The following is a 576,716-nucleotide window of genomic DNA, read 5'->3' as shown; positions in this document are numbered from 1 at the left end:
TTCAATAGTATTTACTGAGCACTTACTATGTGCAGAGTACTGTACTAAGCGCTCGGAATGTAGAATTCGGCAACAAATACAGACAATCCCTGCCCAATGATGGGCTCACAGTCTAAACAGGGGAGACAGCAAAGCAAAACAGAACAAAAGAAAACATCATCAAGATAAATAGGACCAAGGAGATATACACCTCTAACAAAATAAATAGGGAAATAAGTAATATATACAAAAGAGCAGAGTGCTGAGGGGAAGGGGGAAGAGCAGAGGGTGGGGGAGGAGGGGAGGAGAAGGGGAGCAGAGGGAAAGGGGGAGGCTCAGTCTGGGAAGGTCTCTCAGCTGAGGAGGTGAGCTCTCAGTAGGGCTTTGAAGAGGGGAAGAAAGTTAGTTTGGTGGAGGTGAGGAGGGAAGGCATTCCAGAACAGCGGTAGGACATGGGTTAGGGGTCGAAGGCGGGACAGGCGTGAATGGAGGACAGTGAGGAGGTGAGTGGCAGAGGAGCAGAGTGTACAGGATGTACAGTGGAGAGAAGGGAGGTGAGGTAGGAGGGGGCAAGGTGATGGAGAGCTTTGAAGTGAGGAGTTTGTGTTTCATGTGGAGGTTGATAGGCAACCACTGGAGGGTTTTGAGGAGGGGGGGTGACATTCCCATAGCTTTTCTGTAGGGAAATGATCCAGGCAGCGGAATGAAGAAAAGACTGGAGTGGGGAGAAACAGAAGGAAGGGAGATCAGAGAGGAGGCTGACACAATAATCCAGTTGGGATATTATTGCCCTTCTTTTCCAAAGTCCTAGAACGAGTCATCTATACTCACTGCCTTGAATTCCTCAACTTCAGCTCTCTCCTGGACCTCCTCCAATCTGGCTTCCATCCCATCCATTCCACCGAAACTGCACTTTCAAAAGTCACCCATGACCCATGGCTCCTACTCTAATCCTAATCCTATGCCTTTGACACTGTTGACCATCCCCTTCTTCTCCACACTTTATCTCATCTTGGCTTTACGGACCCCATCCTCTCCTGGTTCTCCTCATCTTCCTGGCTGTTCATTCTTGGTCTCTTTCATGGGCTCCTCCTCCCCCTCCCATCCACTAACTGTAGGGGTTCCTCAAGGGTCAGTTCTTGGCCCTCTTCTGTTCTCCATCTACACTCACTCCCTTGGTGAACTCATTCGCTCCCACGGCTTCAATTATCATTTCTACGCAGATGACACCCAAATCTACATCTCCTCCCCTGTTCTCTCTTCTTTCCTTGAGGCTCGTTATCTCCTCCTACCTCCAGGACGTCTCCATCTGGATGTCTGCCCACCACCTAAAACTCAACATGTCCAAAACTGAGCTCCTTATCTTCCCTCCCAAACCCTGTCCTCTCCCTGACTTCCCCATCACTTCCCCAGATCAACTTCCTACAGAAATGCTCTGGGCATGTCACTCCCTTCCTTAAAAACCTCTAGTGGTTGCCTATCAATCTTGGCATGAAACAAAAACTCCTCACTCTTGGCTTCAGAGCTCTCCATCACCTTGTCCCCTCCTACCTACCTCCCTTCTCTCTTTCTACTGCCCACCCCATACACTCCACTCCTCTGCCGCTCACCTAACTGTCCCCCATTCATGCCTATCCCACTGTCAACCCCTGGCCCACGTCCTACCGCTTTCCTGGAATGCCCTCCCTCCTCTCATCCACCAAACTCTCTTCCCCTCTTCAAAGCCCTACTGAGAGCTCACCTCCTCCAGGAGGCCTTCCCAGATTGAGCCCCCCTTTCCCTCTGCTCCCCCTCCCATCCCTTCCCCCCTCCCAACCTCTGCTCTTCCCCCTTTTCCTCCCCTCAGAACTGTGCCTATTTGTATATTATTTATTACCCTATTAATTTTGTTAATGAGGTATATATCTCCTTGGTCCTATTTATCTTAATGATGTTGTCTTGTTTTGATCTGTTTTGCTTTGCTGTCTCTCCTGTTTAGACTGTGAGCTCGACATTTGGCAGGGATCGTCTCTGTTGCTGAATTTTACATTCTAAGCACTTAGTACAGTGCTCTGCAATGTATTCATTCTATGGAATGAATAAATCTTTTGCCCCCAATGACCTGGCCACCTACTTTATTAAGAAAATTGACACTATCAGGTGTGAGTTCCCTAAAATCTCTGCAGCCCTTCCTCAGTCCTTCCCCCATCCTGCCCTCTCTTCAACTCTTCCATCCTTCCAAGCACTTTCTCTAGAGGAGATTTCCTGCTTCCTCTTAAAAACCACCCCCTCCATCTGCATATCTGACCCCATTCCTCTGCATGTTATCAAAACTCTTGCCCTGTCCTTTTTTCCCTTCCTAACAGCCATTTTCAACTGTTTGCACTGTTTTCAAACATGTCCATATCTCCACTATCCTAAAAAAACACAAAAAACCTCCCTCGACCCACGGCTCCCTCCAGTTATCACTCCATCTCCCTCCTATCAATTCTCACCAAACTTCTTGAGTGAGTTGTCTACACCCACTGTCTCAAATTCCTCTCCTCCAATTACCTCCTTGACCCCCCTCCAGCCTGGCTTCTTTCCCCTTAATTCCACAGAAATCACCTTCTCAAAGGTCTCCACTGATCTCCTTCTTCCATAACCAGTGGCCTCTACTCCATCCTAATCCTCCTCAACATCGCATATGCCTATAACAGTGTGGACCATCCCCTTCTTCTGTAAACATTGTCCAACCTTGGTTTTACTGACTCTGTAACTTCCTGGTTCTTCTCATCTCTCTGGTCATTCAGTCTCAGTTCCCTTCACAGGCTCCTCCTCTGGCTCCTACCCCCTAACTTTGTGTGACCCTCAGGGATCATTTCTGGGTCCCTTTCTCTTCATCTACACCCATTTCCTTGGAGAACTCATTTGCTCCCATGGCTTCAACTACCAACTCTATCCAGATCATACTCAAATCTGTATTTCCAGCCCTGATCTCTCTCCCTCTCTGCAGTCTTGCAATTCCTCTTGCCTTCAAGACATCTCTACTTGGATGTCCTCCCATCACTTCAAGATTAACATATACAAAACAGAACTCCTTATCTTCCCACCTAAACCTTGTCCTCCCCCTGAATTTCCCATCACTGTAGAAGGCACTACCATTCTTCCTGTCTAACAAGCCCACAACCTTGGTCTTATACTTGACTCCTCTCTCTTATTCAATCCACATATTCAATCCATCACTAAATCCTGTCAGTCCCACTTTCACAACATTGCTAAAATCCACCCTTTCTTCTCCATCCAAGTCACTACCATGTTAATACAATCACTCATCCTATCCCACCTGGATTACTGCAGCAGTCTCCTTGCTCGCTTCCCAGCCTCTGGTGTCTCCCCACTTCAGTCTACAGTTCACTCTACAAAATGCTTCTATAAAAATATTCAGGATATGTCACCCCACTCCTCAAAAACCTCCACTGGTTGCCCATCCATCTCCACATCACACAAAACTCCCCAACTTTGGCTTTAAAGTATTCTATCACCTTGCCCTCTCTTACCTCACCTTGCTACTCTCCTACTACAATCCAGCCTGCACACTTCACTCCTCTAATGCTAACCTTCTCACTCTGCCTTGATTTCACCGCCAATCCCTGGCCCACATCCTGCCTCTAGCCTGTCTTCCCTCTTTAAATCCAGCAATTACTCCCACCTGCTTCAAAGCCTTATTTAAGGCACATCTCCTCCAGGAGGCCTTCCACAAGTCCCCCCTTTCCTCTTCTCTCACTCCCTTCTGCATCTCCCTGACTTTCTCCCTGGCCCACAGCACTTATGTACATATCTGTAATTTATTTATATGTCTTTCTCCCCCTCCTCCTAGAATGTAAGCTCATTGTGGGCAGGGAATGTGTCCGTTTATTGTTCTAGTGTACTAACCCAAGCGTTTTGTACAGTGCTCTGCACACAGAAAGCCCTCAATAAATATGATTGAATGAATGAATGAATGCACCCCCCCATCTCTCTTTGGGCTAATTCCACCCAGTGGTATTGATCTCCACTTAAATCATCTTGGTTTTATTGCTGCTAAATTCTTTCAACATAGAAAGGAATATCATCTAGGAAGGTACACCCGGAACAAAATTCAGGGGGTAAACACCAAAATGAAAGAAAAGGACTTTCATATTGAGGGAACGGAGAGAGGGGGAATAGAGGAGTGAATTATATTCGAAGTACTACTTAAAGGAGATTACCTTAATTTGAAATGGGTTTCATAATTGATGCTTGGCTTTGAGAAAGTTCACAAGCCTTTCATTTATGTATTTCTGCTAAAAACAAAAAGACCAGGAATTCTCCCATGAGCACTTTGTTTGATGAGGTGACTCCCAAGGTAATTATAAGAATGCCAGTCAGACCCAGCATCTGATTGGGTTGACTGTCCATTAGCAAACTTTCCTACAAATTTCCATAGCTCAGCACATACAGAGGATAATCCTAAGAATTACTGACTTTATAAAAAGCAGAACAGTCTACATGTTATATAAAATGGAATATTAATTATCCACATGAGTGGAAGGGGACATCAGGATTGGAGGTTAAAAAAGGATAATCTGCTTCCTGCCTCTGACCTGATCCCCTTAGTAGGACTGACTTTGTTTCACAAAACCCATTCCTGTGTTGGCTCCTTGTTGATGACCATTGAGAGCTTTCCTTCCATCCACTCTGGGCTTAGGATGTCTCTGGCTGAGGAGCACAGATGAAAGTGATCAAAGGACCTAGGGACTGACTGAGCCTCTTGGAAAGTAGCAGCATCCCAGTAGGCAGGGGAAGGAAAATTGTTGGGTGGATCCAAGCAAGATGGGTGGAGAAGGAAACCCTAACTGGCTGGGGTGTGGGGAATAGTGTCTGGCTAGCAATGGGATAAAATGGCTGTTTGGGGAATTAAGGTTATTCATAAAAATCTATGCACCTACAAAAGTTCTGACCCATTGGCTATCATTCTTTTCATTCTAAATTTTTTTTGTATTTTCTGGAGCAGCCAAAGGATTACGAACATCCAAAAGTTAGTGGTTGGTGTCTTTTTCCACATCTTTAAAGGCCTGGACCAGACAACCTCAGCCAAGACTCTCCTCCTTCCCTTTGTTTAGTAGAGCTTTGCACACAGTAAGCTCTTAATAAAAACGGTTGAATGAATGCTCTCTTCAAAATCATGTCCTGCAGGACAAATGGGTATATGCAGCTCACTCTCTCCCAATACTACTTTGAAGCCACCCTGTCTCCCCATATTAAATCCCACACTTAAAAGGGAGGGAGTAAAATACAAACAAAAATCCATTCTGATAGAATGATGGTTGATTGTATAATATATTTGTACACACACTTTTCCTTTACCCATCCCATTTTTGAACATCCATACTTAATCCCATTTTGATTAGTGTGATACTGAGTTTTGTGAAACTCTGGTTTCTGGGGCCATGCATCAGTCCACCATTTCAAATTGTACTGAGGCCTGCTCAGATGGAATTTCCAAGCTAAGGAGCAGGTGAATGTGTGAGGCCTAACGGCTTCCAAAAATACTTTCTGACTCTTAACCCACGGAATTTTCACTGAATTGTGATCACCTGTAACCCATCCAGATCAATTTTAATTCCCTCTAAGCTCATGCTTCTAAATAGCTTATCCTTCTTATCTGTGGCAATCAATCTCAACCAGTCTCTCTTATATAAGTGATATTTTTTTAGTTGCATTATTGACTATTTAAGATGGCTCACTGCTGGTTGACATTTTCAGTGATAACAGCAAGAAATGATAATCACTTCCTATACACATTTTTCCTCTTCAGCATCCAGCACAACCTTCCTTCTTCTCCCTTTAGGAGTTATCTTTTCAAGAGAGACAGAGTTCTAGATAGCTCTACCTTTCTGTTGTCCTTGAGGATTGCTTTTAAACACATCCTCCCTCCTACCCCATATCTTATGTTTGGGTCCAGCCAGCAGCCCTGCTCACATTGCCAGGTCTAAATGATCATCTAGGACACTCTAACTCTTTCCTGGGACGGTGACTGGGCTACTGTGCTGTCACTTCCTTATAGGCTCACACATTTACTTCTCCTTTTGGTTTGTTACCTCCTTAATTGTTCTTCCCCAACAATCATTTTGATCTATTTGGGATGGGATAGGTCCAGGAGCTACATCCTGCCTTTCTGCAATGGAAAGAAGCTCAATAAGAGACTCTCAGGATCCCAAGAGGAGCAGAGGCCCTACTTGACTGGACCCATTAACCCTAATCTCATTTTTCTAACCGGAGGGTCATGGCTAAGTTCTCAAATTTCCTTTGAACTAGGGTAATACTGCTGCGGGAAACAAGTAATGTTTTATCATTATCATTGATTTCATTATCTTTCATGAGTCACCTGCTTATACCAAGGAAAGTTAATTAGAGAACAGAAAGATTCACCAGGCTAATTTGACACAGCCAGTGGAAATGGATAGATAGTACTATACATTTTATTTAAGACAATTCAGATTTATCAGGGCTACTTTAAGTCTGTCAGTCCTACTCAGTGTGAATGAGAAGCATGTCAAATGACTTATAAATCATTTGGGTAGAACAGGAACTCTGGTCCTGCCAATTTGCTGACACTATGATTTATTTTATTTTTAATCTGTCTTCTTGAATTCATATCAGATGTTGCATTGCTGATTTATTTCTATCTACCCCTAAAAAAGTTTGGCAAGCTTTTGTGCTACAAGACATATTTTAACTGTTATCAAAACCACCTGTTATGTCATTGGAGTTAAAATAACTCTGGGGTTCCACCAAATTTTGAAAAAGGTAATTTTTAGGGACAATTCATAATACACAGACAAAATATTCCTTCTGCAACCATTTTTTCAGAGACCAGAGGGTGACACAAATGATCACTATGCTTCCTACCATAACTCTAAGTAACTTGAAACAAAAGCAGTCTCCTACTTTTAGGCAGGTTGATCCTTCAAGCCTCAGTAGCAGGAATAACAATACTAATTACATTTCTTGAGGGTCTACTGGACACAATACACTGTACCAAGCACTTAGAAACTACAAAACCAAGAAGCATATTCTCTACCCACCAAGGGGCTTACTTGTTAACAGGGAGACAAAGAGAAAGCAAAATAAATAATAATTGACCAAACATGCACATAAGTACAGAGGAAGGTACACACATAAGCACTAATGGGATGGGAAATTAACTGGGAAAGGCTTGCTGGAGGAGGAAGAATTTCACAAGGGCTTTTAATGTGGGGAAACATGTGACCCTTTGGATAGATGAGGGAGGGGATTTCAATTGTGAATGATGGGATGGAGATGGGAGTGTGGAAGAGTAGCTTGTAAAGAAAACAAGAGAGTAAGTGGAGACAGTAGATAGGTGGGGTGAGATATTGGAGAGTCAATGTGAGAATTGTTTGTTGGTTTGGAGAATAACAAGAAGCCATTGAGCATATTGTATTTGTAGAACACTCATTTTTCCAGAACTTTCACTGCTATTATATCATTTCATCTTCACAACATCCCTGAAGATAGGGAGATTAAGTATTATCAACCACATTTTCCTAGAGAGGGAAATATACCCCAGAACAATTAAGTCAATTCTTTCAGATCACACAGGAGACTAGTGGCAGGGCCACTGGCAAGAATGCAAGTCTTGTCCAATTCCTATAGGGCCATAGCATATGCACCTGGCCCTAACTCCCTCACCCTATTAACTAACTCATTAGGCCAAGCTCCACTCTACAGCTAGTCAGACATCTCAATGCACAATCACACACAGCATAGTTCAAAGCTAACCCTCCATTACCCTCACACCCATACAGGCCCATTGACTTCAATGGGACAGACTCTTTGCCAGTGGGACTTCTCAACTCAGATGAAGCAAAGAGCCAGTTCCCCTCATCCAGTGAAGACACATTTTACCATGCCTTCACATCCATGCATCACTGGATGGACTTTGGGGATTCAGCTAGTTCAATTTCCATCCAGGAGCAAAAGTGTCTGGGTACCTTAATCTTCATGAAATTAGCACCAGACAAAGCAAGACTATAATTTCTCCCCACAGTCTGTATTCCCTACTACTGACTCAGAAGCTTTTAACATCACTCTCCTTCCCTGATAGCTAGACAGGCACTCTGAGGACCTGAATATAACAACTGCTACTAAGTGCAAAGTTAATAAGATCTTTGTGGCAGTCATGCTACATTTCCCACCCCCATCTGCAAACTCCAGAAGGCTGCTAAAATTGGGGTCAAAAGCAAAACTCAGTCCTAACAGCAAATAAACCTCACTACAACTCCACCCTTGACTGACTGTTCTTTAAAAGGTTAGGGTCAGAAGGTCTAAGTGTTAGAGAGAATGCAGGTGAGGGTTGAGCAACAGCTGCAGATAATCAGTGGAATGAACAAGATGGCTGCAGCCTTTAAAGAAAGAGGAACACCAGATGATAGAAACTGCAAAATTGAGGGGGTGAAAATTGTTGAAGCTACTTTTGGAAAAAAAAAAGGAAAAAAAAGGGGAGTATTCAGGAAAGCAGGTACTCTTAAAATGATATGTGTTAAGATTCTGGAGTTTAAGTTTTTGCTACTTTGTAGAGACTGTGACTTCAAGTTTAGTAAGTGGTAATGGACACTATCTTATGTTGGTTTTACTATCCTACAAGGAAGGTTCACTGTAAGATATCAGGTAGGCTGGTTTTTTTTTTTCCTCTCATGAGTTTATGTTGAAGAAACTAACAATTCAAAGCTTCCTTTTCCCTACCAATACTAATGTCATTTTCATCTCCCTCTTTGCTCTCTGTTCCTTTTTTTTCCCCCTTTGGTACTGGTTCAATTTCTGAGAGCACATAGGTTGATTCACTTGGCTCATACACTTCAAGAGGGATATGTTCAAGATTACCAGCACAAATATAAACTCTGCAAGTGCTATTCCTTAGTCCTGTGTACCAGACAATGAAGTTAAGTTGCACAAAATGAAGAGTCCACCTGAATAAGCTCTTCAGGTCTCTGCCACTTGAAAGGCAACACTATAGCAAAATCAATTTTTGTCTGTAGTTTGAACTGCATAGTTCATGCAAAAGGAAGAAACCCCCAAATGGCTAACTAGATGCCTAACTTGATGTAGGGGTTAGGGCTTATTGAAGGTTAAGCTTCATGAGTCAGTCATAACCATAATTTGCCTGATAGTCACTGACTTAAAAAAAAAATCCTCTCTTTGGGAATGGTGACCAGGTGTGTGGTTGGGGTAAGAGAATGATGGGCATTCCATGGGAAATACTGATGTGACGTGGTGGAGAGGAAAAGCAGGGTGGGATGGGGCTGAGCAAGCATCACGTCTCCCCCACATCCAGGTCCATTATTTTTACGTGGGACGGGGTTGGGAGGCTGAGAGGGGAGGAAGAGATGAGGCCACCACTGCTCAGAAAGCTGCCACAGTGGACTCTGGACCTGGTGCCACAACAAAACCATAATAAAGCACCTCTAGTGTAGCTTTTTATCTTGAAAGCATTACAAATGAAAAGTCACTAGTGAATCGATCAGTAGTATCCGCAGAGTGTCTACTGTGTGCTGAGCATGATAGTAGGGATTTGGGAAAGTACAAAAGAATTATTCATTCAATAGTATTTATTTAGCACCTACTATGTGCAGAGCACTGTACTAAGCGCTTGGACTGTACAATTAATCAAAATATAGAGACAGTCCCTGCCCAATGTTAAACATGAACCCTCTCTTCAAGGAGTTTACAATCTGGCAGGTGCAGCTGAAGTTAAAATTACAGTCTAGGGAAAATTAATGCAGAGGTGTAATGGAAGGTTGACCAGTTAAGTGCATTGATGGGGAAGAAGTGCTAATGTATTCCAATTGTATTTATTGAGTGCTTACTGTGTGCAAAGCACTGTGACAATGTGAGGGTTATGAACTGGGGAGATTATGAACTGGGGAGATGAGAAATAAATCAGGAAGACCTACTGGCAGAGACATAATTTCAATGGGCATGGCAGACTGGGATAGCCGCTAAATGGATAATTTGAAGAATGGGGATGGGTGTGAACTACAAGCCATGAGAGACAACGAGGCAAAAAGCTTGAGGGGAATAAAGAGTGGGAGCTGGAATATAGTGGGATAGAGCATAAGTAGGGGGCAGAGTTGAGAGAGGACTTTAAAGCTGATGGTCAGGAATATGTAAACTCCTTGAGGACAGGGATCCATTTAACTCTTGAAATCTCCCAAGTGCTCAATACAATCCTCTGCACAAAGTGTCCAATAAATAATCCTTACTACCCCAGGACATGATGCCACTCCCAACCACCACACTCACTCTCATCCTTCCTAGATGTATCCCAAAAAGGAGCCCTCCCATCTTTTTGAAATTTACCATGTGTGCCTCCAAACCCATCCCTTCATACCTTATTTAAGTATCTGCATCCACCCTTCTTCCCTTCCTCACTTCTATAATTGCTCAATCTTCAATTTCACCTTTCTTTCCATTTTCAAACACTTCCATATATCACTTATCCTCCCATTCCTGTACAAACTTCTTGAACAAGTAGTTTCTTCTAGATGTTTCTATTTTCTCTCTTCCAATACCTTTCTAGACCACCCCCATTAGCAGCATAGCCTAGTGAAAAGAGCACAGCTCTGGACATCATAGGACCTAAATTCTAATCCCAGATTGACCAGTTCCTTGCTATGTGGCCTTAGTCAGGTCACTTAACATCTTTGTGCTTCAGTTCCTCCTCTGTAATGTGGGAATTTGATACCTGTTCTGCCTGCTACTTAGATTCTGAGCCCCATGTGGGACAGGGACTGTGTCTGACTTGATTAACTTGTATCTACCCCAGCACTTAGAACAGTACTTTGCACAGAGAAAGCACTTATTATTATTCTTATTAATAATAATAATAATTGTTGATAGACCCCTTGCAATCTGACTTCCACTCCACTGAAACTGTTTTTTCGAAGTCACATTTACCTCCTTCTTGCCAAATCCACTGGACTCTATTCTATCCCATTTCTCCAATTTTTCTTGGTTGCTCAGCTACTTTTGACATGGTGGACCGAGCCCTTTTAGAAATACTAACAAATCTTCATTTCTCTGACACTGTTCTCTCCTGCTTCTCCTGCTCTTTGGCTGCTCCTGAGTCTTTCTACAGCTTCTCTTCTTCATCCACCCTAGAGACAAGGTGTGGGGATGGTTCTGGGTCCCCTTTTATTCTCCATCTGCACCCACTCCCTGGGGAGCTCCTCCACTCTTATGGCTTATCTATCATCTCTATGCAGCTGACTTCCTTCTTTGATCTCTCTGCCTCAAGCCTCTCCTCTCTCACCAATCCATACTTCATTCTGTTGCTCTTTCTAAAACATTGTTCCTTTTTCTCCCCATTCCTCAAGTGCCCCCTTTAGTAATCCATCCAATTCTGCATCATGTAGAATCTCCTCAAGACAATCAACTCTATCCTTCTTATTTATCCATATTTCTCTTCCAGCCCACACGCTTTTTTTTTTTTTTAGTATTAAGTTCTTACTATGTTCCAGGCACTGTACTAAGCACTAGGTTATATACGAGTTAATCAGGTTGGAAACCTATCCTATACAGTGCTCACAGTCTTAATTTCCCTTTTACAGAAGAGGTAACTGAGGCACAGAGAAGTCAAGTGACTTGCCACAAGCCTATGTGGCTGAGCTAGGATTAGAACTCAGGTCCGTCTGACTCCCAGACCCATGCTCTATCCACTAGGCAATGCTCCTTCTTGCTTCACTCTTCTAATACCAACCTACTCACTGTCCCTCACTTCTATCTTATTTACTACCAATCCCTTGGTCACACCATCCCTTCTTCCTGGACCTTCTTCCTCTAACATATCTGACAGACCAGGACTCTCCCCATTTCAAAGTCCTACTGAAATCAAATTTCCTTCAGGCAATCTTCCTGGACTAAGCTCTCATCCGTCCCTTCTGCCTCTCCCATGTACTTAAACCCACCAGATAATCAATCAGTTAATCAATGGCATTTATTGAGCACTTATTAGGTACAGAGAAGCAGCATGGTTCAGTAGAAAGAGCTGGCTTCTAATCCCAGCTTCGCCACTTGTCTGCTGTGTGACCTTGGGTAAGTCACTTAACCTCTTTGTGCCTCAGTTACCTCAACTGTAAAATGGGGATTAAAACTGTGAACCCCACGTGGGACAACGTGTTTACCTTGTATCTACCCAGCGCTTAGAACAGTGCTTGACACATAGTAAGCACTTAACAAATGTAGTCATCATCATCACCCTAGTACTGGCTCCCTCAAAAGACTAACCTTTTTAAGAGCAGGGATCATACATTTCAACTTTACTATGGTCCCCCATATGCTTAGTACAGTGCTTTGCATGAAATATGCAAATCTGATTTATCTACAGAGAAATGATTCAGACAAGTGAGAGAATCAAGAATCAGAGAAGGGAGAGACTGAGAGATAATAATAATCATAATTGTGGTATTTGTTAAGCACTTACCACGTGCCAGGCATTGTACTAAGCGCTGGGTTAGATACAAGCGAATTGGGTTGGACACAGTCCCTGTTCGACCTGGGGCTCACGGTCTCAATCCCTAATTTACAGAGAAGGTAACTGGGACACAGAGAAGTGAAATGACTTGCTCAAGGGACACAGCAGACAAGTGGAGAAGCAATTCATTCATCCAATCGTATTTCCTGAGCTGAACTCTCCTGTGCAGAGCTCTGTATTAAGGGCTTGAAAGAGTACAATATAACTAACTCAGATACAGGATTCTGGGGCCCATCCCCCACCTGTCCCTCAGTCCCAAAACTACTAGGGACTACTGATCTACTACTATGGCTCCCCGGGAGATGTGAGCTGATGCAATAGTTGGGTTGCAATGTGACGAATATCTACACCAACAAATGAACATTTGGAGGCAGAATCTGGCAACAGACTGAACGTGAGGGTGGGAAGAGTGAAGAGTCATGGATAATGCCAGCGTTGTGGGCTTTAGAGACAGGGAGAATGGAAGTGTCAAAACCTGTGGCGGTAGAGGATTTGGGAGAGAAGATGAGTTCAGGTTTGGTAAATGGCTGGCAGGCTGTATTTTGACCTCCTCATCTTTGTTTTGAAATTTGCTAGTGACAAAGGGCACTTTCTATAATTGATTTTAAAAATGAAATGGGAACAAAGGGGATAATTTCATTCATTCAATCACATTTATTGAGTGCTTACTTTGTGCAGAGCACTGTACTAAGCACTTGGAATGTACAATTTGGCAACAGATAGAGACAATCCCTGCCCAACAATGGGTTCACAGTCTAAACGAGAGAGACAGACAACAAAACAAGTAGTCAGATGTCAATTCCATCAAGATAAATAGAATCTTGTCAGTCCTCAATAATAATAATAATAATAATGGTATTTGTAAAGTGCTTATTATGTGCCAAGCACTGTTCTATGCACTAGGGTGGATACAAGGTAATCAGGTTGTCCCACGTGGGACTCACGGTTTTATTCCCCATTTTACAGATGAGGTAACTGAAGGACAGAGAAGTTAAGTGGCTTGCCCAAGGCCACACAGCAGACAAGTGGCAGAGCCGGGTTTAGAACCCTTGTCCTCTGACTTCCAAACCCGTGCTCTTTCTACTAAGCTACACTGTTTCCAATGGCTCTCCATGCACCTCCACATCCAACAAACTACTTACCATTGGCTTTAAAGCACTTAATCACCTAGCTCCCTCATATCTTAGCCTCACTGACTTCCTACTACAACCCAGCAGGCTCACTTTGCTCCTTTTTCATTTTAATGGTATTTGTTAAGTAGTTACTATGTACTACTGTAGATACTGTACAAGCTAATCAGGATGGACACAATCCACGTCCCACATAGGACTCACAGTCTTCATCCCTAATTTTTACAGATGAGGTAACTGAGACACAGAGAAGTTAAGTGACTTGCCCAAGGTCACACAGCTAGGATTAGAACCCAGGTCCATCTGACTCCCAAGCCCGTGCTCTATCCACTACGACTGCTCCTCTTACACCTATGTTCTCAATGTTGATCTCACCACCAGCCCCTCACCCACATCCTGCCTCTTGCCTGGAGATGCCCCTCACCTCCCTTAGTGTCTGACATGCTACCACTCTCCCCATTTTCAAAGCCTTATTAAAATCGTATCTCCTCCAAGAGGTCTTTCCCCACTAAATCTTCATTTCCCTCATTCCTGCTCTCTTAGGTATCATCCTTGCACATGGCTTTGTATTCTTTCTTCATCCCTATCCTTCATTCATCCCCATCCCTGCTCCAGCCCCATAAGACTTAATGCATATTTCCATAGCTTATATTAACGTCTGTTTCCCCCTCTAGATTTTAAGTTCTTTGTGGGCTTGTGTACTCTCACAAACACTAAGTGCTCATATATATTGTCTAAACTGGATACCTTTTATCTTGGATAGGACGGAAACTTTATTTCACACCTAACCCTTTACCAGAATTTGTCAGGCAAGTAAAATGACTTCAGGCAAGTGAAATGACTATTCTGAATTCCCTCTCTCTTTATTCCTTTAAGTAAAGGAACATATGGGTATATACAAAAATTTCCCCTTAGTCAACAACCTCATCACTGTCTTTGTTCCAGAAGTCTTTAACACTGCTATTAGTCTTGGTTCCTTATTCTTTTCTTCCTCTTTTCTCCTTAGCCCATACTTCACACTTCTTTAAAACACTGAATATGACTCATCTCTTTGTTGGTTACCTATTCCTCTGTGCCTCAAACAGACTCTCCTCCTGGGCTTTAAGGCATTCCATCAACTATGCCTCAGCTCGTGCTGCTCTTTGTTCCTACCAAATTAAACTTTTCACTGTGTCATGCCTACTCTTCCCGTTCAAATACACTGGTTCACAACTCTCCCCAGAACACTTCTCCTCTAAGAGGCCATCTTTTTTTCCCCAGGTAGCACCTTAATACAGCTGCCTTTATTACTAATGCATCTTTTCAATTTATGAAAAAAAGTTTCATCTGTAGAGTGGGGATTCAACATTTATTCTACCTCCTACTTAGACTGGGAACCTTATGTGGGACTGAGCTATTTCTGAAATGATTGATTTGCATCTACCCCAGAGCTTAGAACAATGCTTGACACAAAGTAAATTCTAAACAAATACCATAATTATTACTTTTTTCATTTAGAACAATGTTTGACACAAATTCTAAACAAATACTATAATTTTTATTTTCACTTACACTTATTCATTTCTTATTTAACATTCAAAACCTATTCACTCACCAGTCTTACAGCGTGGCTCAGTGGAAAGAGCATGGCCTTGGGAGTCAGAGGTCATGGGTTCAAATTCCGGCTCTGCCACTTGTCAGCTGTGTGACTTTGGGCAAGTCACTTCACTTCTCTGTGCCTCAGTTACCTCATCTGTAAAATGGGGGTTAACTGTGAGCCTCACGTGGGGCAACCTGATTACCCCAGTGCTTAGAACAGTGCTCTGCACATAGTAAGTGCTTAACAAATACCAGCATTATTAATGCTGTGTGAATATAGTAGTAATAATACTAAGTGCTTACTATGTGCAGAAAACTGTGCTAAGTGCTGGGAAAGAATTCATGAATGAGGTCAAAAGTGGTCCCTGTCAGTTTGCTTATTAAATTGTAAGGTCATTAACAGCAATGATGGTGTTTCTTATTCAATTATATGCTCCCAGGTGCTCTGTATGCAGTGAGTTCTCATTAAATTGGTTGATAAATGCTATATGCCTTTTTCTCAATCCCTCAAAGATTAATGACCTAGTTCATGTAAATGAAGAATTCCTGAGAAATTTTGCTCAAACCCCAACTCTCGGGAGATTGTGGGGGAAAAAGTGACGTGATAGCTAGGCCTTTATTATTTTCAGTTTCTTCACCTCAAGGTTTTGGCCAGAGCTAGCAGCAGAGTTACTGAAATACCACAAAGAAATGCTACTCTCTTGGCATTTCCTCTTTGACCAAAGCCAGGCTGAATAATAAAGTTCATATGAGAAATTTTGCTTGAAAGATTTTCCAACATTTTCAAAGTAAAGCTGTTCAGGTAAGTTTGAATGTGCTCCAATAGTACCTGACACACAGTCAATCACACAAAGTCTATGAGGTGGGCAGTATGGACTCTCGAGAAACTCAGATACAAATGCTGGGATGAGGGGTGGTGCATATAAGAAGAAATAAGCCACTACTCTGTTCCCCCATCTCCACCCTGCCCACGTCTGTCTGAGATTAAGACACTGTGAGTTAGTTCCAGAAGTATCTCTGGAGGTCAGTTCTGCTTTATGTCTATCTTGGATGGCTGAACCACTGCAATGAAAGCCCACTCTGCTCTGATTCTTTCTATGGTGCTCAGATGCTTAGTACTAAACATGGTAAGTGCAAATACCACTGATTCAGTCTGGAATTTGGCAGAATTTTCCATTTTAGTATTGATATTTCACTAGCTTAATAAAGGTCCTAGAACACCCTATCAGAACTCTGGCTTTTATTTTAGTGTCTGTCTCCCCTGCTATAGTGTAAGCTTCTTGAGGGCAGGGATACTCTCTATTAAATCTATTGTACTCTCCCAAGCACTTAGTAAAGTGCTCTGCACACTGTAGGCTGTCAGTAAATGCTGTCAATTGATTGTCACTCTTGCCCTGATGGGGACCTCTACAAAATCCTCTAGACTGTGAGCTCATTGTGGGAAGGGAATGCCACTGTTTAATGTTATATTGTTCTTTCCCAAGCACTTAGTACAGTGGTCTGCACACAGTAAGTACTTAATAAATATGATTGAATGAATGAATGAGACAGAGTGTTGTTTTGAATATCACCTAGTTCTTAGCAAGGATGGAGCAAGCTCCTGCTTCCTGCTCCATTAATTATTTTTAAATTATTTTATGGTATTAAGCACTTGCTATGTGTCAGGCACTGTACTGACTACAGTAAGTTAAGTTAGTTAATCAGGTTGGACACAGTCCCTGTTCCAAATGGGGCTCACAGACTTAATCCTTCCTCATTTTACAGATGAGGTAACTGAGGCACTGAGAAGTTAAGTGACTTGCTCAAGGTTACGCAGCAAAGAGGCAGACCCAGGATTAGAACTCAGGTCCTACTGAGTCCCAGTCCCGTGCTCTATAAATTGTCTCTCTCCATCATTCGTCAGTCAAAGGTGTTTCTTAAGTGCTTACTGTGTGCAGAATACTATATTAAATGCTAGGGAGAGTACAGTATAACAATTAAACGGACACATTCTCTGCCCCTAACTAGTTTACAGTCTGAGTCTTGTGGAGAAGGGATTGGGTTGAGAGACAGTAGAAAGGAGGATGACCAGTCATTCATTACTCTGTGCAGTATCTTGGATTTAGACAGTTTGGCAGGCCTGCATGAAACCAAGGAACTTTGAGTTTTGGCAGTGGGAGAAACAGGTCAGAACTTGGCATGAGACTGAATAGATTGTGGGTCCAACATCCTACATGATAATAATAATAATGATAATGATGGTATTTGTTAAGCACTTACTATGTGCCAAGCACTGTTCTAAGCACTGGGGTAGTCGCAAGGTAATCAGGTTGTCACACATGGGGCTCACATTCTTAATCCCTATTTTACAGATGAGGTAACTGAGCCACAGATAATTTAAGTGTCTTGCCCAAGGTCACAGAGCAGACAAGTGGCAGAGGCAGGATTGGAACCCATGTTCTCTGACTCCCAAGGCCCTGCACTTTCCACTAAGCCACACTGCTTCTCTCTTTGCTACCTTATAGTTGGTCTGTGAGTGGCCGCAGGGATTGTGGTATTGTGTAAAAGTGGCCCCAGGCAACTCAATATAGGGGTTGAGGTTAGGAATGACACCCAGCTATGGATTTATGCTTTAGTGCTCAGCAGTTCTAAAGCACTTCTGCAGTAGGCCCAGTTTCAAGGTATTGACTCTGCAAAGAGGCACAGAGGACTAAAGAACAATCCTTTCTGAAAAACACTACACATCTTTGGATTCAACATTATGCATTACACCAGAGCTGACACTTTGAAAAAGTCAGTTTGAAATAGCTGTATAAGCTAAATGAAACTTTAACAGGCAACCTATGAATAGATCTTAGTGGAGGTACTGACCATAAAAAGTTCCTCATTTGTAATTTGATAGTGACCATTTTATTAGATTTTATGACGTAGCTTCAAGTCCTAAAGAGGGCACCAACTCCAAACTCCTTCTGCAGCAGGAATAATGGAGCAGGGGATAGGGAAGGGTACATGCTCTCTCTGTCTCTATTAAAGTTTCAGATCTTGCTGTCAAAGGACAAAGTTCACGATGAGGGGGGCGGGTAACCAAATGGAAATGACATCTTATAACCTTGCCCTAAATTAAATCCTTCAACTGAGTGAAGGAAGATCGGATAGGGGTGCTAAGGATGACTGTAGTCCAATCAGACATAGTTTAGAGCAATGCGCTCCACTTCCATCTACCCCTAAAGAACCTCTCTTGAAGCCCTGAGATGACTCTTTAAATAAAAAAAGCATTGGTCAGCTTGTGTCTCTCTAGGCACTTCTGAACTTTGAAATTTCTCAGAGTACAGACATGGAAGTAATTGTTTCCACTGCCCTGATGGCAATCTCTCAGCATCTAGGTCTGCTGAAAAGAGAAGGCAGGAGTGATGAAGGGAATGCAAATCATCTATCTTTCTGCGAAGGCTTAAATATAGTTCTGTCCAGAAACAGGAGGCACAATTGGATAACCTATCCAGGCCTCTTCCCACCCTATAATTGTCTGATGGTTGTGATCCTCGACATAGCTATGCATCTGAGGTACTGACCTGTCTGGACCTGTGAAATGAAAGTCAATGTTAAATCACCTTTAAATGATTCCATGAGCCTGGGCTGATCTGACAGTCGTTAAGAACTGAGGCCTTTTTTCCCAGTTGTTATGTGAGTTGAAAAGCATCATCATCTTTTCACTGTAAGATTATCAAAGCCCCAACTAAACAAAATACTCTTTGATCCAAGGTAGTAGTAGGAGCTTCGGTTTTGATTAATGTTTCCTTGGCAAAAACAATCTAGGTCACTTTTGTCAAATGAGACTGACAGGTTACCTTCAGCCATCATCAAGACCACATCCAAATCACTTCTGGCTTCTGAAGGTAGCCCTGTATATGAAGCTCAGTTCATTTCCCAGATGGCTAAAAGTACCTTATTTACATACAGCTGTAAACTTCTGTAAACGAGAGCCCACAAACTTTTTTTCAACTGTTTAATTGACAAGCTCGTCACTTAGACCTTCTGATCCTACTGAGAGCTCACCTCCTCCAAGAGGCCTTCCCAGACTGAGCTATCCCCTTTTCCCTCTGCTCCCCCTCCACCCTCTGCTCATCCTCCTTCCCCCTTCACCTCCCCTCAGCTGAGCCCCCTTTCCCTCTGCTCCTCCCCCACTTCCCATCCCCTCAGCACAGTGCTCATTTGTATATATTTATTAGCCTATTTATTTTGTTAATGAGGTGTACATCCCCTTGATTCTATTTATCGTGATAATGTTGTTTTTGTTTTGCTCTGCTTTGCTCTGTCTCTCCCAGTTAGACTGTGAGCCCATCATTGGGCAGGGATTGTCTCTATCTGTTGCTGAATTGTACATTCCAAGCGCTTAGTACAGTGCCCTGCATATAGTAAGCACTCAATAAATACTATTGAATGAATGAATGACCTCCTGCTAGCTCCTTCCCTAAGACCCTAACTGTCTACCTTGGCAGTGGGGCTGGGGAAAGACCAGCTGAGATGGCACTTCACAGCCAGGTTTCTCACTGGGTCACCCCTGCATCTCATAACTAGTCATCCCTGATGCCACTCCTGCTGTCTACACTGCAGCTGAACAACCTTCATAACATCCCCTCCTGCTGGAAAAAATGGTAATAATAATGTCACTTATTAATCAAGTGCTCGCTATGTGCCAAAGACTATACTAAGTGCTGGTGTGGATACAAGATAATCAGGTTGGACAGAGTCCTTGTCCCACATGAGGCTCACAGTCTGTGGAGGAAGAAAAACTCGTATACAATCCCCATTTTAGAGACATGGAAACAGAAGCACAGGAAAGTTGTGAGTTGCCCAAGGTTAATAATAATAATGATGTTGGTATTTGTTTAAGCGCTTACTATGTGCCAAGCACTGTTCTAAGCGCTGGGGTAGATACAAGGTAATCAGGTTGTGCCACATAGGGCTCACAGTCTTCATCCCCATTTTATAAATGAGGGAACTGAGGCACAGAGAAGTTAAGTGACTTGTCTTAGGTCACACAGCTGACAAGTGGCAAAGCCAGGATTAGAACCCACAACCTCTGGCTCCCAAGCCCATGCTCTTTCCTCTAAGCCATGCTGCTTCAGCAGTTGGCAGAGCTGGGATTGGAACCCAAATCCTTTGACTTCAGGCAGGGGCTCTTTCCACTAAGCCACACTGCTTCCTTTCATGATCCTTTTACTCTCCTTCCTCCCACTCCCTTCTCCAAAGCTATCATTATTTGGAGGGTCCTCAAAGCATATTGGGTTCTTTGGGATTGTTTTTATAAATCACAACATGGGATTTGACTACTCCCAAATGAAATCAGAAGGGGCATGGTGGTTCATGATTCTAAATTTGGGTTTTCAGAAAGGTGTTTTTGGAACAGATGTGAATTATGGGGTTCTTTTAAGGGGTTCTGATGGGAGTTGCTTTGCCCTTCTGTCACAAGGAAGGAAGTAGCTCTCTTAGGAAAGTGTGGAGCAGAGAAGGATTTTTCACCCAGGACTGGGAATTTTTCCCTAATGGAAATTGTTGATTCCCTGGAAATGGAACTGGGAATGAAATATTTTTTTTCTTTCATTTTAACCAGTACATGAATCCCATGTCTTCACCATTTCAATGATATTGTCTAATACATGATATACCTTCATTGTGTCTCTATTATATTCATTTAAACCCACTCCCTACCAATAGTTTATGTCGGGTGTGAGTGTTTCATGATGGAGCTTGTGTACTGCTGAAGACAATATCCAGAGGTATTTCATTTCAAGGTCACAGATCCTATCCCTAGCAAGCTGCTTTGCAGTGCAAGCTGTTGTCACATGGGGACTGGGCAATAGAGTGTGAATGATTCTGTGCAAATCATCACCACTGTTAGGGAAAAAATAAGTGCCTTCTTAAAGAAAAAACTCTAGATCAGTTACCACTGGCAATAGGCAGGAGACCCCAGGTACTAATTCTGGTTCCACCCTTTGCTTGCTATTTGAACTTGGACAAGTCACTCAACTTCTCTGTACCTAAGTTTCATGATCTGTAAAAATGTGGATAACATAGCAGTCCCCTTTATATTGTGAACCCAAGTAAAACAGGGACTTGCTTCTGATCAGCACTTTGAGTATTTATTCTGTGAAGAGCAATGTACTAAGCACGTGGGAGAGTACAACATGATAATTGGTAAACATGATCCTTGCCCTTGAGCTTTCAGTATAAGTGGAAGGCAGACACTGATACGTTACAGATAAGGAAATGAGAGAGCAAACGGATATGTATATAAGCATTGTGGGTGAGGGGGATATTAAGTGTTTAAGAGGTAAAAATCCAAATGTGTAAGTGACATAGAAGAAAGGATAAATAGGGGAAAAGAGGACTGAAGGCCTTTTGGAGGAGATATAATTTTTAGCAAGGTTTTGAAGGTGAGGAGACTGATCTTCCAGATATGAAGGGGGATGGAGTTCCAGGTGCAAGGGAGGAGATGAGCAAAGGGTCAGTAGCAGGACAGATAGGATCAGAGTAGTCATCAAGTTGGCCTTAGGAGCAAAGCATGTAGGTTGTATGGATGGTAGTAGATCAGTGAGGTATGGTAAGATGGGGAGAGCTGATTGACTTAAAAAAACTAATGGTAAGAAGTTTCTGTTTGATATAGAAGTGGATGGGCTACCTTATATTGTATCTACTCCAACACTTACTACAGCACTTGGCACTTAGTACATGGATGCATGCATTACCACAGCACTGCTGAAAAGTGTAGGAGACTAACTCTTCCAAGTGCTTAGGACAGTCAATGCTCTACACATAGTAAGTACTAAATAAATACTATTTTTTGACTAATTCCCTCCTTGCCCATGACACTTAGCAACTAAACTTACCTTAACTCACTTTCTGCTCTTAAAGATGAGGCCCAGTAGTGAATAGAAAACTTGACAACTTTTGTCCCAGCATTTAAGGAAGGCACTGTCAGACTTGGATGACTTGAAACTGGTGGTGCCATATCACTGTCATATACTGGACTAAGAATAATGATATCCTCCAAAATCCAGGGCACACCATAGCAATGAAAGAATCAGAGTGTCTGGCCTGGACTTCGCTGTTAGCCTTTCAAAAGCCCTGGTAACCATGGCCAAAAATAGTTTGTCAGGCAGAATGATGATCAGTGATTAATGCTTTCTCAGTACTGCAACTGGAAAGAAATGCAACAAGGAAATTCAAATGGAAGTTATTCACTGAAATTTGGATCTACGCATGCAAAGATCGATTGGCTGACAAAAGCAGCACACCATTTGGTCCTACCACTAGAGGTTGTCTATCCTCCTGTTTACTCAGTAGTTTTCAGGACAAATTTAATGATGGATTGATAAAAAAAAATCAATGGACTCTACTTGGGTCTTAATGTCATTAGATGTAGCTTATTCATTAGTCAACTCAAATTAAAGTTTTGCCACAAGTACTTTCCGTTACAAATCGGGACACTGGAGCAGGAAAGCAGTAGGTTGACCTCACACAATCAAGGTATTTTCCGGAGATGGTATCCCACGATTGCCTCCTGATTGAGCTGAAGTTCTGCCTGATTGCTTGCTCCTGGCCAGCATATGCCCTTTGACCTTTGTCCAGCTTCCGTGGACCATGGGTACCTCCCGTTGATTACTTGAGGCCCTGGGAATCAGGGCTGTTAGACGTCCTGGAGTGCAGTTTGTCAACAGGCCAGCTTTATGAGTTCAGTGCTCTGCTCCCAGTAACACTCAATAAATGCCACTGGCAGATTGATGGAGGCCTCCCCAACTCTGTGTGGGTAAAAGACAGTGGTAGAACTAGCACTGTGGGCTTGCACAACAATCTCTCTGCTATTTCGAAGGATGGCACTTTAACGCTGTTTGTCCTGGTGCTTAGTCATGCTCACCATAACACTTAACATCACCATCTAGAGGAGAGGTGAAACCTCACCATATAGAAATCTTTTTCTGGAAGAGGAAAGCCAAAAGGAATAGATTAGAGATAAGCAAGGAAAGAGATAATCTCACGAGAATTGATGCTCTGTTATTCCAGCACAACTTCCAGGGAAGCTGCAATTTCAAAAATTGAAGTAACTATATTCCTGGATATGCATGGAGATGGGAGATGATGGTATTTCCAATTTCTGTTATTCCCTCCAGCCCCCCAAATTATTTCTGAGGTATGGGGAAAAGACAGATGTTTTAAAAAAAGCAAGTACCTAGGTGTTGCACGATTGTTCAAAAGACAAGTTTAATTTTGGTGTGATCAACAGGAGTATGCCATTACCAGTTACTCATCCCCCCATAGAAGTCAAATTGTTTTTCTAGCATATTTGGAGCAGCTTGGAATCCATAATTTAACCTAAAACGATATGCCATTAATGGGTAGTTATTGAGCTCCACTATGCTCTAACTAGTAATCTCCATCTCTCTCAAGGTAAACTTCTCACTCTTTCTCATTTACCTCTCTCCCACCCTAGACCTCCTGCTTACATCCTCCCTCCTCCCTGGAACTCCCTATCTTTTCATAAACACACCATTACTCTCTCCATCTTCAAAGTTCTTCTGAAATCACATGCCCAAGAGGCCTTCTCAGAGACTTTCAACCTCCCCACCTTTTAGTTCTCCCAACTGACAATTAGCCCTTTCATGCCACAAATCATTAGTTTTCACTGGGCACCTGCTGTGTGCAGAGCACCTTATTAGGTACTTGAGAGGTAGTAGACATGATCCCTGACCTCCAGGGGCTTACTTTCTAATGAGGGAGTGAATCGCAAAAATAAATTTCAGATAGAAGGAAGCAGGGTGTAAAATTTTGGTTTGGGGCCTTTTTCGGGGGGAGAGGGAATAGGTTTGATGACACAAGTGCTTAGTGATCCAAATACTAAAGTTATGGTTGGGGGAAGTGGGGTGATGAAGAATTAATTGGGGAAGATCTGGGAGAGATGTGATTTCAGAAGGGTTCTGAGAAAGGGGAGAGCCACTTGAGGGTCTAAGGACTCCCCCACTCCCCTCTGAAAAATCAGTAATGATTAGACTGAAGAAGGTAAGGCTTGCATGTAATTAAAGATTGCCATCAGTGATACAATGCTGAAAAATTTATTCTACCTAGATTTAACATCTGATATAGGATAAAGTAGACTATCCAATCAAGAAAACTAACACTCCCTTTGGGAAACTGACTGTGGGTATAATAGCTGTTGAAAATGTAAGTGCTGAGGTGGCTCTGCAGATGATACAATCAAAGTCTTGTGCAGTTCCATCAGAGCCAACTAATTGCCTTAATCAAAATCAAATGGCAAGACAAGATTATACAAAAGAGGTTTTGGAATGCATTTAATACCTCACCACTGAACAAGGCTTGTCACATAACACCTTTGTGGGGCTTGGAACAAGCTTCATGGATTCGGCAACTGTATGAGTTGCTCAAGGTCCATAAACCAAACATCTAATTATCTAGTGCCTTTGACTCTCTATTGTTAAATGCTTGGGAAGTTCTTAGCTCAATTCCAAGAATCCTATGCCTAAGAGCCCAAATCCTATTTACAAAACTCAGTATTTCCTAGATATGCTAAAACGAGGGGTCTCTTCCTCAAGAACTTCTGCTAGCAAGATTTGATGTATGTGTGCTTCTTCACAGAAACTCTAGTGATTTAAGAATATCAGCCCCCCTTCTTCCCCACCCATGATCTAACAGAACCAGATAAGACATTGCCTCTGGCAATGGACTAGCAGAAGTTATATGAGCTTCATTCTGCTGGAGCTCTTGCTAGTCCCCATTTAATTCCTCATTTCCCAGCCCTATATTCTTTCTTCCAACTCTGCTTAAGTACTTGGAGCCACCTAAACACTTGGCTACTCATACAATCCTGCAACACTTTACGATCTATGGTTTCCTTCTCGTGGTAATGAATGTTAGTGTCCTTAGCCCAGATTCACATCACCTTTTTCTCTGGTATCGAAGTATCATGGTATCACACTGCGGATTCCCAGGAGAAAAGAGGAAATACATTTTTGAGGAGATAAGAATTGGACCAGTCTTTTGTAAATGTTTTAAGTTGGCTGGTGCTCTACAAATACAAAGGAGAGCATTGCATTATAAGTGAAAGATTGCCTCAGCCATCAAAGTGTCTGGTGTAGGTTTCTTTTCCTTGCCTCTCTGACAAAAATTTTAAAAATATTATGATCTGGTAAGTATATGGACAGATATTTCCTTTCAAAGCAGTTGAATGCCTCATTTTAGAGGCAAAATTAATAGATTTATTTCAGAAAATACCTTCCTTGTGCAAACCTCCAAATTAGAGCAGAAGCCTAATTAAACACTTGTTGAAAGTAAATTAGGTAATTAGACCTGACCACCACTTCCCACAAAGCATAATCAACCCTCTTTGGGTATAGCACAAACATCCTGTGGAGGCAGAAACAGTGTTTGTTCTCTCACAAAAAATTTCCATTAATGAAGGTTCTTAAGTGCTTCATCCTGCTTCTAGCCACTGAAGTGGAAAGCCAATGAAAACCCACGTACATGTGTGTCCCTGGTGCAATTTGTATTGATATTAAAGTATCACTTAGATTATTACAACTGCTAACTAGGGCTGGACATTGATTCTTGATGCTTTTTAGCAAATTTGAGTTAAACAATTCCTATTCATTCATTAAATCATATTTACTGAGCACTTACTGTGTGCAGAGCATTGTACTAAGATCTTGGAATGTACAATTTGGCAACAGATAGAGACAATCCCTGCTCAACAACTGGCTCACAGTCTAACAGGGGGAGAAAGACAGCAAACCAAAACAAGTAGTCAGGCATCAATAGCATCAGAATGGAAAAATAGAACCATAGATATATATACCACATTAATAAAATAGAGTAATAAATATATACAAATATACAAAAGTGCTGTTGGGAGAAGTGGGTAGAGCAGAGGGAGCGAGTAGGGGAATGGGGAGGGAAGGAGGGAGAGAAGTAAAGAGAGGGCTCAGTCTGGGAAGGCCTCCTGGAGGAGGTGAGCTCTCAATAGGGCTTTGAAGAGGGGAAAAGAGTTTATTTTGGCGGTTGTGAAGAGGGAGAGCATTCTAAGTCAGTGGTAGTATGTGGGCCAGAGCTTGTTTGATTGTGGGACAGACGAGAAGGAGGTACAGTGAGGAGGTTAGCGGCAGAGGAGCAGAGTGTACGGGGTGGGCTGTAGAAGATAGCCTGTAGAAGGCTGAAGAGGTTAGGTAGGAGGAGGCCAGGTAATGGAGAGTTTTGAAACCTAGAGTGAGGAGTTTTTGCTTCATGAGAAGGTTGATAAGTAACCACTGGAGGTTTTTGAGGAGGGGAGTGACATGTCCAGAGCATTTCTGTAGAAAGGTAATCCAGACAGCTGAATGAAGCAGGGAGAGACAGGAGGATGGGAGATCAGAGAGGAGGCTGTTGCAATAATACAGTTGAGATATTATGAGAGATTGTACCAGCAAGGTAGTAGTTTGAATGGAGAGGAAAGGGTGGATCTTGGTGATTCCTACTACCCAACTGTGTGAAAGTCAAACTTTTCTTTGGGCATACCATTCAGAGACATCACTATTTTACTTGACAGTGTTACTTACATTTTCACTTCATAAGAAATGTTTCAGGGTATCCTGTCCTACTTCATTCTTGTTAAGACAATGAAATCTTATTAGTCCAGTATCTAGGCTCCAATTCAGACAAAGTAAGGTCTGCCCCAAGTCATCACTCATTCATTTTTTCACACATTTGCTATTTGTAATTCATTTTCATTTCTGCCTTCCCTTGTAGGCTGCCTTCCACTGGGGAGGGATCATGTTAAACAGCTCTATTGTTCTGTAATAATAATAATAATAATGATAATGATGGCATTTGTTAAGCACTTACTATGTGCCAAGCACTGTTCTAAGCCCTAGGGTAGATACGAGGTAATCAGTTTGTCCCACGTGGGGCTCACAGTCTTCATCCCCATTTTACAGATGAGGTAACTAGGGCACAGAGAAGTGAAATGACTTGGCCAAAGACATATGCCTGGTAAGTGGCAGGGGGCCAGGATTAGAACCCATGACCTCTGTCTTCCAAGCCCAGGCTCTTTCTACTGAGCCAAGCACAATGTTCAATAAATATCATTTATTGACATCCCAAGGTATTGCTGAGGTTTTAAATTACGTTCATTTTCTCAACTGCATTTATTGAGTGCTTACCATTTGCAGAGCTCTGTACTAAGCACTTGGGAGAGTGCAATTGAATTAACATCTGTTTCTGTACATCTTGAATTTTGGCAAGCATCAAAAAGGAAAAGATCAACCTTTCATGACAGAAAGTACTCTCAAGGCAATTTTGGCTTGGCTAAATTCTCCCTTGGATAATGGAGAATTTTGGCATCAAACCTCTGAGTGATAGTCAATATCACTGGTTTTATTAGTAAGAGGTTAAGAAGTAAATATGTTTCCCCTCCAGTCTGGTCAAAGGAGGAATGGGATGAAGCAATGATAGCTCCATGCTGTAATGTACTAATTCCATGATTAGCAGAGATCTTACGCTTTCTTCAGGTTTGAAAATGTGTGGATGCCTTCGGCCCACTGATACTAAGATTTATTTCCAAACCCCCTATACACAATTAAGACGATACTTTTTTTAGTTTGTACTTTCCTTTTTATCCAACTATTTCTCCCGTCCCCCACCCGAGCAATAGACTGGACCATAAAATGTCCAAATGACATTTGTGTCATTCAGAGCTGAATTCGTTGTTGCCTCAAGGGAATAAACAATAGAATGAAGTCTACCCTGTGTGGAAGTGACCTATCAGGCTCTATTGGCCTGATGTAAATTTCTGGACTGTGGTGACACACTGTGGCATAATAGAAGAATAACAGTCCCTTTCTCTGCTAGACTTCGGTGGCTGTCTTCCCTCCCCAGCCACCACCCACCACATCCCCAGCCCCTACCCTGTGTTAAACAGGATGGTTGACATGTTCATCGTTAATTGTCTATATTAATTTTGTATTCATTGGCTTATCTGTGCTTGGTGACATAACAGGCTAGCTGGCATCCAGTTCACAGTGCAGCTCTGCTTTTGAGATTGAACCACATTTTTTAGAGATATTGATATCTGTTATGAGACCAAGAAATGTAACTCCATCTCTGAAGGGTACTTGAGCCTTGCATTTCAGTTCACTACATCTGCTTAATATTTTATGGAAAAATGAGACATCTCTTTAGTTGTAGGTTAGTTTGACATGCAAAATAATTGCTTATTGGTGATTGTATTTAAGCTATATAGTATTTCTATTTAATTTTTTTCATTTGAAACAAATGCTGTTCAGAGGGCTTCTATATTTCATCCCCTGAATTTTATTGAAGGATCTCTGTGATTTCCAGGGTGGCTCAGTGGAAAGGCAAAGGGCTTGGGAGTCATAGGTCATGGGTTCAAATCCCAGATCTGCCACTTGTCAGCTGTGTGACGCTGGGCAAGTCACTTAACTTCTCTGTGACTCAGTTACCTCATCTGTAAAATGGCGATTAAGACTGTAAGCCTCATGTGGGACAACCTGATTACCCTGTATCTACCCCAGTGCTTAGAACAGTGCTCCGCACATAGTAAGCGCTTAACAATACCAACATTATTATTATTATTATTATTTCACTTGAACAAAACGGTGTTGGAGAACTTTCCCTTAAGATGAAGTACTTGAGTTCTCTGCTTATGTGAATTAGCTTGTTAAGTATAGTTCAGCAGCATCTCATCCAATTTGCCCAGTATCTAATATGGTTGCCAATTACAGGACTCAGTTCTGTAAACGGAATGCAACAGCACTGCTTCCACTGAACTGGTAGGAAGCCAGCCAGTCAATGATTTAATGTACTGTAATTGCCGACTACAAGCTTTGTTTACGAAAAGAATGACTGATTTTTGTTGTAGTGATCTATTCCTGAAGAGGACTTTTGTACCATGAGGATGTAAATGAATTCTAACTTTCAGTGCAATGGAAGAAGGAGAGGAGGGGTTAGAGATACACTGGCTGCCGAAACGTAACATTTCATGTGACTTTAGAAGTGATGTGGAAGCACCTTAAATGTGTCATTGTACTTTAGGCCTCTAAATGCTAACCTGAGTAGCATGAGTTATCTAGACTGACTGACTTCCTCCATTTGTGGAGTGAGGTGGTGGAATCATTTCACTGGGGCATAAGTCTTCTGCAAAGTAGCAGCTGGCTTTCTGATAGGACTTAGGGAGGCATATTAATTTTTTCTAATCATTAGAGGGCCATCAGGAGCATTCTGAATGCAGGCCAGGGCTACTTTCTAGGAACTCAATGCCCTGCTATTTGGTTTGGGTATGGATTGGCAGGTGAAGGGAGGCATATACTGCAGTAGCTGGGACATGGCGGAGTTGGAATCTTCACTGAGTGGGAAGGTAGGCATATACTGCCATAGCTGGGACAAGACTGAGTTGGAATGCTCACTGAGTGCTGCCGGATCAGCAGAGCATGAAGTAATATAACCCTTGAACCCCTGACCTGTGAAGGACCTATGGAGGTCATCTGGCCAACTTCCTGTCTCCAGGCAGGTGAGCAACTGAACAAGCAAGGGGAGATGGATGTTGTTTCTTTGTTTGGAGTCCCTCCATCTCTGGAAATTCCCAATCTCCCTGGGACCCTTTAATAATAATGATAATAATAATAATAATAACTGTGGTATTTAAGGGCTTACTATGTGCCAAGTATTGTAGTAATCACTGAATGAGATACAAGATAATCAGGTCCCACTTAGGACTCATAGTCTAAATAAGAGGGAGAAGAGAGAAGAAGAGTGGCCTAATGGAAAGAGCCTTGGCTAGGGAGTCAGAGGACCTAGGTTCTAATCCTGTATCCACAGCTTGTCTGCTGGGAATTTGTCTGCTGTGTGACCTTGGGAAAGTCACTTAATTTCTCTATGCCTCAGTTGCCTTAGCTATAAAAATGGGGATTAAGTCTGTGAGTCCTGTGTGGGACATGGACTGTGTCCAATATGATTATCTTGAATCTTTTATCTACCCCAATACTTAATACAGTGCTTGACACATAGTAAGCACTTAAGAATCAATCATTTAATCAATCATATTTTTTGAGTGCTTACTATATGCAGGGCACTGTACAAAGTACTTGGGGAAGTTCAACACAACAGTATAATAGACATGTACCCTGCCCAAAATGAGCTTACAGTCTAGCAGGAGAGACAGACATTAAAGTAAAAAAAAAATTACAGATATGTACATAAGTACTCTGGGGCTGGGGTTATGTTGGGAGGTTAATAAAGGGAGCAAGTTAGGGTGATGCAAGAGAGAGTGGGCAAAGAGAAAATGAGAGCTTAGTCAGGATAGGCTTCTTGGAGGACTTTTGCCTTCAATAAGGCTTTGAAAATGGGGTGACTAATTCTCTGACAGATATGAAAAGGAACAGCATTCCAGGACAAAGGTAGAAATGTGGGTGGGAGGTTGGTGGGTAAGAGGTTGGCAGCAAGATAGACAAGATGGAAGTACAGTAATGGTTGGCATTAGAGGAGCGACTTTTGAGAGAGCGGTTTCGGTGGAGTTAGGGGATGAAAGCCAGATTGGAGGGAGTCAAGGAGAGAATTGGAGGAGAGGAACTTGAGGCAGCAAGTATAGATAACTCGCTCAAGGATTTTGGAGAGGAACCGGAGGTGTAGTTGTGGGTTCAAATAAAGGTTGTTTTTTTTTAGGGTAGGAAAGACATGAGCATGTTTGAAAGCAGTGGGGAAGAAGCCATTGGAGAGCAAATGGTTGAAGATGGTGGTCAGAGAGGGAACAGGGAGGGGGCAAGTGTTTTAATAAGATGCAAAGGGATGTGGTCAGATACACAGGTGGAGGGAGTGGATTTTGAAAGAAGGCAGGAGATCTCCTCTTGAGGTACTGTTGGGAAAGATAGGCGAGATGAAGAAGGACCTGGAGGAAGGAGGGAGGAGGGAATTGAGATGTGCAGGGGAGATTTTAGAGAGATCACATTGGATGGTTTCAACTTTTTTAATTAAGTAGGTAGATCATTATGGGCTTGGGATGGCAGAGGTGGGAGGCCTAGGGGTTTGAGAAGGTAGTTAAATATCTGGAACAACTGGTGAGGACAGTGGGCATGGGTGTCTATAAGGATAGAAGGAAAAAAAGACATTGAATCCCTATTTTACAGATGAGGGAACTGAGGCACAGAAAAATTATATTACTTGCCCAACGTCACACAGCAGACAAGTGGCAGAGCTGAGATTAGGACTCAGATCCTCTGTCAGGCCTTTGTTCTTTCCCTTAGGCCATGCTGCTTCTCTATGGTGAAGTTCCCAAAATGTTCAATTTTCTGCTCTACCAAAAAGTGGCATAGGGCATGTAGAGCAAACAATAGAACAGAGAGTAAATGGCATTCCAGCAGGCATTTAGAAAATCTTTGTTAAACCTTCAAATCTATACCTTCTACCTTTAAAACTTGTAGAGTGTAATTTTTATTGGGTTTAAGTATGTTATATTTTCTAGCAGAATGCATTTCAATTCCAGTAATACTTAAAATGCATATAAAACATTCTGGCGAAATATAAGAGAAAATCAGGATTGGAAGAGGGGCTGAAAGCTGAAATTTTCATTCTCATCCAAACAAAACCAAATAGGAAAAAATGATAGAAAAAGTTCTGGAAATGCTAATAGAATATTCTTTTCATTTAAACAAAACAAACCAAAATGTTACTTAGAGGTACAGCTTTGGCTTTCAATTTTATAGAATCTGACATTCTTGAAAAACTCAGGTCACGTAGAATCATAAAGATATGTGACTCTTATATGGTTACAGTTTTTCTGGATGTCTGTGTGGGTGTCCGTTTGGGAGGTAGAAAAGTCCAGGGAGATACCTTGTCTCTGTGAGTTAGAAGACCTGGTTCTAGTCCCAGTTCTGCCACCTGCTGCTGTGTCAGCTCACTGAAATCATTTTTTTTCTGTCTCCATCTCCTCATTTGTAAAGGGAGTTATGAGCTGACTACCTCACAGGGATTACTTTGAGGATAAAAATAGATACAATTAGAGCTTTTACTGTGTGCAGACCATGATACAAGAATAAACAGACACTTTCCCTGCCTCCAACAAGCTTACAGTCTAAGGGTGGTGGGAATTAAATGGAAGCCGAAGAATAAGTAAATGAAAAAAATAAAGGTCTGACACTTTGATCACACATCACAATGTTTTCCCCACTTTTATCTCTGGATAATTGTGTTTTCTTATTCCTTACCAATCTACATCTGAAAAAAAATTCAGGGTTCATTTTATTTAATGGACCACCAGCATATAATTTATGACTTGTTCATTCTACTTTTTCCTGTAAATCCTCTTTACGGCAATATTTTTGGTGATATTTAGGCTAAAATATGCCTGTTAGAAACCCACTTTCTTTGAGTGAGTGAGTTATGGTGGAAAGGAATGCTTTTTCAAGGGTCATATTGGGTTAGAAGACTAGGATTTATGAAAAGTCCAGGAAGGCTGAAGAGGTGGTCAGAGGTCTGGAGGAAAGCTGGAGAGCTAATGTAATGGGAGTATTGTCTGAAGCTACGATGCCTTAGGAATGCCTGTCAATGGGCAGGAATTGTCTCTATCTGTTGCCAAATTATACATTCCAAGCTCTTAGTACAGTGCTCTGCACATAGTAGGTGCTCAATAAATACTACTGAATGAATGAATGAGAAACCCAAGAGCAAGCTAGAGTTCTCCCAGGAATGCAGATAGTCTTTCAGAAGGGGTATAGCCGAGTATGGGATAGTGGATTGAGCATGGACCTGGGAGTCAAAAGATCATGGGTTCTAATCCTGGCTTTGCCACTTGCCTTCTGTGTGACCTTGGGAGGTTTAATATTTCTGTGCCTCAGTTGCCTCATCTGTAAAAAATGTGAAGGAAGTGTTCGAGCCCAATGTGGGACAGGGACTGTGTCCAAACTGAGTAACTTGTATCTGCCCCAGCACTTAGAATGGTGCTTAGCACATACTAAGTGCTTAACACATACCATGATTATTATTATTATTATTATTGTTATATAGTTCTCTTACTCGATACTTTTGAGTATATCTGAAATCCCACTAGGACTTGGTATTCTAGACTTTTTGGATGAACTGGGAGCTCATTTTCCTAATACCTTCCCATGTGAAGTTGGCTGATGGAGCCCCCAGAATTTATTTCTGCTATTTGAATCTCTTTAAAAGCAGTTTGGCATCTTGGAATAAGTAAGATTAATGGATTGAACTCAATTTGGTGTGGTCTCTGAATTTGTCTGCATTTAAACATGTCCCAGATTTCTGAATATAGTTCAATGCTTGGCAACAAAAATAAAGTAGAATATAATCCAGCAACCTTTCTTTCTCCCTCTACTCCCTTTCTAACAATACGCCTACTGTTCATACAGGGAGCAAGAAAATATTGAGATTTATTCAAGCCATCTAACCTCTGATTTCTAATGAGCAACACCATATAAAATGTAAAATGGACATCATCTCACAACACCATATTGGAAAATCAAGAGAAAGAGGAATTGCTGGCAACATGCTATTTCACTTCTGGAATGTGGCTAGTTTACTGAGTAACAACAAATGAGGTGATTTATAGAATATTGTGGCATTTCTGTATTCTAGATGTGCATACTACATTTCAACCGAGGTTATAAGTGGAAGGTGGAGGTTCTATTGTGTATTCTAGACATGGTTATATCACTGATGATGATAGTCAAGTTCCCTTTTGGAATAAGACAGAGTGGAACCCATTTCAAAAGGACAAAGTTTCTGAGGAAAGTAAAGCCTTAATCCTGGAGTAGGTGGAGAACAATTGTCTGAACAGAAAGAAGTTGTTTGCCCTTCTCAAAAGCCTTTCAAGAGCCTGTAAATGGGGCTCTGTCTAAACAGATGACCTAACAAGAGAGTGGAGCAGCATGGTGGAAAACCTGGAATTGGATATTTAGAAAGGGAATTTTTGTAGAAAACATAATCTGGAAATAACAAATCTTTTTTAAGAATACATATTGACCGTAGCTGCTGTACATAACAAACTCTTCCTCGTCCTCTGTCCAAACAGTGTTAATAGTAACTGTGGTATTTGCTGAGAATTTGCAATCACTGGCATTTATTGAGGACTATGTGCAAAGCATTGTACTAAGCCAATGGAAGAGTTTATATTTTCATTTTAAAGTATATTATATATTAACGTCTGTCTCCCCCTTAGACTGTGAACTCAGTATGGGCTGGAAATGTGTCTACCAACTCTTTTGTACTTTCTCCACTGCTTAGTACTGTGCTCTGCACACAGTAAGTGCTCAATAAATACCACTGATGATGATGATGATACAATTCAATGGAATTGGTAAACTTTTCCCACCAGGAGCTTACATACTGGAGGCATTTATTATGTACCAAGTTCTGAGATAGGTACAATACAATCAGTTTATACACTGTTCCTGACCCACATGAGGCATGCACTCTAAAAGGGGGGCAGTGGGAGTAGAGAACCGGTATCTGATCCCCATTTTATAGCTGAGGACACTAAGGCACAGAAGTTCAGTGACTTGTCCTAAGTCACACAGCAAGCAATTGATGGAGTTAGGATTAGAACCCAGGTCTCCTGACTCCTAGCTCCTACTTCTCGAGGCCACGTTACTTTTCAGAGTGCATGAGAATAAACTATGTATTTAAAGAATTTGCAGAAGATAAAAGAAGATTCTTGTTCTTGAGGAGCCTCTAGGCTGAAAGCTACTCCCAATAAGCAGTCAATGGCATTTATTTAGTATTTACTCAATGCAAAGCATTGAACTAAGTGTTTGGGAAAGTACATTATAATAGAGTTGGTAGAGGCAATCCCTGCCCACGAGGACCCTACAGTCTACAGGGTGAGGCAGACATTAAAATAAATTATATAGGGACAGTAGCATATAAGGACATTTACAAGTTGCTTATATTAAAGTAGCAAATACCAACATTCAATAGTATTTATTGACCGCTTACTATGTGCAGAGCACTGTACTAAGAGCTTGGAATACACAAATCGGTAACAGAGACAGTCCCTGCCCTTTGATGGGCTTACAGTCTAATCAAACATGCAAAGTGACATATAAAAAATGAGGTAAATGTAGGGTTGTTCATATGTCACTGTGTGTCTGTGTGCGTGAATGTATGCTGTCACATGCACCCTTTAGTGCTGTCCTTAAGTTTAGATTTTACCCTAGCCATGTGTCTAATTGCAGTTAAAAAGGTAGATATGTGATCAACTTCCCAGCTGTGTTGTTTGTACATAAGGTTAGATCCCTGCTGCACTCAGGGGTTTGTCCTTACACAACGTATTCCTGTTTTACAGACTGCCAGTGAGCATCCTGATGCTTGTGAAGGCTCTCCTCAAGGAAAGCAACTCCTCTCCAGTTGATTACTGTATCAGCTTCCTTGCTGACCTCCTTCCTCCTGTCTCATTCCACACCCCATTCCGTATTTCACTCTGATAACCAGATCATTTTCCTAAAAAAAAGAAAAAATGTGCAGTCCATTTTTCCCCATTCCTCAAGAACCCCTGTGACTGCACAACCAAATGTGCATCAAACAAAAACTCCTTACCATTGACTTTAAAGCACTCAGTCATCATCTTGCTCCTTTCTATCTTATCTCACTGATTTCCTACTATACCCCAGCCCACAAATTGTGCTCTTCTAATGCCAACCTACTCACTGTATGTCAATCCCATCTACCTCAATGCCAACACCTTCCCCATGTCCTGTCTCTGGCCTGGAACTCCCACCCACTTCATACCTGATAGACGATCCCTCTCCCCTCCTTCAAAGCCCTATTAAGTTCACATCTCCTCCAAGAGGGCTTCCCTGATTAAGCCCTCATTTCCCCTTCTGTCTATCTTTTTGGCAAGGCCATTGCAATTGGATTTGTCCTTTATTCACCCATCCTCAGCCCCAAGACACTTATGTGCATATTTGCTATTTTATTCTAATACTCCTCTCCCTCTAAATTGTAATCTCCTTGTGGAGAACATTTCCATTAGATTCTATTTTCCCAACCACTTAGTACAGTGCTTTGCACATGGTAAGTGTTCAATAAATATGATTGACTGAGAAGCAGCATGGCTAAGTGGAAAGAGCACAGGTTTAGGAGTCAGAGGTCATGGGTTTAGTTAGCTCTCCCCCATTTCAATCTTGAAAGTGGTGGTGCATGGTGCCATCTTTCAAGTCTTGCAAAAACTTGAACTGAATCAGCTACTTCATCCATCTCCCCACTTTCCCTACCTCCAGTCCATACTTTACGCTGCTGCCAGAATCATTTTTCTAAGGGTTGTGTGCATGCCTTCTCACTGTTTCAAAACCTGCAATTGTTGCACATTCCTCGCCACATCAAGCGGAAACACTTGATCCTTGACTGTAAGGTTCCCAATCAGCTTGTCCTTTTACTGCATCCTACCTCAAACGTTTCTTTCCTCTGAAGCTAATTTACTCATAGTGCCTCATTCTTCTCTCTACCACTACTAATTATAATGATAATAATAATAATGGCATCTGTTAATCACTTAGTGTGTCCTAAATTCTGGGGTAATCCAATATCAGGCTGGGTTAGATACCAGGTCAGACCCAGTCACTGTCCTATATGGGGCCCACAGTCTCTCCATTGCCTAACTTCTACTCATACCTTGTCTCCTGTCTGAAACTTCTTTCCCTGTCATAACTGACAGACCATTATTCTCCCCATCTTCAAAGCTCCTCTAAAACCTAATCTCCAAGGGGCCTTCTCTGATTTATCTAATTTCCCTTTTTACTGTAACTTTAACGCTTTTGTGTCACCTAGGTACTCTTTTTTCCCCACCCGCAATCCCTTGTGCACATATCTGTAAACTCTGTTGTTTTCCCCTACCTGTAATGTATTTTAGTGTCTATCTCCCATGACAGACAGTAAGCTCCTCAAGGGCCACAATCACATTTAAAAACTCTATTTTGTTTTCCCAAGTGCTGAGTACAGTAAATCCTAAAATATTGTTGAATTTTTTTCCACCTCTATTTTTTAGAAGCTATTGGGATGTTCAGAGAGGAGCTGACTCCTTTATCAAGAGTAGATAAATTTCTATCACTCACAAAGACAAGATTGAGTTCTCCTCCCGGAGAATGGGGAGAGGAAATTTGGTTGGAGTTTCTGTGTGCTTGGGGAATCAGCTCCTCACTGAGACCACACCACAAGAAAATTTCCCCTTAGTAAAATGATTTCTCTCAGCTTCAGCTTCTCTGAGGTAAAGAAAAGGTAGAAAAGCTTGCTGGGGTATTTTGAAGCTAAACCTTTTTGCCTTTTTGTCCCACCACTTCCCCAAGCAAAGCCTCCAGATAATCATGTGGTGAGTCACTAGGTACCTGATTCTGGATAAGTGGATCTCAATTTTTGGCCTTTGTAGCTTTGATCTAAGTGGCTTTCAATGTCTTACAAGCCTCAGCTTTGGTGTTTTGGGTTGTTGTTTCCAATTTTAGTACTGATTAAATCCTGACTGACCATCATGTGCTTTGGAAATATGGTTCAGCCATTATTACTGGGGCCTTCGTAGAGCACTCAATTGGTCCCTAGCTCGATCTTTTAATTGCATCTTCCTTGGATCACATTAGGTGGTCAGTAGTTTTAAAGCCTAGCGTGATACCAGTTGGCTAAGCAGCCCCAATTTCAATCTCATAAAGCATGAACTTCAGAATCTAATGGCCACTCTTAACCCAGAGGAAATCCTATAATAGATAGCTAGAGCACTATAACAAACCCTTTGTCATGACTTTCTAGAATCTTGCTTACAATAGAAAGGTGGGAAATTACACTGTAGTTTAGTAAGCTCTCCCCCATTTCAATCTTGAAAGTGGTGGTGCATGGTGCCATCTTTCAAGTCTTGCAAAAACTTGAACTGAATCAGCTACTTCATCCATCTCCCCACTTTCCCTACCTCCAGTCCATACTTTACGCTGCTGCCAGAATCATTTTTCTAAGGGTTGTGGGCATGCCTTCTCACTGTTTCAAAACCTGCAATTGTTGCACATTCTTCGCCACATCAAGCGGAAACACTTGATCCTTGACTGTAAGGTTCCCAATCAGCTTGTCCTTTTACAGCATCCTACCTCTACTGCATCCTACTTGAAAAGCAAGTCTTTCTAAACAAAGAAACTGGTTGGTGTCGATGGAAATAGTAGGGCAATGGTGGCATGGACATCATTTGCCAGGACATACTGATTCTTCACAACTTTACCTCATAATGATGGACATAAGGGATTGCAATTCTGTATTTCTGCAATTAGGATATGCTGGAGGAAAACATGACCTCCCTGCCATTTAAAGGATTTGGGAAAGAGGTGGGATTAGTGATCTCTGAATGAGGAAAAACTTGCTGATTACTGATTAGGAAGAATAAAACATTCCAGATGTCAGAACCATTTAGGAAGGGTGAATTCGTGAGAGGGGAAATCAGGTAAAGGAGACTGAGGGCAGGTTTGTCTGGGTGAATCTGGGGAGGTGAAAGGACGTGTTGGAGTTGAGATGCTCTGACCCTGGCCTGCTTGAAACTTTGTTCTCTTATAGCTCAATGTGGGCAGGGAGCATGTCTCCAACTGACTGTGTTGCACTGTACTCTCTCAAAAGCTTAGTATAGTGCTCTGCACACAGTAAGAGCTTAATAAATATGATTGATTTCCATATGCTTTCTTCATCATCACCAAAGAAGCTCTATGACTCTACTGAAGGGTCCTTTGTTTGGAGGCAGTTGACCTATCTCTAGATCCAATAATTGTTGTAACTGTAAACCACTTATATGTTCCAAACACTGAACTAAGCACTTGAGTACAAGATAATCAGGTCAGAAACAGGCCCTTTCTGTACCCATCAGGCGCGTGGTCTAAATAGGAGTAAGCACAGATATTTAATCCTCCCTTTTACAGATGAGGAAACTGAGGAACCAGAGATTTAAGTGACTAGCCCAAGGTGACACAGCAAACAAGGGGCAGAGCCATGACTTCCAAGCTACTGCTCTTTACTCTAGGCTACATTGCTTCTCTGTTCAATTTTTGGTGTTGAACCATTGATTACACATGTATGAGCTGTTGCATTACCACTCTAAGTTTTAGAGGCTTCACAATCATTGTGAGCAGTAACATTCTAACTTCTTGTTTTGTTATAAGGAGCTTTTTGTTTTTGTTTTTAATTTGTCATAGAGTAGCAGTGTAACATTAGTGGAAGTGATAGTTTGAGAGGTTGGCTGATCCATGTGGGATCATTTCAGTTGGTGGAGGCCTGGATTTGTCTAAACATACATGGCAGGAAGACGAAGGTCTGGTGGTGACTGGTGTTGGAAGAAGTCATGGATTTTGCCAGGGGAGAGGGAATGGGATCCAAAAGCTGGATCTAAGAGCTGGCTTTTGGAGAGGGAGGGGAGGCCTGGGAATCCATGAAAGTGTTAGGTAATGGTTAAAGATGAACATTTTGGGAAGCAAACCAATAGTTGTTCTTTCAAGGAAGAACCAGCAAAACTATGGAATTTCAGTCCTAGAACTCAGACAACCAGCAAAGAGATTTAAAAGGCAGCATATGTGTGGGAGACATTTTTAAAAATCCTGAGTGAAAAAGGTAGCAAAGCACCTTTGGTTGAGAAGAGCAAAAGGGCACCCAGGAACTTAATCAGTTCTACAGTTAAAGCTTGAAAAATCTGGAATAATGAATGCATGACTTAAAGTCCAGTGCAAGTTGTATAGTCCAAGGGAAAGCTACAGGCCAGTTTGTACTTTTAGCTGCAGTACTCTGGAGAACATGGTCAGCTATTAGCTGAGCTATGGAATTTGTGATAGGAGCAGTTGGATTTAGAAGGGAAGCAACCAACAATGTCTTATTTCATTACTCAAAATGCTTTAATTTGGGAGTTTTGTTTGCTGCTTACTGTCACGAGTGACCTTTTGAATGGAACAGATTGTCTAAAAATACCTTCTCCAACAAGAAATAAATGTTGCCAGAGAGGCACTTGCAGTGAAATTGCTTAATTTGAAAACAGACAAAGAAGAAGGGATGACTGTTTCAAAATATACTGGGGACCTGGGTGAAGAGCCTGCCAAAAAGATAGACGTAGTGGATGAAGTAAGAGCTTTGTTCCCATAAGGTTTCAGTGAGAATGGATGCTTCATCGTGAAATGAAACGCTGCTGACAGAAAAAGATACTGTAAACTGCAAGCAGATTCCTTTTTATATTACCCTGGTCCTAATGATAACAATTCTAAGTGCTCTGAAATAGCTTTCACCTTGCCATTGTCAAAGTGCAGCAGTAATGTGGTTGAACTGAACTTCACCAAGACCAAATCCACTCCAGATCTTTCTAAATATGGTAAAAACCATATCCCTCTATCCCAGGGAACTGAGAAAAAGGGGGAAAAGTGATATTAGATGTATATTCTATTGCTCTTCCCTTTCCCTTAGTGCCTCATGATTCCTAACTCTAATATTACTCTCCTCTCATTGGCCTACCACCTCTTTTTGAACTTTGCTGGGAAATGAGAATCCAAAGGGGCTTTACCCGAAGCTGTGAGTCAGGAGTCTTTCAGAATTTATTGCTTAGTATGTTCCCTTTATAAGCAAGGAGTGGAAAGAGACTGGGAATGAGAGAGCTTGGGTTCTAGTCACAGCTCTTTGACCCCATCTACTTCACAATGATGTATTGAGGATACAAATTAGACTAGTAATATGAAGTGCTTTGGAAAGTGACAACACTGTACACATCCAAAGAGGAAGCATTTCTATCTTCTAACTAAAAATAATTGAATAGGTGTTATTTCCCAGCTTCAGGAAGACTTATTCTAGCACACTGTGATCATTCTATCAGTGGTTTTTGAACACTTAAAGTGTTCATTGTACTGTGCTAAGTGCTTGGGAAAGTAGAATTAAAGACTGATAGTAGTCATTTAACTCTCAATTTTCCTTGGGTTTAATACCTCACGAAGAATATCACCACAACAATGATTCACAAATATTTGGAGTCATTTTCTTCTCTTAGTCCCTTCACTTAATGAGGCCCTTGAAACTTTTGGAAAAAGGTGCAAGAATGGAATCTATTTTCTGTATCTCTCCTACTCTTCCTGTGTCACTCTTCCACTATTAGCACCTCTTCCTATGCATGGAGCTCCCTTTCCACTCATATTTGCCAATTTGCTGCATCTCTCTTCCCTTCTAAAGCCTTCCTAAGAGTTGTCTTTCTAAAAGTCACTGGCTACTTTGCTCCCTGATTAAATCTTCTTCCTTCCTGGTCATGTCATGTCAAATTTAAGCATAGCACTGTTTTGCTATGCAATTGCTTTTGTGTTTATTTTCTATTCATGGCAAATACACAATAGGTAAGTATAGGTAAAAGCAATTTATGTCCATTTGTCTCCCCTCCTTCTCTCCCCTCCTCCCAACTCTCCATTAGTTCCTCAAGGGCAGGAACTCGGTTTATTTATTCTGTTGTATGATTCTAAAGAATTGGTGTAGGGTTCTACGCTCAGTAAATGTTGTGGATGATATGCTTACTCATTCATTCATCATGCAGAATGGATTGTCTGTCATGCATTAGGCTTTTGTTTTCATTTTTTCCGGCCACACCCACAAGCATGGATAGAATTTCCCCATCAGTAGCACCATCTTTGAAAATAGATATTTATGTGTGTCTCTTCACTCTATGCAGACATGCATTGTACCCCAGAGGAAAAATAAAACACACGTATAAGCAGAAGTGCTTCCACATAGCATAAACATTTTATCTTTAGAGTTGAATGGTATGTGGGCCTCTCCTTTTCAAGTCTAACCACAGATGTTGTGTTAGTATTAGATAGAAAACTTGCAGGAGGCAGAGGCTGTGTCTTTTTAACTAACTTAGCACAGTATGCCCCACAAGCAAGAGCGGGTGTTTAATATGTGCCTTTGTTGATGATGTCTTCAAAGGTAATTAAAAAAAAACACATCGAGGCTGCTTGATATAAATGTAATTTGGTGGAGTTGAATTCCAAGCCAGACTGAGTTTGAGACAAGAAATGGAATTGTCCTCATTTTAAGCAAATAGAACTGTACTTGTGGTTATGATTTAGAGAAGCAGCGTGGCTCAGTGGAAAGAGCCCGGGCTTGGGAGTCAGAGGTTGTGGGTTCTAATCCAGGCTCCGCCACTTATCAGCTGTGTGACCTTGGGCAAGTCACTTCACTTCTCTATGCCTCAGTGACTTCATCTGGAAAATGGGAATGAAGACTGTGAGCCCCACATGGGGACAACCTGATGACCTTGTATCCCCCTAACCCCCCAGTGCTTAGAACATTGCTTGGTACATAGTAAGCACTTAACAAATACCCTCATCATCATCATCATCATCATTTTGTCATTTAAATTTCCCGAGCATTGCGATCATACATATATATATATATCATATATTATATGTATGTATATTTATTTAAGTGAATTTTTATAAAAGGGATAGTATTTGTTTCCATTTGAAGTCTCAAGAAGGACAAGGTGAATTTCTTCACTTTTTGATTCTAACAGCTCCTATCGGGAAATTCTTAATATGCACCCTACTACTTTTTCTCCTTCAAAAACTGATCCTGATTCAACTGTGACTATATCTGACACTCAGTCCTTTAATTTGGCCTGTGCTGCCAGCTGCCTCCAATTTTTGTCTGTTTACAGAAGTAAATTAAAAGAACACACTGTCTATGTCTCAGTGCCTCTTTGCAGCACAAAGTTCTATTCAGTCTCTAAATCAAAACACAGATAGTTGTCAGCAGAACTAATTCTTACATAAACAATATCGCATTTGTAGGGTTTGGTTTGGAGACGTTTTCAGTGACCAATAGGAAGTATGTTGTATTTTCAAACAGCTTAAGGATCAAATGTATTTCTTGATTCAGTTACAAAATGATGCGTTCACCAGGAATCCGCATAGGTTTGAAAACTTCAAATAGTCATCTCATTTCCCTGGTGGATGTGTAAATGTATGGGAGGGCATCGATCACCCATTAGTCAAAAGAGGCTATTTTGAAGCTGGTATTGTGTGCAAGAAATCAGATATAACTGAGTACTATTGTAACCATTCTGGATAAAGCCTCAGTAAACAGAGATGCCAAACAGTATAAATTTAGGCCTGAATATAGGTATATAAGCTAAAACATTCAAGATAGCATACTTAAGAATGGTGTAAGCAAATTGGTGAAGTCTGGAGATTTTACCAGCAATGGAATTGTGCTTTGAAAAAATTGGAATCTGCCAAATTTTATATTCTAAAAATTTCCATGTCTGAGCCCTTACAGTGCCTTGCAACCATCTAAGTCATTCAAACATTCCAAACAATAAGATTTTGTTACAGGCAAGCCCTCTATATGATGTTCTATTATATATTTCATAGTTTTCTTCAAAATATTCTATTCTGTAGATAGAGTAAGTGCTCAGTAATAATAATAATGTTGGTATTTGTTAAGCGCTTATTATGTGCAGAGCACTGTTCTAAGCACTGGGGTAGACACAGGAGAATCAGGTTGTCCCACGTGGGGCTCACAGTCTTAATCCCCATTTTACAGATGAGGTAACTGAGGCACAGAGAAGTGAAGTGACTTGCCCACAGTCACACAGCTGACAAGTAAATACGATTGATTGATTGGGCTTCCTTCCTTTAATAATTTGTACTTCACTCTTGTTGAAGGCAATGGGAGTTTTGTTAAACCTTAATCTCTGTGGATTTCTCACCACTATTCTGCAAACCTACTCTCACAAAGATAAAGTGAATTTTTTTTGTAAAGAAAAAAGCTCTACCCATCCTAGTTGTGGCTGCATTTCAATGACTGAAGCTAAAGTAAGAATTCTTTTGCAGCCTTGTAGAACTTTATAAATAACCATTAATTAGTGAGTTAGCTAAAGTCACAATATAGGCAGAAAGAATTATTTCACTCCCCTGACCTTCTTCCAGAGGAGCCATTGGAAACTGGCTTCATTGTATTGGGATTTGAAGAGTACACAAGGAGCAACAGTTAAACCACAGTCACGTGTTGGATCCCCAGCCTCCCTCAGACAGGGGCACCTGGGTCAGGCCTTTATCTCCCTCCTCTCCCGCTCCCCCTCCCCAAAATATCTGAGGCTTCCTTATGGATTTTGGCCCAGGGATCAGCAACCTGCTGGGTGGTGGAATACTCTAGTGAGGGGAAGAAGTGAGCAGGGAAATGATAGCTTTCGGAGACTTGGGTCTGACCTGAATTTTCCATAGAGAATGCAGCCCTATGAGAAATTCCTAGGAAGAATTCAGTCCTGAACATTAACTCAAAAATTAAAATCAACAGTGTAGGGAGATATACCCCTCCCTTCCATCATTTCCCCCATATACCTCTGCAAGTAAGCCCGTCAATGGGCAGGGACTGTCTCTATCTGTTGCCGATTTGTACATTCCAAGCGTTTAGTACAGTGCTCTGCACATAGTAAGAGCTCAATAAATACTATTGAATGAACTTGGGGAAAATGGTTAGAGAAACAGCATGGACTAGTGGGAAGAGCCTGGGCCTGAGAGTCAGAGGGCCTGGGTTCTAATCCTGCCTCTGCCACATGTCTGCTGTATGATCTGCCTCTTAATTTCTCTACAGCTCAGTTATCTCATCTGTAACATGGGGATTAAATCCTACTCTTTCCTACTTAGACTGTGAGCCCCCTGTGGGTGGAGAATATGTACAACCTGATTATCTTGTATTTATCCCAGTAGTTAGTACAGTGCTTGGTAAACAGTAAGCACTTAATGACCATCATTATTATTACTGTTGTTATTATTATTGTAATTGTTACCAGGACTTAATCATCTGCAAGCAATCCCTTTAGTTTCTTCTCTCCCTTGCTTCTGTTCTTCTTCTGACCGTCTGAAATATTTCTTCCACACATGAGGCATGCAGAATAAATCTGCAGCACTGAGACACCGCCTCCGACGATGTGCCAGAGCAGAAGCTGTTGCCCTGAGTGATACCTCTCAATCAGGAATGTAGTAATCAGGAAAGGGCTGGTTCTTAGCAGAAATATGGGGAGGAGCTGGTTGCTAAGAGGGAAAATTTGATGTCTGTTACTGTGAATAGTAAATGCATCAGAGGAGTTCTAGACTCTGTGTGTGTGAGTGTGTGTGTGTGTGTGTGAGAGAGAGAGAGAGAGAGAGAGAGAGAGAGTGTGTTTATACATCTACACATTGTGGAAGGAGGTGATGGTCATGTATAGGTTTTTCCACGAATAGTCACACATTGGACAAACCTTGTCTGAGAAAATGCAATCTCTGACCACCGATTTTTACCTAGCCCAAAGATATGCATGTATTACTATGACATTCCATATATGAATGGCATACAGTGAGTACTTTCCAATAGATATTTCAAATACCAATAGTTTTATCTCACTGAAATTAGCAGGTAGTCTATGTACCTCATACTAGTAGACACTGTAGTCATGGCTCTCAAATCTCTTTGGATTAGGAATTCACCTTGTAATTTTAATAGGCAAAAACTGAAAAGGTTTTCTTGATCACAGAAAGAAATGGTGGATGAGGGCTTTTAAAAACAATCAATCTTGTGTTCCTTTTAGTTCTTCTTTCCATATGTTGAGAATACAGCAACTTAATCTACAAATAAGATATTTCTGTAGACCAGAAGCAGAATGTTCTTTGGGAGTCTCATTGTGTTTTTGCCAATGGTGTTGCAAGAGCAAAAATGATTTGAAAAGTCTAAGACCCCATTTATATATTTTTTGATGAAAATAAATTATAATAAAAGAGAAAATGAAAAATTCTCAATTGGAGACTGGTGATCATGGTAGATGCCTTAATTCCCCCTGAGATGACATCTGTAGAGAAAAACAGGAATAATAATAATAATAATCACAGTATTTTTTAAGGCTTACTATGTGCCAGGCACTGTATGAAGCGCTAGGGTAGATATAAGCAAACTACTATGCTTAGTAGCCTAGTACAGAGCACTGTACTAAGCGCTTGGAATGTACAAATCGGTAACAGACAGAGACAGTCCCTGCCCTTTGACGGGCTTACAGTCTAACTGGGGCAGACAGACAAAAACAATAGCAATGAATAGAATCAAGGGAATGAACATCTCATTAAAACAATAGTAAATAAATAGAATCAAAGCAAATCAGATTGGAAATAGTCCCAGCCCCCTATGGGGCTCATAGTCTCAATCCCCATTTTATAGATGAGGTAACTGAAGTTCAGAGAAGTGAAGTAACTTGCCCAAGTTCACATAGCAGACAAGTGGCAGAACTGGGATTAGAACCCACGGCCTTCTGACTCCCAGGTCCTTGCTCTACCCACTAGGCCATGCTTCCTCTCAGAGTCTGGTGGCTGTTGAAAGACACCCCCCACCCCGCCACACCATGTTCCCGGACATATTACTCCTACCACCATTTCTGTAGGTTGCTCACGAAGGTCAGTCAGTCAGCCAGTCATATTTATTGAGCACTTACTATGTGCAGAGCGCTGTAATAGGCTCTTGGAAGAGTACAATATAACACTTTAACAGACACATTCCCTGCCCACAATAAGTTTACAGTCTAGAGGGTTGCTAGTCTGAATTGCTGCTTTGGTTGTCGTGTGTTGAACCGTTACGGCTAGCAAACCTGGAAACACCAAGGAGTAGCCTGCAGCTCTGGCTGAAAAGGCAAAAATAATAATGATAATAATTAATAATTGTGGTATTTGTTGAGTACTTACTATATACCACATACTGTGTACTAGGCACCGGGGTAGATAGCAGGGCATAGTGGAAAAAGCACGGGCCTGGGAGTCAGAAGGTCATGGGTTAAAATCCTAGCTCCGCCACTTGTCTGCTATGTGGCCTTGGGCAAGTCACTTCACTTCTCTGTGCCTCAGTTACCTCATCTGTAAAATGGGGTTTGAGACTGTGAGCCCTAAGTGGGACAGGTACTGTGTACAAGCCGATATGCTTGTATTCACCCCAGTGCTTAGTATAGTGCCTGGCACCTAGTGGGAGCTTAACAAATAACATAATTATTATTATTACAAGCAAATCTGGAATGACTAGGGAAAACAGTGAATTGAGACCTTCCTTACTCTTCGTGAATTCAGATATGAAGGTTTCTGGCCCAACTTTTTAAGCATCTAACTCCTTTTCATTTAAAAGATGTGGCAGGCATACAGTTTCCAACTCATCACAAATGATCCTGTTTATTGCTCAAACATGTCTTGAATTAACACTCATTATAAGTAGGAAGTCAACACATGGAGCTGTTGGAGGAAAGTTGCTACTTATCCAGATATGTGAATTCTAAGAGAGACTGCTGGAAGTATCTTATTACATTTTCTTCTGGAGAGCTCAAAGTACCTGAAGACTAATCAACAAAATCAAATTTGCAGACAGTGATGATCAGGCTTTTAAAGAGATCCATGTTGATGGTATTTCCAGTAAAGCTGCTCACCATTCCATAGCTTTCACATCATCTCTTACCATTTGTTCGTCCTGAGCAAACTAAGAAATGTCCCAGTCCCAGGCGTAAAGTATCAGATGTTTTGAGGAGAGGCCACTGTGTGAGTATTAGGGAAATAATCTGGAGAAACTGGGAAGCAGTGTGGTTTAGTGGAAAAAAACCCACAGGCTTTGTGGTCTAAGGACTTGGGTCCTATTCCTTAGAACAGTGCTCAGTGCTTAGAACATTGCTTTGCACGTAGTAAGTGCTTAACAAATGCCATTATTATTAATTCTGGCTCTGCCACTTGTTTGACCTATGTTAAGTCACTTCACTTCTCTAGCCTCAGTTACCTCATCTGTAAAAATGGGGATTAAGATTATGAGCCCCATGTGGGACACGATTGTGTCCACCCTGTTTAGTTTGTATCTAGCCCAGCACTTAGCACAGTGCCTGGAACATAGTAAGCACTTACCCAATACCATTAAAAACAAAAACAAAAACAAAAAAAACCTTTCCAGGCCAATCAGAAGAACACATGTTTAGATGTGATATTCTGCTTTCCTCCTTATAGAGTCAATCAGTCAGTTGTATTTACTGAGCACTTACTGTATGCGGAGCACTGGCTAAGCACTTGGGAGAGTATAATATAGCATTATAACAGATACATTCCCCGCCCACAATAAGATCACAGTCTGGAGATCAACTTAAACCCCATCATAAAGAGAATGGGTCCAGGTAGACACTCAGAGCCTGGCTCAGTGGAAAGAGCCTGGGCTTGGGAGTCAGAGGTCATGGGTTTGAATCCTGGCTCTGCCACTTGCCAGCTGTGTGACTTTGGACAAGTCACTTAACTTCTCTGTGCCTCAATTACCTCATTTGTAATAGGGGGATTAAAATTGTGAGCCCCATGTGGGACACTCTGATCACCTTATATCCTCCCAGTGCTTAGAACAGTGCTTTGCACATAGTAAGCACTTAATACCATTATTATTATTATATGCACATTTACTGCTTTGTGTGTACTTAGCCTTGAAGGGCATGGAGCTGTCAGGAAGGATATCAATCAGTCAGTGGTATTCATTGATTAAGTATGATTGATATTGCCTGTTTACTTTGTACTGTACTAGACATTTGGGAGAGTACAGTATAACAGAGTTAACAGACATGTTCCCTGCCCAAAATGAGCTTACCAAAATGGTAGCAAAGCTAGAGTTTTGCTCCCTATCTAAAAGCATTGCATGCCCAAATGTGCACTATTTATACTCTGTGCAGTTATGGTTGCTTTACCTCAAGAAGGCCAGAATAGAAGGGGAGAAGGTACAGAGAACAGGCCTGGCAAAGACAGAATCCTCCGGTGAGGTGGAAAAGCTGCAGAAAATTGGTCTGGTAAAAGCAGAATCTTCCTGAGAGGCCCTAGGAGCGAATGCAGTCTCCTAAGCTTCATCACAGGCTCAAGTGATGACCTCGGGCTCTAGCCTGGACCACCTTGTCATCTATCAATTCTGCACTTGGGGCAGCTTCTCCAGACTTACACTCACTTGAGTGGCAGACCTGGGCAAGAAAGGTGGTTGTTTAGTAGAACTAGGGAGGGGCTAAGGTGTGCCCTCCAAATCCACATCAGAAGAATGATCTCTTTTTCTGTAGCCCTCATCTTCCCAAGAACACAAGGCACTCTTACATCTAGCCTCTGATTTATCTGATGAAGGTCTGGTGAAATAGTCCTCATTTTGCAGATGGAGAAACTGAAGCAAGAAATAAAGCCACTTGCTTAGGGATATAGAAAAACTCAATGATCATCTAATCTCCTGGTTTCTTCCGCTATCATGCCAGACTGATCGCCCCACTCTTCTTGCATTGAGAGACACAAGTTTAGTTGGCAGTTTTTATTTGTGACATTTTTTCTTAGTTGAATTGCATTTTCTTGAAAGCACTTTAAGAGTTCATTGTCTCATCTGGATGATGGAAATCTAAAATGAGACACAACCTTTTAAAATCATAAGAAAACAAGCATTTGGCCCTTTTATTAAAGGAAAAATAGAGACTTCCCTAAAGAAAGAAAATTGGAAGAAAAACAGGTCATTTGAAGAACAGCCTTAGGCTTTGTGTGAGTCTCAAGATCTGGGAACTCCTTCGTCTAGTCCGCCAATCCGATTCGTCCTCTGATCAGATTCAGAATGCTGAATGTAGCAATTAGCTTTCCTGGGGAGGGGGTCGGAGGAGGGAGTTAACTTGAACAGAAGGCCGATAGTTTCTGAACCTCTCTGATTGCCACCTCTTCTAAAGCCTTTCACCTCTGCACTGCCCCCCGGGACCGCCAAGAGCTCGGCGGCAGGCTGGAGATCGGCTCTTCATGGATGAGTGCTGATCAGATGTCTGGGCCAAATCAAAAAGCAACTTTGAAAATCTGTACTGAGAGCAAATGGGTCCTAGGAAGGGAGGTTAAAGGAGTTGGGGTTATTTAGTCTAGGGGGAAAGAGGCAACATAATAACTATCTTTGAGTACAAAAAGGGTGATTTTAAGGAGCGTGTATTCTAAGGAGAACCAGCTGTTCTCACTCTATCCAGAGAAAAGCAGTCGCGTAAATGACATTAAACTGTGGCAAGAGAGATTCGAGTCAGATAGAAATAAGGTCTTCTTAAGGGTTAGGGCGACTAAACACGGAACCATCTACCAAGGAAGGTAGTGGGATCTCTGCTCCTGAAAGGAGTTCATTCAGTCAGTCTTATTTATTGAGCACTTAGTGTGTGCAGAGCTAAGCGCTTGGGAGAGTACAATATAACAATAAACAGACATGTTCCTTGCCCACAACCAGTTTATAGTCTAGGAAGTCATTAATAGGATAAAAGTTACTTTATTTCTTGGATGATTTAAATGTAGAAGTACTTGTCTTGTGTCCTAAGAATGTGAACATGATGTCTGTGCATTAATACTTAATCAATCGATCAGTGGTATTTACTGCATATTGACTGTGTGCAGAGCCCTGAATTAAGTGCTTTGCGGGGCTTCCTTCTGGATATCCTTGTCCCTGTGCAGTTATGGTTGCAGTTAGGACGTTCTTCTAATCTTTCATTCTTCTAATCTTTATAGTGGAACATCTCAATGACATTCAGGGGATGGTTGGATTTTTCCTTAAATTCCTTCTGGGTTGTAAAAGTATCCTCCGTAATGGACAACTTACCTTAAAATATTGTGCCTTGGGTCCTTTATTTTTCCCTACGTCATTTTAGACCGTCACATGCACAAAAGTGAAAGTGTTTTTTTCTGTAATTTTGCTCAAAAGTGGATATATTTCATAATATCAGGACATTTTCCTTTGAAAAATAGGTATTCAATTTTCCCTGGCTACTGTGGAAGTGAGAATGCCTATCCTGGTGATTGTTTTGGGGGAGTAGGGAGAGAGACGTTACCCGTATAATAATCATGTAGCTTCCTTTTGCTTGTTCATGTAAGTAGAAAGACCTCTGTGTGAATCCCTTCTGTTTTGTGTGCATGTAAATTCATGCAATTCAATCATATTTATTAAGCGCTTACTGTGTGCAGAGCACTGTACCAAGCTCTAAGAAGAGTAAAATAATGATAAACAGATGCATTCCTTGTCCACAGTGACCTTACAGTCTAGATATTAATCAGCGATATTTACTGAACATTTAACATGTGCAGAGCACTGTTCTAATGATAAGCAGCATTGCCTATTAGCAAAGACATGGGCTTGGGAGTCAGAGGTCATGAGTTCTAATCCCAGCTCTGCCACTTGTCAGCTGTGTGACCTTGGGCAAGTCACTTCACTTCTCTTTGCCTCAGTTACCTCATCTGTAAAGTGGGAATTAAGACCGTGAGCCCCACATGGGATAACCTGATTACCTTGTATCCACCCCAATGATTAAAACAGTGCTTGGCACATAGTAAGTGCTTAACAAATACCATCATTATTATTATTATTCTAAATGCTTGATAAAGTACAACACAACAGAACTAGCAGGAATATTCCCCGCCCTTAAGGAGTTTATTTGCAGGGAATGTCTGCCGGGAGTCAAGCAGCAGTGTTGAGGGCTTTTGACCTGAGGAGGTTTGTGTGATGGGTAGGCTCCTCAAGGGTAATGTGAGTGGCAAACACCATAGCAACTACTCTAGCACTTATATGACTGTGCTGTACTTTTGCTTTATTTGTTCTATCCTATCTGTAAATATTCTTAAGTTTGCCTCCCACATAAGAGTGTAAACTCCTTTTGGGCAGATAATGTGTCATTTATTTATTTTGTACTTCACAAGTGATCAGTACAGTTCATTGTCACAAGTGGAAGCTCTGTAAAAGCTATTACCAGTATTAAAGTTGATAATGCAAACCTCTCTATTGTGCTATGACACTGCAATGGCATTGTGCTGTGCTCATTTTGTCCATAAATGCATTCTCTGTGTAAAATTTTTGTGTGAACTTTGTAGTGGGCTGCACCCCTGACTGTCTTTTGCCTTGTTGTACTCTATGTCCAAGGGGAATTTCCTGGCAGGGACAAGAACGTGCAAATGACACTGCACAAACCATTAGCTCAATAATCCATTTCTTTCAAGTAGGTTCTTTGTCCAGAGACCTTCAGGATTAGTTTGAGGCTTGTCTATCATTTTTTGACAACATCACCCACTAAGCCTGAGCTGCTATGATCATCGGTTCAATGTCTGTGTTCAAGGACCTCACTGTGAACATTCATACTTTGCCATGGTGACATTGATGAAGCCACTTGAGCAGCCAAATGTATCTCTGGTGGGAGGCTCAAGTCAACCAGTCAAGAAGCAGTGTGACTTAGTGGAAAAGACATGGACCTGGAAGACAGTCTGGACCTCAGTTTCCTCAACTGTAAAATGGGGACTAAATTCTACTCCTTTCTACTTAGACTGTGAGCCCCACTGTGGGACAGGAATTGTGTCCAAATTGATAAATTTCTATCTTCCCGAGCCCTTAGAACAGTGCTTGATACATGGTAAGTGCTTAACAAATACCATAAAACATAAATAAGCAAATAGGTTGGGCAATACTCTGGCTTTATAGTTCCACACTTTTGTGTGAAGTCCAACCGTCCCTTTTCTGTAAAACTCCATCAGTCTTCCAAAGGTTAAGCTGTTCTTGATTGTGTTTTAGCAATCCTCAATTCTGCTACAGAATCCAGTGTCAGCACGAAGTTCACATTAGTGGATTAAATTATTAAGCTGTGTTTAAAATGGCAGGTACATTGTCTCATTTTTCTCCAGACTTACTGTTAGTCCACAGTGCTGCATGATCTGTAGAGAAGCAGTGTGGCCTACTGGATAGAGCACGGGTCCGGGAGTCAGAAGGACCTGAGTTGAAACGGCACGGGCTTGGGAGTCAGAGGACATTGGTTCTAATGCTGCTCTGTCACTTGTCTGCTGTGTGATCTTGGGCAAGTCACTTAATTTATCTGTGCCTCAGTTACCTCATCTGTAAAATATGGATTAAGACAGTGAGCCCATGTGGGACAACCTGATTACAAAGAGATTAGAATAGTGCTTGGCACATAGTAAATGCTTAACAAATACCATAATTATTATCCTGGTTCTGCCACTTGTCTGCTGTGTGACCTCAAGCACATCACTTAGCGTCTCTGTGCCTCAGTTACCTCATCTGTAAAATGGGGATTAAAACAGTGAGTCCTATGTGGGACAGGGACTGTGTTCAAACTGATTTGCTTGTATGCACCCCAGCGCTTAGTACAGAGCCTGGCAAACTAAGCAGTTAATAAATATCACAATTATTGTCATTATTATAATCATCTGCATCCTAGTGCTTAGAACGGTGCTTGGCACATAGTAAGTGCTTAACAAATACCATCATCATCATATAGTAAGCAGCATGGCTCAGTGGAAAGAGCCAGGGTTTAGGAATCAGAGGACTTGGGTTTGAATCTCTTCCACTTGTCTGCTGTGTGACCTTGGGCAAGCCACTTCACTTCTCTGGGCCTCCGTTACCTCATCTATAAAATGGGGATGAAGACTATGAGCCCCATGTGGGACAACATAATTACCATGTATCTACCCCGGTGCTTAGAACAGTGCTTGGCACATAGTAAGTGCTTAACAAATACCATTATTATTTTTATTTTTATTATATGTGTCACCAGATTGCCAAAGTCTTTTGATGACATTCACAACCTGGTGAGATAGAAGAAATTCCCAGATGATCAATGTATACTTTGTCACCTACTTAAACATGCTAGCATAAAAGAAGCTGAGCTGGACCTTGTTCCCAGGCCTATTTTTTTACTTCAGTGGAAACAGGAAAAAGTTAAATAGGATCCCTCAACTCTGACCTGCTGGACTTAACTGCCATGAAGGAACCCTAAAACCTTGTTTGAAACTTTTTGGGCAGCCAAATTTTTTTATTGTCAAATTTTTAAGGGCTATGAAAACAGTACAGAGTTCTTGATGTGGCTTGCTGTGCCTCACCTGTAGATTATGCTAGAAGGCTTATATGTGCTATGCTACATTTGTGGGGTGAAGCCACATTGCAATTCAAGGACATTAGGGTCAACAGTGATCAGTGTGGCCTAATAGCTAGATCACAAGACTGGGAGTCAAAAGGATCTGGGTTCTAGTCCTGGATCTGCCACTTGTCTGCCGTGTGACCTTGGGCAAGACACTTCACTTCTCTGTGCCTCTGTTATCTCATCTGTAACAAGTGGATTAAGACTGTGAGCCCCATGTGGGACATGGACTGTGTCCAACCTGATTACTTTGTATCTACCTCAGCACTTAGAACAGTACCTGGCACCTAGTAAGCCCTTAACAAATACCATAAAAAAAAAGTCACCAGGAACCTGTCCTGAAAGTTTCTGGCTAAGATCTTGCTGGCAGACAGTGGAGAGAAGTGAAAAATTCTAGTACCTAGTAGTCTGTTCACCTACTGTTTTGAAAATAATGACTACAGTACAGTTTTTGAAGTCCTGGAGGTTTTTTTTTTAATGTTCCATATGCTGAGCAAAGATAGACAGCCATATGCCCTGTCTCCCTTCCTTTGGGAGACAGGGAAAGTACTTTCGGAGATTTTTTGGGACAGGATCATGCTGAAGTTGTAGCAGTGGTTACCACAAATGCTCATGTGTGGGAATTTAGATGTCATCACTGTGTTACTTTGCTTCCTGTGCCAGGAGGAAGGATTCAGTGGCCTTGAGGGCTATATGTTTCTGCTCTCTTCTGGCACTGCCATTGCCATTCATCTGGGCATCATGACAAAGAAAAAGAACAAAAAGAACAATCAGAGAGGCATTTTCAATCAGTCAATCAGTGGTATTTATTGAGCACTTACTGTGTGCAGAGCACTGTACTAAGTGCTTGAGGGGAGAGTACAGTATAACTGTACAACTGACACAAGCCCTGCCCACCACAAACTTTCACACCCGATGCTGACTCTGACACAGAATTGTCTGCCAGCATGTTCAGTGAGAAGCATGCACTAGCTTCCAACTTCTCAGAGGCACCTTTCCATTTCATAAGACTTCTTATCTCCCCATCCCTCAGCTGGATTGGGGTGCTTTTTACATCTCACCCCAGGGAATAGCACACAGGCCAGGCAAATCTGTTTCTACTTTTCTGATTCTACGTTAAAAGTTGTTCATAACAGTGCGCTTTTTACTTGGGCCTTGGAGATATTCCAGAAGCCACCCCTTAAAAGAAAATCGTAAGGATTAGCTGCTAATAAACCACAGATTTTATTCATTGGAGATGTCCATTTCTCGCATGCACTTGATTTCCGAGCTCCATTTCTCATCACGCTACTCCATCTTGTGGCCAATCCCGGAAATATCAGGTTTGCAAAACCAACCCGCTGAACCCAGGAAGGCAAGATTTTATTGCGTATTAATAATAATGTTAGTATTTGTTAAGAGCTTATTATGTGAAAAGCACCGTTCTAAGCTCTGGGGGCGATACAAAGTGATCAGCTTGTCCCACGTGGGGCTCACAGTCTTCATCCCCATTTTACAGATGAGGTAACTGAGGCCCAGAGAAGTTAAGTGACTTTCCCAAAGTCACACAGCTGACAAGCGGTGGATAATGCACTGGACTTGGCTAAGGCATTATAATTGCATTGGCCAACTAGACGTGCGTGTGGAGTGTGATAGGGAAGGGTGGCTGAGATTTTTACTAGAATCTGCATTCTAATTAATAACAGGTGAATTGGGAGTTGAGAAGGTTGACCAAGGGTTGGCATTATTATTTGAAAGAGTTTTCCAATCTCCTTTAGACCAAAGATGATTCTCCTTTGGGAACTGTGACCTACAGTGAGTTCAGCTATGGTTTGTTGCAAGTTAGTCTAACTTGCAGTCAAAGTGGAAGCTTCGACAACGGTTGTTGCAGTTCAGGAAGCTCAAGTTTGGACGTGGTGTTCACATTTTGAATCATCCTGGGGGAAATGAGACCAGGTAAAATACATCAAAAGGAGCAAATGTATGTTTTTCCAATGATGCAAGTTTTTGAATTTTCTCTCTCAGCTTTATGTTCTGTCTCTCCTTTCCATCTTTCTGATTATGCATATCCACAGCCTTTTTCTTTAATGGCATTTGCTAAGTGCTTACTATATGTCAGACACTGTATGAAGCACTGGGGGAGATATTAATCAGGTTGAACACAGTCCATGTCCTACATAGGGCTCATAGCTTTAATCCTTATTTTACAGATGAAGTAATGGAGGCACAGAGAAGCAAGTTGTCCAGGGTCCCATAGCAGATGAGTGGTGGAGTTGAGATTAGAACTCAGGTTCCTCTGACTCCCACATCTGTGCTCTATCCACTAGGCCATGATCTTTCTCTTTCTGGAAGAGGTAACCCAGGTAGAGAAGCAGTGTTTTTAGTGGATAGAGTATGGGCTTGGGAGTTGCTCCTGACCTAAGTTCTAATACTGAACCTGCAGTTTGCTGTATGATCTTGATCAAGTCCCTTCATTTGTGTCTCAGTTACCTCATCTGTAAAATGGGGATTAAGACTGTGAGTCCTCTATGGGACATGGACTGTGTCCAACCTGATTACTTTATATCTACCCCAGCACTTAGAAGTGCCTGGCACGTAGCAAGCACTTAACAATTACCATTAAAATTTTTCCATTGTCTAATGTACTCAATCAGCTCCCCTCCTCCTACTTTACCTCACTGATTTCAGGCTAACCCCAGCTCACTCTCTTCTAGTGGCAGCTAGACCACTGCTGACCCGGTCACCATGACCCGGATCACCCTTCTGCTCCATGTACACTAAACCACTACTCTCCCCACCTTCAAGTCCTTATTAAGGTCACCCTCCTCCAAGAGGCCTTCTCGATTAAGCCTCTCTTTCCCTGACTCTGGATCTGACCTTTAAGCATTTGGTATCCACCCGAACCCCAACCAATATAATTATTTATATTAATGTCGGTCTCCCTTTCTAGCCTGTGAACGCTTTGTGGGCAGGATACATGTCTACCGACTCTGTTGCATTCTACCAAGCATTTACTGCAGCACTCTGCATGCAGTAAGCACTTAATAAATATGACTGAATAACAGATATTATCGACGTTACTACCACGGTTGTGTGACAAGTAAAATCGTGTTTTGCTATCACCTAGTGGCTGAACCCTTCGCAGAGGTGCATGTTTGGTTTCTGAAGGCCATTCACTGATTTGGTACCAGCCTCTGGACACCAGAGGGGATTAAATAAAGTGAAGCCCTGCATAGACAGTGGCGACTGTGGAAAAGGAATACCCTGGAAACCATATTGTGATTTTGGGAAAGTATGATATAATAGAGCTGGTAGATATGATCCCTGTCCAAAGGAAGCATGCAGTCTAGAGGATGAGAAAGATTTTTAAAATAAATCACAGACACGGGAAATGGCAGAGTGTAAGGAATACTGCTTATTTATATTAATGTCTGTCTGTCCCTCCAGACTGTAAGTTCACTGTGGGCAGGGAACATGTCTGTCAACTCGATTTTATTGTAATCGCGTGAGCGCTTAATACAGTGGTCTGCAATCAACCATATTTATTAAGTGCTTACAGTGTACAGAACATTGTACTAACTGCTTGGGGAGTTCAATATAAAAATATAACAGAGTTGGTAGACCCATTCCCTACAGTGTGCACATAGTAAGTGGTCAATAAAAAACATCGATCAATTGATAGGTACATAAATGCAATGGGACAGAGAGGGTTGACTAGTGCTTAAGGAAACACTTATGTACCGATTCATAATTCTTTTATATCGATGTTTGTTTCCTCTCCAGTGTGAGCTCACTGTGGGCAGGGAATGTCTCTACCAACTCTGTGGTTGTGTATTCTTCCAAGCGCTTAGTACAGTGCAGAGGGAGGGTATGTAGGGTAAATGAGGGTTTAGTCAGGGAAGGCTTCTTGGAGAAGATGAAAGTTTAGTAGGGTCTTGTAGATGAGGAGACTGGAGATATGTACGATATGAAGAAGGGAGTTCCAGGCAAGATAGACAAGACTGAGGTATAGAGAGAAGCAGCATGATGTAGTGGATGGAGCACAGGCATGGAAGTCAGCAGGTCATGGGTTCTAATCCGAGTTCTGCCACTTGACTGCAGAAGTCACTTAATTGACTCAGTTCTGGGCCTCAGTTACCTCATTTGTAAAATGGGGATTAAGACTGGTAGTCCCACATGGGACAGGGATTGTGTCTAAACCGATTTGCTTGTATCTACCCCAGCACTTAGTACAGCGCATGTTAAATAGTAAGTGCTTAAATAATAAATAGGTTAGTTTTAGAGGAGTGAAATTTATAGGTTGTTTGTAGTATGAGATCATGAAGATAAGGTAGGAGGGAAAGATACGATCGAGTGCTTTAAAGCTGATGGTAAGGCGTTGCTGTTTGATGTGGAGGGGAATTAGCAACCATTGGTGGTTTTTTAGGCACGGGGAGATTTGTACTTAAAATATATTTATTTATCTTAAAAAAAAAAAAGATCTGGGCAGCCGAGTGAAGTATGGACAGGAGAAGGGAGAGGCAAGGAGTTCAGAGAGGAGCGTGATGTCAAAGCAGGATATGATGTTTTTGGGTCAGTGTGGTAGCAGTGTGGAGAGGAAAGGGTGGATTCTAAAGCTTTTGTAAAGGTAGAACTAATAGGATTTGATGACTGGAAGAGAGGGATAAGTTGAGGTTAATGCCAAGGTAATAGGTCTGTGAGATAGGGGACTTGGTGTCATTTTTTTATGGCATTGGTTAAATGCTTTCCATGTGCCAGTCACTGTACTAAGCTCTGAGGTAAATACAGAGTGAACAGATTAGACATAGTCCATATCCCATATGTGGCTCACAGTTTCATTGCAACTCATGTAGGCAGAGCATATGTCTACTAATTCTGTTGTATATAGTGCTCTGCACATAGTAAGTATTCAATAAATACCACTGATTGATTTGTGAACACTTTTGAAAGCCATGACGAAGGATCCATTGGAAAGCGAACTGTTGAAGATTGTGGTCATGGATGGAAAGAAAGAGGGGCCAAGTGTCTTGATGTGGTTTGAAAGGATACGGCTGAAGACACAGCAGGAGGGAAATAGAAGGCCTCTTTGAGAAATTGCTGGGTAAAATTGGAAAGTCAAAGACTGAGCAAGAGGAGGAACTGGATAGAAGCAAGGGACATTTTAATGAGAACTCTTGTTTTCAATTTTATCAATGAAGTACATGGCTAAGTCATTAGGGGCAAGGGATGAGGGGATAAGAGTTTTCAGGAAGGAATTAAAAGTCTGAAATAGCTGTCATGGGAATCATTAATGATGGAGAAATATTTTAGGGAGGAGAAGAGGGCAGAGTTAAAGGATGTGATTAACTGCTGGGAGAAAGCCCTTTTCAAATTTAATTTATTTTAATTTTAATTTTTAATGGTATCTAAGTGCTTATTTTGTACTATGCTGAACTAAGCTCTGGGGTAGATAAAAGCTAATCAGGCTGGATGGTCCTTGTCTCACATAAGGCTCACAGTCTTAATCCCCATTTTACAGATGAGGTAACTAAAACACAGATAAATTATGTGATTTACCCAAGGCCACACAGCAGATAAGTGGTGGAGCAGCATTAGAATTAATAATAATGATAATGTTGGTATTTGTTAAGTGCTTACTATGTGCCGAGCACTGTTCTAAGCGCTGGACTAGACACAGGGGAATCAGGTTGTCCCATGTGGGGCTCACAGTCTTAATCCCCATTTTACAGATGAGGTAACTGAGGCACCGAGAAGTTAAGTGACTTGCCCGAAGTCACACAGCTAAGTGGCCGAGCCAGGATTCAAACCCATGACCTCTGACTCCAAAGCCCGTGCTCTTTCCACTGAGCCACACTGCTTCTGTGTAGAATTCAGGTTCCTTTGGCTGGTAGGCCCATGCTCTATTCACTAGGCCATACTACTTCTCAAATCTGAAATCATATCTTCTCCAGGATGCCTTCCCTGATTAATCCTTCATTTCCCCACCCTATTTACCCCTACACTCTGGGTCACCTCAGCATTCTCTGTCATCTGAACACTTGGATACTCATCCCTCCCTTGTGGCACTTATTTACATATCTCTATATGCTATTTCTCCTCCTTGCCTAATTTATTTTAGTGACTATCTTCCCCCACTAAACCGTAAGCTCCTTGAAGGCAGAAATCATGTTTACTAACTATTGTACTCCCCACAGGCACTTAGTATAATGGTCTGCATAGAATAATCACTCAATTAAGGCTATATTAATTTCCACCTCACTTCTCCCCAAAGAGGAAAAAAATACATGGTACCAAATGTATTTAGAGCTTACCTTTGTGCAGAGCACTTAGGAGAGTACAATACAGTTGGTAAGCATGATCTCTTCCTTCAAGGAGCTCACAGTATGAGTGGGGAGACAGACATTAAACTAAATGACAGCAAGCAGAAGCAATAGAGTAAAGGAATATTGTACATCAGTGGTGTGGGAGCAGGGATGGGATCAATGGAGGGGGAATCTAAGGGTTTAGGGGGAGGGATTAAGTGCATGGGAGAGACAGTAGAGAGGAGAAGGTTTCTCAGGAGATTTGTGATTTCAGTAGGGCTTTGAAGTTGGGGAAAATGCTGGTCAGTTATGTAAGGGGAAGGAATGTCAGGCAGGAGGGAGGACAATGTCAATGATTAGTGAGGGAGAGCTTACCTTTGTGTGTTCTGAATGAGGTAGTTGTCAAGGAACTTTGCTAGCTTATATTGTACTCTTCCAATGCTTAGCACAGTGCTCTGCATGCAATCAGGGTAGGATAATGCAGGGGCTCGTGAGAGTCTCACCCAGGGCCTTGGGCTCAAGAAGGCCGCTTTCATTCAAAAGCCCCACCCCCAAACATTACATTACATTATTGCTATAGGGAAGTCGTGCTAAAGTACTGTCGGACATAGTGTGACTATCATTGTACTTGTACTCTCCAAGCGCTTAGTACAGTGCTCTGCACACAGTAAGCACTCAATAAATATGAATGAATGAATAATAATAATAATGATGGTATTTGTTAAGTGCTTACTATATGCCAAGCACTGAGGTGGATACAAGGTAATCTGGTTGTCCCACAAGGGGCTCATAGTCTTTATCCCCAATTTCCAGATGAGGTAACTGAGGCCCAGAGAAGGGAAGTGACTGCCAAAGTCACAGAGCTGACAAGTGGAAGAACTTGGGATTAGAACCCACGACCTCTGACACCCAAGCCCTTGCTCTTTCCACTAAGCCATGCTGCTTCAATGAGTAAATGAATGAATGAATGAATCATGCATGCCTTTATTGCCATCTGACACCTTTATTTTCCACTATCCATCATGGCCTGCTGCTGTCACTATCTTCCCTACCTACCACGAGGCTCTGACAGTGGCATCTTCTAGATTCCTAATGCCCTCATCTGCCAGCTCTAGGCCTGAATCTCAGGGGGAGGGTGAGAAGGGGGAGTGTGCACGTGCATGCATGTGTCTGTGTGTTTTTAGAAGTATTTTTAAATTGCAGAGAGCTATGATCTGGGGATTTGAAGAGAGGAGTATTTAGTCTAGGTGGATACTGTAAGCTCCTTATGGGCAGGGATAACATCTACCAACTCTGTATTGTTTTCTCCCAAGTGCTTCATACAGTATTCTGCACACAGTAAGTGCTCAGTAAATACCATCATTTGGAATGTGTCTGCTAATTCCGTTGTACTCTCCCAAATGCTTAGCACACTTATTATGCTTAGTGGACATAGTAAGTACTTAATAAATACCACTGAGTGATTGAGCCACAGAATGATGATGATGCAATAATGTAGTTACATGTGACGCACAGTGGTGCTTGTGTAATCTGTGTCAAAGCTTGTGTGGGGGCTTCGCAAGGCATTGGGGCCTTGGGTCTGAACTTCAATAAACACAGTAGAACATGGGCCTGGGTGTCAGATGGACCTGGGTTCTAACCCTGGCTTCACCACCTGTCTGCTGGGTGACCTTAGGCAAGTCATTTCACTTCTCTGTGCTTTGTTTACTTCATCTGTAAAATGGGGATTAAAACTGTGAGCCTCATGTGGGACGGGATCTGTGTCTGACTTGATTTTCTTGGATCCACCTCAGCACTTAGTTCAGTACCTTGCACATAGTAAGTGCTTAATAAATACCACAGTTATTATTATTAGTGGGCCGGTGTTTTCCATGAATGAACATTTTCTATATGTAAAGCCAAGTTTTGATTGTTCTTTTTAACCACTGAGCCCCTGGCATTTTACCCTTTCAATGAAATATGGCAGCAAAGTTCCTAGAAATAACACAAATATGAACTCATTAATGAAAGCCTGCAAAGAACTTATGATTCTCATCTTTCTTCAGGTTACCATCTTCGAACGGGAAGGTTTCTCACAAAGTTAACTTATCATTCTCCTTAGCTTTTAAATTCTGATGACACCCAGGAGTGAGATTACTGATTCCCAAATTAGCTATTTATTATACTTTGAGAGCTGTTTGTGAAGCTGTCTCAATTAAGTGCCGAGCTTTTTATCTGTTTTGGGCAACCCAAATTAGAAATCCTATCCTCATGAGGGCTTCTCGGGGTAAAATTCTCAAGGTTTTTTTTTTTTTCCTTAAAGTCAGTTGGAGATTGACTCTAAGGAGAGATGATAACATCCTGAGTGTTTTAAAATTCACCTCCTAACTTTAAGTGGTTGAATGTAATGTAATTTGGCAGGCCAATTGCAAGCAAACGCTCTTTTCTTAAGCCCCTTAAATAGACTTCCCAGTTATATGTACTAGTTATTTCTAAATTTAATCTGGGGGAAAAAATACTTTATACTCAGAAACTTCCAGACATACTTATATTCTCCATTTCAGGCCACATTATATTTAGAAATGTTAATGATTCATTTGTTCATTCATTTGTTCAATCATATTTATTAAACACTTACTGTGTGCAGAGCACTATACTAAGCGCTTGGGAGAGTACAATACAGCAATAAACAGACACATTCCCTGCCCACAGTGGGCTTACATTCTGAGTGGGGGAGAGAGATATCAATAAAAATAAATAAAATTATAGATATGTACAAATATGCTTTGGGGTTGGGAAGGGGAAGAACAAAGGGAGCAAGTCAGTGGTGTTCTCTTGCCAACTCTCTAGTCTTTTAAACAGTGTTACTAAAACATAAGCCTTAATAGAATGCATGAACTTGAATTAGTGGATATTTTGAACTCTTCTGAAAGATTTTTTTTTTCTTTCACTGCAGATATAGCTAGCGATTTAAGGAATAAGTCACGCAAAGTACTATTACTTCTTATGTTCTTTTATAATCTGGAGTGAAATTCTTATTCAGTATGGAAGATTTTTTCTAATGAGGGCTAATAATTGATACTTTTATTACAGTGTTATAGTAATAAGTATGGTATTTGTTAAATGTTTACTTTGTGCAAGGCACTGTATTCTTGCCCTTAGTCCTACTGTACTTCCTGTCAGGAATCAGCCCTGTCCAGGGGCCAGGGGCATGGCCCAGTGATGATGATGACTCTGTTTCCAATGACAGAAACTCTTATCCCATCTTGATTACTGTATCAGCCTTCTCACTGACCTACCTCCCTTCTGCCTCTCCCCTCTCCAGTCCATACATCAATCTGCTGCCCAGAAAATTTTTCTACAGAGACTTTCAGGCTCTGTTTTCCCACTCCTCAAAAATCTCCAGTTGTTGTCCATCCACCTCTGCATCAAACAGAAACTCCTCACCATTAGCTTTAAAGCACTCAATCATCTTGCCCCCTTCTACCTCACCTCGGGACACTTCTACTACAACCCAGCCCACACAGTTCGGTCTTCTAATGCTAACCTTCTCCCTCTACATCAATCTTGCCTATCTTCCCACTGGCCTCTCACCCATATCCTGCCTCTGGTCTGGAACACCCGCCCTCCTAACATCTCTCAGACAATTACTTTAAGCACTTTTAAAGTTTTATTGAAGCCACCTCTCCTCCAAGAGGCCATCCCTGCTTATGCTCTTCTTTCATCTCTCCCATACCCTTTTGCATCACCTTGACTTTCTCCCTTTATTCATCACCCCCATCCCCACATCACTTATGGCCATATCTGTATCTTTATTTATATAAATGTCTGCCTGCCCCTCTAGACTGTAAACTCATTGTGGGCAGTGAATGCACCTGTTATACTGTGATACTGTACTCTCTCAAGGGCTTAGTACAGTGCTATGCACACAGTAAGTTTTCAATAAATATGATTGACCGACTGACTCCGTTGGCATACACCATACATGGTTTCTAGCTGACTTTCCCTCCCATCTGTCTTGGTGATGTAAACTAGACTTAAACTGATCCAGTGTGTGCAGTTTCACTGGGTGACTTATTAAACTTTTAGCTTCTTGAGATTAAAGGTTGCATCTCTAGCTTCTATAATATCCTTTCCCAAAGTTTCTGCACTGTGCTCTGCACACAGATGTTCATTGAGGATTGAACACCTCTAGACTGTGAGCCTGTTGTTGGGTAGGGATTGCTCTGCACACAGTAAGCACTCAATAAATACCATTGAATGAATGGACTCCAACTGACTATCCTGATGAGCATGACATTCTATGTGGGAATAATAATTATGGTATTTGCTAAGTGCTTACTATTTGCCAAGTACTGTTCTGAGCATTGAGGTAGACACAAGGCAATCAGGTTGGACACAGTCCCTGTCCCACATGGGGCTCACAGTCTCAATCCCCATTTTACATATGAGATAACTGAGGCACAGAGAAGTGAAGTCACTTGCCCAAGGTCATACAACAGACAAATTGTGGAGCTGGGATTTGGAACCCACGTCCTCTGACTTCCAAGCCCATGGTCTTGGCACTAGGCAGAGGGATGGTAGTTTAGAAATTGCCAAGGGTAGAAGTGACCTTACTTCTGAGGATCATGAATGTGTCCCAATTCAGGTCAGTTTTCAACATTGATTTAATTTCTTGCTAGCTGCTTTGAGCTGAATATAACTGAAATAAACCCACATTTTATCCAGATTAAAGTTTGGTTAAACTCTGAATTGTTTTCTTCGGCGTCTTTCCTCCACATTTCTATTACCTATGGCTCTGTGGCCCATCCCCCTTTCCTGGAAACACTATCTAATATTGGCTTCTCTGATACTGTTTACTTCTACCCTTATGGCCACTCCTTTTCAGCTCTTGCACTGACTCCTCCACTTCTTCCCATTCATTCATTCATTCGATAGTATTTATTGAGCGCTTACTATGTGCAGAGCACTGTACTAAGTGCTTGGACTGTACAAATCGGTAACAGATAGAGACAGTCCCTGCCCTTTGATAGCTTATGGTCTAATTGATAATGATGGTATTTGTTAAGGGCTTACTATGTGCTAAGCACTGTTCTAAGCACTGGGGTAGATCCAAGGTGATCAGGTTGTTCCATGTGGGGCTCACAGTCTTCATCCCCGTTTTACAGATGAGGAAACTGAGGCACAGAGAAGTTAAGTGGTTTGCCCAAAGTCACACAGCTGAGCAGTGGAGGAGCTGGGTTAGAACCCACGACCTCTGACACCCAATCAGTCATTTTTATCGAGTTTTTACTGTGTACAGAGCACTGTAGTAAGCCCTTGGAAAAGTCCAATATAACAGAGTTGGTAGACACATTCCCTGCCCACAATGGGTTTATGAACTGTGGGAGTCCCACAGGACTCAGTTTTGTACCCCCTTTTATTCTTCATCTACACCCACTCCTTTGGAGAACTCATTCTCTCCCACTTTTTCAACTACCATCTTTATACGATGATCCCCAAATCTATGTCTCCAGCCCCAATCTCTCTCTTTCTCTGCAGTCCCGTATTTCCTCCTACTTTCTGGGCAACTCTCCTTGGATATCCAGCAGACCCCTCAAACTTAACTTTTTCCAAACATAGCTCCTCACCTTCTCAGTGAGAAGCAGTGTGGCTCAGTGGAAAGAGCCCAGGCTTAGGAATCAGAGGTCATGGGTTCTAATCCTGGCTCTGCCACTTGTCAGCTGTGTGACTTCACTTCTCTATGCCTCAGTTACCTCATCTGTAAAATTGGGATTAAGACTATGAGCCCCATGTGGGACAACCTGATCACCTTGTATCCCCCCCAGCGCTTAAAACAGTGCTTTTCAAATAGTAAGTGCTTAACAAATACTATTATCATTATTATTACTATTGTTCTCACCCAAATCCTATCCTTCTACCCACTTTCCTTTCATTCATTCATTCATTACTCATATTTATTGAGCACTTACTGTGTTTAGAACACTGTACTAAATGCTTGGAAGGGTACAATACAACAATAAACAGACACATTCCCAGCCCACAATGAGCTTACAGTTTAGATAGTGGGAGACAGAATATAAGCTCATTGTGGGCGGGGAAATAAACAAATAAATTACAGATATGTTCAAAGGTGCTGTGGGGCTGGAAGGCAGGGATGAACAAAGGAAGCAAGTCAGAGTGAAGCAAAAGAGAGTGGGAAAATAGTAAAGGGGGGCTTAGTAAGGGAAGGTCTCTTGCCCTCAATAAGGCTTTGGAAAGAGGGAGAGTAATCATTTGTCAGATTTGAGAAGGGAGAGTATTCCAGACCAGAGGCAGTCTTGGAAGAGCAGTTGGTAGCAAGACAGGTGAGATTGAGGCACAGTGAGCAGAATGGCATAAGAGGGAAGCAGAATGGTATAGTGGATAGAGCACAGGCCTGGGAGTCAGAAGGTCATGGGTTCTAATCCTGACTCCATCACTTGTCTGCTGTATGGCCTTGGGCAAGTCACTTCACTTCCCATGGCTCAGTGGAAAGAGCCCGGGCTTGGGAGTCAGAGGTCATGGGTTTGAATCCCGTGTCTGCCACTTGTCGGCTGTGTGACTGTGGGCAAGTCACTTCACTTCTCTGTGCCTCAGTTCCCTCATCTGTAAAATGGGGATGAAGACTGTGAGCCTCACGAGGGACAACCTGATTACCCTGTATCTCCCCCAGCGCTTAGAACAGTGCTCTGCACATAGTAAGCACTTAACAAATACCAAATTTTTTTTTCTTTGTGCCCCTCAGTTACCTCATCTGTAAAATGGGGGTTAAGGCCATGAGCCCCAGGCAGGACAGGGATTGTGTCCAAAATGATTTCCTTGTATCCACTCCAGCGCTTAATACAGTGCCTGGCACATAGTAAGTACTTAACAAATATCACAGTTCTGCTAGCAGGAAGGCACAGTATAATTCATCGATGGTATTAATTGCTTGCTTACAGCGTGCAAAGCACCGTACTAAGCGCTTGAGATAATACAACAGAGTTGGCAGACACATTCCCTGCTCATGATAAACTTTAAGTCTAGAAGGGGAGATGGACACATTACATTACATTAAATGAATAGATAAATTACAGCAATGTATGGTCAAGATGTTACCCTCACCAAACCTTTGATACCTGTCTACAAATTAGCCAAACAGTGACATAAACTTTCTTCTACTCTCCTTCCCTTCCTACCCTGTCAAACAATGCCACTCATCCTATCCCACCTGGATTATTGCATCAGCCTCCTTGCTGACCTCCCAGACTCCTGTCTCTCCCCACTTCAGTCCATACTTCACTCTGCTGCCTGGATCATTTTGCTACAAAATCGTTCAGGACACATCACCCTGCTCCTCAAAAACTCCAGTGCTTGACAATCCACCTCCACATCAAACAAAAACTCCTCACCATTGGCTTCAAAGCTCTCTATCACCTTGCCCCTTCCTACCTCACCTCACTTCTCTCCTTCTACAACTCAGTTCGCATACTTCACTCCTCTAGTGCTAGCCTTCACACTGGGACTTGATCTCACCTGTCTCACCACTGACCCCTAGCCCATGTCCTGCCTCTGCCCTGGTACACCCTCCCTCCTCAAATCCAACTGATAATTACTCTCCTTCCCTTCAAGCCTTATTGAAGGCACATCTACTCCAAGAGGCCTTTCCAGACTAAGCCCCACTGTTCTCACCTCCCACTCACTTCTGCATCACCTGACTTGTTCCCTTTACTCTTCCTCACTCCCAGACCCACAGCATGTATGTACATATTTGTAGTTTTATTTATTTGTATTCATGTCTGCCTCCCCAACTCTAGACTGTAAGCCTATTTTGGGCAGGGAATGTGACTGTTTATTGCTGTATTGTACTCTTCCAAGTGCTTAGTACAGTGCTCTGCACACAGTAACAGTTCAATAAATACAGTTGAATGAATGAATGAATGAATGTGAAGTGACTTGCTCCCAGACCACAGCAGACAACTGGTGGAGTCAAGATTAGAATCCAGATCCTTCCCGACTTCTAGGCCCATGCTCAATCTACTAGGCCAGGCTGCTTCTCTATGGTTTCCCAACTAGACAAGTCCAGACTCTTTTGAGCTTATCAAATTTTATTGGACTTTGAAATAAAATGCATAGTTCATCTAAAAAAATTAACTTAGAAGCACTAACTAAGATTGTCTTAATTCATGGGAATTGGGTTTTCTTCCCTTTTGCCCAAATCTTTCTCTCTTTCTTTTGCCATGACCTCACCTTCCTGCTTTCTTCTCTACTTCTTCTCTTTTGGAACACCTATTAATCAATCACTGGTATTTATTGAGTGCTTGCTTTTTGCCGAGCACTGTACTGAGCACTGTGAGTAAAATCATGTAAATGGATATGAACCCTGCCCTCGAGGAGCTTGCAATCTAGTTGCAAGATTACCACCCTTAGAAGCAGAATTTGGGGATGTTCAGTCTCTGGGTGTATTGTCTATGGTCCAGAGATTTCAAAGGCAATTTATGAATGAGTCACATACTTTGGAATGAAAAAAAAAACAGATATTGTGTCTTCCAGACTACTCACAATGCAGCTTCTTCTAAGGATTTGGAAGAGCTTCAGAAATTATCCAGCATGCTCTAAGTCTTAGTGTCTTACCCGTGATACCTTGTTTACAGCAATCTGTGTTGTCTAATCCTTTCTTTTACACTTTTCTTAGTGAATTATTGGTTGTCATTAACACAGTGCTAATCCATACAGTAAGAGGAGAGTGAGAAAATTAAAAAAAAACCATTTCTGCCAGTTTTGGTACTGGATAGCATCTCTGGAAAAAAACCCATATATATACATACATATATACATATATATATATATATGTTTATGTATATATGTATGTATATATATATGATGATAAAGCCTATACTTTAAGTGCATACAATGGATTATCTGGATTTATTTGATCCATGTTATTCAATCCCCTATGACCATGTGGTATATGTGTTTTTAAGGTCCTTGCTCTTTAATGTCTTCCATCATATCACCTTTCTGTAGCGATGAGACAAGAGATCTATAAATGTTGAACACAAATTCAAGCTATTTTTTGAACTACATCTATGCTAGTCTTGGAAAATAGCTTCTTACTTGTGACCTTTGTCCTGAAATTCATTTCCAATTTAACATCTGGTTTCCAGGAACATCTTTCATGAGTTACGTAATAAGCCATTAGAAATGCATTTCCTGGCCAAAAAATAAAATAAAAAGCAAGTTAAAAATAATGCAGGCTTAAGAGGTTTTTTTTCTTTCCCTTTATTAAAACTCTCCCAGTGAAGCGTAAGGATAAACTTGAGTATAAAATCAGTTTGGGAGTTGTGTTTCTATCTTTATGCATTTGCCTATACAGTACATAGCCACTGTAATAAGATTTTTGCTTATTCATTTATCCCTTGCATTTTTATAAATCCTGTAGATCCAAAAACTGTAAAGAGCTTTAAAGCCAAAGTAATTTCAAATGCTCAGCAAGTGAAGCTTGACCTTTTCATCAGACAGCTATGATGTCTGATGTCAGACATAAAGATATAGATACATCTATATATATAAATTTATCTGCTAATATGTAGCTTCCACACCACAACTGTCTGCTGCATGTGTATGTTTACATCTATACGTAGATATTCACCTATTAGAGACCTTGAAAACCCATACTGAAAGTTTGTGTACATCAGTGTGACTTCAAACTGTTTTGCATAATTTATTATTGGAGGGAAAAATTATTCTATGGAGTATTTTTTTCCCCCAAACATGACTCCCTCCACTAATCTAAAGACAGATTGCAAAGGCGAGGTTGGATCGAACAGGTGTTGGATCTCCATTTTACGGATGAATAAACTGAGGTACAGAGAAGCTAAGTGATTTGTCTAAGGATTATATAGCCAGCAAGAGGTGAAATGAGATTAGATCCAGGTCTCTTGACTTCTAGTCCTAGGTCTTTCCAATAGGCCAGGCTGTAATTAATTAGTGTTTGCCATTTATTTGGCATCTTTGTCTTCAAAATGTTACATGACTATTTTGATTCAAAATCCCTCACATTAGCTCTAGCTTGGTATTAATTACCTACACAATTCCTGATTTTATAGGAATAACAGGAATGGGTGACACCTTTTTCAATCAATAGTATTTAATGAGAACCTATTTAATGCAGAGCACAGCACTGTGTTTGGGAGAGTAAAATAGAGTTAGTAATAATCATAATTGTGATATGCAGTGCTCTGCACATGGTAAGGCTCAATAAATACTACTGAATGAATATTTGTTAAGCACTTACTATGTGCCAGGCACTCTACTAAGTGCTGGGGTGTATACAAGCAATTTGGGTTGGAGGTGCTCACTGTCCCAATCCCAGTTTCACAGATGAGGTAACTGAGGCACAGACAAGTGAAGTGACTTGCCCAAGGTCACACAGCAGACAGTGATAAAGCTGGTATTAGAACCTAGATCCTCTAACTCCCAGACCTGTACTCTATCCATTAGGCCATGCTGCTTCTCATGACATGATCTCTGCAGTCACTTCACTTCTCTGTGTCTCAGCAACCTCATCTGTAAAATGGGGATTAAAACTGTGAGCTCCATTTGGAATGGGAGACCTTGTTCAACCTGATTAGTTCGTATCTTAACCCAGTCCTTAGTACAATGTCTGACATATAGTTAACACTTAACAAATAATATTAAAAAAAACCCATGGAGGTTGATGGGCAACCACTGGAAGTTCTGGAGGAGTGAGGAAACATGGACTGAATGGTTTTGGAGGAAAATAATCTGGGCAGCAGAATGAAGTGTGGACTAAAGTGGGAAGAGACAGTAGGCAGGGAGATCAGCTGATGCAGTAGTCAAGGCGGGATTGACGTAATAGCAGTCTGGATGGAGAAGAAAGTGTGAATCTTAGTGATGCTGTGAATATTGAATTGACAGGATTTTGTGACAGTTGGACTATGTGGGTGGAATGAGACAGATGAGTTGAGGAAAATACCAGCTTTCTTTTCCTGCCTGCCCAATTCCTTAGACTGTTATAGTCATTGGCACCACTGAGAACCAGTTCATGCACTGGCGATGTTTAGAAAGGCTGGAAGCTGCAGATATAAACCACCTCCATTCCTGTTGTTTGGTATCTCCAGGTTGCTGTCTCCCTTTGGAGGAAGGGGAGTGAGGGAAGGAAGGGCCTGAGTGAAGAGTTCTGCGTAGTGGGCTGTGATGAAGACTATCCCCAATGATTGATGCTCCTGCACCCCCCACTTCCTCCATTGTCTTCCTTTCCCCTCCAGCAAAACTCATCAGCAGAAGTCACAGCAGAGAGATGCTTGATGCCTGCAAATAATTCCTCCCCAAATATCTCATTCCAGTACGCACTGTTTGACCAGAACTGTGCTACGGTTCATTGCAGCTTACTTTCATCTCTGGATAGTTCAGAGCTCTCATGTGTATATATATCTAGATTACAGGGAACCTGATTATCTTGTGCCTACCCCAGCGCTTAGTGCAGATGCTTATAGTAAGCATTTTAAAATATCATTATCAATATCATTAATAATAATAATGGTACTTGTTAAGCACTTACTATATGTCAAGCACTTTTGTAAGGGCTGGGGTAGATGCAAGTTAATCAGGTTGGACACAGTCCCTGTCCCATATGGGTCTCACAGTCTCAGTCCTTATATTCCAGATGAAGTAACTGAGGCCCAGAGAAGTGAAGTGATTTGCCCAAGGTCACAAAGCAGAGGGTGAGAGCCAGGATTAGAACCCAGGACCTTCTGACTCTCAGGCCCGTGCTCTATCCACGATGCCATGTAGCTTCCCATTATTATCATTATTACCAGCTAGAGAAATTGAATTCTTTACTTTGATTATTTTCCTCTCTGCTCTTATTCTTTCTCTTACTTACTGTAGAGTGGTTTAATCATGAGTGTCAACCTGCTCCTGTTGGGATAGACACTGTGTCTTTTACTTTTATCACATAATTTTTACATGCAATAGGATTGAGTCCCTTTTTTGATCCCTTTGACACTAATGTAATCAATATTCTACAGTTTGATGCTATTCCATAATGTTTGAGACTGTGCCTCACTATGTCTTTAAAACATCTAATAATATTAACTGTGGTATTTGTTAAGCATTTATTATGTGCCAGGCACTGTACTGACTGCTGCGGTGAATACAAACAAATGAGGTTGGACACCCTCCCTGTCCCATAAGGGACTCACAGTTTTAATCCCCATTTTACAGATGAGGTAACTGAGGCACAGTGCCTCAACAGTGGAAAGAGCCTGGGTTTGGGAGTCAGAGGTCATAAGTTCGAATCCTGGCTCTGCCACTTACCAGCTGTGTGACTTTGGGCAAGTCACTTCACTTCTCTGTGCCTCAGTTACCTCATCTGTAAAATAGGGATTAAAACTGTGAGCCCCACATGGGGCAACCTGATCACCTTGTATCCCCCTAGCACTTAGAACAGTGCTTTGCACATAGTAAGCGCTTAACAAATACCACCATTATTATTGTCACACAGCAGACAAGTGGCAGAGCCAGGATTAGATCCCAGGTCCTTCTGACTCCCAGACCCATGCTCTATTCACTAGGCCACATTGACTCTCCTACCTGTTCTATTCTGCCCTACCTGTTTATGAATGTCCATTTCAGTTTTTATGCTGGGTCTGCTCGGGTATCCTGAGCTGGTACCTTGATATCATCCATGACTCCTCTTTCTCATTCAACCCACATATTCAATCTATCACCAAATTCTTTCAGTCCCACCTTCACAACATTGCTAACATCCGCCCTTTCCTCTCCAACCATACTGCTACCTTGTTAATACAATCACTATCCCGCCTGTATTACTACATCAGCCTACTTGCTGACCTCCCTATCTTCTCTCCCTACTCCAGTCCATACTTTCCACTGCTGCCCAGATCATTTTTCTACAAAAACGTCTGGACACATCATGCCGCTCCTCAAAAAACTCCAGTGGTTGCCCATCCACCTCTGCAGCAAACAAAACCACCTCACCCTTGGCTTCAAAACACTCAATCACCTTGTCCTTGCCTACCTCACCTTGCTACTCTCCTACTATAACCCAGACCTCACACTTCTCTCCTCTAGTGCTAACCTTCTCGCTGGGCCTCGATCTTGTCTATCTCACTGCCGACCCCTAGCCCAAGTCCTGCCTCTGTCCTGGAGCATCCTCCTTCCTCAAATCCAACAGACAGTTACTCTCCCCCCTTCAAGGCCTTGTTGAGGGCATATCTTCTCCAAGAGGCTTTCCCTGATAAAACCTGCCCTTTCCTCTTCTTCCACTTCCTCCTGCATCACCCTGACATTCACCCTTTATTCATCCCCCCCACCAGCCCTACAGCACTAATGTACAGATCTGTAATTTATTTATATTAATTCCTGTCTCCCCATCTGTAGACTGTAAACTCGTTGGTAGAGAATGTGTCTGTTTATTTTTATATTGTACTCTCCCAAGTGCTTAGTGTATAGTGCTCTGCACACAATAAGTGCTCAGTAAATAAGACTGATTGAATGAATACATGAATGAAGACCCCTTGGAGGAGATGTGATTTTTAATAAGGCTTTAAAGGTGGAGAAAGTGGTGGTTTGTGGTATATGAGGGAGAGAGTTCCAGGCAAGAGGTAGAACATAGGTGAGAAGTCAGCAACATCTTGCCTCAACCCCATAGCACCTATGTACACATTTTTGAAGTTTATATTATAAATTATTTACTCATATTAATGCCTATCTCCCCCACTAGACTGTAAGCTTGTTGTGGTCAAGGAAAGTATCTGCTAATTCTGTTGGATTGTACTCTCCTGACTGCTGAGAATAATGCTCTGCACACAGTAAGCATTCAATAAATATCATTGATTGACTGATAGATGAGATCAAGGTAGAGTGAATAGGTTGACTTTAGAATTGTGAAATGAGTGTGTTGGATTATAATAGGAAATCACCAAGGTAAAATAGGAAGGACCAAGGTAACAGGGATTTTAAGCCAATGGTAAAGTTTTCCCACATTCCATCTGATGCACTCTGAATTTTCCAGCAGAGAGCAGTATGTGCACAACCTATAACATTCACCCACTAAGCAATTTTGCTTCTTTCCCTGTACAGAATGTTTCTAAATAGAGTCACTGGCCTCAACATTTTTCAAAGTTCCAAAGTAATGATCTTACAAGGAAACTCTCATTAGGTATTGTTATTCCTAATTTTATAGTATCAAGTGTTTAATGGTGGAATATTGTTCAAATGTAGACAGTTCCACTATTGTTTAATTAAATAACCATTCATTTGATTAATTACAGATGGATTATTACAAACTTGAGCTGCTTTGTAATCTGTGAGATGGTTGGGAAATATTTAAACAACCTGAGTAAAGAAGTAGAAATAGTTAGACTGAAGAACTTTACTTTGTGCATAAGGGAAAATGTCAGGTCATCTTTTAAAAGAAAAACACTTTTTAGAATAACGGGAAGCAACGTGGCCTTGTGGAAAGAGCATAAGACTGGGATTCAGAGGACCTGTGTTCTAATCTTGTCTCTCCCACTGTCATGTGATCTTGAGCAAATCACTTATCTTCTCTGTGCCTCAGTTACCTTATCTGTCAAATGGAGATATCATCTTCCCTCTTATTTAGACAGTCCCATGTGGGACAGAAACTGTCCAATCAAATTATCTTGTATATACCCCTGTTCTTACAACAGTGCTTGACAAATAGTAAGCACTTAATAAACACCATTAAAAAATAGTTATGGTCATTTCATTTACAGAAATTCAGAACCTTGTATCACAAGTTATTCAGAATGTGCAAACTCTCTGGAAAAAAAAATGGAGTCAGTAATCTCATTGGATCACTTTTTTCAATGAGTAAGGAGCAAGAAGTCTCAGACTGCTTATGTATCAGACCAAGAATGTCTAGAAAAGTGTAATTTCAAATTCAGTCCTTATAAAATGGGTAAGAGTTCAAAATTGAGGTTTTAATTTTTTTTCCAGAAGTGGTTTCCACATACAGTAGAAATTGCAATTACGTAATGTGCTCACAGTTTTAATCATCATTGTCACGTGAAAACAATAATGTGCCTCATTAATAAATATATCCCAAACAGTTTTTATACTACAGTTTCTTACCCTAAACTTCTCTTGATAATTTAAATGATCATGTCAAACAAAAGTAGAATGACATAGTCTTCACTCAGATAGATTTCATTCAGTTGGAGCATTTTCACTTCCAAAGGGATGTTTTGTACTCTGTGAACACTTGAAGATAAATTATGTGATAGATGTATTTAATATTAATTTAAAGAGTGGCCTAGGACTGGAAATCAAGAATTCCAGGTTCAGTTCTGGGTCCCCACTTGCCTCCTGTTTGACCTTGGGTACTGTTTGACCTTGGGTAAGTCACTTTTCCTATCTGGGCCTCAGTTTCTTCAACTGCAAATTGAAAATAAAATGGATTATAAACCCCATGTGACTGGACCATGACCTATCTGAAAATTTTGTATTTTTCCCAGTGCCTAGCATGGAGAAAGTATTTAATACCATACTTATTAAATATAGAATAAAAACAGCATAAAGTTTGTTTTGGGCAACTTCTTCCGGGTTGTGTTGCTTTTTGTAGCAATAAGACCTATTTAACATATTATTTGTTCCTATAGTTCAAAATAGGCTGTTTTTTATAAAAAAAAGGTTATCGTGTTGTATTATTTTTCCAACACCCATATAGGCTTCTTGATTCATGGCTCACACAGCCATTTTTAGAGGTCAATATATCACTAGTTCTGTACAAAATCTCAAAGCTTGGCATGTAGAAATAAGCTAATAGCATGTATGAGCTCTGGATTCTTCTTTTACATTGGTTCCTTACATCTTTAGTAACAGTTTAATAGCATCATATAATTTCTTAATTAGTTTTATGATATGGTATAGAAAAGTCTTAATCAGCTCTCCACTTCCTACTGTACCTCACTGATTTCCCCATCTTCAAAGTCTTTCCAAAATAATAATAATTATGCTATTTGTTAAGCACTTACTATGTGCCAGGCACTGCAAAGTGGCCTGCCCTAAATAAGCCCTCATTTCCCCATATGCTCTCCCTTCTGCATATCCTGTGAACTTGGATCTGTACCCCTTAAACACTTTGATTTAAACTCTACCTCCACAGCATTTGTGTAAATATCCATCTGTAATTTATTTTAAGGTCTCCCTCTGTAGACTGTAAACTCCTTGTGGGAAGGGATCATGTCTACCTACTCTTTTCTACTCTCCTAAGCCACAGTATTGTGCTCTGCACACAATAAGTAACCAATAAATATCAATCAGTCGATCATATCAAGTGAGTGCTTATTGTGTGCAGAACTCTGTACTAAGCACTTGGGAGAGTATAACAGAGTTGGCAGACATGTTTCCACCTACAAGGAGCTTACAGTCTAGAAGGGAAGACTGACTTTAATATGAACAAATTATGCATAGGTAGAGAAGTGTCTTGGGGCTGAGGGTAAAAATCCAAGTACAACAGTGATGCAGAATGGAGTGGGAGAAGAAGAAATGAAAGCTTTGCAGGGGAAGGCCACTTGGAGGAGATGTGCCTTCAGTAAGACTTTGAAGGTGAAGAGAGCGATTATCTGTTGGATATGAAAGGGGAGGAAGTTCCAGGCCAGAGGAAGGGTGAGGGTTGGCAGTGAGTTGAACAAGATTGAGGTTCAGTGAGTAATTTAACATTAGAGAGCAAAGTGTGCATTCTGGGTTGTAATAGGAAATCAGTGAGGTAAGGTAGGAAGGAGCAAGGTGATTGAGTTCTTCAAAGTCAGTGGTCAGGACTTTCTCTGTCTGATACAGAGATGAATGGACAACTACTGGAGATTCTTGAGGAGTGGGGAAACATGGACTGAATGGTTTTGTAGAAAAATGACCCTGGCAGCAGAGTGAAGCATGGGCAAAAGTGGGGAGAGACAGGAGGCAGGGAGGTCACCAAGAAGGCTGATACACTAATCAAAGTGGGTCAGAAATAGTGCTTGGATTAATGTGGTAGAGGTTTGGTCTGAGAGGAATAGGTGGATCTTAGTGATATTGTCAAGGTTGAACTAATAGGATTTGGTGATAGATTGGACATGTGGATTGATTGAGAAAGCTGAGTTGAGGATAATGCCAAGGTTACAGGTTTGTCAGGATGGTGGTGATGGGAAAATCAAGTAGAGGATAGGGTTTTTGTAGGATTTCTCTTTTGGATATGCTAAGTTTGAGTGTTGGCAGCACTTCCCAGTGGAAATATCCTGAAGGCAGGAAGAAATAGGAGACTTCAGTGAAGTGTGACTGCAGGGCTGGAGAGGTAGATTAGGGAATCTTTTGCATAGAGATTGTAGTTGAAGCCATGGGAGAGAGTGAGTTCTCCAAGGGAGTCGGTGTAAATGTAGAAGGGGACCCAGAACTGAGCCTTGAGGGACTATCACGGAGAGTTGGAGTCAGAGAAAGACTCTGTGAAAGAGACTGAGAATGACTAGCCAGAGATATAGGAGGAAAACCAGAAGAGGTCAGTGTCAGTGAAGCCTAGGTTGAATAATATTTCCAGGAGAAAGGTCCACAGTGTGAAAGGCTGCTGAGAGGTTAAGGAGGGTTAGGATGGAGTAGAGGCCATTGACTGAAATGTGAAAACTGAGTGGTCCCCATGGTTGTCCCCAAAACAGATCATCCAGAGGTATTTGGCCTCCTCTTTCAGCTACTATACTGGCATTTTAAAGGAAAGTGTTCAGTAGGTACAGATATTCTTGAAAATTCTGTTAGCAAAAAAGTATGTTGTTAGACATTGTTTCAGTTGTGAACAAGAGGATAGGGGCAACATGCTTTGAAAATATTCAAAATATTATATCAAGTGAAATTTGAAGTTGTTGGGGAAGATAAAGTTTTCTAAAGCTTGATTCAAGTAGTCTGTCTAATGTAACCTTTTCTCTGAACCTTTTTGGGACACAATCCTGGTCATTAGCATCTCACGTCTATTTGCAGCTGTATCATTGTTCCTGGAAGCTGATGTTGTATGTTTAAAATTGCTACTGGTTCCCTATACAGTGCAAATCAATCGATGGTATACACCAAACGTTTACTTTTTACAAAACACCGTACTTAGTTCTTAGAGTACAACAGAGTATGATCCATGCTTCCAAGGAGCTTGCATTCTGGCGGAAGGGAGAGACAGACATTAGGGCAAACTACAGGTGGAAGGAACAACTGAGTATAGGATATAAACATAAATGTTGTGGGTAGAGAGGGATGAATACCTAAGTGATGCAATTAAGTGAGGAGAGGAAGGATTAGAGAAGGCTTTGAAGTTGGGGAGAGTGAGTGTTTTGGCTATGAAGGGGGAAGTAGCTCCAGAAGCAGTTACTCTATCGATTGATTTGCTATAAATGAATAATAGTAGTGGTATTTGTTAAGTGCTTACTTTGTGCCAAGAACTGGGGTAAATACAAGATAATCAGGTCCCACATGGGGTTCACAGTCTAAGTAGGAAGGAGAATAGGTATTGAATCCCTATTCAGCAGTGGAACTGTGGCACAGAGAAATTGTGACTTACCCAAGGTCACACAGCGGACAAGTGGTGGAATCAATATTAGAACCCAGGTCCTCTGACTTCCAGGCCTGTGCTCTTATTTGGCTCTCTCCTCTGCCTTGGTTTGCCTGTAGCTTAGGCTAGAGGTTGAGGTGCTGAAAACAGTGGTGGCACTGCTGACTTCATTGTGCTGGATAGTTTCACCATTCACCCTTCATTGTTCCTTCCTTGCCTCTTCCACCAAAGAGCAAGCCCTGGGAGGGTTAGTAGTCTCATGGGATTTTCTGTTTGATTCCAAGTCAGTGATTCTGGCTAACCACTGTAGATACTTCAGATATACTGGTCATTTAGGCAGTCAAATTGTAATTGTAATAATAATAATTATGGTATTTGTTAAGCAATTACTATGTGCTGCGCACAGTACTAAGCCCTGCGGTGGATACAAACAAATCAGGTTGGACACAGTCCTTGTCTGATATGGGGCTCACAGTCTCAGTCTCAATCCCCATTTTGCAGATGAGGATACTGAGGCACAGAGAAGCAAAGTGACTTGTCCAGGGTAACCAGCAGACAAGCGGCAAAGCCAGAATTAGTACCAATGACTCCCAGACTCGTGCTCTATCCACTATGCCATACTGCTTCTCATTGTGTGGCCCCAGTTGGGTTCTCCACCACAGGTGAAGAGAGTTGGCTCTGGCTTTGGTAGTAATGTGCATGTAATGTGTAATGTGTAATGTGCCCCACAGAGGCTGCCTTGGACCTGGCTCTTCAGTCTGGATTGCTCACTATAATTCATGGTTACCTCTTATTCGGGAGTCTATCAACATGAATCATCAATAAGCGCAGAAACATAGGCTGTGTTGTCCAGTCCAGGCCCATTTTTTGGGATCATTTTATTCTAGAAGAGTCCAGTGGGTGGACCAGCTACCTGGAACAAACCAAACCACATGAATGTGAATTAGAAGCTTAAAACAGTTGGGCCAATGCTTTGGGACCTAATATGATCAGTTTTGCCTCTGACCTTGACAGGGAAGCCTTCATTTTATGATGGCCACCCACTCGACAGAAATAATTGCCAGTGTTTCTATTTTCTACCCCTCAATAACTTGCCATCCTGGGGCACCTCGGGGTACTCCCCATAAGTGGGAAAGTGGGTAGTAGGTGAGAGGAGAGCTGTCAGCAGCTAGGAAGCATTTGGTTGTTTGAAATAAATATGATTGATTGATTGGGGGACTCTGAGACAGTCAGACAGCACACATTCATTCAGTTGTATTTATTGAGCTCTTACTGTGTGCAAAGCACTGCAGTAAACACTTGCAAGAGTACAAAACAACAATAAACTGACACATTCCCTGCCCACAGTGAGCTAACTGTGTAGATGAAGCTACAACCACACCCCAAGGAACATCTTGGTCTAGTGGAAAAAGCAAGGACATGGGAGTCAGAGGACCTGGATTCTAATCACGCTCTGCCCCTTGCCTATGGTAAGACCTTGGGCAAGTCACTTAATTTCTCTTTGCCTCAGTTTTCTCATCTGTAAAACGGGGATTCAACTCCTGTGTCTCCTTCCTATTTAGACTGTGAGCCCCAAGTGGGACAGACACTGTGTCTGACCTGATAATCTTGTATCCACACCAGTTTTTAGAACTGTGCTTGACACATAGTAAATACTTAACAAATGCAATAATGATTGTAATGATAATAATAATATTACTCTCGAAATGTCCATTAACACTCCTCTGCACTTTGTGCTTAACTGAAAGAAAATAGCATAGGATCAAATAACCCTAAAAGCTGCCTAATGTAACAGATCCCAGAGGAGCCATTCAGACACAGGTAGATTCCAGGAATTTTTTTTCAACCTGTCTCGAGTTTTGCTCCATCCAGAGTATGTCTCCAATTAGGAAGAAAAAACAATAACCTAAATGGAATTTCAGTATCTGTGTAAGAAACTCATTTTCACTAAAGACAAATATTCCTCTTCAAGTGGTTTTCATCACAAGATCTCAGTTTCATGAGTGTCTTCATTCTCACAGCAAAGTTAATGTTAACATTCTTCAAGGTTACTGGGTGATTAATTACAGGGTGTCTATAAAATACCACAGAGCAAACAAAACACAAATATAAGGACCAGGAGATATTTCTACAATGGTTTTTTAAAAATATGGTGTAGCATAAGCCTTTTAATTTATTTTCAGGTGGAGTTATTTTAAATTGAATGCACTCTATTAAACCCGAGAAATTTTGTAAGATTTTTTAGGTCAAGGACTAGATCTTCTATCTTTCCAAAAGTCTAGTATGATTTTCTGCACATAGTTGGAGTGGGTTCAATAAAAACTGATGATGGATCCAATGAGAAAATTCATTCACTTGTATTTATTGACTGCTTACTTACTGTGTGCATAACAGTGTACTAAGAGCTTGGAAAGTACAATTCGGAAACAGGGACAATCCCTACCCAACAGTGGGCTCAAAGTCTAGAAGGAGACTTAGGCCCAGGTTCCTGGTTGCCTGAAAGGAAAGAATTAAAGTGACTATCATATTTTCTGGCATAGCTACATAATATTTCCCTGATAAGAGGAAATAAAAGCCTAATTTTTTAAATGATCAATTCCAGTTATAAGCAGTGATAGCTGCACACACCTGGGGAGGAAGAGAAAGATAGGACAGAGCAAAGTAAGGCTGAAGAAGAGTTCCTTCTTGAAAATGGATGCACTCAGGATAGGAAGAGAAGGGAGAGGTATGTGTTTGTGTGCTGAGGGGGAGAGGGTGCAGTGAAGTACTGTAATTTGTTGCAAGCCTATTATATGCAGCATTTAGGGTAATGCAATAGAAGTAACAGACACAGCTTCAAATGCCCTTTTACCTTATTTCTCCCTTCCTTCTCTTCCTTTTTCTTCTTCTTTTTCTCTCTTGCTCCCCCTTTTTGCAATACGTAATTTATCAAGTAGCCCCTCCCCTGTTTTGGGATTGCTAAAATTATGCAAAAAAGTGGGGCAATTAAATGTGCAAACATGACAGCTATGTTTCTAGCAAATGTAAGTGGATTGCTAGCCACAGATGGAGAAAGGTTCTGCAAGAATAGCAGTTCACGGAATCCACCTTAGTAAAATATAACTTCCTTCTTACTTCCCAAACTTCCTCCTAATGTTAGAACATAACTATTGATGAAATGCAAGCTTTAAAAACATTTCTTCATATTGTTACCAAACAAATTCATTTCTCTAAATATTGCCACTTGACATGCTGACCTTTCTCTTGATATTTTATTCCCTCTGGGCTGAAGGAAAAAGGATCATTGTTGCTTAGAGTGACTGAAGTCATCTGTTTATCCTCAAGCTGCAGGTAAAACCGCGGTGGGTGTAATGTGATCATTCTCTTTAGTGCTAGGCAATGCAACTCAAACCAAGGCATATGCAACTCAAGGCTGAACTCATGAGGGTTCAAAGAATTCTTTATATTTTATACTTATGTGGCTCAGAGACTTTGATTAGCTTACAATTGTTTATTTGGGGATATTGAGATGCCACTAGCTCAGGAGAAGTTGAGTTAACAGAAGTGAATTTATGGCCAAATGAGATTGGTGAAAGTTACTGTACAACACTTTAAATCACTTTGTTGTCTTTTTGTTGGGTAAAAGGATAGCATGCGTAACCTTGAAATCAGCTACAGAGTGATTATAACATCAACTCATGGGATTACAAAAGGGAAGTCACTTGAGGTAATCCCCGGGAATATGCTCTAAACTGACATAACTAGGTTATACAATTCAGAGGTTTTTTTATTTTATTTCGAATGGTATTTGTTAAGTGCTTACAAAATGCCAGGCACTGTACTAAGCACTAAGTACTTGGGTAGATATGAGGTTGGACATAGTCCCAGTCCCCCAGAGGGTTCACAGTCTTAATCCCCATTTTATAGATGAAGTAACTGAGGCATAGAGAAGTCAAGTGATTTGACCATGATTACACAGCAGACAAGTGGCAGAGCTGGGATTAAAACTCAGGTCATGGTATCTTTTCACTATGCCACTCTGCTTCTCTTACCAGGAAGTAATTTTAAAATAATAACAGTGGTATTTGTTAAGTGTTTACTATGTGCCAGGCAATATACTAAGCACAGGGGTGGATACAAGTAAATAGGGTTGGACCCAGTCCCTATCCCAGGTGGGGCTCACAGTCTCAATCACCATTTCACAGATGAGTTAACTGAGGCACAGAGAAGTAAACTGACTTGCCCAAGGCCACACAGCAGGCAAATGGTGGAGCCTGGATTAGAACACATGACCCTCTGACTCCAGTATTAAAAGTATTGCTGTTGGGGAGAGAAGGGGTTGAGAAGGAAAAAAGGCCCCTTATTCTCCAGGAATTTCTCTTTTTTTGCTATAGGGCCTAGGTAATAAGCGATTTCAATGACTCTTTAGGCAGGGATATGAAAAAATGGAGAAAAATTATGGTAAAGCAGAGCAGCAGAGGTCTACCTTTGCTTGTAACATCAAGTTGTAGTCACCAACAGTTTTTCATTTACCTTGAGAGCAGGGTTCACATCTACCAGATCTATCGTACTCTCTCAGGTACTTAATAAAGTGCTCTGCACTAGATAAGTGCTCAATAAATGCTAATTATTAAACATTTTAAATGCACTCACGATTCAACTAATGGTACCTTACAGTCCAACAGAGACAACTAAAGAATGATTATACTGAAAACGGCCTGATTGTCTTTATTATTAAAATATTGAACCTAGGTATTAATGTGGCATCCAAACTCTCCAGGAGGCTGTCAAATTCGGGGAGAAACAAAAAGCAGTTTAGCAATGTCAAGATATCAAAACAGCCTTATTAAGGTAAGAAAGCTCATCAGCCTCTACTGATGGTGATCAAAGCTTGGGTGTCTTTCTAGAATATTTTATCTGCTAGAGTACTTTCTAAAATAATATTCTCTGGGTGCCTCCAGAATAAAACTTGAAAGCTTGAGATCAAATAGGTGTAGTAAGATCCACAGCATATCAACATCTTACAGTCCCTCACACCCTGCCAGAAAGCATGCTTACTGAAGCCTAATTTAGGGAATTAGGAACCATCTACCTGTGTGACAAAGGGTGGGCTGCTAAGGCTGATGAGATACAAAGCTGTGATTATCTTTTATGCAATTTGATACTCACCCCAGCCCCACAGCACTTATGAAAATATCTTTATTCTTCACTATTTCCCCTATCCATACTTATTTTAATGTCTACTGTGTAGACTGTAAGGGCTTTGGGTAGGAATCACACCTACAAATGTATTGTACTTCCCCAAACTCTTAGTACAGTGCTCTGCACTGAGTAATCACTAAATAAATATCACTGATTGACTGAAACCAAACATGATGAGTGGGCCACACTCATCATGACAGCATCAAATAATGATGATTATAATAATAATAATAATAATAATGATAACAGTGGCATTTGCTAAGCACCTATGACATACCAAGCACCCTAGTAATGTACTAAGCACTAGGGAGATACAAGATAATCAGGTTCCTGTCCCGCATGGGGTCAAAAGATAAGGGGGCATGGGTACAGAAGACTAGAGACCAATCAGTCAATGATATTTACAGAGTGCCTACTGCATGCTGAAAACTTATTAAGCACTTGAGAGAGTATAAAAGAATTCGACATAATTTGTTTATTTTCTGTTTTCCCCCTCCTTACTGTAAGTTCCTTGTGGGAAGGGAATATGTCTATCGAATCTGTACTGTACTCTCCCAAGCACTTAATACAGTGCTCTGCACAAAGTAAGTGCTCAGTAAATATCCACTAATTGTCCCCTGCCCTCAAAGAGTTTACAACCTAGCTGGGGAGATGTTCATTAAAATATATATAGGAGGAAGTAAGAGTTAAAGATATGCATATAGGTACTACGGGTTGAGGTGAGGGAAGAGTAACTAAGTGCTTAGGTGGAGTGGAAATGCTAGAGTGCCATTTAGAGAGATATAGAGTAGCGGTGTGAAAAATTAATTGGGGAGGGACTCTTGAAGAAGATGTAAAGCTGAACTCAAAACATAATGGAAGTGCTCGATAAATACAAATGATTATTGAATACATTGACTAGGCTTAGTTTTCCCTAGCAACAACTCTAGAATAGCCATGTGACTTTAAGATAATTACGTACCTCTCTCAATTTCTTTTTCAATACCTTCCATCATCTTAACAGTACCACTGCCCATTCCAAACTTTATGACACCCCATCCGGGTCACAAAGGTAAAGCAAAGGGCAAGTCTGTGAAGAGAGCTTGGACTTCAATCAGCTCTCCTAACATTTCATTCCAATTATGTTTGACTTTCTTGCCAATTAGTTAGCATAAAAATCAGAACATAATTTTCTTAGTAATTCTGTTTATATTGAAGTAGTCCTGGATTTCACTTATTTTTTCCTTGGTTTGAAACAGTTCTAAATATACAGTTGAATGACATCTACACTGACTAATTAATTTTTACTATTTGGCATCTGGAAAGTATAACAGGACATCTGCTTTATATAGACCACTAAGGATTATCTACAACTAGTATTTAGAATTCTTCTGCAAAATAAGTATCAGGAATTAAAAAGTGCCTAAGTACAAATAAGCTGAAAAGGAATTCAGTAAACTCCCCTTAGCTCCATCCTTCCTCATAGAACTGGGAAAGTGAACAAACCATTTGTGGCAGGAGATTAGCTTGCTCAAATAAAGGGAGAGGTGGAAGAAATGTGACCTAGTGGAAAGAGCACAAGTGCTTAGTACAGTGCTCTGCACACAGTAAGTGTTCAATAAATATCATTGATTGATTGACTGATTGAGGCCTGGGAGTCAAAGGACCTAGGTTCTAATCCCGACTTCTCCACTTGCTGTGTGACCTTGGACAAGTCACTTAACTTCTTTGTGCATTAATTTTCTCATCTACAAAACAGGGTTTAAGACTGTGAATCTGATTGTCTTGTATCTACCCCAGTACAGTAGATGATTATCTCGTATCTACCCCAGTGCTTAGTGCAGTGCTCGGTACATAGTGCTTGACAAATACCACAATTATTAGAGGTGGTTCTCTCCTCATTAAGATTTGCCTTAATAGGAACTAATAGAAACTAATAAGGTTGTCAGGAACACAGATATTCAGAGTTGATTCTGGGTTTCTCTATATTCTGCCTGCTTTGATTTCCTCCGCCAGAAAATATGGATCACAATACTGACCTACCAACAGGAAGTGAGTTGTCTAAAAATACAAGCCTTTTTAAAAAATGTAACTTTCCTAAGAAGTTCAGGGGAAGCATCAAGCTAAAGAATAGATTTGCTCTGATAATTTGGTGTCATTTACACAACCAGTCAATAAACCCGAGGGACTGAAATAATCCAAGGTACCATCTGCTCAAAGTGGAATTTTTCAGTGCCACATTGAGCAGATGGTACCATAGATAATTTCAACAGAGAACCTGTTCAATTTCTTCAAGGAGTTAGAAAAGTGTTAACTGCAATCTCAACATGTAAATGCTTTTGAGCACAATGTGTGATGTGAGACACTCCAGTATCAATGGAGTGTGTCATGCCAATCCCCTCTTAAAAAGTGTTCAGAATCTTCATTCCCAGAAGCAGATGGGGAAAGAGTTCAAAGAGGACGTACACATAATCCTATTTGATATGAAGCGTTCATCACAAAAACTGTCGGGACACGGTAATTTCTGATGCGGCTTGATTCCTGTAACTTCATTTTTTTTCCTGACTTGTGACCCCTTGATTTGCAACCTGTTTGGTCTCTGTGGACATTTAATCCTACACCCAGACTGATGTTTTCACTGACTGCTGTTCCTTTCAAAAATAAGAGAAAAAGTAAGCGTGGTTTAGCAAATATAATTTTTAAAACAGCAGAAGTAAAATGGGAAAAAAACACATTGTTGATGATAATTTGTTTTGAAGTCAATGATCGCAGTGAACCTGGGACTGCTTTAAGACCCCACTTTCCTCAGACTTAGACATAACATTCACTAGGGTGAAAGTTTATTTATTATATGCTATGCCATAGTAACCCTATGGAAGTTGACTATTTTCTGAAATCTCATCACTGATATTTGACACACCTGATGTGGTGATATGATATAGTTCAATGGTAAGAATGAGACTAGCCAGTTTAGAATCAAATCTAGTTTTTCCTCACCCAGTGAATAGTCTGTGATTCATCCAATTTTCCCTTTCTGTCTTAGTGCCCCAATGTACTACTGTTACTTTTTATATGGTTTATTTTCCTAAGGCACATCACTAGACATTAGAACCTCCTTAAGACTCAATGCTTATAGCAGTGTGTAGGGGGATTCTATTAAAGTGAGGAATCTGAAATATTTTCACATCCAATAATTGGACTCCTGAACTCATGATTGTAAATTCACCAGGACTGAGTTTGTCCTTTGACTTTCACTACAAAATTGTCCATCTGGTCCCTAGTATCTTTAATGGGGACCTTGTTTTTGAGTTGTAAGTTCACTATGGGTAGGGAATGAGCCTGCTTATTGTTGCATTCTCCCAAGCACTTAGTACAGTGTTCTGCACTCAGTAAGCACTCAATAAATACAACTGAATTAATGAATGAATTGCTAGCCACAGAATCCTTGAGTTTTGATTTCCAGAGTCCAAGTTCTAGGTAACTGAAGAAATTATCGAAGGGTTGTTTGAAGTCTCATGAACTCACTGTTACCCCTGAGAACTGAACCAACAACCTGCTTCATAAAATGCTTTCTAACCTGAGGTTATTAAGAGACTGATACTGTTCTTTCCATGCTCTTCACATCTAAAAAAGCACCATACAGCAAAACACTTCAGAGTGTTCATTTTGTTAATCACTTTTCCCACATCCTAAAATACTATGCCCTTCATATCCTTTTCCATATATCCTCTCTTTGTCATGGCAGAGGGAGGATGAAGCAGCAACCCAAGGATGGGCTGCTCCCTGCATATTGAAGCCCCAGGGCCCAAAACCCCAGAGCAAGACTGCCCAGCCCTCACTCCATTTGCCCCTTCTCCAACATGGAAGGTGAAGAATGCAGTTTCGGTGTTTTTTTTTTCCAAGCTTTGGGACATTGGGAAATCTGTGGCATGCACCTTCACCTTCCATCTGACCACAAGGACCCTCCAGTGTCCTCTCACCATGCTATCCCAAGGTGTCACTCCCAACCTAGAACATCCAGTTTCCACCAGTCTTAGAACACTGACAACACTGGCTGTGGTGGTGACAATTTTTGACAATGTTTGACTATTCTGATCCAAAAGGAGCCTAACACTCTATTCCTCTAGCCTCAAGACCCTATCCTCCTTGCTTTATTTATCACTTTTCTTTTGTTTTATGACAATGCCTTAGGACCCTAGACTGCATAGTTTCTGACAGTGGTATTTACTGAGCACTTACTGTGTGCAGAGTACTTACTTTACTAGGTGCTTGGGAGGGTACAATACAATAGAGTCATAAGCCCTCAAAGAGCTTACAATCCAGTGAGGGAGACATACATTAAAATAAGTAAGAAAAACAGTGTGGCTTAGTGCAAAGAGCATAGGCCTGGGAGTCAGAGGGTCTGGGTTCTAATCCCAGCTCTGCCATTTGACTACTCTGTGACCTTGGGCAAATCACTTGACTTCTCGGTGCCTCAGTTACCTCATATGTAAAATGTGGATTGACTGTGAGCCACATGTGGGACAGGGACTGTATGCAACCAAATATCTTGGATCTACCCTTGCCCTGTGATTTCTGGCACATAGTAAGTGTTTAACAAACACCATAGAAAATACAGATAGGGGAAGCAGCAGACTATAAGGATATGTACATATGTACGGTAGGGGTGGAATTTTAAAGTGATTAAGTGCTATAGGCCCAAATTCATAGGCAATGTAGAAAGAAGGATGAATACGATGGTGAGATGAAAGGCTATTTAGGAAAGGCTTCTTGTATGGGTTTTGGTAAGTTTGAAAAGGTGTGGAGAGTGTTGATCTGTTGGGAATGAAGGGGAGAATTCCAAGCCAGAGGGAAGGCGGGGGCAAGGGATCAGCGTTGAAAGAGATGAGGTTGAGGTATGGTGAGTAGGTTGGAGTTAGAGGATGAAAGTTGGTGGGCTACCCTCCCTAACTCACAAACCTATAACCTCGGCATTATCCTCAAAACCTCTTTCTCATTCAACCCACATATTCAATGTCTCACCAAATCCTGGAGGTTCTCGACCTTTACAGTATTGTAAATTCTGCCCTTTCCTTTCCATCCAAACTGCTACTCAGCTGAGCCAAGCATTATTATTTCCACCTCTGACTACTGGATCAGCCTCCTTGTGACCACCCTGCCTCCTATCTCTTCCTTCTCAAATCCGTATTTACTGCCCAGATCATTTTTCTAAAAAGAGTTCAGTCCATGTTTCCCCACTCCTCAAAAACTTTTAGTGGTTGCTCATCCATCTCAGCATCAACCAGAAAATCCTTACCATTGTCTTCAAAGTACTCAGTCACCTTGTTCCCTCTTATTATATCACACTGATTTCCTATTACAACCCAGTAGCTCATTTTGCTCTCTAACACCAACCTACTAAATGAATCTCAGTCTCCTTTACCTCACCACCAATCCTTTTTCCACAGCCTGCCACAGGCCTGAAACTCCCTCCCCCTTCATATCTGACAGATCACCACCCTCCTCATCTTCAAAGCCTTATTAAAACCACATCTCCTCCAAGAGATCTTCTTTCCCCCCTATTCCCTGTCCTTTCTGGATTGCCTTGGATCTTGCACTTGGATCTGCACACTTTGACCACTTGATATTCACCCCTTCCTGAGCCCCACAGCACTTCTGTACATATCTGAAATGTACTCATTTGCTAAATTTAATATCTACCTTCCACTCCGGACTGTGAAATTCTTGTCTACTAACTCTTCTAAGTGCATAGTACAGTGCTCTGCATACATTTAGCACTCAATAAATACCGCTGATTGATCGATTGGTTAAAAATTGGAAAGGAACCAGCCACAGTAGAAAATTACACCCATTATAGCAGGGTTGCTGGAGGAGAATAGAGTGACTCTAGAGTTCTCGGGACAGATCTGCATTCCTCCAGGAGGAATGTTAGCTTTGGGGCTTCGAATGGGCTTCCATATGCCTTCATTAGGTTTCACTGTTAGCATGTGCAGCACAATGCCAAGATATCATTAAAGTGAAATTCCACCTTTGCCAAAAGGCTTTTCCTGATTAACTGATTAACTCCCAGCACCCAATTGCATGTAAACTCCACACCAACATCTAGCTCTTGAGCATGTACTTAAACCTAACCTTGGGACTCTATGAATGTGCGTTCAATTATTTATTCTGATAACTCTATTTGCAAGTCGTTCCTGACTGTTTCCCCATGAGAATGGAAACTTCTAGTGGCCTTGGGATGTGTCTCTGGCTTATTTTTGTAGCTCAGTACAGTGCATTGTACCCAGGGGTTGCTCAATTTTATTACCACACAGTGTAAACTGGTGACATCATCTAGACTTTTGTGTGGATGCTCAGCATAACATAATGAGATCATATGAAATGGAAAGGAACAGCATTTTTTTTCCTGCCTTCCACAAGCAAATGTCTACAATTGGCTCAGCAAATGAGAAAAGTTTATTAAAGCTAGTTTCAATGTATGAGACCTGTTTTCATTTTATTTAATTTCAAAATGAGCCTAATCTTCTCTTAATACAATCCTAGCAACATTGAAAGAAATGAATAAGGAAGAATGGGTTTTATAAAGGACCTATAGGTAGCCGTGTAATCACATAATACTTCACTGTTACTTGGTAAGTGCTTACTATTCATTCATTCTTCAATTGTATTTTTTGAGCACTTAATATGTACAATCCACTGTACTAAGTACTTGGGAGAGTACAATACAACAGACACATTACCTGCCCACAGAGAGCTCACAGTCTAAAGGGGGAGACAGACATTAATATGCATAAATAAATACATAAATAACAGATATAATAAATAAATTACAGATCTGTGTCATGCACTATACTAAATGCTGGGATCGATACCAGATAACCAGGTTGAGCTCACTCCCTATCCCACATGGAGCTCACAGTCTAAGCAGAGGGAATGGGATTTAAGCCCTATGTGTATATAATCAAATCTGTAGTTTTGATTATATACACATAGGGCTTAAATCCCATTCCCTCTACTTAGATAGATAAATCTAGATAGATATATCTAGATTGATACACATATATACATATGTACATCTCTCCATCTCTCTCTCTCTCTCTATATATATATATACATAATTACAATTTTGTTTACAGTCCCACATCTACTGAAGACAGAGCCTAAAACAGGGTTTGGGGGAGACAAGGAGAGGAAATCTAAGACATAGTCTTTGGCAGGTAGTGAAGGGTTATATTAGGGCACAAAGGACAGACACAGAGTGCGTTCCTCCCACATCTCACCCTTTTCACCCAATCACAGCCGGGAACAATCTCTGAGACACAATGCTGGAAGGCAGCTACCCACATGGCAACACTTATGATTTTATGGATCTAAGAGCCACTAGGACCCTGGGAAAGTATGACTGCAAGCTTGTTCTCTGAGATAATCTGAATTTGAGAAAGGCAAGGAAAAATGTCCAAGATGGTTATAGTTTCCACATTTTCAATGAAGAAATGATTTGCTACTTATCAAAACTGAAAAGCCACAGAGCATCTTTCAGAAAAGTATTTGGACTAGAACAATAAAACTCTTCCTCTTGTGGCACAAAAAATTTCACTAAGAAAATCCACAGACACCAGGCTCAATATGATGCTGTAGACACTGCATAAGTACACTGTGGCCTAGTGGAAAGAACAAAGACCTGGGGGTCAGAGGACCTGGATTCTAATCCTGACTCATCCACTTGCCTTCTTTGTGACCTTGGGCAAGTCACTTAATTTTGTTGTGCCTCTGTTTTCTCATCTGTGAAAAGCTAATTAAATACCCTTTTCACCCTTCTACTTAGACTATGTGCTCCACGTGGAACAAGGACCATGTCTAGCCTGATTACCTTGTATCCACCCCAAGAAGTTAGTACAGAGCATGACACCATAATTTTGATCATTTATCATAATTCATAAAGGTAGTTGCCAGTTTAATTGCAGTAAACTTAAAATTTTGAAGTAGATATATAATTCACAATTTTCACTAGACTCTCTCTTTCTAATGGTTGAAAATTTTCTTATGAATTTTGAGATTAGGCAAAGAAAAATTAGTGCTGGGAACATTAGGACTTAATATTTCCATTTGTTCCTCTTTTCCTGAGATCAAATTATCAAATCAAAGAAATACTACTGAAATGAAACTTCTCATACATGAAAATTTCCAAGAACAGAATAATATAAACAATACCAATTGGGAAGCAGTGTTGCCTAGTGGAAAGACAATGGGCCTGGGAGTCAGAGGACCTGAGTTCCAATCCCCGATCTGTCACTTGTGTGCTCTGTGCCCTTGGGCAAGTCACTTAACTTGTGTGTGCCTCCGTTTGCTCATCTGTAAAATGGGGATCATTCATTCATTCAATCATATTTAATGAGTGCTTACTATATGCAGATCACTTTACTAAGCACTTGGGAGAGTACAATACAACAATAAACAGACACATTCCCTGCCCACGATGAGCTTACAGTCTAGAGTGGGGGAGACAAAGATCAATACAAATCAATTTCAGACATAAGTGCTGTGGGGCTGAGAGGGAGGGAGAACTGAGGGAGCAAGTCAGGATGATGCAGAAGGGAGTGGGACAAGAGGAAAGGAGGGACTTAGTCTGGGAAGGCCTCTTGGAGGAGATGTGCCTTCAAAAAGATTTTGAAGGGGTAGAGTATAATTGTCTGTTGGTTTTGAGGAGGAAGGGAATTCCAGACCAGAGGTAGGATATGGGCTAAGGTTTGGCAGCAAGATAAGCGAGATAAAGGCTCAGTAAGAAGGTTTGCATTAGATGAGCAAAGTGTGCAGGCTGGGTTGTAGAAGGAGAGTAACGAGGTGAGATAGTAGAGGGAAAAGTGGTGGTGTTCTTTAAAGCCAATGGTGAGGAGTTCTTGATGATGCAGAAATGGATAGGCAACCACTGGAGGGTTTTTTTAGGAGTGGGGTGACGTGTCCTGAATGTTTTTGTAGAAAAATGATCAGATCCTGCTCCTTCCTACTTAGATTGTGAGCTCAGCGTAGGACAAGGACTGTGCCCAACCTAATGATCCGTCTACCTCAGCACTTAATAGAGTGTCTGATACATAGTAAGCATTTAACAAGGATAGAACTGTATGCTCTTCATCTGGACTACAAGCTCCTTGTAAGCAGGGAATCTTTTTTACTCTCCTGAGTGCTTAGTAGAGTACTCCACACACCTTAAGCACTCAGTAAATACCATTGATTAATTGGACATTTGACATTCACCCCAACCCCAACCCAACAGCACTTATGCAATTATCTTTAAATTATATATTATATATTATAAACTACTTATTGCTTCTTATTAATTTCTCTCTCCCCCTCTAGACTGCAAGCTCGTTGTGGGGAAGGAATATGTCTGCTAATTCTACTGTATTATATTCTCCTCCCAAAGGTTTAGTACAGCACTTTGCTTAGAATTACAAGGACTTAACAAATACCATTCATTGATTGATTGACCAGGGTACAGTGAAGTTTACAGGACCCAAGGAAGTTCCACTTTTGGCTACAGAGGCAACACTGGTGGTAATGCCAGGAAAGTCAGTTACTAAACAGAGCAATAGAAGTCAGAAAGGTTTATTTGTAGGACTCAGGCTTGGGGTCCATGGTTAGGCCATCCATGGTTAGGCCATCCAAGGTTGGTGAGTCAAGAGACCTGGGTTCTAATCCTGGACCTCCCATTTGCCTGCTGTATGAACCTTGGTCAAATCATTTCTCTGTATTTTATCTGTAAAAGTAGGTATAATATAGACTGTTCTCCCTCCTTCTTGAACTGTGAGCCCCTCCCCAGTGAGTTCAGGGACTGTTTCCAATGTGCTTATGTAATATTAACCCCAGCACTTAGCACAGTGTTGGCACATAGTGCTCAAATATCACAGTTATCATTATTATTATTATCTCTAAGTTACCCAGATGTAAACCCTTGTCTAATTGAAGAGGGTGGTCGTTTAAAAGCAGACAGCCCCCACTAGGGTAGATACAAGGTAATGAGGTTGGACCCAGGTCCTATCCCACATGGCATTCACAGTGTTAATTCTTATTTTACAGATTAGGTAATCCTTACTTTACAGATGAGGTACCAGAGGCCCAGATAAATGAAGTGACTTGCCCAGGCTCTCACAGCAGACATTTGGCAGATGTGGGATTAGAATTTATGTCCTCTGATGGGCCTTTCCACAGATGGGGACACCATCTGTGCTGCTGTTCCTCCTGGATACCTCATCCCCTGCACCCTTCCCAGAGACCATGACAGTAATTATAATAATAGTAATTGTGGCATTTGTTAAGCACTTGCTATGTACCAGGCACCATATTAAGCTCTGGACTGGATATGAGCAAATTGGGTTGGACATAGTCCCTGTCCTACATGGGGATCACAGTCTCAATCCACATTTTACAAATGAAGTAACTAAGGCCCAGAGAAATGAAGTGACTTGCCAAGGTCACATGGCAGACAAGTGGCAGAGCCAAGATTAGAATGTATGACCTTCTGACTCCGAGGCCCGTGCTGTAGCCATTACGCCATGCTGCTTCTTCAGACCTCAGAGAACTGCCACTGAGCAGTGGAAACAAGGCAGCATTGGAAACGTAGCTCAGACATGCAACCTGGCCAACCTCTCCCCTGGCCCACCCCTCCCTTTTCCCCTCCCCAGTGGTTGGTGACAGGTGTCAGGCCCAAGAAGAGCAAGATCCCCCAGGGCAAGCGGTTGGGGACAGGTGCCCTGATTGTTGGATAAGCAGGGACTGACTGCAGAGGCTACTGACACCTATATTTCTCCACCCTCTAATGAGGAACAGTCGTATGATTGGGAAGCCAGAATCTATCAGCCAATCTTACGTAGTGAAACATCTGACCATCTGATTGGATGACAGTCGCCCATATAATTTAACTTCCACATTGTAGGGCTTTGATCCAATGAAGTCACCATAGTTATTAAAAATTAGTTTCAAATCTCATGCCCTTAACTTATGGTTGAGTTGTAGGGAAATGCTCACTCTGATAGAGTTTGGATTAATTGCCGTTCATTTAAAAGGAATGCGATGTAAACTTCACACATCTCCTCCAGCAAAGAGATGCATTTCTTAGGTGAGAAAAATAATTTAGATGTTTTCTTGAACTCCCCCAAACTAGAAAAGCAAAGAGAACTTAATATTGAGGTGGTTACCAGTGATTTTCCAACTTGAAAAAAACTATAAAGACTCTATACAACTAGTACTTAATACCTTATGAACTATATGCGCAATCCTAATAAATCCCCTTTTGTTCTTTAAAGTATTTCCATACTACGATGAGGCTTTTTCTCTTTACTATAAGCCAATTTTAAATAAAACACAAATTTCACAGCAAGAGCACTTTGACAATTTATATTGCACTTGAAGCTCTACTTTATGCCAGAGCTGATTGCAACATTTGGAAATTTCTACTGCCAGTATTTGTGGTCTGGCTTGAATTTAATGCACAACCTGTCTACCTATAGCAGAGATAATTTTATTGATTCCAGTTAATTTGGTCATGCCTAAGAAGGTTATGGTTCACTGGGAAAACTGAACAAAGGTTTGCTGAAAAATATTTTATCACACGATGATATGGAGGCTAAAGTGATGGGAAATGATGCATAAAATTTAAAAGATTTTATCTGGATACTAACACATAGTTACACAGCTGTTCTTCCCTAAAAAAAAAAAATCTTTCCACACAGTTTGAAACACAGTTATAGATCATATGATTAGAAAGGGGTCCTGACTCATTTTGTTTAAAACTCCGATCCTGGCCAAGTCACTGCAGCCTTCTCTACACTCTATCAAGCCTACAGCTGTGCATTATCAACATCATCATTACTAATATAATTGCTGTTGTATTTGTTAAGCACTTATTATGTGCCTGTTATTGTATTTGTTAAGCATTTAGTGTGTGCCAGGCACTGTACTAACTGCTGGGGCAGCTAATCAGGTTGGACACAGTCCATGTCCCACATGGGGTTCACAGTCTTAATCCTCATTTCACACATGAGGTAACTGAGGCACAGAGAAGTTAAGGGCCCAAGGTCACACAGTTGCAGAACTGGGATTGGAGCACAAATCCTGCACAACATCACTAAAAACCACCCTTTCCTCTCCATCCAAATTGCTACTATGTAAATATAATCACTCATCCTATCCCACCTAGATTACTGCATCAGCCTCTTTATTGACCTCACAACCTCCTGACTCTCCCCACTCCAGTCCATACTTCATTCTGCTCCCTGGATCATCTTTCTACAAAAACGTTCAGGGCATGTCACCTGCCTCCTCAAAAATCTCCAATGGCTGCCTATCCACCTTGGTATCAAACGAAAACTCCTCACCATTGGCTTTAAAGCACTCTATCACCTTACCCCCTCCTACTTCACTTCGCATCTCTCCTTCTACAACTTTGCCTGTACACTTCACTCCTCTGGTGTTAACCTTCTTACTGCGCTTCGATCTCACCTGTCTTGCCCCCGACCCTTGTCCCACATCCTATTTCTGGCCTGGAATGCCCTCCCTCCACACATCTGCCAAACTAGCTCTCTTCCCCCCTTTCAAAGCCTTACTGAAGGACATCTCCTCCAAGAGGCCTTCCCAGTAGGCCCTGCATTTCCTCATCTCCCACTCCCTTCTGCATCACCCTGACTTGCTCCCTTTTCTCTTCCCCCAATCCTCAACCCACAGGACCTATGTATATATTTGTAGTTTTGTTTATACTGATGTCTGTTTATTTGTACTGATGTCCGTCTCCCCCGGCTCAAGACTGTGAGCTCATTGTGGGTAGGGACAACACTCTTTGTTGCTGTATTGTATTTTCCCAAGTGCTTAGTACAGTGCTCTACATACAGTAAACACTCAATAAATATGATTGGATAAATGAATGAATAAATGTATGTGCAGAGCACTGTACTAAGCACTTGGGAGAGTACAATTTAACAATGTAACAGACACATTCCCTGCAACGTGCTTACAATCCTTCCATCTTAAACTGTGAGCCATATGTAGGACTGAAAATGTATCTGCTTTAAATTATCATGTATCTGCTGCAGTGCTGCTTGCAGTGCTTGGCACATAGTGTTTAACATGCTGGAATTATTAACTATGATTCTTAGAAACTCTGGGGATAGGATTTGTGGGGACTGAGACAATGAGCATAGCCGTTGGTTAATTTCAACTTTCTCATTCATCGAGATTCCAAGAAAGAGGTCCTTCAAGAAAGAAGCCATGAAAGTAGGAAAGCAAGGACATTTCAGGAGTTTTTAACCTGAGAATGTTCTTATCAGATGACTAAAGTGTTCCTAACATCAGCAGTGGAATTCTGATTTCAGAATACTCTTTCTGTCTATACTTTATGGGATTGTTACAGATCATTAATCAACTTAGTCTAAATCACTGTGTCAAACAATGCTGTGAAATGTAGCCAAAGTATTCATTTCTTTCAATAGTGCTATACAATGTAGGACAAACATAGGAAAGCATAGATTGAAAAAAAAATCTTTGCGTTACAGAAATGGAGCAAAATTGACTTTGCTATATTTTTATCAATTTACTCATGCAGTCCAAAAAGGAGGCAATGGAAGAATAAAATATAAAAATTCCTCCTCTGTAATAACAAACATATCGCTTAAGTAAACACATGCCCTCTCTCTTTGTATTGTAATAAAATTAATTATTAGAAAATAAACAGAACTATAAAAATAAGTCACGGCATGTAAAAGTAAGTGCAACCATAGAAAACTAAAAAAACCTGCAACTTGAGGACATTCAAATTTAGTTCTCAGATCAACAAGCAAAGTTGTTGAGGGGCAAGCATTACCGTAGAGAGAAGGATGGAGTAGATCAAAATTCAGATCAATTAATCAATTCTATCTATTGAGTTCTTGCTGTGTGTGCAAGGCACTCTACTAAGCTCTTGGGAGAGTATAATATCTCAGAATTGACAGACATGTTCCCTGCCCACAATGAGTTTATAGTCTGGAAGATTGTTAGGGTCACTGATAGACCATTAAAAACCTGAACAGTAGAAATGGTTTGTCTGATAGTCCGCCATAGCATCCTGATTTTTAACTTTGTTAAAAAACCCTGATGTGCCAAATTTAATGACTAAAGTTAAAATCATCCGAAGCAAGGTGGAATGAAGGAGTTTGGAAGCAAAGTTACTTGGTGATTTTTTTTTTGCTGCTGCTGCTGCTGCTGCTGATTTGATTATGTTTCATTTGATGTCCTATTGAATTCATTCAGAGTCTTTAAAAGTCAATCAATCAATGACCACTTACCATGTGCACAGCCCCGTTCTAAATACAATACAAGAGAATAAGCAGACCCATTCTCTGTCCTTAATGAGCTTTTCGATTCCAACTTATCCTTGATTTGTACTCACAATTGTGTGAGTTTCCTGAGCTCACCATTAGGGAACTCAGTGCTAAAGTGTTCCACAACAGTGAGGCTTTCAATTTGCTAGAAGTAAAACTAATTTTATCCCACTCTGGCAACTTCGGATGAAGTAGAAAGTTGGCCTTCCCACTAACACCTCCCTCGCTGAGGTAGCACTCATACATCAGTTGAAATGATATGATATTCCCGTTCACCATAATCACCTCTGGAACATTTTAGGAGCCAAAGTATGGCATGGTGCTCAGAACTTCTAGTCTTTAAAGTATTAAGATTTGTTAAGGCCTGGCACACTATAAATGGCAGTGATAGACCTATCAGGAAGTTTGGGAGACAGAGGGGTTTTTTTTGTTTTGCAGTGCTGGGGTGGGGTCATTGATTCATTCAGTCATATTTATTGAGTGCTTACTGTGTGCAGAGCACTAAACTAAGCACTTGGGAGAGTACAATAAAACAATAAACAAACACTAACTACACTTCATTTAATCAGGAGATGCTGCATGGAAGAGAGGGTTTAAACACATTTTGGAAGATGAAGGAAACCTAGTTTTACCTAGGAAACCATTTTATTATGAATAGTAATAGTGGTGTCTCTTAAGCACTTACTGTAAGCACTCCCCTTGAAAAGGATGGACAGGGTCCTACCGGCCTTTGAAACACATATATGGCTAAGGAATTGCCACTTACTTCGTGGCATCTAACCAAGTTTTTAGAGAAGCAGTGTGGCTCAGTGGAAAGGGCATGGGCTCGGGAATCAGAGAACATGGGCTCTAATCCCAGATCTGCCACTTGTCTGCTGTGTGACATTCGGCAAGCCGCTTTACTTCTATGGCCCTCAGTTAACTCATCTGTAAAATGAGGATTAAGACTCCGAACCCCACGTGGGACAACCTGATTACGTTGTATCTACCTCAGTGCTTAGAACAGTGTTTGGCACATCACAAGCACTTAACAAATACCATAATAATAATAATTGTTATTATTGTGCTAAGCAATGGAGAAGGTACATCAGACATAGTCCCTGTGCCATATGGGGCTCACAGTCTAAGACCTAGGAAGATCAGGAATTTAATCCCCATTTTACAGATGAGGCACAATAGAAGCTGAGTGGCTTCCAATCAATCAATAATATTTATTGAGTTCTTCCTGTGTACAGAGCACTGTACTAAGCGCTTGGAATAGTACAATATTACAGAATTGGTAGGCATATGAGAAGTAACTTGGCCTAGTGGCAAGAGCACAGGCTTGGGAGTCAGGGGGTGTGGGTTCTAATATTGACCTTGTTATTTGTCTACTATGTGACCTTGGGCAAGTCACTTCAATTCTTTGTGCCTTTAGTCACCTCATCTGTAAAATGAGGATTAAGACTATGAGCCCCACACGTGATTACCTTGTTTCTACCCCAGCACTTAGAACAGTGCTTGTCACATAGTAATCATTTAACAAATGCCATAATTATTATTATTTCCTGTCCCCAAGGTTACACAGCAAGCAAGTGGCTGGGCCAGGATTAGAATTCAGATCATCTGACTTCCAGGCCATAAAAGGATTAGTGACAGGGTGGTACAGTTTGCTTAGTTACAGTCATTCATTCATTCAATAGTATTTATTGAGCGCTTACTATGTGCAGAGCACTATACTAAGCGCTTGGAATGTACAATTCGGCAACAGATAGAGACAATCCCTGCCCAATAATGGACTCACAGTCTAAACAGGGGAGACAGCAAAGCAAAACAAAACAAATAAAACAAGACAACATAAAACCAGTAACAGCATTAAGCCACTTCAGCTGATATCGTAGTGTTAGCTGTTGATCTTTGTTTAGAGTTAGAATTAAAATGTACTGCTCTATCCATTTAGTACCCTTCCTGGGTTCCAGGAAAATACCGTGTAAATGGAAGACCTCTAAGTGAGTCACTATGGGTGGTACATTTCTAAATTCATTCATTCAGTCAGTCAGTCATATTCATTGAAAGCTTACTGCTTGCAGAATACTGTTCTAAGCTCTTGGAAAAGTACAGTAAAGCAATAAAGAGAGACAATCCCTGCCCACAACGAGCTCACAGCTTAAAGTGGGGTAGTCAGACATCAGTACAAGTAAACAGGCATCAGTACAAATAAATAAAACTACAGATATATACTTAAGTACTTTGGGGCAGTGAGAAGGAGAAAGCAAAGGGAGAGAGTTAGGATGACACAGAAGGGAGTGGGAGATGAGGAAAAGTGGGACTTTAGGCTGGGAAGGCCTCTTGGAGGAGATGGGCCTTCAGCAGGGTTTTGAAGGGGAGGAGAGAGATTGTCTGGAGGATTTGAGGAGGGAGGGCATTCCAGGTCAGAGGTAGGACGTGGTCCAGGGGTTGGCGGTGAGACAGGCGAAATCAAGACACAGTGAAAAGGTTAGTACCAGAGGAGCCATGGAACCCAAACTAACTTACTATTCCACTTGAGACTTGGAGGAAAAGGGAAAGAGCATAATAGGGTAAGAGAGCAGAGAAGGGTGGAGACTGGATAATTAAATCAGACTAGAGAAGCAGTGTGGTTTAGTGGAAAGAGCATGGAGTCAGAGGACCTGGGTTTTAATCCAAGCTCCACCACTTGTAGTGTGTGTGACCTCGGGGAAGTTACTTAACTTCTCTGTACTCCAATAACCTCATCTGGAAAATGGAGGTTAAGACTACAAGCCCCACGTGGAATTTGGACTGTGTCTAAACTGATTAGCTTGTAGCAGTGTGGCTTAGTGGAAAGAGCACAGGCTTGGGAGTCAGAGATCGTGGGTTCTAATCCCGACTCTGCCACTTGTCAGCTGTATGACTTTGGGCAAGTCACTTAACTTCTCTGTGTCTTAGTTACCTCATCTGTAAAACGGGGATTAAGACTATGAGCCCCACATGGGACAACCTAATTACCTTGTGTTTACCCCAGCACTTAGAACAGTGCTTGATACATAGTAAGCACTCAACAAATACCATCATTATTATTATTATCTACTCCAGAGTTTAGGACAGTGTCTGGGACATGGTAAGAGCTTAACAATACCATTAAAAAAAGAATAAGAATGGGGAAAACTAGTTCCTTTCAGGAAGGCAGGGAATCCTGGATTATATTAAAAAGAAAATAGAAACAGCGGCACCAGAGGGCAAAAGGATTTGGCCCTCGAGGCCCAGGAGGACGATACAGGAGGGAACAGGGTGGCCTTGGGGTGGAGCAGGGAGGCTGCGGGGTGGAAAGTGGGGGAGCCGGCCACCTTGTCTCACCTCTGTAAACTCGTTGTGGGCAGGGAATGTGTCTGTTTATTGTTTTATTGTACTCTCACAAGCACATAGTATAGTGCTCTGCACATATTAAGTACTCAATCAATACAGTTGACTGACTGACAATAGGAAAGCGGGCAAGGATGTAGGGGGAGAACTGAAGGGACAGAAAAAGGCTAGCAGAAAGGGCTAACTCAGCTACTACAGAATGGAATTTGGGAATTTTCCCCCTTCCCTGTATCCTTCTGGGCTAGCTGGCTGGCTAACCTCCTGGGAGGCCTGAAAGTGAGCTGTTATTACTGGTGCATTCTACACCACACTTCCCTGGATGTGGTAGCAGAGTGAGGGGAATCAGAATGGCGTAGTGGATAGAGCACAGGCCTGTGAGTGAGAAGGTCATGGGTTCTAATCCTAGCTCCACTACTTGTCTGCTGTGGGGCCTTGAGCAAATCAGTCCACTTCTCTGTGCCTTAGTTACCTTGTCTGTAAAATGGGGACTAAGGCTGTGAGCCCCATGTGGAACATAGGCTGTGTCCAAATTGATTTCCTTGTTTCCACCCCAGTGCTTAGTACAGTGCCTGGTATGTAGTAAGTGCTTAACAAATGTCACAGTTATTATAATTGTTATTATTATTTCCCTTAGAAAACAATGTAAAGTTCATCCATTAGTTCCAAAAACTTAAAACTTAAAAATTAATTAAAAATAAATAAAAAATTGAAAACAGTGATACAGGAATAATCAGGTAGTAGAATAATAGGGACCAGTAGTAGTAATAATGGTATTTACTGAATACCTATTGAATGCAGTGCATTGTCCTAATTGAGACGTACAGTAGAAGAGCAAGACACATTCCCTGCCCACAAGGATCTTACGCTCTAATGGAGCAGATAGGCAGACATTCTCAAGCAGTGCACATTGAATAAATAAAATTGAATGTTTAATCAAACATACATCCATACATAAGCACTGAGGATGGATATAATGAATATTTAAATGCAAGAGGTATCAGAAGTTTTGTTGCTTTTTTTTATGGTCTTTGTTAAATGCTACTATGTGCCAGGCACTGTCCTGAGGGCTGGATACTGTACTAAGTGCTGATAAGATATGCATGGCTCTATGGCTAGAGAATGGGCCTGGAAGTTAAAGAACCTGGGTTCCAATTCTGGCTCCACCACTTGTCTACTGGGTGACCTTGGGCCAATCACTTAACTTCTCTCTGCCTCAGTTACCTCATCTGTAAAATGGGGGATTAAGACTGTGAGCCCTATGAAGAACAAGGACTGTGTCCAACCTGATTAACTTGTGACTATCACAATGCTTGCGCTAGGGCCTGGCGCATAGTAAGCGCTTAACAAATATCATAAAAGAGAAGTGGGGTACCAATGATTGGTCTGAGCAGTCTTGTTGGAGGATATGGGATTAATAGAAATCTTTGAAAGTGGGGAGGGTTCAGTGTCTGTGGGAGAAGGGAGGCCCAGGCCCTGGGAATGATGGGATCGGACATGGTTGTCGAGGCAACAACAGGGAAAACCCTAGTAGTAAGAGTTGAATTGTAATCTGCTAGTGAGTCACAACCCCCCTTTAGACTGTAAACTCATTTTGGTCAGGAAGCGTGTCTGTTTATTGTTGTATTGTACTCTCCTAAGCTCTTAGTACAGTTCTCTGCACAGAGTTTTGGAAGAGTGAAGTGTGACTAAAGAAGTCATGAATAAGGAGAGCCAATAAGTAACATGGAGAGAGCTGGTGGAGTGCCTTGAAGCCAGGAGTAAGAGGTCATTGCTTAAGCCAAAGTAAACTGGGAGAGAGGTGCTGAAAGTAATGCCAGTGTTACAATTCAGTAATGTTCTCAATGAAAGAGCGCTGAAAGAAGAGCATTGTAATGTGAGGCCTGGGGCACTGGGGGTTGGGAGAAGCATAAAAACCTGCCCTGCCCACTTTACAGTCTTGGGAAGAAATGGGAAAGAATCTCGAGAGCATCTTCCATCTAAATTGTAAGCTTGCGATGGGCAGGAAATGTGTCTACCAATCCTGTTATATTGTATTCTGCCAAATGTTTAGTACAGTGCTCTGCACACAGTAATGTGCAAATACCATTTATTGATTGATTTTTTGCAATTTCTGTAAGTATGGATGGGCTACAAGCAGCGTGGCTCAGTGGAAAGAGCACTGGCTTTGGAGTCAGAGGTCATGAGTTTGAATCCCAGCTCTGCCACTTGTCAGCTGTGTGACTGTGGGCAAGTCACTTAACTTCTCTGTGCCTCAGTTAGTTACCTCATCTGTAAAATGGGGATTAAGACTGTGAGCCCCACGTGGGACATCCTGATTCCCCTGTGGCTACCCCAGCGCTTAGAACAGTGCTCGGCACATAGTAAGCGCTTAACAAATACCAAAATTACATTGTTATTACAACTCTAGATGAACAGTTAGGATCTATGGATAATTCATTCAATAGTATTTATTGAACGCTTACTGTGTTCAGAGCACTGCATTAAGCACTTGGGAATTACAATTCAGCAACAAATAGAGACAACTCCTGACCACAATGGCCTTACAGGAAATATATGTCTGGGGGTCATTGAAAATGGAGCAATAAGTAACTGCCTGAAGAGGACATAGTAGGTAGTGTAAAGATATTAATCTTTACCTAAAGAACAGGGAGCTTGATGTTTGTTGCTAGAGCTTTGACTAGAATGCTCTAATGGGTAAGCATTTTTAGGCTACAGAAGGGATAAATTTATTAGATTTAACACCCAAAGAGCTAGAAATTTTGTTTTATTTAAGCACAGCACAGAATAGATGTTTTATAAGCATCCCCTTTACTCATGGTAATGTATGTGAACATCCCAGCGTTATACAAATTTTAGTGGTCCAGATTGTTATCATTTCAGTTGATGTATAGAGGTCTTTTGATTGAAAAGCTAAAGAACAAGACATATCCTGCATTCTTCAGGGAAGTAACCTAGTTATTTGGAAATATAAATTTACTGATTTGCTTTTGAGAAGGGAGGGCATTCATGATGTGAAGTGTTTATGAGTTGATATGATCTGGAATTATTTCAGAGCTATTTTTCCAGACACCCACAAAGAAACCAAATCAGAATTACATGACAACTAAATTGGATTTACTAAAGTTAGTTGATGATAATTGTATTTGTTTAAGAACTCTGTTCCAAACATTAAACTAAGCTTTAGCTGAGATACAGTATAAGCAGATTGGATACAGTCCCTATTCCACACAGGGGTCAGAGTCTAAGGGGTTCTCCCAGCACTTAATTTGGTACTCTGAATCAGTATATATACCCTTGGATCCTTTTTAAATAATCAGAAATATGAAATATTACAATTTTCTATTTGAAAATGTGTGTATATATTGTTGACTTTAATTTAAATATACACTATACCTGGTTGAAAAAGCCTTAGGAAGAGGTGGAGTAACATTTCAAAAGGATGCAAGATTTTGCATAGTCCCTTGTCACCTTAAGAAAAGAAAATTGAGAAGCACTTAAGTCTTCTGTGTTTCCTTGTTCTGTATCTCTATCTCTATTCTCACACATGCTATCAATCACTGCCTGTGCATCTTAATGCAGAGTCAAACTTCACTCTCCAGCTTTCAGCACCATAAATACTCTGCATATTCGTGCAGGTCACCAACCCTTCTAGCTGTCTTAGCCCTTGCATGACTTTCTTCAGCTACCAATACACACCAGGTCAAAACTAGCCCTAACTGGTTCCTTTTTTCTTTCAGGCAAAAGAGTCAAATTGCCAAAGCCAAAATCTAGTAATACTAATCCTCTATGCCTTTACCCTTCTCAAATTCAAAAAGAGGAAACTCTGTCACTAGGGACTTCCTGAGACATGAGCTATGCATTTGGGTCTGTACCCCATAAACACTTTTATATTCACCCCACCCTCAGTCCCAGCATTTCTATAAATATCCTTAAACTTTGTAGCTTCCCTTTGATCTAATTTATTTTGTCTGTTTCCCCCACCATACTGTAAACCCCTTGAGAGAAGTGATCATGTCTACCATCTCTGTTATACTCTTCCCAGTGCTTAGTTCAGTGCTCTGTACACAATATGTGTGCAGTAAATACCATCGATCAATCTGTATCTAAACTCTAATATTAGAGTTCACTGCAACAGAGTTGGCAGACACTTTCCCTGCCCACAACAAGTTGTTTACTCATTTGCGTGTAGGTTATCCTAGGTAAGGACTGGTACTTAACCTAGTAATATAATTTCGTAGGTTGAAGCAGGGAACTAAATGTGATCAGAGATGTGATCAGATTCATATCTATAAAACTTTTGAGCACCTCATGACTTCACTGTCTCTTATTAACACCGGATTTGGGGGCACCTATGGCCCCACTAAAACCCTTGCTCATCTTCCAGGAGTAGCTGGTAGGGTCAACTCAATATGATAAACTTGCTGAGATGCCTCAAAAAGTCATCTATTTAATACAGCAAACTCCATTACTGAATGAGATCAAGATACCACCACTCAGTATTCTATCTCCGATGGACCACCTCATCTTTATATTTATACAACCCTTCTTGCACCTGCTGACATTTTCAGTTTATGATAATTAACTCCATATTCATACCACTCACTTTCTAACAAATCATTCAATCAATCAAAGGTATCTATTGAGTGCTTACTGTTTGCACAGCATTGTGCTAAGTTCTTGGGAGAGTACAATATAACAAAGTTGGTAGTCATATCCATTCTTAACCACCATCCTTCCAGACATGAGTCTTAGCCAGTCAGTAGTATTTACTGAGCACTTAGTGTGTGCAGAGCACCATACTAAGTGCTTGGGAGAGTACAATATAACAATGAAGACATTCCTGGTCCACAATGAACTTACAGGCTAAAGGGGGAGACAGCCATTAATATAAATAAATTGAAGATATAATAAATAATGTTTCCAGGCTATTTATTCTGGGTGCAAATTCTGTTGGGACAGCATCCAAGGCCATTGGAGGAGCTTGGCAGAACTGTGAGTGCACCCTCACAGTTCTTCAGTGTTCCCAAGGGGCTCTTTATAAGAAGGAGCAGGATGGATAACGCTGCCTGCCTCCTGTACATTAAAAAGGAGTATGAAGGGCATTTCAGAGTCCCCTCCTCCCCGCCTCCCAAGGAGCTCCGCATAGGAGAAACTGGATGCAAAAACAAGTGTTATAAGGCATTTAGCCATGGGACCAGCTGCCTTTTTACAGAGATGGTGGGATTACATACAAAAGTTTTTGCCAAGGAATAGACATGTCATTAAAGCAAATGAGGCCCGTGGGCACTACGGATGACCCCAAGATACCATCAGTGCCTGTTTTAAAAATAAAGCCAGAGATCAAGAAACAAGCTTGCCTTTCTGTTTTAGAGGAGAAGCTGCTATCTAGCAAGTTAACACCTCTGTGAGTTGCTTGGCCACCCAAATGATACACCCCAAATCATAGTGGAACTCACTTTTTGCTGTAAGTCATTCCCTGGAGATAAGACTAGTAGACCTGTTATATCAATTATCTCCAGAAACAGCCAGCAAATGGGAAAATTGACCATATCACAGTCTTCTAGTCATTCACTTCAATAGTATCCTATCTCTGCAAATGGAATTCTTAAAGTTCCTAAAAGAAAAAAAAAAGTAGGTGTTAGACTTTCCGCAGTAAAGTTTTTCTTTTACTTATAGCACTTATTAGTATATGTATGAATATTCTATTCTTGAAAAACATTTTTGGAACAAGACAAAAGTAAAAAATCCAGAGGCCACTAAGCTTAAAAAAAACATACTGGAGTTGCTTTAATTTTAATAATTTTTTAAATATATTTTGAATTATCAAATTATGTTTTCCAAATCCCTACATATTCTGCCCCATTAATTTTCCTTTGTTTTTTAATTTATCTTAAATATTGTATGATATTGTATGATGCAATTTTCAACCTTCTTCAGCATCTGTTTATTGTTGTATTGTACTCTCCTAAGCTCTTAGTACAGTTCTCTGCACACAGTAAGCATTCAATAAATACAATTGACTGACTGCCTGACTGATTGACATTTGGCAGTTCTATAATGTAATCTAATGCTGAGCTGGTGCCCACCTCCATCCCTAGATTCAGTCATTTTGCAATCTACATGCATTCTAGGTCCCTGCCAGAGGAGACTACGTGCCAGAAACTGTCAACCGATCTTTACTAGGGGTCGCCTAGAGCCTAGGTGGCCTTTGCCCTCTGCCCTCCTCTATGGAGATCAGCTCCTGAGGAAGGGACCAAGGCCAACTGCAAGACCTCTCTCCATGTCAGGCACATGGATTGGAGCGGCCTTGTGGGGACTGAAGATGGACTGTGTGGAGGAAGGGTGGGCAGGGAAGAGTACTTAAGAATTATGCCCTTCTTCCATTTTCAATTATTTAGGCATTAATAGGAAGCCTCTCTCCTTTTGCTTATGTCTTTTATTTCCCTTCCAGAGCACTTTTCAGTCCCATTACAGGGAAGCACAGCCAAGAAACAGGATTCCAAAAAGCCATAATGATAATAATAATAATGTTGGTATTTGTTAAGCGCTTACTATGTGCAGAGCACTGTTCTAAGCGCTGGGGTAGACACAGGGGAATCAGGTTGTCCCACGTGGGGCTCACAGTCTTAATCCCCATTTTACAGATGAGGGAACTGAGGCACAGAGAAGTTAAGTGACTCGCCCACAGTCACACAGCTGATAAGTGGCAGAGCTGGGATTCGAACTCATGAGCCCTGACTCCAAAGCCCGTGCTCTTTCCACTGCGCCACGCTGCACTTTGGTTTTTCTTCATGGTTGGCCCCCTCTATCCCAAGCAGGAAGTAGCATAGGTGTCATAAATGTCAAAGTTGTAAGCCCGTGGAAGTGTTTGTAGAGCCAGAAGAAAAATTCCCCAATCAAGAGAAACTTTAAATTTATTATGGGAAAGGAACATGCCTGCTAATTCTTAAGTGCTTAGTACAGTGATCTGTACCTAATGAGCATTCACTAAATACCATTGATTGATCGATTTAAAACTCGCTGCACATCACTTGGAAAGAACTGAATGTGAGGTGGGTGGAGAAGGTTGGGGAAGCATACTTAATTCTTAAATTACTCTTTTTTCCCCATTTTCAATTATATAGGAATTAATAGGAAACTGCTCTCTTTTTGACTATATTTCATAGCTCTCTGAAGGAAAAGTCACTCAATTATTAGTTTTTATTCAGTTGCCATTATGTGTTGACAGGGGGCCTGGTTGCTGAAGAGGATGGAGTAGATGTTGAGTAGAGGGAACAGATTAGAGGAAGCAGCATGGATTAATGGATACAGCATGTACCTGGGAGTCAGAAGGTCATGGGTTCTAATCCTGTCTGCCACTTGTCTGCTGTGTGACCTTGGGCAAGTCGCTTCAATTCTCTGGGCCTCAGTCACCTCATCTGTAAAATGGGGATTGAGACCATGGGCCCCACATAAGGCAGGGACTGTGTTCAACTCGATTTGCCTGTATCCACCCCAGCACTTAGTACAGTGCCTGGATCCTAGTAAACACTTAACAAATAACCTTATCATCAGCTAGTAGAAAAATCTGGGGCCAGCACTGAATGCACTTTGTCTATCTGTAATTTACATTAATGTCTGTCTTCTACCTGGATTGAAAGCTTCTTTGGGGCGGGGATCACATCTACTAACTCTATTTACCTTGTCCTCTCCCAAGCACTTAGTGTAGTGTTTTGCACATAGTAAGTGCTCAATACATACAATTAATCTACTGACTGACTGTGATGGGAAGGCTGGGAGAGAAGATGTGCTATGCTATTGGACACCCATGTGGAGATACCCTGAAGTCAAGAGGCAAAGCAAAATTTCAGAGAAGATCAGATGATAGGGCTATTGAGATAGATTTGGATGTTACTGGAGGTGAAGCTAGTAGATGGAGATGGATATGAAGGAGAGAGAGTATGGACTTGGGAGTCAGAGGACCTGAGTTCTAATGCCAACTCTGCCACTTGCCTGCTGTGTAACCTTGGGTAAGTCACTTCAGTTTTCCTTGCCCCTGTTACCTCATCTATAAAATGGGGATTGATATCATGAGCCCCAACTGGGGCATTGACTGTGTCCAAACTGATTATCTTGTATCTATTCCAGCACTTAGTACAGTGCCTGGCACATAGTAAGCACTTACCAGATACCACTTAGAAAAAAAAAACTATGGAAGCACCTATTTCCCTGAGAAATTGTAAAATGAGAAGAGGAGGGAGCCTAGAACCAAGTTGTCATTGGTGCCTATTGTTAGGGAGTGAGAAGAGGAAGAAGAGCACAGTGAAGGAAATGGGTAGTAAGTGGTCAGAAAGGTAGGAAGTGAAACAGGAGAGAGCCATAACAGTAAAACCAAGGTTGGGTAGTGTTTTCAGGAAAAGGGAGTGTTGTAGGCTGCTGAGATATCATAGCAGGTTAGAATAGAGTAAGGTTCTTTGGATTTGGCAAGGAGGAGGTCATTAGTGACATTGGAGAGATTGATCCATGTAGAATGAATAGGACAGATAAAAGCTGTAATGGCTTAAAGGAGCCGAAGGGAAGTGAAGTGAAGGCAGCAGGCTGATGTGACCCATTTGAGGAATTGTAAAGGGGAAAACTGAGCACGTAAGAAGGGAAGGGACTCTCTTTTAGTGGCTGGTGAAGGTAGTGATTAGGGAGGGAAAAACGGTGATGACAGGTGTTTTTGTAAAGTTAGGAGGAATGGAGGCAGAGGCTCAGGTAGAAGTGGTAGATTTTGAAAGTGGTAGGGACCTCCATCTGAATGGCAGCTAGATGAGATGATAATAATTACGGTATCTGTTGAGAGCTTACTATGTGCTGGGCACTGTACTAAGCACTGGATAAGAGAATGTATTGTACGAGTAGGGGGAAACTGAAATGATGAAGGGGGGTTGGGGGAGCTCACCTTGATGTACTGAAACAAGAGGATGTACTAAAATTAGGGCATGGGGGATAGGCCCTGAAGGGCCTTGAGTCACCCAAGCATTTGGACATTGCCTATGAGTATTGGTTGACCAGCCTCATGAAGAGATATGGTAAAAACCAATGGACTAATTAATTCCCTAAAACACATCTCTAACATTTATGAATTTATATTCTCCCTTTCCATTGTGTGTGTCTCTTCATGTATATATCTATGTATCTATATACATATATATGTGTGTGTGTGTGTGTGTGTATGTGTGTACATATATATATGTGTATATTGGGGCTTAAGCACCTAGAGTAATGCCCTGCACTAAAATGCTGCTGCTTTTACAAGTCCTCCTCCTCCTCCTCCTACTGAACTAGTAATATTGGAAGGGGTGATGGAAGTGCAGATGGCTAAAAAGGAAGTAGTTAGCATTAGTAAATCAATCAATCAGTGATATTTATTAAATAGTAACTGTGTGCAGACCACTTTACTAAGCACTTGGATGAGTACTTGAAATAATATTTTTGGGTGTTTTTTTGATATTTGTAAAGTGATTACTATATGTCAAACACTGTTCTAAGTGCTAGGGCAGAAACAAGTTAATTAGATTGGGCACAGTCCCTGTCCCACATGGAGCTCACAGTCTAAATAGGAGGGAGAACAGAAATCAGTATTTATTAAGCACTTACTGTGTGGTAAACCCTGGGAAAAAAGTACCCTGGTATGAATTAGACATAGTCCCTGTCCCTCAGGGGGCTCACAGTTGGCACACACCCTCTAGACTGTAATAATAATGTTGGTATTTGTTAAGCGCTTACTATGTGCAGAGCACTGTTCTAGGTTGTGGACAGGGAGCGTGACTACCAACTCACAGCTATATCATATTCTCCCAACCCCTTAGGATTGATTGATTGATCTCTGATCAAAAGTTGCCCATGGGCTTGTAGAAGCAGCAAATATTTTTTGCTGACCTACTAGTGTTTGAAAATCATATCCAAAGTTGTCGTAATTACCCATAGAGGTCATGTCAAGTTTAACTGTGTTCATGAGACCAAAAAACCAAAACAAAACTGGATGAACTTTACAATTCAGAGGTGGGAAAAGGCTAGGAACTAGCAATGAAGTCTGATATGGAAACAGATTGGAAGCCTTAGATCTCTGAACTACACTCTTCCAAATAGTATTGAACATAGGATCAACAATTACCTATCTTTGGATTTCTCATTGCCACATGGTGGCAGTTGCCCTGACAGCTTGGCCAGTTCCAGAAGCCTCATTCACACCCTTTCTAAATTGGCAGGCTCTCATTCAGTGCTTCTGTATGGCCCTTGTTACATTTTTCAAGATAACTTGACACTGTAAAATTGGCTGGACGCCTGCTACAGTGGGATTTCTTTGCATCCGCTCTCATTTGTCAACTCAGTTTGTACTCTTGAAATTCCAGCTCCTGAAAGCATTCCACATTTTGGGAAAACTGCATTCCAAGATGAGAAGTTTTACAGCTAAGAAGGACCCGTGAAAGAGTCACCTGTAAGAAATACATTTGGGAAAGAACTATCTTAATATCAGAAATTCAGAATTTAGGAAACACCCAACAGTGTGTGGCATTTAGTTTCTAGTAAGGATATTAAGGGAAAGCTGAGGAAGGCTGATAACACTTTTCCTGACCTTAGGGTCTGGAAACAGTTTCCCTGACCGAAGTCGTTTAAGTTCATCTAAGTTGAGTGTGTTACATGGATTTATCTGGCGTCTGGCATACAGTTGTTCCAACATTATAGAGTCTTACTTTTTATATCATTTTTTAAAGAGTTAGGTGTGGTTTGAGATCACGTTTTTATGATCTATGGTGGCTTATTATTGTTGTTTTCCTCTGGTTTACATTTAATAATGAGATTTCTTCTAAATGGGAGAGGATGTTTTTTGATAACTAGTTCTGCCTAACTTGCATCGGGATCTGCTGTGAGACTTCAGTTGCAAATTTAGAAGTGTTAAACTACAAGATTTTAATGTAAAGGGCGGTATCGTTCTCTTCAAATCTCTAGAATCTAAGTAATTCCTTGAGGCCCCTGGAGCCATAACCTCAACACCCTAAACCCTGTGGAAGCAGCATGGCTTTAGCGGAAAGCGCACAGGCTTTAGAGTCAGAAGATGTGGGTTCTAATCCCAGCTCTGTCATTTTGTCAGCTGTGTGACCTTGGATAAGCTGCTTAACTTCTCTATGCTTCAGTTACCTCATCTGTAAAATGGGGGTTAAGACTGTGAGCCCCACGTGGGACAAACTGATTACCTTGCACTTACCCCAGTGCTTAGAAAAGTGCTTAGCACATAGTAAGCACTTAGCAAATACCATCATTATTATTATTATTGTTGCAGAACACCCTCCTCCCTTTCCCATTCTCCATGCCCCATAATAATAATAATAATAATAATAATGGTGGTATTAGCTAAGCGCTTACTATGTGCAAAGTACTGTTCTAAGTGCTGGGGGGATACAGAGTGATCAGATTGTCCCACGAGGGACTCACAGTTTTAATTCCCATTTTACAGATGAGGTATTTGAGGCATAGAGAAGTTAAGTGACCTGCCCAAAGTCACACAGCTGGCAAGCGGCAGAGCTGGGATTAGAACCCATGACCTCTGACTCCCAAGCCCAGGCTTTTTCCACTGACCCACTCTGCTTCTCTTGACAATCTATCCATGGTTCTCGACATGAGTCTTGGCCTCTCACTCATTCACCAACAAACCTGCAGCTTACTGATGCCCTGAAGCCCACTGAGAGTCTCCTCACTGCATAGCCACCCAGTCATATACCTTTACAATCTTTGAAAATTAAGAAGCTGCAGTCCCCTAGAACCCATAGATTTATGTTATAATGTGGCCCCATGTGGGGCAGGGATCCTTTTAGACCTGATGATCTTGTAGTCAGTCAGCCAGTCAGCCGGTCAGTCAATAAGAGGTACTGAGCACTTATTGTGTGCACAGCATTGTGCTAAGTGCTTGGGAAAGTACAATATAACAATAAACAGCCACAATTCCTGCCCACAGTGAGTTTACAGTCTAGAGGAGGAGTTGGACATTAATATGAATAAATAAATTACAGATATGTACATAAGCGCTGTGGGGTTGGGAGGGAGGTGAATAAAGGGAGCAAGTCTGGGTGACACAGAAGGGAGTGGTAAAAAGGAAAGGAGGGCTTAGTTAGGGAAGGCATAGTGCTTGGCACATAATAAGCCCTTAACGAATATTATTATTATTATTATTGCTACATTTCCTTTCCCAACTCTAACTTTGGTTATGGCCAGAACTGCACGTGTAGCTACTGTGACTGTTGTACTCTCAACAAGGAACCTGGAAACTCTGCTTCTTTAGCCCTCAATACTGCTTATATTTTAGTTATCAAGGTATTTGTCGTGCAGGTTGTTTTGGGTTTTTCAGTGTCTCATCTTTCTTTATGTGCCAGTCACCAACCTCCTCTTCTTCCCCTTCTCCCTTATTCTTAGACTGTGAGCATCTCAGGAATGAAATATTACATCAAATTCTCACTCGTGTATTTTTTCCCCATGTATGTACAGTAGTTAGCACCCAGTAGGTCCTTAAAAAACACTAATAATAATGTTGGTATTTGTTAAGCGCTTACTATGTGCAGAGCACTGTTCTAAACGCTGGGGGAGATACAGGGTCATCAGGTTGTCCCACATGAGGCTCACAGTCTTCACCCCCATTTTACAGATGAGGTAACTGAGACACAGAGAAGTTAAGTGACTTGCCCACAGTTACAGAGCTGACAAGTGGCAGAGCTGGGATTCAAACCCATGACCTCTGACTCCCAAGCCCAGGCTCTTTCCACTAAGCCACGCTGACTACCACTTCTACTATTAAGAGCAAGATAGCTCTTTCCATTGACAAAGAAGATTGTGGTCTAGTGGAAAGAGTATGAACCTGAGAGTTATAGGACCTGGGTTCAACTCCTGGCTCTGCCACTTGCGTGCTGTGGAACCTTGGGTGAGTCACTTCATTTCCCTGTCACTCATTTTCCTCATTTGTTAAATGGGGATTAAATCCTATTCCCTTCTACGTAGATTTATGAGCTTCATGTGGAACAGGGACTGTGACTGACCTCATCATCTTGTATCTACCCCAGTGTTTACTCTGGTGCTGGGCATTTTGTAAGTACTTAAATATTATTACTGTCATTATTATTATTATTTATTATTGTCTTCATCATCGCCATAATTCGCCATCATCATCCTGGGCCAAAGGCAGATCATAGAGAAGGAAGAAGCCTGTTTCATCTTCACACTGGTTACTAAGCCAACTAGTTGAGGCACAATCATGATTGGAAATTTCTAAGATGCTGAGAAAAACTGGTGAGGGAAAAGTATGCAATCTCAAGTTTCCTAAAGTGGTGATTCTTGGCAGAAAACAAAAGACTTAAACTTTGGAAAAGTGCAAGGATTATATTCAAACCTAATGCCTTATCGGTTGAAGTCGATGTTCTTTTATGAATGGGAGGCATTCAAAGCATTAGTCTAAAGTCATGTCCTTAGGATGAACCATCTCATTGTGCCAACTTTTTAAATTAACAGAATGCAGGATGGCCCCTTATAGAAGTGGGGTGCTGGGAACAACTTTAATGATGATTTGTGGGTTACGGGCTGTTCGCAGCAAAATTTTTCATTGAGTTACTGGAAGTGGAGAATTTTTTACATTGCATCTTTTTCAGGGATACATAGAAAAAATGTGGAACACAAACAATTTCTGATTATTTGCTAATAATAGTCATCAAAAACTTATCCTGCTCAGTAAATCTTCTCCTCCTTTAAGTTGTTTGTTTGGATATGGATTCTGAATCAACAGTGTGTTTTTAAGTGAATTGGAAAAAAGTGTTAAACCAGGTTTATAAATAGAGATTTATCATTGCGGCGCCTTATATTTTTCAAGCTGCCAGAGATAATCAAAGATCCTGTTTAGCCTATCAGGAGCCTTGAGTTCAACTACCAACACCCACACTGATTTACTGTGAAACTCTGGGCCACTCTCTTAACCTTTCTGTGTTTCAATGTCCTTATCTGCACCAAGGGGCTAATAATATTGCAGTCCTCACAAGGTTTAATTAGACTGCTGTGAAGAGCTTGAAAATGCCAAGTCTCAGTGTCTCCACTTAGTGTAGTGAAAGGTATGTCTTTTTAACACACTGCTGTATAAGGATGTGCTAATATAGCTGCTGCCAAATTTTCATTTCCCTTTTGCACTTCCCTAAGTATCTTTTCAGAGTTCTAAGATTCCTTTGAAGTCCCTGGGAATGAGGTGTTAGAAGGCATGTATGAAAGGTAGAATGGAATGGAGATCTGTTCTTTTGTAGGTTTGCAGGATGTTTCTGTCCCACTATTATAGAAGATATGAATGTTTCAACCTTAAATGAATTTCTTGACTTATAAGTAAGTCTCCAAGAGGATCAGTGGCACAGCTTGAAACAGAAATGAGAGTGTTATTATTGGTGCAAATTCAATCTGTCACTAAATCCTTTCTGTTCAACCCTCACGTAGCTAAATTCCCCTTTTTCCTTTCTATCCAAACTGCTATCATGTTAATATAAGTACTTATCCTATCCTACCTTGATTACTTACTGTATTAGCATCTTTGCTGACCTCTCTGTCTCCTGTCTTTCTCCACTCCAGTCCATACCATAGAAAAACATTCAGTCCATGTTTCCCCACTCCTCAAGAACTTCCAGTGCTGGTCTGCCTCAGCATCAAACAGAAACTCCTTACCATCGGCTTTAAAGTACTAAATCAAATTACTTCTTGATACCTCACTACTTTCCTACTACAATCCAGTCTGCATACTTTGCTCCTCTAATGCCAAACTATTCATGGTACTTCGATCTCATCTATCTCATCACTGTCCCACATCCTGCCTTTGGCCTGGACTGCACTCCCTTCTCATATTGGACAATGATTCTCCCCACCTTCAAAGCTTTAGTGAAGGCACATCTCTTCCAAGAAGCCTTCCCTGACTAAGTCCTCATTTCCTTTACTCCCTCTCCCTTCTATATCACCCTAACCTTCTCTCTTTATTCACCGCCCCCCAGGCCCATAGCACTTATGTATAGATACCTAATTGATTTATTTATATTAATGTTTTAATTACATTTAGTCCCTGTCTCACACAAGGCTCAAAAGTCTAAGTAGAAGGGAATCGGATTTAATCCCCATTTTACAAATGACGAAACTGAGAGACAGGGAAGTAAAGTGACTTACCCAAGGTTACACAGCAGACAAGTGGCTGAGCTATGATTAGAACCCAGGTCCTTCTGTCTAGAAGGCCCGTGCTCTATCCATTAGGCCATAGAGCTTCTCATGGTTCTATTGCCAGACTATCATCATCAATAGTATTTGGTGGGCTCTTGTTGTATGCAGAGCAATGTACTGTATTTGGGAGAGTGCAGTGTAACAGATTTAGTAGATATTTTCCCTGCCCACAAGGAGCTTAAAGTCTAGAAAGGGAGATAGATACTAAAATAAATTATGGATATGTATGTAAGTGCTTAAGCTATGGAGCTGAGGGCGGGGTGAATATAGGGAACAAATACAAGTGCAAGAGAGCAAAAGGAGTGAAAGTAGGGAAAATGAGGGGTTAGCAAGGGTCTTGGAGGAGATGTGATTTTAATAAGGCTTTGAAGGAAGGGAGAGTGATCATCTGTTAGATATGAAGTGGGAGGGAGTTCCAGGCCAGAGGCTGAACTTGGATGAGAAGTTGGATTTGAGCTTGACAAACAAACACCTCTGTGAATCTGGAGAAATCACTGGGACTCAGTATTCCCACTTGCTTGTAGAGCCAGAGTTCAGGCCTCTTGTTTATCCAGGATTTCATTTGGATTAATAATTTAATAATGGTGTTTGTAGAATGCATTAAACTTCTAGAATGAAAACCTTTAGGTAAGCAGAATTTTTATTATTTCCCTAGGAGATTTAGAAACACACAAAGCTCTGACATGCTCTAAATGAAGATTCATTCCAGGTCAGTTAGCATCCACAATGATCACTCTTGCATTTGCATCCCCTTAAAGAACTGAATGGTATGTAAAATAAAATTGTGGCACACCTTTTGTAATTAAATAAGAAAAAAGGTCTATTCTAGACTCACTTAAGCCAACCACAGTTCTCTTCTGTGGTATCTCTCACTATTTCTTAGTCTTTGATAAGATCTTTTTACTTTTCCAATGAAAATACCAAAGGAAGAAGTATCATAAAGAAAGGAATTAGAATGCACAGGGAAAATGAATCTGCCCCACACTTGTTGAACAATCAGAATTTCAGAGTGGATTCATCAATTCAATTAATAAATCATAATTTTTCAGCACTTACTGAATGCAGAACATAGTACTGAGCGATTGGGAGAGTATAGTATAAAGTACAATGAGAACATTTAGTGAGGCAATAAGAAATAAAAATAAAAGAATTGGTTCTGCATTATTGTATTCCAAAGTAGGTTTTCCTTCTGCTGGTTTATTTGTGATATTCTCCATTTTTTATTCTAGCATTTCTATGTGCTAATGATATCACTGAGATCCTGTTTCTAGAAGTGAAGAAGCCTTAGCTCTTTGAAGATTTTTCTAATCTTCTAGTAGGATTAGAAAATTGTTTGATGACCTACCACGATGATAGGGTCAGCATGGCATAGTGGAACAGGCACGGGGCTGGGAGTCAGAAGGACCTATGTTCTAATTCTGCCTCTGCCTCTTGTCTGCTATAATAATAATAATAATGGCAGTTGTTAAGTGCTTACCATGTGCCATGCACAGTTCTAAGTGCTGGGGCAGATGCAAGGAAATCATGTGACTCACAGTCTTAATCCCCATTTTACAGATGAGGTAACTGAGGCATGGAGAAGTGAAGCGATTTACCCAAAGGCTAGGTGATAAATCACTTTTCTGGGCCTCACTTACCTCATCTGTAAAATGGGTATTGAAACAGTTAACCCCACATGGAACAGGGACTGTGTCCAGCCCAATTTGCTTGTATCCACCCAGGACCTTAGTACAGTGTATGGCACATAGTAAGTGTGTAACAAATGCCATAATTATTATATTTAAAGATTTAAAGATTTATCACTGAATTGATTAGAAGAATGTTGTGATTGAGAAGCATTTTAGATTAGAGGAAATCTAATCCCATTCTTCTTCCAAGGGTAATTTTTGACTGTAGAAAATCCAGCAATCTGATCCAGTTTTGCAGTAGTTAACTTTCAGATATTTGCTTTAAAGTTAAAATGTAAATATTATTTTAAATAGTGAAAAAAATTAAGAAATGATCAAAGTGATGAGTTTTGCCCACTAATTAATTTTCTCCAGACCCTCTGACCTGACATGACAATAAGGAAACACCTCCTTTGAGCAATTAGAGAGCAATTTAAAAACACTCCAGAGAGAGCAAGGACTAGACAGGCCTGGGAGGTAGAAAGGGGCTGGATAGATAAGGCGAGAAGACACCTCTTGAAATATCCATGGGGCTATTTCCTAGACCTCCTAAGATGACTCTGGGTATTGCTGCCTTTCCTTAAGGAACTGTCTTGTCTCATGTCACCGGGGAGACTGGTTGGATAAGACCTATTACGGAGAGAGCCATTTTTTTTCACTAAATGTCTTCTGTTTTCTCGCTGCTAAAATTGTGTTTCTAAAGGTTCACTAGAAAGCAGAGCTAAAGTAACCCTAGTCCTGTACTGTCACAAGCATATTAAGTTTTCTACTTGATAGTGTAGTCCCACCAATCCATAGTTTACTGTTCTAGAGGGAGAAATTGCACGAGAGCCACCCAGGGTCCAAAATGTCCAAAATATTTGTCCTTAAAAAATAATAACATGTGGAGGGGAAATGTGTACTCCTGAGACTTGGCTGCTGTTCATTAAAGCTTTTGATCTGTGATCTCATAGTTTATATTGTCAGCAGAGCTCCCCTTGTAACTTTCAGCTCTATTATTTACTCTGGGTTTCTCTATCAATCTGACTGTCAAGAACAGTCAATGCCAAACTCTGTGATATATTTACTCCCCTCCCTTTAACAATACCAAAGATAGGCAAGTATCAGTTTACAGCACTTACAATGTTGAAATGAGTCATTCTAGACAGGCCCCAATCTTGATCTTCCTTAAAACTTAGGTATCCCACTGAGACATGTCTCCTGGACTTTGTACATGTATTTATATGTTTTACAGCAAGTGGTTTGTAGCTGATGATAAATTATAGCTTGTTCCCTTACAACTTCATTTTCATTTTGAACGATTCGGAGAGTTAGATAAAATAAAAGTCAAGGGAAAAGGGGGGAAATGCAGACTGAAAGAAGAAAGACTTTTTTTTCTTCCTCCCCAGGAAGATTGGAAAACAGATGGAGTGCCAATGAACTGTTGGAAGGCTTTCCCAGATGTCAGAAGTTGCTGAATAGGAGAATATCACGTGAAGAGTAAAGGGTTTGTGCGAAGGTGCAGGAAAGAGGTCAGTTTGAGGCATTTCATACAGGGGAGCGCTGCAAGGTAGCTGACAGAACCTGGCCAAAAAGGATTTTTAAATGAGAAGTACTTTTCAATTTGATCATAAAATAACTGAGGAAGCAGCACTTGAGAATGATCTATTTATTTAAGACTATTCAAAGTGGCCAAAAGTGTTATTCACAAATAAGTAGAATTTTAAGAGAACTAATAATGCAAGAGTCTATAAAGAAGGAAATCAGACCAAGAAAAATCACCATTCTTTAAGATTAGGCAATATTGCATATGAATAATGTAAAATAGTTAATTTGGAAGAGATACATGCGTACAGAAGCTATGGAGGATCAGGGAAGCTATGGAGGAGCAGGGATGTTCAGGGTTGAAGTTTACAGATATGGGAGGAGAATGAGAATCAAGAGCCCAAGAGTTTTGAAAATAGCTGAGGATTTATCGTGATTATGTTCAAAGAGGTAGGAGTTAAGGAAGACCCTATAAAAATGTACTGTGGTTCATAGATGGAGCCAGTTTGAACAGCAAGTCCCAAGGATAAAGGGAGAGGGGCTAAGAAGTAAATATTAAACAGTCCTAAGTATATAAAAAAATGAAGCATATTCATGAGTGTGTCAAATAGTGGGAATTATATTTGGCATGAAATAGAAAAATTGGGGAATTGTTATCACAGGGATTTTATTTTCAGCAATGTCCATTATCAAAGGAGTTTGAAGCATTTTACTGACTACCGTATTGAGTTTTATAGCATCCTTGCAAAGTAAAAAAAATCCTGTCTTTACTGATAAAAATTCAAGATGAGCAAAATATTTGTAGAAGAAAATTAACAGCTGATTCAAATTCATGCCTTTCTCTCTTGACAAAATGTAGATAAGGACTTTTCCTTAGCAGCACATGCCTTTATCACTAAGTCACTACATTAAGTGCTTGAGAGAGAACAATAAAGCTAGTAGATGAGATCCCTGCCCTCCAGGAGCTTAACATCTAGCAAGGAAGACTGGACACTGAAGGAAATTATAGGGAGGAGATAGAAGTGAATATAAAGGTGTGGGTAATATATCCTGGGGTGAAGAAATATTAAATGGAGAAGGCTTTTGGAGAAGATGTGATTTCAGGAGGGGCTTTAAAGATGGGGGAAACTAAGGTCTATCAAGTTTGAAATTAATAGTTAATCATATGTATTGAGCATTTATTGTCTGCAGAACACTGAAATATGCACTTGGGAGAGTACAGTGTAACCGAGTTCCCTGACCACAGTAAGTTTATGGGAAGGGGATACAGACATTAATATAAATGAATAAATTACAGATATGTAAATAAGTACTGGGAGCTGAGGGAGGAGTGAATAAAGGGTGCAAAGTGTAACGGTGACATAAAAAGGACTGAGAGAAACAGGCGGGAGTTCCAGAAAGGAGGGAAAAGAGTGATTCAGTCTAATTAGTGAGAATCAATGTGGCCTAGTGGGTAGATTACAGGTCTACAAGTCAGAAGGACTTGGGTTCTAATACCAGCTAATCCACCTCTTGTCTGCTGTGTGACCTTGGTCAAGTCATTAACTTCTCTGTGGCTCAGCTGCCCTCATATGTAAAATGGGGATGAAGATAAAATGGGGATGAAGACTGTCAGCCCCATGTGGGACATGGACTGTGTCCAACCCAATTATCTTCTATTTTGTACCCCAGTGCTTAGTACAGTGCCTGACACAGAGTAAGCACTTAACAAATATAAAAAAAATGGTGGTATCAGTGTGCTTTCTCTGTGCAGACTAAGAATTTTGGCGAGTACAATACAATACAATTGGAAAACACATTCTCTGCCCACAGGGAGCTCACAGTCTAAAGTGTTAGCATGAAAGGAAAAAGGAGTATGAGTTGGGGTGTGTTGAGAAAAGAGAATGGGTAATCAGTCACTCAGTGGCTTTTATTGAATGCTTAGTATGGGTAGAGCACTGTGTTAAGTCCCAGTAAAAGTAGAATAGGAGGGAGAGATCTTAGAAGCAGTGATCAAGGGTTTCTGTTGGATGTGGAGAGGAATGAGTAATCACAGAAATTTTTTGAAGAGTGGAATAGCAGAATGGGATTTTAGAAAAATGATTTAGGCAGCAGAATAAAATGCAGACGAGAGATAGGAGAGACAAACAGCCAAGTGAAGAGTCCAGTACAGTATAGTTAAGATGGGATAAAGAAAGTTCCTGGACAAGCATGGAGGCCATATAGATTAAGAAGAGTGGCTTAGAAGCAGTGTTGCCTAGGCAAAAGAGATTGGGTCTGGGAGTCAGAGGACCTTGGTTTCTAATTCCAGCTCTGCCACATGTCTGCTTTGTGACCTTGGACAAGTCACCTCAGTTATCTCATTTGGAAGATGGGGATTAAGAGTGTGAGCCCCATGTGGGACAGGGGCTCATTCTGACCTGACAGTTAGGGAATGGGAGGCAGACAAGGAGCCCACAAAAGAGACTGAGAGTGAGCGGCCAGAGAGAAAGGAGGAGAACCAGGAGAGGACAGAGTCAATGATGCTGAGGTTGGATAATGTTTCCAGGAGAAAGGGATGGTCAACAATGTAAAAAGCAGCTGAGAAGTTGGAGGAGTATTAGGATGGGGTAGAAGCCATTGGATTTGGCAAGAAGGAAATCATTGATGACTTTTGAGAGGGCAATTTCTGTGGAGTGTAGGGGACAGAAGGCAGATTGACAGGGGCCAGGGAGAGAATTATAGGAGAGGAACTTGAGAAAACTCACTCATGGACTTTGGAGAAGAATTCATTCATTCATTCATTCATTCATTCATTCATTCATTCAATTATATTCACTGAGCACTTACTGTGTGCAGAGCACTATACTAAACGCTTGGAAAGTACAATTCGGTAACAGAGAGAGACAATCCCTACCCAACAAATGTCTCACAGCCTAGAAGAGGGAGACAGACAATAAAAAAAACCAAGTAGACAGGCATTACTACCATCAAAATAGATAAATAGAACCATAGATAGATGCACATCATTAATAAAACAAATAGAGCAATAAATATGTACAAATATATACAAGTGCTGTGGGGAGGGGAAGGGAGTAGAACAGAGGGAGGAAATAGGGGTAATAGAGAGGGCAGGAGGAGAAAAGGGAAAGGGAGGGCTGAGCTTGGGAAGGCCCCCTGGAGGAGGTGAGGCTTTGAAGAGGAGAAGACAGATTTACGGATGTGAGTAGGGCATTCCAGTGCATCCCGGGGCATTCCAGGTCAGAGGTAGGACGTGGGCTAGGGGCGATCAGTGGGACAGTTGGGAACGGGGCACCGTGATGAGGTGAGCGGCAGAGGAGCGGTGTGTGCGGGCTAGGCTGTAGGAGGGGAGGAAGGAGGGGAGGTAGGAGAGGGCAAGGTGATGGAGAGCTTTGAAGCCAAGAATAAGGAGTTTTTGCTTCAAGTGAAGACTGATAGACAATAACTGGAGATTTTTGAGGAGGGGAGTGACAAGCCCAGAGTGTTTCTGCAGAAAGATAATCCGGGCAGCGGAGTGAAGTATAGAATGAAGCAGGGAGAGACAGGAGGATGGGAGATCAGAAAGGAGGCTGATGCAATAATTTAGTCGGGATATTATGAGAGATTGTATCAGCAAGGTAGCAGTTTGGATGGAGAGGAAAGGGTGGATCTTGGCAATGTTGTAAAGGTGACACCGGCAGGTTTTAGTGACAGATTGGATGGGTGTGCCTGTTCGGGGGTTGTGCGGGGAATGGAGTGATAACTGCAGGGAGCCGTGGAGTCAAGGGAGGATTTTTTTAGGATAGAAGAGATATGGGTGTATTTGAAAACAGTGGAGAACTTTACTACTTCACTCTGCTACCCAGATCATTTTTCTACAGATATGTTCAGGCTGTTTCCACCATCACATCAAACAAAAATTCCTTACCATTGGCTTTGAGGCATTCCAATCATCTTGCCCCCTCATACCTCAGCTTGCTACTCTCCTACTACAACCAGCCCACACACTTCTCTCCTCTAATGCCAACCTTCTCAGTGTACCTCGGTCTCATTTACCTCTTTACCAATCGCTCATCCATATCCTGCCTCTGGCCTGGAACACCCTTCCTCTTCATATCCAAAAGACAATTACTCTCCCCATCTTTAAAGCCTTCTTGAAGCCACATCTCCTCCAAGAGGCCCTCCCTGATTAAATCCTCCTTTTTCTCCCACTCCCTCTGTGTCACCTTGATTTGCTCCCTTTATTCATCCCTCCTCCCAGCCCCAGAGTACTATGTATATATCTGTAATTTTATTTATTTGTATTAGTGTCTGTCTCCCCTTCTAGATTGTTGTGAGTGGGGAATGTGTGACTTTACTTTCCCAAGTGCTTAGTAGAGTGCTCTTTACTAAATACTAAATGCTCTGTACTACATATGATTGAGTGAATGATGTAGTAAGTGCTTGTCAAATACCATTTATAAAAAGAGGGGGAGGATCCTGGAAATTTTATAGAGGAATTATTAAAAATCAGCAGGACATACTGAATATGGGTTTCATTCATTCAATAGTATTTATTGAGCGCTTACTATGTGCAGAGCACTGTACTAAGCGCTTGGAATGTACAATTCGGCAACAGATAGAGACAATCCCTGCCCATTGACGGGCTTACAGAGGGAAGTACCGAGGATAATATCAAGCTTACAGGTGACAGAAATGGGGAGGATAATGATGGTGCCAACCATGAAGGAAAATTTTAGGCAGAGGGATGAGATTTTGGAAGGAGGATGGGGAATTCAGAATTAATTTGACCTTGAAATGCTGGTGAGACCTCAATGTAGAAACCTCCATGTAGAGATGTCATGAGGGAAAAAGATATACAAGATTACAGAGGAGGAGAGAAGTTAGGGCTAACCAGGAGATTTGAGAGTCATCTGCAGAGAGGCAGAAAATGTGGGAACAGATGAGCTCCCCATGGAGAAATGAAGAGAACTCAACAGTCCCAAATCCCAATGCCAATATTGCATTTTATCTCACATGCATATAAACATTTCCCAAAATGCTTATGCCCATATGAAGTGCAAATCCACATTTTGTTTTCTTTCAGGCATATACCAAACACACAAGGAATGATCTTTACTTCTCTTTCTTAAATACTCCACTTTTGTGGAGGTGATTCATAAACTATTTCTGAGATGTACTAAACCACGAGGACAAAAAAATGCTGAGATGCTATAATCTTTTGTCACACCTCCCCTCCTCCCTTCCCAATCCACCGCTTTTAGACAAGATAATACCCAACCCACCACAGACAGACACAAATCCCTCTTTTTTAAAAGGCCTTCCTCAGTAACCTAACACTGCTAAACTATCCAGAAAATCCAGAGACATTTTCCAATTGCAGAAAACAAAACTTGGCTCTAGTATCATATATCTAAGACTCGCACCCTTCATTGGATTTTTTCAAGACATTTGAATAGTTCTATTTTTCATATTGTGTTGTCTTTTTCAATGATAGTTGCAAATACAAGACTGTAGAATAATACCAAAACATAAAAGAATACATAAATGTTTTGTTATTACTTGGTCTGAACTAAAGTATCCTTAAGATGCTGGGTTTATCTGTCTAAATTGTTGAAATCTGTAAATAGTAATTCACCTTCATGTTGGAACACCACTAACTTAAAGATCTGAATCCACTGTAATAGATTGGAGGTTGTTAATTTGACCTGTATCATAGATTAAAGAATTAGGGAAGATTAGTATGTAAAATGACTGAACAAGACAAAAAGTGGATTTGAGAAATTTCTCTGGCCATTATTATGCACAAACAAGGAATACTTTGAGAGTTTATTTAGATTTAGATAAATGGATATATTTTGTGATTAGTGTCTCCCAAGCACTTCATATAGAGTTCTGCAAATAGTAAGCACTCAATATCATTAATAGAACAATTTTATTGTTTTAAATAAAATGTATGCAAGGATAAAATATTTTCTTCAAAAGCAAATGGAAAACTTTTAAATGATCTCTCAAAGTAAACTTTTTGAGTATTTTGTAATAATAATAATAATAATTGTGGTATTTGTTAAGTATTTACTTTGTACCAGGCACTGTACTAAACACTGGGATGGGTACAAGCAGACTGAGTTGGACATAATCCCTGTCCCACATGGGGCTCACAGTCTTAATAATTAGGGTAATTGTTAAGCACTTACTATTGCCAAGAACCTTTCTAAGCCCTGGGGTAAATACAAGGTAGTTAGGTTGTCCCACGTGGGGCATTTCCCATTTTCTCATTTTCCAGATGAGGTAACTGAGGCCTAGAGAAGTGAAGTGATTTACCCAAGGACACACAGCAGATAAGTGATGGAGCTGGGATTAGAACCCATGTCCTCCGATTCCCAAACTCATGCTCTTGCCACTAGGCCACCCTGCTTCATGCAACCTGCTAAATGTGACATGAGATTGAAACTCAAACCCTCCAAATAGGTTACAGATATTTTAAAAAGTCTATAGCATTTACACAGATATCAATTTACCTACTAAATGTATTTATTTGCTTATATATTGCCATTCATTTTTCCATTAACAATTGCTATTATTATTTGTATCTATGCCTTTGCCCCTTGTCTAACAATGAAAATAATGTATGTCTGAGAAGCAGCATGGCTGAGTTAAAAGACGATGGACCTTGGCATCAGAGAACCTGGGTTCTAATCTCGGCTCTACTATTTGCCTGCTGTGTTACTTTGGGCAAATTCCTTACTTTCTCTATGCCTCAGTTTACTCATCTGTAAAATGAATATTCATTGCCTATTCTCCCTCCTACTTAGATTACAGGTCCTATAATGGTCACGGACTGTGTCTAATCTGATTTTTTTATATCTACTCTGGAGCTTAGTAATCAACCATTAATATTTATTGAACTCTTACTGTATGCAGTTTACTGTACTAAGACCTTGGGAGAGAACAATGCAATAGAGTTGGCAGACACATTCCCTCCCTTTGATGAGCTTGCAGACTTGAGGACAAGCTTATTTGTTTGTCATTAGTAAAAGCTTAACAATTATCATTATTTTTATTATTAGTTCTATCTCCCCCAGGAGACTGTAAATTTTTGATCCTAGGGACTGTTATTTTTACCTTTATTGTACTTTTTTTATGCTCTTAATTTGGTCCTCTACATATGAGACACTCAAAAATATTACAAAATAAATAACTGTATATATTTATTTATGCAAGTATCATACATATATATTAACTGTACATTTTAAGTATCTAATTTTATCTAAAATGTCCCACTTCAAAGTGTTGTTTTAAAAATGTAGCAGTGAAGCACACACTCTCGTTTCCCGTACTTGGTGTTCAGATATTGTGTCTACCTAATTCTGTGTACTAAGAGCTAGAATGAAGTACCTTCTCTGTCAAATTAACAAAATGCCCTGAAAGGTTGTTGTTTTAATGTGACACTGTGGGTAAGAAAAATAAACTTATTATTTTTACGAACACATTCATTCAATAGTATTTATTGAGCACTTACTATGTGCAGAGTACTGTACTAAGCACTTGGAATGTACAATTCGGCAACAGATAGAGACAATCCCTGCCCAATGACGGCTCAACTGTTGCTCTTCAGCTGTCTGTGAAATAGTCTAAGAAATGAGGTTGGGCTTTGAAAGGAAAAAGGTATATTGAGGATTTTTTTTTTTTTTTTTTTGGAAAACGTGTTAGCTCACTTTTTTAAGCAGGGGAAGATGATGAATTGTTTACCAACTCCTGGGAAGATATTGTAGTGCTCTTGATCAGTACTGAAAATGTTTCTGACAAAGATCTGAGGTGCAAAGGGTGATATTTTATCTGGAATTTTGGAAGGCTGTGGCAGTCCTGGGAAATAATTTGAGCTAACTACTGATAGAATTTGGTGCCTGGAGGAATCAGGGAGAGTATTGGAACTTATTACATTTTTGCTTGAGTCAGAAAATAGCATTCATTCAACTGGATTTAATGAAAATTACAGAACAGAGTGAATGGGAAGAATTGTCTCCTGACTCATAAAACTTAAATTGCTACCTACTTCTCTATGAATCAAGCAAAAATTCCTGACTTGATATTTTTACCCCTCTCTTTCTTATCAGCTCTCTTCTCCCATTCTACCCAGCTCTCACCCTCATTCCTGGTTAGCTAATTTCTCTTTGCCTCATTCTCATCTCTCCCACCTCTGCCCCCTTGCTCACTATCCTTTCTTTCACCAAGGACTCCCTCCCCCTTCAAATCAGTCAAACCCTCTCTTCCTATTTCCAAAGTCCTAGAACTGCCAATTAAGCACAATCTTCCCAAGTCATGTTCATCCACAACTGCCTATATATAACAGTTCAATCAATCAATCAGTCCATCATATTTTTGAGCACTTATTTTGTGCAGGGCTCTATACGAAGTGCTTGGGTGCGTACAATCTAACAATATAACAGAGTTGGTAGACCCATTTCCTGCCCATAGTGAGTTTACAGTCTCAAGGGGAAGCTTATAGTCTAGAGGTTTACACATTGAACCTTAGCACCGCTGTGTAATTTTAATTTACATTCATCTCTGATAGTTTCTTTGTTTATCCTTCCACATTTGTGGTTTGGTCCTTTCTCCTCCAAATATTTGGGGATGACAAGTCTGTTAGTCTTTCCCATTAGATTATAAACTCTTTGAAACCAGGTACCACTTCTTATATTTACTTATACTCTACCAAGCACTTAGTACAGTTTCCTGCATGCTAGACATCAAGTAAATACTATTGATTGAAGGATTGGGTCTTCATATTTGGATGAATCCCTTTCCTATTATTTAACATGTCCTCTAATACAAGGCAATGGAACTATTCATTCATTCATTCAATAGTATTTATTGAGCGCTTACTATGTGCAGAGCACTGTACTAAGTGCTTGGAATGAACAAGTCGGCAACAGATAGAGACAGTCCCTGCCGTTTGACGGGCTTACAGTCTAATCGGGGGAGACGGACAGACAAGAACAATGGCAATAAATAGAGTCAAGGGGAAGAACATCTCGTAAAAACAATGGCAACTAAATAGAATCAAGGCAATGTACAATTCATTAACAAAATAAATAAGGTAATGGAAATATATACAGTTGAGCGGACGAGTACAGTGCTGAGGGGATGGGAAGGGAGAGGGGGAGGAGCAGAGGGAAAGGGGGAAAAGAGGGTTTAGCTGCAGAGAGGTGAAGGGGGGTGGTAGAGGGAGTAGAGGGAGAAGAGGAGCTCAGCCTGGGAAGGCCTCTTGGAGGAGGTGAGTTTTAAGTAGGGTTTTGAAGAGGGGAAGAGAATCAGTTTGGCAGAGGTGAGGAGGGAGGGCGTTCCAGGACCGCGGGAGGACGTGGCCCAGGGGTCGATGGCGGGATAGGCGAGACCGAGGGACGGTGAGGAGGTGGGCGGCGGAGGAGCGGAGCGTGCGGGGTGGGCGGTAGAAAGAGAGAAGGGAGGAGAGGTAGGAAGGGGCAAGATGATGGAGAGCCTTGAAGCCTAGAGTGAGGAGTTTTTGTTTGGAGCGGAGGTTGATAGGCAACCACTGGAGTTGTTTAAGAAGGGGAGTGACATGCCCAGATCGTTTCTGCAGGAAGATGAGCCGGGCAGCGGAGTGAAGAATAGACTGGAGCGGGGTGAGAGAGGAGGAAGGGAGGTCAGAGAGAAGGCCGGGATATAACGAGAGCCTGTAACAGTAAGGTAGCCGTTTGGGTGGAGAGGAAAGGGCGGATCTTGGCGATATTGTAAAGGTGAAACCGGCAGGTCTTGCTAATGGATAGGATGTGTGGGGTGAACGAGAGAGACGAGTCAAGGATGACACCGAGATTGCGGGCCTGAGAGACGGGAAGGATGGTCGTGCCATCCACGGTGATAGAGAAGTCTGGGAGAGGACCGGGTTTGGGAGGGAAGATGAGGAGCTCAGTCTTGCTCATGTTGAGTTTTAGGTGGCGGGCTGACATCCAGGTGGAGACGTCCTGGAGGCAGGAGGAGATGCGAGCCTGAAGGGAGGGGGAGAGGACAGGGGTGGAGATGTAGATCTGCGTGTCATCTGCATAGAGATGGTAGTCAAAGCCATGAGAGCGAATGAGTTCACCGAGGGAGTGAGTGTAAATGGAGAACAGAAGAGGGCCAAGAACTGACCCTTGAGGAATTCCAACAGTTAAAGGATGGGAGGGGGAGGAGGCGCCAGCGAAGGAGACTGAGAATGAGCGGCCAGAGAGGTGAGAGGAGAACCAGGAGAGGACGGAGTCCGTGAAGCCAAGGTGAGATAAGGTATGGAGGAGGAGGGGATGGTCGACAGTGTCAAAGGCAGCAGAGAGGTCAAGGAGGATCAGAATGGAGTAGGAGCCATTGGATTTGGCAAGAAGGAGGTCATGGGTGACCTTAGAGAGAGCAGTCTCGGTAGAGTGGAGGGGACGGAAGCCAGATTGGAGGGGGTCTAGGAGAGAAGGGGAGTTAAGGAATTCTAAGCATCGATTGTAGGCGACTCGTTCTAGGATTTTGGAAAGGAAGGGTAGTAGGGAGATAGGGTGATAACTGGAGGGGGAAGTGGGGTCAAGAGCGGGTTTTTTTAGGATGGGGGAGACGTGGGCATGTTTGAAGGCAGCGGGGAAGGAGCCATTGGAGATTGAGTGGTTAAAAATAGAAGTTAAGGAAGGTAGGAGGGCAGGGGCGATGGTTTTAATAAGGTGAGAGGGAATGGGGTCCAAGGTGCAGGTGGAGGGAGTGGCACTTGAGAGAAGGGAGGAGATCTCTTCTGAGGATACTGCAGGGAAGGATGGGAAAGTAGGGGAGAGGGTTGGTGGGGGGGAGGGGAGAGGCGGAGGGGTGACTTTGGGGAGCTCAGACCTGATTGTGTTGATTTACGTGAGGAAATAGGTGGCCAGATCATTGGGGGTGAGAGTTTGACACCCATGGAATCAATTGGTTGTGCTTTATTCCCTAATAACTCTTCATATGAGAATCTGATAGCAGTAATGGTTTCAAGGTTCTCCTGCAAATAAGATTTTTGCTATCTAGGGATGTCTACATATGAGTTGTATCTTCAGGAAATGGATCCTCATGGCCAGATGGTTCATCATCATTATCTTCCAGTTGACTTGGCAAAAATAAGTTGTATTGCCTTATGTCATATTGGGTTCTGAACAACTGTAAATGAAAATTCAACCAATTCAAATTCAATTTTGAATTTCAAATTTGAGTGCTTACTATTTTTGATTTGTATATTTTATATAATATATGCTATATGAATATATAAACTATTTAATATGAAAATACTTTGATTCTTAAATGCATAAAAGCAGAGTTGATCATATTCTGAACTCTATTGTGGGTTTGTTGGCCTCACTTTTGCAATCCATTATTAGCATTGCCTTTATGTGCCTACTCCCACCTAGATTTTGAGTTCCTTGAGGGACAAAGACACCGTCCAATCTGTTCTGTATGTACCTTCTAACCCAGCATATAGCACAGCGTCTGGCACACAGAAAATGCTTAATACGTACCATAGCTAATTAACAGGTGTACACTTCGCAGTAGCTCTGGCCAACAAGTTAGGTTGCCTTGATCAGCAATTTTGTACTTTCTAGTTTGCACTAGAACAGTTAACATTTCTATCTCCCATTTGTGATGATGATGATCATAATAATAGTAATAGTATTTGTTAAACACTTACTGCATACCAAGAACTCTACTAAGCACCGGGGTAGATGCAAAATAATCAAGTCCCACATGGGGTTCACGGTCTAAGTAAGAAGGAAAACAGGAATTGAGTCCCCATTTTGCAGATGTGGGAACTGAGACACAGAGAAGTTAAGTGACTTTCACAAGGTCATACAGCAGGAAGATGGTGAAGCCGGCAGTAGAACTTAGTTCCTCTGACTTCCAGGTCCATACTTTTTACACTAGGCCAAGCTGCTTCCCTTGCCATGCTTGGTTACCTGGCAATACATCATACAAATGTCTGCTGATAGAAACAAAACATCACCAGAAACTATTGTTTTTGTGGACTACCACAGTGGTGAAGCCAAAAGAAGTAGTCATGAAACTGCTGTGTAAATATAAAAGTTAAGGGGCTAGTTGAAGTCCAGTAAGCCATGTACATTTGGACCCAAGTATTGAGCACTTACTCTGTGCTGAGCACTGGACTAAGTCCTTGGGAGTGTACAATTACAGTAAGTAGACACAGACCCTACCCTGAAGGGGATTACAGTTTGGTTCTACTCAGGGTTCCTTACAGTTGTATCTGCTGCAGCCCTTTTTAATGGACACTGGACACATCTCTAAGGAAAACTGGAAGGAGACCCAACACAGAATCTGGTGCATGAATTACTGGTCCAAAATGCTCCCTAGATATGGGGTCAATTATGAGGGTATCAGAGATTTGGAAGTCATTTCAGGTCACTTGGGAGCATAGCAGAATAAAATGGACTGCCAGCAGTGGCTCTAAATGAACAGCAAACCTAGTCTCCTGTGGGCCGGAGATCCTTGGATCCAGAACCAATCTGTAACTGGACTGCTCCTCTGGTTCTATGTCAATCCTAACCTAAGTCTTTCAGAGCTGACCCAGTCTCTGGAAGGTGAAAGGGAAAGGGGTAATGAGGGAATTACAGTGTTCTTGGGGTCTCTTGGTCTAAACATTTTTGTCACTACACTGAGATTTGTATGCTTGTGCATTTGTGGGTGTCTGTGTGTTCATGCACTTTATAACTCTCACATTCACATGGAATATACACAGGAAAGGGCAACAGAATATTCAACGGGCAAAACAACAGTTCAGCAAGTGATTAGAACCCACATCTTCTGACTTCCGAGCTCATGCTTTTTCCACTAAGCCAATCTGCTTCTCTGTGCCCTGTTTAGAGGTTACAGATCCAACAGGAAAGAGAGGGAACAGGGGAAAAATAGGGCTTAATTGGGACAGGCTTCGTGGAGATGATATGATTTTAATAGCGTGAGAGTGGCTGTCTAGTGTAAATGGAGTTACATATCAGAGGGAGGACATGGGAAAGAGGTGGTGGCTAGAGAGATGAGATTGAAGCACTATGAGCCAGCTGGCACTAGAGGAGTGAAATGTTTGGACTGGGTTGTCGTAGGAAATCATGAAAGAAAGATGGGAAGGGTGAATTGATTGAGTGTTTTATAACTGATGGTAAGGAGGTGTCCGATGTGGAGGTGGATGGACAATCACTGGAAGTTCGTGAGGAGTGAGGAGAAATGGACGGAACTTGGTTTTAGAAAAATGGTCCAAGCAGCAGAGTGAAATAGGGACTGGAGTGAGGAAAGGAAGGATGCTGGCAGGTCAGCAGGGAGGTTGATTCAGTAGACAAGACCGGATCCAGTAAGTGCTTGAATCAATATGATAGCAGAGGGAAAGACAGATTTTAGTGAGAGTGTGAAGGTAAAACCAGGAAGATTTGGTGACAGATAAAATATGTGGGCTGAATGAGGATAAATTGATGATAATGCCAAGATTGGAGGCTTGTGTGACAGGGAGGATAGTGTTTATGCAGGTGATTATATCAAACTCCTCTAATGTTCACAAAAGCCATGTCTATGTACCCTAAAGTATTGGGATCTGGAAGGGAAGTCAAAAATTTCCATTATAGTTATATTTTGATCTCCATTTTAAGAAATTATTTGGAAGGGCCTGGCCAAAGAGAAGTCCCTGAGGCCTTTTTCCATATTTGATCATTTGGTTTCTTGTCCTCAATCCTGAGACCCCTATTAATTTTTCTTTCTTTAAGGCAAATTAATTAGAAATTTGATTTTAAAAAATAATTGTAGTCTTTTCTCCTTGGAAATTATGCTAGGCATGACATTATGGCATCATCTTATGGGCAGGGAATGAGTTTGCTAATACTATTGTACTGCACTTTCCCAAATGCTTGGTGTCATTTTTCTAGAAAAACGTTCAGTCCATGTTTCCCCACTCCTCAAGAAGCTCCAGTGGTTGCCCATCCACCTCCATAACAAACAGAAATTCCTCACCAATGGCTTTAAAACACTCAATCACCTTTCCCACTCCTACCTCACCTCATCACTCTCCTACTACAACCCAGCTCACTCACTTCACTCATCTAATGCTAACCTCACTATACCCCGATGTTTGTCTCACCACCGACCCCTTGCTCACATCCTGCCTCAGGCCTAGAATGGCCTCCCTCCTCGTATCTAACAGACACTTATTACCCCCATCTTCAGAGTCTTATTGAAGGCACATTTCCTCCAAGAGGCCTTCCCTGACTAAGCGCTCTTTTCCTTTTCTTCAGCTCCATACTGTGTTGCCATGACTGAGCTGACTTTATTCATCCCCTCTCCCAACCCCACATGTACATATCTGTAATTTATCTATATTAATGTATGTGTCCCCCTCTAGACTGTAAGCTCATTATGGGCAAGGAATGTTTCTGTTATATTGTTATAGTGTACTCCCCCAAGCATGTAGTACAGTGCTCTGTATGCAGTACATGCTCAATAAAAATGATTGTCTGGCTGATATGGACTTCAGTGATAAGTGTTCACTGAAAAAATGTATATAAAAACTCAGATCTGAAGGGACTCTAGAGGACATGCAGTTCACTCTCTTGACCTAAAGTAGTCTTTAACCATACCACATAAATGGATGTGAGACTTGCTTAAGGGAGTTTGAAACAATCTTCAAAATTGCTCAGGTAGCAGATAAAAGACTTTCACTGACTGTTTCTGAGACCTTCATAACACTCAGACACGTTTTATGGGGAAATGAGGAGGAGAAATCAAGAGAGAAGATGAAACAAGCTTCAGAATGCCATCCAGTTGCTACATCAATTTGGAGGGCTTCTTATTACTGGATTATACCTGAATTAGCATAACAAAAGCCTTCAGATATTTTAAAATATTCACTAAAAGCCTGTTAGAGTACTCTTTAGGTACTGATGCCATTGATCTGTTTTGAGGTTCGATATATTGAGGGCAGGTCAATGGTAAGAGCCCTGGCTTGAGAGACAGAGGACCAGGGTTCCACTATCAGCTTTGCCTCATGCTCGCTGGGTTACCTTGGGCAACTCACTAAACTTTTCTGTGCCTCAGTTTCCTCAGTTATAAAATAGAGATTCAATACTTGTTCTGTGAGCTCCATGATGGACAGGGATTGTGTGTGACTTGTTTCTCTTGCATTTACCCCAAGATTTAGTTTAGTGCTTGACACAGAGTAAAGTACTTAACAGGAACCATGATTTATTATCATTATTATTTAAAACCTATGGTACACAATTTATCGGCTTATCTGGAGATATTCTCTGAGACATATCAGAGAATCACCCATATTTACTTTACAACTAACAAGGGGATCCTTCTTTACATGCTCCATTTGAAAAATGAATTCATGCTATTTACTGAATGCTTAATATTGCAGAAACTTCCGCTTCCTCGAAATATCTACCTTTAGAAAAAGAAAATAAGAATGAAAATTGAGAGCAGTAATACCATAAAATGAGATAGAAGCTTTTCCCTCTGTGCTTACCCAGGCCCCTTATCTCCTTCTGCCTTGATGGTGGGGAGGGACAAGAGAAAGTAGTCGCAGTGTCCAAGGCCAGTTAGGCAGGTAGACTGCTGGTGAGGAGAACTTTTGGTCATAGACTCTAAAGATGATGAACAAGCGGGACTTAGCAATCCATTTTGACTATACTTTTGTGGCTTCTTCAATTTCACCTAAATTAAAAACCAAAGGGTAACAGGGATTGTCAATTGGTTTCCCCGTTGCTGCTCCTGTTCTCCTCTAGACTGTAAACTTGTCCTCTAGACTGTAAGCTCATTATGGTTGGGTAATGTATCGGTTTATTGTTACATTGTATGCTCCCAACCACTTAGTACAGTGCTCTGCACACAGTACGTGTTTTTTTTAATAAGTACAACTGAATGAATGAATGAATGAGTGAATGAATGAATGAAGTTTGCTACCTGCAAACTACTGCAGTGAGGCAGGCCCACATGGGACAGCCTGATTACCGTGTATCTACTCCAGTGCTTAGAACAGTGCTTGGCACATAGTAAGCACTTAACAAATACCATTATCATTATTATTATACAACTATACATTGCAATTCATTACAAATCCTTAGCAGGTATGACAGAAGGAGTCTACACACTCTACAGCAGCTTCTGATCAACCAGATTTCCAGGCCAATTGGTAGCTTGATTGAATCCACAGTCTCACAAAAAGGCATTTTATTTTTCCTGGTCAGCCCTTAGGCAGATGTGCCCAATCAGTGTCTGGGTGGCATGTTGCAGTTAATGAAAAGGCCATGCATCTTGGATTATTTGATCAGCAACATGTAACCTGAACTGGGTCCTACTAATGTTTTATTGTTGTTGTTCAGACATCATTAGATCAATTCCCAATCCCAACATAGGTGGGGAGATAACACTGAGGAAGAGAAAGAGGAATGGCACAAGATTATCGTCAACTTTAAAACTAATTTCTACCAGGGAGAAATAATATTTTTGGCACAGAAATTGTTAGTCAATTGTTAGTTTCCAAGAGAAGAGGAGCTGCCAAACCTTTTCTTAATTGAATTATTTGAGTGAAATGTCTGTAAACAATTAAAGTTATGCTCTCATATTTTCCTCTTGCTGATTCAAAATAGAGCATTTTAATTAGTGTGTCAAACACATCTCCCTAAAAAAGAGTGCCACTTCTTTTTTGAGTGTTGGGAGTCTGACTGAATCATTGTGAAAGAAAACAGTTTCCCAGGAACTTATGATATGTTAAGGAGAGAACTGTGATACATCAAAGCTTTTTCTTATAACTCAGGTTAGTAGACCAGAAAGCTTGATGAGACTGTTTAATATGATTAAGGATGTCAATCTAAGCAAAGCAGTTATTCAGCAGCAATGGTTTAAACAAATCTTATTTTTTGTATTTTGTTTTGTTTTTGTTGGAACTCCCTTAATCAATAAATAACATTGAGTGGCCAGGAACACAATATTCAATTTGGAAAAACAAGTCTCTCTTTTGATTATGAAACAGATCATTTGCCAGGGATATTTTTTAATCTTGGCAAACAAAAGAGAAAAGACACACTGAATGTAGAAAACAGCTTTAGAAAAAATGAAAAAAAAGCATTTCATATATAATGATAATAATGATGATGATGGTATTTGTTAAGCGCTTACTATGTGCCAAGCCCTCTCTAAGCACTGGAGTAGTTTCAAGGTAATCAGATTGTCCCACGTGAGGCTCACAGTCTTAATCCCCATTTTACAGATGAGGTAACTGAGGCACAGAAAAGTTAAGTGGCTTGCCTAGGGTCACACAGCAGACAGGTGGCAGAGCCAGGATTAGAACCCACATCCTCTGACTCCCAAGCCTGGGCTCTTTCCATCAATCCATGCTATTTTGGCACACTGGGCATGGGCCAGGGAGCTCCTTCCTACCTCACCTCCCTTCTCTCCTACAGCCCACCCTATACACTCCACTTCTCTGCCGTTAACCTCCTCACTATGCCTTGTCCTCACCTGTCCCGCCACTGACCCCAGGCCCACGTCTTATCTCTGTCCTGGATTGCCCCCCCTCCTCACATCTGCCAAATTAGCTTTCTTCCCTCCTTCAAAGCTCTACTGAGAGCTACCTCCTCCAGGAGGCCTTCCCAGACTAAGCCCCTTTTTTCCTCTGTTCCTCCTCCCCTCTCCATCACCCCTACTACCTCTCTCTGCTCTATCCCCTTCTGCACCCCACAGCACTTGTATATATGTGCATATTTATTATTCAATTCATTTTATTAATGATGCATATATATCTATAATTCTATTTTTTCATTTTGATGCCAATGATGCCTAAGTGTTTTCTTTTGTTGTCTGTCCCCCTTCTAGACTGTGAACCTATTGTTGGGTAGGGATTGTCTCTATCTGTTGCCAAATTGTACTTTACAAGCGCTTACTACAGTGCTTTGCATACAGTAAACTCTCAATAAATATGATTGAATGAATCCCAGTTCTGCCATTTGTCTGTTGTGTGATCATGGGCAAGTCACTTCTTCTTTGTGCCTTGGTTACCTCATCTGTAAAATGGAGATTGAAACTGTGAGTCTCATGTGGACAGGGCCTGTGTCCAACCCGAATTGCTTGTATCCACTCCAGAGCTTAATATAGTGCCTGGCACATAGTAAGTAAGCACTTTAAAAATACCATAATTATCATTATTACATATTACTACAAAAATGGACAATCAATATTCTTTATTGTATGATTTTCTTCCCCATGATCTTACTGAAAGTTTGTACTATGTTCCTGAAAATGACCTAACACTTGACCTCTATGTTTGACACTGAGTTAGCACCAGCTGAGCAATGATATCCTAAATAATTATTTTACATATAGATTGGAAAAATTGATTTCATCATTAATATATGTGTTATATACCAAATGCTTAATAAATGGGGACTGTTAATAACCCAATTGATTAATTTCATATATGAAGACTCAACAAACTTGTATGTATTGAATGGTTTTTCTGAAAAGGTCATATAATAATTCAATTTAATAATCACTGAATCTTTTTAGAAAGCATTAATATTTTTGCTAAGAATGTGGTCTTTTTTCCCCACTCTAGAAGCCCCACAAGTAATTATCAAACCTTTTTTTTCCCCCACTCTAGAAGCCCCACAAGTAATTATCAAACTTTTCCAGTCAACAGTTATCTTTGTCATGGCTCTTGTAAAATTGTAGAAAGTCAACAGCCATTATTATTTAGCTCATCATAAATTGCATTTCAGTTTAGGTCACTGGGTTGAATATTTCTCAAGGGCAGGGGCTCACATCTCTGTGAGAACGTGTGTTCCCAATGGCCTATAACAAACACTGAGACAGCTTGAGATCACCGGGGACAAAAGCAAGCCTGGACCCACTCAGGATAAACTGGAAAATCTTGAAATGCACTGCCAATCAGATGACATCAGGCCTCATGGGAGGTTAAACTAGTGGTAAGGACTCCAAAAACATCACTCTGGTCTGCGTAGCGTAATTCCTACTTATGTTAGGTTGGGTGCTTAACATTAGGTTTCTTAAGACAGTCAGGCCTCAGATAGAACTTTCTGCCCAGTAATAATAATAATAATGATATTTAAGGTGATTGTGGTATTGTGTGGATTTTGCTTACTATTTTACAATCACTGCACTAAGTGCTGAGGTACATACAAGATTATCAGGCTGGGCACAGTTCTTGTTCCATATGGGGATCACAGGCTAGGTAGAAGGGAGGATAGGTATTTAATCCTGACTTTACAGATGAAGTCACTGAGACAGCCTACTCACTGTAGCTTGATTGCATCTGTCTCACTGATGACTCCTGATGAAGTCCACATCCTTCTGGCCTGGAACTCCTCCCGTTTTAGATTTGACAGACCACCACACTCCCCATCTTCGAAGTCCTACAAAATCATATCCTCCCCTAAGAATCCTTCATTTCCCCACCTTAATCACCCTTCCTTCTGTGTGTTGCCTGTGCACTTTGATCTGTATCCCTTAAGCATTTGGGTACTCACCCGGATCCCAACCACAGCACATATGCACATACCTATCAACCAATAAATCAGTGGTATTTATTGAGTGCTTACTGAGTGCGGAGGTCTGTACTAAACACTTCTTGAGAGGGTATTACAGAGTTGGTAGATATGTTCCTTTCCCCACAAGGAACTTAAAGTCTGTTGTCTATCTTCCACTTCCTGGATCTGTAATTTATTTTAATGTATGTTTCCTCCACTCAACTGTTAAGTTCTTTGAGAGCAAGGGTTGTGTCTACTTACCATATTGTACTCTCTCAAGAAGTGCTTAGTACAGTGCACAGTAAGCACTCAATAAATACCACTGATTTATTGATTGCATGATTGGATGAGGTACAGATAAGTTACAGGAATAGAATCAAACATTGAGGTTAGTGTGTTGCTGCCTTATTCCATATCATTACCATAATAGCCCTGAATTCTAATTGCCTAGAGTTGTTACAACAGGCATTTTGACCTCATCATCACAGGCTGTAAAAAGACTTTAAGGATTCATTGTAATCATTGCAAATGAGAGGTTTGGGCCACTGGATTTCAGTTAGAAATAGATTACTGCATGAAAATAGGGGTATTAAATTACATTTTTTGTTTCAATTCTGCATGTTTGAAAAATGGCTGAAAGTACCATGAATTTTTCTCTTGTTCCTCTATTACTAACTCTGGTAGATCAGCATTCACTGAATGTCATAAGGAGAATTAATTGTAGTCTTGTGGCTTTGAAACTTAATCCACGATATCTCAAAGAATTTGGAGTCTGACCATATGAAATTAAACTATCTACCACTGCTCCCTTTATTCACATTTTAAGAAGAAGCCACTGATGGTGAAGTTCAATCAATCAATCAGTGGTATTTATTGAGCACTTATTGCCTGCAGAGCACTGAACTAAGCACTTGGAAGAATACAACAGAGTTGGTAAACACATTCCCTGTCCACTATGACTTCAGAGTCTAGAGGGAAAACAGACATTAATATTAATAAAGAATTTATAATTCACCAATGACTAAATGTGCCAAAAGCAGAACCCACAGGGCCAACCATATTGTACAAACAAAAAGCCTGTTCCTTGTTGTCAGGCTTAATATTGTGGGCAGGAAATGGGACTGTTTATTATTGTACTGTAATAATAATAATGATGTTGGTGTTTGTTAAGCGCTTACTATGTGCCGAGCACTGTTCTAAGCGCTGGGGTAGACACAGGAGAATCAGGTTGTCCCACGTGGGGCTCACAGTCTTAATCCCCATTTTACAGACGAGGGAACTGAGGCACAGAGAAGTTAAGTGACTTGGCCACAGTCACACAGCTGACAAGTGGCAGAGCTGGGATTCAAACCCATGACCTATGACTCTAAAGCCCATGCTCTTTCCACTGAGCCACGCTGCTTCTCTACTGTATTCTGCCAAGTATTTAGAACAATGATCTGCACATAGTAAGCGCTCAATAAATACGATTGAATGAATAATGTATACAGTGTCTGGCACTGTTATCTCTTTCACTTACTTGTCTCTCATTCCTTATAAAGCTTTTGCTCCCTTATTGATAGTAGTGTGTCATGCGGGTCTTTTCTCTGAATCTGATTCCCAGTTTTCAGCTGAGGTGTAGCAAGACTGTGACCCTGTTGTTGGGCAGGGATTGTCTCTATCTATTTCCAAATTGTACATTCCAAGTGCTCATTAGAGTGCTCTGAACAGAGTAAAGCGCTCAATAAATACGATTGAATGAATGAATTGCCTATGGCTTTGTTTTACTGTGCCCTTCAAATGTTTCCTCTGTCCTCCTTGCTTTCAGTTTCCCAATTTCCACTCTCCAAACAGCAGTTGTTTGGATATCTTGTAGCTCTTTCTCTTCATGTATCCCACCCAGTGTAGCTGTGTTAAAGTGAGCATGGCTTCGATCCGAGGAAATTGACAATGTTCCAGAACTTCATTTTTTTGTGATCTTGCCTGGACATTTGAAAGATGGAATTGCTCAAAGAGCAGGATATGATTGATCAATTGATTGTTGAGTATCTGTGGAGAAGGAGATGGAGATGGAAGACAGAATGGGTTGTTGTGGACGGATTCTGGATAAATCCTGGAAGGGTTAATTTTGCAGAGGATTATGAAGACGGGGAATAGTACGACCCTGGAATGATCCTCAACAGCCAATATATTTGGGGAAGTTGATTTGGGGGTTGTAAGAGCAGTGGGTGTAACAGATTGTTAGAGTTGGAAGAAATCCAGAAGACAGAAACCAAATAGTAAAGGTCCTCGGGTATATCATGCTGGAAGAGTTGTGGGGAGTCTGAAAGAGTAGAGAGAAAAGATGCGGACTAAGAAGCAATATGGGGAGAATATGACTGGCAAAACAGGAGGGAAAGAGAAGAAAGGTCTAGATGCAGACTGAGAAGGAGGATATTCTTTTCTGGAAGGCAAGATATGTCTTCCATACCTTAAATACCAACATTATTAACATTATTATTATTAAATGCTGTGCTGAAGATCATTATTTAAACATGAAGATAGCATTAGAATGTAACAAAAGATGGTGAATTGGAGATTCAAAAATGTCAAACATTTTAACTGAACAAGGTTTATTTACTTTTGGAATGATATAATGGAAGGATGATTGAATAGTTATCTGCTTCCAAGCTCTGTATTTTATTTTTTTTTTGTATTCTCTACTATGAGCAGAGTGCTCTATGCCCTCTCTGCATCATGGAATGCTGTTATTAGAGATAGTTTCATTATAGAAGACCATTGTGAAACAATGTGTTTTAACATATGTGGAAGAAATTTTTGTGCCGCAGTTTACCAGAATCCAAAGGGATCATTACTGTTTACCAGAATAAAAACACCCATTTTAAAGATAATTTAAATGCATAGTTTCCTTTTACATAATAAATGCCTAAGGATTCAGAGGAGTCATTGTGGTAAAGGGAAATTACATGCAGTTTAAAATTTGCCTAAACTTGTATTACAAGATTACTATGTGAAAACACTTCCAAAGAAGTGTTGGGATGTGTGTGTGTGCGTGTGTGTGTGTGTACATGCACATTTCTTTAGTGTTGAGTAAGACACAATGATGTAAAATGTTTGCCTATAGTGATGTTAACAGCTAGCTACTTGGGTGTTAGAAGTCTGCTTATAGCTAGCCATATGGATAACCTGTTAAAATATTTGCAGAACTTTTAAAATGAAATACCATACTTTGAGAACAACATCCCTCTTCTAAGCTAACAGAAATACACAGCTAAGTAGTTAAACTGAAGTTTCAAAACATGGCATGAATTGAAGTTTCCATTAACATTTACAGTAGTTGATTCTTTTAAGAGAGAAAGATTTAGTGGTCTAAAACCTTAGGTTTGTAAATGGTTTACCTCTCAGGAACCTAGGGTTTATGGCTTTGCAGTGTTGACTTAGCCTAATACCCTTCCAAAGTAATTAAGTTTTCAGTGCATTTTATCACGTGTGGGTCTTTTGGGTAAGATCTGAATGGCTAAGCCCTCTCTGTCATATGTGGATCTCAACAGTAAACTCAGAAATTAGAAGCGGAAGAAGCCCAAGAAGTCATCAGCTTTATCCTCCTCAGAGTTCCTAACAATAATGCAGAGTGTTCTCCAAACTATTTTTAAATGTTCTAAGGAATGGAGTTTCCACTGCTTCCCTTGAGACTTTTCAATCATAGAAGAGTTCCCAGAGTAAGGATGTTTTCACTGACATTCAATCTAAATTTTCCTTTCCGGAAATTGATTCCTTTATATAGCCTCCTACCCTTCCCCCACAACAGTGTTTACATTTATAAATACTTGTGGTCTATTATCATGTTCTTAGTCACCACTTATTCAAGTTGTTCATATTTTAGGGATCTTGATTTTTCTCTGTGAGTCAGTTCTGTTAATCACTTTTGCATAGTTCCCAATGTTTGCTCCATTCTGCTTCTAAGGGTGTCCTTTTCGATTACAAGTACAATTTTGTGAGAACTGAGAAGATAAATTGTTTCTGGAGACTCTTCCTCTTGCGCAACTTAAAATGCCACTAGTGTTTTGGGCTAATATTTGAACTGCAATTTTATTTGGATTTTGCTTTGAAATTTACATGTCAAGTAAATTTTTCAATTTTTTTTGCTCATTCTTCACTTCCTTCAGGCAATTTTTTCCCCCAGATCCTTTGCATTTGTATTAAAGAAGCTAAAATATTTCTTAGAAGAGGCAATTTGCCAAAATGGAATGTTTGTAGCAAACAGTAGCCTATTTGAGAGAATGCTATTAGGTGACAGATATTTATTTTAGTTAGTGGTTGTATTTTTTTAATTGTCCCATAAAGGATGCACTGTTAATCCTCAAAGATTAGGTAATAGCTAGTTAACTTTGGATGGCCTGAAAATAGCATTTGATTCAATTCTCCTAGGATGCAAGAGTTACTAACCATTCCTGACAAACCTGCAGTAAAAGAAAGCGTGTATTAAATCCACTAGGTTTTAAGTTCCTTGAGGGAAGAGATCATGTCTACCAATGCTATTGTATTGTGCACCCCAACCATTTAATAGAGTGCTCTGCATACAGTTAAGAACTCAATAAATCCTCCTGATTGATTGATTGATTGACTTGACTGTGCTACAACACTTCATGCTTTATATAGATTGATGCACAGTACTGAAGATTGTTCCCTGATTGCCAACAGCATTCTGCTAAAATGTTTAGATAAAAGCACTTGTTTTATAAGAAATGGGAATAGTTGGTAAAAAAAACAAAAGACTTCTTTAATCAGATTCTTGCTCCACTCTGCTCTAACCCTTCTTGAAGTTATCCTTGATTTCAAAGGAGTTTGGAGCCCATTTCTGGAAAACTGGCAAATGTAGAGAATCAAAAACTAGTCCTTACTGTTTGACTTCTATAGAAAGTTAGGAAAAAGGCAATTCATCTTAACAAAAACACTTGCTTTCAAAACTTTAGTCATTCTTTGGGGTGGGTTTGCTTTTCTTCAATGTCAGCTTCAACTGGTATATTTCTGATATGTTGTATTTGTAAAGAGATGAAGTATTTAGGTTCACAGATTAAAAGAAAGGACAACAAGATTTACTCTAAAAAAAATTGCCTTGCCAAGATATAATCTTGGTTTTTGTAAAATGTTCTCTTTTCAGTGAACCTGTATCAGGTATATTTATATTTAATATATTAATGAAGTTTACTCGTGTGAAAATTGTTGATTTATTGCTGTGTCATCAGACTTCAGTCATCTTTTATCCCAAACTCTTATAGGAAAACTATTATCCTACAAAAAAATGCATGTGAAATATGATAGTCAAAATATGCTAAATTCGAGGAGATTGTTTTTGTTTGGTCTTTACAAAAAAAAAAAAAAAGATCTCACAGCTTTTGGTAGTTCCTATTGTGAAAACAGAAACTCCCAAAGATATTTTTTTCTGTTTCCTGGTAGTCTTCTAGATTATAAATTGATTGTGGGCAGGGAACGTTTCTATGAACTCTGTTGTATTGTACTCTTTCAAGTGCTTATTGTACTCTCTCCAAGCTCTACACAAAGTAAGTGCTCAATAAATACCATTGTTGATTTATTAATTAGTTTGAACAGGATGTTAGTACTATTTCCTGGTGTAGTAATATCCAAAAACGAAAGCAGCAACTCATTTCTGAGCTAGAACTGGGTGTCTGAACTTCTGGACTTCATTAGCTTCAAAGATTTCCTATCCAGGTAGGTAACTACATTATTTCTACTTCCCTTTCACTGTGCTGTCTTCTCATTTTTTCTTAATGAAAATTTGCTAGGATGAAAGAAAGGCCTTTTATTTCCTCCAATTAAAGGTTTCACATTTCACAGCCAAAGGTTTCACATTTGGTTTCACAGCCAAAAAAATATGATTTTCACATTTTCTGTGGACCACCCAAGGTAGAGCAAAATGACCCTAATCCCCCCCCAACACCCACCCCCCCCCAACCAAGTAGATGTTCCTTATCATTCTTTTCAATTCCTGAAGCAAAAGATGCATTGTGGGTGAATTTTTGCAGTTTATAAAAAACACTGCTAGTCTAATTTGCATTGCCAAATATATTGATTTATACTAAATAATAAAATATAATCAGGCTTGAGAAAACATTTGTTGTTTTTATGGAGTAAACCATACAAGCATTAAGACATCCGGCAATTACTTAGAAGATCTGTTCAATATCACCTAAAGTCACATTATGTCTTTTCTGCATGAGAAAAACTACAGCTGGGATATGTTGTGTGAGACCATTCATCAAATTAAACTCCATTTAAAATACCATAGTAAGTTCTAATTGCTCATTCATAAACACAGAGGGGTAAAAAGGCATGTACAATGGTATTATCCACTTGATTGTAAGCAGAAAAAGTGTCAGATTTGTTTTTTCATGGTTAAAAAGCAAATAAATCAGTTACCGGCCAAATGAAAAATAAAGGCCTTTCTCATATTCTAATCATATTTTCTTTTAATCTTGGAAAATGTTCAATTAGATTGCAGATCTACATGAAAAGACAGACAATGATATATATATGAAAAGACAAAAAGGATATCACTGATATCTTAATGGAGAATTGCCTCGGAAATAATTTGTGGCAAACCCTAAATGCAATCATTCAATCAAGTGTTTAATAATAAAGGTCAACTGGTGGCTTATTGCATTGTCCAAATCTCCAGAATAACTCCTATAACTCAAAAGTCTCCAGCCTAAAGAAGGCTTTGAGAGAGACGGTCCTTCATCCAATCATTTATTGAGCGCTTACTGAGTGTAAAGCACTGTATTAAGCACATAGGAGAGTATAATATAGCAACAAATAGACACATTCCTGCCCACAACGAGCTCACAGTCTAGAGAGGATATTATACCTCTTGGGGCTCTGACCTATCACCCAACTAGTCTTGAGAAGAACCCATTAAAAAACTTACTGTAGAATGGGCACGGGCAGGCCACAGTCCCTCAGCCACCACCTTTATAGTAGCAGAAATGATGGCAACTTAGATTGCCTCTTGAGAATTAATTGCTCATTTTCTTCTTTTGTACCCTCTCAAATAATTAGCACATTGCCTTGCACATAAGTGCTCAATAAGTGTCACTGATTGATTGACTGATCAAGAAATGACAGAAGAAGAAGAGTTCTGCCGCTCCTCCTTCTTGCTTAGTGGCAGCGATACCAGTTGCCGCGACACTGCTACAGACGCCACCATTGTCCTCTGCACTAACAGGTCAATTCTAGGAAGAGGAATATCTGACCCACCCAGAAACATCTCTTAACAGCTTGGACAACCAATCATTAGTGTGGAGAACACTGTGCTGAGTGCTTGAGAGAGTAAAACAAAGAGGCAACCCTCTGCTCTGAAGGAGTTTACAATCTAGCTGGGAAGATAGACATTAAAATGATTTATAGATTAGTTTGGGTCTGATTAGGGAAGCAGCATGTGTAGTGGAAACATTTTTAAACATACACTCTGTACATTTACATACATACATTTAATACGTAAAATGTACATAAATACATTCTGTGGAGCTGCTGGAGGGCTGAATATCAGATGCTAAAGGAGTTGGGATCTGCTTGTATAGGTGACACAGGGGAGGGCGGGGAAGGGAAATGAAGGTTTAGTCAGGGAAGACCTCTTGGACCTGTGATTTTAAGAGTCTTTGAGGGTAAGGAGAATGGAATTCTCTTCATTCGTTCATTCTTTCAATTCTACTATAGTGTGGCTCAGTTTAAAGAGTACCTGCTTGGAAGTCAGAGGTCATGCGTTCTAATCCCAGCTCCGCCACTTATCAGCTGTGTGACTTTGGGCATGTCATTTCACTTCCCTGTGCCTCAGTTACTCATCTATAAAATGAGGATTAAGAATGTGAGTCCCACGTGGGACAACCTCATCACCTTGTATCCCCCCAGTTCTTAGAACAGTGCTTTGCACATAGTAAGCACTTAACAAATGTCACCATTATTATTATTATTCCCCCGTTTAGACTGTGAGCCCGTTGTTGGGAAGGAATTGTCTCTATCTGTTGCCAAATGGTACATTCCAAGTGCTTAGTACAGTGCTCTGCACATAATAAGTGCTCAATAAATATGATTGAATGAATTAATTAATATTTATTGAGTGTTTATTATGTACCAAGCATTGCACTAAATGTTTTGGGGAGTGAAATATAACAATAAACAGATGCATTCCTTGCCAACAACCAACTTATAGTCTAGACAGGAGGATAAGCATTAATATAAATAAATAAATAAATAAATAAATAAATAAATAAATAAATAAATAAATTACAGATATATGCATAAGGGTTTGAAGAGGGAGGGAGATCCTGGTCAGAGGGAGGAGTCATTCATTCATTCATTCAATCATATTTATTGAACTCTTACTGTGTGCTGAGCACTGTACTAAGCATTTGCAGAGTACTATTCAGCAACAGATTGAGACAATCCCTACCCAACAACAGGCTCACAGACTAGAAGGGGGATGGAAAAGGGGCTACTGGTCTTATAGACCAGATCAAAATACAGTGAGTAGGTGGGTTTCAGAGGAGCAAAGTACATGGGCTTGCTTATGGTCACACAGCAGGTAAGTGGTGGAGCCGGGCTTAGAACCCAGGTCCTCTGATTCCCAGGCCTTTGCTCTTTCTGCTAGGCCAAATATTCATTCAATGTCAGTCATATTTCATTCAATCATACTCATTGAGCACTTACTGTGCAGAGCACTGTACTAAGTGCTTGGGAGAGTATAATGTAACAATAGACATATTCCTTGTCCACAGTAAGCTTAAAGCCTAGAGGGCTTGACGTTCCCTGCCTTGGGTCCCTTTCCCAATCTCCTTAACACCCAACACAGACCCCAGCGCCCTAACCCCAAAACTGAGTCTGTGGTGGAAAAACAGCAGCAAGATGTAAACAGATATTGTCAAGGTTCCGGGAAAGAGCTTTGGCTGAATGATGCCCACCTTTCCCTTTCTTTTTTTCAAAGGGAAAGAAAGCCTCAATAACCAGAGTTGGATGGGTCAGTTACAGAAGCATTGAAAGGTAAGGAATAGATGAGCCTGCTTCACGTTGGGTGGGCAACACCAAAAAAGGGGGAGAGGGCCAGATTCCTTGGTGCAAGAAATTCGAGGGGATGCAACAAGACAGGATGCTTGGAGAGGAGTGAAAGCGCCAGTGTCAATTCTTGCAATTCTCCCCCAGCGGTGGAGTGCAGACCTCAGAGTGCATGCATATATATCTCTCTCCATATCATCCTGAGGTGATGTCACTCAACCTCTTTTCTCTCTCCTCTCCCCCGCCTCCCACTGCCTCCACAGAGAGAGAGGGATAGAGAGCTGCATCAGAGACAGGATTTGCAGTTCCAAAACAGAAAAAACATCACCTTGATGGATCTGCACCTTTCCCAGTTGATGCATGGTCTCCCTCCCTGCTGCCCCCTCCTATCCCAGCAGTCAGTACAGTACTCTCCCTCAGGGGAGGGGAAGGGGGTCAGCAACCCCTCGTGGAACTGGGGACGGGTCTGGACCTATCATTTAGGAGGGGGAGAATTGATTGAGTGCTTTAAAGCTGATAATAAGGAGTTTTTATTGGATGTAAATATGGTTGGAGGTTTTGAGGAGTGGGGAAGTATGGACTGAATTTGTTTTGGGGGGCTGGGAAAATGATCTAGGTAGCAGGTTGAAGTATGGACTGGAGAAGAGAGAACTAAGGAGGGAGAAAATCCCTATTTTACAGATGAGGAAACAGACACAAAGAAGTTAAGTGACTTACCGAAGGTCACACAACTGAGAAGTGAAAGAGTCAAGATCATATCCCAGGCTTCCTGATTTCCAACCGTTTGGTCTTTCCACTATGCCACAAAATGGAATGTGATTTTGACTGATCTAATAATAATAATAATAATGTTGGTATTTGTTAAGCGCTTACTATGTGCCGAGCACTGTTCTAAGCGCTGGGGTAGACATAGGGGAATCAGGTTGTCCCACATGGGGCTCACAGTCTTAATTCCCATTTTACAGATGAGGGAACTGAGGCACATAGAAGTTAAGTGACTTGCCCACAGTCACACAGCCGACAAGTGGCAGAGCTGGGATTCGAACTCATGAGCCCTGACTCCAAAGCCCGTGCTCTTTCCACTGAGCCACGCTGCTTCTCCATAGATCTTCTGCTGATCTATTGACAGCTTCTCCCACGGAGAACACACAGGACAGCTGTGAATTTTGACAGTGGGCATATTGGCATCCCATAGAAGCTACATACAAAAGCTACATAAAAAGAAACTCAGTATTTGAATATACGTGGTTTGCTGAGCCAGAATTGAAGGTAGATTAGGCTGTTTTGGTGATTTATTTATCCTTTAGACTATAAGCTCATTGTGGGCAGGGAACATATCTACCATCTCTGTCAAATTCAACTCCCCCAAGCATTTAGTGCACTTCTCTACATGTGCAGGTGCTTAATAAATGCCCATTGATTGATTTTATTTAGCTTTTCCCCTATCACTGATGGAATTAAAGAGGGTTGTATAGTGGATTTTAATGCAGCAACAAGGGCAACAAATTGAAAAATGGTTTATGAGGCAAAGTACCATCTTGGATAGCTTGCTAGTTATATTCTGAAACCAATAAAATTAGAAAATTCTGTCCCTTGACACTCTTACCATTTCATGAGTATCCTAAATAACAGAAGCATTCTGAAACTGTTTTTATTTGCCCAAATGTGGTGTTGGAGGTTGGTCTGTGGGCAGGTACCATAGCTGAACCAGTGACTTGAAGAGGATAAACAATTGCACGTATCTGTCTTGGCACTGTGACTTAAACTACATTCAATTACTTTTCCAGGTTCAGCCATTCATTTACTGAATCACAACTGACTGAGATGGGCTTCTTCTGCCATCATCTGCCATCTCATGCCTTGAATGATTTTGTTCACATAATGTATTGTGTTAACTTCCATTTTTAATGGTTTCAGTGTTTGTTTTTTTAAATACATGCATTATCAAACTTGTAGATTAGCATTAGCTACTGACCTGGGCATATGGATTTGGTATCACTATCAGTAGCATCAACAGCATCAACTTCAAACCAAGTAGAGGAAGAGAAAAAGAAATAACACACTGTTCTTTGATTTGAAGTTGGCGTTACTCTCCCAGGTGCTTAGTACAGAGTTTTGTACATAGTAAGTGCTCAATAAATAGCATTGAATGAATGAATAATAATGTGACTGAGACTGATATGTATACATAGCATTAGGTATGGTGAGAGATGTATAGCCATATCTATATACAATCATTCAATTTATTGAGCTCTGACTGCGTGCAGAGCACTGAACTAAATGCTGGGAGAATACAATATTGCAGAGTTGGTAGACATGTTCCTTGACTCTATATTTACTTCATTCATTCATTCAGTCGTATTTAGTGAGCGCTTACTATGTGCAAAGCACTGTACTAAGCTCTTGGAAAGTACAATTCGGTAACAGAGACAATCCCAACCCGATAAGGGGCTCACAGTCTAAAGCAGCATGGCATAAGTGGATAAAGCAGGGGCCTGGGAGTCAGAAGGTCATGAGTTCAAATCCCAACTCTGCCACTTGTCTGATCTGTGACCTTGGGTAAGTCACTTCACTTTTCTGTGCCTCATTTTTAAAATAAGGACTGAGACTGTGAGCCCCATGTGGGACAGGGGCTGTGTCAAACCTCATTTGGTTGTAATTACCCCAGCACTTAATGTTGGTATTTGTTAAGCACTTATTATGTGCAGAGCACTGTTCTAAGCGCTGGGATAGATCCAGGGCAATCAAGTTGTCCCACATGAGGCTCACAGTCTTAATCCCCATTTTACAGATGAGGTAACTGAGGCACAGAGAAGTTAAGTGATTTGCCCACCGTCACACAGCTGCCAAGTGGCAGAGCCAGCATTCAAACCTATGACCTCTGACTCCCAAGCCCGGGCTCTTTCCACTGAGCCACGCTGCTTCTCTAACACAGTACCTGGCACAGAGTAAGTGCTTAACAAGTCCCATGATTATTATTATTGTTATTATTATATCTATATATAAATCCAGGGCTAAACTGTTCTATTGGCCTTGGTTAACAGGGTTTTAACTTCTAAACTCAATTAAAAAACTGATGGATTCTGCCATTCTGTCTGCCACTGAGAAAATTACTTGGGTTTGGCAACTCATTCTTATCCCACTCCAGGAAACTCACAGGATTAGTAATGATAGCAAAATTTAAAAAACAACAATAATAATGATTAAAAAGGGATTTGACAGCAAGGAATTGCATGCATATAGTTGTATCCCTTAATCAATGGTATTTGAGTGATTAATGTGTCCCGAGCACTGTACTGCCCACAGTGGGGATACAGTCTAGAGGGAAGACACACAATGATATATATATAAATAAATGATGTCTATTTAATTGCTGTGGGGCCACATGGGGTTCAAAGTCTTAATCCCCATTTTACAGATGAGGTAATGGAGGCCCAGAGAAGTGAAGTGACTTGCCCAAGGTCATACAGCGAAAAAGTAGCAGAGCCGGGATTAGAATCCAGGTCCTTCTGACTCCCAGACCCATGCCCTATCCACTAGGCTAAGCAGTTTCTCTAATTCAAAACTCTCGTTTCTAATTCTGACTCTGCCACTAGCCTGCTGTGTGACCTTGGGCAAGTCACTTAACTTCTCTGTGCCTCAGTTCTCTCATCTGTAAAATGGGGATGAAGACTGTGAGCCCTACGTGGGACAACCTGATTACCTTGTATCTACCCCAGCACTTAGAACAGTGCTTGGCATAGTAAGCACTTAACAAATACCAACATTAATTCTCTGTTTCCTAATCTGTAAAGTAGAGATTAAATACCTCTTCTCTTTCCCCCTTGGATCCCAAGCCAATGTCAGACAGGGACTGTGTCTGATCTGACTTTATTGTATCTTCTCCAATGCTTAGCCAAGTAGTTGGCACATAGTAAATATTTAACAAATGCCACGATTATCATTATGTTTGGTAGTGGTCCTAGTAGCATCGTTAACTGTTCATGTGAATTCTGCCAAATATACTTTTTCACCAGCACTAGTTATGAATTACTACTAGAATTACCATAGTGACTAATTAAAATTTACACTTGTAGATAAATCACGTGCACTGCTTTATGTGCTATTATAACGGAAGGGGCTTGGGCCTGGATGTCAGAGGATGTAAATTGTAATCCTAGCTCTGTCATTGACCTGCTCTGTGACACTGGATAAGTCATTTAGCTTCTACATGCCTCAGTTTTCTCATTTGTAAAATGGGGACTAACTACCTCTTCTCCCTCTTCTCTAGACTGTGAGCCTCATATGGAATAGAGACTGTGTCTGATCTGAGTTGGTGGACATGATCCCTGGCCTATAGACTGTAAACTCCTTGAGAGTAGGAAACAAGTCTGTATTCTGTACTCTGTCAAGCACTTAATACAGTGCTGTACATACAGTAAGCATTCAAAAAATATGATTCATTCATTTATTTAATGGTATTTATTGAGCACTTACTGTGTGCAGAGCACTGTACTAGACACTTGGAAAGTACAATTCAGCAATGAAGAGAGATAATCCCCTCCCACACCAGGCTTACAGTCTAGAAGGGGGAAGATAGACATCAAAACAAGTAAACAGACATCTATATAAATAAGTAGAATTATAGATATGTACACATATGAGAAGCAGCGGGCTCAGTGGAAAGAGCCTGGGCTTTGGAGTCAGAGGTCATGAGTTCGAATCCCAGCTCTGCCACTTGTCAGCTGTGTGACTGTGGGCAAGTCACTTAACTTCTCTGTGCCTCAGTTCCCTCATCTGTAAAATGGGGATGAAGACTGTGAGCCCCACGTGGGACAACCTGATTCCCCTGTGTCTACCCCAGCGTTTAGAACAGTGTTCTGCACATAGTAAGCACTTAACAAATACCAACATCCAAATGAGTAAACAGGCATCTATATAAATAAATAAAATTATAAATATATACATATATACATAAGTGCTGTGGTTGGGGGGAGAAATGCAAAGAGAGCAAGTTGAGAAGAACCGGAAGGGAGGAAGAGTTGAGAAATAGGGGTGGTTAGTCTGGGAAGGCCTCTTGGAGGAGGTGAGCCTTCAGTAAGGCTTTAAAGGGAGGAAGAGTGATTGGTGATTCATGGTGATGATTGATGGACTGATTGAAGCTGTAGTCCTTAGCACAAAGTGCTTAACAAATACCATAATCATATGCCTTTTGTTATTTTACATCTTAGCCAATTTAAATACTATTTAGCACACACCAGAAATGTGCTGTTGTAAGTACTGTGATATATAGACATTAAGCCTTGTTGAACAAAATAAACAACGTTTAGCTCAGTAACTGCAATGTACATGGTCTTCGGTTCTACTGAAAATTAGCCCATGGTTCACTGAAATCATGATTTGTTTAGTAAGAATCTATTGAGAATTTTGAGAGGGAATGTGCTTGCACCAAAGTTTAGACATAGACCCTTATGTTTGAAGACTCTGTTTTATGATCTCCAGGTGCTGGGATGCATAATATTGCTTTTTAGGCTTTCATGATAAAAGGAAAGTGTACATTTGGAATTAGTGAAGCCAATTGGTTTTAATGATACCTTTTATTTGAAGGGCATATTCAATTTCCCAAATGGATTCAGTGGATCCAAAATATTTCCCTTGAAACCCCAGACCAAAACTTGGTCATTCTGAAGTCCAGAAAAGTTTGACTAGCCTATTTTTCTCCCTCGTCTAGTTTAAATGCGTATAACATTTTCCCTAGACAACTCCACCAACAAAAATGGCAAAAGAATGGCGTGAGAAAATCTGTTTCTTGTGGTATTTCCAGCTCTGGGCTGGAATATCATGAGAGACCTCCTTTTCCCCTGGGTTTTCAACACCACAAATCCAAGAGGTTGGGCCTATTCAAAGAAATGATTTTAACTTCATTTATCACTAATCTCAGGACCCTGAAAGAATCCCAACATAGTCCAAGCAATTACAAGTATATTCTGGCAGTCTCCTCCTCCTCATGGAATTAGTGTTCAAGTGCTCCAGAGTTTTCCCTTTCAACAAACATGCAAAGTACTCTCTGTAATTATGAAGGATTGGTCTCTAAGCAAAACTGCTCTGTTTTATGACCTGTGTACAGGTTTGGACTACCTTCAGAAAACAGTACAAGAAACTTTCTCCTAGGCCTGTGGTAGGTCACTGAGGAGAATGGAATCTGAAGCCAATTTTTTTAGGTTAAGAAAGACAAGTGAAGCCACCCGAGGTTTAAGTGGGCCCACTCGGGCTGCGGAGCTGATGAATTGATCCGGAGGATAGTCTGGCCCCGTCCATGCACCGTGACAAAACAGCTGAAGGTAATGGAATTAAGCAAATCCATCAAGGCATAAACAGAAAATCTACACCTAATGCCTTTCCACACAAATGAATGCCAAAAGTGGCCCAGTCTCCTTTCATAGGGAGATCTTTGTTTATGAAAGAGATGATGAAGAAATAAATCTGACAGTCAAGGCCGAGTGCACGACTAAGAATGAGTTATGTTCCTCTATCTTCCAACCAGTGGGAAAGGAGATTAGGAAATATCTCTGCAATGGCCTGCATTGGAAATCAGGTTCATTTGCCCATACATCTCTTATCCCTTCCACAAAATTACAGCGGGATTTACAAGTCTTACTATGAAAGTGGTGTCAAAGACAACCATACGGTCTAACTCAAGAAAGACATTCTTCCGAGCCTCAATCTATCTGGTGAGAGCTTTCTTGGCAGCTACCTCTCATCACAATAAGGTGTTATAAGAGGAGGATTTTCTCTGAATTGGCAAGTTGTATTGATGCTTGCCAGGCACAAAATTTGTGTTTAAAACTAGCTAAACAATACCATAACCCTAACCTTCCATGCTATGGACATATATGCTGGGCCACAAAATTAATTCTTCAAGCCTCCCTTTGACTTCAGATGTGTGTGTGCTTATGGATGTATGTGTGTGTATATATGTATAAAAAGCCATATGACATATAGTAAATATATAACATATATTAATATATAATGTATGAAAAATAATCAGCGAGCTACTTGAACCATGGAGGGTACTCAGGGATGAAAAAAGCTGAAAAACTCAAAGAAATCTCTACTTTTGTCTTGAATGAGGAAGGTTTTTAATGTTACAAGGTCACAAGACCAGACCCATCTCAGGTTCCACATGGGCTTATTTGCAACACTGCAAGTACCTGACCTCTTGACCTCATGGGGGTGAAGCTGAGCTCTTACAGAGAGAAACAATAGTAGGAAGTTAGGTAAATGAAGCTAGATCTTAGCCGGAAGGGGTGGTCAGACTGCTCTTTGAGACCCAGCCAGAAGTGATCTTCATCCTCTAGCTTTAAGCTCCTCTAGACTGTAAGCTACTTGTGGGGAGGTAATGTGTCTGTTTATTGTTACATTGTGCTCTTCCAAGTGCTTAGTACAGTGCTTTGCACACAGGAAGCACTCAATAAATATAGCATGGCCTAGTGACAAGCTCAAGGGCTTGGGAGTCAGAGGTCATGGGTTCTAATCTTTGCTCCTCCATTTGTCTATGTGACCTTGGGCAGTTCACTTCATTCATTCATTCAATCGTATTTACTGAGTGCTTACTGTGTGCAGAACACTGTACTAAGCGTTTGGAAAGTACAATTTGGCGACAGATAGTGACAGTCCCTACCCAACAATGGGCTCACATTCTCACAGTCACAGTCTCACGGGCTCACTTCACTTCTCTGTGCCTCAGTTATCTGATCTGCAAAATGGGGATTGATTATGAATCCCATGTGGGAGGACTGTGTCCAACCTGATTACCTTGTATCTATCCCAGCACTTAGAACAGAACTTGGCACATAGTAAGCACTTAACAAATATCATAATAATAATAATAACAATTGAATTGCATGAAATGTGATGACATATTTCTCTCTAACCATTATACCTGGGACAAAGAGAAAGCTAAAGAGGGATCATTGCTTGGCTATCTTAATTTGAGGGTTATTTTAGACTAAACCCATATTTTCTCTAGACAGCAATAATAATAATAATAATGTTGGTATTTGTTAAGTGCTTACTATGTGCAGAGCACTGTTCTAAGAGCTGGGGTAGATACAGGGTAATCAGGTTGTCCCATGTGAGGCTCACAGTCTTCATCCCCATTTTACAGATGAGGTAACTGAGTCCCAGAGAAGTTGACTTGCCCATAGTCACACAGCTAACAAGTGGCAGAGCCAGGATTCGAACCCATGGCCTCTGACTCCCAAGCCCGGGCTCTTTCCACTGAGCCACGCTGCATCTCGCTATAGGCAGGAAATAAGCTGATAATTCTGTTGTACTGTATTTTCCCAAGCACTTGGCATGGTAAGCTCTCAATAAATACCATTGATTGATTCATTGATTGATTCCCAGCTTTTCCACAAGCATGTTTCTCAGACAACATATTATCTAGCTCCTCTGAGGGTTGAACCTGGAGCGTTTCCAGTAGTCTACAGATCTTGGCTACGGGAGGGAGAGTCAAACAGAGGCCTACCCATACCATTACTAGCTTGGGCAGGGGCTCACAAGTGGAAGGCAATCTGCTACAAGTCAAAACTCACCCATGATGGGCAGCAGCAGCACAGCAAAGAGTTTAGGGTGAAGACTCACGTTTAGTGTGTGGAGGAGGCAAAAGCTAAACAATTCTGTATTTTTACCATGAAATTCCTATGGATACACTACCAGAACGATAAAAGATGGAGAGCGGGGCATTCTGGGAGTGATGTGTCTGTGGTGTAGCTTTGGGTCGGAAACAACTCAACGGCATAAGACAAGACATGATCTATTCTCAAAATTTGTTTATCATAGCCGCAGCTTGGGCCTGACAGTGTTGGAGCTCAGGGGCTGTAAATATTTCTCTCTCTTGTGGTCTCCTATTTTATGTTTATAAATCCTGACTTTTTTCTTGTCTCATTTGGAAGGCCATTTACAGTGGCTGGGGCAGAACTCTCGATTTGATCCTAGAGGAAAGTATGGGATATGGAAGATCCCTTTAGCAGTCCAAAAGGCTGTTTGGCTATCATTTTATGTTTAGTTTTTTTTAATCGAATTTATTGAACACCTACCATGTGCAGAGCACTGTACTAAGCTCTTGGAAAGTAAAGTTCAGCAACAGAGAGACTATCCCTGCCCACAACAAGCTCACAGTCTAGAAGGGGGGAGACAGACATCAAAACAAGTAAACAGGCATCAATTGCATCAATATAAGTAAATAGAATTATAGATATATATAGTCATCCAAACAAGTAAACAGGCATTAATATAAATAAATAGAATTATATTTATGTACATATATACACAAGTGCCGTGGGGCATGGAGGGGTGGTAGAGCAAAGGGAACAAGTAGGACAATGAGGGGAGAGGGTGAGCTGAGGAAAAGGGGGGCCTAGTCTGGAAAGGCCTCCTGGAGGAGGTGAGCCTTCAGTAGGGCTTTGAAAGGGGGAAGTGTGATTGTTTGGTAGATACAAGGAGGGAGGGCAATCCAGGCCAGGGATAGGACGTGGGCCAGGGGTCGACAGTGGGATAGATGAGAGCGAAGACCAGTGAGGAGGTTAGTGGCAGAGGAATGGAGTGTGTGAGCTGGGCTGGAGAAGGAGAGAAGGGAGGTGATGTAGAAGGAAGCAAGGTGATGGAGAGCTTTGAAGCCAATAGTGAGGAGTTTTTGCTTGATACAGAGATTGATAGGCAACTATTGGAGATTTTTGAGGAGATGGCAGGGATTGTCTCTATCTGTTGCTGAATTGTACATTCCAAGCGCTTAGTACAGTGCTCTGCACATAGTAAGCACTCAATAAATACTATTGAATGAATGAATGAACATGCCCAGAACGTTTCTATAGAAAAATAACTGGGCCAGTAGAGTATAGACTGAAGTGGGGAGAGACAGAAGGTTGGGAGATCAGAAAGGATCAGAGATCAGAAAGGTTATGCAGAAAAGCAGGCACAATTTCATTCCAATAAAGATAAAAACCTAGCTGGAGTCTGAGAAATTCCTCAAACCAAATTTTTGTTTGTTTTTTTAGTAGCAGGTCAGAAACTGTTATCAATCACATATGGGAAGCAGCGTGGCTCAGTGGAAAGAGCATGGGCTTTGGAGTCAGGGCTTATGAGTTCGAATCCCAGCTCTGCCACTTGTCGGCTGTGTGACTGTGGGCAAGTCACTTAACTTCTCTGTGCCTCAGTTCCCTCATCTGTAAAATGGGGATTAACCCCCTACTACGTTCAAGTCACTATAGTAAACTCTTTGAACAGGTACAGTGGAGTTAAAAGGCTCACCCCACCCAGAGAAGTTCACAATATAACAGACACATAATAATTTACAAATTGGAGGAAGAAGGGTTTAATAGTGGACCTTGTAAATGATTATTTACAAAATATGGAACAGAAGATTTTGAAGGCATAAGGACTAAGAAATAATACAGCTTGCAGAGAAGAAAAATTAATTGGAGAAAGCTTCCTGAAGTAGGTGTGATTTCAGTAGGACTTTGAAGAATGGAAGAGCCAAGAGTTCTAGTAGATTTGAAGAGAGAGTTTCAGGTAATTAAGAACATGAGCAAGGGTCAAAGAAGGCAGAGACAAAAGTAAGACATAGTGATTAGGTTAACTGGAAAGAAACCAATAACAAGATCTGGAATCAGAAGCAGGAGAGTCAGAAACAAGACTCAGTGAGAAGGTTGACTTGGGAGGAACAGTGAAGATGAGCTGGAAAGTAAAAGAAAATTTATGGGTAAAGGGGAGTGAGCTGATGGCGTACCTCTGGAATGTAAGCTTGTTGTGGGCAGGGAGTGTGTCTGCTTATTGTTAATATTGTACTGTCCCAAGCACTTAGTACAGTCCTTGTACACTGTAAGTGCTCAATAAATACAATCGAATGAATGAATGAATGAATGAATGAATGAATGAATGAGTGCCTTGAAGTCCATGGACAGGAGTTTCTGTTCTGTGTGGAGAAGAATGGGTAACCTCTGAAGATTTTTGAGGTGGGGAATATGTAGTTTCCTGAATTTAAATTGAATTCCTGGCTTAGCTGATGATAACCAGAATGTTATGATTTCAACTGACCCAACATACACATCTCTAAATTTTCCATCTTTAAGAGACAATAGTCATAGTAAATGTTAAAAAATACAATGGATTAATTGATAATCATCAGAGTTGTAGTTCTCTATGTATGCCTATATTTACATAAATGGTATCTATCAGCATTCTAGTTGTGTTCACTGATGTCTGTGTCACATAGTTTTGGCTTCTTTTTTTTTTTCAAAGATGATCATCAATGGGAACTGTAACGTAGATTATAACACATTATCTCTTGTATAGGCTGCTTTAACACGTTCCCATTTTAGTTGTGTGGTGACAGTGTCTTACACCATTTTTTTAATATCTCCTGATTTTGCATCCTTAAAAATCACTCTTGACATTATTCACTTTTCTTTGGGTCTGTTCGTATTGTTCACGAATTATACTCACCTGAGTTTATTTTGTTTTTCAAACTGAGTTTATTTTGACCATATTTCAATCAGTGATATTTATTGTGTGCTTACTATGTGCAGAACACTGTACTAAGCACTTGAAAAAGTACAATATAACAGAGTTGGTAGACACAGTCCCTGCCCACAGTGAGTTTACAGTCTATAAAATTTCAATGAAGAAGTTTTGACAGTACAAATGCTCTGGGGGAGTGGCTCCGAAAGCAGGCAAGGTAATTTGGGTAGAAGTTGTTTAACACTGCTCTTTTTCCTTAATAATAATAATAATTGTGGTATTTGTTAAGCACTTACTATGTTCCAGGCATTGTACTAAGCGCTGGGATGGACACAGGTAAATCGGTTTGGACATAGTCCCTGTCCCACATGGGGCTCACAGTCTCAATCCCCATTTTACAGAGGAGGTAACTAAGGCCCAGAGAAGTTAAGTGACTTACCCTAGGTCATACAGCAGACAAATTGCAGAACTGGGATTCCCATGACCTGCTGACTCCCAGGCCCGTGATCTATCCACTATGCCATGCTGCTCCTCTAATACTTACTTTTAGGTATTCCTTACTTACCTACTTTTAGGTACTCTTGGAATCAAGGATCCTTGATGTTTGACCCTTACCTTTCCCATGCATCTTCTGATTGATTTATGTATTGAGTGTATTGGCAGCTGCCAAAATAAGATAATTTGCTGCACGTGCCCTTTTGGAGGAAAATGAATTTCTTCCAAACATGAGGTCTGAGAGTAGCTCAAGAAAGTTTCAGCTTGTCAGAGGTTTTGGCTGTGCCTAGTATGAAAGAGCCCAGGCCTGGGAGTAAGAAGACCTGGCTCCTAATTTTCCGGCTTCACTTCCTGCCTGCTGTGTAACCTTGGACATTTTACTTATTTATCTATGCCTCAATTTCCTCATCTGTACAATAGGAATAAAATACCTATCTTCCAACCCACTTAGATTTTGAGTCTCATATGCAAGCCAAACCAGATGTGATAGGCAACTCATTCACTCCCTCCTTATTTGTATAGGGTTGTCTTATTTAGAAACAAATGGGGCATTAGGAAGAGTGTCCCATGCATTAACAGACTTTTTCTTGTTTTTGCTGATAGTTCTCCCATTCCAAATCCTAGCTGATGAAATGCAATGGGAAGAAAATCCCTGTAAAACAAATGTGTTCGCTTGCTAGAATACACCATTCTTCTGCTTAAACCAAGTCTTCATTGAGTACAACAGAGTTGCTAAACAAGTTTGGCATCTTGTAAAAGTGTTTACATCCTCTTTCTACACTTGGTCTTCTACTTAAGATTCTGATCCTCATGGAATCCTTCCAGTTGTGGAAACAACCAGAAAGAGAAAATGAACAGAGAGATCTTCTCCTTCCTCTTCCCCTCCTCCTCCTCCTCCTCTTCCCTGCTTCTTCCCCCTCTCCTTCCCAGTCCTGTCTAATTTCAATAAAACAGTTGTAGGAGATGCCACCTCATAAAGACAGAAGGAGCCAGACCTAAATATAAACCAAATGAAGCATTGAAATCCATGTGCCATGAATACAAGTGACTAACAATAACAGTGGTGTCGTATTAGGGCTTTATAAGAATTAACCAGGAAATATTGGTTGGAGTGGCCAAACTTTTTAATCACAATCTAATTTCTATTTATTCTAGAAGGTGGGGGTTCCTGCCTTTGTATTTTGGCCAAAGGTCTATCCTGGCTTTGCTACCTGTCAGCTGTGTGACCCTGGGCAAGTTCTCTGTGCCTCAGTTCCCTCATCTGTAAAATGGGGATAAAGACTGTGAGCCCCACATGGGACAACCTGATAACCTTGTATCTACCTCAACACTTAGAACAGTGCTTGGCACATGGTAAGCTCTTCTTAACAAATACCATCATCATCACCATCATTATGTTCATCCATACTGCTGATGTATCACTGAGAAGAGGCATAACGTAGTGGATAGAGCATGGACCTGGGAGTCAGAAGCTCATGGGTTCTAATCCCAGCTCTACCACATGTCTGATGTGTGACCTTGGGCAAGTCACATCACTTCTCTGGTCCTCAGCTACCTTATCTGTAAAATGGGGATTGAGACCATGAGCCCCATGTGGGATAGGGACTGTGTCCAACCCGGTTTGTTTGTATCTACCCCTGCGCTTAGTACAATGCTAGGCACATAGTAGTGCTTAACAAATACCATAATTATTATTAGTATTATGAATGGTTATATTATGTAGTAAATCTGCCCTAAGATTTACATGCATTTAATAAATCTGCCCTAAGATTTACATGCATTTAATAAACCTTCCCTAAGATTTACATGCATTTTCTGTAAAATTTCAGCCTAATTCAACTCTGTCTCTAGCGTAGGACACAGCCAAATAAATGCTTTAGAAAGCAATGAGGATTCTTAAAAAAAACCAAACAAAAAAAACCCCAAAATCAGGCCTGAGGATTTTACTTAACAAAACTAACAATGAGAGAACTTTAGTTTATTCTTAGTTGATATTGAAGTGGAGCTGTTTACTGACCTCAGTGATTTAAGGCAAGTCTAACCTTTTAGATCTCAACACTTACCTTGACCATTTTTAAAGACAATACAGGGAAACTTCTATTGCCCTTAATTCATTCAATAGTATTTATTGAGCGCTTACTATGTGCAGAGCACTGTACTAAGCGCTTGGGATGAACAAGTCGGCAACAGATAGAGACAGTCCCTGCCGTTTGACGGGCTTACAGTCTAATCAGAATCTAACTGTATACCATCCTCTCTGGATAAGAAGAGTAGAAGCATCAACCTTGGTAAATTCACCAGTTCACAGAAGCTTAAAATGATTTGTTATAGTGATTTTGGGAAAGACTCAGGTGCAATGAATATTTTCAGATGAAACAAGCTTGCACAGATCATAACTTCAGTTTCTGCCTCCACCCAGTTTGACACCAATGTGGTTCTGTCTCAGAATGTGTCATGTCTTTGTGCTCAAAGCTCAAGCCATTAGTGTTATGTCCTGGGAAGGGAGAAGTCTGAGGAGAGAATACACTAAAATTATCATTGACACAAGTACTGCTGGACAATACTATTTTGATCATCATAGTCTGTACCACCAGAGGAACTGAGTTCTAATTCCAACTCTGACTTGCCCAAGGTCACACGCAGTAGGAGAGAAGTACTTAACTTCTCTGTGCTTCTGTTTCCTCATCTGTATAACAAGGAGAAAATATTTGTTCTCCCTCCAAGCTGTAATTCTCATGTGGGACAGGGACTGTATCCCATCTGCTTATGTTGTATCATCTCCAATACTTAGTATGTTGCTTTGCACTTAATAAGTGGTTAACAAATACAATGGTATGTATTGAGAGCTTACAGTGTGCAGGGTACTGTATTAAATACTAGGAAGACTATAATAGAGTTGGTAAATAAGATCCCAACCCTCTAGGAGCTTATAGCTGTGTGACTTTGGGCAAGTCACTTAACTTCTCGGTGCCTCAGTTACCTCATCTGTAAAATGAGGATTAAGACTGTGAGGCCCACGTGGGACAACCTGATTCCCCTGTGTCTACCCCAGTGCTTAGAACAGTGCTTGGCACATAGTAAGCGCTTAACAAATACCAACATTATTATTATTATTATTACTAGAGAAGCAGTGTGGCTCAATGGAAAGAGCACAGGCTTGGGAGTCAGAGGTCATGGGTTCGAATCCTGACTCTGCGACTTGTCAGCTATGTGACTGTGGGCAAGTCACTTAACTTCTCTATGCCTCAGTTACCTCATCTGTAAAATGGAGATGAAGACTGTGAGCCTCATGTGGGACAACCTGATTACCCTGTATCTATCCCAGCACTTAGAACAGTGCTCTGCACATAGTGAGCGCTTAACAAATACCAACATTATTATTATTTTGATGATGAAATAAGTAGCAACTTTTTTTAGACTGTAAGCCCGTCGTGGGTAGGGATTGTCTCTATTTGTTGCTGAATCATACTTCACAAGTGCTTAATACAGTGCTCTGCACACAGTAAGTGTTCAATAAATACAATTGAATAAATTGAATGAATGAATGAATGAATGAATGAATGAATGAAATGTGAAAAGTTTGTGTTTCTGACTGGAGAGATCTGGCCCTGATCCCTCTCCCTCTCTGCAATCTCACATTTCCTCCTGCCTTCAAGACATCACTACTTGGACATCCTGCCATCACTTGAAACTTAAGATGTCTAAAACAGAGCTCCTTATCTTCCCACTCAAACCCTGCCCTCCCTGTGACTTTCCCATCATTATAGATACCACCCCATTCTTCCTGTTTCACAAGCCCATAGCCTTGGTGTGATCCTTAACTCCACTCTCTCATTAAACCCATATATTCAGTCTATCACTAAATCCTGTCTGTTCAGTCTTTACAATATTGCTAAGATCTGTCCTTCCCTCTCATCCAAATTACTGCCATGTTAATACAATCATTTATCCTATCCTGCCTTGATTACTGTATCAGCCTCCTTGCTGACCTCCCTGCTTCCTGTCTCTTCCCTTGCCAGTCCATACTTAACTCTGATACCTGGATCGTTTTTCTATAGAAACATTCAGGCCATGTTTCACCACTCCTCAAAAACCTCGAGTAATTACCCATACACCTCACATAAAACAGAAACTTTAATGCACTCTGTCACCTTGCTCCTGCCTACCTCACCTCACTACTCTCCTACTACAATCCAGCCTGCACACATCACTCCTCTAATGCCAACCTACTCACTGCACCGTGATCTCATCTATTTCACTGCTGATTTCTTGCCCCTGTCATGCCTCTGGTCTTGATCACCTTCCCTTTTCATATCTGACAATTACTCTCCCCACCTTCAAAGCCTTACTGAAGGCATAACTTCTCAAAGAGCCCTTCCCTGACCAAGTGCTCATTTCTCTTTTCCCACTCCTTTCTGCATCATCCTAACTAAGCCCCTTTATTCACCACTCTCCGTCTAACCCCACAGAAGTTATGTTCATATCTGTAATGTATTTACTTATAGTTTGTCTCCCCCTCTAGACTGTAAAGTTATTGTGGACAGGAAATATGTCTATTATATTATTGTGTTATACTCTCCCAAGTACTTAATACAGTGCTCTGCACACAGGAAACACTTAATAAATACAATTGATTGATTGTGGATATAAGTGAAATGGACAGCAGTTGATATTTTTTAAAATGAAAATCCCCTTCTCCCCATTCAGGAGAAATTCTGACTATTGGGGGTATTTTTTAGGTGCTTACTATGTGCCAAGCCCTATTCAAAATGCTGGGGTAGATTCAAGTTTATCAGGTTGGACATAGTACCTGTCCCACTAGGCCTCACAGGCTAAGTTTAGTTTGAGGATAGTTGATGTTTTCTCTGTTCTTAACTACTCACCTTTTGCAGACTTGTATTGTTATAATATATTTTTCCAACCAGTCAGTTTTAGAAAAAGACACATTTTTCCCATTTGACTCATCATACTGTGTATTTTATTGTTCCATTTTCCCATTTAGCCCTTACATACGTGGTTTCAAATCAAGACCACTGTCTTTTAAGATCATATTTTTAAAATGCTATGTTTTTAATAAATCTCTTCATGATTTTTACATTTTTTCAGGCTGTGTGCTTATTCTCTCTACTCTTAGGGTTTGCAAGATAATAATGATGAAAATCATCATCATCATGATGGAATCATTTTACAGATGTAGAAACTGAGGCAGAGGGAAATGACTTCTCTAAGGTTACACAAGAGGCAGCTAGCAAAGTCAGTATTAGAACCCAGTTTCTCTGACTTCCAAGGACATGCTCTTTTCATTAGGTGACACTACTCTTCAGATGTGGAGGATGTTTTCAGCCCAAAAGATACACAGAAGTTCTTGGTTACCCTTTATTTCCAGAGTATGGTTTGAAAATGAACTGGGGAAAATATCTCTCTTCATCTAGGTTATCATCTACTTTATTATTAAAAGGTACTTAGGCTTCTCCCAACGGAAGATGTAATGGACATGTCTGAAACAATTTACTTCCAAGATAGAAATACTCCAAGGAGCCTTTCCTGAAGAAACAATCCTGAACTGCACTGCCAGCAAGGGCAATTCAAGGCATAGTTTGGTCAGATTCAATATACCATATAGTATTTATGTGGATTATTGGATTAGAAGAACATACCCCAAACCTAACAAGCTGGTAGAATTTTGTATTTTGCAGAGAGAGAACTTGGCCAAGAATGAAAAATCTCAGCTTTCCTTGCATGAGGCACAGAAAATAGAGTGGAGGATATATGGCCAAGGAACACAGACAAGACATAAGCTCACCACTGCAACTGGAAAGTTTGTTTAAAGTTTGAGATGGAAAGGGATTTTGAATGGAGGGAGGTGAAAATTACTGGAATCAGTGGGGTGGTGGTTGGTGGAGGTATAAGGTGTTTAGAGTGATTTGAGGTGTCCTATGAAACTAGAGCTACCTGACAGAAATGCTCTGAAGCTGCTATTTTGGAATCTTCCCCTCCTTACTATACTCTTAGGGAACACAAATGCAGTTTAAAAAAACCCAACGATTAAGATTTTCAATCTTTTTTATTATAGACACAAATTAGTCAATTCAATCATTGGATTTTATTGAACACTGTGGAGTGCAGAGCACTTTGGTGGGTTCAACAGAAGCATAACTCATGTTCCCTACATCAAGAAATTAATAATCTAATGGGGGAGACAGACAAAAATTGTTTTAAAATAATATACAGGTTGAAAGAGGAAGTAACAGGAAATAGTTCAACTTTTATCAGTCCACGCAATACACTCAACATACTAGTTTAAAATTAATGATTTAATGGACAATGACTCCTCCTCCAGACTGTAAGATCCTGGTGGGCAGGGAACATATTTACCAACTCAGTTGTATTGTACTCTCTCAAGCATTTAGCTTAGTACTCTGTACACAGTAAATGGCATGGATTGATTGATAGGAGGCTTAATTATGTTCATTTTATAATTCCTGGAGCAACCTCACAGAGTAGAACTTCCACCTAAATTCACAATATGAGGAAATTGAGCTCATTATTTATTAAACTCCAGGCAATAGAAAAGGTTCCTTCTGGAGTGTGCTTGGTTCTCCTGTAATGCAAGTTATATTCCTGGAGAACCCTGACATCACATCATATTCTATCTATTTAGATATATGCTGTTGGAAGGTTTCCTAATTCCCTAGCAGCATTCTATCCAAAGTGAAGCGTAAAAGCACACATTAGTTGAAGAACTAGGTGCCTAAATAAAAGCAACAAAAATTAATTTTTGTTGAATGATTTTGTTCAATTCCAAAAGAAAAAAAAAGAAAACCTTCAATTTTAAAATACTTTGTTAGGAAAGTCAAAGCTCTCAATCTCTCAAAATTGAACACAACTATATAAATGTGGTAGCTAAAAATACTCTAACTACAACTACTGCATTGCTTAGATCAGCTTGCCTTCTATTATGATGCAAATAAATAATGCCATTTATGAAATTAGCCTCCTTTGTGTTTGCCTCTCAAATTCTCCCTCTCTCAGCTGGAAGGAGCAAGCGTTCAATAAATATGATTGAATGAATGAGTGAATTAATCTATTTACAAAACTGAGTATTAAAAATGTATCTGATTATCTACTGACTTTTATCCAATTCTTATCCCCAAGGATCTTAAAACCTAATGAGGGAGAGAAATATTAAAATATATTACAGGTAGAGACAGAAAAGGATTATAAATATTGTGGAATTTATTAAGCACTCAGTATGTGCCAAGCATTGTTCTAGGTGCTAGGTTGAGACAGGATATTCAGGTTGGATGCCATCCTTGTCCCATATAGAGCTCACAGTCTATGCAGGAGGAAGAACAGGTATTGAGTCCCTATTTTACAGATGAGGAAACTGAGGCTCAGAGAAGTTAAGTCATTTACTGGAGATGTCACAGCAGACAAGTGACAGAGCAGGAATTAGAACTCAGATCCTCTGACTCCCAGGCCCGTGGTCTTTCACTTAAGTTACAGTGCTTTTCATAAAAGTTTTCTTTACATAAAGGCTGTGGTGGAGGCATGAGTATCAAAGTGTTCCACTATATTCTACTTGACTTGCTTTTAAAAATCTGGAAAAAGATGCCTTATTATCATTAGTAAAAATGGTTTAAAAAAAAATAAGACCAGGTTTGATGGATTATTTACTCATTCACTCATTCATTCCTTCAATTATATTTATTGAGCACTTACTGTGTGCAGAGCACTGTACTAAGCACTTGGAAAGTATAATTTGGCAACAGATAGAGAAAATTCCTACCCAACAACAGGCTCGCAGTCTGGAAGGGTGAGACAGACAACAAAACAAAACAAGTAGACAGGCAAAACTACCATCAAAATAAATAGAAGGGACTTATCCTAATAACCATCTTGAAATAATGGTAAAGAACTAATAACCATCAGAATATTTACTCTAAAGATAATTAGTTTCCCAGATTTCATGTTTTTAAATTGACTCATTGGATAAATTGGCTAGAAGAAAATCTGATGAGACAGCTTGGAGAGAGGATGGGAGAAAAGTCATATTTTTCATTTATAAAATGTTCAGAGTAAAACCAGAAATATTCTCCAGTTGGTAAAACAAACAAGCACAACTGCTGTAATAGACCTGGATAATGGATCAGACACTTAGAGCCGGAGACCAGTGCCAAAGTAAAATAAATAGCATGAGGGACACTTAGCAGACTCTTATTCATCTACTTCTCATTATGGTACCTCCCTAGCCCTTATGGTGCCTGCCAACGACCTTGTCATATTAAATCATGTAGAAAATTAAACTTGGAAAATGGATTTTATGCTCTATCCTAATATTTGGTAATTATCTAAGATTGCATAATAAGTTGAGGCCCTGTAGACTGTAGCTTGGATAAAAATGTGAGCGACATTGGTCTTTTTAAATCTGAGTCTGATTTGTGTGCAGGATAAAATTATTTAGTCCTCACTGGGTTTCAGATGTAAAATCCCATAACTGAAATATGAAATGAAACAAGAAAACGTTGGTCTCAGGGCTCTGGGGGATTTTTGAACAAAAAGCAACATAAAATGCAATACCTATTATTTCTAGAGTTTATTCCTAGCTTCTATTCTTAAAATTTTCAAGGAATATTATTTTCCCTGATTCAACAGCCTAAAATTGTATTTATCATTAGACTTTATTGGGTCTGATGTGACAATTCCAATTTGAGAAATTTCTCCAAAATTTATCTCATTTGTGATTAACAAACAATTTTATGTCCTTCACTAATTCTTGACTTACTCCCTATCCTCTTTGACAGTTCTAGGGCTCTCTCTCCTGTTCCGAGTGGTGGTTTTGTATTGTAAACAAAGAGTAGAGATAGGGTGAAAACCACCAAATTCATTTTACACTTTTGACCTTGACCACGTTTAAAATCAGGACATCTCAGTGGAAAATCTGGCATTTAAACCACCCAGGGAGAGAATCAATTGCCCTTCTGTGTTGAAGTACTATCGCTTTTAATTCAACCCATCCTTTTATACAAATTTGAAAGAATTTGAGTCGTGAACATTTGACCCAAGTGTTTTTTTCAGGATATTAAAGAAAAATACAATCTTTAAATTTAGAGTATCAATACATTTAAAAAATGAAAACCACAGCTATTTTTGAATTTCCTGAGCTGTAAGCACAATGATGGATTATGCTATTTTAAAGAATTAAATAAATTAAAAATCCCAAAGTGTTTTTGCACATCATTTAGTGTTTATGTAATTTCAAATACTATTAAAATTACAACAGAACCCTTGTGCAGGTATATTTATTGTAGTCACTATACTTACTGGTCACTTCATGCAAAGATTAGTTTGATTACTTGTTCATGATATTTATGCTGAAGGAACAAAAGTAGAATTAGATAAAATTATATTTTTCTCAATACATTACTTCTGAAGAACATGTGAAAACTACTGCAGGCCATAATCTCACACTGAGCATCTTGAAGTTGGCTTCAGTGGCTCAGAGCTGGGTGGGTATAAGGCCCAGAGAATTGTATTTTCAATCACTTATATTTCTTAATAATAACTGTTATTATTATTATTATGGTATTTCTTAAATGCTTATTATGTGCCAAGCACTGTTCTAAGTGCTTGGGTAGATGCAAGTTGATTAGGTTGGACATAGTCCTTGTTCCACATGGGGCTCACACGCTTATTCCCCTTTTACAAATGAGGTAACCAGGAGGATTACAGGCCCTGGGTTTGTCGGTTATCCCTTCCTCACCCCTGGACCACACCTCTGAAATCTGGGCTGGATCCAGGATTCCAGACTGCAACACTCTGCACAAAGTGTGCAATATTGTTGACTGATCTCTGCCATGGGGACAAGTGGCTTCGGAAATGTGTTCTTGGTTGAAGTGAGTAGAGAGTGATACAGTCCTGAATTTATTTTAATCATTTACCCTGGGAAAATGAACCCTCCCAAGAAACAGAGTCTCTTAAAAGTGCTGAATTTGGACGATACACTAGTTCTTGTCTTCTCTACAATCTTCTTTCTGTTAGAGACACACACCAATTATCCCTGGTAATGGGAAAATAGATATTCGGCCGACAATAGTTATAAACACATCTGAAAATTGCTTCCTTAAAATAATTGCAAGCAATTACAAAAGTAGCAAATAGAAAAACTATTGGAAGGAGTTGAAGAGCTGCTTTTCTTAAGTAGTACATGGAATGGCTTAATTTCTGTTATTGTTACAAAATTAATTGGGTTCATATTCTATTGAAAATTACGGCAACAACTGAGTTTCTACTTAGTTCCCTTTTTAACCTTGGTTTGGGGAGTTTGATATCTGGGACATTTCAAAGGATAACAGAAACAAGAAACTTAGTGCAGTATATAGGTTTGTCAGTAGGAATAGGAGTTTGAACAACTAAAAAAACCATTCATTTTAATTATTTTTGTAAATTTTTGATTAAAAACAACTTTAAAATGTTTATTCAATTTCAGATATTTAGGCAAGTTGTGGCTAATAGATATACAAACTTGTTTCTTTTTATGTGTGTATATTTTGCCATTGTATATGTCTGAATCCTTTTAAATACAAAATTTTGGAGGTTTTTCTTTTTCCCAATCTGTCTTTAGTTACAGTGTCTTTATACCTCTATAGAAATAACATTATAATGTCAGGATACAGCAAACAATTCCAGCCCAAGTCCCCCATGACCTACATGTGAAAGACTTTATATCCCATTACCATTCCCCCAACTATCCAGTCAGAGTCATGGAAATTAGAGATGGAAAAGCCAGTTAGGTCATCTTGCTCATTCTCTTGCCAATATAGGATTATTCCCTAGAGGATATTTCCTACTGCTTCATTCAGTACATTTAAATGATTCAAACGATGGAGCAACCTCCACCTCTCCAGAGACTGTGTTTCCTGATAGCCATCCTAAAAGTTCCTTAGGTCTGTTTCCCGGCTTCTATTATTCCCTTCCATTGTGGTATAAATAGCATTCAAATATTGTTATGCCATTATTAGACTGACCATTATTCAGTACTGGTCCTTTCATGCCATGAGGTTATTTATCTAGGCATTTTTCCATCGAATCACAGGATTTTTCACCCCAAACCTCCATTTAATGGGCTTGATGCTTTCTATTGGCTTTTTTTTAATGGCATTTGTTAAGCACTTACTATGTGCAAAGCACTGTTTAGGGTTGGACACAATCCATGCCCTACATGAAACTACAGTCAATCCCATTTTACAGACAAGGGAACTGAAGCACAGATAAGTTAAGTAACATGCCAAAGGTCACATGGCAGATAAGTGGTGGAGCTGCGATTAGAACCCAGGTCCTTCTGACTTCCAGACCCCCGCTCCATCCACTAAGCCATGCTGCTTTTTGTGTCTTAACTACAAGAGGGTCCTTTGCCTGCTCCATCAAAGATGTATATCATGTCTTTCTTGCCACAGACCTTTGGGCCATTGTCTCCCCCTGGCTTGAAACTCCCTTCTCCTTCACAGCCAGTAGACCACCTCTCTCTCCATCTTCAAAGATCTACTAAATCATATCTTCAAGAGGCCTTTCTCAACTAAGTCCTCACTTTCTTGTCTAAACTCCCCCTTCTTTATTGCCTTGGCACTTGAATCTGTTCCCCTTAAAGCCCTTTGATAGTCACTGCTCTCCCAGACCCACAGCATTTGAGTTACATATTGTGGCTTAGTGGAAAGCACACAGGCTTGGAAGTCAGAGGTCATGGGTCTAAATCCCACCTCTGCCACTTGTCTATTGTGTGAACTTGAGCAAGTTACTTATCTGTGCCTCAGTTCCCTCACCTGTAAAATGGGGATTAAGACTGTGAGCCCCATATGGGACAACCTGATTACCTTCTATCTACCCCCGTGCTTAGAACAATGTTTGGTACATAATAAGCACTTAACAAATACCATAATTATTATTATTATTATCTGTAATTTATTTTAATGTCTGTCTCCCCTTCTTGTATCAATCATTCTGGTAGTGTATCTGTAGACTTGGTAAAAATACCAAAGTGGTTTACCATTGCCTTCTTTTGCACAGTTAGTGTGAGTCTCAGCATGGCTCAGTGGAAAGAGCACGGGCTTTGGAGTCAGGGCTCATGAGTTCGAATCCCAGCTCTGCCACTTGTCAGCTGTGTGACTGTGGGCAAGTCACTTAACTTCTCTGTGCCTCAGTTCCCTCATCTGTAAAATGGGGATTAAGACTGTGAGCCCCACATGGGACAACCTGATTCCCCTGTGTCTACCCCAGCGCTTAGAACAGTGCTCGGCACATAGTAAGCACTTAACAAATACCAACATTATTATTATTATTATTATTATTAGTCTCCACTCTTGACTCTCTTCCATGCGCTGCTGCCCAGAACAGGTGAATTTTGACTTGTGGTAAATTGCCTTCCACTCACTACCCACTGCCCAAGCTAGGAATGGAATGGGTTGGCCTCTGCTGGACTCTCCCACCCATAGCCAAGACTGGTAGAGTACCGGAAACTCTCCAGGTTCTCTCCTAAGAGAGGTAAGAATAAACTATACCTACTGTTTTATATTGTAATCTCCCAACAGTTTAGTACAGTGCTCTTCACACAATCAGCACTCAAAATATACCATTGATTGATTGTCTATGCATGGGCTGAAGGGCAAGAATTGATTAAAGAACCTACGTCTACCTTATCCACTGTTAATTGGGTTAGTTAGTAACACAACAGAGAGAATGCTGCTTGCTTTCACTGTGGTATTTGTTAATCAGTTACTACACGCCAGGCACTGTACTAAGCACTGGGGTGGACAAAAGCAAATCGGGTTGGACACAGTGCCTGTACCACATGGGGCTCATAGTCTTAATTCTCCTTTTACAGATGAGGTAACTGAGGCACAGAGAAGTGAAATGACTTGCCGAAGACCACACAGAAGACAAATGGCAGAACCGAGGTTAGAATTCATGACCTTCTGACTCCCAGGTCTGTGCTCTATCCACTACACCCTGCTGCTTCCCATATTTTTTGAATACTCTCTTTATACTCCCAACTTCAAGTCCAAATTTGCAACCCTAGGTGACTTTCTGATGAACTGAAATTCCAGGTCCTCACTTTTCATGTTTTATTGTGGGAAGGAGGACTCACACACTCCATTAGTTCTGCTACTGACTCATCATGGGACTATGCTCCAAGAACCATAATACACAAAATCATATCCTTAAGGACACTGACTTACCTGCTGCCCAGGAGTTCCAGGGGAGCTGGTTGATTATTAACAAAATGTTGTGAGGTCCTCAGCAGCATCATTGTCATGTGAACACATGTGAACACATGTCATGTGAGACTTCTTCTGTGTCTATGACCATCTATGAATTAGAATGAGATTTCTGTAAACCATTTCAATAGAGGAAAATTTTGCCTCTTCCAGGATTATACTGTATACAAAAATCTGCCCTGGAGAGAATGTTCAAGGCCAATTTTTGCACACCAATTAAAAACAGAATTCAGCCTTCTTATATTTCTGGACTAATCATACAGTCAACATCCTATTTAAGCTGGCTATTGCTAGGAAGTATGATAAATGGGCTGGAAATTGCCTGAAGTGTTGGAAGCATATTTGATATTGTACTAGACTTGTAGCCTATTCCCAGTGGTGGTTTAATAGCAGTTGCTACCAGTGGTAATTTAAAGAGTAGAAAGATTGAAAATTTGAACCTCATGAAATACTCTGGAGAAAATAGTTGTTAGCTATTTGTTAGCTATTGTTGTTAGCTTTTTGTTAGCTATTGTTGTTAGCAAAGTTGTTAGCTTTTCAGGTGTTAGAGAAAATTTATTCGATTCCTCGTTCTAGTTTTCACCTGATCTTTACACACTTGGACAAACAGCTGAAATGCCTCCCAAGGTAGCCAAAATTGTTCTTGACACAGTCCAAACAGTGATCCAATCTATAAAGTATCAGGACACCGAACATGTCAGTTGCAAATCACTAAAGCTAGGAATTTGGGACATATGCAGCTGGAGTCAGTGAACTAAGACCTGAGCAGGAGTGTGGTTTATCACCGAGGATGAAATTCAATCAATCAAGAGTGTTTATTAAGCAGTTGCTAAGAGCTTGGCAGCATATGCTACAAAAGAATTAGTAGACATGATCCTTATTTACAAGGAGCTTATAGTTGAGAGACAGAGAAAGAGAGAGAGAGAGACATTAAAAATATAGATAGGAGAAATAGGAGAGTATAAAGATATATCCGTAAGTGCTGTGAGACTGGCAGGGGGTAAGGTGAATAATGCTTAAGATATGCAAATCCCAGTGCAAGTGTGTTGCAGAAATTGGGGTGAGTAGGAGAAATGGGGGCCTAGACAGGAGGCCTCTTGGAAGGCTTTGAGAAGGGGTTGAAACTATAGTCTGATGGATATGAGTAAAGAGGAAGTTCCAGGCTAGAGGGAGGACATAGGTAAGAGGTTGGCAGTGAGACAGATAAGATCAAGGTACAGAGAGAAGACTGGCATTAGAGGGATGAAGTATGTAGGCTAGGGCTACTTAGAGCAGGTTGTACTTTCAGACAAGATATTTCTGAACTGTTGGGTTTGCCATGAACTTTATCATTAGTTTATTAGTGGTTCTTGATTGAGTTATTGGTGATTGAAAGTTCAACAGCATAGAGAAAAATGAAAGCTTCTCAGGAGTTTTTGGAATGGTGCTTTGATGATAATAATTATGACATTTATTAAGCATTCATTATGAGCAAACACTGTACTAAGCACTGGGTAGACACAAGGTAAACAGGTTGGACACAGTCCCTGTCCCTGTCCCACGTGGGGCTCACAGTCTAAGTAGGAGGAAACAGACTTTAATTCCCATTTTACAGATGAGGAAACTGAGGCACAGAGAATTTAAGTGATTTCCCAAGTTCACAAACCAGGCAAATGGCAGAGTCAGGATTAGAACCCCAAACCTCTGACTCCTAGGCCTGTACTCTTTTCACTAGACAACTCCTGTCTCTCTGCTACATCCCAACTTGCACACTTTATTCGTCTAAGGTTAATCCACTCGGGCCTTATTCTAGTCTCTCCTATCTCTGACCTATTGCTCATGTCCTTTCCCTTGACTAAGAAGTCCCATCCCTTTCAAATTCAGTGGAAGACAACTCTCCCCATCTTCAGGGTCCTTCTGAAATCATCAACTCGTTGGGAAGGCCATCAGTGATTCAGTAATAATTTCTGGATTTGGTAATAATTACCTCAGGTTATATCCTCCCAAATGTCATTTCAGCACTTCAGTGCCACCATTTTACAACCTTCCATGGACTTGGAACCTTCCATACCTTTCTGGCCTACCCTATTACTTGAGTACTAACTCATATCTATCTCCTTTTTCTCCTTCTTATATTTGTAAATTAGTTTAGTGTCCATCTCTCCCACTACCTTCCAAACTCCTTGAAGGCAATTAAATATAAGTCTACTAACTCTCTCAAATGCTTAGTACAGTGCCCTGCACACAGTAACAGGTCAATAAATACTATTGATTGATTGACATGAAAATAATATGAACTACATTCCTTTTAGACTCTAAGGTACTTGTGGGCAGGGAATGTATCTACCAACTCTCTATTGAATTGTACTCTCCTAAGTACTTAATACAAGTACTCTGTACACAGTAAGCACTCAATAAATATCATTGATTGACTGACTAAATTTTCCCAAACTTTCAAGCAAAGGTATTTATTAAGTGCTTACTCTGTGCATAACACTCTACTGAGTGTAAGTTGAGAAAATGCAATACAATATTGTTGTTAAACATACACCCTGCCCATAAGAAGTTTACAATCTAGTCGGGGAGAAAGACTCGAAAATAAATTAGCCAGAGGAAGCAGCAGAACATAAGGATAGGTACATAAATGCCATGGAACTGAAGGTGGAGTGAGTATCAAAGTGCTTAAGGAATACACATCCCAGTGCTAGGTGATGAAAAAGGGAGAATGAGTAGGGTGCAGAAACAAGAAGTTAATCAGGGAGGAGTTCATGGTGGAGATCTGATTTTGGTAGGGGTTTGAAGAAGGCGAGAGTGGTGGTCTGTTGGATAAAGACAGGGAGGGAATTTCAGGACAGAGGGAGTCAATCATATATATTGAGGCTTACTGTGTGCAGAGCACTGTAATGATAATCATAATAATCATTATCAATCAATAATCAGTAATTATTATTATCATTATGGTACTTGTAAAACACTTACTATGTGCCAAGCACTGTTTTAAACTCTAAGGTAGATATAAGTTAATCAGGTTGGACACAGGCCCTGTCCCACTTTTGGCTCAAATTCCTAATTCCCGTTTTTTACAGATGAGGTAACTGAGGCATAGAGAAGTTAAGTGACTTGCCCATAGGGAAAAAAAATGAATTCCTGTTTCTAGGTTAAACAACTTGTGGAAATTCAGTAAGTATTAACCTTTACTAACTGCTAGATATTAAGTGGAATATATACATGGTGGCTGTGACCACTTTTTCATTCTAAGGCAACATGACACCATTTGATTTTGATATTTTTGATTTATGTTTTTCAGTTTTTATTTTCTATTTCCTGATTTGACACAGGTAAGCGAGAATCTTGTCCAATCCTCTGGTCCCCGAGCCTTTCCTTCATGAGGTGCCGGTTGATGAGGGATGGAAGATTTGTGATTGGAAGCTGATTCAGGGCCACAAGACACTATGGGAGAAAGTGTGGTGATTGTTTGGGGAGAAATAGAAAATGGGGAATAAAAACTGCTTAGAATCCATCCAGAGGGGAAATCCATCACCAAAAGAGGGAATAAACTTTGCAAAATTTGGGCTTATAAAATCACATTTCATTAATTGTACCTGGAGTCGGCAAAAGTATTACACAAATGGAACGTTCAAGTAGGAGCTATGTCTTATCAGTTTTGCTTTCTTTGTGACGAGGTCTGATTTGGATTTTCCAACATTTAAGAAGTTAGCACTTTGAATGTTATCACTGTTCAAGTGGTGTCTATTAGGAGGAGTCAATTTCTCTGTATTTCAGTCAGTTTCCTTTAAACTCAGGTTTAACAGGGCTGTCAGACTCTGCATGCTGTATGTCACTTAACAAGTGGGGAGGAAAATTGACAAAGGCCACTTTATGTACCTTCACAACATCTATATCGTTGCCAACACTTCAGAGCTATTTTAAGTTTGTAAATTGCCTAACTCTTCCTAGATGTGGTAAATCAATCCAAGCCTACAGATTAGTAGCCACCTGGTTACTAGGTTAACATGCTCTGCCCAGAGTGAAAGTCCATTAAATGTTTAGTGACTTGTTTTGCAGTGGGTTGACACCTGCAAAAACTGAACCTGCATTAAATCTGGTAGAGTTCTTCATTTTTATCATAAATTCAGCCTCATTTCCTCCTTCCTTTGTCCCTTAGAAAGCCTCTGACCACTGGGGAAAGAGAATCCAAGATGAAGAATTTAGTAATCAAAGATAAAGTGTTCCCAAGCAAAAGAGATTACTTATGTCCATTTCCCTCAGAAGATTTCAAAGCAACTCTGAAATTCTAACTGGCAGCCCTACTGGATTAAATTACAGATAATGGGAAAATGAATAATTGAATCACTGTCATAAGAGCTAGCTGTATTTTCACACACTGCTCTCCAAGCACTTCAATTTGCCAGCCCTCTATTATTACCATTTATTTTAGAGATGATAAAATACTTAGGCAGCAGCATGGTGTAGTGACTAGAGCACGGGCCTGGGAGTCAGAAGGTCACGGGTTCCACTTCCGGCTCCTCCACTCGTCTGAGTGACAATGGACAAATCACTTCACTTCTCTGTGCCCCAGTTACCTCATCTATAAAATGGGGATTGAGACTATGAGCACCATGTGGAATAGACCCTGGGTCCAACCCCAGTGCTTAGTACAGTGCCTGACACATAGTAAGATCTTAACTAATACAATAATAAGGATGACAATAATGATAATTTTAATATTGTAATAATATAAAATTATTATTATTAGTATTGATGATCATGGATAAAATGCAGCTGCTTCAGTTTGGAGATAGAAACTGAACAGAGCTGCCTAATTCCTCTTCAAGCATCTCACTAGACATCTTTGAGATCCTTGAGGATGGAGATTGTGCAGGGCTAAATACAATGTTCTACACACAGAAAATGCTTGGTAAATACTACTGATTGATTCTATTGCATAGACCAAAAGATCACATTGAGTGTTCGTCCTCTAAATGTGAATTTAGGGGTCTTAAGCTGGGCAGAAAGGACATTAAATTGATTCTGGCAAATATCACAAGCTGGCCCAGCTTTACAAAAACTACACATACCTCTCTGTTTTTCATTAATCATCATCATCTTTGCTTTTCATTTGTTGTATTGGAGTGAAACAGCTGAATGGCAAGGAAGACAATTAAATAAAATCAGGGACAAAGGATCTATTTTCTCCCCAAGCTTCAGTATTATTTTTATGGCAAAGAGTCTTGGTAATCAAAACTTAATACCAATTATACCAGAGCCAGTGGAATTTGCATCCATGTTTACTGCTTGTAATAAAGCTAATGCTTACAAGTACTAAAGATTGTATCAACTAAGTACTTCAAAGAAGAGCAATAAGACTGAGTATTGTTTGAAGAACCCTGCAAAACTTAGTGTCTATTGTCCTTGGGTACATTTGTGGGTTCACACATACCAGAGATTAACTGCATGCTAGATGGATATCTTTCATATCCTGGTGTTTTAGAGGTTAATCACCAGAGTGGAAACTTCTCCATATAATTTACAATGTAGCTGTGAATCTTCCTTGCTGGAAAGAGAACTTAAAAGGGCACTCAGCTGGTACCTGTCTTAGGTTTTAGAGAACTCTTGTCCCATTCTGTGCAGATCCTGAATTTCTACATCCAGAACAACAACATGGTTTCACACATAATTCTATTTTTGCCTTTCCTTTGTTTAATCTACTTTTCCACAAAATTTCAACTTGATCTCAGCCTTCTCCCTCCCTAAATTATGTGGCTCCAAAGCATCTACCTTGCAGTGTCTATCATCACCATTACCTACCACCCCCAACTAAAATCACACTCCCTAAAATAATCTGAAATCCAACATCCAAACTACAACTAAAAAATTCTATGTAACCCTCTCTCCCATAATCTGTCCCTTGTTACTAAACTATTTACTTTTTCTCTCTCTCTCTTCCACCCACCCTGCCCCTCTTTCTTCTTTCCCTCTCCTTCTACCAATTCTTTTTTTTAAATGCATCTGAATTTTTCCTATGCTCTAGGGAAGGGTGTAATAAGGGGAGTGTAGGTGGGGGGTATTGAGGAAACCTTTCTCTCATTCCTGCTTCACTGTTCTTCTTGTAGGCTTTTTTTGAAATGGGAATGTGGATTAGCCAATGTTTCAAAAATCTCGGTTCCAAAGAGAAGCCCTGCTTGGCAGAAATCTCTGAAAATGATAAATTCACATTCCATCCCAATTTCCATGGCCATCTCTAATGGACGGTGCCTGCTGCAGGAAAAGAGTTGCAAAGAACCAGAGACCATGGAAGAAACTGTTTGAAGAATATCCAACCCTTGAATGTAATTTTCCCATTTATTGTTGTCTAGAGGAACAGAATGTTGCTCAGTGTCATAATTTGTGTTCTCTCAAGGAGAATACCATGGATGGTAGATGATGTCTAGAAATTCCTCAACTACAGAGAGGAGGCAGAATGAATTTGCAGTAGGAGGGAGTTCCATGAGGTCAGGTTTGCAGAGTATTTTTTTTTAAATGTACTAATTTGCCAAATTGCTCAGCTGCTTAACAATGTCATTATGCATTAACTAAACAATGAATGCCTTCCTCAATCCCTTCTTATTGTGCACAATATTTCTTTTCCATTTTCTAAGCAATTATGCCCTGTAAACACCTATATCCAGATTCAATAATACATTCATTCATTCACTCATATTTATTGATCACTTACCATATGCAAAACACTGTCCTAAGTGCTTTGCAAAGTGCAGTATAACAATAAACAAATACATTCCCTGTCACAGTGAACTTACAGCCTTCATTACATTCATCAGTCTCCATTAAAAATTAAAGAATAGTGATTTTATATAAATTCTTATATGTTTTCATATCCACTGTCACCACTTTGTGAGTTCTACATACAGGATCAGCTTTAAAGTTGAATTAATGGGCAAGAATAAAAGATTCTCTGGACGTGAGGGCAATGCAACAGAGATGAGTTGTTAAGAAATACTTTCTTTATCTGGAAAGTCTGAAAATAGGAAAGGCATTAGTATGAAGTAGCTTAATTAAAGTTGAGGATGAAGAATGCAGGTGGAACTAGATAATTTCTTTCGACCATCCAGCTACAAGCTAGAAAATGTGCAAAATGGCCTATTCCTCTGACACAATTTTATGGATATTCAGATTCCCACATTTACTGCCTATTACACATAAACACAAAAGTGAGGGAAGAACAACATCTAAAGTAAGCACCACTTCCATTTCTCCCCAAAGGAGCCAATGCATCCAGATAAGCACTCAACTACCTGTGTCACAGCGGAAATATTTTCATATAAAGCCAATCACACTGACCGGTGTTGGCTTGCCGATCACTTAACTGTGGCCCAACAAATCCATTTTCTGTGATTTGTACTGATAACAGAAGCATTTAGCATTACCTGCCCCTTCAGTCTTGATTGCATCTGTTGACAATCGGGTGACAGATAAAGAAAAATTAGGAGCATGAGGAAGAAAAAAATATAGTGTGGAGAGGCACTTGGGCCTGCCAATCAGAAAGGTCTGTTGTTGAAGGTGACTGGGAAACCTGTGAAGATCTTGTTGAATGTCAGAATGCATGGTTAGTAACAGAAAAATATTGTTGACAGGCAAACTCCGTGGGAATAAAATCTCTGAGAGTTAGGAGATGATTACAGGTGACAAAGTGAACCACAAAGATGTGAACAGAGTAGGACAATTTACAGAGACAGGTTCCATACTCAACATAAGAGCTGGGCAGATAGTCAAAGGAACATCAGCGTTGACTGCTCAAAGGCACATTTTATTTTGACTTCGAACATTTTGCTGCTGAGTGAGAAACACCCTTGATCGTGTGGGAAATCAAGGAAGGCCAGATCACAAAAGACACAGAAGCAGATCATGCATTTCCCAGACAGTTTATGGAAAGCAATAAACTGGATTATGCTCTTGATAGTGTGGGGCCTTCCTTGTAACAAATTCTGGCTGCAGGTCATGAATGTCTGTCTTTATCTTTGAAGCGAAATAGAAAGAGGCTCTTGTGAAGTTACCTAGAGACCATAGTCCTGAGCTTGATTGGCCAGGATAATTCTTAGAATGCTGAACATCAAAATAGAACAAGATTTCTATGACTTCTTGGTTATAGATAAAAAGAGATATAATAAGTATTGTTGTCCATGTTTTGAAAAACAAGAATAGCAGTGAAGGAAATGTGTGACATAGTCCTGATTTTATAAGACTTCCACACCCAAAGTATGACAGGTTCTCAGGCAATTAGCTATATATGTATGGTATGGATATGTTTGTTTGAAAATATATAATGGCAGCAAAAATAGCCTAAACCTTTTCTTAACGGTACTTGATAAGTGCTTACTATGTGCTAGGCACTATCCGAAGCACTAGCATAGATACGAGGCAATCAAATTGGACAAAGTCCACATCCCACAAGGGGCTTGCAATCTTAATCCCTATTTTACAGGTGAGGTAGCTAAGCACAGATAAATTGAGTGACTTGCCCAAGGACACAGAGCAGACAAGTGGCAGAGTCAGGATTAGAACCCAGGTCATCTGACTCCCAGGCTTGTGCTCTATTCACTAGCCCACCCAACTTCCACTAGGCAACACTGCTCACTTTGGGGAGGGAATTTGTGTATCAAATCTGTTTTACTCTCCGAAGCACTTAGTAAATACAGTGCTCTCTGCACATAATAAGTGCTCAATAGATGCCGCTGATTGATTGATTCTGAGTTACAGAGGAATTTTAGAATCAAATGAAAGAAAACAAAACCATTTGCAGAGGTATGGGTATAGCCATTTATTTTTTCACTTCCGTTGAAAACAGTTGAAAGGATTCTATACCCCTGGTTCTCTAGGCCTGCTCTGTGATTTTGGTAGTGTCACACTTCAGCTTCACTACAGTTCCATTATCTAAGCAGGGATTAAGGGTAAGTAGTAAAAGTGTTTGTTAAGCATATACTATATGCAGAGAACTGGACTAAATGCTGGGAAAGAATACGCACGTGGAAGTTAGATCAGTCACCCTCCCATTTTATACCAGATAATAAAAAACAATAATGCTTGTGGTACTAGCTGAGCCAAGCACTTTACTAAGAGCTGAACTAAATACAAGTTAATCGTGTCAGACATAAAGATGCCAGAATCAAGGCTGGCACGAATCATAACTGTGCTTGGAGTATTGACATGATGCTGAAAAAAGAGGTTCCCTTCTCTTCCTCATCACCAATGCTGCTTTCCCTTCTCTGAGTGTCCACTTCTGCCTTGCTACTAGACAGGCGTAGTGAGGCTATGGCCTGCGGAACTGTGGCACCAATGCATCAGGAAATGAGCTTTATATATCAAGGTCTTCCACCTCGTGAAGTCTGGCTCCATAAACTAGGTGAGCTTTCCTTGTAACAGACATATCCCAAAACTCTGTCCTTCTGGTCCAAACCTGACCTGGACCCTAGGTGTGGAGAGGAAAGATCACCATAGACAGAAAGTCTTCAGACAAAAGACAAAATTTCATCCTGAAATTGCATCTGTAATCGAAATGTAAGTTGGAACAAATTTTTTCCCTAGGAAAAATGTTTTAAATAGGAAACTGATTTATGGACAAAAATTCATTTCTACAAAAATTACCATGAACTGTGTGCTCATACAATTACAGATTAGGGCATTAATAATGAATCATTGAAGTTCCATGATAGGATAGTCAACTTTTACTTCATCGGAAGCAAAGTTCCTGGTAATTCCACTTAGTAATCTTTCCTCCACTCCAAACCACACACAATCCCCAACCTCTCTCACTCAACCTCCTGTTCTCTTTAAAATTACTCCACAGTATATCTCTTCATCACAGTTTTTAAAGTACTTATCCATTTCTGTACACCCTCCCAATGATGCCCTTCGAACAGACTTAGTGCTGCTATAAAGGAGGCTAAGGTGGTAAAGTTGAAACTGGTATGTCGTAAAGCTGAAACGTAATTTAAATGTATAAGTGATACATCAACTCAAAATCTCTAGATTGAAGATGGCCTGTTTTGTTCCTCTTTACGACCAAAGATGAAAGAATCTAAAACTGTTGGAGGTTGATGGGGGCAGAATGCCTATTTAAAACAAAAATTATTTAAAACAAAAATCATGTTACTTATCTTTCTAGACTAAATGATTCATCCCTTGCTGTTGATTATTGACTCTCAATCGTACTGCTGTATGACTTAGATTTTAATGTCACATTAACAGAGGGACCTGTATCCTATCCTCTTACATTCCCTTAAAAAGAAAAACCTCGTTAATTTTCAGGAAACGGGGGCCTATACTTGAGTTACATAGCTTTCCTGAGCAGAGAAGGGCAGATACACATGTATGTATGTATGTATGTATGTATGTATATATATATATATATATCCCTTTAGAGACAATTATTATGTTCCAGTTATAAAGGCAAGTCGTGGTTGTACTTAAGCTCAGACACAGAAGTCCTGGAAACAGAGACAAAATTGAATAAAGGAATCTACCCCAGGCAGATTTTTTGGAAAATACATTGTGAAATTTATAACTCCTGAATGTGACTGTAACAATCTGATTTGGGAATCCTGCATATAATTTACTTTCAAGACCATGAAATTAGACTTCATCTGGTTAGAGACCTAGAAAGGATCTTGTTTTCAAAAATGTTCAGTCTATTACAATCGCTACATCTTCAAAAGAGTCTTTAATTGCCCATGCTAAGTTTCGTGTAAGGCAACAGATCATTACCTCTTTTGCTGTGGATATTACAGAGTGGTATGCAGCATTTATGATCATCCTACAGAGAACTCTCCCTGATTTATTTGGAGCACTAAAAGAATACCCTAGGAGGTATGGTACATGCCATTTGGCCTGCAGCAGTCATGATACCATTTAACTAGATAAATCTCATAGATTTAATTACACAACCCCTTTCCTCTTAGAGAAAGGACCATGCCTGATCTGATTATCTTGATTATCTCAGCACGTTGCGTAGTGTTTGGCTTATAGTAAGTGCTTTATCTATGCTATCATTAATATTGAAAACTAATTTTATCACAGTGTTAGCTTTTGAAATTTATACTTTGAATTGGATCACTTCAGAGATGCTAACACTTTGAAATGACAGATAGTGTATTCAACTGTTACAAGGCAGCAAGCCTTATTAAAACCAATGATCAAGAGACACATTCCCAGTGTGTTGAAATCTTGATCTTTTCAAATGACTAAAAACATTCAAGTAGTCACAGGGATGAGGCAGCATTATAAGGGGCTTGGTTCCATCAGACCCCATAGAGCCTTTCCCCTTGACCCATGGAGAAGGGGTTTGGGTATAAATCTAAGGGGTAGGGAGGGAGAGTGGGGACCCCCACCTCCTATTGTCACATTGGAGCTCTGTGCCAATCTCACCCCAAGGGGAGAAGTTCCAAATCTCCTGCCTTCCCAGCCAAATGAATCCCTCTCTTCATACCCCCAGTAGTACCTGGATTCACACTATAGGGTGAGGTGGGGCAGGAATCTGAATCCAGAAAGGGATACTTTGGAAATAGTCCCCAGGCATAAAGATTCCAGACAACTCTCTAGGTGACCTGAGATTAAGACTGCATACCTAACAGTTGATCTGACAAACAGAACTCTCTCTATCCCTTGGGGTTTCTCTTCAGTTTATGACTTATACTTTCTCCTTGAATTTGGGCTAATTAGTCATGTTCCCAAGTAGTACTGTCAGAAGAAGCCCCTTAGGGTGAGGTTCACCTATTGGTACTTGACTGATGGAAAAGACGATTGGGGGACTCAATTACAGTCCTGATTATACCAGACACACACCATGCCTATTCTCCGTCTCACCGCTGTGTTTGTCTTTTTGCAGCACCTGGCCTGTTTGGCCACCTTGTATATTTCCAAATATAGAAGCCTGTAGATCGTGATGCATTTACGATCTGTCGAAAGGAAAAAGATGCATTTAAAACATGTTCCTCCAAGTTCAACATTAAGTGGAATATCAGTTTCATACTTAAAAACAGTGAGCAACAGCAAGAGCACCAAGTGGTTGGAGAAAAAACTAAATATTGGACCTCATTATGAATGCAGGCTCCCTCCTGGGTACAAAATGTACACACCAGTTAAAGAAACGGCATTTGGTTGCCACATCAGAAGCTAGCAAATTATTAGTGATTGCTTTCTACACACTTCCCTACTCAAACAGATGCCTTTAGTGCCTCTGACTAGGGAGACCAGAACATCCAGACCCATGAAAAGGATCTCTAAAAGCACATACTCACTGAGGAGAATATAAAATTACCACAGGAAGAACTTTTTGACTCAAAGGGTTATAAGGCATTGGAATGCAATACCAAGGGAGGTTGTGGAATGTCCTTCTCTGGAGATTTTTAAGAATGGGGTAGCAGACTTTCTGGTAAGGTTTAAGTATTCTCAGTGCTTCCTCTGGGCAGGGGTGTGGATTAAGTGAACTCTTGAGGACCCTTTTGATTGATTCAGTGATAGTGAGCCTAATTGTACTAGTGACCCTTTAAGTCCTTCAGCACTTTACTAAATGATTCACTAGAGACCAGGAAAAATTAAAAATAATTTGCTGGCGGGGACTTGGGAAAGGAAAAGCAGCTTTGCTGTATCATTATTACCTTTGTCTATATTTTTTGAATATGGGTACTGGATAGCAATCCATCAATGGTATTTATTGAGCATTTACTGTGTACAGAGAGCATACTAAGCACTTTCAGTTCAGTACAACAGAGTTCATAGATGCAATCCCTACCTGAAAGAAGTTTACACTCTACAGAGGGAGACAGACAAAATAGATTAGGGATAGGGGAAATGGTAAAGTATAAGAATATTTATAGAAGTAAGGTGGGACTAGGATGAGTATCAAGGTGCTTAAGGGATACACAGCCTAGTTCATAGTCAACTCAGAGGGGAGGGCAGATGGGGAATATAGGTCTTAGTCTGGGAAGACCTCTTGGAGGAGACATGATTTTTAGAGGGTTTTAGAAGTGGAGAGAATGAAGGGGGATAAAAAAGGAGAGGCAAAAATTTTCAGGGTGCCAGAGATACCAGAAACAAGACCTAATGACAGCATGTAATGAATAACTCCACTGTACATTAGCCTTTGAGTTCTGGTTGCATGAGGGATTAATGCCATTTTGAGCTATGACCTGTTTATCAGTGAAGTCTTTCAGTATGAAGCAGCGTGGTCTAGTGGAAAGAGCATGGGCATGGGAGGTAGAGGACCTGGATTCTAATTTAAGATCTGCCACGTGTCTGCTGTGTGACCTTGGGAAAGTCACAACTTTTCTGTATCTTGGTTACTTCATCTGTAAAATGGGGATTAAGACTGTGGGACATGGACTGTCCAATCTGATTTACTTTTATCCCAGCACTTAGTACCGTGCCTGGCACATAACACTTAACAAACATCATAAAAAATAATAAAAGATGACTGGATATTAAGCCACCTTACTGTGCCATCTCCTCCACTGTCTAAAGGATTTAAACTATGCAGTTGCTGGCCTGGTGAGAAGCAGGTAGTTCTGGTGAAGGGGGGACGACATTCCATGATCAACATTCCTCCCTGACTCTCAGAGATTCTGTGCCCATGTATCCTTTAGAGATACAATGGTTACACAACACCCCCAGAATCCCTTTGAGCATCAACTCTGGCTTCCAGATGGGGCAGGGGTAAGGGAGCCAGGAGTTACTGTGGCAATGGTGAGGACAGTGTGAGGCTTGTGAGTAGGACTGATTTCCCCACACTCGAATCTATATCACATTGCATCTTATGAATGGCAGATGATCTGCAGGAATCCATCAGAGAATGTGGCTCAATCAATCAATCATATGTACTGAGCGCTTACTCTGTGAAGAGCACTGTATTCAGCGCTTTGAAAAATACAGTGTAACAGACACATTCCCTGCTGACAACAAGCTCTCAGCAATCAATCCTCTCAACTGGGTGGAGGATGCTCAGATAGGGGCGGCCAAGCATACCCCTTAATCCAATCAAATATCTTTAGGCATTTAGCAACACTGTCGTGCCCCCTTTTTTCCACCTCCTCTTTTCCTGTTTGATAATACCTCTTCCAGCTATGAACTTTCCTCCTCTTCTGCTGTTTTCCTTCAGGTCTACCACTTCTTGGGATTTGTGGACACCTATTAATTTACCAACAGCAATAGCCAGAGCAGGCAGCAGGAACAGATCGTCTCTGTTTCTTTCTCCTCTCTGAATGTATTACTGGCCAATGAAGGTCATTCTGGACATTTGCTTACAAACTGTTACAAATGTAATGGGATGTGGAGCCTGAGGGATGGCATTCCTATGGACTATAGTTCCTGGGGCTTAGCCTCTAGAATCCTACATCCTTGGCCATATGCATTTTAAGTCACAAATTTCCTTTCTCCAGCTTTGTCAGAGTATCACGGGACCTTGGTTTTGCCTTGGATTTATCCTCACCAGTCAGATAATGCTTAGTTGATTCCCTCTTTTTTTCTCTCTCTATATCTTCTCCTATTAGATCAGTTGCCTATCACCATCAAATATTCCTACCTGGGAAGGAAATTATAACGATAATCACAGTAACATTGGTAATTATTAAATACAGTGTGGAAATAACTGTGCTAAATACTAGGGCAGATAATAGATTATTTAGATCAAACACAATCCCTGTCCCACAAGGAGGTCACAGCCTAAGGATAAGGGGGGAAAACAGTTATTGAATCCCCCATTTTACAAATAAGGAACCTGAGGCACCTAGAAGTTAAGTGACTTGCCTAAGGTCACAGTAGGAAAATAGTAGAGCTGGGACTCATTACAAAACCACCTGAAAGAGAACAAACACTGCATCTAGTCATTCCATCTGTGTTGTCATCTCAATAGATCTTTGTGCTCTGATGATATGGAGCAGGTCTTGCCACTTTGTGGGCTCCACTATTGCTCACAGTGACATTTTCTTTTACAAGAAACACTTTTCTGATTTCTTTTTTTCAAGCACACCCAGAGATGGGAAGAGGAGGTGAGGTGAGGAGGGTTATGGGGTCAAGGAGATGGGGGTGGGGTGGGGGTGGAAAGGAGTTCTGTGGATGTCATATCAGTGGGGGGACAGAAGAGTGGCTCTAGGGATAGGAACAGAGGCCACCTCATGTCCCACCTCACTCTTCCCCAAATCTGCCCTTTTGTCTCTTGGACCACCACTACTTAGTAAGCCACTTGGGCAGTGGATGAGGTTTATAAGATGTTTTTAGGCATCTAGCCTAACATCTTGGAGGATTTCACCAAATTAAAGAGTTCAAAATGACAATAATTCTTTGGGGAACAGGAGAGACTTGGACTACTTATGAGAAGCAGCGTGGCTCAGTGGAAAGAGCACGGGCTTTGGAGTCAGGGCTCATGAGTTCGAATCCCAGCTCTGCCACTTGTCGGCTGTGTGACTGTGGGCGAGTCACTTAACTTCTCTGTGCCTCAGTTCCCTCATCTGTAAAATGGGGATTAAGACTGTGAGCCCCACGTGGGACCACCTGATTCCCCTATGTCTACCCCAGCTCTTAGAACAGTGCTCGGCACATAGTAAGCGCTGAACAAATACCAACATTATTACCTGAATCAGTCTTACGGTTAGCTTGGGCCCCGGTACCACATCATTCAGGAAACTCCCTGAATTTCACAAGAGAGTTCTGTTCTAGGAGATAAACTCTTTCAAACACATGCAGCATGAGTAACGTATAGGAAATAGGGAGGTAGGGTTTCCTGTTTACCCTAGGGAGCTTCTAAGAGGAAAGGGTAAGGGTAAGGATAATCCCAGGGCACCAAGAGATTCGTTAGAATTTGTTCTTAAGGAATTCTTTTAAAAGCATTTATTAAAGGAATAATATTTTATTGAATCCAGAAATTACTGTCCCATCTCAGGCAGAGAGAGAGCAAAAACACATTTGGGGCCACAAAAAACAAAGTTTGGTTGGGAAATAAGAGACTAAGTAGCAACATACTGGGTCCAGCCACAGTCCAGTATCGTGTTTCTGACAACAGATTGATGGAGCAGTAGTAATTGTTAAGCACTTACTATGTGCCAGGCAGTTTACTAATTGCTGGGATAGATAAAAGCTAATCAGGTTGGACACAGTCCATGTCTCTCATGGATCAGTCATCCTCAAGAAGTTTAGAGATAGGGATTATTGAGACACAGAGAAGTTAAATGACTTGTCCAAGGTCACATAGCAGACAAGCAGAATAGCTGGGATTAGAACCCAAGTTCTTCTGAGTCCCAGACCCGTGTTGTTCTTCATGTCACAAACTTTTCCCTCTACTAACCTAGCACATACCTGTCACTTGTGCTTGCCTTCCCAAAAATCCTTGCCTGGCTATTGGAACACCATATATGGCTCTACTTAGTGAATATTATGAATATGATTTCTTCAATATTCATTCATTCAATAGTGCTTACTATGTGCAGAGCGCTGTACTAAGCACTTGTAATGTACAATTCAATATACTCACCATCATTTTTCTTTAATTTTGGGTTGGGCACTTTGGCCATAGTTTCTTATATGTTCCAAAATGGAAATTGTTTTGGGCTTGATAAAAACCCCAAGTCTGTTTTATCTAAAGACCTTGGCCCTAAAACTCTGAGTCATTTATACTTTGAGGGAAACTTCATCTGTATACTGTTGATTCATTTACATTTAAATCATTAAAATATTGCTTTGCGAAACCTTTTTCTCTAACAAGCCCATTTGCTTCAAAACAAGAAGGGGTGTTTTGCCAAAAGTAAATGAACTCAAAGATTAAAAGTTCTAAATTCCATTTGAAAATATAAATCCAAGAATTTAAAGCTGGTTCTAAACCTGAAAATGCTTTCCCATCCCTGTTTTCATTGTCAGAAATCCCTCTGAATGCTATATGCTTTTTTCTCATATGTTTAGTCAATCCATCCATTAATAGTCCAATGTGAGGAAAGCACTATACTAAATACTAAGAAGAGTACAATGGAAGAATTGGTCCTTGCTCACAGGAGTTTATAATCTAGCTGGGAAGTAGCAAAGTAGTCTACACATTGTAAGCAAAAAAAAAAATAATGAGAAGTAGTGACTGCATAAGTGCTATAAGGGAGTGCAAAAGTGACAAGTGACCAGGAAAGCTGGAGAAAATATAATTTCAGAAGGGCTTGGGAGATAGGGAGAGCTGTTGTTTGGTGGATATGGGGGCAGAGTGAATTATAGGTAGAAGGAAGGGCAGGAGCTGTGTTTGTGGGCAGGAGAATTGAGAAAGAAGCACAGTGTGAGCTTGGGTGTAGTCAGGTGAAGAGAGTGGATGGGGTAGAGTGAGACAGTTGATAGAGTGTTTTCCCAGTGCTTAGAATGGTGCTTGGCACATGATAAGTGCTTAACAAATACCATCATTATTATTAAAACCAATTCATCCCTTAAAGTACTTTCTATTTGATGTGAGAATTAATAGTAAGTCATTCTTCAGGCATAGAGAATGTGTTCAGAATGTTTTAGAATGATGATCCTAGCAGCAAAGTGAAGTATACACAGTGAAGACCATTGAGGAGGGTGATAAAGTCAAGATATGATGAGCATCTGGAATATATGGTGGCTGTGTGGATGGACAGTAGTGAGTGGATTTGGGAAATACTGGAAAGGGTTTAGCAACAGACTGTTTCAAATACAGTGAGGAATCAAGGATTCATTCATTCACTCATATTTATTAAGCACTTACTGTGTGCATAGCACTCTACTAAGCACTTGAGAAAGTACAATACAACAATAAACAGTGACATTCCCTACCCACAACAAGCTCACAGTCTAGAGCGGGGGTGACAGATATCAATACAAATAAATAAAATTACATATATGTACATAAGTGCTGTGGGGCTTGAGGACGGAGAGGGGAGGAGAAAAGGGAGCAAGTCAGGGCGATGCAGAAGAGAGTGGGAGATGAGAAAAAAGTGGGGCTTAGTCTGGGAAGGAATGCCAAGAGGAGACTGATGATGGGGTGAGAGGTCAGGACTAGTAAAATCTATCTGGTAGTCATCTGCATAGAGGTGGTAAACTGGAGCTATAGAAGTCAAGGAACTCTGTGAGGGTGTTTAAAGTGGTAAGGAGAAGGTTGATTCAGAATAGAACTTAAGAGGGGCATTCACAGTTTGGGAGCAAGAGGTGGAATATGAGTCATTGAAAGAGACCAAAAAAGATGGCTTTTTTGGCTTCTATCATTTTATCATTGATGGCTTTTTTCCATAAATGATAACTGTGCCCATGTCTGATTACGAAGCATCCTTTGCCAAAAGGTCCTTTAAGAGTAGTTTAAATACTTTTAATAAACAAATAGATACTTTGTTTATAATGATTGAAATAATGGAAAATACATTGGATAATTATTCCCAAATCTTAAGGTTTTGACCTTAACAATTTCAAAATTATATATTTTTTCTTGAAAGCATTTTTGTTTCCAATCCCTAATTTTTTAGACTGACATTTGTACACCTCACATTTTCACTGCAAGCAGCATGGCTCAGTGGAAAGAGCACGGGCTTTGGAGTTAGGGGTCATGGGTTCGAATCCCGGCTCTGTCACTTCTCAGCTGTGTGACTGTGGGCAAGTCACTTCACTTCTCTGTGCCTCGTTGAGAGAGAGTAACTTCACTTCTCTGAGCCTCAGATACCTCATCTGTAAAATGTGGATTAAGACTGTGAGCCCCATGTGGTATAGGGACTGTATCCAACCCAATTTGCTTGTATTTAGCCCATCGATTAGTACAGTGCCTGACACATAGCACTTAACAAATACTACAATTATTATTATTTGTTATTATTATTATTATTAGCATTGGATAAGTTGACTACATCAACCTAACAAATTGCCACAAGAATTAAATCTGTCAATAGAGGAGCAGTAGACATGCTTATAAGCCTTGACCAGGGTCACATGGCAGGGAATTGCCAGGCCTGGGATCAGAATCCAGGTCCTCTGATTTCCAGAAGACATCACTGATAGTCAATCTCACCTAGGAGTGCATGAGTCCCTAAAAGCCTAATGCATCATCCACCATCACAACCACCTTTTGCACCCAGTTTGACACACCTGGTTAGGCTAATATGATTGCACCATTCAATGTCTGCCTCTGTTTCTGGCTAAAACTTTGCTTAAGGCGGACTGACTCTGCTGATTGCTGCTTCATATTGTCATTATTCTTTCTCAAATAGAAAAATAATTCTTATCAAAGTCGCAAGTCTTCAGATTTATTCAATTTGAATCATGATTACTGAATTGACTGTAGTTTTCTATGAGTAGCAGTGTGGCCTAGGAGAAAGAGCACAGGCCTAGGAGTCAGAGAAACTGGGTTTGAACTCTGGGTCTTCCACTTGTCTGTTGTATGATCTTGGGCAAATTACTTAAATTCTATGTGCCTCAGTTTCCTCTTCTTTAAAATGGAAATTAAAGACTTGTTCCCCCTCCCCATTAGACTACGAGCCCCATGAGGTAGAGGGACTGTATCTGATGTGATTACTTAGTATCTTATTATTACTAAGTATCATTACTAAGTATCATTATCATTATTTAGGAAACTTCTGAGGGCTTTCGAGGGGAGGAAATATGTTTACCCCTTGCACGCTGCTCATAGTTGCTTTACTGTGTCAGCACACAGAGAAAGGCCCCCAAAGCAAGCAGGGATGATCCAGCTTCCATTTTGCAGCTACCATGACAGACCCTAACCCTTTCTGATGACCTGTGGCCTTCTAAGATTACTGGGTTTTGGGAATGCCTCAAACATGCCCCTTTGGTCCCTGGAAGAGATCTAGGCAAGGATGGATGCTGGCTCATCTCTCTGAAGTCATCTTTGGAGTCAGAATGGCTTTCCATAATAGCACATTGACTCTGTAGAAATCCCTGAGTCAAGAAGGATCTGAACCCAGTGTGGATCTCCCCAACGGAATTTTAAGGAAGACTGCACCCCTCCTATGCCTCTCAATCTCTAAAAGCCACCAGGCCTCCTTGGAAAACCTGAAGGACCACCAAGCATCACAGAAACTTGGCATTCTGACTGCCTCACACATTGGCAATAATCCCTGAGTCAGTGGCATCATTTACAAGCTCAGGTAATGCAGAAAGAAACTTCCAAGAAAAGAGACCACAGTTTACTTTATGACACTATCCTCAAGTCAATCAATGAATCAATCGTATTTAGTCATGCTTATTGCATGCAGAACACTGTACTGAGGTCTTGAGAGAGTACATGTTCCCTGCCAACAAGAACCTTACAACTCCTCACCATTGGCTTTAAAACACTCAATCATATTGCCCCTTCCTACATCTCCTCACTACTCTCCTACTACAACCCAGCCCTCACAATTCGCTCCTCTACCTTTCATTGTACCTCTATCTCATCTATCTCACTGCCAAACCCTGGCCCACATCCTCCCTCAGCCTGGAAAGCCCTCCTTCCTCAAATCCAAAAGTCTATTACTCTCCCCTACTTTAAAGCCTTTCAGAAGGCACATTTCCTCAAAGAGGCCTTCCCTGATTAAGCCCTTCATCCTGTTATCCCACTCCCTTCTGTACCACAGTGACTTGCCCCTTTTATCCATTTCCCCTCCCAGCCCTGCAGCACTTATGTACATATCTGTAATTTATTTGTTTGTATTAATGTCTGTCTCCCCCTCTAGACTGTGAGCTCATTTTGGGCAGGGAATGTGTCTGCTTATTGTTGTACTGTACTCTTGAAGAATTTAGTACAGTGCTCTGCACATAGTAAGAGTTCAATAAATATCGAATACAAGGAGAGACAGACATTAAACAAAATTACAAATATATACATAAGTCCTGAAGGGTTGAGTGCTCTGCACACAGTAAGTGCTCAGTAAATGTGATTGAATAAATGAGTGAGGGGTGAATTTTAGGGAACAAATCCAAGGCCAATACAGAAGGAAGGAGTAGGGGATATGAGGGCTTAGTCGGGGAACACCTTTTAGAGGAGATATGATTTTAATAAGACTTTGAAGGTGAGGAGAATGACGGTCTGTCTGATATGAAGAGAGGGGGAGTTCCAGGGCTGTGACAGAATGTCGGAAAGAGGTAGGGGGTGAGATAGACAAGATTTAGGTACAGTGAATAGACACTGACGTTAGTGAAGGAAAGTGAACATGCTTTGTTGAGGTAGGAAATCAGTGAGGTAAGATAGAAAGGGGCAAGGTGATTGACTGCTTCAAATCTAAAGGTAAGGATTTTCTGTTTGATGCAGAAGTGGATGAACAACCAGTGGAGATTCTTGAAGTATGGGGAAACATTGACAATGCTTTTTTAGAAAAATGATCCAGGCATCAGAGTGAAGTATGGATTGGAGGGGGGAAAGACAGGAAACAGGAAGATCAGCAAGGAAGTTGATACAGTAATCAAGATGGGATAGGATAAGTATTTGGTTCAAAGTATGGATGGAGAGGAAAGGGTGAATTTTAACCATGTTATTAAGGCTGAACCACCGGGATTTGGTGACATATTGAAAATGTGGGTTGAATAAGAGAGATGAGTCGAGGATACCACGAAGGAGATGGACTGGTGAGACATGGTGGATGGTGGTGCTCTTCACAGTGATAGGAAAGTCATCGGAAAGACAGGGAGGGAAGATGAGGAGTTCTGTTTTTTATTCCTATTATTTTAATCAAAAGGGATAGTCTTCAATTACTGATCCCCATTGCTGGGGAATGTTATAACTAATCATCGTTCTCCCTCACTGAGTTGACTGCCTTTTCATGGTACCATGAAATCACCCACTCCCAAGAAGCACTCATTCAACAGGAAAGGAAGGGTATTTCCAACTCCACAGTGGTCTTCTTTGAATGGATATCCATGTTCACTTCCCAGCCCACACATCCATGAAATGGTTTACATCCTCAAACTGCCATTTTCATCTTTTGAGGAACTTTTCTAATAGTCAGGAGAAAGCCCTGAAACTATTTTATGTCCTATTTCTACTCAAAAGTGATAACCTACTAAAAACACTCCCTCCTAGCTTTCATTTTGTTTGGAAACCTTCACTTTTTGGACACAGCTACATTCACTGACCAAGAATCAAAACTGGGTTCCCAGTGAGACCTGTGAGAATTCTCCAAAGCTGTGAAGCTGAGCAGATGGGTTCTATGAATGTGTTGTTTCAGTCTGTAGATACCAACTGGGTACATGGAAAGATTTTGTGTGGTGTGAGAAGTTTCACTGTGCGCTAATTCACTCTGTGTATTTTTGAATCAAACTTTATCAGGTATTACACAGAAGAAAAAGATACCATCTACTAAAAATCCTTAGGTTTCTTTTGGCCTAAAATATATATAATGTTGATTGTTCATTTGCTTCTCCCAGGGTCACTCAGAGATGTAAAATAAATATTATTCCTCATGATACTAACTGGAAAATTTTGCTTCTCCTTTAAAAATGTTAAAGAAACAGTGACAGAGCAATATCTGAAAAGTTTTGCAAAAGAAAATCTCAATTTAGTAATTTATTTGGTGGGGGTAGAATCATAAAGAGCCTGCTAAATTATACGAGTCAACCTCCTCCACATTAGGGAGATAATTAAAATATGTTAAATATCCAACCTTGAAATGTATCCTTGTTTTCCTTTGATAGCAAGAACAATTCTTTATAAGAAGAAGTAATAAACTGAAGTCTTTGATTGGGGTAGAGAATGAAAGAGAGGTCCCTGTAAATAAATTAGTCTGATAATCTTTTACTGCTTGATGGGAATATGGAATCAGCTATTATTCTTACAAGCACAGTAACAGAAAACACATGGCTTCCCTAATTAAAACCATATGGCAGTAGAAAAAATCACTATAAAAAACTTGGATACCTAAGTATGTGTAGGTTCTTCAAAGCTACTCGCCCACCATCAAGGCATAAAACCACCAAGGAATAATAATAATAATAAACAGAAGCAAATACCAATTAGTGTAATGCTTTATACTGGATAGCTCAAAACTATTTTATCAACAATACGAGTTATATTTCTGTGCTTTAGTAGGGATCCAATTCTGAACTTCTCCTTATCCTGTTGCTCTGAATTTTCTTTGCACCTTTAGCATTTAGTTCCAGAACTGGTTATTTTCTTGCTCTCATGTAAGCGTGTCCTAGATCCCAAATCCTTAGAGTTCTCCAGTATTAAAGTACAATCATTTCTGCCTTAACACATGTTTTCATCATGCACTTTGGATAGACTGCTATTGAAAAATTAGAAAGCGTAATTTCCACTACATGCTCCTGTCTGGATAAAACCCCATCTGGAATAGACAGAAACAGTTGTGTGCAATCATGCAACAAGGGTCAAACTGTGAATATTACAATCTAATTTCTTCTTAGTGTGCAAATTCCTAATCCAGCTATGACTTTATAGACAACTGGCCGTGTTTCATCTTTAATTTTTCCCTTTAGACATGTGGTATAAAACAGTAGCCTTCTGCTGTACTCATTTTCAAAGACTATAAATTATCCCATCCAATCCCCTAGATCGTATGTTCTGGAGTTGGACACAGTACCTGTCCCACATGGGGCTCACAGTCACAGAAGTTAAGTGCCTGGCCCAAGGTCACACAGCAGATAAGTGGCAAAGACTTGTTTAGAAACCAGGTCCTTCTGGCTTTCAGGACTGTGGTCTATTCATTATGCCATGCTGCTTCCTCTGTTATTTTTCTTATCTTTCTCCAGCTCCTATTTAGTGACACAATGTGTTTCTCCCATAATCATAATGTTGGTATTTGCTAAACACTTACTATGTGCAGAGCACTGTTCTAAGCACTGGGGTAGATACAGGGTAATCAGGTTGTCCCACGTAGGGCTCACAGCTTCATCCCCATTTTACAGATGAGGTAACTGAGGCACAGAGAAGTTAAGTGACTTGCCCACAGTAAGACAAAAGACTTTGCTTCATCCAAAAAGAGAGAAAAAGTATGTTTGGTGGGATGCTCAATTTTGCAAACTCCACAGATTGACAGTTAGAGTGTAGCATTGTTGTGTCATTAAAATTGGGGATTTGCTCTACCTGAATATGACAAAAAAAATAAGAAAGATGATTAGGAGTATTACAGAATAGGCTTACATAGATAACAACAATATTAATAATATAATAATAATTTTTGTTAAACACTTATTATGCGTCATGCTCTGTGCTAAATGCTAAGTAGTAATCTAGAAACCATTTTAAGTCAGAATTATGTGATTCAAGGATGCCGTGAGGTTTCTGCTGGAAATATCATGAACATAAACAAGAAGGATATATGAGGTGTTAGGATCTTGGGCTAATTGCAGAATTAATCCTGCTTGCAGGAAGTAAAGATTTGCATACTACAGGTAAGAAGAAGCAAGCATGGCTTTTAGGCACTACACCTCCCTCTAATTGCTTCTATTGACCAGGAAACCTTCCTGTTCGACAGGCTCTCTCTCTTTCTGAGCTTCCAGCACCCACTTAGCTTAATCGCAATAATAACAACTGTGGTATTTGTAAAGAAAGTGCTTATTATAATTATTGTTTCACACCTGGGAGTCAAAAGGACCTGTGTTCTAATTTCTGCTCCATCTCTTGTCTGCTGTGTGACCTTGGACAAGTCACTTAACTTTGCTTCTATCTATCCAAGCACTTCAAACATTGCATGGCATAAAATAAGCACTTAACAAATACCACAATTATTATTAATTACCACTGTGCTAAGTCCTCAGGTGGATACCATACAATACAGACACAGGCTCTGTCCCACATGGGGCTCATAATCTCAAGCAGAGACCATTCCTACCATCCCCAAGTGCACCCTGGATTCTGTCTCCATCCCACTCCGCACCCCAACCCTACCATTTAAATGGCAATGGACCGTTAAAAGATCACCAACTGAATTTGAACTATTGAATTGCGGAACCTTTCAAACTATCAAATTTCTCTCTGTGTGACCCTTTCTCCTCCCCACTCCCATCTCTCTACTCGATTGAGACTGTGTTTGTTTAACCTTCTCTGGAAACCCCTGGGACTGTATACTAGCACACTTTTCACAAAATCATTGCTTAATATATGATGATGGTGATGGAGAAGCAGAATGACAAGGTGATTTGCACCAAAGTGAGAAGGTTTAAAAATCTAGGTCTCAGGAGGTGATTGAGTCCAGCAGTGGCCGTAAACCAGAAAATGGGACAATAACTTTACATGATCAGCTATTTTAGGGAATAGAAAACTAAGCAGAGGTGTTTGGCAGAAACTCCAATCTACTGCCTTGCCTCAAAATAGTCACTGGGTTTCAGATTTGATTTTTTCCCTCAATTGCTGAGAATATACTAAGCACCTAAGGTAGTATTTTCTCACTATGGGCAGGGAACATGTCTACAAGCCAGTTGTACTCTTCCAACTGGTTCGTAGAGTGTTCTGAAAACAGTAAGTGCTCAGTAAATGCCATCGATTGTTATTAGGACTAATAACAATATTAGTATTTGTTAAGCACTTACTATGTGCAGAGCACTGTTCTAAGCACTGGGGTAGATACAGGGTAATCAGGTTGTCCCACATGAGGCTCAGTCTTAATCCCCATTTTACAGATGAGGTAACTGAGGCACAGAAAAGTGAAGTGACTTGCCCACAGTCACACAGCTGACAAGCGGCGGAGGCAGAATTCGAACCCATGACCTCTGACTCCCAAGCCCACTTTCCACTGAGCCACGCTTCTTCTCTGAACTAACCTTTATAGAACTGTGTCTGGGAAGGAAGAATGAGGAAAATTTTGAAATCCCAAACTGGCAAAGAGTACTTGTGAGCACAGTGCTAGTTGAAAAATGCTCTAAAATTGAATATTTTTGTATAAGTGAATGGAGCTTTTTAAACAGGAAAACCAGATAATTTATATTTTCTTACAGGAAAACCAGATAATTTATATTTTCTTATTCATCCCGCATCTCTAAAATAGAAGAAAAACAAATTATGTAGTGTATAAAGGGATAAATATGTTGACTGCATCATGTAAGAGGGATGAGGACCTGTGAACATTATCCACATGAAAGATATCCACACCTTTTGCAAGTCCAGACCTATCCCTTCTTCTTTTCTATACGTCCCTCACACAACCAACACCATACCTTATAGAATCTTGTTGGGATCTGGAGGTTTTCAAACTGAGACAGACATTTAAAATGCAAACAAAAGCAGTACCATAAAGAAAACAACAGATATTTCATTGTGTGGGTTCTACAATCAAGTTCTCACTATAATTGGATCAATCAATCAATTAATGGTATTTAATGAGTACCGAGCACTGTATTAAGCACTTGGAGAAGTACAGGAGAATCTAAAGTTATTTCCAATTTATTCATGGTATCAATTCCATTATGATCAGGAAAAATGTGGAAGTCAAATTTTCTGGAAACTGTTGAAAAGACATGGAATGAAAAAACCACAGTATGCTTCCTTCCTGGCTCCCCCTAGTTTATAACCTGCTTGTACACAGGGAACATGCCTACCAATCATATTATATTTTACTTTTCCAAACATTTAAGAGATAGTAAATAGAAATCACTAGAGAATCAGTGTAGCTTGTGACAAGAGCCTGGGCTTGGGAGTCAGAGGTGGTGGGTTCTAATCCCGGCTCCTCCACTTATCTGCTATGTGATCTAGGGTGAATCATTTCACTTCTCTGGGCCTCAGTTACCTCATCTGAAAAATGGGAATTAAAAAATGTGAGCCCCGCGTGGGACAATCTGATTACCCTGTATCTACCCCAGTGCTTAGAACAGTACTTAGCATATAGTAAGCGCTTAAAAAATACCATAATTATTACTAGATAAGTATGATTGATCGACTGATTGATTGAAAATGACCATAGCTCCTTCTATCTCTCCATTTGCTACCTGACATCTTTTGCCAATGTTGAGAGCCCTGTGATCTCAGAAAATTTCCCTCCCTCCTTCTGATACCTTGGTGCCCTATTTCCACTCTAACCCCCTCTGCACCAGCTCCATCTTTCCCGCTTTAATAACTGCATATTGCAGTATCAATCCTTATCACTATCGGTTGTTTAGATGTCTCATTATTCAGAATTTCCCACCCAAACCCTTGGAATTTATTCTCCTCTCCTACTCTCCTCTTAGTGTGGCAGCATAATTTCCTGGGCTGCTAATTGTCAGAGGTTAATGATGGGGGAAATCCTATATGGGACCTGCAGAATTACAGTTTCTTTCTGTTGATATATTTCTTTAGCAGGATTAAGCTTAGACACCCTGGTCTAAGAGAATTCTTGCCATTGGTTATTTTTTTCAGGGGTCCCATCCCATCAGAAAAGTTCTACATGATGCAAAGGCATAAAATTTGCTGCTGGAAGTAGCCCTGAGAGGTTTTAAGTTTGAAAAGCATCTTTTCTAGGGGAAGATAGATCATGAGTCCCAGTGACCTTCAACTTACAATTATCAAGTCATTCGAAGTGTCTCTCTTGGTTCTCTTCATATGCCTCTTTTTAACATTTGTTTCAAGCACTGTTTTAAGCACTCGGGTAGATATAAATTAATCTGCTCAGCACAGTCCCAGTCCCGCATGGGGCTCATGGTCTAAGCTAAGTAGGGCACGTACTGAATCCCCATTTTGTGATTGAGGAAACTGAGACATTGAGAAGTTAACTGATTAGACCAAGATCATACAGCAGGCAAGTGGTGGAGACAGGTAGAACTCATGTCCTAGGCCCATTCCTTTTCCACTAGGCCATGCTGCTTCCTTTCCATATTCAGATATTGTATGTAGGACTTCAGAGGATTAGCTAAAAGGGTTGGGAAAGAAAGAAATGAACCGAGTTTGAAAAAGAGAAATGAGAGGGACAATCTCCTGGAGAGATATGGAGAGACGTGCCAAAGATAGCAGCTATAGTTTTGAGTGAATTAAATAGAAGGCACAAGCAAGAGGAATTAAAAGCAAAAATACCAATTAGGATGCCTGTCAACATAATGCTTAGGCACCTGGTTTAACCACATAAAGGCTGAGAAACTTTAAAATTAACTTTAAAATATGAAACCTATTTAGCTAAAGCACATTTTTGACTTTAGAAAAAAGGATTGTAAAAGTTAAGTGGTCAAATTATATCCTGATTGAAAACCTAGAAGCATTTGTGCAAGAGCCTAGTATTTATTCATATGAACACTGACTATTCCCTTGACAGACTTTCTGGATATGCTGTAGTTGGTTCTGGGCTAAAAAGCATATTTTTACTAAAGTATAGTGAACAAGACCTCTTGCTCTGTGAATATACCAATGATTATATTTTCAATCAATCCATATTGAGCACTTACTATATACAAAGCACTCTATTAAACTCTTGGGAAAGTACAATAAAACAGAATAGACACATTCCCTGACAATAATGAAGTTACAGTCTAGATGGAGAGACAGTTAGACAAGGCAGTTGAAATCACAGTACCAAGTTGAGTCACTCCACTCTTTCCCCCATTCATTTATTGACCAGTTCCTTTAAAACAGGGCTTCAATCTTTGCAGGAAGTTAGTTCCATTTATTTTTAACCAACATTAAAATATCAATAAAATTCCATATGTTTTTAGAGATTTTGAAATTTGTGGATAATTTAGGGTGTGTAGGAACTAGTCTTAAAATTTTGAGAAGTGTCTGCTGATCTCAAAAAAGTCTCCTTTCAAAAAAAAAATAAAAATAATAATGTGGTTAAACTAGATGCAGTGAAAATCATATTATGTAATTTACATATTCAGGAGTTTGACAAATCTGTTGCAGTTACCTCTCTACAACTTGAGTTAGGGAAATGGAGGGAGGAATAATCAGTCTTTTTTTTTCTTTAAATGGTAGTTAAGTGCTTACTATGGGCCAGGTACTGAATTAAACACTGGTGTAGATAAAAGGTAATTGGCTTGGACACAGTACAAGTCCCACAATGGGCTCAGAGTCTAAGTAGTCTTCCCACACTTTATCCATGCAGCTGATCCAAGCGTTCCACTTCATTCTTGTTCAGCTTCTATGTCCTCCCGACCCCAGCCCAAACTCACACTCTGAGGCTGCCTCCATTACCCTTACTCAGTTACACACAAATTCACTCATTCACAAGAGTACACAGACAAAAAGTCAACTCAGCTTCCCCCACTGCCATTTTTCTCTCTAAACCCTTTTCCCTCCACACACAGAAATACAGAGGAATGAATACTCATCAGCGCTGGTATGCAAAGGGGTGAAGAAATAAGGAAGTAGCATGACCTAGTGGAAAGAGCACAGACCTGAGAGTGAGAGGACCTGGGTTCTAATCCCAGTTTTGCCACTTGTCTGCTGTGTGACCTTGAGCAAGTTCCTAAAGTTCTCTGTGACTCAATTTCCTCATCTATAAAATGGTGATTAAGATTGTGAGCCCCATCTAGGACAGGGACTATGCCCCACCTGATTATTTTGTATCTACATGAGCACTTAGTTCAGTGTTTGGCATAAAGTACTTAACCAGTGCCATAGTAAAAATAATTACAGTAATAATTCTTCTTATTATCAAGGAAAGATATGGCCAGTTAGGGCCCAAAGAAAAGTGTTGGCCTGGTCATCTTGGAAGTAGCATAGCCAAGTGGCTCAAGCCTGGGGATCAGAGGACCTGGGTTCTAATAGAGGCTCTGCCTTTTTCCTTAGTTGGACAAGTTAGTTTACTTCTCTGTGCCTTACTTTCCTCATCTATAGAATTTAGAATGAAACACTCATGCCCATTGTCCTTGTCAGTTGTTCCAGATGTTTAACTCCCTCCTCAAACCCCCATCCCCCAGCCTCTCCAATCCCTTGCCCCTAATAATTGGCCACCTAATTTATTGAGAAAATTGCCACTATCAGGTGTGATCTCCCTAAAATCTCCCTGCTTCTCTCCAGTCTCTCACCCCTCCTGCTCCTTCTTCAACTCTCCCATCTTCCTCCGTAGAATCTCTTCTCCTACCCTTCTCTCAAAATCCACCACCCTCCACCTGTACGTCCAACACCATTCCTTCACACCTTATCAAAACACATGCTCCCCCCCACCCCAATGCAATCTTCAACTGTTTGCTGCCGTACTCCCTCCATTTATTGGCCCATCTCTCTCCTACCATTCCTTTCCAGACTCCTTAAGCAAGTTGTCTAAAACCGCTGCCTCAAGTTCCTCTCTTCCAATTCTAATAATAATAATAATAATCATGGTATTTATTAAGTGTTTACTATGTGCCAAGCAACATTTCTAAGCCCCGGGGGTAGATGTAATTCTCTTCTTGACCCTCTCCAATCTGACTTCCGTCCCCCTCACTTTAAAGAAACTGCCCTCTCAGATTATCAGTGATCTTTTTTCTGCCTAACCCAATGTCCTTTACTCTATCCTAATCCTCTTCTACCTCTCAACTGCCTTTGACAATGTTGACCACCCCTTTCTCCTGGAAACATTATCCAACCTCAGTTTCATTGACAAAGTTCTCTCCTGGTTCTCCTCTTATTTATCTGGACACTAATTCTCAGTATCTTTTATGGGCTCCTCCTCTGCCTCCCACCCCTAACTCTGGGGATCCCTCAAGGTTCAGTTCTGGTCCCCTTCTATTCTCCATCTACACCCACTCCTTTGGAGAACTCATTTGCTCCCATGGCTTCAATTACCATATTTTGTGGTTTATTCCCAAATCTCCATCTCTAGCCCTGATCTCTCTTCCTCTCTAGCCCTGATCTCTCTCCCTTTCTGCAATCTCTCATTTCCTCCTGTCTTCAAGACATCTCTACGTAGATGTTCTCCTGCCATCATGAATTTAATGTGTCTAAAACAGAACTTATCTTCCCATCCAAACCTTGTCCTCCCCATGACTTTTCCATCACTGTAGATGGCACCACCATCTTTCCTGTCTCACAAGCCCATAATCTTGGTGTTACCCTTGACTCCTCACTCTCATTTAACCCACATATTCAATCCATCATTAATTCACAATATCATTAAAATCTGCCTTTTCCTCTCTATTCAAACTGCTAATCCAATCACTTATCCTATCCCACCTTGATTACTGTATCAGCCTTCTTGCTGCTCTCCCAGTTTACTGTCTCTCCCCACTCCAGTCCATATTTCATTCTGCTGCCTGGATCATATTTCTGCAAAAACTTTCCGGCCATGTTTCCCCAATTCCCAAGAACCTCCAGTGGTTGCCCATCCACCTCCGCGTCAATCAGAAACTCCTCACCATTGGCTTTAAAGTACTCAATCACCTTTCCTCCTCTTAGCCTCACCTCACTACTCTTCTACTACAATCCAGCCCACACACTTTGCTCCTCTATTGTGAACCTTCTTACTGTATCTCAATCTCATCTACCTCATTGCTGACTTGCCCATGTTTTGCTTCTGTCCTGGAACTCTCTCCCTCCTCATACCTGGTAGACAATTATTGTCCCCAACTGCAAAAACCTTTTGAAGGCACATTTCCTCCAAGTAGCCCTCCCTGACTAAGCCCTCTTTTACTTTTCTTAAACTCCCTTCTGCATCACCATGACTTGCTCCTTTTATTCATCCCCCCTCCCAGCCCCACAGAAATTGTATAAATACCTATAATTTATTTACTCATATTGGTGCCTGATTCTCCCTCCAGATTGTAAGCTCACTGTGGGCTGGGAAGTGTCTGTTATCTTGTTAAATTGTACTTTCCCCAGTGCTTTGTACAGTGCTCTGCACATAGCAGGAATTCACATAATATGTTTGACTGACTGACTCTTTCCCCCTTAGACCATGAGCCCTTTTTAAGACAGGGACTGTCTGATCTGATGATCCTATATGTAGCCCAGCACTTAGTACAGTGCTTGGGGCATAGAGCTACAAATACTGTTATTATTATTATTATTAGGTCCCATAGAGGCTTGGGCTGGGAAAGATTCAATAAGAAGGAGGATAGGATTGATAAGAACATCAGTCAACATCTTTCCTAGGAAATGGAGCTGCTGCAGTGTTGGGACCAGTAAAGATACTTCTGAGAGGTAAGTAGAGAAGGAGATTTCAGCTGGGATCCTCAAAGCCACTTGGTATTTCCTCCCTCCTTCTCATTGCTAGATTCTGGAGAGTTCCTAATTTTAACAGAGTGTACAGTATTCTATAAAAAGAAAAAATGCATTTTACCCTAGGGGCACTTCTTGGGAGCAAGAAGTTTGTTGTGTTGCAAGTGGATTCTAGTCTTAAAAGAAGAGCTAAAACAAGTTTTCAAATTCACTGGGTGAAAATATTTGTTTGTGTAGGTGTGTCTCTCCATTTGAAAAATGTGTACCTCTGGGCCTACTCTACAATCAATCAATTGCGTTTATTGAGCATTTGCTTATTGAGTACAGAGCACTGTACTAAGCACTTGGTAGAGTACAATATAACAGTGTTGGCAGAAACATTCCTTTCAAAAGATGATTGGAGGGTTGGGCTAGATGTTTTAATAAAGAAAAAAAATTAAAATTGCTCTGTTAGATGTTTCAAAATTTGGTCATTCATTCAATTCATTTACTGAGCACTTAAAACACTTACTACTTAGTACTACTTAGTACTCAGAGCACTGTACTAAGTGCTTGGGAGAGTACAATATAACAATAAACAAGCACATTTCCTGCCCACAATGAGCCTACATTCCACTTTCCTTTAAACGTACATTCCCATAGCTCCCTTACATTCACTCATCCATCTTACTGTGCTGACCCTCAAAACCCCCAAAACTATCCCTATTCTCCTTTATGTTCACCCTGGCCTTGTGGTTCTAACTCAAAACTACTTGCTTGATATAAGAAGTATTGCTTAGGGTTGTAAAATTATGATTCTGAATATATATTTACTGAAAAATAGATGTCTTTGATTACCTTTGCCATATCAGCAATTTCATTGGAATATAAAGTAGGTGACTCCAGATATGTTTTGACTTCATGGACAGTTTGGTTTCAGGAAAATGTCTGAAACTTTGTCAAACATCACAGGTTTAATAAAATCCACAGTACAGTTTCCCAAAGACATTTCTCCTTAGAGCTCAAAAACAAGGTTGTTTTAAGCAAAATGTAACACATATGTTTATGATTCATATATCCTTGAATCATCAAAACATTGTTTTCTGAAACCTACTTGAAATACAAGATACAACCAGTTTTTCTACAACCCACATTTTCATCATCCAATTTGGGTCAACACAATGGAAGAATCAGGGAACCTTCTTCCCTAGACTGAGTAATCCAGTCAAATAGAGGATGTATAGATAATGGTCAAGATCAATCTGATAACTTTGCAGTCAACTCTTTGGGATAAGATCCCCAAACAGAATAATGGTCAAAGTCAAATTAGAAAGCTCCTTGTGGGCAGGGTGTGTATCTATCAACTGTTGCAAGCATAACCTTCCTGGACTGAGGGAGTCTCAGAGACATGTAGTAGAAGTCAAACTCTGATCACCAAGGTAACTGTGGAAAGTTTTTACTTAGTTTTACCAACAAGCTAGGAAGTGACACAAACATACATATACTCACTCACTCCACCACCCAAGGGTCCAATATCAGTCTGTGGTCAAAGGAGCCCATTCTGCCAATGCTTCTTCTTTCTGCTTCCAAGTGCTGCTATCCTGTTACTTCTGCTGTTCCAATGCTTACTACTCTCTGAGTCTCAGTGTGCCTCTGTGCTACATTCCATGTACACCCTATCTCAAAATACCCCTATACTGCTTCTTTTCCTCAAAGCAACCACCTTTTATCTACCTTAGGCATGGCAGCTGTGGCAGTCATTGATTGGTCCAGGCGCCCGTTACTGGATAAAAAAGGGACAGAAAGCCCCACCTCCCTCCCATGCTCTGCACTCCACAGGCCAGCAATCACCTGCCCCAGGTAGGCTCATCAGTGCCTTTGCAAAGTCTCTTTCTTGTTGTTGTTCACACAATCACAGTCATTAAAAAGGCAGCTTGCTGTGGGCTCACCACACGGACTCTGTTGTATTATACTCTCCCAAGCACTTATACAGTGCTCTGCACACAACAGTTGCTCAATACACCACTGATTGATTGGTAGAAAGAATACCAAAATACATACTAAGGTATAGAATAATATTTAAAGTCTTTGAGAGTGAAAACTGAACAAAAAGAAATGACTACCTGACTATAAAAGCCACAAACTACATACAAGGGCCATTGACAACTGTTCAGAGCTTTTGCTTAAGAAAGGGGTAGAAAAAGTTTAAATAAAATCCTTTAGCTCCTTTACCCCAGGTATAAATTAAGCAGAGAGAAGCAACCACATCAGATGGAAAAGTTTCAGAGATTCAGGCCAGAACAGATTAAGGAGCAGAGAAGGAGAGCTGCTAACGACATTAAAATCAGAGTACCAAAATGAAATTTTTCCTGGTAGTTTCTAAAAAAACTCCAACCCACCCAGGTGGATGGGCAGGGAAACTTCCTCCAGAATGCCACAGTCACTTCTGGGAGATGGGCAAACTAGTCCCTTTGCTCCGTAGATACTGAACTTTACTTGGGCCTTTCCTTCCTGGTAAGGCTTGTCTGGAGTGGTTTTTAGTTGTTATTGGGTTTTTTTGTCTTCACAGCACACATCTTTGGCGATGAACTAGCTGTCTAACATTGGCAAAGATTAAAGTATTCTGCTAGTGGTGGTGAAAGCAGTAATATAGGAATTTATATTGAAAAATGTCAGTCGTGATAACATCCTCGTGTTATCGTTGTGATAACATTGAGTCGTGATAACATTGAGAAGCAGCGTGGCGCAGTGGAAAGAGCACGGGCTTTGGAGTCAGGGCTCATGAGTTCGAATCCCAGCTCTGCCACTTGTCAGCTGTGTGACTGTGGGCAAGTCACTTAACTTCTCTGTGCCTCAGTTCCCTCATCTGTAAAATGGGGATGAAGACTGTGAGCCCCACGTGGGACAACCTGATTCCCCTGTGTCTACCCCAGCGCTTAGAACAGTGCTCTGCACATAGTAAGCGCTTAACAAATACCAACATTATTATCCTCAATCTATTTACCGTCTAATCCACCAGTGCCCATTGAATCAATCAATCAGTCCTATTTATCAAGAGCCTACTGTGTGCAGAGCACTGTCCTAAGTGGTTAAGAGAGTACATTATAACAAGGAGAAGGATAGGGTTTGGGTGAGAAGATAAGGAGTTCTGTTTGGATAAGTTGACCTTGAGGTGTTTGCAGGACATCCAAGTAGAGATTTCCTGAAGGCAGAAGGAAATGTGAGACTGCAGAGAAGAAATCATCCACATAGTGTTAGTAGTTGGAGTATGGCGCAAAGGGTTAAAGGAGTTTTCCACTGGCGTGGGTGTAGATGGAGAATAGAAATGAACTCAAAACCGAGCCTTGAGGGACTCCCATATTTAAGGGGCAGGGGTAGAGGTGGAGCCTGCGAAAGAGACTGAGGAGAAACCAGAGAGATAGAAGAACCAGGAGAGTGTCAGGGAAGCCATAGTTGGATAATGTTTCCAGTAGAAGGGGGAGGTCAACAGTGTCGAAGGCAGCTGAAAGATCAAGAAGGATTAGGATAGAGTAGAGGCTGTTGGATGTGGCAAGAAGGAGTTTAATGGTGATCTTTGAAAGGGCGGTTTCTTGGAGTGAAGGGTGTGGAAGCCAGATTGGAGAGGGTCAAGTAAAGAGTTGGAGGAGAGAAACTGGAGACAGTGGGTGTAGACAACTCACTCTAGGAATTTGGAGAGGAATTATAGAGGAAGATGGAGCTATAAACTGGACGGTAGAACAGGGCTGAACCATGAGGAGAAATGAGGTCCTGTCTATGCCTATAATTCTGTGAAAATATCAGAATGAGGAGATAGAGGAGAAATGGAATAAATAAGTCCTGGATGTAGTGGTTAGAACATGGGTCTGGGAGATAGAAGGTCATGGGTCCGAATCCTGGCTCTGCCACTTGTCTGCTGTGTGACCTTGGGCAAGTCACTTAATTTATCTGTGCCTCAGTTACCTCATCTGTAAAATGGGGATTGGGAATGTGAGCCCTATGTGGGACAGGGATTGGGTCCCATTTGCTTGCATCTACCCCAGTGCTTAGTACAGTGCCTGGCACATAGAACTAAACACATGCCATTATTATCATTATTATTATTAACCAAACAACATGATTTTTAAGTTGAACCTCCATGCAACTAAATTTTCTAACTTATGTAGGTTGGAATGCATTCAAATTTCATTGATATATCTTGCCTTCAAGGGTCAAGTTTGTCTTTTATAAAGATGGAGAAAGAAAGCTGATTCCACAGATATCACCTGGCAGAGTACCTTTCTGAAAAATCAATTTTCAATGTTCGGAAAGCTCGCACTATTGAGTTTAATAAGGGACTTGTTTGAGGTGATTATTTTTAAGATGTCTGGAAACACCCTAGATGTCCTGAGCTTTTCTAGAAATATATGTGATTGGGTACTGCTGGCAAAATAGCTAAAAGGAAATGCTGAACTCCAGTAAATTTAAACTTTTGTCACAGTTTAAACATTTTTGTGTTTCACCTATATAATCCATTATTTTTAAAACATGGAACTTCCTTGGAAGATGTTAAATCCTGATGTCACCACTTAAAGAAACACTGCATACTTAGTCCTGGAGTGTGATTTTTTTTTAACAAGCATTGGGTTAATGCATTTGAAAAAGGAACTAGTCATTGTTTCATCACATCTTATTATTTCTTAATTATTGTTCATTTCATTTGAATGGTTTTAGCTCCTGGAGTGTTTTAAAATCTTTATGAAACAAACGTAGAGTAAAATTCAGTTTCTCCGTAAGTATTACTTCATAGGAACTCATTTTCTTTCCATATATGCTTCCTCCAGAAAGTGCAGATAAATTTTTTAACATCATTTTATAAAATAGTGTTTGTTATCCCGTTATTCCCCACATTTCCACCAGCTCTACACCCTATTTTCAACTCTATCCTGAAGAGTGTTTCTTTAGGGGTAAATTGCCATTTTACCTTGTTGAAATCCCAATTGAGTCATAGTTATGTATATTTAAATATAGATCACATGATGTAACCACACAAACAATTCTCATTTAGAAAATTGAAACCCCTCTTTTGATTGAAAGTCTGGTTTCCACCCCTTCACTCCACAGGAATTGCTTTAAGGTTACCAGTGACCTTCTTGTGAAATCTGAAGGTTATTGCAATCTTCCTAGACCTTTCAGCTACCTTCAACAAAGTGGACCATCATTTTGTCCTTGAAACATTATCCAACCTTGGCTTCCCTGTCAGTATCCTCTCCTGGTTATCGTCCTATCTTTTCAACCAGGTCTTCTCACTCTCTTTTGCACATTCCTCTTCTACATCCAACCCTCTCACAGTGATGATCCCTCAAGGCTCACTTATGGGTCTTCTTCTATTCTCCATCTACACTCACGCACTTGGAGAAATCGTTTGCTCTCATGACTTCAACTACCATCTTTATGCAGATGATTCCCACATGTACCTCTCCAGCACTGACCTCTTATCTCTGCAGTCTTGTATTTCCACCTGACTTCAGGGCATCTCTACCTGGATGTTGGGCCAATACCTCAAAACATATATGTCCAAAACAGAACTCCTTATCTTCCCACCTAAATCCTGTCCTCCTCTTGTCTTTCCCATCACTGTAGACAATACCTCTATCCTTGCTATCTCAGAAGCCCACAACCCTTTGTTAAAATCCACCCTTTCCTCTCCATCCAAATTGCTATTATGCAGATCCAACTAATCATATCCAAGCACTTGACTACGGCACCCGCCTCCTCACTGATATTCCTGCTTCCTGTCTCTCCCCACTTCTGTCCATACTTCACTCAGTGCCTGCGTCATTTTTCTAATGGAAAGAACAGGACTAGGAGACAGGAGATATGGGTTTTAATAAGGATCTGCCACCAACCTGCTGTGTGTCCTCAGGGGAGTCTCAACTTCTCTGTGCCTCAGTGTCCTCATCTGGAAAATGGGGATTAAATATCCATTTTCCCTCCCCCATAAAATGAGGTCCATGCGGGATGGAAGCAGTGACAGATTTTATTGTTATTTAGTGCTCAACAGTACTTGCCACATGGAAAATATATAGTAAAAGTCATAATTTAATTTAATATTATTGTCATTGTTATCATTATTACAATCTAGTATTGGAACACATGCAAAAATAAATTATTACATTAGGACAAAGTAGTAGAATATCTAAGGTTTGAAAGGAAAGATTACAGAGTTTTGAGAATTAGGGTTTCTGCTAGTGTAAAGAAGCTGAAATAGCAGTGGGGAGATTAAGAATTAATTATGGAGGTCCTCCAGGAGTCAAAGTGATTTCCAATTTCTTAAGAGCAGCAATCTTGAAAGTTTATATTTCTGGATTTATATTTTAAAAAGACATTTTCTGGGCCTTATCCTTTTCTGAAATTCACTTCCCTTTTGCTAACATTCAGGTTTTGGTGCAAAACATATTTTTTTTTCCAACCCAGTAGGGTAAAAATGGGCCTGATTGGCAGGTATTATTGCAAATCTGGTTCTTGGATGCTATGGTTTTGTAACGATTCACAAATATGTATGTGATTTCATCAGAACAAAAGCATGCCCCAGAGGTGTCTTATGATGGATTTTTTTGAATAGTCTAAAAAAATTTAAACCTTCCAAAGTGCCCATTTGTTTAGTTTTAAAATTGTACCTTTAATTTTATGATTGCTACTACAGAATACTTTATAAATAACAATTATGTAGTTGAGAATCCTCCACATGCTAGTTTTTATATGTATGTTTTTTTTATTGCTTGCTCCAGCTTGTTCAGATAAAATAATTTTCCAAAAATTCTAAAGTCTCAATATATATTCTTGAGAGTACCTCACATAAATAAAATGTACTGGGTTCTCCTGTTACATGTCATATTAAATAAAATTTAGTTTTGATGTCTCTTGGTTTGTAATAAACTATTCATTCAATAGTATTTACTGAGCACTTACTGTGTGCAGAGCACTGTTCTAAGCACTTGGAGTGTACAAATCAACAACAGATAGAGACGGTCCCTGCCCATTGATGGGCTTACAGTCTAATCAGGGGAGACAGACAAAAGCAATAGCAATAAATAGAATTAAGGGGATGTACATCTCATTAAAACAATAGCAATAAATAGAATCAAGGTGATGTACATCTCATTAACAAAATAAATAGGGTAATAAAAATATATACAAACGAGTGGATGAACACAGTGCTGAGGGGAGATGAAGGGAGAGGGGGGAAGAGCAGAGGGAAGGAGCCGGGGGGAATGTGGATCTGGATGCAATGTTTTCTTGAATCTGCTAATTGTATGGATAGATATTTGAAATTCCAATTGTCATTAACCGAGCAGTGGCCTTATCATTACGTTTTCTCTGAAACGGTCAATATTTATAAAGGCAAAACAAATTCTGTTGTTTTTTTGACATTTAGAATTTGTATTTCTTATGAAAAAAATAGTTACGTTACACATGATAAATTTCATGTTTGAGATTCTATATAATTTTGAATGTATTTTAAAACTGTGTGTAGTAAATTACATTCACATAAATTTTGTTACATGGATGATTAAGACTGTGAGTCCCATGTGGGACAGGGACTGTGTCGAGCCTGATTACCTTGTATCTACCTGAGAGTTTAAAACAGTGCCTGGAACCTAGTAGGTGTTTAACAAATACCATAAATAAAATAATAATTTCTTATTTACTAAGTGGTCCTTTAGTAACTGAAAGTGTTCGAGGTCTTCCCAAAATTCCTATCAGCAAGCAGCTTCATTGTAAATTATGGAAAATCGTTGAAAAATTGACTTTCGATGCCTGATCAACGCCCATGACCAATAGTAATCATAATAATAATAATAGTATTCATCAAGTGCTTAATATGTACCAAGCACTGTATTAAGCACTAAAGTAGATATGAAATAATCAGATTAGACAGTCCCTGTACCATTGGGGTTCACAATGTAAGAAGGAAGTTATTACTGTTTGACAAATGAAGAAACTGAGGTAGAGAGAAGTTAAGTGACTTGCCCAAGGTCACACAAAAGGGAAGTCGTAGAGGTGGGATTAGAACCCAGGTTCTTTGACTGACTCCCAGTGCTGTACTCTGTCCACTAGGCCTTGCTGCCTCCTTGTTGTTACACAATCAAAGGAATATGATCCATTTTGTTTCCTAACATCAAATTATATGACCCCTTTGTTGGGAAATGCCTTCTAGGACTAATTTATGAGTGAGGGTGCATTATGGGGTTAGAGCTATTAGAAGGTACATCCTTAGCAATTAGCATTAGCCCTGGATCAACTACACAGTTGTTCAGTTCCTCCACTCCTGTGCTGATGCCATGCAGTACTACTGTTGGAAATCCAGCAGTAGGTAGTCTTCAATCATTTTCATTTCAATTCATCCTTACTTGATGTAACTTTGTCCTCTCTTCATTAAATTCCTTCGGTCATTCAGTCATATTTATTGAGCACCTACTGTGTGCAGAACACTGTACTTAGTGCTTGGGAGTGTACAGTATAAAAATAGACACATTCCCTGCCCACAATGAGCTTAGAGTCTAGAGAAGGGGAGACAAACATTAATATGAATAAATATTTTACAGATATGTACGAAACTGCTGTGGGGCTAGGATTGGGGAAGAACAAAGGGAGAAAGTCAGGGAGATGCAGAAGGGATTGGGAGAAGAGGAAAGGGGGGGCTTAGTCAGGGAAGGCCTCCTGAAGGAGATGTGCCTTCAGTGAGGCTTTGAAGTGGGGGACAGTAACTGTCTGTCTGATTTGAGGAGTGGCAGGACAGGACACTTCAGGCCAGAGGCAGGTCGTGAGCAAGGTGTCAGGCAAGGAGGTAGATGAGATCGAATCACAGTGAGAAGGTTAACATTAGAGGAGTGAAGTGTGTGGACTGGGTTGTAGTAGGAGAGTAGCGAGGTGAGGTAGGGGGAGGCAAGGTGCTGGAGTGATTTAAATCTGATAGCGAAGAGTTTTTGTTTGAGGCGGAGGTGGATGAGCAACTACTGGAGTTTTCTGAGGAATGGGGAGACATGTATGCTCTGCCCCTTATTTATTCTCAGGGCTCTCATCGATTATTTTAGACTTTAACTATCCTCGTGAAACCCCCACAGATCTCTCTTCTCCCATCTCATTCCTGATTATCTTGCTGCCCCGCATCTCTCCAACTCCCTCCCACCCAACACCCACTCTGTCATCTTTCTCAGCCATCTCTGAAGAGAAAATTTCTCACCTACTTCTGAAATCAGAGAAGCAGCATGGCTCGGTGGAAAGAGCACAGGCTTGGGAGTCAGAGGACGTGGGTTCTAATCCCAGCTCCACCACTTGTCTGCTGTATGACCTTGGGCAAGTCACTTCACTACTCTGTGCCTCAGTCATCTCATCTGTAAAATGGGGGTGAAGACAAGTGGGACAACCTGATTACCTTGTATCTACACCAACACTTAGAACAGTGCTTGGCATATAGTAAGTGCTTAAGAAATACCATCATCATCATCCTCAAATCCAACCTCTCCACCTGTTCCTTTGATTCATCCCTTCTCTCCTAAAAATACTTGTGCCCATTCTTCTTCCCTCCCTGGTAACCATCCTTAACTACTCGCTCCCTGACGACTCCTTCCTCTCTACCACATCTCCGCCATCCTAAAAAAAAACAAAGCAAAATGACAACAAAGAAAAACCCTTCTCTGGATCCCTCTGCATCATCCAGCTATTGTCCCATCTCCCTACTCCCATTCCTGTCTAGAATCCTTGAAAGAGCTGTATCCTCTCCAAATCTATTCTTGAGCTACTACATTCTGATTACCATCCCCTTGACTCCACTGAGACCGCTCTTTCAAAGGTCTCCCACGATTTCCTTTTTGTCAAATCTGATGGATTCTTTTCTGTCCTAATCTTTCTCAACCTCTCATTCTCCTTGAAACTTCAGGACCCTCTGTATCACCCTTTCCTCTTTGAAACACTACTTGACATAAGGTTTTTTTGACATGGTTGTCTTCTTGATTGTCCTCATCCCTGATCTTTCTCAGGTTCCTTTCCCAGATAATAATAATGTTGGTATTTGTTAAGCACTTACTATGTGCAGAGCACTGTCCTAAGTGCTGGGGTAGATATAGAGTAATCAGGTTGTCCCACGTGAGGCTCACAGTTAATCCCCATTTTACAGATGAGGTAACTGAGACAAAGAGAAGTGAAGTGACTTGCCCACAGTCACACAGCTGACAAGGGGCAGAGCCAGGATTTGAATCCATGACCTCTGACTCCCAAGCCAGGGCTCTTTCCACTGAGCCAGAGTGCTTCTCAAGCAGATCTTTCTCTGCTCCCACCCCCAAATTCTGAATGTCCCTCCAGACTTTGTTCTGAGCTTCCTTGACTGATGTTACAGCATGGGCTAATGGAAAGAGCATGAACCTGGAAATCAGGGAGCCTGGATTCTAATACCAGCTCCACCATTTTTATCCTGTGTGACCTTGGGCAAATTAGCTTCTCTGTGCTTGGTTATCACAATTGTAAAATGGAGGTTATGTCTGTTAGTCCCTTCTCTTCTCCTTCTTCTTCCTTTCATTCTTCCTTCTTTTTTTTGCTCCTTCTTCCTTCTTCTTTCTCCTTCCTTCTCCCTCCTCCTTCCTCCTTCTCTTTTTCTTCAAAATATTAATAATAATAACTGTGGAATTTGTTAACACTTACTAGGTGTCAATCACATTCTAAACACTGGGGAAGAAACGAGATAATCAGGTTAGACACAGACCCTCTCCCACACAGGGGTCACAATCTAAATAGGAGGGGGAAACTCACTATGGGCAGAGAAGGTATCTGTTATATTCTTATACTGTTCACACAAAAAGCAGTTAATAAATACAATTTACTGACAAGAGGTATTGAATCCCCATTTTACAGATGAGGGAACTGAGGCAAAGAGTGAAGTGACTTGCTCAAGGTCACGCAGCAGAGCTGGTATTAGAACCCAGGTCCTTTAGACTCCCGGGCCTGCTTTCCATTCATTCAATAGTATTTATTGAGTGCTTACTTTGTGCAGAGCACTGTACTAAGCGCTTGGAATGTACAGTTCGGCAACAGATAGAGACAATCCCTGCCCAATGGCGGGCTCACAGTCTAAATGACTCTTTAGTCTACTGACTATTGACAGTCTGTCAGTAGTCTGTCAATAGTCTGTTGACAGTCTGTGACTGTTGAGCCAGGGTCTGTTTTCTATCCACTAGGTCTTGCTGTTTTATGATTCATCTCTCCACTCTTCAAAAGCCTTCAGTAGTGACCCAAATCTCTTCATCTCAAGCAGAAACTCCTGACTATTAAATTTAAAGAACTCAATCAGCTCTCTTCTTTACTCAGAGGAGCAGCGTGGTCTGATAGAAAGAACACATGCACAGACATAGGAGTCAGAGGACCTGGGTACTAATCTCGCTCAGCTATTTATTTGTTTGCAATGTGACCTTTGGCAGTCACTTAACCTTTCTGTGTCTCAGTTTCCTCATCTGTAACCTAGCAATTCAATGCTCCTTCTCCCTACTATTTAGACTGTGAGTCCCATGTGGGACAGTTGCTGTATCTGACCTGATTAACTTGATTAACCTGATTAACTCCAGTCCTTATCACAGCGCTTGACACATAGTAAACATTTAACAGAAATAATAATTATAACAATAATAAAAATTGTGCAATAATAATGAGCCACCCTCTTTTCCCACTATACCCCAGCTCATACTCTTCATTCCTTGTTGCTAACCAACTCACTGTGCCTTATACTCATCTCTTCCACCCCCAACCTCTTGTTGCTGCCCTTATGCATAAAATTCCCTTTCTAAATATAGTAATTGTTATGGTATTTGTTAAACACTTACTGTGTGCCAAACATTGTTCTAGATGCTGGGGTAGATACATGGTAATCAGGTTGTCCCATGTGGGGCTCACAGTCTTAATCCCCATTTTACAGATGAGGTAACGGAGGGACAGAGAAGTTAAATGACTTGCCCAAGGTCACACAGCCGACCCTCATCACACTTGACAGACCACTGCTCTCCTTTTCTTCCAAGCCATCTGAAAATCATATTTCCTTCAGGATTCCTTCCTTGATTAATTTCTAAACTCCTCATTTTATATTCCCCAGTATCTACTTCAATTCTTCTATGCCTTAATAAACATTTCAGAGTTATGGGAGGTTGTTTCATCTTGCTACCTTTGATTTATTTTAGTTTCTCTCTTCCCCTCAATGTTGTAAGATCCCTGAGAGCAGGAATCCTGTCTAATGCTACTCTACACTCCTGAGGTCATAGTTGAGTGCTCTACATACAGTGGATGTTCAATTAATACTATTGATTGATTGATTAATTGATTGGAGCCCTTCTCAAGGAGGGCACCACCTCTCAGTTTCTCTAACCTGACACATCACTATAAGAGATAGAATGCTGGTTTACAAGGACTATTGATCCAATCCACTTCTCGCATAAGGAATAGTCTTTAGGAGTGCAAAACTTTAGTATTTTGCTATCCAAAATTCTTAAATGACTTACATACTGGCTCTTATTTATTGCTATTGTTTTCCTTTAGGCGTTGGTCACATTGTAGAGCCTATTTTGATAAATGTATTTCAGGCCAGAGTGCAGTTATAAGAATTTACATAGCCAAGAACTTTGCTTAGTCTTTGCTGGGCATACTTTGGTGACTCAGTTGGCCAATCTTGTCTTCTAATTGAGCATCCTTGGTCACAAACATAGAAATAAATGTAGATTGTATACAAGTTTGCACCTAAGAGATCTTTTGCTTAATTTAATTGTGTTTAATGAGAGAAAAGGCCACATTTAAACATTGTATTTTTCATGCTATCCAAATAAAGGAATGAAGAATTGGTTGTGACATTTTATTATGTACAAAAGGCACACCCATTTTTGTAAGAAAAATAGCCTCTTTTACCCCCATAACTATCCAAAATTAATTACAGCTTCAAACCAAGCAATTGCCATATGTGTCACATATTTCTAAACAGTTTTAGCTTTTGTCTTCACACTGACTTAAATTTTAGAGAATTACATTGAATTTTGGCACAATAAGTGAGTCATTGGCTCCTTTGTGAGTAGCAACACTTAGTGTATCTGACAAGGTAATTTTAGCTGGAATGACTAGGGAATACTATCAGTTTATCTTTGTCCCCTAAATTAGTGGAAAACATCCAGACGCACACAGATTAAATGATTCGGTGATTCATTTATTTCTAGCTAAACACCACTGAGCCTCCCAAAGCCCATTTCTAATGTAATTAGATTCTGAGGAAAAGTAAGACCTGACATTTTATCTACCCACTGGGTGTGGTAGGGTCAAATAGGACCCTGAATATATGGCAAAAAGAAAGGGAATATTTTGAGTCTCAGTTTCTCACTGATAGTAAAACAACAGATAATTACAATAACCAATGAAATTAATCAGTGACTTCATTCAATTCAGTCATCTTTCTTGAGTGTTTACTGTGCGCAGAGGACTGTATTAAGTGCTTGGGATAATATAATACAGTAATAGAAATAATCCCTGCCCACAACTAGAGTGAGACAGTAATCACCTTGAGGGCAGGGATCTTTCTACCAACTGTATTGTATTGTAGAATCCTAAACAGTATAGTACTCTGCACATGATACTTGCTCAATAAATATCATTGATATCAGTCTTCGATCAACTGAGCTTATAACATAATTCCTTAGGGACATGTTGAAGAATACGGACATGTTGAGGAATACCTAGTCGTGTTCTGAGGAATAAGGTGTGTGGTTCTTCAAGGCCTGATTCCCACTTCTGGTTGAATTCATTAGAGTCTGTAAGGTGGTAAACAATTTCATTTCAGAATCTCTTAGCCTAATACCTCTTTTGAATATATCTGTATATCCTGGCTTATTTCATGTAACCATTTCCATTTGGCAGTTGAACTTCATCCCCTTCATGCATTCTATAATAATTATGATGGTATTTTGTTAAGTGCTTACTATGTGCCAAGCACTATTCTAAGCGCTGGGGTACATACAAGGTCATCAGGTTGTCTCCCGTGGGGCTCACAATCTTAATCCTCATTTTACAGTTGAGGTAACTGAAGCATAGAGAAGTGACTTACTTACCCAAGGTCATACAGCGGACAAGTGGTGGAGCTGGAATTAGAACCCATGTCCTCTGAGTACCAAGCCCATGCTCTTTCCAGTAAGAGCTCAAGAAGGCACAATGAAAAAAACAATACATCTTTTGGAGATCAAAGCTTTCTTCTAGTCACTCATCTTGTTGAATTTGCCATTCTTGACATTTTAGCAGAGACTATCAGAACATGATCAAATGCCATACTGGATTAGAGCAATGTTATATTTATCCCAGTATTCTTTCTTAGGCATAGCAACAGGGTAATTGTGACTATCTTCTTGACTTCCAATATCAAGATAGGAACAGACCGCCTAGAGCCCTCTAATAATAGACTAAGAGGAATCCACCTATTTTTCTTTGGTCATCTTTGATTCAGGTTAGTATCTCTCCCCTCTCAGGGTCACACCTGGAGAGTTTCCAGTACTCTACCAATCTCCACTAAGGGAGGGAGAGTTGAGCAGAGGCATACCCATTCCATTCCTAGCTTGGGCAGTGCCTAGAGAGTGGAAGGCATTCTACTACAAGTCAAAACTCACCTGTGCTGGGCAGTAGCAGCATGGGAGAGAGTCGAGTGCAGAGACTCAATTTTACTGAGGGGAAGAAGGCATTGGTAAACCACTGCTGTATTTTTACCAAGAAAACTCTATGGATACTCTGCCAGAACAATTGCAGGTGGAAGTGGGGCGTTCTGGGAGAGATGTGTCCATGTTGTCGCTCTGGGTCGGAGATGACTCGGCAGCATAAGACCAGACAAGTATCTCTCTAGTGAAGACTGCATATTTGTAAGATGACTGTTGTTTGGGTGATAGTTTCAAAGATCTTCCAATTTTCCTCTCTTCATCAGCATTCCCATTTTATTCTCTGCAATGCAGGTGGAAGATACAGCTTTGCAGTGTAGAAGATAAACTGCTGGACCAGAGCTTAACACAGATATAAATCTGCCACATTTCCCATATTAACTATTATGAAAAGCAGATTCCATTTCTTCCTAGCTATCTTCCAGAATTGGTTCCAGGTTCACCTTTAACTAAACGGGACCTAGTATGACTTTAGATGAGAAGTAGTCATTGTAGAACTGAACATATTTCATCTGTCTTGATTCTTTTTGTTGTCTTCTGTTCATGTGTGCCTTTCTTTGCCACTAGGATGGGTTGAATCAGTCTTCTTTCTATTCAAATATCTTCCAAATATCCTTTGATTCTGCTGCAGCTTTTAAAAATCTCTTCTGTTGGACAGTGAACATTTTAATTTGGATCATACCATCTGGTGGTAGAGTCCATAAATTGTATAGCTCATTGTATCAAGTTTGATTCCTCTGGTTTTTATCTGTGGCAACCCTCATGAGGTAATTATCATAATTGTTAAGGACTTACCATGTGCCAAGAACTTTTCTAAGTGCGGGAATCAGTACAACTTACTCAGGTTGGATACAGTTCCTGTCCCACATGGGGCTCACAGTCTAAGTAGGAGGGAATAAGATTTAATCCCTATTATACAAGTGGGGTAACTAAGGCACAGAAAAGTTAAGTGAGTTGCCCAAGATCACAGAGTGAACAGGTGACAGAGCCAGAAGTAGAACTCAGGTACTCTAACAGGCCTGTTCTCTTTCCACTAGGCCAAGGAGATATATATTGGTTTACAAGATGCAATGATAATAACGGTTGTAATGTTTGTAATTGTAATATTTGTTAAGTACTTACTTTGCAACAAGCACTGTACTAACTACTAAGGTAGATACACCTGGGGCTCATCATGTAAGGAGGAGAAGTAACAGGCATTGAAATCCCTTTTTACATATCAGCAAAATGGAGCACAGAGAAGTTAAGTGACTTGCCTAAGGCTATCCAGTAGGCGCTTGTTAGGGAAAAATTAGAACCCAGGTCCTCCAACACCCAGGCCCTTACTCTTTCCACCAAGCTACCCAGAGAGCTAGTCCCATTTTCTCATTTTCCCAGTTTATGCTTGGGATTTGTGGCAAACTTTTGGCAGCAAAGGATTTTTCATTCATTCATTCATTCATTCATTCATTCATTCATTTGTATTTATTGAGTGCTTACTTTGTGGAGAATACTATACTAAGCACTTGGAATTGCCGGCAAGCCCATAAAGGTGGCTGTGGTACTCCTTCCTCTTCAGCAGACTGGTTGTTGAATGATAAACGTTTAAATCCAAGTACTCAAAATCTCTCAGCTCATAACAGCACTCGTTCTACCTACACCAGGACCAACTTCAGGCATTAAGCCATCCCGAGGAGTGTTAGGGTGGTCACACTGATTCAGGACTGGGTGCCCTGAACTAGGTTTGTAGCATAACATAATGGCATTTACACGAAAGTCAGTCACCATAGAAGCATCATGGCCTAGTGGACAGAACACAAAGGTGGTAGTCAGAATGACCTGGGTTCTAATCCTAGCTCCACCACTTGTCTGCTGTGTGACCTTAGGCAAGTCACTTAACTTCTCTGGGCCTCAGTTACTTCATTTGTAAAATGGAGATTAATACTCTGAGCCCCATATGAGACAGGGACTGTGTCCAATCTCAAAAGCTTGTATCTACCCCAGTGCTTAGTACGGTGCCTGGTATATAATAAGTGCTTAAATACTATTTAAAAAGTTTGAAACGTAAATTTCTAGCAATGCTTGCAGCATTTTGCCTGCTGTTGGACAGTAAGTTAAGACATTGTTGCTGTTTGTTGCACTGTAAACTGTTGAAGTTGACACCGAAATTTAAAATGCAGGATAAATCATGGAGTTCAACCACTGGAGAACTATATGAGCTTTGCATTTGAGAATTTACTTTGAAATCTAACAATGCTTTCCCTGCTGTTGTAACATCTGGGTTCATTGTCATGGCTGAGTCTTGTGACATGCTGGCACATTGTTGAACTATCAGGTTGAGGGTAGAATTTTCGGTGTGAAATAATGGAGTCTACCCTGAGAGGATGTTTGCTAAGTCACAAAACAGGTGACGAATGCCTGTACTGCATCAATTTGGTTTTCATTTTACATTTGGGTTTAGATTTTGTTCTGCTTTAGCTTTCTGCAATATAGGAGGTGGAATCCCATCAGTTCCATCTAACTGAGTGAAAATTCCAAATTGAAATAAAAATAGTGTTGTTTCTCTCAAGCACATACTGGATTATAAACAAAGATATAAACAAGTCCTTATGACTAAATGCTTTCTTATGTGTCAACCTCGCCTATAGTATATGCTGCCAGTGGAACTGCTGATTATTAACAGACAGTTGCACCTCCTTCCTTCTGAGCAGAAATCACCAGTTTGGGTTAGTGACAGAGCTCATCCCAGATCCTTCACCTCATATAATTTTCACCCCTGTGCAGCTGTAGCCCTCTGCCTACAACTTACCCTCTCCTACTCTACAGTTCCAAATCCTGATTGGGTCACCTTTTCAAGCAGGAATTTATTTGCTTATTGCTAGTTTCAACTAACAGCTTATCAGGCTTGCCTTCCTACCCTACTGGTGGTCAGGCAGAATCGTGGAAATGAACGTGCAGTGAATTCTGGAGTCACAAGCCAGACAGACCAATAAGAGGGATGCAGAACAGACTTAGTCAGAGGTCTTGAGAACATAGCAAACTTGTGGTCTAGACTATAAGCTCTCTGTGGGCAGGGAATGTGTCTGTTTATTGTTGTATTGTACTCTCCCAAGTCCTCTTTCAGGATCTCACTTGGAGAGTTTTTACTCTGATAACTGGTAGTTGTACTCTGCCAGTCTCGGCTACAGGAGGGAGAGTCAAGCACAGGCATACCCAATCCATTCCTAGCTTATGTGGTGGTTAGTGAGTGGAAGCCAATCCTCTACAAGTCAAAACTCACCTGTGATGGGCAGCAGCGGCATCGGAGAGGGTTGAGGGCGGAGACTCAAGTTTACTGTGAGGAAGAAGGCAATCTTAAACCACGTCCATATTTTTACCAAGAAAAATCTATGGATACACTACCAGAATGATTGAAGATGAAAGTGAAGCGTTCTGGGAGAGATGTATCCATGGAGTCGTTATGGGTCGGAAACTACTCAACAGCATAAGACAAGATTCTCCCAAGTGCCTGTTACAGTGCTCTGCATACAGTAAGCATGCAGTAAATACAACTGAATGAATGAATGAATGAATGAATAGAAGATCATAGGAAAAGAGATTGACATTTTGGCCATTAATTCAAGCCAGCCCTATGTCTCCTTATTTGGGAAAAGGGAGGGAGATTTCAGTGATGGGGAAAAGGCAAGGGAGTTAAAATCACCCAGAGATTATACTGATAGAAGAAGAGACCTGAGTCATAAAGGAGAAGAAGTGTGGCCTAATGGATAAAGCAAAGGCCTGGAAGGTAGAAGGACTTGTTTTCTAATCCTCACACCACCACTTGTATGTTGTGTGGCCTTGGACAAGACACTTTTCTTCCCTGTGCCTCAATTATCTCATCTGTAAAATGGGGATTACTAATGTGATCCCCACGTGAGCCAGGTACTGTGTCCTACCTGATTAGCTTGTGTCTACCCCAGAGCTTAGTACAGTGTCTGGCACATAGTAAGTCCTTAGCAAATACCATTTTTTTTTAAAAAAAGGAGGGACAGGGAGTAAAGCTGCAAAATAAACAGTTAAGTCCTCCATGGTATTCTCTCCACTGGGACAAGTGGAAAATATAATTTTCCCTACCCATAAAAGTAATTGCATTCCCTGATCAAATTTTCCCAAATTCCTAATAAATAAGCTGGGTGTTAAAAGGTCTCACTGTATTCATTCATTCATTCAATCATATTTATTGAGTGCTTACTGTGTACAAAGCACTGTACTGGGACAACTTGATTACCTTTTATATACCCCAGAGCTTAGAACTGTGCTTGGCACATAGTAAGCACTTAACAAATACCAACATTATTAACATTATTATTAAGCACTTTTGAGAGTACAATATAACAACAAACAAACACATTCCTGCGCCAAATAAGCTCACAGTCTAGAAGGGGAGAATTCCCCAAACAGATCTTTAAATTTCCCTTCATCTGGGGGTCACTAAAGATTGAGTATCCTGATTGTAAGCTCAATGAGGGCAGACTATTTGTATTGTGTATTTGTATTGTGCTCTCCCAAGCTCTGCACATAGTAAACACTCAATAAATACCACTAATGATGATGATGGTAAATGGAAGAACACTGAAGCCACCCTTTCATGAGCACCCAGCCCCACATGGTGTAACTGCTATTGCTGGTTAATTATTGCTGTTGTTTTAATGAGATGTACATCCCCTTGATTCTATTTATAGCTATTGTTTTTGTCTGTCTGTGTCCCCCATTAGACTATAAGCCTGACAATGGGCCAGGACTGTCTCTATCTGTTGCCGATTTGTACATTCCAAGCACTTAGTACAGTGCTCTGCACATAGTAAGCGCTCAATAAATACTATTGAATGAATGAATGATAATAATAATAATAATGGCATTTGTTAAGTGCTTACTATGTGCAAAGCACTTGTTCTAAGCACTCAGGAGAGCACAATACAAATAGTTGGGGGATACAAGGTGATCAGGTTGTCCCACATGGGGCTCACAGACTCAATTCCCATTTTACAGATGAGGTACCTGAGGCACAGAGAAGTTAAGTGACTTGCCCGAAGTCACACAGCTGACAGGTGGCGGAGCTGGGAGAAGAACCCACGACCTCTGACTCCCAAGGCCAGGCTCTTTCCACTGAGCCACGCTGGTTAGACTGCTGTATTTATGCTTACTGCCTCATCACATGGTAACACAACTGAAACATGGAGGAACTAGTTTCTGGTCAGAGTTTCAGTTTACCTCCATCAGTTTTATTATGGGGCTTATTGGAAGTGAGATTTTTATTGATGTGTGCAAGTGTGACCAATTGTCCCTCAAACATTGCTGGTGTTGCAAGAATTTCCTCTTACTGCACTTTCACATTTATTACCCACATCACCTGATACCATTTTAATCTTCCTCCATGTTATCATGGTGGTACTGAAGCCACAGTCACCCATTTCTGACTTTCATGCACCAGCTGATCTGTCTTTTGCTGCTCTCTCCCAGTGAGTCAAAGCTTTGGATATCTTGCTCGAGGTTTTGCTCCACTGTGATGTTAAAGCCGTTCTTTTGTTTGCCCTGCTTATGTTGACCCCTTCCTGGTCACCACAGACAAGCTGCTGCCATTATTCTTCTTCTCATATGCCTTGCCTGACATCCCGATTCCTTTCCTTTACTGAGTGGTGTATGTGATGAGAACAGACAATACCAAGATACCGAAACAGCTGCTGGGTGGTAAATCAAAAGGATCACATATAACCAAAGAGCACAGAACAAAGTTTGGAAAGATGTAGTGAAGCACACTTTTTCTGATGGTATTTGTTAAGTGATTACTGTGTGCCAGGCATTGAACTAAGCTCTGGGGTAGATACAAGATAATCAGGTTGGACATAGGGGCTCACAGACTTAACCCCCACTTTGCAGATGAAGTAACTGAGGTACAGAGGAGTTAAGTGATTTAACTAAGGCATACAGCTCTTGGATTTGCACCCTTTATTCACTTCTCCCTCAGTTCTCCAGCACTTTTGTACATTTATATTATTTATATTAATGTCTATCTCCCCTTCTAGACTGTAAACTATCTCTTCCAAATGCTTAGTACGGTACCTGCACAAAATAAGTGTTCAATAAATATGACTGATTGATTATAATCAAAGTAATAATATAGCAGTAGATCTGGGACTGGTGGAGTTTTGCAATGGACGGACCAACCTGTTGTGATGTAATCAAGAATATTGTTGTTGAACTCCAAGAATAATTCAGAAGACCAGTGATAGGCCCGTTAAATGGTGAGCATGGGATTCAATAAGGAGCCGCCTTTCTGCACTCACAGTGTAAATGGGTTGTCTATTCTCTTTTGGTCTTTCCACTCGCAGAATGCATAATAATAATAATAATGTTGGTATTTGTTAAGCGCTTACTATGTGCCGAGCACTGTTCTAAGCGCTGGCATAGACACAGGGGAATCAGGTTGTCCCACGTGGGGCTCACAGTCTTAATCCCAGTTTTACAGATGCATGTGGTTAGGATCTGATCATCTGGAGCATCACTTTTGAAAACGAAGAACAACTATTTACATATAGACTCTGAAATGAGAGTCTTTCTATTCTTGCAGGCAAGGACAATTTCAAAATCATTTCAAACAGAAAAACATTTTCAACAGATACATTACTGTTCTCCCAAGAAACTCAGTGTTCATTACCTTAATTATAGTTTTCTTTTAGAGTAAACACCATTTAAATTCAACATACAAACCAGGAAGAGCTGAACCCCCTCACTGAGAAAGCTTTCTGGCTGCGTTTGAACTATCAAAGGAAGAATACTTTAAAAACATAATTAAAGAGCATTTTTATTCACCTCAAAGATAAGTGCAGCTGACAACCACCTTCTGTCAACAATGAAGAGGGGTTCCTATAAGAGAATACCCACAAAAAAAGGAAAGAACTCTACCGTAGCCCTGGTATAATTACCAATCCCAGAACGAGATGACATGTCAAGAGGTCCACAACATTACATTTGACTAGCTTTACTACCTTAGGGACCAGTGAACCTGGGCACATGGATCAAAGACCATCATCCTCTGCACTCCTTTTATATCCTCCAACAACCCTTGCCCATCCTGGTTCTGCCCTAAAGATGGGACTCCTCGCCTCTGACATCAATCTCAGGGTGCTCCTGAAGTGTATGTACATATTTTGGGAAGTCCCCTGTGCAGATAATGGTCAGGTCCACTATGGAACCTTCTTGAGCTAATTTTCTGGGGAAAGTTTCCTTGTCCCTTCAACACTGCCAATATCAGTGACTTTCCTGATGGTGATGGCATGATCTATTCTTTGTTGTAGCCCCACTGTCCCTCATAACTGTTTTGATCTCATCCTTGTTTTGTGTTCATTCATTCATTCGATCATAATTGGGTGCGAAGCACTGTACTACACACTTGGGAAAGCATAATATTACAATGAATAGACATGTTCCCTGCCCATAATGAGCTTACAGTCTGGAGGACTAGTTTAATGTTCTAGTTACTATTGTTTGGCTCCTGGTACCTCCCATTTGTGTTACTGCCAGGACCTGCCTACTCTACCCCATTCTCCTGCTCCTGCCAGTATTCCCCCTACATATAATTTGATCACCACAGAACAAACCTGGGGACTTCTCAAACTCCATGTCTAGTCTCTGTAACAATAAGTTTCTTCCCTAGTAACAATAGAGACAATCATTTGTTTTCATTTTAAAACAAATGACAAAGTTCAGTGAAGGATAATAGACTCTGATAGTAGGGTACTAAAGGCTTGCTTATTTCCTACAGATTTCAAACTAACCCCCAGCAGTTGAGGGAAACTGTGAAAGACAGACCAAATTTACTATTGAGGTGGAAACTTCTTTTGGTTTGGCTGACAGAAGATCATGCTGTGCTTTTCTGAAGTAATGCTGTGATTTGCATTTTCTCTATCTCTTTCAATATGATATCCAGATTCCAAAAGAAGCATTTGTCCTGCACATGTACAGACAGAGGAAATGGTTGTCTTGACAACAGGCACCATGGACCACATGCAATGACTCTCAACAACCTCAACCTCTCTCAACGAGATGAAAAAGCATCAGTTTAGAGGGATGTTGGTCCAGTCTTTTTTTTTTCCAATTTTCCACTTTTTAACGTCTGGGTTTCTTCACCATTGCATTTTTCCATGTTTGGAGGGTATTGAAAGAGGAAAAAAACTCCTTTTTTGACAATTCATTCTCTTTCAATTTAGGAACCGAAAGGAGTAGATTTCATAGACAATACAAAATTCATCCAGTTGTGGACTTAATATTGACAATTGTGATGAGCCAGCAGAGGGAGCTCCAACCATTGTTGTTTTAAATTTCGTTTAATTTTATTTTTAAATGTCAAATGAAACGGATCAGTAACATTATTTCTAAATTCCTGGCAGTGGAGTGTCTCACTCTGTTGGAATCTGGAAATGGCTCTGGCAAACTGAAAGCATCTTAACATGGGCCACGTTTTGGACCTTCTAATGAAGTGCCAGGGTTTTGTCTCATTTTACTTCTATGCAATTAAGCAGTTTTAAGATATTTGATTGAACTGATTAAAAAACCCACTATGAGTATTGAATTGAGAGGAACTCTTAAGTTTTGACAAGTATTTATCCATGTTCCAGATTGGCTAGGTAAAGTTATTGGATTTGGGAAGGTTAATTTGGGATTGCCCCCAGTTCTCCCAGGCCATGGGACCTCCAGGGATCAGGGCGAAGAGGCAGCAAAGACAGAAACAAACATAAAATAAAATCAGGGAAGGAAAGAGAAAGAAAGAAAAAGACAGAGAGAGGGAAAGATGGAAAGGAGAATGAAATAAACCGACTGGGAGATAGAGGAAGGAGATCAACAAGACATAAAGAAGTGTGCAAAAACAGGGAGAAAATAAGTATGAGGACAAGGAGGAGACACACTAATGCAAAAACACATCCTGACACAATCAATCAGTGGTATTTATTGAGCACTTACTGTGTGCAGACCCCTTCTAAATGCTTGGGAGAGTATAGAGTCAGCAGAAACATTCCCTTCCCATAAGGAGGAAAATAAACTACTTCACTCAGTCTTGGTGGTCTCATTTGCCACTATTGTCTGGGACCTGCCAGCAGAGCTCTCTGTGGTGGGTGCTACCCACTGCATCCCACAATGTCTGCCAAGGCACACTGACCCAGATCCCACTAGCCACTAGAGACACTCACTGCCCCCTACTTCAAAGCTTGATTGAAAGCTCATCTCCTCCAAGAGGCCTTCCCCAACTAGGCCCTCATTTCTTCTTCTCCCACGCCCTTCTGCATCCCCTGGCACTTGGATTTTCACTCTTTATTTACCCCTCCCTCATCCCCCCAGCACTCATGCATATCTGGAATTTATTTATTTATATATTAGTATAAATGCCTTTCTCCTCCTCTCATTGTGGGCAGGGATCGTGACTACCAACTCTGTTATACTGTATTCTCCCAAGTGCTTAGTATAGTGCTCTGCACCAAGTAAGTGCTCAATAAATACAATTGATTGAACGATAGATTCATAGCCAGGTAGCTGGGCAACGGGGCAGCAGGATAGACAGGACAGTTGTGGTGAGAACATTTGTTGCTCCCATCTGGAGCCTGGCAATGGGATCTAATCTTATACGCTTAGGGCAATGTCAGGCAATGGTTACCCGGCTGCCCAGATTCCAACACAAAGACAACTGAGGCAGTCATATGGCACATCCTCATCCTGGCCTAATATGCCATCACTCTGAATGGTGGCAGGTGAAACCTCAAAAAAGCATCACTTCCCTGCCCAGACAGGATATCTCGTCAACTTTACAGTCATTCAATCACATTTATTGAGCTATTACTGCCTGCAAAGCTGTATTACACACTTGGGAAAGTACAGTGTAACAATAAACAGAAACATTCCCTGCCCACAACGAGCTTACAGTCTAGAGGAGGAGGCAGACATAATATAAACAAATAAATAAATTACAGATATATACATAAGAAATCAGTTACAGATATGTACAATCAAGGAATCATTAGTATTTACTGAGTACTTACTGTGTGCAGAGCACTGTACTGAGAACTTGGGAAAATACAACAGAGTTGGTAGACATGATCTCTGCCCTTAAGGAGCTTATAGTCTACAGGGAGTTTTACAGCAGTCTACAGGGATATCTGGGAAAGGTGTTAGTGAGTGTGTGTCCAGGACCTGAGTGAACTGCCTCAAGCTGAGGGATAATAATAATGATAATAATAATAATGTTGGTATTTGTTAAGCACTTTCTATGTGCCAAGCACTGTTGTAAGCTCTGGGGTAGATAATCAGGTTGTCACATGTGGGGCTCACAGTTTTCATCCCCATTTTACAGATGAGGTAACAGAGAAGTTGAGTGACTTGTCCAAGGTCACGTAGCTGACAAGTGGCAGAGTCGAAATTAGAACACATGACCTCTGACTCCCAAGCCCGTGCTCTTTCCATTAAGCTACACTGCTTCTCTAAGCAGTGTTGTAGCAGCATTGTACACAGCAGTGTAGGATCAATAGTAATAATAATAATGTTGCACTGCGAGCGCCAAAGACAGAGTGAACATCTGGGTAAGTTGAATCTGATCGACATTTAGGCTTAAATTGCTGTGAAATCCATTTTAGAATCAGAATAATCTAAAGCAGTTTCAAATGCTCTGGTGCTAATCTTTGCAGTGACTTTTCAGTGCCTCCTCTGTTGGTTCTTTCAAATCTCATGAAAAGCTTGCCAAGAAGTAAAATAGGGAAGAAAAATGAGATGCACTTTCAAACCAATCAATTTTGCTAGCTGATGGCTTTTTCTGCAAATGATTGGTAAAAGAAAGGTGATTACCCTTGGCTATCACAAGGTTTTGGGATTATTCCTGGATTTAATTTATCATGTAATTGGCTGAGCATAAAGTGACCGTATTTTCTGGGACAACATATAGGTCTTCCAGGGGACAAACTCCAAGAAGTCAGACCAAGAATTATAAATAAGAGTGAAGAAAATGGCAGTAGAGACACAGAGAAAGAAGGCAGGGTCAGAGAAAAAAAGATGCAGAGACAAAAGTACACAGAGATAAATGAAGCATCAGTTATGCTATTGATTCCTGACAACTTGTTTTGTTTTGTTGTCTGTCTACCTGCTTCTAAACTGTGAGCCCTTTGTTAGGTAGGGATTGTCTCTGTTGCTGAACTGTACTTTTTAAGTGCTTAGTACAGTGCTCTGAACACAGTAAGCGCTCAATAAATACAACTGAATAAATGAATGCATTGTATGAATGAATGTATGAATGAATGAATGAATGAATGAATGAATGAATGAATGAGGGACTTAAAGACCCGAAAAAGCAGGTGTGGCCTACTGGGTAGAGCATGGGCATGGAAATCAGAAAGAACTGGGTTCTAATTCCTGTCCACCACTTGTCTGCTGTATGACCTTGGACAAGTCACTTCATTTCTCTGTGCCTTAGTTACCTCATCTGAAAAATGGGGAGTAAAACCAAGAAGCCCCATTTGAGACATGGACTATGTCGTACCTTATTACTTTTTACCTACCCCAGTGCTAAGTACAGTGCCTGGCACAAAATAAACATTTTATGAATGCAATTTTTTTAAAGGACACACAGGCAAGAACTAGTTATGCACACTTTACTACTTGACACACGCACCCACATTCACATACAGTCAGAGGAGCATTTAATGACTAAGGCAACATCTTTATTATGGGGCAACCAGCAAAGGCAAATAAATACATAAAGGCTAAAAGGCAGTTATTTATCACTTATTTATCAGTTATGTAATCCCTGCCAATTTTGCAACTGCTATGGATGCCTTCCAGAGATTTTTACTCTGGCGGGATCCTTCCAAAGAACAGCCTCCAGGATGAAAGTGGCAGTGCTGACCAATGCTAGTGCGTAGGGGGTAAAGGGAGTGGGCACAAAGAAAAAGAGGCTTGCTGTTTCTCTGGTTTTACCCGCTACACCCAGCTAGACGTTCAACATCACTGCCTTCCTTTGCCTGTCACAATTATCCCTATGTTAGAGATACAGCATGGCCTAGTGGATATAATACAGGCCCAGAAGTCAGAGGGACCTGGGATCCAATCCCAGTTCTGCCTCTTTGCTGTGTGACCTTGGGTAAGTTACTTTACTTATCTGGGCCTCAGTTCCCTCATCTGTTAAATGGGGATTAATACTGTGAGGCCCAAATGGCACATGGATGACATCCAACCTGATTATCTTGTAGCTACCCCCAGTGCTTAATATAATGCCTGGCACATAGTAAGCTAACAAATACCATTAACTACTATGGTGAGATCAGAACTTTAGGAGTTAAACCTGGCTATTGGGGGCTGAACAGGAGAACAAATCTCGGTACAGTCCTCATTGCAAGATCAGACAAGAAGGTCACTTATTTTGGCATGGTTACTTGGGAAGAACTGATGATAATAAATCCAGCCAGATTTTCCTCCTGAAGTTATTCCAACTAAAACTTCCTTTTCTTTGGCCTAATTATCTTACCAAAAAGGAGATCCATTTTCTAAATTGTTTTAATACAGGCTACTCATCCCTGGAATATGGGGAATTGTAACATAGAAACAACAACAGTTAGGTAAGTCTTGAAGGCCAGAGTGTAGATAATCCAGTTCCATCAGGTATAGCATCATTTTGAAATTTGTGTATCTTCATGTTTCCTTATTGTTTCCACATGCTTCCTAGGCTTTGTGATAAATCTTTAAAGTTCAGTTGGAGGTTTCTTGGGATGATTTGTGTTTTCCATTGTGACACTTCATGTCCCACTCCCACTTCCCTGATCCTTTTATCATTTCCCCAGCCTAGCTGACTTCTCACACCCCTGTCCACCTTCATTAATCAGTCCATCAGTCAAAGTATTTACTGAACACTTACTGGGGACAGAACACTGTGTACTAAGCCCGTAATACTTTAGAGAGTGCAGTACAATAGAGCTTCAATTCCTGTGCCCATAACCTTTCTGTTTTAATAACTGGTATTTGCTAAGTGCTTACTATTTGCAAGCACTGTACTAAACACTGGGGCTGATATACTATGCACTGGGGCTGATACAAAATAATCAGGTTCCACATGGGGCTCAGAGTCAAAGTTGGATGGAGGAAAGAGATGGAATCCCCATTTTGCAGATGAGGGAACTGAGGTCCAGAGAATTTAAATGACTTGCTCAAATCACCTATCAGATAAGTGGTGGAGCTGGATTCAGAACCCAGGTCCTCTAACTCCCAAGCCCATGCTCTTTCCATCAGATCACACTGCTCCCCTGTTCTTTTGAGTACATAGCATGCTTCTAAAGAAGGACGATGACGATATATCTTTTTTCCCTTTCTCTCTGTAACACTGTCTCCCTAGTCCAGCTCCCTGTCTCTCCCTCTTCTCTACTTCCCTTTCCTTTAGATGGTTACATCCCTTTCCACACTGGGAGGGGATATGGTACCCTTATATACCTAAAACATGTAAATCTTAAAGCATCTTAAGGAAATTAGGCTTAGGAATAATTCTAGGTCATTAGTAGAAACATGAACAAATGTTTGAATACAGTTGCTTCCCATCCAGGGAACTACAAATTGGGGTACAATGGGGAATCTATTTTTGGAACTCTAAGTTTCTATTTTTGCTGCTAGCCTTCCTACTACCATCTTCTGCTCCGTGCTTGTTCATGAATATGTTAGTGTTCTATTACAGCAGCACACCATCTTGACCCAGGTTATCTGCTGACATTCCAATTTTTGTAAGGTTAGAAGGCTTTTGGGATGGAGGAAAGAGATGGAATCCCCATTTTGCAGATGAGGGAACTGAGGTCCAGAGAATTTAAATGACTTGCTCAAATCACCTATCAGATAAGTGGTGGAGCTGGATTCAGAACCCAGGTCCTCTAACTCCCAAGCCCATGCTCTTTCCACCAGATCACACTGCTCCCCTGTTCTTTTGAGTACATAGCATGCTTCTAAAGAAGGACGATGACGATATATCTTTTTTCCCTTTCTCTCTGTAACACTGTCTCCCTAGTCCAGCTCCCTGTCTCTCCCTCTTCTCTACTTCCCTTTCCTTTAGATGGTTACATCCCTTTCCACACTGGGAGGGGATATGGTACCCTTATATACCTAAAACATGTAAATCTTAAAGCAGCTTAAGGAAATTAGGCTTAGGAATAATTCTAGGTCATTAGTAGAAACATGAACAAATGTTTGAATACAGTTGCTTTCCATCCAGGGAGCTACAAATTGGGGTACAATGGGGAATCTATTTTTGGAACTCTAAGTTTCTATTTTTGCTGCTAGCCTTCCTACTACCATCTTCTGCTCCGTGCTTGTTCATGAATATGTTAGTGTTCTATTACAGCAGCACACCATCTTGACCCAGGTTATCTGCTGACATTCCAATTTTGTAAGGTTAGAACAATATTAAAACTTAAGCTGGGAATTGAAGTTCATCTCTGAGTGGAAGGAATCTAAATACTTAATGATAAAATACAGCAGATAATGAAGTCCAGAATCATTATTTGTTGCTGAACTGTACTTTCCAAGCATTTAGTACAGTGCTCTGCACACAGTGAGTGCTCAATAAATATGATTGAATGAATGAATGAACGAATGTCAAGCGGTTTAAACTCCTTGAAATCTCAACAGATCTTTTCCTTCTGATTAATTAAAAAAGGGATTCTTTCTTTTTTCCCATTATCTTGAACTTTTAGTTGACAAAATTGGGTTGCTCAAGTAATTAGTTGTAGAAGCTAGAAAAGGAAGTAGGTAAGGGGATTGTATTGTGGGCTCTAGGTGTGCTGCCTATTGTACTGTATTGAAATGTCTTTCTGGCAAAGTTGAAAGAGCAAGGAACATTGCATAATAAATCCTAGAGGGTATACTTTTGGAAACTCAGAATTTACCTCTGTGAATTTAATAATAAAATGGAGAAGCTATATTGTGGTGCCTTTCCACAGATTTTCTAAATGGGAGCATTTCCCCAAAATATCCCCCTGCTCTTACACTCCATCTCCACAGGATACCTTGCTGGTCCAGGCACTTTTAATATCCCAGTTTAATATCAGACTCTTCAGAGACCTCCAAGCCTTAAGGCTCATCTCTGCCATCTCCAGTCCATATCTCACTCTACTGCTCAAATCATTTTTTTCCTAAATTGTTGTTCAGCACATGTCTCTCCACAGCTCAGAAACCTCCATTTGTTACCACTTACCACTGACCTCAATCATATCCTACCCTCTGCTTGAACTCCCTTTCCCCTTCATAACTAATAGACCACAGCTCCCCCCATCTCCAAAGCTCTTCTAAAACCCCAAGTCCTCCAGGAGGCCTTCCCTGAATAATGGCTAATCTAGCTATTTTTGCTTTAGAAGGGACAGGGACTGCATCTGATATGATTATCTTATATCCAGCGCTTAACATAGGGTAAGAACTTAATACTTGTTTTGTTTTGTTGTCTGTCTCCCCCTTTTAGATTGTGAGCCCGTTGTTGGGAAGGGATTGGCTCTGTCTGCTGCTGAATCATACATTCCAAGTGCTTAGTGCATTGCTCTGTACATAGTAAGCACTCAATAAATATGATTGAATGAATGAAGGAACTTAAAAAATGCTATCATCACTTAATACCAATTAATACCAATGAATACCCTCTACACCACCTAAGCACTTAAATTCTATAGGGCTCTGAGAACACATGTTCACATTTTATATTTTAAATGCTGTATTCTTTCTCCCTACCTTTAATTTATTGAAATGTCTGTCTCCTCTGCTAGATTGTAAACTCTTGGAGGACAGGGATAATAAGAATAATTATAATGATAGTATAGTTATATTTGTTAAGTACTTACAATGTGCTTGGGACTGTACTAAGCACTGGGGTGGATTCAAGCAAATCAGGGTTGGACATAGTCCCTTTCCCACATGGGGCTCACAATCTTAATCCCCATTTTACAGATGAGGTAACTGAGGCACAGAGAAGTGAAGTAACTTGCCCAGGGTCATACAACAGAATTAGAATCCACATCCTTCTGCCTCCCAGGCCCATGCTATTGTGGTCTATCATATTGGAAGTGGAAGGGAGCACTTCACTTAACATTTGGGAGAGTACAATACAATAGAGTAGGTAGACCCAATCCCTGCCCACAAGGAGCTTACAGACTACAAAAGAGCTTTCTGAGTTGCCCCTGCTGTGCTGTGCCTCTCCTTTGACAGGACCCTTAGACGAGTTTTTGGCATGCTATGTCCACCCACTTAGTAAACTATGAAATGGAACCCAAACCTATCCACAATATTTCATGATTGAATTTCCAGTGCTGTGTTCTGAGGGTCAATTCCCCACATCTGGGACTCTCCCCAGCCCCTCTGCTATTCCTCAAGCAGAGACAGGATGGACGTCACTTGGTCAGAAATTGCTGACATATGTGCAGGGGTTTCTGGTCACCGACCAACACCCTCGCTGCATTAATATAGTAGGTGACTGATCCCATAAAGATACAAAAATACCTTTTGCTCAGTCCAATCTTCTGGTTTGAGAACAGCTCAAAACAGAAGTGATTGCTGCCAGCTAAATACCAAGAGTTTCATCTCCAAACAAGGAGATTGACTGCCTCCTCACCATTAACTAAGATCTGTTAATATTTATTAAGAACTAGTTTAGTCTGGTTGTTCAATAGTTTCCAAAGCTTGCCGATTTTAAAATTTGTGTGGTGTAGTTTTAAGTACTCTAAGTCCCTGAAATGATGACCTAAATGGTGGCTGTGATGTCCTAGGGAGAGATTTGCATTATATGGTTTCTATGGAAGATTAAAAGTGCATGCTTTTTTTTTGGGTAATGGTATTCATTAAATGCCAGGCACTATACCAAGCACTGGGGTAGATACAAGATTGTCAGGTCGGACACAGTCCCTGTCTTGCATGGGCTCACAGTCTAAATCCCATTTTACAGATGAGGTAACTGTGGCATAGAGAAGTTAAATAGCTTGCCCAAGGTCACACAGCAAAGTGGTGGAGCTGGGACTACAGCCCAGCTCCTTCTGACTCCCTGGCCTATGCTGTACCCCCTAGGCCACGCTGCTTCTGTGACCTTCAGGGAAACAGGTCATCTCTTTTGACTCTCTGATGCTACTCCAGCACCCCAAACAATGAAATCATAATATACCTTCCACTCAAGCATGCATTTGTACCAGTGAGTAAGCTTTGCAACTTCCAAAGTCTAGGAGAAGCTTATGGCGGTCATCAAAACTTGTTTAATGATCTCTGCCTGCCTTTGAAATCCTGAATACCTAATACATTTTGGTCAGTGTGGGGAAGTACATTGCATGAGGTAATCATCCACAGAATAGCTGTCACCTTCTATACACATCTAAACACACAGGGTTTGGCTCGTACCTGCTGTATCACTCAAACAGGTTTGATAGGGCTAAGGGAAATATAAATTAAGAACAGCTGTAATGTAAGGTCATGCAAACTTGGGGTCTAATATGCTGTACTATAATAATCTTAGATAAGAATTTAGTTAGTACATCACATAATTCAAAATTACTTAAGATTCAATACCCAGAGTGGATAGTCACAGCATAAGATGTTTGGGTGTCCTCCCACCTCCTCCCACTTCTTCCAGAATTCCCAGGAAAGAATTTACTGATCTTAGTGGCGCAAATCTTCAAATGGTGGGAATACCATTGAGAATAGCTCAAGGTGACATGGAGAGATATAAGCAGCAGAAAAGAAATGAAAAAAATTAAAGAAATATAATTCATCAGTTTTATAATGCATGCTGACCTTTTAAGAGAATGGTTTTTCCAAATGGATTAATCCAAGCCATATTAATCATCTGAGAGCAAAAATGAACATTTTTAATAGTGGTCTTTTTTTGAAGGTTTTCCCAAGTTTGGAATTGAAATTGGTATGCCCCATCATCCTGGAGAGGTATGTCAGAGGAAGAGGCATTATTGGCCCATATTTGAAAGACACGAAGGTCTACGACATGGCAAGAACAGAGATGGATTGGAGCTGGAATGCAGGTGGTTCTTAAATTCTCACAGTTGAAATGGGGGAACTCAAAGATCTTTGAATTTCACTAAGTTCTTTAAGGCCTGTTACTGTCATTATGGTTTACACAAAAATCTTATGAGAGGATATCACTCCACCTGAGTTGATTTGCTTTTAAAAATGTTTTCAAAGACCATATTTAGACCAGCCAAATAAAGACTCTTGAAATTTAGAGCTTCTTCATTCCTGCCAATGATGAATTCAAAATGATTCAATAGCACGATATTTCATTAGGTAAAGATTAAGTAAGGATCTGTCCATAATTTTCTCTTTTAAGTTTCCATACTACCTTTAATGCTTAACTGAGCCATATTTTATGTTCATGTTAATTATGCACTTGTTTATTTTAAAATCTACATACCTAACTAGAATTCCTTGCCCATGCAAAGGATATAAGTAGGCAGAGCCAGAAACATCATCCATAAATGATGGAAGGAGATTTAGGAGATGACCAAAATAAAATTAACACACATTTTATTTCTGTGCTGCTTTTCCTTAATAAGAAATGAATCCTATTATTGGACTCTGAGTTCTGCTCAATTATGGCCAGGTGTACTCTGCCCTATTTAGTGGCAGCTTTATCTAGGGCTGTTTGAATCCCATATGATGCCGGAAAACATTTAGCGAGCATTCCTGAGGACCTATCAAGGTACCTATCATTACAGGTTTGCAAAATAAAGAAGAATCAGTTTCACCCTCCAAGTTGCTTTCAAAATAAATATTGATGGCAGGGCACACTTAATTAAGAATTACACTTGCTTGTATCCATGGAAGTAAACAGGCAAAAAAAAAAGGAGTTTATTTTAGGGACAACACCCGATTAATTATCAGTGGTGTTTATTGAACACTTACTCTGTGCAGAACACTATCTAAGCCCTTGGGAGAGTACAGTACAATAGAGTATGTAGAAACGTTCCATGCACTAAAATGCATTACAGAAAGGGAAAGTAGCAGAGTATAAGAATGTGTATTTAAATGCTCTGGGACTAGAGGTGGGGGGTATCAAAGAGCTTAAGGGGTACAGCTGTCCTATGAATCGATGCCTTATCATGGCAGGAGAGTTTGCATACATTGGTGAAGCTTAGAATAATGCCATATAGGGCTACCCATAATGGAAAGGTCTAAGCAGAAGCATCAGACAAAGTCGATTCACCTAGGCTGGGCAGCAGTGGTATGGAAAAGAGTCGAAGATGTATGATCAAGTTTTCAAAATGTTGATTAAAGAAAATGGCAGAGACTCAAGTTTTACAGTGTGGAAGAAGGCAATGGTAAACCATTTCCTTATCTCTACCAAGAAAACTCTATGGATACATATACGAGAACAACTTTTTGACAGAAGGTGGGACATTCTGAAGAGGGCGTGTCCATGGAGTGCTATGGGTCAGAAACAATTCGATGGCATTTGAAGAAGGAGTACGACTAAAAGCATAAGTAATTTAGAAGGGAGAAAGAGCAAGTTGGGATTAGTCAGGGAATGTATCTTGGGAAAGATGTGATTTAGTAGGGTATGATTTTAATCGGACTTTGAAGATGAGGAGACTGATGGTCTGTCAGATCTGAAGGGGAAGGGATTTCCAGACCAGAGGCAGGATGTGTGCATATGCCTTACTGGACCAAGGCACATATTTAAGATGATCTCTCTCCTAATATCCACCATGCCATCCTTTACCTCCTCCAGGATAAACCCTAAGTGCATTCTCCCCATCTTCAAAGCCCTCCTTAAAATCACATCTCCTCCAAGAGAACTTCCATAAGCCCACATTTACCCTATTCACTCTTCCTTTGGTGTCACCTATGCACTTGGATCTGTATCCCCAAGCACTGGATATTCACCCCAGTCTCAGCCCTAGAACACTTATACACATATCCTTACCCTCTACTATTTTCCCTACCTGAAATGTATTTTAATGTCTTTCTCTCCCTAGAGTCTGAAAGCTACTTGTGGGGACCACCTCTGTTGTACTGAACTCTCCCAAGCTCTTAGGACAGTGTTCGGCACCCCCGAGCCCTCAGGAAATACCACTGATTGACTATTTTACAAACTCCTATCATGGATGATAATTTTGTTAACCATATTTGTTTTAATCTTTTAGCCATTTCCAGGTTATAAACTCCACATGACTATAAATACAAATGATAATTATGATGCTATTTACTAAGTGTTCACTAAGTGCTAAGCACTGTGGTAGATACAAGGCAATCAGATCATACACTGTCCTTGCCCCAAACGGAGTTCACAGTCTAAGACAGGAGGAAACTAGGTTTTTTTAACCCACATTTTACAGGCAAGTGGCTGAGTTGGGTTTGGAACCAGTGTTTCCTGATCCACAGGCCCAGGTTCTTTCCTCTAGGCTGTGCTGCTTCACCTACACCCCATAATTCCCTTGTAATCCGAAACATATTGCCAGTGAGTTGAATTGCCCGCCTTTAATACACAAATGTTCTGTCCAGCAGAGTCTGGGATTTAAAGAAACAGCATGGCCTAAGGGAAATAATTTGGTCCTAGGAATCAGAGGATATACATTCTAATCTCGGATCCACCATTTATCTGCTGTGTGACTTTGGGCAAGTCACTTAAACTTCTCTGTGCCTCAGTTTCAATATGGATCCTCCCTTCTATTTTGACTATGAGGTCCATATGGGACAGGGACTGTGTCCACTGTGATTAACTTGTATCTACCCCAGTGCTCATGACAGTGTTCAATACACAGTAAGCATTTACCAAATGCCATCATTATTATCAACATTATTTAGCCTAGAATCAGTTTTGGTCCAAACATCCTGGGACATGACTAGTTAAACCTTGGACAAGTGTGCTATTGCTTATTTTCCTGGACAGCTGGTAATGATGATTTTCCCGAATCAGAATTTATACAAAAGACCTTATAAGTCTGTAGGAGACTGCTAGTTTAAAAACTCAAACACATGGTGTTTTACATTCAGTAGTAAATAGATGGTATTACTATTAAGGATAATGTCTTTTTGTGCTACCCCCCGCCTCTTTCACAGTACAGTGCCTGGCACATAGTAAGCACTTAACAGATACCACAACTATTATTAATTACTATTATTATGCCAATGCTTTAAATCAGGTGGGATTTAGGTGTCTTCGCCTCATAAAAATAGGAATTTTTCAAAACTTCTTTGCAGGATAATGGTCACAATCTTGGGATTCACACCATGTTTTCTGTGTTACAAATCTTTTCAATCAGTTTGTTGTGTAAGCTTAAAACAGCCTAACTTTAAAGCAGATTGTTCTGCTTTGCTAGAATCATTACAACGTATTATAATTTTTAGCCATTATGTCTTCCTTAAAATGTAGTTTCAACAAATCTCAGAGAATCACAGCATCATGTTTGCTAATATGAGAATGTGCTATTCTGAAATTTGCCTGCTTCCTTTAGTGACACATATAGATCTTTAAAGAATTTGTAAGAATGAAAAGTTAGTAATTATGGTGTTCATTAAAATAAGAGCTGACTGCATTTGCCAAAGTATTCCTTGTGCCGGGAATACCACAGGGGTAAAATGTCCCTCAATTCCATCAGCTGCCCACTCCCCACACTGGGTTGTTTGACATCCTGTTCTGTGACCAGAATTCCTAATTTTAGATTTCTACCTAGATTTCCAGCTAAAACTGGGTTACTATAATAATAATAATGTTGGTATTTGTTAAGCGCTTACTATGTGCAGAGCACTGTTCTAAGCGCTGGGGTAGATACAGGGTAATCAGATTGTCCCACATGAGGCTCACAGTCTTAATCCCCATTTTACAGATGAGGGAACTGAGGCACAGAGAAGTTAAGTGACTTGCCCACAGTCACACAGCTAACAAGTGGCAGAGCCGGGATTCAAACCCATGACCTCTGACTCCCAAGCCCAGGCTCTTTCCACTGAGCCACGCTGCTTCCCATATGTGATTTGAGATTCCGTATCTACCCTAACAGCAATGTGGTCTAGTGGAAAGATCACAGGCCTGGGAGTCAGAGGGCTCTAATCCCGGCTCCACCACTTCTCTGCTGTGTGACCTTGGGCAAGTCACCTCTGTTACCTCATCTATAAAGTGGAGATTGAAACTGTGAGCTCTATGTGGGACAGGGACTATGTCCAACTCAATTATCTTGTATCTACCCCAGCTCTTAGACACTTCTTGGTACATGGTAGCAGCTTAAGCAATACCATAAAAAAGGACCAGTCAACTGTTTATAATTGCTGATTTTGGAAGATGATCTGAAGTTAAACTGTGAAGCTTCTAGAATGCTCCAAGACCTGTAGAGCTTCACCTGCAAAGTTCTCTAAAATAAATCACAGTTCCAAGAAGTCTATTTCTAGACGATAGGATGAATCACTCCAGTAGGTAGTGGTCTATTTTTATTAATATTTTGTATTACCAGAGAGTTTTCTGTCAACACACTTTGGCAAAGCCTCTAGCTTATTTTGGAAAGTCTGAGTTATGTGTACAGATAACTGTTCAAATGCAGAAGCTTTATTTATTTTCCACTTCTGCCTTGACAGAAAAGAATAAAAAATGCACCCTGATCAGAGGCAACTGTTGGAAAATTGTGTGTCAAAATTTGAATAGGAAAAGAAATGGTTATAGATCTCCACACATAAAAAAGTTGGATTTCAATTAATAGGGTCTAGTGTCATGTACATCTGACTACTTAAGAAATGAGGATTTTTTCTTCAATCCCACTAGCCATTATTGCTAAGACTCTGAGGAGGTGCATCCACTTATTCTTTTGGGAAGCAGTGTGGCTTAGTGGAAACAACATTGGACTGGGAGTCATAGGACCTGAGTTCTAATTCTGCCTTTACCACTTTTCTGCTGTAGGACCTTGAGGAAGTCATTTCACTTCTCTCTGACTCAGTTGCCTCATCTATAAAATGGGGATGAAGACTGTGAGTCCTGTGTAGGAAAGGGACTGTGCCCAACCTGAGTACCTTGTATCTCCCCCATCGTTTAGTACGGTACCGGGCACATAGTAAGCGTTTAACGAATACCATAAAAAAGTTCAATATATGTCTCCCCACTCCTCCGGAACCTCCAGTGATTACACATCCTTCTCCACATCAAAGAGTAACTCCTTATCACCAAATATGAGGTGCTCAGTCAGTTCTCTCCATCCTATCTTACTTTACTGTACCTTGTTTTGGTCTATCTCTCCACTAACCCCTTGCTCAAAGCCTCCCTCTGGCCTGTAACTCCACTTTCATATCCAACCAGTCACCACACTCCCCACCTTCAAAACACTACTAAAATCACACCTTCAAGAGATCTTCCCCAACTATTCTCTTATTTCCCCAACTTCCTCCCCCTTTTGTATTGCTTATGCACTTGGATCTTTACCCTTTAAACACTTAACATTTATTTCACCCTCAACCCTATAGCACTGTGTAAATGACTGTGTTTTAATATCTATTTCTCTCTCTAAATTTCAAGCTCCTTGTGGGCAGGGATCATTTCAATCAACTCATTGTATTGTACTCTCCCATGCACTTAGTTTAGTGCTCTGCACATAGTAAGTGCTCAAATACCATTGATTGACTGACTGACTTATATGCAGGTGGGGAGAATGGTGATCTATCAGATATGAAGAGAGAAAGATTTCTAAGCAGGAAGGAGAATGTGAGCTAGGGGTTGACAAGAGAGAGACAAGATTGAGGCACACTGAGTAAATTGATGGAAGACAGAAGTTCCTGATGGTTGAAATTGTCAAAGAAACTTTTGAGTAGACTGTAGAATTTACTACTTTTGAGAGGGTCTCTGTTATGCACCTTCCCGAAGCAGAATGCACCATTAGAACACCTCTAAGTTCCCTTTACATCTCTGTGATTTTCTGATTATAAGTTTTCCACAAACCGTCCTAATGTCTAATGGTTAGGGATGGCTTCTGGATGTCTATGTTGGTCATTGTTGGGAGACATCTTAGGCCCTTTCTTTGCGGGATTTTTTTGCTTCTTCATTTCCAAATTCTTTCTCTGTTGTTTTTCAGCAGCCGTTTCAATAATAATTGTGATATTTATTAAGCATTTACTATGTTCCAGGCATTGTTCTGTACGCTGGGGGTAGACACAACCTAATCACATTGGACACAATCCCTGTACCACATAGGGCTCACAGCCTTAATTCTACTTCACAGGTGAGGGAACTGAGGCACAGAGTAGAAAAGTGACTTGCCCAAGGTCACACAACAGATAAGTGGCAGAGCTGGGATTAGAATAAAGGTCTTTCTGACTCCCAGGCCAGTGCTCTATCCACTAGGCCATGCTGCCTCTCAGTGGTTGGGGAAAGGTTATTTATATATAAATATACTGATGATTATTATAATTTTAAATTTATTAAATTTCCCACTGAGAGAGAGAACATATGAAGAAAATGCTTTGCTTTGTAGCAGAGTGAAAGTTACGAATCTAGTGTATATATAGTATATATATGTATACACACATAAATATATATATGTGTATGTATACACACATAAATATATATATATGAAAATACACACACAGACACAGACACAGACACACACACACACACAGGTATAAAGTAGTCCTTACCCCATTGTAACTCATTAGGACATGGGTTTATAAACAGGATTGTGTAGAGAAGGTTATTTTCTTGCCTCCTCAGGACATGTCAGTAGTGTTATACATTCTATCCATGTAGACTGATCCTCTCCTAGGACCTTTTACCTAGTAAAATTGACAGGACAACCTGTTGGAAGGCATAATGCCAAGAGAATCAGGCCTAAAGTAAGGAGAAGTAGCCAAAAGACTGCTTCTTTTGGTAGGTAAAAGCAGTAGCCTGGGCCAACAACATCTGAGCAGCTGTCGTGCTGAGGTTACAAGCTTGAGGTTAAGGGATGTGACACCAAGGAACTAGTTCAAGGACAGATAGGTTAATATTTAATACTTTGGCAATCCCTGAAGACTAGGCAGAAAATGCCTTTCAATTGAGTGGAAAACATGAGCATAAGGAAGTGGTTTTAACAACAAAAAGACCCAGTATAATCTGGAAACTTTCTATACAAACCAGTGAAGAGATTTAAAAAGGCTGGAAAAATGCAATAACTCTAAGGCTTGAGTTCTCTGTGTGGGCTTTTGGTATGCGCACATAGAGTAAGAAACTATATTTGATTTCTACCAAATTGGGCTTAGGGCAATCAAAGGACAACCCTAAGACAGATGGCTAACTAGTTATAAATTCTTAAGTGGTAAAACACATGCATCGTGGCAATTGGCCCTGCCTATTCCTGGTTTGGGAAATGGGAAGTCTTTTCTCATAGCAACTAAAGAATGCCCCAACAATAGAGGCATTTGGGCATCATTTCCCTTTACTTCACCAATGTCACGGTGAGAGAGACATTTTAAAAGCAGCTTTTGGAAAACGAACTCTTCACAACTTATTGATCTTCCTCTTTACAATTTGACTTTGTCTCTGCTTCTGGTTCTGTGCAGGCTCCTCAGTTGGAATGATTTTTCCTTCTAAATGTGGGATTGGTTTGAAAGTCCAAGTCTGGCATTGGAGAGGAGTGTTGGAAGGGATTCATTCATTCATTCATTAAATCATATTGATTGAGCGCTTACTGTGTGCAGAGCACTGTACTAAGTGCTTGGGAGAGTTCAGTATAACAATAAGCAGACACATTCCCTGCTCACATTGAGCCAACAGTCTAGAGGGGGAGACAGACATTAATATAAATAAATAAATCCCATCTACCTATATTGTACTGTACTCTCTCATGCACTTACTACAGTGCTCTGCACACAGTAAGTGCTCAATAAATACCCCAGATGTTGCCGACTTGTTCATCCCAAGCGCTTAGTACAGTGCTCTGCACATAGTAAGCGCTCAATAAATACTATTGAATAAATACTATTGAATGAATAACTCCCATATTACCTTTAGAGAAATGTGAAAACATGTAAATTACATCTCAATGCACATCCCCTCCTTGAAAACCCTCCTTAATGCTCACTTTATTTTCACGATTAGTTCACAAAATGGGAGATATGCAAAAAAGGTTTTCAGCATCTCATGTTCAAATTCCATTAGTTCCTTGGATTAGGCAAGGTCTAATTTGATGTATCGACATGGCCAAGTCTTTGTAGGTTATGCAAGTAGTTACCATGGGAATAAAGATGCCTGGTTAATAAAGAAGACTAGATTGCCATTTTCGTTTCTCTGTTTGCATTCCCTACTCTAATAGCCATCTGCCCTGTAACAGGGAAGTGCTAGGCGTCTGCCTCCAAGAAAGAAAAATCGACTATTTTTTACTTGCTACGAAGCCAAGAATACTGAGTGATATTGTATTACTATGTCTACCACCAGGCTTATTTTCTGGCAGGTTAGTTTACAGTAAAGCTTATATGTTTGTCTGTGTGAGATATTTCAGGAAACCTTATTGGCAAGTCCAGAGAGGCTGTTTGAGGAACTTTATTGGAATGACAAGGAAGAAAAATGTTGCCAAAGGCAATAAATTGGGTTGATATGTCCAGGTTAGAAAATTTCACATCAGCTTTGGGGTTTTGAACAGTGAGCCCCTGTTTTTCATTACCACGGTTTCATTTGGTGTATTCAGGTTTCCTAAAATGAGTGTCACCTTTTTGAAGGTTGATCGGGGGTCACTGTGGGATATTAATGATTTCACCCAAATGTGTGATTGATTCTTTCAGATGCTCCAAAGGGATGAATCAAGTCTCTGGAAGGAGGAAGATAAGGAGGAGGAAGAGATAGCGTTGGCTGGGTGTCTTCTCCCTTAGTTTAAAGTAGCAAGGATATTGTTCGTTTGCAGAAGTTTCATAAAGTGTTGACTCTCCTGCCCTGGACTGGGCAGAAGAGACAAAATGAGAGCTTCAGGTTTGTTTTCTTTTCATTAAAAAAAAATGACAACAATTAAATCCCCCCAGGAAAATTACTAATATTGATAATAATTATAATAATAATGATACTTGTTAGGCACTTTCTGTGTACCAAGCGCTGTTCTAAAGGTAGCTACAAGTTAATCAGGTCGGACAAGGTCCCTGTCCCACATGGGGCTCAAACTCTTATCCCCGTTTTACAGATGCAGTAACTGAAGCATAGAGAAGTGAAGTGACTTGTCCAAGGTCATACAGCAGACAGGCAGCAGAGCTAGGATTAGAACCCAGGTCCTTCTGACTCCCAGGCCTGTGTTCTAACCACTAAGCTATGCTCAATTACTGGTTGGGGCAGAGGTGATTCCCAGATGGGAGCTCTGCAGTCACTTCCTGGACCAATGGGATTTGAGCATGAGGGGTTGCATACCAGGCTGGAGTCAGATTGTGTCATATGACTAGCAGGGACAGGAAGTGCCATCCTTGTTCTACGCCTTCAACTAAAAGATTAATAGACTTGATAGTATTCTCAGACCATTTAATCAACCAATCAAGTGTGTATTATGATCACACCCTTCTTGCAGACTTTTTGCAGACACCTCCATGCATGCATCAGGAGCTTCTGACTTCTCCAGCTTGCCACTCTTTTTGATAATTTTGAAAAATGTGGTATTTGTTAAACCTTTACTTTGTGTCAATCACTGTTCTCAACATTGGAGTAGGTACAAATTAATCATATCAGACACAATCCCCATCCTATGTGGGGCTCGCAGTTTAAGTAGGAGGGAGAATAGGTACTGAATTCCCTTTTTACAGAAGAGGAAACTGAAGCACAGAGAAGTTAACTGATTTGTCCAGTGTCAAACAGCAGGCAACAGGCAGAGATGGGGTTAAAATCCAGTTCCTCTGACTCCTAGGCTTGTGCTTTTTCCACTAGGCCATGATGCTTCTCAATAGGTGGAAAAACTGAAGAGAAAAGAGGCTAAGCAGTTTTCAGTGGAGAAGTATTTTCTGATCTGGGGGTTGACTGGGCCTATGGAACAGGGGAAGTGGCTGCAGAACTGGGACACCATGCATCCTTCAGTCTTTCTATCCCCAAGCTTCTCTAGCTATTAGTTATTTTTTTCATTGTATTTGTTAAGCACTTAAAATATGTCAAACCCTCTTCTGAGTGCTGGAGGAGTTACATATTAATTAGGCTAGACATAGTCCCTGCCATAGTTTCTCCTGCCACAGTTATTGCTGCTACTTTTAGAAGAAGTGTGGCTCAGTGGAAAGAGCCCAGGCTTGGGAGTCAGAAGTCATGGGTTCTAATCCAGGCTCCACCACTTGTCAGCTGTGTGACCTTCGGCAAGTCACTTCACTTCTCTGTGCCTCAGTAACCTCATCTGTAAAATGGGGATGAAGACTGTGAGCCATACGGAGGATAACCTGATGACCTTGTATCTACCCCAGCGCTTAGAACAGTGCTTGGCACAGAGTAAGCGCTTAACAAATACCAATATTATTATTATAGTCCCTGCCCCACATGGAAGCACAGGGAAGTTAAGTGACTTGCCCAAGGTCACACAGCAGCATATGGCAGACCTGGGTTTAGAACCCAGCAATCTCGCTACCGACCTCTCGCCCACATCCTGCCTCTGGCTGGAATGCCCTCCATCCTCATATAATAATAATAATTGTGGTATTTGTTAGCACTTACTATGTGCCAGGTACTATACTAAGCACTGGGGTGAATATAAGCAAATCGGGTTAGACACAGTCCCTGTCATTTATGGGGCTTACAATCTTAATCCCCATTTTACAGATGAGGGAACTGAGGCCCAAAGAAGCTAAACTACTTGCCGAAGGCCACAAGACAAAAAAATGGCGGAGCCAGGATTAGAAAATTTTGTTAATGAATTGTACATCGCCTTGATTCTATTTAGTTGCCATTGTTTTTACGAGATGTTCTTCCCCTTGACGCTGTTTAGTGTCATTGTTCTTGTCTGTCTGTCTCCCCCGATTAGACTGTAAGCCCGTCAAACGGCAGGGACCGTCTCTATCTGTTGCCGACTTGTTCATCCCAAGCGCTTAGTACAGTGCTCTGCACATAGTAAGCGCTCAATAAATACTATTGAATGAATGAATGAATGAACCCACGACCTTCTGACTCCCGGGCCTGTGCTCCATCCACTATGCCATGATGCTTCCGATAAACAATTACTTTCTCCTTCAAAGCCTTACTGAAGACCCACTCCTCCAAGAGGCCTTCACTGACTAAGTCCTTATTTCCTCTTCTCCGTCTTCCTTCTACCTCATCCTTACTTGCTCCTTTCATTAATCCTCCTTCCCCAGACCGACAGCACTCAAGTACATATCTTTAATTAATTTATTTATTTTAGTGTCTATCTCCCCCTCTAGACTGTAAGCTCATAGAGGGTAGGGAATGTCAGTCAGTCATTCAGTTTGTCTGTTAATTGTTATACTGTACTCTCCCTGTTCCCTGCACACAGTAAGCACTCAATAAATATCTCATTCCTTCTAGACCGTGAGCCTATTGTCTCTATTTGTTGCTGAATTGTACTTTCCAAGTGCTTAATTCAGTGCTCTGCACACAGTAAGCTCTCAATAAATACGATTGAGTGAATGAACCCAGATCCTTCCAATTTACGGGCCTGTGCTCTCTTCACTAGGCCACACTGCTTCTCATCAAGTGGAGGAACTGTGGAGAAAAATCCTACATAAGCTTCACTTGAGAAGTGTTTCCTGATCCAGGGATAGACTGGGCATAGAGAACAGGCCAAGTAGCTGCAGAACTGAAACCACCAGGCCCCCTCCAGCCCTTCCACCGGCAAGCTTCCCTGGCTGTTTTTCTTTCTTTGTTTGTTTTTTGGTATTTGTTGAGCACCTACTATGTGTCAAGCACTGTTTGGAGGCCCAGGTAAGTGCACATTCCTCTCCAGTCCCCACTTCCTCTCTCCTACCATAGTTATTGCTGCTACTATTAGAAGCAGTATAGCTCAGTGGAAAGAGAACGGGCTTGGGAGTTAGAGGTCATGGGTTCTAATCCCATGACTTTGTGACTTGTCAGCTTTGTGACTTTGGGCAAGTCACTTAACTTCTCTGTACCTCAGTTACCTCATCTGGAAAATGGGGATTAAGACTGTGAGCCCTAGGTGGGACAACCTGATTACCTTGTATTCCCCCCTAACTCTTAGAACAGTGCTTGGAAGCACATAGGAAGCACTTAAGAAATGCCATCAATATTATTATTATTATTATTACTATTTCTCCATGAATGTCAGCACCCTTTAACTGGTTAATATGAATTCAGTAGTAGTATTAAGCACTTACTTTGTGCAGAGCACTGTACTAAGCTATGGAAGAGAATGCACAGATGAGAATTATACACAGTTCCTGTCTCGGGGGTTCACAAATTAGGAGTCTAAGTAGGGAGAAGGGATGGGATGAAACATTAAAAGACAACATAAACAAATGCACAAAGTAGTTCAGGGCATGTTCAGCACAGCAACTACTAGAGCAGTCAACAGTCTTCTCAAGGTTCTGTGGCGGCCACATGCTTTGGGAGCACAAGGAAGCAGTTACTACGGTACTTTTTCAGTATGGACAGAGGGAGTCTATAAAAGGAGTCTCTACACTGTTGGCTCGTTATAAACAGGGAATGTGTCTGTTTAATGTTATATTGTAATAATAATGATAATGTTGGTATTTGTTAAGCACTTACTATGTGCTGAGCATTGTTCTAAGTGCTGGGGTAGATACAGGGTAATCAGGTTGTACCACGTGAGGCTCACAGTTAATCCCCATTTTACAGATGAGGTAACTGAGGCACAGAGAAGTTAAGTGACTTGCCCACAGTCACATAGCTGACAAGTGGGAGAGCTGGGATTCGAACTCATGACCTCTGACTCCCAAGCCCGTGCTCTTTCCACTGAGCCACGCTGCACTCAGTACAGCGCTTTGCACACAGCAAATGCTTAGTAAGTATAATTGAATGAATGAATGAGTCCAAGACCATGTGGGAGCATATATGAAGGCATGGACTAGCCTTTGTAGGTTGACATGATATACTGTACTGTGAGCTATACACACTTTTATTTCCTGCCCGGGGCACACAGAGCATGCCAGGAGCGGGGAACTTTGGTGGGCTGGAAGGAAGGTGGAGGTTACCCCTTTAGACTGTCATCTCATTACAGTCAGAGAATGTACCTGCCATCTCTGTTATATTCTACTCACCCAAAAGCTTAATATAGTGTTCTGCACAAAATAAGCATTCATTTAATACAATTTGATTGATTGATTACCGTGGTGCACACACCGTGCCATGGTCAAGTTAAGGCGAGGATAGTAGCAAACCTGACTTTCCCAGAAGCCACACGTTCAAGTGAAGCAAAGATGCTAAAGAAAATCATTCTCTGAAAAATAGACTGGGAAAAACATGTTAAAAAGTTTTGTTTTGCTTTTACCTGCACCCAGGAGGGTGACAGTTCTCCAAAGCCTTCTCAATTTGGCCATCAGTGGCTGAGAAACAGTAGCAACTGAGAGAAGCAGTGTGGCCTAGAGGGAAAAGCATGAGCTTGGGAATCAGATTAAGTGGGTTCTAATGCCAGCTCTGCCACTTGCCTGCTGTGTGACCTCGGGCAAGTCACTTTACTTCTTTGTGCTTCATTTCCTCACCTGTAAAAAGGAGATTTAATACTTGTTCTTCCTCCTACTTAGACTGTGAACCTCATGTTGCACCCAATTACCTTGTATCTACTACAACACTTAGTACAGCCCTTGACACATACTAAGTGCTTAACAAATGTTATTATTATTATTATTATTATTATCATCATCTTAAAGTCTTTTTTTCTAGAATTTGGAATGCACAAATCCTTTTGGTGGATTCTAAATGTACGCCCAGAGTTTCGAATTCCCTGATAGATTCTCTGATAGCAAGTTTAGCTAAAAAGAAATCTGCATTGCCTTGGGCAGGTACTGGAAGCCTCTCCCTTTTTCTTCCACCTTTGAGCCCAGTTCCTTTCTCTATCCTCAAATCCAACACCACTGTCCAGTTAGACTGTAAGCTCCTTAACGGAAGGGATCATGTTTACCATCTCCATCGTAATGTGCTTCCCAAATGCTTAGTACAGTGCTCTGCACACAGTGTGTTCAACAAATACCACAAATGGAAATACTTTTGCCTAACTATTGAAATTAAATGAAATGAATTTATGGAGTTATTCAATTGTCCATTCACTATCAAACAACGAAAAGGGCTTTGATTAAAAAAAAAAAATTGGGATATACTCCTTTCTATGCATTCCCCAGTTTACAAGTAGTCTAGCTAAAATGCAAGCCTAAAGTATGGAACTGGTTCAGTTATATGGTCCCCATCAGACATATCCATTAAGCAAATAAAGCAATTCTGTCAGGGCATATGGTTTCCTTGCAGGAGAGGTAGAATCCATGGGGTCATATTATCTTATGGTAGCACCAATGACTTGCACGTTTTTTGTGACCTACTGCTGTGTGAAGGACTGCTTGTCAGTATTATTCTCTTAATCTTCCCACTGCTTTGCTGCTCCCAGGTGTAAGATCAGATACTAGAACAGCTGGGATAAGAAAACAGAGAGTTATATACTTTTTTTGGAAGGAACAAGTCAGAAGTTTTGCAGGGCAATGAACAATTGAAAAGAAAGATATGATTATATTGATGGCAAATATTATAGGATGATATCCTCAATTCGGTGTAATACATAATTCAACTTACTTTAGAAGACAAACTATTTGATGTCCATTGAAAGAGATAGATTAATCTCTGGAGCCTTGGCCTGTGATAACAGCTTTATGTCCTTATATGTACAAAAGGATCTCAGAAAATTAGCATATTATCTAGGGATCCTAGGGCTAAATGAGGTCTCATGAAATTAGCTCCTTTACTCTTAGACTTCCAGTAGAATATAGCAGTCTAAACAGATGGCTAATTATCTTCCTTCTAAAGTGTTTTAGGGTATTCCAGAATAGTCTTGGGAACTCATTCTAGTGCTCAATAAAACTTGCTCTGAGAAAGCTTCTCTAACTCTGCCTTCATGCATCTTTTAAGTTCCTTCTCCATGGTCTGCCTTCAGAGAAATGTATTGGTATCATTCATCTATAATGATCCTCATTGCTTCCCCTTTGACATTCTCTGTTTTAGAGAAAACTCATAAAATTCCTTGTAACAATGTTTCCCACTTTCTGGGTGTAAGTCGATTGGTAAAGTATGGTCTGGAATGTACAAATTCAATTTCATAATAGTGTTCATTAAGCACATATCACATTTAGAAAACGCTTCTGTTGGTCCAGTGGAAAGAGCATTGCTCTGGGAATCAGAAGGCCTGGGTTTCAGTCCAGTCCTGAAAGATTTGGTTCTGGCATTAGTGGCGAAGTTTTCTGACCACAGAGGTAGTTTGCAAGGTGGACGGGATGAGCAGGAATTCTGAAACTTAGCTGGCCAGCATGGGTGGTAAAGACCAAAGGAGCTGCCAAGGTAAATACCTTCCAAGACACTGTGGTACAGTTCAGCAGTGGCATCATCTGTTAGTCGCTTTGGTCATAAATTTGTCCTGCACATAAAGAACCTCTGGGTGCACTCTCCAGTGTGCTATGTGCCTGCTTGCCTACTTATTATTATCATTATTATTATTATTATTATTACTGTTGTTATTATCATTATTATTATATGTACTTTTATTATTGTTGTATTTATTAAATATTTACTATGTGTCAAGCACTGTTCTAAACACTGGTTAGATACAAGTTAATCAGGTCAGACCCAGTCCCTGACCCACATGAGGCTCACAATGAAATAGGAGGGAGAATATGAATCCCTATTATGCAGATGAGGAAACCGAGTTTCAGACTTGCCCAAGATCACACAGCAGACAACTGGGAGATCCAGGATTAGAACCCAGGTCCTCTGACTCTCAGGCTTGTTCTCTTTCCCCTAGGCCATCCTATTCCTCTCTAGGCCATGCTGTTCCTCTGTGCTTCAGTGGGAACGTGGGTGGCAGGGTGGAGGGTTAGTGACATTGGGCACACCAATAGCATTAAAGTCAATTAGTTCACCCAGAGTCTCATTCCTGGTGTCCTAAGACTAAAGTTCATCTGTTGCTCCATCAAACAGTGGTATTTATTGAGCACTTACTGTGTGCAGAGCACTGACTGTACTGGGAGAGTACAATAAAATAATAATAATACTAATGTTATTTGTTAAGGCTTACTATGTGCCAAGCACTGTTCTAAATGCTGGGTATGGATTCAAGCAAATCAGTTGGACACAATCCCTGTCCCACATGGAGCTCACAGTCTTAATCTCCATTTTACAGATGAGGTAACTAAGGCACAGAGAAGTGAAGTGACTTGCCCAAGGTCACACAGCAGACAGGTGGCGGAGTCAGAATTAGGACCTATGACCTTTTGACTCCCAGGCCCGTGCTCTATCCACTGTACCATGCTGCTGGCATAGACAGTTGGTAGACACATTCCCAACAAAAACTAAATTAATTTAACAGAGACAGGTGGGTATTCATTCTTTCTCTAAAACACAGTGATATTTAAAGGAATCACCAGATTTGGGAATAATGATAATAATAATAATAATAATGATAACAACAATATTTGTCAAACACTATAGTAAGCACCGGATAAGTATAAGATAATCAGGTCCTGCAACGTTCATGTTTAACATGGGGCTCACAATCTAAGAACAGACATTGAATCCCCATTTTACAGATGAGGAAACTGAGGTACAGATAATTTAATTGATTTGCCCCCAGATGACACAGTAGGCAGGTGGAAGACAGGACTAAAATGATGGTATTTATTAAGCTCTTACTATGTGCAAAGCACTGTTCTAAGCACTGAGGGGATATGAGGCAATCAGGTTGTCCCATGTGGGGCTCACAGTTTTTAAGTTTTTAAGTTTTCAACGTGGGACAACCTGATTCCCCTGTGTCTACCCCAGCGCTTAGAACAGTGCTCGGCACATAGTAAGCGCTTAACAAATACCAACATTATTAATCCCCATTTTACAAATGAGGTAACTGAGGCACAGAGAAGTTAAGTGACTTGCCCAAAGTCACACAGCTGGCAAGCGGCGGAGCCGGGACTAGAACCCAGATATCACGACTTCTAGGCCTGTGCTCTTTCTTCTTGGCCATGCTTCTTCTATAGTGTCCTGTCTGCTGCACTAAATACTAGAACTAGCTCCTTATTTATTACTGGTCCTATTTTTATCCTGAGTCAAGAGGGAGAGAGAACCCTTCACAGAGAGCAAATGTTTGGGAAGTAATTTGTTTTACATCTCTCTGTCACCTTCGCAAGTCAAGATAAAGCAACCAGGCAGGAGAGAAGAAATGTTTTTCAAATAGTAAAAGCATTTTCTCTTTGGTCACTGTTAGAGGATGTCCTCATTTTGTTGGCAGTGAAGGAACCCATTTATATCATTTGATTCAAAAATTTCTTCTGAGAAATTAGCTTGAGATTCAGACTGGCACCCAACCTATCTGGCAAGGTACAATATTGAAAGAGTCGCCAAAATGCATGCCACTGGCTCAGCTGGAGGTAGTCCAAGGGTAAGCTCTTCACACTGTTATCTGACAGCAGCCAGTAGTGTGCCCTCTCTTTCAAAAGCTTTCTTTATATTTAAGATATGGTAAAAGGGGAAGTTGGGTTGAAAGTGATCCAGGACACTGTTTGATATTATGCAACACGATCTTCTGGAACTGAAGAAACAACAGACATTTCAAGAGGAATGTCAATGAGGGGTGGTAGTGTTCATTTTTCAAATTCAGAGATCTCCCCTGGGATACGAGGCATGGTGACTGTGAAACTTCAAGCTTGGGGCTTTCAGGAGGCTGGCCCTAGAAGCCTTCTCTACTCCTGCCTATCTCTTTAGGAGCACAGATCCTGCCTTCTCCAACCCCTCACCCCCTCTGGCAGAGAAGCTGGGGGCCAATAACGACCTTTAGGAACGTTAGAATTTGGGGAGAGGCTGTGACAGTTGGATGGTAAGATCTGTGGTCTAGACTGTGGGGGAACATTGGGGCTGCCTTCTTAAGAACTGCTTATCAGGTTCACCTAACTATCCATACCCTGAGTATTTGATTCTTGAATTTTTAAAATGCTCCCATTGTTGTAATTCATCACCTGTAATTTAGTTTATTTTTTAGGGTGGCTGACCTCTCCAATTAGATGTAGAGAGCCTTGACATACTACTTTGTATTCACCCTAGGGCTTAGCAGATTACTCAGCACTTGTAAGCACCCCCTCACAAACTATCAGAACTGTAGATAGATTGTGAGCTCCTTGAAGACCAGGGAACCTATATTCTTTCCTAGAGTTTAGTACAGTACTCTACTACTAATAATAATGATAGTGTTTGTTAAGTGCTTACTATGTGCCAGGCACTGAACTAAGCAGTGGGGTGGATATGCACAAATAAAGTTGGACACAGTCCCTGTCCCATATGGGGCTCGCAGTTTCAATCCTCATTTTGTATGCCATTATGCCATGCTGCTTCTGTGTATAATATACACTCAATCAATTAGAAACAATCAGTCAAACCTGGGTTCTAATTCCAGTTCCTTTGCTTGTCTTCTGTGTGACCTTGGGCAAATCATTTCACTTCTCTGTGCCTCAGTAACCTCATCTGTAAAATGAAAATTAAGACTGTGAGGTCTTTGTGGGACAGGGACTGTTTCCAACCTGATTAGCTTTTACCCACCCCAGCACAAAGTACAAGCACTTAACAAATACCATTAAAAAATACTATTTTTTATTATTTTTTACTATTTTCAGTATTTTGGCTTAAAAATAAGAAAATACTTTATTCGAAGTTAAAAAGGCCTAAGGTCTATACATTTGAGAATGTTTTGTGGATATGAAAACACTGCAACTATTTTCTGGTAGGCCTATTTGTATGTTTATCAGCTGAATTTCAGGTAATATAAAATGGAAACTCCAGAAAGAGGAGCCATTTATTATTTTGTTTGAACCCATTTGGCTGTTCTATCTTCTTGGGAAATATTAGCAGAGTGGTTGTGGAAGGGGATGAAAGACTAAATGAATTCAAGAAACCAGTTATTATATGGTTCGAGTAGGGTCAAAACCTTTCTTTTATAGCCAAGGAACAAAGTAATAGGGGGGTTCCTGGTTCCATTTCTTGACCCAGAGGAGATCCATAAAATTCCTAAGCCCACACCCTTGAGCTAGAAATGGATCCTTCTATTCCCTGCAGCCCTTTCTCTTAGTTGATAGAGACTATTTTTAAACTTCATCTCATTCAGACTCTAGAATGGCATAGGATAAAGGAGATGTTTTCATCCAACTCTCTGATCCTGGGTTGAAGGGGGACCCAATCAGCTGGGCATCATTGCTAGCTGTCTCTGGACAGTGCAATAAAAAAGTCCCTGTGCTGCCATCTGTAGCCCAGAAAAGACATTAAAGCTTGTATTTTCTTTATAACCTTGTCTCATGTCCCCCATCCCCAAATGTCATCCTTATTCACCCTCCCCTCCTAGGGTAGATATAGAATAGTTAGATCAGATACTATTCTGTCTCCCATGGGACTTACAGTCAAAATTGGAGAAATAGATTATTTTGTCTCCATTTTACGGATGAGGAAATGGAAGTACAGAGAAATTAAGTGACTTGCCCAAGGTCACAGAGCAGGTAAATGGTGGGGCCAGGATTGGAACCCAGGTTCCTTGACTCTCAGGTCCGGGCTGTTTCCACTGGTCCACACTGGGAAAGTCACTTAACTTCTCTGGGCCTCAGTTACCTCATCTGTAAAATCACTTATCTTATCCTGACCTGATTACTGTAACAGCCTCCTTGCTGACCTCCCTACATCCTGTCTTTCCCCACTCCACTCCATACTTCACTCTGCTGTCTGCATCATTTTTCTACAGAAATGTTCAGGCCATGTTTCCCTGCTCCTTGAGAAACTCCAATAGTTGTCCATCCACCTCCATATCAAACAAAAACTCCTCCAGATTGGTTTAAAGGCACTCAATCACCTTGCCCCCTCCTAACTCACCTTGCTGGTCTCCTACTAAACTCAGCCCGCACACTTCACTCCTCTAATGCTTAACCTTCTCACTTTATCTTGATCTCATCTGTCTCACCCCTGACCTCTCGCCCATGTCCTGCCTCTGGCCTGGAACTCCTTCCCTCCTCACATCAGACAATCATTCTCCCTCCCTTCATAGCCTTATTGAAGGCACTTCACCTCCAAGACGCCTTCCCTGACTAAGCCTTCCTTTCCTCTTCTCCCGCTCCTTTCTGTGTTGCTCTTACTTGCTCCCTTCATTCATCCCCCTTCCCAGACCCACAGCATTTATGTAATATTTGTAATTTATTTATGTTAATGTCTGCCTTCCCCTCTAGACTGTAAGGTCACTGTGGGCAGGAAATGTGTCGTTTATTGTTATATTGTACTCTCCCAAGCACTTAGTACAGTGCTTTGCACACAGTAAGTGCTCACTAAATACGATTGAATGAGTAAAATGGGGATTAGAAGTGTGCACCTCATACGGGACAGGGACTGTGTCCATTCTGATTAACTTGTACCTACCCCACTGCATAGAACAGTGTTTGGCACATACTAAGCCCATAACAAGTTCCATAATTATTATGTAATTATTAATAGTAGTAATAATAATAATAATGTTATTTGTTAAGCACTTACTATGTGCAGAGCACTGTTTTAAGCGCTGGGGTAGATACAGGGTAATCAGGTTGTTCCACATGAGGCTCACAGTCTTAATCCCCATTTTACAAATGAGGAACTGAGGCACAGAGAAGTTCATTGGCTTGCCCACAGTCACACAGCTGACAAGTGGCGGAGCTGGCATTCGAACCCATGACCTCTGACTCCCAAGCGCGGGCTCTTGCCACTGAGCCAAGAGTAGGTTCGGCATCAGAACCAGTGCCAGACACTCAGGATCAGAGGCACTGTTAAGATTAGGAAGAGGTTCATGGTGGAGAGGGTGGCGAGGGCAGCCATAAGGGTCAGAGGAATATCTTGTCCCCCTACTTCATACATATCACTCCGCTTTTTTCCTATCCTCTTTCTCTTTGTCCCCCTTCCCTTCCTCCCCACTACTGTTTTTCTCTCTCCTCTGCTCCTTTCCCATTCCCTCATCTCGGCCTTTCCTCCCACCTTTCTTATCTCCCTTTCCCTGTTTTCCCTATTGTCCCCTCTTATCTCTTTTCCTTTTTTCCCTCTCTTTGTGTCCCTTCTCCCCTTTCCTCTCCCCTATAGTAAGGATCAGGTACATTCGGGCATCTTATTTACATAGCTTTCATTTGAGACAATTATGCAGCTTGAGTTGATCCCATCAACAGCCCTAGGCCAAATGGCTGCCCCGAGGCCACACAGCAAGTCTGTTCATGGACAAAGAGGTGCCATTAGAGTGGTGTGTAAAAGTCATTGATCAGTGAGGAATATTGCCAGAATTAAGAACCAGGACCATAGGACTTCATTCCTGTCTGACACTGGAGCTAGAGTCCTCAATATGATTAGGGTGAAAGATAATCCTTTCAAAGAGATTGCCTGTCCCCCTTGTTAACATTTTGTCCCAGGGTCTGAGAACTTTTTGTGAGAACAGCAGTACTCTATTTTAGCAAGGGCAGAAGGAGATTTGTAATATATGCAGTTTTAGCCAGTGGAAAAGACTATTGAATTAAGGGGGAATAGCATAGTAGGAGAACCTTTTTGTTCCATTTGATCGATTCATACATTCAATAGTTTCTCTTGAATACCTACTGCGTGCAAAACACTGGGAAAAATACAAAAATAAGAATTAGGACCCTGGACCCCAGGAGCTCACAATCTAAGAATAAATGGGGAGGGGGTAATAGACGGAAATATGAGGAAAGGTCGAAATGATAAAATGAGAAAAACAACAGGAAAAGTCAAGGATAATAATAAATGTGATAAGAGCAACTAACTGACCATTGTGGTTAGAGGAGCAGGGTTTCAGTCTCCTCACCAACCGTTCAAAGCCCAAGCCGCAACTCAGCTTTCCCAAAGTTTAATTTCTGTGAGCTCTCATTTGAGCTGTTTCTTTTGGCTTCAAGATAAGGTCTTTCAAGTCAGGTATGACACCTCTTATTTTTGATATGTGCTACCTCCAGTTCACTGCTCATCTGATCCTTTATGAAAAGGGAAAACCCTTCAGACTTGGGCCGATGTCATTCTGGTTATCTTTTAAACCATTCTTTGGGAGAAAAAACCCGTGTTTTTTCCCATTTTGTGAATCTGGTCACCTTGAATATGAGGAAGGAGTTCTGCCTGTGGGCCTGAGACTGTAGAGGACTCAAATCATCATTCTCTTGCTGCCCTTGTTTACCAGCTGCCTCCCACAGAGCCAGGAGCCAAACCACATTTTGCTGCTCTTAGCTCCTGGCACACTGGAAAGAGAATCCAGTTCGGCCTGAATCCATTTGTCTCACCCAGGCTCTACTGAGGGGCAGAGCACAATAAATAGGGTTAGGGAGTGGTAATCAGGTTGTCTTTAGAATACCTCTGGTGCAAGGACGCTAGGAGAGTTGGTCAGTTTTAGAGTAATATTTAGAAGTTCAGTAGTCACAGGCAATTTAAAGCGGCTTCATTCACTTCTACTTTTCCCTCCATTCTGCTTCATTTGGATCCAACATCAACTACAGGACTATCACCATTGCCAAAACTCACTTTCCTGATAGAATTTTGCCCTTGGCTTCTATTGAGAGCATCAAATGCTTAGCGTGTCCCTTGGGTTAGTGTAGCTATACTAAGAGTTCTAAAAGCAGCCTGAAACTTCTCTGCCTGTCCCCCACCCAAACCCAATGCCAATGTCTAGGCTATTCCAAGTGGATTTATAGATTTTTTTTCCTGGAGGCCAAACTTTTTCTTTCAGTATGAGTTGGGTTTTTTTGTTTGTTTTTAGAAAAAGAAAGTTTTTCAGAGGGCTAAGATTTCCCAGGCTCTTGTATTTTTTTCTTTTAAAGCAACAGAAAATTGAGATTCTTCCTCCTGAGCTATCTATCTCTGTGGCAGAATGTGTATTTTCCATCCTCTATTAAAATGGATAAGCATACATATTGTTAGAAGGCAAGGGCAGTTAAATGTTTCTGTAGTCTGAAAACACAGAAACATTTGAAAGTGAACATGGCTGCTTGATCACTGTCTATACTTTTCTGCCTTTGCCAAATTACTGCTGCATTATTTTGACTTGAACAATACATCTAAAAGTATTGTCTTAAATGCTCTTCTAATTTGGAGGGTAATTTTCAGAGCAAATGCCATCTCAATTGATCTTCTTGGAAAAGCCTCTGAAAATATTGTGGCACTTTAAAAGAAAAAAAAGGTAGTTCTTGTTCTCAGGTGTTTGGGGGTGAAATTAATTACTTTTAAGAGGTTTTTTTCAGTTCTTAATTTAGGATTTCTGTTTTTCTCTCAGGTGTTCTCAATAATAACGGTTGAGGTGTGTGGTCCAAATGGTAAATAGGGCACAGGAGTGCAAGCTCTTGCAACTAAATTTCTCCTTCACAAGACTGAACTGTGGGAGCAGTGAACTTTTTAGTTAGTAATAAGTTCCAAGAAGGAGCTTAACACAGGGATGGGTAGAAAACCAAAAGGCAACTTTGCTGCTGCCTTATGTAGCTTTAGGTAATTCCCCCAAATGTCCTGATTCCAGTTTCTATTAAATCACAAGGTATGTTTTTTGTGGAGAAAGGTTGAAAGGAGAGATGAGCTAGCATAGTTTTCTCTTTCAGGAATCTTATAGTTTTCTTTCTTTTACCCAGAGATTACGATTCTAATTGCTTCTTCTTTTCTCCCTCTGGATACAAGCAGTCCTTTCCTCCCTCCTTCCCCTCGGTGCCTAGAAGGTATTATAAAATCAAGCTCTGTATGTGATGAATACTGTCTGTTTATTCTCTGCTATCAGCCTAATATAGAATCTGGGAAATTTCAATGTTTTTTGATCCTTTAGCATATTGTGTGGGAAGGCATATGCATAACTACACTAACATCTAATTAAGTGTCAATGCTCTGAACATTTTCTAAATAGATCCTATACTTACTATTTTAATAGTTTCTTAAAAGAAGCATGTTGGCTTAACAGATTTCTTTTTTGTACCTTGTTCCTTATCTAATAGATATGTTCAGGTTTCTGCTGAGTAGCCAATCACCAGGCTGTCCTGCAAAAATGGCCAAGGAATCCCATTTGCAGCCTGTCGCCGATTCTGATCTCCGGTGAGTAGGTCACTGCAGCCATAATGAGGATTTATGTGGAACTTTGATAGTTCTCCTAAAGACAGCCTTACAACACCAAATGTGTTCTTTGTGATACACACGATGGGGACATTCTGCAGGAATTAATAATTCTTAAGACACTGTCCTAAAATATTACCACATTGTTTTTGAAAGGAAGTTGCTTAATTTATGGGCACAGACCATGTAGCTATGACACCCAGCTACAATTTCTGACTAGGGAACCAATATCTAAAATAAAAAATAAATAAATAAAATGTTCTACCAATTGCTTTAAACATATGGGAAAATTCTACTATTAGGAGTGACAAGTTGTAAAACTAGTTTGCTAATACTCCTTTGCAACCCTCTGCTTTCTGAGAGCCTAAACGAATCCAATTAGAAATTTTTTCAAAGTAAAAGAGGATGACTTTTAAAGAATTAAATATTTCCCAGGGTCATTCACAAGCTGATTCTTATGCGAGCTGAACATTTCCTCCCAGGAATACTCTCTAATGTTGAATACATTTCTTATCTGGGTGCCTAGATTTAATGAGAGCTTACAAGACACTACTCCAGTTCTCGGTTTTAATAGGTCGGTCTCCACATCAAATATGTATTAAGGTGGACTGCCCTATTTATTAACTTGGAGGGATCCGTCAAAGGCTCGTAGCCATAGGGGCTGGACAACTATACATGATTGAGGTCATGCATCTAGCCAATTTGTAAGACGATCCCTCCGCGGTCAGCCATCAGCCATCCTTGGAATAAGAGCACACACTCATACATTCCTGTCAAGTCATCTTGTGAAAGCCTGCCTGCTTCCAGCTTGGCTTGCATGTGCAACCTTAATAAAACTCACTGAGGGCTAAGAGAAAATAGCAGTTCTGCTGCAGATAGACTAGAGGAAAGGGTCTAGGATATGCACATGCAGCTGACTAAAGGCAAGCTACATGCTGGACTGTAACACAGAGAGGAAACAATAAATCTCTACTACTCTGCAATAAATATCTCAAGCTTTTTAACTAAGGAAACTATCCTTATAGTGAAATAAAAACCATTTTAGCTAAAGCTACCATTTGAATAATTTTATCTGATTTTTTTTCCACAGCTTATTTGAAAAAATACAAACTAACCTGTTTCTGCCTGAAATAAAGAGCAAGTTTAAAATAAGAAGAAAGGAAAAAAAAAGTTCTGGGAGAGGCAGAAAAGGAAAGTGCTGATACCATGACACTTTTGCTTTTCTTTGCTTTCCTGGCTGCTGTTCTGACTCACATAGAGTGCGGTAACCAACGCCGAGGTCCAGAAAACAGTGGGAGAAGATTTAACCGGATTCAGCACGGGCAGTGTGCCTACACTTTCATTCTTCCAGAACAAGACGGGAACTGTCGTGAGGGTGCGACAGACCAGTACAACACAAATGCTCTTCAGAGAGATGCTCCTCACATGGATCAGGATTTCTCTTCTCAGAAACTGCAACATCTGGAACATGTGATGGAAAACTATACTCAGTGGCTGCAAAAAGTAAGTTTCAGTTTCTAATTGCATGTGTCTTTCACATTCTTGCCCTGCAGATAATTTACAGCTGCTGTCAGGGAACGAGCTATTATAATATGCATTTCTTTATTTACATATCACTTGTACCAAGAGTCCCTGCAGCAACAGGACAGCCCTCTATGTAAGATTCTGCTTGGGAACAAATGTTTTTTCAGGTTCTCCTGTCTCATGAAGTTGCATCTAAACAGGATTTCAAAGGAGATGAGACACAAGGTGTGCAGTTTTTTTCCTCAGAGACTTCCAGTGTTGGAGCCCTTTCTTCAATGTGCTTTTAAACCATGTATACAGTGTGATATGGCAGGTTAAATGTCATAAACATACCTGGGCAAACTGACCTAAGTTAAAAGTAATGTGTGAATGGGGAAACAGAGCTGCAATGCTTTTTTCACATAACAGTATATTTTATAGAAATCCTTCTTCGTTTTAGGATTAAAAATCTGCAATGAACTTTTTGGTGTTACTTATTTTTATCCTATTCGTAGAATATTTTTGGAAGAAATTTTGTAAGTGGGAATGACGTTGTACCAAAGCCCTTAATTTCCATTCATATAGTCCCAGAGAGTGGCCACTCCTGTCATATGCATTTTTCTTCTACATTTAGTTTGAAGCTGGCAAGTTGGGTTTTAATGATGAATGTGACTTAGAATAAAGCTACACTCAGTCTCAGAAATCCTGCAAGTAATGCTGTTTCACTTAACATAGCACCTGCAAAAACCTTAATTTAGGTTACATATTTCTCATGGTTTCATATAACCATATTATTAATCACCTGTGTCTTAAAAATCCAGTTGGACAATATGGATTACTTTATTTTGTGAAAATACAGGGATTAGCATAGATCAATTACATCTTCACCCATCTAAGTGTTATCTGACATTTCAAGAACTTTATTTGATAACACTTCTTTTTAGAAACGGTGTGTGTCCTTTGCATTTCTGCTTTTAATACCTCATCATATGGTGCACAGTAAAATGCTCTCAGGAATGCTTCAGGTGCTGTATTTCAGCTTTCAGTTTTCTATCAAGTGAGCAGTGCACCCTGCCCACCAAGTGGGTGGGCAACGTTCACATGATTCTTTTAAGCATTATCCATCCACTTAGTGCATCTTTCCATTTGCTGTCTGTTAGGCAGCCTTTTGACTTAAGGGGAAAGAAAGATCATGGTTGATTTCAAAGCATGAAATTTTTGAGTAGAAAAAAAGAAAACTTTAAAAGAACACAGGTTCTTTTTAGATCTGTGGTCGCACTTTAAAAAAAAGTGAATAAATTGCTTGCTGAATCATTCTTATGAGTCTAGCGATTTTGCTTTTGTCCACTAGGGACCGAACTAAGATCACTGTTTGTTTCCTAGGCAGATTAAAGCAATACCCAAAAGCAGGATTTCCAAAATTTCCAGGGCTGAATTGCTGCTTGTTCTTTTATTTTATATGGAGTGAGATGACATGGTGTGCACACAGTTGAAGAACAAGAATCGATACTGTAGAGAAGCAGCGTGGTACAGTGGCAAGAGCCCGGGCTTGGGAGTCAGAGTTCATGGGTTTGAATCCCGGCTCTGCCACTTGCCAGCTGTATGACTTTGGGCAAGTCATTTAACTTCTCTGTGCCTTGGTTACCTCATCTGTAAAATGGGGATTAAAACTGTGAGCCCCACATGGGACAACCTGATCACCTTGTATCCCCCAGCGCTTAGAACAGTGCTGTGCACATAGTAAGCGCTTAACAAATACCACCATTTTTAAAACGTTTAAGTGTTCTAATCTAGAGGCAAAAAACTGAAGCAGAGGTAACTTTCTAGCATCTCCTCTCAACTTTGATTTGAGAGGACAGTAGGAAAATGAATTTGATTACTTTGTAAACATTTAAATGCTCTTTCAATATGCTTTTATGTCAGAATTGATTATTGGATAAGTAGCTTTAAAAAAAATAATTAACAGGGCATTCAGTGTTTTAGAAGCACTTAAGTGCTTTTATAGTCTTGCTTGAACTCTTTCATCCAGCATTAGGCTTTAGAAAATAATTGGGCCACTGATGCAAACACAATGCAGTTTCCCTGCAGAGAGGGGAGTAATTGAAAATTATTTTGGGGAGCACAGTTAAACTCAAGTCTTTTTTAATCAAACTCTTACTCTGCATCAAACACTGTTCTAAGTGCTGGGATAGACATGCAGATTAGGTTGGACACAGCCCCTGTCCCATATTGGACTCAGTATTAATCCCTATTTTGCAGATGTGAGTATTGGGGCACAAAGAAGCTAAGTGACTTGCCCAAGGTTACAAAGAGGGCAAGTAGCAGAGCTGGGATTCGAACCCATGTGTTCTGACTCTCAGGCCCATGTTCTTTCCACTAGGCCATGCTGCTAATTTTCTATAGTTCATTTAGAAAATTTCAGTAACCTATAAAAATAACTCTGGTTCTTTGCTTTTTGATAGAACATTTTTAGCTCAGACTTCAGAATGACATATGAAAACTTGGTGCATGTTCGCGAATGCTTACCAGAATATTGTTATATTATCAAGGTATATACACAAAGTCATTAGCTCAAACTTTTAAGGACATACCACTCGTAATACCTATACATGTGACACTAAAATCCATATTCTTTAGTAAATTAAAATCCCTTTAGCATTTATAGGGTATTTCTGAAACATTAGAAATACTGCAAAGTAGCCATGCATTTAGAAATTCTTCAAACTGAATCTTAAAAATTATTTGGTTTCTAGAGTAAATTAAGAGGAGAATGAATAGAATCTGTCCTTGCATCTATGATGCAGAGCCATTAAGTTTGAGTGTCTGAAGAAATTCACGCATTGTTTATTAGAATTGCTAGGATTAGAGAACCAAGCAGCCAGTAATGCTATCCATTCTTTCACTTGTATTGAGTGCTTACTGGTTGCAAAGCACTGTACTAAGCACTTGGGAGAGTACATTATAACAAACAGACACATTCCCTGCTCACAATAAGCTTACAGTCTAAAGGCTACATGCTAAATACTTGTGGAAACTTCCTAGACATCTTTATCTTGAAACTGGTTATTTTATGTGGGGGGTATTTGTTTCTGAGTCATGCTTTCCAATCACAAAAAGAGATTAAAATAATAGTTATTAATATGCTGTTTGTTCACTGAAGTTAGTCTTGAACTCTTAGAAAGTGACAGTTTTGATCCCAGACTTCGAAAGCATCACTCCTGAAGAATTTTCTTCTTGGCAATTATATGATCTTCCAGCTCTCCAACCTCAAAACTCAGCAATTTGAGTGGACCCTCCATTCTAGAGGCAGTAGTTCTAGGTAGAAAATGTGGCCCTTGAAAGCCCTCTCAGGAGGCAGGTCCAGGAAGATTACCATGCCCACTCCCATCCACTTCCCAAAGGCTGTTTAGATGCTCCCAGTGCCTTTTTCAGAATGGGTCTATGTGCTAGAAGCAATCTGGGAGCTAGTTGCTGCTAAAAGTGGTAGAAGAGTGTTCATGGACTACCATGTTTTACTTGCAGGACTTAGTGATGTTACCCTGATAGTAAGGGTTCACAACATATATTGGAAGAAAAACTAGTTACTCTTATTCTTGTTAAATTACAGTAGGGTTGGTGTTACCTGCAATAAAATTCAGGAATTTATAGTAAAAGCAGGAGAGCCAGTCAATCTACCAAGCTGGAACAAATCTCCATGTGACCTAGTTTATGTCCCTTATCTAGCTCTGAAGATGAATATCTTCCCCCATTGGTCCCTTTGCACACTATATATTATGGAGACACCTGGAGAATTGCCTTTTGGTGGCCAGAAAGGACCTCTGAAAGCTAGATTTATCCTGGCTGTTCTCCTTCTTAGCTGTTGACAGCCAAGGGCTCACTCTCAGTGGTTTGGGGAATGGTTTGAAAGTCTGAAGTTTTATTTCCTCCAGTCATCCTTCCCACTAAGGATTCTGGTGTGGAGTTGGGGGTGTGGGAGGGCAGGGAAGTGGGCAATCCTGGTTCACGTTCATGAAGCTTATCCTGGGCATTAAACTACTGCCCTTGGGATTGGTTTCCATTAATCAAAATATTCAGGTTCCTAAGTTATCTGATACCCAAGAACCTTTTGGATCTTTCCAACAAAGCTTATTTTTTCCTTAGCAAAAGAATGTCTCATTTGGCTGAAAGTAGAGAAAGGAATTTGAACCCTACTTGATTCAAGGTCAGTTCACAACTCAGGAGCAAACAGGCCTCAAATGCCACAAACACATTCTTCTCACCCCAAATCTGATAGCTTGGTGACTTACCCTGATTTTTTTTTTTAATTAAAGCTCCCATATCTAAGAGACCGGAACTGAAAAGCTTTTAAAGGTCATTGGCTGCATCCAGGACTTTGTGCATCTTTTGGCATCTTGGTTGAATCAAAGACCATTGGATTCAGAGTGCTTTTCAGACAACCTAGGTTTAAGCAAGATAAGCCCCATCAACAGTGCAAAGGAGAGATCCCAGCTTCCTGGGGCTCAGATAGATTGGAGGAGTGTAGGGCATGCAGTGTGATGATTTCACTAAATCCTATGCCCATAATCATTATCAACTCTTCCAACCTTTTAACTCTCTCCTGAACTCTCCAGTGCCCCCATCCCCCCTCACCCCCTTCTCTCACCATTTTGACAAATGCTGGTAACTTTCAAAGTTCTCACCTGATGTTTCAAAGTTTCTCCTCACCACCCTATTACACCCTCCTTTTGTCTCCTCTTGCTTTTTTTAAGAGGAGGTCTCCCACCCACTTTCAAGTCACCTGCACCACTGGCCCTATTCCCTTTCAACTCCTAAAAAGGACTTGGCCTCACTCATCTCTCCTCCCCTGCTGCTATCTTCAGCCTCTGACTCTGTTGGCTCTTTCCCTGCTGCCTCCAAGCATGCCCAAATTCTATCCCATCTCCCTTATTCCAATGCTATCTAAACTCCTAGAGCAGATCTTTTGTGCTAAATGTACTTCCTTTCCATATTTCTCTCCATCCTTCAAAATCCTCCACTGGCTTCTGCAACAAGTGAAAATTCTTCAAGGCTTTCTTCCCACCTTACATATCTACTTCCTTCACCAGTTACTCCCAAACCTACTCTATTCGTTCTTTTCAAGATAATCTATGTCTCACACTTGACTCTCCCACTTCAATCCCCTCATTGGAAATGTTCCACTGACTTGGAACCTTCTCCCTCAGAAACCCAGTAGACACATCTTTTTCAATTTTCAATGCTCTCAAGTCCATTTCTTCCAAGATACCGTCCTAATTCTCCCCATCTCAAGTCACATAAACCCATCAGCCATCTTTAGCACTTAGGTAAATATGATTATTCAATTGCACATTGAATTAATCTTGATTATTTCATCCATAAATACATTGGAGTATATGCTCCTTAGGGGTAGGAAATGTCACATCTTCATTTTGTAGTAATAAATAATGATGGAATGTGTTGAGCACTAAATATGTGCTAAGCACTGTTCTAAGTGCTGGGGGATACAAGGTAATCAGGTTGTCCCACGTGGGGCTCACGGTCTTAATCCCCATTTTACAGATGAGGTAACTGAGGCACAGAGAAGCTAAGTGACTTGCCCAAAGTCACACAGCTGACAAGCGGCAGAGCTGGGATTAGAGCCCACAACCTGACTCCCAAGCCTGTGTTCTTTGCACTTCCCAAGCACTTTGTTCAGTATACTGTGTTCAGTGAATGATATTGCTACTATTAGAGAATGCAGCTTAAGTAGTGACACCAAGAAAGTTGAATTGAAGCATGCAAAATCTCAGGAAGCCATGGCTCGTAACTGTCACTGATGCTCCTATCACAGTAGTCTCTATTTCTATGACAGAAGTTGCCTGACTTCTGAGGATCCAAGACACAATGCACAGCCTATGAGAAAAGTGAAATGCAGACACTCTTCTTGCAATTTTAGATTGTTCCCTTATGGCACTGATTTTTAGATTTTGTTTCTTTCATCCTTGTATAAAGAAAGCTTATACAAATTTTTATATTTTATTGCCAAATGCATGTGATTCACTTTGCTGAATGCTGTGTAAAGCATCATAAGCAGTCACAGTTCACAGCCTATAGAAGCTTAAGTTTTTTTAACGTATGATCTTTGAGATTTTTATGTTGTCTTTGTGGATTCCTAGTGTGATATTTTTGGTTAACTGAGGGTTTTCTTTCTATACATATAACCCTTTCTTTTGGGTCTGCATATTATGGGAAGGATTGTCAGTCCTGCATTGATGGTTTTTGTTAGGGAGCGCTCAGACAAAGTTGTCAGCCTTTTCTTCATACGTGAAGTCTTGCAAGGGTATATCCATATTCTATTGCCAGAGTAATCTACCTACCAGTTTAGTCTTTCAGGCCTGGATTTTGTAGGGTATTCTGATCAGTTTAGGACGAGATTTATAATGTCCTAAATGGGACTATTTTGCTTTCCAGGTGAGCTGACTGGCACCAACTTCCAGGTCCTGTTACTCACATAAATTGTTTGAGCTTGAAAATCGATGTAGCAAAATGCTTAGCATTAAAACTTTTAAAAATCAATTAAAATAAGTTTTAGAGGAAAGAATATGAGAGGACTAGAAAGGTAAAGGAGAAAACTTAGAAATGTGGTAAACTGGTGGTGGTGATGGAGGAGGAAAAAAGGTAGGCTGCATGTCTATACCCTTGAGTGGGAAAGGTGTTAACCTCTTTTCCATCAGAGTACATAAAGTTATCTTGGTAATGGAGGTAGCATTACCTAGTGGAAAGGGCTTGGGCGTGGGTGTTAGGGAACCTTGGTTTGTATGCTGGCTCTGCCCCTTGGTTGTTATGTGGTTTTTAGGCAAATCACTTAAACTTTTCAGTTTCCTGATCTAAAAAAATGGGGATTCTATACTAGCTCTTGTGCATCCTCCCCCACCCCCACCACCCCCCTTAAACTGTAAAGTCCATGCAGGACAGAGATTATATCTGACCTGGGTATTTTGTATCTGCCCCAGTACTTAGTACAATGCTTGGCAAAGTTATAATTGTCGTATTTAAGACCTTACTATAACAACTAGTATAGTTATTAGCGACTGGAGTTCCCAGGAGAGCAAAACTCATTGGGCTGATTGGTAGCTACTGTAGCCGTGTTTTTTTGTTCTAGTTTAAAGTGGGATTGGACAAGGCTTTCAAGGAGTGAATCTCATAGGGCAAGAGCCAATGGTTGAAGGATTTTCAGGATGGGGAAGAAGGATGAATTTCAAATAAACATTGAAAATTTTAATCTCTTTTTCCCTAAGCTTTTTTGTGCTGTGAGTCTGTATTTCATATTAAATGTACTCTCATTTGGAAATTGGGATGGGAGAGAAGAAATCCTCTTAGTTTACTACTTACTAACTACTCTAAATGGAGTTTTGTAGACTCCCACACTATAACTTCTGCATTATGAAAGTTTTAATCTTGCTTTGGCTCTTGTTAAAGCATGGAATCTTAAAGTAGTCCATTTCTGATTATTCATTATTTTCATGCCACAGGCTTTATTGGGTCCTTCATGCAGAATCACCCATTAAAACACTCAAAATTATGCCCTTTTAGTCCAAGGCAAGACTGTCATTTACAAAGAAGCAACAAAGCTTAGGACCCTCTTAATCCTGGTCTCCTGACTGATTGTAAGCTATGAGAAATGCCCCCAATGATCTAGATATTGGAATTAGTCATTTATTGAGTACTTACTGGGTGCAGACCACTGTAGTAAGCACTTGGGAGGGTACAATATAACAGAAATATTCCTTTCTCACAGTCTAGAAGGGGAGACATCCATTAATATAAATAATGGATATGTATATGAGCTGTGGGGCTGAGGGAGGAGTGAATAAGGGCATGCAGAAAGGTGTGGAAAAAGAGGAAAGCAGGGCTTAGGGAAGACCTCTTGAAGGAGATACACTTGTAAAGAAAAAGTGAGACTTTGAAGGTGGGAAGAGTAATTATCAGTTGGATATGAAGAGGAAGGGTGCTCTAGGCCGGAGGCAGAATGTGGGCGAGAGGATGGCTGAGAGAAAGGTGACATTGAATACAGGAGTAGGTTAGCATTAGAGGAGTGAAATGTGAAAGTTGGGTTGTAATAGAGCAGTGAGGTGAAGTAGGAGGGAGTATGGTGATTGATTGAGGGCTCTAAAGCCAGTGCTAAGGAGTTTGTTTGATGTGCAGATGGATGGGCAACTACTGGAGTTACTTGAAGAGTGGGAAAACATGGACTGAACGCTTTCATAGAAAAATGACCTGGGCGGCAGAGTAAAGTATGAACTGATGTGGGAAGAGACAAGAGGCAAAGAGGTAGGCAAGGAGGCTGATACAGAAATCAAGGCAGAAAAGATAAGCTGGGAAGCAGCGTGGCTCAGTGGAAAGAGCCTGGTCTTCGGAGTCAGAGGTCATGGGTTTGACTCCTGGCTCTGCTACTTGTCAGCTGTGTGACTGTGGGCAAGTCACTTAACTTCTCTGCCTCAGTTACTCATCTGTAAAATGGGGATTAACTGTGAGCCTCACGTGAGGCAACCTGATTACCCTGTATATACCCCAGCGCTTAAAACAGTGCTCTGCACATAGTAAGGGTTTAACAAATACCAACATTATTATTATTATTATTATTATTAATTGCTTGGATCAATGTGGTAACAGTTTGAATGGAGAGGAATGGGTGGGTTTCTAGCAACGTTGTGAAGATTTAACCAACAGGATTTAGTACAATTGAATATATAGGTTGAATGAGGAAGATGAGTCAAGGATAACACTAAGGGATTGGGATTGTGAAACAAGAAACATGGTGGTGCTTTCTACAGTGATGGGAAAATCAAGGGGCAGAAAGGGTTTTATGTGGAAAGATAGTTCACTTTTGGAGGTGTTAAATTTGAGAGGTTGTAGAGATTGTAATGTAAATTCTTCAGAAAAAAGCCAAATAGTGGATCATCTTCTCTTTACATTTTTGAAGCCTTTTATGAGAGGTGAGAGTGGATCACAGTAAGTTGGAAAGGTCAAGAGGAATGAAAAGGGCAACCTGGGATATAATGGGAGAAGAATGGATTGAGTTCTTTAAAGGATATGATCAGGAGTTTCTACCCAATTTGGAAAGGAATGGGCAACCTTTTGGAGGAGGGGGGATGCACATGATAAATTATGTTTTAGAAAAATGATCTGGAAGCAGAATGAAGTATGGGCTATAGTGAGAAGAGACTGAAGACTGGGAGATCAGCGAGGAGGCTGATGCAATAGTCAAGTCAGAAGGGGAGGATTCTGGAAATGATGTGGAAGAACGGCAGAATTTGGTGACATTATGTGGGTAGAACGGGAAGGAGGAGGTTAGAATAATGCAAAATTATGACCTTGGGAGATGTGAAGTAGGGTGGTGGCATTAACTTTAACTGCCTTTAACTGTTGGAGTTCAAGGGTCACTTTTTGGCCCTCTTCTGTTCTCCATTTACACTCACTCCCTTGGTGAACTCATTCGCTCTCACGGCTTTGACTACCATCTCTACGCAGATGACACACAGATCTACATCTCTGCCCCTGTCCTCTCCCCTTCCCTTCAGGCTCGCATCTCCTCCTGCCTCCAGGATGTCTCCACCTGGATGTTGGCCTGCCACCTAAAACTCAACATGAGCAAGACTGAGCTCCTCATCTTCCCTCCCAAACCCGGTCCTCTCCCAGACTTCCCTGTCACCGTGGATGGCACGACCAATCCTTCCCGTCTCTCGGGCCCGCAATCTCGGTGTCATCCTTGACTCATCTCTCTCGTTCACCCCGCACATCCTATCCGTTACCAAGACCTTCCGGTTTCACCTTTATAATATGGCCAAGATCCGCCCTTTCCTCTCCACCCAAACAGCTACCTTACTGCTACAGGCTCTCGTTATATCCCGGCTAGACTACTGTGTCAGCCTTCTCTCTGATCTCCCTTCCTCCTCTCTCGCCCCGCTCCAGTCTATTCTTCACTCCGCTGCCCGGCTCATCTTCCTGCAGAAACGATCTGGGCATGTCACTCCCCTTCTTAAACAACTCCAGTGGTTGCCTATCAATCTCCGCTCCAAACAAAAACTCCTCACTCTAGGCTTCAAGGCTTTCCATCCCCTTGCCCCTTCCTACCTCTCATCCCTTCTCTCTTTCTACTGCCCACCCTGCACGCTCCGCTCCTCTGCCACCCACCTCCTCAACGTCCCTCAGTCTCACCTATCCCGCCGTCGACCCCTGGGCCACGTCCTCCCGCGGTCCTGGAATGCCCTCCCTCCACCAAACTAATTCGCTTCCCCTCTTCAAAACCCTACTTAAAACTCACCTGCTCCAAGAGGCCTTCCCAGACTGAGCTCCCCTTCTCCCTCTACTCCCTCTACCGCCCCCCCCTTCACCTCTCCGCAACTTAACCCTCTTTTCCTCCCATTTCCCTCTGCTCCTCCCACTCTCCCTTCCCATCCCCTCAGCACTGTACTCATCTGCTCAACTGTATATATTTTCATTACCCTATTTATTTTGTTAATGACATGTACATTGCCTTGATTTTATTTAGTTGCCATTGTTTTTACGAGATGTTCTTCCCCTTGACTCTATTTATTGCCATTGTTCTTGTCTTTCTGTCTCCCCCGATTAGACTGTAAGCCCGTCAAACGGCAGGGACTGTCTCTATCTGTTGCCGACTTGTTCATTCCAAGCGCTTAGTACAGTGCTCTGCACATAGTAAGCGCTAAATAAATACTATTGAATGAATGAATGAATGCATGCATTAGCAGCAATGGGAAAGTTAGGTGGAAGAGAGGTTTTTGGGAGGAAACATGAGAAGTTCAGTTTTGAACTTGCTTAAGGTGCCAGCGGGACATCCAAGAAGAGATGTACTGGAGGAAAGAGGAGGCAATAGGTGAACAAATATTGAATGTTCAGATGAATTTTTATGTAGATGAACTAAGAATAGGGATAAAATAGTCTTGAGCCATTCAAGAGTCACGCAACATCACAAAATCACAGGAACAGAAAAGGAGTTAGATCTCAGTAGCCAAGCTCACTGAAACTGACACCTACCTAGCCAGACATGCTCCACCTAAAGCAAGTAGAAGCAGTAGGCGGAGGTAAACAACAGTAGCTGCAGGCAGCCACCTGCATTGCTAGAATCCTGGAGTTCCCATTTCCTTATGTAGCTTCTCTTTTTTCCCCTCCCTTTGACTCTGATTGATTTCTTCAGCGCTTTCTCATTAAACCCTCTGCCGCTCACTGAAGTTGTGGATCAGGACTTTGTGTCAGTCCCTACTCTGAGAATTGATTCCCTAGTTAAATTGACTGTGACACCATTGGTTACGCTCCTGATTGAAGTACAATTGAAGGTTTTTCTCCACCTCCCTCATGCCTGTTAACAGACCATGGAATCACATGTCTGTCGTCCCTTTTATTGCATCTCCTCTGCTTCATCTCTTGAAGTTTCAGAACTTAATTGAGTCTGACTATTTATTTTACATTTTCTGAAACACAAAGAAGGCTTACAACTGCTTTACACAGAATTAAACTGCCTACTCAGACACTCTCCATTCAGTTGAAATAGCCTCTGTTGGATGATGTAGCTTTGGCCCCAACTTTAAAAGCAAGATTCTGGAGATGAAGCCATTGTTTGCATGCACTTTGTTTTGCATGCCATTCAGAAAGCTTGAAAGAGAGGGGAATCAGCATTGTTTCCTGAGGAAATTAAGTCTTATCTCATTTCCTTTTTTATTTATTGTAGCCTTTATTAATTTTTAAAATGTTTCTGGTATTTTGAACAAAATCCAAAAAAAACTATTACTTTCAGGCTCATTTTCGGAATTCGGCTACCCCATTTTTACCTCCTTGAGACATATCTGAAAGAAAATGTTAATTGCTTTGATGTTGTTGTTTTTTAAACTTATTAAACATAACATGCCAGGTGCTATTTAAGATAAATACCACATGATTCAGCTGTTTCAAGTCATAGCAAGAGATTTAACACACATCAATTCTGGTTGGGCTCTTTACATGTCATAAACTCTTGTTCATGGTGTTTGTTAAGCACTTACTATATACCATTCATTCAATCATTTATTTAGCACTTACTGTTTGCAGAACACTTGGGAGAGTAGAATAGAACAAAAAGTCACATTCCCTGCCCACAATGAGCTTATAGTCTAGAGAGGGGGAGACATACCAATACAAGTAAATAAAATTACAGATATGTACATAAGTGCTGTGGGGCAGGGAGGGGAAAGAACAAAGGGAGCAAGCCAGGGTGATGGAGAAGGGAGTGGGAGATGAGGAAAAGTAGGGTTTAGGCAGGGAAGGACTATTAGAGGAGATGTACCTTCAGTAAGGCTTTGAAGGAAGGGGAGAGTAATTGTCAGATTTGAGGAGGGAGGGCACTCCAGGTCAGACACAGGATGTGGGCTAGGGTTTAGCAGTGAGACAGGTGAGATCGAGGCACAGTGAGATGGTTAGCACTAAAGGAAGGATGTGTGAGGGCTGGGTTGTAGAAGGAGAAAAGCAAGGTGAGATAGGATGGGGCAAGGTGGTGGGGTGCTTTAATGCCAATGGTGAGGAGCTTTTGTTTCATGTGGAGGTGGATGGGCAACTACTGAAGTCTTTTGAGGAGTAGGGTGACATATCCTGAATATTCTTGTAGGAAAATGATCTGGGTAGCAGAGTGAATTATGGCCTGGAGTGGGGAGAAACAGGAGACTGGGAGGTTAGCAAAGAGGCTGACGTAGTAGTCTAGGCGGGATAAGATCAGTGATTGTATTAACATGATAACAGTTTGGATGGAGAGGAAAGGATGGATTTTAGCGATGTTGTGAAGGTGGGGCCGACAGGATTTAGTGATGGATAGAATATGTGGATTGAATGACAGAGAGGAGTCAGGATTATGCCAAAATTATGGGATTGTGAGACAGGAAGGATGGTTTTGTCTAATGCCGTCGAGTCGTCTCTGACCCATAGTGATGTCATGGGCACATCTCTCCCAGAATGCCCCACCTCCATCTGCAGTCGTTCTGGTAGAGATTCCATAGAGGTTTCTTGGTAAAATATGGAAATGGTTTACCATTGCCTCCTTCCACACAGTAAACTCAAGGGTGGACACTCTCCACCCTCTCTCCCATGCTCCTACTGCTCAGGACAGGGTAGTTTTGATTTGTAGCAGATTGCTTTCCACTAGCTGGCCTCTGACCAAGCTAAGAATGGAATGGATATGCTTCTGCTTGACTCTCCCTCCCATAGTCAAGACTGTTAGAGTACTGGAAACTCTCCAGGTGCGATCCTGAGAGGGGAGGAGGTATGGTGGTGCTGTTCTAAATTGATGGGAAAGTCAGTGGGAGGACTGTGTGGGTAGGGTGCTGGAGTAGATTAAAGCTAATCAGGTTGGATACAGTTCATGTTCTACATGGGGCTCACAGTCTTTATCCCCATTTTGCAGATGAGTTTACTGAGGCACAGAAGTTAAGTGATTTGCACAAGGTCACACAGCAGACAAATGGTGGACCCAGGTCCAGAACCCAAGTCTTTCTGGTTCCCAAGCCAATGCACTATCCACTGGGGTGTGCTGCTTCAGATTTTTCAGTTGTACTAGAAAATCTCAGGGGTGACACCTGTGCCCATGCAATTCTATGAAACATGCTTCTTTGCTTTTATGACAGAAGAAAAATAAATAAGTGGTATTCGAGGACTTACTGTGTGTGGAACACTATATTCATCACCTGGGAGAATACAACAAAATAGAATTGTGTTCTTTTTTAAATATCTTTGCAGGAATAATCAGAGCTTGGTATTGAGATTACTTATAGTACTTCATATATTGACCATCCTTAATGGCTCATCTTGGGAATTATTTGTTCTTTGTTTAGTTTCCATTTTCTTTTCATACGGTAGACTTGAAAGAGATCATGGGGAAGTACAATTTCCAGACCAGTTTGGGGAAGGTGTATGAGTGGAAGCTTGAGGAGATGTAAATATATCCAAATCAGGACACGTTTCTTCTAATGGAAACACAGAAATATCAATCAAGCAAATTTTGGAAGATGGTGCTAGCCAATGACATTTATGTGGAATAAGTTTTAAAGTAACAACCAAGGATAGCTAAGAGAAAAATTTGAAGTACAGTGGGTATACCCTATTGAAAATGCTTCTCATTTATTGAGAATTATTATTTATAAATTATTATTTATTATTAAATTCCCATACTTTAATATTTTTTGGAAACAAGTTTGACTACCCAAAGATACTTTCTGGAAGGAACCTCAAGGTTATTGTAGGCCTACAGTACTTTGTTTTAAAGAGAATTGTTTCCTGGGAGAACACTCTAGTCGTTGGAAAGGATTTGACCCTTTGAAGTTCACCCTGCTATTCACTGATTCTACCAAACGTGTATTTCACAATGACATATAGGACTGTTTTGCGTTATGGTTAGTTAGCTGAAGATAGAAATCCTGTATCTCTCCAACAACAGGGAAGCACCTTGGCCTAGTAAATAGAGCCTGGACCTGGGAGTCAGAAGGACCTACCTGGGTTCTAATCCCAGCTCTGTCACTTGTCTGCTGTGTGATTTCAGGCAAATCACTTAACCTCTCTGTGCCTCAGTTTCCTCTTCTATAAGCGGAAATTAAGACTGTGAGCTCTATGTGGTACATGGACTATGTCCAATCTAATCAACTTTTATCTACCGCAATGCTTAGTGCAGAGTCTGGCACTTATTAAGCACTGAACAAATACCATTTTTTTAAAAAAGATAACTTGTAAGGTTGGCTCTGGAGTGTCATGGCCAAATTCCCAAATCACAGAAGATACTCTGATCTGGCCAAGGACTTGTTAGCTTCACTCAATAGTATTTGAGTTCTTATTGAGTGAGTAGGACTTTACTAAACACCTAGGAAAGTACAAACCAATAGAGTTGGTAAACATGTTCCCTGCCCACAATGAGCTTACAGTCTAGAGAGGAGCCCCTTCCAGGTTCCGCTCCCTTAGAGAGATTGAACCAGGTCTGGAAATAATTTTTGGTTTCCAGATTCTCACCTGGGGAAGAGAGGAAACTGGGCTGCTTCTGGGGCATTGCTCCAGTACCCCCAGATTAACCCCATATGGATTGTCTAGAGCATCACTCAAGGTTGCCCCAAGTCTCTGGCTGGGTGCTTCAGGTGCTGAGGCTGTTGTGATTCCTTGTTATGTAGTCCTGACTCAGCCATATAAGGAGGGGGCAGCAGTAGTGATCAGAAAGTGAAAAGAGAAAGCCAGATTTCCCTCTTTAACCACTCCCTTGGACCCCAACCCCCATCCTCCACTCTGGAGCCGCATATGGGAGAATGGGGATAACTTGTTTATCCAGACACAAAATACAGTAGTTATAAAAGCAGCATGTGAGCCATTATAAAAATCCTGCTTGACCAGATTTGCTTTAAGCCTGCCCTGCCAAGTTGAAATATGGGCAGTGTAACCAAAATTTTGTGAAATAAAATCTATACATTTCTTCTAGATAAACTGGGATTTATGCACGTCTGAGCTGATGGAGAAGGGTATTGTGAATGGCAGAGAGATATTTAGCCTGTCATTTTTAAGTAGTGAGTTTAAATTCAGAAGTGGCTTATTTCCACAGTTGACAGATTCCCCTGGGAATGGAAATGAGTTGGTTCAGTTCCTAGTGACTAGGAATTCCTATACTAAAATCAATCCAAGTTCCTTTTTTTGGCTGTTTTTAAAGGGGATCAGGTTGTATATTAGGTCTAAATTAAGGTGACCAGAAACTTGGTAAAGTTTGAGGCAAGACCTGAGTCCCAAAATGGGGAAGCAGGAAAGGAGGGAGGGCCAGATTGTACAAAAAAATGGAAAGAGGAATGTAGGAAAATGTCACTGGGGGAAAAGAAGATTGGACAAAAGGAAATAGGGTTGGGGGAAGGAAAGAATGTGATGAGAGAAAGGTGAGAAAGGAACAATTCATTAATATCAATTTGGCACATATTTTGTACAGAGTATTATACTAAATGCTCAGGAAGGTATAATAGAATTAAGAAACACAGTCCCTGACCTCCAAGAGTTTACAGTCTAACAAAGGGAAAAGAGGGGAAAAAAAGAATAAAAGGTAAAATAATAGAAAAGACTAAGAGGTAGTGTGCTTCCCCTATTTGTAATTTATTTTAGGTCTGTTTTCCCACACTGGATTGTCAGCTCCTTGTGTGCTGGAATTGTACTCTCTCAAGCACTTGGGGCTATTGTTCACAGAAAGCTCTAATAAATACCATTGACTTATCCAAGAAGCAGCAAAGTAAGAGAAGCATTCACTTGTGTTTTTTGTGTGCTTTCTGCTGCTCTGCCTAGTGGCCCTGGCACAAACAAAGATAGCCCAGGAAGGTCTGGTTCATCTGGGGCTAAGGTCAGAGCTTCTTTCTCCCATGTTGCAGTGATGTCCTGTGAACTGATTGAACTGTCTGCACCAGAGCCTACAGAAGCCTGCCCAGCCCTGGACCCAGCAAAGTAGGCACTCCTGCCTGCCTTCTTGACTTCTTTCTCCCCTAAGAGAGCACCTATCTCCTTTTCACAGCATGCTTTTTCTTTTTCCCTTAGGGTCTCCAGGATATGTTCTTGTCCCGAAATAGCCAAAGCAGGGGATGGAGCAGATAAGCAGCATGGTCTAGTGAATAGAGGCCTGTTCTAGGTAGTCAGAAGGACCTGGGTTCTAATTCTGGCACCAACACTTGTCTGCTGGATGACTCTGGACAAGCTACTTAACTTCTCTGTGCCTCAGTTCCCTCACCTGTAAAATGGAGATTAAAACTGTGAACCCCACAGGGGAGGGGCATGGACTTTGTCCAACCCATTTAGCTTGTATCTATCCCAGCATTTAGATAATAATAATAATAATGTTGGCATTTGTAAAGTGCTTACTATGTGCCGAGCACTGTTCTAAGCGCTGGGGTAGACAAAGGGGAATCATGTCGTCCCACGTGGGGCTCACAGTCTTAATCCCCATTTTACAGATGAGGTAACTGAGGCACCGAGAAGTGAAGTGACTTGCCCAAACTCACACAGCTGGCAAGTGGCCGAGCCGGGATTCGAACCCATGACCTCAGACTTTAAAGCCCATGCTCTTTCCACTGAGCCACGCTGCTTCACAGATCAGTGCCTGGCACATAGTAAGTGCTTAAAAATACCATAAAAGACAAAACAAAAAGAAACCCTGAAACTTGAAGATTGACAATCTAAATTTGTCAATTTTAGCTTGGATGCTTTCTCATGACAGGAGTATTTATAAGATCAAAAAGATTCAGTGATGCACTTTGGTCAGCTTTTTACAAAGTGTAGTTAGATTGAGGGCAAGGATCAGCCTCTACCTCTCTTTTTTTTTATATTCTTCCAAATGATTAGTGTTGATCTGCATATGGTAGATCCTCAGTAAATGCTATTAACTGAATTGCAGATTGTCTCCAAGAAAGCAGTGTGGGAAAAACAGAAGAGGCTATGGAAACTAAAACAGGCAGAAGGAATGCGTGAGATGCAGATTTTAGCCTCATTCCATGGGCAGAGGGAGTACCCAGAATGCCCTGACCACAACCTACTAGTCTCGATCCACATTCAAATCTTTGACTGTGAGCACTGATGGGTCACATCTCCCCTTAATGTCCAGATGTGCTAGAAACATGCTTTCCTAGGAACAGAAGGGAGAAGAACCTCACCCATTTTTGCTTCCAGCAGGGTGACTATCTCCTCCTATCTGCCCTGAACTGGGGAAAAATTTGCCACATCTTCCAAATCCTTAAATGCATTATTATGTTACACTGCATGCCCTGCAGTTTAATGCACTCAGATGCTATGCGACACTTTTTAGACATCTGCCTGAAGTGGCTTTTTTATGGTGTATTTTTAGCTCCGTATGCATTGTAGGCACTCAATATCATTTAAAAAACCACTACTATATGCCAGGTTCTTGTCTAAACACTGGGATAAATACAAGATAAACAGGTTGGACACAGTCTATATCCCATATGGGGCTCACAGTCTTAATCCCTATTTTGCAAATGAGGTAACCAAGGGACAGAGAAGTTAGAGTCACACCCAAGGTTACACAGCAGACAGGAGGCAGAGGCAGGATTAGAACCCATGTCCTCTGACTCCCAGGCCTATGATATTTCCATAGGTCTTGCTATTTCTCTTCTCCACAAACCAACTTGTTCTGGAGGCTATACTTCACTGGGAAAATCCAGCACATTTTCCAGTAAAGGGAGGCTAGGCCCCTCTACATTTTTTCTAGCAACTGGCACTACCCTTTAACCACTGCTGAAGTCCCTCTCACTGATAACAGTACTCCTTTGAGGCAGGTGCTTCACTCACTCACTACCCAAAGCCAGCTCTGAGAAAAGCTTCTCCCAGGATCCCAGCCACCTTAGCTGTTGCTGCCTTGGGCAGCACTCAATGTTTGTCTTCAGAGGGGAGAATTGAGTTATGGAACTGTAATGACATTTCAGGGCAAAAAGCACTGTCCTTTATTTAAGAGAAATGAAATTCAAGAGGTCAGAAGAAGTGATGATGGTTGTCTCTGAATGGAAGAGGGAGAGCAATCTTTGGGCCTTTACGTGAACCTTAGTTTCTGGTGTAAAGTTTTCCTTTCTCTAGATCTATTAAACTTAATCTTTGAATTTTATATGGACAAGGTCAGTTATTTTAGAGTCAACAAAATGGGCAGTTAGGAAAACACTGAAGGTCAAGGGACAGTGATTTTGTTCTCACTTCATACTTCACTTCATAGTCAGAGGTCATGAGTTCGAATCCCGGCTCTGCCACTTGTCAGCTGTGTGACTGTGGGCAAGTCACTTAACTTCTCTGTGCCTCAGTTACCTCATCTGTAAAATGGGGATTAACTGTGAGCCTCACGTGGGACAACCTGATTACCTTGTATCTCCCCGAGCACTTAGAATAGTGCTCGGCACACAGTAAGCGCTTCACAAATACCAACATTATTATACTTTTCTAATGCACATCTAGGCTTCAAGGTCAAGACTCAAGCTCAGTGTGTTCCCACCTGCTGGGTAACAAACTAGCCTGGATACATCAAACAGATATTTTCAACATCTCTAAACCTACTCATCAATTACATTTCACTCCTACTGTAATGCATAACTCAATCACATGTATTCATATGTTTTTGTCTTTCATATTTTAGACTTCTGTTCCTCCCACTGTTTGCATATTTGTGCTAGTCCTGTCCCCCTAATTAGAGCCTTAATGATGAGGACCATGTCTTAGTTTTCCAATGTAGCGTCCCCTAGTGTGTACTCAAAAAAAAAATCCTGTTGATAGCATACTAAGATTCTCCTCCTTTCAGGTAAATGAATGCTGGGCTCTGTCAGACTTTGTGTTCTTACTTTCTTTCTTTCTTGCATGAAGAAACTCCTGGGCAGTCACCTACTTGGAAAATGAGTTTCCAAGTTGACATTTGAGGGGGAAAAAATGAAGTGTACCAATTAATTTAAAAAAAAAATTAAGACATTTCTAGAGGAAGACCTCTCAAATGTTATGAACTTAATTCATTGGTCCTTTCACCTAGATATGTGAATATTTTCTAAATCCCATGCTTGGTTTCTTTGTGTATGTTTTGTGTGAGTTCTGTATTACACATTTCTGACCATGGACAGTTAATAATTTTGCCTAATCATTATGATCCCTTTGTGCTATTAAAGAGCATAGTAACTATGAGAATACACTTACTTTATTGGTACAGCCAAAAGCAATTCCTGCCCACTTAGCAACATGTACTTGGGTAGCTTTGTTGTTAAATGCTGCAGAGATTTTTGGGTGGAACTCTGGTTATGTGAAAACTTAGAAAGTCCCTATCCGCAAAGCAAGAATAATGATCTTGTAACATGGAACATGTGGATTTTTTTTTAAGTGAATGCACATTTGTGCCCAGAAATCAAATATGTGCATTGGGAAATAGTCATGCCTAAAAAATACGTAAAAACCATTCTATTCACATGGGCTTTTATTTTAGGGATCTTATTCATTCAAATACCAGGAGCCCCTAGAGACTTAGGGACCTCAAAGAAATTCTTGATGACCATTGAACAGTGGTGGAGGAAAGCCAGTTTGTTATTTATGATGTACAAATAGTAGAGAGGACAGAGAGGCATTAGAAAACTCTGGCTAACTGAATCACCCTTCATTTTTAAAATATCACATTAAATTGTTGGTGGTGATAGCTGTTTTTATCATTCAAGTAGATGAGAAGATGACTCATAAAGCCTTATGCACAATTATTTTCTTCCAAAGACCATAAACACTTTATAGTCATTGCAACTTCCCATGAGATTAATTGGTGGCCCAGATAAATGAATCACTTGTATTTATTGAGCATCTCTCTGTGCAGAGTATTCTGGGAGAGTACACTATAACAGAGTTGGTAGACACGTTCCCTGTCTATGAGGATCTTATAGCATATAGGGGGAGACAGACATTAATATAAAAATAAATTCTGGCAGTGTACCTAAGTTCTGTGGGAGTGAGGGATAGGGTCAATAGAGAGTGCAAATCCAACTGCATGGTCAACACAGAAGGGAGAGGAAGTAGCATAAAAGAAGGTTTAGTTGGGGAAGTTCTCTTGAAGGAGGTATGATTTTAATAAACTTTGAATGTGGAGAGATCTGTGAGGTCTGTGATACATGAAGAAGGAGCGCATTCCAGGCCAGAAACAGGACTCGGTTGAGGGATTGGTGGCAAATGACTTAACTATCATAGAAGGGAGACCCACTGATTTGAAGTGTTACCCTCTACCACCCTCTCCATCATCTTAGTAACAGGCCCTAGCAATTCTGAGCCTAGACTATATGCCACACCGTCTCCCTGTTCTGTCTATCCAGTTTGAAACAAAAATGTATTAGAATGTAATATCTGCCAGGATTTTGCATCTTCACATTAAACTACCAGGAGTAATTAATGCAGTTCTTTACTCAAAGGAGACCCACTTAGGAGAAAGGAGCTGAACAACTGCTGTTCTTTAATAATAATTAATAATCGTCGTGGCATGCGAGTGTTTACTATTGGCTGAATACTATACTTACTAAGCACTGGGGTAGAAAAAAGATAATCACAGCATCTGATCCCGTGTGAAGTTCCCATTCTTAGGAGGAGGAAGAACGAGTATTTTACAGGAGAAACAGAGGCACAGATAAAGTGACTTATCCAAGTTCATAGAGCAGGCAAGCAGGCTTGAATCTTAGGTCCCCTGGTTCTCAGGCCTGTGCTCTTCCCACTAAGCCATGCCACTATCACCCTTATCCAAAATTAAAATTCCCACAAACAACAATGGGCAGAGTATTAGGGTACTGAGATTCCAGTTTCCAGAAGTATCTTTGATTCCTTTAAGAATACAGAGTATATGAACAGGTGAATGGGAGGAGGAATCATCTATCTGTTGGTTTCTAGAAATCTGGAAGGCTTCCTAATGTTCCTGGGAATTATTTCAGTTAATCTAAAGATCCAACAAGGAAGATTAAAATTAATTTCAATAAAATTGTAGTGGAACTACCTATGGAAATGGTCAATTCAGTAAATTTGGCTTGGAGCAAAATTATATTATCTTGCAACTCATTCTGGATAAAAGTACATTTATAGTAATAAAGTGCAGCACAGAAGGGAAAATAAGCTTGTGTAACCTTTTCCTGGATCAAGTGAGGCTAATATTCTCCCTCCCACACACTGGAGGAGCTTTTGACACCTATCTGGCTAGTGCGTTTCCAGGAAGCAAACAGCAGAATTGAGGTCAATGAATTTTGCAACCTTTCTGCAATAACTCAAGTATTTGAAAATGTTAGCAGAAGCTTGGGGAAGTTTTTCAAAATAACTTTAAACCTAATATAAATACTGAGGGACTAAGATTCTAGAATAGTTTATTAGTCAGAGTTCTCCTCTCATGGAGTAATCCCTTTTGGGGGAAAGAGAGTGTTTAAAATTAGGGTAGAAGTGGATATTAAAAATATGTGATTCAATAGAAATACACAAGTGCCTCAGACCATTTTGTTATTTGCCTGCAGTCTTGGAATATTCAATTTTGTGTCAAAGTTTATTTCAATTCTTGGACCCTAAAACAATTGTTAAACTCACTGCAAGTTACCTCTACTGGTAAATCACCACAGAAATACCATTAAGGTAGGTAGCTCTCCTGTTTGCTGCTAGGGTTGTAAGCTCTTTAAGGGCAGGGATTATGTCTAACAATTCCCAAGGTCATAGAACAGTGCTCTATGAACAGTACAGTACAGAACAGTATGTACAGAACAGTACATCATAAGTACTCAGTAAATACCCTGCTGATTGATCTTCATGATTACAACCACACTGTTAACTTTGTTGGCAAAAGAAGTAAATTTTGGTGTATGGACTCTTCTCGGAGCTGACTGTTCGCACCCCTTTTCTAAGACTCTTAGGGTGAGCGGCCTTCTAGTCAGCTATGTGATCTTGGGCAAGTCACTTAACTTCTCTGTGCCTCAGTGACCTCATCTGTCAAATGGGGATGAAGACTATGAGCCCCACATGGGACAACCTGATTACCTTGTATCTCCCCCAGCACTTAGAACAGTGCTTGGCACATATTAAGTGCTTAGCAAATACCAACATTATTATAATTCTTTTAGGCCCATTGTCTCTTTATCTTCAGAGAAGGACTTTTGATTAGGTTTTGCCACCATCAGTGGATATGAGCTTATATTTATTCTTCCAGGAAGAATGATGAGTTGCCTTGCCATCATACGGCTCTGTGAACTCGGTATCACTGTAAATTGTCTGACAGGGTGCACTCTCTGGATGCTCTGTCTCATTCTCAGACAGTTTTTATATGACACTGCTGAGGAAGGGTGGCACTAGCTCTTTCCCTAAAACCTGTTAGGATATTTGTAATAATAATAATAATGGTAGTTTTTAAGCACTTACTATGTGCCAAGCATTGTATTAAGCACTGGGGCTGATGCAAGTAACTCAGGTTGGACACAGTCCCTGTCCCACATGGGGCTCACATCATAATCTTCATTTTACAGATGAGATAACTGAGGCACAGAGAAGTGTAGCAACTTACCCAAGGTACAGTGTAGACCTATTGCAGAGCCAAAATTAGAACCCAGGTTCTTCTGACTTCAAGGCCCATGGTCTATTTACTGTCACACCACTTCTTTCTACTGTAATGCATAAAATACAGAGTCAGTTATATTGTTTTACTCTCCCAAGTGTTTAAAGTACAGTGCTCTGCACCCAGTAAGCACTCAAATTGCACTGATCGGTTGTCTAAACTTCTTTATAGATGAACCTACAACAGACACCATGTCCCCCACTTTTTGAGTAGTTCCACTATGCTCTCTCTGCTCACTATGCTCTCTATTTGTATATATATCTGGACTCTGTTCTGTTGTACTCTCCCTGGTACTTATTACAGTGCTCTGCAAACAGAAGCACTCAGTAAATTCCACTGATAGATCAAGAAGTCAGTGAGAATCAAAACCAGTGCAGAGTTGGCACTTAGTAAACCAACATCAAAGCAAGCCTTCAAACATCAAACCTTCTCTAACCTGTTAAAGGAACTAACCACAGTAGGATACTCAAATAGCTGTTCCTTAGTGAAATGGAGTAACTCCAGGGAGTCAGGGGAAATGAACAATTGACAGATGATCTGAAATGAAATCTCAACCAACGAATTATGGCAGTGGACTGTTGGGACAGAGTAACAGATGATCAAGGAAGTTAGAACTGAGCTGATCCGTTTTAGACCAGAAGCTTCCGGAAGATAGAGGAATCAGAAAAGAAAATGGGGTGAGGCACTGTAATTTACACAGGCAACATTGAAAGATGGGTTATTCTCTACTGCACATGGAAAGAACGGAATAATTGGTCACACACTTTTTTCCAGCCACAGTGTCTTTCCCCCACTGCACACAAATGCGTGTGTGTGCCTGTCTGCATACACAAACATACCTGAGATAATCTCACTGTCAGCACTGTCATCTCCAAATCCGAAGGACAGCGTTTTGTACGTCTAATGTGCACATTTCATATGGAGAATTTTCTCTAATCATTTCAGTCTATTGGGATTTCCTATAAAGCCTTTCTTGATCTGCACCATGTCTTTGATGGAGAGGTATTTTTAAGATGTGGTAGAACATTGTTATCCGTATTACCTCACATCGTCATGTTGCACTGCAATACATGACTAAGGCTGGTGTGTATTAGCAAGGCACTTAGAGAACAATTTGGAAAGCAGCAATCTGGCTTCATTTTTGAAAATATATTGATTGGAATGATAAACTGCTTTCATTAGAGAGGAATAAGATGTTTTAGGCTTCTGACAGTTCAGAATTATCATATAAGCTTTATTTAATATAGCCATCACACTGAAAGATGCTGCCACAGATGTTAATCTGCCTTTGTTGTATGCCACTGTGTCTGCAAAGACCAAACTGCATATGATATAGTTTTGTGTAACTCAGGGGTTACTTTCCTGGCAACATTAGCATTTGGCAGAATTCACTTTTGAGTAGCTCGAGAATATAGTGCATGTAATATGAAAAATATGTACATGTGTTGCCTTTTTTGAGGGGGGGGAATGGGGAGAATAAATTTGAAAATGAATGCTGCCCTAAACACACATTCAACAAAGAACCCACACACAGACTTGGGGTTGACTGAGGTAGAGGAGCTGAAAGACAAAATGGGCAGTATGGGGATTATGGGTAAAACATGTCAAGTTCTAATGCTTTTCCTATGTTGCATAGTGGAATGTAATTAAATGTTTTTCTTGGTGGCAGACAGTAATCAAGTTCATGGTGCTGAATCCTGTGGGGTCTTTTTTGTTTTTCTTCATTTTTTTTCACGGTATTTAAGTGCTTACTATGTGCCAGGCACTGTACTAAGTTCTGGGATAGATACACACTGGTCAGGGTGGACATAGTGAGCCCCAGGTGGGACATGAATTGTCTTAATCCCCATTTTGCAGATGAGGTAACAGGAGTTAAATGACTTGCCTTAGGTAACCCAGCAGACAGTGGTGGACCTGGGATTAGAACCCAGATCCTTCTGACTCCCAGGCTTGTGCTCTGCCCATTATGCAACACTGCTTCTCAAAAAGAGACTTTGCTGTACATGTTAAGAAAATCCTTCATCTGGCAAATGGCTGCTCTCTGTATAACTGTTTCACTCGTGTCTGACGGGTCTTTTGTTAAAATGAGCCATCTGCTCTTCGTCGGCTCATCCCACAGACTAAAATCCTCATGGTCAGGGACATTGTCTACAGATTCTAATGTTGGTATTTGTTAAGCGCTTACTATGTGCAGAGCACTGTTCTAAGTGCTGGGGTAGACACAGGGGAAATCAGTTTGTCCCACGTGGGGCTCACAGTCTTCATCCCCATTTTACAGATGAGGGAACTGAGGCACAGAGAAGTTAAGTGACTTGCCCACAGTCACACAGCTGACAAGTGGCAGAGCTGGGATTCAAACTCATTAGCCCTGACTCCAAAGCCCGTGCTCTTTCCACTGCGCCACGCTGCTTCTCTTATTCTATTGTATTGTACTTTCCCAAGTTCTTAGTACAGCGCTCTCCATACTGTTAAAAGATCAATGAGCATCATGGATTGATTGGTTGGTAGTGGCACTATATTTTGCCCAGCATATTGGTTCTTTTCTAGGTTGCCAGAGTCATGCCTCTAACAAGTCACTAGGGCATTTTCTCTGCTTGTTTCCTTGTGGCTGCCTTATTTCAACCTCATCACAAAGCTTCCAGAGTCAGTGCCACCCTCTGTGGATAACCAGGTCAATGGAGCTACATTGAAAATGGCTTCTGGCCTGGTGAACAGACTGGTTTTCAAGAACCTACTGTGTGTGAGCTGGCCTTGCTCTTGTGGGAAGTTTGATGCATTACTGAAGAAGTCAGTTACATAATGTATGTGTCTGTCCAAGTGTCACGATCTATGGAAAGCTAGGCATTCACCCTAGATTTCCTTCTGTACACCTCCCAAAGAAGTTTGCAAGATACAGGTTGCTAACACAAGAAATTCAGCTCATTTCCTGATAATGACAAAGCTGAGTCAGTTCTGTGGACAGACCATCTGTAGCTGTGGAAGGAAATCAGAATCAATCATTTCCTGGACAGGACACTTAGTTCTCTTGTAAATAAGGTTGTGTCTTGAAGTTCCTCATTTGAAGGAAAACTCATTGTTTTAGTTAACTACTTCTAGCCTCATAAACCTGCAAACTCTATTATTTCACCCAACCTCACATCACACTAATAATTATAATGTTGGTATTTGTTAAGTGCTTAGTATGTGCTGAGCACTGTTCTAAGTGCTGGGGTAGATACAAGGTAATCAGGTTGTCCCACGTGAGGCTCACAGTCTTAATCTCCATTTTACAGATAAGGTAACTGAGGCACCAAGAAGTTGAGTGACTTGCCTAAGGTCACACAGATGACAGGTGGTGGAGCTGGGATTAGAATCCATGACCTCGGACTCCTAAGCCCGGGCTCTTTCCCCTGAGCCACACTGCTTCTCTGTAGACATGAAGTTTTGGAATAATGCACCGTGATTCTACCATCACGTTCTACCCAAAACATGCAGAGAAAGCACAAACATGCGTTCCATCGGAACTGAATGCATTGTAAACCTTAGTTCAGTGATCATTGTGTTCCATCACGAGAGCAGAAATCTCTCAAGTTAGTTGGTCTCTGTCTTCCATGGAAGTCTAGTTCCTCTGTTTTTCCATTTGCAATCAGGATGTCTGTTTTGTGGAAAGTATTTTAAAATCCTGTATTTTGCTTCTGATGGTAAGACCCTTTAATTTGAGTTGCAAATATGCACAAGCAACATTAATAATTTGGATGTTCCTTCTGGTTCTATTCTGTTCCAGGATATTGAAGAATTCCATTCATATTCTGTACAAAGCAGTGAAGGATATATGAATGATTGTGATGAATAAAAAGGTCACATTTCTCCTTATTAATGTTTTAATGTGGGATTAGTTAATGAAAATTCACCAAAAAAAATTTAGTGAATCAGTAAATCAGCTTACTAATTACATGTTCCATTTTGGCCCTTCATTATTTTACAGATACTCCCATCTTTAAATTGTTTAATTTTAGGACACATTTTATGTCCTGAGTTGTTGGTATCTCTTAATCCTTAGAACACATTTTATATATCTACCAAAATTATCAAGAGAAATCTTTGTTCAGTTTTATGAAGCAGTGTTGAATTTTTCCATAGAATCAAAACCACTAGCTTTGGAGTCTGTAACATAATCAGCAGTTGGGGTTTGATGTTATCTTCTTAACACCATCATTCCCTCTAAACATTACCTTACCCAAAATAAATTTAAGGAATTCTGTGGTGTCTTCTTAGGCAAAAATGGGAATATTGTCCCAGCATTTTATTCCTTGTAAAATTTTAGGTTTCTATAATGAAATAAAATCAAAGCAATTAGAGTTAGTTCTCTGAAAAGACAGGGGTTACATTCCGCATGAACCCCACATTAAGGAAAATTTGTGCTGTAATTCCCTCACCTTGACAAGGTCTGTGTGTACCAAAGCCCCTTCTTTCAAAAAACAACACATCAAGATCTCCCAGACCAATGTGCTTTGTCAGATTAATATTTCCTAATTCCTCAAGATCATTCTATTCAAAACACAAAATGAATAAGATGGTGTGGAAGAACTCACTGAATATGCTTATGACTCTTATCAAGGTTTGTGGGGATATCTTATGCTGAGTAAGCCTTTGTTTAGGACAACCTTGTGTGCAGCAATCAGAAATGGAGTAACTTTGTACAGAGGCTTTAAGAATATTGAGACATTGAGGGAAACAACGGAAACAGTGCCAAATAGACTGCCCCAGTGGGGCAAAAGTTTATCGCTGTGTGCCCTCAATGTGAAAAGTGTTGTTATAATAATACTAATAATGACTGTATTTGTTCAGCACTTACCATGTGCCAAGAACTATTCTAAGCACTGGGGTAGATACAGGGTAATCAGGTTGTTGCACATGGGGCCATGGGGCTCACACTTTTAATCCCCATTTTACACATGAGGTAACTGAGGCACATAGAAGTTAATTGACTTGCTCAAGGTCACACAGCAGACAAGTGGCAGAGCTGGGTTCAGAACCCACAACCTCTGATTCCCAAGCCTGTGCTCTTTCCACTAAGCCACACTGCTTCTCACATATCAAGCAGCATGGGCTGTGGAAAGAAAAATGGGCTGGGGAGTCAGATGACCTGAGTTCTAATCCCTGCTCTGCCACTTTCCTGCTGTGTGACCTTGGACAGTCATTTAACTTCTCTAGGCCTCAGTTTTCTCATCTGTAAAATAGGAATTCAATATCTATTTGCATCCCACCTAACTTGTATGGAACTGCATCCAACCTATCTTGTTTCTATCCTGGCATTAAATACATGCTTGGCGGATAGTAAGTACTTAAAAAATACTACAATTATTAAGCACTAGTTTTGTCAGTCACTCCTACCCAAACTAACAAAATCTTACTATAGAAGGGAAGGCAGCAATTTTTGAGATCATTAATAAATAAAAAGGCTACGTATTTCCAGAGACCTTGAAAAGTTTGAATCTTAAGTCGGTCAAGTCAATATTGTATCCAGAGTTTCAGTGAACATCTTCAGTATGCTTCATGCTTGGTTGTATTTTTGTTTTTCCATCAACAGTATTTACTGAGCCTACAGTATGCAGAGCACTATACTAAGCACTTGAGAGAGTACAATAAATGTACAAGTAATGACTACTGTCCTCAAGGAGTTTACAATCCACAAGGTAGACAGATACTACCTATTTACAAATAATGGGAGGAAAGCGTTTGGAGATCATCTGGTCACTGCCTCTTCTAGGCAGCAAGTTAGTTCCATTTCAATTTCAATGATTTCCTTGATTGTCCTTATGCTATTGTTTCATCAAGGAAATGGTTCAAGTTCCTTCCAAGCTAATGGATGCTTGGTTATGTTTCCTGTATGTGTTAACACGGATGTCCGGTTCTATTTGTTACTGTGGAAGTATGTTCTTCCAGTTGGATAACGTGTTTTAGCCCATCCTGCCTTCATGTGGAGCTATAATTTCTCAAAGACACCTTGATGATCAATAGTAATAATGATTATAATTATTACTATGGCATTTATTAAACACTTACTACATGCCAAACACTTTACTAAATGCTGGAGTTGGCAAAAGATAATCAGGTCAGGCACCATTCTTGTCCCAAATGGGGCTCATGATCTGAGTAGAAGCGAATAGGATTAATCCACATTTTACAGATGAGGAAACTGAGGCATATATAAGTCATTTGCCTAAGGTCACACAATAGTCAAATGGCATAAGTGAGATAAGAACCCAGGTCCTCTGACTCCCAGGGCTATGCTTTTCCCACTAGGCTACACTGTTATTGCATGTTCCAGCAGCCCCAGGAGTTTTTACAGTCTTTTTGTATGTGCACTTTTGATTCCACATTTTATAGTCAGCAGTATTTCTTGAGCACCTTTTGAATGCAAAGTACTGTACTAAGCACTTGCATGAGGACAGTAGAAAGCTAGAAGCTCCCTCAAGCACTTCACAATCTAGAGGAGACAGAAAATAAAATCATTTCCAGACTGGAAGATGAAGATAATATGTGTATGTTTAGTATTTAAATAATAATGTTGGTATTTGTTAAGCGCTTACTATGTGCCAAGCACTGTTCTAAGCGCTGGGGTAGACATAGGGGAATCAGGTTGTCCCACGTGGGGCTCACAGTCTTAATCCCCATTTTACAGATGAGGGAACTGAGGCACGGAGAAGTTAAGTGACTTGCCCATAAACACTAGAAGTGCAATGAGTGGTTAAGAATATACAAATATAAATGAGGCATTGAAGTTTTAGTATAGAAGTGCTGAAGTGCTATTGGGGAATGATATAACTTAAGGAGAAGAGAGATTCATCAGGAAAAGCATCTTGGAGGATTTCAGAAGGCTTTGAAGATAGAGTTGTGGTGTAGTTGATTTAAAGAGGGTGGGAGTTCTAGACTGGGGAAAGAGGTGGGAGAGACAAGATTGAGGTATGAAGAGCAAGTTAGCTTAGGGGGAACAAAGAGCATGAGCTATTATATAGTGGGAGAAGAGAGTAGATATATAGGAGGGAGAATGCTGATTGCTTTAAAGCCAGCAACCAGCAGATTCTGCTTAATGTGGAGAGAAAGGAGTATCCATTGAAGGTTTTGTTGGGTAGGTGTGTGAGTGTGTGTAGAATGTTTGAGAACAATAATCTAGGCATCAGAGTAAAATATTGAAAGAGAGATTGTATGTGAATGGAGGTCCCTGAGGAGATAAATGGGAATATGACAAGTACGTGGACCAGCATGATCACCAATCAGATGGAGAGGAAGGGACAGATCCTAGGAATTACGTAAAGGAAAAAAAAATAATAAAAATGTTGGTATTTGTTAAGTGCTTACTATGTGCAGAACACTATTCTAACTGCTGGGGTAGATACAGGGTAATCAGTTTGTCCCACATGAGGCTCACAGTCTTCATCCCCATTTTCCAGATGAAGTAACTGAGGCCCAGAGAAGTGAAGTGACTTGTCCACAGTCACACAGCTGACTGGGCTCTGGCAAGGAGGGTGGAGGAATCAATCAGTGGTATCTATCGAGCGCTTACTATTTGCAGAGCACTATACTAAGCAATTGTTAGGGGACCATGCAACAGAAAATGATAGGATTTAGTCACAAACTGAATGTGGAGGTCAGAAGGGTGAGTGAAATCAGGATAATGCCAAAAGTGAGGGCTTCAGAGATGGACAGGATGGTGTTATCAACTGTGATGGGATATTTTGGAGGAAAATGAGTTCATTTAGTATAAAGTCTGTCTCCCCCATTAGATCATATATGCCTCGAGGGCTGGGATTGAGTCTTCTAACACTACTATACCGTACTTTCCCAAGTGCTTTATACAGTGTTCTGCACTCAGTAAATACCATCGATAGATTGATAGTTCAGTTTGGGACATACTGAGCTTAAGGTGCCAATAAGAAATAGATGTAGAGATGTCCTGAATGCAGAAAGTAATGAAAGTTTACAGGAGAAGTGAGAGGTCAGGGCTAGCAAGGCAGAGATATCAATGAAGAGGTGGTAGTTGAAGTCATGGAAGTTGATGAGCTAACAAATGAGTGAAAGATGTGCAAAGATATGAAGTGAGAAGCAGTGGTAGAGCCAATAGAAGAGACTGAGATGGAACAGAACAGGAATGGGAGTCCCTCCTAGACTGTAAGCTCCTCTTGGACAGGAAATATGTCTACTAACTCTGTACTTGAAGTACAAGGGATATGTAAAATACAACAGAATTGGTACACAGGATCCCTGCCCACAGTGAGCTTACAGTCTAGGGGGGAAAGAGACATTAATTATAAATAATTTGTAATCCATATCATATATATGTACATAAGTGCTATGGGGTCTTGTCTTAGGCTGTCGAGTCATCTCCGAACCATAGCGACTCCATGGACACATTTCTCCCAGAGTACACCTCCATCTACAATCGTTCTGGTAGTGGATCCATAGAGTTTTCTTGGTAAAAATACAGAAGTGATTTACCATTGCCTTCTTCCATGCAGTAAACTCGAGTTTCCATCCTTAACTCTTTCCCATGCCGCTGTTGCCCAGCACAGGTAAGTTTTGACTTGTATCAGCTTGCCTTCCACTAGCTAGCCACTGCCCAAGCTAGGAATGGAATGGGTATGCCTCTGCTTGAGTCTCCCTCCTGGAGCCCAGATTGATAGAGTACTGGAAACTCTCCAGGTGTGATCCTGAGAGGGGATGGTGGGATAAGCACTCAATAAATACTATTGCCTTACCAACTGATTGTTTCCTGGAGAAGGAAACTGGTCCAGAGTCTCAAAGGCAGTCAAAAGGTCAAAGATAAGGTTAGAGTCAGAAAAGACTTGTTTATTCAGTCTGAGACCCCCTCAGACATTGGTGGAATACTGTAGCTCTGAACATTTAGAGGTGATAACATACAGGCAATCAATCCTCAGTGGGCAGAGGATTTGTTATTGAGATTTCTGCCTCCTCCCCGATCCTTGTGGGTAGAGAATGTCTATTAATTCTGTTATTCTGAAATAATAATAATTGTGGTATTAAGTGCTTACTATGTGCCAAGCATACTATTAAGCACTGGGGTCGATTAAAAATAATCAGGTCCCATGTGGTGCTCACAGTCTGGAAGAAGAACAGGTTTGGAATCCCCATTTGGTAGATGAGGTAACTTGGGCACAGAAAAGTTAAGTGACTTGCCCAATGTTATATAGCAGAGGTGGAATTATTTCACTCTCCTCAGTGTTGAATTTCAGTGCTCTGCACCCAGTATGTGCTCAATAAGTATGATTGATTGATTTTGTCTGGCCACCACTTTTGAGGCCTCATGAAGGATGCCCTCACTACCTTTTCCAGAGTGGAAATTGGGGATACAAAAGTAGGGGATCTTCCACAGTTTATGTTGAGTGCCCAGGGTAAAAGTTTCTTGGAACTTGATGAATAAGGACAATTCTAGGACTGACATGGGGAGTAAATGAGGAACCCTCAAGGTTTCTGGTTTTAGCAATTTCACTCAGGTTTCCTGTCTAACAGCCAAAATTGACCTCTGGCTTATCTGCTATGTACTTTGACAACTTGGGAATATAATTCAATAAAACATTACACTAACCCTCCTGAGTCTTCAGATATTAGATTGGTGGATAGCAGCCAGGAAAACCCTATATGGAGACCTAACAGGTTTTCCTTATGAAATGTGAAATATAACTACAATTGCCACTACTGTTGATTTTTGGCAGTAATCACACCAAAAAATTTTTTGCATGGAGTCAGTAGTGTGAAATGGGGTGTAGCAGGATATGAGAGCATATTTAAAGGAGAGAGCTGATAGCCTCCAGGTGAATAGGTATCTTTTATTTTACACAAGAAGGCATGAGTACTTTACCAGATGCTTAGTTCAGTGCTCAGCACACAGTAAACAGTCAATGAGTGTCATTAATTCAGTGATGACGCCACTCAGTGCGTGTGGGTGAATGTGTGTATCTAGCTGCCTCTATTGATAGAACTCCCAGACACTCTCAGATCTGTTCTACTTTGGTTCTCAAGATTCAGGTTAGACAGAATGTTGCTCAGACTGTGAACCCCTTGTAGGATCCAGACTATCCTATCTTGTGTCTACCGCAGCACTTAGTACGATGTGCTGCATGTAGAAAATGCTTAAATATCCCAATTATTATTGATATGCAGAGGCATTAGCAATGTTTGCTTTTCAGCACTTTCAAATAAAGGTGAGAAATAGAGAAACTGTGTGGCCTAGTGGATAGAGTTACAGGCCTGGGAGTAATAACGACCTAACTTCTAATTCTGGCTTTGCCTCTTTTTTTTTGTTTTTAATAATATTTGTTAAGTGCTTAAATATGTGCCAGGCACTGTTCTAAGCACTGGGGTAGATACAAGGTTGGACACAGTCCATGTCCCATATGGAGTTCACAGTCTTAATCCCCACTTTACAGATTAGTAACTAAGGTATAGAGAAGTTGTGACTTGCCTAAGGTGTCACGGCAGACAAGTGGCAGAGCCGAGACTAGAACCCACCTCCTTCTGTCTACCAGGCTCATGCTTTATCCACTAGGCAACACTACCTACTAGACTTAACACTACTAACTACTAACAGTACTAGACCTATTTTGGAACATGGATTGTGTCCAACCTATCCTAATTCTTGTATCTACTCTAGTGGTTGGTACAGGTCCTGACGTAGTAAATGCCAGACTGTAAACTCACTATGGACGGGGAACAAGTCTTTTCCAACTCTGTTATATTGTACTCTGCCAAGATCTTAGCACAGTGGTTTGCACAATAAATACAATTGATTGATGAACAAAAACCTTTAAAAAGGCATTAGTAGTTGATAATGATATCTGTTAAGCGCTTACTATGTGTCAAGCACTGTGCTATGTGCTGGGATAGGTAAAAGGACAGTGCTAAGCGCTTAGTACAGTGCTCTGCACATAGTAAGTCCTCAATAAATACTATTGAATAAAAGCTAATCAATTTGGACACAGTACCAGTACATATGGCTCACAGTTTTAATCCCCATTTTACAGATGAAATAATGGAGGCACAGAGAACTTAAGTGACAGTCCAAGGATACACAGCAAACAAGGAGCAGCAGCCCCCAACTTTGTGCCAGAGGGAGAATAAGAACATAAGAAATCTTGTTACCGGCTCAGACCAATGAACCAATCAGCCCCTCTGTCTGAGAATAACAATAGGATGCTTGATTGAAGCATGCGTGTCATCTTCCTAAGCATCCAACCCCCTTCAGTTTATCAAAATCTGTCTTGTGCAAAACAAAAATATCAGTCGACACAACTTTGATGTCAATTTCCATATGCTTACCCACCTTTCTGTCAAGAGTTGTTTCCTTGTGTAAATTTTGAACTTACCTGCTTTCAATAAATGCCCCTTCATTTTGTAGGATTTGGTAAGCTACAATCATATTCCTCCTCAGCCTTCACTTTTCTAAACTGAAAAATCATTGTATTTTCAGTCTGTCCTTATTTGAAAGTTCCTTCATCCAGTGATTATTGCGGTTCCCTTTCTTTGTATTACCTCCAAACGTTCTGTGGACCATAGCGCCTTTGACTTCAGGTTAATGCCTATTTCTCATGCTGTCACCCTGAACTTCCTAGTTTGCCTCTATCTGATATCATCTGGGGAGCTCCAGGTATTACTTCCCATGGGACTCTGGAACACCAGCTGCATAGGCACAGAAGCAGCATGGCATAGTGGATAGCATTCAGGCCTCGGAGTCACAAGTCACAGGTTCTAATCCTGGCCCCACCTTTTGTCTGCTGTGTGATCTTGGGCAGGCAGTTCACTTCTCTGTGCCTTAGTTACCTCAGCTGTAAAATGGGGATTGAGACTGTGAGCCCCATGTGGGACAGGGACTGTATCCAACCTGATTTGCTTGAATACACCCCAGTGCTTAGTACAGTGCCTGGCTCATAATAAGTACTTAATGAATGCCACAATTATTATTATGTGTATATTCAACTCTCCATCAATTATATATATTGAGCATTTGAGAAAATATAATTCAAAAGAGATAGTAGACAAGATTGCTACCCACAGGGATATTACAGTATATTTGTGAGGGGAGAGGGAGACAGACATTAAAATAAATTACAGATAAGGAAAGTAATAGAGTATAAGAAAATGTATATAACTGCTGTGGGGCTGAGGTTTGTACTGAAGTGCTTAAGGGGTAGTCACCTCATCCCCTTCATCCAGGCTACCCCATAGATTGTTTTGAGGACACGCAGACATTGCCAAAACCTCTTAAAGATAACATCAGTTTTGACTGAAATATTGTATTTCATGGTTAGAATCTACACTACTTTTGGAATTCTTCATAGGCTTGTTATGTGCTCTCCATTGCTTCAAAGTCGAAGGATAAACTGGCTTTGCTGTGGAAGCACACCACTCAAGAAAAAAGTTACTGTAAACATAGCAATTTTTTTTCTTTACTATGAATAAGAGGAGCGTTACGTAGACAAGCATACATACACACACACACACACACTGATTTCATGCAGTGGAACATGCCAGTGGTATGCCACAGAGATAACATTTTCATTTCCCTTGTCCCTGGAAAAATGATGTAAGCCTGTTACACTGTGTTTTATTTTCTTGCTAATTATTGTGCCCAGGGATTGATCCTGTTTATGGAAACCACTGACAATCTGAGGATTCCTATTGGAATTGACATGATGGTCTTTTGTTTTTTTTCCCCCAAAATAGTTTGGGAAATTAAACTCAGTGTTAAGGCTTTGGGATGTTGGAATGATGCTTTGGTCATATTTTGTGTCTGAATAAATGCACCCTTCTGCAGCTAAGGATACAATTTCAAAGATCATCAGTGGCTTTTGGGAAGTTAGTAAGAGGGGCGTGCTGAAAATGCATTACTTAGTTCTTATACCAGAAACTTTGAAGGGGTGCAATGAATTTAAACCTTGGTCTCCTACAGTTGTGAAACTGTCCCTGCAGTTGCTTTTTAGAGAGAAATATGCATGTGGAATGTTGTTGATTCAGAGAAGATTATGCAAACTATCCAAGTTCACAGAGAACTATTACTCCAATTTGCTAACCAGGTCTCTGTTTTAATTAAGAAAAAAAATACAGTTCCATTAGCACAAAATGGAGAAGACATGCTTTCAGGACTATAATAAAATTTGTCTTCTGTTTGGAAATAAGCTAAGGGGGGAAAAAAAAACAAAACTTTTTTTTGTTGTTGTCCCCCTCTTCACCCAAATGATACTATCACCACTCCACTGACTGATGGCTGGAAATGCATTTTTGAATAAGGAGAAAGATCCGTCGACTTAATCTCTAGAGCTCATTCAGTGTGGTGAATGCAGACAGAAAACCATTGAATATCAACTTTCTCACATTTTGTCTTTATAAAAACAGACCTTTTAATGCTTCATTCCTATGCCAAAGCCATGGCCCTTTCCTCTTTCTGAAGTTGTTTCCACACTAGAGAATGTTGACAGGAGAGTCTATGGGTGAGGGGCTTTCAAACCAGATACCATCTTAAAGATGAAAGAGCCATTTGTTCTTTCAATTGGCCCTTCTGATTGCTTGGGCTGTTTCTGGTTTCCCATTTTAGGGTTACCCATAGGAAAGGAGCTTTTCCAACTGACTTTCCACCTCTTCTGGCTAAAAATGTGTCTTCTTAAAATGACGGGTTGGGAAAGCAGGCGTATCCTAAACAGATCTTTTCTCTTAATATACTCTTCCTTTGAGACTTTGTGGCCAAACAAATTCAAAACATAAGCCAGCCCACTCAGACAAATGACTAAAAGACTTTTCTGTTTACTTGAATTCCATACCAAGGATGCAAGGCCAGGGTTAACCCATTTCCCCACCACTTTTTGTGGCAATTTAGCGATATCTATTAATCATAGGATGTGACAGAGCATGAGATGTAGCCGCAATGATCATTTAAAGAATGTGGGTTGATGCTTGGTGTGTACAGTTTTGGCCACAGGGACTATAAATATACATTATAAGAATTGAGGCTACATGCTAAAATTAGAATAACTGCCAACATTGTATGGCAAACACAGTTCAGAAAACAGAAAGTTAAAGAGACCTTCAATGTATTTCCCAGATTCTACAGTTAAGCCTTTTCTATGATATCCAGTTAGATGTGCCATGGAAGCAGAATAACCTAGTGGAATGACCTAGTGGATAGAGCATGGTCCTGGGAGTCAGAAGAACCTGGGTCCTAAATCCTGGATCTGCTACTTGTCTGCTATGTAATCTTGGACAAGTCACTTCACTACTCCATGCCTCAGTTACCTCAGTGGTAAAGAGGGGATTGTGACTATGAGCCCCATGTGGGACAGGGACTGTGTCCAACTTGATTACCTTGTAACTACCCTAGTGATTAGAACAGTGCTTCATTCATCATAAGAATTTAACAAATACCATTGTTATTAATTATAAGCTTTTGTATAATAATGTTCATATTTGTTAAGCACTTACTATGTGCAGATCACTATTCTAAGTGCTGGGGTAGATATAGGGTAATCAAGTTGTCCCGCATGAGGCTCATAGTTAATCCTCATTTTACAGATGAGGTAACTGAGGCACAGAGAAGTTAAGTGACTTGCCCACAGTCACACAGCTGACATGTAGCGGAGCCGGGATTTGAACCCATGACCTCTGACTCCGAAGACCAGGCTCTTTCCACTGATCCACACTGCTTCTTTGTATCTATATTGTATCTATAATCTTTGTACCTATAAATCACATAAATATATAAATCACAAAATATTATTATTAGTATCATTACTTTTTTTCCTACTCCATTTGAATTTTCTACACAGCAAGCAACCGAAGACTGGGGCTACATCATAAAACAGATGCTAAAAGATAGACCCTGTGTGATCTAAAAGACCATTCTCAGGGCTTCCCTTTTAGTACTGCAGGCAACCAGAATAGCACAGTGCTGATCCTTCATGTTTTCTCCGAGGCACCCAGGGTTGCCAAGGAAAACTAATACGTACTTTCTTTATGTACTTGCATCAATCAGTCATGTCTCTAGACTGTAAAAGTGTTATGGGTGGGGAGCGTGCCTGCTAATCCTGTTGTTTTGTACTCTCCTAAGAGCTTAGTACAGTGCTCTGCACATCGTAAGGGCTGCGTAAATAGCATCGATGTACTGATGTCCTGATGCTAATGTTCTACACCAATTTAGACAGAGCCTTCCTCATCAAGTAGAGGTGAGAGTAGGAAAAAAACGGAGGCTAAATTATGAACAAATTCTCCATCCATAGCTAAGAGGTGGCTGGGTATTGATCACACATGTATCTTTCTCTCCCAAGCACTTAATTAGAACAGTTCTCTGCACTTAGTGCACAATAAATGCCACTGGACAATTGATCACCCAAAACAACCTCTGCCAGTACTGACCCTACCAGCTCTTACTGACCATTTGGCATGCATACATTACAGAAAAGAATTGCTTTCCAAGAAACTTTCTCAATATATCTGTGGCCTAGCCCTGGGTGTCAGGGGATCTGGGTTCTAATCCTGACTCTGTAACTTGTCTGCTCTGTAACCCTGGGCAATTCGCTTAATTTCTCTGCCCACTGGTATCCTCATCTGTAAAGTGGGGATTTAAATAACTCCTTTCCCTCCTTTTTAGATTGTGAGCCCCTTGTGGGGCAGGGACTATGCCTGATTTGATTACCATAATAAACACTTAACAAATACTACAATTATTTTTATTAGTTTATGGCACTTAAGAAATCTATAAAAGACTTCAGGAACCATGTAGGTCTTTTCCAAACTGGTAACCTTGGAGAGAAGAGAAATGCATCCAAATTTGCTTGACATCTGGTAGTCATTAAGGAAGAAATAAGCTGTGGAGGGACTATGAATGAGAAGGTAACAGTAAAGTGAAATGACAATGAATAGACGTTTAAGGAAAATGGAACTTGTTTATAAATGTTTTGAAGTCCCTTCAGTTTTTTAATGGCTTAAGATTTTGGCAAACAGTGTCTGAAGGTTTACCTGTCTGGACATTTAAATATCCATCCACTCCATTGCATGTTGTGTGGGGTTTTAGTGTTTTTAGGGCTAAGGGTTTTTTAGGGTTCTATAGGGATTGCATAAGAAAATAATTACCTACTCTCCTCAGGAGTGAAAATGAAAAGAAGCTACAAGGAATTCAAAATGGGAGTAATTCAAGTAGACAGATTGTGGTCTAGTAGAACATGGGCTGTGAGGCAGAAGGATGTGGGTTCTAATCCAGGATCTGCAACTTTCCTGATGTGTGACCTGGGGCAAGTTGCTTCACTTCTCTGTGCTTCAGTTACCTCGTGTACAGTGGGGATTGACTGGGAGCCCCATGTGGGAAAGGGACTGTGTCCAACCCGATTACCTTGTATTTACTTCAGCACTCAGAACAGTGCTTGACCCTTAGTAAGCCCTGATAAAATACCCTTTAAAAAAATAGCTGGGGAAAGCAAGTTATATTCTATGGAAACTGAGTCAAGGCCTTAGAAATCAACAAATAGCATATAACCTCTGGGGCAGAGTGGCTACTGATGGACCTTACAATTATACTATAAAGTACCACTAGAGTTAACCTCACTGTGTGCAGGGATCATATCTACCAACTCTTTTGTTTTGTACTCTCATCAGCGTTTAGTACAGTGCTCTGCACACAGTGATCACTCAGTACATCAAGGGTAGTTAATGATGATAGTAACTGTGGTATTTAAGTGCTTACTATGTACTAAGATACTAAGAGCCAGGGTAGATACAAGCAAATCCGGTTGGTTACAGTCCATGTCCCACATGGGGAAAATAGTGTTAATTCCCATTTTACAAATGAGGGAAGTGAGGTAAAGAGAAACAAAGTGGCTTTCCCAAGGTCATGGAGTAGACAAGTGATAAAACTGGGATTAGAACCCAGGTCCTTCTGACTCCGAGGCCCGAATTCTGTCTACTAGGCCCTCAGTTTAGAGGACCTAATAATAATAATAATAATGTTGGTATTTGTTAAGCGCTTACTATGTGCCGAGCACTGTTCTAAGCACTGGGGTAGACATAGAGGAATCGGGTTGTCCCACATGGGGCTCACAGTCTTAATCCCCATTTTACAGATGAGGGAACTGAGGCACAGAGAAGTTAAGTGACTTGCCCACAGTCACATAGCCGACAAGTGGCAGAGCTGGGATTCGAACTCATGGCCCTGACTCCAAAGCCCGTGCTCTTTCCACTGAGCCACGCTGCTTCTCTTGTAGAGTACAATACAGCAGAGTGATCCCTGCCCAAAACGAGCTTACAGTCTAGAGGAACCTTAAATGATTGATAACTCTGTGGAAGTAAGCCCAAGGTCAGGCAATCCTAGAGTGTTTCTCAAGGGTGACACCTGACCTTCCTCCACTCACTTTCTCCAGAGCTGATGTATTCTCCTCCCAGATCCATATGGATTCTAGCTCTGTGTAAGAGTTTTCAAACCCCCAGCAGGTGTCATGATGGAGGGTAATTTAGTGATTAAATTTTTTAAACCGTGTGTAAGAATATCTTGTGTATCCATACTGCGCAAGGGATAGGTCCAGTGCAAGCTGGCCTGTGTGTACTAGGAGAAATCAAAAGTAACCTCACTTGGGAGACTACAGTAGAGGCAAAAGAAATGATCCCTGCCCTCAAGAAGCTTACAATCTAATAGTGGAAGCATAAACAAAATTATTTACAGATAATAGGAAGGGGGATATGTGAATTAATAATCGAGAAACTAGAAGTAGAAGACTTCCCTGTTAGTCCATGAGAACATGTTCTCTGTCATTTGTACTTTCCCAGACACTTAGTTCAGGGTTCTGCATGCAGTAGATGTTCAATAATTACCATTGACTGGGGACACTTTTAATAGCCTAAATCTCACCATAGATAGCCTATTATCCCTGTCCCCTGAATGTGACATTTTCATATATGACAGAGATCACTGTCCTCACCTGAAAGCCTTAATAAAATCATGTTTCCACCAAGAGGCCTTCCCTGACCTAGCTCTCATTTCCTTTTCTGTAACTCCCTTCTGAGTTGCCCGTCCACTTAGATTTGCACTCTTTATTCATCCCTCCTTCAACCCTACAGCACTTATGTACATATATCCACAACTTATTTATATTACTTTCTGTCTCCTCTTCTAGACAGTAAGCTCCTTGTGGGTGAGGAATGTGTCTACCAGGTCTGTTATACTGTACTTTCCCAAGAATTTAGTACAATGCTCTGAATGCAGCAAGTGTGCAATAAATATGATTGAAAGGTAGAATGGTAGTTTAGAATGTTGATCATCTTTATTTCACTAAGATGCTTATGTCTGTGAGATGGGGAAAAGGAGAAATGCATGGTTCTGTAGTCTGCCCTAGAGAGAATTTACCCTGATGATAAGTTAAGCTCTCTCTTCATTAGTCTAGGAGCAATTTCTAGACCTGAGGAGAAAAGCATTCAATGTGATATAAAATTTACTATCAACTTAAATTCTGTTCAACTGAAGAAAAATTTGATGACAGACAAAATAACTATTTGCAACCTCCTGAAAATCATACTTAATGTTTGTCCAAAATATTCATAAAATGAACAGGTTCATTGTATTAAATCTGAAAATATGTAATTCCATCACTTCTGGGTAAAATATGCAATTCAGCTTCATATTTAAAATATTGAGTATTTGCTTATTTTGGGTGAAGGAGAAATGTTTGTCCATTGACTCTTTTAGGAGAAGAGGTCAGCCATTTCATTTATTTGGAACAGCATGAAGGGAAATAAATCTCCATTTCCATGCATATCAGTTCTGTCTGGGTTAATATTAAGCATCTACATTATTCACACTGATCCAAATATTTCCTCCTAACCAAACCATGACTCCTTGGTTCCTGTCGAAGCTGACATTTTCAGAACTTTGCTGTTTTTGCAAGGCTGGCATCCCTCTATGTATTAACTGTATTCCTAGAAAGCTGTGGAGCAAAACTCCACATCAAGTCATTTCCCATTGCTATTATATTGAGCCATATGCTTGCCACGGTCTGTTGGGCAAAGCTGTCTTAGTAAGAAAGGGCACTGAAGCTGCTTGTTGTAAAAGGAGAAGTAATAGATCTGGGATCTGGATTAATATGAATAATAATAATAATGATATTTATGTGCCAGGCACTGTACTAAGCACTGAGGTGGATATAGGCAGATCAAGTTGGACAGAGTCCCTGTTCCATGGGGGGTGCACAATCTCAATTCCCATTTTACAGATGAGGTAACTGAGGCACAGGGAAGTGAAATGATTTGACCAATGTCACACAGTAGACAAGTAGCAGAGTGAGGATTAGAACCCATCACCTTCTGACTCCCAGGCCTGTGCTTTATCCACTATGTCACGCTGCAGCCTTCTCAGAACAGGCTAGCAAGTTTTCAGGTTCTACTTGCTCCAGATGTTTAACTCCCTCCTCCAGCCCCCTGCCCCCCTGCCTCCCCCATCCCTTGCCCCCAGTGACCTGGACACCTACTTTATTAAGAAAATTGATACCAGGAGGTCCCTAAAATCACCCCTACCCTTCCTCAATCCCTCCCTCTTTCAGCCTCCTTTTCAACTCTCCCATCCTTCCCAGCAGTATCTCTAGAGATGTCCTTCTTCCTCCCATAAGCCATCCCCTCCACCTGCACATCCGACTCCATTCCTTCACACCTTAACAAAACCCTTGCCTCCTCCTTCCTTCCCTCCCTAACAGCCATCTTCAACTGTTTGCTTTTCAATGGCTTCTGCTCCATTGCTCTCAAACATACCCATGTCTTCCCTATCCTAAAAAAACACAAAAACACCCTCCTATGGATCCCTTCAGTTTTGGCCCCATCTCTATCCTACCATTCCTCTCTCAACTCCTTGAAAGAGTTGTCTACACCCACTGTCTCAAATTCCTATCCTCCAGTTTTCTCCTGACCCCCTCCAATCTGGCTTGTGCCCCTTCTCTCCACATAAACCCATCCTCTCAAAGGTCACCAATGATCTGCTTCCAAATCCAGTGGACTCTACTTCATCCTAATCCTCTTTGACCTCTCAGCTGCCTTCTAGACTGTGGACCACCCCCTTCTCCTGGAAACGTTATCCAATGTTGGCTTCACGGACTGCCTTCTCTTGGCTCTCCTCATCTCTCTGGCCATTCATTCTCAGTCTCCTTTGTGGGCTCCTCCATGCTTCCCACCTCCTAACTGTGGGGTCTCTCAAAATTCAGTCCTGGGTCCCCTTCTATTCTCCATCTACACCCACTCCCTTGGAGAACTCATTCACTCTCATGGCTTCAACTACCACCTCTATGAGGATGACACAAATCTGCATCTCCAACCCTGATCTCTCTCCGTGTCTCCAGTCTCGCATCTTCTCCTGCCTTCAGAACATGTCTACTTGGATGTCCTCCCATCACCTCAAGATTAACATGTCCAAAACATAGCTCCTTATCTTCCCATCCAGACATTGTCCTCCCCCAATTTTCCCATCACTGTAGACAGCACCACCATCCTTCCAGTCTCACAAGCCCGTAACCTTGGCATTATCCTTGACTCCTCTCTGCCATTCAATCCACATATTCAATCCATCACTAAATCCTGTTGGTCCCACCTTCACAACATCACTAAAATCTTCCCTTTTCTATCCATCCAAACTCTCACCATGTAAATACAGTCACTCATTATATCCTGCCTGGATTACTGCATCAGCTTCCTTGCTGAGCTCCCAGCCTCCTGTCTCTCCCCACTCCAGTCCATACTTCATTCTGCTGCCCAGATCATTTTTACACAAGAATATTCAGGATATGTCACTCCGCTCCTCAAATAACTCCAGTAGTTGCCCATCCATCTCCAAATGAAACAAAAGTTCCTCACCATTGGCTTTAAAGCACTCCATCACCTTGCCCTCTGCTACTCACCTCACTTCTCTCCTTCTACAACTCAGGCTGCACACTTTGCTCCTCTAGTGCTAGCCTTCTCACTGTAACATGATCTTCCCATCTCACCACTGATTCCCTAGACCACATCCTGCCTCTGTCCTGGAACACCCTCTCTCCTCAAATCGAACAGATAATTACTCTCCCTCCCTTCTAAGCCTTATTGAAGGCACATCTCCAATAGGTCTTCCCAGACAGCCCCATTTTTCCTCTTCTCCCACTCCCTTCTGTGTCACCCTGACTCGCTACCTTTGCTCATCCCCCCGCCCCCCACCCCACAGCATTTATGAGCATATCTGTAATTTTATTTATTGATGTCTTCCCCTCTCTAGGGTGTAAACTCATTGTGGACAGGGAATGTGACTTTTTATTGTTCTATTTTACTCTCCCAAGTGCTTAGTACAGTGCTCTGAATACAGTAAATGCTCAGTAAATACTATAGAATAAATGAATGTTCATGTGTATGTGAAGAAATTTTTGTGTGTTGGTATATCTGAACGTGTTTAGGCCTCCAGGATCGAGCCTTTTCCCTCTCCTCAGGGCAGGATATTGGGGTGGTGGGAGGCTTGGGTCCTCATCCCTAAATTCATATAGGTTAACTTTACTTCTTGCCAGTATCCCCTAGGTGGGAGAGCATAGGTTAGAGGTGTAGTGGGAGAATTGGAAGTATGGTTTGGTTGAACAAGAGTGGGAGCAGATCTCAGACTCAGAAATAAAGAAGGGAGAAGAGGCAGGGGAGGACTGACTACACAGTTAGATGATTAGTGAGAGGGAAGTAGATGGAGCAAGAGTCTGGGTCTTGGGGGATAGAGCAGGCTCTTGTGGAGTCAGTCAGGCAGTTGTATTTATCAAGTGCTTACTGTGTTCAGGACACTGTACTACGTGCTTGAGAGAGTACGATATAACAGATACACTCCCTACCCACAATGAGCTTACAGTCTAGAGGAGCCTTCAAGGGTGGACAATGGCCTGCCTACACAGCCTCATGAAAGGAAGTCCATCTGTTAAGAATGGGCAGCCTGGTGTGACAACAAAACAGAAAGGCTAGACTCCACACTGATCTAAGAGTTTTTCTCTTCCACCTTTAATGAGGAAAAACATCTATATTACCACCCTCAACAAATACAAGCAAGTCATCTCAAATTCCACTGCAGTATGCTAAGACTGGTTTGAACTTTAGAAGGTGCCCAAAAGAGGGACACACTGTAATACAACAGGTCCATTGGAAACAACAAGACGATGCTAACAAATAACAAGATAAACTTTCAAGTGCAATGACTTTATTATCAGTTAAATATAAACATAAATTCCACTAAATCTTATGTGGTTGAGGAACCTAGTTTCCCCTAATTGGAAGGAGAGAAGATTAAAGGGAGAGGGCATGAGGAAATCAGACTAGCATAAGTTACTCTGGCAAGTTTACACACAAAGATGGGCTCCACTGGCTCCTTCACATAGAAACAGAACGCTGTGACGGCTGAGCAGACCCATTCCACTGAAAGGTCCGTGAACAAGCATCATCACACCACAGTCAGAGAGTTTGTTCACCCATGGCTTAACTGGGTATACCTTTGTGTAATCTGTATTCTTGGGAAGATTCCTTCTATTAGACAAATGTACATATGGGATGGTGGTGGTAGAAAGGTTCTTGGGAGTGTCTGTTGGACAAAGTTAGCTGATTCTCTTCTCCAGATGGGAAAATTCTAGAAGCACTTCTCCTCTCCACACCCAGGGAACAAGCATTCTGAGACTAAACAGGAGAATGGATTTGGATAATTAACAAGACTTTATTTTTTTTCCCTAATCCAAACTATGTTGCTGCCAAAACCATTTTTACTTAAATTTGAATAAACTATTATAATTCAGAAGTATAATGCAGTATTATAATACAGTACTCGATGCTGAGATGCAGTATGGAGTAGTGGATAGAGCACAGACCTGGGAGCCAGAAGGTCATGGGTTCTAATTCCAACTTTGCCACTTGTCTGCTGTGTGATCTTGGGCAAGTCACTTCACTTCTCTTTGCCTCAGTTCCCTCATCTGTAACATGAGAATTGAGATCGTGAGCCCCATGTGTGACAAGGGACTGTATCTAACCCAATTTACTTGTATCCATCCCAGTGCTTAGTACAGTGTCTGGCACATAGTAAGTGTTTATCAAAAACAACAATTATTATCATAGAGGCAATGTGACATAGTGGAAAGAGCACAGGCTTGGGAGTCAGAGGTCATGGGTTCTAATCCCAGCTCTGCTTCTTATCAGTTGTGTGATTTTGGGCAAGTCAGTCACTTCTCTATGCCTCAGTTACCTTTCATTCATTCATTCATTCAATAGTATTTATTGAGCGCTTACTAGGTGCAGAGCACTGTACTAAGCGCTTGGGATGAACAAGTCGGCAACAGATAGAGACAGTCCCTGCCGTTTGACGGGCTTACAGTCTAATCGGGGGAGACAGAAAGACAAGAACAATGGCAATAAATAGAGTCAAGGGGAAAAACATCTCGTAAAAACAATGGCAACTAAATAGAATCAAGGCGATGTACAATTCATTAACAAAATAAATAGGGTAACGAAAATATATACAGTTGAGCGGACGAGTACAGTGCTGTGGGGATGGGAAGGGAGAGGTGGAGGAGCAGAGGGAAAAGGGGAAAATGAGGGTTTAGCTGCGGAGAGGTAAAGGGGGGATGGCAGAGGGAGCAGAGGGAGAAGAGGAGCTCAGTCTGGGAACGCCTCTTGGAGGAGGTGAGTTTTAAGTAGGGTTTTGAAGAGGGAAAGAGAATCAGTTTGGCGGAGGTGAGGAGGGAGGGCGTTCCAGGACCGCGGGAGGACGTGACCCAGGGGTCGACGGCGGGATAGGCGAGACCGAGGGACAGTGAGGAGGTGGGCGGCAGAGGAGCGGAGCGTGTGGGGTGGGCAGTAGAAAGAGAGAAGGGAGGAGAGGTAGGAATGGGCAAGGTGATGGAGAGCCTTGAAGCCTAGGGTGAGGAGTTTTTGTTTGGAGCGGAGGTTGATAGGCAACCACTGGAGTTGTTTAAGAAGGGGAGTGACATGCCCAGATCGTTTCTGCAGGAAGATGAGCCGGGCAGCGGAGTGAAGAATAGACTGGAGCGGGGCGAGAGAGGAGGAAGGGAGGTCAGAGAGAAGGCTGACACAGTAGTCTAGCCGGGATATAACGAGAGCCCGTAACAGTAAGGTAGCCGTTTGGGTGGAGAAGAAAGGGCGGATCTTGGCGATATTGTAGAGGTGAAACCGGCAGGTCTTGGTAACGGATAGGATGTGTGGGGTGAACGAGAGAGACGAGTCAAGGATGACACCGAGATTGCGGGCCTGAGAGACGCGAAGGATGGTCGTGTCATCAACGGTGATAGAGAAGTCTGGGAGAGGACCGGGTTTGGGAGGGAAGATGAGGAGCTCAGTCTTGCTCATGTTGAGTTTTAGGTGGCAGGCCGACATCCAGGTGGATACCTCATCTGTCAAATGGGGATTAAAACTGTGAATCCCATGTGGGACAACGTGATTATCTTATATCTACCCCAGAGCTTAGAACAGTGCTTGGCACATAGTAAGCTCTTAACAAATACCATCATCATCAGTAGACAGAATCTTTTTTGGCACTTTCATCTTGCACAGAAATTTGTCATTCATTTGTCCAACTTCTAAATGAATAAGTGGATAATAATTTGATAAACCCCCCAAAAATGAAATCCTCTCAAGAACAAGTTCCATAATCCTTCCTCTTCAGGAACAATCTTTAGGCTACATTCTCAGTAAATAGATGAACTCTGTGTGTATTTCTGCAGGTAATCAGAGTCTACTTCCTTAATCATGGAAGTCATTCCTGTTGAGAACACAGCCTCATAAAGTGAAAGCAATCATCCAGAAAAAGCTATTACAGATGAGGTGTTGTCAAGGTTCATACTTTTGAGAATGTGTGTTGATGCAGATGTTAAAGTAGCCCAGTCCTGTACGTGCCTAATAAGGGAACACAAACTCAATGGACCATTTCTAGTATGTGTGGTATTTGATATTTATAACATAACACTTATAACATTTAATACTTATAATGTGCAAAGATAACCATGGCATAGCTGGAAAATACACTTGGGGGGTGCTAAAAAATGTAGGTCCATACATTAGCTCAGAGTGCATTCGAATACCCAGTACAAATAAGTTGTGTTTTAATTGAGTGTTGTAATAAGAATGATACCTCCTACTCCACAATTCTCATCTTGCCAAGGCCTGACATGGAAGCAGTCAATGTGGAGACATGACACCACTGAATGTTCACAAAGGCCACTGTTGTGTGGTGGTGATTTCTAAATGTGTTTTCCTTCATTTTGTGCCTGACCTGTCTGCCTGATGTTGAGGATAATCTCTCTAGGAATACCTGTTCATTCTGCAAGTATGAAGTCCAAACCTAAATATATACACTGCTTATTAGCTTGTTAATGTTCATTGAAATTTAAACAATAGTTTTTACTAGTTTCTGGGAAAATAGAGCCTCATACCCATTTATATTGGTGTATTTTCACTGTTATAAATGGCGCACTGTGCAGTACTTCTGAAAGTGTAAATTGCCCAAGGATCCAATGATAACTGTGCCTAATTTGAAAATATGCCAGAAAAATACACAAGATGCAATTCTCATAAATTATTCACTTCTTAAGTGGCCATTTGGATATGCCTCAATCAGAGTAGAAAAAGAGGTAGAAAATAGAAAGGCATTTTTCTGATATCCCCTTTTCTCAGAAAATGATCTTAGCAATAAGGATGGTTGGGAAGGGTGATCTGTGAATCAGTAGTGCAGTCTGATGGGAGGGCAGATTGAATTGATTATTTTTTGTTTGTTATTTGTGCACCTGGGCTCGCAAAGACACCAGGAACTGGTAGTGAGAGTGATTACCCCCCCAAATCCTCAGGCTAAGAGAACCAGTTTATCAATTTGCCCCTTACACTTCCCTCTTTTCCAGAGGCACTCTCCCAGGCCCCTCTCCCCAAAGTCCCATTTGGAAACATTTTAGAGTGGCAGTGCCAGCTGATTGGCAGAATTTGTCAAATAAAGGCTGTGGAGGGAAAGGTCCCTAGGAACCAGGGAATGAATCCACTGAAAGAGGGAAGAGATTCAAGATGATGTTTTCCATTTACCTCCATCAGTAGGGTGATAGCAAGACAAAAGGAGCAAAAAAATTAAGAAAATGTGCTTGTCAGCAGCAGCCACCCTCCTTCCCAATTTACTCCTCCCCTTTCTGCTCTTTCGTGTGTTCGTGAGAAACAGTGTGGTTTAGTGGATAGAGCATGGGCCTGGGTAACAGAAGCACTTGGGTTCTAATCCTGCCACTGCCACTCCTCTGCTATGTGACCTTGAGGAAGTCATTTCACTTATCTGTGTCTCAGTTCCATCATCTGTAAAATGGGTATTAAAGCTGTGAGTAATTGTTCATTCCAAGCACTTAGCACAGTGCTCTTCATATAGTAAGTGCTCAATAAATACGATGGAATGAATGAATGTGGGACAAGGGACTGTGACCAACCCTATTAGCTTGTGTATATACCCCAACACTTAGGACGGTGCCGGACACATAGAACTTAATAAATACCACAATTATTATTATTATCATTTGTATTCTCACCCCAAACATCAGTGGCATGGTAATTTGGAAGGATTTTGAGAGAAAGAAGGGAAGTTTAATTCCCCAATCCTTTCTATTGCAACTTCTTTGCCTTTCTGCCAGGCTGGGACAGATCATTTTTTGTGCTGTATTTATATGCATTTTTGACCAAATGTATTTTTAGCAATTTTAAGACTCAAGAATTCAAACATACATCCAGTAGACTAGCAGGAAGCCTAGCATGAGAAAAGCTGCAATCCATAAACATCCCCTAAGTAGCTAGAACCAGTAAATAAACAATGAACTATTAGAGGTCATCCATCCAATAAACAGCAATGTGAATCTTCTGCAACAAGCCTACAAGTCAAATTCAAGAAGTAATTACAAATTTTGTCACTGTAAAGTATGAGACATTGCTTGGGTTCTTCTCTTCTAAGGTCCAACACTCTCCCTCTGGCATGATTGGCCATTTTCCTCATTTGTGTGACACTTTAAATGATATCATTTCATGATGAAAATATAAATATTTCAAGATGAAATCTATACATAGCTGTTGCCATGTTATGGCTGCCTGTGCTGATTGCCCCCTGGAATTCTGACACTCTAGAGGCCATTAAATTAATTTTGGGGCTAGGGCCAGATGGCTCTGGTTCAGGTCAGCACACCCAACACTGCTCTGCTGTCCTTGAATTGTAGGCCATGGAGATCCACAGAATACAGGCTGTATGGCATACTCTGATGTGCAGAATAGTTTACCTAAGCCTGCAATGGGTCACATTAGGCCATGCAGTCCTACAATATTAGGTCCTACATGAAACTGTATTTAACCTAGAATTTTTCTGGGTTATTTAAGTGCTTACTATGTACCAGATACTGTACTAAGCACTGGAGTAGATGCAAGCTAACATGTTTGACCCAGTCTGTGTCCCACATAGGGTTTACAGTTTTAATCCCTCTTTTACAGATGAGGTAACTGAGGCACAGAGAAGTGAAATGATTTGCCCAAAGTCCTACAGCAGACTGTTTCATTCTGCAGTTTGTTTCATTCAAGCAGGGTTTAAAAAGCAACTGGTAATAAGATAATTGAGAAGCAACATGGCCTAGTGGTGATGATGATGATGATGATGATGGCATTTGTTAAGCGCTTACTATGTACCCAGCACTGTTCTAAGTGCTGGGGGAAATACAAGGTAATCAGGTTGTCCCATGTGGGTCTTGCAGTCTTAATCCCCATTTTACAGATGAGGTAACTGAGGCACAGAGAAGTTAAGTGACTTGCCCAAAGTCACACAGCTGATAAGTGGCAGAACTGGGGTTAGAACCCATGACCTCTGACTCCCAAGCCTGTCCTCTTTCCACTGAGCCATGTTGCTTTGGGCCTGGGGGTCAGAAGGACCTGGGTTCTAATCCTAGCTCCACCACCTGTCTGTTGTGTGACCTTGGGCAAGTGACTTCACTTCTCTATCCAGTGTTACCTCATCTGTAAAATGGAAATTAAGATTGGGAGCCCTATGTGGTTCATGGACTGAGTCCATCCTGATTAGCTTGTACCTACGCCAGGCTTAGTACAGTACTTGACAATTAGTATGCACTTAACAAATGCTATTATAAGGGGTACAGTGAAAGTTAATAGGTAAATTAAGAATATGAATTAAGGAGAGTATTTGAACCTCAATTATTAAGATTTAAGTTTGTGTATCCTCTAATTACTACATAAAAAATTCCTCTGAGGCTGATAATGGCGATAGATAAGTATTCATTCATTCATTCAATAGTATTTATTGAGCGCTTACTATGTGCAGAGCACTGTACTAAGCACTTGGAATGAACAAGTCGGCAACAGATAGAGACAGTCCCTGCCGTTTGACGGGCTTACAGTCTAATCGGGGGAGACAGACAGACAAGAACAATGGCAATAAATAGAGTCAAGGGGAAGAACATCTTATAAAAACAATGGCAACTAAATAGAATCAAGGAGATGTACATTTCATTAACAAAATAAATAGGGTAACGAAAATATATACAGTTGAGCGGACGAGTACAGTGCTGTGGGGATGGGAAGGGAGAGGTGGAGGAGCAGAGGGAAAAGGGGAAAATGAGGGTTTAGCTGCGGAGAGGTGAAGAGGGGGTGGTAGAGGGAGTAGAGGGAGAAGGGGAGCTCAGTCTGGGAAGGCCTCTTGGAGGAGGTGAGTTTCAAGTAGGGTTTTGACGAGGGGAAGAGAATCAGTTTGGCGGAAGTGAGGAGGGAGGGTGTTCCAGGACCGTGGGAGGACGTGGCCCAGGGGTCGACGGCAGGAATAGCAAGACCGAGGGACAGTGAGGAGGTGGGTGGCAGAGGAACGGAGCGTGCGGGGTGGGCAGTAGAAAGAGAGAAGGGAGGAGAGGTAGGAAGGGGCAAGGGGATGTAGAGCCTTGAAGCCTAGGGTGAGGAGTTTTTGTTTGGAGCGGAGGTTGATAGGCAACCACTGGAGGTGTTTAAGAAGGGGAGTGACATGCCCAGATCGTTTCTGCAGGAAGATGAGCCGGGCAGCGGAGTGAAGAATAGACTGGAGCGGGGCGAGAGAGGAGGAAGGGAGATCAGAGAGAAGGCTGACACAGTAGTCTAGCCGGGAAATAACGAGAGCCCGTAGCAGTAAGGTAGCCGTTTGGGTGGAGAGGAAAGGGCGGATCTTGGCGATATTGTAAAGGTGAAACCGGCAGGTCTTGGTAACAGATAGGATGTGTGGGGTGAACAAGAGAGATGAGTCAAGGATGACACCGAGATTGCGGGCCTGAGAGACGGGAAGGATGGTCGTGCCATCAACGGTGATAGGGAAGTTTGGAAGAGGACCGGGTTTGGGAGTAGTTATGAGTTAGTATGAGTTAGTTATGAGTATGAGTAAGTAAGTTGTAGGAGAGGTATGAGGGGGTGCAGTGAATCAAGTGGATTCAGTTTTACAACTAAGAAGATGCACACAACCTAGTCCCAGCATCCAAATGTTTTGGTGAAGGTATTGTCAGTACTCTGGTGGATCAGCTGGTAGCCTTTCAGGAACTCTGAGAATGAATTTGTGACATAAAATGAGAAATCTTAGCTCCCAAACCAGTTTGTAAGTTCCTTGGGGAGAAAAATGTTCATTTAAAGAGAATCAAAAATCTAGAAAAGACAAAATTCTAAAAACATAATTAAAAGGTTCTGAAAATTATGGTGTCTTCCGTGATCATGTGACAGCAACTTTAGGAAGATTATGATTACGATGTTGATATATATGGAAGACTTGGTGATAATTCCATTAGAAATTGGCCATAAAATCATACCTCTAATTAAAGTAAGTCTTTTCCATTAAGCACTAGATACAAGTAGTCAAATTAGGCACAGTCCCTTTGCCATATGGGGCTTAAAATCTAAGAGTGAAGGAAAGTGGGTATCTTATCTCCAATTTCTAGATGAGAAACCTGAGGCACAGGGAGATTAAGCAATTTGGCCAAGGATGCACAGTAGCAGAGCAAAACAGGGATTAGAACCTCAATTTCCTCAATCTCAGTCCCTTATTGTTTCCTCTTGCCAAAGGGAATTTGAGTATAAAAGTAAAATTTGACATTAACTATTTTTAAAGTACCCCAGTTCTTCGTATGTCAGGCGAAATTGTACCAGTAACACATTTTTGGTTCATTGTCAAATTAATGTTGGTTGTTTACTTTTGAAGACCCATAGTAAAGTGCAGAACAGTGAGAGTCCCGTAAAGACATTCGTAATTCTTAATTTTAATTTGGGCACCGGTCCAAGGAACAATTTTAGACTTCTGAAAGATAGAAATGTTTCCATTACACTTATAGTGAAGCATGATTATTGGGCAGTTTTAAGACTTCTGGTTGAAAAGAATATGCTTCTGAAATTAAAAAGGAATCTCTTGAAATTTACTATCTACTTATTGTCAGTTCAGATATGTCATTTATCAAATTTTGAGACAAATGTAGGATTATTAATTTGAGAGGTATTTCACAGGAAGATTTTCAAGAAAGCAAAACAAAGACACAGGGACAAAGAATTATTTGGATCCAAAATGCTGAATTGTGAAATTCAGAATGCAGCTGTAAAATATAATGATACCACTTTCTATGATCAGGGTTTTGGCTGCACAGAGGTCGAAGAGGATGCTTGATTTTGATAGCACTAAGAGGAAGGGTACTTCCATTCTGGGTTACACTGCATTCATATGGGAAATGATGAAACTACATTTGATTTATGGTAGATTAATTTAAGTAGCTGATCATATGATTCATAGATGATATTCAGAATCATCCTTTAGGAGAAAGAGTCAGGCTAACTAGATTCGAGAAGCAGCGTGGAAAGAGCATGGGTTTGGGAGTCAGAGGTCATGGGTTCTAATCCCGTCTCTGCCACTTGTCAGCTGCGTGACTTTGGGCAAGCCACTTAGCATCTCTGTTCCTCAGTTACCTCATCTGTAAAATGGGGATCAGGTCAGTGAGCCCAGCATGGGGCATCTACCCCAGTGCTTAGAAAAGTGCCTGGCACACAGTAAGTGCTTAACAAATGCCATAATTATAATTACCACTGGCTTGCTGTGTAACTTTAGAGAAGTCATTTAACTTCTCTGGGCCTCAGTTTCCCATTACAAAATATCTCTTTTCACCTCCAAAAATAGCAGCATCTAAGTATTTTTAACTTGGATCATTAATTTTGAGCCATGTCACATGGTGTTTCTCCAGTTTAGACCGTGAGCCCCTTGTGGTCAGGCACTGTGTTAAGCTAGTAAACACTTAACACATACCGTCATCATCATCATCATCAAAAATAAATACTTCAAATGGCTTAGCCTAGTGAATAGAGCACAGGCCTGGGAGTCAGAAGGACCTGGGTTGTAATTCCGGCTCTGTGGCTTCTCAGTTGCATGATCTTGGGCAAGTCACTTAACTTCTATCTCAGTCTCTGTCTTTGTAAAATGGGGATTGACTCTAAGCCCCATTTGACAGAGGGACTAAGTCTCATGAAATGCAGAAACTCTAACTTCTTGGGTCAACTTTTAATGATCTACTCAAAATGATTAAATATTCAGTCTTTTCTATCAGTGAGAGAAAGTAGAGGCAAATTGATTTTTTCTTCTTGAATTATCTAGGTAAGTGTTTCAATTTCATATACCAATTTTTAGGTCAGACACAGTCAGTGGCTGGCCCACTTGTGAGTTTCTGTAGCTAGCTGTTCTGAAGACAGCTTAATTTCAGTTGAATATAATCATTTTATAAGCACTGTAAAATTGCTTAGGATTTGCCTTTTGATCACTGACAGTAGCAAATGTTTAGAGTAGATGCAAGTCATCAGTTTTTCTTTTATAGTGTCATTGTTAAGGCAAATTATGGGACAAAATCCTTTAACTTTGGTCTAAGGTATAGTGTTCTTAACTGTCATGACTATACCCAAAAGTGTGCATGCTTGGAATAATAATAATTGTGGTATTTATTAAACTCCTAATATATGCCAAGCACTGAAGGAAGTCCTGGGGTAAATTTAAAATCATCTGGTAAGACACAGTCTCTGCCCCACATGGGATTCCATTAAAAATGGGATCCCCATTTAAAGATGAGGAACTGAGGCTCAGAGAAGTTGTGATTTACTCAGTCACACAGCATGTGAGTAGCAGAGCCTGGATTAAAAGATAGGTCTTCTGACTCTTGTGCTCTTCCCATTAGGTCATGCAGCTAGTAAATATCTAGAAATAGAAGGGAAATCTGTAATTTTCTACTAGCTTTGATTCCTTAGTTTCTTAACACTGAGAATCCTTTTTCTAAAAAAAGTTCTGTGTACATCTCCTCACTTCTCAAAAACCTCCAGGGATTGTCCATCCACTGCCACATCAAACAAAACCTCCTTACCATTGGCTTTAAGGCACTTAATCAGCTCCCTCCTTCCTACCCAACCTTGCTAATCTCTCACTACAACCTACCTCCCTCTGGCCTGGTACTCCCTCCCCCTTTTCTTTTTTTATGGTGTTGTGTCAAATTATTTGCTACTCACCCCTACCTCCTGGCCCTAAAACACTTATGTACATATTCCTATAGTCCCACATTTCCTATCTTATACTTTATTTTAATACCTCTCTACCCATCTAGACTGTAAGCTCCTTGTAGGCAGGATCATATCTGCCAACAATTATGCATTTACTCTCCAAAACACTTATTACATTGCTCTATACACAGTAGGTTCTCAATAAATACCATTGATTGATTGATCTGATGCTGCTATAATAGGGATCCTTTGTCCAGTTTGTTGTCTGCCCGAACTCCTGAAGGCATAAGTGAAATTTAAATAGCATATTATAGAATCATAAATCAGAGCAAACTGTAGGAGAATGAAAGTGGTTCAAAAATCTTCAGGTAGTCTACCATCCTAAGTAGTGATGCAATGATGAAATATTTTCTTGTGGTATTCAGTAGTCTATACAAAAGTTTCCGGTTGGGAAAACACCCAACATGTTTTACAGTGGTTTGATTTATTTTAAATACAGTTTTCCCCATTTAACTTGCCAAGCCCATCATGACATCACTGATAACAAATTGTTCAAAGTAGCAAGCACAGATCACTTTGAGGAATGCTTTATGGAGGGTACAATGCTTAATGGATTTGCCATTCATACTTGGCTATTTGTGCTTTAACAGAAAGCTTGCAATTTAATGTGGTCCAGCTGAGATGCTATTGCTTTATTTTTTCTGGCTTCTGTCAAATCAAATAAACAAGAGCAAGTACTCTAATTCAGCTCTCGGTAAAGTCAGGGTTGGCTAAAAGAAGATTCTTAGTGTTTCACAAATTTCCAAATGGAGGGCAAAAACTTGTTAGACTTGGTTAGGGATGTATTGGCTTTGGAGTGGCATTTGCTTTTTGGTTTGAAGGGAATGAAACATGACTTGAGACGCTTTCTTTGATGTAAATCCTGTAAGGTTGGCATGTAGCTTATTAAGTACTATACGTGATAAATAAGAAAAGTTAGGGAGCTTGTACCAACAAAACACCAAGAGTGCAAATTTTCCCCAAGAGTAGGTGGTTTGTATTGATCACTTATGTCTGGAATTGAGAAGACATTTTTACACAAATTAGTTACATATGCATATATTTGTAAACATAAATATTATATATAGTCCTTTTGTCTTGAAAAACAAGACACCCCTGACAGTGGCTGCAAATTATTTCATCAGATTAAATTCAGATAACTGAGACCATGACATGCTTTTGGATTATCTGAACACTTTGCTACTGTAAACTTGTTTACATGTTTTGGTAATAATAGAATGTATTAGCCATTAAAATTTAAATAGTGACTCGAACAGCTGAAAACTCATTGAAAGTGTATGTTCAAAACCACGTTATTTGCAGTTTTTATGATACCTGTTTTAGTTCATTTTTTCCTCATAGAAATATGGTATGGGGGATTAGTATTGCAAGGCTTTTTTCTTTTCTATTAGAAGAGAAAAGAGTGAGCATTTTGGTCTAAAAGCACAAAGAAGATGAATTTAGGTCTGTGGTGTCAGGGTAAATGCATTTCAAAAGAACTCAGATACAAAGGAGTTACAAAGAAAGGATCATTGAACCCTTTTTATAAATTAAAAGAAGTACAGATACTACTTTTCTTATAGTGACAGCGAATATAATAATGCCCTGCCCCCTTTTTCTTCTCGATGCTTATAATTATAACCACCAAAATATCTTTCCTATATTTCTGAATCAGAATTCCATTTTTCCGGCTTCAACAGATCATTTTATTTTGGCTCTCAGGAAGAATGAATGATATCAATTCTAAGACATGTTTGTTTAATTTGCTGTTCAGCACTTAACTGATTCAGAACAAAGCGAGCACCTCTTTCCAGAGGACTAGGCCCTCCTATTATAAAGGGATACCTCTAGAGGAAAGTTAAAGTAGCCAGTGGGGTTTCTGATGCCATAATTCTATTAGCATTACATTCTAGCACTGCCTGAGGCCCCAATGTTCCCCGTTCTTCAGGTTCTGCATGTTTAAAAGCAGGGGTACAATACTTGCAACCCAACTCCTCCCAAGAGATATTGTGAAGTGGTAGGACGCTGTGGTCCCACAAAGTATTATCATTCATGCAATTTAGAAAAGATGGGCCCTCCAGACCAAATTATATATAATAGGTGACTCAGCATGGGATTTTCCTGCTACAAGAGGAGCCGAACCGTCAAAGGCCTTAGGTCAGAGGTTGGATTAAAAAGGCACAGCATCACGTAGGACAGTTCCCACAACTCTGCTCTGACATCTAAATAAATAGAAGACTCCAGTCTCCAACACTATCAGCCCTTCACTTCTTCGCAGACACTTAGTTCAGCATGAAAAGTTCTTTAAAATTGAGATAAAAGACACCTGCGTGTCCAGCCACAGTCTACCTTCGCCTATTTGCCCTCCTTTCCCCTCGACTCCTACTGATTGACTGATCCTGCAGTTTGTCAATTAAAGATACTTGAGAGGACAAGGTCTTCAGTGATGTTCGTCAGCATGTTTAATAGAGACTGGTTAAGTAAACATTCTCCACCAAAGCAGCAAAAGAGATCTTAAAATAAATAGTGCTACCGTGCCAAGTTCATAATTGCTTGCACATTTAGCACTTTGCCCATCTCCTAAGCATAGCCATCAAAACCAGATTTGTGTACTTAATATAATTGTCTTGAAATTATAGCTGCTCAGGCTGTATAGGATGTTTACATATTTGAAACTTTTTTTCTTCCATCTTATACAGTTCTGGAATTTGTTTCCAAGAATATATCTTGGGATGTCTGTTTTTTCCCTATTGTTTTTTTTTAAAAAAAAGCTCTTAAAACAGGCGAGCTCTGTAGGATTGTGTATAGTATGGTATAGTATTTTAATGTCGTAAAAAAAAAATTGCTCACTCATATTCCCATATCTGGTGCTACTGCGGCACCCTAGGGAAGCTAGTCCTGACAAGTAAATATCTTAAAAAGCCAACATGGGGAAGCCATTATGATTGGTTTACTGAGTCATCAGGGGGTTAAAATGAAAATAACAAGCATGACTGGAAGACAGAGAACAATCTTGGGTGTAGACTCAATCTCTCATAGGGGAACTCTGACTGTCTACTACTGGCAGACTTCAGACGTTATTGATTCCCACCGCTCAACTGTAAATTGAAATAAGTTTTCCCATTGGAACAGCATTTATAAATTTGATCTTGAACCCAGGTCGGATATCCTGTTTTTAGCAAAATCTTTTGGAATTGTGAACGGTCTCAATTACAGATGTCAATTACAGTGTAGCTGAACTAATGTTCTCATATTGTCAGAAAGGTTCTACAATAGGATAGCCAAATTCACTTCATCAAAAGTGAAATGGACATGTTACCCCACCTTGGCGACTCCACCTGGTAGAGGCAACCTTTCCCATTTACTGCCTCAGTCTCTTTCACTCACTCAGTTTCCCTGCCTTCTTTAAATTCTCCCACCCAATTTCCCCTGTCATTACTTTTAAAATTTTTTTCTCATTTCACCATATTACCTATGTGTCCCTCTTTCTTTTTACCAGCCTTCCCAGAGCTAGAGCTGTGAAAAAAACTAGCAGTGAAAAATTGGAGCCAGGGTATTGGGCTGGGTTGTGTAGATTCAGATATGTAATGCCTTTTGCCATCACTGAAATGTCTTAAGTCACAGATAGCCTGTATATATCCTAAGAAAAAAATATAAAAATGGAAGAGCTGGAGTAACTGAGAATACAGTTATTTTTTTCATTGGTTTATTTTTACATATAGGCATTACGTCTATTTTCTGACAGATCAGAGGCAGAGGCATGGTACAAGTAATTAATAAGGCCCCCAATAAGCTTCAAAGAATGAATGACCTTTAAGCACACATCTCTCTCCCTGCAAGCACTTACATACATATCCATAAATTATTTTAATGTTTGTCTCCCCTTGTAGACCATAAGCTGAAAGGGAATGTGCCTGCCAACTCAGTTGTACTTTCCCAAGCGCTTAATACAGTGCTCTACACAGTAAATGCTCAATAAATAATATTGACTGATTACGAGTTCATTAGTGTTCAAACATAAGCTTTGAGCTCCTTAAGCTTGCAAGGCCTCAGTTTGAAGATTACTAGCCTAACGTATGCTAACTTGTCTCTTTTGAAAATTGCAATAGCTTTCTGGTCAAGACATCACCATTTTAAGATAGCCCTTCAAATCTAAGAAATAGATGATTGACATCTTTCAAGTAAAGTTTCTGACCAACACCTTCATGGGTCAGTGTCATGGCTTATTTTGTTTTACAACATAATCAGTGAACTGAAAAAGGAAGTAAGAAGTATGAGAGGGGCATCTTTAGGGGATAACAAGGATGAGCTATGGACTCCTCAGCAAGGATAATAAAACTAGATCTTCAGAAGGAGGTAGATAATGAGCAGAAATGAAATTCTTTCAATTGACAAACACCTGAAAACAGTATGAAGCACCTTCTGGAAAATACATAGGCAGTATGTTTCGGAAGGAATGGCACAACAAGAGAAGCAGCATGGTATAGTGGATAGAGCATGGGCCTGGGAGTCAGGAAGTCATGGGTTCATGGGTTCTAATCCATACTCTGCCAATTGTCTGATGTGTGACCTTGGGCAAATTACTTCTCTGTGTCTCAGTGCTTAACTACAGTACCTGGCACATAGTAAGCACTTAAGAATACCATAATTAATTAGTTAATAAGCATGATAAAGCTTAATGTTTCAGCTGGCTCTTAATGATAATTGATATTCCCACTTTCTGTGTATTGTCCTCCACCACCACTCCGCCCCCTCACTTAGATGTGAGTTTGTGAGGCAGCATCTGTGTGTTAATTGTTTATCTTGTTTCTGTGAAATCACTTAGAATAGTGCTTGGTTCAAATTAAGAACCTAATAAATACCTTAATTATGGGATGGCATAAGTTCATTTCAGTTGGTAAGAAATGCTTCTAATAGCGTGATCCTGTTTTCCTTTTGGGAGAGGAACTAATGATATCATAAGAGATTGATAGCAGTTCTGTAACACACACCTTTATCTACCATTGTTTTCTTAAGATCATTTCTTATACTGAGCTTTACAAAATATTTTTCTTCCAGAAATCACTATTTAAAAAATTATATGTACCAGACATATATCTCTTGTACCAGTTGTGCTACTCTAGGAACACTTTAAATCCCCAAGGTTATCCAAGGAACCTTGCTGCGCCATTTACACTATTGCAATGTGCTTACCTGATATGTAGGATAAAAATAGCATACAATTATTCCTAATTTTTTCCCTTGAAAACTGCCTAAATTCAAGTTTCCTATATCCCTGTGTTACTTTAGTTCCCTATTCTATGTTCACCAGTTCTTCTCATCCACTGCAGGAGCTTTAAGGGTATTGTAAAATGGCATAATGACCAGGTAGTGTTAATCTTAAATAATAATAAAAAGTCTAATAACACTAATACATACCTAGACCATTTGGTCCATGAATGAAAATGAAAAGAAAAGTAGCAATTGACACTTTAGCAGCATGCTTAGTGGAAAGGGTGTGGGCCTGGGAGTCAGAGGAGATGGTTCTAATCCCAGATCTGCCACGTGTGTGTGTGTGTGTGTGTGTGTGTCCATGGGAAAGTCACTTATCAATCAATCAATGGTTTCTATTGAGCACTTACCACGTGCAGAGCACTGCACTAAGCATTTGAGAGAGTACACTACAAGAGAATAAGCAGAAACGTTCCCTGCCTGTAGTGAGTTTACAGTCTAGAGGAGGAACACACACACCTTCTCTGTGCCTCAGTTACCTCATTTGCAAAATGGGAATTAAATCCTACTACCTCCTATTTTGACTGAGCCCTGTGGGGACGGGAACAGTGACCAATCTGACTTATCTTGTATTTCAAATTTGTAAGCTTGTTTTGAGCAGAGAATGTGTCTACCATGCCTGTATCATACTCTCCCAAGCAGAATATAGTACTCTGCATGCAGAAACCATTCAATAAATAATATTGATTGATCTATCCCAGTGTTTAGTCCACTGCTAGCCTATAGCAAACACTTAAAAGTACCACAATAATAATTTTAAAATTGCTATTAATATTGTGTAAAGGGTACTAAAGTGGCATATTTTGTAGGACAATTGGGAGTTAAATAAAGTTCAACAGAATGGTCACTGCCCTCTAGGTGAGAAAGGCCTCATAGCCAGGTCATTTGCTATATCAGCAGTTAAGTATAGGGAAGACTTCATTCCCAGATCGAGATGCCACTGAACATCTCTAATGCAATTTACCTTTGCCCTATTTGAACTGCTTAAGTCAGCTTCTCTGTCATCAGGTGCTTAGCAATTCTGTCACCCTGCTGGCACAAGGGAACCTGATATTTTCCACTACATTCATAAGCCGAAAGGTGACAAGCCACATGTTCTAGAAATCTAAACTAGATAACAGCTTTCCCTAAAATGAACCACTTGTCTTATGCTGTAGAGTCATCTCTGACCCATAGCAATGCCATGGACACATCTCTCCCAGAATGCCCCATCTCCATCTGCAATCTTTCTGGTAGTGTATCCATGGAGTTATTTTGGTAAAAATATCAAAGTGGTTTGTGGAAGTAGTTTACCTAGCCTCCTTCTGCACACAAACTTGAATCTCTGCCTTTGACTCTCTCCCATGTTGCTGCTGCCCAGAACAGGTGAGTTTTGACTTGTAGCAGATTGTCTTCCACTCACTAGCAACGGCCCAAGCTAGGAATGGAGTGAATATACTTCTGCTTGAATCTCCCTCCCATAGTTGAGACAGGTAGAGTTTCCAGTACTGGAAACTGTCCAGGTGCAACCCTGAGAGGGGAAAATGAACCACTGGTGTTTCATTTATGTCTTTGATCATTTTAGTAAGGCTGGCAGAAACTTGGGCATTCCTAAAATAGTCTCCCTCTTGAAATATTTGCAGCAATCTGTGACAATTTGCTTTGAAATTTTAACTGAATTTTAAACTTGTGGGCAGAGAGTATTTCTACCAACTCTATTTCTCTGCACATTGTAACCATTCAATAAAATACTATAAAATGATCAACTGATTGATCATTTCCTTACCAAGTCTCCTTCCCAAACAAGTGGATAGTCTGTATGATAAACTAAGTGAACTCAAACCAGAGAACTGAAATTGGAGTAGCAAACTTCTCTGCTTCAAATGACCAACTGAAGGATGTAATTTACCTTAGAAGATCTATTGAGGGATTAACTACCAGTAGCAAGGTTAAGATTAAACTATCCATTGAGTTAACATTGTAATAACACCCTTTGTATTTTGATCAAAGTTTGATGGGCACTCTAATGCATTCAGATTTGCAAAGTAACTTTCATAAGTTTTATGCTTAATATAGATGTCAAAGAAGTATTTTATTTACCCAAAATATTATTCATTTGACATATATCTATGGTTTCTATTTAAAATTTTTCATGTACAGCAATGAGATAGATTGCTAACAAGTTATGGATGTGTATATTATTCTGAGCCTATCACTTTAAAAGAAAACTCACCCAACAAATGGAAATTACTTTCTTCAGGTAAAGTACTGGAATCTGTCAGAACTGACATGTACCCAGTTATTGACCCAGCTGTGTTTCTTTTCAGTTACTTCTTTCACAGCTTAGGTGCTTTGACTTCTATGATCGCAATAACAAAACACTGCATTGTTAGAGAGCCTCAAACACCAAAGATCTGTGAGAGCCTCAGTTTCAAAAATAATATTGGTCCTTAGGCAGCTCCTTTGGGGGGCAAAAACAATGACCGTCCTTTTGCTGGACTTAGTGAATTTTTCCTTCACCAAACTAAAGGCCGGAATCCAACAGGGTAGTGGTATTTTCTGAATTCAACAGCAGGCTTTCCAAGCTCTGTTCAGGTTTCCACTGGCTTTGAAAGCCCTGAGGTGAAAAAAACATTTCACTGCATAGTCTTCCCCCTGAGTTAGCACATATATCTAAGGAACACGATTCATTGAGAGAGTCTCTTTCCCCCCACTGTGGTTATTGATTAGGCACACTCTATTCTCTTGATAAAGGCCTGGGCTCCTGATGGTATAAAGCGTTAGCTAATTAGGACTGAAGTTTTCAAGGGGGTAGGAGAGCCATCCAAATTTGTGAATTGAACTGTTAATGTGATCAGGATTAGAGAAGGTGCATTGATGGTGTTCTGGTCTCCTTCACTCAGCAGTGACTGTCTTGGAGTATTCCATACCTACCGCCCTTGTCTCCCTCTCTAAATGGCATGAGAAAAAAAAATTATCTCCCCTCTTACTCCAACAGATGGGGAGTATCACTGCACAGCTGTGAAATTGCAACTCAGTCCATAATTGTCTATAAATTAAAATAATTACAAGGAGGCTTCTTGCTCCCCTCAACCCAACTGGTGATTCTTTTGAAGAATGCTGCTAGTTATTTGGAATAAGCTCTGGATAAGTGTAAAAGGACATTAGTATATAAGATTTAAAAATGGAAACCAAAATTCTTCATCACAGAATTTAGTATAGTTAGAAACTAGCAATTAGTACTACTAGTAATATTTTTAAGCCCATCTCTCCCTCTAGACTGAAAATTCCTGGTGGACAGGAATCATGTCTACCTATTCTATTGAATTTTCCTCTCTCAAGTGCTTAGTACAGTGCTGTGCACACTGTAAGAGCTCAATGAATATGATTGATATAGTAGTAAAGTAATGAGTAGAAAATATTTTTTATTGCCCAATGAGTGAAATTCACTCTATTGAACACTTGAAAAGTGTAAAGGAAGTATGGAACACAGCTCTGTTCACAAGGGGAGCCTACAGTACAATGGAGGAGGCAGATGTAAATATGTTCCTAAATAGAGTGTTCAGAATAAATATATTGACTATTCAACAGAATACACATAATTGAACACTCTGTGGTACAGGGACTTTTAAAAATGAAAATAATTTTGGAATTATTATCAAGCAATAGAGCCATGTGGATCCTGTCTGTTATTTGAACACTAGCCCTGCAAACATGCAAGAATATGACAGGAAGAGGTATAAATTCCCTTGCTGCTGTTGGGTTGGGGGGAGAGAAAGGGGGTGATTGGTGGGAGGAGTGTGCTCTATTCAGCTGCACCTGAGGGCATATTTTTGGTAATAGTAACTATTATGGTACTTGTTAAGTGCTTATTACGTGCCAAGCATGTGGCAGTTTAATCAGGTTGGACACAGTCTTTTTCCACAGGGGCTCACAGTAGGAGGGAGTAGGATTTAATCCCCATTTTACAGATGAGGTAACTGAGGATAGAGAAGTTAAATGACTTGCCCAAGGTCCCACAGCAGTCATATGGCAGAGCTGGGATTAGAACCCAGGTCTTCTGAATCCAGATCCTTTCTGCTAGGCCATGCTTCTTCTCTAGAAGGAAGAGGGTTAGATAAGAGGCAGGAGCCTAGTAGAGTCAAAGTTCCTTCCAATTCCTTCCAGTTATGGAAGACTTAACCAAACTGAACAGGAGTGGGCAGAAGACTACTAGAATTGTCAGATGCTGAAATTGGAATATTTTGAGTACATCATCAAGAAAAATTCTGAAACCATCCTGAATGGGGTGGGAGCTTCAGGGCATTCTTTCCTGTACTGTGTGTTCATTATTGTTGGTGAATTATTGGATTTTTAAATATAGTAGTTTCCCCTGAGCTTCTGTCACTTAACTTCTATGTGCCTCAGCTATACCACCTGGAAAATGGGAATGATGACTCTGAGCCCTATGTGGGACTTGTATTTTGTCCAACCTGATTAGCTTGTATCTATCTCAGTGCTCAGTACACATCCTAGGTACATAGTAAGCACTTAACAAATACCATAAAAAAAGCTCATGAGCAGGTCCATACATGTCAACTAGGTGCCACACTTCATATCAAATAGTCACACGGGAGTTCTAGAATATCATGGGAACACCAGCAATAAAGTAATTCTTGTTGGATCATACTTTTGTTGCAAGTGACATGTGAGGGGAATATATGTCAGCAGGATATCCAAACAACTGCTGAATGGTGAACTGATGTGGCTGGGAGGAGGGAATTGTAAACAAGGAGGACAAAGGAAATATTTTGAAGACAAGTAAAGCAAAAACCTCAGATGATATGGTTAACTGTAAACAGTGGGAAGACAGCAACAGCAGCAGCTGACAGACCAGCAAGCAATATAACAACTTAAAGTAGAAAGTTTCTCTTCAAGCAGAAGTTTTAATATTGTGACAAAGGGGCATAATTAAAGACACCAGGCACTAAAAAAGAACAAATGTGGCAGTGTAATGAGCAATATTTTTTACTGTCTGGATAGAGTTATGCCTCACCCCTTGATTTTTTCAACAATGCTAGGAGTTGGAAAAAGCTCCGTATTAGTAAAAACATCTGCAAATCTCAAAGAATATTTACATAGACTATAAACTCATTGTGGGCAGGGGGCGTGTCTACCAACTTTGTATTGTCCTCTCCCAAATGCTTAGTACAGTACTCTGTGCACAGTAAACGTTCAATAAATACCACTGATTGACTCAGTAGGTAATCTGGTGGTGTTGGTGATGATGATAATAGACATTGAGGTGGACAAAAGATCATTCCTGGAGGGACAGAGGCAATTTCACCAAGTTTTGTAAAAAGAAGTGATGCCAATATTTAAACGTTAGTTCAGGGTTTATCAGCCACATCCTTCTACAAAATCACCCTTCCAAGAAGACTTTGTGATTCATTTAAAGTTTAAATGTTTTATGCCATGGAGCAATGCTATTTTTACACCCTGGTATTTCTTTTATCTGGCTTTCCAGGTTTAGCACCCTGAAAATATTAGGTTTAATTATTTTTATGCAGATCGTAGTAGTTCTTTGGATTTAGGGTCAATGAAACATGCATTTCCTAATGTTTTATTACTCTTCTCTCATTCTGATTTTTGAAGATTGGGTTTGTTTCGAGGAGAAGTACAAACTACTGAGCCTTTTTATAGTATGTGGTGAAATATAAAAAGCTGCCGAGCAGAAAAAGACCCCCAAATGGCAGTGGTATTCTCTTGGAAACTTTCAACGCTTGGGAGAAAATGAGGATGAAAAGGAAGAAGAGAATTACGGAGATTGATAGTTAACCAGGCCTTCTTCTCATATTTACCGAGTGCTTACTTTGTGCAGAGCACTGTACTAAGTGCTGGGGAGAGTGCAGTACAACAATAAACAGATACATTCTCCTTTCATTCTTTCCTCCTCCTCCATTTTCTCCCCCTTTTCTCTCTGTCTCTACCCCTGAAAGTTAAAATACATGGTTAAAGAATAGAAGTACATACACAAAACTTGAAAAACTCGGTATGTGTGGGAAAAGTGAAGGAGAGGAAGAGGACTTGGAATCAAGAATGATTCATGGCTCTGGCACTTCCCCACCCCCCACTTCACTGACACCATGCTTCCTCCAGTCCCACTGAGATTGTAACAGGTTGAGGAAATGGGGAGCATCCTCTAGGTTGGATTTTGATTTCTGAACTATATATCCATTACTTGAATTTGAGCTGCATTTCCATTTGCTGATGACACATTAATAAACAACCCAGCCAGGGACCCTAAATATTGGACACAAACCCAACAAAAACAATGTTTTGTGGGATCAGTGCACCTCTCTAGTTAGTGTCAAACAATGCCCCTCTAGACTGTAAGCTCACTGTGGGCAGGGACATGTCTGTTATTGTACTCTCAGTACAGTGGTCTGTGCAAAGTGCTGAATAAATACGATTGACCGACAGAGTGGCTAGTAATTGTTAGTTATATGCATATTCTATACAAAAGTAAACTAATTTCCATACATGAAATATAGGTTAAATACTTACTATCAGTGAGCTAGTCAGGTGTCATTACATAAGCCACTTTTTCTTTACTAGCTCCCACTTCCACCTTATGGCCTGACCTCTGTGGCTTTGTACAAGAGTTTTTTAGCCTCTTTCTTCTCTGACTGCTCCACCTCTGTCTCCATTTTCACATGATCTACATGCATACTATGACAGTAGGATTCTGCCATTTCAGACCCATGGATTTGGGTTTCTGTTAGTTCATTTTTTTCTTTTTTTTCTTGAACAAGCTTGGGTTGTCTTCCATTTTCCATTCACAATGTGTATGTAGCTGACAGTGGTGTCGTGGGATTATTTTTCCCAAAGATAGGGAGAGAAGAGACCTATGTCAATCCATATAGAGTAGGTCACCCACTATGGCTCTACTCTGTTCAGTCCTTTTTCAGGGCTGAAGAGCTCAATACTTACCACCTGCTGGAATGATTACCCTGTTCCAGTAGTTTGTAATGGCTTCGCACTGTTGACTCTGCTCTGGGCTGCAGCCAGGACTGGGAGAGTCCATGGAGTCACATCCCAATTTGATGATTCTCACTGCAGTTTGGGACGATCTCCAAAGAATCACCTCTGCTCCCTCAGCTACATGCAAACCCTGGGAACTAACCTTGCTCATCCAGACATCTTTAGAGATACCTGGAGTCAAGGGCAGCTCCTGCAAAAGAGGGCATCCCCTCCCCTAATCCAGGAGAGTGATGTGGGGAGCCAAAGACACAAGATTGGATGTCATGATGAACTCACATTTACAGCTGCCAACCTACACTCTGGGCAGCTAGCCTTATCACCTATTAGTCATGCTGCCATTGAGATAGAGAAGTAACATGGCGTAGTGGATAGAGCATGCAACTGGAAGTCAGAAGGTATTGGGTTCTAATCCCGGCCTTGCCACTTGTCTGCTGTGTGAGATTTGGCAAGACACTTCATTTTTCTGGGCTTCAGTTACCTCATCTGTAAAATGAGGATTGAGACTGTGAGCCCCACATAGGACAGGGTCTCTGTCCAACCTGATTAGCTTGTATCTACCCCCAGTGCTTAATACAGTGTTTGTCACATAGTATTTATTTAACAAATGTTATCATTATTATTATTATAGCCTCATTAGTTGCAGGGAAAAACTGCCTTTGTGTGACTGCAGTTCACTTGGCCATAATAATATAGTCTTTTTCAAAGAACTGAAGACATTTTCACATCTATTGTTTCTTTTGGGTCCTCACAACATCCTTGTGTGGTAAGATCAGTTATTCTTACCTTCATTTAATGTCTATGTTCCCCTCTAGAAAGTAAGCTCACTGTGAGAAATGTGTCTACCAACTCTGCTATTCTGTACTCTCTCATGGGCTTAGTACAGTGCTCTGCACACAGTAAGCACTCAATAAATATTACTGATCAATTAATTCATTTGCATTTGAGGATGCAGAGGCACAAGTCGTGTAAATTAATTATTTGAGACCTCACAGCAAATGAATGGCAGAGTCAGATTTGAAATCCAAACCTTTTGGCTTCTAGATGATACTACCCAGATTTTGCTTTTTTTTTCCCTAATTCTGAAAAGTTCCAAGTATTGAATTGGGTGCTCAAGGAATTTCAAGAACTACTTATCTTAATGAAAGCAAGACTATGCCATACTTTCAAGGTATTTATGAAAAAAAAAACTGTGGGTACACCCAGACCATTGTTTATTCCACCAGATTAATTAGAGTGTTTGTCAAATTCTTTTCAGCTGTATTTTGTATTCCATCTATAAGAAAGAATTTTTTTTTTGCTTTTTGTGTCATTTTGAAATCACACTCAATTGTTGAAAATTACCAAAGAAAGCTTTTGTCAGCCAATCAGATTACTGAAGAGATGCCCTTTTATTCACCCCTCTTAAAACTGCAGTTTCTTCAACTTTGTTAAATATACTAATAAAGAAATCCTGATGACTACGAGAGAGTTTTATAATAACCAGGATATAGATATGTTTAAGGATGAGGCAAGACAAAATAGAAAAAAAAGTACGCATATTTCAATCTGAGTGGTGAAAACCAAGACATTATATTTTTCTTAAGGTTCAGATTAGTTTGTAAAACACTACACTCATTCTTTTTATTCCAGACAGATCCTACATAGTCACTGCCCCAAGGAATCCATTTAAATAAAGTCACTCTATTGGATTCATATGTCCACTCCATGAAAATCTGACATAATTTAAGCCTTGCAGAGGATAGAATCATCCACTGACATGTGGAGACAAGACTCTTCGAGCAAAACATGCATTGTTTTATCACCACAATCATCATTAATAGCATTTTTGAAGTATCTATTTTACGCAGAGCACTTAGTAGGCAGTGGAGAACCTAAAATCTAAATGCCATTCCTGCTCTCGATGGATTTGTAGTCTAATGGCAGAACTAGTGGACCCAAATTGCCAAATGTTTAACAGATAAAAATGAGAGGAGAGGAGAGATTCAAGAAATAAATACAAGTGAATATGTAAATAATATAAGATGGCTTGTGGATGGCATGAGCCCGAGAATGAATGTGTTATCTGCTTATTTCATACTTACTAAGCATGTACTATAGTGCACTGTATTCAGTAGGTGTTCGATAAATGCTACTATTACTTCCATAAGTACTTATTAGGTGAGTATTGAAGGAAGGCAGAAATGTCAGTTGGCCAATGTGATGGGGAAGGTGTGGGCAGGGGAGTTAGGAGAGTTCCTAATGAGGTAGTTAGAAAAGAAATGTGACCTGGTGGAAAGTCACAGGATTTGGGATCAGGATACCTGGATTCTGATCCCAGGTCTGCCACTTGCCTGCACTGTGACCTCAGTGCTTCAAGTTTCTCATCTGTAAAATGGGTATTTAATTCCTGCTCTCCTTCCCCTTTAGACTGTGAGCCCCAGCTGGGACAGGACTGTGATTGATATGATTGTTTTATACTTGCCCCAGCACATAGTAAGTGTTTATAAATGCCATTGAAACAACACATTTTTGGGAGAAGCTATGCTGGAATGTAGTTGAAGGATAGAGCAGTTAGGTAAAAGCAGAAAAATACTGGTTGGAGTACTTCCACCATCAATCAGTCCATTCTCTTGCTCCCACTCAATCATATTCCTCATCTGACAGAACCCATCTTAAAAGCAGTTTGCTCATGGAGGCATAAGGAGTTTGAGGTAGAAGGCGGAAGAGTTTGAGGTAGAAGGCAGAAGATGATCTTGTAAATGTGTGCTAATTATTCCGGTAAAGGATTTACCAGTTTAGCTGTCATGTCCCTAATTCAGTGAATCACTGTCACTGCATTCTAATAAATCTATAAGCTCATTATCAGCACGGAACATGTCTGCTAATTCTATTCTATCATACTCTACCAAGCGCTTAGTACAGTGCTCTGCACAAAATAAGCATTCAACAAATACAATTGATATAGTTCTGCCTCAACAGCACACCAAATATCTATGAGAATGCAGATGACCAGCCCATTTTCTATTATTTTTTTCCCATCTCCCGGGTCTCTCTGTTGTTAGGGAAATTTATGATCTCTCTAAATTAGTAAGATTTGTAAGTAAATTATAAAAGTGAAAAATTTTGTTACCCCAGACCCAGCCCAGCTTTTATTTGTATTTGAAAAAATTGTGTTCCCCAAGCAAATTTTCATACATATCACTGAAGGTCAGATTGAAATTTACAAAACTGTCACTTGACAAGAGGTGTTTACATTGGAAGCTTTAATGGTGTTGCTACTGGATAGTGGAAAAATGTTAACTGCTTGATTCTCCTGAGGTTCTTACTCAATGATATGAAGCTGTACATAGATGTGTACTGTAACCCAGAGTCAAATTAAGAACGAAGGGTGATTGTTTTCTGTCCCTGAATGTACCCTCCAAGGAGAAAGAACAAATCACTGTGACGGCGAGTCTTTCACAGATACTAGAAAGCAAGATTTTTGAGGGGAAATCAAGGGGCATCCAAGGATGTGACATCATTCTTTAAGAAATGAGTTCTCAACAGGAAGCTCAACGTGGAACTCATTAAAATTCTGCAGCCGTGGTCCACAAATGGAGCAATTCAAATAATGAATGGAAGCCAGCATAAATAAAAATGTTCAAGGGAAAATCAAATTTCTTTGTTAATAAGAGTGAGGTGTCATATTTAAGGAAAGGGATTAGGCAATTTGGTTTGTTTACTATTCTCAAAAATCATTCATTAAATTTATACTAAAATTACAAACTGACCAATTATTGCATTTGATGTAATGAGATGATGCCTTTTTTTTATACAATGTAATCTGTTCCACATGGAATACTAACCTGAAGACACAATGCATTCAGCAGGAAGCTTCATTAAGCAAACAACTGAAAGAAAGAGGCTCTCCTTTGGGTTAAGCAGCATACTGACAGATGCTAACCTTACAGCAAGGTTTCTCCTTTGTAGATTTGTCCTGGGTTTCCTCCCTTTTGCTTAACTTGGAGAAGGTTTTGACAAAGACAAGGCTTACATTTCTCTTTGTCCCTGAGATGCTTTAGGGCAAGTTATGGGAGTGAGACTTTATCGCTTTTGTCTTTCCATATTCCTAGTTTTTTGACTGCTATCTTGGTTTATTCTTTCTGTCCCCACAAAAGCTTCATGAACATTATTATCAGGCTTTCTATGGAAGTCTAATTTATTTGGCAGATTTCTAGGCACATTGTGGCCAACACAGCTTCTATCCTTAAATGACTAAAGGACAATTTCTCACTCCCCAGTGAGAAAAACTGTCTGAAGGCAGAAGAGTAAAGACTCTCTGTTTTTCATTCATTCTATGCAGACCAATCATGACAGGAATATTCCTGTAAAGGCACCGCCTAAGAACATGTTCAGAATTGCCAGAAAAATGAAAATATTTCTATATTCCACTATCAATTCAGGTACAATCATTGTGTGGAACAGAAGTCATAAGATTTAAGTGGATCAAATTTATAATTGTTCTTAAATAATTGTGAAACCAAAGTGAACTAATAATCAAGAGCAAAGCATGCATTTTGTTGGATCACTGAATTTGACCAGTCTTTGGATTCACTGAAATTCTATTTAGAGATTTATTAAAACATGACTATAGAAAATTGTCACTCAGTGAATCAAGACCATATAGGAAATTTTAGCTTGATTATATGTTATAATTTTTGAATGTGCAAAAAACCTTTTTTCTAAGACATAAAAGTTAGGAAGAATTTGAAAAAAGGTAATGAAACCTTAGTATTGTGTACTTGCTGTGGACAGAGCTAAGCATTTAGGAGAGTACAAGAGATACTTTCAAGCTAAATGTGATAATAATAATCATTGTATATTTTAATAATAATAATAATGTTGGTATTTGTTAAGCACTTACTGTGTGCAGAGCACTGTTCTAAGCACTGGGGTAGATGCAGGGTAATCAGGTTGTCCCATGTGAGGCTCACAGTTAATCCCCATTTTACAGATGAGGTAACTGAGGCACAGAGAAGTTAAGTGACTTTTCCACAGTCACACAGCTGCCAAGTGGCAGAGCCACTTACTATGTGCCAAAGACTATTCTAAGCATTGGGGTAAATACAAGGTAATCAGGTCGTCCCATGTGGGGCTCACAATCTTAACTCCCATTTTACAGATGAGGTAACTGAGGCACAGAGAAGTAAAGTGGCTTGCCCAAGGTCACACAGCAGACAAGTGGCAAAGCTGGGATTAGATCCCAAGTCCTCTGACTCCCAAGCCCACGCTCTTTCCACTAAGCCACGCTGCTTCTACATAACTTTTTTGAACTCCAGAGGCAAGCACTCAAGTAACCAAAGAGAAAAAAAAAAGTGTTATTACTGTGTTTTGTCATAAGAACTGAAATCCTTTAGAGTAGTTTTAGAGTTTGAACACATCTATGTATGTGGTCCATCACCTTCAAATCTGTTTCTGTGAAGTAATAATGGTTTAGAGAGCCTGTTTGGAAGGTGCTGGGGTGAAAGAGACTAAGGTAGATAGCATTTCCTGGGGGTTCATCTGAGTCATACTTTTCAGCTGGGAGCAGAAAGTTCAGATAGCACTGCATTTTTAAAAGTGATTTGTACCTGAACTTTGGATGTGCACATTTGCGAACTTGTGACTGACCTTTATTGCCAAGTTGGATTTGTCACTTGCCCATTCATGTGATCAAATGCAGCTGCATTGAGCCCCAGATGTACAAGTCTTTTACATTGTAGTTGTGTTAGAGGAATAATCCAGTCTATATACATTATCACATATTAAGGTAATGTGTCTGAGTCAAGCTGGTCTAGTATTTGGGAGATTTTTATCTTAAAGTATAGCCTACCTACATGATTACCAGAGGAATAAAGAGCCCAGTAAAGGAATAGGGAGCAGAGTCAGGAGATATGGAGGAAATGAGGAGTAAGAGCTCTTTCTGGCCCACACTAGCACATTGGGGTCACTGCAGTTGGGTCCGGTGTCCCCGATGAGTTTCCCCTGCCACGGGTATTTCCTCCTGTGGCAGTGAATTTATGTGGCCTCTGTCCAAATGAACTGAGTGAACTCCCCTAGTGACTGTCCTGCCAATGTGTTAATCCCAAGGATTATGGAAAAGTTGTCTATGATCAACTCCTGAAAGAACAGGCTATCTCTCTCAAATTATCTTTAGAGTGGTTTGGACAAGGCTAAAACACTTCAGTTTCTGATGGGAGTGCCATATTTTCCTCAGCTGTCTCTCATTACATAAGTAAACTGCAAGCCTGTGCTTTAGAGCTATGATTTCTCCCGTTTTGAATAAACCAGATGTTTCACTTTCTTTCATTCATGTAAGGGATAATGCTTTACTTACAGTAAGGAAGCACTGCTTTTCCCCTTCATGTGCTCTGCATATGATCACTTTTATCACATCTTATTTTCAGCCTTATTCCCCACCAAAACCTCTGCAAATATATGTTGAAAGACTTTATTAATGGAGGTGGGTTTATAAATACTGGTCCTGAGTCATTGTGAGGCAGCTGTATGCTATATGAGCAGATTCAAAAACGTAGTCAACCATCTTTGCTCCACAAAGACATTTGTTAACCCAGGGGGATCTTCTCCCTCACCCATATCCCCTCTCCCCCTGAGCTTTTATCTCCTTCTGTCACACACACACATATTTGTTGAACTAAAACTTTTCATTTATTTTTTTCACCTTGGAAATAATTTATTTCCAAAAATTTCATATTTTTAAATGGAAAAAAAAAGGAAGCAGCATGGGCTGTGTAAAGAGCACGGGCCTGGGAGTAAGAGGATCTGCATTCTAATCCTGGCTCTGCCACTTTCCTGCTGTGTGATCTTGGACAAATCATTTACTTTCTCTATGCCTCAGTTCCCTCAATGCAAAATGGGGATTTAGTACCTGTTCTACTTCCTACTTAGACTGTAAGCCCAGTCTGGGGCCTGATTATCTTGTATCTACCCCAGCGATTAGTACAACATTTGGTATATAGTAAGGACTGAACTACCAATATTACTATGACTATTATTATATATATATACTTTATAGAAGTGAATATAAAATGTAATCTAATCAGAGTAACACAAGTGTGAATTTGTACAACACCTTAGTTCTTGGCTTGAGGTGGGGAGAAGCAGGTATTGTCTATATAAGGACATGTCTGCTAATTCTGTTGTATCATACTCTCAAAAGTTCTTAGTACAGTGCTCTGCCCATAGTGCTCAGTAAAAATTACTGATGAATTTTAATAGGAAACTTAGGCTCAAGAGATTATATGATATGCCCAGTGTCACACAACAAGCAAGTGGCAGAACTGGGGCTAGAATCCAGGTCCTTGGACTCCTAGGTCCATGCCTTTTCCACTATACCACCCTGCTTTCTATGGACCATGCTGCCTCCCATTTATGTTCAAACACCTCTGGTTAGTAAAGAGTTGTCTTTTAGATTTGAAAATGCTTCTGCTAGTGAGATCTTGGACAATGGATGACTGACAATTCATTGCTCATTCTACCCAGACACATTTATGCAGAGCTTACTGCAGCTCTGGGCCAGGTGTCAATCCATCAGTTAGAATCATTCAATCATTCAGTCACATTTATTGAGCGCTTTCTGTGTGCAAAACACTATACTAAGCGTTTAGCACTGTACTACGTGAATGCATTCATTGAGTGCTTACTATGTGCCGAGCACTGTACTAAGAGCTTGGCAGAGAACAATAGAGTCTGTAGACAAGATCCTAACTCTCAAGAAGCTTACAGGCTAGAGGGGAATGCAGATATGGAAATAAATTACAGATTGGGGGAATGGCAAAGTATAAGGACATGTATGTAAATATGGTGAAAGTGGATTGCCATTCCATGGTGGTCTGTCTGGCTCTTCACTCTGCACTACTGCAGTCTCTGTTACACACTGTTACAGTTCAGGTCTGGAGGAGGAGCAGCAGCGATTCTACTTTACCCTAGGGCCAAGGGGAGTAGGAAACCATCACCAGGGCCAGGGTGCTTTGTGGGAGAGAGACGGACACAGCTTCCTGTCATTCACAGGAGTGGAGGCATCATGGTGTTGTCTCTGTACTGCTACTCCCTGGAGATCTCTCCAGCCCAAGGTGGGCCCTTATAGGAAGGACTGCCATCCAGGTACTGGAACCCCTTCACCCCTCCCACCCCATGCTGCTGACATCCCCACAGGTGACTTGGGCAGAGACCAGGGTTTCTCCCTCCATGGCTGTATTATTACTGTACCTCAACTCATTCATTCATTCAGTAGTATTTATTGAGTGCCTACTATGTGCAGAGCACTGTACTAAGCACTTGGAATGTACAATTCGGCATCTATCTATCTCTCTATCAAATCTCATCTATCTCACTGCTGACCTCTTGCCCAGACCTCTTGACCTCTGACCTCAGGCCTCTGACCTGGAACGCCCTCCCTCTTCATATCTGACAGACACACTCCCACCTTCAAAGCCTTATTGAAAACCTTCTCTATCTGACTAGGTCCTCATTTCCTCCTCAGCTACTCTCTCCTGCAACACCCTGATTTGCTTCATTTATTCACCCCTCCCTTGGTTCCATAGCACTTATATCCACGTCCTTAGTGTATTTATTTTGATGTCTGTCTCCCCATTTAGACTGTAATTTCAGTGTGGGCAGGGCACGTGTCTACCAACTCTATTGTACTTTCCCAAGGCTTATTAATAATAATAATAATGTTGCTATTTGTTAAGCACTTACTATGTGCCGAGCACTGTTCTAAGCGCTGGGGTAGACACAGGGGAATCAGGTTGTCCCATGTGGGGCTCACAGTCTTAATCCCCATTTTACAGATGAGGTAACTGAGGCACCGAGAAGTTAAGTGACTTGTCCATAGTCACACAGCTGACAAATGGCCGAGCTGGGATTTGAACCCGTGACCTCTGACTCCAAAGCCCGTGCTTTTTCCACTGAGCCACGCTGCTTCTCTGCACACAGTACATACAGTGCTATGCACACAGTAAATACTCAGTAATTAGAATTGATTGATTTATTTGATTATAATGACTCCAAGAAAGTTCTCCCTCCAGGGAGAGACAGAATGATTGGCAGAGGGAGCACTGACAAGGGAGCTAAGCAATCATTTCCCATCTGTACAGAGGACTTAAATTGAAGCCGGGTAGAGTTTGGCTGAAAATAAGAAAGATCTTCTTGATTGCGAGAGTCATTTAACACTTGAACAGATCACAAAAGGAAGTTACAGAAATTCCATCCTTGGGGAACTTTATAAATTGCCCAGTCAGCTATTAACCCTGCTCGGTTGAGGTGTTCAGTGGCCTGGAGGCAGAGAAATGGATTAGATGACCTCCAGAGGTTCTTTCCAGCTAGATGATTTATTGGACAGCAACTAGATCAAAAAGCCTGTGTGAGGCACAAAAACTTCATGATTTGGTCAGAAGGTTTGAAGGGACTCAAGACCTTCCTAAACTGCTTAGCACTGGCATAAAAACTTACCCAGCTGGGTAGGCTAGAAAGCAATAACATCAAAATCTAAACAACCCAGCCTGTGTCACTTGCCAGTTTGGAAACTGAGTTATGTAACTACAGACCTGGGAGTCAGATGATCTGGGTTGAGAAACAGCATGGCAGTGGTTAGAGCACAGGCCTGTGAATCAGAAGGACCTGGGTTCTAATACAGCCTCCTCCACTTTGCTGTGTGACCTTGACCAAGTCACTTATTTTCTCTGTGCTTCAGTCACCCTATCTGTAAAATGGGGATTAATACTATGAGCACCATGTGGGACAGGAACTGTGTCCAACCTGATTAGCTTGTATTTACCCCAGCACTTGGAACAGTGTTTGACCCATAGTAAGTTTTTAATGATACCATTATTATTATTATTCTGATCTTGGGTCTGACACGTGTGCTATATGATCTTAGGCAAGTCACTTATCTTCTCTGTGCCTCAGTTCCTTCACTTGTAAAAGGGGGATTAAGACTGTGGGCCCCACGTAGGTCAGGGACTGTGTCCAGTGTGATCAGCTTGTATCTACCTCAGAATTTAGCACAGTGCCTGGAAGACAGTAAGTGCTTAACAAATACCATTAAAAAAAACACAGATGTTTTGGTAACCTGGGAAATCAGTGTAAAGGGAATTATAACATGTCATAGGAGAAGGAACATTAAGAGTTCATGTTGATCCAGTGCCTTTCCTGTAGGATCCCCCAAGGGTTCTGGTGCAATCCTGAGGAACTTTTGAATAAATCGAGAGTCCAGAGGGGGATTTGGGTTTAGAGCCCCATGGGGCCTGTGGGCATTCCATCTGTACTGACAACACTCTTCAGAAAATGCTCCCCTAACTGTGATTTTTCTCTATGCAATTGCACATGCATCATGGAAACGGCTGCCCTAGATTAGCCCTTTGGCGTCTCTGGTCTCATGTTTATGTGAAGCCTCTATCCAATTTCTGCTGAAAATAATTACTAAGAAACTTCGTAATGCAACAAACAAAGGAATATATATGGTACAGTCCCCAAATATTCAGAAAATCTTTCAACAGACTAGGTGGTTGTTTTTCCCAAGCAGAGCATCTGTATTGCTTTTGGCTTCCAAAGCTCATATTATCTTTAGCTAAGTGCAACAGTTGAGGAAAGTGATATACTTGTGGAAAGTAGAAAAGTAGAAAAATATATCCTGAGAAATGCAAGAGAATATATATTTCAGTTTTGCTTCACTCCTGAGTTGGCCATACATTTCTGTCCCTAAAATTAAAAAAAAAAACACAAATGCTTCAAAATCTTTTTAGTACTACAGTCAGTCAGTGGTATTTATTGAGCACCTAACTGTATGAAGAGCACTAAAATTAGCTCTTGGAAGAGTACAGTATGATAGAGTTGGTAGATGCAATTTCTGTCCACATTTTCGACCCATCTGGAACACATGACAGTAGGAAAACTGGGAGCTTTAATAAGAGCACTGAAGTTGGATATGTATTGAACAAATAGCTAAGAAAGAAGCAGTGTGACCTATTGGATAGAGATGGTAACCTCTCTCCTAATCCAGGCTCTGTCTTTTGCCTGCTCTGTGATCCTGGACAAATCACAACTTCTCTGTGCCTCAGTTTCCTCATCTGTAAAATTGGGCATTCAATGCCTGTCCTCCTTTCTCTTTAGGCTGTGAGTACCATATGTGACAGGTTTGTGTTTGACCTGATTATCTTGTATCTCCCTCAGGAATTAGTAGATGCTTGGGCCATAGAAAGTGCTTACAATTAAAACAACTATTATTAAAATCTCTGCAATTTTTAGTGAATAACTATGGCCAGTCATGCTTTTAAAAACAAAATTGAATAATTTGTACCTGGGCTATCTACATAAAGATAATTCTACATTGCCTTATTCATGATTACCTTTTACATTTTATAATTTTTCAAAAACTCTAGACTATTCTGTCCCTTAAATCCAGCTTTCTCCAAATAAAAAAATTAGGTAGCAAAGAAATGCCAGGATCAGTAGACAATTACATCTATGAATGGGATTAAAATTCCTAATAACCCCAAATTCCTCATTCAAGCCCTCCCATTTCTGCTAAAGCATGACAACCATTAACCTCTCCTTCCTGTATTTTAAAAATGTGAAATTTAAAGCTTTCTAAGGAGTGAATGTAAAACTAAATGGATGATAGCATATCAATAAGGAAATTATCTTGATAATTCAAGTAGTATATTTCAGTCTCAATCATCTGCACCTTCTTCCTGAAGGTAGATAAAATGTTTTGACTAAGATGACCACAATACATTTCCTGCCTTGATTTCCATGTATTTTGGCATTATTGAAATCTTACTTTGCCTTGCCTTTAAAGCTCTTCTCCAGCTGGCTCTGCATTCCTTGTTCTCTTCTCTTATATTTTAGCTAAAATTCTACTTTGTAGAGTTGTTGTAATATTATACTTTTCCCAGTGTTTAGTAGTAATAATGGTATTTAAGTGCTTACTATGCACAAAGCACTGTTCCAAGCGCTGGAGGGGGGAGGGGTACAAGGTGATCAGGTTGTCCCACATGGGGCTCACAGTTTTAATCCCCATTTTACCTATGAGGTAACTGAGACATATAGAAGTGAAGTGATTTGCCCAAAGTCACACAGCTGACAAATGGCAGAGCTGGGATTAGAACCCATTACCTCTGACTCCCAAGCCTGGGCTCTTTCCGCTGAGCCACGCTGTATTGCAAGCAGTAGGTGCTCAAAAATACCATTACAGTTTACTACTACTATGCAACCCAACTGACCGCTCATTCAAAGCTCTTTCTCAATTGTTATATTGATAATACAAATCTTTATTTGAAGAACAACTTCCAAAGTGAGCAAAATGTAGCTTTTCATTTCAAATGTTGTCTATTTCATCAATTCACCAAAGCTTTTGTCCCAATTATTAACTGTTGTTGTTTTTTCTCCATCTCATTTCTCTATAGTCTCCTTTATCTACACATGTTGTTGTCATGCTTTCAAGATAATACCAATAAGCAGTTAAAAACAAAAATCAAAACTTTCTAAATGTAAGGGAAAGTGTGGCTTTATTCAGTCTAGAATTGCTTGATCTAGAATGATGCCTTGGATACTTGATCTACAATAAGTGAAGTTTTTAATAGGCAAAGTAAACTTTTGGGATTGTAAAAAATCTTAGCAAATTCACTGGATTTGACATACAATTTTGGGTTACAGGAAACCTAAGCATGGCCTTAAAAAGAAGGCCTAAGGTTCATTTTCCAAAATGGTCACAAATTAAATGAAACTAAATATGTGCTTTGAATCAATGAAAGTAATATAAAGCTTACTGCAAGGTTTTAATATAATACATTAAAATCAATTAATAGCTAGCTCTGACCTTTTATTATACATATTTGACATAACCTCTTGTTGCACTTTTAAATGTATCCTTACTGAATAATTTTGGTCAACCAAATTACTAACAGGCCAGCTTGGAAATACTATTGCATAATGTTTTTCAACTGATGATCTGAGATGTTGCAATTTATGGTGACATCTTTAAATCACTCATGAAAACTGATTAGGGGATCACTTATTTTTTAAACCCACCTGCTGGATTTGGAGCTTATTCATGCTGAATTTTCTGAATTATTTTTTTTCCCCAAAGTAAAACATACTGAACCTTCTTTATGTAACCATGGGTAGTCTGATATTCACCAGACTACAAATTATCTTATTTGAGGAAGACCATATTTAGCATGAGCCCTGAGAGCTAACATGTACTCTCCCAAGCACTTAGTACAGTGTTCTACACATAGTAAGAACTTCATTTATTTATTCAATCGTATTTTTGAGTGATTACTCTATGCAGCGTTCTGTACTAGGTGCTTGGGAGAGTACAATACAAAAATAAACAAAAACATTCCCTGCCCACATGAGCTTACAGTCTAGAAGGGGGGAAGACAGACGGTACAAATTAATGTTACAGATGTATACATAATTACATGGGGCAGGAAGGGGGGAAGAGCCAAAGGAGCAAGCCAGAACTTGAAAAATGTCAATGATGATTTTAGTCCTCTCTTACAAATCTTTCCCATCTGAGGTGTCTGTTAGCAGTAGAGTCTTTCCAATTTAGCTCTAATACACCTGGAATAGATATAAGGAAGCTTTCCTTTGTGGAACTAGGGGTGGTCTCCCATAAAGGTCTCCACAATGCCACTGAAACTCAAACACATAAATGAGAACATCGTAATGGGAAGCAGGAAGTGGATGGGTCTTTGGTGAGGAACTCTTGTTTGCACTCATGTCAAAAGAGAAATCTGAGTCCTTGGCTTGTTTCCTATTTCAAAAGTGGGGTTAATAGCTTGTTCTCTGGAGATACCTGAAATTTCTGATTTAGATCATGCGGTTCTTATAAGGTATGTTTGTTCCTCAGGCGTGAAGCCTTCTAGAATCCTCTTAATGCCTAGGTTCAAGGAAAAATTAGATGTGATACTCATTCCAGACCATATAGGTTGATCACTCTTTCAGAGAGAGAAGAAGGGTTCCTCCAATATATCTATCTTTAGGCTACCTCCTCTAACATAGAGAAGAAACACATTCCAGAGTGAGAGTGAAACACTATGCCCAGTATTAAGCAACATTGTCCAGACCAATAAATCATCCAATAATTTTCACCTTCATCCTCCTAAATAGAAGGGAGAATTAAGCTGAATGTTAGTCTAGGTTCTAAAAACCTTCATTAGTTATCTTTCTTAATGTTTAGTTACCTTTAATGTTCAAGAATTCAAATGACATGTCACATACAATAATCTCCTGTAAACAAAAAGAACTACTGCTTCCCTTCAATACTCACTCCAGTTACATCTCCTCACATTCTTGAGTTGGCGTCTTCTCTTTAAAAAGAAAAAAAAAATCTACCTTTCTTGGTACTAGTTTTCCAAAATAAGTTTTCTCCATTATTCTTAATATTTGAAGTTGGACTATTTCCAAGTTAGATCATCTTGGGTAATTAATCATGGGTCATATGCAGCAAATCCTATAGTAGTTATTATTCATATACAAACTACACTTAAATGACATGGACAGTTTATTAAACATTTTGATATAGAGGTTAGCAGAGGAAAATGTGAAAAGTGGTTATTCTCTTGGGAGAGTACTGATTTTAAAAGCTTAACTGCTCTAAATCAAAGCACACCTTTTGATGTGCAGTAGAAGAAATTATTTGTGCATAAAGGCCTTCTGTTTATTAATTCTGACATTTTAAAATGTTAATAAGAGCCAAAGAAAATGTTTTTTTCTTAGCCAAAGAAGCCTTGGGAACTTCCTTAAAAAGTAGAAGGAAGGACTGGGGATTGGTAGATTTTCCAGATTTACCATCATGCAATTTTAAACAAGCGTTTCAGTGTTGCAAGTCTCATATTTTCATCTGAAAAATGTGGCTAGTAGCCATCTCCTTGAAAATCTTAATGGCTTAGTATAGCCAATGACTAATGTGTTCTAGTCCTCATTTTGTCATTCTGGTCACCTGTGGTTCAATCAATTTGCTTTTCCAATAATGAACTTTCTCCAAACCTTTAAAATGAAAATGATTGTGCCAGTTGATCCAAAGTCTTATGTGAGAGTTAGTTTAAAATGAAGTGTAATATACTTAAATGCTAATTATGTGTTACATGCATACATATTTGGTATTTATAATAGAATAGGCAAGAGAAAATGCTTATCATGCTTAGAAATATTAATGGAAAGTTTTATTTCAACATCTCTCAAAATGACAATAATAATTGCTGAAAACTATTATTTCTGATTAGATTAACTGATGGTTAATGGTTACTCTGACCATGTTTTTACCTTTGCCATTTCCTTTATCAATTACTTAATGGCATTTATTGGACACTTACTATGTGCAGAGCACTGTGCTAAAAGCTTGGGAGATTACAGTACAACAAAGTTAGGAGACATTCCTTGCCCCCAGTGAGCTTAGTCCAGAGAGCTGTGCAGGACTCTAAAGTCTAGCCTTTATGGAGAAAGACAATAGCTGCCAATCTAGTAGTAACGTATGGCACTTACATTAATCAGTGGCATTTATTGGGCACCCCACTGAATTCTAGCCACTGTACTAAGAACTCGGAAGAGTTGGCTTCTAGCCATTGTACTAAGAACGTGGAAGAGTTCAACAGTAGTAGGAAAATGTTCCCTGCTTTAAGAGTTTACAATCTAAAAGGAGAGATGGACAAACATTATTAATAAACAATGAAAACTGGATGAAGAACATGTACAGAACAGGAGGACTCTGTACTGTCATCAGGATAGAGCAGCTGAACAAATAATTGAATGAATAGATGCATATATAAATTAAATATATGCACATGAGTTCTGAGAATAGGATTAAAGTATTCAAATGCTAAGGGTTAGTTTTAGTCCAATGTAAGTGGGGTTTGGGAAATTTATCAGGAAAGACTTTCTGGATTAACTGACATCTCATGAAATAATTTATTTGATTAACTTTTTCTGAGCAATTTGAGGTGGTGTTGAACAAAATACCTGTGGGCTTAGATTTTACCTGAGGGTAAAATATAAAGAATTTGAATCTAACATCGTTGAATTATACTGGGAAATAGTGTTGGTTTGGTCTTTATATGTATATCATCCTTGAGTAAAAATTTAAAAAGGAAGGTGTTGGGAGATGGCTTGCCCAGATAGAACTAGAAATTTTCCCTCCATTACCTGGAGGCAGATGGTAGAAAATAGATGCTGCAATGAGCCAGAGGAAATGAGAGAATAGAGTCAGAAACTTGAATGAGAAGGTAATTTTCCCATATTTCTGAGAGAGCCATAAACCAAGGACTTTGAAATCTACTCTTACTCTTTAGTGAGCTAGTGGTTGCCTTTATGGGACCCAATGCATCTGTTCATGGCTTGCTGTCTTATTTAGGCTGAATGCTGCAATATGATTCTCTTATATGCCAGGTTCTCTCCCTCATTCTGGAGAAAAGAATAAGATCTTTTGAAGATGAAAGTTATGCCTCCCTGATCACCAGAGAGGTTAGCTAAGAAGTTGGTACATAGTGCTGGCTTTTTGTCATCACTTTAGTATTTACCATAGCTTGATAGGTTTTACATCTTTCTGTCAACTTCTGATCATTTACATCAACAGAGAGTTTAGTACTGTTGTGTGACTACGTTGCTTTACCTGTTCTAAGGGATTTTCAGCTGCTGCAACCTCTAAAGTTGCCACAGGAGTTGAAGTGGAGTTTCCACATGGAGAAGCAACATGGCCCAGTGGATAGAGCATGGGCCTGGAAGTCCGAAGGACCTGGATTCTAATCCTGGCTCTGCCACTTGTCTTCTGGGCAAATCACTTCACTTCTCACTTCTCATCTGTAAAATGGGGATTAAGAATGTGAGCCCCATATGGGAATGGACTGTATCCAACCTTGTAGTATCTACCCCAGGTCTGAGTACAGTGCCTAGCACATAGTAAGCACTTAACATATTAACATATACCATTAAAAAAGTTTCCAGTAGTTCAGATTGGATCACACCCCTTCTGTTGTTGTGCCCCTTCCCCACCACACCACCCTTTTCCCCTCTGAGAGTAAGAGAGAAAAACATAAATGTAATTTGGCTATGATTGGTTACTCGTGGCCGAGAAAAAGCCTCAGTTTGGGCAAAATATTGGTTTGGTGTTGAAGGTGGTCCTGTCTAGGGTTCTGGCTCTCTGGTGAATTTGGTAATGTAGGCAGAAGATCCTGAGGACTAGGCCAGTCTCCCATGCAGTCTGGCTACTCAGTCTGGATTCTGAGCTCCTGTGATGGAACTATATTCTGTGGAACCAGAGGTACTTTACTGGTCCTGACAAAACCATTGGGACTGAAAAACAGAGGGCTAACCATGCTTTTTGGCTATGTTTTGCAAGCACCACCCACACCACCCTCTTGGACAGAAACACATATCAAACCAAAGATTTACTGTTATTTATTTAGAATTATTTTTGTTTAACAATCAATCGCATTTATCAAGTGCTTGCTCTGTGTAGACCACTTTCCTCAGCACTTGGAAGATTTGGTAGACACATTCCCTGCCCACAGAGACCATACAGTTTAGAGTGGGAGACAGAAATTAATATAAATAAAGGAATTAATTTAAATAAATTACAGTTAGGTGCTGTGGGGCTGAGGGTGGGGTGACAAGTACAAGGGTGATGCAAAAGGGAGTGGGAGAAGAGGAAGTAAAGGCTTAGTCAGGGAAGGAATCATGGAGAGAGATGATTTTCATCAGGCTTTAAAGGTGAGGAGAGGTTCCAGACCAGAGATAGGACATGGGTGAGGAACTGGCAATGAGAAGGACAGGATCAAGGTACGGTGTATAGATTGACTTTAGAGGAGCGAAATTTGAGACACTGGGGTAAAGTAGAAGGGGGCAAGGTGACTGAGTGCTTTAAAGCCAGTGGTAAGGAGTTTCTGTGTGATGCAGAGGTAGATGGGCAACCACTGGAGTTCTTGATGAATGGGGAAACAAAGCCTTAATGGTCCAGGAATGGGGAGAGAACGTAATCTCTTCCTGTTCTCTTTCTTGATGAATTATCCATGTGACTCTTGAATCAATCAATCATTCATATTTATTGAGTACTTACTGCATGCAGAACACTGTACTAAGCACTTGAGAGAGTATAATATGAAACATTCCCTGTCCATAGTGAGCTTTGTCTAGAGAAAGAGACAAACATTAGTACAAATATTTATTCATTTCTTTATATTAATGTCTGTCTCACTATGAAAAGGGACCATGTCCGTTTGTTGTTGTATTGTACTCTCCCAAGTACTTAGTACGGTGCTTTGCGCACAGTAAGTGCTCAACAAATATGATTGAATGAATCGAATGAATGAATAAATAGATTACAAATATGTACATAAGTTCTGAGGGGCTGAGGTTGGGGGGTGGTGAATAAAGGGAGGAAATCAGGGCAATGTAGAAGGGAATAGAGAAAAAGGAAATAAGGGCTTAGGGAAGGCCTCTTGGAGGAGATGTGCCTTAAATAAGACTTTGAAGGTGGGGAGAGTAATTATCTGTCAGATATGAAGAGAAAGGGAGTTGCAGGCCTGAGGCAGGATGTGGACAAGAGATTGGTGGTGAAATAGATGAAGTCAAGGTATAGTGAGTAGGTTGACATTAGAGGAGCTAAGTGCATCATCTGGGTTATAGTAGGAGTATAATGAGGTGAGGACGCAGGGGGCGAGGTGATTGAGTGCTTTATAGCTAATGGTAAGGAATTTCTGTTTGTGGAGATGGGTGAGCAATTACTGGAGAGTTTTGATCAGTGGAGAAACCTGGACTGAACATTTTTGTAGAAAAATGATCTGGGCAGCAGCATAAAGTATGGAATGAAATGGGGAGAGACAGGAGGCTGGAAGGTCAGCAAGGAGGCTGATAATCAAGGTGAGATAGGATAAGAACTTGGATTAGCATGGTAGCAGTTTGGCTGAAGAGGAAAGAGCAGACTTTTAGCAATATTGTGAAAGTTGACCTGAGAGGATTTAGTGACAGATTGAATATGTGGTTTGAATGAGAGAGATGAGTCTAGGATAATGTTTAGAAATATGCAGTGCTTACCCAAAAGCAAGAGACCAAAACTCTACACATTAGATAAATCATGAATTATAAACTTAGTCATCCTGCTGTTTGGTTCTTATGTCCAATGTCCAAAGATATTTTCTCCAGCTGCAATTTATCACTATTTCCCATCTTTCAGTTGGTCATGCTCAATTTTTGAAGATGTAAATGGAGATTATTTTGAACAGTAGCAGTTCATGGGGCTCTAGACCCCAACCCTCCTCTCTCTGAACAAAGATTCTTCATTTTTGAAAGGGAAGAAAGCCCTCTATCAAACATCAAGGGAAATACAGAATGGTAAAACCTCTAAAAAAAATCATTTCAAACCTGTAAAAGTTTCCCTTTCCCCTAACTAATCACAGTTCCTGCTTTCTAACAACAACAGAAACAAAGCCTTTTTGAACATCAAACAACTCTTGCAAAATGACATTTTGTTATATGAAATGTGCTCAAAGTAGAAACATATGGGTGCAATGTCCCATTAACATTCTCGGGAGCTGAAAAATGAAATGATGCTACATAAAACACATTTTATTATTTCAAAATGAAAATCGTAGTAATATTGGATAGACCTTAAAAGAAAATGCAGATAGTCATCTCCATTTCCTTTTGCCAATATCCAAATTCCATTATTTTATTTATTTTTTCTGAGTCTATAGCTAGCTACCCTTCCAACATTCCCTGCTATGGATTTCATTCATTCATTCATTCAATCATATTTATTGAGTGCTTACTGTGTGCCAAGCATTGTACTAAGCACTTGGGAAGGTAAAATATAACAATAAACAGAAACATTTCCTGCCCACATTGACTCTAGAGGGGGGAGGCAGATATCAATGCAAATAAATAAATTGCAGATAAGTACACAAGTGTTGTGGGACTGGGACACTGGTAAAGCAAAGGGAGCGAGTCAGGACAACACAGAAGGGAATAGGAGAAGAGGAAATGGGTGGCATAGTCTGGGAAGTCTTCTTGAAGGAGATATGCCTTCAATAAGATTTGAAATAAGGTAGAGTAATTGTCAGATTTGAGGAGGGAGGACATTCCAGGCTGGAGGCAGGATGTGGGCTAGGGGTCGGGGGGCGAGACTGAAGCACAATGAGAAGGGTAGCACCAGAGGAGCAAAATGTGCAGGCAGGGTTGTAGCAGGACAGAAGCAAAGTGATGTAGGAGGGGGCAAGGTGGTGGAATGCTGTAAAGCCAATGATGAGGAGTTTTTGTTTGATGAGGAGGTGGATGGGCTACCACTGGAATTTTTTGAGAAGCAGAGTGACTTCTCCTGAACGTTTTTGTCAAAAAATGATCCAGGCTGCAGAGTGAAGTATTGTCTAGAGTGGGGAGAGACAGAGGCTGGGAGGGCAGCAGGAAGGCTGAGGTAGTAATCAGTTATAGGATATTCTTCCATTTTTCCTTTATCCTTGTTCAGGACTCAGAGAGGATGCTAAATGTCCTCAACATTCACCCTAATTAAATGAGGCTTGGTTATGGCTTGAAAAGCTGGACTCAAGTCTCAAGTGGTGCCCTCAGATTAGAGGAGTACTATTAAACCCATTTTGGTCAATTCCTTGAAGACAGGGTACAAGCCCCTAAGCTCTCAGTACAATGCTCTGCACACAGTAAGTGCTCAATGAATACTATTAAAGTGATTTGGGGAGAACCTCCATATTTTAGACCAATGTTCACTATACTAACATGTATTCTACTTGGTCATTTCTCTGATACCCATCAGGGAAGTGGTAAATTTCAGGTGCAGTTCTTGACCTGAGACGCAGACCCCTACCATATTTTGAATCTTGTGTTCTACTGTCAAGTGTCCTTGTTATTGGAAATGATTACTGAGAAACACAGATACTACCAAATCATAAAAACATTTTAACTTCTTCCCACACCAGACCGTTTTATCAGAACTATTAAGTTGCAAAATTGCTATTTCATACCTTCTTGTGGAGGTGAAAAAGGACACTGAAATGACCAAAAGTTCATTAATTCAGTTGTTTTTATCGAATACTTACTATGTGCAAAGAACTGTACTAAGCACTTGCATTGAGAAGAAGAATCCAGGCCCTGAATAACTCATAAACTATCTTTTCATTCACTAAATAATAGAACATTAACTTTTTCTTATATTTTTATCTCCTTTGAACTTAACTACACTTACACAAACTTAAATACACTTGAAGTTTACCTGGTTGTCAGGAAGTATTTACTAACAGAGTGAAATTTCCTTTCAGTATAACATTTGGACGTGAAACTAAAGAAGGTATATACAGTTTTTGAACAAGATCCAATTTTGCAGCCAAATTCTCAAGCCTTTAAAGCACATGTTTCCATGTGCTTTCTTTTGAAACAAGCGCTTAAATCATGCAGGAAATCTTGTCATATAAAATTCATAGATTGGTGAATGGAAACGCAGGAATAGTTCATCAATCTTCTGTGTTTACTTATTGCTCAAAATATGAGGATTTTTTGATCTTATACTTTGGTATGTGGTATAGCCACTTAAAAAACCCCCAGACTTCAGTATATGAAAACATGATCCTCGTAGGGCTGTGGATGCCGTTTTTGCTCCATTCTTATGATCTGAGAGCTCTCTAATTCATGAAACATGAACAAAACAAAGGATGTTCCTATTCATTAAATGAAATCAATCTGTTCGGGAAGGATGAGTCAAATTTGTAAAATGCCAGTAGTTCTTTCAGGGTCAGTAAAATCTGATGCAGAGATCAAGAAAGAACACTAAATCGGAAGGAAGGAGCAGCACAAGTTATTTATTCCTCAAAGATCTCTTTCTTATTCTTCAGTCTTTAGCCAGGAATATGTGTATTTTGATAGGCCTTTCACAATGGAATATCTAATTTCTTGGACTGACCAATTTCTGAAACTCTGCAAGCTCCATTGCATTGAAAAGTGAGCCCCACCTCTAACAAAATAACTTAATATTAGATTTCGAGGATAATCAAGACACCTTCAGGGAACTTTCCAACAATATTGGATCAGCTATAATACAGAATCTTCTCTCCAAGAGCTAACATGAAGAGTGATGATGTGTAACAGGCAGCCATCAAGGCAAAAGGCATGTCTAGTAGATACTACCGTGCTTACTTTAATGGCTTACTTGGGTTATAGAACAACTATAGGCTCATATAACTCTCCTACAATATGGGGGTTTCATTCTCACAGAACCTCACTTTAAGGAAAACTTGCACAGCCGTGTCCTCCAATACTGTCACATTTAACTCAGAGGTTGTCTGAAGAAAGTTCTCTAGCTCTCCATTACGTCTTTTCCTGAAACACATAGTTGAAGCATACTTTCTGGAAGAACTGAATAATTCCGTTAATAATGATAATAATTGTGGTGCTTAAGTGCTTACTTTGTGCCAAGCACTGTTCTAAGCACTGGGGTAGATATAAAATGACTGTGTTGGACACAGTCTCTGTTCCACATACAGCACACAGTCTTAATCCCCATTCTACATACGAGTGAACTGAGGCCCAGAGAAGTGAAGTGACTTGCTTAAATTCACACAGCAGACACTTGGAGGAGCCAGAATTAGAACCAACATCCTCTGACTCCCAGGCCCTTGCTATTTCCACTAGGCCACGTGCAGATGTATGTTATATCTATTTTCTATAGACTGACAAAGCTCGTATTGAGCAAATGTATTGTGATCCAATGGGCTGTTGCTGGCCCTGCTAGCAACCTTGTCTCTTCCATCTGCCCCTACCATATTATTGCCTATTTTGTTTCAATTTTTGTTTGTCCTCACTTTGCCCACTGGTATAAGTCCCTTCACCTGAAGTCTTCTTTGGAGTCTACCCACTTGTCCATTTGGCTGTGTGACCTTTCTGGGTCTCTCCCTGGAATAGTGCTGGGTCTCGCTATGTCCAAAGGCTCCACTTAAGCCGTACCTCCTAGCTCCTTGAAGACTAATTTTAACCTCAGGTATGGGGCCATGTTGAAACAAAACACAACATCCATCTGCTTTGAGGAAAAGATATCCCTGTAGGAAGCAGTGAGCCTAGTGGAAAGAGCACGAAACTCTAGAGAAGCAGCTTGGCTTAGTGGAAAGAGCATGGCCTTGGGAGTCAGAGGTCATGAGTTCTAATCCCACCTCTGTCACTTGTCAGCTGTGTGACTTTGGGCAAGTCATTTATCTTCTCTGTACCTCAGTTACCTCATCTGTCAAGTGGGGATGAAGACTGTGAGCCCCAAGTGGGACAACCTGATTACCTTGTATCTACCCAGCGCTTAGAACAGTGCTTGGAACATAGTAAGCACTTAACAAATACCATCATTAATTAATTAATCCCTGCTTTGCAACTTGTCTGCTGTGTGATCTTGGGCAAATCACTTAGTCCTCTGTATATCAGTCATATCGTCTGTAAAATAGGGATTAAATACTTGTCCTCCCTCCCTTTAGACTGTGACCCCCTTGTGGGACAGGGACTATGTCTGATGTGATTATCTTATATCTATCCCAGAGATCAGTACAGTATTTGACATATATTAAGCACTTAAATGCCAAAATTATTATTATTACTTACACCTAGAATCCACCTCTCAGCATATGCCCCTTAACAGCTTCCTTATGTGCATTTCCAACAGCTTAATATTCTCCTTTAAGACCTGAGAATCAGACTGGAAACTTACTTGTCTGCATTTGGGGGTGCTCATTTTACTTTAGTCCTTCCCTGCAAAGAATGATACCTTTGATTTATTCCATATTTTATAGAAAATCTATGTCATCCATTTCTTAGACTTCCATCTGTTCATGGTTTTCCATCAAGCCAGGGTGAGAGCTGGGATACCTCGATTTAAAACCTAGTGTTCTCTCTGTGCCCTCCACTTTGCTTCCCATGAAGTGACTTCTATGTCATGTATGACTGGTGATTGATGAGGAAAGGTTCGAAAATGTTTCACTTTGGGTCAAGAATTTACATGGCATTTGTGCAAGTGGAAAAGACATTAGACCAGATTCCTGTGTCGGTACTAGCTAACATCAGCCCTGGGACAAACTCTTTTTGCTATTGATTGTACTACAAGAATAGAGAACCTATATCATGGGGGTGTGAGGGGAACTAATCCAAACCCAGAAAAATATTCATTCACTTAGCCAATAAAATGGCCAATTACTTTAAGTTACAAAGTACAAAGTAGGTAGTTAACACAATGCCATCCCCTGATTTTAGCAATAGTAAAGGGCAATGATTCTTGAGAATAAATTTCCAGGACAATTTTTCTAATAGTATAGGTGGCAACAAGATTTTTTGACTTTTTTGCATTTTCATTCCTCTAAACAAAACAGCTTTAATTTCCAAATTTTTAAACTCCCTAGTGACAATTTGGTGGTATTTCTCCTTTGTCCCTCTACCCTTTGCCCAAGAAAATGGGGCAACAGTGGCTCTGAATGCAAACATCTTGTTTATTCTTGAAACTAAAATATTTGCTGCCAGAATGAGAAAACAACTGTGAGCATTTAACAACATTTTTATGACACATAACTACTGCACAGTCTTTTCTCCTGGAAAATGAATCCAAAGTTTCTATTCTGGAACTACAAGGAATATTTCGTATAATGTGTGTAATCAAAATATACATTCAGAGAAATGAAAATAAAAATTTCAATTCCAGGCCATCATTCCACCCCCTACAAGAAGGGTTACACATGTCCTCTCTTAAAAAACCTCCTCATTCCATCCTCAGCTGGAGTCCATGCTACCAATCAGATCTTAGCATCCACACTTGCTGCCAAGTTCAGTTTCATGCTCCAAAACTAAATAACTGTGTATGGCACAGTGCCGCTAATCTGATTGCTGGAATACTTCACAGCTGGGAGAGGAATGGAGAGGAAAGGGACAGACCGCGGGCGACCCTATCTTGGATTTGTGCCTAGGATAAAAAATATGCATTTTTAAGTCTTTGCCACATATTTGTAAAGATGACAGAAGTGTTACTTAATCTGAAAATAGGTAGAGAGACATATATTGTTCTGAAAATGCTATTGCCTTATCCTAAATCTTGGTTACTTTATTGAATTGATCATTTTAGCAATTTTCCTCTGATACACTCTAGGGGCAATTTCAGATCCCTCATAAGCTATTAATAATTTCATAGGGAATGGTGCTCATAAGGATGAGAAATGGTATTATTGATTCAGGCCATTGCTATACTCATTGTGCTGTTCTGCCTCTGGCAGGAGCAGCAGCATACTTAGATGAACATAATGTTGGTTACCCTGCTTGACATTCATCTTAAAGTTCAATACAGTACCATTTGAATTCCCTAAAATTTCCATTCTGCCCTAACCTTCTTCTTTAGTAAGTCATTTTGGACATCTCATCTATGACTATTTCCCAGCCCCTCTAGAACCTTTTGATGTTTTCAGCATGCCCACCTCCTCATGCTAACAAAATTCATATGCTTACACCACCTACTGTGTGAAGAAGTGCTTAATTTTGTTTGTTTGGAACCTACTACCTTAAAAGTTCAATTGATACACATTCACTCTGACATTATGCGATTTAGGTCAGATCAATTCAGGGTTTCCTATTACCACACCTTCTTTCCATGATCCTATAACTTTTTATCTGGGTCTTTCCCATTTGAGGCATCCTCATTGTTTCACACATACATAATCTTTCCAATCCCTTAAAAATAATCTTTGAGAACTATGTCTGTTCATTCTCCTTATTCAATATGCCCCTTCTAATATAAAGAAGTCAGAAATACTAGTAATAATAATTATAATGGTATTTGTTAGTGCTTACTATGTGTCAAGCACTGTTCTAAACTTTGGAGTAGATAGAAGCTAGTCAGGTTGGACACAGTCCCTGTCCCACATGGGGCTCACAGTCTTAATTTCTGTTTAACATATGAGGTAACTGAGGCACAGAGAAGTTAAGTGACTTGCCCAGGGTCACCCAGCAGACAAATGGCAGAGTCCGTATTAGACCTCAGGTCTCTCTGATTTCCAGGCCCATGCTCTGTCCACTAAGAGAAGCAGCGTGGCTTAGTGGAAAGACCCTAGGCTTGGGAGTCAGAGGTCATGAGTTCGAGTCCCAGATCTGCCACTTGTCAGCTGTATGACTGTGGGCAAGTCACTTAACTTCTCTGTGCCTCAGTTACCTCATCTGTAAAATGGGGATTAACTGTGAGCCTCACGTGGGACAACCTGATGACCCTGTATCTCCCCCAGTGCTTAGAAAAGTGCTCTGCACATAGTAAGCACTTAACAAATGCCAACATTATTATTAAGAGGCTGGGCTTGGAAGTCAGATGTGGTGAGTTCTATTTCCAGCTCTGCCACTTATCAGTTGTGTGACTTTAGGCAAGTTGCTTAACTTCTCTGGGCCTCAGTTACCTATCTACAAAATGGGAATGAAGACTGTGAGCCCCACGTGGGACAACCTGATGACCTTGTTATCTACCCCAGTGCCCCTCTCTTCACTCCAGCAAAAGAGCCCAGACTTGGAAGTCAGAGGTCATGGGTTCTAATCCCAGCTCCACCACTTGTCAGCTGTATGACTTTGGGCAAGTCATTTCATTTCCCTGTGCCTCAGTTCCCTCATCTGTAAAATGGGCATTAAGACTGTGAGCCCCACTTGGGACATCCTGATCACCTTGTATCCGCCCCCTCCCAAGTGCTTAGAACAGTGCACATAGTAAGCGCTTAACAAATACCATTATTAGTAGAAAGGCAGTGTGGCTCAGTGGAAAGAGCCCGGGTTTGGGAATCAGAGGGCATGGGTTCTAATCCCATCTCTGCTACTTGCCAGTTGTGTGACTTTAGGCAACTTAACTTCTCTGTGCCTCAGTTACCTCATCTGTAAAAACTGTGAGCCCACATGGGACAACCTTATCTCTTTGCATCCCCTCAGTGCTTAGAACAGTGCTTTGCATATAGTAAGTGCTTAACAAATACCACCATTATTAATAAAGGTACTATATGCCAAGCATTGTACTTAGCTCTGGGATGGATACAAATTAATCAGGTCAGAATTAGTTCCAATCTCACATGGAGCTCACAGTCTAGGAGGGAGAAACAGGTATTGGCCATGTATAGATGAGGAAACTGAGGACCAGAGAAGTTAGGTCTCTTGCTGAAGGTCACACAACAGATAAAAGCCAGAATCCAGGTCCTCAGAATCCCAGGCCCTTGTCCTTGCCACTAGGCCATATTTCTGTGTCTCTACCTCAAAAAGCCAGAGGGCTCCTGGGTCTTCCATAGTTTTTCCTGTTTATGTAGTGGCCTTTTAAACATAGGTTCAATTTCATCTTCCTTAGGTGAAACTTCCTCATCTCAGTTTCTGCCTACCACTATTTTGGTCTAATAATAATAATAATAATGATATTTGTTAAGCACTTACTGTGTGCTTATTAAGTGCTATATTAAGCACTGGAGTGAATACAAATACATTGGGTTTGGGCATAGTCCCTGTCCCTCGTGGAGGTCACAGTCTCATTCTCCATTTTACAGATGAGGTAACTGAGACACAGAGAAGAGAAGCGACTTGTCTAAGGTCACAAAGCCGACAAGAACCCCTGACCTTTTGAGTCCCGTCCTAGGCCCCTGCTCTGTCCTCTAAACCGTGCTACTTCTCTACTTTAGCGACTGCCCAGAAAGTGGTGAACTCAATAGAACCTCATAGGTCTATGTTATTGATCTGTGAAATTCAGTGCAATTTCATAAAATGAATTTCCTTGTATCCAGAACCCAGGATAATCAGAAGAAATGATGTGAAGTCCAACTGTACTGCTGCTGGAGTGGCTCATTACTATAAATCAATGCACTCATTGCCTTCAGTTAGTATTTCCATTTGGTGATTTAGAAGTAGGCTACATTAGACATTTCAGTCTAGCATCACATGTATATGATCTCCTGAAGTGTCCATTGCTTCTAAAATGTTAATGCTTTCCTATTCCAACCTGCAGGAACCGCCAACATTTTTACAGTAGTTCTTTGAGAGTTGTTGTGATTTAGGGCTCCTAGGAGAGTATTTGGTGGAAAAAACAGAAAACAATTTTTTTTCAAATTGTTCAGGCCTGTTATGTATTTAGCGACAAGTAAAGAAATGCATGATCCAATTTGCTTTAGCAACCAATGATTAGTTACTTATTATCAAGTACAATTTTATGTTCTAAGATAAATACAAGGTAATCAGGTTGGACACAGTCCCTGCCCAACATGGGGATCATAGTGTTGGAGGGAGAATCAGGTATTCTCCATGTACAGATGAGGAAACTGAGCCCCAGAGAAGGTCACTAAAAGTCAGTAAACCACATTGGCTTATTTCACTAAAGGTCAGTAAACCACATTGGCTTATTTAGAAGTGAAAGAACTACTGAACAGATACAAAATGTACACAGGCTGGAGAACCTTTTTAAACATTTTGTTTGCGAATACGATATCTAGGCTGAGGTCAAGAGGGAAAATGCTTTGGGGACTCAGACAAATAGCATCACTAACGTACAACATGGATCGTGCACACAACCTGAGACACTTTTCAAAAGGGATCATTTTAATAGGAGAATTTTCAGTTAGAAATTACAGCCCACTGGAAAGAAAACAGATTGGAAATCTGGATTCCTGGTTTCTAGTTCCAGTTCTATCACTTGCCTGCCATGGAACTTTAGGCAAGTCACGTTTCTGTCCCTTAGTTTCCTTACCTGTAAAATGGGGGAAAGTATCTGTTTTCCCTCCCATTTAAACTTTGAGTCCCCATTGTGGCAGGAATTAGGTCTGGCTTAATTATCTTGTATCTTCCCATTCATTTAGCACTGTGCTTGACACAAAATAGAATCTTATTAAATACCATCATGATTATCAAATCAATTGTATTTGTGGTTTTAGAAGGTGCTCAACAGGGTCTATCAGGAGATTGGTGGTGTTTTCTTGAAAGCCCTCTTCTAATTAATTCAGTCGCATTTATTGAGCGCTTACTATGTGCAGAGCACTATACTAAGTACTTGGAATGTACAATTCGGGCAAGAGATAGAGACAGTCCCTGCCCAACAAAGGGCTCACAGTCTAAATAAAACCAGTGGAGTTAAAATCATTGTTTAGGGAACTCGTAATCTGGCTGACTTGGGTATTTTGCTTTATCCACACATTTCAAAATGACTGTATTTCTGAAACAGTGCATGATACTATTTATAATTTTTCAAAAATTTGCTTGAAACTAAAAGACAAAAAAAAGAATAATTGAGTCTCTTTTTGATTAGTAAAGTGTATATGTCTGCTGCTACATATTAGTAAATTGATTTTGTGAAATGTAAATGAAAAACAACAAAAACAAAGTTGGAAGACAGGGAAGGTGCTATGCATACCTGAAATGAATGGAAAAAAGATGGAACTATAATATGTGATCCTGTAAAACCAAGCAGGATTTTGGAAGAGAAATAAACATTTCCTTGTGATGCTAAATATCAAATTGATAGTTTATGGTGCAATAAAAGTTATACTCATTCAGTTAAAATATGGCTAAACTCAGTGTGATTTACAGTCAGTGGAAAAGGTTAGTTGAAAATGCTCCCAAAGTATATAGTTACAATCTAATTATAATGGTTTTGCACTTTGAGTGAATTAAAGCTGAACCTAAATTTTTATCTAAAATATGGTGTTCCAACAGATACCACATTAAACTTGGAAGGGTACATTTACCCATTTTCTTCATATATGAACCTGTCTAAAAAGTTCCTGCTATTGTTAAGGATTTACCATTGGTGATCATATCTCAGAAAAATAACATTGTCCTAGATTTTCCAATGTAGTTGCCATCTAGAATATTGTAATGACATAAAGCTCTCATGTTCCATTCCCTAATGTTCTAATAGCTGACTCAATGTATAGGGCCTCATTTTTTTTTTCTATTACTCATAGAAGGCATCAGGCCTGAAAAGAGAAATAAATTTTTTAATTTCCCTGGAGCACCTAATGGGAGATATGCCCATATTTCTAGAATAATTGAGGCATAGGAATACTTGGAGACAAAAGAGTGGAGTGGATCACTTCTGGATCTGAATCTTTTTCATGACTTCCTGAGGATATGAAAGATGGATTTGTGACTTATGGCATCTAAAACAATTCAAACAATTGTAAGAGTTGTGATTCTAGAAGATGGATCACAGAATTCATAAGTGATACATAACTCTTTGGGAGAGGGGAGATCAAAAACACATTGTCAGAAGATCTCAATTAAGTTCAAATGCAAATGGTATAAATAAATGAAATACCTGACCAAACTAATTTGAGAGACCACTTAGATATGGATATTTCTTTAAACTGATATTGGTAGTGCATAATATTACATGGTGCCTCTCTCTACCATATGGTCATAGTTCAGATTCTAGAAGGTATAAGATTTCTCAGTGTTGTTGACCCCAAAACTATGGAGGTTGGGGGGATCTGAGCAGCTGTTTTTTAGTAGCAGGGAAAAGGTGGCCCTCCAACTTACCTGTTCACGGTCCATATGTTTGCCCTTCTTCTATGATTACCATCAATCAATCAAGTGCTTACTGTGTGCAGAGCATTATCCTAAGTCTTGAGATAGTACAATAAAACAGAGTTAATAGACACATTCCCTGCCCACGAGTACACTGTATGTGTTTCCCTGCTTCAATAACAGAAGTTCTAAAACCAAAAAAGAAAAAAGTCAAAAAGTATAATAACCCTTAGGTTACATCTACCCAAGATGTACTGTAGTTAGCAAATTGAGGGTCCATGATAAATGCAGAGCACTCTACTAAATAATTCTTTGAGAATCTGTCACAAAAATAAGGGACAACTTCATGATAGTCTGCCATTACTGTGCTTAATTTAAATATATGCTTGAAAAGATTATGTGATAAAAGTTCATCTTAAATTTCTGAGTTGTCAGATATTTGCAGGTTACAGATTATGCAAATCACCCAAAGATATTTTCCACCTCACTCATGCCATAGCCATTACTGACCACTGTCTTGGAAATAAGCCAGTTCAGGACTAAGGATACATTAGGATGACGGTCAAAAGTTCAACTAACCCATGTAATCTGATAATGATTTGTTTTAACTTCATTTCAAATTCACCACTTGAATCAGTGAAAATCTAAGCCTTCCTACACAGTGGCAAACTTGGCTTTGAGAAAGGTTAGTGGATTTACTGCGTGAGAATGAAATGTTTTGCATGGGAAATCGAGACTCCAATAATTTGGTTTCCATTTGACAGTTGAAGACTGATAACATAGTATTGAAAGAGACCAGAAATCAAGATTATGGAAAGTGGAAAAAAGCAAGGTTGCTTCTCTTGCCTGAAAATGTTTGACTTGCCCTTTCTATAGCCATGCTGGGAGTGTGTCTGCACCATCACTTTCACTTGCTCCTTCTGCTGAAAACCCCTTCGTTAAGCTGAACACCAAATGATGGGAGCCTTTTGTAGATATGAAAGAGGAGAATTGATATTGTGGAAATTGTTAGCTTCAGAGGACTCTTTAAGCAAACCTGATATATTGGTCACAATTTTCCCATCTTTTGAATTCAAGAAGAGCAATCACTGTGGGGTGGGGTGGGGGTGGGGGAGAAACATTTTGCCCTAACCAAAAGAGGAGTTTTGGGCTTTGTTTTTTTTTCTTTTTTGGGACCTCTTGAACTTGTGTAATTGAAGATTACTCTCCCTAGATGTTTGAAAATAATTTTTGTTTAGTTAAATTACTATTTGAATCTGTACAGCCTTGTAGAAATGGTATTTATTGAACCTATAAGATGCAATGCACTATTCTAAGCACTTGGGAAAGTATAACAAAAGCACAAGACATGTTCCATGACCACAAAGAGCTTAAACCTTAAAGGGGGAGACTTGCAGACAGACATGAATAGGCTAATCAGAATAAGCAATTTACTATATAATTGATTCTATTACAGAAATGCTAAGGATGGCTACAAGTAGTATGGAAGCACTAAAAGTGAAGGCTAAATTTAAGTGATTTAGGGTGTTGGCAGTTAGAGAAGGCTCAGAGGTGGTGGGATTTTAGAAGAGTGTTGAACATGGGGAAAGTTGTGGCCTGTTAGACTATGAGGAGAAGGTAGATCCTGGATGGGTGATTCACGTGAGGTGGCAATGAGAGGGTTGAGAAGCAGCGTGGCTAAGTGGAAAGAGCATGGGCTTTGGAGTCAGGGCTCATGAGTTTGAATCCCAGCTCTGCCACTTGTCGGCTGTGTGACTGTGGGCAAGTCACTTAACTTCTCTGTGCCTCAGTTCCCTCATCTGTAAAATGGGGATTAAGACTGTGAGCCCCACGAGGGACAACCTGATTCCCCTATGTCTACCCCAGCGCTTAGAACAGTGCTTGGCACATAGTAAGTGCTTAACAAATACCAACATTATTATTATTAAAGTACAGTTAGAAGATTAGATTGAGAGAAATTAAGGGCACAAGCTGGGGAGTAGTGAGTGATGAGATCTGCAATATGTCTGCTGTGTGACCTTGGGCAAGTCACTTAACTTCTCTGTGCCTCAGTTACTGCATCTGTAAAATGAGAATTGTGGTCCCCATGTGGAACAGGGATGGTATCCAACATGAATAGCCTATATCTATCCCAGCAGTCAGTTCAGAGTCTGGCACATAGTAAGTACTTAAAAAATACCATGAAAAATGGTGGGGGGAAGAGGGAGAGAATTTTGAAATTGCCCGTTCCAAACAAGACTGTTTTGAGGCTTGGTGTCATTCCAATAGCAAAGACATAAAGAGGCTAAATAAAATACTAGAGAGGTGGCATTTGGATCCAGGATATCAGCCCATCTATCTGATGGGTAGTTGGAATCCACCTGGCCTTGTCTATCTGATCTTGCTGTTGGGCAAAGGAAACGGTGACACCCAGGGGAGGTCTGTTATCCAGGGAGGCTGGACGATGGAAGCAAAGGAATCATCCAGAGTTACCCCCAGTCCCTGACAACACTGATAAATCTTGCCGACTTTCAGCCTTGTAGGGAGGAAGTAATGCCATAGATCAGCTTCCCTAGTATCAATTCTTCAACCCAATCTTCCAGGCTGAAATGTTCCCTAAGACTGCAGTTGCTATGCCCTTTTGTTTGTCTTTGCTCTTGAGAATTAGGAGGTAATAACTTCACTTTTTTTTTGGCTGTTGACTGTGCTTCTCCCCTAGCTTATTTTGTTCTCCTCAGTCAGTTGTATTTCTCTGAAGTTCTTAGAACTCTTTGATCCTTCTGTAAGAATCCAGATTTTTGCAGGCTGCCCAAGCAATTTCAGACAATAATGAAGATGTCTTTAAATTTTGGCAGTGCAGATTTTTGCAGGCTGTTCAGGCAATTTCATTCAAAAATACAGATGTCCTGAGATCAGGTCTGCACTAGCTGAACTGGTTTACGTATCTTGCCCCAAGTCTCAACCCCTGATATTTATGTTCCATGCCTGGATATCCAAGCCTGGCCTGGGTCCTGCTTAGTACATTCTAGATAATGGTAAGGAAAGCTCAAAAACTGGAGAAATCTTGACCCCCTCAGCCATGTCGGTTTTTTTAGGAGCCAGCATTGTAAAAGAAGGTTTGCCATCTTGGTATAGCATCATAAATTTACCAGTCTTCAACAAAAAGGATGAGGTCAGCTAGGGTTAAATTTCATTTTAAGAGCAAATATCAACATCTTATTGCAAACTGCTCTCTGAACTTTGACGTTCAGGCTTTGTTTTATTGCCATTTTTATTTGGTTTTACAAAAGACCTAAAGTCTTATTAAAAATAGTCCAGGGCAAAGGAAGAAGGTAAGCTGCAAGTTGGTTTTGTTTTTGGTTTTTTTTAGTGTTTCTTTTTTGATCTGAGGTCATTTGGAAAAGGTAATGGAAATTACTGGTAAAATTAGGCTTGGTATTAACAAATATTTCACCTATCCATACCCTATAGATCTACCCTTTTTACCACAATATTTAGGAGCTGACTTTGTTGTTAACCCTTTGCAGAATATAAGTCTAAGTGGTCAAGCGATTTACCTAAAACCTGTTTAAACAGTCATTGGTAGAGTTAAGACTAGACTCTGAGTATCCACACTGCACTGCCTTGTTTACTCGAGCAAATAATCCAGATAATTCAGTCTCCAAAACCTCTTGGCTATCAATTATTTGCATGCTTATTTAGGTGACATTCATGGGTTCCTGAAATATTTGTATATTTTTCTAGACGTCCCTTTTCTTGTCCCCTTTGTAAGAACAACATCTTGAGCATAAGCCTATAAAAACTTTAAATATGAACACTGTGACTTTATTACTTTAGAGTACAATATGTTTTATCTTAAAAAGGAAACCTTGTTCTGGCTTATGTACACTTGCCCCCTGGTACCTGTAAGTCTGTTTACTTCTTATGGTGTGCATAACCAGCAATTAATCCTTCTTAGAGACAAATAAGCATTTGTATTTATCACTCTGCCTCTTGTGATTCTCCTACTGGGAGAAAGAAGCACTGTTTATTTGCTATTCACTGGAGAGGTCAAGGTGGAACCAGTTTACATACACTTAAAAAGAAGAAATATGGAGAAAGTAATTTGTAGTTCTCATTATTTGCAAAGGAACATTTTCAGTATTCCAAAGAGCAAAGATTATCTTTTTTTTTTGTTTCAGATTCATTTGAAAATTTACCCTGGATAAATATTTGATGATGTTTTCTTTTGACATCTAAAAATAAGGGCTAGACATATGTGTTATATTTATTAAAAAGGAGACTGAAAAACTATTAGCAATGAAAAATATTCTATTTAAAAAATTACAGAAAAAATACCATTTAATTGGGTCACGTGCTCATAGCTGGCCAAAATTACCATCAGAATGAAATTAAGCCTCCGTCACACTAGAATGCATTTTAATGGTTCACTAGTCATGAGAGGGCTAGCCATTGAAGTCCTAGGTCCACCTCAAGCAGGTCACTGAGAGACCAGGGGTCTATGCTAGCCTCACAGGCTCTGGAGAGCCAGATGTCTTGTCATTGTGAGATCAAGGAAAACATCCTTCATATTCTTGTAGCTCCTTACTGTGAAGCCAGCTTTGGAATATCTGGGTATTTTACACAACTCCATCACTAATGGAACTAGAAATGAGACTGAGTTTATCTTGGAGGTAGCTCATTGTCTAAAGCTGACACCTCTTCCTCTTTATAAAGTACACATCTTGTCCTGCAGATGTGTTAGTGTAAATCAGTCAGTTAATAGTATTTATCAAATGTCCTACTGTGTGCACAGCACTGGAGAGGATGGTAGAATTAGTAGATATGATCCTTGCCCCTCAAGAAGCTTACAATCTAGTGAGGGTGACACACTAAAATAAAGCAAATTTCAGGCAAATTAGTTGATCAGTGCCAACTCTTTGCACAGCACTGTACAAAGCAATTGGGAGAATATAGTAGCGCAAGTGGGCATAAGCCTGTCCTCCTGGAATCTAGAAAGATCATTGATCTTGATTCTCTTCATGGCCCTAGAGGGATCTACAGCCCATCCTTTCTCCTTTTCCCTTTGCCCACCCTGATCAGCCTCCCCTGAGTACTTTCTGTGTCTCGACCAGCAGCGAAAAAGAGCTCCATTCAGCTCCTCTGATTGTTTCAGATTGTAGACTAACTCATTCTTGGCTGCAGCTGGAGAGTTACTTGACCACCGCCTAGTACTACAGCTCTCTGGCAGATAGTTCCGAGTGGTGGCCAAAGCTTTGGCTTCTTGCATACTCCCTAGTGCATTACAATAGCTCTTTGTAACAGTAGACTGAAGCCAATAATAATGATGGTATTTGTTAAGTACTTATTGTTCTAAGCACTGGAGTAGTTACAATCTAATCAAGTTGGACAGAGTCCCTGTCCCATGTGGGGCTCACAGTTTTAATCCCCATTTTATAGATGAGGTAACTGAAGCCCAGAGAAGTTAAATGCCCAAGGTCACACAGCCAATAAATAATGGAGCTGGGATCAGAACCCAAGTCCTTCTGACTCCCAGGACCATACTCTAAGTACTGAGCTACCCCCTTTTCCCTCTGCTCCCCCTCCACCCTCTGCTCTTCCCCCTTCCCCTCCCCTCAGCTGAGCCCCCTTTCCCTCGACTCCTCCCCCTCTGCTTCCCCTCCCCTCAGCACTGTGCTCATTTGTGTATATTTTTATTACCCTATTTATTTTGTTAATGAGGTGTACATCCCCTTGATTCTCTTTATCATGATAATGTTGTCTTGTTTTTGTTTCGTCCTGTTTTTCTCTGCCATCTGTCTCCCCTGATTAGACTGTGAGTCCATCATTGGGCAGGGATTGTCTCTATCTGTTACCAAATTCTACATTCCTAGTGCTTAGTGCAGTTCTCTGCACATAGTAAGCACTCAATAAATATTAATGAGTGAATGAATGAATACTAGGTCATGCTGCTTTTCTAAGTGATCTTGGAGAATCCTAGAGGATGAGGGCTAATAGCCTCATTCTGGGGCCACCCCTTGCCATGCCTTGAAAATGGAACTTCACGATCCTGATTATGCTCCCCAAAGGGTATAGAGGTACTATGGTCCTCATCCTTTCCCTCCTTCATTTCCTCATGCTCCCGCCGACAGAGATATGAAGAATATCTTTATCACTTTATAATTTCAGTGTTTTTACATGCATTCATTGCTTATTCCTCAGAACAGACTCAGACCTTTTAAAGAAGAAGACAGTAAGGGAACAAATTTACAAAGTCAATCATAGCTGCCTAGAGTTCAAAGTCCAGGATTCTGCAGAAGTGATGACTTAAGGCTTCTCATTAGTCTTCTTTACCCTGGATTGAGAAGTAGCATGTCCATATGGAAAGACCACAGGCCTGGAAGTCAGAGAACCTGAATTCTAGCCTTACCAACCACTAGCCTACTCTGTGACCTTGGGTAAGTTATTTCACTTCTCTGTGCCTCAGTTTCCTCTATAAGGTGGTGATTCAATATCTGTTTTCCTTCCTATTTAGACTGTGAGCCCCATGTGGGACAGGGACTGTGTCTGACCTGATTATGTTTTAACTACCCCAGGGTTTAGTATTGCGCTTGGCACTTAGCTCTTGGCAAATAACACTGCTGTTATTACCATTGTTCCATGGCTTTATTTAAACCTCATTTGATTAGAAAATATAAGGTAAAGATTAGCCAAACTCACAAGTGAAGAAAGGAGTAAGGCTGGGATTAAAAACCAGGAAGAGTGATTCTGTGATTTGAGTTCAAGCTACTAAAATAAATTACCAGCCATCTATCGATAAATTGTATCTGTCAGGCTCCTTATAGTCTCACCTCAAGATGGGATTGGATTTTCACAAGTGACAAAAAGCAGGCGTTCCAAAAGATAGCACTGAGTCTCTCCAAACCTCTTCTCACCATCTCTCTGTAAATTAACTCTCCAACCCAAATTGTGATAACACCAAATCAGTGTCTAAATTAAGCAACTTTCTTTTTATAGGTTAGAAGAATCAGTTGCCCTAGTCAGCCTTGCCAAAAGCAAGGTGATGAATGCCTGCATTAATATAACTTCAGTGTCCTTTTACCTAAATACCACAGATTGAGACCAACTGCATTTCCATCTCATTTTGAAAATATTCTCAGCCCCTGGTTGACTCTAAATTTTATATTTGGGAAGGTAGTTACTTTTTGAGCACATTTGTTTGACAGTTTAATTTTCTGCATTATGCCAAGAAGACCATTTAAGGAGCAAGGGTATAAATCCAGGCTTTGTAACAAGAAAATTCTCATCAAGAAACATTTATTCCACCCTCACAGGTGCCTGATGCTGCAGAAAGCAGGTTAAATGAACCCTGCTCTCCAAGCTTGGCAACTGAATTCTCTTGTGTTTCCAATGTTGAATTAACAGTTAGCAAGAGCTATAGCAGGAAATGTTTTTCACATTATTCTTGAGCTAGAGAGTTTCATACCCAGAACTATATGAACCAATTTTTATGGCTTTGTCATGACTGTAAATCACTCTCATCTCTTTACTGCTTATGATTCAATGCTATTCATATAAGTAGGTAATTTTATTTTTTAAGGTAACTATGATCAATCCTAACTGGCACCATTCATGCTTGTAATTGTTCAGATCAGTCACATTATTTAAACCACACAGTAAACACTATTTTAACACACTGTTACCGCAACAACTTATGGTCCCAAGTACCATAGAGGTGGCAGACCATTTATGCACTTACACAAAGTGACTAATCAATTCACGATATTTATTGATCACTCACTATGTATAGAGAGGACTGTACTAAGTGCTTGGGAGAGCACAATACAATAGAGTTAGTAATCAAGATCCAGGCTTTCAAGAAGCTTAAAATAGAGTTGTGAGAAACAAACATTAAAATAAAGTGCACATTGGGGATAAATTACAGACAGGGGCATCAAACTTCTCACTCTTGGTTTCAAGGCTCTCCAACAACTCACCCAGTCTTGTATATATGTACTCTTCACTTGCTACTCCCCAGCTCATGTTCTTTGTTCCTCTCAAGACAGCCTCTTCACTGTACCTCATACTCACCTCTTTCTCCTTTGTCCCTTCACCCACACTGTTTCCTCAGCTTGGAAACCCCTCTAGAAATCTGGCAGATCACAGCTCCCACCACCTTAAAATCTCACCTCCTCCAACAATCCTTCCTTAATTAGTTCTCAGATCCCCCAACTTGAAACAGAGGTTGAGTAGCTCCATCTGATGTAATTTATTCCCTACCTGTGCTTTATTTTAATGTCTGACCCCCCACCATTAGATTGTAAATTCCTTGAGAGCAGGGATTAGGTCTACTGACTCTATTGTAAGTGTGCCTTCCCAAATTAATTCCCAGATAAGCAATTTGTAAAAACTCACTGGTAATTTCTGGCACTTGTCGACTTCTTTATGGGACAGTGGATAGAGCATGGGGGTGGGAGTCAGAAGGACTTGGATTCTAATCCTGACTCTGCCACCTGTCTGCTCTGTGACCTTGGCAAAGTCACTTCACTTCTTGTGCCTCACTTAACTCATTTGTAAAATGGAGATTGAGACTGTGAGCTCCATGTGGGACAGGGACTGTGTTCAACCAGATAAACTTGCATTTACCCCTAAGCTTAGTTGAATGCTAACACATAGTAAGCGCTTAACAAAAGCCACAATTATTATTATTATTATTATGAGCATTTTTAAGTGTGTATCTTCAATTACTTTATTCTATTAAATTTCTATTCTATTTATTCTAATTTGTAAATAATTGTAAATCTTTCTCCCTTAATGACATGTAAACTCCTTTCAGGCTACACATCTTCCCCTTCACAGCCAGGATTTTCCCTTTACCTTTAGCCTATTCCTAACTCCAGAGGAGAATGACCAGCAGTAGGGACACTGAATGGCTTCTGAGTAGATGAGGAATGCACATGGATTGGCCCCTTGACAAATGTATTTGTTTAGCATAGGGGAAATCTTGAAGTAAAAACCACAGATTTTAGATATAAACCATATTAGATTGTTTTATCTTAATTTCAACTGGCTCCTTTTCTTCATACAGTATATGACTCCCAAAAGAAACACTGGCATAAACCTAAGCCTGTTTGCTGTTATTGCTTTCAGCATTTCTATTTAAAGAATGAAACTTGATGCACCTTCTGAAATCTTACAATTTGAAATATCCTTCTTACATTCTTCTACTCAGGGGGGATTGAACAGAGCCTGGGTTTTCAGTAAGACTCTACAGGGATTCCTTACCCTGATCCTCTTAGACTTTCTGCTTTTAGAAGAACCTGCTGCTTGGCACTGACAAATGTGCCTGACCAACATAATGAATAGAAAGAAAATGAAAGCCCATTCCTTGTCTTGCTGAACTGGAGCAATAGTAACAACAGAGACTGTTGCTGGGGAGAAACCTTTGCTTTTCCTGAGAAGAAAATTAAGGGTAATCCTGGCTTCCAGCTTACTCTGTGAAAAGGCTGCCAGGCAAGCTACAGAGATGTAAATTCTGCTTCCCTGGGGGGCTTAATATATCATACCCACATCCCTCAGTTGGAAAGAAAAGACTTGGATTTAGTCTGTCCCAGAATAGGCCATCCTACTCTGTGGCATTATTGACTATGGTTTGCCACTAAGACATTAAGATAGATTCCCACCCCTGCCCTCTGTTTTCATAATGTGTGAATCTGTGAAGTCTCTTTAACAGCCAGGAGAGATTTCCCTCTCCTCCTTTTTCAGCCGGGAATTTGTGGTCAAAAACAGAAGCACTTGCTGTTCTTAACATTTCATGAGAATCAAACTTGTGTGCATGGGAAACTTGATTTAAAAATGCCATTGCAAACTCCTTCCCAAATGCCGGTAGTTATCCTTTACATTCAAAGAAAATGACACGGATGGTAAAGTGGCCCAAGTGCAAGACCCACAGCCTTGGCCACCTTAGGCTCACACTAAGGCTAACCTTTGCTGTTTCTATTATGTTCACTGCTGGCAACACTTATTGATAATAATGATCATTATGATATTTGTTAGGGGCTTACTATGTGCCATGTATTGGGTGAAGATATAAAATAATGAGCGGGAGCTGTTATCAGGCAATCAGTTGTATTTATTGAGTATTGTGTGCAGAGCATTGCACTGAACACTTGGTAGAGTACATTACAACAGAGTTGGTAGATATACTCCCTGCCCACAGTGAGCTTACAGTCAGATTTTGCCTCATTTCACAATCATTACAAACCTTCTGCTCCACCAAAAGAACTCCTTTCCTGATTGGAGGGTGCCATGTTGGTCTAATTTGACCCCCAGCTTTTTCATTGTTTCCTTAAATCATTTTCTCTCACTCTTTTATTTTCAGTTTCCCAATTTCAGCTTGCCCTGCCGCAGCTGCTAGGGCATTTCGCTGTCACTTATTTGCCCTAGGTTCCCTGTCCAGCACAGTGGTATCAGGGTAAGCATAGCTTCAAAGCTAGGATACTGACTTCATTCTAGGACTTCACTGATTGCAAATCTATCCTTTTTATGGTATTTAAGAGCCTACTATATGCGAGACATTGTTCTAAGTGCTGGGGTAGATGCAAACTAATCAGGTTGGACACAGTCCATGCCCCATGTGGGGCTCACAGTCTTAATCCCCATGTTACAGTTGAGGTAACTGAGGCCCAGAGAAATGAAGTGACCTGCCCGAGGTCGCACAGCTGACAAGTGGTGGAGCCAGGATTAGAACCCAGGTCTTCCTGACTCCCAAGGCCCATGCTCTATCCTCATACCTTGTGCCTAGTAGCATCTGTAGTGTCACTGATAGAATTACTTGGGGAATCTATTTTGGTGTCATAACTGTAGAAAATATTGGACAAGATTATATCTTGCAGACCCCTTCCCTGGTCTGGAACCTGGTGCCACATTCTTCTTGACAGTCTCCCCTAGGATTCACTTTTCAGCGTCCATTTCTTATCGTGTTATCACCATCAATTTTTGGTTGTATGTTTAGCTTCCCTGATGCAAGGTCATATGGTACCTCAGTTTTCTGGTTTATTGTTATTGAAGCCAACATCCATTTGACTACCAAGAAGCAGTTTACAGTAATTTGTGAGTCACTTTTAGTAAGGACTTCTAGGGGAAATTCTCTGCATATAGCAATTCTTGAATTACTTCAAATGATGCTCAAAGTCTGTTGAGTTGGAAGAGTTCCCCAGTGGTGCAGAATCGATCCTGCAGAAACTATCCTGCAGAAACGATCTGGGCATGTCACTCCCCTTCTTAAACAACTCCAGTGGTTGCCTATCAACCTCCGCTCCAAACAAAAACTCCTCACTCTAGGCTTCAAGGCTCTACATCACCTTGCCCCTTCCTACCTCTCCTCCCTTCTCTCTTTCTACCACCCACCCCACACGCTCCGCTCCTCTGCCGCCCACCTCCTCACCATCCCTCGGTCTCGCCTATCGCCGTCGACCCCCGGGCCACGTCCTCCCGCGGTTCTGGAACGCCCTCCCTCCTCACCTCCGCCAAACTGATTCTCTTCCCCTCTTCAAAACCCTACTTAAAACTCACCTCCTCCAAGAGGCCTTCCCAGACTGAGCTTCTCTTCTCCCTCTACTCCCTCTGCCACCCCCCCCTTTACCTCTCCACAGCTAAACCCTCTTTTTCCCCTTTTCCCTCTGCTCCTCCACCTCTCCCTTCCCATCCCCACAGCACTGTACTCGTCCGCTCAACTGTATATATTTCCATTACCCTATTTATTTTGTTAATGAATTGTACATCGCCTTGATTCTATTTAGTTGCCATTGTTTTTACGAGATGTTCTTCCCCTTGACTCTATTTATTGCCATTGTTCTTGTCTGTCCGTCTCCCCCGATTAGACTGTAAGCCCGTCAAACGGCAGGGAGTGTCTCTATCTGTTGCCGACTTGTTCATCCCAAGCGCTTAGTACAGTTCTCTGCACATAGTAAGTGCTCAATAAATACTATTGAATGAATGAATGAATCGTATTCTAAAACTCATATCTAGGTCTCTTACCTGGTCGACTCACAGTTTACAGTCACTTGTGAGTCACCCTGAGTATAGATTTCTAGGATGCAGTCATCAACATAGAGCAGTTACTTAATTATACTGGAGGAAGCTTGATGTTTTTTGAATTGGAAAAGTATCCCAGAGGTGCAGAAGTGTATTTTAAAATCTGAACTGAGGTCTGTCATTGCATCTTCCTACAGGTAGGTGCATTTCCATTTTCCTTGGTTCTGACTGTTGCATTGTCTTCCCTAATAGTTCAGACAAATGTCGTGTCTTCTCATGTAAGAGGTTTTTTATGTTTAAAAGGGCCTCATCTTCCATAGTAGAAGATGTATGGAGGAAAATCTTGTTTGTTTACGGTACCTGTCAAATGCTTACTATGTTCTGTATTGATGGTATTTGTTAAGCACTTACTATGTGCAGAGCACTGTTCTAAGCGCTGGGGTAGATACAGGGTAATCAGGTTGTCCCACGTGAGGCTCACAGTTAATCCCCGTTTTACAGATGAGGTAACTGAGGCCCAGAGAAGTTAAGTGACTTGCCCACAGTCACACAGCTGACAAGTGGCAGAGCCAGAATTCGAACTCATGACCTCTGACTCCCAAGCCCATGATCTTTCCACTAAGCCATGCTGCTTCTCTCTGTTCTAGTCACTATATACCTAACGTAGGGGTAGATACAAGATAATCTGACTGGATTCAGTTCCTGTCCCATGTAGGGCTCAGAGTCTTAATCACTACTTTACAGATGAGATAAGTGAGTCAAAGAGAAGTTAATCAAGCTGCCCAAAGTCTCAAAGAGTAAACACCATCTATTCAGGATTCCCTACTTGTCAGTGCTGAAACTAGATCTATCGACACTTCAAAGGTATCATGATGGCATGGATGGGGCCAAATTCAATAGTATTTATTGACCGCTTACTATGTGCAGAGCACTGTACTAAGTGCTTGGAATGTACATCATCAGCAAAGTGAAGGAGTTCTTGTAGAGCATTCCAAATGTAAATGATATCTAGCAGAAGGCTATGCTACATGATATTGATCCAGTTTCTCTAAGTGTGGGTGAAGAGATGTAGCTGGAGCCAGAGAAGATTGCAAAATCTCTTCCCAGATTCTGTGATAGGAGCAAGCCTGTGTCTGGAGAACATCTGCTCCATTACAGGGATGATGCAGGCACCTGCACTCTGCTGGGTGCTTGAACCAGTGTTACATATATTGGTCAAATTCCCAGCGTGCAAAGCAGTCTGGATGGAGGCCTGAGTCCCATGGCAGCTTGGGATGGCCTCAGGAACTTTCTCCTGACCTGTAGGCAGATCTGAGGAGAATGTGCACAAGGTGGATGGCCACTGAGGGTTCTCAAACTTCAGAAAAGAAGAAGCATGTGATGTTACATAGCCTAGTGCAAAGACTTTATATATGAAAGTTCTTTTGGCCCCTGATTAAAATTGTGGAAGGAAATTTAGGAAAAGTGCGGCAAAACAAAGTGGAAGGAAGCATATAACCTCTTCCATGTGTGTTTCAGGCTTTATAAGAGGAAAATTCTCATCAAGAAGCATTTAGTCCACCCTCCCAGGTGCCTGGTGTTGCGGAAAAACCAGTTAAATGAGCCCTGCTTCCCTAGCTTTACAACTGAATTCTCTTGTGTTTCCAGTGTTGAATGAACAGTTTGCAAGAGTTAGAACAGGAAATATTTTTCACATTATTCTTGGGCTAGTGAGATTCATACACCCAAAATCCAAACCAACTATTGTGGCTCTGTCCAAAAGTATAAATCACCCTCATCTCAGAAAGTACTTAATGGTTATCAATACTTCTCATTACAAGTAGGTCATTTCATTTTCTCTTGTCACTCAATGGACAATTCTGCCAACCAAAGTAAATGGCTGTAATTAATCAATCAGTCAATCAGTAGTATTTACTGAGTGCTTATGGAGTGCAGAGAACAGTTATGAAGGAACAGTGCATTCTGACTAGCCCACCTTTTGCCGTTCAATCAGATTATGAAATCATATTGGGAATATTTCTGTAACTCAGTGTTCCCATAATGAATTGTGGTCCCGAGCACCATAGAAGTATGGAAGTATTTTACCACACAGATCAATTTTAACTAATGGATGAAGACCTTTTAGCAATCAACTGTATTTATTATTAGAGAAGCAGCATGGCCTAGTGGATAGAGCGTGGCCCTGGGAGTCAGAAGGACCTGGCTTCTAATCCAGCTCTACCACTTTCAGCAGTGTGACCAAGGGTAAGTCACTTCACTTCTCTGTGCCTCAGTTACCTAATTTGTAAAATGGAGATTGACTGTGAACCTTATGTGGGACAGGGACTGTATCCAACCAGATTAACTTGTATCTACCCCAGTGCTTAGTGCAGTTCATGACATAAATACCATTATTATTATTATTATTATTATTAATAAAATACACTTACTATGTTCAGAACACTGTACTAAGCACTTGGGAGAGTAAATACCGAGTTAGCAGACATATTCCCTGGCCACAACAAACTGTATGTGACAAATGCAAGAGTTTTAGAAAAAAGCCATATTAGAATGAGCATTTCACCTTAGTTTCAGGGGACTTAATTCCTTCATTCAGCACTGCTCCTAGCAGAAACACTGTCTTTCAGACCTCATTTTAGGGAATTAATGCAAGGAGGGTAGCCATTAATGACCCTTGAGAATGCCAGAAAAGATGATGTTATGATGGCACTTATGTTATTATCCATTGACCTCAAGTACACAATTTTAGAGAACAACCAGGGCCACTGAAACCCAAAGAGTTTCTCTGGGGAGACTCCTGTTTTCTCCCTCCCTCTATCCTCAGAGGCTTTGCATAGTAATAATCCCTCTGAATCTGGGATCAACATCATCATCAGTGGACTTTGCTGAACACTTACTGTGTGCAGAGCACTTTGCTAAGCACTTGGGAGGGTGCAATACAACAGAATTTGAGGATGCATTCACAGTTCACAATTAGCTTACAGTTTAGAGATCTGGATTCTGAGCCCTGGATCTCGGTGGCAAGAGTCAAGGTGAAGGGATAGATAGAGGGGACTGTGAGTAAAACTCCACACACAAAAAATCTGCAGCCTTACCTGTACCACTTGCATACCTGTACCAATCTGCAGCCTTACCTGTACCTGCTCAGTGTAAAATTGAATGACTGTTCAGCTAGATGCAATGGCCAAGCATGAAGCAATTTTCACTTTAGGAGGCCTTATAAGAGGGCTGCCATTCTGCCTCCTCTAGGGGTTTCTTTAAATCAGGGCCCAGACAAGTCAAAAATGGACACCCCTAACCATCCTGAGGGTGTTGTGCAGCGTGGCTCAGTGGAAAGAGCCTGGGCTTCGGAGTCAGAGGTCATGGGTTCGACTCCTGGCTCTGCCACTTGTCAGCTGTGTGACTGTGGGCAAGTTACTTAACTTCTCTTTGCCTGTTACCTCATCTGTAAAATGGGGATTAACTGTGAGCCTCCCGTGGGACAACCTGATTACCCTGTATCTACCCCAGTGCTTAGAACAGTGATCTGCACATAGTAAGCGCTTAACAAATACCAACATCATCATTATTATTATTACTATTATATAGGCCTCAAGGCACACTAAGCAGTTCTGAAGTCTTTGGGCCATGCAACTCAAAGATTCAGAGCTCTGTGAACTTCTGACTTGGTGTTAAACATAGATATTGGATATATAGGAGTAGGACTACATGTCCCTAGCCCTTTCCTTCTGGTTGAAAAAGCAACTAATTCCTGTAAGTCTACAAAGAGTGAGATTCCTGTGGCTGATTCACAGCTTAATTTATGCCAGGGTTTGCTGGACTTCAACCTTGGCTCTAGAGCCCTAGCCCCTGGGTCAGAGCCCATGCATTGGTTTTTCCAGGATCCAAAAGATTAGGGCTAAGATCTATTTTCAGAAAAATAACAATGGAAGAGTTTCTAGACCTCCAACGTGTCTCCCCTGGCAAATTAAGGACTGATTCCACTTTTCAGTGTGACACAGTCACTAACATAAAAATAGAAGTTCATGTTAGTATAATTAAAGAGGAAAGGGTATTTGCAGAACTGAAAATGCATTTCTATTCAACACTACATTTCTTGGCGGTAATTTTAGCTTTCTAAACTGGGGATCATTTGAGAGTATTTTAGCTGAGAAAATCTTAGCAAGATGTCCAGTGACCTCAAAAAGAATGAGATGGCTTGGAATTTTAATCTAACAGTGCTATTTATTGAGCATCCCTTGTACGGCATGCAGAGACCTTTATTATGCCTGTGTCTTTGTCATTTTTAGAAAAGAGGACAATGAAATTTGTTTTCCTCTCAAAATGTCCTCCCCTTCCTCCTCCACCCACAAAGGATAAATTTTATATGGTGCAAAGCCAGGAAACAGGATTATTGTAGAACTGATAGTCCTCTGTTTAGTTCAGGAGATATTTTTAGAAGGAATGAATAGCCACAGGATTTTTCAACAATTCCTTTGTTTGGATTCATTCCAGTTATTATATGTATTTCTAATTGTTTTAAATGTTTCTGAGTAACTACTAACCAGATCTTCTGGATGGAGATTTATTTTGGCAGATTGTAATAGTTTTCATTATCCACTATCCCTTTCTGGATTTACTGCAAGCTGAAACAGACAAGTGGGGTCTAAGAAAATACAGCCAACAATAAAGTCTAGTGATTTGGAGTTCCAAGTGGAGGATTTGCAATTGAAAAACCAGTGGCGAGGATCACCTTGGACTTGCAATCACATCAAAATTCTGCCAGATCCATGATTATAGAGCCTGAGTGCTTTACACATGCCCGTTACTTTTCCCTGACACAACAAGCAAATCTGTGTTCTTTACACATGCTATTCAAAAGGTCACACAATTGAAAGGGACTCAGTGAAAGGAAGAGGGATATGTAAAGTTACACACATGCATACATATATGTGTTATACATATATTCTACTTTTATTAGGTAAGTTTGTGTGTTTATATATATATATATATATACACACACATATGTGTGTATGTGCCTAAATCAAGCTGTCTTACATTTTGAAATATGACCTTACCAATGGTAAGAGTGATTTCAAGCATGTGAAGGTGGCTGAAAAGACAGAGTTGTGCTAGTCCATTAAGATGAATGGGGAATGGTCACTCTAATTCACTAACCTCCTTAGGCAGAACACTACCTCCCACTTAGACCTGGCCTTGAGTCCCCATCTTCCCACCTAATTGAAAGAAAGCATTTCAGGATCTTCCAGTCACCAGCCAGTTCCTATTTCACATCCTGCTCCCAGGTTGGGGAGAAGAGAGAGAAGGATGGGTAAGTGGAGGGCAGTACATTGAACCATAAAGTGAAGGAGTCCAGGAAGTCCAGGAAGGAGTCCAGAGCTGAGGGGAGTCTGATTTCAGACTGCTAGGATGACCAGGAACAACATGGCCTAGTGGAAAGACCACAGGCCCGGGAGTCAGAGGACCTGGGTTCCAATCCTAGCTCTGCCACTTGTTTCCTGTGTCATCTTAGGCAAGTTACTTCACTTCTCTGTGCCTCCACAGTCCAACCTGCAACCCAATTTGCTTGTATCCACCCCAGCACTTAGTACAGTGTTATTCTATTCAGTACTATTCTATTTATTTTATTAATGATGTGTTTATATCTATAATTCTATTTATTTTGATGCTATTGATTCCTGCCTACTTGTTTTGTTTTGCTGTCTGCCTACCCCCTTCTAGACTGTGAGCCCATTGTTGGGTAGGGATTGTCTCTATCTGTTGCTGAATGTACTTTCCAAGTGTTTAGTACAGTGCTCTGCACACAGTAAGTGCTTAATCAATACTATTGAATGAATAAATTAATACAATGCCTGGCACAGGGTAAGCACTTAACAAATACTTTAATTAGTATTATTATTATCATCATATACCCCAATGGTTAGTATAGTGCTTGGCACATAAGTGCTTAAACAAATAGCATAACAAAAACTCATGAGTCACAAAGATGAAATGAACAGGAAAAAACCCACTAGTGACATAACCTCAACCCTGTGTTTTCACATTTTCGCAGGATGAGGGTGACAAAGTGTATTAGTCCCACATCCCTTAATGTCATCTGAAGTCAAGGATAATGCCATGAGAATTTTTTTAAAAGTGTTTTCAAGCAGTTTAGCTTACCTCCTGCAGACTGGGACATGAGGCTTATGCTATCTTTTCTCCCTGCTACCCAGGAACAATAACTACAAGTAAAAGAGCTCAAAAGTGGTTATTAGTTAGGCCTTAAAGTAAGAGGTGAGCAAACTCAAATATCAAAGGATCTTCCTGAAGAGTGATCCTGTAGGCATTTTTAACATCCTATTCCCTATCAGTTCCCATCTCCCATCCAGAGGGCATTTGCCTCTGAGTGGGCAGTTAAGGTTTGTATGTGCTATTTTATTCCATCTTGAGGACATTCTCTAGCTTCTCCCTGACAATGCTCCCATCCTCCCTCCCAAACCCTTTCCTCCCCTGATTCTTTCAGCATCTTCCAGGGATAGCATCTGATAGCACTTGAGTATGAATAAACTTTTTCTTATAAAACTGACTTTACAGATTTCAAACTGCTCTAAAATGCTTTCAGAGCAATTTCAGCAGCAACTTTCACATTACTATTGATAGTGATGAGAGCCAACTGAGTGAAACAAAAGAAGCTGAGACTTTAATGTTTGTCTCAAAGAATTACTAATCAGAGCTAGGGATACCTATTGCCAGTAATTTACAGTAGAGGAGTGAAACCTTACAATAGGTTTGCTAGAAATTGTGTGTTCCTGGGTACTGAGACACATGACAGGTGCCCTAATGTGTATATATATGCATGTTTCCAACAGGAAAATGTAATCAAAATAAGGGATGGATTTTCCTCTGAAATTTATACCAAAAGCTTTGACATTCCAAATACGAGTGAGCTAGTGAGCTGAGAAACAAGTAAGAATTTTAAACTGTGTGTATACTAACTGACTGTTCCTGCAAAATATTATGTGTGTAAAATTACATTTGATCTGACTGTCAGGTATGATTTTGCACTCATACTTTCATTTAATGCTAAATGATCTGTTATTGTTGAACATTTCTTATATTAACCTAATTTTTTATGCTAAGTTAAAAAGAGCAAAATCCTAATAAGACCATGTAAACCCTGCAGTTAATCAACCAATCAGTAGTATTTCTTGGGTACCTACTGTATCCAGGACATTATACTAAATGCTTGGGAAAGCACTATAGAATTAGTAGACATGATCCCTTCCCTGAGGAGCTTACAATTGAGAGGGGCAGACAGATACTAGCATGAGTTACAGGTAGGCCAAAGAAATAAAAGGGGATATGTATGTGAATTAGTGCTTAAGTATTAGGGAATATATATTTGAACAGAAATACTACTTGAAATTTTAAAAACCTAAGTGCTCAAATAACCAGAAGTGGTAAACTGGCAGTAGAGGATATGAAGTGGGGTGATTTAGAGATTGAATGGGAAAGCCCTCCTAGAGGAGATGTGATTTCAGGAGGAAGGAGAGGAGGTTAAAAAGGCAGAAGGTAATCCAGACAGGGAGGACTGTGTTAGCAAGAGGCTGGCAGTGGGAGAGATACAAATGTGGCACAGTAAGAAAGTTGGTTCAAAGATAATGAAGAGTTCAAGCTAGGGTGTAGTGGGAGAAAAAAGTGACTAAGTAAGGTGGAGAGAGCTGATTAAGTGCCTTAAAGTCAGTGGTAAGGGGTTTCCATTAGATGGAAAGATATAATGATGGTATTTGTTAAGCGCTTACTATGTGCAAAGCACTGTTCTAAGGGCTGGGGGGATACAAGGTCATCAGGTTGTCCCACGTGAGGCTCACAGCCTTAATGCCCATTTTACAGATGAGGGAACTGAAGCATAGAGAAGTGAAGCGACTTGCCCAGAACCACACAGCTGACAAGTGATGGAGCCAGGATTAGAACCCATGACCTCGGACACCCAAGCCCGGGCTCTTTCCACTGAGCCATGCTGCTTCTCAGATATGTAGGGAGATGTATATAGAAGAACAACATTTTAGAAAAATTATCCAAAAAGCTGGATGAAGTTTAGACTCTAGAAGGGAGAGACCAGAGGAAGGGAGAGTAGTGTGGAAACTGCTTGCTGTTATCAACCCAAGTATGACAAGTGCCTGCCCAGTGTAGTGGTCCTCTGGATGGAGAGGAAACATTAGATCCCAGAAATGTTGTGAAAGAAAAATTAACAGGATTTGACAACAGACAAAACATGGGAATTGAAAGAGAGAGAGGAGTCAAGGATAATGCCAACGTTTGGGGGCTCAAATATGGAGAGAATGGTGCTGTGATAGGAAGGTCATGTAGAAGAGAGGATTTGGGTGCGAGAATGAGGAATTTAATTTTGCAAAAGCAACCTTGAGATATTGGCAGGACATCCAAGTAGAAATGTCATGAAGGGAGCAGGAAATATAAGATTCTAGAGTAGGAGAGTGGTTGGGGAGGTTGAGGTAGATTGAGGGGTCATGCATATATAAGTGGGTTGAAGCCATGCGGAGCAAAGGGGTGGAAGCAAGAACCAGTGAAAATACTGAGAAGAATCAGGCAGAGAGATGATGCAGAAGAGAACTGGTTTACTAAAAACCCATATTAGTTATTTAGGTTCATAGTAATCTCTCTCTGTAGCCTGAGGTTTACTCTTTATGGTCTTATTGTTAGTGCACTTCAAAAACCGATTCAGGGGTAGACTTTCTTTGATAGTTGGTCAGTCCAGTCTCAGTGTTTGGGGTTTGGGTAGACCATCAAGTTAATATGGGCCATTGTCACATTGATTATCTATGGGGGTGGGTAGTTTCTGTAGACAGTATGTTCCAGGATGTGGCCATAGCTTTGTTTATCAAAATATTCATTCATTCATTCAATAGTATTTATTGAGCGCTTACTATGTGCAGAGCACTGTACTAAGCGCTTGGGATGAACAAGTCGGCAACAGATAGAGACAGTCCCTGCCGTTTGACGGGCTTACAGTCTAATTGGGGGAGACAGACAGACAAGAACCATGGCAATAGAGTCAAGGGGAAGAACATCTCATAAAAACAATGGCAACTAAATAGAATCAAGGCGATGTACATTTCATTAACAAAATAAATAGGGTAATATATACAGTTGAGCAGATGAGTACAGTGTTGAGGGGATGGGAAGGGAGAGGAGGAGGAGCAGAGGGAAATGGGGGGAAAAGAGGGTTAAGCTGCGGAGAGGTGAAGGGGGGGTGGTAGAGGGAGTAGAGGGAGAAGAGGAGCTCAGTCTAGGAAGGCCTCTTGGAGGAGGTGAGTTTTAAATAGGGTTTTGAAGAGGGGAAGAGAATCAGTTTGGCAGAGGTGAGGAGGGAGGGCGTTCCAGGACCGCGGGAGGACGTGGCCCAGGGATCGATGGCGGGAAAGACGAGACCGAGGGTAGGTGAGGAGGTGGGCGGCAGAGGAGCGGAGCGTGCGGTGTGGACGGTAGAAAGAGAGAAGGGAGGAGAGGTAGAAAGGGGCAAGGTGATGGAGAGCCTTGAAGCCTAGAGTGAGGAGTTTTTGTTTGGAGCGGAGGTTGATAGGCAACCACTGGAGTTGTTTAAGAAGGGGAGTGACATGCCCAGATCGTTTCTGCAGGAAGATGAGCCGGGCAGCGGAGTGAAGAATAGACTGGAGCGGGGCAAGAGAGGAGGAAGGGAGGTCAGAGAGAAGGCTGACACAGTAGTCTAGCCAGGATATAACGAGAGCCCGTAGCAGTAAGGTAGCCGTTTGTGTGGAGAGGAAAGGGCGGATCTTGGCCATATTGTAAAGGTGAAACCGGCAGGTCTTGGTAACGGATAGGATGTGTGGAGTGAACGAGAGAGACGAGTCAAGGATGACACCGAGAATGCGGGCCCGAGAGATGGGAAGGATGGTCGTGCCATCCACGGTGATAGGGAAGTCTGGGAGAGGACCGGGTTCGGAAGGGAAGATGAGCAGCTCAGTCTCGCTCATGTTGAGTTTTAGGTGGCGGGCCGACATCCAGGTGGAGACATCCTGGAGGCAGGAGGAGATGCGAGCCTGAAGGGAGGGGGAGAGGACAGGGGCGGAGATGTAGATCTGTGTGTCATCTGCGTAGAGATGGTAGTCAAAGCCGTGAGAGCGAATGAGTTCACCAAGGGAGTGAGTGTAAATGGAGAAAAGAAGAGGGCCAAGAACTGACCCTTGAGGAACTCCAACAGTTAAAGGATGGGAGGGGGAGGAGGTGCCAGCAAAGGAGACCGAGAATGACTGACCAGAGAGGTAAGAGGAGAACCAGGAGAGGACGGAGTCCGTGAAGCCAAGGTGAGATAAGGTATGGAGGAGGAGGGGATGGTCGACAGTGTCAAAGGCAGCAGAGAGGTCAAGGAGGATTAGAATGGAGTAGGAACCATTGGATTTGGCAAGAAGGAGGTCATGGGTGACCTTAGAGAGAGCAGTCTCGGTAGAGTGGAGGGGACGGAAGCCAGATTGGGGGGGGTCTAGAAGAGAAAATATCTAGGAAGGTGGTGTGCTACCTATCTACAGCTTCCCTTCCTAGCTAAATAACATCTACTGGACACTACATTCCCAATTTATTACCACTTTATTGGATCCCCATCCCCTAAGAAGTCTTCTCATTCATTAATTCATTCATATTTATTGATCACTTACTATGTGCAGAGCACTATACTAAGCACTTGGAAAGTACAATTCAGCAATAGAGCGACAATCCCTGCCCACACAGGCTTATAGTCTAGAAGAGGGGAGACAAACATCAAAACAAGTAAACAGGCATCAAAGCATCAGTATAAATAGAATTATAGATATATACACATCAAAACAAGTAAACAGGTATTAATATAAATAGAATTATAGATTTGCACACATATGCACAAGTGCCGTGGGGCGGCGGGGGTAGAGCAAAGGAAGTGAGTCTGGGTAATTGGGGAGCAGAGGGGAAGCTGAGGAAAAGGGGGCTTAGTCTGGGAAGGCTTCCTGGAGGAGGTGAGCCTTTAGTAGGGCTTTAAAGGGGGGAAGTGTGATTGTTTGGCAGGTTTGAGGGAGGGAGGGCATTCCAGGCCAGAAGTAGGATGTGGGCCAGGGGTCGACAGCAGGACAGGTGAGAATGAGGCACAGTGAGAAGGTTAGCACCAGAAGAGCATAGTGTGCAGGCTGGGATGTAGAAGGAGAGAAGGGGGGTAAGATAGGAGAAGGCAAGATGATAGAGAGCTTTGAAGCCAGTAGTCATAATCACTCTTAATTTCTTCCGTCTTTCCCTTCCTTTTCCTTGCAGCTATGGTTACTCCCATTCCTCTTATTTGCAACTCAGTTTATCATCTTTCTTCTCTTCTTGCCCATTTTTGTGTCAGCTGCTTCAAGGACTTCTGTTTCTCTTCCAGCTCCTTCACGTCTCCTGGATATTTTTGTTTTCTTTCTTCTCATCTTGAATCTTGGGAATCCCAGCTACTCCCCTCATGGCTATACATTTTTGAGCTTGCATCACATTATGAAGCTATTTATCCCTCAAAGTAGACCAGAAGTACCTCTTCAGAATACATATTGCTCCAAATGTCTCAAAGCTAATATGCAAAATACAGTTTCCATACACACTGCCCTACCATGTCTTACCCTCTGACCTTCAAAAATGTCATAAACTTTCCTGTTTCCACTGATTTTCCCCACTTTTATTTACCTCTTCCCAACATACCTCTACTCTTCATACCCTGCTGTCTCTGTCTCCTATTGCTATTTCTTGCTGAAACTTCCTGATATTAGTCCCTGTCGACCAACCAATTTGCTACTTCTTCCTCTTTTCTCGCCTCCATTGGTTAGTCTCATTTTCTCCTACTGCTTTCTCCTGCTTTTCTTTTGGCTACTTCTATTCTGTTTCCTTTTCCCTCTGAGCCTTTGGAGCCCATGCCACTCCTCATGAGATTCCAATATTTACAAGATTTTTGAGGGCAAACATAATTCCAAAATAGACCATCTGGATGCCCAATTCTTTTTGCTGAGTTTCTGCGATTCAAACAGTTATAGAGAATATAAACTAAAGGAAATGAATTGCCAGAGGCAGCTGTAGCTGTCCAGCTATTCAGGAACATTGAACCTCCTAAATTGCTAGACAGCTCCACTGGGTTTCAAAACTCCAGGGACTCATTTCTTTTATTTGAGGGTGATTATTTATTGCCCCAAAGGGACTGTCTCCTTTTGGTTCACCTCAGAGCAAGGGAACTTGCACAGTAGTGACAGGGGTTCTCAAGAGCAAGAAGAGGAAAGAAAAAGTCAGAAGTGGGCAAAAGAATATGGGAATAGCCATAAGAGGAGCATTAATTAGGGGCAATGATGCAAGCAGGAAAAGTGTGAGAAATGAAAGATTGAAGACCACAAAATGGCAAAGGGAGAAAGATGATGAGGTCAGGCCTCTGAGAAAGGAAGATGAAGATAAGGGATAGAATGAACAGCAGGCTTATGCTGTGAGGGGTGGACTCTGGAAAGAATGTGGATTGGTACAGGATGAGCACTTACTGTGTTCAAAACACTATACTAAGTGTTTGGGAGAGTTCGATGTAACAGATGATGATAATGATGTGACATTGTGGAAGGAAAGGGAGTGCTTGTCCCATGAGAAATCAGTAATAGGATCAGGCGAGTTAGCTTCAGTGTGAAGAAGGGGCTATCTAAAGGAAGGGACTACGACCTAATAAAAGATGGTGAGGTAGAGATGGACTGAGAGAATAGGTTGGGAGGGAACTGAGTGGAGGGAAAGAATCAAGGAGTGGAATAATCAGTGTGAGAAGTCAGCATATGGTAGAAAGAATAATTTATTGTGGATTTAGTCATCACGGTTGATAGAGTGAGTAGAGTTGAGGGAAGTAGAAGAACAGATGAATTTGATTTATCATGACCACATTTTGTGTGTGTGATCTTGAATTTTCAATATTAAAGGTTTCTAGCCTATGAATGCTAGTCAGATTGAAAGGAGTTCTTTTGTAAATGCCCTGACCAGTTGGGGGACTGATTCTATTCTAAAAGTTAAAACAAACCTTGTAAAAATAGCCAGTTATTTCCATAATTATCCATATCCAGACTGAATTATCACTGGGGTTTGTAGACTTACCTATCTGTTAAATATATGCATGACAATCCTCAAGTGTTATATGTGGAAAATTTGGCCTTTTCAACTTTGAGAAGTTGTCAACCATCTTTCTGGGATGTTTTAACATGAAATCATTCTGGAATAGCAGGAAAAATCTACCAGAATTTAGTGACAAATTATAGAGAATATGTCTACTATTTTTCTAAAGAAAATAAAGAAGTTCTCAGTGATGGTCTCAGTGACAAGAAATAAGTGATTTATTTATTTTGAGCAAAACATTAAGTAGGTTTCAGAATTTAAACTACACCCTTTCACTTCATTAAATAAAATTAATGATCCACATTGGCAATCATTTGTGCAACCAGTGATGAGCTGGTCTTGGATTCAAAGGGAAGTAAAGTATTAGAAATTTGAATTCATTAAAATAATAGTTTGATTTCTGTGGCAAGTTGAAAAGTTTAGCCAAAATGGGCAATTGATTAAACTTCAGGTTCAAGAAGCACTGACCTCATATAAGCAACTAGACTGAGATTTTGTAAAGGACGTTAACATGAAACACTTCTCTGTGTAAAAAAACAGAGTAGTATTTTGTTGAAATTTTCCCTTTGGTTTCCTATTTGTCTTCTGCTATACTTACAAATAACTGTATTTAAGGGACATGAACATCCAGTTTTCAGGTCTGAGTAAAAATTCATTAGATAATATTGGCCAGGCCGTTGTTTATGAGTGAATGATAAAAGTTTCTACAGTCACAGGGTAATCATTACCTCCTTTAATCAGAAGTCAAGTACAAGATTTTCAGGTACTCAAAATGGAACTGAGTTGATGAATTTTTTGAAATGAGATTCAAACATCTGACTTTCCACAGATAAAAATAAATTCCCTTCTACGTTGGAAAGGTTTTTGTTTTTTCCAAATAATCCATCTTACATTAGGTGATCACTCAAGAGAATATAATGAACAAGAGTATTTTTAACAGTGATTTTCAATTTTTCAGGACTCTCTCTTGCTAAGGTTCCTTTTGCCTTATAAAAGTCAGACACTAACTGTCCTTGCTGCCAAGTTACTCTCTGTTAGAATTCTAGACACTTGGCAACAAGATCAATTAGCTCTTCCACGTAACTCAGATACCAGTGAGTGCCTTAGTAGGACACTAAGTAATTCTTTCAGGCCAATGCAGAATATCCTGAAAGAATTACTGCCCCTTGTTATGCATCAAAATTGTTCCCAGAAGGAACAACATTGGAAGGGATGAGAGAGTACAAGTCATACAATGCAAATCACTAGAATTATATTAATTCATTCATTCATTCATTCAATAGTATTTATTGAGCGCTTACTATGTGCAGAGCACTGTACTAAGCGCTTGGGACGAACAAGTCGGCAACAGATAGAGACAGTCCCTGCCGTTTGACGGGCTTACAGTCTAATCGGGGGAGACGGACAGACAAGAACAATGACAATAAACAGAGTCAAGGGATTATATACTTTCATACAGGTTCTTGGCCCTGAACTTTCTGGACTGAGGCTCATCTGTTTTCCTGACAGGGAACTTATACATACTAGCATAGGTATTGGGCAAATGAGAACTTTTAATCAAGAGTAAAATTGTAATGATGTTGCAATTTCTATCACAGTGAATTTAAAATCTGCATAATAGTTCTATTGAATATAAATAATTCTGTTTTTAAATAGTAAAAATTAATGGTGGGTGTATGGGAAATAGTAAAGTGCTAATCCTTTTTTTCCATTTATCTGCTGACATCCTTTTTAGTTCCTCAATAAATATAAGATGATGGTCCACCATCTCTTCTTTGACCAAAGTGTATTTGTTAGTCACTCATATTTATTGAGGGCTTATTGAATGCAGAGCACTGTACTAAGCACTTGAAAGCGTACACTGTAATAATAAACAGACACTTTCCCTGCCCACAGTGAGCTTACAGTCTAGAGGGATTGTTATTGGATTTTCCAGGAAGTTTGGTTTGCTTGAAGTCATATTTTTGTATATTCCTTTCACAACAGGATGCTTACCAATATGTCATTAGAATTTTGCTTCCAAGGAAAAACTGAACTCCTCATCTTCCCTTCGTAACTTCACCCTTTCTCCTTCTTACTTTCCTCTTTCATCAATCTTGTTGGCAATGTTAATAAACTTTCATCATCCCAGTCCCAAAAGCTTCTTTCACTCTCCACTCTTTTCTGACACACTGTACACATACTTTCTCCTAAATGGAACTTCTTTGACTCTCAGGTTTGCCAAACCACATCCCTTACCCCTGTAAAAGCCCTCCTAAAGAGTCATGAGTATGCTACAAACCATTGGACCTAAGCTTAACTGGCATTGGACATTTTCAGCTTTGCGATAATCTAGCCATTATGTTTTTACTGTTGGGGACCTTCTCTATATATTCTACTTTGAGAACAACAGTTTCAGTTTCTTCCCAAATTACTTCTGTGACTCATCTATTTTTGGCCTTGGCTGAAAGTTACTAACCTTGCCAGTTCATATGCCCTATGAGTTTTATCATATTTTCCACATTAGCCAAATTCAAGCTTGAATTTTAGGGTAATTATAATAATATTATTAGGGTATTTGTTAAGTGCTTACTATGTGCCAAGTACTGTTCTAAGAGCTGAGATAAATACCAGGTAATCAGGCTATCCCATGTGGGGCTCACAGTCTTAATCCCCATTTTATAGATGAAGTAACTGAGGCACAGAGAGATGGTGAATTGCTCAAGGTCACCCAGCAGACAAGTGGCAGAGCTGGGATTAGAACCCATGTCCTCTGACTCCCAAGCCCATGCTCCTGCCACTATGCCATGCTGCTTCTCACGACTTTACATCTTAGTCTCCAGCTAGACACCAACACAGGTTGACTAGACCTTTTTAAACAGGTTCTATTACAGTTCAAGACCCAGATGGATTGGAAGACAAAGTAATAATTATAGCATTGATTGAGAATCATTATGGCATTTATAAAGTGACTACTGTGTGCTTAGCACTGGGGTAGGATATGAGATTAGATGCAGTCACTGTCCCACATGGAACTCAGTCTAACTCATTCTCACTGTACCAATGAGGAACCTGAGTCCCAGGGAGGTAATGTGACTACCCTAGGCCGGGGCAGATATCTACTAAGAAATGGGGAAAGTATAACAGAAACATAAGACAAATTCTCTGTCCTCTTATGAGATTCCCAGGATGATTTCTCATCCTTCTCAAATCCCAGGGGTGACAGTGGCTTCCCCTTTTGGATTTACTTGTATCATCAACAGTGGCACATCAACAGTGGTATTTACTGAGTGTTTACCATTTGCAGAGCACTGTACTTAGCACTTAGGAGAGTTCAGGATTTAAAATCTATCTATACATAGATAGATTTGAAACAACATTGTGATCCGACAGGAAGTATCATATGTAGACAGTCTATTTTGAACAAACTGGTAATTAATCTTAAAATAGTGAAAATATAAATTAGCTCATTGATTCAGATTAAGAATTCAGCCCCTCGAATGGTGTTTATCACAGTTTACCAAGTTGAAAGAAGTTTAATTTACAATGTTTGCAGTACATCCTCTAGAACTAATGAAGCACAGTCCCAAGCAAGGTGATATCGCAAGACTGTTGGGAGACTTCCAGAAAGGAAAGACCATTCATTCATTCACTCAATAGTATTTATTGAGTGCTTACTATGTGCAGAGCACTGTACTAAGCGCTTGGTATGTACAAATTAGTAACAGATAGAGACAGTCCCTGCCCTTTGACGGGCTTACAGTCTAATTGGGGGAGACAGACAAGAACAATGGCAATAAATAGAATCAAGGGGAAGAACAATAGCAAATATATAGGATCAAGGTGATGTACATCTCATTAACAAAATAAATAGGGTAATGAAGATATATACAGTTGAGCGGACGAGTGTGGCCAGTGTGGCGGGGGGCAACTGTCCCTGTCCTGTATAGGGCTCCTAGTCTTAATCCCCATTTTCAGAGGTGGTAAGAGAGGCACAGAGTAGTTAAGTGACTTGTCCAAGGTCACGCATCATAGAAGTGCTGAAGCCAGGTTTAGAATCCAGACCCTCTGACTCCCAGGTCTGTGCTCTTTCCACTAGGCTATGCTGCTTCTCTGCCTTTTCATGCATTTGCCTTGTCAATAATAATAATAATAGTGGAATTTAAGTGCTTACTATGTGTCAAGCACTGTTGTAAGCACTGGGGGCGATACAAGGTTATCAGGTTGTCCCAAGTCAGGCTCACAGTCTTAATCCCCATTTTACAGATGAGGTAACTGAGACACAGAGAAGTTAAGTGACTTGTCAAAGCTCACACAGCAGAAAAGTGGTGAAGGAGAGATTAGAACCTACGACCTCTGACTCCCAAGCCCATGCTGTTTCCACTAAGCCATGCTTCACCATACTCACATGCCTGGATTGGCTCTCCCCATGTGTCACAGTAGAAAGTGAAGGACTCCAGATGAGAAACTTTACAATACATTGTTTTGGAAATGAATTTAAATGATAGCCATTGTATGTAGGTTTTTTTTTTGACTGTTGTGTTTATGTAGGCAGTAGTACCATCATTCAAAAACACTGGGAGGATTCATTGGAATTTCACATCACAGAAGCATTTGTAAAAGCCCAACAGTTGATTCAAATGTCCACCAGGGTGAGATCATCATTTTTCTTTACTGTTGAATAAATAAAAAGCAATACAATTTATTTTCGTGGTAATGAATCTTGTAACAAAGATATAAGGATAATGAAAACAGTGATATTTAATGCTCATGTTTATCTTTTAGGAGGAGTTCAAAGATTGGTTTACACACTGCTCAGTTAATTCTCTAAAACTCCCTTGGGAGTTTCATAGCAAGATGATCAATTTTATCCCATTTGGAAAAACTTATTAATAGGTTTTCCCATAATAAAACTATGATAACAGAAAAACGCAATTCTACTCTAGTGACCCTAGTAACCAAAGATAGTCAGTGTGTCTTGGCAAAACCAATAGATCCTCAAGGTGGGGTTTTTGTATTGGTTACCATCTCTTGGTTCTTGGATACTAGCTCTGTACACAGTAAGTGCTCAATAAATACCATTGATGGTTTGATAGTCCTCTTTGGCACAGATCTGAGGCTTAGCAGGATCTTGATGGATTGAGACCAAAAAAATCTGAATTTGATGGCTACAAAACCTCATAGAACAGTGGTTAAAGCCATGCAAAGTTGTAATCAGGGAGCTGAGATAAGGGAAAATAGGCTACATTATTGATTTCTCAACATTTCCCTTTCATTGTGACCCTTTCGTCTTTCAGAGCCATACATTCTGACGTAGTCTTGTGCACAACATAAAGATATCTCGTCCTGCCTCAGTTGAGAGCTCATTTGGAGAAAAGCCCTTTAAGGCAAAGATGGATACAGAAAGGTAGTTAGCTAGATGTTTCACTTCTCAATAGTGAAATCCTTGAAGTCTCCTAAATAGGGAAAGGTGACATCTGGTGGAATGAAATAAAAATTTTTCCTTTTCCATGACCTCTCCCTTTCTTTCAACCAGTAAGTAGTATTGATTGAGTGAATGTCTAGGCTATGTGTAGAATACTGTACTAAATGCAGTACATATTAAGCCCCTGGGATAGTTCAGTAGAAGAAAAAATAATGCTCCCTGTCCAAAAGGATTTGCAAGCTAATGGAAATCCAAACACTTAGAGAAATTATTTTCAGCCAGCCCATATTGCATTACTTACATAGAATTTAAAGGTTTCAAATCCCACAATATTTCTAGAAAGTCCTAGGTGGTATTCTCCCAAACATTTAGTATAGTGCTCTGCACACAGTAAATGCTCAGTAGTACAATTGATTGATTGATGGAGTTCTAGACACTCAGTTTCAACTTGAAGGGCAAGGTTATAGTGGTAAGGATCAGTGTTTAACTGTGTTAGCCTTCCTATGAATAAATGTGCTATTGAGGGCAGGCATCTTTAATGGATGAATATACGTTTTCACTTTCTATTCAAATGTAGCTTGAGAGAGCAGTTAGTGGTAGGGGAGCTGTTTATTGTGATGATAATTTTCTGTCCTGTGCTAAAGCACTCTAGGAAAGACTATATATCACCAAGAGACTAAAGTAGCCTTTAAAATAGAATAAACAATGCTAAGACTTCTAGTTTCCTGGTTAAAGTGCATGGGGGTTGGGAGGGGGTGGGGTGGAGAAAGAACTTTACTTCCTTTAAAAGATGGGTCAGAAATCACTTCCTCCACTACTACTTAGAATTACTTTCTTTCCATTCTAATTGTCTTATTAACATTTGGATTGAGTGATTTCAATGAAAACCTTTCACTCAGTTTGGTCCAGGAAGAGATAATACTGACGCATAGTCCTCTGGAATGCTTGTTGTACAATAATGTTGAACTTTGACAGTTTAAAGTCGTAAAATGTTAAAAAAAAAAAAAAACAAACCACCACCCATATTGTTAAAAATTTTTTTACAATTTAATGAGTTTACAGAAAGCAGATGCAGTCGAATGAATACAAAGATTATCCATAACATAAATATTGCTTAAAGAGGAAAGTGAACAATGTGGCTTTGTTTTCAAAGATGAAGTAACCTGTATGAGACATGTTTTAGAAGCCAAGCCAAAGCATGAACTATGGTGTCTTTATTTTGAATAGATTATTTATGCATGGCATACTTACCTGGCAATTGAGTTTCCTATCATAAATATGGGATAAGCCTCAGCCCAATCCTGAACACTTTGGGATGAGAGATCTGCATGAAGGAATTGTGTAAAATGCTAGTGGTTCATGTGGCACAAGCTCTCATCCCTGCCAGTAGTGCAGCCCATGGGAAAGTAGATATCACAAGTAAATCAATGGACGGAGTGAACCAGCATGTATAGTGGATGGACTGAGAGTAGGAAGGTCGTGGATTCTAATTAATCCCAGCTTGGCCATTTGTCTGCAGTATGACCTTGGTCAAGTCACTTCACTTCTCAGGGCCTCAGTTACCTCATCTGCCAAATGGGGATTGAGAGTGTAAGCCCCTCGTGGGACAGGGAGTGTGTCCAGCCCGATTTGCCTGAATCTACGCCAGCACTTTGTACAGTACCTGGCACATAATAGGTGCTTAACAAATACCACAATTACTATTGCTGTTTCAAAATGCACATAATTTTATTACTGAACCCCTTTTTAGCAAAAGAGATCTCTTCATAGTAATAGTGCTGTGCCATAGCACTATAGATCTGTAGATGGTTGCCCAACTAGCTACTTCAGGAATCCCTGTTAACCAACTATTTTCAAGATTCCAATTGGTCCTGCCCACAATGTGAGATGCCCTCGGTACTTCTTTGGTCTGAAGTCATTCATCACAGCAGGCATTCCCATCATTCCTGCTTCATCTGTTCTTGCACCCTCAGTGAGGTTTGGCATAGTAATAGTAATAGTATAGTATAGTAATCCCAGAGGAAACAAAAATAGGATTCTGGATTTTGAAAATACTCCTAAAGCATAATAAATTCCCAAATCACTGAGTCTTTATGTTAAAATTTTGTCTGTGGTGCTACATTATAAGTTGCGTGCTTGATGTGATGTGTTCCTGCATTCGTGCATACCATCATTCTTCTGGTTCAGGGATTGTACATTTAACAGATCTAGTGTCTGTAGGACTGGCCAACACTGAATGCCTGTACTAAATCACATCAGGGTGAAGAACTGGGGAATACTGGTGTGTGTGTGTGTGTGTGTCTGTGTGCGCGTAGAAGGGGACAGTTTCCTTTAAAGGGCTGGTTCATTCCAGTGTGGAAGGCTATGCAGAGGGGAGCAATGGAGTCCAGGGAAGTTCCGAGTAAATCTGGTGGAATCACTTCCTTATGAAGCAGCTTCCACTTGAGCTTATGTCTGAGAAGTTCTCCAGGAAACCAGCCCAACCCTCTATCTTCAAGGCCATCCCTCCCCGGCCTCTGTTCCCCTTCTTTGCACCCAATTAATTATGGCATTTATTGAGCACTTGTTGGGTGCAGTGCATTTTATTATGTGCTTTGAGGAGTACAGTACAACAGAGTTGGTAGACACATTTTCTGCCCACGAGGAGCATGAACTCTTTCCCTATATATCCCTAGTCCCCATAGTCTCCCTGTAATTCTACCAGTCTGTTTCCTCCAATCATTTTACTTCACTGCTAAAGAAATGAATTCAGATTGATAACTAGTCTAACCAAAACATGAAAGGTGTGCTACTGTTTTTCTTTTTTCCATTTGTTTTTGGTATTTTTTAAGGACTTACTAGGTGTCAAGCGTTATAAGCACTGGGATAGATCTGGTTAATCAGATCAGACATGGTCTCTGTCATACATGGGACTCACAGTCTAAGTAGGAGGGAGAGCAGGTATTGAATCCTCATTCTGAAGTTGAGGAAACTGCAGCCCAGAAATGTTAAGTAACTTGGCCAAGGTCATGCAGTAAGCAAGTGGCAGAGCCAGATTACAACCTAGGACCCCAGACTCTAAGGCCCAGGTTTTACTCCTTAGGCCATACTGCTTTCCACTTGAGAGAGAAAGTTTAAGACTTTTAATGACAAATAGATGCTGGACAAAAAGTAGCCACTAAACCATTCAACGTTCTCCCCTTCACCCCTTTTTCCAGCCTGTCCCTGCTCCCACCTTCTGTGACATCACTTTCTGACCTTGGCCCTTTTACTTTTGCTCTTGATGAGTGATATTAGAACAATGGCACTGAGGGAAGATATATCTTATGTAATAAAATGCCTAATTAACCAATAATGGAAATGAACATATTAAAGCAGGATTCTCAAGATACTACTATTTATCATCTGTACATGGCTGGACTATTGTCTTCAGAAGCCCACCTAAGATGCTTAGGTCATGGTGGTATTTTAGTCATACAGTTTTATGGTCTATGTCTGGGAGACTCCTATTTAATAGCTCATCAGCCCCTGTAGTCAGTAGATTTCAAGCTCAAAACTGAGTTCTTAAAGGCGTATAAAACATTTAACCTTGAGGTGGGTGACATTTTCTGTAAGCATGTTTTAAAATCAGTAGGGAATACAGACCAGCAATCAAATTTGTTGCAAATCTTTCCTGAACGCAGCTGATGTGGCCCATCAGAATGGATTTCACAGTTATACATCTGCTGAGGAATGTTTACAGATAAGATGAAAGCAGTCCTCTTTATTAATCACACATTGTGTATTTGACTTCTGCTTCCCTCCTCAGTCTTTAAATCAACTACATCTGGTTCTTGCTACTTAGTTTTTGCAGGTTACTTTTTGGCAGTAAAAGGCAATTACTACTGGAGAAATGGACTAAATTTGGTTATAAAAGAATTATTAAGCCGAACAGTAATAATGGTTTCAATTTGTTTAAATTGGGAATTTTAGAAAAAAGATGATCAGTTAAAGTTGTGACTTTTGTAGTAGATTTATGAAGTAATTAAATAAGGTCAATTACAAGGCTCATGTCAATCGGAATCGGTTAGAATATGCTACATCCAATATGCAATATTATCTATAATTTTTTCTGTAGCCTCAGAATATCCCACAAATGATTCCACTCTAAAGCCTTCCAAGTAGCATTTTAGATGGGGTAAAAAGTACTCATAAAAGTTGATATTGAAAATTCATTATGAAATAGCAATTATGCTGTGATTCATCAAATGAACAATAGAAACACAGGTTTATTCAGAATTAGAATTAGGAAGTCTTTTGGTAGTGTTACTAAGCCAAAGTTGAGAGAGTGCTGAATGAAGTAGGTGATTCATAGCACAGACCCAAATTTGACCTTTACTCTCCAATGTGTTAGCGTTGGTAAACTCACTGTGGGCAGGAAATGTGTCTGTTATACTGTTGTACTTTCCCAAGTGCTTAGTACAGCACACGGTAAGTGATCAATAAATATGATTGATTGAGTGATTGCTTAAGCATCATATGAGGCTTGAAGTAGATGTAATCAGGAAACCCTGTCCCATAACATAATATTCCCCATGTACCATTCTCCTTTTTAGACTGTGAGCCTAATTTTGGAACTGTGTCCAATTTGATTAACCTGCATCTACCCCAGAGCTTAGAACAATGCCACATTCTTAGTGTTCAACAAATACAACAACAATAATCATAATAATGATAATAAAAACAATAATAATATCTAGATGAATCAAGAAACTAGATTTGCATTAAGCTTGCCTCCCTAGAGGTTCTTGGGATTCTTATGCTTCTCTGGGCTGGAAAGAAAGGCAGAAGCCATGGAATACCTAACTTGGGCCAGAGTGGAATTGATGACAAGAAATAGTGCAGATTGGGTAGCTTCAGGGCTATGGGTCAAATCCCATTTCAGTCTACTCATTAGTGCTTTTATATTCTGCCTTCCTCTGGCCCTGGTGTTGTGGTCTTGGCCTTAATTGACTTACATTTCAATTTCCAAATTATTTAATGGGTCCAAAAGCAGTTAACCAGCACATAGTTCCTTGTGGGCAAGGGATATGTCTCTGTTATATTGTACTCTCCCAGTTGCTTAGTACAGTGCTCTCCACATAGAAAGCCACCAATAAATGTAATTGATTGACTGAATGTGCTTTTGTTGTTTGTTTTCTAATGTGCCTCTTGGTCTCCCTATGATCTTAGAATCCTCTGTTCTGTCTCCTGCTGTTCTCTAAAAACTTTATTACAGGAATGATTGATTGAATGTGCTCTTGTTGTTTGTTTTCTAACGTGCCTCTTGGTTTTCCCCAAGATCTTAGAATCCTCTGTTCTGTCTCCTGATGTTCTCCAAAAAAATTATTACAGGAATGTATGGTGTTTCACTCTCTTTCATATACATCAAACATTCATTCTGCCCTCCCAATGTACATGTGTGTTTTATAGATGACCATAATACTGCTTGACTATCACCTGACATCTATTCTCCTCACATGCAATAATTGTGGTATTAAAATGCTTACTATGTGCTAAGCACTGTTCTAATGTGCCACCCAACAAAACGGTTAATATTAGTGTTGTCTTAATGTAGGTAGACTGGTTTTCCTGGACTTCAGAGTTGGTGATCCAACTAACCAGGATTAAAGTAGTTCTCAGGGTAAAATTACTTTGCTGGGCAAGATATGAAATTAGAAAGGGTGACTGTGAAATATCCAATTAGCCTTTATACAGTAACCTGAAAGGAGGAGCACACAAACCAGGATGGCAGAATAAATTAACTAAAGAGAGTGAATGACCCTTAGAAGAAAAAACTGTCTTTAGCTGCAAACTCTACCTCTACTTCCTGTCACGTGACTCCTTTCTTGACCTCCTATAATCTGGTTTTTGCTTCCTTCATTCTTCTGTCTCCCCTGTGAGATTATAAATTCTTGGGCACAGGGTTGGTGTTTACTAATTCTATTGAACACTCCCAACTGATTCATGCAGTTTTCTGCATAGAGTAGGCACTTAATAAATGACATTGATTGATTGGCATCTATTATGGTTTGAACACTGGAGAGATCTGGGGGTCATGCTGAACATGTGGTCTGGGGTCATGAGGACTTATACTCATCAAGAGGAAACTCTGTAGCTCTATGGACAGTATCACAATAATAATGAAGAGTGAAGATGTCATTTACTCTCCTTCTCAAAGATGGAATTCCATAGATGTGACAATGATATTTTGACCATACATTTCTTAAGAAAGAAGTCCTATGGCGCATTCCCTGTCAAATATGATTTTGAGGAAATTATGATCATGCTCCTATAGTCAATAAATTAATGGTATTTATTGAGCAATTTGTACAGAACAATGTTCTAACTACTTGGGAAGCATAATACAGTTGGCAGGTCTGACCACAGTTGTCAAGGAGTTTACTGTCTTTCCTGGAGAAATATGCCAACAAGGAGAATACCTCCTCCTAGGATTTCTATTTAAACTGTCCCTCAACAGGTGGAACATGTAATCACCAAAATATTATGAAGGTGACATCTAATTACCACCTTCAAGAAGAAAGGTGAAAAAGGCAGGACCCTAACCAGTGCCCTCCTGCTCTAAAGGACATGATGACTCAGGTACGAACTAATTAACAACATGCCTTCCGTACACATTGTAACAGAGAAATTATGCTCTGTGAAGAGAAACAGATAGTGGAGAAATGGAAGGTGCAAACTAAAAATCTCTCTATTGTGTTCAAATGAGTTTCAAAGGCTGTAGATTCCATCAATTTTGGCAGCTTTTAAGAATATTTGGCTACCTGAGAAAAGAATTCCATAGGGTCTAAATGCAACTCCATGACAGTATGTCTGGTTGAGTCAGGCTAGAAGTCCACTGCAAAGCTTTTCCCCATCCCTATAGGATAAAGGAGGGCGGTAGTCTGGATCCAATATGGTTCAACCTGTTTAACCTATACAGTGCTACTTTGCCTGAGGCTGTGACAAGGGATGTGGTTGCTGGTTTTAGAGTATGATCTCACTATCTTTCAGCAGCTAAAAAAAGCCTCACCAGAAAACTTGGGACAGTCATTCAAGAGCTACCAATGTTAATTATCATAAGCAGAGGTTCATATTCAAGAGGCTATGGAGATAATTATGAACTAGTTCTCCAGTTGTGTTTCCACCTACCCTCAAAAAAGCATTCACATAACCAGGATTTTTATTGGTAATGGAGGAGAATTCAGAAAGTATATGCTGAAGAAACTGTAAATTCCAGCCTTTCTGACATAACTGTGTGATACCTAAAGGCTTTCCTTCCATCCCAAAGATAACATGTGTCACCATGGGCTCTCTTATCCCAAACGCATTCAGAGGATCAAGGCCATTCATTTATATCTGCCCTCCTCACCCCCGGCCCCTGACCACCCAAGGCTCAGTTGGTAAAAGAGAAAATGTCAGGATCTGACCAAGAGGATTGACCCAAATGATTTAATTGTGAAGGAGAAGAATGGAAAAAGTGGGTCCTTGGGAAAAAAAGTAGAAAATAAACTATTTAAAAGACTATAGGAAAGAAGGCAAGGACATTGAGGGAAAGTCAAAGTTAAGAAAGGGGAAGGTCAAGGAGGAAAGCTGCTGCTTCAGTCCCTAGGAACCAGGATATAAGCCAAATGGAATTTGTGAATTTGGTTCTCTTTGCTGCTTACATCTGGTGGATGTATTGGAGACTCTCTTGGGAAGGAGTGGAAATAAAAGAACCAAGCTTGGAATGAGCTGTTGATCCAAGTGTTGTCTAAGCAACACCTCAGTGGGGGTATACATGCGGCTCACAGTCTAAGTAGGAGGGAGAGCAGGTATTGAATCGCCATTCTGAAGTTGAGAAAACTGAAGCCCAGAAATGTTAAATAACTTGGCCAAGGTCATGCAGCAGGCAAGCGGCAGAGCCAGATTACAGCGTAGGATCCGTTTAGACTGTGAGCCCGTCATTGGGCAGGGATTGTCTCTATCTGCTGCTGAATTGTATATTCCAAGCACTTAGTACAGTGCACATAGTAAGCACTCAATAAATACTACTGAATGAATGAATGGTAGCATTGTGAACCACAATAAACACCTCACCTACATCCATGGTTAGAAGCTATGGAAATTCTCATGATTCACTTCTATTCCATGCTGGCAGTGGGAAGGATGCTGTTGTATAGCTTTACTTGAGCAGTAAGGCTGAAGTTGGGGATGGAGGAGTAATACTGTGTCCAGTGAGGGGAAAAATATAATTTCTCCAGGAGATGGTTTCCCTGCTCTGCTGTCTCTCCCAGAGGAGAGCCATTTAAAAGTGTGTGGACCTGAAACTTTTTCCCAGATCTGCCGAGTCTGGTGCCATTGCAGTCAGCTGTGGGGTGATTTATGAAAGATTGAGCCCAGCTGCATTAGAGTGGGAAGGTGGGTTGAGAGTGCCTATCTTTCCTTCCATGCCCAAGAAAGCTTATAGTTGGCAAATGAAAGGCCAGGAGGAGTTCTTTGATTTTTCAGTAACAGGTATTAATCATTCAGTAGTATTTATTGAGCACTTGCACTGTGCAGAACACTGCACTAGGCCCTAATAGTTATTAGATATCATCCCTTTTGATCAAGGAATTCATAATTGAGTTGGGGAGACAGACACTAGATAAATTAGAGGTAGAAGGCAACAATAAAGTATGAAGATATATATACAATTGCCAAGGGTGTATGTGTCAAGGGGCCCACATGCTTAGGTGAGGCAGTTGTGTTGAAGTGGCAGTGGGAGAAAAATAGGGTATTGAGATGAGATGTTCATCCGTTCATCAGAGAAGGTATCCTGGAAGAGAGGTGATTTCAAAAGGACTTTGAAGATGGGAAGAACAATGGTCTGCTGGATGTGAAGAGGGAGGGAGTTCCATGTAGAAGGAGGGGCCCAAGTAGGAGATGAGCTGTGAGAGAGATGAGAATTAGTATGGGTACATAGAACTACTCCACTAGAGTACTTCTAAAATCACACATTAACACCTAGCCTTTAATTCAGGCTCTTGGCCCTCTTCTCCACAGTAACATGTCCTGATGGAAAGAACACAGCCTTCACATTCAGAGGACCTGTGTTCTAATTCTGGTTCCAGCACTTGCCTGCTATCTGACCTTGGGCAAGCCACTTAACTTCTCTGCTCTTCAGTTTCCTCATCTGTAAAATGGGGATTCAATATCTGTTCTTCCTCTCACTTAGACTATGAGCCCCCTTGTAGAACAGGGACTGTCTCTGACCTGATTAGCTTCTTTTGCAGTGCTTAGAACAGCAGTTGGCAAAAGGTCCCTAAAAAACACTATTATTATTAGTAGTAGTAGTAGTATTCATTCATTCATTAAATAGTGTTTATTGGGTGCTTACTATGTGCAGACCACTCTACTAAGTGCTTGGAATGTACAATTCGGCAACAGATACAGACAATCCATGCCCAGTGACGGGCTCAGAGTCTAAATGGGGGGAAAATGGGATGGATTTATTCTGGGATCGAGGGCTGTGTTCCAGTTGGATTATGTGCACCCTGGCAAGTTAAAGGGTATTTGAACTATTTGCCATGTGTTCTTTTTTGGTTACTAGCCCTGACTATCAGCGAAGCAGGATCTCTCAGCAATCATACCACTGACCAGCTGTGCCTCATTTCTTCCCCACACTTCCTGCATTTCCAAACTAAAGCATGTTGCTTAAAACATTCTCCTTTCTCTTTACCTCCCACAGCTCGAGAACTACATTGTGGAAAATATGAAGTCGGAAATGGCCCAGATTCAGCAGAATGCAGTTCAGAACCACACGGCCACCATGCTCGAGATAGGAACCAGTCTCCTCAGCCAGACGGCAGAGCAGACCAGGAAACTCACAGATGTTGAGACGCAGGTAGGTTTCTGGAGCCAACTTTATAGGGCTTTAGGTACTATATTTTTCTGAGCTTGTTACGTGAACACATAATGCATTTCCACAGTGGAATTCAAGAAACAAAATATGTTTACCCTTTATGGGAAACAACAACAATGATGACTCTGATTATGCACATTCCTTTTGATTTCTTGTGAGAAGCAGTGTTGCCTAGGGAATGGAGCACAGACCTGGGAGTAAGAAGGACCTGGGTTCTAATCTCCGTCCTCCACTTGTCTGATGTGACCTTAAGCAATTCAACTAATTTATCTGACCCAAGTTACTTCATCTTTCTAAATGGGGATTGACTGTAAACCCCATGTGGGGCAGGGATTGTGTCCAACCTGTGTCCAAGTCCAGTGTTTAGTACAGTGCCTGGCACATAATAAGGGCTTAACAAATACCATTAAAAAAGCTTTATTAATAGTTGGTATTTTTTGTAGCCATGAAAACGATTGAAAGGCAGGTCCATCTAAGAAATGCAACTCCAGCATGGGAAGTATAATCGCCTACTGGATAGAACAAGGGCCTGAGAATCAGAAGGACCTGGGTTCTAAATCCACCTCTGCCACTTGTCTGATGTATGACCTTGGGCAAGTCACTTAACTTCCCTGTGCCTTAGTTCCCTCATCTGTAAAATGGGGATTAAGACTGTGAGCCCCATGTGGAACAAGCATTATGTCCAACTTCAAAAATTTGTATCTCCCCAAGCACTTAGTACAGTGCCTGCCACATAGTAAGTGCTTAACAAAACCAGAAAAAATCCCCAGCATTTTAACTTCAAATAAACAGGGTGGCAATCAATAGTGAAATATATATCAAGTGCAATAAATATCAATATTTTAAAATAAAATCTTTGAAGTGCTTTTCATTCACTAGTATTTATTGAGCACTTACTCTGTGCAGAGCATTGTACTAAGCGCTTGGATTGTACAATTCGGCAACAGATAGAGACAATCCCTGCCCAGTGATGGGCTCACAGTCTAATCGGGGGAGACGGCAGAGCAAAACAGAACAAAACAAAAACAAGACAACATTATCACGATAAATGGAATCAAGGGGTTGCACACCTCATTAACAAAATGAATAGGGTGATGAATGCTTCCCGACTTCTCCTTTATGATGTGTGTCTACTCATTTTCTCTAATGTCTTTCTAGCCATTTGAACATAAAGGCACCTGGGGAGCATTCATAGGTTTAAGAGAAAGGGAAAACAAAATTCATTTTTCAAATACTAGAAAATTATTAGGTTACTGTGCCCAGCAGGATAATCTTGTATCTACCCCAGCAGTTAGTACATAGCAAACACTTAATAAATACCACAATGATTGATTATGATTCTCCATGGTCCTATAAAGTAAACTCTATAAATAATGTACCATATTTAGATGGTATGCCACATAGTGGCACCCTAATTTTTACTTGTGAATCACCAGAATACTGTGATCAATTCATCCAAAATATTTTTTGAGCATTTACCAAGTACAGACCACGAAGGGTTTGGGAGAGTAAATGAATGAAATTCATGCCCTTAATCACTAATGTCCTACCTTATTATTATTATCATTACTATGAATAATAATAATGTTAAGTGCTTACTGTGTGCCAAGCATGATATTAAGTGCTGGGATAGATAAAAGATAACCTGATCTCATATGGGGCTCATGGCCTCCATAGGAGGGAGAACAGGTATTGAGTCCCCATTTTACAGATGAGGAAACTGAGGCACAGAGAAGTTAAGTAATTTGCCCAAGATCATACAACAGGTACGTTGGTTGAGTCAGGACTAGAATCCTAATCCTCTGATTCCCAGACTTGTGATCTTTCCAAGTGGTCATGCTGTTCCTTGATCTTTGGCCTTCTGTTATTGGTACAAGGTTTTTTATGCCTACTAAATCTTAGTTCCTGAAATATTCCAAATGGAGGAGGAGAGCATAATCATATAGTCATTCTTAAGTGAAAAACACATCTCTGTTGAAAGTAGTAAGGAGTATGTGTTGCCTGTGTAAGGAAACTGGGTTACAGCTCCTCCCCATGAAGAATTTGAGGCCTCAAGCATCCTCTTAAGCAAGACTAATGCTCCCCCAGGGCTGCATATCTATTCTTGGACTTTAGATCTGAGTGTCTGCTCACAGTTTTTATATTCGTGGTTAGAACTTTTCTTCTGCCTGTGGTTTTTCTAACCATTTCAGTGTGTTCAGACAGTTTAGTTTAAGTAAACTTATTCATGTGTTGTATTTATTTAGCCTGTGCAGGAGGATATGTTCTGTTTGTGATAAATCAAGTTTTTTGCACTTAAGACCTGACACTGGCACAACTTAACAAAATCTGCCCCAAACTTTTAGTCAACCACATTAAACTTACACTCTCACATGAGCAGTCACGGAAACAACTGCTTTTTTTTACTCTGTCAGACCCATTACATTCAGGGTAATGCCTAATTTCCTTACTCATCATTTTAGTTCTTTTTTTCAATTCATTAATGACTGACTTCAAATTCAAAAGGCTAGAACATGAGTTTGTGAAATTAGTGAATGCTTTTTCAATAGAATATAGTATTGTGGTTTTTGAATACAACTGTGTTTAAAGACTTCAGAGTTGTGGGGCTAAACTTTTCCACTCAGAATTTTAGCCTGCTGCCTTACTCCTCCTCCTCATTTCATCAGCCCTGTTTTATTTGGAATTTAGTTTTTGTTCAGATAGGACAAAATCTTAACATATTCAGCTTGCAATTGTTCATATTTAAGAGCACAAGAAAGCTAGGTCAATTGAAATCTATAGGTATTCCTATAATTATTTTAGTTATGGCAATTGTGATCATTCTTTCTCTTTACAATTCTCTTTATTCTTTTTTGCTGCTTTGGGAAGCAGCATGGCTCAGTGGGAAACTCACAGGCTTGGGAGTCAGGGTCATGGGTTTGAACCCCAGCTCTGCCACTTGTCAGCTGTGTGACTGTGGGCAAGTCACTTCACATCTCTGTGCCTCAGTTCCCTCATCTGTAAAATGAGGAAAAAGACTGTGAGCCTGTGTGTGTGGGAGAATCTGATTACCCTGTGTCTACCCCAGCGCTTAGAACAGTGCTCTGCACATAGTAAGCGCTTAACAAATACCAACATTATTTATACCCTTTCTCAGACAAATTCTTAAAAAGCAAAATAAATTGTCACATTTTCATTTTCTCTCTTTCATCTTATGTCAGAAATGCTATAGTCAAAAATTGTTGAAATACATATAAGAAGGAAATGTAGAGAAACAACTTCAAAATCTCTCTTTCTCTCTCGATTTCTCTCTTCCCCAGTCTCTCTCTTATTGGGTTCAAAGATGATATTACTGACTTTGAGTCTGTGAGATTGTAACTATGTATAATTGGAGAATTAACAACTACATACTGTGTACTGTGTCCTTTCTGGACAACAGGTAATAACTGGCACGGTTTCTTAACATGTGATTTCAAATCTCTGTGTATAAGAGGTTACTCCCCTTGTATTTGCTGTCTGACTTCTAAGGTTGTCTTCCTGTAATATGGTATAAAGGTATGTTCTCAACCTATTGGCTTGAAAGAGTTCTAGGGTGATTAGAATAATTTCTTGATGAGGTTCCAGATACTCTTTCAAACTTCAGGCAAGACCATGTAGAAAAGGATTGAAAGAGCAACCCAACTTTGTTCCACTGGCAATGGGGAAAAGATCCAAGAGGCTTCTCCAAATCTGTTATGGGATCAATCTTAGGATCTTTACAAACTTTTAAGATCAACTTCTGGGAAATGGCTTAGTGGATAGAACATGGACCTAGGAGTCAGAAGAATCTGGGTTCTAAATCGGCTCCATCACTTCTGTAACCTTGATCAAGTCACTTAACTTCTCTTTATCTCAGTTCCCTTATCTATAAAATGGGGATTGACTGTGAGCCTCATGTGAGAATGGACTGTGTCCAATCTGATTAGCTTGTATCTCCCCCAGCGTTTAGTGCAGTGCCTGGCACATAATACATCTTTAACAACCACCATAAAAAGTGTCAAGAACACTTTCGCAATACTTGCCAAAGCCTCAATCAACTAGTAATCTCAATTTTTTTCTGATATGCAGATACTATTAGTAGTCTTGGTGCTATTCTCTGCAATTCTTCTGCATCTGGCATGCAGAAAATGTAGTCTGATGTGATTTATCATGGTCAGAAATCACTTTGGGATTATGGAATACATGCTTCATGAAGTTTCAGCAGCTGGTCCAGGAGAACTACGGTTAGGAGGCCAACAGCAATAGAAAACAAATAATATCATCCTATTTAGTCAGCTTTGTGAATTACTTACATCGATGATAGCACCAAAAGTTCCTCTTTCACATGCTGGCAGATTAATTCTTCTTCAAAGGGCCTCACTCTCAGTGAATGATAGAAGATGTTAAAGAGATTCCTGAAGTCTTGTGCCATTTCCTTAAGATTTCTCCTTTACATGAGATGAATGTAGAGCCATCTTTACTCTTACTGTATGCTATCCTGTAGATGGATATAGAAGATGAATGTACCATAAAACTGTGAATTTCACCATTACATCCATTCTCTCATTAACATGGCTGGGGAAATAGAGCATTAAAAACCTTTGACCGAAAGCAAAGAGAAGCAGAAGCAGATGGTAGAGGACAGACAGCTGAGACTTAGGTTTCTGACAATGTTTTTTGGGTTTCAGTTAGTATTTGCCTATATTTAGCAAATGAAATACAGAATGAAGAATGATAATGAAACAAAAACACAAAGATTTAAACATGAATAGAAAATGAATTAATCGTTTCATAAAGTTCATGTGTTCCAAATTGAATCCTTTGACAGAAGAAATTTTCAGGAAGTCCCTGAATTAAAGAATGATGAGATCATAATAAAAATGATGATAATAGTGATAATAATAATGAGCCATCATGTAAGCACTTTCTGTGTGCTAGGATAGATATAGTATATGCAGATTGGACACAGACCCTGTCCTACATGAAGTTTGCAGTCTAAGTAAGAGAGAGGATGGTGATTGAATCCACACTTTACATATGAGGAAACTGAGGCACAGAGTATTAAGTGACTTGCCCAAGATCACACAGTAGGTGAGCGGAGAGCTGGCATTAGAACCCAGGTCCTCAGACCTTTATATATTAGATAAGATAGGGTGTTCTAGGTAGATGGATTAGGGGGAACAGAAAGCATAGAGTCACCAGGAGAGGAATAGTAGAGGCAGAAAGAAGTTTTACAGGGTTTATGTGAATAGAGAGGTGGAGAATGGAAGTATACCAAGAAGGAAGAAGAGCCATTGCTCCCCTGCTCCCACCTACCCACCATGCCACCATCCAGCCAGAGGGATTTGCTTTTTCTGCTCTAGATATTATTCACCCATTTACTAATCCCTTTGATATCTGTTCTTCATCCATAAGAAAAATAATTGTAATATAAATTCTAAATGTCAAAGGGGAGTGACAAATTCATGTATTTCTTGGAACAGCACATAAAGTTCAAAGTTGCAAGTTAATTATAACAATCTCTCCTTACTTTTGAGTTCAAATAGACATGAGTTCTCACACATTCAGTGATTATTTTGTAGCCATGTGATTCAATCAGTCAATCATTAGTATTTATTCAACACTTAGTAAGCACTTGGGAGTTGTACTAAGTGCTTGGGAGAGCTAGATTTATGCAGATTTAGAGGTGAGTTCCTCCCAAGGTCTCTGGTGAAAAAAATCCTTAATAATTGTGATATGTGTTATATACCTAGCAATGTATTAAGCAGTGGGTAGGTGCACGATATTAAGGTTGGACACAGTCCCTGTCCCAAATGGGGCTCACAGTCTAAGTGGTGGGGGGGTGGGGAGGGAAGAACAGGTATTTAGTCCCCCTTTTTTGGGTGAAGAAACTAAGACACAGAGAAGACAAATGACATAGCAGGCAAGTAGCGGAGACGGGATTGGAACCCAGGTACAGATCCAAATGCCTAGATGATGCACAAGGGAGAAGGAGTCTGGAAAAAGAGAACTTAATCGTGGAAGGCCTCTTGTGGAGATATGATCTTAATAAGGCTTTGAAGATAGAGGGAGGGGAGATCTGGCATATATGGAGGGATAGCTAGCTAGATGGGATTGGGACACATTTAAACAAGCTAGCCTTATAGAACAGAAGTGTGCTGGCTGTAATAGAAAACTGCCTTTTCAGTTTGATTGCCAGTTAAGAAGCCCAGGCTTTCTGATTTCCACCAAATAAATGGTGTGACTTTTTATCAGACCTTAGTCTCTATGGGTTCCAGTCAGTAGACAGCCTTAGGAGAATCATATCCTTCAAAATTTCTTGAATTTTAGTAGTCTCGGTACACTTCTGTCTTTCTCTAGATGCCTCAGAAATCACAAAATACTTTTGACCCTTACACTTTTTATACTGAAAAAAAAAATAACTGTCCAGAAATCTTACACCATTAAGTCATTGTTGAATTGGAAACTTTATTTTAATGAAGGAAAAATATCCTAAGACCGTCAACATACCATCCTGGAAGTAGGTAAAACCTTGTTCTGGTATGTCCATACAAGTAGTAATTCAGGTTTTCTTTCCAGGATTTGGCTGCCTGGTCTCCAAACCTCAATTTTTAACTTGACAGGAGTTTGAAGATAATTAAAGCCACCCTTCAAGTCAGGCAGAAACCATCTCAGCCTCTGCTACTTTTCATGCCAATAGGACAATTGTAAAGGAAGTAGGGAATTATTGAAGTCTTGTTTGAATCTTCAATTTCATGCTCTCTTCCTCTATTCTGTTTCTCCCTTTGATGAGTTTTGGAAAGTCCAAAGCTTGTAAAAGTGTTCTTTGGGTCTTGTTCCTCAGCTTTCTTTGGTGGATTGCAGTGAAATTCATTCATTTATTCTATCATATTTATTGAGCACTTACTGTGTGTAGAGCACTGTATTAAGCGCTTGAAAAGTACAATTTGGCAACAGATAGAGTCAATCCCTACCCAACAACAGGTTTAGTTTAGAAAGGGGAGATAGACAACCAAACAAAGCAAGTTGACAGGCATCAAATGATTTGGCATTCTTTAGGAGGAATTTTCAGTGTCCACTATATAGGCATGACCAGATAGCCAGCAGGACAAATAAACCACTGGCCAAAAAATAAAAATAAAAATAGCCAATTCCCAGAATTTGGTCCATTTTGACAACTGCAGTACTGGTCTTCTGGTTGCTTTAAAATCTGAGGGACTTGGCCTAGGCAGGCAATATGATGAAAACAGTGCTTTGGGAGCCTGCAGACTTGGTTTCTAAACTCATGTCTGGCACAGAAGTTCTTGCTATAGGGCTTTCCTCTACCCTTAGACACAATCCTAGAAGGTCCATTTGCCAAACAGTAGATAACAACACTTCAGCATGTGACTGAATGCTATCCACATACTCTGATATCCTTCCCAGTAAAATTTTAAATAAAATTAGTCAAAGCCACATCTTTTTGCTATCACTACTGAAACAGTTTTGGGAGCTCGAGTGTTTGTTTCACTTATGAAATTGAAATCATATTTCACAACCAATATAATGCTTAATGCATTCAGTAGTAAAAATGGAATCTGTATGGAAGATTGTTTCATGTGTGTCATCAAGGAAAATAATAAACAAAGTTAACTTTTCAAGCTTTCACTTTATTATTTAAGTACTATAAAATTTATTTTCACTTTGTTATTATTTAAGTACTACAAATTAAGTACTAAAAATTTGAAATATTTTCATTTATCTCTAAGGTCCTAAATCAAACATCTCGACTTGAAATTCAGCTGCTGGAGAATTCATTATCAACATACAAGCTAGAGAAACAACTGCTTCAACAGACTCATGAAATCCTAAAAATTCACGAGAAAAACAGGTGAGGGCACAATGCTGGACTCGACTAATTTTCTTTGGTGTGTCTGCCTCTCTCTAGCACTCTCCACTATAATTCTGAATAGCTAAAACCTCTACATCCTCTTCTTCCACCTCTTTAGAAATACTAAGAGACACTTAATGGATTAAAGCCAACTATACAGAAGTTGAAAATTCATATTATTATTATCCTTATCATTATTGTTATCCTTGTTAAGTGCTTACTATGTGCCAGACCCTTGGGTTGATATAAGAACATCAGTTTTGACACAGGCCCCGTCTCACCTGGGGCTCAAGGTCTAAGTGGGAGGGAGAACAGGTTTAGAATCCCATTATACAGATGAAGAAACTGAGGCACAGATATGTGATTTATCTGTAGTCACACAGCAGACAACTGGTGGAGCTGGGATTAGAACTCAGATCGTCTGCCTCGCAGGCCTGTGCTCTTTCGGCTAGGCCTCACCGCTTCCAAAGACTCTAATCTAAATATCCTGAAAATCAGAAGCACTCAGCAGGGAATAGATTGTATTTCTTTCAGGAACTCTTTTATCTGAGGGTTGCAATAATAATTGTGGTATTTGTTAATTGTAAAGATAATGATGGAGTTGCCCACAGGGATGATGGATGAAGCTTTTTCTTCCAGGACTCTAAGTTTGTGCAGAGGAATTAAGCATAGCAGGGCTAGTGGCTTCTGAGGCACCACTCACAGCCCCCCTCCCTGCCTGTCATGTTCTCACTGGGGCAAAGAGTGCAACAGATGAGTAGATGTGGACAGTAGGCAACACTCTGCAGAGGGCATGTTTTGACTTTGCCCATTAACCATCTAGAGGCAGAACTGTACTAGAAAATTGAACTGGATCCTGGTGCTGCTGGTATGTTCAGTGAAAAGGGAAACTTCATACTTTTACTTTAGAACCTTGTTTTTCCCACATATCTCCAATAAGGAATAGTTTTTCCTTGTTCCCTCTGCTTTAGAAGCCACTTTATTTAACTTTTTGATTTACTGATACTGATGGAAAGCGAGATCACCAAAATGTGTGGAACTCAGAAAGTAGTAATGTAGATGCCTCCTCAGTATTTTCTAATGCAAAGTGTTGGCATGACCTCTAGGAGATGGAGCAGGAAGTGCTGGGTACTATGTCGTGGGGCCAACCCGGTTAAGTGCCAGCCTCAAACTAGGAAAGGTTTCCTTAAAACAGATTAGAAACTTTGTAGTAACAGCAGTAATAGTAACTTAATATAGCATTTTCTACACTGCTTTCCTCAGAGTAGGTACTTAAGAAACACTATTACTACTACTGCCTGAAATTTTCATATCATTTCACTGAAAGGGGTAGTGCAAAGTCTGTATGGAGCTAGGCAATTCACACAATCAATTTTTCATTTCTGAAGTTTGTATTTATTTAACTTTGCACAGTTTTGTAGAGAAAATGCTAAATTTGTAAATAACCTTAACCTGACTTGATTTTCAGGCATGTGGGCTGATTTATATGGTATACCACCCACCAAAGGAATCTGGGAATGCACACCATGTTGAATGTCACCATTAAAACCCCACTTTTAGAGCAGTGTGAACCAATTTTTCTACAAAAATGAAAAGTTACATGTGTGAAGGTAATGCACCTTAGAATGCCTTTATCTGTTCCCATGTCTTGGAGTTGACGTAATTACCTCCGAGTATGTATGTCATCACATATAATTAACCTGTTCTAAATACCCACCGTGGCATTAAATTCTTGGGTTAAATTATTAAATTCTACCTCCTTAATAAGTGCAGTATCTCTTGGCCTGTATTGTGTACTTCATCTGTCAAAATGCCATGAAATAAAGCACGGAATTGGCTTCCTACCAAGAACACAAATATATTTTAGTTTCCAGAATTAGATCTGGTCTTTATTCATCTTTTAAACTGTTTTTGGAAGCTGCCCTAAAAGTTTTTAATCTTCTGTTTCTGGGTTTTAATATGGGACTTAGTTTCATTTTCTCCTGAAGCTACATCCTTTGTCGTCAAAATGGGAAAGGACACAGGACATGTGCTCTTCAGAGAATAAGGGAAGGAGTAGAAACCTCTAGCTTCTAACTTCCCTAGCACCCAATTCATTCCGGGTAAAATAGGATAGCTTCTCTCTGAGAAATGGGGAAGACTGTGGGATGGGCAATGAATGCTGGAAACGATGGAGGTAAACTCTGTCCCCTTTCAATTATCCTGGGAAGCTGTATTGTGCCACCTGCCAATAACATATGTCCATTTTTCCCCAAAAATGATATCACAAAGTCAAATTTATGATACTTTTTCTAAATATAGCATGGATCATTGAACTTCTGCTTTTATGCTTTAAAATGTATTCTATACCCCCACCCACAGGCATGCAAATGTATTCCACTTTAACCCACCATCTTATAGAATAGTCTCTAGGTGTTTTTCTTAATAAACATACATTTAATTTTCAAGGACAGTGGAGTTAAAACAACAGAGTTCACAGTGTGAAGGATATGTCAGTGCCCGTCACATTTTCATAGTATAAGAGCAAAGTGTGTTGTGGAATTACTTTTAATTTTACCCTTTCCCCTAATGAGTGGATACTAATTCCTCATCATGGTGTCATCCTTGACTCGGCTGTCATTCACCCCACACATCCAATCCGTCACCAAGACCTGCTGGTTTCACCTTTATAATATTGTCAAGATCCGCCCTTTCCTCTCCACCCAAACGGCTATCTTACTGCTACAGGCTCTCATAATATCCCGACTGGATTATTGTGTCAGCCTTCTCTCTGATCTCCCTTCCTCCTCTCTCTCCCCACTCCAGTCTATTCTTCACTCCGCTGCCCGGCTCATCTTCCTGCAGAAACACTCTGGGCATGTCACTCCCCTTCTTAAAAACCTCCAGTGGTTGCCTATCAACCTCCGCACGAAACAAAAACTTCTCACTCTAGGCTTCAAGGCTCCCCATCACCTTGCACCCTCCTACCTCTCCTCCCTTCTCTCTTTCTACTGCCCATGCCGCACGCTCCGCTCCTCTGCTGCCCACCTCCTCACCATCCCCTGTTCTCGCCTATCCCGCCGTCCACCCCTGGGCCGTGTCCTCCCGCTGTCCTGGAATGCCCTCCTTCCTCACCTCCACCAAACTAACTTTCTTCCCCTCTTCAAAGCCCTACTGAGAGCTCACCTCCTCCAAGAGGCCTTCCCAGACTGAGCTTCCCCTTTTCCCTCTACTCCCTCTCTGCCCCCCACTTCACCTCCCCTCAGCTAAATCCCCTTTTCCTCCCCTTTCCCTCTGCTCCTCCCCCTCTCCCTTCCCCTCCCCTCAGCACTGTGCTGGTCTGCTCATTTGTATATGTTTTTATTACCCTATTTATTTTGTTAATGAGATGTACATCCCCTTGATTCTATTTATTGCTATTGTTTTTGTCTGTCTGTCTCCCCAGATTAGACTGTAAATCCATCAATGGGCAGGGATTGTCTCTATCTGTTGCTGAATTGTACATTCCAAGTGCTTAGTACAGTGCTCTGCACATAGTGCTAAATAAATACTATTGAATGAATGAATGAATGCAGGAGGACACTGCTCCAAATGGAGGCATCTCTATTCTATAAAGACAGAATTCCTTTAATCTTCCAGGCCTGGTTTGGATCAGACAGTAAACCTTGCCGAGGGGATTGTCTAAATTAGGTTTTCTTTCCTCCCAGAGGAATGTCAGGAGGGGCGTATTCATGTTCTACTTCATCACCTTTTAGCAGGCTTGTGGCCTTAACGAGCAGTGAGTGCATTGGCCTTTGTGTTGGCCCATAACCTCTTTGGCAGAGTCAGGAGGGGTGTTTTATGGACATGGTTATCCACAGTGCAGTCATGCTGAGCGAGCCTGCTGACTTACATCCTGAAAAATTTAATGCTTCATTGGCAGGGCTGAACAAGGATTTCTGGCTTCTTTAGGATTAGTATGTCCACCCGGAATGGGCAACGTTCTTCTACAGGGTTGCATGCTCTTAATCATTTCTTTTTTCTTCTCAATTATTTAAAAAATCATCTTACATTTGGTAGGCTACTAGCACCTGGGAACTCCAGATTCACTACTCCATTCTTCTTTGGCCGGCAACCTGTCCAGGCCTCCCAAACTATTTCATTTCCTGCAGAAAAGACAATTAATCAGCACATCCCCTACTAACAGTATTTGCATGTGTGGGATGCCATGTGACTTATAAAATTGAAACTTCCCAGCAAAGGGCCTTGATGACTTTTGGGTAGTTTTCAGGAGCTGGGTATGAATATTGGGCCCTTTACAATCCCAAACAAACAGAGCTAAATCAAAGCCCCTAAAGCCCCAGGAGCCATTTTTGATGGGTTTTATTTTATGGGGAATGGGGGCTGGAAGAGGACCACCGCCTTCCATGGTGGCCATGGACAATCCCTATGTCTGCTGGTCTATTGATCAATAAATCAATGTCATTTATTGAACACTTACTTTGAGCAGAGCACTGTAGTAAGCCCTTGGGAGAATACAGTAAAATGGAGTTGGTAGACATGTTCTCTCCTCAAAATGAGCTTATAGTCATGAGGGAGGGACAGACATTAATATAAATAAATAAATTACAGATATGAACATAAGTGCTGTGGACCTGAGGGAAGAGTGAAAAAAAGGGTGCAAATCCAAGTGCAAGGGAGACGCAAAGGGAGTGGGAGAAGAGAAAATGAGGTCTCAGTCAGGGAAGGCTCCTTAGAAAAAAGGCCTCTTGACTAGAAGACACATGTGGTGTCACGTTCATTAGTTTGGGAATGCAGCATAGCCCCCTTGGCAGCACTTAGCTCCATTTGGTTCAGAATGGTGGGTGGCAATTTGCATGTGTGGCCTACAAGAGATTTTAAGCACTCCAGAGTGCCTGATCTGAAGTCCTTTGAGTCCCTGGAAAGAATGTCTTTCTTCCCCTCTAGACTGTGAGCTTGGTGTGGGCAGGGACTGTGTCTGTTGTTGTATTGGACTCTCCCAAGTGCTTAGTACAGTGCTTTGTACACAGGAATCACTCAGTAAATACAGTTGACTAAATCAGGACTCTGGTACCTACCACATGCTACTATGGTTCCAGGATATGGGCCCCTGCTCTGAAAGAATCAGAACCAGAGCAAGTGTGTTCTGGGAACTGTTGAAACCAATTTCTGAAATAGGCCATGTCCTGCCCAGTCTACTTATTTGAACACTTACACTACTTGAACTGCACAGAGTTCTTATGACCGAACTCCTGTTCTCCCTCCTACTTAGACTGTGAGCTCCATGTGGGACAGGGACTGTGTCCAACCTGATGATCTTCTATCTACCCCAGCAATTAGAACAGTGCCTGACACACAATGAACATTTAACAAATATAATAATAGTATTGTGGTATTTAAGTGCTTACTATGTGCCAAGCACTTTGCTAAGCATTGAGATGAATACAAGCAAATCTGGTTGAACACAGGCCCTGTCTTGCATAGGGCTCACAGCCTTAATCCCCATTTTCTAGATGAGGGAACTGAGGTCCAGAGAAGTGAAGTGACTTGCCCAAAGCCACACAGCAGACAAGTTATAGAGGTGAGTTTAGAACCCATGACCCTCTGACTCCCAGGCCCATGGTCTATCCACTCTGCCATGCTGCTGTGTCAAATACTGTTCTAAGTGCTGGGGTAGCTACAAGTTAATCAGGTCGAACACAGTCCCTGTCCCACATGTGGCTCACATGTTGTTTTTATTATTATTATTATTATTTTGTGTTTGCTATATGTCAAGTTGTGTTCCAAGTGCTGGGGTATATATAATTTAATCAGGTGAGTGACCCCCCAAGGAGAAAATTCTGCAGTGACCAGTAGTTTCTACCCCTCATTTCATTTCTGGAGGTTTTGCATTTACTCACCAACTGAATTTCCCTCTAGTTATCTCACACCACACACATACATACACAGAAGCAGTGTGGCCTAGTGGAAAGAGCATAGGCTTGGGAATCAGAGGACGTGGGTTCTAATCTTTCCTCTGCCACTTGTCTGCTGTGTGACCTTGGGCTAGTTACTTAACTTCTCTATGCCTCAGTTACCTCATCTGTAAAATGAGGGTTAAAAGTGTGAGCCCCTTGTGGGACAACCTGATTACCCTGAATCTACCCCAGCGCTTAGAACAGTACTTAGCACATAGTAAGTGCTTAACAAATACCATGATTATTAATTATTATTACACACAAAAGTCCCCAATAATAATAATAATGATAATTGTATTGGTAAACCCTTACTTCATTCTATTGTATTTATTGAGCACTTACTGTGTGCAGAGCACTGTATTAAGTGCTTGGGAAAGTACAGTACAACGATAAACAGTTACATTTCCCACCCACGATGAGTTTACAGCCTAGAGGCAGGGGAGACAGACATCATTACAAATAAATAAAATTACAGATATATAAATAAGTGCTGTGGAGCTGGGAGAGGGGAAGAGTAAAGGGAGCAAGTCAGGGAAATGCAGAAGAGAGTAGGGGATGAGGAAAAGTGGGCTTAGTCTGGGAAGGCCTTTTGGAGAAGACATGCCTTCAGTAAGGTTTTGAAGTCGGGGAGAGTAATTGTCTGTCAGATTAGAGGAGGGAGGGTGTTCCAGGCCAGAGGTAGGACATGGGCTAGGGGTTGGCAGTGAAACGGGTGAGATTGAGGCACAGTGAGAAGGATAACACTAGAGGAGTGAAGTATGTGGGTTAGGTTGTAGAAGGAGAGAAGTGAAGTGAAGTAGGAGAGGGCAAGGTGAGGGAGAGTCAGTAAAGCAAATGGTAAGTAGTTTTTGCTTGAAACAGAGGTGGATGGGCAACCATTTCTGGTTTTTGAGGATGGGAGTGACATGTGCTGAACGTTTTTGTAGAAAATTGATCTGGGCAGCAGAATGAAGTATAGACTGGAGTGCAGAGAGACAGGAGGTTGGGAGGTCAGCAAGGAGACTGATGCAGTAATCCAGATGGGATAGGATGAGTGATTGTATTAACACAATGTATTACTTCTGTGCCAAGCACTCTACTAATTGTTGGGTAAGATATAAGATGAGTTAACAATAATACTAATAATTGTGATTTTTGCTAAGTGCTTACTAGGTGTTAGGCACTGTTCTAAGTACTGGGATAGATACAAAATAATTGGGTTGGACTGTGTCCCTGTCAAACACAGGCCTCACAATCTTAATTCCCATTTAACAGATGAGAGAACTGAGGCTCAGAGATAATAATAATAATAATGATGCTGGTATTTGTTAAACACTTACTATGTGCAAAGCACTGTTCTAAGTGCTGGGGGGATACAAGGTGATCAGGTTGTCCCATTCAGGGCTCACAGTCTTCATCCCCATTTTACAGATGAGGGATCGGAGGCACAGAGAAGTTAAGTGACTTGCCCAAAGTCACACAGCTGACAGACAAGTGTCGAAACTGAGAATAGAAACCAGGTCCTTCTGACTCCCAGACCCATGCTCTAAATACTTGGCCACGTCCCTCACCCACATGGGACTTACAATATAAAAAGGAGGAGGAACAGATGCTTACTTACCAGTGGCTGTCCTTTGGTTCAACATCCATGTCGTTTTCCAAGTACAGTAGGACAGAGTTCAAATATAAACCCAGGAATCACTGACAAAGAAGATCAATAGGGTGTCCTTTTTGAGATAAGTGATTCAATGTGCTTAGTTAATGGCATCATTTTATGGACTTCCACTAATTAAAAGTTCTTTTAATTTTTGCCATACTGGGATTTCTGGACCTTCCATTGACTTATTTCACAGGCATTCTTACTTAATCTCAAACATTCCATGGATATGACACTAACCAGTCATAATTTTAAATTTTTGTGTATCACTTTCAGCAGTTGTAGATTCAGACTAGCTATACTTATTTCCCCAGCCCTGCTTTATTGTTAGGTATCTTGATTATTTATAATGGAAAAGTGCTTTTCAAAATTGAATCGCCAAGTAACTGCTTATATGGTCTAAATGAAACTTACCACGTTATCTGAATTATGAACTGTAATCTATCATAAATATAAATAATGGCAGTTTCAGTTATACTCACACCAGTCTTGGCATGGGTCCTTTTCAGAGACTGTTAAGCCACTTCCTGTGATGGGAACACAATGTTAGTTGAATCCAAAAGATATATGTGTGGCAGTTTGTGTTTTATGAGAATTCATTTAAAAAAAAATCTCTTCACATACTCTTGGAATTTGTTTTGATCATTGAAGCCCAGAAGCTGGTATAAAATGCTATCTTGTTTTTGAAAGCAACTTGTCTCTAGATACTATTCTTGCTTTCAGATGGAATTAAATAATAAAATTTCAGAGCTGGAAGGGAGCTTAGAAGATTGCCTGCTCTATGGCTCAACCTCAAGATAGGGCTGATGTTAAACCAACCCCTAGCAGATGAACACCAGTCCCATTTTCTAGACATTTATTGAAAGAAAATTCCATATTCTCCAATTACAAAGTATAAAATCCTGCCTTTCAATTCTTCTAAGAATAGTCAAAGAAATACCCTCCTCACCCCTTCAAAAAGTGCTTGTTGATTTTTTTTTTCTTTAATTCTCAGAAAATTTGGGTTTTAGCCTTGGAGATGTTTCTCGTTATATCCCAATTGGACCAGCTCCACCGACTGTGGGAAAGAGACATCACAGCTTGAAATTGTGGCCCTATCCCAGGACTTCTTAATCTGTAGAGCAAACTCCCCAAATAGAGCAGCATCTTTGGACCACATGTTGACACCATCTATATAAAGAGAAGGATATAATTACCACAACCCAGAAACATCTGTAGGCTGGTTCAGACAGGGAAGGTTTATATATTGTCAACGTTTTCCTCCTTTTCCGACATCGGCCGTATTAGGACAAATGAAGCTTAGGCAACTGTCACCACTCTGAATTAATTTGCCATTATGATAAGGAGTCTGCTGTGGGAAACAATGTAAATACCCAGAGCAAATTCTCTTTTCTATGAATATATTTTTATGGTATTTGTTAGGCCCTGTACTGAACTCTGGGATAGTAGATAATCAGTTTGGGATACAGTCCATATCCCACTTAAGGTTTACGGTATTAGGGTTAGATGAGGGATCTGAAAGACAGAGAAGTTAAGTGCCTTGCCCAAGGTCACACAGATGACAAGTGGCAAATCCCAGGTCTTTTTGACTCCCAGGCCCGTGCTCTATGCACTAGGCCACGCTGTTTTTCTTTTTTTCTATAATATTTGTTACACACGTACTATGTGTCAAGCACTGTTCTAAGCATTGGAGTAAGTACAAGTCAATCAGACTGATTACAGTCCCTGCCCTACATGGGGCTCACAGTCAAGTAGGAGAGAGATCAGATACCAGTTATGTTGCACTGTACTTTCCAAAGTACTGACTACAGTTCTCTCTCCACGGTAAGTGCTCAGTAAATAAATTGATTAATCTTGCAGTTGACAAAATTGAGGCACAGAGAAATTAAGTGGCTTGCGGGGTTTCACCCAGAAGGGAAGTGACAGAGTTGGGATTCAAACCTAGGTCCTCTGACTACCGGGCCTGTGCTGAAGCAGCATGACCTAGTAGAAAGAGCACAGGCTTTGGAGTCAGAGGTCATGGGTTCGAATCCCTGCTCCACTACTTGTCAGCTGTGTGACTTTGGGCAAGTCACTTAACTTCTCTGTACCTCAGTTACCTTATCTGTAAAATGGGGATTAACACTGTGAGCCCTAGGTGGGACAACCTGATTACCTTGTATCTACCCCAGGGCTTAGAACAGTGCTTGGCACATAATAAGCACTTAACAAATACCATCATTATTATTAATCCACTAGACCATGCATTGAGACACCGACATAAATTGTTTGTTTAATAATTGTTTAGTACATTGTTCTGCACACAGTAAGCACTCAGCAAATTCCAATGATTGATTAACTGAGCTGAGGAGAAATGAGTGAAGCCTGGAAGCCCAATCACAATTTTGAGATGCCATAATTCACATAAAGCCTTCCCTGAAATTCCAAGCTTAAATTCTTTTTTCAAAGCTAATATTTCTTCTTCTGTCTTGCACTGCTTTGAATCTCTGGCTCCAGCTGGAAGCGAAATGCCAAAATACCACTAGAGTGTCTGTTCTCAGAGTATTTACAGACTAATGGGAGACAGGAAGTACTAAGAATCTTGTGAGAAAGTCTCTTTTCATTGGATTTCCAACCCAGTCGTGTTAACCTGGAAGGTGGGAAGTGTAATTAGAAGTAAACGTCTGAGGTCAGGTCCATTATTGGAGAAATAAAGATAAGAATTGCCTGGGATTAAATTTTAATTGGGATTTAGCCTGTTTATATAACAGCGAAGCAGCATGGCCTAGTAGAAAGAGCACAGGCCTGGGCTTCAGACGATCTGAGTCCTAAATCCAGCTCTGACACTTATTTGCTATGATACCTTGGGCAGGTCACTGAATTTATCTGTCCCTTAGTTCCCTCAGCTGAAAAATAGGGATTTAATCCCTTTTCCCCTCATATTTAGACTATGGGCCCCACTGGGGACCTGATTATCTTGCATCTACTCCAGTACATAGTACACTGCCTGGAACATGGTAAGTGCTTAACAAGAACCACTTTAAAAAGAAAAAAGGTGTGTTAGTGGCAGGCCACTTGGTAAGGAGGTCGCAGCAGTTTAACAGACTGCTAGAAGATTATTAATGTGTAGGTTTCACTAATATTTCACTATGGATAAAAAGAGTGGTATTCTGAAGAAAGACATGGTAAATTGTGTCAATTTATTGGATGAAGGAGCAAAGGATAAAGACTTGACCCTGAGTTAGTGGCATCACTATAGTAATTGGAAAGTTTGGAATGTGGGCTTCTTCTAAAAGAAGAAGAAGCTCAGTCATGGTCATGCTGAGCCATGGTCGGGTTGGGGGAAGTTTCAAGTACTATACTACATGTGGGGGTAGATAAAAAATAATCTGATCAGAAACAGTTTCTGTCGTACATGGAGCTCACAGCCCAAAGGGGAGGGAGAACAAGTATTTCATTCACATTTTTACAGATGAGCAAACTGAGACACAGAGAAGTTAAATGACTTTCCTAAGATAACACAGAAGGCAATTGAAATATAGGCAGGAGATCCTTGGTGAATAGAGAGAGCCAAATTCTCTCTGAATAGAAAGGGTAACTGAAGCCCATGAAATGATATTTCTGAACTGATATTTCCCAGATTAAGCTCTCCTCTCCTCTTCTCTCACTCTCTTCTGTGCTGCTCTTACTTGCTCCTTCATTTGTCCTTCCTCCCATCCCCACATTATGTAAGTATATATCTGTATGTATCTGCATTTATTTATCTACTTATATTAATGTCTGTCTCCCCTCTAGACTGTGAGTTCACTGTGGGCAGGAATGTGTCTGTCTGTCTTTCATATTAAACTGTCCCAAGCACTTAGTACAGTGCTTTGTATACAGTAAGCACTCAATAAAAACGATTGAATGAATGAATGAATGAATGAATGAATGAATGAATGAATGAATGAATGAATGAAACAAAGAGTTCTAGTATTAAGGAAAATTAATCAGGATGGAGCCTTTCAGGAAAATTACCAAGTACCAAGCAGAGCAGTGGATTCTGGAGGAGAAGGTGAAAGTAAGGTGAGAATCAGTTTTGAAAAGAGCCCTAAAGAAAGAAAGAGTGTTGAGGGGAGCCTGAAGGATGGCATGAAAGATGAATGGAGAATTACATTAATGAAAAGTAACCACTTCCTTTGGCTGTAGGAGGCAATTAGTGGTCACTTTCGTTGGAATTATAAAACACTGAAATGAAGAAATAATTGGAGTGAGTGCTTAAGGGTAAACCATATGGATAGTTTATGTAAGGAGCTTGGAATCAAAAGGAAAAAATGAAATGGGGAAATTGAACTGTGCTGCTTTTTGGCAAAGCCTTGGAAATTTCCCATTTTTATTCAACATATACAGATTATATACTTCGCGTTACTTTTACTACTCAAGAGATTTCCTACACTTAGTTTTGCCTCACATTTCTTTTTCTCCTTCTTTTCCTATTTTTACCCCAGTCCCTGGCCTATATAGAGTACAAACTATTAGGGTAATCCAACAGTAATAACAATAATGCCCCTTATTATGTGCCAAGCACTATTCTAAACACAGGCATAGATACAATACAAGCAGATTGGTCACAGTTTCTATTCCAAACAGTGCTCTTTAAGTATGAGGTATAGATATTTTATACCCATTTTACAGATGAGAATGTTTTCCCCCCTAGACTGTAAGCTCATTATGGTCAGGGACTGGGTCGGCTAATTCTGTTGTATTATACTTCTCTCAAGCACTTAGTACAGTGCCCTGCACATAGTAAGTGCTCAATAGATACCATTGATTGAGTAAACTAAGGCACAAAGAAGTAAGCGATCTGTTCTAGGTCCTACATCAGGTCCTGTCACTCCCAGGCCCATGCTCTTTCTACTAAGCCACGAGCTTCTCTAACAAAATTATTTGTACAATATAGTATTATGGATAGGACCCTGCTAAATTGCAAGATTCGAAGTTCATTTTGAAATGCTGAGGATGATCCAGTCAATAGTTTGAACATTATTCTGACCAGAACATTGCACTAAGCGAAGCAGCATGATGAGAATCAGCATGGCTCAGTGGAAAGAGCACGGGCTTTGGAATCAGAGATCATGGGTTCAAATCCCGACTCTGCCACTTGTCAGCTGTGTGACTGTGGGCAAGTCACTTAACTTCTCTGTGCCTCAGTTACCTCATCTGTAAAATGGGGATTAAGACTGTGAGCCCCACGTGGGACAACCTGATTCCCCTGTGTCTATCCCAGTGCTTAGAACAGTACTCTGCATATAGTAAGAACTTAACAAATACCAACATTATTATGTAATGGATAGAGCACGGGCCTGAGAGTCTGAAGGTTATGGGTTCTAATGCCAACTCCTCCACTTGTCTGCTGTGTGTCCTTGGGCAAGTCACTTCACTTCTCTGTGCCTCAGTTAACTCATCTGTGAATTGGGGATTGAGACTGTGAGCCCCATTTAGGACAGGGACTGTGTCTAACCTGATTTGCTTGTATCCACCTCAGCTCTCAATGCCTGGCACAGAGTAAGTGCTTTACAAATACAATAATAATAATACTAGGTGCTGGGAGATTACAATACAATTAGTAAACAGTTTCTGACCTCAAGGAGCATACCATCGAGTAGGAGAGAAAGACAGTGAAATAAAGTATAGATTGGGAGAAATAACAGAGTTTTAAAGATGAATACATAAGTACAGCCAGGGTGACTATCCAACTGCTAAAGTGACACAGAATTATTGAAGCAGCAGTTGAAGGGACATTGGAATGCAAAAAAGAGATTAATTAGGGAAGGCTTTCTGGAGATGGTGTGAGTTCAGGACAGCTTGGTGGATGGGGAGATTGGTGGCCTGCTGGATGTGATGAAGGGGGAGAGAGAAGCAGAAGTATGGACATGAGCAAAACGATGAGAGACATGACAAAGAGGCATAGTGAGGCATAGTGATTATGTTGGCTTAAGGGAATGAAGCATAAAATCTGTGGTGCTGTGTGAGAGAAATGAGTGCAAGTAGGGTGAGAGAATTGATTGAGTGCCTTAAAGTCAAATATCCCAGGGCAACCACTCACTGGTAGCATCAGGAAAACTTTTAAATTACAACAGGGAAATCTGGATTAAAGCCTCTAGAAGAAAAAAATGATATCAAAGAAGTGGAAATCAAGTAATTTCTAAACATAAGAAAGGCCATTAGCAGGTCAAACCAATGGTCCCACCTTCCCAGAATTCAGTAACGGAGGCAATAGGAAGTTTGGATGAATTATTTAAAGGTTGCCCTTAATACCCATCCTTCTATTTACATCCCAACCTTTTCCTCTGCACCATTAACTTTGCCTCTAGTAACCCATATCATCATGGACCAAACCTCTCTTGAAGTTACGATATTTACAGCCTGCACAACTTCCTGTGGTAATGAATTCCATATGCCTATCACCCACTGTGGGAAGAAGTGATTCCTTTTGTTTATTTTGTTCTACCACCCTCCAGCCTCAGTGTGTGCCCTCTCCCCCTGACGAGGTGAACAACCGCTCCACGTCCACTCTTTCCATGCCCCTCATCAATTAGCAGACTTCAATCACATCCCATCTCGGTCTGAGTTTCCACCTACTGCCAAGTCCAAAGTTTTTGTCTAGTAATAAGGAAACTTTCTTCCTCATCCTTCTCTGTACTTCCTATGGTTCTCTTCCATCCTTCTTAAGAACCAGAGACCAGAACTTCATGCAGTCTAACAGATGTGGTTACACATTGGGTTTTGATAGTGGCAAAACTATGATCTTCTTTCCTTTTCTATCCCCTTTCTGTTGAGGCCACCATTTGGTCGATCTTTATGACTGCTGTCCCACATGTGGGCAAGGATTTCCAAGAATAGTCAATCATGAGATCTTTTTCCTGAGTCCTGAGCGATCCTCTAGTCATCGAACAAAGAGCAACGTAGGAGTGAGCATTGGGCTTGAAACTTCGGGATTGAGAATGTATGAGAGAAAGGATTGACAACAGGGCTAGTGATTTGTGCAATGATGTCCTACTGTCATCACTGCCAATTACGTTCCTCTCAGAGCAGTTTGTTAATTGAGAGAGTGAGTGGACTGGGATACAGCCCATTGCAAAGTGAAGGCCAGGGTTTTTAACATGCAGGACCTTTTTTTTTGTGGAGGGGTAGGTATTTCTTTTAAATTCTTAAAATGTACCAGGCTCTGTACTAAACACTGGGAGAGATAAAAAGTAATCAGATTAGACACTGTAAATGATGATGGCATTTGTTAAACGCTTACTATACGCCAAGCACTGTTCTAAGCACTGGATGTTCCACTTGGGGCTCACACTCTTACCTCCATTTTACAGATGATATATCTGAGAAATAGGGATGTTAAGTGACTTGCCCAAGGTCACATAGCAGTCATGTTGCAAAGCGAGGATGAGAACCCAGGTCTTTCTGACTTCCAGACCTGTGCTCTATCTCTAAGCCCCAGTTGTCCTGGTAGCTACTGTAATCTCTACCACTCATTCAATCATATTTATTGAAAACTTACTGTATGCAGAGCACTGTACTAAGCCCTTGGGAAAGTACAATGCAACAACAAACAGACATATTCCCTGACTACAGAGAGCTCACATTAGCCAGAAATTTTATAGGATTCCTGCTGAGCCCACCCACTTTTGGACACACTTGTAGTTCTTTGGCAGAAAGTTTTTCCACTGATAGCATCCACTCAGCAGGCAGGATGACAGCTAGGATCAAGGTCAGGTCTGAGCTGGGGGTGCAATTTCCTAAGAGGTTAACAATGTTGATTAGTGGATAATGCACAGGCCTAAGAGAAGAGGACTTGGGTTCTAATCGCAGCTCCACCACTAGCTGGCTGTGTGACATTGGTCAAGTCACTTGACTTATCTGTGCCTCAGTTCCCTCAACTGCAAAATGGGGATTCAATATCTGTTCTTCCTCCTAATTAGACTGTGAGCCCCATGTGGGACAGGGACCGCATCTGACCTGAGAGATGCTACAAGCTACAAGCTATGCCAACATTTAGAACAGTACTTGACACAGCAGCATGGCATAGTGGATAGCACATGGGCCTGGGAGTGAGAAGGTCATGAGTTCTAATTCCAGATCTGCCACTTATCTGCTGTGTGGCCTTGGGCAGGTAGGTCATTTCACTTCTCTCGGCCTCAGTTCTCTCATCTGTAAAATGAGGATTGAGACTGTGAGCTCCACGCGGGACAGAGACTTTGTCCCACTCTATTTGCTTGTATCCACTCCAGTGCTTAGTACAGTGCCTGGCACATAGTAAGTGCTTAACAAATACCACAGTTATTATTATTACTTAACAAATACCATAAAACCCATGTTTGGTTGGATGACAAATTTAACTGGCTGCCCTATCAGTTCTACCAATCTCTAGTGGAAGGTGTTGGATTATTATGACCCAACATTGGTGACATCTCCCTCCACCAGTCAAATGATGCAATCTGCCACTGGCCTGGCACCAGCCCCCATGCATATCCATGTAGGCATAATGGAGGCATGGGTGTGGTGCTGCTGGGTTGAGCACTGAATGAATGAATAAGATGAATGAATGAACAGTTACTGCATTGCTCCACATCCCTGGGGATTGCCCCTTCCCTGGACCACTGCTGGCCCCACAATTATGTATTCTTTTTCGTTGGGTTTATTTGCTTTGTTTTTTAAAGAAACAAATATGAAGTTTCTCATTTCATCTCCTCTGCCTACCCTGGGGCCCAGGCCAGAGGGTCCAGGCCTCTGGTGAGGAGCTGCAGGGGGTTTCCTGATTCCCCCATTCCAACTGCCGCTCTGGAGCTCTGGCAGATGAGTGGGGAGATGGATCTTGGACAGCATAAACCTTTCTGAAGAGCTAGGATAGCGGAGGAAAACTCACATGCTGCCCTGTGGATAGTGTACACCCCCCCAGTTTGCTATCCCATAGTCCATTTCTCCCAAGCTTCATATGAAGTCCCACTTCCTCCTTTCCCCAAACTGCCCCTGGTCAGAAGATTGGGTAACAGTAATTTACCTCTATGAAGACAGCCAAATAGGAGGTGCTATAAACCAATTGTTTATCAGATTATCTTGAATAATTTCACCCGATTAATGTGATATAGCACAGGATGTGCCAATCCATCCAGGAACCTCCAAGTCTCTTGATTGATTGATTGAAAACATCAGAGCAGGACTTTTTCCATTAGATCAACAGAAGAGCTTATGGTTGTAATTTGGAATATTTCACAGACAATATTTCCACTTCATTTATGAGCATAAACAAAACCAGCCTTGGGACATATCCCTGGGAGAGCACCACTATTTACATTTATCCATCCTGAAAAATGGTTACTCCTACTCTTTGTTTCCTATCCATGACAAAGCATTCCCTCCAAATCAATGATTTCTGGTTTGTTTTTTAAATGTCTTTGGTGTGGAACCTAGTTAAAGACCTTTTTAAAATATAAATACGTTATGTTTACTGGTTCGTTCCCCACTATTCCAATATTTGCTTATTCCTTCAAAGAACTCCAACAGATTAGCAAGACATGAATTCCCCTTATGTAAACCATTTCCCTTTTACAGAAATAAAAATGGCCCCACTCAGCTTTGGGGACTCTCTTAGAGATGTTTGAACTCTCCAATCATAGCCCCTCACCCATTGTCAGCCTTCCCCAGGGATTCTCCATAGTGAGGGGACAAGACTGGGAAATTCCAAAATGCATCTGTGAGTCAGAAAGACATGCTAGCTAGGAGGAGGAGTTAGAAAGAGTTCTAAAATCCTGCTACTTTGGTGCAAATCTTACTAATGCAAATTTTTCCCTTGAAGAAATCTTTTCCAAATATATTCTTGCCCCTTGTAGACAAAGCCATTAAACTACCAGGATTTTGCTCCTGTGCCTCTTTGTAATCAATGCTGAAAATATCTTTCTTTTCTGATGCACTAAATGAGAGCCTTTTGGAATCTGAAAGCATCTAATATTAAATAGGTAAAAAGAAAAACAAAGAAATAGCATCACTGAGATGTAAGTACCTTTTCAGCTGCTATTTTTCAGTTGAGATTTTCTCTTTTCAACCATGAGTCCATATGGCACCAATTTTCTCCTTTCATGTTTCATACAGTGCTATGGATACTCCACTCTCCCCACACTTGGCAAATAATAGCTAACATTAATAACTCCACCAGAAAGTCCACTGAAGAGCAGATTAACCCATACTTAAGCAAATTGAAAGGCCAGAGGTCATCATATTTCAGGAAAAGATTTGTGACTTTCTATTTTCGTTTTCTAGGCTATGACTTTAGATTGGATAGGAGAACTGGTCTGAATTTTAATTTGCACTTAGATCTGCACCCTTTATTTACCCCATCCTCAGGCCTTTAGCACTTTTTTATGTGCTTACTATGTGCCAACCACTGTACTTAGCACTGGGGTAGATACAAGATAATCAGGTAGGACACAGTCTGTGACACACATGGCACAGCTTTAATACCTATTTTAAAATGGTGAGAGGAGCAGAGAAGTTGTGAGTTGCCTAAGGTCACCCAGTAGACAAGTGCCAGAGCCTGGATTTAGAACCCAGATTCTCAGACTCACAGTCTCCTGCTCTTTCACTACGCCACACTGCTTCTCGCTTCTCGTACATATCCGTATTCATATTAATGTCTGTCTCTGCCTCTAGACTGCAAACTCCTCTTGTGCAGAGAAGAAGCCCATCAACTCTGTTTTATTATACTCTTCCGAGTTTTTAGTACAGTTTAGTAGTTCAGTGCTAAATAAATACCATTGATTGATTTTAATCATTACATATTGATCATTTGTGTTCAAAGCTTTCATAATTTAATCAGATATTGTGCTCCCCTTTAAAGTTGAAGGAAATTAAATTATGCAGACATTTGCCACTGACTTTTTATCTAGACATAAGAATGAAATAATACAAAACATATATAAATCCCTAATTCAGCCTAAATGGATTCAGTTCTAGTCCTTTGTTAGTAAATTAGTGTATTTATTAATATAAGATGCATGTGAGCAGGAAATGTGTTTTACTTATAATAATAATGGTATTTGTTAAGCTCTTACTATGTGCCAAACACTGTTCTAAGCACTGGGGGATGATACAAGGTTATTAGGCTATCCCAGGTGGGGCTCACAGTCTTAATCCCCATTTTCCAGATGAGGTAACCGAGGCACAGAGAAATTAAGTGACTTACCCAAAGTCACATAGCTGACAAGAGGCAGAGCCGGGATTAGAACCTACGACTGCTGACTCCCAAGCCTGTGCTCTTTCCACTAAACCATGTTGCTTCTCTATCCCAAGGTCTTAGTGTATTTCTTGAGAACAGAGTACAGACATAGTACATAGAAGCAGTGTGACCTTGTTTAAAAAGCATGGACCTGGGTTCTAATCCTGGCTCAGTCATTTGTCTGCTTTGAGACCTCAGGTAATTTACTTTAATGGGGACAGTATGGGGAGATGGGGCCAAATCTATAAAATGGGGATTAAAACTATGAACCCCAGATGGCGCATGGACTGTACCCAACCTCATTTTATCTTGTATCTTCCCCAGCATTTAGAAGCGTGTCTAGCAAATGGTAAGTGCTTAATGAACACCAAAAAAAAAAAAAAAAAATCAAGTGCTCAATAAATACCACTGACTGACTGATTGAACCTCCTCAGAGCCAACTGAGTAAGCCTCTGCACCTTACCAATAGCCTGTACCTGAGCAGGGGGAGAAAATAGTGTTCTTAACAAAGTGGGAGCATTTCTGATTCAAAATCCTAACTTTCCAAAACTTTCAAGTTCTCCTTTGGGCCCATTTTGACTATTTGATGAATTGTTGAGGTTCTCCTTTTCCAAAGTAGGGTAGTGAGAGAACTCTGCTCTGTGGCATTTGAATGACATCTTGACAACTACAAACTTGTTCCTTCTGAAAGTCCATCCACATCCCTGTAGGTGCCTACTGTATAAAGACACACCACGAAACTTGAAATATTTTCAATTCTAGGCAATTTCAAGGATCCAAGTGTGTTTTTGCTTAATATGTACCTTTTTAAACGATAATTGTGGTGTTTATTAAGCGCTTTCTAGGTTCCAGGCACTGTACTAAGTATAAGGGTGGATACACTGAAATCGGTGGGGCAAAGTCCCTGCCCCATGTGGGGCTCACAGGCTCAATCCTCGTTTTACAGATGAGGTAACTGAGGCACAGAGAAGTGAAGTGAGTTGTCACAAAGCAGAAAGTGGTGGAGCTGGATTTAGATCCCATGACCTTCTGACTCCCGGGACTGTGCTCTATCCTCTACATCATACATTTATGGAGGCTTCCCATGAATTCTGAGGGTAGGAAGGTCACATTTTAAGAACCCAGAGCTGTGATCTCTAAGTCTTTCTCTGTGCCAAGTAATGTGCTGGGCACTGGGGCAGATACAAGACAATCAGGTTAGAGAGATCAGTAGGGAGCATTAGTGACGGACAAATCAGTATATTTGGAGGTATCACTAGGCCTTTTTCAGGTCCTTCCCTGGATTGGCATATATACCCAATTGACTAGATAATATTACAAACTGTCCCTTCCACCCGGTCAAGTCCTTTGGACCCTGCTGTCACCCTGAGGAACTCTGGGACAGCTTCCTGTATAGAACAGGCCAGCAATATTCATTCAATAGTATTTATTGAGCACTTAATATGTGCAGAGCACTGTACTAAGCACTTGGAATGTACAATTTGGCAACAGATAGAGACAATCCCTGTCCAATGACGGGCTCACAGTCTAAACGGGAGAGACAGACAGCAAAGCAAAACAGAACAAAACAAAAACAAGAAAACATCATCAAGATAAATAGAATCAAGGAGATGTACACCTCATTAACAAAATAAATAGGGTAATATATACAAATGAGCACAGTGCTGAGGGGAGGGGAAGGGGGAGGAGCTGAGGGTGGGGGGAGGGAAAAGGAGGGGGGCAGAGGGAAAGGGGAGCTCATTCTGGGAAGGCCTCCTGGAGGAGGTGAGCTCTCATTAGGGCTTTGAAGAAGGGAAGAGAGTTAGTTTGGCAGGGTGAGGAGGGAGGGCATTCCAGGACAGTGGGAGGACGTAGGCCAGGGGTTGATGGCAGGATAGGTGTGAAAGGGGGACAGTGAGGAGGTGAGCGGCAGAAGAACGGAGTGTACGGGGTGGGCAGAAGAAAAAGAGAAGAGAGGTGAGGTAGGAGGGGGCAAGGTAATGGAGAGCCTTGAAGCTAAGAGTGAGGAGTTCTTGTTTCATGCAAAGGTTGGTAGGCAACCACTGGAGGTTTTTGAGGAAAGGGAGTGACATGCCCAGAGTGTTTCTGAAGTGATATGGAATATGGAGTAAGGAGAGAAGCACATATTAATCACTTGCTTCCCAAGCTAAGTAAGGGCAGGTATGAGTTGGCAAACCAATGCTAAAACCATCTGATGTCCCCACATCACCTCAATCTATTGTTTTCAGTAGTATCCCCTCTAGATTGTAAGCACCATGTGAGTAGGGAACATGTCTACCAACCCTGTTATGTTGTACTCTCCCAAGTGTTAATTCAGTCTCTGCACACAGCACTCAGTAAATCCAATTAATTGATTGACTGAAAGAATTCCAAACTCCTGTGTAAGTCTGTGCCATCTTTGTGCCATTAGCTGCTCTTTGGGTTTCATTTATAAGTCCCTTCAGAGTTCTTGTGTGACATTATCCCCCAAAGTCCAACTCATACCTCACAGAAGTAGGGATAGGAAACATCTAAAAATAGGGGAATGTTTACTAGAGTTGCTGGGTCTGTGCTATGAATTGAGTTCTTCTGACAGAGATTGCGGGTAGTGAATGCTCCTGCTATTTTGTTCTACTGTACTCTCTCAAGTGCATAGTACAGTTCTCTGCATACAGTAAGTGCTCAATAAATATGACTGAAGAACTCTCTAGGAAATATTGTAAAATGGACAGGCTCAGCAGGAGTAATGAGAGAGGCAAAGTCCATAGCAAATATTGACTGGTTACCATGGTAACTGTCAGGCTATGACACCACCTCACGTTTTTCAAACTATACTTAACCCATAAATAAGTCATGCACATAAAAATCATCTGCCTGCTCTTCACAGTGTACTGCACCCCTGCCTTGCTACTCACTCAATGTACCTTTGCCTCAACAGGACCATGACTGGCAGGGAAGGAGAGTGTGAGTGGCACCAGGAAAACCACAAGCACTTTTGTCAATTCCTCCACGCATGCAGGTTCTCAGTCCCCAAGCCTTCCTTCTCAAACTAAGCCTCAATCAGTATTTAGGACAAGAAATCCTATTTCAGAAGCAGCAGCTCTTTCAAACCCAGAATCGGGCAGCCAGTACTGTCTAGGGAATAGACTGCAAGACCAAGCATCAAATACAATGTTTTCTCTTCCCACCTTATTCCACAGTTTATACCTAAATACATTCAGATCATTAAGCCAGTTTATCAGTTTTTGTTTGTCTATCTCACCAGGCATTGTGAAAGTTAATGTGTAGTTCCTGTTTTGAAGACTCTGAGGATAAAACTAAAGCCTCACAATCCCTAATATGCATTTTATTGGTTTCATGTTTGAAGGAATGTTTATTCAAGATTGTAAACTCCTTCAGTAAATTGTCAGGTCTTTCACTAGATTGTAAACTTGAAAGCAAGGATGATGACTACCAACTCTGTTGTATTATACTCCCAAGTGCACAGTACAGTACTCTGCACTTAGTAAATACCATTCATCGATTGAACCATGATGATATGGAAACTATTGTTTCTGTCAGACCAGATTATTGAGCAAAAGTTCTACTAAGCTATAATCATTACTCAAACAGTAGTTTGAACTATCCACCAATATTAACTACTGCACTAATTCCCAGAATAACTCTCTGATTAGGAAAGCGCTGACTCAAGAGCAATTCAAGTGAGATGTATTGAACACTGAGTCCCTGATGGCTTCACTTATATTCCACCCAACTATAAATTAGAGCTTGTTGCTTTTAAAGGAAAAAATACTTTTCATAATGGCATCCCTAATCTAATTATAACTGATTAGCAAATATAGCAGGATTAAGAAGCTCACCTTTGAAAATGAATGTACAACAGTAAATAATTCAGACCAGCATGGCTTAGTGTATAGAGCACAGGTCTGGAAGTCAGAAGGACCTGGCTTCTAAATCCAGGTTTGCCACTTGTCTGTTGTGTGGCCTTGGGCAACTCACCTCACTTCTCTGTGCCTCAGTTGCCTCATTGGTAAAAATCTGTATCCAACCCAGAATTTAGTACAGTGCCTGACACATATTAAGTGCTTAATAAATACGACAGTTATTATTATTAGTAATAGTATTATTAATACATTTCCACCTTTTCTATAGTTTACTAGAGCATAAAATCATGGAAATGGAAGGGAGACACAAGGAAGAGCTGATCACTCTGAAGGAGGAGAAAGAGAATCTGCAAGGTTTAGTTTCCCGGCAAACTAACATAATCCAGGAATTGGAAAAGCAGTTGAACAGGGCAACGAACAACAACAGTGCTCTTCAGAAGCAACAGCTGGAGTTGATGGACACAGTCCACAGCCTCATTAACCTGTGTACTAAAGATGGCGGTAAGAAATTGCTCTTCATTTGCGTTTTTCCAAATTTAGGGCTTTATGCAAAAGTCAAATAAGGGGACTGTGTGGTTGAAGGACAGACCACAGGTTTGGGATTCAGGAGACTTCAGTTCTAATCCCAGCTTTGCCACTACCCTTTTGGGCAAGTTGTTTAAACACTCTGTGAAATGGGTTTAAGATTCCTTTTTTCCGGATCTCATGACATATGAGCTCTGGTTGGGACTAGGACAATGTCTGATATGATTATCTTTCGCAGCACTTAATACACAGTTCAACACATAGCAAACACCTAATAAATACCCCAAATAAAAGATTCCAAGGCAACCTAGACCTCTGAATTGACTATGACAAAAATAAGTGGCAAGATGATACAGACAGGATAGAGGGAGCAAATGAAACTTCCACATTTTGGAAAACAGAATATTGTTTGATTTTAGTGTGTGGACCTGGTACTTTATATAATGCTATCCATAGAGCTAAGCATATTTCTTTTTAGTTCACTTCACTGTAACTTGTAAAATATACTAGGCTGCCATGATTCAACCTTGACAGGGAAAGACTTACCTAACAAGAAGAAAACAATTTGGCAGTGGAAAAGACCTAATTTCTTTGATGTATTACCCCAGGCTAGCTTAACTCCCTTATTTCCTGCTTCCTCTGATTTCCCCTTCTCATCTCCGGCTGACTGGCCTCCAATTCACAGGTGGGCTAAAGTTTATTCAGGCTACAGCTAAGCCACCGACATGCTGAGAACACAGAGGGGAAGGGTTAGACCATCCTTAGAGTAGATGTGTGGTCCCTTGGGATTAATTTACATTTGACTCTTGGAATCGAGTTAAATCTTCATTCTCATTTGGGTTGAAAACTCATAATTAAGCTTTTAATAGGAAAAACCTTTCATATGTCCATGAATTTCACATGCATGAACACCATGTAGTGACAACCTGATTATCTGAACAATTTGGGATCAAGGCTAGGAATCAAAAGTTATGATAACAATAAAATGGAGACTGATTAACTGAGCTTTTTCCCAATTTGGTTAGTTAACACATACAGGTTTACAGATTAAAGAATGTTTAATTTATAAGGTTTCTTTGTGCAGAGATACTATTATAAATATTTTTTTCTAATGCTAATGACAGCAAAGTGAATGTGATAGCAGCAACCAAATATAGACCTTCACTCAACACTAAAGAAGCTTTATGACCCTATACACACAAACACTATCACTTAATACTGCAGATGGAACCAGTGAGGTCCTCAAAAGGGACTAAGGGGGATCTTAAACAGGTGGTAAAGGCACTTCACTGAACATCTGAACATGTTTTTCTACCACTAAAGAGGGAGCTCTTCATAGTATAGCAAAGCAACAAAATGTCAAGACCAGACATTAACTTTGATTTGGAGGAAGTAACTTGCCCAGGTAAAGCCATGGAAAATGGTAAAACACCTTGATCTCAGAGTATTCGTGCAGAAATCTACAAATACAAAAGGGACTTGATTCTCATGTGACTTCAGATGAAAAACAAGAATTCAAAGATGCCACCAAAACCACCATCTTCAAGAAGATAGGAAGTAAGCTGACTGTGAAAAATACTGGAGCACCTCAGGGACTTCTCAGGAATTTGATTTGCCAGAAAGATTCTACAGTCAGCTGTGGACTACTTTTTTAATGCTATTAGTTAAGCACTTACTATGTGTGAAGCACTGTTCTAAACTGGGGTACACAAAATTAATCAGAACGGTACCTGTCCCACATTGGGTTCACAGTCTAATTAGGAGGGACATTAGGTTTTGAATCCCCATTTTACAGATAAGGAAACTGAGGCCAAGAGAATTTAAAGTAATAATTTTGATAGAGTAGATCTAGAAAAAGTGCAGAGTTGTTACCAAAACCACCTCATTCTTCTTGACAGATACACCTCTATGCTTATCTATTTCACAAATTTTCCTCATCAAGGTGGTAGTAGCTTTGTTGTGTTGTGGTTAGAGCTTTGGATCTCTCCCAAGTATAGGTCTGACTCAGTTACTCTATGTCAGAAATGGCCCTGAATGACAGGAAGAGGGATCAGGAAAAGAGAGGTGGTAACAGTAATAATAAAAATGATGGTATTTGATGTGCCAAGCACTGTTCTAAGCACTGGGGTAGATACAGTCTTAATCCCATTTTACAGATGAGGGAACTGAGGCACAGAGAAGCAGCGTGGCTCAGTGGAAAGAGCCCAGGCTTGGGAGTCAGAGGTCGTGGGTTCTACTCCCGGCTCCGCCACTTGCCAGCTGGGTGACTTTGGGCAAGTCACTTAACTTCTTTGTGCCTCAGTTACCTCATCTATAAAATGGGGATTAAAACTGTGAGCCCCATGTGGGACAACCTGATCACTTGTATCCCCCAGTGCTTAGAACAGTGTTTGGTATATAGTAAGCGCTTAACAAATACCACAATTTTTAAGTGACTTGCCCAAAGTCACATAGCTGATAAGTGACAGAGTCGGCATTAGAACCCATGACATCTGACTCCCAAGCCTATGCCCTTTCCACTAAGCTACGTGGCTTCTCATGTAAATATCTGTGGGTCCTTGCAAGAGTACAATGAGTCATAGAGTTTCAAAAAACCATCAGCTTTTCAACAAGGATATTTACAGGTTCTACCACCATTCTTTTTAAAAACTTGGTTTCAGATCTTTATCAAAGACCTCTTATCTGATCCACCAGGATAAAGCCAATATCACCACCAAGCCAAATGCACCAGATGAGTATTTTCAAAGTTTGAACATCTCACCTATTTCAAGTTAATATTAAAATACTTTCTGATAATTATGAAGTATGCTTTTCCTCATTTCCCCTCAGAATAAAGTTTGTTAATGAATCAATTAGAAAACTAAAATGAGTAACATGTGTACTTTTCTCTTATGACATCTAAAAGATGGAATAGAGAACAGTGTTCCCAACTATTAGCCTGCTTATGTTAAAACAGTCTTTCACAAAGGACAATTGCAGTGCCATGGACCATTTGGTAATTATGTCTTGTGGTGGAGCCTCTTTGTCAGAAAAAATGAGCCATTTGCTTCTTTTTCTTTTTTTTTTTTCTGGTGAGGAGTAGTTTGGCTCTGCTTTCAGAAATGCCTGACATGTGTAAAGAATTTACCTCCCTTGTCTGTTGAATTTTCAAAGTAAATCATTCAGTCAATGAATAAGGTACTTTGACCTTGTACAGGTCCCTTAGATGAGGAATGGCTGTCATATCCCAGAAAGTGATTTGAGGAAATGAAACATTTTTGAATGGCACACCCATGAACATCAGATTTTTTTTTTACAGCATTTTCCTTGGCTGGATTACATTTGAAATGTTAATATTACCAGGACATCATCTGCTGGATACTATAAAAAAGCCAACCCCCTCCCCCAAAAAAACTTGTTTGTTTTTTTTAAAAGCTATCTCTAATTCTCCCTCTGTACTCTAAGGCTATCTTTCTTCCCTGGTGTGTTCTGGCACAAAATCTAATAGCCAACAGGAAAATCAGTTGCTTTTTATAAATGGCAAACTTCTTTCTGATGAGCCTTCCTTCTGCTTTTAGTGGAATTATGGTTCCTGTAAAGTAAATTAATTTCATCACGGGTGGTCAGACTAAACTGACCCACTCACAACCACCCCCACCTCCCCAAAAGATTTAAAAAAACAATCCTCTATCTCTAGGCCAAGTCACTTTTTTTTTTTGGTTTTTATTTTCTTGAAGAAAAATGAAAAACAGTGGTAAATTCCCCTTTGGAATTGAGTTTTCTTTTTTTTTTACTTCCTATACATTTGAGGAAACAAAATTAAGTGACTTTATCAGGTGGAAAGGGAAACAAATAAGATTACCACAAGCATCCCTGGTCTCATGGACATTCCATATAGGTTTGGATAAAACCCAGAAGTTCCACAAGTTAGGACATTCCCCAGTTTCATCCAAACCCAAGTCAAACTGAGAGAAACACATGCTGAATTATTCTTTTGCCAATTGGTACTTTTTTTTTTTACAGGGCTGGGAACAGGGATGGTATGTGTTTTCAGAGGATGTCATTGCATTAATATTATGATGCTTTATAAATGTGGAGACAGCAGGTATCAATCATGAGCTGTTGAAGAGTGCAGGAAAAGCTAATTTCTGGTTGATTATCAAGTCCTTACATTCAAACCTCTACAGTCTGGAGTCTACTATATGATATCATCAAGAAATCTAGATAATAAAATAGTAATTATTTGTGGTATTGTGCCCTTACTAGTTCTAAAGTTTTTTAAGTGCTTGCTGGGTTAGATACAAATCGGTCAGATCAAACATCATCCTTGTCCCATAGTCTAAGAGGGAGGGAAAATAGTTATTCAATCCCTATTTTTCAGAAGAGGAAACTAAGGCACAGGGAAGTCATTGATTTGCCCAAGGTCACACAGCAGCTAGGTGGAAGACCTGAAATTAGCACCCAGTTGTCCTGACTCTCAAGCCCATGTTCTTTCCCTTAAGACATACTGCTTTGTAACTTTAAACCCATATTTATAGGTCTTGAATACTCTGGAAATTAGGGAAGAAATATGCATATATTTACATCCAGGGCATGTTTTTGAAAGTAATGTTATCCAGAAAATCTTAACTAGAAGATTCTGTGGTCTAGTATATGCCTGTATGATGGAACCATGTCATGAGAAATGCCAATTACCAGAAACACAAAAGAAGCAGTGCTGACTTTTATTGGCATACTTTGGCATATTTGTCCAGCATTGAGATAGCATTGTATATGGGTATACTCTCCAGGCTAAGAAATGACACCACTGACAGTAAGATTTCATCCCCGTGTAAGTGGGATTGAAAAACATATATTTTTTACCAAAAATCTCTTCCATATCTTTGGTTTTCAACAATAGTTCCTTGTCATGTCTAGATTGCCTGTTGTTTGGGGTCAGCATATATTTTCACTCTGAATCTGGGTCATGATCTTCTTCAAACCTCAGCTCTAAGAGATTAACCCATTTCTAATTATTAGATGCCAAGCTGTTCTATCTGTGGTTGCTATTTCCCAGCTGTCCACAGCAATGCCACTTGTCTGACACTTGGCTTCATTGCGTAGTTAAAACTTTTCTTCTGTATTTGTTTATAGTTTTCCCCCCTTCCCTCTCCCCTCTAACCTTTACAGCTCATTATAAAGTAGTTGTTTGGGTGTCTTGCTGGAATCTATCCTCTTCATATGTTCTGCCCAGTGAAGGTGTGATGCAACTAGAGTGTTCTGATGCTGGTGGAATTCTTGTGTTCCAAGACACACATTTAGTATGTTTGATATTGAGTATGGCATGAAAGCTCTATTTATGGATCTTGTCCAAAAATTTAAATATTTGTGTTATGTTTAGGAATACCAAATGTATAAAAGATCAGCTGGCCAAGTATCATAGGCCACCATAATTGTTCTATGGATTTTCCTTGACTTGAGACAATGAGTGAACAAACAACACTTAAAACATATGTAAATTTAGATCCTATTTCAGTTTTACAACACTTCAGTTTTAACTTTATAGCACTAGCCTCCTTTGGTGAGTTGGTATGAGGGGATCATACACCGGAACCCCAGGAAAAATAATTTTAAAATCTTTAATTCAGGTGGGAAAAAGTAATTATAGAAGACTGGGAAGGAGCAGGAACATCCAAAGGTTGGTGGTAGGAGGATGGGAAGTTTGGGGTAAGGGTCAGGTAGATCACCAGAAGAGGTCACCAGTGAAAGTCGATTCATTCAATTTTACTTCCAATGGGATAAAGTTGTCTACTTGACTTTGTGAAATCTCTATGGCAATATAAATACATTGATGTAACTCAACCCATATTTCAACCAATAATTCATCCAATATTGAACAAGTACACAATTCTGGGTCATATTGGTAAAAAAAAAAAAAGAGTTTATCTGACTTTATTTGAAGAATCAATCCCATTTAGTAACTGTGCCTCAGTTACCTCATTTGCAAAATGGGGATTGAGAGAGAGGTTTGGGAGGCTGAAACAAAGCTCTCATTAAAGTCCTCCTTTACACCGGCAAAAGGATTTATGGGAATTTGATGCAGGGGTACCCATCCTCCTTGAAATTAGAAAAATTGAAATAGTGATCATGCTTTTAAGGAGTTCTTAAATTAAATGTTTAGTGGTAGAAGCTTTTATTGTTATAGATTGACAATTGACAATTTGTAACTTTAAAGTGGCTCACTGGAAAGAGCCGGGGCTTTGGAGTCAGAGGTCATGGGTTCGAACCCCGGATCTGCCACTTGTCAGCTGTGTGACTTTGGGCAAGTCACTTAACTTCTCGGTGCCTCAGTTCCCTCATCTGTAAAATGGGGATGAAGACTGTGAGCCCCACGTGGGACAACCTGATTCCCCTGTGTCTACCCCAGCGCTTAGAACAGTGCTCGGCACATAGTAAGCGCTTAATAAATACCAACATTATTATTATTATTATTATATTTATAGGTCTTGAATACTCTGGAAATTAGGGAAGAAATATGCATATATTTACATCCAGGGCATGTTTTTGAAAGTAATGTTATCCAGAAAATCTTAACTAGAAGATTCTGTGGTCTAGTATATGCCTGTATGATGGAACCTGTATGAAAATTGACAATTTTCATTGGGTATGCACAGCAGCTCCTGAGAACAATAGGGCATATTGCATTTGAACCAGGACATTAGGACATTCCTCCTAAGACAGTGGTCCTCGTGGCTGGAGAACGCAGTTAAAACAGAGCAGCTATAAGTGAGCTCATCTTCATTGAGTGGGGCAAAAGAGCAGATAGGACCCTTGTGTTTATCTTCCTTTCTGTGGAGCATCAAGCCTGAGCTCCATAATCATATAACCCCTGATAGAGCTCCTACTTCTTTTCTCGTGTGACTGTGAGCTACTTGAGGGCAGGAATGTGTCTTTTACCTCATTATACTTTTCCAAGTGCTTTATATTTTGAACACAAAAGGTTCTTGATAAATCCTGTTGATTGATTGGTCAATTCATTTTCCAACCTCTTGGCCCTGGGGAGCTTTTTATCAGAAAATCAGTTTTCTAATAGAGAAAAATAAGCCTCTTTTACTTCCTCTAATGCTCTCCCAAGTGTTAGCTCAGTGCTGGGAAACATAGTAGTACTCAGGAAATACTTTTGATTCACTAAGGAGCTCTAGTCAGGTAAACTAAAAACATTTCACACTAGATAATAGTCAAATAAAATGGTAATTTAAACTGACTACAATATGCAGTAGTTATAAATGGAACCTATCGTCAATTCACACTTAACCTAAAAGGATAGCGTTCAATGGCATCATCATGTCAACTGTGAAAACAGCACAGATATCATCATAAATCCACAGGGCGTAAACTCGTTATTAGAGTGTAAAATCCTTGTGGAAAAGGATCTTCTTTGCTTTGTGTTTTCTGAAAGTTTAGTACGGTGTTTTGCACCAGATGGGAGCTGAATAAACACTACAAGTACAGGAAGCTACCAAATAACTACTTCCACTCCTAACTGCCTAGACTGAAATCAATTACCTGAGTAGTCATGGAAAATCATAAAAAGTGCTATCTAATCTTTCCCAGGTGCATGAGAAATCATTCAGGCTGAAGGCATTGCATACAATATTAGTGCACATAAAACAGCGGGAAATACTCAAAGATTGTCTATTGCCTCATTAATGAACTATCCTTCTGAACAAACAGCTTGTGTCACTCAGCACTTACATACCAACATTAGGGCCCAGGGGAAATATGCATAAATCAATTAGTAAAAAATAGACAATAAGTAAAGAAAACATGTGGTTTAATACCTCTTAAAGGATTCTGCAATTCTCAGATCCTTATTTTTCTGTTTCAAGTAGAAATTAATTTTCTATTACATTATGGCAATGTAATTAAGAATATTGTAGAAGTTTTATCAGTTGGATGATCATTGGAATTATAGTGTATGGCAATATCTTGGGTGTATGGGTGTATCTCAACCTCCAAACGTTAATAGTCATGGGAATTTTCTTCGTAGGTCCTTAGGTGAGATGACTAATACATTACAACTCATATATATTGTACTTATTTAGATAGATGTGCATTCTATATTATATTTATGTAGATGTACATAAATCTACATATGATGTTTCAACAGGAAATAAATAGGTTTTCTATTTCTGCATATTCCTTTGGGAGCAAATAGAGAATTTGAAATCTATTGTTGAGAGTAAAGCCTATCTTTCATTTTTATGTAAATCTTGTATTAATCTTTTCATCTTAAATTTTCAGATTTTGTGGCATGCTGTTCTCAATTACCTACTTGCCATTGTTCTAATTCCCCTTTCTGTAATTCAATTGATTTGCTCTTTAATTTAAAGGCAGTTATAGCCACTCTGAACACTCTGATATCCAGGGGCTAAAAAGAGTGTCAATATAAACATCCTGAGGCTGTGAAATGTAATATGTTCTAAAAAATTTAAAGTAAAAATATTATCTAATTTTGCCACACTATATGAAATAATGCATCCTTCATTAAGGTTACAGCAAACCAACTTGAAAAATGAAACAGTTTGACATTTCAAGAATTTTAAGCCCCTTAATGGAAAAATGATTGCTAATTGCTTTCTTTGGTCCTTTCCAGTGTTGTTGAAATTAGTAATTACCGGATCTGCATTCCTAAGACATTTTCTTTTGAGGTTCATCTCAATTGAATTGACCCCAATCCTTTGGCTTTCAGGCTTTTGCCTGTGGTGAGTCAGATGCATGTAACACAGATTGTGTTGTAATCTGTTTGGCAGGTACAAAGTAAGGCTCATTAGTTTAGCTCTGGGAGTAAAGAAAACAAGTAGCTCTCTCTGAAGATCAGCTGGTGAAAGATGGACTCTCTAGATCCCCATCTTTTCCCAGAAGACAGGCTACAGTTGTTGGTAAGGATAGCCCCATAGGAAGAATGAAGGGCTGGGGCTACCTCACAGTTCTGAATCCCTTTTAAGGTTTAACTGGTACACTGTTGACTACAGCCTGGAGTTGTCAGTCAATCAATGGTGTTTTCTGAGTGCGTTCGGTGGGCAGAGCACTGAACTAAGCACTTGGGAGAGTACAATAGAATAGGTAGATATGATCCCTGTCCACAAGGAAGGAGCTTTCTTTTGTTGAAACAGACATTAAAATTAATTATCTAGGAATCATTCCTGAATGATTCCAGGTGATTTTTTTTCTGGATGTTTCATGCAAACCATTGATAGTTTCTCTTTCTTACCTTAAAGGTTCTCTCCAACTCTTCTATTATTTGCTTATACTTAATAGGAGCTGGATAGTGGGACAAAAAAGCAGCATGGTCCAGCATGGACCTGGAATCTGAAGACCTGGGTTTTAACTCCAGCGCTGCCACTTGTCTGCTGTGTGACCTTGGGCAAATCGTTACCTTCCCTGTGCTTCAGTTACCTCACTTACAAAATGAGGATTAATACTTAGTCTTCCTCCTACTTAGATTGGGAGGCTCATATGAGACAGGGATTGTGTCCAACTTGAGGATGTTGTATCTACCCCAATGTTTAGTACAATACAGTGCTAGGTCTATAGTAAGCAAGCACCATTTAAAAAAAACAACAACACAAAATTACAAGGAATAGAAAGATGGTGGATGAATAGATTTTTGGATATTTGACCCTCTTTGCCTTAGGAAACTCAGTAGAGAGGAACAGAAATTTATACTAGTTACAGATTATACTTGTGTCCTTATTCAGTGGAAAATGTTATCACCTGGTAATCAATCAATCTTATTTATGCAGTGACTACTGTGTGCAGAGCACTATATTAAGCACTCAGGAGAGTACAATATAACAGAGCAGCATAGGAAGCAGTGTGGCCTAGTGTACAGAGCATGGACCTGGGAGTCAGAAGGACCTTGATTCCATTTCTGGCTTTGCCACTTGTCTGCTATGTCACCCTGGGCAAGCTGCTTCACTTCTCTGTGCCTCAGTTACCTCAACTGTAAAATGGGAATTAAGACTGTAAGCCATACAAGGTACATGGACTGTATCCAACCTGAATACTTTGCATCTATCCCAGAGCTTAGAACAGTGCCTAGCACATAGTAAGTGCTTAACAAATACCATTTTTTAAAAAAGTTGGTAGATGTGTTCCTTGCCCACAATAAGTTTACAGACTAGAGGAAAGTCTATGGTAAGCATATTTTTTCAGTGCACCTTATTCCCATGAGAGGACCGGGGATGAGGGATTGCATTTGGGTATTTGACAGTCTGGATATCCTACTATTTCCCTTTTCCCCTAATCTATCTTATTGTGTGTCTCTCCATGAAGGGAAATTCCTCATGGGCAGGGATCATGTCTACCTACTCTCTTATATGGTACTTTCCCAAGTGTCCAGTGCAGTGCTCTGCACTCAGTAGGCACTCAATAAATACCATTGATTGAGTGGTATGTGAGACCAGGGCCAAGGATGGATTAGAGAGGAGACTATTACTGTTGTAGTGACTTCCCACCTTTGTCTCTGGGTCTCTTCTCTCTCACTCTCCAATTTCTTCAATCAATCAATAGCATTTATTGATTGCTTCCTGAGTGCAGATCACTGTACTAAGTGCTTGGGAGATTACAGTACAACTGAGTTGATAGACAAGTGGGAAAGTACAGAGTAAGTAGACACAATGCCCTGCCCACAAGGAGACAGACATTAAAATAGGGAAAAGGGAAATAGTAGGGTACAAAGATTGCCAAATACTCATTTGCTGTCCCTGAATCCATCTACTCTCTTGGAAATAAGCCACACTGAAAAAATATGGTTATCATAGACTGTCCTCTAGACTGTAAGCTCGTTGTGGGCAGGGAACGTGTCTATGTGTCTGTTATGTTGTATTCTCCCAAATGCTTAGAACAGTTCTCCACACACAGTAAGTGCTCACTCAATAACACTGAGTTATAATGAGCTTATAGTCTAGAGGTTTAGATTTTCTTCCATCCCCGATGCATAAATCGAATCAATTATCGGATTCTCAGAGAAGCAGCATGGCCTAGTGGAAAGATCCAGAATCTGAAAGTCACAGGACCTGGGTTCTAATCCTGTCTCTACCTCTTGTCTTTTGTGTGACCTTTGTCATGTCACTTCACTTCTCTTTGCCTCAGTTACCTCATTTGTAAAATGGGCATAAAATCTTACTTCCTCCTACTTAGACTGTGAGCCCCATGTAGGACAGGGACTATGTCCAACCTGATTATCCTGTATTTTCCCCAGTGCTTAAAGCAGTGTTTGACACATAGTCAGCACTTAACAAATGCCATTATTATTATTATTACTATTATCCTCTTGAAATTCCACCCCTCAAACTTCCTCGCTGAAAGTACTGCTTGTATGAGCCCTGCTCTCAGAATGCCCCTCCCAATCCTACTTTCACTATAAAAATCTGGCCACTTTGCTGAGGAAACATGTGTTTTAGGTAAATCACTTGGCATTACAATTAAATTAAGCATATACGTATAGCCGAGGATAATAATAAACTATATTGAAATGACACAGGATACCTTATTTATAAACTTCTGAGCTTTTTCTTGTTTACTTTTGATATTATTTGAGCATGTAATTAGCACTTTGGGGATTAGCTCATTCTTTTGAATGGAGAGCACAGAAATGCAATTATTAAAACAATGTATTCACTGTACATAGCAATAAGGAACGTAGACCAGATGGACATGGAACGTGTCTATCAACTCTGTTATATTGTATTCTCCCAAGCACTTAATACAGTGTTCTGCATTCAGAAAGTCTTCAATGAATACCACTTATGATTAAGTACTGTTTTGAAGGGACACAAGCCCTGCCCTCCCCATCTCAAGAGATCAGAAGGAGCTAAAGCCCTTCAGAATGTAAAGAAGGTGGTGAAGTTCAGATAGTATTCTTGCGGAGACAGGAGACCGGAGCGAGATGAGTTTGATGTGGCTTTGATTTTTAAATTTTTAGTCTGTTATTCTTTTGGGGGTCCATCAATCCCACTATCAGGTTTTGAACCTCTGAAGAGACTACAATAGAGTTGGTAGCTATTTTTCCAATCATTTATAACTGTGCTTCACCCACTGCAAGCGCTTAACAAATGTTATTATTGTGTGAGTAGTGGAAAGAACATGGGACTGGGAGTCAGAAGACCTGGATTCTAATCCCAACTCCTCTACTAGCCTGCTGTTTGACTTTCGGCAAGTTGCTTCACTTATCTATGCCTCATCTTTTCTTCCTTCTCTTCAGATTGTGAGGCCAATGAGACACAAGGACTATGTCTGACCTAATTGTCTTCATGTGACCCCAGCCCTTAGAAGGGTGCTTGGCACATTGTAATGACTTAACAAATACCACATTCATCATTATTATTATTGTTTATCATTTATAATAAAATTCAAAATGTAGTCAATTACCATTTGCTCCTACCGAAAATTAAAGGATCATGGGACTTTTAAATATGGAAGTAATACTTGGAACTAAAGATAGTTAAGAATGAGAGATTTCCTCCTTTTGGCTAATTGAGTTAATTATAAAATAACTCTCAGTGATGGGCTTTTTTTAACAAAACAAAATGTTTAAGGAAAGATTTGATATCTACCAGATGATTCAAAATGATCCTCTTTTGAGCCCTATTCTGGTTTCATGAAGGAACTCCCTGGAGTGTAACTACAGCTTAAGAGCTTCTCATGCTATTTATTTGTTTTTGGTTGCATCTCAATGGTCAGTTCTGCAGTGTTAAATACTTAGAAGAAGCTAAGTCCCTAGAGACTTATAAACTACTTTAGGTAGAAAAAGTAATTCCAGTAGAGAAGCTGTTAACTTCAGTGAAGGATTTTGGTCTGTCTACATAAAACCCTTATTAAATAGTTTTACTGGGGACTTTTAGGATATGCTCAAAAGGGAAGGGGTGGGGACAGGTCATTTGATACAGGTAATTGATGCCCGATAATAGAAAACATTGTTGACAGTGAGGGAAAATAATAAAACATACTTTTGTAAAAGAAAAAAATATGATTCCATGCAAGAACGAGGGCAATGCCTCTCACTCTTCTTCCAATCTTAATCTCCTAAATTCTGCCTCCCTTGCTGGCACTTTTTCTTGCTTACATTTGGAGGGTCATGAAGAGAAGTGAAATCCAATGCACCCTCAAAACAGGGTCAATTCCTCTCACTGGTGCCACAGATCACCCCAAGACTTCCTGGAACACAATCAAGCTTGGAAACTACCTTTCCTTGTTGATCAAATTGATGTCCTCAAAACCATCCTCTCTACGGAACTCAATTCTTGCTCCCCTACCCCTTCACTGTTCTGTACCACTAACCTGCAGCCCCTACATTACCCCCGACAAATTGCTTCATTCACTCCTGTGCATAAGCCACTTGTCAGCTGTGTGACTGTGGGCAAGTCACTTCACTTCTCTGTGCCTCAGTTACCTCATCTGTCAAATGGGGATTGACTGTGAGCCTCATGTGGGACGACCTGATTACCCTGTATCTACCCCAGTGCTTAGAACAGTGCTCTGCACATAGTAAGCGCTTAACAAATACCAACATTATTATTATTATAAGCCGCAGAGTTCTGCTGACAGAAATCTTGATATCAGGCCAACTTCATCCATTCAAGTTTATCCTTGTATGCTTTAACTTTGCCCTATCCTCTGCCAGGCAAAATTATTTCTCCATCCTTATTGACACCCATGCCCATCGTCCTAACCAATTTTTCCAGATGTTTAACTTCCTTCTCAAATCCATGTTTAATTCCCTCCTCAAACCCCCATCCTACTGCTTCCCCCATCTCTTGCCCTTAATGACCTGGCCACCTACTTTATTGAGAAAGTTGAACTGATCAGGTTTGATCTCCCTAAAATCTCCCCAGCTCCTCTCCAGTCCCTCCCTCCTCTTGATCCTTTCCTGATCCAGGGAGTGCATGGGGCTTTGGAACAGAGCATCAGGAAAAGGCTGCTCAGGTCAGCGATTCATTGCTAAGGACTGCCTCAGTCCAATGAATTGACTGAGATTCAGAAAGCCATGATCTTTTCCACCTTAATGAAGAGGGCACATATTTGTTCCTTGGAAAGTAAATGTGTTTTTGTTCTATAGTCTTACTTTACACTGCATGGAATAGAATACCCATGAATAGAATTCCCATGGAATAGAAATTTTTACTACTATTCCATGGGTATAGAAATGTAGTAAAAACATTTCCTGAAAGTGCAACAGAAGCATGAGACCAAATTTCCTGCCCACAAGAGCTTACACTGTGTTAGGTAAGACTGAAATAAAATATTTAAGAATAGTGTCTTTGTAATAAGTAAATTGATTGTAAAATTGAGTAGTTCTCTATTCATAAAGACTGTGGGGGAGCACTTCCTCTCTTTCAATTCTAACACCAATAATATAATTATTATGGTACTTGATAAGTGCTAACTGTGTGCCAAGCATCATTCTAAGTGCAGAGTAGATACGAGTTAATAAGATTGGATACAATCCCTGTCGCACATGGGGCTCACACTCTTAATCCCCATTTTAACAGATGAAGTAACTGAAGTCTACAGAAGTTAAGTGACTAACTAGCCCAAGGTCACACAGCAGACATATAGTAGAGCTGGGATTAGAACACAGGTCCTTCTGACTCTGAGGACTGGCTCTATCCACTAAGCCATGCTGCTTCTCATATGAATGGGGCCTCGAATCTGGATTCCGCCTCCTTCACTCCATGAAAATTGTGCTGTTTAAGGTCACCAATCATCTCCTTCTTGACAAAACCAACAGCCTCTACTCCATCCTAATCCTCCTTGACCTCTTAGATGCCTTTGACATACGACCACCCTCTTCTTCTGGAACCATTATCCACCTTTCGATTTACTGACACTGTCCTCAACTGGTTCTTCTCCTATCTGTCTGTCAACTCCTTCTCAGTCTCTTTCTCAGGCTTTAATAATAATAATAATAATAATGGTATTTGTTAAATGCTTACTATATGCAAAGCACTGTTCTAAGCACTGGGGGGATACAAGGAAATCAGGTTGTCCCACGTGGGGCTCACTGTCTTAATCCCCATTTTTATAGATGAGGTAACTGAGGCACAGAGCAATTAAGTGACTTGACCAAAATCACTCAGCTGACAAGTGGTGGAGCTGGGATTAGAACTGGGATTAGAACCCATGACTCCCAAATCCATGCTCTTTCCAATGAGCCACACTGCTTTACTGGGGCATCCAATGCCCTACCTATGTGAGTCCATTAAGAATCAATTCTGGGAGCCATTCTATTCTCCATTTATACCCATTCCCTTGCATAATTGATTTATCGAGCACTTACCATGTGCAGAGCACTATACTAAGTGCTTGGAAGAGTCCAGTATAACAGAGTTGGTAGGCACAGCCTGGCCCACAATGAGCTTACAGTTTAGAGGGGGAGACTGACATTATTATAAATTAATTACACATATGTATATAAGTGCTTTGGGGCTGAGGGAGGAGTAAATAAAAGGGGCAAATCCAAGTTCAAAGGAAATCAGAAGGGAATGGGAGAAGAGGAAATGAGGGCTTAGGGAAAGCTTCTTGGAGGAGAGGTGGTTTTAATAAGGCTTTGCAAGTAGGGAAAGGGATCTTCTGTTGGATATGAAGAGAGAGGGAATTTCAGGCCAGAAGCAGGATGTGAGTGAGTGGTCAGTGGCAAGATAGATGAAATCGAGGTAGGATGAGTAAGTCAGCATTAGAGGAGTGAAATGTATCGGATGGTTGTAATTAGAGAGGAGTGAGGGAAGGTAGGAGGGGAAAATGCAATTCTGTCTCATGCAGAGGTAATTGGACAACCACTGAAGATTTTTGAGGAGTAGGGAAACATGGACTGAACTTTTTTGTAGACAAATGATCCACCCAGGAGAGTGAAGTTTGGACTGAAATGGGGAGAGACAGGAGGTAGGGACGTCAGCAAGGAAGTTGATGCAGTAATCAAGATGGGGTAGGATATATGCTTAGATTAATGTGGCATCAGTTTGGATGGAGAGGAGAGGTCAGATTTTAGCAGTGTTATGAAGGTTGAGCCAAACGATATGGTGACAGATTTAATATGTGAGTTGAATGAGAGGAATGAATTCAGGGTAACACCAAGGTTATGGGTTTATAAGAAAGAGAGGATGGTGGTGCTGTCTACAGGGACAGAAAAGTCAGGTTGGAAAAAGTTTAGGTGGGAAGATGAGTTGTTCTGGGCATGTTTAGTTTGAAATGTTGGCAGAACATCTTAGTAGAGATGTCCTGAAAGCAGGAGGAAATATAGCAGGGAAGGAGCAAGATCAGGGTTTAAGATGTAGATTTCAGAACCATCCACATAGTGATGGTAATTAAAGCCATGAGATCAAATAAGTTCTCCAAGAGTATGGGTATAAATGGAGAATACAAAGGGAGCCAGAATTTAGAAGGGGAAAGTATTTCTGCTAAGCTTATGCAGAACTATGAAACAAATCTTGGGACAATTCACTATACACATTTGCTGAGTATACCTGTGAGCCGTGTTTTTAGACCATTTATAGGGGAAGCCAGGAGGATTGTAACAATGATAATAATAATTATAGTAGTTGTTAAGCCCTTACAATGTGTCAAGCCTTGTTCTTGATCTCTGGGTACAGGCACTGTAGCTACATGCACTCAATCAACTCCACCCGCTTCACCCCGCTACTCTCCTACTACAACCCAGCATGCATATTTCATTCCTCTAGTGCTAACCTTCTTGCTATGCCTCAGTCTCATCTATCTCACCTCTAACCCCTCACCCACATCCTGCCTCTGGCCTGGAATGGCCTCCCTCTTCAAATCCTACAATTACTCTCCCCACCTTCAAAGCCTTATTGAAGGCATGCCTCCTCCAAGAGGCCTTCCCTGACAAAGCCCTCCTTTCCTCTTCTCCCACTCCTTTCTGCATCCCCCCCCCCCCCCCCGAACCACAACACTTATGTACATATCTGTAATTTATTTATTTATATTAATGTCCATCTCCTGTTCTAGACTTTAAACTCATTGTCTTCAGGGAATGTGTCTATTGTTCTATTGTACTCTCCCAAGCTCGTAATACAGTGCTCTGCACAGAGAAAGAGCTCAATAAATATAATTGAATGCTGGAATGAATGAATGAACACATTCTCCATACAGGTTAATTACATCTTTAGAGGGAGACTATTTAGATATTGGCAGAAGGTTTCACAGGAGCCCACCCTGGGCATTGTGCTGACTTTGGCTTGAAGCTGAGAGGTGCTGGCTGGGGTGAGGCTGAACAAGGTAGCCCAGAACAGAGCCTTTCTCATTCCTTCCAGCTGGGGGCTGTGATAGCGCCACATAAACATATTATCTTGAAGAATAAAGGGATATTTTAGACAGTTGTTTGATGTCAGTCATAATCTGAACTTAAAGCTCCTGTTTCAGGGAATCAATCCCCACAAAATGTATAATCTTCTAAATATTGTAGGTTGGCAGAGAGGGTCACCTTGGCTGCCATCCAAACACCCCCAAAATGGGTCGGTTGGGGTGGTGGAGAGAAGACGGAGAGGGTATTTATTATTTTCCCCAAGTTTCTATCAGGTAACCTTGGGCATTAATAATAATAATAATGATAATAATGGCAGCATTTGCTAAGGGCTTAACTATGTGCTAGGCACTGTACTAAGCATTGGGGTGGATATAAGCAAATCGGATTGGACACAGTCCATGTCCCACACAGGGCTCAGTCTTAATCCCCATTTTACATATGAGAGAACTGAGGCACAGAGTAGGCACAGAGAAGTGAAGTGATTTGCCCAAGGCCACATTCATTAACTCAATCATATTTACTGAGCACTTACTGTGTGCAGAGCACTATAGTAACCGCTTGGAAAGTACAATTCAGCAACGAAGAGAGACAATCTCTGCCCACACCGGGTCACATAACAGACAAGTGGACGAGCTGGGATTAGAACCCATTACCTTCTGATTCTTAAGCCTATACTCTATCCATTAGGCCACACTGGTCACCAGCAATATCCTGCCCCCCAGCAAGGACATCTGAAGGATTGCCATTCCACAGGCAACAAGTGTCATACTTCCTTCAAAACTTAACCTGACCAGTCATGTTTTTTCCCAATTTCAATCCTGAAAGGTGGGCAATCATCTTGACAGAATACTGCATCACCCAATCTAGAGGTTTCTCGTCCAAGCTTGAAGGTGGTAGATGCAAATTAAACAAATGCCAAAACTCTTTCCACACAGTAGTTGGTAACACATGGAATTTGTTATCTCAGAAAACCTTCTGTGGCACAGGCCACAGATATCAGTAGATTCAAGTGGGTTCTGAAGATGTTCATGGAGGGAGGGGCCCGTTTTAGGTTATTGGGGGGGAAAATTAGAAATATTGTATTGGGGAAATAAGGCTGTAGAAACCACCAAATTAAACTGAGAATAGTTTAGAATGGGAGGTTCAGATGTAATTTAGGGCTGGTCTAGGTTTTACAGAGGTGAACCACTCAAGTATTTTTTGGCACCACTTTTAAAAATGCAGTACTGAACTGATTGAACCAGTGGTCGAACCTAGATGGCATTTCTTCTAGTTTCGTTTCTTTTTTATCGCTGCTTCTTAGATAAAAATGCAGAAGTGAACCATAAAACATGCTTTTAGAACCTGAATGGAATGTGTCATTAGGACAAATTGATTAAGAGGAATACAACTTTTAAAAAGGATCACCCACGGTAGTGAGATTAATCACAGTTTGGAGAAAGGAACTGTATAGAAATTAGTGTGCTCAATGCAAGGATACTTTCCCTTAGGACATACATTTTCATAACAATGAATTTGTAACACAGTATCTTTCATGAAGTAGACATGAAGCCTTTAGAGTATCCTTATTTTTTTAAATTATTTGCCAAAAGTCTTTGGAATTTGTATTTTGAAGAAATAAAAGCTTGATCGTGGCATGTATGAGATTCTAATGAACTAATAAAATTGTTACTATCATATTTCTCTTTTTCAGTTTCACCAAAGAATACAAAAAAGGAGGAAGAGAAGCCATTTAGAGATTGTGCGGATGTGTATCAAGCTGGTTTCAACAAAAGTGGAGTTTACACTATTTATATTAATAATGTACCAGAGCCTAAAAAGGTAAAAGCAAAACAAGAGTTTCTTTATGAATAGTGAATTATATATTCCCTTGAATTAATTCTCATTGATTGTGATTTTTATCTTAGATTTTATGTTAGTTTTTTTATCTATGAAGCTTGTGAAATTTCTGCCAAATTTCTATATTTTAATAGAAATGATGCTCCTCCTGAAAAGGCTGTTTGTTCTTTCCTTAATGACCAAGAGATAACCATACCACTTAAATGGTGGTGAGACATCTTGTGTCGGAGAAGAAGGTCTAGAGACAGGTCTAGAGACCTGTCAGTCTATTGGAAAATATCACTTACATAATTTCCAGTTTTTGAGACTGCTAAAATGGTTGCATCTTGTGCCAAGATTCCCTACAGGATTGAGATTGAGTCTTTTACAGGTGATTACCCTTCAGCATCATCCACACTCTCTCACACATGTTGCCCAGTAACTCATAAAGCCACGGCGGAATGAGGAGGGTAATGAGCAGTCTGTGGTCATGATCAAAAATCCTCTCCAGCTGGCTTTGCCAACAGATCTGCTAGACTTACTGTCAGCAGGATTTAGACTTGATTTATTTAGCGGCTGAGAATTGAGGGTGTTCCATTCATGTTCTCTTGCCCATCTTCAGAGGGAAAATAGAAACATTGTATGATTTTCAGCAAGTAGCTATAATTGTGAGCTACATGTAAAACTGATTTGGAGAGATGGATTATTTTTTATTAACATTGTCATTGGGCCATTGGGAAATGTATGAGAAGCTCCAAACTTAAAAAAAATACAGTGTTTTAGAAAGGGTTTGTGTTTATAATGTGTTGGTAAGAAACAGAATTTTCTGAGAGTATTGCAGTTTTTAAGCAGTTGGAATAAGGCACAAAATTGTTTAAACATCCCTAATGACTTGCAGGAGATTTCTCTTTCATAGAATGATAGAGCTGGGAGGGATTCTAAAATACCCCATGGCCCAGTATCCTGCTTTGAGGCAGGTGACCAAATGAACAGAGTATTAGTATTTTTTTTCGAAGAATTCTTGGGAATTGAGATTTCCCAGACTCAGTAACCTGTTCTGGGTCACATTTGTGTAGTCTGTCCTAACGCCTACAGAAACATCTTTCTGACTAAGAGTTAGCTTTCTGGGAGTCCTCTGTTATCTTCTCAATGAACTCTTCCTACCAGTAACATCAGTCTTTTAAAATATGCTTTGTGTAAGTTCATTTTCTCTCTGACCAATTTTTCAGTCTTGATCCTTAAAGGATAAGGTCGATGTCCATTTGAGTCACATCCAACAGGGTCCCTACCCACCTTTAGAATCTGGACTAATTCTTTTGTACTAATAAGAATCAAGACATGGTTTATTCCTCTCCTTTGGAAACAAGGAAATTACCCCAAATTATCTCAAATCCTGTTTGATGATTGCCAAATGCTGACCTGTTTTTCCAGGAGAGAGTTGAGTAATTGTCTTCTCCACTACATCCCGATCCCAAAACAGTTTATTAACAAAAAAAAACAAAACCAAAAATCCCTTAATAATGTTAATAATGTTGGTATTTGTTAAGCGCTTACTATGTGCAGAGCACTGTTCTAAGTGCTGGGGTAGGTACAGGGTAATCAGTTGTCCCACATGAGGCTCACAGTTAATCCCCATTTTACAGATGAGGTAACTGAGGCACAGAGAAGTTAAGTGACTTGCCCACAGTCACACAGCAAAGTGGCAGAGCTGGGAGTTGAACCCATGACCTCTGACTCCGAAGCCCAGGCTCTTTCCACTGAGCCACGCTGCTTCCCCAGTGGCAAATAACCCCCTGACTTTGTAGCATAGCATGACCCTTATAGGTTCTTACTGTGGTTATCTTTTTCTTACTTTGATGAGATAATGTGGCCTAATGGAAAGAGTACTGGCAGGGAATCAGAGGACCTGGGTTCTACTCCCTGCTCTGCTACTTGCCTTTTGTTAACCTTGGACAAATGACTTAACTTCTCTAGACTATAAGTTCATTGAGGGTAGGGAACATGCCTACCAACTCTGTTATATTGTACTCTTCAAAGCACTTAGTATAGTGTTTGGCACAGAGTAAATGCTCAATAAATATGGTGGATAATTGACTGATTCTCTATGGCTCAATTTCCTCATTGGTAAAATGCAGATTAAATATTTGATCTTCACCTAATTAGACTGACTGACTTTGTGGTACAAGGAATGTAACTGGCCTAATTATATTGTATCTACCCTAGCACTTAGTATAGCGATTGGAACATAGTAAGCACTTAACAAATTCCACAATTATTACTATTTATTGTTGTTAATACAGAACATAATGACCACTTAAGAAATATCACATAATTAACTGAATTTCTGGTAGATAAGTGAAGAAAATATGCCCCTCTCAATTCAGCGCTATTTATGAAGAAAATATCATGGGGTGCAACTGTGGTTCATTTCTGGTCCCATAACAAATGAATCCACTTCACCCCTTCTAGACTGTAAACCTGGTGTGGAAAGGGATTGTCTCTTTTTATTGCTGAATTGTATTTTCCAAGCAATTAGTTGAGTGCTCTGTACACAGTAAGCGCTCAATAAATACGATTGAATGAATCAGTCAATCAATCAATTCTGAAAATTTACATGTTCTAAGGTGCCATATGCCTGAGTTTCCTCATCTGTCAAGTGGGGATGAATGACCCACCTCTCTGGTCTCACCATGTACCTCCAAACCCCCTCCTCCCTCCTGCCCCTTCCTATCCTCCCCTTCCCCTCTCTCGCTCAGCTCTTTCCCGCTCTCTCCTCTGACTCCTCCCCCTCCTTCTCCCCCGCCCTAGAACCCCACTTTACCAGCGCTACCCCTCTTCCCCCTCCCCCTACTCTCCCCCCCACCAAACCCCCTCCTCACCCCCTCCCCCCTTCCCTCTTCCCACCCACGCCCCAACCCAGTCTTCCTGTCCCACCGCCACCCCTCATTCCCCTCTCCCCGTCCAGGGCCCCACCACCTCCTTTCCATCCAAACCCTCCCCTCCCCCTGCTCTGCCCCCTCTCCCCCCCTTGCACCCACAGCTACTTTCAAGTGTGGCCTCTGGAACCCCCGCTCCATTACAGGTAAACTACCTTTCATCCATGACCTTTTCCTTTCCCGCTCTCTCCTCCTCCTCGTCCTTTCAGAAACGTGGCTCACTCCCGAAGACACAGTCTCCGCCGCTGCTCTCTCCAGTGGAGGCCTCTCCTTCTCCCACTCCCCCAGACTCACCGGAAAGGGAGGAGGCGTCGACTTCCTCCTCTCACCCCGTTGCCGCTTCCGCACTATCCCTCCTCCCCCCTCCCTCTCCTTCCCATCATTCGAAGCCCATATCATTCGCCTCTACCACCCCCTCCAGATACTTGTTGCTGTCACCTACCGCCCTCCTGGTGCCACCTCCAACTTCTTCAACCACCTAGATCCCTTTCTCACCTTCCTTCTCTCCTTCTCTCTGCCCACTCTGATCCTCGGAGACTTCAACATCCATAAAATGTACCCGATGACTCCTCTGCCACCCGCCTGCTATCCCTCCTCGACTCTGCCGATCTCCTAATCCACCATACCGCGCCCACTCACCGACTCGGTCACACCCTCGATCTCCTCGTCTACCACTGCACTATCTCCTCCCTCACCAACTCTGAAATCCCTCTCTCTGACCATAACCTTCTCACCCGCCTCATCTCTCACATTCCCTCCCCATGCAAATCTTTGCTACTCCCCCACAGAGACCTCCGCTCTCTCGATCCCATCCGTCTTTCCAAAAGCATCTCTCCTCACCTTGCCGCCCTGTCCTCACTTCCCACTCTTGGTGATCAGGTCTCCGCTCTCAACTCCACCCTCTCTACTCATCTCAACTCTCTCGCCCCCCTTTCCCTCCGCTGCTCTCGCTCCATTAACCCACAGCCCTGGATCACCTCCTCTGTTCACCTCCTACGCTCCTATGCTCGAGCTGCTGAGCGCTGCTGGTGAAAGTCCAAGCACCAAGCCGACCTCATACATTTCAAATTTATCCTTTCCTTTATCCTTTCCTGCCTTAACTCTGCCCTCTCCTCCGCCAGGCAAAACTTCTTCTCCTCCCTCATCGACACCCATGCCCGTCACCCCCACCAATTGTTCCAGACCTTTAACTCTCTCCTTAGGCCCCCTATTTCTCCCGCTCCCCCATCTCTTACCCCCAGTGATCTGGCCAATTACTTCATCACAAAAATCAACACAATCAGTTCTGAGCTCCCCAAAGTCACCCCTCCCCTTCTCCCCTCCCCCCCCCACCAACCCTCTCCCCTACTTTCCCATCCTTCCCTGCAGTATCCTCAGAGGAGATCTCCTCCCTCCTTGCAAGTGCCACCCCCTCCACCTGCGCCTCGGACCCCATTCCTGCTCACCTTATAAAAACTATTGCTCCTGCCCTCCTCCCTTCCTTAATTGCTATTTTTAACCACTCAATCTCCAATGGCTCCTTCCCCTCTGCCTTCAACCATGCCCACGTCTCCCCCATCCTAAAAAAAACCCGCTTTCGACCCCACTTCCCTTTCCAGTTATCGCCCTATCTCCCTACTACCCTTCCTTTCCAAAATCCTAGAACGAGTCGTCTACCATCGCTGCTTAGAATTCCTTAACTCCCATTATTTCCTGGACCCCCTCCAATCTGGCTTCCGTCCCCTCCACTATACCAAGACTGCTCTCTCTAAGGTCACCCATGACCTCCTTCTTTCCAAATCCAATGGCTCCTACTCCATTCTAATCCTCCTTGACCTCTCTGCTGCCTTGGACACTGTCGACCATCCCCTCCTCCTCCATACCTTATCTCACCTTGGCTTCACGGACTCCGTCCTCTCCTGGTTCTCCTCTTACCTCTCTGGCCGATCATTCTCGGTCTCCTTCGCAGGCGCCTCCTCCCCCTCCCATCCTTTAACTGTTGGAGTTCCTCAAGGGTCAGTTCTTGGCCCTCTTCTGTTTTCCATTTACACTCACTCCCTTGGTGAACTCATTCGCTCTCACGACTTTGACTACCATCTCTATGCAGATGACACGCAGATCTACATCTCTGCCCCGTTCCTTTCCCCCTCCCTTCAAGCTCGCATCTCCTCCTTCCTCCAGGATGTCTCCACCTGGATGTCGGACTGCCACCTAAAACTCAACATGAGCAAGACTGAGCACCTCATCTTCCCTCCCAAGCCTGGTCCTCCCAGACTTCCCTATCACCATGGATGGCACAACCATCCTTCCCGTCTCTCAGGCCCGCAATCTTGGTGTCATTCTTGACTCATCTCTCTCGTTCACCCCACACATCCTATCCGTTACCAAGACCTGCCAGTTTCACCTTTACAATATCGCCCAGATCCACCCTTTCCTCTCCACCCAAACGGCTACCTTACTATTACGGGCTCTCGTTATATCCCGGCTAGACTACTGTGTCAGCCTTCTCTCTGACCTCCCTTCCTCCTCTCTCGCCCCGCTCCATTCTATTCTTCACTCTGCTGCCCGGCTCATCTTCCTGCAGAAACGATCTGGACATGTCACTCCCCTTCTTAAACACCTCCAGTGGTTGCCTATCAACCTCCGCTCCAAACAAAAACTCCTCACTCTAGGTTTCAAGGCTCTTCATCACCTTGCCCCTTCCTACCTCTCCTCCCTTCTCTCTTTCTACTGCCCACCCCGCACACTCCGCTCCTCTGCTGCCCACCTCCTCACCGTCCCTCAGTCTCGCTTATCCTGCCGTCGACCCCTGGGCCACGTCCTCCTGCAGCCCTGGAATGCCCTCCCTCCTCACCTCCACCAAACTAATTCTCTTCCCCTCTTCAAATCCCTACTTAAATCTCACCTCCTCCAAGAAGCCTTCCCAGACTGAGCTCCCCCCTTTTTTCCCTCTGCTCCCTCTACCCCCCTTCACCTCTCCGCAGCTAAACCCTCTTGTTCCCCCTTTCCCTCTCCTCCTCCCCCTCTCCCATCCCACCCCCTAAGCACTGTACTCATCCGCTTGACTGTATATATCTTTATCACCTTATTTATTTTGTTTAATGAGATGTACATCACCCTGATTCTATTTAGTTGCCATTGTTTTTATATGTTCTTCCCCTTGACTCTATTTATTGCCATTGTTCTTGTCTGCCTGTTTCCCCCGATTAGACTGTAAGCCTGTCAAAGGGCAGGGACTGTCTCTATCTCTTGCCGACTTGTACATTCCAAGTGCTTAGTACAGTGCTCTGCACATAGTAAGCGCTCAATAAATACTATTGATTGAATGAATGAATGAACTTACTTGCCCCTTAGATTGTGAGCCCCATGTAGGACAGGACCTACAGAGAAGCAGTGTGACCTAGAGGAAAAGTGGAGAGAGTATAGACTTGGGAGAAAGAGGATGTGGATTCTAATCCTGACTCTGCCACTTGTCTGCTTTGTGACTTTGGGCAAGTCATTCACTTCTCTGTGTCTCAGTTACCTCATCTGTAAAATAGGGATTAAGACTGTGAGTCCCACATGGGACATCCTTATTACCTTGTATCTACCCCAGTGCCTAGAACAGTGCTTGGCACGTAGTTAGCGCTTAACAAATAGCATAATTATTATTATTATCATCATTATCATTATTACTCCTGACTCTGCCACTTGCCTGCTGTGTGACCTAGGGTAAGTCACAACTTCTCTATGCCTCAATTACCTCATCTGTAAAAGGAAGATAAAGACTGTGAGCCCCAGGTGGGACATGGATTGAGCCCAACTTGATTACCTTGTATCTATCTCAGCAGGTAGTACAGTGTCTGGCACACACCTAACAAATACAACGTTTGCTATTTCTTAAAAAAAAGACTCTGTGCCTGATCTGATTAGGCAGCATTTACTTCAGCTCTTACCACAGTCCTTAACTCACAGTAAGCACTTAGCAAACACTGCTATTATTATTATTATTGTCATTGTAATTATCATCACCATCAATAATATCTTGTCCTTTCACTTTGTTTTTCTTCTTTTGTTTTAATGGTATTTGTTAAGCATTTACTGTGTACCAGGCACTGTTGTAAGCACTGGGGCAGATACAAAGTAATCAGATTAGACACAGTCCCTGTCCTACATGGGACTCTCAGTCTTAATCCACATTTTAAAAATGAGGTAACTGAGGCCCAGAAAAGTTAAGTGACTTGCCCAAGGTCACACAGAAGACAGGTGGCAGAGCTGAGACTGGAACCCAGGTCCTTGTGACTTCCAGGAGTTCTTTATCCACTAGGTAACACTGCTTCTCTTCACTTTAGCCTGGACTTTACTAGTTGGACAGCTTTGGTTCCCTGGATCTTTCACCTTTAATGTAAAATGTAATCCTGAAATCATACCTTTTCTTATAGTTAGAAAACTGTTTCTGACGATAAGAAGATGGGAGTAACTACTCTATTTTAACTTCTTTTTACTGGTTATGAAAAATAATTTCTAACTAAAGCCCACTATCAATCTCTTTTGTTCAGAGACTATAAAACAAAGCTTGTCATATTTTACTTTTATTATGGGTGTAAACTTCCATTTCATATTAAAAGGTGTTTAATGGTTGGATGTGATGACCTAGCTTGGGCAATGAGCCAGTTCTATTCACGCCTGGAAGCAGCTTTGCCAAACTTTCATTTTCAGTGAGTTTGGCAAGCTCATTAATAGAATAAGTCCCAAGCATAGCACCAGGGGAAAGGGTAGAGATTTCAAACCAACTGATGTTCAAAAATGAGCCAATCCATCTTTTTTTTTCAGCATATTTGTTAAGGACTTACTATATGCTAAGCACTGTACTAAGCACTGAGGTAGATACAAGCTATTCAGGTTGGACAAAGTCCACGTCCGGGGGAGCTCACAGTCTTAACCCCATTTTACAGATGAGGTAACTGTGACACAGAGAAGCTAAGTGGCTTCCCCAAAGTCGCACAGTAGACAAGTGGTAGAGCCACATAGGTGTTCTGACTCCCAGGACCTTTCTTTATCCACTAGGTCAAGCTGCTTCCCTAAATTCATATGCTTCCCCTCATGCATTTCTTTCAAATGATTCTGTCCCTGAAACTCAGTGGTTTTCTTGCTCTGTTTCCTTCACTTGCTAGTGAGAAATATATAAATTCCTTCCATTCATTTCCAGCCCCTTCTTCTGGTTACTTGGAAGAAAAACTTGACTCATGTGAAAAAGGTGGTTCCTTGGCTAAAAAAAAAGTCAGAGATCATAGCTGTTAGGAATTCCTGAGTTGGATTCATCCAGCACTTAAACCCATAGACTAGAAGAAGAACTAAATTAGAGAACTAAGAAAGCAAAATATTGTAGGTCACAGAAGCCATGCTTCAAAAGCAGGAATGGGGCCAAATGGGTTTAGATGGATTTTTTTCATTTTGTTTCAATTAAAGGAAGTTACCCCAGGGTGCAAGTGAGCATCCTGCCATGTCTATTTATGGGCCCATTTTATGAGCCATTTGGCACAGTTCATAGCCCTCACAGCATTCATGGCATAACTGAAAAGCATGGAAAACTTGACTTGGATTGGAACTGTTTGGCAATGACTCTCCAAATCTGTGAATTGAAAATAAAATATGAGCTCTCTGTGGCACAGGGCACACATACAAGGTTTTCAATGCATTGTTAACTTTAAAAGCATTTCACACTTGAACTTTGCTGGGATCAGCCAGAAAAAATGAGTTCACCTCAACGTTCAACAGAGTTTGCTCTCCTTTCAGATTCATTTAAGGAGCCATTACCCAATTTTTTATTAGCCTTTTTTTCTCAATTTGAGTTTATAAAACATATGTTTGTTATGTATGTTTGTCAGTGCTTAGAACAACAAACAAACATGTATATTTGTCAGCGCTTAGAACAGTGCTTTGCACATAGTAAGCGTTTAACAAATACCAGCATTATTATTATGATAGGATGTGGCTCTGGGTCAAATGGGTAAAAGAAACATCAGGACAATTCATTAATTCAAAGAGGCCTGAACTAGGAAGAAGATAGGTTCAGTGACCTAAAGGCATACCAACTACCATTACTGAGTCATATCAGTTGTCCAATCAGTGGCATTTATTGAGCACTAACTAGGTGCCAAGCAGGGATAGTTGGTAGACAAGCCCCTACCTTTAAGAAGTTTACCATCTACCTGGCCCATCCTTGTCTCAAATAAACCATATAATGATTAGAAGAACAAAGTGATAGCTACTATCCTTAAATTCATATATTATCTCTTTGCCTGAAAACACCAAAGGCTCTCTATTTCTCTTTGTTTTAAACAGAAATTCCTAACTTATGGAGTAGCTGCATCCTAACTTTTCGGCTCCCTTCTCCTACTAGACGCTAGCTCACTTCTTCACTCCTCTTGTTCTAATTGTCTAATGGTACCTCACTTACAGCACTCCTGACTGATCTAATAATCAAGCTTTTCCCTTGCATTAAATTCCCTCTCACCTCAAATTATTCATTCATTCAATAGTATTTATTGAGTGCTTACTATGCGCAGAGCCCTGTACTAAGCGCTTGAAATTTACAAATTGGTAACAGAGACAGTCCCTGCCCTTTGATGGGCTTACAATCTAATGGGGGGAGATGGACAGACAAGAACCCAACCTATATTCAAAGGCCTCCAAAAATGCCTTCTCTCCCAAGTCCTTCCTAGTTAACTCCCACTTTTCTTAGTATGCCATTCCAACAGCCACTTTATCATTCCATTTGCCTATTTATTCATTTGTCGACATTTGTTTTTATCATTTGAATCTATGCCCTGCCCTTTCTTTATGTATAATCTATGTCTGCTTTGTTTTCCCTATTGGACTGTAAACACCTCAAGGGCAAGGAGAACTCATATCTATTACTTTTATTGTATGTTCCCAAATGCCAACTACAGTGCTCTGCACATAATATTAATAATAATGATGGCATTTGTTAAGCACTTACTATGTGCCGAGCACTGTTCTAAGCACTGGGGTATTCATTCAATAGTATTTATTGAGCGCTTACTATGTGCAGAGCACTGTACTGAGCACTTGGAATGAACAAGTCGGCAACAGATAGAGAAAGTCCCTGCCGTTTGACGGGCTTACAGTCTAATCGGGGGAAACAGACAGACAAGAACAATGGCAATAAATAGAGTCAAGGGGAAGAACATCTCGTAAAAACAATGGCAACTAAATAGAATCAAGGCGATGTACATTTCATTAACAAAATAAATAGGGTAATGGAAATATATACAGTTGAGCGGACGAGTACAGTGCTGAGGGGATGGGAAGGGAGGAGGGGGAGGAGCAGAGGGAAAGGGGGAAAAGGGGGTTTAGCTGCGGAGAGGTGAAGGGGGGGTGGTAGAGGGAGTAGAGGGAGAAGAGGAGCTCAGTCTGGGAAGGCCTCTTGGAGGAGGTGAGTTTTAAGTAGGGATTTGAAGAGGGGAAGAGAATCAGTTTGGCGGAGGTGAGGAGGGAGGGCGTTCCAGGACCGCGGGAGGACGTAACCCAGGGATCGACGGCAGGATAGGCAAGACCAAGGGACGGTGAGGAGGTGGGCAGCAGAGGAGCGGAGCGTGCGGGGTGGTCGGTAGAAAGAGAGAAGGGAGGAGAGGTAGGAAGGGGCAAGGTGATGGAGAGCCTTGAAGCCTAGAGTGAGGAGTTTTTGTTTGGAGCGGAGGTCGATAGGCAACCACTGGAGTTGTTTAAGAAGGGGAGTGACATGCCCAGATCGTTTCTGCAGGAAGATGAGCCGGGCAGTAGAGTGAAGAATAGACTGGAGCGGGATGAGAGAGGAGGAAGGGAGGTCAGAGAGAAGGCTGACACAGTAGTCTAGCCGGGATATAACGAGAGCCTGTAGCAGTAAGGTAGCTGTTTGGGTGGAGAGGAAAGGGCGGATCTTGGCGATATCGTAGAGGTGAAACCGGCAGGTCTTGGTAACGGATAGACTGTGTGGGGTGAACGAGAGAGATGAGTCAAGGATGACACCGAGATTGCGGGCCTGAGAGACGGGAAGGATGGTCGTGCCATCCACGGTGATAGAGAAGTCTGGGAGAGGACTGGGTTAGATACAGGGTAATCAGTTTGTCCCTTGTGGGGCTCCCAGTCTTAATCCCCATTTTACAGATGAGGTAGATGAGGCACAGAGAAGTCAAATCACAGAGTCACAGCTGATCAGTGGCAGAGCCTGGATTAGAACCCATGACCCCTGACTCCCAACCCCATGCTCTTTCCACTGTGCCACACTGTGCCCAATAGATGATGACATAATACTGATGATTCCAACTGCAGGATAGGAATTTACCTGCAACATACCTAAACCTCTCAAATCCAAACCTCCTTTAATCTAAATTATTTGATCTGAGGTAATATTTTCCCTCAAAACTTTATAGGTGGAACTGATGTTGATTTAATAATATCATATCTGAAAGAAGTTGTTGGTTATCCAGCAGTAATTAAAATGGAGAATGAACCATTTTGTCCTTCAGTTCATGAATAATTTCAATATAGTAGCTTCAATTGAGAAGCAGCATGGCTCAGTGGAAAGAGCCCGGGCTTTGGAGTCAGAGGTCATGAGTTCGAATTCCAGCTCTGCCACTTGTCAGCTGTGTGTCTGTGGGCAAGTCACTTCACTTCTCTGTGCCTCAGTTACCTCATCTGTAAAATGGGGATTAAGACTGTGAGCCCCATGTGGGACAACCTGATGACCCTATGTCTACCCCAGCGCTTAGAACAGTGCTCTGCACATAGTAAGCGCTTAACAAATACCAATATTATTATTATTATAGTAATGAGTAATGCTATCTATAGTAACAGAAATCAGAATTTGATTTTCAGTGGTATTTTATGGGAGTCTAGATGTGATTAATTTTTAACATTGCATTTTTTAAAACAGGCTGGCCTACACCCAGTATACAAAAACAGTAAATCACTATTTCAGGTTTTCTGCGGTTAAAAAAAAAATTCATGTTCTTTTATCACCTGGTTACTACTTAGGTCTTTTGCAACATGGAGATTACTGGAGGAGGTTGGACAGTCATCCAACATCGAGAAGACGGAAGCCTGGATTTCCAAAGAGGCTGGAAAGAATACAAAATGGTAAGTGGAGCAATTTACAATGGGTTTTATCTCACAAAGATGATGATGATGACAGTGGTACTCACTGAGTGCTTACTATGTTCCAAACACTGTGTTAAGCGCTGAGAGAGCTACAAGAAATTTAGGTCAGATTGTCTCTGCCCAACACTCGGTTACAATAACGTAACCCAAAAAAGCTGCAAATTGCTTTATTTTGCTACAGGCTCTTATCAGAATGACTAAATAAGAAAAATAATCTTCTTCAGATGTGTATGTCTATTTTATTCAATGATTGTTGCATACTTACAGTTCAAAAGAATAACAATAATAATAACTGTGGTATTTGTTAAGTACTTACTGTGTGCTCAGCATTGAGACAGGTATGATACAATCTGCTTAGACACAGTCCCTGTCAATAGTATTTACTGAGGACGTACTGTGTGCAGAGCACTCTACTAAGCTCTTGGGAGAGTACAGTATAACAATATAAACTGACACATCTCTTGCCCACAACAAGTTTACAGTCTTACATGGGGCTCACAATCTAAACTGGGATGGAGAACAGGTACTTAATTCCTATTTTACATATGAGGAAACAGTGACAAAGAAGTTAAGTGACTTGCCCTAGGTCACACAGCCGGCAAGTTGTAGAGGTGGGATTAGAACCCAATTCTGTGCTCTTTCCACTAAGGCACAATGCTTCTCCTTTGCTTCCAATTTTATCTTGAAACTTTTATTATTTGGGATTTGAAGAAAAAAAAATTTAGAAATTAATGTAAACTCAATCCCATCACTGAATTCACATTTTGGAATGGGATAAATAAGTGTCTTTGATATGTTAGTGGGAAAATATGGAAATAAAATATCAGAAATTTTGAATAGAAGGTAGCATGGAGCTAAAGAAAGAACATTGCCTTAGAATTATCATTTTTTTTATTTACAAGGGAATCTGATATTATATATAAAAAGTATGTGACAAATACTACAGAGTCACCAAGCTTTTAGTAATCAAGGTAAAAAAAGTAGTAATAGTATTTATTAAGTGATCACTATAAGCAGACCACTTTACTAAGCACTGTGGAAAGAAATACACATTTAGGAATTTAACACACACCCTGACCCTAGAGGTGCTCAAAATCTCTGAACAATTTTTTAAATAGTGTACAAGCTATACATAAAGAGATTATCTTTTGTCAAACCAATGTGTTTCTCCCAAGAGATCCTGAATATTTTTATCCGACAGTCCACTACTGTCCTAATAACACATATTCTCTGAAACCATCCCTGTGTTGATTATGCACTTGGCTCCCTACCCCTGATGCACTTTGATACTCACCTCAGCTGCTCAGTACCTCTGCAAATATTTTTATACTTCACTATTTTCCATATCCCCAAACTATTTTAGTGTCTGTGGCCCCTTGTAGACTATGGGCAGGTTTTGCATCTACCAACTCTTTTTTTTTATGGTATTTATTAAAGTGCTTACTTTGTGCTAGATACTGCAAATGGAACTCAGTAAGTACCATTTATTGATTGATACATTATTTCAGGTATGAAAAATTTCCTAGAGAAAAAGGACTACAGTGATCTTGATAAATATTTTTAGGAAGTCTTCAAGTTAAGGTATACGATGCTTACAACATTTCTAAATTGACATCCCGGTTCTGCTTTACAGCATATCAGTTTTGACTTTACAAGACTCACCTCTTTTATAGCACTAGTTCTTGGGATGGGGCATAGGTAGTGCTGGGGTGGGAGGCCCGGAGTCCAGCTGAGAGATGAAAAAACACTTGTAAAAGTCCCATGGTGGCAAGAAATGGCAGAGGAATGTTCAGGCGGATGGAGGCCTGAAAAAAGGGATTATCTGATCATCATGAGGAATCTCCAGTGAGGTTAATAATTAGTAATTATGGTACTTGTTAAATAATTTTGGTACTTGTTAAGCATTTACTAAGTGTCAAGCAATGTTCTAAATGCTGAGGTAGATATAAGTCAATCCAGGCAGGCTACAGTCCCTGCCCCATATAGTCTCATAGCCGAAATAAGAGGGAGTAGGATTTATTCCCAATTTTACTGATTAGGTAATTGATGCACAGAGAAGTTAAATGACTTGCCCAAGGTCATACAGCAGATACATGGCAGAGTTGACATTAGACCTCAGAGCCTCTGACTCTCAGGTCCTTGCACTGTACTGCACACTTCTCTAGGGTGATGCTGATTTTATTTCCGATGAAGTAAAAACTGATTACTTTGTGTGGAACCTCTTTCATTCAATATAAAATCATTAATGTGGCTATATTTGGTATCTGTAATGGATTCAGTTCACAGTTCTTGCTGATTTTGATAAAAACAGGATATCAGACTTTCTTCAGGAATCAGTTCCCAATTCATAATGTCCATGGTGAGAAAATTGGTTCTGATTTAAAACACTGTAACTTAAGATGCATTTTCTGGAACCACTAGTATCATAGGTCCGAGGACTGCCTATATTCTGTATATTTACTAAATTATAGAAATCAGTGGAATAGTCTGATTAAATTCATTAGGCAGTTCCTCAATTCTCATATTTAATTTCTTATATATAGTTCTATTTATTCCCTTTTCATAACTATAACTATAAAAATGAGAAACATCATGGCCTAGTAGAAAGAAGTTGGACCGAGAGTCAAAGGATCTGGGCTCTAATCTCAGCTCCACCACGTGTTTGTTGTGTTACCTTGGACGAATCATTTAACTTTGCACCTCAGTTACTTCATCTGTAAAATGAGGATTAAAATTGTGAACCCCAAGGGGGACATAAACTATGTCAAATCTGATTATCGTGTTTCTACCCCAGCATTTAGCAGAGTGCCGGCTACATAGTAAGTGCTTAACAAATACCATATAAAGTAAATAAATAAATACAATTTATATAATTATTTAGTTATCCTCCCATCTCTTTTTTCACATTACTCTCCAAACTCCTCGAGCAAGTTGTCTACACGTGCTATCTCCAATTTCTCTCCTCCAATTCCCTCCTTGATTCCCTCCGATCTGTATTCCACCCTTTCACTGCACAGAAACTTCCCTCTCAAGGGTCACTGATGATCTCCTTTGTGCCAACGCCATCCTAATCCTCCTCGACTTAGGTGACTTCGACACTGTCGACCACCCCCTTCTCAGGGTAACTTTGCTCTGGTGCTCCTGAATCTTTTTTTTCAAAACCATTAAGTCTGTGTTTCCCCACTCCTCAAGAATCTCCACTGGTTCCCCATCCACCTCTGCATCTAACAGAAATGCCTTTAGTATCAGTTTTAAAACACTTAATCGCCTTACCCTCTCCTATCTTACCTCCCTGATATCTTACCATAACCCAGTTGACATACTTCATTCCTCTAATATTAACCTACTCACCCTAGCTTGATCTCATCTATCTCACCACTGACCTCTCACCCACATTCTGCCTCTAGCCTGGAACCTCTCCCTCTTCATATCCGTCAGACAATCACTCCCTCCACCTTCAAAGCCTTATTGAAGGTACATCTCCTCCAAGAAGCTTTCCCTGTCAAAGTCTTCATTTCCTCTTTTCCCACTCCTTTCTGTGTCACTTTTGCACTTCATTTGCACCCTTTATTCACTCCTCTTTCAACCCTCAGACTCAACAGCACTCCTGTAAAGGCCGTAATTTATTTATTCATACAAATGTCTGTCTCCATCTCCAGACTATGAATTTGTTGTGGTCAAGGAACATGACTACCAACTTTGTTATATTTTACTCTTCCAAGTGTTTAGTATAGTGCTCTGCACCCAGTAAATGCTCAGTAAATAAGACTGATTGATTGATAAAACTTAGTGGTTATGAATCTCTAGATATGAAATGTAATTTCACCAATAATTTTGAGTTATACTTTCTCCATCTTTAAAAATAATCTAGAAACCTAGAAAGTCTGATGTAGTTTCCAGAGGACTTTAATTTACCACAGCCATCTAGATTATATTCCAGGTCTGTAACCTCAATAATTATCTGCCAGAACAAATTCCACAATCTATTTCTTAGAAACAGAAAATTTAGGAATGATATTACTCTTGAAAAGAGAAGATAAACATTTGTAAAAAAAAAAATTGATCATTATTTGAACAATTCAAGTGAGGTTTAAAGCTACAGAGTCTTAATCATTCAATCAATGGTATTTATTGAGTGCTTACTATGTTTAGAGCACAGTACTAAGAAGAGCATAGTATGGCAGAATTAGCAGACATGTTCCCTGCCCATAATAAGTTTACAGTCTTAAGTCTTGTAAGTCTTGTAAAAGATGATGTAACCTCCAGAGGCACCAGGAGATGTCAGGAATATCTTGCTTCATAATCATCATCATCAGTGATATTTATTATGTGCTTACTATGTAAAGAGCAGTGTAGTAAGCGTTTGGCAGAGTGCAATACAACAGATTTAGTAGATACATTCCCTGCCCACAGTAGGCTTAGAGTTTATAGGGAATGACAGACATTAAAATAAATTACAGATAGATACATAAGGGCTGGGGAGGAGAAGGTAAGGTGACTATCAAGTACATAAAGGGTACAAATCCTTGCATTCCTTGCAGTTAATTGGGGTTCTTATTAATTTCTTATGCCAAGTCACTCCCTCTGATATCTGTCAGGTAGTAGCTGTGACCTGAGTAACTGTAACCTAAGTGAATTTTATAGCTCACCTATAACCACAGTCTTTGAAGGACTTCTAATCCCCCAAATCCCTAAAAAGTAAGACAATTCCAAGGGCATTATACAAACTGGTTTTTGTTTTTTCAGTTAGCAGCAGGTGAAGAATCCAATATTGTGAAAAAGGTTTCACCTGATTCTTTCTGTGCCAATCATCTGTAACCTCCTGGCTAATGTATTTATTTCCTGACCTAAAATGTGAAATCAGACGCATTCATTCATTCATTCAAAAGTATTTACTGAGCACTTACTATGTGCAGAGCACTGTACCTAGCTCTTGGAATGTACAATGCGGCAATAGATAGAGACAATCCCTGACCAATGACGGGGAATGCTGCAGAACTGGATAGTTCAATTTCAGGGATGTGCAATCGGAAATGAGTAAAGCAAATGAGAATCAGAATATAGAGGCCCTTGGGAAATGGAAATCAAACAGAAACTTCAAGTCAGTAAATCATTTGGCATGGAAGATTATATATTTGTTTGTATTATTGATATTCAACATGATTAGCTATAAACTACTCATTAATGGTTAGGCAAACCAGTTGAATTAAGTATCAAGAGTGACTTGTGAAGGATGAAATTCATCGATTTCTTTCAAATATTGACTGTGTTGACTTTTAGGAAATTATTTTTTATTACTAGAATGTAATATAAGTATTTTGTATGTCTAGCTTTTTGTGGACTCAAACTTTCTTTGATGAGGGATCCTGTGTCATGCTACATTATTAAATATATTCTACTCAAAGTTGAAAAATTGCTAATGTCAACTTGTCATTCCAATAGAATTAGGAAAGGGGACATTTCTGTTACCGAGGCCTTTTGGGAAATTATGTCATGAGACTTTATTTTTCAGGAAAGAGAATATTTGCTAATAACTTTGTTAACCAGCATAATTTGCAGCAGATATTTCTTTGGTGGCTCCATCCATGGGTCTATCACCTTATAGTAATAACATTGTTATTCTACCAAGAAGGAATTCAATAGTTCTTATCTGTATGACCTCGGCCGCTTTTCCCTCCAAGACTAATCCACCCAATGTGATTGACAGGTCAAGGGCTAGAAGTCTTTCCCAAACATTCCTACATCCTTATCCTTCTTCCAAAATTCTCTATAGTCACTGGGCTCTGTGTCTCATCCTAAAAATCATAAAAGGAATTATCCAGCATAGAGGGAATAAACTTATTCAGCTAGGGGGAAGAAGGTCTCTGCTTTCCAGATTGTTTTAGACATCTTTATGAACATTGAGGAAGGATAACTGTGGCTTTAAGAGTTGATTTATGTATGTGAACTCATAATCATAATCAAACATATTTCTTATAGTATGGCCTTTACAGTTAAACTGCTGCAAAGTCTTTCTCAAGCGATTCCTGGCCTCTCTACCCTAGCAGAACACTCTACCAACCTCTCTCTCCCTAGTTGCAAATGACCATCTCTTCCACACTGTTGTCTGTCCCCTTCACTGAACTCAATTCCCAGGTCCTGCTCTCCCTCTGTTGTCCTCATATTACCAACCAAGCCCCAGCCCTTGATCTCCCTTTTAGTCTCTTTCTCTGTCCCTGCATTTATATATCTAAGGGTCATTGGTGGAAGTCAAGACAATAGGTGCACTTCTGTCACTTCAAATTCACCCTCCCTTGTAACAACTCTGCCTTCTCTCCTGATCAGATAGATTACTTTAACTTATTGACTTTCATGAGAGAGTATTTCTCTCCAACCCCAAATCCTCCTCTTTCTAGAGGCATTTTTTAAATGGTATTTTTTAAACACCTAGTGTGTGTCACGCACTGTAAAAAGCCCTGGGCCACATTCAAGATAATCAGCTTGGACAAAGTCCATGTCCCACATAGGGCTCACAGTCTTAATCCCCATTTTACAGATGTGGTAATTGAAGCAGAGAAGTGAAGTAACTTGCAGAGCCGGGATGAAAACCCAGGTGCTCTGACGTCTAGGCTGATATTCATTCCATTAGGCCACACTGCTTCCCAAAGACACTTCTATAAAAAAAAAATTCTCCATTAGGTTTTAAGTATCTTCTATTTCTATTGAATTTTCACAGTCACCCAATATAGTTCTTTGCACATCTTATTCTCTTAATAAATACCACTGACAGAATGATAGTTCTGAGCATATAATATGTTCAAAGATGAGTCTGTACATTCTCCCCATTGGAGCTTTTGCATTCAGTTTTAGGGATAAATAAAAATTCCACTGAAGATAACAAAAATCCACATAGCGGAAAATGAAAAAAAAAACCACATAATGGACCCAAAGTATTTTGGTTTTTTTTTTTTCATAAAAAACTATTGAGATTTTTCTAAAAAGACCAAGACCTTGCAGCACTTGTTCTGAGTTTCTCATTATGTGTAAAAGGGAAGGGTATATTCATATTTTATGGCTTCCAGGAAGACAGTGCACTCACTATAATGACTTATTAGCTGTTTTCCTCAGTGATTTGTCTACTGGAGATGGAACCCATAGGATATACTGACTGTCTAGTTTCAATTTTGTTTTGTCTATAAAAAGTCCACACTTCGTATGAGCATTATCACGCAAAATAAATAAAGTAAAAGAGATAATTGTTTTAGGAACTTGGAAGGACATGAATCAAATAAAATATTCCACCAGGTTTTGCCAAAGCTAATAATTTGTTTTCTTTCCCATTTGAGCACAAGTCATCCTTGTGAATGTTTCAGGCCAATTTTAAACTAGTATTGGTTTAAGCTTCCTTGTATTATTACAGCTACATTTCATTATTTTTACCTCCTTTATAATGTCATGCAATTGAGGTGAAATGTCTGATTCATAGCAATAAAACTTACCATTTGACCATATTTCAGATCATTAAATATGGGTCTTGTGTGCCAAGATCATAGTCTCCACTGGCCAGATGGACAACATGGAAGCCAATTCTTATTGAACCCCCTGAGGAAGAGGAGTCTGTCTTGTTTCCCCAGAATCCAGATTAAAATAGCAGTCATCATAGCAATAAACAAGGCCATTATCAAGACAGGTCATTTTCACCACCCACACAATGTTGATACGAAGATCTATATTTTCCCCAAATAAAGTCTTGAACATTAATCATTCAGTTATTTCCTTTTTGGTTTCAGGATAGAAAGATAGTGAGGGCCACCCTACCCACATCTCCAATTAATATAGCATTTCAAAGTGCCTCTGAAGATCCCTTAGAGCCTTTAAGCTTCTCGTAATTGAGCATAAACTGGTTTGTTGGTGGAAGAGCCTTGACCACTGCACTAAAATGCCCAAGTCATGCTGACTATATTTGAATTGTGGTAAGGAATTCTCATCTCATGCAATATATTTCAAGCAGATGAAAAATGTTTTTTCTTTGTTTTTTTTTATAGTATAGGGCAAGGCACACAGTAAATGTTCAATAAATGTTGTTTAGCTCTACTATTATTATTAATCCTACCACCACAAACAATCTGAGTAGGAAATGATGACTCTCATTTAGGCTACTTGGTTCTTAGGGCTACTGCTGCCAGGTTTAGAGTTTTTGATAGGTAATTTCAAAGGAAAGTGTTTAAAATTAAAACTGTGACTTTCCTTTTGATTTTTTTTCCCCTCTCTTTGTCTTTCTGAGAAAGCAACTCTTCAGGAATAGGCATTCATCTTCAATCAATCAATGATATTTATTAAGCACTTATTATGTGCAGAGCTCTATGCTAAGCGATTGAGTAAATACAATACAATAGAGATAGAAGAAATGTTCAATGTCCACAAAGAGTTTATGGTCATCTTAATCCAAGAGGATTAAAAATTCTCACACGCAGAGATGAGACTGGATTCTCTGCTGAGTCATATACCAATGTTTTACCATGGTTTACTGGGAGATATAAAGAACTTCACCCATGACAAGATATGAAACGAATGGCAATTCTCATCCTGTATTTACATCAACTGTCTAAAACTTCATAATCTTATGGTGTAAACATGTACATTTTCATTTTTCTGACTTTCACCAGAAAGTGTAATCACTAAATGTAACTACTAAATACAATTTAACTGGATATAATGAAGGGAAATACACCAGGAGGAGTGTGGTGCTAATAATCAGGAAGGCCTTGTGTTCCTTTTTTTAAAATGGTATTTGTTAAGTATGATTTATGTAATTATATTTATTAAGCACTTACTATTTACAGAGCATTGTACTAAGCACTTGGGAGAGTACAGTACAATAGACACATTCTCTGCCCTAATTACTTATTAAGTACCAAGTACTATAATAGGTTCTGGTGTAGATATAAGCAAAGCAGGTTGGACCCAGTCCCTATCCTACATGGGGCTCACAGTCTTAATCCCCATTTAGCAGAAGAGGTAACTGAGGCACAGGGAACTGACTTGCCCACTTGCCCAAATTTACATAGCAGACAAATGATGGAGCTGGGATTAGAACCCAGGTCCTTCTGACTCCCAGGCCAGTGCTCTTTCCATTATGTCCTTCTATGTTATAATTTTAGCTTTGCCATTAATCTTGTGTGAGACCTTGGTAAGTCACTTCATTTCTCTATGCTTCAGCTTCTTCATCTGTAAATAAGATTACATACCAGTTCTCCTTTCCCTTTAGACTGTGAACGCCATGAGGGATAGAGACTGTGCCTGATTTGATTATATCACAATTTTGCGATTACTATTATCATTTTTATCATTGTCATTACATTATGATTATTCTTATTATCTTGCCCTTTCACCTTCTCCCTAACTCTCTCTACTAGTTGGGCAGGTCTAGTTTCCTGGGCCTGCAACTTCTTGAAGCAAGTTGCAGAAGCCAGGGTAGAATGCATCAGCCGACTCACCCTTCCAGTCCCTCTGCTGTAAATGGCAAGATGGAAAGATTTATGGATCTACCTCTACCCTCCCCCAGGAGGGAAGGTGGATGGTGAACTGAACCTTGGACAATATATTTTAATTTCAACATACTTGAATTTTTTACAGTACTCTGTATACAACAGGCATTAATTCAATCAATATACATGGGTGAAAAAGATATAGAAAAACAGATTACATGTTGTACCTGCTCTGAAATTTTCCCTTGAGCATTCAAAGATTCAAATGGGAGTGGAATTAAGAGGAACTGTGACCACACTGAGAAAATATGCATTTTTATTCCATAAGTGTTTTTAAAGTAAGAAAGGTGCAGATGTAAGAATACAAATTCCCTAAGGTTGTACCTAGGAATCACATCTATTGTAATCTTCCAAGTATTTAGTGCAGTGCTGTGCACAGAGTAGGTCCTCACTCATTATTAATTGATTAATTGATTAATTGATTGATATTAGAAGGTATGCAAATTAGTTATGTAAACATTTAATGAAAGTACAAAGCTCATCTTCAATATGCTTAGCATATCTCTTTACTTACAGGGTTTTGGTAATCCAGCTAATGAATACTGGCTGGGGAATGAGTTCATCTTTGCAATAACCAGTCAGAGGCAATATTCTCTACGAATCGAATTAATGGATTGGGAAGGAAACCAGGCCTACTCACAATATGACCGGTTTCACATAGGAAATGAAAAGCAGAATTACAGGTAAGCACGTGGGAAAATCATGAAAAATACCCTGGGAAGAAATGATCAGTATTTTTTTCAGGATCCGTTCATTTGTGTGTGGGTAGCAATAGGTCTTCAATCTCCAATTCTTCAATTTCCATGTAAAATTCTTCTGATGCCCTGAATGCCAAGGATAGTTGTTTGTAATGCAAAAAAAGGGGTCCTGGATCCTACTCTAGAGGAATGTGATACAAATTAAATTAAAATATAACTATTTAATATTTTCAGTGCCTGGCGTTTACTGCATAGATATGGGGTGCCTATATGAATTTGAATTAACCAACATGCTCGTCAAGTATTCCCTAGATTGGGTTTAGCAGGAACCATTCATACAATTTTTTATTATGAAATAATTATGAAATAAGAATTAAGAATTAATATTGAATTTAGACTGCCTTTTCCAATGGGAATTGGAGAGAGAAGATTGGGAGAAAAGAGGGAAATAGTGAAGGAGGAAGAGGAAGGTGGAGGGTAGGAGAGAAGAAGCGCTGAGTAGCAGCATGGTCTAGTGGATAGAGCACAGGCCTGGGAGTTAGAAGGATCTGGGTTCTAATCCCAGCTCTGCCTCTTGGCTGCTGTGAGGGCCTTGGGCAAGTCATTTAACTTCTCTGTGCCTCAGCTACCTCATCTGTAAAATGGGGATTGAGACTGTGAGCCCTATGTGGGACAGTGACACCTGTCCAACCTGATTAGCATGTATCTACACTATGTGCCTGGCACATAGTCAGGACTTAACAAATACCATAAAAAAGATGAAAATGAGGAATGAAAGAGAAGAGGAGAGATAGAGAAGAGAGAGAAGAGATAGAGAGAATATGAGGTTGAACTTTTTTGTTTGTTTTCATATGGGAAGTGGGACAAAGTTTCCATAGTTGCAAAGCTTGGAGATGTCATCATTTCACTACCTTACTCCATCTCCTCTTGCACTATTACTGCCATCTAGCTTTTCCCACCCGGGTGCCCATAGAGGGGGAAACTTCCTGTGTACTTGGATCTGTACACTTTACATACTTGATATTCATTCTACCCTCATTCCTAAAGCACTTATGTAAATATCCTTACACCCCACCATTTCTTATACCTGTATAGCATTTCAGTGTCTATCTCCTGCTCTAGAGTGGATGCTCCTTGTGGCCAGGGAACATGTACTTTATTCTCTCTGTACATGAGAAGCAGATGGCTTAGTGGAAAGAGCATGGGCTTGGGAGTCATAGGTCGTGAGTTCTAATCCTGCTCCGCCACTTGTCAGCTGTGTGACTTCAGACAAGTAACTTAACTTCTCTATGCCTGTTACCTCATCTGTAAAACGGGGATTAAGACTGTGAGCCCCACGCAGGACAATCTGATTACTTTGTATCTCCCCCAGTGCTTAAAACAGTGCTTGGCACATAGTAAGTTCTTAACAAATATCAAAATTTTGAAGTATAATGGCTCAGTGGAAACAGCCCAAGCTTGGAAGTCAGAAGTCATGGGTTCTAATCCCAGTTCTACCACTTGTCAGCTGTGTGACTTTGGGCAAGCCACTTAACTTCTCTGTGCCTCAGTTACCTCATCTGAAAAATGGGGATTAAGACTGAGTCCCACCTGGGACAACCTGATTACCTTGTAACTACCCCAGCACTTAGAACAATGTTTGGCACATGATAAGTGCTTAACAAATACCTTCATTATTTTTATCACTTTCCCAATGACATAATACAGTGCTCTGCACACTGTACTCAGCCTCTCTGTTGGGTGGAGTCACAACCTTCTGGCAAAGGGAAAGAGAAGAGCCACCATATTAGCTCTACTTCAGTCCCTTTCTGACTCGGGTACCTCACGCCCAAAAACTGGGGCCTATCCTCAGAAGCCACATGTGACTCCAAGAACTATCTATGGCTTGGAAGACACAGGTTGCACTCCCTTTCTCTGGAGGCAGTAAATCAATCAGTGGTATTACTGTGTGCTGAACACTACTAGGTTCTTAGGAGTGTACAGTACATTGGAGTTGATAGGTGTGATACCCACCCACAAGGAGCTTACAGTCTAGAAGGAGAAACAGAAATTCAAAGAAATTGTTGATAGTAAAAGTGATGGGAGGCTGGGGTTAAGGTGAATATGAAATGCCTCAGGGTTACAGGGTGATACAGAAGGGAGAGCAAATTGGGGAAATGAGGGCTTAGGCAGGGAACGCCGTTTTGAGGAGATGTGATTTTTAGGAGGGTTTTTGAAGGGAGTTGGTGGAACATCTAAGTAAGGCTGTCCTGAAATGCAAGGAGGAGATGAAAAATTGCAGAGCAGGAGACAGGTTGTGGCTGGCGAGGTAGAATTGGGAATCATCTGCAGAGAGATGGTAGTTGAAGTCATGGGAGTGAATGAGTTCTTCAATGGAGTGGGTGTAGATAGATAACCCTGAATTTAGCCCTGAGGAACTCCTACTGCTAGGGGATTGGAAGCAGAGAAGGAGTGCCCAGAGAGAAAGGAGGAGAACCAGGAGAGGAAATTGTCAGTCAAGGCAAGGTTGGGTAATATATTTAGGAGAAGGAGTTGGCCCATTGTTGAAGGTAGCTGAGAGATCAGAGAAGGATTAGGGAAAAGGCCGTTAATCTAAAAAGGGTTTACTGTTCAAAGTACTTTGGGCAGATAGAAGCCTGCACCTATTAAAAGCTATTACATATTTCAAAACAAAAGAATGAAAACTGGTTTAGATGAAGGCTGAAGTGGAACATAATTGAATTTACAAAGTTTACAGGGAGAATGTAATATTGTTCACTAAATCCTACAACCTCAAGGCAAGCAGCAAGATTAAAATTTAAAGGTGGTAATTATGGCATTTACTAGGCACTTGGCATATATTGCAACACTGCCCATCCACCCACCAGCTCAGTGCACTCCGTGTCCCATCAGTAACATGACTGGCAAAAGGTCTCAGGAAAAGTGAGTTGCAAAAATCATTAGCTCTTGTGCGCAGGTGTCCAGAAACTGAAGCCTCAGGGCCAGGACACAGCTGTCACCCAACAGGGGACTCCAATGGCACTATGTGCCAAACAACCTGCTACTTAGTAGACTAGGTGAAAAGACCACCAAATCAGATGCAGTCACCACCATCTAAAGGGAAGGTAAAGCAGGGATCGTCCTCAGTTGAAAAAACTGAGGCAGAGAGGCTAAAGTTGAAGAAGCAGTTTGGCCTACTGGATAGAGCACAGAACTGGGAGTCAGAAGGACCTGTGTTCTAAACTCAATTTTGCCACTTGTCTGCTGTGTGACCTTGGGCAAGTCACTTTTCTTCTCTATGCCTCAGTTCCCTCATTTATAAAATGGGGATTGACTGTGAGCCCCATTGGGGACAAAGACTGTGTCCAACCTGCTTAGCTTTTACCTACCCCACCACTTAGTACAGACCCTGGTATACAGTAAGGGCTTAAAAATGCCATAAAAAAAGTGATGTGTCAAAAGTCATGCAGCGAGCCAGTGACAAAGCTGGGATTAGAACTTCCTCAAACCCCCTGTCCCTGCTCCTCCCCCATCCTTCACTCCTAATGACATGGCTGCCTACTTTATTGAGGAACTTGAAATTGTGATTCCCCTAAAATCTTCCCTGTTGCTCTCCAGTCTCTCCCTCCTCCTGCTCCTTCTTCAAAGCTCCCATCCTTCCCAGCAGTATCTCAAGAGATTTTCTGCCTTCAAAATCCACCACCAATATATGCACATCCAACCCCATCCCTTTGCACGTTATCAAAACACTTGACCTTCTCCCTTCTTCCCTACCTGATAACCATTTTCAACTCTTTGCTCTCCAGTGGATTTTTCATCACTGCTTTTAAACATGTCCATGTCTCCTCTCTAAAAAAAAAAGCCTTCTGGACCCCCTCGCTCCCTTCAGTTCAGAGAAGCAGCGTGACTTAGTGGAAAGAGCACGGACTTGGGAGTCAGAGGGTTCTAATTCCAACTCCACCACTTGTCTGCTGTGTGACCTTGGGCAAGTAACTCTGTGCCTCAGATTCCTCATCTTTAAATTGGGGATTAAAAGTGTGAGCTCCACATGGGACAATCTGATTACCCTGTATTTACCCCAGCACTTGGCACATAGTAAGTGCACATAGTAATTGGCACATAGTAAGTGCATGGTAAGTGCTTTGGAGATTATATAACAACCCTCACACCTTCCCCAACATCCTATTTGCATCAGTGATGGTTCTTTGGGCGTTTCTTATGCTCCTAAAAACAGCAAATCCATATAGATGTGGTCAAAAAAGTATTCTTAATATAAAACTTTAATTTGTTTTGCATATCTTTGACACCTTGATAATCAGTTTAAAACTTTTATCCAGTGCCTGTACCTTTCATTTTAGTTTTACTCTGCCTCATCTCCCCAAGCCCCCCAACAAACCCATCAATTTTTATAAACAGTATTCTTAAATAGATTGCACAAGGATGTGCAACACATTGTGAAAATGAGGTGGGAGCTTGAAAAGGTCAACACAAATCTTGTGCTTTGCTCCCCCCAGTGTAGACATGACCTCAGAGTTGAAGTGTTTCACTGCTTATTTGTCTTCTGAAGACATGCTACTCTTTGGAAGTTATGCTCTGCCTCTTTTTACTGGCAAAACTCTCATTTTATTAGGATGGATTAAGTATGGGATCAGTCCCCCCAAAGGTACCATAATCATTTTCATAGCAACTAGTGATTATGTCATAACAACAGAGGATAACCTGAAATAAAGAATGGGCACAAATATAACTGACATTGGAGAAAAAAAACAACAATGTCCTGGTCTTCATTATCCTTAGTTATGAGAAATAACCTCAGAGAAATTTGTAAAAAACACACATAGGTTAAGAGCTGTTTCTAAATTGAACAGAAGTTCAACACTGAAAGTATTTTAACAGCAAGGATATTTTTTGATTATTACAACTCTTTGGGCAAACACTAGGGATTTAAGTTTCAACATACTATTATTGCTTCTTACCTAAAGTGAGTTTGGACAGCAAGACTGGATTCATGGGTTCTAGTTACAGTTCTGCTGCATCCTGGTGGGTGATCTTAGGCAAGTCACTTTAGTCTTTCTGGGTCTCAGTTTCCCCTTCTGTATAATGGGGATGAGGTAGATGGTGAGTCCCAGGTGGGACAAGGACCGAAATTGATCTTATAACGTTTTAACCTAGCACACAATAAGTACTAAATTATTAATCCCTGGGGTTAAATATGAACTTGTTGAGCTTCAGGAGAGAAAGGAGAGATGGGTCTGTGATCATTTTAGCTGCAAAGAACCCAAATCCCAAGTCTTCCTGGATCTAGTCCCTTCCCTGAAAGTTTCCTGAGTTGGCTCTGTCTAGTACCCACTAACCACACTGCCCCATCCTTTCCCTCCCGCCTCATAACTTGGTGGGACCCTTATATTAGTTGGGCAATGAAAACCACAGTAAGAAGAATCAACAATAACCTAGGTAAGAGTTTTAAAATGAAGCCTGGAACTTATTTCACAGAACCACTCATTGAGCAAATGTTTAACAACATTTTTTCTTCCCTTCTTTATATATACTTATATCTAAAAAGAAAGGAACTATTTTATATCAAATATCACAGGTTAGTTTTATTATCAGAAGAGCACAGGCAGAGAATACAGTTGAAGCACACTTTCCCCCTTCAAAGCCCTACTGAAAGCTCACCTCATCCAGGAGGCCTTCCCAGACTAAGCCCCCCCTTTTCCTCCACTCCCTCTCCCCCTCCCGACTCGCTCCCTTTGCCCTACCCCTTCCCCTCTCCACAGAACTTGTGTGTATATATGCATATTCATAATTATACTTCTATTCATTTTTATTAATGTGCATATATCTATAATTCTATTTATAATGATACTACTGATGCCTATTTACTTGTTTTCATGTCTGTTTCCCCCCTTCTAGACTGTAAGCCCATGTGGGCAGGGATTGTCTCTATTTGTTGCTGAATTGTACTTCCCAAGCGCCTAGTACAATGTTCTGCACATAGTAAGTGCTCAATAAATACAATTAAATGAATGAATGTACTAACGCACATAAAACTCACCCACTATGTTAGTGATGAATTATCACAAAAAAGAAGCAGTGGGGCCTTGTGGAAAGAGCACAGGATTAGGAGAAAGAGGACCTGGGTTTTAATCCCTGCTCTGCTACTTCATTCAATAGTATTTATTAAGCATTTACTGTATACTGAGCACTTTACTAAGCACTTGGGAGAGTACAATATAATAATAAATGGACACATTCCTTGCCCACAGTGAGCTTGTGTGTTGTGTGACCACGGGCAAGTCACTTCACTTTTCTATCCCTCAGTTACCCCATTTGTAAAATGGGGATTAAGAACGTGAGCCCCATGGGGGATAGGGACTATGTCCAATTCGATTATCTTGTATTGACCCCAGCACTTAGTAGAGTGCCTGGCACATAGTAAGCACTTAACATATACCATTAAACAACAACAGAAGCAATATAAAAACTTTTGAAGACTCCATCTGTCATGGTACAACTGACCAGTTTTATTAGTTTCAAAATATGGCTTTTAACAAAACAGCAAATTAGCCCTAAACTTAATTGTTATGGAATGCACAACATATGCCAAATGATGTCAACTCATTTAGTATATCTAGTTCAAAATTACCTGTCATATTCAATTCCTTTGTGCCCACTTAATATCATCCTCATATCCAAATACTGGAGACCGGGAATTAAACTAAGCAAGCTTTGGCCTAATATAACATCCTTTGTAATTCTCTTTACAATTCTACTGTATCATAAAAATGAAAAAAAATGAAAAAGCACTAGGAGTAAACTAGGATTTTCAAAGAGCAGTTCCATTAAAAGGATTATCAAATAATTTTATCCTATTTTTGAGGAGACATAGTTTCTTTAACTAGCATTGCAAATACCCAGGAGAGTGTGTGGTAAATGTTTCAAGACTGCATGATCTTGGTGCCGCAAATTTACGAATTTGGAAGAAGACCTCAGCACCAGAGGAATGTAGATGAAATGTTTTCTCCCAGTGTAGTTAATAGAAGAACTTAGTGAAAACAGAAAGATGGGTAGCAAATAAACTAGTTTAAATTAATTGGATAAATGATGTAAAGGAAAAAGTCTGTGGTTCATCTAGGTCCCTAAAGGAAGGGTAGAACACAAGGTACAGCTCTTCTTCCTTCTAAATGCCAGTTTGAATTTGAGGGTCCGCTATGTGTCTTCCACTCCTGAAAATTATGTCAGCAGTAATTAATGCTGGTAGTTGTTCAGTGCTTACCATGTGTCAAGCACTGTTTGAAACACTGGGGCAGGCAGAAGTTAATCAGGTTGGACACAGACCCCATCCCACTTGGGGCTCATAGACTAAGTAGAAGGGGGAAGAGGAACTGAACTCCTATTTTACAGTTGTGGAAACTGAGGCTCAAAATCAATGGCTTTCCTAAGGTCACAAAGCAGACAAGTTCAGAGCTGGGATTAGAAGCAGGAAGCAGTATAGTGTGGTGAATAGAGCATGGCCTAGGAGTTAGAAGATCATGGGTTTTAATCTCAGCTCCGCCACTTGTTTGCCTTGTGATCTAGGGCAAGTCACTTCAATTCTCTGTGCTTCAGGTATCTCAGCTGTAAAATGGGGATTAAGACTGTGAGCCCATATGGGATATGGACTATGTCCAACCTGATAATCTTGTATTTGCCCCAGTGCTTGGCACAAAGTAAGTGCTTAACAGATATCATTATTATTATTATTGTTCTGACTCTCAGGCCTGCACTCTTTGGGCTGGCTCAGATATCCATAGCATGGAAGCTTGAGGGCAAGAGGCTTTGGGGTTGTTCAGGAGTGGAAACTCCTCTAACATCCAGCTACTGTTTTATAGCTTAGAAGACACTGTGAGAAAATGTCTGATTATATGCAAAACTAAGTAGCCCAAAAAACTAGGCCACCATGATTTTCCTAGGATACCAGTGGGCCAGTCCAGCCCTGGACTGACTCTTCCCTAAACAGAAGCACCAGAGGGAAGGACTGCTCTGTGCTTTGGTCCATTATCTGATAATATGATACAATTTGATGCCACCAGGGTCATGATTCAGAATGTGAGCTTACTTACATGATCATTATTGTCTTTTCAGCCAAAAAGAATCAACCGCAAACTCAGCGTGTCTTGCAGCTAATTGCTTTACTTTGTTTAGTTTGATAATCACTTATTACATGCCAAATACTGTTCTAAGCACTTAGGTAGATACAAGGTTATCCACCTAATCTCGTAGATGCTGTTGCTGTCCCACATGGGACTTACAGTCTAGGTAGAAGCAAGTAGAATTTAATTCCCATCTTACAGATAAGGAAACTGAGGCGGAGAAGTTAAGTGACTTGGCCAAGGTTATACAGCAGACAAGCTTGAGAGCCATGATTAGAACCCAGGCTTTCTCACTCCCAGACCCATTCTCTTTCTACTAGTCCATGCTGCCGCTAGTGAGTCAGAACTTTTCTAGAGAAAGGCCAGGCATGGCTTAAGAATCAATGTAAAATTCATACCTAATTTGAGACTGTTTATATGAAGAAGTCATTGTTTGTGATACAGCTTTTACAAGGTTATGACCTTATTTGAAGGAAAAAGTGACATACAAAGGAACAAGCTAAGAAAGGCAATTGACCTCATCACCAAGGAACCAAAGGAAAGTTTGGAACCTAAATTGGGGACAATCAGTGAACCTTTCACTCAGAGATGGCTGTTTATCAGCCACAAATGACGCCAGGGGAGTTGAAATATGTTTAAGAATCTGTTTATATATTTTTGCAGGGGGCTTAATGCCACATAATTCATTTTGGCACTTTTTTAGCAGATGCTTGGAAAATGAAAAGGAAAACTGAAAGAAGTATTTATTTTTGAAAACTGTTATTGTCAGTATATGTCCCCGATTTCTGAAATTGTTGAAACTATTTTTATTGTGAAAGTCTTTGATAGAACTGGAGTTTGTTGGAAGCATTTAACAATTCTGTAAAATAACTCCACAATGCTGAGGGTCAAAGATAAGAGCATGTGGATCTTATGTGTTATTTCTTAGGAAAATTTATTACTAGTTTGTGAAAGACTAAATTAGTTTAATCTCAAATTGAGAAACAGCCTGAATTGGCAAGAGTTTTGAAACTTAGGTCCTTTAAAACAATATTTCAAATGTCAAGAGAGCTTGAGAAAACCTGTCTGGGGTATAAAACTCATTTTTGTCAGGTCCCTCAACATTTTTGAGTTTTCAAGACAATAGTGAGGTCTGGTGGAAACAGTAGAAAATGTAAGAACTTGAATGCAACAAAACTCAATATTCACTGGCATCCTCTTATGGAGTAGCCTACTTAGAAATAATAACTTTATTAAAGCAGGCGATAAATAGAATTTTTATCAAAACATAGGTGGAAATTTTGGAACTTCAATCGGTGAAATTTATTGAGTAGTTACTGTATGCAGAGCACTTTATTAAGCACGTGAGAGAGTACAAAGCAACAGCGTTGGTGGTAGACATGTTCCCTGCCCTCAAGGAGCTTACTGTTCAGAGGGGGAGTACATAAGTGCTGTGGAGCTGAGGGTATGGTGAATATCAAGTGCTTAAATGGTTCAGATCCAAGTGATAGGTGACAAAGAAAGAAGGAGTAGGGAAAATGAAGTCTCAGTCAAGGAAGGCCTCCTGGAGGGGATGTGAATTAGTAAGACTTGGAAGGAAGGTAGAGTGGTGGTCTTTCATAGGTGAAGGAATAAGGGGTTTCAGACCAGAGGGAAGACTTGTATCACAGGTCATGGTGAGATAGAAGAAATCAAGTAGGTTGACCTCAGAGGAGTGAAGTATGTGTGGGCTAAGCTGCAGCGGAGTAATGAATTGTAAGAAACAGCATGGCATAGTGATTAGAGCACGGGCCTGGGAGTCAGAAGGTCATGGGTTCTAATCCAGGCTTTGCTGCTTATTTTCTGTGTGACCTTGGGCAAATCACTTCACTGTGCCTCAGCAACTTTATCTGTAAAATAGGGATTGAGACGGTGAGCCCCACGTGGGACAGGGACTGTATCCAACTCGATTTGCTTGTATCTACTCCAGTGTTTAATATAGTGCCTGACACATAGTAAGTGCTTAACAAATAACACAATTATTGATTACTATTAATGGGAATCAAGGAGGTTAGTTAGGAGGGGAAGAACTGATTAAGTGCCTTAAAGACAATGATAAACAGCTTCACTTTGATGCAGAAGTGAATGATCAACCACTGGAGGTTCTGGAGGAGTACGGAGATGTGGACTGATCCGTCTTTAGAAAAATGTTCTGGAAAGCAGAATGAAGTATGGACTGGAGTGGAGAGAGACAAGGGGCAGGCAGATCAGCCAAGAGACTGATGCAGTAGTCAACCCTAGTAGTATTCAAGCCCAATCACAGAATTTCAGTCTTATTGAACTCTCCCTATGTTTTCTTAAAACACTAATCCCTGAAGCCATCATCCTATGCTCACCAATGGGAGAGGCTGGCATAAGGTCTCTGACAGCAAAGACCAGAAACAGGAACCACGCATGTGCTCCAGGGAGACGAGGCAAAACCCAGGACGAGAGAACTACATTGAACTTTCTCTGCTCCATGTTCACAAAAGCCTCATCTTGACGCTACTAAATACTCGAAATGCATGATTCCTCTTCTTTTTTCTTCTTTTTTTAAGGTATTTGTTCAGTGCTTACTATGTGCCAGGCACTCTACTAAGTGCTAGGGTAGAAATGAGAAAATCAGGTGGGACACAGTCCCTGTCCCATATAGGGCTTCCAGTCTTTTCCCAATTTACAGAGGTAACAGAGATGTTTAATGTCTTGCTCAAGATCACACAGCAGACAAGTGACAAGTGGTGGAGCCAGGATTAGAACCCAGGTCCTTCTGACTCCCAGTCCCATGCTCTATCTATTTGGCTATGCTTTTCTTCATTCTATGAAATAGATTTTATTTCAAAAGCATCATGCCTCAGTGAATTAATCAGATTTTCCAAGGAAATAGTATTTAAGAATGTTTGCATCTTCCAACTATTATGGCATAACCCTACAATTCTCATACCTGTCTGTCTCTGTCTCTCTTTCTCTTGCTCCCCACCCCATACACACACCCTATCCTCCCTTCATGTTTAAAGCTCCCTAAAGTATTGAGGATCTGTCTATATCTCTGTCAAACACAGAACAAATTCTTGTCATCCTTGTTAGTACACATTTTCACACTGCTGAATGCCTCGTGTCATATATTTAATAGTGGGAAACATGCTTTAAGAAATTCACAGCAAATAAAAATTAAGAGAAATGTTTTTTCCAGATTATCAAGATAAATTGTTGCAGACTACTTTAAAGAAATCCTAACTAATTCTGTGGTTTTCCCCCAAATCCTCTGATTCCTGGGAAAAAAAATGATGCTCATTAGGGAAGGTTTTGCATGATAATAAATAACTTCAGCAATCTGGGAAGAAAATTTTGGCCTAGATCGATTTATTCAAACATTTCAGGGATTTTCCCAAAATCAATTCTGAGTACAGAAAAGAAAACTATTAACTAGAGACCATTGAGTACAAAGCAAGATTTTGGAATGAAACTTTGATACAAAATAACTATTTGAATTAAAAGATCTCTGAGGCATTGTAATCAGTCTTTTCTAGATTTTAAGATAAATAGTATGTAGGCAAATGATCTTTCTTCTTCACCTGTGAATATTGCAATTTACATCTTGGGGAAATTAATTAAAAAGAATTAATTGCTGAACTGCAGGGGCAAGTCATTGAATGTTTGTCGGTATTATCACTACGTCACTCTTCTCTACACACTCATTGACAATTTCTTGCAATATTGACCATTTATTCTGTCACAAATTAAAGCAGTTACTTGAATTTTGCAAACCCTGATTCTTCCATTCAGCAAAAGAAACTTCCTTGCTATGTACTCTGCCATTCTTTATTGATTTTGTGCATATGGTCTTTCACATTTTCATTCAAGCTTTAGTTCTTGCCTAAGCAATGCTGACCACTCATTTTATGCCAAATGAAAAATTAGGATTATTATTCTGTAAACATCTTTGAGTCAGTAGCTCACGTCTAAAAATTAATTGATTATAATCCTCATGAAGTGATCTAAATATCTCCACCTCTTTCCTCATGAATCATTAATGATGAATCACCTCATTTATTTAAAAAGACCATCAAAAATGCTACTCTAATTATCACTGAGAAGGGACTTCTCCACAAACAATGCAATCCTAAAATTGTTGACCAGAAGCAAATCTCTTATCCTATAATAATGGTTATAATTTGGAAACATGATTCCTGAAATGGTTCCATTTTTCCCAAGAAGAATTATCAGCAAAAGCTCTCATCTCTTGACATCAGCCCCATCATAAATCTTGTTGAACACCCAGTATTTATTTTAATGTGTTATTCTCTGAACTATTTCTTTAACTCTTAAATCTTTTGGCAGCTACAAATTCGGTCCTAACATCTCTGTTAGGACAATGTTATAGAATTATTTGAGAAGGTCATTAGATCCTTAACCTTGAACAAATTTTAAAAGCCAGAAATCACAAAATTCCAATGGACTAGCTATTGTAAATACAGCATTATTTAAGCAGAATCATCTCTAAATATACATATATATTTTCTTAAAGATAAAGAAAAATTACATTTTAGCTACCCTTTGCCTTTCTCAACAATTGGATGTTTCTTAAGAGCAGGCAAAGGAAAATAAAATTTTGAGTTCTAGCACTTTAAACCTAGCCAGATAGGTTTTTGTTGTTGTTGTTTTTATTTGAATGATAAATTGTGTGAGAAGATGATTTTTAACCAAAGAGGTGCTGGTTGCATTATATTTCACAATGGTGCTTGTAGATTGTCAGTGCCATGTAGGGAGATTTTTTAAATTCGGAGTAAAGCACTAGAATGTCAGGTCTTTTCTGGACTGTCTTTATGTTGGTTCATGCCACTAGATTGTAAGCTCATTGAGGGCTTACTTTTCAAAAAATATTGTTAAAATTGCAAGAATAAGTTAGTAGTAATGTCTTTTTTGGTTAATCCACAATTGAAGAAAGGATATTTCAAAACCAGTTACAAAGCTAACAAAGAATGCAGAATTTGTTTTATTTATAGTATGTAGAGTTATCTTTTATATTCAAAAAAGGAGAAATTCACCTATGGGTACATGCATGGTTGAAAAGTCTAACCCACAGTCCTGACCTTTTTGTGCACACAAAAATTCTGTGCCTTTTTTATTGTTGTTGCTCTTTTTTTTTTTGGTTTTTGTTAAGGGCTTACTATGTATCAGGTATTAATAATAATGTTGGCATTTGTTAAGCACTTACTATGTGCAGAGCACTGTTCTAAGTGCTGGGGTAGATACAGAATAATCAATCAGGTTGTCCCATGTGAGGCTCACAGTCTTCATCCCCATTTTCTAGATGAGGTAACTGAGGCACAGAGAAGTTAAGTGACTTGTCCACGGTCACGCAACTGACAAGTGATGGAGCTGGGATTCGAACCCATGACCTCTGACTCCCAAGCCCATGCTCTTTCCACTGAGTCACGCTGCACTGTAGCTGATACTGGGATAGATACATGCTAATTAGGTTGGACACATTCCATGTCCCACATGGTGCTAACAGTATTAATCTCCCATTTACAGATCAGGTATCTGTTCAACAGAGAAGTTAAGTGATTTACCCTAGGTCAAACAACAGAAAAATGGTGGAGCCAGGATTAGAACCCAGGTTCTCTGACTCCCAGTCCCATGATCTATCCACTAGACCATGCTACTTGATTAGTTCATTCATTCATTCAATCATATTTATTGAGCACTTACTGTGTTCAAAATACCATACTAAGTGCTTGGGAGAATACAATATAACACCAAACAGATACATTCCTGCCCACAGTGAGCTCAGGCACACAGTCCAGAAGGGGAGACAAACATTAATATAAATTAATAGTTAAATAAATTACAGATATATACATATGTGCTGTGGGGATGGGAGGAGGATGAATGAAGGAGCCAGTAAGAGTGGCACAGAAGGGAGTGGGAGAAGGGGAGAGGAGGGGTTAGTTAGGGAAGGCTTCTCGGAGGAGGTGTGGCTTCAAGTGTGTACTTACCAATCAGTGGTATTTATTGCTTACTGTTTGCAGAACACTGTACAAATCACTTGGGAGAGTACAATACAACTATAAACAGACACATTCCCTGCTCAACAAATACCATAATTATTATTATTAGAATCTAATGTTACACAGTGTTTCCAGGAGAAGGAAGTGGTTCATAGTATTGAAAGCTTCTTAAAAATCATTTTTCCCACATCCTCTCTCTGGCCTCGAACTCCCACCCCCTCAATATATGCCAGACCACCACTTTCCCTACCTTCAAAGTCTTATTCAAAGTCACATCTTTTCCAAGGGGACTTCCCAGATTAAGCCTTCTTTTCCCAGACTCCCTTCTTCGCCTGTGTTGTCTACGAACTTGGATCCATATCATTTGGGCATTTGGTATTCACACCTTCAGGCACACAGCACTTATGTGTATATTTGAAATATTTTAATTTATATTAAGGTTTGTCTCCCTCTCTAGACTGTAAATTCTTGTGAGCAGAGAACATGCCTACCAAGTCTGTTGTACTGTACACTCCCAAGCATTTGGTTTTGAGTGCTGAGCACAGTAAACATTCATTAGGTACCACTGATTGATTTATATTTGGCAAGGACAAAGTCACTAGTAACTTTAGTTTGCAGTGCCTAGCATGCTTTTTCTTTTGCCTTCTTGTCTCATATTATTTATGAAATTTTGGTTAAAAAGAACTATTTCTTTCTTGATAATAGCTTCCCATATTAGTTTATCTTCAGGAATTAATTCCCAGTTAACTGGGGTGAAGCATCGTTGAGGCTTTGTTTTATTGTGTCCTGTTCTCTCTGTTCCTCCTTGCTTTCACTTTCTCAGTTTCTTCTGAATTAGTTCTTATGGTAGATTGGGAGCACCCTGGAAACTAAGACCTGTGTTTGAAATTATCCATGTGAAATCTGGATTTAGTGAAGTAAATTCCCAAGACATTTCCCTGAGTTAAAACAGATAATTTTTTTTAAATGTTTCTTGATGAAAACAATTTTCACAGTGAACTTCTAAATGGGCATAACTGGTCATCTTAACCCTTTCTTCAGGGTCCTTTCTCAGAATTCAACCCAATGACAGAATTCTTGTAATGTCAAAGCAGTGCCCTTTAGCTACAAGTATGATAAATCTCATAAAAAGCTGGAGAGTTTAATGTAGCACAAACCCTGCCTTCTTCTTTCATCATTTTATGAGTTAGGTGAGTCCAAATCATCCCTTGGTTTAGGAAGAAGTGAGCTTGATTAACCCATACTGGAAAAAAATTATTATTTATCCTCTTCACCCAAGAAGTATTCATGATCACAGCCTTATATAGAGCAATGGCCTGTGGTTAGACTGTGGGAAAAACAGAACCAATGAGATGCTCTGAATCTTATCTATATCCCATTTGGTTCCCGTAGAGGCCATCAGCAAATGATGGGGGTTTGAAAGAGTGACTGTTAAAGATGTATTACAGTATGAAGGGAGAATTCATTCAATGTTTTCACTTAGTTGGCCGAGCCACATGGCCTAGTGGAAAAATCACAGTCCTGAGAGTCTTCTGAGGAGGTGGTTCTAAACCCACTTCCACCCATAGAGTATTTCACTTAATTTCTCTACCCTCAGCTTCATCATCTGTGAAAGGGGGGTTAAATACCTGTTCCTCATCCTACTTACTGCAAGTCCCATGTGAGACAGGGACCGCATTTAACCTGATTATTTTGTACTGACCCCAGTGCTTAGTACTGTGTTTGGCATTTAGTTAGTGCTTAACATATACTAGTATCGTTATTATTAGTAGTATTATTAGTAGTACTGTTGTAAGACATGCTGTGTCTTTAATATCTACTGGTGGTGCCTAGAACTTTCAATTTATCGTGTAAACAGCCAAACAAACTTTTCTGAAGAAAGCATTTGGAGAGGTAGTAATATCAGAAGCTCTGTCAGATTGAGTCATTGCTACCAGGCACTGAAAGAGAAGCCAGGAGGTCAGGGTGCGTTTTCTCCAAGTAATTGCAAGAAAGACAAACTAGTTCCATATGGTGGCAGAAAGAGTGGTCAGAGCCAAAACAAAAATCAGCTCAACTTGTCAGTACCTAGGACCTTAGAGTTCAGATATTTGAGTGTCTGTCTACTGTTTCGAAGACCTAGGGCCAAACTTCAATTTGTCATGCATACCCAAATCCCATTGACATGGAAAAATGAAAGGAAACTCTGCCCGGGGAATACAATAGTGAAGTGAACAATCAGGCAAGCTCTGGGAGATAAATAGAAATTAAAGAAAAAAAAATGCAGGAAGGTGACATTTCCCTATGTCCTTGGACATTATTCATATCTACCAATTGGTTAGATTTTTCTGTTGGAATTTCCTTTTTGAAATTTTTGGAGAATTCCCATTCTCTGTAGTCAACATTATCTTCAAAGATGAGAAGAAGACATGAAAGTATCCCATCTTACGTGAATATGGAGTATCTGAAACAAGAATTGCCATTCACGTGTTACAATTTGGTTTACCCACTTTTCCATTTTTAAGAACCTGATTGAGAAAAATTCTGAATTTAGCTCCCAATCTCTGACCCTATGCTACTCATAAATATCTTTTCTTAATTAGGAAAAAATATGTTGAAAGAGTTGGATATCATGATTCAGTTTTCTGGCTGCCTGCTTGGTGACATTTAATTGTATGCTTAACAGAATTTTGGCAGCATCTCTCTTCCTGACTCTAAGCCAACAGTTTAGCTCTGAGTGAATGCTTGCATTTTATCTCTTAACACATCATTCTTCATTTAGGCCACATCTGCTCTAGCTGAGAAAAGCACAGGATTCTTAAAAATTGTGCAAGATTGCAGTAAGCTTTTTCTTCTTCTATAGTCTACCTTAGAATGCATTTTTTGCTCCCAGACTTTCATCATAGCTGGTAGCTTCAAACCTGGGCTTAATCTCTACCCCAAATTGGATTTATTAATAGGCCCTATATATACAAAGGGAAGAGTCTTAGGAATACTGACCAAAGCCAGAAAATGAAATCTTCCCCTATCGAGGCCACTCCAACATAAGGAAGATTGGGTTTTGGGGGGTTGTCAGCTTCTCATAGAAGAGCAAAGCTCTGGTGCTTGTTTTGGCTAATTTTGAATGATGGGCTATTCCAAATGAAGGCTTTTGCTATGCCGCACAGCTAGCCCAGAACAAATTTACAGGGTGAATAGATAGATGTCCATGGCAAATTTACAGTCCCCTGGCCTGGGCATTTTAAGGTGAAAAGGTAGTCAGCTGTCCATATGGATGTTTTAAGGACAATATTTCCTGAAATCAGAGAGTGAATCTAAGGATCTAGTAAAGTGCCTTCCAGCCCTTCATTTTGTTGAAGTGACTCCTCACATCAACAAACGTGAATCTCTTTGGGTAAAGTTTTGTTAGCTTAGAATCTTGGCCCATCTCATCCTCAACAATTAAATCCCCCCAAGTTACTCGGCACTGAACCATACTATTAAGAAGTGTTTTCTGTGGTGGTTCTTGGGAATTTCTCTTCCTGCTTTTTCAGCAGAGCTGACAGTGACCTATTCTGACCTTGAGGGAATGTTGCAAGACCTATCATTTTGGTTTGGCATGCCCTCCCAGGCAGTCTCCTTGGCTTTTTCTTTAGAAATGATTTTAGCTCCTAAATTTAGCCTACGTGTGAAGTCTGTGTTTTGAATGCTTGTTCAGAGGTCTTGGGGCCTCTAATAAATCACATGAGTCAGGCATTTCAGTGTTATTTAGAAAGTTTTATGCTGGTGTTCTCCAGATTTCACCTGAAGTGCCTCCCATCCCCTAATGTATTCCCCTCACTTGAATCCTGCTCCAGTTCTCATCCCTTACAAACATACATGTAGGCCAGCAAGCCCTTGCATGAGTGTGCGCGTACACACCCTCTCTCTCTCACACACATACACCCCCCCCCACCCACTGGAGTCATGTTTCTCAGGGAACAGAGAGTGATAGCACTTAGGGTAAATAGAACCATCTTCCTGGCTGACTTCACAAAATCAGAGACACAAAATCAGAGACACAAAACTCAATCGGTTCAATAAGAAGTGATTTCTATCAGGTGATTCAGAACCCTATTACCTGTCTAGACAAGGGGATTCCCAACAGTTAGTCATTCCAGACTCTGTGTAGAATTATCAGTGACCTTAAAATACATCAATCAATCAATGGTATTTATTGAACACTCACTGTTTGCAGTTGGTAGACACATTCTCTGCCCATAATGTGCTTACAGCTTATGCATTGGAAGTCTAGATTGGTCCTTTCCGCTCTATTATTTCTGCACCATGAAAATCTATCAGCACAGCAACAACAGGAGGGATCAATCTACTTCAGCTGGTCTTCCATTGTCTGTCTTCACCCAGTAGCAAAGTTCAGGGTTTGTTCAATTCTGGAAGGTGAAGTTAGGACTGATCATGGCTTGGAGAATTCTAATTGCACTCTGGTGGACTAAGAAAGCTTATCTTTCATGGGTGTGAAGAAGCAGCGTAGTGTAGTGGATGGAGCATGGGTCAGGGAGTCAGAAGGTCATGGGTTCTAATCCCAGCTCCTCCACTTGTCTGCTGTGTGACCTTGGGTAAGTCACTTTACTTTTCTGGCCCTCAGTTACCCCATCTGTGAAACAGGTATTGAGATTGTGAGCCCCACAAGGGATAGGGGCTGTGTCCAACTCGATTTGATAGTAGCCACCCCAGTGCTTAGCAAAGTGAATGTTACATATTAAGCAATTAAATACCATAATTATTATAATAATTATTATTTTTATTAATAGAATTAGTTTCATTATGCCTGCCCTCAAAGGATCTTAAAAGCATTCACAAGCATAAAAAGTATTTTTCTTTCGGTAGCACTGAATCTGAGAAATGGTGATATTGGGAAATTCAAATTCAGTAGTCCAAATGTGCACTGACAATATTTTTAGAAGTCTTAAGAGGATTGCCTTTAAACAATCCTTAATTTATCTCATCCAAGGCAAATTCAATCATTAACATTTCCTTTTGCTTTAAAATTGTATTGTGTAGTACTTTGATTTGCCTGTTTGTGTTGAGTTTAAGTGGAAATTACATTATTGTTTTAAGTAATATATTACTATTACTAACAGTGAGACCAATTCTTCCAGAATCTAATTTACTCCCTACAGTGTTAGCACTTGGGAGGAGCACTGATTCTTTCTGACCACTTGAAGCATACCTTGTTCTAGCATCACAGAAAGGCACTAACAATTCTTTGGTAGCATATACAAGTTCATGTTTCTCCCCAAAATTGCCTATTATTAGCAGGAAGTACATTTATTCTTTGAGAGAATTGAGTCCTCTGAAGCAAACCCAGTAACTTTTATCCTTTCCCGTTTTATAGCCTCACTCCAATACAAAAGAGGTATTTAGATTTAAAAATCTCATAGTCCTTTGTCACCCTGATGATTAATGCTATGCAAATTGAACCTGATTTTTGATCAGATAGTCCTTTGTCACCCTGATGATTAATGCTAAGCAAATTGAACCTGGTTTTTGATCAGATCTGGAGCAGGATGTTTTAAAATCCTTTCAATAGGTCTGGCAAGAAGATTGTGGGGAAAGGAGAAAGGACTTCAAACTCCATGATGCAAAGGGCCTTCTTTCCCAAACTTCTCTGAAACTATTAGGGCACTGTGAGAACAGAATGATTCCTCTGCCTATAGTAGACAAGCCCCAACACCTGGGGAGAATCTGACTCAGAGTATGGGGTAGTCAATATATGCTCATGTCCCTAATGTGATGTGTTGGGAGGAATATTCTACCAACATTTTTAATATTGTGCATCTCTTTTTTTAGGTTTGCAGAGCTTTTTCTATAATTCTTATTAGGGCCACTGTAGTACCAAGAAACCTAGCAAATAGAATGCTGCTCAGAAATAACAAATGCTATGTTTGAAATGAAATATGCCAGCCAAACAGACTCCTCTGTTTCTGGAACATTTAGGTTGCCTTTATGAGTGAAGCAAGATATTCCAAGAGTACACGGAAAACCCTGGAAAGAATGACTGAAAGTGAATATTTCAATTGTACTGTATGATGAGGACTTTTTCTTTATGTTTTGCTCTATTTCAGGCTGTATTTAAAGGGTCACAGTGGGACGGCAGGGAAGCAGAGCAGTCTGGTCTTACATGGTGCCGATTTCAGCACTAAAGATGCTGATAATGACAACTGTATGTGCAAATGTGCCCTCATGCTAACAGGCGGTAAGTCCATTGTGGCCAGTTTGTTGAGAAACTCACCTTTCATTTCTTTTTAAGTTCTCATCTCTGATTGAGGAAAACAGTTTCTTGAAGTCTATTTCTTGTTCTGCCACCAATTCACTGTGTAGTATTTTTTGAGTGTTTACTGGGTGCACAGCAGCACTATACTAAGCATTGGTAAACACAATCCCTGCCCACAGTGAGCTCCCAGTCTAGAGGGGAAGACAGGCATTGATATAAATAAATTAAGGGTATGTACATAATGCCGTGGGACAGAGGGAGAGGTGTCACTCTGGAGCAAATCAGAGTGACATAGAAGGGAGTGGGAAATGAGGAAATGAAGCCTTAATCAGGGAAGGCCTCTTCGATGTGACTTCACTAAGAAGTCAGAGAATAATTGTTTGTTGCATACGAAGAGGGAGGTGTTCCAAGCCAGAGGCAGGACTTAGAAGAGTGATCGACAGCAAGATAAGATGAGGAAAGCAGTAAGAAGAGGTAGGAGGGGACAAGGTAATTGAGTGCTTTAAATCTGGTGGTAAGAAGTTTCTGTTTGTTGAGTAGGTAGATGGGCAACCACTAGAGGTTCTTGAGGAGTGGGGAAATATGAACCATAAGGTTTTATACACAGATTATATGGACAGCAGAGTGAAATATGGACTGGAGTGGGAAGAGACAGCAAGGAGTCTGGTGCAGTAATCAAGTCAGGATAGGATGAGTGTTTGGAATAATAAGGTGGTAGTTTGGATGGAGAGGAAAGGAAGGATTTTAGCAATGTTATGAAGGTTGAACCAACAGAATTTATTGATAGACTGAATATGTGGGTCGAATTAGAGAGAATAGTCAAAGATAACACCAAGGTTACAGGCTTGAGAGGTAGGAAGGATGGTGAGCTGTCTACAGTGATGGGAAAATCATGGGGAACCTTGGGTTTGGGGTAAAAAGATAAGGAATTCTGTTTTGGACATGTTAGGTTGAGGATTGGACTGACATCAAAGTACAGAATCCTTGAAGGCAGGAGGAAATGCATGACTTCAGAGAAGGAGACAGATCAGGGCTGGAGATGTAAATTTGGGAGTCATCAGCATAGAGGCGGTAGTTGGAGCCATGGAGTGATAAATTCTTCAAGGGAGTGGTTGAAGATGAAAAATAGAAAGGGATCTAGAACTGAGCACACAGAATGGGAGGAAGATGAGGAGCCCATGAAGGAGACTGAGAATGAGTGGCCAGAAAGATTGGAGGAAAACCAGAGTAGACTGAAGTTGGATAATGTTTCTAGGAGAAGAGGGTGGTCACAGTGTCATAGGCAGCTGAGAGCTCAAGGAGGAGTAGGATGAAGTAGAGACCACTGCATTTGGCAAGAAGGGGATAATTTGTGACCTTTGAGAGGATGGCTTCTGTGGAATGAAGAGGACGGAAACCAGATTGGAGGGGTCAAGGAGAGAACTGGAGAGGAATTTGAGGTAGTGGGTGTAGACAACTTGTTCAAGTAGTTTGGAGAGGAATAGTAGGAGGGAAATGGGGCTATAACTGGAGGGAACCATGGGGTCATGAGAAGGGTGGTTTTTTTTTAGGGTAGTGGAGATATGGGTATTTTTGCAAGCATTGGGGAAGGAGCCATTGGAGTGCAAAGAGTTGAAGATGGTGGTTAGGGAGAGGAGAAGAGAGCACATAAGTGCTTTGATAAGGTGCAAAAAATGGGGTCAGATATGTAGGTGGAGGGGGTGGATTTTAAGATAAGGCAGGAGATCTCCTCTGAGAAGATGCTAGGAAAATGGGAAAGTTGAAGAAGGGGAAGGATGAGGGAAGGACTGGAGAGGAGCAAGGGAGATTTTAGGGAGATCACATCAGAGAGTTTCAGTGTTCTTCTATATTTAGGGCACTCAGAACAAATTATGTAAAGATGTAATGTGATGCTGGTATCACTTTTCCCACACATAAACTCTCTCAACTTAACGATAAGGACTTTCTGAGGCTAAAAGAAAATATTTCTCAATACAGTTTCAAGGAAATAATTCCAAATGTTGGCTGAATGTAATAGATAATTTCATGGTTTGGACACATACAGAAAACTCAACCAGTGACCACAGTGCTGTTCTTGGAAAACACTGCATCTTATAACATTACTTTTTAATGAATTATATTATTTTTTATGATAGACATAAATGGCTGCTCCTTCTCAATCTCTTTTGCTGACTACTCTCATACTTCTCACCCCTAAACTCACAACTCTGTCTGGGTCCCTTTCTCATATCACTTTTCACTCACCCCCATCTCCCACAGCTACATGACTGGCCCACCAGCACATCCTTAATATGTCACAAAACTGAACTCCTCATCTTCTTTACCAAAATCCCTCTCCATATTACCTTCTGATCATAGTTAACATCACAGTCATCCTCCCTATTTATAGAGCTCACAACCTTAATATTGACCTTAAGTCCTTGCTCTTTTTCAACTTTCATGTACATTCTGTCACCAAATTCTGTTCGTTTTTCCTCCACAACATTTCCTGGGTCACCCCCTTCCATTCCATCCAGTCTAGACTGTGCACTCAGAGTGGGCAGGGAACTTGTCTACCAATTCTGTTATACTGAACTCTCCCAGGCATTTAGTACATAGCAAGCACTCAATTAATGTGACTGATTGAGTCAGTCCACCCACAACAGTGTGCAGTCATGGTCTGTCTGCCTCCAATCTCTCCCCTCCTCAGGCCATACTTCATTCAGCTGGAGATAATCCCTGTCCACATACAACCAACATCATTATCATCAATGGCGTATATTGAGCTCTTATTGTATGCAGAGCACTGTACTTGGGAGAGTTCAATATAACAGAGTTGATAAACATGTTCCCTGCTCACGGACATATAATTTAGCAGTCTTAAAAAAGTCTCTTCTGGATCCTCATTCCTCTCCAAATCAAGCAGAAATTTTTGATTACTGATTTCAAGGCACTCAGTCCTTACTCTTATCTATCCACTATCTCAAGACTGTAAGCTTACCGTGGGAAGGGATCATGTCAACTCTGTTATGTTATGTACTTTCCCAAATGTACTGATACACTTTTTCCACAACACCCCAGGTTTCACTGTCCTTTGCTTTCAAGGTAACTTCTCACTATGCCTTGTTATCCTTCCCATTGTCACCCAACTCTTTGCTCATGCCCTTCAGTCAGGCAATGAGTGGTATTTATTGAGAGTTTACTCATTCATTCAATCCTATTTATTGAGTGCTTACTGTGTGCAGGGCACTGTACTAAACAATTGGAAAGTACAAGAGAAGTAGAGAAGCAGCATGGCTCAGTGGAAAGAGCACAGGCTTGGGAATCAGAGGTCATGGGTTTTAATCTGGCTCTGCCGCTTGTCAGCTGTGTGACTGGACAAGTCATTTAACTTCTCTGGGCGTCAGTTTCCTCCTCTGTAAAATGGGGATGAAGACTGTGAGCCCCACGTGGGACAACCTGATCACCTTGTATCCCTCCCAGCATTTAGAATGGTGCTCTGCACACAGTAAGTGCTTAACAAATACTACCATTATTATTACCATTCAGCAATAGAGATAATCTCTGCCCACCCAGGGTTGAGTGCACAGCACTGTATGAAATATATGAGAAAGTACAATACAACATGGTTGGTAGACATGCTCCCTGCCCTCAAGGAGCTTACAGTCTAGAGACGGACTTCCTCCTGCCTACTCCAACTCCAAATCTTCAGAGCCCTTTGGAAATTCTACCTAATTTGGAAAGTCATTTTTTTTCTCTCTACATCATATCCTTGCATCCAGCACTTTTACGCCACCTCCTCACCCTCTTACAGTTATCAATAGCTGTTCTGTACATCCTGATATACACACAGTACTATTTAAGTGCTTATTAATCAACGTATTCATCTCTCAGATTTTTTTTGTCCCTGAAATAGCTGTACTTTTTTTTTTTGCATGTGTGCCTGACTTTGCTAGATTACGAACTTCTTGAGTGCAGGGATTCTTGTGCCTTCTAACTCTAATGTAATCTCCCAAGTGCATAATTCCAGTTCAGCACGTAAAGTAGGGGCTCAATAATATTGATTGATTCTGGTGTGGTGCTGTGCCAGATGGAGTTTTACTTTCATTAGACTAAATTCCTTGAGAACAGGAACCTATAGTCTAACAACTATATTGTACTACTCTGGGTGTTTATGACACTGCTCTGCACAAAGTAAACACTCTATGAATACCATTGATAATTGATTACTGTAGGTTTTAGGCTAACGTACTTTAGGATTGGCATATCTAATAGGTAGTAGAGAAGCAGAGTGGTCCTTTGGAAAGAATATAGACTTGGGGGTCAGAGAACATAGGCTTTAATCCCAGCTCTGCCAATTACCTGCTGTATGACCTTGAGTAAGTGACCTAACTTCATTGTGTTGGTTTCCTCATCTGTAAAATGGAAATTCAATCCCTGCTCTTCCTACTACTTAGGCTGTGGGCCCCGTGGGGAGCAGGTACTCTGTTCAACCTAAGTATCTTGTGTCTAACCCAACACTTAGTATGTGGTTATGAAGTAAGCATCTAACAAATACCATAATCATAATACCTGAGAAATAGATGAATATGAGAAGCAGCGTGGCTCACTGGAAAGAGCCCGGGCTTTGGAGTCAGAGGTCATGGGTTCGAACCCCGGCTCTGCCACTTGTCAGCTGTGTGACTTTGGGCAAGTCACTTAACTTCTCAGTGCCTCATTTATCTCATCTGTAAAATGGGGATTAAGACTGTGAGCCCCATGTGGGACAACCTGATTCCCCTGTGTCTACCCCAGCGCTTAGAATGGTGCTCGGCACATAGTAAGCGCTTAACAAATACCAACATTATTGTTATGTTTTAGCTCTCCACATACACTCTACTAAGCTAAAAGCTCCATCCTAGTTGTTAATAATGTTGGTATTTGTTAAGCACTTACTATGTGCCCAGCACTGCTATAAGCACTGGGGTAGATAAAAGATAATCAGATTGTCCCACATAGGGCTCACAGTCTTCATCCCTATTTGACAGATGAGGTAACTGAGGAACAGAGAAGTTAAGTGACTTGCCCAAGGTCATACAGCTGACAAGCAGCAGAGCCTGTTAGAACCCATGACCTCTGACTGCCAAGCCCGTGCTCTCTCCACTAAGGCATGCTGCTGCTCATATTTACCAGATTAACTAAATAACTATGGAAGTTGAGGATTTGAATGAAAGAACTTCACATGAATTAAACTATTGATCAACATTGTCACCAGTGGTATTCACTGAGCACTTACTGTATGCAGAGCACTGTACTGGGGGGGAAGTACAATACAACATAGTTGGTAGACACTTTACTGATGCTTTCACTTTAGTCTTTGAGGTGTTTTGGTACTTAGACTGCAAGCTTGTTGTGGGCCGGGTACATGTCCACCACCTCTGGGGGACCTCCGGGGGAAGCAGCGTGGCTGGGGAAGCAGCGTGGCTCAGTGGAAAGAGCACGGGCTTTGGAGTCAGAGGTCATGAGTTCGAATCCCAGCTATGCCGCTTGTCAGCTGTGTGACTGTGGGCAAGTCACTTAACTTCTCTGGGCCTCAGTTCCCTCATCTGTAAAATGGGGATTAAGACTGTGAGCCCCACGTGGGACATCCTGATTCCCCCGTGTCTACCCCAGCGCTTAGAACAGTGCTCGGCACATAGTAAGCGCTTAACAAATAACCAACATTATTATTATTATTACCTCTATTATACTGTACTCTCCCAAATGCTTTTGTACAGTGCTCTGCAGAATAGTAAGTACTCAATAAATGCCATTGATTGATTGATTAGGAAATTATCATCTAGGTTGATGATGACAACTCTGAGTTCTGGTCCAGAATAAACATGAATTTTTTGGCAGAATAGCTATTCATTTGCACTGTATATGTGACATGCTGTTAAAGTGCCTGTGCATAAAGTTACCTGAGATATCTGAATGACAGAAATTGTAAATCAGAACATAGTATATGGTATGCCTGCCTGAAAATTCCCTCTGGAAAGAGTTTAAGACTGTGGGAACAAATTAAGAGAATTCCTATCAGTACCAACTATTCTTTTAAGGTGTGAAAATTTTCCAGAATGCATCGGTTCTATTATTTGAGTATTTTCAGAGCCTACTTGAATGTCTTGGGCACAATTTTTTAAGTAGGCTCAGTTTTCCAAGTCAACTTCCTAGCAACATGTAACTTTTGGTTCAAAGATATATGCTTCACATAGATTGTACAAATGGCTTCTTGGACACCAGATCGCTATTTCCCACCTAAATTTTGATGAGTTAAGTGTGAATGAATTAGAAACATACATCTTAAATTTCCTTTGAAATACACAGGGGGTTGTAAATTAAGGGGAAAAATGCTTGGCAAAACACATTCTGACCACTGCCAACCTTAAGACATTCAAGACATTTTGAGATTTCTCTCGAAAGCCTTAGTTCTTCCCTCCTCTTCTTGTTTAACTGAGGCCCCTGAGGTTTAAAATGTCTATTCCTAGGTGAGTTTACTTAGACATTCGCTCATTGATATAGCCCAGCTCATAAGCCCAGTGCATGAAATGGTTCACAATGTGATTATCATGTTTCTGTGACTCTTGTGAATGATAACCCTCCTTTAATATAAATACATTTCTTTTCCAGAACTGTCACATTTTAAAAATATTCTTCAGTGATAAATAAGAGGGATAAACAGAAATTTGAGTTCACATTTGAAGTAAAAACAGTTTTTAATGCCTTGAGATTGAAATTAGCTATGCTTTTTTTGGTTTATTAATATTTTAAAAACAATATTGAAATCTGATTAATGCAAAAGGTCATGAGATGCATGTACTATAATATCTTTCTCTTGATATTGCTGACATCATTTATGGTATCAACAAATATTTGCTACTGAAATAATTATTATTAATAATAATAATGATGGCATTTGTTAAACACTTACTCTGTGCAAAGCACTGTTCTAAGCGCTGGGGAGGATACAAGGGTGATCAGGTTGTCCCACGTGGGGTTCACAGTCTTCATCCCCATTTTACAGGTGAGGCAACTGAGGCCCAGAGAAGTGAAGTGACTTGCCCAAAGTCACACAGCTATGTGAGGGAGCTGGGATTTGAACCCATGATCTCTGACTCCCCGGTGCTCTTTCCACTGAACCATGCTGCTTCTCTAGCCACACTGCTGCTCTTTCCATTAGTATAATTTAATTTTACCACTTTATTATTTTAATTAATAGTTCAATATTTTAATTTTCTTACTTCAGTTGACTTTCTTAAAAGTATATGATCCTTCCAAAGTTTTCTTCTTCACTGACCCTGTCAACAACCCTCATGTTTTATTTTACTCTTCATCACTGCATAGCAGCATGGACTAATGGAAAAAAGCATAGGCCTGGGAGTCAGAGGACTTGAGTTCTAATCCCTGCTCAACCACGTCTGCTGAAGGACCTTGGGGCAGTCACTTAATTTCTCTGTGGTTTTCTGATGTGTTCCCTCATCTGCAAAATGGAATTTCAATACCCGTTCTGTACTAAAACTGTGTGCCTCATTTAGGATCTGATTATCTTGTTTCTACCACAGCACTTAAGTACAATGCTTGGCACATAGTAAGCACTTAATGAACACCAAAATTTATCATTGTTATCATCATAATCATAATTGTTATGGTATAGTTATGGTATTTTTTAAGTACTTACTATGTGCCAGGCATTGTATCCCAGTTGAACTCCCCGAATCCATTTTTATCTGGAGATCTCTTTGTCCAGTCATAGTGTTACATTCTGTTTGGAAGGTTAACAGTTCCTATTCTTTTGCAGATGAAACCCTTTTCTGCTTCAACTTCATAAGGACCTTATTGCCACTGCCCACAGAGAAATATCTTTTTCTTCCCAATATTTTACACTGAACAACCTAACTCTATCATCCTTCTTTAATTTAGCCAAACTGAGTGCCTGTAACCACAGACCTTTTTTCCTTGTCATCCTGTCTCTATGAAATGTTCCCTCCTCACTAGTTTCATTTCAAAATTTGTTGGAGGTCTAGTTTTGAATTTATTTCCAAAAAAAATCCACTAGTGACTACTTAAAAGCCAAATGTGTGTTTTTCTAGTTTAATAATACCAAACTCTTACTTTGGCCCCAGTTTGTTCTAGCCATTTGACTGGGAGGCTTAGCCTGGGCTAGATGTGGCAGGTAGAAAGTTGTATTCCAAAGAAAGTGTCTTAAATTGAGCCCTAGTAAATTGTGGTATCAAGCTGTAATAATTTGTATTATGTTTTGAAAATATAGACTTTAATACAGTCATTGCATTTTATGTTCTAAAGCTATTCAGGACTGCAGTTTTAGCAAGTGTGAAGAATGATTAGTAACTAAAACATGATTTTCTGATCATATGGCAGTAAGTCAATTTACAAATCCAGAAATCACTGGGAAATTATAATTCGGCAATTGGTATTTTTGACATGTTTAACAGACTATCACTGTTCTTCATCATCAGTGGTGTTTACTGAGTGCTTACTGCATGCAAAGCACTGAACTAATTGATTGGGAGAGTACAATACAATAGAGTTGGAAGACCCAATCCTGCCCACACACAGCTTCACAGTCTAGGGTAGGAGACAGACATTGCTATAAATAGATTTTCCACTATATCATTAGTACTTTAATTTGTGGTCAGTATATAGGCACTTCTATTCCCCCATTTTCTCATGACTTTCGTATATTACGTGTTTCAGCCTTTTCAAGTAATTATATATGGTGGAGGATTTTGTTGCTGCACTGCTTTTACTGAAACAAACCCTGTGCCTTTAAGTACATCTGAGAAAGCCTTAGAGTTGCCTCCCATCTGACATTCAACTTGACAAATTCCTTTTTAGGAACAACTTGGGAACCAATGGTCTAAATACTGAAATTCTTGAGACTCCAGAAATCATAATCAGCCAAGGAAGTCAGTCATTAGCAAAGCAAAAGTTTTGTTATTTTTTTTTCTGCCATGGACTGTTTTTAATTGCTTTATTTGCAGTGATTTGCCAGCCAGCTCCTCATTGCAAAAAAACCTTTGTTTCAGGTATTTTTAGAACTGGCATGCAAAAATAGGCCAGGGATGCTATCCTTCAGAAGGGGTGGAACAGTGTGTGACATGCATCAGAGTGCAGAAAATCTGTTTTAATGTTTATTTTTCCCTTCTACCAGTCTCAGAATAGATTGCACAAAATAAGCATGACAAGATACTCAATGTAATTTATTACTTTATAAAAAGAAAGCATTTGTATTTTAACCTAATTGTCCTCCTTCACTAGCAGCCCTGAAAGTAGAAAGAAAAAACACAATAAGACTCTCAAAAACAGAAGACTTTCTGAAAGACCAACATTTAATTTTAATGGATTGCATTTACTAAATTGTTTTAAAACTAAACTGAATCGTACTCAAAATACCATAACTTGTGTACTTCCTCTAACATCTTGCCTATTGTTCATTAATTAGAAATGGACTTTCTCTAATATTAAAGGGTTTAAAAATTTTTCAAAGTTTCAAGAGGTAGTGGGAGTTCTTTTGAGGATGCATAAGCTATGCTTTACCAGATCATTTTGTATAGCCCTTGTATAGCATACAGAGGAGCTGGGTTCTAATCCTGCCTGCACCATGTACCAGCTAAGTGACCTTGGGCAGGTCACTTAAGTTCTTGGTGTCTCAGTTCCCTCATCTGAAAAATGGGATTTGGTCTCTCTTCCCCCTTCTACTTAGACTATTAGCCTTATTTGGGTACTAATGATCTTGTATCTATCTCAGTGCTTAATACATTCCTTGGCAAATAATAAGCATTCTTCTTATTATTATTATTTACAGTTTTGTCACCTCATTTATATTTTAGTATACTTTCACAGCTCATTGGAACTGTCGATTTCTTTTTGACTTACAACAAACTCTATATTGTTGAATATTAATTGCTATAGTGTGGGGTGCTACAAAGGATATATTAATGAAATTTGAGGGTCACAGGATTTTTCCAAGGTAGCCTATCTCTGTCCCCATCAACAGGATTTTTGGAATGACTGCTCTTGGCAGAACTGTGTATTAGGGCCTTGAAAGATACACTGCCTTTGAAGAACTTATTGCGTCTAGATATACTTACAGTACAACAAAACAGATATTGATGATTTACTATCATTTTAACGTGTGGATGTAAGCTTGCTATGGTCTGAGAAGGTGTCTACCAACTCTTTGTATTGTACTTTCCTACTCACTTAGTACAGTGCTCTGGCAAACACTAAGCACTTAATAAATAAGATTGATTGATTGATTGATGAATCAATGCCAAGTGCTAATACAGGCTTGAGGATAGACAGTGAAGGAATAGGAAGGTAAGGAAATTACCTATCCGGGGGACTGTGATTTCTCTGACCCCAATGGTAATGGTAATGAATCCGCTCGACTGTCTATATCTTTATCACCTTATTTATTTTGTTTATTTTGTTTAATGAGATGTACATCACCTGATTCTATTTAGTTGCCATTGTTTTTATGAGATGTTCTTCCCCTTGACTCTATTTATTGCCATTGTTCTTGTCTGCCTGTCTCCCCCGATTAGACTGTAAGCCTGTCAAACGGCAGAGACTGTCTCTATCTGTTGCCAACTTGTTCAGTCCAAGCACTTAGTACAGTGCTCTGAACATAGTAAGTGCTCAATAAATACTATTGAATGAATGCAGGTAAGATATGTGTCACAACTTTCCATAAAGTTAGCTAATTATGAAGCATTTCCCTTCTTTAAACCAAATACCCCCGGGGAAAATTGACGGCAAAACCCTCTTAGTTTTCATTTACATAAACCATACCCCTCTCCCTGATAGTTCGGCCTTCCCAACACTTTGTATCCCAATCAGTGGTATTTTTTGAGCACATACTGTGTTCAGAGAATGATACAGAGCTAGTAGACACATTCCCTACCCACCAGTCTAGAAAGGGAGACAGACTTTCAAAAAAATTACAATTATGTAAATAATTGCTGTGGGGCTGAGGAAGGGCTGAATATCAATATCAATAGGTGATGCAGGAGGAAGAAGGAGAAATGAGGCTTTAGTTGGGGAAGGCCTCTTGGAGGAGATGTGTTCCAAAGATAATATAGTGCAGGTCACTACTTCCAGGTTTAGTGATGATTGAGGCCATTCTTCTCTCCCTATTGCAGCCCCATTCATTGGCTGGCAAGACTTCTGCCTGATGTGGCAATTTCCTGAGGAAGTTGGTTTACAGGTACAAGTCCAACCTTTATGCTGGAGGAGAAAACACAAGGAAAGGCATTGACTTTGAACCAACTTAATGAAAGAGAAGACAAAGGGAAAAAGCATGGGGGAACACAGCCTATGTGACAGACTACAGACATATTTGTTTTCTTTTCATTCATTCAATCATATTTATTAAGTGCTTACTGTGTGCAGAGCACTGTATAAAAGGCTTGGGAAAGAACAATACAACAATAAACAATGACAATTTATTACAAAAATAAACAAGTGCCCACAACGAGCTCACAGTTTAGAGGATTGGAGACAGACATCAATACAAATAAAATTAGAGATATGTACCTAAGTGCTATGGGGCTGGGGGCAAGTCAGAGCATGTTAGGAAACACAAAAGGGAGGGGGAGATGAGGAAAAGTAGGGCATAGCCTGGGAAGGCTCTTGGAGGAGATCTGCCTTCATTAAGGCTTTGAATGGGAGGAGAGTGTCAGATTTGAGGAGGAAGGTTGTCACAGGCAAGGCAGAAGAGATTGAGGAACAGTGAGTTCTTTAAAAACAGACCAGACCTGTTCTCAAGATCACCCATTTTACACAAATATAGTCATTCCAGAATCTTCATTGGCTAAAAAATTACCAATTTATTCTGAAGTGATTATACATTCTGTTCATACTTCCAAAATCCTCTTTTTCCTTCTTCTGTTCCTCAATGAATATGACCTTTCACCTTCTTCAGGCTCTTGCAAATCTGAAGAACTCCATTTCATTTCTTTTTCCCCCAGTCTTGCAGGAACCTGTCATCCCACAACTGGACTTTTACCACAAAAGCCAATTGTACACCTTTGAAGATCACAGGAGTACCCCAAACTGGAGGGCATCAGAGTAATGGGGTAGAGGTTTGGGGCAGGATGACCTAGTTAAAAGTCAGGTAAAATGCATCATGAACATTCACATAGTAGGGAGATGGATAAAAGTCAAAATACTGTACTTAAGTGAGAATTCTAAGTAAATATATTTATAAATACTGGGATCCCTTTAGACTGTAAATAGAAGCATCTTATTTTGCTCTGCTTATCCCCAGAATGAGGAATGAATCTTAAGGAAAACATTGAAATTTCACTTTTTCTCCACCGCTACTTTAGCAAACAAAAGATCTTCTTGATGCTTTCTAAGATTTTGACAGGATCAACATTTATGTTATTTGTCTAGCATTGGTTGAACGCAACTGAATTCCAGGACTCTCAAAAATCAATCAAGTCCTACTTTCCTGCTATTTCTCTACATTAGAAGTGTGATTAAGGCAGATTGCCTTGTCTATCCTGTGACACTTTAAACACAACCCAGCTGGGTCTTTGTTTCATTTTGGAAAAAATGGGGATTCAATTATTGTGGTCTAGCTGGGTTTTCAAGATTATGAGCAAGTCTTCAACTATATCACTTTCTAATTTTCAGTTATTAGTCCCTTAGGTATAACTCTCTACTTGAAAGAAATGCCACGTCTGTCATGATAAAGTTATGCCAAAGTGTATCTACTATAAACATTACCCACGAGTTCATCTGTGTTACTGCTGGAAGAAAAATGTGTTATACATGAAATACATGAAAAGACAAGATCTAAATACAAAGATCTTAGTGAACAAGTAATCATTTTACAGTTGTGCCCAGTAACTTGAAAAGATATGTATAAACTTGATACTCTGCTGTTTCCCTTATCTATATTTTGTAAATGTCTCCCCTAGTGGACTAAATCTCCTTGAATGCAGGAATTGCATCTACCGATTTGTTTGTTGTGTTGTACTCTCCCAAGCACTTAGTACAGTGGTCTCTGCACATATTAAATGCTCAATAAATACCATCAATTGATTATAAAATACAGATTCGGAAAGTGCCTACATCACAAATGGATTCTCTATTGCCTACCTCACAGAGTTTATTTTGAATATTGGCTGAAAGAGGACACCTGCATTACCAACTTATTTCCTATGCATTTCAGTTTGCTAAATCAATCCATCAACTGACCAATGGCATATATTGAGTGTTGATTGGGTGTAGTATATCTATATCTATACCCCCATCTAGACTGTAAGCTCACTGTCAGCAGGGAACATGTCTACCGCTTCTGTCGTAGTGTACTCTCTCAAGTGCCTTGTGTCAACTGTTCATTACCCAAAGTAAACACTCAATAAATACCACTGATTGATGGTTGCAAAGCACTATACTAAGCGCTTGGGAGAGTACACTACAATTGAGTTGGTAGACATGATCCCTGTCTTTAAGGAGCTTACAGTCTAGTGGGGGCCAGACAGTACAATAAATTACAAATAGGAAACCAAGTAGTAGTATAAGGATGTATACATAAGTGCTGGGAGATGTGGTATCGAAGTGCCTAGCGAGTACATATCCAAGTGCTTAAGTGTTGCAGAAGGAAAGTTACAGTTGAGCTACTTGACATTTGATTTTCACTTATTTGAATTACTCATCTCTTTGCTGTTGTTCATCTGCCTGGTTACAACATAAGCGTATGAACTATTTGAAAAAATAACAAACTGCCCATTTCATTAGTACCCCAGATCCTCCTACCATAGAGTATTTACGAATCCTCCAAACCCACTAGTTTCCAATCAACTAATGTCATAAAACAAAATGCAAATGTGGAGTTTGCTGGTAATTGAATTGTTTTTGGGTAATCTTTTCAGGCTGGTGGTTTGATGCCTGCGGTCCTTCCAATCTAAATGGAATGTTCTATACTGCTGGACAAAACCATGGAAAACTGAATGGAATAAAGTGGCACTACTTCAAAGGACCCAGCTATTCTTTACGTTCCACAACTATGATGATTCGACCTTTGGACTTTTAAAAGCAAAACACCAGAAGCACATAAAACAATGAAAAATTCTAGTGAGACTACCAGATGAAGAACTTCTTGTATAAACGTCAGGAGGACCCAGCATATCTTCTTCCTCACAAACAAATAGTAGTTTCACAAAGGGGCAGTGGTTCTCTTCTACCATTTGTGGTCTGTTGTTCTTCAAACAAGTTTATCCACTTGAGGGGATGGGTCTGGAGAGCCTGGTCAAAGAGAATGTCACTGTTTGACTTTACAAGAGGAGGGAAGTGTAGGAAAATGTCATTGTTTCAGCTACTACAACTGGATTTTACTTCGAAATGCTGATTATAAGACCGAAAATGCATTTTTCCACATAAAGTACTGAAATATGAATGTGCATGAACAAAATCTACTCTGTTTGGAAGAACAGAAACCAGCCTGCTATATAAACCATTTTGATAAATGATTGTTAACAGTGGAATGGCATTTCATCTATGCAAAAGAACTACAAATAAACCTATATATTATTGCACAGCTACAAATAAAAAATGAAGAAAACACCCATTCTCTGCCTTTGGAACTAAACCTCAAAGGATGGGTTTCTGAAGCCAGCAGATAATTAGCCTGAGCATACTACCAGTTTAACCAGTTTAAAATTTCAGAAACCATAAAGAAAGATAGTGTAGGAATGAAGACGTGAGAAGTGGAATACTTTCTTGCTTTAAGAACAAATCAAGCAGAAAAGTGGCTTAATTCTCGAGCTGTGATTGAGGATGTGATTAGAAATCTTGTTCCTTTCTTCTATTGCTGAAGCTTCTGTCTACATTAAAATAGATTGGATAACATGAGAAAAGCTGTAAAGAATGTGAAATTTTTCATGTTATTTTGTAAGCCTAATTGCATGTAATATTTCATTTGAAAGTATACTGGAAAGCAGTATTTTAGAGTGTATAAAGGCAAAGACAACACCTTGCTTATCTGGATGGGTTCATTTAACAAAGGCCTTTGCATGTGCACACATTTCTGCCTGTCTTATTTCATTTATTTTAAAATGCTATTAAGATTTTATTTCTTCACCATGTTATTTCACCATAATTTAATTTGTGAATCAGGTTTACCGGATCCACTCTGTATTTCAGCTCCTACAAAATTACTCTTTGCAGCATCTAGCTAATATCATAATTATAATTATGAATTGTAAATAGCAAGTTTATAACTATGGTAAAATAAAAGGCCATATAATGATTGTACATGCAGTCTCAACCTTATTCAATACAAATTATGCACAGGGTTACCAAAGAATGCAATATTAAATTACTTACAAATGTACTATTTGTAGCTGTTCTTCCAGAATGGTCATGTTAAATAGTTCCTGTTACATATAGTACTTTGGAAAGCATACATTTTATGAGAAAAAAATCTACGTATTTCTTCCATACGAATATGTAGAGGTGATATGTTAGAGTTGTTTTATATATGAAACATAAATACATATGCAAATGAACCTACATTTTTATAGCAAGAAGTAACCCACCAGAAAACAGGACACAGTATTAATTGGATCCATACTGAAATAAAACTGTAGGTTTGAACAGTTGTTCGGTTCCTTTTCTGCATGCAAAAAGATCATATCAGATCTTTTGGGCCAAAGGATCCACTTTGCTCAATCTTCCACTTCATTTGGGCTCTCCAACCAACCCAAAATCTGGACTAACTACTTAAATATATTTTTATAGTATTATTCCAGTGGATATATCCCTTTTGAAGTTACTTTTCATACTACATACCTTTGGGGTGACAAAGGTGCATGGGTATTTTTAGAAAACTAAAAACCTTTATAAAAAAATCAATTACTTTTCATCTCTGATTTACCTCTATTCCATGGTGGCTTTCTTCAATATGAGCAGTAAATTCAGCTGTTTATGGAAATGTAAAAAAAAAAAGAAATCATACACCTTTTTAATAGTGATAATTGCAATATATCACTAGGTTTGCATATGTGTATGTGTATATATATATATATATATACAATTCTAAAATTATCAATTTTAAGGGTTTGCTGGGTTTATTATCTTCTCATTGTTTTCTTTCATAGAACTGTTCTGTCCCAGCTTCCCCATTTATTCCAGGTTGGCTATATTGTGTGAAAAACTTTTTTCTTCCACTGTGTCCTAAATGATATTATTTTTCAGATCTTAGAATGAAGAACAACATTTCATAGGAATACCTATAAAAAAACAAACACATGATATTTACTGTTTGTTTACTTATCTGGGTTTGAAAATGGGATGTGGTTTCCAATTCTTTATAATAAAGCATCTTAAAATTTTGTAGACTCCATCATTTACTTTGTTTAGAACATGCATTTTTGTGGCAAGTTGATTCTTAGTATTTTAACAAGGGTGTGCTTTTTCCCTCTAAATAACAATATTTAGGTCATTGCTATTTGAAAAAAAAAAATCCAATATAGAGGTTTTATTGCCTCAATGATATCTTTCTGTAAAATGTTTTGTAATTACTCTAAGATCTTCACATAACCAGAAACATTCTTTAGTCAATAAAAACCAGAATTATAAATAAAATGTATTTATATCTCTGGTTATCCTGTATGTGAATGACCAATGAGTATATATGGCTTGCTTTTCCTGCCTCTTACAACTCTTTTCTGAAATAATCTCTAGCCAAAAAGGACACCTAAATTAAGCTATTACTTGTGGACCCTGTAGTTCTAAAACTTGTCTTTTTGATTGAAAATGTAAGGAGATTAGAATGCCCTGATTTTCTCAGTGAAAGCAATCTTGAACATTTTACAGTGTATATTTTGAAACACATCTAAACAATACTAGATGCAAACACAATCTATTCAAGGATGTAATTAAAAAATAAATGTTTTCCATTCAGGAAAGTAGCCAGCAATGTGGTGTTCTTTGAAGACAACTGTTTGAATGTGTTGTATATATCCTATTTAAGATCAAACTGAGGCCAAATTAACCTGAAACACATGAAAGTACAAACCTACCCCTCAATAAAGTCCAGTTATTTCCTTCAAACTGTGGCTGTTTTACGATGTATCTTTGCCTATAGACATGCCTAGTACAAATTAGAACCTTTATAGAACCTCTGGAAAAATAAGAAATTCCTTTACATGCTGCAATGTTAAACATCACTAAAATGGTGTTTCATCTACTTGAAGTATACCAACGACATATTAACATGAATGCACTCCAAAATATTGGGACACAAAAAAAAACCAAGAAGATATTCAACACCTAACCCTACAAGGACACAATTTTCCGACAGCTTGGAGACTGTAGACTGTTGTGATTGTTCTGTAAGGATAATGTGTTTCCAAAGGATGAATAGTGAAGTCTTCCACCTCCCTCCTCCCCTTCTTATAAGCTACTCCATATGTGCTGAATGGTTTAATTTGGGGGGCTTTCCTTTAACCTTTAATTCTCACCTTGGCAGCCATCACACCTCCAGTCTTCCTCCTTTCTGGTTGCTTTCCAATTGCTGGCTTGCAGCCCAGCTTCTCCGCCTGGCCAGAGAGAGTGATCCATTGATAAGGGAAGAATGGAGTTAGAAGACTTCCCTTGAGAAGCAGTGTGGGTCAGTGGAAAGAGCCCAGGCTTGGGAGTCAGAGGTCATGGATTCGAATCCTGAATTTGCCACTGTCAGCTGTGTGATTGTGGGTAAGTCACTTAACTTCTCTGTGCCTCAGTTACCTCATCTGTAAAATGGGGATTAACTGTAAGCCTCACATGGGACAACCTGATTACCCTGTATATACCCCAGCACTTAGAACAGTGCTCTGCACATAGTAGGTGCTTAACAAATACCAACATTATTATTATTATTCCCAAGCTACCAGTGACTTCCTTTCTCCCATCCCATTTTGATCCATCACTGTCTCTATCTTGGAGCACCCAACCGGCAGGGGGAATTGGGGCTGCAAGTAGGTAATTAGGAAGCTGTGAGGTGGCAGCAACTGGCAAGTGAAAACATTACTGGAAGACCAACCACACAGCCCAGTTTGAGGCCAGGAGAGGCTGAGAAGTGGCCAGAACAGGGAAGGGGAGAGAGGACAGGGCAAAAGGAGAGAGCAGGAGGGATACTGACTTACTGACATGCAAATGGATGCAATGTTAGGGGGAGATCATATAAATCTCAGAACTCATCATTAAAGAAGTCAGGCACGGATATCTGTTGCAAGTAGTATGGAGTGCTCAGAACTTTAATTATGCTTCTATCCCACCAACAGTGCAGCCGTGGGAATGGGGAGAGGCCTGAGCTAGCCACACTTGTAGCATCACTTTGTTTTAAGAAAAGATCAGAAAAACAGGGGAAGAAATGGGTGGCAGGGAGGTATTTACAGTGTAATTTTTATTTATAATGCTCTACCATGTCGGCATAGGTTGTGGAACAGAATCTAATGAACTGGAGGTAGTGAGGTCTAGTGACAAGAGCAATGGAGCTCCATGTCAGGAAACCCAGGTTCTAATCTCAGCTCTATCATGGGCCTGTTGGGTGACAAAGTGACTGAGACTCTCTATGCCCCAATCTTCCTATTTGTAAAGGTGTCTGCTCTTTCTCTCCCTCTCTCCAATCCTCCCATCCCTCTAAGTTTGTAAGGTTCTTGTAGAACAGATATTATGTCCAGTCTGAGTCTCTTCGGCCCAGAACTTCAGAAGCAGTATGGCCTTTTCGAAAGAGCACAGGCCAAAGAGTCAGAAGATCTGGGTTTTAATCCCAGCCCTGCTACTTGCTTGCTACTTGTGTGACCCTGGAGAAAACATTTACCTTCCCTATGCCTTAGTTTCCTCATCCATAAAATGGTAATTCCATATCTGACTCCCTCCTACTTGATCTGTGAGCCCCATGTGGAGCATGAACTGTGTCCCACCTGATTCTCTTGTATCTACCCCTGTCCTTAGCATAGCACTTGGCGCATAGTAAGCACTTAAATGAAATAATTATTATTACTGTAAGTTCATTTTTTATACTGTAAGTTCATTGTATGCAGGGAACATGTCTATCAACACTTTTTTTTTAAATGGTAATACATACCAGACATTGTACTAAGTGCTAAGTCCCTATCCCTCAAGGGGGTCATAGTCTAAGTAGATCATTTCTGCTCCCACATTAAATGAATCAATTTGTAAAACTTTCATATTTTAAGATTCTGGAGTAATATAACTCAGCGATTACATAAATTCATAGAAGCAGTGTGGCCTATTGGAAAGGGCATGGTGTTGGAAATCAGATGACCCGAGTTCTAACCCCTGCTCCCCCACTTACCTGCTGGGCGACTTTGGGTAAGTCACTTCACTTCTCTGTGCCTCAGTTTCCTCAATTATAAAATGAAGATTTTATGCCTGTGCTTACTCTCCCCTAGATTATGGCCAGGTCACTGGGGGCAAGGGCAAGGGAACCCAGCATTCCAATTTCACTTTGCTTTGCTTCTGATTGAGTTCAACATAAGAGTATCCAAAAGATCAGCAATTCAATAATCCAGTTGAATCTGTAGTTTCCAAAATATACTTTCTCCAATTTAGTCTCATTCTACATCTGAAGTTTCATGCCCTCTTTCTATCCTATACTGAATTTTCTTAACACTGAATTGAGAATAAGGATAAATTTGTGAGAAGTTGGGTGTCCATTCCAAATAGCATGGCTTTGGAATTTCCTACCAAACCCCAATCTTTTGTTTTTTACATTCTTGTGCCCTAAAAAGAAATATGATTTCCTGTTTTCAAGAGGAATAACGGTTCCCAAAAGCTTATTAAGACTCCAAAGGTTTACTGAACATCAAACAGCTCACTTAAAAAGCAATATTTAAACGATTTATGTGTAAATGAATGAGAAGCATATGGATTAGATTTCTCCAAAACTAAATGTGGTTTCAAAAATTATGAGAAAAATGCTGAGGAGTAATTAGGTTCTGTGTCCTTTTTTCCTGAAACCAAAGCATTTGAAAGAAATAGCTTGATATGGGCAAATCCAGCATAATTCGTTTCCCCGACACATCCGTCTTTCTCTGTCATTCATCAGCCTTGCCTTCCATTACTTAACTATTAAATCCCTCAGAGTGAATTGTGTTTTTTTTCTTTTGTTAGCTTTGAGGAACCCCTCAGTCTTTCCTTCTACGGCTCTGATCAATGGGTTCCCATCATTCCTGCTTTCATTACCCCATGACCAAGTAGTGTCACACTATATATATTACTTGCATAGTAAAGAAAGAACCTTGCTGACAAAAGCAAGAGGGAGGACTGATAGTTGATCCCCATTTTACAGATGAGGAAACTGAGGCATAGATATATTGAGTGACTTGCCTAACATCACCCAGCGGGAAAGAGGTAATCTCAGTTTTCTGGATTTCCAGATCTGTGCTCTTTCTATAGGTTCTGCTGCTTCTAAGTGATTTGATACTAGGTTTTTTTGTCTGTTTGTTTTAATGTACAATTAATTCATCCTGGAAGGGATGAGGGCACTGGGTGGCAGTTGTCCAGAGGTTATAAAGGATGGAAGAAAAGGGACTGGAGGAGAAAAGACCAAGGAAGAAAATAGCTCAGGACATAAGGAAGTAACCACAATGGCTTTATGGAGAGCAAATTTGTTCATCCCAAGCATTTAGTACAGTGCTCTGCACATAGTAAGTGCTCAATAAATTCTATTGAATGAAATTTTATTAGATTTAATCCTCTATTGTCATAATTGGCCATGAAGAGGAGAGGCAATGCATGTAATCTGCAGGTTGTGGAAATCGTTAACAGTTTTGATTCGTTCTATGAAATATCCCTTTTTGTAATATTTGGTCTATCGCATTCTAGCTCAGTTAAGTGATGCTGAATATGGATGCATGCATCCTGGTCCATGGTACTCCTGATCTGAGATGGAAGGACAGACACCTTTGGGCACAGTGTAAATGAGAAGCAGCGAGGGTGGTAGTGCATAGAGCATGGGCCTGGAAGTCAGAAGGTCATGGGTTCTAATCCCAGATCCACCACCTGTCTGCTGTGTGATCTTGGGCAAGTTACTTCACTTTTCTCTGCTTCAGTTACCTCATGCAACTGGGACTGTCTCTAACCAGATTATTTTATATCTTTTCTAGACTGTGAACTTGTTGTGGGCATGTAATTTGCCTGATATTATGCTGTACTCTCCCAAGAGCTTACTTAGTACAGAGCTTTGCACACTGTAAGCACTCAATAAATACAACTGAATTGAATGTCTACAGTGCCTGAGACATAGTAAACACTTAACAAATACAAAAAAAAAAGATAAGCATATTTATTGAGTGATTACTGTGTGTGAAGCACTGTACTAAGTGCTGCGAAGAGTACAATACAACAATAAGCACACATATTCCCTGTCCACTACAAGCTTACAGCCTAGTCACTGAACAACTGGCAAATTATACGAATTTATTCTTTTTTTGCCATTAGATTTGCTCCATGCATGCAGTTGTGTTTGTGGACAAGTTTCACATGTTCATTGGAATTACTATTCAAGATTTTCTAAACATGGTTTCAGAATGCTATCAATGCTAACTCCAACTATGGCAGATAGGCCAGAATTTTAAATTGGGCTATTTTCAATTTTCTGTTAATAATCCTCAAATATTTGTAATTCTTCCTCAATTCCTACCATACGAACAAGTTCCATCCCTCTTGATGATACCCCTAAATTTTGACTCCAGTATTTTTTTTTAGGTTTTTTGCCTGTGGATAAGGTCCTTAAAATAGTTTATGTACTAAAATATCAATTTAAGATCAGAAAAAACGTATAGTAAAGTTGTTAAACCTCAAAGAGCAAGTCTAGGGCAATTGGAAACACCATTTTTAAGGTGTCATCAGACCTTAAAATTAATTACTCCTAATTTGGGCCAGAATATGAATTGTTCAGTATTTCCACTTTGATTAGGTTGTAGACTTTAGACTCCAAGTTCACTGTGAGCAGGAAACATGTCTACCAGATTCATTCATTCAGTAGTATTTATTAAGCGCTTACTGTGTGCACTGTACTGTACTAAGCATTTGGAATGTACAAATCGGCAACAGATAGAGACAATCCCTACCCTTTGATGGATTTACAGTATAATAATAATAATAATGTTGGTATTTGTTAAGTGCTTACTATGTGCAGAGCACTGTTCTAAGCGCTGGGGTAGATACAGGGTAATCAGCTTGTCCCATGTGAGGCTCACAGTTAATCCCCATTTTACAGATGAGGTAACTGAGGCACAGAGAAGTTAAGTGACTTGCCCACAGTCACACAGCTGACAAGTGGCAGATCCGGGAGTCGAACTCATGACCTCTGACTCCGAAGCCCAGGCTCTTTTCCCCTGAGCCACGCTGCTTACCGTAAAGTATATGACAGTATAATCGGGGGAGACAGAAACAAGACAACTTAATCACGATAAATAGAATCTGTTATACTTACCCAAGAGGTTAGTACAGTGCTCTTCACACAGTAAGCCCTCAATCCATATGATTGAATGATTGAAATATTATTGATTAATTATCTGTAATAAATAATAGAGTTCACCTGGGGGGTCCAATTCAAAATCTATTTCCCTAATTTGCTAGCATAAAGGACATCATCTATGCTTTAGGAGATGACTTCAGCTGCCTAAGGTTTGGAAATATAACACTTGTGAAAAATACATATGAAAAGTCATAATTATGAAGGACACACAGGATATAAACTGAAAATAAAACAGGGTTGCCATGGACAGAATAGATATGTATTTGTTTATTCCCTAGAGTTAGGAAAGAATTTGACTTTTCAGAAAGATCAATAAGCAAAAATGGTGATTAAGGGATTATCTGTACAACCATGAAATACATTAAAGCAAGGTGTAGAATAGATACAATTACCGTAGTCTTACCTGATATTTTTCTTTTGCATTATACAACTCACTGTGCTACCTAACTCACAAATCATTTTTTTTGATGAGTCAGATTCTACTACTTCAACTGATGGCACTTGCTAGATGGGGAACTTTACTAAAATATAACTTTCATTTATAGTAAGGATATGAAACTGTTACTGGGTATTCAATTCTGTGAAGTAAATGGTAACAAAGATATACACCAACACCAAGGAGAAACTTTCATGATACCATTAGAAGTAAAATATCACCATAGACTACCTTGTAAATCAGAGGCAGGCATAATAAGGTAGTTTAGTGGCTAGAGCACGAGCCTGGGAGTCAGAAGAACCCGAGAACCCAGCTCCATCACAGGTCTGCTCTATGACCTTGGGCAGGTCACTTTACTTCTCTGGGCCTTAGTTTCCTCATCTGTAAAACAGGGATTAAGAGTGTCAGCCCCATGTGGGTCAGAGGATTGTGTCCAACAGGATTAGCTTGTATCTACTCCAGTGCTTAGAATAGTACTTGGCACATAATAAGCACTTAGCAAGTACCATAATTATTATCATATTTATTATTACTTATGTAACAGAATGACATATATATCCACATAATCTTTCTACAAATCTCATAAAGGTTTGAAATATACCCAATGGGAGATTAAAATGCTTAAATTTATAGGTTTAGTTGGCCTTAGTAGTTCATTTAAATCCTCAGTTACTTTCCAGTATAACATGGGTACTATAACAATAACCATTTGCAGAAAGTTCAGATTCAACAAATATTTGGGTCCTTAAGTTCTCACCTTTGCAATGACTGAACCCATCTTTAGCTGCTACTTATAGAATTAGAATCCATGTTACCATCCTATAATTTATGATTTATTGTTTTAACACTGAGCTTTGCCTGAGTTTACTGAACAATTTTTGACTTGCCCCCACTCTAAATATGCCTGGAACTCACTGCCTCAAACCTAAAGTTTAGGCAAGAGCAGAAAAATGGTCTCACTAACACACTGCATGCACAAAGACATGAAAAATGGTAAGCAGCATGGCTCAGTGGAAAGAGCATGGGTTTAGGAGTCAGAGTTCACGGGTTTTAATCCCAGCTCTGCAACTTGTCAGCTGTGTGACTTTGGGCAACTTTAACTTCTTGGTGTCTCAGTTATTCATCTGTAAAATGGGGAATAAGACTGTTAGCCCCACGTGGGACAACCTGATTACCCTGTATCTTCCCCAGCGCTTAGAACAGTGCTCGGCATATAGTAGGCACTTAACAAGTACCAAAATTATTATTATTATTAAGAGCATGGGCCTAAGAGTTAGAGAGCTGGGTTCTAAACCCAACTCTGCCAGTTTTCTGCTGTGTGACCCTGGGCAAGTCACTTAACTTCTCTATGCCTCAGTTGCCCCAAATGGGGACACAATACCTGTTCCCCTTGCTACATAAACTATGAAGCCCACATGGGACAAGAACTGAGTGCGACCTGATTAATTTGCATCTATCCCAGGGTTTAGAACAATGCTTGACAAAGTGATTAACAAATAGCATTAAAAAAAACCCCAGTGTGAGTTACACTTCAGCCTGAATTTTAAAATTATGTAATCTGAAGGGACTGTAGGCAACTCCAATGGATTGTAACATTCTCAAAGGCAGTAGCTGCGCTCCTATTTTTATAATATGCTGTCAATCACCTAGCTCAATGCTCTGAACTCAAGAGGTGCTCAAATACAGATGAGGATGAAAATAATTGTGGTATTTGTTAAATGCTTACTATGTACCATGCACTGTAGATTTAAAATGATCAGATTGGACAAAGTCCTTGTTCTTGGCTCACAGTTCTGAAAGGAAAGCAAATATTTAACCTCCATTTTACAGAGGAAGAAACTGAGGCACAGAGAAGTTAAGTGACTTGCTGGAGGTCACAAAGCAAGTAAGTTGCAGAGCCAAGTTTAAAACCCCGGTCTTCTTGCTCCCAGGCCTGAGGAGAGTGATAATAATAAGAAATCATTCAACCCATCTCCCTTCCCCATCTGAGTGAATAACTAAGCTGTGCTAAAAATCTATTCATTAACAATCTTCAGTTATTTTTAAAGATTCTACACATTTATTTGGGAGGCTAGTCAGGGTTTATTCAACTCACTGTCAAGCTTTTCAACCTCATTTCTACTTGAAACCTCTCATGTTTTAATTTTAACCACTTCCTTTTATTCAGTATCCAGAGGATATGGTGGAAATTGTTCAGCATACTTCCCATAAAATCCCTTAATATATACAAGTACTTGTAGGCAATTATTGCTCACCACATCCCTCATTTCTCTAGGTAAACAACCCAATTTCTTTCCCTTTCAGGATGGATTTTCCTACTCTGCAATCATATTTGTTGCTCTTCTCAAAATCTTCTTCAGTGCCTCAAAATCCTTCTTAAAATGAAATGTCCAAACCTGTACAGCATATGCTAATAAGAGTCTGACCCGTATGGAGGTTAAAGGATTATGTCATGCATTTTGCACATCAGAATCATGTTGATACAATCCCATACATATTAAAGCAGGATTTGGATGGCTCACATTCAGATCTAGACAAACTCTGACCTCCAAGTCTTGTCTGGCTGTATTTGTGGATAAATGGTCTTTTCCCCGAATCAATCATGACCCTGTGTCATCCTCTTTTATATGAAAGAACATTTCCCTTTATTTCTAAGAGTTAGCAACTTTGCTCAGTTTAGTATTACCGGTAAATTGGATCACATGCTCTCAATTCCTTTGCCGGGGGCCTTATCCTTAGCTACTGTTGCAGAGCTACTTACTACTTGATGAGTACCCAAAGAGAAGAAAAAATAAATTGTCTGTTTTCACAAACAGAATATCCCTGAAACCTCAAAATCAGCAGATGTTACTGCAACTTCACAAATTTCAAAGCCATCATTAAATAGAGGCTAAGAAAGGACTAGGGGAGTCTTTTCCAGTTTGTTGCTAGAAGTGGCGGGAGGAAGACTGGAGTTCCCTGGCAGGAGCGGACTCTGTGAAAGAGGATTTCTTAGGTGATGGGGAGTGAGCACCCAGTCTATATCCAAGGTCCGCTCCATGCCCCTTGCTGAGAGGAGGAGAGGCGATGGGATCAGGGAGGAGACAGGTTTTGATTTTTCAAGGTATTCTCCCTGAATCTCAGTCTCAATCTGGGCTCCATTATAATCCCACTATTAGCTGCAAAATCAGCTGTTTGTAAAAAAGAAACCCTGTGCTCTTTGAATTTCTAAGGAGAAGCAGGTGGTCTAGTGGAAAGAGAATGGTTCTGGATGTCAGTGGATCTGGTTTCTCATCCCAGCACTGCCACATACCTGCTGTGTGGTCTTGTGCAAGTCACTTAACTTCTCTGTTTCTCAGTTCCCTCATTTGCAAAATGGGGATTCAATGTCTGTTCTCCTTCCTACTTAGACTATGTGTCTCACATTGGACTTGATTATCTTGTTTCTACCCCAGCACTTAGTAGAGTGCCTGGCACATGATAAGCACTTAAAATACTTAACAGTGCTTAAAAACAATACTTGACAATACTTAACAATGCTTCACAATTATTATTGTGTGGATTCAAATAATGATTCACCAAATGTAAACTGTAAAGTGCTGCTTGAGTCCTCAAGCTACCACAGGCCTCTACATTCCTACCACCACTCATTGCTATGAAGATGAGTTCAAGAGGATAGGCCCTGACTTGTATCGTGGCCTATGGCTTATTTTGTATTATACTCATTGTATTATACTTTCCCAAGCACTTAGTACGGAACTCCACATTAAGCAAATGCTCAATAAAAAAGCAATGATCAATTGATAACTGATGTCATGATTTTCCCACTGGCCGCCAAACTTCCCGAGCCTGGCTCACTCCCCCTTTCAGAGTCAAACACAGGATGCTGTTTCCAGGAGGTGAGCCCGAGGGAACACTTGCTCAGCAAGGCAGGCGGCCTCTTGGGAGCTGGGCCAGAGTCCCAGACGAGAGCACTTCCAGGACACCGGGCAGCTGGCATTATGGACACCACTCCTACTTATTTTCACTTTTCCAGCTTTTGGTGTGAAGAAAGCCTAAGTTACCCTTCAGCAGTATCTCAGGCCAACCTCATGGAATTCCACACTTGCCTCTGCTGAACAGGTTTCAGCCCATATAGGACTAAATCCACAGAGGCTGCCTACTGCTGGAGATGACCTGGGGGACACCACGGAAGCTGTCTGCACCTCGGACTTCGAGAGGCCCCTGAAGGGAGGCCTTGAACCAGAGACACCACCAGCATGAAGGAGCATGGTGTAATAGAAGCAGCATGGTATAGTGGATAGAGTATGGACCTGGGGAGTCAGAGGGTCATGGGTTCTAAGTGACTCTGCCACTTGTCTGCTGTGCGACCTTGGCAAGTCACTTCACTTCTCTGTGCCTCAGTTAACTCATCTGTAAATGGGACTTGAGACTGTGAGCCCCATGTGTGACAGGGACTGTGTCCAACTGGATTTGCTTGTATTCATTCATTAATTCATTCAATAGTATTTATTGAGCGCTTACTATGTGTGGAGCACTGTACTAAGCGCTTGGAATGAACAAGTCGGCAACGATAGAGACAGTCCCTGCCGTTTGACGGGCTTACGGTCTAATCGGGGGAGACAGACAGACAAGAACAAAGGCAATAAATAGAGTCACGGGGAAGAACATCTCGTATCCACCCCAGTGCTTAGTACAGCGCTTGGCACCGAGCAAGCACTAAACAAATTGATTCTTGATTCTATTTATCTTGATTCTATTTATTTGCTATTGTTTTAATGAGATGTTCTTCCCCTTGATTCTATTTATTGCCATTGTTCTTGTCTGTCTGTCTCTCCCGATTAGACTGTAAGCCCATCAAAGGGCAGGGACTGTCTCTATCTGTTACCGATTTGTACATTCCAAGCGCTTAGTACAGTGTTCTGCACATAGTAAGAGCTCAATAAATAGTATTGAATGAATGAATGAATGAACAAATACCACAATTATTATTATTACCACCAAGTCATAGGCTGCTATTTCACACAACCTCCACCTCCACCCCTCCCACACACACTTCCTGTCTGTGAGAACCAGTAAGTGGATGCAGCCTTGATCGGTAGATGTGTCCACCAAAAAAACTTCTATCTGTGGGAACAAATCAGAGGTTGCAGATCATTCACATACCTTCCAATTGAGAAGCAGCATAGCCTAGTAGAATGTGCGTGAGCCTCGGAGTTGGAGGACCGGGATCTAATCCCAGCTTTGCCAATTGCTTGCTGTGTGACCTTGGTCAAGTCACTTAACTTCTCTGTGCCTCAGTTCCTCAAATGTAAAATGGGGATTAAATACCTATTCTTCCTCCTGCTTAGACTTGTGAGCCCCAGGTGGGACAGGGACTTTGTCTGACCTAATTAACTTATACTTACCCCCAAATTTAGAACAGTGTTTGATACATAGTAAGCATTTAACAAATACCATAAAACGAAAATCTGATGGAGTATGATCCGAGCGGTCTCCTGGGAACTAATCTTTTCTTGGTCCTTCATAGTTTAGCAGGTGCAGATTTCTCATGTGCCCTTGTCATTATGATCCCACTCCACATTGAGAAAGGGTATTTATATACATCAAGACAAGTAACCAGTTCTACAGGCACACATATGGCATTATGGATTGGTGATGCGCATCAGCCACATCACAACTATATTTTGCAACATAGACGGGTTGATTCTAATAAATTGCTCGATAGTAGCTCATCTAGTTTAGGGATTTTATGTTAAAATTCTTTGTATATAAGTTTTCTAGCTAAACCATTATGCAAAAGGTACAGGGTTAAATCTTGGCTTTTTTGTGCTTTGAATTAATCTTTCATTTTTCCTTCACAGTACTGTGTCTAAGGCTCCAATTTCCTTCTCTATCTCCTATACTAGGGATTAATGTTGAAATGTTTTAGTTTACTATAATTTATATATTTATTGAGATTAACTTGGGCTAGGATTGGCTCAAAATGATTTGTACTAAATATCTTTCAGGTGTAAACTGAGTGCTTTGGATTAAGCTACATTTTGATATTCCAAGCACACCTTCCGCTTACACCTTTAGGATTACCCATTTTTAAAAATAATTAAATAAAAATAATACTGTGGTGATTCTTAAGCACTTCCTATATTCTACTAACATAAGCCCAGAGTTTAGTGAGAAACTTCATCAGACCTTTTGCTCAATAAATCATAAAAATGAATTTTTTCCCAAGCTGTGCAACTAGATGGCAAGTAGGGGCAAGAACAACTTAAAATAAATTCTACAAAATATACTAAATGGAGAAAACCCTATTCCACCCATTAAATGCTTCCAAAGGCTGCTGGAAATTAAAAAGGAAATTTTACTCCATCCAATTGGAAACTATTTTCGGCTTTGGTCTACTTTTAAAAGACAGTCCTAAAATCTGATTATTTGGAGAAAATACAACCTCTTCTTCACCCTTAGAAGAGGTGGAGCCATCAAAGGGTGAAAGTTACTGTCCCCTCGAGCCACTGTTCAAAAGGATCATTTTGAGAAAGGTTGTAAAATCAGGGCTTTGATTTATAATATTTGGCCAGGAGAGTCATACGGAAGAAGCCTAGTCCACTTAACAGGATTGGTCCTGTAAAGAAGCAAAGGTGGTGGTGTTTACAGATTTTTCAGTGACCTTTCTAGCTTTAATTATCCCCTTGTTCCATTCTAGCACCCAAGGTTTGGCTGCCCGACCTTAGCTGTTCTATCCTCTCCAGTGCTGGCTGCCCTCTCCACCTCCTGTTGTTTGGAAATTTCCTCCTCAATGCTTGGAATTTCATCCCAACATGACTCAAATAGAACACCTGGGTATGCTATTTAGGAAAATACCCTCTAAAATGAAATAATATATTAAAACTTATATGGACTAGTTCCTCTAATATTTTATGAGTTTTTCTCCTGGGCTTGTGACTATTTAGAACTTTGAACTGCACTGTTTTAAAAAGGAATGGGATTTAGTTAGCCTGCAAATACATTCTGATTTGCATTCCTTTAAATAATTGAGTTTTCCCTCTTGCTGATCTCTGAGTTCAGTTTGAGGTTGTGGAGAAATCATGAACTCTTTCCTCTTCAGTGTGCCCTGGGCTTTTGTGTTCAATGTGACTTGGAAAATATACATTTGGATCAAATCGTAGTTGATATTCTCTTTAAAACATTCACTTGCTTTCTCTCTTCTGCCTCTTCTTGCATTCACCATCCACTTCAATCCCCTTTCTTTGTAGGGACTTGGCTGCTTGATATTTTGCTTCCAAGCGGGAAGCCTACAGAGATTCCATTTTGTCAGAGAAGACAATATGGTCCTTCTAATGGCACTGGATTTGGCTTGTGTGTATAGCACAGCTTTCCCTATGGATCCCCCAAAACAGTGCCAGAAATTCCGAAGTGATGATCAGAACATAAACAATCCTTTTGGAAGACAACTCTGGCAAGAGGAACTAACTTGTCCAAGATTTGTAGTACTTGGTGTTCTTCTCTCCGCAGCTGCTAATACTGTGCCTCAGATAGGGGGTAGTTTGTTTCTTAACACTTTAGTTCACATCCCTTGTGATGTTCCAGGGATCCCACAGCTATTTGATCTTGGCTTGCTTTCCTTAATTGAGAGGGCAGTCTCTTTTTCCTGAAACCACTATTATCTTTCCGTTTACCTTGGCTCTCTTTGGCCTCCTTTAAGAGCATCCAAATCTGAACTTTACAAAAGGAAGCAAAGGGCACCCACATGGATCCCAAGTTAAGAAGTACGGAATCATCTCTAAAATTTCAGTAATATTATATTCTGATGGATTAGCCTATTTCACAGTGCTTAACTGAGGTGGAGTTTGGTTAATAATAATAATTATGGTATTTGTTAAGCGCTTACTATGTGCTAAGCACCATTCTAGGCACTGGGCTAGATACAGGGTAATCAGGTTGTCCCACGTGGGGCTCACACTTTTTTCCCCATTTTACAGATAAGGTAACTGAGGCACAGAGAAGTTAAGTGACTCCCCCAAGGTTACATAGCAAACAAGTGGCAGAGGCAGAATTAGAACCCACGTCCTCTGACTCCCATACCCATGCTCTTTCCACTAAGCCATGCTGCTTCTCACAAAACCTCCAAACCCGGCAGCTGACATTTCGGGCACCCATGATGGCACTGCACTATTGCTGTGGGACACACAAGCACGAAGGTTCAACCAGTGGCTTAAGCTGGCAGCCGTTTCTTTATAAATTGAGTTCTATTTGGTCATTCAAAACTCTTTATGGAGCACCCAATGTGTTCAGAAAACTGGACAAAGCTCCATGGAAAACTGCATAGAAGAACATACACAGTCCCTGCTTCTCAAAACCTTAGTGATGTTAACCATCAATCCATGATATATACTAAGCACTTACTGTGTGCAGAGCACTTTACTAAGCACTTCGAAGAATACAATATAATAGAGCTGGTAGACAATTACTGTACTTCTCTTCAAAGCCTTATTGAAGGCACATGTCCTCCAAGAGGTCTTTCCTGACTAAGCCCCCCTTTCCTCTTCTCCCACTCCCTTCTACATAGCCCTGACTTGGTCCTTTTGTTCATTTCCCTTCTCTCATTCATTCAATAGTATTTATTGAGCACTTACTATGTGCAGAGCACTGTACTAAGGGCTTGGAATGTACAATTCAGCAACAGATAGACACAATCTCTGCCCATTGACGGGCTTACAGTCTAATCGGGGGAAACAGACAAAAAACAAGACAACTTAATCACGATAAACAGAATCAAGGAGATGTACACCTAATTAAGAAAATAAATAGGGAATTAAAAATATGTATAAATGAGCACAGTGCTGAGGGGAGGGGGGAGGAGCAGAGGGAAAGGGGGCTTAGCTGAGGGAGGTGAAGGGGGAGCAGAGAGGGAGCAGAGGGAAAAGGAGAAGCTCAGTCTGGGAAGGCCTCTTGGAGGAGGTGAGCTCTCAGTAGGGCTTTGAAGAGGGGAAGAGAGTTAGTTTGGCAGAGGTGAGGAGGGAGAGCGTTCCAAGACAGCAGTAGGACGTGGGCCAGAGGTCGATGGCGGGATAGGCGTGAACGGGGGACGGTAAGGAGGTGAGCGGCAGAGGAGCGGAGCGTGCAGGGTGGGCAGTAGAAAGAGAAGGGAGGAGAGATAGGAGGGGGCAAGGTGATGGAGAGCCTTGAAGCCCAGTGAGAAGTTTTTGTTTCGGGCGGAGGCTGATAGGATCCCAGATCCACAGCACTTATGTACATATCTATAATTTATTTATTTATATTTATATTAAATCGGTAACAGAGACATTCCCTGCCCTTTGACGGGCTTACAGTCTAATCGGGGGAGACAGACAGACAAGAACAATGACAATAAATAGAATCAAGGGGAAAAACATCTCATTAAAACAATAGCAAATAAATACAATCAGGGTGATGTACATCTCATTAACAGAATAAATAAGGTAATGAAGATATATACAGTTGAGCGTACGAGTACAGTGCTGAGGGGATGGGACAGTAGATGGGGAGGAGCAGAGAGAAAGGGGGGAGAAGAGGGTTTAGCTGCGGAGAGGTGAAGGGGGGGTAGAGGGAGCAGAGGGAAAAGGGGAGCTCAGTCTGGGAAGGCTTCTTGGAGGAGGTGAGCTTTAAGTAGGGTTTAGACTTTAAGCTCATTGTGTGCAGGGGACGTGTCTGTTTAGTGTTAAACTGTACTCTCTCAATCACTGATTACAGTGCTCTGCACACAGTAAGAGCTTAATAAATACAACTGAATGAATGATAAATGAACATGGTCTCTGCCTAAAAGGAGCTAATAGCTTAGAGGTCTCAGAATCAGAAAAATAAGCCACCAGGAATGAGTCCACTGATAAAACTGAACCACTATAGAGAGAACCCAAAGTGGAGGCTCAATGATGATGTTTCTGGTAAATGTTCCTGAAAGATCCAAAAGATCTGCCAATATTTTAATATAATCGCAAATGAATATATAGTATTTGTTAAGTGCTTACTAAGTGCCAGGCACAGTACTGAGCACTGGGGGAGACACAAGGTTGCACACAGTCCATGTCCCACATTGGGCTCCCAGTCTTAATCCCCATTTTACAGATGAGGTAACACAGGCACAGAAAATGTTGGTATTTGTTAAGCGCTTACTATGTGCCGAGCACTGTTCTAAGCGCTGGGGTAGACATAGGGGAATCAGGTTGTCCCACGTGGGGCTCACAGTCTTAATCCCCATTTTACAGATGAGGGAACTGAGGCACGGAGAAGTTAAGTGACTTGCCCACAGTCACTCAGCCGACAAGTGGCAGAGCTGGGATTCGAACTCATGAGCCCTGACTCCAAAGCCCGTGCTCTTTCCACTGAGCCACGCTGCTTAAGTTAAGTGACTTGCCCAAGGTCATACAGGAGACAAATGGCAGAGCTGGGGTAAGTACCCAGGTCTTCTGACTCCCAGGCCTATGCTTCTTCCACTAGGTCCCCCTCTAGACTGTAAGATCATTGTGGTCTGGGAACATATCTGCCAACTCTATTATATTGTACTCTCCCAAGCACTCAGAAGAGACCTTTGAACATAGTAAGGATTCAATAAATAAGATTAATTGGCCACACTGTTTTTTGTAAAAGTATACTCTGAAGTGCACTCTAAGTAATTTTACATATGGATTCACCTCTACAAAATGAAGCAATAACGATAACGTAACCTTTGGTCAATTAATGTGCCAAACATTCCAAAACATTAGAGTAATGGCATCATATAACCTACTATAGTTTTTTTTTAATCTACATATTGAAGATAAAATGCTAAGCAAATGGAAATGGTTCACAATCTCACACCCTGAATCAGCTAAATTCTTCAGATTTGGCTTTTATCTCACTTGCTTTTCAACTTCTCACTTTTTGGCTCTGTAAGACAAAAAAAAAAAATAAATTTATCCTTGAGATGACTAACTCTTTTTGACCTACACCTTCCAGCCACTTCTTTCAAAAAGGCAACATGCCTTCAATAAGTTACAAATACTTCCATATGTTAGAATTTTCCTTAATGGAGAGCAAAATACCAATTAACTCTACTTTTAATTGACTGAACAGTATGACGTCTGGAAACATGATTCTAAAGAAATACAGGCAAGAGATGTTGAAGATCAGAGAGAAATTGCAAAACTCTTGGCTGTGTACCAAATAGGCAAACTTTGGCAATATCCTGCAATAAACACCAGTAGAAAATTGTTCGGTATGTAACAAGCTCTTCAGAACAATTTTAGAAAGGTTTCCATTGGGTAAAATGGCCTTTTCATTTTTGCTTGTCAGTGGTTACAATTCATCATAAGAATTACTAATTAGATACAGGCTTTGACCAGGCATTCTGAAGCCTTTTCCAGCTCACTGTTGTCAAACAACACACTAGATTCCCAACTTTGGGCAGTTTGGAAACTGACCTTCCAATTATTATAACACCATGTTTTACTAGTGTTTGAAGTGATTTTTTGGTTTATTTTGATTCACATGTCTTCATATCCATTAGTTTCTTTTGGCTTTCTGTTTACCCTAACATGTGAGGGCCTGGAAACCCGGTGACTTCAGATGAAAAATTGGGTCTGAATCTGTTGTCGCAGTTCAATCGTTCCCAAAGCTTCTGAACTTTGTCATGTGATCGATGTGACTACTCATCAGTAGTCAGAAAATTGTGGAGTCAATTCTCTCCACCTTTAGCTCACTGGTAATTATCTAAGATGATATTCAGGAGCACAAAGACTAACCCATTAGATTCTAAGGAGGAGAGATGTATTCTAATTACTAATTAGGCCAAAACTATGTAAGAATTCATTGATTAAAATCATTTTCTTGCATTTATAAATTAAAAGTTGCAGAAAGCTAGTATGACCAAAATTTCCTAGCAGGCAGAGCTTCATGGTATTTTCTAAGGTAAGAAACAGATCCAATCAATAGACAACCATAAAATACATATCTACAGGAAGGATGACATCCATCAATAAATGACATTTACTGAGTGCTTACTGCTTGCAAAGCATCATGCTTAGTGCTTGGAAGAGTTTAAACTGTCTCCTAATTATTTTGTATTGTACTCTCCCAAGTGCTTAGTACACTGTTCTGCACATAGTAAGCATTCAATAAATACAATTGATTGATTGATGAGCCCCATGTGGGACAGGAATAGTGTCCAACCTGATTATCTTTTATCTATCCCAGTGCTTAATACAATGTCTGGCACATAGTAAGTGCTTAAGAAATACCATCGTTATTATTATTATTGAGTTAATAGAAACAAGAGAACATCCCCATCCTCATTGTACTTAAAGATCTAGTGGGATATGCCTGTGGACTTCATACGAAAGCTACAGGATGCTTCCACAGTTAGAAACTCACTAGCCCACTGATGGAAGAGCAGCACCTTTGAAATTACTTCTCTGGGATACTTAAATTGCTATTGGAAAAAAAAAGCAGCTGTAATCTTGTTGTGGGCAGGAAATGGGGTCTTCCAATTTTCTGTTATAATATACTCTTCCAAGACCCTAGTACAGTGCTCTCAATAAATATTGATCACCTTCCTCATCTATATTTGGAGTTAAATTGATTTATCACATTTTTTGAGTTAAGAAGGTAACATGAGAAAGTGTGAGTCTGCTAGTTGGAAATGTGCTAGTTGGAGATAACAAAAAATTTGGTGGAGAATGAAAAATCAACAACTGATAAACATCCTACTTTTGTGGATCAACTTTACTCTTTGGGTTTCCAGAGGATACCTTGGTAGATGAAGGAGAAATCATCCCAAATCACCCAAAATCAGCCATGGCACTGAAAAGGAGGCAAGGATAATGAGGGTCTAGAAATGCCTTCTTCAGCCCAAGGGATTTTAAACAGGTCACATCATTTAAAAGTCAATATAGTTGAAGGCTTTAGTAAAGGGCTTAACTGGTTTGTGGAAGCCTAGCCCAATCACAGGGTAAAGGCCTGCCTTCTGAATTAAAAAAGCATAGGCGATAGGGAAATGGATTGACCTCTCAAACCTAAACCTAACATGATTTCATATTTTTAGAAAACAAGAACAATTAAAATTCTCACACAAATGTAAAGTGCTGTTGATGAAGCCTGAGAAAAGAATATTTCTTAAATTTATGTGCCCTTTTTCATCTCACGCTAACCTCCCCAGACTGAATAAGTTCACTGTGGGCAGGGAACGTTTCTGTTGTATTATACTCTCCCAAATGCTTGGTACAGTTATCTATACACTGTATGTGCTCAATAAATATGATTGAATGATTGAATAAGTGAATTTCATGCAAAAAATCAGTGGGGAATAGTATGTGCTTTTTTTGCTTCTCGACACTAAACCTGGTTAGAAACTGCATTCTCTGTGCTAGGAGGCAATCAAAGTAGATCAGGCATGTCGTATTGCCGGGCAGAGTCCGGGGACACTGCAGACCGTCTGCCTGACCTCTGGAAGCAGTAAATCCAGCTTTTAAAGCACGCACTCCCTCGATGTACTGAAACAAAAATGTTGCTTCCTATTTCATCACGCTGCTCAAGAACAAAACTTTTCAATGAACACCATCTGGTTTAGATTTTCCAGGAGTCCTGAACACAAAACCAGGTGTTTCTCATATGTGTTTGATTCTGGGAGGAAAAAAGTGGTGGGTGGGTTTGTGTTTTATCAACATCCAACTAGGGTATGAGTTGAAGTGATTAAATAACATCTATAAATAAATAAAGGGTAAAATTATATCACCAGACTGGTTGAAACACTCAAGTATTTTAATATTTCTTTACTCCTTCTCCATGCTTCCTGAGAAGCAATGTGGCCTAATGGAAAGAGCACAGGCCTGTACCTCAGAGGACCGAAGTCCTAATCCCTGCTCTTATACTTGCATGCTGTGTGAACTTGAGCCAGTGTCTTAACTTTTCTGTGTCTCAGTTACCTCATCAGAGCCCCATATGGGACATTCATTCATTTATTCAACTGTATTTACTGAGTGCTTATTGTGTACAGACTACTGTACTAAGCTCTTGGAAAGTACAATTTGGCAACAGATAGAGACAATCCCTACCCAACAACAGGCTCACAGTCTAGAAATCTACTCCATTCATTCATTCATTCATTCAATTGTATTTATTGAGCGTTTACTATGTGCAGAGCACTGTACTAAGCGCTTGGAATGTACAATTCGACAACTGATAGAGACAATCTCTGCCCAATGACAGGCTCACAGTCTAAATGGGGGAGACAGACAGCAAAGCAAAACAGAACAAAACAAAACAAGACATCATCATCAAGATAAAAAGAATCAAGGAGATATACACCTCATTAACAAAATAAATAGGGTAATAAATAATATATACAAATGAACACAGTGCTGAGGGGAGGGGAAGGGGGAAGGAGACGGGAGGAGAAGCAGAGGGAAAAGGGGAAGCTCAGTCTGCGAAGGCCTCCTGGAGGAGGTGAGCTCTCAGTAGGGTTTTGAAGAGGGGAAGAGAGTTAGTTTGGCAGATGTGAGGAGGGAGGGCATTCCAGGACAGCAGTAGGACGTGGGCCAAGGGTCAACGGTGGGATAGGTGTGAATGGGGGACCATGAGGTGGTGAGCGGCAGAAGAGTGGAGTGTACGAGGTGGGCAGTAGAAAGAGAGAAGGGAGGTGAGGTGGGAGGGGGCCAGGTGATGGAGAGCTTTGAAGCCAAGAGTGAGAAGCTTTTGCTTCATGCAAACCACTGGAGGTTTTTGAGGAGGGGAGTGACATGCCCAAAGCGTTTCTGTAGGAAGATGATCTGGGCAGCGGGATGAAGAATAGACTGGAGTGGGAGAGAGAGGAGGAAGGGAGATCCGAAAGGAGGGTGACAGTAATCCAGTCAGGATATTATGAAAGCCTGTACCAGCACGATAGCAGTTTGGATGGATAGGAAAGGGCAGATCTTGGCAATACTGTGAAGGTGAGACCGGCAGGTCTTGGTGACAGATTGGATGCGTGGAGTGAATGAGAGAGCTGAGTCAAGGACGACACCAAGGTTACGGGCATTTGATGGGAAAGATGGTAGTGTTGTCCACAGTGACAAGGAAGTCAGGGAGAGGACAAGGTTTGGGAGGGAAGATAGGAGCTCAGTTTTAGACATGTGCTCCAGTGCTTAGTACAGTGGCATAGAGTAAGTCCTTAACAAATACCCTAAATATTATTATTCCTGCTTGCCTATATTTTAGTCTAATTTTACTGTTGGGTAAGTGAAGAGTTGGGTAAGAGAAGCAGCATGATCTAGAGGAAAAAGCATAGGCCTGGAGGACCTGAGTTCTAATACCAGCTCTGCCACTTGCCTGCTGTGTGACCTTGAACAACTCACTTAACATCTCTGGGCCTCAGTCTCCTCAGGTGTAAATGGGCATTCAATACTTCTCCCTCCTAGTTGACTGTGAGCCCCCTATGGGACATGAACTGTGTCCCACCTGTTTAGCGTCCATCTACCCCAGTGCTTAGAACAGTGATTAATACACAGTAAATGCCTAACAAATACCATACAGAAAAAAAGAGCAAAAGAACCACATACATATTAACTTTTGTCTCTGGCAGTACAACTGAAATCTTCCTATGCATACCATCTGTTGCCCAATAAACCATATTTTCCTTTACACATCCCTTACCCCAATGATCTGGCCACCTACTTAATTAGGAAAATTAACACTATCAGGTCTGAGCTCCCCAAAAGCATCCCTTTTCCTCCTCCAACCCCCCTCCTCTTGACCCCCTCTTCTATTTTCCCATCCTTCCCAACAGTATCTTCAGAGGAGAGCTCCTCCCTCCTCTCAAGTGCCACCCCCTCCACAGGCACATCAGACTCAATCCCTCCCACTTTATCAAAACTCTTGCCCGTTCCTTCTTCCCCTCAACTTCCGTCTTCAACTGCTCACTCTCCAGTGGCTTCTCCCCTTCTGCCTTCAAACATGCCCACATCTCCCCCATTCTAATAAACCCTCCCTTGACCCAACAGCCGCCTCCAGTTATCACCCCATCTCGCTCCTACCCTTCCTTTCCAAACTCCAGGAGCGAGTCGCCTAAACTTGCTGTCTCCAACTCCCCTACTCCAACTCTCTTCTGGATCCCCTCCAATCTGGCTTCCATCCCCTCCACTCCACTGAAATCACCCTCTTAAAGGTCACCAATGACCCTCCTTCTTACCAAATCCAATGGCTTCTACTCGACTTAATCCTCCTCAACTTCTCAGCTGCCTTTGACATTATCGACTATCCCCTTCTCAATACATTTTCCAAACCTTGCTTCACTGATTCAGTCCTCCCCTGGTTCTCTTCTTATCTCTCTGTCCATTCATTCTCAGTCTCCTTCATTTACTCCTCCTCCCCCTCCCATCCTCTAACTGCAGGGGTTCCTCAAGGATCAGTTCTTGGTCCCCTTCCATTCTCCATCTACACTCACTCCCTTAGTGAACTCATTCGCTCCCACGGCTTTGACTATCACCTCCACATGGATGACACCCAAATTATATCTGCTTCCCTGTTCTCTCTTCCTCCCGCCTTCCCTCCAGGTTCGAATTTCCTCCTACCTTCAGGACATCTCTACCTGGATGTTCCCTCACCAGCTAAAACTCAATATGTCCAAGACAGAGCTTCTTATCTTCCCTCCCAAACCCTGTCCTCTCCCTGACTTTCCCATCACTTTGGACGGCACTACCATTCTTCCCATCTCACAAGCCTGCAACCTGGGTGTTATCCTTGACTACGATCTCTCATTCACACCACATATCCAGTCAGTCACCAAAACTTGCCTGTCTCACCTTCACAACATCACCAAGATGCGCCCTGTCCTTTCCATTCAAACTGCTACCACAGTACTACCACTCATCTTATCACAACTGGATTACTGCATCAGCATCCTTTCTGATCTCCCAATCTCCTGTCTCTCTCCACTTCAGTCTATATTTCACTCTGCTGCCTGGATTATCTTTCTAAAGAAACATTCTGGGCATGTCACCCCCTCTTCAAAAATCTCCAGTAGTTGCCTATCAACCTCCGAATCAAGCAAAAACTCCTCACTATTGGCTCCAAAGTTCTCGATCACCTTACCTGCCCCCCCAACACACACACACACACCTCACCTCTCTTCTCTCCTTCTACATCCCAGCCCATACACCCCACTCCTCTGGTGCTAACCTTCTCACTGTGCCTTGTTCTCACCTGTCCCAGCATAGACCACTGGCCCACATCCTACCTCTGACCTGGAATGCCCTCCCTCCTCAAATCTTCCAAGCAATCACACTTCCCCCCTTCAAAGCCCTACTGAAAGCTCACCTCCTCCAATAGGCCTTCCCAGACAGACTAAGCCCCCCTTTTCCTCAAGCTCTCCCTTCCCTACCCATTGCCCCAACTCGTTACCTTTGCTGTACCCCCTCCACCCCACAGTATTTGTATATATTTATACATATCTATAATTCTATTTATTCATGTTAATGCCTGTTTACTTGTTTTGATATGTATATATAATTATATTTATTTATACTGATGCTATTATGCCTGTTTACTTGTTTTGATGGCTGTCTCCTCTGCTTTCTAGACTCTAAGCCCACTCTGGCAGGGATTGTTTCTATTTATTGATGAATTATACTTCTCAAGCGCTTAGTACAGTGCTCTGCACACAGTAAGCACTCATAAAAATGACTGAATGAGTGAATTTGCCCTACTGTTCTCTCACTACCCCCATGCTCCACTTGGATTTTAGACTGTAAACTCACTGTGGGCAGGAAATGTGTCTATTTTAATACTGTACTCTCTCAAGTGCTTAGTACAGTGCTGTGCACACACTAAGTGTTCAATAAATCCAATGAATGATGAATGAATCTGGGTTCACAGTAATAGACTGCTCTGCCCTCTCCTCTACACCCCTGACTTCTGAAATTTGGAATTTTCCCAATATGCTTTTTTTAAAAAATGGTTGCTTTATTCTCACTCTTCTTACTGTACTGCTATATGACTTCTCCACCTAGATCCCATCTCCCTGCAACTTTGGGGGATGGAGATAGCATGAGCAAGAAGAGGATTCCAAAGCAAAAGGAGGGAAAGGGAGGCAGGGTAGAATAAGGATTTTTGTTTTGTTTTGTATTTTTAAGGATCCACATGATAGATTTGAGGTTTCAGGTGTGGAGTGATTGTGGCATTCATTCAATAGTATTTACTGAATGCTTACTATGTGCAGAGCACTGTACTAGGCGCTTGGAATGTACAATTCAGCTACAGATAGAGACAATCCCTGCCCAGTGACGGGCTCACAGTCTAAACGGGGGAGACAGCAAAGCAAAACAGAACAAAACAAAACAAAAACAAGACATCATCAAGATAAACAGAATCAAGGGGATGTACACCTCATTAACAAAGTAAATAGGGTAATAAATAATATACAAATGAGCACAGTACTGAGGGGAGGTGAAGGGAGAGGAGCAGTGGGTGGAGGGGAGAGGGAGTAGAGGGAAGGGGGGCTCAGTCTGGGAATGGTATGGGGTATGGGGTAGAAGGAGGTAGTTTGGAATTTCAGAGTAATGCCATGGTGAGGGGGAAAGGGGAATAAGGATTTGCTGTGTGTCGGGAGTGACAGGGGGAGCCGCAGGGCACCAAGCAGGAAGGACAATGGGAGAGTGAAGATAGAAGGTGAGAGGGTGTTGGAAGCCAGCTTGTGAGTTTGAAAAACAAGTTCTAAGTCTTGCCTGGATGACAAATAGCAGGGACTGAAAAATTTCCAGCAAGAGCAAAATGGCATGGAAACCTCTGTTCCACTCTCCTTACAAGCCTTCTTAGTTTCTTAGTTACTATGTGCTACCTCTTCCTTATGTGTGTCTCTTTGCTCGTGCAATCACAAAACCATTTCTTACAAGAATGTATCGTGTTATACCAGACAACTGCACAATGCAGGAAGAATGTTCCTTAATTCTTCAGTAGTGTTCTATCCAAAACACATAGTAAAAGCAGAGGTTATAAGAAAACTGACAATTTGTTTTATTACCTAGGAAAATCAATTTACCCACTTCAAAAAAGCACTGAGTTAAAGGGGGTTGTTTATCTAGAGAAGCAGTGTGGCGTAATGGAAAGGGTCTGGGAGTCAGTGGACCTGGATTCTAATAGTGAAGCAGCGTGGCTCAGTGGAAAGAGCACGGGCTTTGGAGTCAGGGCTCATGAGTTCGAATCCCAGCTCTGCCACTTGTCGGCTGTATGACTGTGGGCAAGTCACTTAACTTCTCTGTGCCTCAGTTCCCTCATCTGTAAAATGGAGATTAAGACTGTGAACCCCACGTGGGACAACCTGATTCCCCTGTGTCTACCCCAGCGCTTAGAACAGTGCTCGGCACATAGTAAGCACTTAACAAATACCAACATTATTATTATTATAGTGGATCTGCCATTTGCTTGCTATGGGATGTTGGGCAAGTCATGAAACTCTTCTGGGCCTCAGTTTCCTTAACTGTAAAATGAAGATTAAATAACTGTTCTCCTTCCCACTTAGACTGTAAGTCTAATGTGAACAGGAACTGAGCCTGACCTGATTTTCTTGTACCTATCCCAACACTTAGTACACTGGATGGTAGATTTTATTAATAACAATAATAATAATTGTGATATTTGTGAAGCACTTACTACGTGCCAAGCACTGTGCTAAGTTCTGGGGTGGATACAAGAAAATTGGGTTTTGACACAGTCCCTGTCCTGCATGGGGCTCAGTCTTATTCCCTATTTTACATATGAGATAACTGAGGCCCAGAGAAGTTAAGTGAAGTGGCTCAAGGTCACACAGTAGACAAATGGGAGAGCCAGGATTAGAATCCATGACTTCCTGACTTCCAGGCCCATGCTCGATCCACTATGTCTGATAGTAAATGCCTAATAAATACCACCATTATTATTATTTTTATTCTGTGGAGTAATGCTCTATCTATCCACTATGCCTGTTAGTAAATGCTTAATAAATACCACCATTACTATTATTTTTATACCACCATTATTATTATTTTTATTCTGCTTGAAACCCCCTACAAGCCTACCTAGCTATGCCATCCCATCAGCCACTTCAGCACTTATAGTAATTAATTATGGCATTTATTATGTGCCTATGATCCAAACACTCTACTAAGCATTGGGATAGACACAAGATACAGGTTGGCTACATGCCCTGCCTCACATAGGGCTCACAGTCTAGGTAAGAGGGAGTAGGATTTAATCTCCATTTTACAGATAAAGCACAGAGAAATTAAGTGACTTGCCCAAGGTCACCTAGTAGGTAATTGGCAGAGCCGGGATTAGAACCCAGGTCCTCTGACTCCCAGGCTCGTGCTCTTTCCAGTATGCCACACTCCTGTCACTCACTGACTAATCTGTTTTATTTGAATGTATTATCTCACTTTTACTTAAAAAATATTAATCAGTGAATGGTATTTATCAATGAATGGTATTTATTGAGGGCTTAATGTGTGCAGAGCACTGTACCAAGCTCTTTGAAAAGTACAACAGAGATAGTAGACATGTTCCCTGCCCACAAGAAGCTTACGTCTAGAGGGGGAGATGCGCATTAAAATGAATTAGAGTTGTGGGACGTGGCAGAATGTAAAGATACGTATATAAGGTCTGTGGGGATGAAGGTGAGTGACTATCAAGTACTTAACTGGTAAAAATCCAGATACATAGTTGATGCAGAGGGAGGGTGAGTAGGGGTCCTGAGGGCTTAAATGGGGAGGGCCTCTTGGAGGAGATATGATTTTAGGAGGGCTTTGAAGGAGGAGAGAATGGTGGTCTGTCAGTTATGAAGGGGAGGGTACTTCAGGATAGAGGTAAGACATGGGGGCAAGGGGTTGGCAGTGAAAGAGATGAAATCAAGATACAGTATATAGGTTGGCATACACCAGTTCCATAGGTTGGAATTGTAATGATAGATGAATGAGGTTAGGTGAGGGGAGCTGATTGATCTCCTTAAATCAATGAATCAAATTGTGACTTTCTCCTCTACTGAACTGAAATGTATTTCAAGAAAGAAAAGTATATTTTTCTTCTTTATGTTCCCTTAGTTCTCTCACACAGCAGGGTAGGCACTCAAAAAGTGCTGTGCAAACAATGCAGGTGCCATTGCTTGGGCCAAAAGAGTCAGTTGGAGAGAGAGGACAGATTATAAGAGGCAGCACAGGCAGAAAACAGCCCTCTGGGACCATTAGAGGAGAATCCAAATTCCAAAGGATGAATTCTTTACATTTGGAAAACCCAGAAATGGCACTGAAAACTTGGTACCAAAATTCAGAATTTCATGATAATTTACAACCCAAAAGAAGAGGACTGCATACCAGTGCTAGGAAAGGGTAATACTAGGCAAAAATCTCCTTTGCATTCTGCCAGGATGATAGTTTGTAAGTGGTGTGTGCTATGCAATCTTTTGGCCATTCTTCTGACAATGGAGTCAGCATGTCCACTGAACCTGTTTCAGGATCTTTAGTGTATTAAAATAAATTGTCCTTTACAGTTTTCACCAGCTTTCTGCCCATTTCACTTTTTTAAAATATATATTTCATAGCTGAGGACTTAGGTTTTTGATATTTACCTTGAAAGGGATACCTCTGACTTGGCATTATATTTCTGGCTTCAAGTCTCTTCTTTGACCCTACTCTGGACTCAAACATCCTTACCCTCTCATCATACCCACTTCCCATTAATCAAATAACTATCAATCTCATTGCGTGATGGGATGAATCACCTTTCAACCCACTCTACAGGAGCAGACAAGCTGGGGATACCTGCTTCACTGTTGACCAATCACGGAAGAATATGCCCATTTGCTAGGCAAATTCACAAGCTATCATACAGGTGCCTGTCCCTTTGAATGTATCTATCAGCACCTTGCTTCTGGATAGCAAATGTCTATAGCTAGTATCAGCCAGCCCTGGCATGTACTTATTGAAGAGGATGGCAAATCAAACCATTCTACCTGGCATATTGCTCTCTGCCTGGAATTCAGCTGATATTTCTTAAACCCTTGATGCAAACCTGGGTGCATGTGGATAGTTTCAATGTTCATGATCATCATAATTTGAATTCTAAGGTGATATAATTGATCTACTCAGTTTTTTCAAGGTTGTTAGCAAAACGTACACAAACTCTTTGGAAGTTTTTATTCATTCATTCATTCATTCATTCAATAGTATTAATTGAGTGCTTACTATGTGCAGAGCACTGTGCTAAGCCCTTGGAATGTACAAATCGGTAACAGACAGAGACAGTCCCTGCCCTTTGACAGGCTTACAGTCTAATCGGGGAGACAGACAGACAAAAACAATGGCAATAAATCTTCTAATGCACCCTGGCAGGATAATGAGTATTCAGTTTGGAAAATGGAAGATTGAGAGAGGATGCATTTGAAGATTATAAAATCATGGAAGGTGTTAAGAGGATGAGCAAAGAGTTGCTGTTGGCAAATTCTACAACACTGAGGTTAAGGGACATCTGCTAAAGCTTATTTGTTCTAAATAAACATAGGAAGAATTTTTTCCCATCAATCAATCCATAAGTAGTATTTATTGAGCACTTGCATGGAGTGCTTGGGAGAACACAATGCAGCATTTATTCATTCATTCCAATGTATTTATTGAGTGCTTACTATATGCAGAGCACTATACTAACCATTTGGAATGTACAATTCGGCAACAGGTAGAGAAAATCCCTGCCCTATAATGGGTTTACAGTCTAAATGGCAGCAGAGTTGATAGACACTTTACCAATACCATCAGGAGTCAAAGGCAGCAGTCCTGCTCTACTGTTTGAGTGACAGGATTCAATCACTCAATTGTATTTGTTGAGCACTTGGTGTGATTGAAATACTGAATTAAGCATTAGGAGGAGTAAAATAGTTAGCAGACTTGATCCTTGCCCAGGAGTAGCTTGCAGTGTAGAAGGTGAAGCATGTACAAAATAAATTACGGGCAGTGGAAAGGCAGAGAGTAAAAAAGACAAGTACATTAAATGTGTGAGTGCCTCAGTGCTTGGATGACACCGAAGTGCTCAAGTGGCAGTTGTTGGGGGGATAGGTTGAAGTATTAATTTGGGAGGGCTTCTTGGAGGAGATGTGAGAAGCAGTATGGGTTAGTGGAAAGAGCACGGGCTTGAGAGTCAGAGGACATGGGTTTAATCCCTCTTCCACCATTTGTCTGCTGTGTGAGCTTTGGCAAGTTACTTCACTTATCTGTTCCTCAGTTCCCTCATCTGTAAAACGGGGATTAAGACTGTGTGCCCATGCGGGACAACTGATTACCTGGAATCTACTCCAGTGCTTAGAACAATGCTTGACACATAGTAAGCGCTTAAAAATACCATTATTATCATTATTATGTGATTTTAGAAGGGCCTTGAAGGTGAGAAGAATAGTGGTTCCCTGGATGTGAAGGTGGAAGGGGTTACAAGGAAAAGGGAGTAGGTGAGCAAGTGACCGGCAGCCATCGAGATGAGAACAAAGCACAGTAAATTGGCTTGAGAGGAGCAAAGCATGTGAGCTGGGTGTAGTGAGATTGGAGAAAGTTACTTGTGTGCCTTAAAATTGGTGGTCAGCAATTACAGTTCGATATGGAGAACAAGACCATGCCTCTAATTTTTAAAGAAATAGGAATAATGGTTCTTAACACAAATATAAAAGTATACTCTTTAGTACAGTTTAGTACAGTAATTTTAAGCCTTTTAAATGAATCTGAATAAGAGAAAATTGCACATGGATGAAATTACTTTCATTGAGGAGTTGGCAGTGTGCCTGCAATTGTTTTCTCTAAGGATAAATTAAAATGGTATTTTTATGTGGGAGGGATGACAGTTTCTAAATGATCTAACTACTCAATTGAAGATGCATTTGAATTGATATTTTTCTATACTCAGTCTCAAGCTTACAAATTCAATAAAGTAGAAGCCCCAAGAGAATGATGAGTAATCAGATTATATAATTTATAATTCATTTTGATACAGAAACCTCTACACCAAATTGAGCAAAGGTAACTAATGGTTAACCTGATGTCATTCTGGACAACTTTAGTATAATATTTTTCCCTTATCTGAGTCATCAATTCCAACATAAATATATGCAAAATGACCAACATTTTACCTCCCTATACTTTGCCCAAATGAACAACCATAAAGTTGGATTTAGCTCCTGAAATTGTGGAACACTAATAATAATCATAGTAGTAGAAGTGATAGTAATATTAGTAATAGCATTTATGATGTTTATATATCTGTAGTCTATTTATTTATATTGATCCTATTGATGCCTACTTGTTTTGTTTTGTTGTCTATCTCCCCCTTTCTAGACTGTGAGCCTGTTGTTGGGTAGGGATTGTCTCTATCTATTGCCAAACTGTACTTGCCAAGTGCTTAGTACAGTGCTCTGCACACATTAAGTGCTCAATAAATACAAATGAATGAATGAATGAATATTTGCAAAGTGCTTAGTCTAGACTGCAACCTCACTTTGGGCAGGGAAAATGAGAAGCAGCATGGCCTAGTGGAAAGAGCACCAGCCTAGGTTCTAATCCTGACTCCACCACATGTCTGCTGTATGACCTTGGGCAAGTCACCTAATTTCTCCGTGCCTCAGTTACCTCATTTATACAATGGAGATTAAGACTGTGAGCCCTCTTGGAACATGGACTGTGTCCAATGTGGTTAGCTTATATCTATCCCCAGTGTTTAATACCATACTTGACACATAGTAAGTGCTTAACAAATACCATTAAATAAAATGTCTACCAACTTTGCTATAGTACACTCTCCCAAGCACTTAGTATTGTAATCTGTACACAGTAAGTGTTCAATAAATATCATTGATTAATAATAATAATAATGATATTGGTATCTCTTAAGTGTTTACTACGTGCAGAGCACTGTTCTAAGCGCTGGGGTGGATACAGGGTAATCAGGTTATCCCACATGAGGCTCACAGTCTTAATCCCCACTTTAACGATGAAGGAACTGAGCCCCAGAGAAATGAAGTGACTTGCCCACAGTGACACAGCTGACAAATGGCAGAGGCAGGATTCGAACCCATGAACTCTGGCTCCCAAGCCCGTGCTTTTTCCACTGAGCCACAATGCTTATATACCAGGTACTTTACTGAGCCCCGGAGTGGATACAAGATAAATAAGGCTGACAATCTTTGTCCTATATAGGGCCCATAGTCTCAGAGTGAAAGAGATCAGATATTGAATACCCATTTTACAGATCAGGAAACAAGCATAGAGAAAATGTGCTGTGCTGAAAGTCGCATAGTAGGCAACTGGTGGAGCTAGAATTTGAACCCTGGACCCTTAATTCTCAGAGCCAGAGCTCTTTGCACTCAGGTCTTCATTTCACCAGGTGAAGTTTAAAAAATGATTATTTTTTAATGATATTTGTTAAATACTGTGTGCCAAGCACCATACTAAGTGCTGAGGGTAGATACAAGTTAATCAGTTTGGACACAACCCAAGTCCCTCACTGGGCTCAGAGTCAATCCTCATTTTACAGACAATATGTCTGAGGCATAGAGAAGTTAAATGACTTGATCAAGGTCACACAACAGAAAAGTGGCAGAGACGGGATGAGAATCCAGGTCCTTCCAACTCCTAGGTCTGTGCTCTATCTACTAGGCCATGGTGCTTCCCTTTTCCATTTTACTTTGGTCACTATATCATTTGGTGTCATTCTTAACTTGATTGGGAGAATGACACCTTTACCTGTTCTACCTGTTTGTAGTCCTCCCTATTCCTGTTGTTTCAGGTGAGGCTATATGGCCTAGTGGAAAGATCATGGGCCCAGAAATCAGAGAACCTGAATTCTAACTCTGCCACTTGCCTGCTGTGTGACCTTGGGCAAGTCACTTAACTTTTGTGTACCTCAGTTCCCTCATCTGTAAAACAGGGATTAAATACCTGCTCTCCCTCCTACTAAGTCTATGGGCCCCGTGAGGGAGAGGGACTGTGTTGCAACCTGATTATCTTCTATTTATCCCAGCACTTAGTACAGTGCTTGACACATAATAAGCGCTTAACAATTATTATTCCTATCATCATTATTAATATTATTATTATTAAAGGAGATGTGAAAGAGCTTGAGGACACTAGCTCTGTAAAGGAAAACAGTTCCTTTGCTTTTGGAACTGCATATTGCAAGCATTAAATTGCAATAGCAATGCTCCTTCTAAGCTTCTGGGGAAGCAGCCACAAGCCTTATAGGGCAGAATAACCTAGTGGAAAAAATATGAGTGTCAATTAGGACACATGAGTTCCAATCCTAGTTCCCAAACTCATTGTGAGACTTTGGGTAATGCACATAGCCTTTCTGTACCTACCTCAGTTTCTGTCCTTGTAGAATCGCCAGAGTAGTTCTTCACCATAATTTCAGCAGTTCTGCCTCATCACAACACTTGGGTTCTCACCATCCCCAACCCAGCTGCAATATAGTTATGTACACAATATCAAACACTGCCTCTCCTCCCTATCTGTCATTCATTTCAATGCTGGTCTCTCCCACTAGATCACGAGGTACCTATTTCCCAAGCAGTTGTAGAGTCTGTGGCACAGAATAAGTGCTCAATAAGTACTACTAATAATAATGTTCGTATTTGTTAAGCGCTTACTATGTAAAGTAATCAGGTTGTGCCACATGAGACTCACAGTCCTAATCCCCATTTTACAGATGAGGGAACTGCGGCACAGAGAAGTTAAGTGACTTGCCCACAGTCACACAGCTGACAAATGGCAGAGTCAGGATTCGAACACATGACCAGTACTACTGACTGATTGATAAATTCCTCCCCAAATCAAGGGGTCCAACTTACATCAGTATTGAATCTTCACTGAGTTAGGAAAATGTCAAGGCCTAGTGGAGAGAGCACAGGCCTGGGAGTCAAAAGGATGTGGGTTCTAATCCTAGCTCTGCCATTACTCTGCTGTGAGATTTTAGGCAAGTCACTTAAACTTCCTGTGCCTCAGTTGCTGCATCTATAAAATGGGGATTAAAACTGTGAGCCCCATGTGGAACAGGGACTATGTCCAATCTGATTAGCCTGTACCTACCCCAGAGCTTAGTACAATGCCTGGCAAATAGTACATGCTTAATAAATACAATAAAATAATGTAACTAAGAATTGGGCTTCTTCCTTCCTCATTTTTCCTAGAAATTAGAAAAAAATAAAAATAAAAGCCTTGGATATCAGGGAATTTTATTCTCTGGCATGAACAAAACCCATATACACAGCTATAAGATGCCACGGGAGGAACAAAATATAAAGTGAAATACCCAAAGTATGTCAAAATATCATATGGATTATCAACTCAATCTCAAGTGCAAGAAAGGTCTTTGCAGTACTGCCAGATAATTATGAGATTTGTGTCACCAAAGGGGCAAACTTGGTATCCCATCAGGAAATATCATATGACTCTGTCGACTCCAAACTGTTCTTTTTGAGCAAGTGTTCTTCCCAGTATTATCAGAAACAATGATTACATAATAAGGATCTCAGTCTTTCAGCAAAAATTGGACAAAAATCACGTGCTTTCATGACTGTCATGAACTTTCCTTATTGCTCTTAATTTTTCATTTTTCTCTTGAGAAAAGCCTTCTTTTACATTGTACAGTTTACACTATCCATTTCTATCCATGAAAATTACAGGTTCATCAGTTATGTGTTCCAAAGACATCTTGCTACTGTGCTTTTGATTTGGATTTCTATATGCATATTTATTTGACTTTTGTGGTTCATACAAGAATAGGATATTGTATCATTATGGGAAATCATTATTTACCAGGCTGGTTACATTTTCTTTCCACATATGACACACCAAATAACTATCACTCACCATTGAATATCAAAGAACACCAGCACTTGGGAAGGCCTGGGAATGCTGAAGCCTGAGAAAGGTTGGGCTTTACTCATTTTTTTAAAACAACCTTTGTCCAGAAATGAGATTGAGTTAATTCAAAGTAGGGAAAACCCAGTTTTTAATGGCTCAGATTTCTTCCCAAAACCAAAAACAACAAAAAGAAAACACAAAATGACCAGTAAACTGTGAGTTTACAATCAGTCAACCAATGGAATATACTGGGCACTCATGTGCAAAGCACTTTACAAAATCTGGGAGTCAAAGGACCTGGATTCTAATCCTGACTCCACCACATGTCTTCTGTATGACCTTGGGCAAGTCACTTAACTTTTCTGTGCTTCAGTTTCCTCATCTCTAAAATGGGTGAGTAATATGAGAAGCAACATGACCTACTGGATAAAGCCCCTGCTTGGGAGTCAGAAGGACCTGGGTTCTAATTCAGGGTCTGCCACATGTCCTCTGTGTGACCTTGGGCAAGTCACTTAACTTCTCTGCTTCAGTTAACTCATCTGTAAAATGGGGATTAGGACTGTGAGACCCAGGTGGGAAAAGGACAGTGTCCAACCCAATTTGCTTGTATCCACCCCAGCTCTTAGTACAGTGTCTGGCACATCGTAAGTGCTTATCAAATGCCACAATTATTATTATTAAGTGCTCGGGAGAGCAAAATAAAGTAAACAATCCTTGCCCCCAAGGTATTAACAATCTAGTGGAGTTGTAACTTTTTCAGATTGCGGACCCATACTGTTAACATTTCTTAATCACACACTCCACGGGAGAACACTTTGGCACAAAAGAAGGAACTCTGATAGCATATAATTTTGGCAGGGATCATGCACATTACAGAGAGGCAAGCCATTATATTCCAGCCAGATAGGCTTCTGCTACAATCCCAGTAAGTTCCTGGGCAGCAACCCCAGTTAGAGCTTCACCAGTACGTGACCTCTAAAGAGAACGACACTTATCTAGCCACATTGGCCTGGGAGAAAGTGATCCATTTGGGAATATAGGAGATTAAAACTTTCCAAGATGACAACCCCATCTATCCATGTCTGACCAGGGATTAAATGCCTAGCATAGAGTAGGACACACAAAAAAAGGGGGGGTTAAATTATGACAAACCACCTCCCTGACTGATAAGGATCAGACTGTGCAGAAAACCCAAGCCAATCTCTCATCCAGGAAGAAGGTAGATGAGGGATAAGGTCCTGACATGGTGGTTACAAATGCAGAAATCCTCAGGGACTTGGGAGGGATGTGAAGGATCCTACACTGATGCTTCTTATTGCTTCTCAAAGGAAATGATCACAGACTTAGCAGAATGTTTCTTGTCTGATCTTCTGACAAGGAAAAGCCACATACCTTGTTTTGGGGAGAGAAATGGTGAGGGCGAAAGAGAATCATAAGATTAAGTTATCTGTGAGAATAAAGCTTCTTGACCCAGTGACTGATATTAACCAGACAGTCACCTCCCTTGGTGATTGTTTAAAAAGTCTTGTTTGTACTCATTCGATCTCATGAGTTCCTCTACACTCCCACCCATTGTCATTTCCCTGAAAATATTTAAAAGGCAAAGCAGTAAATCAGGAAGTCTCCAGACACAGCAGGGTTCACTTTACAGTATCAAAGGGTTAAGGTTGAAAACCAAAGTGGTCTAATTTCATTTTCAGAGCTGACCATTGAATGCTGGTTTATCACTAATGACAGACAGCATGGTGTCAAAGGGCTGTGTCAGGTTTCAGACCTTTCCATAGTTTAAATTCCTATGTTAATCAAAGGTTAACCAAATCATTGCTGGTAGCAAACTGTTATTTCAATCTGCCTGAGTAGTGGGTGGCCTAAAACAATTACCGAGGCAGCTCTCTTTGATTTGGAAAAAAATACATTTATCACAAATTTATGTCACACACAGAACAAACACTTCTGTAACATCTGTAGAGAGCACATAGGAGATTTGATCTGTGGTGAGAATGTCTTTAACTAATGTGGTCTATTGATATCAATTAGGTATGTTTTAATAATTTCCATCTTTTTTTAATATAAAATTTCCAAAAATAGTTAACTCTCATTCTACAGCATTTTAGAATCCAGGATATAGGAATGATGCCATTTCCAGAAATGTGTTTATATCCATATCCCCATCTCTATCTCTTGGAAGCATACATTCATGGCTAGCTTGGATCCAAGCAAGAACAAATACAGATAAAAGTACAGCCAGTAGAGACACAGAGATAGAGATATGGATATCCTACTCACACACAAACGTATATACCTGAACACATATTTATTGGTCCTTCATTTTCAAAAACATATTTATTCAATCATATATATTTGGTACCTACTCTTTGCAAAGCATTGTACTAGGTCTTTGGTTGAGTACAAAAGAAAAAAAATGTAAGAGCACAAGCCTGGCTCAGAGGAACTTACAATATATTGTGTATACCTAATTGATAGCCATCCATGTGATAGCTAAAAAGACTGATGTGCCATCCACACTTTCTTCTAGACTGAGAAAGTGTTGTGCTGCTATTCGTCATCTCATATAGGGCCTATTTCTGTAAAGTTCATGAAGATGGATGTGTGCTCAGCCATTTGGAAGTTTGACACTAATATAACTTTAAACTACCTTCAAAATCGATATGAAGCTTGTTGTGATCAAACTGTGACTGTCAATCTGCGCTATTGGACATACTGGTCTTGGTACCTACTTTCTACTTCAATCGCCAACAATAACTATACTGACATACAGTAGCCCAAAATCCCAGTGAACTTCTCACAGCAGTCAGTTCTGCTTTGCAATTTCCAGCCTCTGGGTTTGCTTAGGGGATCAAATTCTTTGTTTGCTAAAATGTCTGAAAATGATATAAAAGTCTCGTGTTTCTCACTGCACTGTTATGCTTTCATCTGATGCCACATTGTGATTCAGGTTGTGCATGGTTGACTAGAAGTTTCTACAGTCTTTGTGGAAGAGTCTGATTGGGTAGGGTCGGCTCGTCCCCTGACCCTGGTCATCGCCTGCTTATTAACACTATTGTAGTGTGCCTTACTGCATGTTGCTATATTTGCGATCTCGCTTTTTATTGTTTATTGTCGTCAGACTTTGAATTTGATCAGGTCGCCCCTTAATCGAGTCTACCCAAAGTCACCCCTCCGCCTCTCCCCTCCCCCCCCAACAACCCCCTCCCCTACTTTCCCATCCTTCCCTGCAGTATCCTCAGAGGAGATCTCCTCCCTCCTCGCAAGTGCCACCCCCTCCACCTGCGCCTCGGACCCCATTCCCTCTCACCTTCTTAAAACCATCGCCCCTGCCCTCCTCCCTTCCTTAACTTCTATTTTTAATCACTCAATCTCCAAGGGCTCCTTCCCCTCTGCCTTCAAACATGCCCACGTCTCCCCCATCCTAAAAAAACCCGCTCTTGACCCCACTTCCCCCTCCAGTTATCGTCCTATCTCCCTACTACCCTTCCTTTCCAAAATCCTAGAACGAGTCGTCTACAATCGATGCCTAGAATTCCTTAACTCCCATTCTCTCCTAGACCCGCTCCAATCTGGCTTCCGTCCCCTCCACTCTACCGAGACTGCTCTCTCTAAGGTCACCCATGACCTCCTTCTTGCCAAATCCAATGGCTCCTACTCCATTCTGATCCTCCTTGACCTCTCTGCTGCCTTTGACACTGTCGACCATCCCCTCCTCCTCCATACCTTATCTCACCTTGGCTTCACGGACTCTGTCCTCTCCTGGTTCTCCTCTTACCTCTCTGGCCGATCATTCTCAGTCTCCTACGCTGGAGCCTCCTCCCCCTCCCATCCTTTAACTGTTGGAGTTCCTCAAGGGTCAGTTCTTGGCCCTCTTCTGTTCTCCATTTACACTCACTCCCTCGGTGAACTCATCCGCTCTCACGGCTTTGACTACCATCTCTACGCAGATGACACGCAGATCTACATCTCCGCCCCTGTCCTCTCCCCCTCCCTTCAGGCTCGCATCTCCTCCTGCCTCCGGGACGTCTCCACCTGGATGTCGGCCCGCCACCTAAAACTCAACATGAGCGAGACTGAGCTCCTCATCTTCCCTCCCAAACCCGGTCGCTCCCAGACTTCTCTATCACCGTGGATGGCACGACCATCCTTCCCGTCCCGCAGGCCCGCAATCTCGGTGTCATCCTTGACTCGTCCCTCTCGTTCACCCCACACATCCTATCCGTTACCAAGACCTGCCGGTTTCACCTCTACAATATCGCCAAGATCCGCCCTTTCCTCTCCACCCAAACGGCTACTTTACTATTACGGGCTCTCGTTATATCCTGGCTAGACTACTGTGTCAGCCTTCTCTCTGACCTCCCTTCCTCCTCTCTCGCCCCGTTCCGGTCTGTTCTTCACTCCGCTGCCCGGCTCATCTTCCTGCAGAAACGATCTGGGCATGTCACTCCCCTTCTTAAACAACTCCAGTGGTTGCCTATCGACCTCCGCTCCAAACAAAAACTCCTCACTCTAGGCTTCAAGGCTCTCCATCACCTTGCCCCTTCCTATCTCTCCTCCCTTCTCTCTTTCTACCACCCACCCCGCACGCTCCGCTCCTCTGCCGCCCACCTCCTCACCGTCCCTCGGTCTCGCCTATCCCGCCGTCGACCCCTGGGTCTCGTCCTCCCGCGGTCCTGGAACGCCCTCCCTCCTCACCTCCGCCAAACTGATTCTCTTTCCCTCTTCAAAACCCTACTTAAAACTCACCTCCTCCAAGAGGCGTTCCCAGACTGAGCTCCTCTTCTCCCTCTACTCCCTCTGCCATCCCCCCTTTACCTCTCCACAGCTTAACCCTCTTTTTCCCCTTTTCCCTCTGCTCCGCCACCTCTCCCTTCCCATCCCCACAGCACTGTACTCGTCTGCTCAACTGTATATATTTTTGTTACCCTATTTATTTTGTTAATGAATTGTACATCGCCTTGATTCTATTTAGTTGCCATTGTTTTTACGAGATGTTCTTCCCCTTGACGCTGTTTAGTGCCATTGTTCTTGTCTGTCCGTTTCCCCCGATTAGACTGTAAGCCCGTCAAACGGCAGGGACTGTCTCTATCTGTTGCCGACTTGTTCATCCCAAGCGCTTAGTACAGTGCTCTGCACATAGTAAGCGCTCAATAAATACTATTGAATGAAAGAGTCTAACTCAAATCTTGCAGGCATCACAATGCAATGAGAATTCTGATCATTTTCAGCCAACTCTCTTCCCATGCTTCTAGGAGATGGTGATCACAAGTGGCCTTTTTGAAGTCCTATGGAAATTCATCAGAGCTAAATGGAAAACAAATAAGCTAACTCAACACTAACACAAATGAATAACCATACATGCAACTGAATCACAGGGCCCCAAACCCTCAGGCTATTAAACTTCCAAAGAAGGCAAACTGCAAAGTCAAAGATGCTAAGATAATTCTCCCACCACTACTATGCCATTTACCCACCAATAGCCAAGCCAAGTTAAACTCCCACAGATGAAGCTGGACAAGAAATCATAAACAAAGGATTTTCCAGGGTCCTTAGGAGGGCAGGTACCACTGTATTTGCTTTGAACAGCACTTATGGTGCTTAGAATAGGTTTATAATTATATTTGGGGTTTACAATAAACAAAGCAGGTTTACACATTAGACCCAATATTCTTATTTCCAGGTGAAGAGAGTGAGACTCAGGGCTAAGCAAATGGGCGAGAGTGCGCTAAAGGTAGATTCTGTGAACGGCTGGAAGGAGAGAGCTAAAGAGGCATAAATGGATGAGTTTCCACCTGTGAGAGCTCTGAGAATCACATTCAGATGCCCTTCATATCCTTTTTCCACAGCTCTTGGAATCATACATTCATGGCTGGCTTGGAGCCAATCAAGAACAAACTCAGACAAAAGTGCTGCCAATAAATTGGAGGACATCTGACTCACGTGCCATATTTTGTCCAACTCCGTCACTTAACTTTTCTGTGCCTCCGTTGCCAAGTTTGTAAAACGGGGATTAAGACTGTGAGCTCCATATGGAACATGGACTGTGCCCAACCTGATTATCTTATATCTACCTAGTGCTTGGTACAGTGCTTGGCACATAGTAAAAACTTAAATACCATTAAAAAACAAACTGCAGATTAGCTCTAGATATAATGACACTAATCATCTTCTCTACCAGATAGCAGAATTATCCAAGTTATTCAGTGCCTGGTTCTGTCTCAAGTTGTCCTGCCAGGCTTTATTTCCTTTATGAATTGGCCGTGTCTCCACGGGATAGTTCTAGAGATGCTTAATGGGCTAGCACAGAACTCTGCACAACATAGTGCCCAATAAATACTACTAAATGAATGGCTCTGGATTCATGTGTCAGTGTGTTTAGGTTATCTTTATCCATTTCTCTATATGCTGCCTGTGCAATGGAAAGATGAAGAATTAGAATCAGCTACTTGACAACACTGCTACTCTTTGCTGCCTTTCCCTCTGTCTTGGACCTCCTCCAACTTGGCTCTTTTCACTTTGATTCCTTTGAGCCCTTTGCTCTTAACTCTTCACCCTTTCCCTGGAAGAACTCATCAACTCCCACAACTCAGGAACTATCTTTTTGGAGATGACTCCCAGATCTACCTTCCTAATCCCACCCTTATTACTCCCTCTGTCTAGACCCACACTGCAGTCTTTCAGACCCATCTTTTCCTGGATAGATTACAGCATTCTCAAGCTTAACATGGTACAGACCCATTTACTGATCATTTTTCTCAAGCCCGCCCCCTACTTTCTATGTCTGTTGGAAACCCTATTTTATCTTGAATCTTAAAGGATATCCAGGAGTCATCTTTAACTCTTTATTCTCTTTCACTCTGTAGTGATGTCACATTGGCCCTTCATTTTTATTCTTAATACATAGAATCAATCATATTTATTAAGTGCTTACTATGTGCAGAGCACTGTACTAAGTGCTTGGGAGAGTACAATATTACAGAATGAGCAGACATGCTCCCTATCCATAACGAGCTTACATGCCTTGTGAGGCTAGTGTTACTGTCTTCTAATTGGCCTCACCTACCAGCTAGGAAAGAACAATATCCATGCCAACTCTAACAACTGGACATGCAAATCCATCAAGAAACTTCTCTGTGCTCTATCTGAGGAATGGAGATCATGTTTAATTCCCACCTGTGTATTCTTTCCCAGCATTTAGTACAGTGCTCTGCACACAGTAAGCACTTCGCAAATACTGTTACGACTTCTGTTCAATCTAAAGTTGTCTCACTATCAAATTTTTCAGTAGTGTTCATCAAGAGTGTCCACAAAAATATTAGTTGAAAACAACCACATGCTGTTATGCTATCTTTAGGTGAGTAGTTAGAATAAACAGCACACAATAAAGGTGCCTTAGGTATGCCACAAAGATGTACAGTGAGTATATGTACATAGAGACTGCCATATTAAAAGCCTGATATACACAGCTTATTATATTTCAGCTTTTGATACACAGGCATATGATAATAGTATTTAAGAGTTTATTTTATGTGTCAAGCACTTTACTAAGCACTGGGGTAGATATTAGATAATCAGGTCCCACATGAGGCTCAAAGTCTAAGTAGTAAGGGGAACAGGAACTGAATTCCCATTTTGCAGATGAAGGAACTGAGATCTAAAGAAGTTAAGTGATTTGTCCAACAGTAAGCAGGAGGCAAGTGAGGGAGCGGGGATTAGAACCCAGGTTGTGTGACTCCCATGTCCATATTCCTTCCACTAGGCCCTTACTGTTCCTATCCCACATTACAGCAAGGTTATGTTCCTTGAAAATGAACTTGTGTTGTGATGGTCATATTAAGAGAGATATTTTCCCATAGAATTACATTTTAAAAATTAAGATCCATTCCAGAACCTCTGGAAAATGAATATGAAATTCCTTCTATATATTGTAATGATAATTACTTAATTATTGTTTAACCTTTATTAAATTCAAAGCATGGCATCACAACAATATTTGAATGAGTCAGCATATGAGTATGAGTTTGCAGGAGACTGAAGAAATAGAAGCTTTTTTTGTGGTCGTGTCTGAGGTTCTGGTTTTTCAAATTCTAGTAAGGAATTTATTCAGTTTAGGTTGAACAGCAGCTTTGTTTACTTCTTAAAGTAGCGTACAAACTCCTGAACACCTCTGGGCAGACATCCTTGAACTCTTCTCTCCAACAGGATCTTTACTCACACAGTAGGTTTCTCTACTTTCTTGAAAATATTACTATTATTTTTAAATTCCTATATTTTAGTAGGTAGTTGAGAAACCATGACTACTTCATCTGTTTCAACAGCTTCATTCATTCATTCATTCAAAAGTATTTATTGAGCACTTACTATGTGCAGAGCATTGTACTAAGCGCTTGGAATGTACAAATCAGCAACAGATAGAGACAATCCCTGCCCTTTGACGGGCTTACAGTCTAATTGGGGGAGACAGACAGCCAAGAACAATGGCAATAAATAGAGTCAAGATAGAGTCAAGAACAGCTTGCAACCTCATAATGGATTGTCAGAGTTCAAGGATATCTTTATGGAATAATATCTGCTCTGAATGGGATAAGATTAATTCATAAACATGTGCATTATTCATTTCTAAATTATGTTACTAGTTCAACAACTCCTTTGGTCCTCTTCTGAGGAGTCTCTTCTGCTACTTGAAAATCTGACACATCTCCCTCTAGGATCCATGTATTACTGATTGCTTAATCTTAGCCCTCCCCTCTCAGGGTCGCACTTGGAGAGTTTCCAGAAAGCTGCCAGCCTTGACTAAGGGAGGAAGAGTCAAGCAGAGGCATATCCATTCCACTCCTAACTTGGGCAGTGGGTAGTGAGTGGAAGGCAATTTGCTACAAGTCAAAACTCACCTGTGCTGGGCACAGTAGAGAGTTGAGGGTGGAGACTCAAATTAACTGCCATGGTAAACCACTTGCATATTTTTACCAAGAAAATTCTATGGATACATTACCAGAACAATTGTAGATGGAGGTGGGAGGTTCTGGGAGAGATGTTTCCATGGTGTCGCTATGGGTCAGAGATGACTTGACAGTATAGGACAGAAAACAAAATCTTAGCCCAGTGGTAATGGGGTGGGAGCAGAATGCAGTGACCTTTAATGCTCATCAATAATATATACTGAGTGCTTACTATGTTCAGAGCACAGTACTAAGCACTTGGATGGTAAAGTATATAATTGGACACATATTCCCTACCCATAATCCCTGCTCCTCCCACTCGGCAGAGCCAGTCAAGCTTAATTGCCAGCATGATCAAGTTGTAGCCTTGAAGGGTAAGGAATCGAACAACAGGTTGTAACACCAGGCAGGGTTCCTGTGATCTGGGGTATCTCTATACCACTTGTGCCATTGAGGCTCTTCTAAGAAAGAGAAAAATCATCCCATTTGCATATCATTTTTCTTCCTTCATTATTCCAGAGTGATTATTTAGCTTGCCATGTTTATGGGTAGGGTTAGGGTCACTTTCTGAAAATGCTTCACATCAACTCCCACAATCTGCTGCTTGGTGCTTTAAAATCACCCTTTCTCCTCACATGCTCTGTACAGCAAAATTAAGTTGATAAGCCTGTGTTATAAGATATAATTGTTTTGTGATTTTTCTCTTGACATCTGAGAAGGGAATACAGATAGCAAAATATTGGTTAAAGGGATGGCAACGATGGCAATCTGGAATATCAACATGCACATTATGTCAGTTTCTCAGAAAGATGTAAGCTCCTTTTGGGCAGGGATCATGTTAACCTTCTCTATTGTATTGTACAAGTGTAAAATATGATACTGGAAGAGTAAATGTTCAGTAAATACTACTGACGTCACAGGAAATAGTTCATGAATTTTACAAAGATTTCAACTGAGAAGGAGCCTGGTCCAGTGGCCCAGAGCTTAACAATGACCATAGATTTTATCATTATCCTAGCATACTTCTTTGGGGAGGACCCCTGAATCTTTGACTTATTCCAAAACATTTATATTCTCCTTTCAAATGCATGTGAACTCTGGAACTGCAGAATTCAGTGGCAAGAGTAGATCTGGAGAGAGAGTGCTACAATTTTAAAAAACAGACATAAAGTAGCAGCACCAATCAAGAGGCAGATCAGCTACAACAAGACTGATGCAAAACTTGCCATCATAGTTACAAATCTTATTTTGAAGGCATTACTTATCATTTTCTTGCAAACGATTGCACAGTGATTGCATGAGCACCACAGATATCATTGAATTTGATCACTACAGTTGAATTATACCACAGGATATTTCAAAAGTTTCTATGGAGTCATTCTAAAGACTGATCAATGCAAAATTCTTCCATTTTATACTAAAATTATATCATTGAGCACTAAAACCAATTCTTAAGGGAATAAAAGATAATATTCAAGTTTAATTTACATAGAAACATATATCAACATTGTTGAGTCTATTATAAATCCTAATTTTAAATTTGTACTTCAAAATAAAATATCAGTTGAAGTATATGTGATTATGAGTGATGATCTCTGAAATCTAATTCCAAAGCATAGCCATTTTTCCTTTGATCTTAAAATAAGCCAGTTTATGAATGCCTACCATAAATTTCCAGAATTTTAACACCACAGGAATAAAATATGCCACTGCTTCAATTCCATAGGTTTCCTACCTAAATAAAGTCTGTTTTTTATTACATCTCAGTTAATACCTCCATCTCATTTAATACAGTTAATCAGAACAAGGAATCTAAAGTAAACCTGAAACAAAGTTCAAATCTGAAGACCACAAGTGAACAGCTGGTCTAAAATACATTAGAACAACAATGTCCTGGCAAACGTTAGAGTAACATTTATTACAAAACTGAATAGAGGTCATTTTTGCAGTTCAGAACAGCTACCCTGAATAATAGGTAATAATACACCTTGAATTTGAATGGTACTTTTCTTCTCTTGAAGTCTACCCTCACATTGATGGTCTCGCTACCACAAACTGATGGAAGGGATTATTACTCCATTTTACTACTGAAGAAACTGAGGAGTACAGAAATATTAAGCAAAATAATAGAAAAAGGCAGAGATAAATACTGAAGGAGAAGCAGCACCGGACATGACATACACACATTGAAAGCCAGCTCCTGAATAATCATAAATTGACTACCTCTGTCTAGAATCTTGATTTATCATAACAACCCAAATCAAAAGAGATATATAAAATAAAGGTCCTTAGTCAAAAATAAGTTTCAAAATTGCTTAAATGTGGCACATATGAACTATATCAAGCTCAGTAGGTTCAGAAATATAATTTTCTGACATGGTCAAACCCAAAAGTCTAGGTTGTTCACACACATTACAATTTCCAGGATGCCATGGCCATCAACCTGCTGCCAACTACTGAATTTAATCTGAAAACCCTTTCTTTATGTACATTTAAAAAGAAAAAGAGAGAGATTCAATTATAATCGGTAAGAAGAGCACTTAACATGTCCAAAACAGAGCTTATTATCTTCCCATTCAAACTCTTTCCACCCCTGACTTTTCCATCATTGTAGGTGGCACCACCATCCTCCTTGTTTCACAAGCCCATAACCTTGGTGATACCCCTGACTTCTCACTCTCATTCATTAATTCATTCAATAGTATTTATTGAGCGCTACTATGTGCAGAGCACTGTACTAAGCGCTTGGAATGTACAAATCGGCAACAGATAGAGACAGTCCCTGCCCTTTGACGGGTTTACAGTCTAATCGGGGGAGACAGGCAGACAAGAACAATGGCAATAAATAGAGTCAAGGGGAAGAATATCTCATAAAAACAATGGCAACTAAATAGAATCAGGGTGATGTACATCTCATTAAACAAAATAAATAGGGTGATGAAGATATGTACAGTTGAGTCATTCAACCCACATATTCAATCCATCACTAAATTGTGTCAATCCCATCTTCACAACAGCACTAAAATCCACCCTTTCCTCTCCATTCAAACTGCTACCTTGTTAATATAAACATTCATCCTATCCCGCCTGGATACATCAGCCTCCTTGCTGACCTCAATCACCTTGGGCCCTCCTACCTCACCTAGCTCTCTTACTACAACCCACCCCACACACTTCATTCCTAACCTTTTCACTATGTCTTGGATCTCATCTATCTCACAGCCGACCACTCCCCCACATCCTGCCTCTAGCCTGAAATGCTCTCCCTCCTCAGTCTGACAGACAATTACTCTCCCTCTTTCAAAGCCTTATTGAAGGCACATCTCCTCCAAGAGGCCTTCCGAACAAAGCCTCCCTTTCCTCTTCGCCCTTTCCCTTCTGAATTATCCTGACTTGCTCCCTTTATTCATCCCCTTCCCAGGCCCACAGCACTTATGTACATATCAATAATTTTTTAATTTATATTAATTTCTGTCTCCCCTCCTCTAGACTGTAAATTCACTGTGGGGAGGGAATGTGTCTGCTTATTGTTGCACTGTACTCTCCTAAGGGCACAGTACAGTGCTCTTCACACAGTAAATGCTTAGTAAATACAACTGAATGAATGAACCAACTCTATGTATTGGCCCTCCCATCATTAGAAATGTAGGTTGGCTTTGAAGGAGTGAATTCAGATAGGGTGCTAGTGGTAGAGGAATGAGGTTAAGTAGGGGCAGAAGAACTGATTGACTGACAAAGCCGATCATAAAGTGCTTCTGCTTGAGGTGGAGAGGAAACAACAATCAGTGGAGGTTTTTGAAGAGTGGGAGGCTTGGAAAAATGAGGTTTTGGAAAAATGATTTGGGCTGCAGAGTGAAGTATGGACTGGAGAAGGGAAAGCTGAAGACAGGAAGGTCACCAAGGATGTTGATGCAGTAGTTGAGCTGTGATATGACAATTCTTGGAAAAGTGTAGTGGCATTTGGATGAAAACGAAGAGACTGATGCTGGAGATGACTTGAGAAAACAACTGGGGACTGACATAAAGAGAGAGTGGTATCAAGGAGAATGGCCGTGTGTGGGGCTTGAGATATGGGAAAAGTGATGGTGTCATCAAGAGTGAAGTGACAGAGGAGAGGGTCTGGGAAGAAAGATGAGGAGTTCAGATTGTGGCCTGTTGGGCTGAAAATGCAGTGAAGATACCCATTTAGATATCCTAGAGCAGAAGGAAATGGGAAAATGCAAAAAGAGCAAGTAGATCTGGGCTAGTGAGGTAACCCAGACATAAGCATTCCCTGACCAGACTTGGAAGTGAGATTGGTAGTCCATGCTCTCAAATTGAGAATCTTTTCTGTAAGGGGAAGGGCCTACTAAAGGCAATTTTGCATTTCAAAAAAAGGGTTCTGAGCTGCAAACTTCAATCAGAAGATACTGTTTCAGAAGAATATTTCACTAGAAAAATGAGGAAGTGTTTTTTGGGGGGTTTTTATAATGTTTGTTAAGCATTTACTAAGTTCTAGGCACTGTTCTAAGTGCTGGGGTAGATACAAGATAATCAGGTTGGACACAGTCCCTGTCCCACCTGGGGCTCAAAATCTTAATCCTCATTTTACATAAGAGGTAACTGAGGCACAGAGAAGTGAAGTAACCTGCCCAAGGTCACACAGCAGACAAGTGAGAGCAGGCTGGTCTAGTGGTTAGAGCACAGGTCTGGGAGTCAGAAGGTCATGGGTTCTAATCCTGGATCCACCATGTGCCTGCTGTGTGACCTTGGGTAAGTCACTTCACTTCTCTATACCTCAGTTCCTTCATCTCTAAAATGGGAATTGAGACTGTGAGCCCCAAGTGGGACAGGGACTGTGTCCAACCCGATTTGCTTGTATCCACCCCAGTACAGTGCCTGACACATATTAGGTGCTTAACAAATACCACAATTATTATTGTGTCAGAGTTGGGATTAGAACCAGCAGATTTAGAAATTAGAGAAGCAGCGTGGCTCCGTGGAAAAGAGCACGGGCTTTGGAGTCAGAGGTCATGGGTTCAAACCCCAGCTCTGCCATTTGTCAGCTGTGTGACTTTGGGCAAGTCACTTCACTTCTCGGTGCCTCAGTTACCTCATCTGTAAAATGGGGATTAAGACTGTGAGCCCCACGTGGGACAACCTGATTCCCCTGTGTCTACCCAGCACTTAGAACAGTGCTCAGCACATAGTAAGCACTTAACAAATACCAACATTATCATTATTATTATTATTATAACCCAGGTCCTTCTGACTCCCTGGGCTGTGCTCTAGCCAATTGGCAATGCTGAGGGGCAGCAGGAGCACTTACTCTCTATCACAAGTAGTCACTAACCCATTCACCTAATAGCATGTTTGAGGGTCTATTTTGTTCAAAAGGCCACACAGGGTATTTAGGGTCATTCAAAGAAAGGAAGAAGTTCATACATTCCCTGGAACAGCAGGGCCCCAACTTCTGCAGTTATGGGACAGGTCAGGTTTTGGGGGAGGGAGAGAAGACTAGTCAACAGCCTTGCCAATCTCTATTATACTCACCAAGACACACATACTAAAACATTCCCAGTTTCCTGTAACTGCTATGATGGGCTCCCTGCCCAGATTTCCAGCCATCCAGCTTAGATAGAAGACAAAAGTGAGTGCTAGGGGTTATAGTCACTTCCTGACCTGCTCATCACCAAAGCCACAGGTCTCAGTGTATGGGAGTGGGTGGCTGAATGTGGATCTGTGTGTCTGTTCCTTTCTCCCCCTAGGTCCCCTGGTCTCGCCCCCACTCTTATTCCCCTTTCTCCCATCTCAGAGAGTGTGCTCTTGGAGACCCTGACCCGTCTTGGAAGGAATCAAAGCTTTCCACATCTTAAACTCATCCCCAGAATGGTATAGGCATAAGGCAGAGCTGCGACACTCAGCCTCGACTGGCATCACCCATTAACCACATGCTAGCCCAGAATCAGATATGCCACCTTTGCCCTTAAACCACCTTGATGGACTGTTCTATCCCTCTGTAACAGGGCAGGAGAGAGTACCCAACTGCAGCCATAATAATCACGGTACTTGCTAAGTCCCTACTATGGGTCATGCGCTGTTCTAAGCACTGGGGTAGATACAAGCTGATCAGGATGAACACAGTCCCTGTCCCACATGGGGCTCAGTCTTAATCCCCATTTTATAGATGAGGTAACAGAGGGACAGAGAAGTGAAGTGACTTGCCCAAGCTCACACAGTGGATAAGTGGTGGAGCTAGGATTAGATATCAGGTCCTCCTGACTCCTAGTCCCAGTCCTGTGCTCTGTCCACTGGCTCACACTGTCAGGGCTCATGAGTTCGAATCCCAGCTCTGCCACTTGTCGGCTGTGTGACTGTGGGCAAGTCACTTAACTTCTCTGTGCCTCAGTTCCCTCATCTGTAAATGGGGATTAAGACTGTGAGCCCCACGTGGGACAACCTGATTTCCCTATGTCTACCCCAGCGCTTAGAACAGTGCTCGGCACATAGTAAGCGCTTAACAAATACCAACATTATTATTATTATTATTATTCTCTGAAACGCAGACATACAATTCAGACATCCCTTGAGGGCAGGGATCTTGCTTACTAAATCTATTATGTCCTCCCAAGCACTGGGTGCAGTAGTTTACAAAGAATAACTGTTTAATAATATTGATGAATTATTCCTGAATTCGATCTCAGCACTGTGTAGTACTCTGCAACTGGAGGTTCTCAATACATTTGAATGAATCAACGCTTTACTATTCAAAGGAATTCCAAGCCTTGTCTTTATGTGGAAGGCCACAATTTGAATTGTGATTATGTAAGTGAGCCTGCAATGGAAAAACAATAGCACCATAAACTCAGACCTTCCATTTGCTGGGCTTACAAACAGCTAAACTCCACTACAGCAATGATAGCCTCAAAGAATTCCAGCTAGCTAAGGCATGAGCACCACTTCCTGAGAGCATGAGGCTGTTCTCAATCAAACTGTGAACTTCTTAGTGTATCTTCATTTGATCACCCAAGTACTTGTGAAAGCTTCCTCTGCAATGAGATTAAGTGGATTGATGGGCAATTTCTAAATAATTCTCAGGATTCATTTTTTACCATAGGGGTCATGCTAACCATGTCCCAGACTTTCAGAGGTATTGCCTGAACTAAACAGAGTTGTGAAAATATCTGCTAACACTTCTCCAATTTTTACCCTAGCTGCCTTTATCAGTCTTGGATGTATAATGTTTGACTTGGTGCCCTGTCAACTATAACAGCCTCTAAAGCCCTAACAGCACTGGCCAGAGTTGTTAGCAGTTTCTAACTCTTTGTTTGATGTCCAGAGAAACTTAATCTCTGCTTGTTTTGAAATCCCCCTTCTTCCCGTCTACCCTTTGCAATTGGAAGTAGATGAAGAATAACTGATCCGCACTTCTGCTATTTCCTTTGAGCTACATTTTTAACCTCTAGCTAAGCGATCTTTGGAAACCTGTCTGTAAAGCTATCAAGTGGTAAAGGTGGTAGAAACCTGAAAATGCACATAAAAGTGATATTTTCTATAGAGAGTGCCTTATTTCATCACAGGCATTCCTTTAACATTCATCTAGTTAAAAGACATACACCAAACTTCCATTTATTCATTCATTCATTCAATAGCATTTATTGAGCGCTTACTATGTGCAGAGCACTGTACTAAGTATTTGGAATGTACAAATCGGCAACAGATAGAGACAGTCCCTGCCCATTGACGGGCTTACAGGGGGACAGACAGACGGGGGAGACAGACAGACAAAAACAATAGCAATAAATAGAATCAAGGGGATGAACACCTCATTAAAACAATAGCAATAAATAGAATCAAGGTGATGTACATCTCATTAACAAAATAAATAGGGTAATGAAAATATATATAATTGAGTGGACGGGCACAGTGCTGAGGGGAAGGGAAGGGAGAGGGGGAGGAGCAGAGGGAAAGGGGGGAAAAGAGGGCTTAGCTGAGGGGAGGTGAAGAGGGGGGTAAAGGGAGAGCAGAGGGAGCAGAGGGAAAAGGGGAGCTCAGTCTGGGAAGGCCTCTTGGAGGAGGTGAGCTCTGAGTAGTGTTTTGAAGAGGGGAAGAGAATTAGTTTAGCGGAGGTGAGGAGGGAGGGCATTCCAGGACCGTGGGAGGATATGGTCCAGGGGTCGATGGCAGGATAGGCGAGAATGGGGGATGGTGAGGAGGTGGGTGGCAGAGGACCAGAGCCTAAGGGGTGGGCAGTAGGAAGAGAGAAGGGAGGAGAGGTTGGAGGGGGCAAGGTGATGGAGAGCCTTGAAGCCTAGAGTGAGAAGTTTTTGTGAGAAGTTTTTGTTTTTGTTTAATGAACAGTTTACCTATATTTTTTAATAATTTGACTCTAAATTACACTTCTTGACTCTACACGTAAATTAGATGTGTTGCCCTAGAAAAACAAGGCCAGTACAGTTAACTTTACATCAGTGTGTAATACTATTGGCAAAGCACCTGAATACAATGGCATACTCACTGAATCCAACAAATTTCCAAGCATTGAGGGGCCATCCTGCTTAGACACTTACACAAACTCTTCCTCAACCAATAGGAAAAGGAGGAGTTGGCTCAGGATTTCGAGATGTCTCAAAGAAGCATATCTATACTTGCCCCCTTCTAGACTGTGAGCCCGTTGTTGGGCAGGGATTGTCTCTGTCTGTTGCCGAATTGTACATTCCAAGCACTTAGTACAGTGTTCTGCACACAGTAAGTGCTCAATAAACATAAATGAATGAATGAATGAATTTCCTGGCATATATTAAGGATTTAAATACCAGTAAAAAAAAAACCAAAACCAAAAAAACCAGGAGAGAACATTGTCAGTGAAATCAAGGTTCGTTGGGTAATGTTTCCAGGACAAAGGTGTGGTTTATTGTTTTGTTGTTTATTTGTTTTAATGGTAGTTAACTGCTTATATGCATCAAGCCCTGTTCTTGGTGTTGAGATAAACACAAGTTAATCAGTCTCTGCCTCACACTGATCTCACAGTCTAAATGGGAGGGAGAATGGGCATTTTGCAGTTGAGGTAAATAAGGCACAGAGAAATTAATTGACTGGCTGAAGATCCCACAGTACACAAGAAGTGGAGGGGAATTCGAATCCAGGTTGTCTGGCTTCCTAGGACATGTTTTATCTATCAGGCCATGTTGCTTCCCCAAGCTGTTTAAGACAGCCGAGAGATCAAGGAGGTTTAGAATGGAATAGAAGCCACTGGATTTTGAAAGAAGGAGGTCCTTGGTGACCTTAGAGAGGGCAGTTGCTGTGGAGTGAGGGGAACAGAAGCCAGACTGCAGGGGATCAAAGAGAGATTTGGAAGAGAGGAAGAGGAGGCAGCTGGTGCAGAAAACTCACTCATGGAGTTAGGAGAGGAATGGTAGGAAGGAGATAGGGCGGTAAGTGGGGGAAACCATGGGGTCAAGGTAGAGATTTTTTTAGAATTAGAGGATACATGAGGAAGTCTGAAAGTATTGGGAAAGGATTCACTGGAAAGTTAACAGTTGAAGATTCTTGTCGCCGGAGGAAGGAAGGAGGGGACAAGCATTTTCATAAGGTGCGAAGGGAAATTCTGCTTGCAGATGACATTTCCCCAGTAGTATAGACCTGAGAGAAGGGAAATGTAGGGAAGGCTGAAGTCAAATACTAATTCAGAATAGGAGCATGCTGCATTCAACCACAAATTGTGGCTGGATAAATAATTGAACACTGTTATCGAATACTGCTTCCCTCTCCCAATAGGCTCTGACTGACAAAGAATAATAAAGCTTAATCAGGGTCAGCAATATGTCCTTTGGGAAGCTGATCAAGAGTGGTATCAAAATTCCAGGCCAGGCAATGCCTGCAGAGTGGTGGGGGCTGGTGTCACTAGGCTAGGCAGTCTGATCTACAAACCATACATAACAAGGCAGGTATACAACAGGGGAGACCAGAGAGGTCCCTGCTTGCTGCATCATCCAAAATTCCACGCATCTGGTTCCAAGTCCCTGTTTCATCCCTGCTCTTGCCATCCTAGGGATTAGATTTCCTCACTCAGAGTGCCCCAGCTCTCACTCTTCACTCCTACCAAGCTGACCTTTTAATGTAACTTATTTTCAATTTTCCTCTGACTCTTCACTCATACCATTTTTCCACTCTGGAATCTCCTCTATGACATTTTCTCCTATCTTTAATTTATTTTAATAACTGTCTCCAAAAATAGATTATCAGTAGTTATTTAACAAAGTAAGTGGCAGAGCCAGGATTAGAATCCAAGTTGTCTAACTCCCAGGCCCAAAAGAGCCACCAGGCTCTTTTCACTAGGGCATGGTGCATAGTAACAATAGCAACAATAATGATGATAACGATAATAATGGTGTTTGTCAAGTACTTACTATGTGCCAAGCACTATACTAAGTGCTGGGGTAGATACAAGATTATCATGTTCCACAAGGGGCTTACAGTCTTAATATGAGAGAGAAATGGAGAAATCCACATTTTGCAGATGGGTCAGTCAATTATATTTTCTGAATGCTTACTGTGTGCAAAGCACTGTACTAAGCACTTGGGAGAGTACAATTAACAATAAAACAGCCACATTCCCTGCCCACAACGAGATTACAGTCTAGAGGGGGAGATGGACATTAATATAAATAAAATTACATATATACATAAATGCTGTGGGGTTGGGGGGAATTAATAAAGGGAGCAAGTCAAGGTGACACAGAGGGCAGTGGGCGAAGAGGAAAGGAGGGGTTAGTCAGGGAAGGCTTCTTGGAGGAGCTGTGCCTTCAATAAAAATTTGAAGGTTGGGGGAGCAATTGCCTGTCAGATATAAAGGGGAGGCGGGGGGGGCGGGGCGGGAAGGGGAAATTCCAGGCCAGAGTTAGTATGTGGGTGACAGGTTAGCAGCAAGATCGAAGTGAGAAGGTTGGCGTTACAGAAACGAAGTGTGTGGGCTGGGTACAGTAGGAGAATAGAGCTGAAGAAGGGGGCAAGGTGATTGAGTGCTTTAAAGTTGACAGAACTGAGGCCCAGAGAAGTTAAGTGACTTGTCTGAGGTCACAAAACAGACAGTTCTCTCTGCTGAAAGGCTACATAAACTGGCACAGACTAGAAAACATCTCCTGGGACAGAGACCTGCCCAAAGACACTATCTCTCCACTGAATGGCCTCACCTGAACCAGGACATCAGTTATCAGAACCACTACCTGACTACGAGAAGCAGCGGGGCGCAGTGGAAAGAGCACGGGCTTTGGAGTCAGGGCTCATGAGTTCAAATCCCAGCTCTGCCACTTGTCAGCTGTGTGACTGTGGGCAAGTCACTTAACTTCTCTGTGCCTCAGTTCCCTCATCTGTAAAATGGGGATGAAGACTGTGAGCCCCACGTGGGACAACCTGATTCCCCTGTGTCTACCCCAGTGCTTAGAACAGTGCTCTGCACATAGTAAGCGCTTAACAAATACCAACATTATTATTATTATTATTACCATCTGCCCGCTTACCTGGACTCTGACATTTCATTTCCATTTTGCTGCAGCCGAGAGTGGCCATTTCTTCATCTTCTCCCTTTCTCTGCAGTAGGGCCTGATTCCACAGTGGAGAACACAGTCCAGATGACAGGAACCAAGATTTTTACATATCACATTGCTTCACACCAACCCAGCCCGTTTTCTCCTAATCACTGGCCTCTTCACCCTCAAAGACCCAAGGACCCACTCACAGTGCAACCATCTCCTCAGGGAATCACCAGATTAAGTAGTTATTACTGTTGATTACCTCATCTACAACCCTTAAATTTCCCTGACCTCACCATGACCCCTCAATCCCCACCCTCTAATCAACTCATCCCAATCCTGCCTTCCCAGAGGACTCCCTTCTTCCTCTCCTCCATCCAACCCCTCCCCATCCTTTGCATCACCCCCAGCCCCATCCCTGTAACCCTAAATGCCACCCCCAATTCCCTCCTCCTGAGCTGGCCCTCATCAGCTCAGTACCATCCATACCATTAAGTTCACTACCATATCAGCTCACAACTTGTGCTGTCTCCTCTCCCCCTCACCCCCTCAACACAGCCTCAGCCAAGTGTGGCCTGTGGAACCCCCACTTCATCATTGGGAAGCTTCCCTTCATTAGTGACCTGTTCACTGCTCCTCCTCACTATCACTGAAATTTGGCTCTCCCCAGATGACACAGTCTCTCCTGCCGCTCTCTTTAAACAGGGCCTTATCTTTACCCACTGACCCAGACTCATTGGGAAAGGAGGAGGAGCTGGCTTCCTTCTCATGCCCCCATGCCACTTTTGCACCATTTCATCTCCCCCATCCCTTTCCTTCCCTTCCTTTGAAGCCCACATCCTCCTCCTCTACCACCCACTCCAGATTCTAATAACAGCTGTCTACTGTCTTCCAGAACCCATCTCCAATTTTTTGAACAATTCTGATCCCTTTCTCACATTCCTTCTCTCTTTCTCTAACCCTACATTGATCCATGGAGACTTTAATATCCACGTACATGTTCCTGAAGACCCTTCCACTGTCTATCATTCCTTAACTCCACTTACCTCCTGCTCCACTCCAGTTCTCCCACTCACCAACTTGGACACACATCCAACCTCATTATCTCTAGCCACTGCATAATCTCTACCCTCACCAACTCTGAAATCCCTCTAATCTGACCATAACCACCTCACCTGCCTTCTTTCCCAAACACCTACTCCAGGCAAATCTGAACTGTTCCCCCACAGAGACCTCTGATCCTTTGACCCCATCCAATTTTCTCAACTCACCATACCCCACTTAGCCTCCACTTAGTTAGTTGGGTAACTACTGTCCTTTGATGACCAAGTTGATGCTCCCAAAATCACCCCCTTCTGCTGAACTCAACTCTCTCACTCCCCTACCCCTTCATTGATCTCATACCACTAACCCACAGTCCTGGATCACTTTCACAATCTGCTTCCATCACTCTTGTGAGTGAGGTGGAAAGTGCTGCTGGTGAAAATCTAGATATCAGGCTGACCTCATTCACTTCAAGTTTACCCTTACATATTTTAACTCTTTCTCCACTGCCTGACAAAATATTTTTTCCATCCTTATTGACACCGATTCCCACTTGACAGTTGTTCAAGACATGTAACTGCCTCCTCAAACTCCCTGTCTCTCTGTCTCCCCCATCTCTTGCCCCTAATGGCCTGGCCACCTAGTTTATTAAGAAAATCAAAACTATCAGGCATAATTTCCCTAAAATCTCCCCTGCCCCATCCTAAGTCTCTCCCTCCTCCTGCCCCTTCTTCAACTCTCCCACCCTTGGCAGGAGTATCTCAAGAGCAGATCTCCTGCCTTCTCTCAAAATCCACCCTCTCCACCTGAGCATCTGACCCCATACCTTGGCACCTTATTAAAACACTTTCCCCCTCCTTTCTTTCATCCACGACTGCTATCTTTAACTGTTTGCTCTCCACTGGTTTTTTCCCCACTGCTTTCTTCCCCACTGCTTTCAAACATGCCCATATAGCCCTATCCTAAAAAAAAAAAAAACCCTCCCTTGACCTCATGGCTCCCTCCAGTTATTGCCCTATCTCCCTCCTACCATACAGTCTCATTCCCCATTTTATAGATGAGGTAACTGAAGCCCAGAGAAGTGAAGTAACTTGCCCAAAGTCACACAGCAGACATGTGCTAGTGCCGGGATTAGAACCCATCTCCTTTTGATCCCCAGGCTCGGGCTCTATCCACTAAGCTATGCCGATTCTCATAACTCTCTAACCACTCAATCTTGGGTGTCCCTCAAGGTTCATGCCTACATTTGAGAACAGTAAGATACCCTCAGCTTCCTCATTTGGTAGCTAAATTTCCTCAAATTGAGACTCAGATGTAATATAACCAGCTATCCAAATCAACTGATGTGTATAGCCCCTTCGTAAACTAAGTTCAGAACAGGTAACAGAAGTAGGCAGGAACAGTCGGTGCTCAAATAAACTGCCATGTTATAGTCACTTTCCCAAACAGACCCATGATCAACTACATCCAGTTATCTAATTAAAAAAAAAAAAATTCTGAACTACTTCTGTTCACATTACTAATCAAATAACCAACAACCCAATATGAATCAATTAACTTTAGTACATGGCATTCTTCCCCTCCCCCACCCCCACAGTTCTGATTGTACATGTCTGTGATTTAATGATTTATATAAATGACTTTCAGTCCCCCTTTGGACTGTAAACTCACTGTGGGCAGGGAATGTGTCTGGTATAATACTCTCCTGAGCACTTATTACAATGCTCTGCATAAAGTAAGCTCTCAATAAATATGATCCACTGACTGACTGATCTATGCAATGAACAAGCCAAGGTCTGATCTGGAGCCAACACTTCATAAATGTGTGTTCCTTTTTCCAGGAGCAGAATTCAGAACTGCATTACTTCTAATTGGTGATGCCAGCTCTCAGCCCCTTCTCGTCCACCTATAGATATCAAGAATATTGATGAAAAAGATAACTGTACCTCAAATCCAGATATTTAATTTTGCGATAACTCATGTTGAGGCTCGATTTAAAATTTTTAAAAGGATAAACATTGTCTAATGAGCGGGAGCATCTAAAAAACAAAATACAGTAAGCTATGCTTTACTGTTGTCAAAAGAATTTTCAAACATGGTTTAAAGAGATAAAATACTCTAGACTGTAAACTTGCCTCTAGACTGCTAGCTCATTGTGAGCAGAGAACACGTCTACCAACTCTGCTGTGTTGCACTCCCTTAAGCACTTAGTACGGTGCTCTGCACACAGTAAGCACTCAATAAATACCAATGATTGACTGAATACCGATGGCAAGGAATACAGTGCTCTGCACACAGTAAGCACTTAAATACCATTGATTGACTGAATACTAATGGCAAGGAAACAAAGATACTTTGACTTTTATGAAGCTTATTTTATTTTGAAAATTTGGGGTTTTATTGATGATAGAGTAGATAATGTTGATTCACTGAAAATAACTGAGAAAAAATTTTCAGGGCCTATCATTTTGAATCTGCAAGGAATATAAATATTCGGTCTTTACCTTCTATAGGAGTATGAATTCTTTCCTCCTCTCAACTTAACTTAAAAGCATTAATGTCATCTTCAATATAAAAACCTTTAAGGGAATCTACACATTTTCTAGCAATGATGTAATACTTTCAGAACAAAGTTTCCATAAAAATCCTGTGCTCTTTATCTAAACCAATTTCAGAGATTTCAAATCCTTTATTGATGGGGATTAACATGATGGAGGTTTTAGTCTTTTTAAAGGCATCTCTTATCTAAATAAACATTTCCTGCGCTCCTTATCACCCAACCAGGCTCTCTGTATTAAGTTCCTATGATCTTCCTTTCACCCTTTCCACCTTTCATCTTAATCCACACAGTCTCCACTCAGTTAGCCAAAAAACATGTCATTTACTACTCTGTAAAACACCTTTCCCTAACCCAAAATGACATACATTACCTCCTGCTGTCATTAAGAATCCTTCTCTGCTATTGTAAGTATGCTACTAAGCCCCTGGCTATCTAGGAATTTTCTGTGTTTTTTCTTCTGGAAAATAAACATCAACCTATAGTACACAACCAAAACCTTATATTGTGAAACAACAATTCCTTTCATTGAGCAGTTCTGCTTACCGGAAAGAGCATGGGCTTGTAAATCAGAACTCTGCAGGCTGCCTGCTGTGTGACCTTGGACAGGTCATTTGACTGCTCTTTGCCTTGATTTCCCCATTTGTAAAATGAGGGTTCAATTCCTGTTCTCCCTATTTAGATCCATATGGGTCCCATGTGGAACAGGGACTGTGTACACCAACTTGATTAACTTGTATCCACCCAATCGCTTAGAGAAATACCTGACACATAGTAAGAATTCAACAAATATAAAGATAATAATAATAATAGACTGCCTTATTCCTGCATTTAAGAATTGTATCCAATTTGTGCTTAATTATTCTACTATATCACACACATTTGTCTTTCCAAATCAAAATACAGAAAAAGCACTTTTCCCCCTAACTCACATATTCCCTAGTCTCAAATCCCAGGGGCCAGAGAACACACACTTCTAGGAAAATGACATCTGTAAATACATGGCTTCGTGGTCGTCTCAATGGGAACAGGTTTTGACTTATGTAGATGAGAAATAGGTTATGATAAATGCCTTTCTTTTCATTTGCAGTCTAATTTAGGCTTGGCTAAATCCCAAATCCCCCTGTCACATTTCCATTGCTGGTAGAAATTCCAATGGTAATAAAATCATCCATTTTTCTTTTCAGGAGTAATCAAGCCATTAACTATCTTTTAGCTCATAAACCTTACGGTAGGTTTCATCCCAAACCCAATTTAAAAATCAAGGTATTTGTCAAGCTTGGATTTTAGAACATTCTTTTATTAATTCTAGTCACTAATGATCATGCTCTGAAAGAACAGACTACATACAAACCGAACAAGGATGAACGTATGATCAAGAACAATTTTCCAGAATCAAGAAAGCACTACTAATCATTAGTTAACCTACCAACAGTTGTATGCCAGCCATGAATTTTGCCACCTAAGCAGTCAACAACTCATGCAGTAACACAAGAAAATTCAGAAGGCTAGGAAACAATCCAGAACCTAACGCATCCCTTGGGGGACTGCCAAGGGTGTGGTTCCAGTACACTGAACTTCACACTAAATTCACGGTTTGTTAAGTACAGAATCCGGGTTTACATATCTGGGAGAACTAAACTTCTAATTGATATGGTAAATGGATCTAGAGTACTTTCTATCCAGTACCATCTACGTGTCTTTCTTGTCAAATCATGAGACTAGCTTACAGTGACATTCTGAAACATGGTCAGTCCATCGAAGCAACACTTGCTGCACTGTGTCATCATTGTGCAGGATATATGTTGAGCTTACTGTAAGCTTATTGTGGGCAGGGAATGTGTCTTTTTATTGTTTTACTGTACTCTCCAACACACTTGGTACAGTGCTCTGCACACAGTAAGCACTCAATAAATGCCCTTGATTGATTAGCACTTTATATTTGCAAACCCTCTTACAGATACTTTTATTCAGATACACTAATGCTATCCTTTTCAGTAATGAATAAAAGAGCATCTAGAATTCCAAGGTTGATGAACCAGGTAGAAATTACAGAGTAATAGTGCAAATGTGCCACCAAACCTCATTGTACAGGTTTTATAATGAGTCTGATCTCCAATTAAGTTGACTATAAAAAACAAAAAAGTAGTCAGTGCTCACCCTTCTTAAGCATTCAGCATCACAGGATTTTGCAGTCATGAAATATACCACCAGGAACTCGGGTCAGCCTTAGAGGATGGGGGAGTAGACTCCTTTAGGGGTTTGGGCTTACCCCACTGTGCCCCTGTTTCATTCATTCATTTAATTGCATTTATTGAGCACTTACACTGTGCAGAGCACTGTATTAAGCACTTGGAAAGTACAATTCAGCAATAGATAGAGACAATCCCTCTAGAACCCTATTTCTGGGTTCGGTTCTAAAAACTCTTGAGATAGAATCCTCAGGTCTATGTTGAAGTTTCTTTGTTCATTCATTCGTTCATTCAATCAATCATATTTATTGAGTGCTTACTGAGTGCAAAGCACTGTTTCTGGGAAACAACTCCAGGGCATGGAATGATTCCCAGGAATAAGGGATCAATGCCACGATGCCTCCAGGAATCATGGAACGGAACAGACCCACATCCCAAGGCTTTGCTGCTTAGATCCACATATCTCCAAGCTCAGATGGACTTCAAAATGCTCCCAATCCCTAGCCCTCCTCCTGCCCCTTAATCAAGGCCTAGGCTGGGCCGACGCTTGCTTCCTGTCAGGATTCAAATGAGGACCTAGCTGAGCTGAATCACTGTAAATCAGGGGGAATTCACTTGGGGAGTCAGGTCTATTATAGTACAACCATTAGAAATGATAAATTATTCAATCTATTTATTGAACACTTACTGGGTGCAGTTACTGTTCTAAATGCTTGGAAGAGTTCAGTATAACAATAAACAGATACATTTGCTTCCCACAACAAGCTTGCAGTCTGTCCAATTGTACAACCAAAGGAAAAGTTGGTATAAATTAAGTTGGTATAAAAGTCTCAGCCAAAAACTTTTTAAAGAGTTCTGCCAGAAAATGCAAGTCTTCTTTTTGCAAGTGTCATTTGTAAGAAGTGTCAGGGCACTTTGCTTTAAGGGGAGGGGGAGGAAGAAAGGGTCAGTAAGCTATGGTTCTTCTGGGAACCAAATGGGGGGGATTTCAAACTGAGGCTCAGAGCTCCCAGAACAGCTTACAGTGCAGAATGCTATTACCATTCATGACACTACTTCAACTTCCCTGAAGCCACAGCACACGATTCAGGGCCCACTGAGCTGTATCCGGCCCAATGTGACCGAGAGTTGTGGGAGAGAAGACAGCACTGGGAAGCCTCCTCCTTTTCTCTCCTACCCCTGACCCTCTTACTGACCCTAACTTTCCTCTTCCCTCTCCGGCCTTCCAGAGCCTAACTTTCAGTTACCCCATTTCTTGACCCTAACCTCTCTTCCCTCTTTCCCTCTAACCCCCATTCCCTTTCCCCTCCCCCTTACTCACCTTTTCTTTCCCCTTCTTTCTCCCCACTCCCACCTTCTCCAGTCTCCTCCAACTCTCTCCCCTCTCCTTCTTCTCCATTTAACCATCTCCATTTCCATCATTTCCTTCTCCTTCCCATCCTTTATAGGAGCAGTAGCATTTTATAGACTGCAAATTCACTGTGGGCAGGGAATGTGTCTACCAACTCTTTTATAATGTACTCTCTCAAGCACTTAGTACAATGCTCTGTACACAGTAACTGTGCAATAAATATGATTGATTAATACATACAATGCCTAATTGGTGTAGTGCACTCTTCTAAGTGCTTGGAAAGTACAGGATAACAAAAGGACATGTTCCCTGGTTTCAAAGAACTTACACTTTAACGTGGGAGGCATACATAAAAGCATTTCAACACTGACAAAATACCTTAGTGGATATCTCTATATAATATCTCTATATGTGCAAGCATATATATACACAAATGTATATACATATATGTACAAAGTATATATGTATACATATTTTATATATACATGCTACAGGATGAAAATAAGTGTATAAATGCTAGACATGGCTGAAAGGGATGATAGAGAAGCAGTGTGGCCTAGTGGCAAGAGCATGGGCTTGGGAGTCAGAGGACTTGGGTTCTAATTCCAGCTCCACCACTTGCCTGCTGTGTGACTTTGGGCAAGTCACAACTTCTCTGTGCCTCAGTGATCTCATTGGTAAAATGGGGGTGAAGACTGTGAGCCCCATATGGGACAACCTGATTACCTTGTATCTACCTCAGTGCTTAGAACAGTGCTTGGCACAGAATAAGCACTAAAAAATACCATCATGATTATTATGTGACTCACAGTGATGAGAAATTAATTGAGGAAAGCTTACTGGGGAAGTGTGATTTTAGGGGAGATCCAAGTATGGAGAGAGCTGTGGTCTATCTTATATGGGGAAGGAGGAGATTCGTATCTCAAGAAACAATAAGACCAGGGGGATGGAGGCAGGAGAATTGATAATAATAATAACAATGTTGGTATTTGTTAAGTGCTTACTATGTGCCAAGCATTGTTCTAAGCACTGGGGTAGATACAAGGCAATCAGGTTGTCCCATGTAGGGCTCACAGTCTTCATCCCCATTTTACAGATGAGGTAACTGAGGCACAGAGAAATGAAGTGACTTACCCAAGATCACACAGCTGACAAGCAGTGGAGCCGGTATTAGAACCCATGACCTCTGATTCCCAAGCCTGGGCTCTTGCCACTAAACCAAATCTCAGCTTGGGAGGAGTGAAAACATCTGGTTGGGAAATAGCAGAAGAAAGCAAATAGGCATGGGGAGGCCAGATGTTGGATGGTCTTGGAGCCAACTGTGAGCAGTTTGGTTGGAGAGGAAGGTGAGGATTCAGAGACGGTGTGCAAGAAAAACCACCTTCCTCTATTCTTCCGACCCCTTTCTTTTCCCTATTAGTCCTGTCCTACTTGTAGCAGTCATGCAACACAATGTCATCACATGTGCCATTTGCTACATGACATAATGATGACATGATATCATTTGAGGGCTCCCATCAAACTTAAAGTCACTAGACCCCTAACAAGTTCGCATGTATATGTGTGTGTGAGCGTCTGTATGTGTCTATCCAGCTCAACCACCACTCAGAGATAATTTTGTGCAGGGATGGGATGGAAAATGAGGGATTTCAAATTGTTGCCATCCTGCAGGGTGGGTGACTAAGAAATTCATAAGGTTCAAAATGAAATAACTTACAATAATATGCTTGGATTGTATGACTGGCTCTTCTTGCTCCAACTGCTCAATGATTTTGTTAGTTTCTTTTACACAGTTAGTTCCCAACTTTCCTTCAGAGGTTGGGTCTATGTTCTCTGGAGGAATCTGCCTGTGTACTAAAGGTCTAATAGTGTCTGACTCCATAACTATTTACATTAACTACCACTACTAAATTTTACTAATTAAACTATACTACCTACACCACTTATAATATCAACTCTGTTGTACTCTCCCAAGTGCTTAATACAGTGCTCTGCACACAGTAAGCACTCCATAAATGCCACTGATTGACTGGGAATTTGCTACCAATATATTTTTTGTAACAATTAAGATGAATAGAACTGAAAAGTGCTACATTAAATATATTCCTTCTGATTGGCCCAGAAACCCCCTAATTTGCAATTTGGTACAATGAACAATTAAGTCACAAAGTTTAGATTTTCAGCCAAAGAACAAAGCAGTAAGACACAACACTTTCCATAAACATTAAAATTATGACTTACATTAAATGGTGACAAATAACTTTT

General features: G+C 40.6%; 1 protein-coding gene and 2 non-coding genes across 4 annotated transcripts; 2 read left to right on the top strand and 1 right to left on the bottom strand.

Moving 5' to 3' along the window:
- The first annotated feature begins 99,150 nt into the window (after positions 1-99,150).
- LOC114811482 lies at positions 99,151-99,276 on the top strand. The gene has a single exon (XR_003759184.1). It is a non-coding gene; the product is annotated as a U6atac minor spliceosomal RNA (small nuclear RNA).
- Positions 99,277-262,218: 162,942 nt separating this feature from the next.
- ANGPT1 (angiopoietin 1) lies at positions 262,219-512,434 on the top strand. Of its 2 annotated transcripts, XM_029063097.2 has the most exons (11): positions 262,219-262,352; positions 262,798-262,894; positions 264,003-264,415; positions 403,103-403,258; positions 411,022-411,143; positions 434,080-434,312; positions 453,314-453,441; positions 465,372-465,473; positions 475,538-475,704; positions 495,922-496,052; positions 509,975-510,135. In XM_029063097.2, exons 3-11 carry the CDS (start codon positions 264,119-264,121, stop codon positions 510,133-510,135), a joined length of 1,497 nt encoding a protein of 498 aa, XP_028918930.1. In that variant the 5' UTR covers positions 262,219-262,352; positions 262,798-262,894; positions 264,003-264,118. The 2 variants fall into 2 exon arrangements, with proteins under 2 accessions (XP_028918930.1, XP_028918931.1); XM_029063098.2 differs by lacking the exons at positions 262,219-262,352; positions 262,798-262,894 and having other exon boundaries at positions 264,119-264,415; positions 509,975-512,434.
- LOC114811954 lies at positions 277,555-277,692 on the bottom strand. Its single transcript, XR_003759649.1, has one exon. It is a non-coding gene; the product is annotated as a small nucleolar RNA SNORA7 (small nucleolar RNA).
- Positions 512,435-576,716: the final 64,282 nt, after the last annotated feature.

Source organism: Ornithorhynchus anatinus, chromosome 4 (genome assembly GCF_004115215.2).
Source record: "Ornithorhynchus anatinus isolate Pmale09 chromosome 4, mOrnAna1.pri.v4, whole genome shotgun sequence".
NCBI classification, from domain to species: Eukaryota; Metazoa; Chordata; class Mammalia; order Monotremata; family Ornithorhynchidae; genus Ornithorhynchus; species Ornithorhynchus anatinus.
The sequence above is the reverse complement of the archived record's forward strand: the minus strand, read 5'-3'. Positions and strand labels throughout refer to the sequence as shown.

What these genes read in the sequence shown, in the direction of transcription:
- ANGPT1 (XM_029063098.2), top strand. Translation starts at nt 264,119, where the DNA reads ATGACACTTTTGCTTTTCTTTGCTTTCCTGGCTGCTGTTCTGACTCAC. An exon ending in CCTGTGTACTAAAGATGGCG is followed by an intron (nt 434,313 to 453,313) that starts GTAAGAAATTGC and finishes TCTCTTTTTCAG; the next exon opens with TTTCACCAAAGAATACAAAA. An exon ending in AATGAAAAGCAGAATTACAG is followed by an intron (nt 475,705 to 495,921) that starts GTAAGCACGTGG and finishes GCTCTATTTCAG; the next exon opens with GCTGTATTTAAAGGGTCACA.